The sequence below is a fragment of the Oryzias latipes genome, chromosome 10 (genome assembly GCF_002234675.1).
Source record: "Oryzias latipes chromosome 10, ASM223467v1".
Lineage (NCBI taxonomy): Eukaryota > Metazoa > Chordata > Actinopteri > Beloniformes > Adrianichthyidae > Oryzias > Oryzias latipes.
This window is the reverse complement of record NC_019868.2, coordinates 21,570,140-22,146,855: the sequence shown is the minus strand read 5'-3', so window position 1 is coordinate 22,146,855 and position 576,716 is coordinate 21,570,140. Positions and strand designations below refer to the sequence as shown.

General features: G+C 40.4%; 12 protein-coding genes and 3 long non-coding RNA genes across 29 annotated transcripts; 8 read left to right on the top strand and 7 right to left on the bottom strand.

Annotated features, from left to right (window-relative positions):
- Positions 1 to 17,838: 17,838 nt before the first annotated feature.
- efnb1 (ephrin B1) lies at positions 17,839 to 80,211 on the bottom strand. Its single transcript, XM_004073539.4, has 5 exons — positions 79,205 to 80,211; positions 55,385 to 55,662; positions 31,983 to 32,075; positions 24,174 to 24,290; positions 17,839 to 21,681 (listed from the first exon to the last, which is right to left on the bottom strand). The coding sequence occupies exons 1-5, from the start codon at positions 79,318 to 79,320 to the stop codon at positions 21,293 to 21,295; spliced, it is 993 nt and encodes a 330-aa protein (XP_004073587.1). The 5' UTR covers positions 79,321 to 80,211; the 3' UTR covers positions 17,839 to 21,292.
- An 11,151-nt stretch (positions 80,212 to 91,362) lies between these two features.
- On the top strand, positions 91,363 to 95,124 carry LOC111948034. The gene is made up of 2 exons (XR_002874020.1): positions 91,363 to 92,425; positions 92,517 to 95,124. It is a non-coding gene; the product is annotated as an uncharacterized LOC111948034 (long non-coding RNA).
- LOC100301585 (cohesin subunit SA-2) lies at positions 94,372 to 115,879 on the bottom strand. Of its 3 annotated transcripts, XM_011480403.3 has the most exons (35): positions 115,653 to 115,835; positions 115,297 to 115,375; positions 113,629 to 113,756; positions 113,459 to 113,540; positions 113,214 to 113,357; positions 113,018 to 113,114; positions 112,399 to 112,475; positions 112,052 to 112,256; positions 110,973 to 111,124; positions 109,655 to 109,728; positions 109,422 to 109,545; positions 109,223 to 109,321; positions 108,975 to 109,054; positions 108,771 to 108,878; positions 108,441 to 108,552; positions 108,206 to 108,323; positions 108,015 to 108,118; positions 107,761 to 107,853; positions 107,585 to 107,674; positions 107,265 to 107,468; positions 106,849 to 106,919; positions 106,688 to 106,775; positions 106,511 to 106,591; positions 106,334 to 106,426; positions 105,861 to 106,035; positions 105,625 to 105,764; positions 105,430 to 105,531; positions 105,170 to 105,318; positions 104,445 to 104,573; positions 104,126 to 104,352; positions 100,611 to 100,830; positions 98,383 to 98,490; positions 98,179 to 98,305; positions 97,241 to 97,318; positions 96,128 to 96,260 (listed from the first exon to the last, which is right to left on the bottom strand). In XM_011480403.3, the coding sequence occupies exons 3-35, from the start codon at positions 113,670 to 113,672 to the stop codon at positions 96,237 to 96,239; spliced, it is 3,819 nt and encodes a 1,272-aa protein (XP_011478705.1). In that variant the 5' UTR covers positions 113,673 to 113,756; positions 115,297 to 115,375; positions 115,653 to 115,835; the 3' UTR covers positions 96,128 to 96,236. The 3 variants fall into 3 exon arrangements, with proteins under 3 accessions (XP_011478704.1, XP_011478705.1, XP_020562390.1); XM_011480402.3 differs by lacking the exon at positions 115,297 to 115,375 and having other exon boundaries at positions 94,372 to 96,260; XM_020706731.2 differs by lacking the exon at positions 115,297 to 115,375 and having other exon boundaries at positions 115,787 to 115,879.
- Positions 115,880 to 117,106: 1,227 nt separating this feature from the next.
- On the bottom strand, positions 117,107 to 122,754 carry LOC101166883 (E3 ubiquitin-protein ligase XIAP). The gene is made up of 7 exons (XM_004073431.4): positions 122,604 to 122,754; positions 120,742 to 121,017; positions 120,073 to 120,643; positions 119,863 to 119,962; positions 119,470 to 119,548; positions 119,182 to 119,221; positions 117,107 to 118,124 (listed from the first exon to the last, which is right to left on the bottom strand). Exons 2-7 carry the CDS (start codon positions 120,982 to 120,984, stop codon positions 117,931 to 117,933), a joined length of 1,227 nt encoding a protein of 408 aa, XP_004073479.1. The 5' UTR covers positions 120,985 to 121,017; positions 122,604 to 122,754; the 3' UTR covers positions 117,107 to 117,930.
- Positions 122,755 to 124,595: 1,841 nt separating this feature from the next.
- On the bottom strand, positions 124,596 to 129,464 carry LOC101172988 (E3 ubiquitin-protein ligase XIAP). 2 transcript variants are annotated; one of them, XM_004073538.4, is made up of 5 exons: positions 128,431 to 129,464; positions 126,432 to 126,941; positions 125,680 to 125,779; positions 125,497 to 125,596; positions 124,596 to 124,742 (listed from the first exon to the last, which is right to left on the bottom strand). In XM_004073538.4, the coding sequence occupies exons 2-5, from the start codon at positions 126,838 to 126,840 to the stop codon at positions 124,728 to 124,730; spliced, it is 624 nt and encodes a 207-aa protein (XP_004073586.1). In that variant the 5' UTR covers positions 126,841 to 126,941; positions 128,431 to 129,464; the 3' UTR covers positions 124,596 to 124,727. The 2 variants fall into 2 exon arrangements, with proteins under 2 accessions (XP_004073586.1, XP_020562389.1); XM_020706730.2 differs by lacking the exon at positions 128,431 to 129,464 and adding an exon at positions 127,277 to 127,400.
- A 3,077-nt stretch (positions 129,465 to 132,541) lies between these two features.
- Positions 132,542 to 137,378, bottom strand: psmd10 (proteasome 26S subunit, non-ATPase 10). Its single transcript, XM_004073430.4, has 5 exons — positions 137,142 to 137,378; positions 136,958 to 137,056; positions 135,552 to 135,698; positions 134,104 to 134,270; positions 132,542 to 133,882 (listed from the first exon to the last, which is right to left on the bottom strand). The coding sequence occupies exons 1-5, from the start codon at positions 137,253 to 137,255 to the stop codon at positions 133,729 to 133,731; spliced, it is 681 nt and encodes a 226-aa protein (XP_004073478.1). The 5' UTR covers positions 137,256 to 137,378; the 3' UTR covers positions 132,542 to 133,728.
- A 207-nt stretch (positions 137,379 to 137,585) lies between these two features.
- Positions 137,586 to 139,074, top strand: nxt2 (nuclear transport factor 2 like export factor 2). Its single transcript, XM_004073537.4, has 4 exons — positions 137,586 to 137,735; positions 137,870 to 137,956; positions 138,598 to 138,742; positions 138,883 to 139,074. The coding sequence occupies exons 1-4, from the start codon at positions 137,721 to 137,723 to the stop codon at positions 139,065 to 139,067; spliced, it is 432 nt and encodes a 143-aa protein (XP_004073585.4). The 5' UTR covers positions 137,586 to 137,720; the 3' UTR covers positions 139,068 to 139,074.
- Positions 139,075 to 143,604: 4,530 nt separating this feature from the next.
- Positions 143,605 to 153,910, bottom strand: acsl4 (acyl-CoA synthetase long chain family member 4). 3 transcript variants are annotated; one of them, XM_004073429.4, is made up of 16 exons: positions 153,788 to 153,910; positions 151,896 to 152,070; positions 151,543 to 151,787; positions 151,285 to 151,462; positions 151,073 to 151,182; positions 148,615 to 148,753; positions 148,390 to 148,540; positions 147,564 to 147,687; positions 147,399 to 147,470; positions 147,179 to 147,318; positions 146,930 to 147,102; positions 146,390 to 146,464; positions 146,111 to 146,299; positions 145,904 to 146,018; positions 145,291 to 145,448; positions 143,605 to 145,135 (listed from the first exon to the last, which is right to left on the bottom strand). In XM_004073429.4, exons 2-16 carry the CDS (start codon positions 151,897 to 151,899, stop codon positions 144,978 to 144,980), a joined length of 2,031 nt encoding a protein of 676 aa, XP_004073477.1. In that variant the 5' UTR covers positions 151,900 to 152,070; positions 153,788 to 153,910; the 3' UTR covers positions 143,605 to 144,977. The 3 variants fall into 3 exon arrangements, with proteins under 3 accessions (XP_004073477.1, XP_011478702.1, XP_020562387.1); XM_011480400.3 differs by having other exon boundaries at positions 151,543 to 152,070; XM_020706728.2 differs by lacking the exon at positions 153,788 to 153,910 and adding an exon at positions 152,333 to 152,436 and having other exon boundaries at positions 151,543 to 152,070.
- Positions 153,911 to 155,969: 2,059 nt separating this feature from the next.
- eif4ebp3 (eukaryotic translation initiation factor 4E binding protein 3) lies at positions 155,970 to 158,262 on the top strand. Its single transcript, XM_004073428.4, has 3 exons — positions 155,970 to 156,331; positions 157,166 to 157,333; positions 157,720 to 158,262. Exons 1-3 carry the CDS (start codon positions 156,199 to 156,201, stop codon positions 157,746 to 157,748), a joined length of 330 nt encoding a protein of 109 aa, XP_004073476.1. The 5' UTR covers positions 155,970 to 156,198; the 3' UTR covers positions 157,749 to 158,262.
- A 4,663-nt stretch (positions 158,263 to 162,925) lies between these two features.
- On the top strand, positions 162,926 to 171,594 carry LOC101165899 (cysteine-rich and transmembrane domain-containing protein 1). Its single transcript, XM_004073427.4, has 3 exons — positions 162,926 to 163,088; positions 168,617 to 168,907; positions 170,668 to 171,594. The coding sequence occupies exons 2-3, from the start codon at positions 168,619 to 168,621 to the stop codon at positions 170,769 to 170,771; spliced, it is 393 nt and encodes a 130-aa protein (XP_004073475.1). The 5' UTR covers positions 162,926 to 163,088; positions 168,617 to 168,618; the 3' UTR covers positions 170,772 to 171,594.
- Positions 171,595 to 177,711: 6,117 nt separating this feature from the next.
- LOC111948033 (forkhead box protein B2-like) lies at positions 177,712 to 178,393 on the top strand. The gene is made up of 2 exons (XM_023959335.1): positions 177,712 to 178,040; positions 178,175 to 178,393. The coding sequence occupies exons 1-2, from the start codon at positions 177,734 to 177,736 to the stop codon at positions 178,267 to 178,269; spliced, it is 402 nt and encodes a 133-aa protein (XP_023815103.1). The 5' UTR covers positions 177,712 to 177,733; the 3' UTR covers positions 178,270 to 178,393.
- A 2,990-nt stretch (positions 178,394 to 181,383) lies between these two features.
- On the top strand, positions 181,384 to 185,274 carry LOC105354943 (annexin A7). Its single transcript, XM_011480396.3, has 3 exons — positions 181,384 to 182,679; positions 183,781 to 184,246; positions 185,070 to 185,274. Exons 2-3 carry the CDS (start codon positions 183,793 to 183,795, stop codon positions 185,162 to 185,164), a joined length of 549 nt encoding a protein of 182 aa, XP_011478698.1. The 5' UTR covers positions 181,384 to 182,679; positions 183,781 to 183,792; the 3' UTR covers positions 185,165 to 185,274.
- Positions 185,275 to 189,114: 3,840 nt separating this feature from the next.
- Positions 189,115 to 421,865, bottom strand: tenm2 (teneurin transmembrane protein 2). 10 transcript variants are annotated; one of them, XM_020706715.2, is made up of 41 exons: positions 421,369 to 421,865; positions 401,239 to 401,426; positions 359,785 to 360,132; positions 343,157 to 343,201; positions 343,008 to 343,046; positions 341,477 to 341,770; positions 331,109 to 331,159; positions 261,318 to 261,527; positions 250,836 to 251,067; positions 237,573 to 237,811; positions 226,145 to 226,267; positions 223,759 to 223,985; positions 222,590 to 222,785; positions 219,232 to 219,333; positions 218,596 to 218,790; positions 217,172 to 217,372; positions 215,930 to 216,115; positions 215,105 to 215,131; positions 209,675 to 209,821; positions 209,166 to 209,376; positions 207,925 to 208,044; positions 206,630 to 206,891; positions 206,083 to 206,350; positions 204,820 to 204,963; positions 203,200 to 203,449; positions 202,834 to 202,854; positions 202,480 to 202,709; positions 201,234 to 201,388; positions 200,923 to 201,024; positions 200,440 to 200,613; positions 199,707 to 200,344; positions 199,299 to 199,474; positions 197,217 to 197,452; positions 196,827 to 197,123; positions 196,027 to 196,584; positions 195,625 to 195,894; positions 194,364 to 194,774; positions 194,033 to 194,143; positions 192,017 to 192,284; positions 191,610 to 191,740; positions 189,115 to 191,520 (listed from the first exon to the last, which is right to left on the bottom strand). In XM_020706715.2, exons 3-41 carry the CDS (start codon positions 360,008 to 360,010, stop codon positions 190,783 to 190,785), a joined length of 8,511 nt encoding a protein of 2,836 aa, XP_020562374.1. In that variant the 5' UTR covers positions 360,011 to 360,132; positions 401,239 to 401,426; positions 421,369 to 421,865; the 3' UTR covers positions 189,115 to 190,782. The 10 variants fall into 10 exon arrangements, with proteins under 10 accessions (XP_020562374.1, XP_020562376.1, XP_020562377.1 ...); XM_020706717.2 differs by having other exon boundaries at positions 223,759 to 223,964; XM_020706718.2 differs by lacking the exon at positions 215,105 to 215,131.
- Positions 421,866 to 438,199: 16,334 nt separating this feature from the next.
- On the top strand, positions 438,200 to 439,074 carry LOC110015706. Its single transcript, XR_002290951.1, has 2 exons — positions 438,200 to 438,411; positions 438,496 to 439,074. It is a non-coding gene; the product is annotated as an uncharacterized LOC110015706 (long non-coding RNA).
- A 116,585-nt stretch (positions 439,075 to 555,659) lies between these two features.
- Positions 555,660 to 556,027, top strand: LOC110015705. Its single transcript, XR_002290950.1, has 2 exons — positions 555,660 to 555,705; positions 555,792 to 556,027. It is a non-coding gene; the product is annotated as an uncharacterized LOC110015705 (long non-coding RNA).
- Positions 556,028 to 576,716: the final 20,689 nt, after the last annotated feature.

Sequence of the window (576,716 nt, the reverse complement as noted above, 5' to 3'; positions counted from 1 at the left end):
TAGGAAAACATTTGGCTTGTGTGCACAATGTGAAAAAATAGAACAAAAGGGTTTGCGAATGTCATTTCCAACTTCAAAATTGTTAAAAACAGCTTAAAGATTTGAAACTAAATCAAATCAAATCAAATCAACCTTCATTTATATAGCACTTTTTCGACAACATATGTCACTCAAAGTGCTGTGCATAAAATGCAGTAAAATTTAAAAACAAGATGACAAGACAAACCGTGCGACAACCCCCCCCCCCCCCCCCCCCCCGCAAACACACACACACATACACCCACACACACACACACACACACACACCCACACACACACACACATCAATAAATAAATAAATAAATGAATAAATAAATAAAAAAGTGATAAAATGATAGAATGTAGAGACCTGGCTTTGTCCTGAGGTGGGAAAACGATAGTTTGGGGACATGTCCACACCAGCGACCCCCCAACCCAAGTTCACGGAGAACACTACCACAGAACCCCCCAGATCCGATCAAAAGAGTCAGACCCAGGATCTCCGCTCACTGAGAAGGGTCAGTCACCGATGTGGAGGATCCCTCAGAGGAAATCACTGGAGTGTACTAAAATGTAAAAGGAATGAAATTAAAATATATATAAAACATGGACAAAAAACAAATAATTACATAAACCTTAATAGGCATATGAAATAGTAAGAGCGACTTAAAAATTTATAGAATAAATAAATAAATGTATTTACATACACATATAAAACTAGTTAAAAGAAAAATAAATAAATAATTAAAATATTTAAAAATAATAATAATAATAAATAAATAAAAATAATACTAATAAAAAAAATTAAAAAAAAACAAATAAAAAAAAAAAATGTAAATCCTAAAATTCAACTAAAAGCTAAATTAAAAAGGTAGGTCTTAAGCCTTCCTTTAAAAACATGAACAGTCTCTGTGGCCCTGAGGCTCTCTGGGAGGCTGTTCCACAGGCGAGGTCCGTAAAAACTGAATGAGGCCTCGCCGTACGTTTTTGTTCTAACTTTTGGAGTAACCAAAAGGCCTGTGTCAGAGGACCTCAGGGTCCGCGAGGGCTCATACTTTAAAATCATGTCAGATAAATATGAAGGCCTGAGACCATAAAAACATTTGTAAACCAATAAAAGAACTTTAAAACTAACTTTGCATTTTATCACATTGGTAAAGTAGCATAAGTTTATTATTTTATTTTACAGTTTTTCTTCTATTTTATAGTTTCAAAGCATGTTAAAGTGGATGAAAGAAGTTTAACCCTCAAAACAGGAATGTCTTTAGAATTTTTTTGTATTTCTGATGTAAATACCATTTTTAGAAAACAAGTTAAAATAAAATTTTCATCATTATTAATTTCCAATAAAAAAATAAATATCATCTTGTCAAAATCTGCTGTAAAACGAACCATTAATTTATTGTTTCAATTGAAGAAATCAATCTTTGAAAGCCATTCCAATAAAGACTATTTTTAACATTTTCTTGTAGCATTTTTCTCATGATGGAAGACATATATAAACGTATTTGACATTAAAACTGCATTTCTAAGTATTTCTTTATTCAAATCAAAATGGATCAGGAGCAGATTAAAAACTGCCATTTGAAAAAGCTCAGGTTTGTGATGCAGCAACTGAAATAGGCTGGCCAAAGACTCCCTGCTCCACTTCAATCTGATTCATCCACTTGAAGACAAATAGATCCGTTAACGTCTTCATTGTCCTTGATAACATTGATATTGCTCAACAACTTTGTAGCACCAATAATGTTAGCTTGGGGTTGTGAGGGGCTGGAAACTAGTGGGAGAAAGTGTAAACAATAGAATGATGGAATATCAGCAGAAGCTTACTTTCCTCGCCAAAAGTCCTGCCCCACAACTCAAAGGTGAAATTCTGATGAACCCCTGCTGCTCTGCAGTGTTACGGCTGTGGCCGCATTTAGCGTTGTTTCTTTCTGATTATTCTGTGTTTTGTGTATTTTATTTCGATCAGAGTGGGACTTTGTTGTGTTTGTGGATCTCATTTGTTTGTCTGATTACTTTCAGGTGTGGTGCTGGAAAGGGTGTGGCTTCCATTTGACCCAAACTTATGGCAGCAGCCTTAACCCTTGTGCTGTCCTAGGCACTTTAACATTGGGAGTTGGGTCATCTAGACCCACTAGACAGTGCGCTGAACCTTTTTCTTCAATGATTTGTGAACCTCACTGGTGTCCATGGATTACATGAAATCTTTCCACCTTTATCCACCTTTGTCATGGTAGGGAGAACACGTCAATGCAAGGTTGGGGTCATCTAAGATAGCACAATGGTCATAAGCACCATGTGGACCTCCAGCCTATGAGAAGGGAGCTTGGCTGCAACCGGTCTCCACTGCAGCTTGGCGCTCTTCTCCACCTGTTTTGTAGTTTGTTGCACTTTGTAGTTCTTTGTGTTTTTTTTGTTCAGGCCCACTCTGAGTAGTCTTTTGTTTGTACTTAAGCTTAAAACGAGAATATATTTTCTTTTGCATATGTTTTCTCCTGTTTATGTTAGTCTAGGGACATTAGTGTTTTGTCATTGATTTCCCTTTTCTTTTTTTTACAGGTAAGATTTCAGATTTCAGTCAGATGGGCTTCTGTTGGTTTTTTTGGCCTAGGTTCACCCTGAAGTATTTTGCTTCAGCTTTTAAGTTATTTTTGTTTGGTGTTTATTCATTTGTAAATACATTTGTTATTTTTGGTGTAATTAATTTAAGCCAGGGCAAAAACTTTATTCTAATGTTATGCTCCTCTAGGTCCCCCTAGACAATAAAAGGGGCATAACATGCAGAAACTATGTCCTAGAAAATGACAGTTTTTTTACATTTTGCCTGAAAATGCCAAAATCAAAACCAAAAGACCACTGAGAACACATTTACAACATATCAAAATATGGTTGGAGTGGGACATGAAATAATTTTGCTCAAAATATGGAAGTCTAAAGTATGGACTCAGAAAGCTTTCACCCCCGTTTGGGGGAGTTTATTTATCCTTTGGCTTTTTTGGGGAAAAAAAGACGATTGTGCATTAAAATTGATGTGATTAGAATGTTATTTTGTACTTCTACATAAAAAAAAAAGAGACGTTTTTTGGAACCAAAAATTAATGTCTACTCTAAAAATATTAGGGCTGCCAGACTGTGTATTGGCAAGAGTCTGGCAATACGATACACTGGTAATGATAATTTATCCCACTACATCTCAAAACAGATATTTCAGTATCACAATTTTTGAAAAGAGTATGACATTTAAAAACTTTAATACACCTTTCAAATAAACAACATTGTATAAAACACATTTCATATAATTAACAGCATATTAAGCGTTACGACTTTACCCAAGCAAATTCTTTTTTTACCCAAGCAAATTCCAAATGTACTTCTTTTAATAAATTATGGAAAAGAAATGACACTCAATGTTGTATGGATTCCACAACCAAATATTTCCCAGTGTAAAAAAAAAACCTTAAATATACTTTATCATGGTCTGTTTAAGTTAAAACTGAGTTGTATAGTGTCTTAAAGTTGTGTAACAACAGCTGCAAGACAAATGAGTAAGCGTCTTCCACAAGATGGGTGTCGCGAGATTTTTTTGGTCCAGAGCTGCTAGCTGCAGTCCGGGTGGTTTAACCCTTGTGCTATCCTCGGCACTTTAACATTGGGAGTTGGGTCATCTAGACCCACTACACAGTGCTCTGAACCTTTTTTCTTCAATGATTTGTGATCTTCACTGGTGTCCATGGATTACATGAAATCTTTCCACCTTTATCCACCTTTGTCGTGTAGGGAGAACACGTCAAAGTAAGAGTGGGGTCATCTAAGATAGTACAAGGGTTAAGCGAAACTCAAAAGTAAGAAACCAGAATAAATATTTGCTTACAAATAATTTAAAAAAAAATTTTTTTTGGCAGCATATGAAAATACCAGTATGGCGAAATAAAACATTACAACATTTTCTTTTGTACACCCTTAAAAAAATATCACATTTACCTATGTGATGAACTTTTTTTTTTTTTCTTCAACTCTCACATTTCTATATACTCACTTTACTCACTTTTTATGCAACGGAATAAACTCAATAAATAAATAAAAATAATTTATTGAAATTATTTTCAAAAATTATTTAATTATTAATGATTAATTCAATACTCGTAACGTCAATTGTGATACTTTTCTAATCATAACCTTTCAAGTTTAAAGGCTATTTTGCATAAAGCAGCAGAGCGTAAATGATTGCCGGATGCCTTGAATGGGTTTTTATCTTTACACACTAGGAATGGTTGTTTTGGCATTTCCTCTGTCAGCAGTCTGTCTTTTGTGTTTACAAGATTTCCGACCATCAAGTTGTGAAAAAAACGTTTTAAATAAAAAAGGATTGACAACAGAAACTTAACCCATAAGAACCCAAAACCCATTTACCTTTAAAATAAAATAAAAATAAGAGTAAACCACGGAATCTATTTCTGATATTTTTCTGATGCCACCATGGGTTCTTATAGGTTAAAAAATACTCATTTTAGGCAGAAAAAAATCAGTTTTTTTTTTCTTTAAATAGACTCATTGCTGCAAAGCTTTCCCCCTTCAATTAAGCATTTTTCTCCATATTTTTATGAATTGGATCATCTTATTGAAATACAAAACACAAGCTGCAGTTATTTACCGCTTACCAAGCATTTCTCTCTATTTCCAAAAAAGCAGTTTTGGTAGAAAAATACTCTTAGGTTAATACATTTTCATCAAACCTCTAAATGAAGGAATTATTGTCCCTTTAAAAACAATTACATTCCTGTTTTCTCCTGTAATACTCACATAATGTTTCAGAGTTGATTAATATACTTACAGAGTTCAGAAAATTGGAATACTTTCACAAAAAAATCGTAAATAAATTATATGTTTAAAACATGTTTTTGGTTTATATTCAAAATGAACACTTATATCAAGTAATTGCCTCTTTTTACATCAGATTCACATAAAAATAATCTTTCTGTGATATTACTTGAACGCAGCCAAAGGGATTTAAAAGGAATAATGAAAAATATTTCCAGGTTCAAAGGTCATTTAGTGTCAGACATAAGAGCATTTGCAGACTAACCCGTTTACTTTGAACAGTCCTCGCACAACATCTTTGCAACATGGAGCAGTTTTGACAGCAAAGGCATTCGTAAGTGAAACATTAAAGCACTCCACCGCCACTGAAGTCGACACTTGCATGAGAGCTGCCCTGCAAACACTTACGCAGCAGAAGTTGGTGCGTTTGTGCTTTCCAAACTGTGGCAACAAAATGTCCAGCCACACTTCTCAAAGCTTTCACAGGCTGCCTTCGGGAGGACAGCCAACCCTCAAGCTGCAGCTAGTTAAAGCTACAAATGTATGCACTTGCACACCATTGTGTTTGTTGACTGGGATGGCTTTGTGGAATACAAAATCTCTAACCAAAGTTCGGTTTTTGCCTTCGTCTTCTCTCCTCATCCTTTTTTCCATTTGTTAGAAGCTTTTTCCCTCTGTACGCTCAAGCCCAAATAGATTGACTGTCATTAAATTTAAGTGCCTCATCCAGATAGTAAAAATCAGCTAAATATTGGCGTGTAAAAACAAACCAATGCCAGCAGGTCCTCTTTAAGACTGTAATCTTAAACATAAATGGTCAGATTTGATTAGAACTGGCTTGAAATCTCTTTTTATTCACATCACATAACAAACGAGACAATTATACAAGGGAAACCAGAAGAGGGAAAACATAAACAAAAATGTCTGCCAGTCTGTCAGGCACAAATAAAAGCCTTATTACTTTGAACTCCATGCTCACAGTTATGTAACTGTGGCTCTTTACTAAATGTCTGTAACTGTGTTCTCACTCAACTTTTTCTCATCCATAAATGTTTTTTTTCATGCAAAAAGACGGGAAAATTGAGCTCTGGTTAAAAATGATATTCCAGAAATGTTCTCCTTTAGTATAAACATTATTCTGAGGTGGAAACACACCATGGTTACAGGAACATTTCACAACCATTTTCAGGGGAACAAAGATTATCTCTGCAGACACAAGTGCATGTTAAATGTCCAATATGCAGAGTCCATTACCCAATATATAACCCAACAATATCAACACTGTTAGAAAGGGGCAACGGTCATAGAGCACTTTTTATCGGACTCTTTTACCAGGCCGATCCAGGACCCCAGGCAGGAGCCATGAGACTGATCTGTAAAAAGAATGACTTGTTTTGGTTTATTTACATAAAATGAGTTTTATACCTTTTAGATATTCATCAGCTTATCTAACATTTGCTTGTATTTAATTAAAGGCTTATTCTTGAACAGACATCAGTTTCATTATTGATTTAGAAACTTTACACATGGCAGTCAAAACGTAGTGAGATTCTCTTCTAGCTACACATGCATTAAAACCTCACCAAACAGTATTTTTTTCAGTAAATAGCTGGACAACAAAGGGGTTTCATGTCAAAAACATATCATGCGAGTTAAACGCATATTCTTAAACCGGGATTGTGTGAACACCAAGACAGGGAGGGAGGGGCTTCTTCTTCTTTTTCTTTTTCTACTGTTTACTAGCGCATGTCCGCCACCTACAGTTGGAAGAGACTTGGTGAGAAATGGTGCAAATGTTGTAAATGTTCCCTTACGGCTTTTTCTTTCCCAGCTCTGTTACGATATGTAAAAGACCAGGTGTCATATATTTGCGACTAGACACAAACTGCAATTATTCGTGTCTACTTCATGATCAGTTTTCAAAGGGGTCCGTAAATTAAAGGGGACGTCATCCATTTGTCAAATCAGAGTTCCTGACTGGTCAAAGCTCTACCTGGGTTAACGTGCAAACGTGCATTCAGTGGCCACATGTTTTGTACACAGAGTGCCAAAAATGGTCTTAAAAACGTGCATAGCTGCTCATGAATGCGAGACTTTTCAACATGCATTTCCATAGTCTTTTCGTTGGAAGTGACAGCTTGAGGGCGGTGTGAACGCAGCTTAAAGGCCCGTACACACCGGGATGAATATTCGCCAGGCGTTATTCGCCAGCGTTTTTCGCCACGTTTTTTGTGTTCACACCCAGGCGATTTTCGCTGACGATGAGCCGAGCGAACATGCAATTTCATTCCCTGACATTAGATGGCGCTTAATGTAAACAGAAATACTCCTGTACACAAGGTGGCGCTGCGCAACTTTACGCTTCTTAAAGTCGCTTTTCCCTCAGAAGAAGAGAGCAAGTATTTACACGCTTGTCAGAATCATACAAAGAAAACGTGAATATTTCAAGCACCAGTTGCTCCAACTATTGCTTGGTTCGGGGATATTTTAGAATGTCCGTCATTATTTCTTCGCTGCTGTGTAGACGCTACACGGCGTCCATCTTCTTCGCTGGTATGTGTGTTCAGCAAGGCAGTTTTGTGTTTGAGCGCCCCCAAGTTGTGTTTTACTGTAACTTCAGAAGCTCCAGACACGTGTGCAAAAGCGCCATTCTCATTGGTCGAATAGAAAAAAAAAAACCCGAGGCGTTTTTTTTTTTTGACGCTCTGACGCGTGGCGTTTTTTCGCGTCGGTGTGCACACTCTCATTGGTGCCCTTTGTTTAGTCACGAGGCGTTAAACGTCGGCGAAAATCGCCGGAGAAATTCTTTCCGGTGTGAACAGGCCTTAACCCTTCTAGGCACTTGAACATTGGGAGTTGAGTCATCTAGAACCACTAGACAGTGTGCTGAACCTTTTTTCTTCAATGATTTGTGATCTTCACTGGTGTCCATGGATTACATGAAATCTTTCCACCTTTATCCACCTTTGTCATGGTAGGGAAATCACGTCAAAGTAAGGGTGGGGTCATCTAAGATGGCACAAGGGTTAATTGGAAGTAAAATATGTGTAGAAGTTTAATTACATGGCAATTATTACACATTGGTTTATTAAATGAATTTAAGGTAGACTGTTTTGGTTTAAACAAGAACAGGAAGATTTTGTGTGTTTGCATACACTGTGTACTTCCAAGAAATGAGGAGAAGCATTCAGCTGTTATAATATAGGTTGACATTTAGAGAACATCACATAAATATGCTCCTAATATGACAGTCGAGTTATTTTTTTAAGGTAAACTTGGCTCTTAAAATAAAAAATACTGCCAAACCACATGTTCTGACAACATCATGACTAAAAGCTAGAAAATCCTTTAATGCTACAGCAGCTTTTCGGTCACTTTTAGTACAGTAGGAATTGAAACCTAAGACACAAAAGGCATGAACTTCTTAATTCCCATGAATGGTAAGAATGGAAAAAGGTTTTGGTTCAAAACCACATCATTTTGTCTTCCTGTTTCTATAATTCCTCAGGGTTTTTTTGGTTTTTTTAGATGTCATTTACTGTTAAATACTTTCATGTCTCCACATTTTTACATGTGCTTCTTGCATCAAGGTAGACATTAATTATGTTCAATAATAAATCATCTGTTTTAACTACTCAGGTCAGGAGATTCATGATGGGTAATGCGCACTCTTTTTCATGGAGTCTTTTCACTCTTGTCTGTAGTGTATTTTGGTGATGCTGGCACACAGTCCAGGTGGTATTGTCTTGCACTCTGAGCTAGTTTAGTTGGGGTAAATGTTGGTTTTGGGAGCGACTGTTAGAGAAAGCAAGGAAGCAGGTTGTGGTGACGTGTGTGTACAAAGACGCAGAGAGAAAGAAAGCAAGGCAGCGATACGTCTGGGGGGCTGAATAAAGCAGGTCTTTGAAAAGGGCAGACAAAGAAAGGGGGGGAAAAAGGCTCTCAACCAAATACCTGAAAGAATGTTGAGAGGAAAGAGGAGCGCGGCCAGAGCGAGATAAGGCAGTTAGCCGCACACCGAGTTTGCTCCTGTGTCATTGGATCATGTTACAACTGCTTGCGTGTGTGTGCGCGTTTGCATATGCTCATCTGTGCGCCTGTCCATCTGAGGCCGAGGTCGGCTCTGCCCACATTCCGCGCTGCTCTGCCTCTGTTCACGGTCCACTGAGCTCGCTGACAAAGCTGTAATGGGCGATGCCGAGGGTGGCGCCTCCAGGGCGAGCCCAGGTTGCCGGAACAGGCCCCTTGTTACAGATGTGAACCACCGCATCAGATGCAGGAGGAGTGGACGGGCGTGTGTGTGTACGTTTCTGTTTGACCCAAGAGACTCCCAGATCCCATACAAGGCTTTTTATTTTAGGTTTTTTTTTTACCCAAGCACTTCTCTGAGGCTTCAAAGCGTCTTAAGATGAGAGTCTTCTTCTTTGAAAGGGATTTCAAGTCTGGGCTTTATCTGCTTGTGGGAAATCTCCCTCCAGCTATTTTGGGAGGTTACGTACATTTAAATAGACTAACAGAGCCTGAGGATAAATAACAGCTCACCAAAAATAAGGTGCAAACTAGTCTTTTCCAGTTTTGTGACGACAACAAATCAGTCCGGACATTAGCAGCAGATAATATGAGTATCGAAGCAAATCTAAGCAGTTATTAGTTGTGATTGAGGTCTGATAGCAATTAGTCTCACTTGGCCACACAGCCTGACTCCTCTAATGATGTCATTGGCCTTGCCACCTCCCAGAGGTCAAAGTGTCGATGTTAAACTAGGTGTAATGGTTCTGTGTTTAGACTACAAGGGCCTGTCCGGCTAAATGGTGATGGATCGCTTCTTTTTGCTGTTGCTGGTTTGTGTTCCATGAGATGATGCGGGTCTAAACATGATATGCAGTTGATTAAATCAATACTCCAAGGAAATGTGTGCCGGGCTCAATTTCAATTCAATAACACCAGGGTGTTAGGTGTGTGTGTGTGTGTGCGCCCTGGCATGAATGTGTCCACCGCTTGAGGGGCGTTTGCACATGGACTACACAACATAAAAGGACAAGGACGTTGGGTTTGCTTGGAAAACGCTTTTGAAATGAGGTCATCAAGAGAAAATGCTTTCCCCTAAAGTGGCTTTTATGATCGTTTGAAATAGGTGAAAACAGAAATCTCTACCCTATCAGTGATGACAGACTAGATGATTGTGGTTATTTAGCACCACTGGTTTTCAAATTATAGGGGAGGGATGGAAAATGACAGACAGCTCAGTCGTCTAATGTAGAAAAGAAAAAAAGTCTATCTTTCCATTTTTGTAAGTTTTGCTGAGTGTAGCGGAGATGCAAAAAAAAAATGTACGAGTGCAAACAAATGGCCACTGCTTTGGGTGGTTGTAGTGTTAGCAGGACAGGTGCTCCCCTCAGGCGGTGTGCATTATCAAATAACATGCAAGCTGTTCATTCCGTGCAAAAAAAAGTGGAGCAGTGCTCAGAACAAGGATGAGAATCAGTGCAGTTTAACTACTTACCTGTTTTAGTTTTTTTTTCTTTCCTTCTACTTCCTCGTTTACTCTTCCTTTCTTTCAGTTTCACCCCAGCAGTGACCCGTAGCAACCCCCAGTCTAATGACGGCTGCAGTTTGACACTCATTAAAGGTGGCCCATTAGAGAGAGGGCCCCGAATCACTTTCATTAGGTTACTTGTAAAGGTCTATTTTAGTCTGGCTTTGCACTGAAACACAAAGACGCTAACAGAGTCCATTGGAGATATCTGGACTCCTGGGTGCTTGTAGTTTTAGACACAGGATATAAGGGTTTGTGTCATGAAAGAGAAAGAAAAGAGAACTTGCCATGAGAGTCATTTGTTTATTTGTTTTGTTGAAGCCAATTCTGCTGGTATTTTATGGAGACAAAATCAAATGGGGAAAAAAAGGGAAGTGAAATTGCTGAACAGAGCAGAGAAAATTAGATCTCATGAGAGTAAAGATGAAAAACAGAGCCATCTGCATGAAGGGCTGGCTCTCTGAAAACGATCTGGTCTCATTTCACTTCTTTACAGTATAACAAGAAAGAGGGGGTTCTTTCTTTTCCCCTCTGCTTTAACATTTGATGTGCATACATATATGCAGTGATAGATGGATGTGCGTGTGTGCAAACACAGACACAGGAGCACCGGAGGGGGAATGTTTTTCCCATTTCTGTAACATATCAGCATGTGTGCGTGCGTCTGGTTTTAAGCAGAACTCGTCTCCCGGTCCCAGGCCTCTAGAGTCATCAGCCTGTGAAGGTCAAGTCTGATTCAGAAAGAGACAAGGCAGATTGGCATGGAAATGGAATCTGCTGTCTCTGTGCCAAACGTCCAGACTGACTGACTGCCCTCAGCCTCTCATCACATCCAAGTCTATCGTCTCCCCGCTCCCGTCCACTCCTCCTTTTCCCGGTGGCCGCCTCTGCATACCAATATCAGAAAAACACGTCGGAGAAGCTTCTCTGAGACGGGCCTGCTTAATAATCGAGATGTCAAACAATACTTCGATGAAAAGGAAACATGAATCCAGCTGTTGGTAGCAGCCATCTGTTTAAAACAGAGCTGTGTGGTGGCTGTTTTTGTGTATGTCAGCTTTAGCCTTGAGCTATTTTTAGGCTGTTATTTTATAATGAAATAAGAAATGCACCCACCGAACTAATCGATTTATAAGCAGCTGCTGCTATGAGATATTGTTGAAATGTTTATTAGATCTTTATGGGGGGAAGTCAAGTTGGATGAGTTGTGCGAAGGCTAATCGCTGTGTATGTGTGTGTGTGTGTTCTGTTGTATGTAATGAGCATGCGCTTTTGATCTGAATGAGAGCAGTGAGGCGTGAGATGAGTATGTGCTCGCTGGTATGGAACAAGTCCTTGCACTTCTTGTGTGTGCATGATTTTGTGACTGGACCGTGTGTGCGCCTCAGCAAGGGGAGAGAGACACGGAGAGAGAGGAAGCGTTCACCCAGCTTAAATGCATCCCTGCCCTTCATGAATATTCAGGCCCCCCCCCACGTCCCACTGATGCCCCACTCATGTCTGCTTGCGTGTGGGAAAAGGAGTTGTCCTAGTAACAGAACTCTCACAAAGCTGGTTTTACTGGAAAAAAAAATAGGGGGGATACGTTCTGTAGGTCATCCTTTAAAGGCAAGGAGAGCTGGTCTGAAGCCAGAAACAAAGTACGGATGAGTGAAATGGTCTTGATCTCATGTGGCACTCTTGAAACTAGGGCAGCACTTAGGTCACATGTTTAGGTCAGTCACCCTTCACTAAAGGATTCTCTAATGCATCCTGTCAACCGCTGTGTGGCCACAGCGTCGCAGGGAGCAGAAAAGCAACCCTGCACCCACTCGTGATGCTTCCAAGCTGCCCCTTTTAATATCTCAGCTGGGTTTGTTTTTTGCAGCGAATTTGCCTCTCTTCCTGAAAAGCACCAATTAAAAGAAGAAAACAGCTCTGACGTCTTTCGAAATTCAGAGTTCCTTCGCAGTGGCACTTACTGAGACACTGTTGTTTTTCTGACAAAGTCGTTTTAAAGCAGATTTCCAGGCCGGCACACATGCTGGTAAACAGACTCACACTCTGTCAGCATCCTTCAGCTCTGCCCCCACAGATGTTGCTCACTATTTAGGTCAGTCGGTTTGCAGATGGGTGGTCAGCAGCATTGTATCAGCTTGGGTTTCCACAAACTGACACAATAGGCCAGTCAGCTCACAGTGGCCACCCTTGAGGAAGTGCGGCCTTTGGTAATCATAACGGACTGTGTTCATTTAAGGATACCAAACAGCTTGGAGGTCCGGTTACTGTAATGACTCCAGCTCCGTCTTCTGTAAGAGCCTAGATCTCAGAAGATGGCAAGGGAGATAAGATTCCTCGTATGACTACAGACTTTTTGTGGCATGAATAAAATTAGGTTGCAGATTTTTTCATAATCCTGACACCGCTTTCAAAATATTCACAGAACATGTAACTGTTTTGGTTGTTATATAACCTTTGTTACATAAAGAAGAAAGCAATTTCAAGAGGTTTTGACTTTTACCGACAGTTTTCAAACATTTTACTTCGAAGACATAAAATAAACAATTTTATCTAGAAATTTAAAAGCCACAAAAAACGTATAAAAAATAGTTTTGAAACTTTCTTTTTCCCACATTTTACTCTTTTTTGTGTGTGTTTTGTACAGGTCTGCCATACCTGACAAAGGTTTTCCCAAATTACTTCTAATTAACTCTGTTGGGTTGTTTCTGCATTTCTTGGCATAGGTGTTGCATGTTTAAATTGATGTTATATATTTAGCTTTCAAGAATTTTTTTTACTCTAAAAAAGGCAAATCATAGCAAAGATGGAGAAAATTACAGAAGAAACAAAGAACCAACACAGAATCTCAACAAAGATTTTCAAGTGTTGAGAATCTTTGTTTATTTTATCATATAATATTAAATGGCCTTTGCATAAATATATTGGTCACAAAGTGTGTACTGCATGCATTTGTGTGAATGATTTTGGTTTCTTCTGATACAAACAACATTTTTTATTTACTTTGAATTGGTTATCTTAACCCTTGTGCTATCCTAGGCACTTTAACATTGTGAGTTGGGTCATCTAGACCCACTAGACAGTGCTCTGAACTTTTTTTCTTCAATGATTTGTGATCTTCACTGGTGTCCATGGATTACATGAAATCTTTCCACCTTTATCCACCTTTGTCATGGTAGGAATAACACGTCAATGTTAGGGTGGGGTCATCTAAGATAGCACAAGGGTTAAAAAACTTCTTCCTTCTTTTTTTGCTAGCAGAATGCTTTTTGTAAACCAATAAAAGAAGTCAAAACAGAAAAATAGTTGATCTTTTAAGACAGTCATCATTTTAAATGAACAGCTAAGCTGTATTAGACTTATTCCAAAAAAATATAATTGAGTAGCCTACCAAAGAACCAACATGTACAAACAAGGTGCAAAAAAAAGCATTTGCCTATTTATTATTCTATCTCTTTTCATAGCTCAAGAACACCACAACCAGACCAAAAATAAAAGTTTTCCCTTAGAAACTTTGCATTGGAGGTTCAGAAAAGTTTGTGTTTGAAAACAGTTTACTGACAATTTGTGACAAAAACAAAATTTTATCTTAAATGTAAGATACGTGTTTGACTTGAAATGACGTACATCAGCAATCTGATCATCTCTTGATCTATTTTAACCCTTGTGCTATCTTAGATGACCCCACCCTTACATTGACATTATTCCTACCATGACAAAGGTGGATAAAGGTGGAAAGATTTCATGTAATCCATGGACACCAGTGAAGATCACAAATCATTGAAGAAAAAAGGTTCAGCGCACTGTCTAGTGGGTCTAGATGACCCAACTCCCAATGTTAAAGTGCCTAGGATAGGGTTACAAGCATTCCCAGCGATTCTTTAATTATGGTTGTGGTATTTTTAGGTCAATCTAAAATCCTGCATTTTCTAGGACCTAGTTTCTTGAGAGCGGCAGGAGTTCATCAGACATTTAACCTCACACAAGCTGTCACAAACAAGCTCTTTTTCAAACTACCTCTTTCACCTGCTCTTGATTCACAAATTTATATAAAGATTGAAAAATGCAATTCTAAGCTTAATTTTCTTGATATATGTCCTTCATCATCAGAAAATGTTACAAGAACTTGTTAAAATCACCAAAAAACATGATTTTTGTCTGAGTGAGCCTTTTAGACCTAACTTGGATCTGAATTGACCCTAACTTTATTGTGAAATTTTAGACTTGCAAAAAGGGACTTTGTGCTTCAATGTGTGATGAGACTGAAATTTTTTGCCAGAGAAAAGTGGTACAAGTGTGTGCTATTATTGTTCCAGTTTTCACATTTTGTTGTGTCATGTTGGAGTAAATATAAAAAAAGAAAAAATGTAAAGCATTGGGGAAGGTAGTAAAGTAGATCATTTGCAATTTTTAGTAATCTACTGACAGTGGTACTCAATTGTGCAGTGGTGCCAGCTGGATTATTTCAGATGTGCTTTCATTTGAAGTTTTGTGTTTTAAGGACTTTATTGCCCTTGGCTCTCCTATTCATCAGAAAAGAACCCCCCCACCACCACCACTCATGTGAATGCAAAGAGGCAGCTGAAGTGACTGACTGCTCGTAAGTACTTCACACAGCCCCACTTTAAAAAAAACATATACATATATATATAAAAACGTCCCCTGAGGTTTGGATGTGCGGTAATTTAAAATTTTTTGGTTTGCAATTCAGACTTCAAGATTTTTAGTAACTTCTTTGGCTTTGTCATACATATGCACCCAGTCCTTTGACCTTCCAATACCTGCCACTCAAGCAGGTCAGGACATGACCACACTTAAATACGAAATTTAAAATAAATTGCAAAACGCATTATGTTGCTTGAAAGGAGAAAAGACATTGCTTAAAGGAAGAAAAGTGTGTCGGCATTTGTAGGAACGATGCTTTTATAGTGTTAAACATCAAGAGCAGTTTGAGTGAAAAGGAGGAAATGAGGGAGACTGAAGAAATCAAAGCTTCGAGGCATAATACAGTAATTGGAAAATTGTGCAAATGCTTTTTGGAGTCGTGTTATATAAATGGCCGGCACAGATAATGCCGTAAAATCTGGGCATGGTGATTTTAAATTGAGTCAAGGAACTCTTTCTCTTTTTTTTAAGCTTGGGTTGTAGGAAGGCTAAGAGTGCTGTTTCTCTTTAAAAGGAAGGATACTTTGAAAAAGGGGGGGGGGGGGGGGGGGGGGAGAAGAACGTGGAATAATTTGCTGTTTCTTTTTTTGGTTTCCACACCTGTGACCCAGCACTCAGCCACCCCTGTTACATTCTCCTGTAAGCATGTGCATTTTTTTTTCAGTCTTTTCTGTTTCAGTCCTGCGAATGATTGATGAGTCGCGGTCAGACCTGGATCCCTGCCACAGCACAGGCCTGATCAGGCATGTTCTGGTCATAACAATGCCATCAATATGTGCCTGACGGCTCTGTGTGTGCACATGTGTGTGTGTATGCTGCTGGACTGCAACTTAAAGTTGAAACATACCAGGAAAGAGAGATGCTAAGGTGGAATTTCCGTTTCCAGCTCCTCTGGAGGGATTAAAGCTCAGTGATGTTTGGATATTCTTCCCCCACTGATTGGAATTTAAATAATATTATTACGCCCTTTCATGAATGATCTACAGTTTATGTCACCGTTTGACTAATGAACTCTCTTTTTGTGGTTTTTCTTCGATTGGCTCCATTTTCCTTCATCTCCAGTTTCCTCTGCAGCTCCGATCTTGACCAAAAATCCGCTTGATATTTGATGAGCAGGGTTTGATGCAAGGCATTAGCAGCCCTGCATAATTTATGAATGGCGAGTGATGCATTAACCCATTAAATATGTATATGTACATTACACAAGAAAGAGCATGTCCCATAGTATGTCGTATTGATTCTGGTGTGAGTTACAAGTCTCTCGGACAATCTTTATGAAGAAACACAAGGAGATTGAGGACCAAATCATTTAAGACTTTTATTGACAGGCCTAACCCCTGGATGCCAAATGGTTTGCAGAGTTTGAACTTACTTGCTCCTGCAGATCAAGAACATAGTCTGCACATGCAGCAGATTTGGTGTCAGGGCGGTTTGAGCAAAATTACATAAAGGGAAACTAAGTCGGAGTGCCAGCAAACACAGTCAGGGAAATCAGACTTGCGTTCTTGAATTCTTTCCCTCATCTGGTTAGCTAGATCAATTTACCTCTCCAACTTCATTTTCCGTTTGTGGCTTCACAAGCTGCGCTGGCCTGGTTGGAGGAGAAATTATGAGGCTTAGGTAAAAAAAAAAAAAGCACAAACTCCTGGTTATATGAGGTGAACAACCACCTATTTAATCTCTACTTCTCTACCTTAAAAGACCTATTTCTGACTTGACATTATCGGGCCAAACATTACAAATTTTAACATTTTGCTGCAAAATAAAGAGGTAAAAAATGGAATTTTTCTTCCCACTTGTCAGTGTATAAAATTGAGTGTAGGTTTAATTGCTCCCTAGTCAACTGAAACTGCTGGCAGCTGTTAGTTTCCCAGGTGACTTATTTCCTCTATAAAGACATGCAAGCCATCGTCTTGTGCATTTAAAAAGAATTTGTGGTGATGACAATGTTTTTGGCTGTTTTGATATAAAACTTGTGTGCAATGTTTGAGACTGCTTTGGTGGAATGGCAGAGAAGCAGCTCCTAAAGGAAGATTTTAATAAATTCATGGAAAAGTGTTTCTTTGGGGGCATCTGAGGCCCAACCCAGGAAACCAGATACACTTATATGTGCCCCAAAGCTCAGAAAGAAACATTGAAAAGGAAGGACAGCAAAAAAGATTGAGGGGAAAGCATTGACAGCACAGCCACATTATGACTCTCATTGCACTGACTTCCTTTTTCTCCTGGCATCAGTCTCTTCGCTTACCCCCCATGTCTCTGCTCTTACCATAAGCAGCATGAAAGACTTGCCCACAGATACTGTTTTATAGCTAAAAGCTTGGTCGCTGTAACAGCATTTCATACTTTTAGAGCATACTCTTGATTTGTTTCTCGTGTAAATACCGACTGTAATTCAAGACAAATTCAACGGAAAGGCTGAGTGGAGCCAATCAGATTTAATTAAGTATGAAGAAATGTAATTTTGGAGGACACCAGGGCAGAGCGGGTTGATGCAGGCATTAGTAAATATGCAAAAAGCCGTGTCCACATTCCCCCGAATATGAATTTATGAAGCCTTCTTGTGATTTCAATCTGGCTAATGAATCAGAACAAACCCATCTGTGCAGCACTGACCCCTGAGGTGAGGGTTTGGGGGAGTGGGGTGCTGTGAGTGTGGGCGTTGTTGTGTTTTTTATTTTTTTTTACTCATGTGCCAAGGTGGTCACTGTAATAGGAATAAAGGTTTCTAAGTAACAATCTTAAATCCTAAAGGGAAAACAAATTTGAAACAGAAAAAAAAAAAAACATCAGTCCAGACCCAAGTTTCCATGGGAAAAACTTTATTTATCAATATGCGGTAGTTTCCAAACTGGTGGAACATAATTTCCATTGCAGCTGGTGCCAACAGGTTACGCTGAGAAGCGGCAAATAAGTGAATGGCAAAAGAAAAGAACAAAATTTAACTAAAATGACAAAACTTGACAGTTGTGATTTAAACAAAGGGAAATAAATTCAACAGGTTTTTGCTTTCACGTGCACACTGAGAAATAATACTGTGACTTTAAGCAGTGGCAGAAACCAACCTACAGTGAGGCTCATAGGCAACCGAAATCCTTGAGCTAAATTAGTAAGAGAGGGATGACAAAAGAGAGGGGCGGAGGGAGAGAAGAAGGAGAGAGCATCTTTAAAACAAAGGACCGCCTGGGAGATAATGAGTGGTGTAAACCAGATGATTTATTGGAGAGCGCACCACGGTCGCACTCTCATACATGGCCTCTTTTTTTTCTTTTTTTTTTGTTTTCTCCGCTCCTCCTCTTCCTTATCTGCCTCTTTCTCTATCCTGCACTTTCAGCTTTTTAAAACCCAAATCGTTTTGCTTTTTTAGGGCTGAACTCAAAGGGAGACTAAATCACACAGTCTTCATATGCAGAGTTAAGTGCTGTCTTCTACATGTTTCAGCGACCTATTATTTCTCAGCCACTGGGTGACAAAGTCCTGAACAAGCTCTGAGTGACTGCAGTTCCTGTTAAAAAGCAAAGGCCCAACGCATGTCTTTTTTAAAACACGTGTGGTAACAACAACTCTTTAACAATACTGGAGGCTGCGTAAAAAGACAGCTCATGTGACTGTTGCAATACGTAGTTGAAGTCTAAAGGAAAAGGGAAATAAAAACATGTCACAGGGACAAAAAAAATGCAAGGATTTATACAAAACACACTTTAAAAAGACGGCTATTTACAAACATCCTCCATTACAAAAATCTAATCTTAAATTTTCTTATGAGCAGTGTTCAAGGTGAAATTACATCTTAATTCGGGCTCTGTCCATATATTTACAATTTTTTTCTTTTTCTTGTTTTTCTTCCTCCTACCCAAATTTGAATAACATTAAGTGGTCACTAGAATGAACAAAATGAGATATGGTTCATGGTAATTTGTTAATGACTCCCTAAGCTGGTGTAGCTGAACGGATGCGCAGCGATCCGAAACAAAAATATATGCTCTCGATGTGTTTCGCAGAGAGCCACCGAGGGCTGCATGCTGAGTTAAAACACAGAACCACAAAAGCACAAGCAGCTGTTTAGGTTGTTAACTCTGAGGTTAACGGCACACAAGAGCCATAGGAATCTTCCCGGAGTCTTCAGGCTGCACTGCCTTTTAACTCAGCAGAGTTTGTCCGGTGATGGCGACAGCGCCGTGCGTGGCAGCGGATGATGGGTGCCTCTGCCAGAAAATAAACACTAACTGCCATTCTGACCATTAGACTGGAGATAAACCTGGACCCGTCAGTCTCGGTGTATTTGTGTGTGCATGGAATGACAGCTCGGGTCTGTGCGCTGAAGAATGGATGTCCTTATCTGCTCCCCTCTCCTCTCACACATCATTAGCTTGGATCGTGGCGCTCCCAGGCTTGGCAGCCACACTGTTTGGAGCGCCCAGTGCCAGTCCCGAAACAAGTCTGTTTGGCTGCCCCACCACAGCACCACATCTCTCACAGATGTGAGAGATGTGAAAATAGGTGCAAATCTTGCACCTAGAAGTTCATATAGCAGCTCCAGTTCACTGCTCAGGCCTGCATGGTGCCCGCCGCCACTTTGACTGTGATACCCTGTATAGAATCTTTATCCACAACCAGTGAGAGGATGGAAAAATGGAAATAGTAGCACAGCCTCATCAAACACTCAGGTCAAAGCCAAGTCGAAGGAACATTTTCTCCTTTTTTCTGCCGCTCTGTCCTCCCTGGCGACTGAGTGTGGGCATGAAGATGGCACAGAGATTAGTCACACGCTGGCGACACCACTTACTGCGCACTCCAATGACTCATCTACAGATGGCAGCCAATTGGCATCTGATAATACTGTATCCCGGTTTTCAGCAGCAACTTACATATAGGGCACTCTGCCTATATAGGCCAACCAATCAGCAGCCCCTCCCATCCTCTCACAGCCCACCTCCTCACCCAGGCAGCAGGCATCAATCTAACCATTTGATGCTTAAACTGTGGCACCAGAGGATGAAAACAAATACATACAAACCTGCCTGCTGTGTTGAAAACCCCCACACTGACAGCCTATCAGACAGCAATATCCTCAATTCCTGCCAACTGGAGCCACAAGAGGTTTTTGTTAGATCTCGGGCTTGTCTGTCTGTCGACTCTAGTCTGTCTTGTTTTTACAGCTTATGGCCGATACAGTAAAATTCTCCCACAAAGCCGGTTTTCCCACATTAGAAAAAAAAAATGGCCTAGACATGCCCAGACACATCTAGAGGACACTCCCCGAAATACACACAAGCAGGTCATAAATACCAGAGTGATGGGGAAACTTGTATTAAAAACAACGGAGGAGGGAGTTATCAGCTACACACACACATACACACACAACTACACACCTCGACGTCTACAGTCCAGGTCAAAGTATTTCCTCAAGAAAAAAAGAAATGAGCGCAATGGATGAGATGGGTGGTGAAGAGACTGAGTTATACCAATGATCTATTAACTCCTATACATTGTGCACTTGTAGGAAAAGTCTAACAAAATACAACTGCTTTGTGAACTGAATCAGGGTTCAAGGAAATCCTCCATTAAAAATAGTAAGTAAGGCAAACGTCAGAGGTGCGAAGGGAGGAGAAACACTTTATTTCACACACTTTGTAATATACCTGAGCTATCTGGAGAGTTTCCTGGCCCGGCACGAGGCCCCCACTATCACACAGGCTTTGAGGCGCGCACGCACACACTTGTTCTCCACTCGCACAAAGGAAAAAGAGAGGAAATGCAGGCTGAGTGGCGCTCAGGCCCATGTCTGCCTGTTCCCGGCTGGTGTGCTAGGACGGTGTGTTTAATTGGGTGTAGCACAGACTGTACTTCAGGGAGCTGAGATAAGTTATATCCTGTCTGTTAAAAAGGGACCACGAAGCTTGAGTTCCATCTGTTGGTTGGTTGCTCCAGCCACGCCCCCCCACCCCCACCCCCTGCCAGAACACAGCAGGGAGATGCGGAGGGTGGGAGTGGATGGGGAAGGATGGAAGGTGGGGGAATGTCAGACAACTCAAACAAACAGGGTAAACCCTCTTTCATCAGGCAGCTCTCATCCCCGCTGGTTTACTGGTCGCTGCGTGTTTCTCCAGATTTGTGCAGCAGGTGGTAGAAATAACAGGGGCTTGAAGAGGCATCAAGTCCCCAGATTGCAAAGGAAAGTGTTTTCCCAAGAACGTAAATCAGGCGCTCCTCTTTTTCTCTCTCTTGACCGCATTGCTGGCTAGATGAAGCCCTTCAGACTTTGTAGTAGATGTTGGCAGGGCTCTGTGGAGGCATCTCCTGGACAATGTAGACTGGATGGCCATAGTCGCCGCTCACCTTCTCATAGTGAGGGCAGTAGTTGTTCTCTGTCCGCAGAGGAATGATGATGTCACTGGGCTCCGTGCCCGCCGTGCCCGGGAGTTTGGGATTGGACAGCGTGCTGAGCGACAACGCGGAGGGGCGGGCCTGAGAGTGGGAGTTTTTCCTGGCACGTTTGCGCATCTTGATAAGGAGGATGACGAGGAGGAGGATGAGCACGAGGAAGATGACGCAGCCGGCTGCGATGGTGGAAAACAAAGCCATTTTGGAGCCTAGGATGCCGTCTGTAGCAGAAGACCCTGTCTGGTCCTGATTCCTGTGGTCTGGAAGGAGAATCACAAAGAGGGCTTAGGAAAGGGAGGTCAAATAAGGCAGGCTGTCATAATTTATTTTTCCATTGCAGGGAGGAAAGGTCTACCCCTCATTTTTTTGATTTATTGTGTTTTTGTTCCTTAAAAAAAAGATAGATTTAGTACCTAAAAAAGATCAAAAAGGTGCCACGTGTGGAGATTTTCTTATAATATCAAGGTGCAGAGACAGTAATAAACTCACATAAGGACTTTGGGAGTTTAATTAATGACTCTCCATTAAAAATAAAGAGGTAACTAATTCTTGCTGTTGGTTAGTTTACGACATTTAAGGAAACGGCCCTGCCATTTATGCCTCACCGAAGAGGTAGGGTCTTGCTTGTTTGCGAAGAGGGATGAATCATTTTAATGTGGTTGTGAGGAGAATGACGCACATTTACAGTGAGGCTGTCACATCATGTGCAGAGCTTCCTAAATCCTAGTTCCTGTTTACCCAACATGACTCAAATCAAAATAGACTTTTAAAAGACCCACTCCATTAAAAATTATATTATTGGTGTTTTTTAACATTTTCTTGTGGTATTTTCTCATAATGGAGGACATATATAAAGAAAATAGGCCTAAGGTTGCATTTCTGAGTATTTCTTAATTCAAACCATTGTGAATCAGGAGCACGGAATCAGGAAACGAAAAGACGCAGTTTAAAAAGGCTTGTAGGAGCTACAATAGTGGCCACAACCTACTTGCTCTGCTCCAATCTGATGCATCCACTACTAGTAGACTACTAGATCCATGTACGTCTTTGTTTTCCTTGTCTGAGCTGGCATTTGGCTCAAAACTCTACGGCTGGTTGGCTACTATATTGCTCGCCATTTTCGTTAGGGGTTGCAAGGGGCTGTAAGCTAGTAGGAGAGCGTGTAAACAGATGGATCATGAGAAATGGGGTGGGCTCACTGCGTGCCACCAACCCAGAGGCAAATTTCTAACAAACTCCTGCTGCTCTGCAGAAGCTATGTCCTAGAAAACGACACACGTTTTTTGGTTTTGGCTAAAAATGGCATATTCACAATTAAAAGACCACTGAGAATGCTTTTAAAATCAATCATAAGATGATTGGAGAGGGACTTTAATTAAATCTGAGTTCACAACTGTGATAAGAACTGAATATGTTTTCTACTACCTTGAGCCTGCAATAGTATGGCAAAGACTGAAGGGTGGAGGGGTTCTGATCTGATCTGATCTTCTTTTGTTTAAAGGGTTTAGGATGGGGGTTGTCAGGGTGTTACTGAAAAAGAAAGAGAGAATAACTGGGGTCCTTCAGTGACTGAAACCTGAGAAGAACCAAATCTGTTTTCCATGTATACACGCAGCTGCTGCCAGAGAGAATCCCCCCTCCACCCCCACCACAATCCCAGCCATCACTCTTTTACTGTCCGTGACCCCCACATCAACCCCCCAAAAGGCACACAAAAGTCCCATGCCTTAGGAAGCTGCCATCCCTGCTAATGACTGTGCTTCTGCACATGGCAATCCACTTTTCACTTAACCATTTATTGATAAGGGGATAACAGCGACTTATCCCCGACTCCTGCGACGCGACGGTAAAGTACCAGCTCCGAGACTTATCACTGAAATCAGAGGCTGCAGGAATTTTCTGCATTCTGGGCACGGGATGGAACTGCAGAAAGGCTGTCACGGATTTCATTCCTGAAATATCTGCCCCTCAAACCGCAGCCGCTCGTCCTTCACCCCACCCTCCACTCCCTCACTTGACACAATGAATGGTAGACAGGTAAAAGCTGGGATACCAGGAAGAGGTGGCATTAGGGAATCTTTTTATAGAGCAACTAATGTCAAATAAGCAATTATTAAAGAAGCGTGGCTTATCACATTGGGACAGGCGTGACAGTATGAACTTAGAGGAAAACTGTGGCGTACAAAGTTGTGGAGTAAGTGAAAAGTTAGTGAAGTGGAGAGGAGTTAATAAACGAAAAAGAAGCAGTTTCTCCTTTGGGAAGCAGCAATGAAAGTTGGAAGTAAAAACAGGAAAGAACCAGAGCCCAGAGCGAGGGATCAAGTGATTCCTTCATTTTTCTCCTTTTCATCTTAATTTATCTGCAATTCTAATTAGATTTCAAAGGATATTTTAGAAATATTTTTTCTTAACTTTTGCCAGCGTAAACTGTATTTGTTTTAAGAGAAATTGAGTGTTATTCGCTGCATCTAATAAATCCCATTAGCACAAAAGGAGCACCATTTGGCATTCAAAAGCACATGAGCTTTAATTTACATCTAGAAGATCAACTATTGCTTCTATTTTCTGCTTTTAGGCTAAGTGTGATTAATTATTAGTCGAGACCTTAAGGCTGTGAGTATTATTCTTGTTGTTTTCTAACATTTCAAAAATCTTTATTTGCCTAAACATTTGCTCTCTAGAAAGCAGAAACATCATTCTGCAACATCATTCTGGCTGCAAAGCCAGAGAGTTCTAATCATTTTCCACTCACCTGGACTTCCTGGTTCTTCAGGTCTTATCTCATTGGTTTTGGGCGTAATAGGACTGGACTCAGGTATGGTGTTGTCATCCGGAGTCTCAGGCGCATCAGGGTTTGCTGCATTCGGGACTGTAACAAACAAAACACAACAAAAACAGATCAGAGCTGGCAAGCTGCTGGTGCTGAATCAAAATGAGTTGTTCTCTGTAACAGCAGGGATTATATTTATTATCTTTTGATATATCTTTTATGCACAGAGAAGGTGATCTCTCTGCGAGTGTCAAAAGAGGAGATGAAAGCAGAAAAAGAGGAAGGAGGAATTTGCGTACGTCTGTGAAAACACGCCAATATCCCTGTCCTGTCGTAAAAAATGAGCTCACATCTACATCAGCAGCTCCTTCAGCAAACACTCAGACAGGCATTCGCAACACTGACACATTCATGGGAGCCTCACGCACACACGCAAACCTTCTGCACACACACGTATGTACACACCTACAATATACTTAGAATACACTTAGGTCTGGCAGAATGGGGGTAAAGTAGTTATATATTAACTTTTTATTGTTTTACATTATTCATCACGTTAAAAGGCCATAATATGCCTTATTTATTGCTCTGGCTTCAACTCATGGAAGCATGGAAGAGGCAAAATTCTGAGAGGGAGATAATATGAAGACAGGAAGGGACTGGGGGAGGCAAGTAGAGGAGCAGGAGAAGAGGAGGGGGGCCACATGAGCTCTGAGGGGAGCGCAAAGGAAACAGACAGTTTATCTGACTGTCTGTTGCGATTTCAGCAGACACACACACTTTGAAGTCTTTGTGCTGTAAACACTGGTGGGTACTCGGTGTGGTTTTCATAAGGGCATGGCCAGCAGACAGAAGACACTTATATACCATTACTGAAGCCGATGAATTCCACCGAGCTCTATCAGATGCTCCTTCCAGCAGGCCTTATCTGCATTTGCCCATAGGCCCGCTCGAGGGGCTGTGCATGAGAAATAGAGATGAGGGCAAGTGGGGAAGTAATTTGTACTCAAATCCCTGGTGGCGAGTGTGTGTGGCCTTGCACAGGTATGAAGCGGAGAGAACCGGTCAATCTAGTTGTCAGCATTTCCGTCCAGGTTTGCCCGATTCTGAGCAAAGACGAGAAATGACTCCACTCAAGGGAGGTCTCACAGATAAGGCATAAAAACCGTGAAATATGGTATACATTCATGGCTGCATTGGCTTCTGTCTTGGGAGGGTGGGTTCTCAATCTGATCTCCTCCATTCCTCTATTTTCTCCATGTCCAGACCACAGCGCTTCTCCATCCTGATTGCAGCAGGAGTGAACCTAGCTGTGAGCTGTTGTGCATTTTTAATAATTGATGAGAAAAGACAGGAGTGAGAAGTGGGAACATTCACGCATGACAGAGGATACGAGAGGACACACTGATCCGACTCACTCGGAGCACATAGCCTCAACACTGTGCCAACCACTGAGCATGTGCAGGCAGCGTTCTAATGTTCTGACCCATTTTTCCTGCGTGTGCCGCTGACATTTCCCTTAGCTATGCAGACAGCAACTACCTCAGAACTGCCAACCCGCCAGAAGGTAGGAGAGAGTTAGGGGAGGGAGGGAGATGATGATCGAGTGATAGAAGGGGGAGACGGTGATGCTGGGAGAGGGAGATGGAAAAAAAAACATGAGTGAAGATGCATGCACGGCGGTGAGTCAACATATTTCTAATGAGCACAAAGGCATGATGAGGTGGAGGGGAAAAAGACTGCTGAATGTAACACATGTATAAATTATGGGCTTCCTATTAACTCTGTTTCCCTTCTTTTTTTTTTAGCTGATATTGGTTTACAGGCTAGACCAAAGAAGAAATAAAGTGCATTTAATGAGCACCAGAGAATCAGCTGTCTCTAGCGACAAAACTGCAGATGAGTCAATATGATAATGCCCAAGAGTGTTGTCACAGTTAAATGTAAACGCATTGCAAATGCAGCATTAAAAGAGCGAGCACGTACTTCACACTGAAATGAACAGTGAAAATAAACGATAAAGGAGTGAAAACGGAAATATCAGGGGATCTGGAGAGCCTGGCGAACGGAAGGCATTCAGCTGCAAAAACAGAGGAATCAAACACACGATAACATCTGGGGTCAAAACCAGTTGGAGCTTTAGCTTTTATTGTGTTTGTAGGAACAAAACACTGCAAAAGGAAGGGCTGTGAAAAATGTCTGTTTTCATTACAGATTGATCTGGTGAGGTTTGATACAAGATAGAATGTTTTTTTCAAAGCTTTAGATTTCCCTGAGCTACTAAAAAGAAAAAAGATAGGTGGGATTAAAATCATAAAAATTACTTTATGTAAAACTTGTAAAGTAAAAGCCCACTACCTTCAATATAATGTTCATCATGGTCATTTATTGTGTCGTTAAATACAAGATTTTACGTATTTAAGTTATCATTTTCAGTAGCATATTGTGTCTTAAGCATGAAATCTCCTAAATTTGTACAGCAAAATTAAAACACTTTTAACTGGAAAATGCAACAAATACTTAGATGTAACATAAATGAGCATTTTTATATGACAACCAAATCAAGAAATTGTTTGAATAAAAGTCCAACTCTGATGAAAATGGGTTTTTTCATGTTTTCAACATGTTCTTGTGATATTTTTCTGATGGTAGAGGACATAAAATAGAAAAAATTAAGCCTAAAATTGCATTTCTGAGTACGGTATTCCTTTACTCTAATCGATGTGATGGAAAAAAAAAGTTTGTTTGTGACGTAGAAAATATGCTAGGCAGGCTACAAGCTCCGTGCTCGCAGCAGCAGGGAGGGGAACATTGGTCGGGGTTGCTCTGCACCAACGATTCTGCCAACAGAAATTGAGGTTTTTATTTTCCTCGTCTGAGCTGGCATCTGGCTCAAAATTGTCCAGCTGGATAGCTCCGATATTGATCACCATTTTTATTGCAACGCTAATGTTAGCTAGAGATTATGAGGGGCTGTAAGCCAGTGGGAGAGCATGTAGACAAAGGGATGATGGGGAATGAGGGCAGGCTTACTCCCCAGCAATAGTCCCATCACAACTTAGAGACAAATTTCTGAAGAACTTCAGTTGCTCTGCAGAAAATAGTTCCCAGAAAACTAAACACGTTTTTTGATTTTGGCTAAAAATGGCATAATCATAATTAAAAGGCTACTGGGAACGCTTTTGAAAAAGCTCAAAAGATGATTGGAGTAGGTATTTAAATAAATAAAAAAGGGATTTTGAAAAGAAAAAATAAATAAATGAGTCTTTTTCAGAAAAAATGTGATTACTTTATCACTTTACAGGACAGTTTGCAGTGTTGCTGAATGTGTGCAGCTAATAAACTACTTTCTTAAAACTGCTTTTACCTTTGAAATGGCAAAGAAAAAGTTACAAATTGCACAAAGCAGCCAAATCAAAGATGCTGTCATAGCTTTAATTTCTTGAAGCCGTCTTCAAACAGTTGCTGGGTTGAATGGTCATGTTCCACTCACAAAATTATGCTCACTGAAATAGATTTCAAAAGGAGTGGCAGCAGGGCCAATAGCATGTTTTTTTCTAACAGGGTTTTTAGGCCACATTGATTGTGAGTGACAGCTCGCTGTAGACCGTTTCGGGGAATGAGTGCATAGCTCTGCTGAGGAACAGCCCGGAGTCACAGAAACAGAACTCAGCTGAGAATAAATCTCCAAGAATTGTCCTCGATTAAGGCATTTCCTTTCAACTTTCATCAATGTAGAATTTGGAATTGTTTTTTTCCCAGTTAATAGAGTGAAAAGGCATGTGCTGCCAGAACTCATGCAGCCATGCTGCAATCCCAGGCTGTCATATGCTCAAATTGACCTACATAGAAAGATAATGCAATGCCTGTCTGGTTCCTGTGATGCTTGTGTTATATTATTTTCCGTATCTGCTGAGTTTGGTCCTGCTCGAACCTCTGCTGCCATCAGCATTCGTCAGCCTCTATTTTCCCTCCGACTGCCAGGATACACGGCCATCATCCCACTAGCCTACATCCTAATATCAGCACACACTAAAGCTTTCTCAGCACGTCTCAGTTCATTTTCTGCATTTTCAACCATCCAGCTTTTAGGTTGGAAATCAGATCATCGTACTTAGGCAGATGTTCCTCTCAAATGGCAATTAGTGTCTGTTTGGGTCAAAACAATCAGACTGAGGATGGAGGAAATGTTTGCCGAGCAACACATCTGTGTACTGTACACTGTCAAACCCAGGATATAGATGTCCACACAGCCAGTTGAACTGCATGTAAAAGTGAAACTTGTAACGCAAACCAAATGTTGCGTCCAAGGATATCCAAACAAAGCTGACTTGTTTACGTCCAGCATTTTTTCGATGACTTAACCCTGAGCAAGCACTTGCGCACCGACTTCAAACATACTTTCCACAGTGATTGCTGTGTACGAATCCCAGCTGAGGGGTGTCACAGAGCTCCTCATAATTTGGAAGTAGAAGTTATTCTACAAAAGCCATCTGGGAGCTCTTTTATAAACAACTACTCGCAGGATAAAAAATGTGTCTACATTACCAGTAAGGGTGGCCGACGTGGATACAGTCATCTGTCATGGCATTGGCCTATGTAATGTTATACCTCAATGTATACCACAATTGAGGATTTTCTGTAAGTACAAATGTAATATTCAACAAAACCAGACAAGAATTCAATAACTAATTAATCAGGGCACTTTATCGCAGTGACACACAAATCCTGAAAATCGAAGGGAACAGTCCATGGAGCAGTCCCACTTATTGACTGCTTGCAAACACTTAATACAACCAGTATTAAACAGATAATTAACCCACAAGACCCCTACAGTTAAAAAAAAACATTATATAAGAGCGATGTTTAGCCATCTTTGGACATCGAGTTTTCCTTCTTAGTCATCCAGCTGGCTTTTTTCTTAACTTTTGTTGTTATTTAAATAAAGATTTATACTTTCAAAAATACAATTTTTGTGATCTTATCTAGGTTATCTGGCTTCTTCCACCTCCCTGTATGTTTACCTGTTCTATATAACGTTCATTCTATAGTTTTATACTCTGTCGCCTTTTTTTTTTCCCCATAATGTTATGTATGTGATAACTAAGTCAGTAAAGTAATTAAAAAGTGAATCAATTTATACGTGTTTTCTGTGTGGTCAGTACTCTGAAAATTAAATAGTACGTTGTTATTTTTGCCAAATTAGTAGGTAAGGATGAGCGTTTCTATTGTCCCCAAAGGTTCTGAACACACAGGCTTTTTAATCTTGGTCCTAAGTCACAGTTCTATTTCAGAAATTTGGATGCAGTATTATAAACTAAGAAGAATAGAAATGTAAGGAAAGTACTACAGACAATTTGACACGTGCTAGGCCTGGAATAGAATGACCAATCCTTCCGTCGTAGGACAGACGCTAAACCAACAGAGCTCACGCAGGATCGAATGATCTTTTACATGAGCAACATAAACACTTGTCATCCATATAACACTTTACAATAACAACATGGTGCTTTATGGTTGAATTAAGTGCTTTTCACACATGAAATATGGGATTTACTGCTAAAGCGACAACATTCAGTCATTCAGACACACATAACTTTTTCCATTAATGGTTGTCATGCTTCATTCGGACGTGTTTGTGAACACGACAAAAAAGATTCACGGCAACATCTGCCATGCACACCAGTTAAGACACTTCATTAGGAAGAGGTAGTCTATGATAAAAAGAGATGTGGGAAAAATAGGGGCTTCAGAGGCACCAGAATGCTTTAAAACTAACTTGTTTGTTGGCATAGTTAGCACAAAAAAAGTAAATCCCCTGAGAATTGCAACTTTCTTGTAACAACATGTTGTTTTACCATAGAAATCAGCATAAATCAAACTAACATGCTGTTGTACAATTTAAATAAAAAGGCAGTGGATGGAAGCAGATGAAAATATTAATATTTAATTGCAAGAGAGACCAGAAGCTTCAGCTGCAGCTCAAAGACTTTTAAACACTTTTCTCTCGTTAATTTGGCTCTCGCTGAGTAAAAAAATGATTTGCTGCCTCAGCTAATTATAGCAGGTAAGAGCGTGGTGGAGGAAAGTTTGGACAGACATATCATTTGTTTATTTAATGATGCAATATGTCTTAATCTTTCTGCACAGCAGATCATGTAAGCTGCTGCCGCTGCTGTGCATGTCAGATGCCAGTTCCCACAGGGGTTGTGATGAAAATGATGTGTAAATGTTATGGTCTGTGTAATAAAAAAGGTATGAAAAATAAAATGGCAGGTCAGCGTGACTACATAACAGCAGAAAAGGGCTTTTTTCTATGTAGTTCTAGCTCTAAGCTCTGGTATATATATATATGTATATATTTTTTTTTAATGGTGATATATATACTCAAAAACTCAGCAAAATTTGCATGCAAATGGCAACCATCAAAAATGAATATTAAGCATAGCAAACAGTCCCCCTACCCAAAAAATGATGACATCAGCAGGCAGCAGGCAAAATTGTCAAAAAAATATTATGGGGCCAAAATCTATCATGGGGCTTAAAAATATTTCAATATTTAACATTATTATGGGATGGCTACAGAACCTACATCTTGGCAGCCAATTTTTCTTAGCAAAAAGTGAAATTCTGTGCTTTTCAGATTTTCACACAATATGACAAAATACTTTTTTTTTTCCAGAGTGATCGGGTTAGGGCTACAGCCACAACCAAAACTTTGTTGACTTTGACCTCAGTTGGAGGCCTCCATCTTGAATCTTGAATTTTCACCCAAAAAAATAAAAAATAAAAACTACCTCCACATTTGAGCTCCAAGGGATTTTAATCTACTGACTCATTTACTCATGGAACATCATAGCCATGGCCATGGTGCAAAATCTCTGGTAAATCTGCATTCAGTGGGTTTTTTTTCTCTTCAAGTCTTACTTTTTAAAATTAAGGCAATTATTTACATATATGGTGTATTTACTGCAAGTATATTTTCAAATTACCGGTAGGCATCATTAAGTATGTTTGAATAAAATAGGTTTCTATTGCCGGGGTCACAATGTCGAACAAACAAAATAATCCAATATGGAAATCCTTGCCATATTTTCATGATTTTCCCCCTATGATTCTGTTTGAAGGTAATAAACACAGTGAGGTTTTAAACCGAGAATTGTGGCATCCCTATAATGTGGTTAAAGGTAACAGAGTACAAATATCATGAAGCTCAAATGAGCAGAGATGCTTATACCAGGATAAGGATTTTTAAAATCTGTAATCCCAACGAATAAAACAGAAACTGAAAACAAATTAAAAATTAAAAAGTTTTAAATGTTTTCATTTATACTGAAACATGTAACATGTATTAAAAGTATACTGCCCCAATATTATTTAAAAATGTGGTAAAAGCAGTGATTTTCTGTTGATAAGTTACCAGTAGATCAATTCAACCAATGAAACATGTAATTGGTCAATATGTTAATAAATGTGAAAATGGGTATTTTTGCCTAAATTCAACATTAAATCTAATAAAGTGTATTAATTTAAATGCAAGTGAATCAAGATGAATGATGCAGTTTTTACCAATTGTAAAGTCAGAACAAAAAAATAGGAAAAACTTTAACCCAGGTGACAGAAGTATTTCACAGAACAACTTTATAGCCGCAAAGAGCTGGTCTCATTGGACTGAACATTGTGTTGTTGCACACACACAGCAATAAATGGAAATGTCACACTAAAGTGAAACATGGCTCGCAGGCAGCAGCTGTGGATCGTGTTCTACATGTGAGGTGGGCGCACATTTACCTTGTCCGACTTTCATGATGACTTTCATGGCTCGGGTCTTGCAAACGCCTCCCTCTCGGTTCTCCAGGCCCTCAATTGTGCCGTTGGAAGTCGCTGGAGTGGAAGGACGTGATGGAGAAGAAAGAGAAGAAGAAAGGGGAGAGATGGTGACACGTTGGTTAATAAGCACGGCTGTAACGCACAGAACTAATCAATATTTACAACAAGTACTGATTAGCTGTTCAAGTGATTAGCGGTTCTCACCCTCAATCAACTACGAGCTCCTCTCAATGGTACCACTCATTAACACAGTAAAATGAAGTCAAATGAATGGAACAACATTATGGTCCACGGAGGCTGGATGGGCGCTGAGGTGGAGGAACACAGACCTATGTGTGTGTGCAGAGGGGGGAGTTTGTGTGTGATTTCTGTCTTTGCATGGTTCAGCAGTAAGCCATGGCTGTGAGCTTCCAGCTGCTTGCCAAGTCCTCAAGCAGTTTACTCCTCTCAGGCCACATGTGCCGCTCCGTGCTGAAAGTAAAGGGAGCTAAATGCCCCCTTCAACATTTGCATGAGCACGTCTCTGCCTCCTTCTACAAATTAGGGCATGCATGTGTGCGAGCTGGCCGCTCCGTTTGAAAGTCTGCTCTGACTTGAGTGAGGAGTTTAGGGGTCGAGGGTGGTGGGTCTTTTTCCAATGTCACAGTCGCTTCACGCACCGACACAATCGGTTGTCTATTTTAGGGCCCTGATAATGACCTAAGGAGACAGAGTGTGACTCTGACCTTAACGCTGAGCAGTCAAACACAAGGCTGGGCATCTATGTGTGTCTGTGTGTGTGTGTGGGTGGGCATGCTCTTATGTCTGCACACCTCTAATTTTGGAATTCCCCAAATTATCTCAATCTCTGCTTGGTCTGCTGTTTTAACACACTCCCTTCCTCAGCAACGTTTTCCTTTCTTTTCCGTGCATTATCCGTCTGGGTCTCACTTCATTTAGCCCCCCACCACCACCACCCCACCTCCTTTATCTGCGGTATCTGGCTCTACCCCTCCCTTTCCCTCCCTCTTAACTCAATGACCATCTCCCAGGATGATTGCTTCAGATGGCACCCTCATTATGATGAGATAGTATTGGAGAGGCTGCTTATCTAATGATGACACAAAAGAGAAGCAAACTTTAGCTACAGGCAGAGGTGGGGGAGGCTGGGCGGGTCGCAGTATTTGTTGGCTTAATGTTTCTACAGGCATCTACTAACTGTGTAATGATCTATCAATGTGGCTCTGCAGCTATGGAAAAATCCATCTATTTATTCATGCACTTTCATTCCAACGCTTTATTAATGTTGACATTCTGTTGCCCCAGTGGGATTTCAGCTTGGTGCTTCAGCAAAATAGACGAAAACCAAATAATGAATTGCACTAATATTATGTTACATTATTAGATCAGGCTCTAAATTACAAGGAGGGCCAAAACATTTTGTCAGAGCGGCTGGACAGAGTGATAATTTGAGAGACTTATTGTGATAACATCATGTCAGGAGCTCTTTGGCTAACCCCCACCCCCACCCCCCAAGTCAACACAACCGAGTGAAGTCGAAACTGAAATGTATACGGGCAGCGGAGACGAGAGCCGCACAGGAATGGGGAAAAAAGAGGGAAGCTTAAATTTACGTGGGGGCATTAATGTGAATGAACACTCAAGGCTAAGTGAGTCTTGTGATTTATGTGGATTCTGGGCAGAGAGGATGCCTTTTTATAAGGGGAACATCCAAAGATGGAGAGCTCAACAGCCTTGTTATCAGTTCTGCAGCTTCTTGCAGATCTAAAAGCTCCACAAGCACTAAAATCCTCTCAGACTTTTTTTTTCACACCCAATTTTTCCTCTTTTAAGGTTTTAATTTCCTGAAAAAAGTTAGAGAAACAAGCACTTTGAAGATCAAGCTTAAAGTTGATTGAATAACCTTACTAAGGGCAAATTGTAGTTCCACTCTTGGGGGAACCAGACGGTTAACTTAAGTCGCTTACTTTAAAAGGAATTTTCCTTCTGGTTTGGTGAAGCATTCCTCTCTGTTATAAAGCTGCAACAATTTGATTTAACATATTCAATGTTTTTTTTCTTTTCACTAGCACTTTTTCACTGAAAAAAAAAACCTGGACAAACAATTTTCTGTCTGCATCGTGTAAATAGGACGTTTGTTTTAATCAGCATTTGATGGATTGTACATTTATAGTAATATCAACAATCACACGTTTCATTAACTTAGTTTATTATAAAACCACACAATAAATAAAGCGCCCCTTGTTAATTCATATTATATATCATTTGATTTTTATTGTACAATGTTAGGGTGAACACATTCATTTTACAATGTATATTATGTGGATAGATTTGTTACTTGCATTTCCACAAACAAAAAATTCCAGCTGACTTAAATGCTGAAGTCAGCTTGTTAGGCCATACAATGTCTGATGCACGGGGAGTTATTCTAATCCGGCTTCTTTAATGATAATTTTTCATTGGGTATTCATTTTTTTAACCCCATTGTGTTCAGGGGGTTTGATCAAACCCCTTATATAAACCCTTGCTTGCCTATATATATTATATAAATTTATTGTTACTATTTTGAGTAGTTATTTCATGCAGACCTTTTTTTTTTAGTCTCAGTTTTGTTTCAGTTTTGCATTATTTTTAATTTTCTTGATAAAATAAAACTCATAATCTGTCAGACATCCCTGTGTCTTTAAGCCTTTCTGCTTGATTCCTATAAAGTCCCTATAATTGAAACAAATATTTAACTTTTAACCAAAACTCTGTCAAACTTTTAACAATAAGCCATTTATTTATTTATGAAATATTTTGTAAGAATAATGCGAAACGATTTATTATTCGGGAACAAAAACATCAGCAGATTGTAAACATCACGCTGTGCTCTCTTTAAATGTATTGGGTGACAGAGGGATTAAAACAGCGTCGGTGTTTCAATCCAGCTTCAGTTGGCTGCCAGATATCAGTGCTTGTCCTTTGTTGTATTGAAGGTTTTGCAGCTTTTGATGTTTTAGAAACATTTGAAGGTCAAAGCCTTAGAGTTTTGAAAAGTTGTATCTATTCATGAAATGTCATTCTTTTAATTTTGTAGTTTCGGTCCCTTCCTTCGTCCATAGTACTTTTTAGTTATGCTCACCAACAGGATTTATTCCAAAGAAAAAAAGCACAAGTATTCCTGTACCAAGGTTTTAAAAATATGAACAGTCAAAGTTCTGAGTCAACAGATTTTTTTGTTGCAAGCGTAATCAATGCTGTTGAAAAATCTATGCGGCTCTGCTGTGGTAGTGATGCAGCACAGTTACGTTTCAGAGCTTCATATAGCTGGACTGGATTCCGAAAAATGATCACTGTAAATGTTGTTTTCATTCAGGTCATGTGAAATGTCACATCATTCGGGCCTTCACCGTGCGAATGGAAATCCATAATCTGATTAACTGTGACCAAACGCAACCATATTTCCGTATGGGAGTCCATCTTTAAAGCATTATTCAAGATGAGGGGAGCAGCTGCTGGCTGCGTTTTCAAATGTTTGGTGAGTTTTTAAATCCAACTCGGACACGGTTAAGCACAGCAAACTTCTGTGTTTGTCTTTTTGCGACTGCAAAAAAAAAAAAAATCACTTTGCTCACATCTATCATGTCAGAGGTCACATGAAAACTATGCCAGCCACATTCATCCAAGTCCCTGACTCCACTTTACAACAAGGACACAGGCAGCTTTTTTCTCTTTAATCTAAAAGCCTCTCACTCGCTCCATCTTCTCTTTCTCTCTTTCAATTTTTTTCCTCCCCCCCTAACCCTCCCTCTCTCAATTCATCCCCTCGTTACTGACGTTAATCCAAATCTGGATTTCCAGATTTTAAAAGGCCGACTGTCATGTCGTGTTTTGGAAAGAGGATACTGGGGAATTGGGTACTCCTATGTGTCTCGGAGGGGATGAAAACACTGGGGGATGAAGCAATGACAGCACCAAGAACAAAGAAACTCACGGTCTGCTATTAATCATTTAGTGGAACAAACTGGTTCAGCCATCCGGAGTACCCAAAGAACTGGTCATTGCACGGAAGAGGGTTACTTCTTTTCAAGCAAAGCAGTTGGCTCCAAAGCAGGAGTTTTGTATGATTTAAGACCCTCCTCGTGGGTGTGGATCACTGGCCACAGAGTGACTAGTGGGAGAACAAAGGATCTACAGCTGCTGAAGTCATAAGAGAAACCAGGTGCCAAATGTTGACGTCGGGAAATATTTGCAGAACAAAAGCATCAGCCAAGACACCACCTTACAGTGGCAAGAGAGGCTCCTGTTCCAGCATTGCACACAAACCTCTGCTACCGTACTTCACTTGATAAAAACTTGTTTGCTTTGCAAAATACCAGTGCATGCAGATGTCAGGAGTGGATTAAAGGTAGAGAGGAAGAACTGCTCCCTGAGGTACTCCTAAAAGAAGAATGGAGGATCCACAGTCGACTGGCCAAATCAGCACAATTTCAGGCTAAAATGCAGCAAGGTGGCCTATATTTATTCTCAGGTCGGCTAAATGAGGTCACTCAGGTGGTCCTGCTGAATGCATTCTCCATCATGAATCATCTACTGCTTATTATTCCTATCCAGCCGAGAGGGCTTGCTTTCACACAGCACAATGGGCTGTGCGAGCGTGTGCTGCCGTGTCTGTAAGCGTGTGCGCGCACTTGCATGCGCAACATCTGCCCGAAGAACGGAGCGAGAAGATGGATGCAGGCCATGTGACAGACAGAGAGCAGGTTGTTTAATGAGAAAGTGGATGAGAGGTGACATTCATTGGCCACCTCCCTCCCACCCACCCACCCCGTTCTCCACAGCATTCAGACTTCCACTTAGATGAGCCAAACAGGCACTGGGTAGTCACAGTAACCACCACTAATAATATCTAAAAAATTTTGGAAAGGGATTTAAAAAAAAAAGGAAAAGGCTGAATATAAAAACAGGCACAACCACAGTCAGCAGTGGAAAAAAAACATCCTGCACCCAGAGCTGTTTCATCCTCTACGAGTAAAGCGGGGAGCCAAACACAGTAACGCTAGGTGTGTGTCTGCATCAAACAGAGCGTCAAAACACAAATAGCTATTTTTCATAGCTGCAACTCTCCTTATATTGGCTTTTATTTACATTAGAAAACCAGAACTGGAGTGCTGAGAGGCAAAATAGCCTATTTAAACAAAAATATTTCACTCCCGAATGAGCACAGAGAAGGTTAGATTAGCTATATGTACCTGGTTCCAGAGATAACCTTGCCCAGAAGATCTGGCATCCATGCAGGAATGCATGTGCACTCACACACACTCATACATTGAAAAAATATACAGACTGAGGTTGACAGACTGGAATAATGCTGGGGGATCTGGATGTTTGCACTTTGAACCTTTTCTAATCCTGAGTATTAGGGAATGGCTAAAGCCTGATTATGGTGGAATGAAATGGATCTAAATAGATGTCCCAGCCCATCAGACTTCTATTTCTTTGTCCTAGAAATAGAAATGGAAATCAGTAATCAACCTCCAACCTCTCACTTGCCCTCTCTCCCACGTAGCCCCGTCTGCAGGTTTAGCATCAGCAAAGAAAATTCATTCAGACTTCTCATATCACCTCAGATTAATCAGGTGCTCTCAGCTTGGTGTGTTTTTTTGTCTTCGTGGTTCTGTTCCATAATAAAACCTGGCAGACAATATAAAATTGTCACAGCTTCAATACTTGAAGCTCACATTTTTCATGCTATTTTGTTCCTCTAATATTGAATTTAGGTCCCAACAAATGTGGTTTTGAGTAATGAGAGTAGACATGGCTGATTTTCTCATCTGTAGGTTATTTTCCCCACACTGTATTGTTGCAGAGGATCACCATGTCTGCAGCTCTGATTGTAGTGCATGCTCCCAGGAACCACTTTGCTGTGGGTCTAGTAAGCATATAGTGTCAAGGTTCTGTGGTGGTAAGCTGCCTTGTGCACCCAACTGTTGCTCATGTCTCTGCTTCAGAAAACAGCCAGAGGGGGAGCTCTTCTCCTGCGTCCTGATTAGCCGACTCTCTCAAACGCAACCAAATATGCTCCCAGGCCCATAGAGGAGAGAATACATACTGCGTGCAGACAAACAAGAACACATCCACATGCACACCACGTAGACACTTTGGCCGTCTATGTAGCCAGAAGATCAGGCGGGACTTAAAAGCTCCTGCAGCAGCAAAATTACAGGGTGCCTTCATATCCTCCCTGCAGAGAGCACTGTGGGATAGCAGGGAGGTGGGGGTGGGGGGGTGCTGACGGGTGAGGGAAAAATGTCAAGTGGAGGTGTGTAAATGTGTCAGTTGTTTCTTTTTTTAGGAGAGGGGTGTAAGAAAAAAAGACGGAAAGAGGCGATGGGCAAGGAGGGGCAGGAGAGGATGCTGGACTTTTCTTGTATTTTTTTTTCTCTTTTGAAGGCCAGTCTGTGTGAGCTGGAGACTGGTGAGACCTGATCTGTCTGAAGTGGGTCTACATGCATGTGTACGTGAGGGGGAGTGGGATGGCCATGCGTGCATATGTCTGCAGGGGAATATGGAAGGAGGTGATGAAGTGAGGAGTTGAGGGGAGGCTTGGTTTGGAAAGAAGAAGAGGTGGGAAGTGATCTGTCTCTGTGAAGTGGAATAAGCATATGCGTGCTGGATTTGGTGCATGTGTGTGGATGCTCGTGTGTGCCAGCTTGCTGCCATCACTCACACTCAGCATTTTTCTTAAACTCTCCATTACAGTCATTACGTGTGTGCTTTACAACTGGGTTTGCTGTGCAGTGAGAGGGAAAATATATATTTCCATTTGCAAAAATGTGCTTGCATTCAAGTAAAATGCAAATGACTATACCTCCATATGTTTGCACGGCCTGTAAGTGTTTGCATGTGTGTGGTCTCACTACACCAGTTCTACATTACTAAAGGGAAAAGTTGGAGGAATTGAGGTCCTGCACGGATAGCATCAGTAGGGTAGTGCTTTAGGACTACTTATGACAGCTTTTAACCTCTGTAGAGGACCTGTCAGCAGCTCCCAAAGTGTGGTTGTGTGTATCCATGAGTGTGTGTGTCAGTACGAGCAGCCTGCAGTCACAGGGAGATTCTGCTTCATTTAGCTGTGGGTGTCTGTGTGTCACCTCTGTGGTGAATCCAGCAGGGCAGAGCTTTTACACTGCTACACTTTCCACTCTCCATTTCCCAACTCAGCATGCCACAGAAACCCGTGTGCTCCCATCCGCAGCACAAAACTTCCTCACCAAAAAAAAAAGGGAGGGGAAGATATTGTCCTTCAAGCGCAAGCACATGAAAACACATTTGGCGCTAAGTGCATGAGGAAACTTAAGGCTAGACACAAACAAGCAGGACTGAACATGGACACAGGGCACAGACCGCCTGTTGGATCAGTTGGAGATAAAGGATGCAGAATAACAGGAGGACCCCAGGGAGTAGAGCAAGTCATCTGTCTCAAACGTGAAGAGACTGAGCGCACTCCGACATGACATGATGTGGACAGACTCATCTTGGAGCGCATGGCATCTCGAACCTTTCCCCGTGTGCTCCTGCTGGCCGCAGCCCACACCGCCCCTCGCACGGCCGCCGCACACACACGCATGGCAATGACGAAGGCCCGCTCAAGATGTGCAAGCGTGCGTCTGAGCTGAAATCCACAAAGTCTGACAGGTTTTCACTGGGGGACTGCAGGATTGGGAGCGCAGTCGATTGGCACATTAAAACTGTGTAACCTGAGGGTGTGGGGACGTGCAACTTCTAATACTATGAGCTGATGCAGACAGTATTAAAGTTGTGTTATGAAATGCCAGCATTCCAAGCGTCTATACTCATTTCATAACCATTACAGATGATTATAAAGCCGAGCGTACCCTAGCAGCTCCAAATATGGAACATTTTCAGGCAGCCCTACCAGCTATTTTAGCTCCTAAATATATTGTGTAATGTAGAAGATTTTGCCAGTAGCCCACACAGCTCTCTGTAATGACATAGTAACTAATTGGCAGTAATGGCTCTTTTCACCGATATCATCAAGCTGCAGCCAGAGAAAACCTCAGCAGTTTAGCACAAATCACTTGCAGACCTAACACCAAGAATACGGGCCCTGAGATGTTTCTGCACAGGTTCAGCGACAGAATCGTGAACGTTTGTTTTCCCGTGTTTTAAACATCACTCCACATCTATTAGATCATTGTTTTTGAAAAGTGGCACAGGCCTGCAGGGCATGCACAGACACAAACACATTAACACCCTTGAATACACAAAACAAACAGGTGAACAAACACGTCTTGAGCAGCACATTCACAGTTACCACAGTTCACAAACACAGACACACACTTGCCTCTGAGGCTCCACTCTCAGACACTGCATGCTTTGACTAATAGCAGCTGAAATGTTGCGTGTACAGAGAAATAACTCAAGTAGAAACTGGGTCAAAAGGGAAAAAAAATGCCATTTCACCTTCTTGTTGGTGCAAGCTAAAGGTTAAGGAAGAAACAACACATGCTGGGGGCCCAGACGCAGTCCCAAAGAAGAGCGAAAGGTTAATACTGTTCATGCGGGAGCTTCTGCGTGGCTGTTTATCTCACTTTCAGCCATTATGGATGTGTGCACCAGCCTTATTTACAGCTAACGTTGTGTGCAGTTAAGCACATGCACACAGCTTCCTTCTTGGAAAAGCCAGGGGGAACGCTGTACATTAGAGCTTCATTAATCCCATCACGGGCCCAGTTTTTCCTTTATCACAGAGAGAGTGGGCGAGATGCCCATTAATCCAAATCGACCATCAGTCCACACAACTTCAGCTCCTGTGTTTAGGCTCCCCTTTTATCTACTTCCCTAATCTTCTGATCCACCCCTTGTTTGTCGTGAGAAACTTTTGGGACTGGTCACGTCCTGTTGATAAGTCGAAGGGAAAGATTCTTTAAACAGTTTGCCAAATTCCTCGCTCAAGATCACTCCGGAAAGTTACACACAAAGCAAGGGAGCATATTATTCAATTTCATTCTCTATTAACCCTCACCTTATAATAGGGAGAGCTGGCTTCTATCCAGAATGAGGAACTGCTATAAAAATGTCCATAAATATCTAAAACTGAAAACACGAAGGGAATGAAGGATAAAAAAGGAATGTTAAAGGAAATTTATGCATGTGTAATTAGTACGAGGCATAAGCGACAACATATGCATTTCTTTACGCTTAATTTTGAAAAATAAAGCCTAAATCTGTGGTCATATCCTTTTACTGTAAACACGACTTTATAAAAGCACTGAAATAGTTCAGCCTTTACCATAACACAAATGATTTAAGGCAAGACAAAAAGTCCTTGTGGGTTTAAATGACTTCAAAAACAAGCTATAAATCACAACAATCCCATTTTGAGCACACAAGAGAAGCCATTTTTTTTAGCATTCCTTTAATTATCTTGTGACCTGCTTGGTTTGGGCCACTCGTCAGGTTCCCACCACTTACTTCACATAAGCAGCTCCAGAAAATGTCCAATTTTTGCTAAGTTATTGCTGCTGCTGTCTGCAGTGGGAGGATGAATTCTTCTTATATAAACATATAAAGCACTTGAATGTAAGAATTTGTTAGAACTATCTCAGATCTTCTTCTTTTTGACATTCAGAGTGAAGGAAGAAAAAAAAAGCTACAGCCTTATTCAATTACTCTGCCCATGAAAATGCATTTGCACGAAGCTTAGCATATGATAAATCCCAGTAATTATTTCCCACATATTAGTGGGTGGTACTGGTGTTGTCAGATTACACATGTGCAATCAGCTGACAGAAGGTCTCTCAGTGAGTGTGTTCCCCCAACAGGGGGCCCATTGAACTTTTCGTCTTGCTTCATTTGCACTGATAATCATATGAGGTGAACCGCAGTTCGCCCTTTAAATCCAGGCTGAAGAAAAAAGAACGATCCTCTTCGTTTTTTCTTTTGGCCTTTTGCTGCCGTTTACAAAGGTGATACGGGACTCTGACCTCGGCGGAAGAGCTGCCCTTGCTGATCCACCAACGGATCCATGCGCCACAAATCAGCCTGATAAAGGAACCACTGGGATGGATCGGAATGTGGCGGGAGATAGTGGTGGCATGTCAAAGGCCACATGGCTCCAAAAAAAAAAAAAATCTCAACCGACTGACGAGGTAATCTGCGAGTAAACCCCCTTCCTGAGCGAAACCAGAGCTAAAGCGAGAGGAACAGGCACAATTTATGTCAGACAAGAAATCCAAAGAGGTCTCCTCACTCCTCCTGCTGCATGTGAAATATGAGCTTGCAGGGGGGCGTTTGTGTTTGTGCATGTGTGTGCATTTATGTAAATGTATTTAAACATGTGTACTAAGTTCCTGCTTGCAGTTCCTACTCTACATCCATCCATCCTCCATGGATAAAGGAGCTTCATTCTCACTGACCTTTTCAATCTGGCCTCCAGAAGAGAGTTATGACAACTGATTCAGCCTTGTGTTGCTCAGCACAACATCCCAAAAAATTTTTTTATCAACAATAGGAAGCAAACAAACAAACAATAGATTGCACGCTTGGAAGCTCCACCTTAAACAGTCAAACCCAGTGAGGTGTTTTGTGTGAGAGAGCTATCCAATGATGCACTCAAAGCAATTCATGCTTTATTTTGGATGAACCTTTTGTTTTTCAAGATACAAGGGGAAAAATGAAAGCGCCCTCTCATCGAGGGGGTGGCAGCATTCAGGGGCTTGATGTATGCCTCCAACAAATAGCTGTCTAATTTTCAGAGCGCTAGATTGTGGAGCAAACAGACAGCAGAGATGGTAAGATGGCCTTGGAGAGACAGAGAGAGCACTTGTTGGAGAGAAGAGTCCCATCTGTTGTCACAAAACAAATTTGCAAACGGAAGAAAAAAAAGAGATGGGGAAAGGCGTGTGGGCGCGCACATGTCCCTGCAATGGTGAGTTTGCGTGACACGAGTGCTTATGTGTGAGCCGGTGTGTCCAAACCCTGAGGGATTCTCCTTTACCTGTTAACATGGGGGCGAGTCGACTGCAGCCAAGACCGTTTCAAGTCAAAACACTTCTAACAGGCTGCGACACACAAACACAGACACCGGGAGACACATGTTGACACACTGACAGACACATAATGGATAGAGGGCATGATGAAGCTAGTGCGCAAAAGCGCCAAGGCTCCGAGTTTGCATCCAAACCGCTGAGAGGCTTCACCGTCTCCAAGGCCGGGCTGCAACGCAAGAAGCCGGGAAAGAAACACTTTCCCTCCCATCCTCTGTTATTCACAAAACCCCAATCAGAGAACACAGCAGACCACAGAAATAACGCTGCTGATTACATCCTAACACACACAGGGCTAGCAGCTGATGCAAACATGCACGCACACACGCACTGATTACATCCTTTGCTCCCTTCTCTCTTCATCCCTGGTATTGGTTACACGGTAAAACCCACGCTGATCGGGGATCAGATCTTTTTTGGCATTTGACGGTAAAAGAGTTGCAGGGGCTTAGCCCCCGGAGCAAAATAAACTAAGCCACTGGACTCCTGTGCCCCCCTTTGCACAAATAAACAGCTACAACACAAAAATGTCTAGCCATCGCAGAACAATTTCCTGCAGGATCTGTCACTGTGCAGGAGAGACACAAGGAGGGAGGAGACGGGGTGAGATCTACAGAGCAGAGAGAAATAGGTGGCATGGCAAAGGTGGAGTGAGAGAAAGATTAAGTTGCAGGAAAACACGGGGAGAGAGAAGGGAAGACAGAGAGAGAAATGTGGCCCAGGGGTTTTGACTGGGAGGCAAAATTGCTCCTGAAGAATCGTCATCGTGAGAGGCAGGCTGAGCTCAAACACGGCTCATATTTATTTGAAGACACGCTTTTTTTCCTCAGCATCCATCCATCATGGTGAGCACAAACTCTGACAGCACACACACTGCACCTGTGGGACTGCTGACTGAAAATATCTCACGCACAGCTGAGCTGCTGCTCTCTTGAACGCACATTAACAAACACACAATGCAAGAAGCAGTTCCTATTAGGAAAGCAAATATGTGCATAGGAGACAAAGGGCGCATTGGATTTATATGTGTGGATCTATTTGCATGCAACGTATATATTTATTTATATATACTGTATTTAAAATTGCTTATGTGGCTTTGTGCTTATTTATGCATGTGTGTTTGTGCGCACTCACAGACCTGTGTGTTTGTCTGCTCCTGTTACTTTGTTTGTGTGTCTGTGGTCATGCTGGAATGGAACATGAACATTCTGCCGCTGAGCTGAATTCACAGAAACGGGCTTGGTCCTGGCTCACAGGGTAGTATTTAGACTCTGTATTTATGCGTCGGACAACCGCAGAAATCTCTATCGCCGCCTCGTGATTCATGTTTGCTTGCTTTGCACAGATTTGATTCCATCAAGAATCAACTTTTTCTCTGTTACGTCTCCCACCAAAAAAAGAAAAAAGACCAAAAAAAAGAAAAACACTCCCCACAGAAATGTTCACGCCATACCCGGTCAGAGTTTCATCAGGCGCTCTATATCGAAGCTGACCAAGCATGTGGTGGTTTCCATTGCAAGGATGCAACATTAAAACTAACAACCTCTATAATTATACACCCATATTTCTGCGATGATTTTGTGTAAACAAGCCCGGGCTCCAGCTCAGGGAGGCGGACTTCTTGGCAGGCCCCGGCTGGGGGTGCCACTGAATGGCTGTCGGAAAACAAAGCCATTTCAGAGTGTGCCTTGGAAAAGACAAACCACTGCTCCAGGGATGGTGGAGAGGGAGAGCGAGCTCCATCTGACAGACAGAGAGCTGTGATTTGAGATTAGCTGTTGGCTGTAGAAGAAAGACCGCGAGAATATGTGTTGTTGGCAAAGAAGAGGGCAAACAACCTCAAACATTTTAGATGGAAAGAGAAATATGCCTTTGCAGAGTGTTTCAGATTATGGGCTTCATTGTTTCATCCTGTGCTTTTGTATGTACCGACAATTGTCCAGAACTATTTGCCTCATGGACAATGATGCTCAACTTCTCTTGTCCTACATTTACGTTTCCTAATCACCATCAACTCCAGACATGAATCCATGCAGCAATCTTCCCTTTTTTAGCCTGGAGCTATTTGGGAATTGCAAAAGCGCTGAAATTGTTTCAAGTTAGGAAAAGAGAAATAAGTCAAACTCAGAAAGCTACTTTCCACATTGTTTTTAAGGGGGAAGGTTACTCAAGAAATACGGTTTTACCCTTATGAGGAGAAAAGAAAATCCAGTCTTTCTGGGGTTTTTTTCTTTTCACGTCTGCTCGCAAAATAATCAGCAAGAAAAAAAAAAATCACCTGGACTCAAACAAGCTCTGGGGCAGAAACGGATGGTTTTGAGGAGCGAAGACGAGGGGTTAACGCGGCGAGGAAGGGAGCAAGAGAAGCCTCGCAAGCGGGATCAAATATTCTAATAAGATAAACAGGGAGCACAGCTGAGGAGGGATGAGTATCTGCATTTGGAGCACGCTAATTGAGATGAATACATGAATATATCAGCTTCATCTCGCTCCGTCGTAACCAATGGTTACCGTACACTTGTGTAGACATGTGAGCAGCCCTCTCCAAGGCAGGGACCTAGTGCCCTCCCCAACAAACCCCCTCCACTCTAAACAAACTCCCCTGTAATAAACGAAAGGCAATAACCGGCGACAATAACGCTGTGCCTGCTAACCCTCAACGAGCGAAATATCCAAAGGAGAAGCAGCAAAGCCAGCCTGGATAGATTTGCAAAGCAAGCAAAAAGGCATATATTACTCTGGCGCGCTAATAAACACCGGGCCATATTCACTCACAGGGGGGTTAAAGCTCCTTATCAGGGGCCAGGCTGCTCCACTGCTAACCTGACCTGTTGGCCAGGTTTACTTTGAAAATGAAATCCTTTAAGGCTTACTGATTAGCAGCTTTAAACTCAAATCAGTAACGTAAATAACCCGTACCATAAAATCTTTGTGATTTGGAAGATGACTTAATGGCAAAAAGAAAAAAAAAAGAGACAGACAACTGGAAATAAGAAAAAAGTCTTAAGCTGCACCTCATTTCTTTAGGACGGTGTTTCCAGGGAGCCAGACTTTTCTGGTTATCTTTCAAAGTGGGCTTGAGCAACAAATCTCCGGGTTTTCTGAGGGTTTTTTTCAGGATTTTTCTCCGGACAGCAGCTGCTTTTTCACTCATTTTCAGTCCAGTCCTTTGACATGACCGTTTTCAAAGGAATGTGGTTTTCATTTGTTAAGCCAATTTACGCTTTAACTATGAATCATCGGGGCATTAAAAAGAACTTAAAGGGGTTCTGTCCGTATATACATCTTGTTTTAAACACTATTTTTTCCTCTAGCTTCCTCATATCACTTTGGGAATCTTTAAAAGAAATATTTTATTCTTGAGTTGTATGCTATGTTTTATTATGCATCAAAGCAAAACCATTTTTTTATTCTTTAATACTTTGTCTGTTAGTGTAAAGTGGCTTAACAAGCAAAAACTTCTTTGAAAATGGTCCTACTTGATGTAGAATGTGCTTTTAAACCGCTTTTTCTGTGTTTTTTAAGTTCACCGCATGAAAGACACTATCTGATACTCCTAATAAATTAGATCATTCAAATTACATATTTTCCAGAGTGTTTGTTATTCGTTTTCATCCATTTTAAAACAGAAGATTAAGTAGAGCCAAGGGGAACATAAATACTCATTAAATGCCACGTCAGGGCTTTTTAATGTCCACAATCTGACAGTTGTGCCATAAAATGAAAACATCCTTTTGTTCCTCTCTCATAATAAGCACATGAGAGAGTCTATAAACGATGCTAAAGGGAAGTCCTGGACAGCTTCCATCGCTTTTTAATTAAAATCTTTCAATGTGATTTTACTGATGGGTGTTCCCAGATGTTAACTGTTAGCAGTCCTCCACAAAAACTAATTTAAGTGATTTACAAATGTATGTTTTTGCACCCCTGTAATCTAGAAATCAATGGGTCTTCGATCTGACAACAGACAGCTGCTTTTTTTTTATATGTGGTTAGAATTTGATCATGATCATTTTCAAAGACTTGACATTTAACACTTTTTTTCTAATCCGAGTACTTTTATTAAATCAAGCTGCCTCTATCAGTGTTTAGCTGCACACAAGACTTTGTTTGCATGCATGACTGTGAGTTTTATATTTTTTAAATTGTGCGTTATTGCAGCGAGTTTCTGTGTGGGAGCATTTGAAGGAAGAGCCCTTTATAATGAAGTTAACTATCTGTAGGTTCTGTGGGGTGGGGGGAAAGCCCTTGCTGCAATAAAACAAAAGGTTTACAACCGGCTTTATAACCTTAATCCGATCCGTAGAACGGGTCACATGCAGCATGTCGGATATCATCTCAGGTTTGTTTGTTTTTGAAACTGGGTCATATCCCAATGATTCAGGAAATGAGCACAGCCTTTCCTATTACCCAAAAAAAAAAAATGCTTATCATTTCCTCCTTGTTTCTCAAATAAACAGCCAAATTCCAGATGGGTTCACCCAAAAAAAGCAAACAGAAAAAAACAACTATCTAGAATAAACTCAGTGTTTGTTGTGACTGGACATTATTATGTTCACTGAGATGAAAAAGTGTATGCTTCCCCGTGGCAGTACTCTGACGGGGGAAACCGGCACGTGTCAGGGTCCACGATGGTACGGCGCTATTGAGAGTGACAGCTGTCGGGAGGGATCAGGCTAACCCTGCAGGAAATTAGGGGGGAAAAAAAGAGGTGCATCTCGACATGCTGCCTCTGTTTACAGCTCTGTGGCTTTAACCTTATGAGAAACTGAGATTTATCGCCCAGCAGACCACAGAAAAGCAATCAGCGAGCAGCCATGCCACATTATTTCAATAAGAGATGATGAGAAAATGGGGGGACTTTTTTTTCTTTTTTTAGTGATGTGCCAGCACTTAGAAGGACAAAAAAAATAAGAAGAACATCAGTCGGTCTACTTTAAAGACTCACTCTGATGGAAATTGGTGTTTTTAACATGTTCTTGTAGCATTTTTCTGATTTTAGAGGACATGTATAAAGAAAATTAAGCATCAAATTGCGTTTCTGAGTATTTTTTTATTTAAATCATGGTGAATAAGGAGCAGACGAAAACATTGTGATGTAGAAAATTTGCTCTGGGCGGGCTACAAGCTCCACTTCTCTGCTCCATTCTGATGAATCCACTTGCAAACAGATCCATTTATGTCCACATTCTTCTCACCTGGCATGTGGCAGAAAAACTGTACACCTAGACAGTTCCGATATTGCTTGCCATTTTTTTGCAACAGTAATGTGAAGTTGGGGCTGTGAGGGACTGTAAGCTAATGGGAGAATGTGTTAGCAGATGGATGATGGGAAATGGGGGCGGGCTTACTCTGCACCAACAATCCCACCTACAACTCAGAGGTGAATTTCTAGTGAACTCCTTAAACTATGTCCTTGAAAATGACAGGTTTTTGGATTTTGGCTGTGGTTTGTAAAATGATCTTTTATTTAATTTACCTTCATTTGCTAACAATTGGGTCCTTTTTTAGGCACTTTCCTTTTCAATTTCTGTTAAGCATCGTTTGCTGTGTCTGGATCATTGTCAAGAGTTTTTATATTACTATTTTCCTCTCATAAAATGACACATTAGAGCTGCAGTGGAATTAATAGTTCTTCTGTCAAATGAGTATCCACCGCTGTTGACATTTTACCCCATCCGCCCGTGTGTTGTTTCCATTAAGGACAAAAGAGGGAAGAAAACGTCTTTTCTGAAGAGATGTTTACATCTTGTAATGGAAAAGCACTCAGAAAAATTGGTAATCTCGCATGCATCTTAATATCCTAATCATTTACTTTATCCTGGGATCAGCATTTGCTCTGAAAAGTTAAACCTTTTTCTCGTGACTAAATAAAAAATAATTCCTGCATGTATTTGTGTAAGAGTATACACATTCCTTTCTCCCTCTGTTGCTCATTTTGCCCATTACATTTTCCTTTCCTTAAAAGCCACCTGCGTAAAATCAGCCCTCTACTCACTCTAACCACTAAACACAGCGCAGCCATTTCCCTCACAAACAGCTCATTCGATATCCTTTGTTTAGACAAAGCAATGAAATATAACCAGTTTGTTCACTATTGCACCAGACGGGCTCAAAGGTGTATGTATACATACATGTGTGTGTATACTCTAGGGGCAGGGGGTGCTGATGGACAGCACAAGCTGGCGCTGGTCTGGGGTTTAGATCAGTGCCAGGTTATCATTACTGACCCCCCCTGTGGTGTTTCCATGACCCCTGGGCTGTGCATTTTAACCTTTAACCCCCTTGCAACTCCTGTCAAAGCTGGGACGGGATGGACGGGACCGTGTGGACGGGATTCACAGACACGCATTCACCCCATTTGCTGCTTTCTTTTTTTCACCCCCTCACACATTTTGTTGCTTATTCAGCCTGGATGGAGCAGGAGTGAGGGTTGTAGGTGGATGGGGGGGCCGATAGAGGGAAAGACTAACAGAGCCGGAGGCCAAGGGTTGGACTGAAGAAAGGCTCCAGGAAGGATTCAGAGGAATGTCCGCTTCCTATGCATCTTCCTCTCATCTCACATAGTGTGTCTGCTACGTCCAACCGTTAATCAGCACAGATAAGCCTGGTCTTTATAGGCAGAGCAGATTTACACCGCTCCGCTGGCTGGCTGGACTACATTCCCAGCAGAGACGCCGGGATAATGCACTGACATCTTCTTGGGGAAGGATAAGCTGGCGTAACGGGGCCTTGACGTACACTCTGTGGACATTATGAGCTGTGCATTTAAGCTGCGTTTCCAGTCCACATCTCAGGGTCCCTCTTTGAGGAAAAAAAAAATTGCCGCACACAATGCTCACAAACCACACAAGGCTATTATCTAAATGATAGATGAAGTGTGTTATGGTGAATGCACAGGCTGCAGCACAACAGATAAAAGAGGCTCTTCCCACTGCAAAGAACAACAACATTAACATAATACCGAGACAAATGCTACATCCGATTACTGCTGACGCGCCAGCGTTACTGTATATGAGCCTAATAATGATCCACCATCAAGCTGGATCCTGTGAGACAAGCCTCCCCGGTTGAGGGTACCCAACTGGCTCTCATTATGAGTTTACAGTCGGAAACTGTACAGAAAGACTTTCAAGTTTTCTAGTTGTTTGCATAAAAAAACACATCAGCAAGACTGCTGTTAGACCAAAGAGACACCACAAGAGTGTTGTAGAAAAATGAATTCATCCTGAAGCAAAAGATGATGCTTTCGCTCTAATCCTGAATCCGACTGCAGCGTGCCCACGCACATGTCATGAATAAAGTTAGTTAAAATATTTATGATGTAATCAGGAGACAATATGTGAAACAGCCACGACCCAGGAAATCTTTGAAAAAGATGCCAAATGCGCTCGAGGTGTTTTCTAAAAGCATGTGGCTTCAATGTAACACAGGAACCGCTTCCTAAAAGCCCACATGACATGTTGCCAAAGAAACCAGCACCTTGAAAATTGTCACTTGATAACATCACAAGCTTCATGCTTCCCTGCAGCCTGGAAGAGTTTACAAAAACTGATGGGGCCGATACAGATCAAAAGAAAAACTTACGTGGGATGGCATTCTGAGTGGATTTTCCATTGAAATGAGGAGCGTACAACATTTTTGCAGCTTTCTGTCTTATGAAGCATTTCAAAATATTATTGTTTCAATAACCACACTTGGGAACAGCGCTCAATGTGCATGATCTTAATTGAGCGACATTGAATGCAACAATTTTACACGATGTGCCTCATTTTTGGAAATGAGCCCATATTTCCTCACAGATTGTGGAGCTCTTATCGATTTCTCTCTGTGCCAGCTGCTCTTGCGTAACGCAGCTCACTGCCTATGAATCCAGACGCCGCTTTTCTAATTTCAGGATCATCTCTAATAATTGCACTGATTTGGGGAGCAATCAATTACACCGATGTGGCAGAGGACCCTGACTGGCAGTTTTCCAGAAACAAAAAGTCAAAAAGTCAGGTCTCTCTGAATTAAACAGCAGGCTATGCAGTTTCATTAGGATGAAGTATGCAGTGTCACAACAACAATTTTGCCTTATGAAGCAAGTGCCACCATTCTACAGAATCTCATTAAAAAGAAAATTCAACATCACATTAGTCTGTGTCTCTGTGTGCAGTCTCTGTGGCACCACTGGGCTGCTTTTTTCACCTCGAAAGATCAAAATCTTTTAAACTGATTACAGAAGTGAAACATATACACGGTTTTCCAAGGAATAAGAATCGGCGCAATAAATCTGCGATGTTTTTGAACGATGTAATAAACTGGTTCATGTCTGTACTGGGTGCAGAAAAAAAAAAAAAAAGACTTTTCTCTGTGGCGACCTTCTCTGATGTGTCAGATAAGGAAACATTTCTGTCCGAACTCACACAATTTCCCCCACATCTGTGGAGAGAGCTTTCCTGATGTTGAACCGCTGGAGTCTTGTTTTCTGAACTCAGACTTGTAAGAACTTTGTTGTGGATTTTCTTGAAGTGGTATTTAAAAAAAGAAAAAGAAAAAAAAAACAGCAGCAAACACTGACAAATTTCAGTGAATGGAGCACAGAAGTCTACTTGCGAGAATCTCAAGTTTGCTGTTTTTTCATCCATTTTAAACAGTAACTGAAAGTATTAATCACATGAAGAGCTCTGCTGACTCAGATACCATCTCAGATGACTAGTTTAGTTGTGTTTTGGTTCACTTTTTGGATTTAAATCATTTTTAAGACCTACTCTCATGAAAATTGGGTTTTAACATGTTCTTGTGGCATTTTCTCATAATGGGGGACATCTATAAAGAAAATTAAGCTTAAAATTACGTTTCTGAGTATTTCTTTAACCAAATTAATATGAATCGGGAGCAGACAAAAAAATGCAGTTGGAAAAAGCTTGTAGCATGGACACAGGGGCTACAGTCAGCAGGCCACAAGCTCCCTCCTCCCTTCATCCCGATGCTTCCACAGACAAATAGATCCTTCTTTTCCCTTGTCTGAGCTGGCATCTGGCTCTAAAAACTGTACACTTGGATAGCACCGATATTGCTCGCCATTTTTGTTGCACTGTTAATGGGAGGTTGGGCTTGTGAGGGGCTGTAAGCTAGCGTGAGAGCTTGTAAAGAGCTGGATGATGGGAAATGGAGGAAGGCTTACTTTACGCCAACAGTCCTACCACATGTCCTAGAAAATGACACAGATTTTATGATTATGGCCAAAAATAGCTAACTCATAATTACCAGACCACTGGGAATAACTTTACAATAGATCGAAAGAAAATAGAAGTGGAACTTTAAGAAGTTTAATGTCGTCATCCAACAAAACTGCTGTCTAATTATTATTATAATTATTTTTGATACATTTTTGATTAGAAGTAATCGTGATTTTAAAAGTTGTTTCTTTAAACTCTAAAAATACTTAAAACAAATTACATTACTCAAAAATGCAATAAATTAAATTAGATCAGTTCATTCCATCTGGTTTGTCTAAGAAATCGCCTCAGTTCTGTGATGAAATGCACATTTTATTACCTTTAATTAACCAGATAAAAGCATGCTTGAGTTCAGAATTATTGCCTCTGCTCTGTAAATGCTAGTTCAATCTGTTTCTAACAAAGACCTTGGTCAAAGAAGAAGTAGATCCCCTGTTTTCTTTGGGAGTTTGAGCTGGGAGGTTTCGAAGAGAAAGATGCCAAGTCTCTGCTCAGGCTGGTGGGAGCAGAAACTTGAGAGCTGGAGCAGTTTGATGTCAAGTTTTAGATCATCGTCCAAATATTTCCAAACTCTGATATCTGATTTTAGGTGTGAGAAGTCAGCAAAAAAGGAGGGACATTGAGTTTGAAACTTAGATATTTCTAAAATCTCATTAATCCACAATGTTTCGTTTTCTTGCAAGTTCAACGTGACTCCTATTAAACACCAGTGTTTTAATATCTTCAATAAAGTTTTATTAATATTATATGTATTTATGCTGACAGTGGCCTATAGAGATCCCAGAGTTCTCAGAGTAACACGATTATCCAAAGTTTCAGATAAACAATCTCCAGGAACCGCTGAATCCAGAAAAAGTGGAGATGCAGGTGAGTCAAAGAGTCCTGCAGGGCTTCTGAGTGCTTCCCACCCATCCATCTGTAAACACGCTTGCCTAATAGCTCAGCATTTGTAGGAGTTAAACGAAAAAAATCACTTTGGAGCAAAGCTCCGCTATCTGACTGGTGTGAACAGCAGTTTATCTTTTGCTGCTCCGTCAGGGATAAAACGGTTCTGTCTACATCCTGATGAGCAGAATCGCTAAGTTTGCAGCAGAGCAGCTGAGTAAAATAGTGAATGTCTCAGTGGGGAACATTTGTTGGATGCTTCAGCTGCAGAGCCTCAAAGGACTAGCTCATCTGACACCCACTGCTGACCCTCGTACCGTCATTCCAGGCAGGATGACATTATCCCTGCTGTGACAGAGTAGCGGCCAGCAGCCAATGCAGGGCTAAAACCCCCCGTGGAGACATGAATTCCACCCCCAACCTCCTGTTGAGCCTGACTCCATTTCTAATGTTCAGACTAAGGGGAATGTAAATGAAAAGCCTATGGACAAGGAGCCAAAACCTGCCCGGGAACCAGACTGGGCTGTGGTTTCAGACTTTCCTGCCACTCCAGCTCCTCCCATTGAACCTGTGGTCTTCACTGCAGCACTAGAGGGTTTGAGCAGAAACCTGACTGAAACAGAGCCAGCACCCAGTCCGTTCGCAGACTCGGCTGCGGTTTCAGCTTTTCCTGCTCCCCTGACTCCTCCCGTTAAACCTGTGGTCTCTGCTGTGGTTTCACCTCCTCCAGCTCCTTATACACTACCCACCCAAAATCCTGACAGCACCGCTATCCACGACAAGGAGCTTACACACAAAAAAGTGCAGCTAAGGGAAGCTTCTGCATTAATCGTAGAGTTACCAGCTCCTCAAGTGACCACCTCTTGATCCTGTGGGCATTTTTGTTGAGCTAAGTGGTTCTTTCAACCTGAGATGCATATCAGAAGACAAGACACAGAGTGACTGTCATATAAAAAAAAAAAGGGTTTGAACTCAGCCGCAATTTGGTGTCAAACAACTTCAAACTTCTATGTAAAGTTTGACAAGCAACTGTAAAACTTCTTACATTTGACAAAACTTTGAATCTATTTAACTGCAAACGGAACCCCAAAATGTTGCCGCAGGTTCTAGTTTGTTCTCTTTCAAAACTGCAGATGCCAACTGTGGTCATTATTAAACAATTGATGTTTTGAAATTTATCAAACAGATTTTTTTAATGCTCAGTAAGTGCAGCAAAACAACAGAAAGGATTAAACTTAAAATTACGACAGTTGAGTTTGTGTTTTTTTTTTTCTAAAACAAAAGCTCAAACATTGACCCAAAAAAAGTAAATTAAAATTTCATTATTACCGGTAGTTTTTTGGTGGATTTGTGAATATTTTCAAGTGAAAAGTTCAATAAAATAATGTTTAAAAGTTTGTGACCTTTGGCTCTCCCTAAACACTGGTACTGTAATTTAGAAAGTTTTTAAAGGTATTTTAAAATCATTTATATGATTTAAATACATTAAAGTTAATTAAAAACTATTAATAAAAACATATATTTTGTTTTCTAAAAAAATAAGGTCTAGCATGACAGTGTTAGTCATACAAGCATCACTTATGATTGGCATAGATACATTTTTGTTTTGTGCATTTTTTATTATCAATCTTTAATGATAAATATTGATCAATATTATTGTCAAGATCAGTTTTTGTTGTGTTTTATGTTTTTTACCTTTAGATAGTTATTATTTTTCTATTTAATTATATATTACATTTGTCTTTAACTGTTTTTTATTATGCTCAGCTTTAATGTACAGTGCTTTTTTTCAATTTTTATTTGTATTAAAGTACTTTATAAATAATGATGATAATGATAATTTGAATTATTTGCAAACTGTATGTGGTTTTTGTTTTGTTTTAATTTCTACACAACGTTTTTTCACTAATTAAGAAACAACATTTTGAAAAATAGGTTGCTGGTTTGCAATGAAACCGAGTGCCTGAAAGCCTCCACAGCTAACACCACTCTGCCTTAAGCAATGCACCTCCAGCTGTTGCTTTGGGTCTGCATCAGCTGCCATTAAATCTCAGTTTTGCCGTGAAGCTCCTGAGGGTGACTGCGTGTGACTGAATGTGAAACAGAGATTATTACCCAGAGTGTTCGGCAGTCTGCTGCGGTTGAGTGAACATTATGAAGCACAATATCAACAGTAAATCGTCTTTCCTGTCAAACTTACAGGTGATGTAGTAGTTGAGTTTCCTCCTGAACTCCAAGCCCATGTAGTTTGGACTGAACTCCTGGAATTTGATAGTGAATTTGATGTCCTTCTCAGGCTTGTTGCAGTTGACCAGTACATTTGGATCGAGTACAGTACTGCAGCTCTCCGCCTGCTCTCTCTTCACCAGGTACAGCTTGTAGTACTCATAATCTCTTCCTTGGTCCGCTTTGGGACAGATGATGTCCAGTTTGTCTCCGATGTCAGGGTAGATCACTAAGCCTTTTCCGGCAAGAAACCTGGCAGACGAGAGAAAGAAGTATTGGTTACCACTTCATAAAAAACAGTTTATACAGTCTTAATACTTTGAGCTGTGGGAGTTATTGGTTTAGCTTTGTCTGACAAGGCCTTTCCAGAAGTCGCGTTACATGTTGCAGCTTGACGCAGCTCGGAATTAGCCAACAGAGCATTCCACATAAATCCTCTGAAGTTTTCCCTCATACTTGGACACGAATCAAAGCATACCTAAAGTTTACCAAAAAAAAAATGAAACAAGATGGCCCAACTCAAAATGGCTCCCACAGATGGGATTAGAAACAAAAAAAGGATTTCTGATGCCAGTGCTGCAGCCGATTTTGAAGATTAAGGACGATTTTGGAGGAGGACAGCGGGCGGAGGATGATGACCTTCCGCCCGGCCTGAGCATCTACCAGGTAATAAAGATAATTGATGTGACTTTACAATACCTCTCCTCTCACTACAAGATCAGTTTGTTGATCTCCTTTATTACCAAAAAAGGGGAGGACGTGAGAAGAGTGTGTGATGTTGTGTATGTTCCTGCATTTCTCCTTGTGTGTTTATGCGTGCTGGTCGGTCAGCAAATGAGCTGAGGTTGCAATCCTGTGGGAGAGGTGGGGGGCAGATGGGCTGAATCATTGTTCTGGACTTGTTTGAAGCTTAAAATGTCAACATGGTTCAGCTCTGCTGTCCCAGTTAGCCAAGCATTAACCCAGACAGCCGGACTGACCACGGGTGTGTTTATGCACTGGCGCGTATGTGCATGTGTGTGTGCGTGTGTGTGTTGTGATTGCAGACTGTGAGCACAGCAGCAGGGCTATCTGCTAGATCTGCCCATGCCAGCGGATTTAGGCTGGATTTAGCAACGCGCGATGCATTTGTTGTTCTTCCTGATCCCTCACGTTTTAACAAGACATCAGCAACCGGGGGCCCTCGCTAGCTCCCTCTGTCTCTCTCTCTCTCAGAGAGTAATCTCACCTTATCTGCTGTCCCTCATTTCATCATCACACACATCATTTCACCACTAAATGACTGACTCTTCGGTGAAAAGAGGGCAGTCATGGGTTCTGAGAGGGACTGATAGAGGAGCGAGGCAGTGCAAGCGGGGGGAGTGCAATCGCAGGTCATCTTACAAAGTTAAACACTGGCAAATAGCCAATATTTTCAAAATGAGACTATAAGGAGTCATATTTTCTCGTGATAACCAAAGTTTAGATCTTTTCTTTCTTAATATAAAAAAATAAAAGCCAAATAAAATGTTTAAAAACACACTCTGATCATCTTTTGAGCTATTTTAAAAGTATTCCCACTGGTAATTTAATTATGATTAAGCCGGTTTTAGCAAATGTTAACAATCAATCAACTTAATTGATGATTTGATTTGTATTCCTACGATCCAACTAGTTCAATCTTTTCAAAGCAACTTTTTAATCAAATCGACCTATGTCATTATCAAATCGCTTCAATTTAAAATAAATCGATTATATCGATACTGGAAAATACTATTTGAATTGAGGTGCAGTGGGTTTATTTTACTAAAACGTACATGTGACGGCAGCAAAAAATGATGAAGCCATTATTACAGTCCAATGTGTGGAAAAAAGAAGGAAATACAAGGATTCTGTAAAACTCCACCTGCGCTGTTCAGTACCCAAGTATTTATCTCTGAGTCCCACTGGTTGAATTTTTGGCTGGATTAGTTTTAGGTCTGTGAATTGAAATGAAATAGATCGTTCTAAATGAAAAAAATATTGACTACGAATCATATCAGCAACTACAAATTATGAAATGAATCAAATTATTGGTAAAATGAATTGTTACACCTATAGTTTTTAGCTAAAAAAATTAAATTAAAAAACCTGTGTTGTTTTCAAGGACATAGTTTCTGCACAGATGAAGTAATTCATTAGAAATTTGCCTATGAGTTGTGGGTGGGACCATTGCCGCTGAGCAAGTTAGGAGCTTTCCAGCAGTACAGTTTTGATCCAGATGTCAGCTTGGACGAAGACAATGAGGTTAGACATGGATTTAGTCGTCTACAAGATGCATTAGAATAGAGCGAAGCAGGGAGTTTGTGGCCCGCCCTGTGTGTTTTTTACAACACAAACTAACTCTTTTTCAAACCTAATTCACAACAATTTGAATAAAGAAATACTAAGGAAAGAAATTTAGAGCTTCATTTTCTTTATATATGTCTTCCATTGTCAGAAAAAGATGACCCACAACATGATTTTCATTAAAAGTGATTCTTTAAAATCCTTTTTGCAACTCTTCTTTTCAGTTATAGTTATTTTGTGCAACAGTTGGAGTGGGGTGAGACGTTATTTCTCAACTATTGTCTGATGATGGAGTTGAGGGGAGGGGGGGAGTCGCATTAATTCAAGGGGCGATAAGACAGAGGACACGGGGTTTCCTTTGTCCTACATCTCTCAATGATTTGCCAGTGTTCGGCGGTCGCCCTCTCTAGTGTGCATGTGAGCAGACATATGATTTACACAGAGCTGCGCGAGCGTGCACACACACCACGTCAGGGTGCACGTGCATGTGTCTATGAAGACACAGACACAATCAGTCTCTAATTGGATCTACAAGATGCATCAGTGAGGCATAAACAAGTTTCCATGGCAACATTAGGCTTTGTTAGTGACCGCCCCCCTTCTTTCCCCCCCATCTCCCCCCCCCCCCACTCTCCACTTCAACTCTGCGATCTCATTCCATTCTGCTTCATCCTTTCCTCTTATTCATCTCTTCAACGTTTCCCTCAATCTTTTTTTCCTGTCAACCCTTCAATCCTTCTTCTGACTCACACAGAAATATAAAAAACAGAAACTGAGGTAAAACTGAGGCAAAACCAGGCAAACGTGCAAGGAGACTTTGCCTAGTGCACTGTTTATATAAGGTAATTGTTGTTAAAATATGAAAAACTTTAAAAGCTTAAAAAACACAATGAGTACTCCAGCACGCTTCTGTATTACAACATACTTACTACATTATCATAGTAAGTCTCAGCAATTTAGATTAATAATTGAGATTTCCAAAACCGTAATACCTTAATATCCCAGAAGGATTTATCACAAGCCGGCCTCTGTCATTGATTCAATTTTAGGAGCAGGTCTTATAGTTGGTGGTTAGATAGCTATCCTAAGTGAATTCTCTTGCTTCTGTTTCCCAGCCTTTGTTAACTGTCCTCTATAATGAGGCTCTGGCTGCTGTGGAGGTCTGGAAGCGCCATCGCAGATGGGAAAGAAGCAACATAAAAGAAATAGGGCAGCAATTAGTGTTTAGCCCAGTTTAAAAGCCCTCCACTTGGCAAGCAGCAGCCCAGCTCCAGTCCAGGATGTGAAACTAAACTGGTGGGCTGGGACTTTGTCTCCTGTTTGTCTCTCTGTTGGCTTAATCAGCACCACTCCGGTTTTACACACAGCCACGCAATGGAGAGGAGGAGGCGAGTGACTGAAGATTATTGTACTTTTGAAGAGGTCGAAAGGGAAAAACTGGGGGAAAAGGGAGGTTGAATTGCATCTTTCATTCATGTTGTCTGGGGACTTTTTAGGACCTGTTGATGAAAGAAGTTGGAGAGCACAGAGGAAGAGCTGTGCAGATGCAAATAATGCTCCTGGGAAATGACCCCGAACGTGAGGGAGCCTTTATCCCCTCTCATGTCAAACGAGGTGGATCTGCCTGAACCTAACAAAATAAAGAGAATCGTTTTCAAAACAGCCAAATGAGTTTGGTTTTGTTTCATCTGGATGGCTCAATCCTGTAAAGAGCTTATGCAAACAGGCCTACGCCACAGCACAGCAGAGAACAGAAGAGAAAACAATGAAAAGAGACCAGAACTCCCTTCTTCTCCTTTTTACATTCCACTGGTGAATATGAGCACATGATCTCACAGATGCAAGCCCACAAACCCCCCACCCCGGGTCTCCCGTACTCTGTCACACTCGTACATGGATGTGGGAGTACACAAAAGCACTGTGGGGTGCATCCTGGACCTTCCCAGCCCAACTTCCCAGCCACCCTTATTCAAGCACTCTGCCCTCACCGACTTTCATATAAAACGCTGCCCACACTAAGGCCCACTCAAAGCCCCTAACAGAGCCTCGGTCCGCCCCCTTCCCCCTCACGCTCTGCACCCCCATCCAGCCAGCTCAGGCCTCAGCCCTCAGCACTGCACTGGCAGTCATTGTTGGATGAATGGACCTGAGACACTGGATCTGAGGGAGGAGGAGGAGGGATCATATCAAGACAATACAGTTTAAATTGTATTCCCTCCTCTTTATATGGCATTCATCTAGTCCAGCAGAACATTCCCAGATCCAGGTCTTTTCCATGTCTCATACTGCAACCGGCCAGTCAATCCCTCAACTTGTCCCTAAGACCTTAAGAATGCAAAAACATTTGAGCGTATCCTGCAAAAACAAGCTAACGCCCACACACTCTACATGTGGTCCTCAATGCAACAGGTACTTAATTCACTCTGATATCTGAAGGGTATTTATCACACCAGGCAAAATGTTCCTAAATCTATCATTACTTCAGCTAAATTATCCACAAAACAAGCTGTTTCCCCATATTACAGGAGATGACTCTTTCCATAAGGTAGATATTTATGGTAATTTGAATCAATATGCCAGGGGTCAACTGAGCAGATAGATTTTATGCTTTCTAGTAAAGCACAACACTAATTCATCCACATGGCAGGGTTACACTGAAGTCAGCAAAGAACACAAAGCATGCTATGCAATGGCCATTGTACTCCAGCTCTTGTGTAAGGTGAATAGCAGCAGGGATTTAAAACTGACTAACTTGCCTGAAGCAGCCACTGTTAGGTCTAATCATAAGGCATGAATGTAAGCTGTTCTCAATCAAGTCAGTAATTTTAAAATGAAAGCCCAATAGCAGAGGGTGTGTGAGCCTTAAAACCGCTTTTCAGATCCATCAAGACCAAGCCACAAAGGCTCACAATGGAAACATTCAAGCGAGAAACTCTGAAATGGCTTCGCTCTTGATGTGTGGTTAATATCTTCACAGCCGACGCCGTCGGACCGTTTCATACCGGCAAAGGCACATATCACCCAACTGCTGGGACGTTCCACTCTGCTCCAGAGAAATGTGCCGTAACATGGTGGACTCCGACCGTCTCCATCTCCGGAGATGGTGGGTCAGTCACCGGTCTGGATTTGTAGCCTGTGGCCAAGCTTGCATACATTGCTGGCTTCTGTCAGGCTGTCGCGGGGGCAGATGCTATTTAGGAGGCCCAACTATAAACACACAAGCATAAACACAAGCCCCGCAGCATACACTCACCGATTTCCTCAGATGTCAAACACGGTAAACAAGTGGCCTCAGTGCTGGAGAAGGCCACACACACACACATAGACAGTCCCACCGACAAACAAAGGCATCCTGAAATTAAGCAAAACAAGCTCCATCTGGCTCCTGAATTGTTTAGCAAAGCAGGAAGGATTTGACCCTTAATATAGAATTGGAAGACAAACCAGGGTATTGGAAAAATTAAACCGAAGACACAATGTTTTTTAACCGAGGAAGGACAGAATCGACAACTTGCTGTAAAATAGAAACCTAAGCACTTCCCCCTCAGCCTGTCCCCGTTAAAGAAACAAATGATAATGTCAGAGGCAGGAAAAGTCAGACAGAGTTTCTTGAATTTAACTTTGAGAAGAGCTGCTTCTGTACGTGTGAACACAGACGCCCTCTCGCTCTCACAGACTAACACACTCTGGCCTCTGACAGCTCAGTCAACAGGCTGGCATGCAGAGCAGATCAGATTTAGTGTGACTCAAGACAGTTGCACACAGGCGAGTTATAACACAGGCACGACACACACCTCTCGTGTTCCTCAAATAAGCTTAGTACGCTCGCCTTCTATCACTGTCACATGATGGGTTGGCCTCACACAATCTGTGAGTGTAATGAGCTAACGAGATGACGTCCAGATGGCCTTGCCACGAGGAGGACAGAAGTGGACGATGCTACAAGACGAACAAGCTGAAGAGGACTGTTGAGTGAGAGGAGTGTAAGGGAGTCATTAGGGAGGAGAAAGAGCATAATCTGTTTCTTCTTATGGCCTCTGTGGTTTCTGTCAGTGCCGTGCCCATCCCTCTTAAAGAGCAGTGGAGTTTGAGCGAGCAAAGAGTGTATGTGGTTGTGATTGAACGTCATCCACCATATCACTGACAGCAGGAGAAAGCCCAGACTGTGGCTCTTTGGGTCTCCACTTATTCATCCAGAAGCCTGAGCTCTTCCAGCTGGACGACTCCGCGAAGGAGAAGAGAGGTGAGGAAAGGAGAATAAAGGAGACGATTCAAAATTGCGACAAATTTAACATGAGTTCTGATATTTGTCTGTGACTCAAACCCACTCTACCCTCCTCCACCTCTGGTTCCTCCTCTGACCACAGCATATCACGCTCACACACTCACAAACACACCCAGCCAGCTGCCTTCCATCACCGAGGCGCAGCCACAGATGGGCCCTGCATGCTTCGTAAAGATCTCTCCACAGGCCTCGTCCAGTCACAGCCAAACCCGCCTGGCCCGGACCCACTGTATGTGTGAGTGTGTTTGCAGTACATGTGTGCATACAGGCCAGAGAGGGCGAGTGTTGCAGCGCCAAGCACCCCCAGTCACAGCCAAAGCTGTGATGAGGAGGGCCCTACAGAAAAGAATCCCTCAAGACCGAGAACAGTCAGGACGGGATGGACCACGGTGCAGGAGCAAAGACTCAGGAACCCCCCCCCAATGAAATATTGCGCCATCATATACACGCAGCATTGTTTTCTACTTGGCAGGGTGAAAGACGGAGCAAAATTAAAGGAAACTAAAAAATAATGTTTTTTTCAAACCCACACAGCTTGTCCAAGTAGTGACCAGAGGCCATTTTCTACCCTGCGTCTCCATCCCTTTGAAAGCCTTTAAAAAATAACCTCCTTTAATTTTGGTGTTTATTCAAACTGGTTTACAAACACTGAAAAGCTCACAAACAATCCCTCATACATTTTATTTATGGCAATTCTGTCGTAATTACATAAAATTAGTCACACGCCCTTTTACAGCAGTGGCCCCTCCCATCCCAGCATTGCCCGACACAGTTAACTTTAGTTTGAACAATAAGGCAACGTGAGCCGCTGAAGATGAGAGACAGGATACACTTTGGAGCTTAAGTCGGCTAAATCTTTAACTGCATGCTTGAAGGGAGTCAGATGTCGAGCTTGCCAGTGGAGGAGGTGTCACCGCCTGGCTCAGCAGTTTTATTTAACACCAACACATCTGGGAATCAAATCAGCCCCGGACTGGAAAAAAGAAGAGGATCTTCAAAACAAACCTGACACCCATTGCTAATGAGGATTTTCTAAAAGGGAATTTGTCTGACATTTGGAACATTTTCATTAGTTGCTGTTTTTTTTAGGAAAATAAATCAATTTTTGTCTTTCTGTGAATTCAAAATGAGACCAAACCAAGCAACTGTTTACTTGGCATACTCAACTTCACTTAGCTTGGCTTAAATGAGCATTTGGAATTAAATCAGGGCAGACTTTGTTCTTTCTCCAAACCGAGTTTATCTGTTTAGCTTGTAGATTTATTTTCGTACCATTTAGCTACGTTCCTTATTCAGTGTGAAGTTATAGGATCTGCTAAGTGCATTTGTGCATTTTTTCCCCCAAAGCCAAATAAGAGCAATTTCTCTTATTTCCATCTTAATCTAGCTAACAGACTTGTTTACCGTTCCCTAATAAAACTATTATAAAATGAAATCAGTTAAAAATGTGCATCCTATGCCAAACTAAATACAATATTTTAGCCTTCCAGAGTGCATATCATATTCTCTCTCAGAATGTAGAAAATTAACTGCTTCTAGTTCAAATTTTACTGCAAAACTTTACAACCCAAATGGAGCCGAGTCTATATTTTATAAGCCTGTATGTTGTTAACAGGTGTTAATATGGCACAGTCAGACAATCTGGAAAGACACCAAAGCCTTCTTGGAAGAACAAAGGGAAGACTTGGTGCACAAAAAGCAAATCAATCAATCTCTGCCGGAGCACGTCTGGCTTTGACAGCACAGCTCTGAACCCCAAACGTAAAAGCTAGCGCGCTGCAAAGTTCAAAATACTTTCATTGTCCATCTGTCACTACGAAAGACAATTGCATGGGGAAGGGAGGGAAAATACACAATATTTATCTTGTGTCCCTTCCCGCCTGACTCGCTCTTTTTTAATGTATTCCTGCTATTGTGAGGAACACAGAGAGATGGATGGGTAGGGGAGTCCGGTAGGTGATATGTGTCTGCTACAAGCACAGCGCAGTCACTCACACAATTCCACAGTGCTCAATCTCAAAAAACAGCAATATTTCATTCACAAATGTATTTTTTTATTCTTTTTATTTATTTTTGTGGCATTCCTGCTTATATTTTTTCATCTGTAATGTTGAAGAAACGACTTCCTGAGGGAAACTGGGAAAGTCAAAGAGCTGATGACATGTCACTCCATGAACCCTTTCTTTCTTTTAAACAGGCAACAATGTTGACTGTCTGACGCAGACTGCTTCTATCACATTCTCTTTCTTCTTCTTACAGACACTCAGAGCCTTGCATCTCCCAACAAGTGCTTGTCCAACTGCATGGCACACTGTGCTGTAAAATGAGACCAAAAGTGTCTGCCTCTCACATAATCAGAATGCTGCATTTCAAGGCAGGAAAATATTAATCATATCATGTCAGGAAAATTAGTATCATTATAATGACTGGCCTTCACATCACTTACGAACCCACTCAGATAAAAATTATGCTTTTGGGAGTTCATTCATTCATTCATTCATCTTCTTCCGTTTAGTCCCTTACGGGGTCACGGGGCTGCCGGAGCCTATCCTGGCCACTTACGGGCGTAGGCAGGGGACACCCTGGACAGGTCACCAGTCTGTCACAGGGCACTTTTGGTGTTTTTAACATAATTTGTGGCATTTTTTTTGAAGGCATATATTAAGAAGAAAAATTTCTTGTGAATAAGATGCAGATAAAAAAAAGATGTTTGTAAAAGAGCGTATACTACTTGTGATGTAAAAATATGCAGGGTGGTGCACAAGTTCCCTGCACCGCTCTATTCTGATGCATCCACTCGACTAGATCGACTAGATCTAGAGCAGGCATGTCCAAACTCTGGGCCATGTGTGTGTGTGTGTGTGTGTGTGGGCAGGGGGGGTAATTTCACATGGCCCGCAATTTTCTTTTATAAAATCAATAATATGCTTTCCCCAGCACTTTCTAAAAAAGTGTGTACGATTTCTTGATTGTGGCTGGCTAAATTACATTTTCACTTTCACCGTTTAGAGACACTGCCAGATGAGACAGGCTATCTACAACAAGCTAACTGGGAATAAACTGTGCAAAAAATTGACTGATTTTGGTCAAAATATATTTAGATGTGTTTGTTCTATGAGAAGAAATGAAAAGTATGTCATTGCAATAAAATGTTAATTAATATGTTAATTTAATTGTATTGCTATTAAAGTAATTCAAAGAATCTCAGGCTTAATTGTTGGCGCTCACACATTTCCATCATCAAATCTGGCCCTCTTTGCAAAAGGTTTGGACACCCCTGATCTAGAGCGTCTAGATTTGGGTTGTGAGGGGCTGCAAACTAGCGGAAAACGTAGAGCTATAAGTAATGGGGAAGGGGAAAGGGGGCGGGGTTGCTCTGTGGCAACAGAACCACTCACAACTAAGAGGCAAATTCCTAATGAACTCCTGCCACTCTGCAGAAGCTTTGTCCTAGAAAATGACCCCGTTTTTTTTCTTTTTTGGAAAATGGCAAAGTCATAAATAAAAGACCACAGGGAACGCTTTTACAGAAGATCAAAAGGTGATCGGAGTGCAACTTAAGCAATCACAGTAAAAAAACGCACCATTGGTCTGAGGGATGTGGACACTTTCCTTATAATTTTCGTTTTTCCATTTTGCTTGCAGCGATAAAAGTTGGAAAAGAAATATGTGCAAATATGTTACATATTCGTAAAATAAAGTTTAAACAGTCACTCCTCTGTAGCCATACCTGCTCACTGAGCATGCCCATACCTGGGCCTCACAAATGCCTGTTGTGACTGGTCATGCGCTGCAATATGAGGAGTATGTACGACCTGAGGAATTATCCGGTGTTCGAACAGGGACATATCCACGCCTGGGTGCTCAAACACACAAACACACACACACCAGCAGGATGTGCATGCACGTTATACACACACACGCGTTATTTTAAAGCCAACAGTAGCGAAACAAGAGAAGATAGGCCTCCCTGTGTACAAGTGACAGAGTGAATTACATGCAGGGCTAAAATGCTGGCTTCCTGTCTCTCAGAACAGCACTGGATGGCTTTCAGATGGATTTTGCAGAGTCTTGTGCAAACATTGAGTCAATATTGGGGTAATGGCCAATCGTGGAGGATGAACAATTCAGAAGTGATTTTAGGGGGAAATGTGTGTTTAGGGCACTTTACACTCCAATCTTGTCAGTCAGTCGTCAGAAGCTTGGCACACAGCCAGCACAGGCTCCATTTACAGCACCTGACAGCACAATTGCACAATTATTCTTAAACTCTCATATATGAACTGAGAGGGACTACTTCTCAAGTTGAAAAACTTGGTTTCGCAACAAATCAACAAGCTGGGAAATCAATAACAAATGTGCATCATGACCAAACATACAAGACATCCAACATTTAAACCGTCAACCTCGGATATTTATGCCAGCACCTTCATTATCATAAAGCGTGTTTAATGTTTCTCAGCTGTGTGAGAGGTCTGCCACACTACATATGATTGAGTGCACTAGATTTAGTGTCTCCCTGCTTCTCCAGCTGCTTTCGCCTACTTCAGGACATCTACACACGGCCGAGTGGACGCGGAGCGAGGCAGGAAGAAGAAAACACGAGAGCAGGGGAAGTAGGGGAGGCAGCGAGCACGGAGAGAATGCGGTGCCAACCAGAGAGGCCCACAATGCCTCAGCCCCATCCCTCCAGCTGAGGGCTTTGATTCGCCTGATTGTCTCCAATATTGAGACACACAATAAACACAACACTTGGCGGCCATTTGCAATTCTAATCAGTCCTCTCAACTGGCCTGGACAACTCAGTCAGAGCCCTCTGGGATATCACTCATCTGGCTGCAAAATAATGACACAGTCATCGCCATGGCTACGATCCTACTACATCCCATGAGCGACAGCACAGAGAGGATATTAAAACACAGGGGCTCTTGGAGAGCTAAATGAATTATCCTGGAGATTAGCTGGATAGCAGGTTAATGAATGGACCGCGCAGGCAACTTCATCCGCCTTGCATTTGGGGAAACTCACCCCCACATCCTTTAGACATTACGAGCTGCAAGTAGGCGGGCTTGCAGGTCTACACCTGCTTCTGTGGAGCATGTTGCAACAGGACTCCAATAAACCATATTTTTTCAACATCACTGTGTAAACTCTGCATGAACGCATCTTGATAAGATAGGAAGCAGTAAACGTTGGCTCTATCAGATATCATGTTGCATTATGTTGCGTGGTGGTGCTCATTTGACATGGACATCGATACGATCCCTAACCACCATAAATGTTATGATACAGAAGGATTCTTCTCCCTTGAGTCATACGCTAATGTGTTTAAGGACTGTGAGATAAGCTAAAACGCCTTAAAGTCAACGTTTTTGACTCTTAAAAGCCCATTTGTAGACTTTTCGCGCACCCATTTGACAACCTCAGTGGTAATAGATGTTTGTTGATAAATGATAGCAAAGTGACATGCAATCAAGCATGTTTTTAGTAGCCTTGATGGATTTGCTTTAACTAGTCACCCAGGAGACGAGCATCTTAAATTTATTTGAGAAAATAACAGGCCCATCTTATGAAACTGGCTATTTGACTTGCAAATCGCAGAGATGATTCATAACGGAGAGCGTGTTCCTCTGCCCCTACTTTCACGCTAACACACGTGCTTTTCAGCGTGGGTGTGTGCGTCGATGCTCTTGCGTTAGCATGTGAATGACAGCCTGTCAGCAAAAGAGATGTCATTATCTAGCCGATGTCTGCACAAGTTGCAACCGGGGGGAGAAAGGGTCACGTTGCTGGTGGGGAGTTGACATTCTGCGAACAGAAAGCATTGCTTGATAATTTCTCTCCCGAAAGGAAACACTTGTCATAATCTGCAGTGCCACTGCTTGACCTCATTTAAAGATCATACCAACATCCACAACAGAAAAAATGCTGGTGTGTGTGGACCAATAGTATGCAGGACGCTTATCTATAAAGCTTTATTTCTGTACAGAGGATATGTCTTTAGAATAACAAAGTGGGGATTTCTGTGCTTTGTTCTCAGGGCCTTGAAGAGAGGAGTTCTGGTAAACCTCTCCCCTCCACGTCCTTAGCCTTTGACTTTTCTGTGTAGCAACAATACAGGGGGTTTTAGTTTGGTGTCCTGCAGTCGATCTGTTAGGACGCTGATAAGAGAAACTGATGGATAGGTTTAATCAGGCAAGCCCAAGGATCAAGACCGTGGGACAGATCAATCAAAGGCTGTGTGGTTTATAAAAGAAAGTGCTTTTTATCTGTGTCACGGAGATCTGCGTCTATTTTTTTTAGCTGAAGAAAGAAACTTTAGCAGAGAAAAGTATGTGGGGTTTAAGCACCCAGAGCAGCGCTAAGAAGAAATGTGACAGGAGGCAAATGAACAAAGTGCAGAGATGAACAGGCGCATCAGGTTATTTCATTTCCTCTGTCAAAGTACAAAGTTAAATGCCTCTACTTTGTGTTATACTGAGCAGTGTCCCATATGATTTGAATTAAGACTGCAAGTCAGCCCCTAAATCTGTAATGAAATAATAAAAAAGGGGAAAAAAATGACAGACAACAGACTACATCAAACAGCGGGGCTCCATAATATAAGTAAGTGTTTTTAATACAAAGCTGCCTCCTGTGTATTTAAAAGAAGTCTTATCAGAAAAATGTGAGTGACAAGTCTATTCTCTGCTTACAATCTCTTCTCATGATTGTCAGAGACAGCTACACATGTCCCATCAAATCCAAGACAAATTAGTTGCTCTTTCTATCCTCCCTTAGAAGGGAGATCTTATCCAGGCGGACATGCTTAAGCTGTCAGTGGGTTTCTAAAACCCATATTGAACAGCATATTGACTGATGCAATCACGGAGACACACATCATTAGGTTCATTAACAGTGAATGTAGAAGGGGAGGACGGCCTAACTGGTGTAGCGGGAGTCTGCGTCTCCTCTGATAACACTTGTTTTTAACAAGTGGAGCTCAGGCATAGACGCAGGCTGCCTGTATTGAAATGAAGTGTGTGTGATGCTAATAAATAGCTCGTTTGACGGGATTCTCATTCGCACGGTTTGCTCTGTGATAACAGGGGGGGATTGTGGCCTCGTAAAAGATGCTCCATGTGTTGTTTTAGGAAGCCATTACAAACTGGGCCATCTCCATTACAGGGGCTATCTGATCATTATTACTGCCATCTGTAATGCACACTCCACTCATAATCTGCACAAGCCAACCACAGCTGACTCCTGAGCTGTTGCACAACACACATTCCTAATAACTTATACTGTGTACACCCTAAAGTGACACAGCAGCTGTTGCCTTGTCACATTGCTGCTTTCAGCCAAACACGTTTCTCCTGCTTTTAACTGATCCTGATGGAACCGCCGAAGTCTTATTCGGCGCTGTGAATCCCAGCATCCATGCAACGTGCGTGCAATTTTCAGGCCGGAACTGCTGGAACCCTTCAAAGGCTCATCACAGGACGCACATCTAATGCAGGAAGATGGCTGGTTAAAGCTTCACTAAGCACGCTGCTTTGAAGCGACTGGCCCAGTCCTCCACTAGGAGCCAAATCATTTCCCCTGCCTCCATCATTCCACGGAGAGAGAGGTGCACCAGTCGCTCTATTTGGAGGTGGCATGTTGGGCACTTTCAAAAATCACGCCACCCCATTCCAGAGTAAGACCACCTCGGGAAATGAGACTCTCCAGGATGTACAGGGGACTTCTCCACAATAAATAAATTCATGCACCTATGCATATTTCAAATCAGATTTGGAGCCCGCATAAGGCACATGCAAAGCTCGGAATGAATTTCTTGACAGGCGTGAGGTGCAACAATCATCAGTGTATAAATAAATCAGAAAATGCAGCAAACAGACCTACTAAAAGCAGCGACGCAAGCTCGGGCTCGGTGTGCAGAAATGATTCACAAAGGTTTGTCTGCAAAGAAAGGCTTTCATCTTGCAGACAGCGGAGAAGAAAAGAGGAGTGATGTGGTGGAGGTTCGGGCCTGTCATGTTTCACAGTGGGGGGGGGGGGGGGGGGCTTGAGAGACAGATGAGGAGAACAGCAAAAAGTAGTAAAAGTTTTCAGTGCAGCGGGGAAAATTAAAGTTGAGACAGCAGAATGTGGAAAGAGCACCATATTAAGATATTAAGATTAGTGGGTTAAAATCACAGTGTGAAATATCACACTGCTGAGCCTTATGAGAGGCAAAACCATCTCAGTAACTCATTAAAACAAGTCAATGCAGCGCTTTCTTACTCATTCTCTGCATAGTTCATAAAGAGAGCTGAGAGGTTTTCGAATATTGTGTTTGCTTTAGCAGACCTTCACCGCTATTTCCAATATCGGGGAGATGAGAGGCTTCCACGGCTGAGCACTTCATGTGGGAGAATAAACACACATCTAATGGGAAACATGTGTGTGGCAGATGAAACGGCCTCCATCGTATGAAAAGGATGAAATATAGACCTGTGTCCTGCCGAGCTCCAAGCACGGCTGCAGGGAGGTGAGGCGGGGGGAGCCGGCGGACCCCCGACAGGCTGTCTCACTCAGCGTGCACACATGAGCTGCCAATACGGCCCTTCTGGAGCAGACTCATGTGGAGGCCAAAGTCTGACAGTGACATCTCCATTCACTCCTGAATTCTTCTTCTCATCCAAACATGTGAGGACACACGCACAAACACACATGCACAGATGCCAAAGGCCGCGGGGGGAGGAGCAGCACTGAAGCGTTAAAAAAAGAAGAAAAAAAATGCAGTCCTCTCTACCATAGGTCTCTGTGGGTTTTAGCATGGCATTATGGGAAGATTAGACTTCAGAGCATTTTTACTATCTGATGTCATGTTGGTTTTTCGTTGTCTCTATGGATTGTGGAACTCGGACCTGATGGCAGGCACATTTCTCCCCATACAAAATGCTCCGGGTAGCAGATGTGATTGATTGCAGGTTCCTATTGTATCTGTCTGTTACGGCTGGCTCTGTTGGAAGAGGAATTAGTCGGACAAAAACGCACGGAAAACGCTCCACGAATGACTCCATCAATCAAGTCAGCAATCAAAATAATTCAATTAAGAGACCTAAATTCTGTTGGCGTACGAGCCCCCTGCTCCAACAGTCCGGGGACAAACTCAATTTACTGACAATCCATACGTGATGGCATTAACTGCACTTTGAGGCTCAAATCTTTATCCATTACCTCAATTTTTCAAATATCAAGGGAAATTGAGAGGAAATAGCTGAGTGCACTGTTTACTTTGGGAAAGGACAACTTGGAAAGAATTAAATAAACACCAGCGACTTTAACTCCATGTTGGAATTCCAGACAGGCTTTTCAGACAGCTAAACTAATTTGCAAGTTGTTCAAAACACAGGAAACTTTACTAATGTTTTTAAAGCTTTGGTAAACGGGTATGCATCAGAGCTGCAGGACTGTTGACAGACTGGGAGTGTGAGGCTGCTGAATATGTGTGTAATTGTCTTTCCCCCCCCCCCGTTTCCGAGGTGTGACAGGGAATGTAGGGTTGCATGGGGCGTCCCGGGGAGAGGCGATTGAAGCGTCAGTCACAGCTACCACACAGAGCCCTTGCGAGCACCAAATCCCAGGCCCGGCCTTTGCGGGCGGAGGAGCCGAGGCCGAGCCTGGGAGCAGCGGGAGTCCCACAGGCCTTTTCTTCTAGCTTCTCTCACCAGCACAAGAGAGACAGAGATCCTGCTGGGAGTTTGCTTAGAAAAGGCTCAGCCGAAACTTGGCAGAATGGGTTAACAGAGGCACGCAAAAACACACACAAATGCTTCGCGGGCTGTCTGTCTTGCCTGTGGGCATGGTGGGAAACGAATGACTCGAGTGGAAAATAACAAAAAAGAAAAAAAAAACAGATAAAACTTCACATTAACTTTTGAAGATTTGCAGAGACAGACAGACAGAATAAGAAAGGGAATACTTGAACTAGATTAACAGTGAAATGAGTAGTTTTTTTTTTTTGTTCAGAGCCTCAGGAAACTAACAGTAACAAAGTCCCGAGGATTAAACACTGTGCCATTTCCACGCTCCCCTTAATATTCTCCATGTCCTGCCTCTGTATGCCATAGATGGATTATGATGCTTTATAATTAACATGGGGGAGGGGGTTGTTACAGACCGCCCATCTGCCACGCTGACACACTTACGGAGGGCATCCCCTGGGAAAAGCTGACTACAACCACACCATTCTTTTACTTTATCATTCTATCATTCTATTATCCTTCCACTCGATTCAATTACCCTGTCACTCCATTAGTGTACTCATAGCGCTGAACAAAAGGCAGTATGATGATCGTTAATGACATGGCCGGACCTGGCTCAGACATATTAGGCTTCATCCACTTTGGTCAAACTTTGTTTGTTGTAAAATTAAACTCTCTATTGGCTCAATGAGCCGAATCTAATGAAAATAGTCCCAAACGAATTAGGAAAATGTATTCAATTTTTTATTTTATTTCATTTTAGAAGAGAAGCAACAGATTATATTAATACTATTAATTTATTTTTATGATATGAATTTGTGTTGGTAAAGAATAACTAACTGATCAGAAGTTAAGAACCGGATATTAATAATTTATGTTAAATTAAAAAAAAAAGTTAGGTAAAGCAAAACAGGGGTGCAGTTAATTCATCTCATTTTGACAAACTTAATATTTAATGGCTTCAATTTGTCAGAAAGCATATATAAGAGGTAGATAGATGTATATTTCTGTTGCTTTGTCGGTTTCATTTATTTAATTGTTTGATTGTTTGAAATACACCATTTCTAAATCCAACTTTATTTTTTCAATGACTTACTTTCTAATTTAACTTACCGGTACTAATATTTCAAAACCTGATGCAACTCTTGAACCTCATTTTTTATAGTGAAAACATCACAAACTTAGTTATTTTTTCATATTAGAGCTTAAATTACATAGCTTAAATTAAAAATATATAAATAATGACTTGCAAAATTGCAAATTATACTTGTTGCTTTTTCCTTTTTTTTTCAGTCAAACTTTTCAAAAAAATCATTGTAAAATCACTAAAAATGTGAATATTGTAGTTTACATGCATGAAGTCCAAGAAAATATAACTTTAGCTAAATACACTTAAAAATATGTATGTATGTAGAAAAAGAAGTTTCTACAAAGAGTTGATTTTTCAAAACCAACTTTCCATATTTAAAGTAAACTCATAAAATTCATGTTTTAAAGTTGTTTTTTTTCTTTTAACTAAAAGTAAACTGTTGCGCTTTCATTTAAACTCACACCTCAACACTTTCACCCGTTTTATTTGTCAATAAACATTCCCTTCCTGCTTTGTGCCACACATTTTTGTCATTATTTGTAGGAATCTGTCATTTCCTCCCTGGAAGCACTGGTACCCTAATTCAAACCTCCCCACAGAAGTCTTTGGAGTGTAACAAACTGGGGGAAACAGATCCCTGGCTGCTTGTATACCAGTGACAACTCCTGACGTCTTAAAGTTGCTCCAGTGCAGCTGGCTGTAAATGTTGCCTGCCCGCTGGTTTGGGGCTGGCATCCGATGAGGTCTGCCTCGTCTGCACAGAGGGGTTCTGTGAGAAAGAGTTAAGTCTATGAGGTCAGTCCGCAGGAGGAGGTTACGAGTTCCCCGAGTCGAAGCCGCAGAGGTAATGGTTTTAGAGATGGCTGTCACATAGATCTGTTCCAGTGTCCAAAACCGCCACTGATCTCCACCAATCCGGGTCTACTAGCTTTTCTGTTGCTGAACTTCTCCCAGCCTGTCCTCCTTTCTTCTCTCCTCCAGCTCAGTCTCCCTTGCACTGACACATGGAAGTAATCTAGGAGCTCCATGCTGAACTGAAATGATGTGTGGTTGAATTTCAGCGCTCCACATTAGCTCTTCTTTCCTCCTATGTTTAATCCCCTTATTTTCAACCGCTTTCATTTAAAAAGACCCAAGAAGGCAAACAAAAGGCAGACTTTACCCATTCAACTTTGTTCTCTACTTCCTGTTACTCCACTTTTCTTTTTTTTCTTTTTTTTTCTTAATTCAGCTAAACGAGCAGGCGATGGGAGGTGAGGAGGAGAGAAGAAATCCACAGGGAAGGTTTCCAGCAGCAGCGCCTGTGCCTCTGGAGCTGATGGGAACTTCCTGGTTGCTGTCAGCCAGACCCCCGTCTAATGAAGCCGGGTCGCTAACTGCTTGTGAGGCAGCCACTGTTCAGCCACTCCACACTCATCCGCCACTCGGCCCTCAGCACTCTCACAGGGGCACACTGGCACGCTCCTAACACTTCCTTAATGCTCCACTGTGGCGGGACAAAGAACAATGGCTTAACGACACAAACTCCCAAGCTCTGAATCACTTCCAGAAGCCCCAGAGTTGCCATAATTTAAACAAAAAAAACTAATATTTATCTGTAATTTATTTTAGTACATAATGACATTTAATTACTGCACAGGATGAGGAGAAAAAATCCAATAATTTGTGATTGTTTCGGCTGAATTAAAACCTAAATTAATGTGTTTTTACTTTCAAAATTGTTGCGTAATAAGATTCGTGTGCACTATTTGTCATGACTCACTGCAGACACAACGAGCCCAGGAACTGGCACGCCTATGTATGAAGGCATGAAGGGGTCACTTCAAACTAATGGTATTCAAATTAAAGATAAAGTAAATATTTTTCTCTGAGGCTGTGAGAGGTAATTATGTATATTTCTTTTATTTTTATTTTTTTTCATGCGTGTTTCGTCGAATTAACCTATGAGGCTATTAAACGTGATACAATCATTAGCTATCATAATTGCAGTTTCCCAAGCTGAAGTTTTGGTTTCGTCTAGGAAACTTTTGTGTTGTGTTTTTATCATGCACCTAACAACCAATCAGGTTTTTGTTTGATATTATACACTGTAGTGCTTAGCAACATCAGAATAACTTTTTTTTTTAAATCGCCCCTTTTTATTACTTTTTTTGAGGGGAAACGTTCCCATCTTTAGGAGAAACAGGGTTTTACTATTACTTTCTATTGCACAAAATTGTTGTATCAGAGTGATGAGTCATCCTTAAATATAACTCTTGGATTAATTACACAATACCAGCCCACGATTCACTAAGGCCAGAAATAAGTTCGGGGTATATTAAAGCATGAACATGTTACAAAATGTGTCGTCGTAGTAGAGCTTCAGCTGGACGGCACAAGTGTTTGTTTTGGTATCTAACAAACCTTTGTTGGGATTTTATTCAGCGGTTTAACTAAACTAATACCCACAGCTCTCACCCGGCCTCCTCATGATTCACTGCATTCCACTGATGTCTGCTATAACGTCTTAGAAGAAAAATCAAGTGAGTCACGAGCAAAAGTTAAAAACTTGAACATGCACAAACTTAACCACACGAAGAAGAAAAAAACTGTTAACTTCACTTGCCTCAAGCTTTTTTTTTTTTTTTTTTTTACATGTAACGCCACAAAAACTGGGGGGAAAAACGGTTGAAGACTAGGGGCATTCTTTCCTTTGAAATACCCTGAAGTCATTGCTCCCCTTCCCTCTTTTCTGGGGCCAGGTGCCTGGTGCAGATAACCAAATGAAGAATCTGTCGTTACACACTGCTGAAACAACACTGATTGTGCGCGCACACATACACAGAGGCAAGCGCAGCTGTCCTTTTGGTGAAACACAGGGCGCTTTTACAAGGACTGAGGGTTGCCAGTTGCTTCGCAGCAGTATTGGTCAGCCCTCCCTGGTCCTGCCAGAGTGGTGCTCAGGCTCTGAAGTTCTCTCTTCGTGTAATGAGATCTCTATCAGGGACACACGGTCGCAGCCTGAAGGGTGGAGGAAGAGGGGAAACTGGGAGGCAACGGGACAGAAGGTTAGGAAAACGGGGGACGCACAGCGGGACGCGACAGGCCTCTGACCTCTTTCAGAAGCGCCCTGTACTCAAAGAGTCCACTGGACTTTCAATCAAATCCTGTTTTTCATCAGGTCTCCGAGTTTCATCTGGCTCTTGTTCGACAGGTTTTGGTGGTTTCAGGTTTGTTTTTTTAAAAAGCTCCCTGTCACATTTGAGAGTCGTCACCTTAATTTGTGAGCAGTTAAAAGTTTGTAAGTGCCTGGGAACAAACGTTTAAAATGTTTGCTTTAACAGCAGCTCCTTAAAAGACTTAATGAAAGAAGCCTTTTTTTCTAGGAAACAAAAAATTTGCCCTAAAGTGACTATTGGGGAAAATGTAAATGTTAAGTAAAATGATCCAGGGGGGGAAAATGACTAACGATAATGTCAAAATACCATTAAAAAAATGACACAATATTATTTTTCTGGTTTGGGGGGAAAAGTAAACACATTGAGAAATATCAGACCAGCAATCAAGTTCAGCTTAATCTCAGACTCGCTGATGCGTGATATAAACCAAAACTGTACAATGCCGGCCAGACCGATCGGGTCAACAGAAGGCAAAATAAGTAGAGAGCCAGAGCAACAGAAATTTAGTTGACTATAATCAACAGAAACGCCTCTTTTTATTATGTTTTTTCTTTTTCTTTAAAACTCTGGTAGATGCCAAAAAAAAAAGTCTGCAAACTCTTTCCAAAGCTGAGAGAGTTCAGATCGAGTGCAGCAGACTCTTGGCCAGCCTGCTGCTCTTACATTGCTGTGCTGAGGTGTCCGAGTATGTTTTCCATTGCTACCTTGTTTGTCTCCTGATCTGCTGCAAACAGGCTGTGGAAGCTGCAGGTCAGGAGGCAAATATTAGCAGAAGAGGGGGAGAGGGCGTGCAGGAAAACACTCACAGCTACCTTGTCAGATTATCATTAAATTGGCATCACGGCTGCATTTCCAGAGGACACTAGGGTCAGTGTTTACACTGTAGTTTGTCTGTACGTCGCTGTTTGAGCTTCATCCAAAACGATGGCATGTGATTAGTCATAACAAAGTGACATTTTCTGGGGTAATCCCACTCAGCTAAATGAGAGCTAATCCGATTTGCTCTCATCAAATGTTAGGCCGTTCTTTTCCAGGCTGGGAATGTTGACACAGCCCGGAGTTCTCCATCGGAATCACCAATTCCCTCATCCGTCCTCGACTTAAATATCAAAAAGGTCTTGTGCACCCTGCAGCCAAACTGAGACTCGAGGATGTTTCCTCACGTTGTTTTTCTTTTCAAGCCAGCCCTACAGTGATGATGTATGCCGCCTGTTCAAGCATGCTGGGAGGAAATCAATTAAGCAAACCCCAGTTATTGATAACGTAGGATGGGGAGCGAATACATCTTCACAGGAAAATCCATAACAGCAGGAATGTATGGAGCACCCGGCACATGCAACTGCACATTAGGAAAGAAAGGACACACGAATGCACAGCGCAGTGGCCCTAACCTGCTGCGTTCCCATACTTTGCCTCATAACTCGTGGCCTGCGGGGAGGTGCTGGTATTGTTAGACTTTGTGTGCATGTGGTACACTGTGCAAACAGAGGGCCGGATTAATTTATTAGCCGCGGCAGCATTGCTCCCCAAAGCAGGAACAGGAAGTGAGACATCGTAAATCTAGATAAGTCGCCGGCTAACTTTCTGTACATTTCTATGGGCCTCTTTTCCTCTGATCACAATGTGGGTGAAGACACGGATGGAGCTTATAACAGCAAACAGTAAATGATTCTGCATTGCTGCTCCACCTTTACTGCCTGGCAGCAGACTGATACTCCTCAAGAAAAACAGGTTTGTCCTTTGATATTGTCGTGCTCACCACACAGAGATAATCAGCAATTGTTTTCAGAGAGCACAGCGGTGAGATAATTAGCTTGTGAGAACACTTTGCAGAGAGCGAAATTGTTCCGCTGTGAACTTTATGAAATATTCAGCCGGCGTGGGGATTTTTACAGGAAAAAAGAGGAGAAACAGATGGAGGAATGATCCCGGCGATCCACTCCAAAGCAGCTTGGTAGGCTTCTGAGACATTCTCTCCAGGTGACATCATCAATCAATAAATGTCTTCCTTCCTTTTCTGCTCTTTTTCAAGTCAAACAAAGGCGCTGGTTTTGTGCAGGTAAATATGTGTATGTCTGATGATGCGTATTGTTCCACAACCTCTGCAGCCATGCTCAAATAAAAACTGATGGGTTATGGGCTTATGATTAGGGCCACACACACACACACTCCAATGAACATGGCAGCAATACTCATACTAGCTGACTGCACAAGGAGCTCCTATGACATCTGACATTTGGGGGATAAATCATGGATTCACTTGAATGAGTTGGTTCTAGTTAGAAGCTGGCCAAGCTGCTCTCCAAGTCCCTTCGGTGCTGGAAGCTCAAATGAAGGTCAGCTCCTTCTATATTGATGCTCTCAGTTTGTTTCCCACTACTTTTTTTTCTTAAAGGCATTCCAGAGTCACACAAATGTAAGCCTGAGAGGGTGGTAATTGTTTCCAGAGCACTAAAGTATTATCAAGGTTCACTTTGCTTGACTTTGTGGTAGTATAATTAATTCTGAGGGGGAAGAAAGACATCAGCTGCTTTGGGGAAATTGTTTTCATTTGAAAAAAGAAATAATCTGTCATCCAGGATCTTTTTATTTTTTATTAAATGAATGTATTTAACTTTTTTTTTATTTCCAAGTTTCTAATTTACATTAATTTGCACATTAATAACATTAATTTGCACTTTTTGTGACCAGACAAAATCCTAAATTGGGAAACCACCGATGCAAAGTGACCCTTGCTTATGTGGCGCATAAAAAGCTTATTGGAGACACACCTCAAAGATAAAGAAACTGTTTAAAGCTTCGACACACTAGTTGTTTTTTTGTTTGTTTTTTTCTTTTTCTTTTTTGCATTCTGTGCGGAAATAGTTGATCAACTCCAAGGCAGATTTTGCCACAGGTTTGGAAATAAAAAGGTGCGTGTAATATAGCCAAAAATTACTATAATTAAACATCCATTATTGGGATTAAACTAAGGCATCTCCTGTGTTGTATGAGCCTTTACTTACTGTGAGACTTTGGTGTTGGGAAATTCCCTGCTGGCAGATAAATCAACACAAATCTCCGGGGTGCAGGACTCACAATTTAAAACCACATAAATTATGCCCATTTTGTGCGTGGTTGCCACATTGAGACAAGATTTTACGCACAACTTTTTCCGCCACTGCCAGCTCCATTACGCACACACATGAAAGAGTTGCTTGTTCAATGAAAATAGGAGACTTACTTGGGATTCTGTGAGCTCCAAATGATGGTCTCCAGCGTTTTGGCTGAAGGCAGCCCCGACCTGCACATTAAAATAAAGATCCAAAGGTAATATTTCCAACAAGCGAGTCCCGCCATTCTGATAAATGTGAAGAGCCGAGAACTCAGAAGCGACGTGGGACAGCGCGCTTGGCAGCCTTTATGTGAGGTTCGGCCGGTGGGAAGGTGAGCTGCGATCAGTCGGGAGCATGCGAGGTCGATATCAGATACATGTCCCAATAAGCGACTTCTTTAGAATTTCCTCCAGACCCCGTGTCCTTGCTTGACTGATCTGTGCGCAGGTTCTGGAGGAGAGTAGCCCCGAGTGTCCTGAATGACCTGTGGCTGGCTGAGACAAAAAAGCAGTCCCCCGCGACCTTTTTCCTTCACCCTGTGGGGAAAACTCAATCGGATCAGGAAAATTGAGCCAATCGGAGAGTTTTTGGGGGACGAAATCTGGCGCTGCGGCTGCTGGTGACGCTCAGCGCCGCGTCTTTGTCAAGGCTCCCCTGATGGGTTCTGTACCTGTCGCCGTTTATAGCCTACAGATGACCACATTCATCCATCAGTCACAACTCCGCAGCACGCCAGGAATCTCGAGGTCCTCTTCATTCCAGTGTTATCTTTCACTCCTCCTCCCTGCGCTATTCTTCTTCACAGGACTTGCGTTTCTATTGTAAGTATCCCTCCAGGTTGTCAACCCGGTCCGTGTGCGCTCCAGCCGGGTATCCTCCAGCCCCGGCTCAGGGAATGCTGTGCGTAAACGCCGTGCGCGTCCTCTCGTTTGTGGGGCTCAAAAAGTGTTGCAGGAGGATCGGAGCTGCTCGGCACTCCTCGAGGTGGCTCGAATTCAGTTCTCCAATATTTCCATGCCGGTGCGCTTTTTTGTTCTCCAAAAAAGAAAATATATATTTAAAAAAAAACCGGTTCCGAAACACTCACTTCGATGTGTGTGTTTGTGCGTGTGTGTGCAACAGCTTGAGCTCAACTGTAACCCGAGCCGAGCCGGGAAAGGAGGGGCGCGTGGGAACAGCCCACTGTGCGCGCAACGGCCAATCAGCGCGCTCTGTCCGAACTTGGAAGCAGGAAGCTTAAGCTTTTCAGGGGACAGGGGTGGAGAGAGACGGGGAGGAAGGCGGGGGGATGAGGAGGAGTAGGAAGGTGGGGGTCTTGTTGGGTTCACCCCCCCCCCCCCCATTCACACACACACTCACACATTCCTCCTTACCTCGGGCCGAGGCATCGACCCAGATTGAAGTGGACTTTGGAGTTATTTGTCATACTATGGAGAGGAACAGGAATAGGATAGTCTCCTGGCATGAAGGTGATTACAGGAGCAAAACTTTGACGTCTTTAAATCTAGGACTTGACTGTTCATGGGCATTATAAACCAATTACACATCATAACCCTCCAATAAAACTGTGATTTACATTTTTGGCATAAATGACCAAACTCCTGGGCAATTCCTCTTTTCAAACAAAGCTGCTTGTAACATAAAATGTTTACTGTATAGAGTTACCGTGTCTGTTATTTTTTTGATTGCTCCTGATTTGGTCCTGTCTGAAAGGAATGATGATTAATGGGCTCTTTGGATCTCTTTCTGCTTGTCCTCTCGCTGGATAATGAACTGCATGAGAACTTCGTCTCCAGTGTCAATACACAATGGACGGTAGGTAGCCTATAGTCACTGGGCCATTCATTCATTGAGGAAGAAATGCTTGACATATAATTGATCATGTCCATGTCTGTGCCCCCTTTGTCTGCATGTATGTGTGAGAGGTTCGCTTCATTTCAATGCATTTATGCAACCAATGCTGCCCCCTAACGGTGGGCCACGTAGGGCCACAGGGGAGGCTCTGCAACAGAGAAGACAGGTCTCGTGTTTTTTACATTTGTTTTTTATTAAACTCTATTGTGCGTTGACAGGTTCTATAATAATCTGAACACACGATGAGTGAGTTCTCAGCCTGTTAAATGCTAGAACTGTTCATTCTGGAAGTGTGTTTTTCATGAGAAGCTACGGATCTCTAAACCTTAGATGCATAAATAGGTCAACATGTTCAGGCTCCTTCCAATATATTTGCAATTAAAATGTTTTGATAAAAGCATTCTGTTGCTCCAATAAATTGTTGTTTTTTTAAATGCGTAAATATATTTCTAAAACTAGAACTCCTGGCTCCCTGTGGATCTACAATGATTTTCCATAGTTTCTTGTGGAATTTAATCTTTTTTAAAAAGCATTCCCAGTGGTCTTTTAATTATGATTATGCCATATTTAGGTAAAATAAATAAACTGTGTTGCTTTCTAGGATGTAGTTTCTGCAGAGCAACAGGCGGGACGGTTGACGCAGAGTAAGCCTTCTTTCATTTCCCATTAACCCTGCTCGCTTACAGCCCCTCACAACCCCAACCTAACATTACCGGTGCAACACAAATGGCGAGAAATATTGGTACTATCCAGCATCAAGGTTTTGATCCAGCTTCAAGCTCAGACGAGGAAAACAAAGACATGCATGGATCTATTTGTCTGCAAGTGGAGGCATCGGAATGGAGCAGCGCAGGGGGGCTTGTGACCTGCTTGCTGATTTTAGATTTTATGTCTCACCTAATAGTGTTTTCAAAGAGCTTTTTTTTGTCTGCTCCTGATTCACAACAATCTGAATAAATAAATAATCAGAAACACAATTTGAATCTTAATTTTCTTTAAATATGCCATCCAGCATAAGAAAAATGCTACAATAACATGTTAAAAACACCAAAAACACGATTTTCATTTGAGTGGCTCTGAATTAAATTATGGAGAATAGAATAGAATGCCTTTATGTCATCATACAAGGAGTACAGCAAATTAAATATGGCAATAGTGTTAAGTTGCACTAAGAATTATAAGGGGAAAAAAGACAATAATAAAACCAATACAACAGTATAAAAATACAAATGTCATGGCTTTTAAAATGCTTTATTTTCTTTGCCTGATAGGTAATAAATGTTTTTTGAGTCTATTAATTCTATCCAAAAATGACAATTTGAAGTTTTTTGATGTTAACCAATAGAATCATTTGTAATAATAAGGAAAGCTGATTAGAAGCATACCCATCATGTTTTCTGATGGTTTCATGACTCTTTCTGTCAGCTGACAGAATTATTCGAACCACAACTACTCTGAAAATTCCTTGTCGATTTTCTTTTTCACCCATAATTTGCACACATAGGTTTAAACACACGTCATATGACTTTATCCAGAAAATCGTCCTGATTTAGAATAATCGTTCTAGTCACAAGATGAAGTCAACTATGAAACAAATGAGAAACAAATTCAGTGAAAGCATGTGAAGGTTTGGGATGATCAAAGCTATGATTAAGCCACTTAAAAAGATGCAGACTGTGTTAGAAGAAAAAAAAAGAGAAAAGTGTCAGATCTCCACAAGAAACATTGATTATCAAGCCAAAACTCAGTGCTTTGAATCTGTGGGCAATTATTTCATGTGCCTATGGTGCAGTGATGCAACAAAGTGACATTAAATTTAAAGAAAAATCCATCTTGTTTAACCGTTTCACGTTTAATGGAAATGTTTCATGCTCCAAAAAAGGATACAATGACCAATGCAACTCTTTTCCATAGAAATTGCCAAAAAGATACATGGATTTGAACAAACATAATCTTTTCTGGAAGGTTTTTAAGTGCTCTAATTATGTCTCTAAGGGTTAAATACTTTTGCTTTAGGTGTAAACACCAACCGGTTTGTTGTGGTGCTCCAATGACATCGGGAATTTCTGAAAACTCATCTGTAGATGACTATGCCACAGGTAAAAAAAAATAAACACAGACCTGCTGTGAACTCTTCAGATGCCTTTGATGAATGCATTGAAACGGGGGGAGCCAATGTTATGTCACCAGCAAGAATGCAGCAGAACAAACAAAACAGCGGTCCTTTTCTATTTGCACATCAACTGCATGCAATTTTCCAAAGAGATTTGCTTTGAAATCATTGGAAACTAATCTTTCCTATTGAATTTGCAGTACTACACATGCACCAGAACAACAAACATACAGTAAAAGTGGATTAGAGATACTTGTGTGACAGATGGAGCGACCACAACACTGCACTGAGCTGCAGCTTTTAGCATTAATTCTCAGTGCATGTAAGGACAAAGGAGCACACAGAGCATGTTCAGTCACACCATGATGCGAGTTTTCATTTTCACCTTTGAAACAGTAAAAGAATGAGAGATCAACATGTTAATGCACATGGGTGGCTCTATAAATAGCCGCTTTGCACTTTGAAACCACAGAAACACAACACTATTCAGGTGATTCAGAACGGAAAGAGGCCTATTCACGATTCTTGTTGAAAGGATCAGATGATTCAATCTATGACATGACACAAAAAGTGTTTTAGATGACTAGAAATACTGTTTATTAATCTGAATTTTTTGCTTAACACTGGCACAGTTTCCGCCTGTCATCCCGAGGTGGACGTCCACGTTTCTCAGCAATCTACAACGAGAGGAAAAGGAAGTGGAAGTGTGGCACATGGCATAGTCACAGTGGTGTCAGTCCAACACGAGGAAGTCTGGAGCAGCAAATTCTAGTCCATCCAGTAGTTGTCAACCTTTTTCAGAGCAACAGCCAAAAATGTCATCCTTCAGGAGCTATCAAGGCAGGCAGCATCAGGTTTCAGATTCAGGGAACCACAAATGTCAGCAGGAGTTACCGCTCAGTGAGATCAGTAAAAATGGTGGCATCAACAAATTTGAAACCATTATTTTTTTAATAGTAAACCTATATGGGTGTACATGTAGCTGACTTGTTTACCCATAAATTATTTTGTTTTTCTAGTTGGATTTTTACTGTTTATTCATTGGTCTAAACTGTTTTAACTACAAGCTTTAATCCTTCTGCTTTCACTCCAATCATCTTATGATCTATTTTAAAAGCGATCCCAGTGCTCTTTTAATTACGATCATGTGTATTCTAGCCAAAACCCCAAAGCCTGTGTTTATTTCTAGGACATAGAGCGGCAGTAGTTCATTAGAAATTCATCTCTGAGTTGTGGGCAGTTGGCACGGAACAACCGCACCCTTTTCCCCCCTGTTGGTGAGAGCTCTTTGTTTAACTGCTCTCCCACTAGCTTACAGCCCCCCTGACCCTAACATTAGACGTGCATTAAAAAAAGATAAGCAATGTTGGAGCTATCCATCAGTACAGTTTTGAGCCAGACGTCAGCTAAGACGGGGAAAACATATCTATTCATCTGAAAGTGGTTCCATCCATGCATTTTTTTCTGCGACACAAATAAACAGCCCTTTTTTCACCTGCTTTACAACAATTAGAATAAAACACCAAAAACACCATCAGAGTGGGTCTTGAAACTTATTTTCAAGCTGAAGTTCATGGTCCATCACTGCAAAGAAGTTGTTTACTCTTCACACTGGTTTTTTTTGTCTGCAGCGCTTCATCTTAGGTCCAGTCTGTCTTTTAGCTGATGGCTTAGACCACACAGATGAGCCGTTGTTTTAAAACTTTTAGCGTTTTCTTAGATTATGACTCATTTCCACCATTGAAAGCATCCCACTTTGCTGAACTATAATTGTGTGAAGCAGTGTGGACACAAACTCTGAACTGAAATTCCTATTGACAGCTGCAGTAGATTTCTAAATGAGCTCTAATGTAGTCTTTAAAGCAATCGTGTCAACATTTCCCATCTGAAAAGATGCTGTGGGTTTATCATTAAACAACCATTAGAGTGGTAGAAACTCCTTGTTCTGGTTTGCAAACATGGTACAGCTGAAGTCTATATTTAGTAAGAGAAGAGCTGTTTCCCTTTTTCTCTTGGAACGTTGCAGCACAAGTCGCACTGCAAAATCTTAACAAACTAAATTCAACATCAGTTTAAGAGAATAAGAAACCAAATCTCTCTAAGAAAGTCTAAGAATAATCTTAGTTTCAAAAATTGTGTTTAATGTTCATTCCAAAGATATGCCAAGTACAATTTCAATAATCACAAACTTCACCAATGTTTAATTTGTAATCTGCAGAAAAAAAATTCCATACTCAGTTTTGGGTGTGTCAAAGAAACTTGTCCAAATTTTTGTTTTTGTTCTGTTCTTGTAGAGTCAAATTGGTCTCCGCAGAGACAAGAATTTTGGTCTAAAAAAAGGAATAATAGATAAGACAAAATTCTTTTCCCTTTAATACGTTTATTTTAAACATATACAGACTTTTTTGTACATTTTGTTACATTTGGCTCATTTAAAAGTTGTGTTACTGCAGACCGTATGAACGAAATTGGGTGCGAATTCATTGCCTTTTTCTAACAGACTTTAGGGGTTCTTCATTCTTAATCAATAGAATCAATAGACATTATATGACTAGATGAGAAATGCGGACAAATTCAGAGAAAAAGGGGGAAAAAATGTCTTGAAATGATTCTAGAAGACCTTTTGCATGGTAAAAGTTCAAATCCCATTTGTCTTGAGTTTATTCCCCAACCTCACAGCTCTCAAAAGCTGCGTAACAGAACAATTTCTGTGGTTATTTCTTTAAACATCCCAGATGAACTCTGTTTCTGAGGAAATGGTACTTTTAAAGTCTTTTATTTACACTGAAACAAACCATGACATCAACCTTTCTAGTTGAAGTACTGTCAGCCTGTGGTCAGCCCAGCAACCTCACAGTGAAAACAAATAACAGAGAACTTTCCTCTTAGCTTTTCATCTCCATTTAATGAAGTCTGGCACATGTCCCTCCGCTGTGGCTTCATGACACATCTGTTATCTACAGGTCAGACTGAGAAACAAAGGGCCACGGCCTCTGTAGGCCCGTGGGACATCAGGCCGCAGCCTGGGCGATAGATCCAGGTGGGGTCGGATCCCCCTTTTGGCATGCAGGGGGTCAAGCGGTTAACCACAGTTATCTGGAGAGCACTACGGGCATATGACACGGATGTTCCAGCTGTGATCAATATTGAACAGCCATTAACCACTGAGACAACACATCCTCACAGACACGCACAAGCACTTAGCGGCGCACATTCCCTATCCGCCTCACGCGCAGTAAAAATCAGAGTTGAAGGAAGCGGGAGGCCAAAAACGCAAACAACACGTATTCACTCCAAACACTGAAGCAATGGGAAAATTGCGCTAATGTAAACGGACTATTTTCAGACGCTTGTGCTTGAAGGTTGTTGTATGAGCTGCTCACGCTGCTTTGATTTAACAGCACCAGCAGCAAAGCCAAACATAACAGCTGGGGCATCAGCAGACTTACATTTCCTGTTTGTGACACACTTGATTGCTGTCCAGACGTTTTCCTCCCATACGCTTTCTCAGCTCCATCTCCTTTTTTTTTGTTTTGTTGTTTTAACCCATCTCAGCCATCAGAACTGACAGGAAAGCAATGATTAAAGAAGAATAACAATCTGTACTAAACAAACCGCCATCATCTCCAGCTAACATCCCATTTCCCCTTCCAACGCCCTTCTGTTTTCCTCTTAGTCATTTGCTGGTTTCATTATAGCAGTATCATCCACATAACAGCGAAATGTTAAGGCCGTGTCACACAGCCAGCAACTATGTACATTTAGCGTATATCCCACGGATGAAAATTGGTCATAAGTAAATATACGTGGAAAAAGTGAGAAAGGTTGGGGTAAGCATGTGAAATTTTCACAATGTATCATGAATGAACCACATTAAAACCACTGTGTGGTCTTAGCCATCAGCTAAACCACGCCAAGAACATGTGTGGAACACGAACCATGCATGATTATTGCACTGTTTATATGCAATTCATTAGTGAATTGTGCGTCAATAACGTCATTTTAACATGATTTGTGCACCATATACAGGATATAAAAATCATACATCGGTGGTACATGCGTGAAAAGTTCATTAGACATACGTGGATCGGTCACGAAAAGGCACAAATTTGCACAAGTATCTCACAAAAATCAGGCAAAATTGTGTAAGATTTAAATAGCCGACCAAAAATTTTGAACAGCTCAGCTGAATGACAAACACACAACAAAAAACACTTATGAATTACGTATATCACGCATGTATCACGAATGACCGAAACGTTATAAGTGGAAAATGTGCAAAATGTACAGTGGCTCTGTGACACGGCCTCAAGAAGAAGTATTGTACTTACACCCAAAAAAAAAAAGGGGGATAAAAAGGTAAAAAAGTCAAGGCAAGCATCCAGACACACACATGCATAAGTTATTAACTCACTGCAGTTATTTGTTAGCATTTTGTAGGCCTATAGCCCAGAGGATTTAGAAAAGAGCTAAACTGATGGAGAGAATATGCCAAATGCTGGCCTGGGGGAGGTGTTCTGTCTATTCTAATAGAATTACAAGCCTCTGATAGATAAGTCTTTTCTGCAGGGCTACTTGTCTGTCAAACATTAGGTCACACTCAGCCTGCAGACTCTGGCGTTTTGGAAAGAAGGGGGCTTATGGTATAAAGAAGAAACCGTCTGGAGAGGTGCCCCGCTCCCCGCCAAGAAAAAGGAGGGCAACAAAAGTGGAAGAAAAAGGTTAGGGGGAGAGTGAGGAATGGGAGGGTGGGAGCGGGTGAAACAGAGCAAAATGAGTGAGGGGTGGGAGGGGGGATTGAAGAAAGAGAAGAGTGAGAAGGGTACAAAAGGGGGTGCCTTCGAATCGGCTCTAATTAAGGCCCGCGTGATGGACAGGACCTGTGGACGTGCCTGCCTTGCTTTTTGTGGTGTGTGCGTGCGTGCATGGGTGAGTGTGAGGGGAGACGGCGTCGTGGTGGGAGGGGCAAAAACCCCAAGTAGAGATGTCTGCTGCCAGTGGCCTGAATGGGACAAAAACCTGAAAAGAAACTTCAAAGCGACCTCTGTGAGATCAACCCCCCTCTTCTAACAGTCCCCCAGTGGTGTGATAGTCAACAAGCTCATGCTCAGATTTGTGGGTGATTTTTCAGGGTGTAAGGATTCATTTTTACAAGAATCCGATTCATATCAATATTTGTGGTTGAAGACATGATTCATAGTCGATGTTGGTTAACTTGGAACAAATGGATTCACTAAAGTCCAAAAATGGATGCAGGACATCTTAAGCCAAAATTTCGACCAGTGTGACTCAGACATAAATACCTGGGCACTGATCAGTGCAGGTTTTTCCAGATTTCTTGTATTTCTTGCAGGATAGTCAAGTGTAAACAACAAAAAACAACCAAAAAAGTAATAATGGCAAATCTATTCACATTTTGGTTTCATTAAGTTCAGCCCCCTGTTGATTTTCCACATCAAAAACATACAAATGGAATATTGTCGTCCACTGTGATGGCACTTGGTCATTGTAGTAAAATAAACCTACCGTGGCTGGGTCTAAATGGTATTTCCCATATCAACATAATCAATTCATTTCAATTTCAAAACAATTTTAAGATGGTACAGGTCAATTCTATCAACAATTTGCTTTAGGCGGATTCATCCGGTTGGATCGTAGGAATAAAAATTTATTCATCGTTAAACCCCTAGTGATTTTATTATGCAGTCAGTTGCCTGCGTGCATTTCTTTGGCTGCTACGTGAACAGCACGGCTTCCATTCGCCATCTCTGCTCCTGTGTCATTTGAGGTTGTGTGCTTTAGAGAGCAAACTGCAGGATGCAGCTATAATTGGAGCAAAGGATCTGACTCATTGCTTTCTCCCTCTGAACTGAGCAAGAGCTGCCTCTTCTTAAGTGAGATTGGAACTGTAACAAGTAGCCCACAGAGGCGGCGTGCTGAAGAAATTATTGTTGCTAAATGATACAGAGGGATTTAATAGCTAATTTCATCCCGGCGTCCTTACCAGTTTTGGCCTCTGCTATGATCTTGCTGTGTGTGTTATCTTATTCTATTTGGCTGCAGCTCAGGGCTTCAACGATCCGCCATTTTTCACCTCACTCCCTACTGTAAGACAGTCCTTTAAGAGTCTCTCTCTAAAAAAGTATGTGGCTCTGGTGGTTGGAAACTTTTTTCTTTTCTTTTGGCTTCTGAGGAAAACAGGAAGACCTGAGGCGGTGGGCAGGGCAGACAGGAAGATAAGATTTGCTTGTGTGTCTGTTATTGAAGGGCTCACCAAGATTTGTGTCCCGTCTGAACCCTCTTGCTGCAGTCAAGCATCAGGTCAGCCTCCAAAGCCCCCTGGGATCAACATGTCATTGTTGCGGCGTGGTGTCGCTGACATGTCCTCAGTGACGTCACCTTGCCAGGACACTGAACAGATCCCTCGCCGTTCTCTGCTGATGGGGGCGACTAATCAGAGTACAGAAAAAAGTAGCCCCAACAACATCATCAGTGGCTTTCATCCGCTGACAGGTGTTGGGTAAAGAGTGCAGGCGGATCCAATTTGATAATACTTTCTTGCATGCAGGCATTTTAATCCTGGCATCAGTGAGCTTTTTATTTTTATTTTTTTATTTCTTCCCAGCGATTGGTCATCATCTATTTCTAAGAAAATGTACTTGTAGTTCTGGCTGCAGAAATCACGCAAAGATAACTTTATCTCCAGATAGAGCCTTATCCGTCATCCCGATTATGTCATGGTTGTGTTTTCAGCTGAGCGGGATTCTGTGAGGCCATAAACAAAAAGAGACTATAAAAATCCTGCAGGAGGCCCCTAGTGTACGCACACACATGAAGTCATCACACGCCTTGGAAACAAAGTTACAAGAATTATGACACCCACACGCCAGCTTTCACACTCCGCAAGCATCACATCCCAGCATGCACTGCTGCACAAACACACCTTTGGCAAGCAAGGATGTACACCAAGAAGCATTCTCTAAACCCAGGGAAGCAAACTCCTAAATCTAAAGATGTCCTTGTTAGTAAGCAGCCGAGGGTACACAAGTGCTCTCAGCCGAATCATCAAAGCCTCAGCAATTACTCCCATGCTCCCTCAGTCGGGCATAAATCTGCTCTTATCTCTGTTTGCTGCAAGATCAGGGAATATCAGCTTCAGCATCTGCTCCATCTACAAACCCAGCCACTAAAAGCAACAACAAAGTATCTCTGCAGGCATAAATAGAGAAAGGAGGGGCGGGGGGGGGGGCACCAATAGAAGGACAAGAGGGTCGGGTCGGGGAGGTGTGGAGAGAAATATAGAATGAAAGATGGGCAGTGGGATGTGCAGGTCTGTGTTTCCCTGCTTTAAATCACGCTGCAATCTGCGCGTTGGCTTCTAAAAAAGGATTTATTCAAATGGATTTGCAGGCGGCTCGGCTGAAATTCTTTTACGGGAAATGAAGACATACAGAGAGATGGAAAGTCAACAGCACGGGTCACAACGAAAAGGTCAAAGTTGAGCTTCAGCAGGCGGGGGCAGATATGAAGTTAAGACAGGCATGTCGTATTTATTTGAGGGGTTAAGATATTCGCCGACTGTTTGTCCTGTGAGCTTTGGGGGACGTTGAGATCAAAGTCTCCAGACACATTTTTCACATTATGAATAGGGGCTGCTCGGAGAAAAAACTGCAGACCCTGGTCTGTTGGAAAGAACAAAGTTGCTAACACCTGGCTGAAGTGAGAGCCGGGGCACATGAGGAGGACTCCCAACTATTTTTAGGGAGGATGTTTACTTTCCCCACAGCCCGACTGAAGCAACATCTTTCCTTCTGACCTCTTTATCGCAGCTGTGACCTTCACCTCCCTCCTCTGCCTCCTCCACCAGCTCCGTCTCCTGTACCTCCCTTGTCCTCCTTTTTGGATTTCCTTCTTTTCCATCTTCCAAGTGTCCACTGCAGATCAAACAGAGGAACGCTAAATTTAGCCGCCTTCGCAAATTCAAATCCACCGTCATTGAAGATGTAAGCCTTCTAAATCCTGAGGGCTCTCTGGAAAAACGTCTCATCCTGTGAAGAATCTAAAAAGCCCGAATAAAAACCATTTGTGAAGCTTAACCTGCTGTTATTGTATAACACCGACTTTGCCTTCATACATATCAATGCTTTCGCTAAAAGGAGAACGGGGAGAAACGTTGTGTCGCTGCAGGCTTTGAAGCTTTGTCAGTGCGTGTGTGTTGCATCAGGTAAAAATGTCTTCTCGCTGTGAAACAGTATTAAAACCACAATGTTACCAGAAAAACGTTATGAGGAAATACCTCAACTCCAGGTGCTGGCTGGGGGGGGTCAGGGGTGAGAGGTGAGCGGTCACACACCCAGCCTGAGGGCTCCCTGAACCCTGACCCCACAGGACTGATGAATAGTGTGCTAACGAGTCCCAGCTCTTTCTTACTGTGTCTGCACTCTCTCTTCTTGTCTTTGACTACTTCTAATTTTCTTTTTTTTTTCCCCTCCCTTCTTCTTCCTTCCTGCATTTTGCGGGGATTAATCTGCAGGCAGCAGAGCGGTGATATGTCTACCTGCTGAACCTTTGAAGCACCTCGCCATCTGTCGTCTTCTTTGGATTTATAAGCATCATCATATCCCATTCAAACCAGGCCCTGTTGCACCCTTACATAACCTAACCCCTATCTACCGGCACATGCGATTTCTCCAGGATAGATTGTGCAAATGATCATCGGGTGAGGTGTTAAATCCTTGCTTGCCATTGGATTGCTCTTTTTCTAATGAGACTCTCCAATCCTCATCTCTGTGTGCACGCCAGCCACAAATCTAATTAATAACAGACACATGCGTGTTTGCATGCAGACGCAGCCTGACACCTGCTACACGCATGCACAAATGGATTCAGTGCAGATGGGGACACTGTGCACACAAGCGCTGCAGACACACCCAGGGCCATTTGCAGAGTCGAATCATAAAGCCAATTAAAGAGATGAGTCTTATTAGCAGAGGTCTCCTGGCCCTAATACATCACAGGGGTTTCCTGGCAGGGGCCGGTGACATGCAGGGCTCTTCGTCATCTTTATGATGCCTGTCTCATCACGCCCTTATAAGACACTCATCCAAACTTTACAGAGACTCATCATTTAGCTGGCCCAGAAATCTGTTCGGTCGTCCGTAGGTCACCTTTAAATGAGCTTCAAAGGACCGAGAAGCAGAAATGTCGGGCTCGTGTGAAAGTGCTGTTACCAGAGGAGCAGCTTGCATGTTTTTGGTCTCTCGTAATTGAAAAAACTATAATCTTGTTCCCTTTCTCCTTCGGGGAAAATCGTTATTAAGCTCACTGCACAGCTCAGGCCCCAATGGGAAGAACAGGAGCGGTTGCACAACAATGATGTGAGGTGAGGAGAGCCAGTGTAGAGAATCCGATTCTAGGGTAAACATCATCCTGCGCTCCCAGCTGAAAAGTCGTCTTGTTTTTTTGCTTTGCAGGGAGAAAATGCCCTCCTTAGACCTCTGGACCACCTGCAGCTCTGCTGATGACAGATTCCCTCCACACTGTGGACCATCAGTGCCAAAGGGAGACTAATCCTCCTACTTCTATCCTTTAAGTACAATAGCCCTGTCACTCGTTTGCTCATTCAGCATACCTTCAGTCGCTCTGCCTGTGTGTCAATACGAAGAAAACCGACAGGAGGCAGACAGTAGGTTCCCACAGCGCTCTATTCATAGCTTTCTACTGGAATCTCTGACCTGTTCAGGCCTGCCTCGGGAAACCTGCCCCTCATAATGAAAGCCATTGATGCTTCTTCTCATTACACATTCACCTTGACATCTCTGTTACAACCCACGGAGCGTCTCAGCTTAATCCAGCAGAGCTATCCACCTTTTACATGACTAATAAATAAACGGTCGTGTGAGAATGGAATTTTTCAAAATTGAAGTTAATCGGTAGTTCTGCAAGAGAACAGGCTGGGACATTTGAGGTGTACTGAAACAGCTCCTGGTAAATCATTTTCTCTGCTGTTACAAGTTAAGATTACAACCAATGGCCTCATTAATGATTCATCTGCGGCATTAACCTTTTGTTGCTCTATTTACTTGCAGACTTAAGAGGTTTCATCCTCCCTGCACAAGAGATAATTAAAGATTCATGCGATTAAACAAAAGGGTTGCAGTTACTGTAATGCAAATATACAAAAAGGAGAGTGAAATATCAGGCAGAACTAATATGACGAGTTTTCCTGGTGCTTGTAAGCCTGTGTGAGTGTCAGCCCTCGGTGACCCCCTGTGGTTTAAACGCAGACTGAGCCAATAATGTCTGTGTAGACTTTTCACAAATGAAAACAAGCCGTTTTTGTGGTCGGTAGAGGACATTTCTAAACCTGAATGTCTCCCAACCACTGCATACTACTGAACTATCTCCTTTTGGTATCTGCAGAGTACATTTAGAGATTTTAATGTTACAAAATGGGAAGGGATGGGGCTCAGGGACCTTTTGTTATCGGTGAATTAAAAGATATATATTTTTTCTCTTGTAGTCAATTTATGCTGCAGCCTTGACCCCGTCAGCACAGTTTAAGTAATTCAACCCGAAGTTTAAAAGAGAGTTGCAAAAATATCTATTTTTACATTTTATAAACTGGAAGTAACAATACAGCAGTCTGTTTTGGTCCTTTTTCTGCATGAGCACCATTAACAGCAGGTCACAAAGAGGGCTTTCAGCTCCAAACACAATTAAGTGGAGCACTTTTCCTGCACCTCAGTTACGTCAGGACCACACGATGACAGATGAGTCTCTTCATGTCTTACAAGCTGGACATGAAGGGAGGTCTGCCAGAACCTATTCTGCACTGATCTGAGCTCCTTTTTATTTATCACATTCAAAACACAAGTCTGCTGCTTTCATCCTTTTTTTTTTTATGTGCTGCCTCGTGTGCTCACTTTTATCACGTTACTGTGGCGCTCTGTTTCCACACAACAAAGCTTTACTCTTCCTAAAAGGTCCTTTGATGTGAAAGATTAATGTAAAAAGGTATTACACACTAAATGTATGCAATGAAAGAAAGCTGAGAAACTGACATCCAAGACCAATTCTGCAGCTTTGGCTGCACTGCCCCCTTGTGTCAGTAAGAGGAATTACATGTGGAATGTGTTAACGTTACGTGCGTCATCAGTTTCTTCAGAGATGAATAGTCTCTTTAAAGCAACATAGTTGCCAAAGCTCCAGATAAAAACAAAAAAAGGAAAAAAAAAAATTTTCTCGACTAATTTACTGTTAGGACCTATTAATCATAGGATTTATTGCTTCAGATCTCTTGGGTTGAAAGTAACAATGTACCACAGGTGAAATGTGTTGATTTTTATTCAAAAGTTACTGTCTCCAGACAAGTACAAATCAGAAAAACAGTGACTGAAAGAGGATGGGATAACAGACACCAACTTAAGTGTAGGCAAGAGTGCAAGGAAGGAAAAAAAAATAAAAATCAGAAATGGCCAAAAAATAAAAGGAAGAAATTAAATTTTGTATAGATATATACACACACACATGATCTAATAGGAATTTATACCGATGTAGTGGTAAGTAAACAATAAACGGTACTTTTTTTTTTCCTTTTTTTTACTTACATAAAATAATTAGGCAAAACACATATAGGCCGTTTATTTACTATGTCACATTATATCTGACCTCCTCTTATTTTATGCTCTAAGAAGCCAATTATCCACCTCTGACATGGAAGATTGTGTGAAAAAGATGAACTCCACAAGCATGTTTAAGGCTTAAGCATGGAATGACTAGAAAAGAAAAAGAAAAACCTCAGTAGACAAAACATTTGAAAAGAAAAAAAACATGACAATTCTGTCAAAACCTAAGCTTTGTCTAGCTGCCACAGAGCTGCTGAATAACTTTCATTTTTCAGTACTGTCTGAATGACTACCATACATTTTTGAACAATTGAAATCAATAATTTGTGACAGGACTTTCCATACGGAGAAAAAACCTTAAAGCTGAATTTCACAAGTCTTTTCATTAGTTTTATCCAAACTAATTTACATGTAGGAAAAAAGGTTAAAAAGACATTATCAAGACAAAAAAAAAGAGAAAAAGGAAAAATACAAATTTAAAAATCTTCCTTGTTGCATGACTTCACATGCTTTCATTTAGTTTTACTTACATCTCTCAAACTTTGTGACTGAAGATCCAAAAATAAAAAAGGAAAACAAAACAAAACAAATAAAACCATATAAAATCAGCACCGCTTTATATATAACTTTTATTTAAAATGTAGAGATACCCATTTTAACATATGCTGCAGGACTTTAAGAGAGGAAAAAAAAGAGCATTTTGCTTTGAGCTGGTATCTTCCAGAGCCCACAAAACGGCACTTCTGGAATAAACTATCCTCATTAATTGGGGGGCGGGGGGGGTTCCGACAAGGAGTGATCCAAATCCTGGTGTTAAGTTGGGGAGCATCCCATTTCAGAAAGTTGAATTTTAAGTGGATTGGGGGAATAATCTTCACAGCATCCAGGGATCTGGGCTGATTTGTCAATATCTTAACCACCAGTGGTTACTCGGACCTCAGCTCAGGCCCCACAGCAGGGAAAATGAACCGAACAGAAGGGAAAACAAAAAGAAATCACACACACACACTAAAGGAAAAAAAAAAGGAAAGAAAAAAAGAAAAAAGAGGCAGAACCCAAAAGCAAACAGAAAGACCTCCATCCACTTTGCTAACACAGTACAAGCAAGCTACTAAAGTCCGTTTATAAATTACTACTTCACACCTGGTAACTTACTACAGTTGTAAAAAGGGTTAGACATAAACAAAAAAACTGTTTCTTAAGTTAAACACACCAATTCATCCCACTTTTCTTTTTAAAAAAAGGAAGGGGAGGGGGAAGCTAATGGTTTTTCCTCAGACACGTATTGTTTCTAATAGGTTTTGGAAGTGGCCTGTTACACTATTGTTGAACAGGAAGAGCTTACCCAAGGTTATAAAAGTAAATTTATGAAACAAAGTCCTCTCTGAGCAAGCAACACTGAGTGTGGGTTGTCATTGGTCCACGTGGAGTACAAGTCAGATCAATTTTTTGTTGGATTTTTGCTTTTTCTTACAGAAAACACTTCTGTTTTCACATCTAAAATTCTCTTTAAATACAAAGCCCCTCGCCTCTTATGCCAGCGGCAATATCATCCTGATGACAGCTTTAAAACATGGACACCCCAAGGACCTGCAGAAGAGAAAAGACAAGGTTAAATTCACATTGAACAATTGAACAAATTCAAATGAAATTATTTTATTTATGAAAAATGAAGTTTCCTTGGATTTTGGAAGGATGCACTTGTGAATTAATAGTAATAAAAAACAAACATCCACTTAGAAATCTTCCATTACTTCCAAAAAAAAGCTCTAAAACAAAGCTGGAGGCAAATCCACCAAACATCTGTAGATATGTATTCAACCTGCAATATCCTATTTTGACTAAATAAGTAAGGGTTAATGGCCAACGAAGTATGCATTATCACTTTTTAACGCACTTCGCTCGCGGAGGACAGTTCAGGCTTCCACGGCATGCGTTAAAAAGTGATGATGCACACTTTGAAGACCATTAACCCCCTTATGCCATGGTCACTTACAAAAGAAATAAATAGTAACCAGTTTTTAGTCCTTAATTCTTGTTTTTCCCCCCAATTTGGATCACTTTTCTCACAAAAAGCGGACTATTTGTTATGTGGTGCGGCGCGTTGCCACGTGCGGCGCGTTGCCACGTGCACCACATAACAAATAGTTTGCGTCGCGCCGCACCACCGCTCCAGTCAAGATTCGGCGATATAAAGCGATATATAAATATATGCTGATCTTTCCAATGGGTTGAATAAAGCATCAGCTCAGAGAGAAAGTTCACCTCTTACCGCTTGTTTTTGTCCAAATGATGAAGTAAAAGGTTGTTTTAAAGAACCCGGTGCAGCGATACAAAACATCTAAGCTAGGTGACCTGAACTTCTTTTTTCACCGTGCGGTTATCCTCTGGTATATCACTATTTAATGCACACCCAGCAGCTAATCAGAATCGAGTACTCACCCGGACATTGGTACAAAACAAGATATATTTACGTATATCACGTCCATTTAAATCTTTTTAACATTGGGTGCATCCTTTGGCAACATTTACATATAAGTAGAAACCTCAAATCCTTTCATTTCATTTACCGATTCATCCATAATTGAAGCGGGGTCAAAGTAGTCTGGCTTCAGCTCAGATCTCTCACGGCGGTTCTTGGAGGGTGGCTGGAAAAATAAAGCAAATGTTAAGTAAGTTGAAGAAATAGAACTTATTAGGTTTGTGTTTGTCTAGCTGCGAAAAACAAAATATTTTGGAATATTGCCAGGACGCGGGTAACTTTTGTAAAGGTGATTATTCTTCACAAATATTCCACACTTCAGTCTCACATGCAAAGACTCGAGGTTTGGAACTTGTGAACAACTTTTTTTTTTTAGCTCCAGATCAGTCAAGGCTGAAAATAAATCTTTACATAGAGAATGAAGAAACACTAACTGCTGGATTTTTGTGAGCCCGCAAATGATTTAAACTGGTTAAATGCCACTTTGTGATAAAAAATAAAAGGTCCATTTAAAAAGGCAGTTTTAAACTACAGGTTTACTTAACTAAGACTTAACTTGCCAGTTAAAGATTTGAGACTTTCTTTGAACTAAAACACAAAAAGACTTAACTTGGAGCTGCAAGTAGAAACTTAAGAAAAGCTCAGTTTTCTGACTACATGACTAAAAAGTTTTTATCCATAAAGGTCTTGTAAGCTTAAAGGATCATCAGGCAAAACAAAACAGAAAAAAAATCAAGTTCGCCTTTAGTCATTTTTGAACTAAAACTGATTCTTACTACTCTCCTTAAAAACAAATTTGGTAAAAAAAATTACTTTTTATCTCAACACTATTTTGGTAATTTAGCAGCCCACCGTGTTTTTAAGATGCTTCAAAATTAAGTAGCTAAGATGATAAGTTTGATTTAAATTTCACTCGTTACACTAACAAAAACAAAAGTATAAATGCCCCTGATGGAGCATCTCTGCATCTGTCTGTGAACTACACAGATTACCTTTATTTAAATATAAATGTGACTCGTTCCTCACCAAATCAATGTCCATGGTATCAAAGTCCATGCCTTCATTGAGGTCGTCCATGCGACCCTCAGATGACATCATCACGTCCTCCACGATCGGCTCTTCATCCTCCTCCATGAGGCCGGTGCCACGCCGACTGCACACAGAAATGGAGACGCCATTACTGTGGTGTCATTTGAAGCGGATGTGCGCACACACGGGTGGGACTCTTACATAGCGTGCTGCAGGTTGGACCTGAGCTTGGCGTAGTTCATGGCTCTTTCTTGCTGCTGGCGCGCCTCTTCCTGCTGTCTCTGAGTCAGCATCCACGTCACCTGGGAACTATTCACACCAGAGCACGGCAATCAGCGAGGTTTTTCATCACCTTAAGTCCGTTGGGCACATTAATCAAAACGATAATGTAAGGTGCTAAAAACAACACGGTTTTCTCCTTAAGTCCTACTGAAAGAAAGAATGGATCAAATGAAGCAGTCAGTCACTGCGCCACCGGAGCCAAAACGTGGCAGGCTGTTTGTTCACAACTGAAAGCCTAATAAAGGGAAATGACACCCGGCGTGTAAGCATTTCACCCAAACCTGCTCGGAGATAAAAGATCTGCTGCATAGTGTTTGTTCTAATTCTGTTGACATACATTAATAACATTACCTGATGCATTACATTGTTTAAATGTCAGAGGGAGGATCAACAAAAGAAAAGTAATGTTTATATTGAAAGCTTAAGTACCTTGAGTTGCTTTTCTAGAATAAACAGTTGTGACAGACCGATTTACATTTTGAATTAGACTCCAGAGCATTTTGACACCACACTAGATGTTAGTTTCCTCTTTTAAGCCCAAAGCTCGCCTTGTAGATTTACACCGACCTTGTGAAAAATGATCAGTGCTGTTTGATCAGGTTGTTCTGGATGTTAAAAAAAAAAACTGCAGAAATAAATAAATAAAAATAACTGAAATCCTCTATAAAATTACCACCACAGCCCAAGCTAATCATCTAGATTGCAGTGTGGATGATGTACCAGTTGCTATAGCTGTATAGAGACAATAAATCTGACAAGATTAAAGAGGAAACAAACTGCATCTCCCAACATCTCAGCCGAAAAATTAATGAAACATTAAAAAAACTATTAAGAAATATTTGTTAATTAATGTAAGCTTATTAAACTTAGACCCACTCCGATATCCGAATCTTTTGAGCTATTGTATCCCTTGTGCTATCCTAGGCACTTTAACATTGGGAGTTGGGTCATCTAGACCCACTAGACAGTGCGCTGAATCTTTTTTCTTCAATGGTTTGTGATCTTCACTGGTGTCCATGGATTACATGACATCTTTCCACCTTTATCCACCTTTGTCATGGTAGGGAGAACACGGCAATGTAAGGGTGGGGTCATCTAAGACAGCACACGGGTTAAAAACGCTCCCAGTGGTTTAGTATTATGATTACTGTATTTTGTATACTGTCACGTTTTTTTGCAGTTTGGCCAGCGGAACGTCAGTAAGCCATTTTTAGCCCAAATCAAAGACATGTGACATGTTCTAGGGCAGAGGTTCTGCAAAGCAGCAGTAGTTCAAAATGAGTTGAGGGAGGGACCGTTGGCATGGAGCAACCCCGCCCCCCTTCCCAGGTGCAGTTTGGAGCGGGAAGGTTGTGCCCCACCCAACATGAAATTGTAGCTCTTTTTCAAACGGTATTTTTTCATGTGCTCCTAATTCAAAACTATTTGAATAAAGACATACTGAGAAATGCACTTTAGAGCTTATGTGTCTTCCATCATCAGAAAAACGCCACCAGATCACGTTTAAAACTAAATTTTCATCGAGTGGGTCTTGAAAGCCTCAAGTTGGCTCCTCCTTAAATGTTCAAAAACACCACTGCAGTCTGAGTACTTTGAATTTTATATTGCATCCAATTCCGTTGATTTCTGTCCCATTAGTATTTACAGTCAGGTAAAATTACAGTTTGTAGCCACTTTTAATTGGTGAGTGAAGAAATCTTCCCATTCGACACCATATAAGCACATGAGGCCGTGCGGAGGATTGTATTTGTGAAACCAACAAACAGTAGAAGACTGCTTGAGTGGGAAAAAGATCTAGTTGCATGGTGGCTTGTGTTAAAACACTTAAAAAACATTTAAAAAGTCTGCATTGATGTTGACAGATGTATTAAATATCTTGATTTTTCCACAGCCGTGGGATCATAAGTTCATGCTGAATGTAAAACGATCCTGCTGTTATACGTGAACACTGAACTTTGGGAGGAAGCACCAATTTAATAGTCAATCTATGATGTGTTGAGCCGTTTTGTGGTTTTGTCTTTCATGCCTGAGGAGTAACTTCTAATCCCTTAGGGGACAGAAGCAGTTTTCATTGGTGGGAACCTGACCTCAGTAACAAAGGCCGAACTGTGAGATGACATTAAAAAGCGAGACAGAGGAGTTCGTACTTGTAATCCATGGGTGTCTGGTGGTGCTGCGGTGTTTGCTGATGGTGCTGAGGGTGTGGGTGGGGCGGCGGCTGCTCGTGAGGCAGGGGGTAGACCCCCATGTATCCGTCGTCCCGACTCCTCTTGGGGTCCCGCATGGCAGTGGAAGTTAGATGAGGGGAAGGCATCATGACGGGGGTCTGCATGCTCTGCTGCCAAACCTCCCCGCTGCTGCTCTCCTCTGAAAGCACACGGTAACTATGGTAACCATCCAGACTCTCATTGGCTCATACATCCCTACCTTATTTGATCACTCATCTACTTTAAAGCGGCTCATTTTAAACAAACCAGAAAACAATTGCATGTAAAATCGGTCAGCGGGATTGAGAAGCAAATATATTTCTCTAAAAACTTGACAAGAAATATATTCTAAAAGTCGGTGAAGCCTATAGAACCAGGGGGGTATTCCAGGAAGCATGTTTAAACTACCCTGACTTTAACACTGAACTCTGGCTGAAATGAACTTGCTTACTCTGGGTATGTTGGTTCCAAAAGATCAGATATGAGTTAGCGTAATTGCGTTTCACTTGGTAACCCTGTCTTAATCCACGTGCACGTCAAGTACATAAAGACATTCTCAATGGATCGACGATTTCCGGAGTTACCATGGAAACGCGTGGAGAAAAACAAAGAGAGCACTATACTTCAGTAAGACTGAGTTGGAGATTTAAATGACGGCGTATGAAGATTATACGTCCATCAAAAAAGTAACACAGCTGCATCAGCAAAAGAAAGAGTTTCTGCTTGGAGAAAAAGAACAAAGTAAACGTATGAGTTTCTATCTCATTACTATTTTCATTGTGATGCACATATATATATATATATATATATATATATATATATATATATATATATATATATATATAACTTATCCAACTTAAATGAATTAATTCAATTGGTAACAACTCATTATTTTTTCACAACTTTGATTTACATATTTATCAAACTAAATGTCATATTACTACAATTCAATTAAATGTTTTTCCATCTTAATGTTTGGTACTTCTTGAACTCTCTTATATCTAAGTTTGAGCCTGCAGGTATATTCATTTTAATAACAATAAAATGAATGAAACAAAATGGATTCTCAACATGAAACTTAATGACATTTATTATCCCTCCGACTTTTACATAACACCACTTGGCAGTAGTGGTGCTAAATAAACTCCTCATCCTCTCCCTCCCTCTCACTCATGGTGCAGAAAGAATTTAACATAACAGGACAAATAACTAGACAATACACAGTAAAACAGCTAAACACATTTGGTCAAAAACCCACATCCATCCAGACAGGCAAAGGGAATGGTATCCCACAATTCCTTGCGGTGCCAATATACCAGAAACAGCAGCACCAAAGTTACACCTACTTAATTGAATTAATTTGATTGAAAGTAAAATAAATGTCTGAACTATGTATTGTTTTTAAGATGATTTAACTAAACAAAAAAAGATTGATCTTAACTGAAGCAAATAATTAAGTTAGATAAATGTAAAAAGTTTATCTTTAAACATCCATATGTGGTCTTGTGGACCCTCTCATGGTGGAAAAAGTATTATCTGAGCTTCTTCGTCCACTAAATCATCTTCAAATGGACACGCCATGCTGCGTCACCTCTCTGAAAACAAACTAACCTTCAACTAAACCTGCTCCAGACCAGGTTATGTTCAGAGCATGAGTTGCTAGGGGAACTTGGCATACCCTGAAACATACCTCCATTTTTGGAACCAAAAGCTGAGGTTATCCACTTCCTTAGCCTCAAACTTACCGTGGTAACTAGCGTAACCTGATTTCTGGAATACCCCTGGGGCCCCATGCTAAGCTAACATGTATGAAATTCCTGTTTTAGAAAAGGCAAGTAAGAATGATTCATCGCTATTTCACGGTTTCACTGTTTCGCAGATTGTTGTTGTTTTGTTATTTTAAAGCTGATTGTATTCTGCAGAATACAGGGGGATATGTCCAATAATTTCCAGGATCGATTCGATTTACCAGACCCTGCATCGATACGACTGTTGTTGTTTTTTATCCTTTCGATCCACTCCATTTAATTTAATTTGTTTTGAATTTCTGGTACATGGTTTACACATTTAGACATTTGTACAAACACATAAATAATTTTTTTGAAGATATAGTCATATTAATCTGATACAGTTCAAATCCTGTAAAATTTCTTATTGAAATACTTAACCAATGACATTGTTAACACCAGTTCGTGTTACATGATTTCTCAAAAAGAGAAGCTCCAACAAAAATGTGCAGATCAGTAAGATCATTAATCCGGCTCATATTACAAAAAAAAATGTTCTGCCTCTGGTTGAGGGCGTTTCAGTTTGGCCACTAGGTGGAGCACATGCTATTGCATTACATTTTATTCCAGAAGATTTGAGATTTTAGGTTTCCTTAAAATAGTTTGGAAAACTCATGCCCGTGAATATATAAAGTTGTTCATTTAGTAAACATTGTATGTTTAGGTCGACCAAGCGATAGCATTAGCCGTCCTATGGGAAATTCCATTATACGTTAGCGTTAAGCTAGCAGACTTTGGCTTTACTGGTGTTATGCTTTACGTCACCAGAAAAGGAAAAGCATAAAAGATCGATCTCTACTTTTATGGCTAAATATTTGATTTAATGAGCTTGGATTGATGAATATATTAAAGTAAAGCTTCTCCTCTAAAGACATCATGTCACACTGTATGGTGTTAACAATCTCATTGGTTTAATATGTTACTATTTAATTATAAAGTATGTAAACTGTATCAGATTAATATATATTCAAAACAAATATAGATTATTATTGTAGTTCTATACAAATGTGTGTCTAAAATTGTAGACCTTGCAAAGTCAAAATTGAATTAAATCGAGTGGATCAAAAGAATCAAACAGATCGTGAATCAAATGGATCCAGGCTCTAGTGAACTGGATCAAATTCTTGAACTTATTGGTGATACCCAGCCCTGTTCATTATTGCTTGAAAATACAATTTTCACAGTAATAGTAATGCTCAAATCCAAATCTATGTTTTGTAACAAACAAAAATCACACAAAAACAGAAAGCTTTGAAAATATTGACTTCATAACTACAAAAATCTAAACACAGACTGTTTCTGAATCCTAACCATCAAAAAGGCACCGATTCTTTTTAGAAATGTCAAATAAGAATCAATGCTTTTTAGGAAATTATCACAAATAATTAATAAAAGAAACGGAGTCACCCTTTGCTTAAGTTGAACTTCTGTTTGCTTCTAAATATTTGTTTTTCATTGTTGATACATGATCAATTGGAATTCAGAGTTAATATGGCTCCACGTTTAGCTTTATAATGTAATAGGTTACAGAAAAATATTCTCTATGTTCAACATTTTAAATAAATAAGTAGTATTTCTAAAATATATAAAAGGTGGACCTCTTGTATCCCTTTTGAGAAACATTACAAGAAAACGTTTTAACCTCAGCAACAGACTTCACTTCTGTACCTTCGGGTAGTTTCCTCTTTGGTGCTGGAGTTCCAACTGTTGCCACAGGGGGCTTAATTTTCTTGGAGCGGACAGAAGATCCTCTGCTGGAATAGCCGCTCATGACAGACATGGTGTCGTCATCGCCACCAGCCTGCAAGGAATTCCTGTAGGAGATCAATGGAAGCCAGCAGTCTTCTCGCTGCAGAGCCATCTGGAAAGTCATGAAGCGCTCCAGGTACATGTGGCTACATGAGAGGAGGGGGGACGCACAGGAGGAGACGGGTAAGTTTGTGCAACCAGTAAACGTCATCCAACAGGGGGAACAAAAGACACTTACACAGTCCTCTTGTCTTGTCTCATCAGTTTGGAGGAGAATTCGCTTAGGATGTCCAAGAAAGCCAGGTTAAGAGGTGGCCCTCCTTCTCCCTGTGGGCTGGGATCCTTGAATGCAAACTCAATACCATCCCTTTGTAGCACAGAGAAAAGAATAACACTGAGAATTAAAAAAAGCTGAACAAAAAAAAAACCTACAGCAGATTAAAAACACGTGTAAAGGAAAAGAGAAACAGAGCTATGAGATGGTCTGAACTTGACATTTGCATATTATCTATTAGACTTTAGGCAAACATGATTATTTACCAACGGTGTGCTGCTCCAGGCAGTTTTTCTCTCAGCTAAAACATTTTACTGACATTTTAATTACACGTTCTTGCAGTGATAAGAAAAGAAAACCTCTCAAGAAATATTTAACCTAAAGTGAGATTATGAAGAGAACCACACACAGTTTGAAGTCCATCAGTCTGAGGACATAAAGATAAAACTCCTCCCACAGAAAATGCAGCTACACAAGATAAAACCTTGAATCCTTCAATATTTTGCAAAACAATAAATAAAGATGTATCCCCACCTGTCGTTTAATTTAGTTGCAGTAGAGTCATAAAGAAAAACTAAATTAAAAATAAACGTGGAGAATGTGATTCTGTTTTTTCTAAATATATCACAAACAAAATTGCCGAACTCTAAACAACACAAGCATCAAATGCCGTTAAAATGAAAGCTTACTTGTGTAGCATGGCGATGGCGTCTCTGGTTTTTACTTGGTCGAGACCAAAGGTGAGCGAAAAACGGCGAGCCAACTCTTTGATTCCGCAGAATGCAGAGGAGGAGCGATCGAACCCGTGACCCAGGTCAGACAGCATTTCATTAAATAGCTAGAAAAAACACACAGGTTCAAAAATCAAACCAGTATTTGCACAATGAAGTCACGTTAGCGGAATTGTTATTGTTAAACGGATCGAGTGAGCTTAAGTGTGCTGACTGACCTGCTGCAGACTGAGAATGAGCGTTTTGGCACATTGAATCTTGTCAATTTGCCGAGTTTTACTCATGGTCTCCTTGATTATGTCACCATAATCGTTGTAATACTATAGAGGGGAAAAAAAGAGCAACAAAATTATTTTATAGCGCATTCCAGCATTAAATGTTTCTTTTCTTAACTTAAAGAAAGTGCTACTTGCCCTCATGTACTGCTTAAAGATGTCCGCTCCAGTCTTCATTTCTACCACACAGTAGATGATGAGTTTGCAGTAGGCAGCCAGCAAGTTTCTCCTCTTGTGCAGAGCTTCAATCTTTACTGCCTCATCATCCTGCTGTCCATCTAATCATTCAAAAAGGAATGGAAAGAAAACTTTCTTACACACCAAAGTCATGACTGCATGAACCTGTCTTTGATTTCTTTGCCTTTCAGTCATACCGGTGCTATTCGTGTCGTCATCCTGGTCGATGAAGACGTGGTTGAGGATGAAGGTGAGCAGTTCCGCCTGTAAAGAGTCTTCTGGGGAATAGACCAACGGCTCCAGGTGTTCTCTTCCTCCAGACACCATTTGGTGGCTGAAGATGAGCAGAAGATCACAAAGGATTGTGAATGCCTGGGGGAGGAAAGAGAAAGACCGTTACATCTCTGTTGTATGTTGCATCATACAAAAACAGTTTTTTAAAAACGAATAAACAAAAGCTCATCAAAGAGCAACAACCTGAGCTCCAACTACTTGAAAATAACAAAAGATTGAGCATTAAGTGATTTTATGCTTTTATTTTTACTCATAAAGCAACAACAACAAAAAGAACACTGACGTAAGGTAAACTGAAGCCAAATATCTGCTAGAATACTATAGAGAAAATGAGGTTTTCTATTTCTGACTTCCTGCCTCCCCTTCTGTGTCTCACCTGCTCTTTGACAGCTGTGTTGACATTGGTGAGGTAGCGCTGACACATCATACAGAATGCCCTCATCTGCTTTCTCAGGGTCACCAGATCATCCTAACACAAAGATGATTTTTTTAACAGATGTATTCAGCACCATTCCGGTCTCTTATCCATCCCAGAACTGGGTATGAGTCTCACCTTTCTGGAGCTGCCCTCGGATAACTTGGCCAGCTGCCATAGGATAACATAGTGGGTGCACTGCAGTGAATGAATGACTATCTGCTCACAAAAGTAAGGAGAAGAGGGGAGAGAAGCAAGATCATTCATTATTATGTCTTAATAGGAACATTTCTAAATGGGGTTGTGATTTTGTACCTGCTCAGGCATGTCTCCGTTTTCGATGCCCGTGTTGAGCAGCTTGAAGTTGCTGGTGAAGAGATCCCATCCCGAAAGGTCATGTGCACTGAAAAGGAAGTCCAGTATGATAAATACAGCACTAAAACCCATTTCTTTTGAAGTAGATGTATGTATCGTACTTGTGAAATGCCGTAATCCTCTTTAAAGTGGACAAAACTTGATAAGCATCATCTTCATCAGCATCTTCACCCTGAAGAAAAACAGTTTAGGAGATTTTAAAAGGAAAAAAAACGCCTATGCATCTAAGGGAGTTGGATACTTCTTCAAAAACACAAGAAAAAAAAAAAAAAAAAAAAATCAACACTCGAGGCTCTTCATGATAGGATTAGATAAAAAACGAAGGAGCATCAAACTTTTTTCCTCTTTTCTAGTATAAACATTTAGAATATTACAGTGGTTACACTGTAATATTCTAATTATATAATTATAGAACCTCAATATTCTATAATTATATAATACACAAATGGGAAAGCTGTGTTATAAAAAGCTACATCTAGCAATAAAGAAAGTTAGATGGCATTTAAGTCTGACCCACCTCCCGTAGAAAATCTTCCAGTAGTCTGGTGAACTTGTCCACAAGCTCATCCAGAAGCTGCGAGCGAGCGATGTCCACCCTGTTAAAGATAGTGAACTCCTCATTGCAGAGGGAATGGTATGTCTTGGAGCAGGCCTCCAAAACTTCAGTGTCTGTGTGCTTCTCCACAATTTCCTTGATCTGACGCAATAGGGCTTCAAGGTGCTACAACAAAAATAAAAAAAACAAAAAGTGTGTTAACGACAAGAAAAATAATTTATTTTAATGATTATTCTTCTTATGGTCACAGCTTACTATAACCAACATCCGAAAAGTCTTACCTTCTCCAAACGACCCGTGGTGTAAATTTCCAGATCAAAGAATTGAGGCAACAGTAACAAGTTGGTCACCTTTTCTGCGTCAACCGCATACTGGAGGAACAGAAAAATATCCCTTTAGGACCCAAAACACTCTTTAGCATGGAGCTCATCAGAAGCAGTGGGCTGATGTAACGTACCTTGGCCAGAAGAGGGGGCAAAGCTACAGCAAATAACTCCGTGATTTTGGTTCGGTCATCTAGCTGAGTCTTCTTTTCCTTTGCTGTCATTACCTGAACAACACAGGTTTGATCACTGATCCTATTCTATTGTAGTAGTTACAACCTAAAAGGCACATTTTCTAAGATTCTGGGTTCAAGTTCTACAAAGCCTACGAAATAAAACAATTTTTCCTCCCAAGCATTTTACTATTAGATGGATCAGTCACTCTTACCCTCTTCCCTGTTCCTCTTCCAACTGGTGGATGGCATTCTGCAGCCTGGCGTACAGTGCACAGCATGATCTCAATCAAAGCCGTCTCTTGTCTGTCTGTAAGAGCTATAAACACACACAAAAATAAAGTTAGTTTTAATGGTGCAAACTGCATTTTAGTAACAGGGACCGGCAAGAAAAACAGTGCCACACCTTCCTCTCCTGGCAACGGGTCATCCAGGAGTAAGCTTATCATACACTCCCAGTCCTTCAGTAGCTCTGCACCACATTCCCAGAGGGAGTCCACAAGGTAAGCTGCGTGCTCATGGAGCTAACGAGAAAGGCGTTCAAACAAGCAAATGAAATTAACTTTCAGTCGTTAAACACAGCGCGGCCGTGAGGAGAAGTGGAACAGATTGATTCTCTAAAGCAGATTACGATCAATTACCTCGCTCTCCAGGAAGAAAAATACAGTGGTCTTAATGAGGTTGGCGTTGGGGCTTTGTCTGCCTCTTCTTTTGGGGGCACCTTCCTCTTCTGGTTCCCGCTGGCTGAACAATCTGGGAAAAATATTTGATTACATTTAGCTTTTTCTTTTTTTAAACACAAAACCCCTAACATGCTAAACTGACCTTCAAAGACAATATTTTAAGATAGACAGAAACAAAACAAAACAAAAAAATCTTAATACTAATTTGTTAATATAAATTTGTAAAGGGTAAGGTAAAAAAACCTTTATTACACTTTGATAGTAATTTAATAGTACATAAATATATACTTCTTATAGAGGAATTCCCCCGCTGCCACCGCTACAGGTCTGTGCGCCGAGTACACCAAATGATAGACGCTCTCACAGTCCTCAGGGGTCAGAACCTCATCCGTACTGCTGCAGGGAGAAGAGTACAGAGCTCGACACTAGTCTTTAAAATTTTGAGGGGGGAAAAAAAACACAAGATGTTCTAACGCAAAAACAAACACTTACTTCAAGACCAGAGTGAGCAGTTTAATCGCCTGAACTGCAACATCATACTCTTTGTCCAGAGTCATGGAGACAATCCGGTCCTGAGGGGAGACGGTTCAAACCCATTTAATTTAGAAGGTGATTTATATTTTAAAAAACTGTTTGATTTGCTTTGCTTTGTCCCATACTGTTTAAGTCAATAAATTGATTATAAATATTCTGAAGATGGATAAATGTGTTGTTAAAAGTGTCCAGCAGGTGGTGCTGACCTTAAAGCGACTGGTGAAGAGCTCCAGTCTGGCATTGAGTTCTCTGTTGTAGTACAAACCCTGCAGAGCTGTCAGACACTTCAGACGTACCTCGCCTTGCTAGAAGAAAACATTCAAAAATAGCAAGTTGTTTTCAATTTGATTTAACATGAATAAATTGAAAGTAAAGCACTGACACGGGGGTTTTAGTTTGGTTTACCTTGTCATGCATCGTCCATCCCACATACTTCAGATAGCTGTCGTTGAGGAAGGCATCACTGTAAAGTTTCATCCAGACTCCGATCTCCTCTATGCAGATCGCCCTGATTTCTGCTATCGAATCCCTGTCGAAACAATAGGATATCCATTAGGCTGAACACGGCAGTGAAGTCATTTAAAACAGTAACTAATAAAGGAAAATACAGGCGAGATGTTTATCTTATGAAGTCATACCGATATCGATGAACAAACACTCCTTTGAATATTGCATTCATCATGTTCTCAATTTCATCTTGATTTTCTTGAAGCTGTAGTGAAAAAAAGAAGAAACAATGTGAGCCGTGGGATCAAATAAAGCAAAAATATCTGGTATTAGGGAATTTTACACTTACATACAGATAAAACTTGGTCTTTTTTCATATTTTAAATGAAAACAAAATTCTTTCATTAAAAAAATTGACCTAAAATAATAATTTGGAAAGGCTCTGTTGGAGTTCCAATCACTAACCTTAATGCCTTTTGACTTACTTGACTGAAAACTAAAAGAAAGCGATAAATAAATGAAGGCTATTTTACATTCTCATCACTAAGAGGAGAAATAAGGTTAAACTTTGAAACCAACGGTGTTTCATTTGGCAGAAAACACATTTTAGGTACAGTTTTTTTATGTTAACAAAACTACATTATTCACTTTACAATTTAATTTTAAGCTTTGTGTAGATGACTCACATTTTGGTGAGTGCTGTGGTAAAAACACTGATGTTTTAAACGTTTAGAGACATTTTTATTACTGACAAGAAATTTCAACAATAAAAACTTTCTGCTGGAAGCTGCTAACCGCATTTGAAACTATCATACTAGACTATTTTAGATCCCATTTTTATTTCTTTGTTTTACCACTAGGTACTAAGTACCACTAAGATCTTGATAGCATTACTTAAAGAAGAAATGCAAACATGAAAACCTTTGCAACAAAATTTAAAAACAAAAAAATAAATGTTTTTATATATTTAAACTTTTTTTTTAAAACATTTTTTCGTTAAATTTCAATGTTGTTTAGTAAATCTGTTCCAGCACAACATCTACTTCTATTATGGCACAATACCCACCAAGAACTTTAATCAGAGATGTGCTCAAAAAAAGGCATGCACGTTACTAAATCAAATAAAAGTCAGCCATGTTTCTTTTTATTTATCATTCTAAATAAAAATCTAATATACACCACATCAGTGACGAAAACTTTTTGGAGGAAAAAAAGAATTAGCTAAAAATTTTAATATATAGATGCTGCAACGGCCTACTAAAAACAAAAGGGTGGATTCTTTTACAAATATCAGTCAAATCAAGTCATAATCAAAATCTTTTTTTTTCTTTAATAAATGTCAAACTTCAGCAGATATTCTAACCAACAACAAACAACCCCAAAGGAAATTCCTGAATGTGCTATGTTTAAATGTAATGCGGGCATTTATTGTGTAAATGAGTGAAAACTGGGCTTAAACAACCTCCTTTTTCAAACGTTAAGAAGGAAGCAAAGCGTTGTCACACATACCTCTTTGCGCTTTTGCAAAAGCAGCTCCAACCTGTCATTGGCCCTCTTTGCAACTATCTTATTCCTCTCCGCTTCGTACTGGCGCTGTGTGTTATCCATGTTAATGCTTAAGTTGAGAGCTACATTCACCAACGCCGTCATCAGCTTCATGGCTAGTTTGAAAAACAAAGCACAACATTTTTTCATATTATTCTATAGCTGACAGAGCAAATGAACAAGTTTCACTGATTTGACAAGTAAAAAATCCAACACCATCCGGGTGAGAGAAAAAAAGATCTCTTTTAAATTAAAGTTTTTAAAGCTGGAGATTGACACTATATCAAACCCACTTTATAATAAATTTACAGTCTATAACCTTACAATAAAACTTGGTTCAATTGTTTGTTTTTTGCCTTTTGTGTAGCACTTTGGGACAACACTAGTTGGGAATGGCTGCTTAATAACTAAAAAAAGAATGGCAAAGACAATAAAGCCATTGCTCACAGAGAACAATGCCAACATGTTTTGAGGTCACACAACCCACCTGTTCAGTTGACAGTTTGGTGAAACGTTCAAATGTTGCAGGATCAACAACTCATTATGATAACAGTTCACTTCTAATGACTTAAACTTAACTGGTTTGTCTTTGGAAACATCTGCGCAAGCGTTCCTGACCTGCCTTTGTCCTCTTAAATACACAACCAGTAACCTGAGATCCTCAAAATGCACCAAAAGATTCAAGTTTCCTTTTTGTTCATCGAGATTTTTTTCTTTCCCAAACTGACTGAAAGCAGGGCTGTACAACTGATGTCTAATTCAAAAAGTCATACTTGTTATTGTAAAAATGTGGATTGCTATACTCACTTTTCCAGAATATAAAAAATGTGTTCATTTAGCAATTTGTTGCAATCTCACTGAACTGCAACAAAATGTTTGAAGGACAGGAACTAAAACAATATGTTTACGTGAAAATTTTTACTAAACTAAAACAACAGAATAATTACTGGTAGTTAGAGGGATTGAAAGAAATGCAATGCAATAAAGTTTACTTTGAATAACTTTATAGTTCATCTAAACACTTACAGAGAGACTTGACCTACCCGCCAGTGTTGAGGTGTGTCTGAAGGCTCGGACTTGGGAGTCTGACAGTCCCGTAAGAAGAGAGATGACCGTGTCCATCATGTATTCATCATAGATGATACTGTACTGACACTGGCGCACCAGAACTGAGATAAATTCACAAAAGCTGGATTTGAACTTCTTCCACTGGGGCCCTGCTATAGTAAGAGGGTAATCACCACTGTCCTGCAGAAGAAAAAGAACATCATGGTGTGAAATGCTGAAAACTTGCTATGTTTTGGAAGTTTAATGACTGCCCAATCAAGTTTTCCAAAACTGGAATTAGATCAGTTTTGATCAGTATAGCTGCTGTGGCAGGTTGAGGTACCTCGTCGAATTCCTCCGTCATGCGTCTGATGATCTCAGAGTTCTGCATGTTGCGAAACATCTCAGCACTGACCACACCTAGCAAGACAGACAAGTTAGAAGAAAGGACCATGAGTTGACAACAATAAGTAGCTTAACTGAATCAGATCAATGTGTTCCCTTGCTACATTGCGGTTCACTTTTTGCGGTCTCAAGTGATTTGTTGTCAGTGTCACTTTGCATGCTTTTTTTAACATGCTTGTTGGCTGTTGACCTCGTCAATCAATATCCTCTGTCGCATCTGCTGTGCAGTGTGTTCAGTTTTGCTACATTTACATCAATCTCCCATAGCAAGAGGCTCACTGTTTTCATTCTGTAATACTGAACTTATTTTTCAATGATGGTTTGAACTTGGAGAGTTTAAGCAGGAGAGAAAAGTGTGAAAATGTTCTGTCTGTCGGAGAAAAGTGTATTAAGTTTGTATTCAGGGGTATTACAGCCGAAAAAATCCTTTATGATCTCACTTTGCGGATTTCAAATAGTGCGGGTTATTCTAAGTACATAACCCTGCAATAAACGGGGGATTTATAACAAACGTTTTTTTACAATGACAAAAACAATGTACATGGGGGGGGGGATACCTTTACATCCCGAGCACTGGATAAAGAAATTGATGAGATCTAGCAGTGCTGCATCTCTGTCGTGTTTGTAGGACTCAATCCAGTCATCAACAACAGACTGCATGAAATAAATAAACATGTGCATTAAAATCAATGTTTATGTCCGTAACCAATAGGAAATGACTCCAAAAGGTCATTTGGTCACAGCAGGTCTTACCTGCATTGCACTCCTTCCGAGCTTTACGACCTCAAACAACATCATGTTTTCCATGCCGTTTTCTTGGTGGTGGCCATTTATGCGGCCTGCTGCCTTTCCTCCTTTGCCTTTATCCCCAATTGCTTTCTTGCCCTTCTTCCCCCCCTGTGATAAATATTTGAGAGGGAAAAAAGGATAAAGATCAGGTCATAAACCAATAAATAGAACACAAACACAACTTTCTACATATTTAAAAAAAATACTACCTTTCCCTTAGCTGAAGTTGTACTTCTTCCATCGAAATCCTCAGAAAAGTCAGTATCTGAGGAGAACCTTGTGTCTGTATCCCTAGTAGGTACATATAAACAGTGAAATGAGCATCAACGAGCATTCATCAACCATCAAATCAGAAAAAATAAATAAAACAAATCCTTACTGAGGGTAGGCGAACTCTGTTGGGATTTCTGGTGCTGCTATCATTTCTGTAACATTTTCTGAATACCGTCAACTTGGAACTGACTTAAGATCCTCAGCAAACACAAGACGGGAAAGGCCGCATGTGACCTTAAAATAAAAGACAGAAATCAGTGAGATCTTTAAGCATTTTTAACCAAGTTGCCCTGACTTGAACAAACATGTTTTGATTTCTACGGGGGAAAAAATGAATGAACCCGTTTCACTGTTCAAGCTTGTGTGAGGTAAAATAAAATTTTCACATGGTAACAGGGGGTGGGCACAGCCTCCGCTGTCACGCTTGCCATCTTCCCATTGGCTCCCCGAGTGTCATCACTCCTGCTTGTCATGCGAGTTAGACTGGAGTATCATCCTCCATGGCCAAATATGGTCCAACTCAATCCGCCCAACACAAAACCAAACCAATCAAAGTGCAGTATCAACATCAACAAGACACTGCAGGCCAAGGAGTAAGACAAGCTTTTTTCAAAGTAGATAGCAGAAGTAACTTTTCAGAGCTGTATATTTTTTGCGGCCTGATACTCCCACTGGATGCAAATGTCTTGAATTGTAGAAAAAGGCCCACACAAACATATATTCAACCGTCCAGCAATAAGGAATAAAAAGCAAACTGTACCCATGATCCTCCTAAATGTACTAAATTGGCTTTAGTTCACTTTGCCCTGGTATTCTTACATATGGTTAAGCAAAAAGATAAAAAAAAAAACTGTCTAACGTTCCTGATTCTAATGTTTTCCGTCCAAATCATGACCCACGTTTGGAAACATGCGGTTTGAGCTCATCACTATTTTAAAAGTTCAACTTATATATATATTTATTTAAATTTAGGACTATTGAAGTTATCTAATACAGATGAAAAGATGCATGGAATGAATACTTCAAATATTTGTATATTATCTAATCTAAGTTTTTTTTTTTTTTTAACGAGTCCATTTCCTATGAAGTGAGGGAAACACTGCATGTCAAGACGAGAGAATACGATGGGTGTAGACTGAAAAAGTGGCGCCAAATCGTATCGACAAACCCATAAAGTTGCCCATGTGACCTAATTCTAAATACATTTCGGTTCAATTACTCCACAAAATAGATCTGGTTGCTTATAAACGTCTCACGACTCCGCACACTTCGGACTCAATTCCCTCCAACGACGCCGGCACAGCAACGCTCTTTGTCGGTTCCTGTCAAAATTGACACCGGTGCGCTGCTGGTGCTAGCGCCACCAGCTAAGGAACCGAGGATCTCGGAGTATTTTCCTCGACGTCAGCTAACTAAAATCTAACGTAGTGCGCGTGCACGACTCGGTGCAAACAAGAAAAGAGTAGATAAAAGCAAGACGGCATACTTTGACGGCACGAGACTTCAAGATATTGTATATATGCACTCTGTACGCCTTGAAATTTTCCGACTATCACAACAAAACAACGCAAGCTCTACTGTAAGCTAAAATTAGCCAGTGTATAATCACGCTAATCAACTATATATTTAGTAGTCTAGACTATATTTAGCTCGTATTCCACTTGCATACGATGCTAGTCTTAAGGAAAATAAAACGAAATACACACTCTGCAATTTACAAGTTGAGAATAACTCCGATTAGTCAGAAAATGCTAACAGCTAATGCTAACGTTACCTTAAAAAAACATCACGTCCTTGCGTCCTCCATCTTGCCTCGGGAGTTCCACCGCCGTATTGCATAAGCAACAATCACTCTGTTTACAAATATATTAAGTCCTAAAACGCTATTCCAGATTTTAAATTACTTATTTCCGCAGCAAAGTGTTCGCTTAGGGCGGGCGTGCAAAAATGTGGGATTGTTAGCTTACTGGCGTTTAAGTTGCCATATACCGCGAACTAGCAAAGCGACTTGGTTCAGGCAGGCAGCCGCGCTGTGAGCTCTTCTCAGGCTAGCAAAGCTAGCGAGATAGCTAGCAAAATACAAATCAACTAAGTTCCAGATAGCTCTCCGCCATTTTACATCTAACTTACCTTGTGGTAAAATGTAGTCCCGTTGCGATCTTAACTTGTACTACCCTTTTACGGTCTTGTGTCTTAATCCAGTAATAATTTTGTAAAAAGAGTTTAAAAGTCGCGGTTAAAGGCGGTTTCGGACGTTCTCTCACCCCGCTTGCTCCGTAGTTCGGTTTGTTGTTTCGACGACCTGGGAGGAGGAAATCCTGGAGCAGAGCTGCCACCTAGCGGCCACAGCGGATGCGTGAACGACAAGTGGCTTGACCTGACATCTAGTGGTAATTAGGGGTACTGCAATTTTTTGGGAGGGGCGGCTCTTCTCTTCCCTTTTCACTTTAGGACAGCTTTGACTCTAAAACACCTTCCACGGAGTTCCATTTAATACAAAATAAATGTAAAAAGAGATCAGTAAACAAAATTGAAAAAAGTGTTATAAATAGATTTGGGTTGATTTCATCTATGTGCAGCACAGTTTTATCAGCTGGTTGTTAGTTTTGCAGAACTTAGAAACTTACCGCGTTTCTGAGACGTATTTAGATGCTAAATCAAAGTAATTTATAAATAATCTATTGAACTTTAATAATAATTAACTACAAAACAAGAGGATGTGGTTAGTTTTGCTGGTTTCCATGTTCTAGTCTGTTGATAGAAAGATTTCTAAGTTTCACTCCTAGAAATAAGCCCTTCCATTGGGATGCTTACTTTGCAGCACGCTCATTATCCACTGTCATAATAAAAAACTACATCTCCCCCCAATCTTAATTCAACGTGGGTTCAATACCAGCTTTTAATCAAATCGGTCAGATGTTTCAAGTAAATTTAAATTCTTGGAGAATTAACCTGATGGTTGGCTGTACCTGGGGGAAGAAGCCGTTTGCCAGTGGCAGAAACATAATCTGTTTTTATGAATATTACCCAAATATGCCGCCCACCCGACAAAATGTAATGTCTTACAGAACAAAAAAAATACATAAAAGTCAAACTACAAAACAAGACTTAGCTAAAATATAAAAATGCAATCAAATCATTTAAAATAAATATTAAATTACCAAATTGACAGTTTCTAATTATTTTTTATTTAAAAATCCTAAAAAAATTCCATTCCAAATTAAAAAACTTGAACATCCAAGACAAATATTGTTTGAAAATGTGTCTGAAATTGTTTAAAATTGAAATGTGATGTTAAATCAAACAATAAAAAAAATGTAAATTCAGATGAAACCACCCAATTTAGAATTAAAATTAATTCAATATTTTTATATAATCAAAAATGATTGAAATTTAGATTTCTACCTGTTGTTTCTTCCCCAAAATATTCATTAAGATGATTAGAAAATAATTTCATAAGATAAAAAAAAAATTGTCATAGTTAAGGAACTTTTTTAATTAAAAAAACAGTTTTAGGGAAAAATGGAAGGTAAATAAAGACAAAAAAGTTATTTATTCACTGTTAATGAAAGCAATTGAATGAGTGACGTGTGAAACATCTCACCACACTGGAAGAGTCTTTATTAGTAGTGTTTTTAAAATTTTGCCTTTATGCATTAAAATATCTTTGACAAATAAAGAAAATAAATCAAAGTTTAAAAACTAAATATATGCTTGGGAACAGAAAACTAAAATAAGACAATTTCAAAGCTTTAAAGTTTAAATAAATGCATAGATAGAAACAGAAAACAAATGAAAACGTTACATTTTAAACAATAATAAGAAAAAATTATTGCTTCTAACAAAATCACCTGGATAGAATAATCCTTTATCCCCCAAACTACTGAAAAAATATTATTCAGATACATCTCTAATTCTGCAACATCAACTATCTTTACATATATTATAGTGCATGTTTGATGAATATAGCGTTATATTACATAGTCACTAATGGAATTTTCCTTTTTTTAAGTGGAGATTTGTGTAAAAAAAACAATGAATGAATTCCAGATCTTGGAGCACGGGGAATAGTTTTTATTCCGAGTCTGAAGAAAAAGCACTTTTTATGTTTAAAAACAACTTAAACCCTAAAAATCTTCAAGTTGGATGAAGAAATGCAGATATTGATGTTTTGTGAATGTTTCATCACTACAAACAAACAAATTTTCGTGTTTTCTTGCTGTGAAGAAAACGGCTGTTATATGTAAGTTCTTGCAAACCTGGTTTAGACAAACCTTTAGTTGTATTACTCTTTGTTTTTTCCACCTACATGCTCACAAAAAGCCATTTCTTCACAGACACCCACTTAAAAAATACGTCTCCATTGAAAGAATAGCAGCAACCATGTTAGACAAGAGTCTTTGGTTTCCTAAGCGATGAAGGTCCGGATTTTCTGTGCTATAGCTGCACAGCAGATGGGACACTGGTTGAGCTTATTGGAACACGCCTTGCAGCTGGCCAGATGTCCACATGGGATGAAGACGATGCACGCGTTCTCGTCTAGGCAGATTTTACAGCGCTTTTCCTGCCGCAGCTTCTCCAGCTCCTCTAGAGGGTTCTCAACTGAAAAAAGAAAGGGTTAGTTTTCCACGGTCCCAATTGTGACAATCTCTAACTGTAAGAGCCCAAGCAGGCCACAGGGGGGTGCAGCAGGGTCATGGTCTGGGCATCCTACTTTTTTTCTTTTTTTTTTTTAACTCTGCCGTACTGCTTAGACCATGCTTGAAAATTCAATGTTTTCTATTATTTGTCAGCCCAGTTCGTATGTAATTAATGTAAAATTGCAGAAGATAATGTTTTTTGACTTTTAATTTAACCCCAACAAATGACTGAGCTGAGGTCAGGGCTCTGCAACCTGAAGCTCTGGAGCTACATGTGGCTCTTTGACCCCTCCTTTGTGGCTCTCATATTGAAGAATACTAAAATGTTTTTCATTTTAAAAAGTAACATTCTTTAGACCATACGATACATCAATCAAAACAAAATCGTCTAACGTTTGAAACGATTTGACCACAGCAATTCAGCTGGAGGTCAGTAAACACAACCAGAATTCATACTTAAGGCACGCTGAGACTAGAAGAGATTATTATTGAACAAAATTCAACAATTGCAAGTGCGCCATAGGGTCAAAAATCTAGTTTCATTTTAGCTTGTTAGATTTTTACAAATTTCTGGCTGAGAGGTATAAACAACAATAAATTAAACAGTGTATAGTTGTTGTTTTTTAATCACTGCTGACATCCCAATTCCTACAACAACATTTGTTACATTAAGATGATCATATGTGGTACAGAGAGTCTTTTATCTTGAAAGGAAGTCATGTAAACCTCTGTTAAAAGTTCTCACTATTTCAAACAAATTTATCTTTATGACTGTTTTATTTCTGTGAAAAATCCACAACTTGATTTATATTTACAATAATAGTAACAATAACATGAATGCAAATCAGTGTCTTTTTATGGCTCCTACTGGGTTCCGGTAAGTGAAAAATTAACCTGATTGGCTCTACAAGTGCTGAAGGTTGCAGACCCCTGGCTTAGGTTCTCCTTCTCAAAAGGTTCAGCTAACTAATACCATAGTGTACATTTTTAGATTTAGATACATATCCAAGAATATTTACCTTTCTCCTCTTCAAAAAATCCATTTTGATGTTCTGAAGCCTGGAAACAAAAGGGTCACATCATCACTTTTTGTAAATCCTTTTGTCTGAACTCATGAGAAACGTCTAACAGCTTTTGTTTTAAACACACTCCCCCACCAACTCTTTAACAGAGAATAGGCTAGGCATAATACAAAATAAACCTTCTTTGTTTTATTTAAAAAAAAAAAAACAATTTCTACAAAAACTAGGGAAGTGAAGAAGCTTCAGAAACAGATTTCTTAAATGAGGGGAAATAATATGCCTTACCTGTTGTGAGTATTTAGGTTCTTGTAGCTGAATTGTATTAACAAACTCTTGGCCTTTTTCTGATAAAAGAAAGCTGCATCTAAAATGGAATTTAAAAAAAAGGATGTAAGATACATACATAAATACACTTACATCCCTTGTGCTATCCTAGGCACGTTAACGTTGGGAGTTGGGTCATCTAGACCCACTAGACAGTGAGCTGAACCTTTTTTCTTCAATGATTTGTGATCTTCACTGGTGTCTATGGATTACATGAAATCTTTCCACCTTTGTCCACCTTTGTCATGTAGGGAGAACACGTCAATGGCCATCTTGACCCCATAGGATAGCACAAGGGTTATACGAATACATAATCCTTCTTTTATGGGAAAAAGCAAAGCTGGAGGTTTTTACCCAGGATAATATTTGGCATGTTCTTCCCAAGGATTGTCCTCAGGGTCCCAATCTTTCAAACCACCACCACATCTGAAACAGATCACTTCGTCTCCTTCTCCTAGAATAATAATAAAAAAATATTATGAACAAACATTTAGATTTAGAAAAATTAAAATATTACCGGTACATCTCATTTGTAAAGGGGATGTTTGAACAAACATGCTTTACCTTTGCTGTAGAAGCCAGCTTTAGCAAGCAGCTCGTGGTCAATCGGGTGCTGGACGCGTGCAAAAGTGCCGAGTCGCTCGTCAAGATTTTCCAAATTGACAGGTGTGCGATGTTGGTTTCTGCTGCCAGTCTCTTCATTTTCTCCTCCATCTCTTTCCAGAGGCACATTTCCCACGTCATGACCAAGGATGTAGAAGCAGTGGGAAAAATGTTTTTCATGCTCGTTCCAGGGGGTGTCCCCAGGTTTCCAGCCACTTAGCTTGCCTCCACAACTGAAACACTCCACTTTATCCTCCTTTCCTAAGTAGAACAAACCTGCCTGAGCCAAATCTCGAGGTCTGACTGGAGCAGAACGCGGCCACGAAGAGAAAGTTTCCAGGCGGGCTTCTTCGCTTTTCATATTCCGGTTCCGTGGATATGGAGTCTCATCAACAATGGCTCTTGTTCTCAACTGGTAATCTATATATCCTTCAGTTCCATCATGAAGGCCCCCATTGCTGAGGGGCATATGGGGATTTGACTTAAAACGGTTGAAGTGTGTGCAGCGGAGAAACGTGCACGATGGGGAAACCTGCATGGAAGGAAAATGTTGAACTTTATTATTTAAAAAGTTGAAAAAGAATTGCCCAACATTTCTAAACTATTTTTTTTTTCAACATAAACAATTACCTGTATGTGTCTGTCCACTGGTTGATCTTCCTGGGACCAGTTTTCTACCGTTTTCTGGCAACTGAAGCAGCGTACGCGGTCAGAGACTCCAGTGAAGAGGAAGCCAGCTTCAGCCAGTTGCAGCGGTGACACCTTCTTGCTCCAGCTGGAGTTGTAGAAAGATTCCAGACGATTGTTTATCTTAGAGTAATCAATTGTGGAGTCCGATTCCCAATTCCCATCTTGGCTGGGGTCACACATCATTGAAACAAGTAGCTGTGGCGGTAAACACAAAATCTAAAAGAAAAGAAACATGAAAAAGGTTTGAGTTAGAAGTGTAGAACCTTGAATAATAGATCATGGGGGAATCTCTTTTTTTTTACTTAAAGACCTACTCCGATCATCTTTTGAGCCATTTTTAAAGTGTTCCCAGGGGTCTTCTAATTACCACTATGCCATTTTTGTCCAAAAAAGTGCCCAGATTTTTCTGCAGAGCAGCAGTAGATCATTAGAAATTCGCCTCTGAGTTGTTGGCTGGACTGTTGGCATGGAGCAACGCCGCTTCTCTCCATGTTGCCGAGGGCTCTCTGTTGCCATGTTCTCCTGCTAGCTTCAGTCCTCCTCAGTCATTCAGATTTGTCAAAAATATAAAGTATTCTGGAAGTTAACCAGCTTCCCTATCTTTATGTCCACCTTTGACATCACATCGTGCTAATAAACATTGCATCAGCACGCCTGTGTTTCATGCAATTCTTATTCATGACACATACTAAAGGTGTGATGACTTTTATTCAAGCCTAGTCACCTCCCAGAGGAAATTATTTGTCAAAAACAGAAAGTAGAAGTCAAATATCTTTCAGTTGGACATTTTTTGAGAGTGTGTGTAGATAGAATGGTATGGAATGTCCATTCCATTCATAGTCATAATCTGTCCACATAGCTAGGCTCTTTAAAGTTCTTTTAAGCCGGTAACTCAGGAAACCAGATGGATATCAGTTGAAAAAATGAATGTTTTAGTGAAGGCACAAGGGATGGGCACGAGGGCGGCTCCTGTAGTTAACTTATATGCCAAAGGGTGTAGCAGATGTACTGTTCACCATTCTTAAAGAGCTAATCAGATCATTGATTCATCAAAACACAATGTTGGAACACTGTTAATAGGTTTCAGCGATCTGCCACATATGTTTGTTAGATTATCCAGAAATGTACTAGCAGCACAGTCAAAAACAATCACTGTTTTCTACAGGAGGTTGAGACTCTTGTGTGATATTGTTGCCACACATTAGGACAGTCATATGCTGCATTACTCCTTCTGACAAACACGCTGTACGTGGAACTATTTGGTGCACATTTAGCTGTGACATGGGATTTTATCTGCTGGTGGTGGAGGACTGCATGTGATCTTTGCACTGTCACGTTTTTCTGCCTCAGTGATCAAGTGATCAAATCAAAAGCTAACGGCCATATTTACTACAGTAAATATGCTGTCGCAAAGACAGTTTTGCTGTCTTTGCGACAGCAAAACTGAAATTAACATCTCTAACCGCCCAGTGAGCGACAAATGCGTATGCCGTCATTGTTGTGTTTCTACGAACTATCAACTGCATACTTTGCTCTGTTCACAAAGATTCCACCCACATCATTTAAAGGGCTACACATCACGGATTAAAAATTAATATAAAAGAAAAAAGACAACTGCTGGTGTTTTACAGTGGATAAAGGAATCTTACATAAGGAGTCAAATTATTATTTAAAAGTGCGTACCTTTGCTGTAACTATAGTTTGTTTACATTTCATGTAACATTTGACTAGCTAGCTAGTTAGCCTTGTTCGCTAAGCGCGCGATTACTTTACCAGCGGCTCTAAAAACATAAAATACTTGCATTTCTTTGCTCGTGTAGGGAGGTCTTCGGTTCGTGGTTTGAAAAGGTCCTTGATGAGATCGCCCTGTGAAGGAAATCGGCGTAGAAGAATTCCTTTGGCGTGACCTCCCAAAGTCAGGAAGTAAGAACAGCGTAGTCTTTGACAATGCGCATGCGCATCGTCGATTACGCAAAGAAAGTGGGGGTTCAATGAGAAGATTCCAGAGGTTCTGTTTCAGTTTCGTTATGGAAAAAAATATAAAACATTGTCACTTAAACAGAAAAATTTCAACATGCTTAACAGCTCAAGCCCGAAGATGTTATTGCTAAAGAAAGATATGTTTTTGTAACTTATGCAGTATGTGTTGAAACGTAGATTTGAAAAAAAAAAGAGAGAGAAAAAAAACCACGCAGTCCCGAAAAGCGACTTTTAAGCAAATCTCTAGGTTTTTTTTTTCTTCCCAGGGGGGGTTTCCCTTACAAATATGCTGTTTAAAATCAGTAAAATACACTGTCGACAAAAGAAACTAAATGAGTAAAAAACATTTATAAATGTGTCCCTTATGTCTCAAAGCAAATGCGACATTTATATGATTAATTTATTCAAATTTAGCTTTTTTTCTGTTTTTCAACGTTTGGAGCAAGAATACAAAATGCCACATATTTTGAAGTGGGTTTTAGTCTATGCTTTTATTATGAAGGATGCAGTTTTCTTTAAGATCACACTTTAACTTCTGAAAAGTTGGTGGGACAGTGGTTCAAATTTCAGTGTGTTCTGAGTCATTTTAAGTTCAGCCGGCTGTGAGGCTGCCCTGTCAGACACGCAGCATCCAAACTATACAACTTTAGATATATTTACATTTGGTCACATGAAATAAAAAATAAAACATTTTAAACAGCTTCCAAAACATAACCAATGTGGAATAGGGGAATAGTATTAGGCAGAAGTCATAAATAGGGTTTTAATAAACATCCATTTGTTCAAACAAATCTTCAGTGACATTTCTTTGGTTAAAAAAAATACAGAAAAGTACAGGTAAACCACTAGAAAAAAAGTTGAAGCCACCAAACACAATTTGATGAATTCACTTCAAGAAGCAGTGAAAAAGGGAAAGTACGAAGTTTCTGTGCAGTTTGGTAAGAAACCCCCATGCTGAGTGAGACTTGCTGTTTAGGTGACAAGGCAAGCATCCAACTTCCCCTTATTTGATGTGGGTTAATGGGGAATTACATGGTATAAATTAAACACTCTTTTCACACCCCCGCAAGTTTCTCACCCAAGCTTGGGTCCTCTACTAGAGGCCTGGGAGCTTGAGGGTTCTGTGCAGTATCTTTCCTAGGACTGAACCTTTCTGGACTGAGATGTTTCTCCAGGGATCTGCTTTAGCCACTCTTCTGGTCATTTCTAACATTACAGCCACTCCTCCACCTTAGGGGTTACTGTCCTGAGTGATCGGATAACCACAGGCACCACCGTCAAATTAACCTTAAAGCTTTCTCCAGTTCTTCCAGACTTTCCTCTTTTCTTTGTCCACCTCTACAGTGTCTGGTTGGTTCTCCATGACCATCTTGTCAGTTTGGATCTGGGAGTCCCACAGGATCTTAGCTCTCTCATTCTCTGCCACTTTTAGAGGTGCTTTCCCATTTGTGACCTTGGGGTTTCCACTCCAAATTCTGCACAGATGTACCTGTAGGCTCCAGTCATTTGGTTGCGATATCAGTAGAACATCCCATGGTCCTCCCAAGATAAAATGTATCGCATCCTCTGCTTTCCATTGCTTGGGGCATTCACAGGACACACTGTCGGTTGGAGCCTTGTGCTTCTATTCGTGGATCTTGGATGTTTCATCCTGGATAGTAACTCTAACGCTCAATAGGCCTCAGCCGGCTTCACCTCCTGGCCTCTTTCCCCATTTCTTTATCCAACACAAAAATCAAGACAACCATGGACAACCTTTCTTTTCATCATATTTTATTTTGATCTGACAAAAACAAAAACGGTCACACAATTGGAAAATTTTTATTTTCTTTTATTATTTAAAAAAAAAGGGGGTTCTAAAGGAAAAAAGATGTGATTGAGTGCCCTCCATTCTTGTCATGAAATCCAAAATGCCCAGTTCTAGAGTGGTTTGCTCCATTTTTCTATCACAATGAGGCAACCTACAGAGATGAACACATCAACCACATGTCAGTTATGAATTCAAATATTTCCCTTTCACACACCTAACCTGTCTGAGTGGGATACCATACATTTCTCGTAAAAACAAAATGCGGAACGTGTAGGCGAAACCAAACAGTGAAACTAAAATTACTGAATGAAACGGCTGGCATGTAGTATGCCATCTCCCAACACCCCATGTAAATGCAAAAAAAAAAAAAACTTTCACTTCTTTTTTTTTTTTTTACAGTATTTGGGTTTGTACTGTAAATCAGAATTCTAGATGATGGTTAAAATCCTCAAGCCCTTTAAATAGCATTTTGAGAAATCTAAGGAGGAATCATGAATCACAACTCTCTGATGACAATAAGATTTGAAAGTAAACTTTACAAAACTAAGCTTAGCATTGACCAACAAATGGAAAAGAGACAAATTCAGCAGGTTAACGACTTTTGTCTTTAACAAACTTGCTGTAGTGCTGCAGATTAGATTTAATTTTAATTCTTTAGGCAGCCATCCATGTATACACTTAAACTGGTTAAGACATAAATTATAAGTAAATAAAAATATTATAAAAGTAAAATAATATTTTCATTTGTTGCTTCGTTGTGTTTCTGTTGATCTGACTTAAATATAAAAAGAAAGTCTAGAGTCTTTTTTCTGCAGTAAAATATTTTAAAAGTCATAGACCTCTTTTTGTGTGCGATGGAGCAGAATATATGATTCTTTACAAAAAGTGAAAAGAATATCACTTACATTACGAATAATAGCAGCACTATTTTTTTGCCGTTTGTGCCTATGTAGCTGGATGTTGTTGATGAATGCTTGACCTTTTGTAGTCGCCAGGAACTTGCACCTAAAAAACAGTTAAGTATTGAATGTAAATTAAAGGAAAATAAGGTATAAAAACAGATAAATGAATATGATGGTTCTTTTTACCCTGGGTAGTGTTTGGCATGTTGTTGGAAAGGGTCAAGCTGTCGTTTCCAGTTTTCCAAACCGCCACCACAAGAGAAACACAACACCTCCTCTCCTTTTCCTGTACGAGTACATTTGAAAAACAATTAAAGACCCAATCCAATCATTTTTGATCCATTTCAAAAGCGTTCCTAGTGGTCTTTAAGTCATGATAATGCCATTTTTTAACCAAAATGAAAAAAAAAACTATTTCCAAGGAAATAGTTTCTACAAAGCAGCAGTAACTTATTGGAAATTTGCCTCAGTTGCAGACGGGGCTGTTGGCGCAGAACAATCCCGCCCCCCTCCTTCCAATCCCTGTTGCTGAGAGCTTTCTGTTTACATTCTCTCCCACTAGCTTACATCCCCTCACACCTCCGTCCCAACATTACCGGTGCAACAACAATGACGAGCAATGTCAGAGCTAGCCAGATTCCAGCCCAGATGAGGAAAATGAAGACGCACATGGATCAAGACAAGTGTATACATCGGAATGTGGTGGAGCAGGGACATTGTGGCCCAGAGCATTTTTTCCATCACAAATGAGCTGTTTTTTTAAACAGAATTTTTACACCTGTTTCTGATCCACAATTATTTGAATAAAGAAATACTCAGAAATGCAATGTTGAGCTTACTTTTCTTTATATGTCCTCCATCATGAGAAAAACATTAAAAGCACCAAAAACACAATTTTCATCAGAGTGGGTCTTTTTCCTTCCCAGAAATGTGATTACCTGTGCTGTAGAAACCAGCTTCAGCAAGTTTCTTAGGATCAACAGGGTGTTGGACATCATCAAAGCTGCTAAGCCTCTCCTTTAAAGTCTTCATGCATGGAGGACATCCTTTCTCAGGGTAGCCCTCATCATCCATCTGGAGTGGTACATTTCCAACATTGTGACCAAGAATGAAGAAACAGTGGGGGAAGCTTCTGCTGTGTTCCTTCCAGGCGTCATCTTTAAGATCACTGCCACTCAGCTCTCCACCACAGCAGAAACACTGCACCAGATCGCTCCATCGCACACAGAAGAAGCCGGCTTGAGCCAGATCTTGCGGATCAGTAAAAGGCCACGAGGAGAATGTTTGAAGACGAGCTTTTTCACTCTTCATGAGCTGTTTCACAATGCAAGGTATCCTATCAACCATTGCTTCAAAGCTTGAATGACAGATCAGATCTTCTGTTGCTCTTTGGTCAGTGAAAACAGAGAAGCATGTGGGTAGAGGAGAGGCCACCTTGATCAGGAAACCTAGAAGAAACAGGTTTAAAGGGTTAAAAGGCTAATGAATGTTTCAGTTGCATCAAACTGCATTGATGTAGTATAAAATGAAAAAGATAGATAAAAAGAAAGATCACCATGCTGACAATTTTTATGTTTTTTATTTATTTTTTCTCCATTTGATAATGGATTTTTTTGGCATTGTTTTTTAAACTTTATTTACAAATGTACAAGCAGACAAGAGGGTTTCAACAGTAATGAATTGGAGCGCCAAGTACACTTAACTTAAGGAAAAAGAAAAGTAACATATGAGGCAATAAATGTAAAAAATATAAATATAATAAAGTAAGATAATCTTCACTAACTTCATACATAGTCTTTGGAGGTCTTAAATTCCTCGCCCAAGCTAAATCTTGCCTATAACAATCTGCAGTTTTTATTCCTCTAGCCTGAAGGGCATTCCTACCATCACTCAACTGGTCTCGGCTAAGTAACCGTTGTAAAAATAAATAAATAAAATAAAGCGGTGCAAAGACTGATTATCAGCAGATTTTGATAGAGAAGGGAAAAATGACATTTGAACAAAAAATGTTAAAGAAAAAAAAACAGTTTAAGTAACAATTTTGACCTGAAACTAAATTGTTATGCATATCTAGGTCAATGAAAATACCAAACAAGTCAGATGTGAAGCACGTACTTTCATCTTTTGATCTATTTTACAAGCGTTCCAAGAGGTCTTTTAATTAAGATTACGGTGTTCTTAGCCTAAATCAAAAATAATCTGTGTCGTTTTCTAGGACATAGTATCTGCAGGGTGCCAGGAGTTCATTAAAAATTTGCCTCTGAGTTGTTAGAAGGGAATAATGGTGCGGAGCAACCCCTCCCCCCTCCATTTCACCATAACTGAGCTCTATGCTAACAGCCCCTCACAACTCCAACCGAACATTACCAGTGCAACAAAAAATTGCAAGGAATATTGGAGCTATCCACTTGGAGCAAGATGTCAGCTCAGACGAGGAAAACAAAAAGGTATTGATCTATCTGACTGCAGGTGGATTCATCAGAATGTGGCGGAGCAGGGAGCTTGCGGCTTGCCGTAGTTACAATTCATTCATTTTTCTGCACCTTTCAGGCTCATTTTGTGTGGACTTGACTGCATAACAGTCACCGGGAGAAGTGAAGCTTTTTTAAAGATACATAGTTTGCAATGTTTGATGGCAATTTTTTCCCTTTACTGTGAAATTATCATGCCTCAACAGAACTTGTATATTCACATACCAATATTATTTAGGCTATAAAACACGAGCTGACCATTTTCATCGAGACCTGTAGAAAATTTTAAAAGATCAAAACCAAAAGATATCTAATGTATTGAAAAGCCAGATTCAAACCCAAGTTTATGCTGTACTTTGATTAGACCAAAGAATTCTATTTTCTCAACTACAATAATGGTGCAATTTGCACAGTTCAGGAAAGTACTCAATATAAGAAAACAAAACAAAAATGCAAAAGACGTTACCTTTCTATTCTTGTTTGAAGGTTTCAGGTAAGGATCTTCAGCAGGTAAATTTCAGTCAAGAACTGATGAAACAGTCTGCCACCAAGCCTGTTAAGAAAAAAAACCCACGTTGATGACGCATCTGAATTTAAGGAAGTGCAAGTAAATGTTTAAGGGCTTTGGGAAGGAATTTTCCTTGAGAACCTCATGCCAACTTTTTCATTCACATCCTAGTTATTAAGGAAGTATATTATAATTTAGTTTGTGTTCTGAAAGTGTCAAGAAAATGTTTAATTTTAACCTTTTGAAAATGACATTACTGATGACATTAATTTGTTTAGAAAGGTAATAAATGTGCAGCTTTAAAAGAAACTAGGTTTGAATTTTCTTTAAAGAAATGGCATCCGATTGCTGCAAGCCTGGAGTTTTCATATGACTGCTGCTGCTAGTTTCACCATTGCCACCTTGTGAACTACCACTGCAGTGTTGTTTAAGTAACCTTAAATAACCCTGAAGCTATATCACTTGCCTTTGCCCCACTGTTTGGAACCTATTGGACATCCCAAGCCATTTTATTCTGTACTTGATGTTATAAAGGGTGTCCTACACTATTATTTAAAGCTTTTTGATCCTTTCAAATTTCAAGGTCCTCTTTCAACTTTATAAGAAAAGGGATCTAGTACAAGAAACTACATGACCATCAGTGGAGGCATATCGGAAACAATACGTGTGCAAAATTTAGAAGAAAAAAAACCCACAAGTATAACAAACTGACAAGTCTGCAATGGAAAACACTTCCACATAAAGAGTTCTTCATATAGTGTTGCTGATTGCCTAATCCCTTTAAAGACTGGTTTTACATCACCTGTTAATATTTAAGTGAGCATGAAAGCCTTTTTGAAGAACTTACACAATTTCAACCGTTAGAAGCATTTATTTGTACATTGTACTGAAACTGTAAAAATTGAGCAGAGGGGGTGGCATGATTGGATTTAGGTAGTTCAAAACAAGTTGGAACCCAACTCAATAGAGGTTGTTGAAAGGATGTTTTGCAGGGAGCTAACACAAAAGTCTTACACAAAAGACGACATCGCAGAGAACAATGTCGTTTTAAAGTGGATCCAATTTAAAGTGCCAACAGGTGCAGGGATAAACTGTAAAAAATAAAAATAAAAAGTAAAAAATTGTGTTTTAAAGAGTAACATTTCAGGAGATCCAACCCAACTGCGAAACTTTGACCACCTAGTGGACGAAACCACACGGTTGTACTAAAATATTGAGATATTGAGTTGCTCTGTTGGCAAGGTCTAGTGAACAAGAAAAAAAACATATTTGATGTCTAAGACTCGTGATTTAGGGTATATATGCCAATTTTAATTCAGACAAAATCACGTAAAACCTACATATTTAGCTAAAGGTGGCGGATTGTGATGCCATATGCAATAAATAAAATGTAGCTGAAGTTTTCCACTTTTAATTTTAAGATGCCAATCAGATGCAAACACATAACATTGCAGACATGTTCGTCAAACACTACACAACTGTTTGTGTGTGTGTGAACTGCCTTATTTTGCAATTGTTCTCACACTATATTACCAAAAGTATTGGCTCACCTGCCTTGACTCACATGTGAACTGAAGTGCCATCCCATTCCTAACCCATAGAGTTCAATTTGATGTCAGTTCATCTTTTGCAGCTATTACAGCTTCAGCTCTTCTGGGAAGGCTGTCCACACGGTTAAGGAGTGTGTTTGACCATTCTTCCATACTTGGTGGTGTCACACACTGATGTTGGTGGAGAAGTACTCAGTCTCTGGTGTAATTCATCCCAAGGGTGTTGTATCTGGTTCAGGTCAGGACTCTGTGCAGGCCAGACAAGTTCATCCACACCAGACTCTGTCATCCATGTCTTTATGGACCTTATATTGTGCTCTGGTGCACAGTCATGTTGGAAGAGGAAGGGGCCCACTCCAAACTGTTCCCACAAGGTTGGGAGCATGGAATTGTCCAAAATGTTTTGGTATCTTGAAGCATTCAGAGTTCCTTTCACTGGAACTAAGGGGCCAAGCCCAAGTCCTGAAAAACAACCCCACACCATAATTCCTCCTCCACCAAACTTCACACTCTGCAGAATGCAGTCTGAAATGTACCGTCCGGGCTGCTTAGGGGGGCATCGGCGCCTCCAGGAGCTGCTGCTGTGGCGGCCGGTTGGGTATAGGAGGAAAAGGACCCCAGAAAGGGGAGACACCAGAAGGGAAGCCTGGCTAGAAGGACTAGAAAGAAGACGGAGCAACACTAATGTTCACATGCCAGAAACTTAAAAAGAAAAGCCAGCTAAAGACTTTTTCACTCTGCCATGGAAACCCATTCCATGATACTCTCTGAGTGCTGTACTTGGGCTAATCTGAAGGTTACATGAAGTTTGGAGCTCTGTAACAATCGACTGTGCAGATAGTCGGCGATCTCTTTGCAATTTGCTTCAGCATCTGCTGCCCCCTCTCCATCAGTTTACGTGGTCCACCACTTCGTGGCTTAGTTACTGTTGTTCCCAAACTCTTCCATTTTGTTATGATAGCGCTGACTGCGGATTATTCAAGAATGAGGAAATGTCACAACTGGATTTGTTGCACAGGTAGCATCCTGTGAGAGTTCCGTGCTGGAATTCACTGATCTGGGAGCGGCTCATTCTTTCACAAATGTTTGTTTAAGAAAAAAAACCAGTCTGCATGTCTGAGTGCTTGATTTTATACACCTGTGGCCAGGCCAAGTGATTAGGACACCCGATTCTGATCATTTGGATGGGTGAGCGACTATAGGAATACAGTGTATGTCAATTTTCATTGCTAGACCATTTTGCTATAAAGTTCTAGCTAGGATTTCAAAGTTGAAGCCTCACCTCCTAAATTTAAAAAGCATTTTTTCTTACAGCTCCTTACAAAGGAATTTAGCAGAATTTGAGATTCTGTGTAGTCCAAACAGACGTCTAGACACCCAATACGGTAAATATTGCTTTATATTAAACAGGGACCAAAAAAAAGGTTTGCTATAGTGGAAAAGCTTCTCTTTCCTACTCATCAAAGTCCCATTCATTTGCTATGAGGGTAAAGTTTCTTTAAAGAGTCTAATCAGCTTTACAAACTTTTGGTGTTTACATGTTGACAGCTTCTTTGTTTTTTTTGTTTTTTTTTGAAGAAGTGAGACAAAACTGTGGCAGAAAAAATAAAAATAAATTCTTTACGTTTTCCTGTGATGAGGGCTGCTTGGAGAATTCCAAAGCCTTCCTCTCCTCTGCACTACAGTTCCATCTAGTGGCCAACAGGTGGTATTACTCTCACTTTGTGGCAGTTTTTTCTCACTGAAATTCTTCACATAGTGCTTTTTTAAACATCCTGTTTGGTTTCAGGAGAAGTTACAAAGGTACTATGAAAATTTATTTCATTCCATGACTTTAAACCTATGAATGCATCTGGTGAGGTTTCAAGACTAATATTATTCAGGATTTTTTTTATGGGATGTACTCTGAGGTTTTTAACTGGTGCTTATAAAGGCTGATTTGCTTAGTCACATTACATGCTGTTATTCAATTGTCATATAGCATTTTTCCTCAACAGTAGGGAATAGGAAAAAAAGAGGCTAGAAATGTTAAAAACTTAACCCACTGCTACATTTACTAATCTAACATTTGTAAGGAACATGGAACTTCCACAGTAATCAGACAGGATGTCACTGTTGGATGGAAAACATCTCAGCTTTATCCAGCAGTTTTTATCCAACTGCCTTAACCCTTGTGCTATCTTAGATGACCCCACCCTTATTTTGACGTGTTATCCCCACCAAGGAATAAACCTGGACGTCTTCTTAAAAACTATGATACTGTTGAAGTTTTCTTCATCAACTATTTTTATTATAATTTCTCTGGTTTTTAACCATTTTAACGCATATTGAAGCACTTTTTATGTAGTTTTATGTATCATTTTTAGTAGTAAGTTATTTTTTTTAAAGGTATGAATGTTGCACTGACCAGGAAGCCCTTTTAATTTCATTGTACGTATGACAATGACAAATAAAGATCTATTCTAGCTTGCATCAGCTGATGTTAGAAACTACAAAACCAGAGATGTTGACACCAATCATAAAGATATTTGAGATCCATTTATTCGGGCGTTTTAGGCCTTAGGAGTAAAACACAGTGAACTCTTTCTTTATCAGAAGAACAGCTCTCTGTTTCACAAGAAGCTTTCTGTTTTAGATGGGTCTGGTTTTCTAAAAGGAGGCTTGACATGTCCTCTTTGTTGACCAGCATTTCAGCTCCCCCGTACATCCACGTCTTTGGCATTGATGTTTGGAGTACTAAGAATTATTTAATTATCATCCTGTTACATATTTCTGTGCTTCATGTGGAGAGAACACCGATTAAGCTTTGGCGTAATTCCAATTAGGAAGATCTACCCCACTTCTAGGAACTGTGTGCTGCTGTTATTACAATATGCAGTCATTCTGACCCATAACTAAATTGCCTGCCATTCTTCTTAGCCAATCACCTTTACAGTCATGGATGTTTCCTTCTCCACATTCCAGAAGGCTTTGCTGGCCCTCCTCCGTCCACCACGAATGATGCATTGGAATGACCTGGTCCATAAGACGTCATCAGCCAACTCACCCAAGATTTATGTATTTGCCCATTTCTACACATCTCTCTGTATCACAAATAAATCATTACTTATATTCCTAAGATCTCTCCTTATCGGAATGTGATTGAATCCTGTCAGTGTCTGGTATGTTCTGACCTGGACTGTACATGAAAACTCTTTATCCATAAAAGGGCATCGTAGAGTCTGGTAATCTAACATCTCCAAAACTATGATCAATTAATGACGTCCTACAGAAATTCTGTTTAAAATACATAAAAATTATATATAAAACATGATGAATAGAAAAAAAAACTCTTTAAATGTTGGAAAGCAGATTCGTTCACGATTATTTGTGCTTTTATACACCCACACACACTTATTCTAAAGACATTTTAATCAAAACTTTTATGGCGTTGCTTTTACGCAAAAAATATTTAAAAAACAAAACCAAAAATACATAATTTTTTTTATAAACACTACACAAAGTTGGAAACTTTTTTGAGCTTATCCCAAGCCTGAAAATCCCACCGGTAGGTGGAGCAGAACAATCCAACATTTTCTCCAGGACACTGTTGTGAATTCTACCTGACAAAGTTTCACTACAAACCAGTGAGCTGCAGGACAAGTCTCACTCTTGTGAGCTGGAGATGGAGGCGGTTAAAACCACAGCCAAGAAGCCAGCCGAAATATCACCCCTCCACCAGCCGACGAAGGATGTTTCCTAGTCCACCCTTGGCGATCTGAAGGGGTGTCTTCTCCTCCTTATTCTCAATGTAAATGCTGGCCCCGTGTTCCACCAGCAACTTAGCGGCTTCTACGCGTTCCTCCTCGCATGCAAGGTGACTAGAAGAGGGAAAAACACAGACGAGGATTTATAAGAACAAGAAAATCTTTTCCTGATGGTGGTTGTTGTCTAAAGAGTCTGGATTTCTAACTACATTTTGAAATGTAGAAAAATCAGTCCCCTCCTAATGAAAGAATGCTTTTACAGGAGATTGATTTACTTTTTTTTATTTATTAAAAAGTATCAGCAACCACAAAGCTCTTTTCTGTTTGACACATACAGAGGGGTGTTGCCCTGGCAGTCCTGGATGTTGGTGGAGGCACTCTGTTTGAGCAGCAGCTGGATCAGGCGGTAGTTGCCTTTGGCAGATGCTCTGTGCAGAGGGGTCCACTCCAACTTGTCTGTGGCATTGGGGTCTGCTCCGTTTTCCAACAACATTAAGGCAATCTGCGAACGGAGGATTGCGTCAGTCTGATACCAGAGATTTTAAGCTCCGTGACTCCCCACAGGCAGGAGGTCCACTATCTGATCCTCTCGGTTTGCTTCCGACAACATGACGCACTCGTACAGTTCTGTGGATTAAACCCTGTAATGAAGGGGAGGCTAAAAAGTTCTGGAAAGAATGGAAAAACCCTCATCATCACAAAGGCTCACTGTGTTCATTCTTAGTAAGGATTCATTGTGACAGAATGATTTTATTTGGTTGTTTTTTTTGTTGATCACAGTTTTATGCCCATCTAATGAAGCATTTAGTATCTAATTCTGCTTCTTTTTATCCATCTTCAACTCCCTGGTGCAAATTAAGAGACATTTTTAATTTTTCTGTATATTTTATATATATTTTACAAGATTTTACCTTCAACAGTTGATGAAGGTTATCATTGAGCATTTAATATATCCTTGGAGAACCCAGGAACTATTTTATTCAGGGTTTTTCTGTTGTATCTGCCTGTTCCTTTAGGGTAGGAGCAGTTAACAGCAGCCAATACAATTATCCAGAGGCCAAAATTGATCTAGTTGTTCTCCAAGATTCATAATCTGTAGATATTTTAAACCCGATTTCTGTAGGACTTCATTCATTGATCATGGGCTGCACTTTTATGACTTTACTAACATAAAGATGGACACACAAGTTCCCACATGAACTCACACACAAAAAGGTGTGACTCAGATGACAAATGTACAGATATACCACTTTAGGTGTCAAAGTGAGGGCTGTGAATAGCCTCATAACTCCCAAATACACAATAAATAGATACACAATCTAACTTGTAACTTATGTAGGAACTATATTTTTTAACTAATATTATTTCTTAGCTTTTAAAATTATCAGTTAGCTGACAGGTAACTAACAAAATGCATTACATTGTATTACCTTTAAGCAAATTCTATTGTTTAAAGGTGATCAGACCATCAAAATAATGTAGTTTGTAAACCATAGTTTGGCTCTAAGTCATTTTTTTATCTATTAATAATAAAAACCTTAAGATTTCTTCTAGAGGAATTATCAATTTTTTGCTAATGTGACTCTAAAAGGAGCGGCCTAAAGGCAAAACATGGGTAGGAAATGGTGCATTTCCTTTGGTTAAACACTGAAATTCTGACTCGGAGCAGCAGTTGTGACTGTGCCGACATTCACATCATGAAGATTCCATCTTTTACATCTTTTTACATTTGGAATATCCTAGCTGGGATTTCCTGCAGATTACTGCAACCACTGAACGTTACCTCGTATCTGTCTTTAGAAGCAGCATAATGCAGAGGCGTGCATCCGTTCTGATTAACCGAGTTCAGCTGAGCTCCTTTGGAGATCAGAGCTTTCACTATGTCCTCTCTGCCTGCAGATGCAGCAATGTGCAAAGGGGTCCATGAGGCCTGCAATACAACAAAGACGAAGAAAGAATCAACTATTCTTTTAGTCATATTTTAGAGTAAAGGGCAAATAAATCCAATTTTTTTTTAACGTTGATTTATTTACACACTTTATTACAGTATGAGGAACTCCCCTGGTATGAAGCATTTCACAAATAATGACTGCAAGTCAAAGCCAAAAAATAACAGCTACAAAAACACTATTGGTGTAAATTCAATTACAAAATGGAGAGCATACGTTTCATCTTTTTAAAGAAAAGAATTGGATTTTATAAATATATGAGTATATATATGAGTTTTAGTTTTCTTAGTGGTGAGCCCAAACACTAAATCGACTGGATTAAGATTGACATATTCTAGATCAGGGGTCACCAACCCTGTGCCCGCGGGCGCCAGTGCGCCCGCGAGCACCCCTTGTGGCGCCCGCAGGGAATGCACCCCCAAAATATATTTTATTTTTTTATTGAAGCAAATATTCAACAAACAACCACGGCATGTTTGTCAATGACAACAATATCAATTCTGAGATAAAGGTAGACAAAGAAAACCCAAATATGTAAACAAATATAACTTAAAAAATAATCAATAAAAGTAAGGGTCTATTACAAAAGTTTAAATAGATCATATAAATTACACAATTTCTGGACATTCTTATGATTCATGCAATGTAAAGATTTTGAGAATAGGTTGAGGTGGTTGAGTAATCCATTAATGTGAGGATTAATATTCCTGTCTGTTTTTATTTACATTTATGTTTAAAAAGTTAAAATTAAGTTAAAGTTTTAAAGGTTTAAAAGTTTAGCTTCAGTGTGTTCAATAAATATTTATCTTGTTCGGCTGCAACCTAAAGTCTGTTTTGAATTTAGGCTCCCTCTGCAACTGAGTTTGACCCCCCCTGTAATACGAGTCTAGAAAATTCATGCATGTTTTTGTGTGTAAAATGAGCAAATAAAAATAGGGCACACAAAAGGAAGTCCTCAAATTGTGTTGGTTTTTTTTGGGGGGGGGGGCTAGGAGGTTTTTAGTGGCGCCCTTCATACCACTTGGTGCCCATGAAATAGCCCTCGGTCTCAAAAAGGTTGGTGAACCCTGTTCTAGATCATATTTAATGATTGAAAATGAACAAAATTCAAACTTTTTTTGGGGGGGGCTTCAAATCTATCAGAGATTTAAAGAATTGATATTGCATTTGAAGTGAAAGTCGATTAGATTTTTGTTTATTTAAACACTTCCTGAAATATAAACATTTCAAAACCACCTACATCATCTTGCAGATTCACTTCGACTCCAAGATCGAGGAGGAACTCCACAATGTTGGTGTGTCCAGCAGAACAAGCCCAATGAAGAGCTGTTCGGCGGTCCTGAAAACACATTTGTTTGTTTTTTTCCAAAAGCACCAATTAAATACAAGGTACAAATGATGAACAGGATCATAAAAAAGTTTACCTGATCGGTTTTGCAGGCGAGTGTTTTGTCAGAGAGAATACACTGTTTTAATTTGTCGAACTGTCCTGTGTACGCATAATTACAAACCTCCACATTTGACACCGACCCCTCCATTTACAAAATGACCTAAAGTATTGTGCAAAATTTTGAATTAAGATAGTGAAGTAACAGCACTCGTTGTTTAGCTTTGAAACAGGAGCAATGACTCAGGAAATCGTGTCTCCTATATCCTGACCGATGTCTTTGCTTCTTCAAAGTAAAAGCATCATTCTGTAGTTGCGTTTAAAATCAAAATATTTAATATGAATTATGAATAAATAATTACCTACTTAGTAATTAACAAAACAGAAATATGTAAACATTAACCAAAATTTTCACAAATGCATTTTATTTAGCAAGAAAGAAACAGCAGAGATTTTATTCTGGTAGGCTTCCGCTGTATCCGGAAGAAGTAATGTTAAGACCAAAATGGCCGCGTTCCATGCTACATGATTAAAAAAAAGAAAAACAATTAATGAATGTTTGGAGATTGCGCGATATTCTTTCAAATAAATTGGTTTTATTTAATTGTGTTAGGACATGGCAAGCACGTTGGTAAGTTTCAACCTTTATTTAATGGACATTTGCTGAAAAGTAGAACTAATATTTCTCCCTCATCAGTTTTTTGTGTGTCAATCAATATTTGGTTCTCTGTGACACAGTTTGATAAACGTTTATGTTCTCTATAGGACTTCAGGACCCACGTTGACCAGTCTTGTAGATATTCAGAGGAATTTGTCAACATTTATTACGACTGCATGGATAAAAAAAGGAGGGTGAGTTTTTTTTCGTCACCGACGACTAGTATTTGGAAACCGCTCTGTTGTTTACTACTACTAGTTTGTGCATAGAGTCGTGAATACATATGGAAGCATGTGTCTCATAATTAAAAATAAAAGTCAAAACCTGAATATCATTTTAGTTAAGAGACAGAAGGAGCGATGTTGAAGAAGAAAAAGGAAAAGCCATTTGGCGGATTGATTTTTCAATTCAGTTTTGAACGAACGACGCTGCTTTATTGTGAAAATGAAAAAGCATTTCCGGGATTGACTTTTATTTTGAATTATGAGACAAATATGCTCCCATAAACACATTTCTGTAGAAATGGAGTAGTTTGCCAACTTAAAAAAATTAAACTCATCATTGACAGTAACATTTTTTCAGGTAGCTTTACTTTAAACTCCTTCAAAAGTGTGGAGGATTTTGTCAGCTGACACTTATCTTTCTGATTGAATGATGGTAGGGGGCTACATCATCAAAATGCCCTCACCCTTAGAGCGTACCTCACTGAGAAATTCATACAGTTATATATTTTTTCAACCTTTAGTGAAATACTCAGCATTAGTGAGCTGAAGGAGGTGCTAAAGGCTCACATTGTTGTTTCTAAATGCCGTTCTTTTTGGCTGGTGTGTCTCAGAACCTGATCCGGCTGTACCTGGACAAAGCCACTTTGGTCTGGAACGGGAATGCGGTGTCAGGGCAAGAAGCCCTGAGTGCATTTTTTGAGTCCCTGCCGTCGAGCGAATTTCAGGTTCAAACACTGGATTGCCAGCCTGTACATGGTCAGTGGGGTGGCTTTAAACCCAAAAACCCTTTCAGTTTTTAAGCAATCCTTAGTGAATCTGTACAAACGATCAGAAACTGAAACATGTTAACACCTGAATGTCTGTTAAACCATATTGTTTCATCTGAAACTTCACAGAACAAGCAACTCAAGGCCAGACGACTCTACTTGTGGTTACTGGTGGAATAGTCAAGTTTGAAGGCAACAAGCAGCGTTTCTTCAACCAGAACTTTCTCCTCACTGCTCAGGCGACGCCGAACAACGACCAGCCCGTCTGGAAGATTGCAAGCGACTGTTTCCGATTTCAGGACTGGAATAGTTGAAGCTGGGGGGGGGGGGGGGGGGGGGGGGGGGTGGGGGGGGGGGGGGGGGGGGTTCCTGGTGTTTTTGAATAACTAACACTTGTTTAAGAAATTTGTTTGGTGTTCTTTTAAGAATAGAAATTTTCAGAATGTTTTGTAAAGAATGTGACCAAAATAAAATGTTCTTTTGAAGAAACTGTTGATATAAAAAATTAAGCCTTTTTCTTAAAAGATTGCAGAGTTTTCTACATTTAGTTCTCCTAAATAGATTCTAGATGATAAAAAGGACGTAACTAAGACCACTCGTTATCTTATTTCCATGTTGTCCTGTAGAGAGTCACAGGCGTTTGCAGGAGTCAGGTACTTTAGGGTAAAGGAGACGCCATGGACAGATTACTATCTTATCACAGGGCTATACAAATATTTTTAGTTCTAATGGACAGTTTAGAGTCGTTATCAGTCTATGACACAGGTTTCAGGACTTTTGGAACCCGGGCCTGCTTGGTGGGAGGGGACAGTGGGGACAGTAATGTTAAGTTGGGGTTGTGTGGGATTGTAAACCAGGAGGAGAGTACATAAACAGAGAGCTCTCAGCAACAGGGAGACTCAGTTCTTAACCCTTGTGCTATCCTATGACCCCACTCCCAATGTTAAAGTGCCTAGGATAGCACAAGGGTTAAGAACTGAGTCCCAAACAAAAGCCTTTTTAGAGTCCCGGCTGGAACCAGACACGTTAACTGACATCTCAGGGATTCAATACTTACCGTGTTATTTGCTACAAAAATAAAAGGTAATCTGTTCATTTCGCTCTGTGTTGACTCGAGCACTTCCAAGTAGGAGCATCAATTGTTTTAAGATGGAAAAACAGACACCACCAGTCACATCAATCTCACCCAAATTCCTGAAAATCTGGTTAAAGACCAGCTTTTTGAAACTTGTCTTTATGCATCATTTAGGACAGGGGTCGGGAACCTTTTTTGCCGAGAGAGCCATAAACGCCACATATTTTTAAATGTAATTTCGAAAGAGCCATACAATAATGTAGTGTCTCTTTCCCACACTGACACTTAACCTCTTTTAAAGTTCTTTATTCTGGTTACTGCAGACCACAACAAACGCCGTACAATTAATTCAGCAACTCCTGAATCTCTCCCGCCGAGACGACAGTGTTGCCAGATCTGAGCGACAGTTTCCAGCCCAAACTCATCGTAAAACCCGCCCACCTCAATAAAAACAAGCCCAAATCTCAACCTAGCAAAAACCTAATGTTGAACGTAAAAGTATAGCCATAGCCTAATAAAAAATGACGCAATAATAATAAATTATTATATAATAAGTCTGTTATAATACATTTTTTTATAAAATAAGTACAGAAAATCCAGTTATAGGTTTCTCGTATCGTGTACTCTAGATGGCTTTTGATGGCGCCCCCCTCTTTCTGCCACTGCCAGTTGCTGGACCACAGCGTATGTCAATCAGCGGTGGGCTGGTGACTGGTGGATTAGAGGCGGCGGGGCCTACCTGGGTGCGCGTTGGCTGAACGTTCTACTCCGGCTGAGTGTATAAGCAGGCTGCGCTATTTTTGTTCGAGCTGTAACCATTCTGACAAGGTTAATAAAAGCCAATAAAAGCCCTGCATCATCTCCATCTTTTGGAAATGAACCCAAACGGCAGAATAGGGTTCTGACTCTGCAGAGGCTCTGGGAGTTTTAAAACAGCGTCAATTATTCGCTGATTTTTGTTATTCGCGGGGGGGGGGGGGGGGGGGGGGACTAAACAGGGGGATTACTGTAATGTTTCATATATTCACAATGCTTTTTTTACGCTATATATTAATTAGTATACTTTTACTTAATATTTTAAATAATAAGAAAAATAATAATAATGACAATAAAACCGCTAAATATTTTGAAAAGCAGCCCAAATTTTATAGACCCGCCCAATGCCAATTTTACCCGCCCAACATAACCAAAAGAAGCCCAATTGGGCGGAAACCCGCCCAATCTGGCAACACTGCGAGACGAGAGCGATTCTCCAGACTTTATATTCCCCTGCTCCCGCTGCAGCCCTCCCATTTCCCTTATTTGGCCCATAGCTGAACTCCATTGGTCCAAATTACCTAACAACAGGCTGAGCGACAGAACTGAGAGCCAATCAGATCTCTGCTTGACGCGTTCAATGAACTCCAGAACTTTTAATGCGGCCTAACAGACAAGTTAAACTCAGTCCGCGACAATGTTTAAAACTAAATATACAAGTGAATGTGTGCATTTGATGTAATTTCAACATTTTTAAAGTACAATAAGTCTGTGGATTCTTTTCAATAACATTGTTATGCTGTTGCTAATAAATGGTGAGTATTTCTCATGGTAGTTTTGCTGATTGTCTAGTCTGGTTGATACGTGGTGTGTTTCTGCTTCACGCAGGCGTTGAGACTTTAAACGTGATCGTAGGTCTGAATGTTCTTTAGATGTGACAAAGACTGCTCACATGCAGACGGGGAGCCAGACACACACTCACACGCCACAGTGAGTGACAGGCAGCGGGTTTTACGTTTTTACAATCCCTGCGCGATTCACCTGCTGCCGGTCCCCACAACCCCTCACCCCCACCCTCTGCTTTCTTCCTCACACATCCCGTCTCCGCAACTGCGCGCTCTTTCTCAGAGACGGGAGCGCGCAGTTTTAGCCACGGCAATTCACAGGTTTTCAGCTTGTACAAACTCTGTGAAATAATAGATAATAGTAAACTGAAAGTGCTGGCACAGATTTCTCTCTCTAAGCACCGCTACTATTGCGCGCCTCTGGCATCGCATCGCGCCGAGGACTGGTCTAATGAAAAAAAAAAAAAAGTATAATTAAAGATTTGTCTGCGAGCCACATGTGACCATCAAAAGAGCCATATATGGCTCGCGAGCCATAGGTTCCCGACCCCTGATTTAGGACTTTAGGTATAGAATTGGAGAATGTTGAGAGAATGAATTTAGAGACTGCTGGAAGTTAGCACCATTTTCAGCCCAGCTGAGGTCAGTGTCAGTGCCTGATGTCTTGACTGTTAAGCGGTTTGCTACATTGGCTTTAGTTGCTAAACACGACAACATAAAATTCTATCTCCATCATCATCTCAGCATGTATTTTTGCACTTAGTAGATTCATACATTTGAAAATTTGATGTAAAAATAAAAATCCGGAACATCAAAGGTTAAAATGCGTAGTTTTGAAGTTATTTGAACCACAAACAGTAGCCGGTTTACTTGTTCTCTGACAAATCGCAGCAATTCAAGTCATTTGGAAGACATAAAATTGAATCTTCAGTTATGCTTTCTGAACACCCTTTCTTTGTCACATGCAGCTCAATAATACATCCATCCTCTAAACCCACTTAATCCCTTTGGGAATCATGAGGTTGCTGGTGCATTTCCCAGGCTACAGCCTGAAGAGATCACCAGTCTGCTGGAGGGCAGTTCAACTGTCCAATCAGAGACTGGAGAGACTTGCAGTAACTGTGGGTGTAACTTAACTTTACAATCAAATGGGGACCATTTACTGCCTGTTGCATTCTGATTATGCAAGCAAACATACATGTAGGTATTGTAGCTCATGCAAATAAACTATGGAACTAACTCGACGCCTGTTAAGGTTGTTCTCTAAAAAACAAACTTTTACTCTTACCCTCAGTTGCAGTTATATTTCTTCACGATTCTTTTGCTGATATAAAAACTATGGCTTCAAATGAACAGCGTTCAACATTTTACATTCTTTGGTTCGAAAATGTTCAATGACTATTACATATTGTGAGACAATTCCTTTTTACTTCTTCCACTTTTGGCTTCTCCCATCAGGGGTCGCCACAGCGAACAAGTCGCATGGTAAATTTGGCAATGTTTTACGCCGGATGCCCTTCCTGGCGCAACCTTCTCTAACCGGGCTTAGAACCGGCAGAGGTAGAGAAGGGAACAGGGAGCAGCCTGGAGTCGAACCCGGGTTTCACGGACGGAAGGCGCCGCAAACCAGCACGAGCTAAACTGGCTCCCAGACAATTCCTTTTTACTGATTGTTTTTAATATTTTCTAAGTTAGTGTTATTACTAGGCAATTATTGTGACAAATTAAGAACAAGTGTGCTTTAAAAGTTGTACATTAATTCTTCATTAACTACCTTTTAATTACAAAGTTCAAATAAATATATTTTTATAGATCCACTCCACTGAAAATGGTGTTTTTAACATGTTCTTGTGGGATTGTACAGATGATGTAAAACATGTTAAGAGTTAAACTCCAGATTGCATTTCTTTTTGAACATATTTTGAAAAGAAAAAAAAGACTTTTTGTGAGGTGGAAAACACAGAGGCAAATTTCTAATGATTTTTTTAATCTTTTTGATTTGGGCTAAAAACGGCAACATCAAAATGACAAAGAAAACTGGGAGCGCTTTTACATTTGATCGAAAGATGTTTGAAATGAGTCTTTAATTGCAAGAAGAAATCAAGTTTTTGACGAGATGAGACCGCAGAACCCTTACATCTTTTTACATGTACAAAACAGACGAGTCATAAAACATTCCTATGAAAAGATGTTTATTCTTTAAACCTGCACAGAGCATGTGACCATAAGGACGTGAAAATAAATACAATTTCCAGACAACATGAAAGCAGCTGTCACGGTCTTAAAGTTTAACACAAAAAAAAGTACTAGGAAAAAAACATCCACAGAAAACCCTCCTATGATATCGAACAAACACATTGTGAACCTCCTGATCCTAAACCACGTATAGCTTTCAATTGCTGTACAGTATGCACCGCATTACAGTACTCCAGCTGGAACTACGGCTGCTAAGCCTGCGAGCAGTTCAGCGTTGCTTTTCCTAAATAAATAATGTGCCTGTAAGAATCCTAAAAAGCTTCATCGACAAGCAAATCCTTCTTTCACATTTTTAAGAATGCGCATCTTCCTGAGACAGACTCGTTTATCCTTTTTGGGCCTCTACTTATTAAACACATCAACAGAAGTATAAATTAAATATAACTGGCAAAAAATATGAAAACAGTGGCTAAACAGAAATGTCTATTTTTGAAATAATTCACGTCTATCTTTGGGTGGACATCACTTTTCCTCTCGTGTAAACTCAACATGGCTATTAAGCCATTTAGAAGACAATTCTAGTCTAGAATCACTTTACTATGCCAGTCCTGTCAAACTGAAGGCACAGTAACATCAGCACTCCAACTTCACTAAAGAGTAAGCTGCTTTGATCCATTGACCTTTGTTAATGTTCTCGTAACACCACAGACAAATCAGGAACTTTAGCTGCAGTCTGGTGCAGGGTGCAGACAGGTTTTGAGTGAATGGCAGTGGAGTGCTGTGGCTGAACTTTTGTGAAACATTTGTCACTCCAGTGCTTCTATTATAGTCATACATCAGACACGATATTCAAAAGAGACGGAGAAAAGGAGCACAGAGTTGTTTTTTTATTTTTACAGCTATCTACAGCTTCGGCGTTTGTCTTAAAGACAAATTATTTGGTGTACGAGCAGCTTTAAGCCAGGTAAAAAAAGTCATTTACCAGGCTGAAAGCCAGACCAGCTTAAGTTAAGACAAAAAAAAAAGAATAATATAAATAAACGTTAATCTCTTGCCTCCTCTTCTGTCAGACTGGCACTGAACAGTCACAACTAATCTAACTGGACTTGTTTGTACAGAGGAGCACCGCTGAGGCACTTGGGTAAACAACCAGGATGGCTGCTGCTGATGAAGCAGGGGATCATGGGACTGATGGAGGCTTAGTACCTTTTGGTGTAGCGATCGTGTGTTTAGTAGCTCTGATCGTGGGTTTCTATTGGAAAAGTTGAATTGAATCGAGTGACAAAGTGTGAATGTGTCAGGAAAAGCCAGGGTCAGGGATGATATGGACACGGACCTCTGACAAAGTGGACCTATTTCCCTCCATACATCCTCTCTATGTGGTCAGAATAGTGGTTCTTTAGCTCCTTTCTCTTCAGCTTGAATGCGTCTGTAACCAGACCCGTCTCAGGGGTCCATGGCTCTGGACTCAGATGCACTTTCACTGGAATCTCAAATCGCTGGAGTTTAACTACAAAGACAAAAAAAGAGGGAGAATATGACATCTGTTATAAGTTTTTGGTTACAAAAACATAATAATTAATGAGCAGAAACGTGCATTTTGGAATTTAAAACATTCAAAGTAGCTGAAAATAGTAGAAAAGCTGCATCTTTTTCAATTCCTACTTTTGAGTGCGACATCAGTAATCCTCTTCAGAACCTCCTTTTCCATTTCAGGGTGAACGCAGAGCTCCTCAAACGTTCCCTCAATTCCTTTCTCCTTGGCCAGGTCTGTCAGCTTTTTCTGGTTTGGAACCACAAAGCTGATGACGAAGTTCTGCTCACTGCAGAAAAACAGATCGGACATTGTTAAGAAGAATAAACAAGAATCCCAGCTGGAAATGTGCATCAATGAATTTAAATCAGCAGTTGCTGTAAGGGTTTTGGTAAAAGGGCAGGCGGCACATTTTCCAAATTATACTTTTATGCTTCTCTTCCTGGAAATACCAGAAAGTTAGTTTTGTGTAATCCCATGAGAACAGAAAATAAAGATGGGAAAATCCAGGTCAAAAAGCTACGAATAAACAACAGTGTGATATCTTCCTGTGCAGCAGAGTATTTTCCATATGCAAACACTAAAAAACCATGAGAGTATTGATAACATTGTGATCATAGAAGCTCTAAAAAGCTAAATATAAAACAACTTAAAAAGTCAAATTAAAGCCCTTTCTAGTTCCAGGAGTAACCAGAAACTGAATTTCTTTTCCTGGATATGTGGTTCTACTAGAATCAAACCCACCTGTTTGCGTATGCGCAGATGTTGTCTACAAGAGGGCAGGTTTTCAGAGCAGACTCCACTTTACCAAGAGACACGTACTCTCCGGCCTGCAGTTTCACCAAGTCTTTCTTGCGGTCTAGATTTAAAAAAGTGTTTCACAGTGCTTTGTTATAAAAGTACCATTGATTTGACAACAGCTGCACTCGGTTGGTTTATAAATGTACACACCCACTATCTGCAGACAGCCATCAGGATGAACCTCTCCTATATCTCCGGTGCAGAACCACCGCTGACCCTTTTCGTCCTGGAAAAAGTCATCATCGTTGCCTTCGTGCCTGAAGTAACCCGTGGTGACGTTGGGTCCGCCAATGAGGATCTCCCCTCTTGGGTTTGGTGTATCCTTTGTTGTGTAACCACCTGAGAGTTCAGAAGACGCATCTTAATGCAGAAACCGAGAAATCCACGTCGTCCCGGTCCTTCAATGCGCCGGCGTGCTTTTGGTCTTACCCTCAGCCCAGTCCCTGAGGCGGATCTCGCAGCAAACCAGAGGAGCTCCGACGCGACCGGTGCTGATGTCTGCAACTGTGTAAAGACAAAAGCTTAGTCACTTCCCTTTTTCCTCAAGAGGACAGAAAAATCCTCTCAGTTTGTCACTGCACGCACATTTAGCCAAGAATGTTTAACCAGGCCACACATGGACGCACAAATAACAGTCACAAACAGCATCTGAAAGCCGTTTCTGTGATGAGAGCCGTGCATTTCGGTTTGAATCATTTTAGGAACTGAATAAGTAAAAGTGCTTTTCTGATCACACATGACAGCAATCGAGCCATATTTGGAGACTGATTTAAAATGTCTCTTTTTGAATTTGTTCATTTTTTTTATGCTGAAGAGTAAGTCAACACTTTAAAATCATTATAAGACATTAACAAGCATGAGTAATGTGTTTATAAGCCACTATAGGACAGCTGTATTTGTATGAATACCTTAAAAACTAATGCTTGTTAACGTCTTATAACTAGATTATTAAGAGCTCTTATAGTGTACCTTCTGTGATGGTGCCAGCTCCGCAGGTTTCAGTCAGGCCATAGCCCTGGCCCACGGGACAGCAGAAGCACACGTTCATGAACCTCTGCGTGTCCGAGGACAGAGGTGCTCCCCCGGACAGCATCATCCTCACATTCCCGCCCAGCAGCTTCTTCACTTTCCCGAAGAGCAAGCTTTGAGAAACACAGATTATGGGGTTGTTTAATCAGGAAATAAACATGCATCCGTCTGCAGCGCAGCCTTTCTTACCGGTTGCAGACAGGTGCGTCATAGCCCTTCTTGACCTGTTCCAGTTTATATTTGTATCCCAGTGTAAACAGCGTCCGTTGAATGTAACTCATTTCCTGCACTTTGCTCATCACATTCTTGTTGATGCGATCCATTATTTCCTTTTAAAAGAGAAAAGCATTTGATTTGATTAAAACCAGATAAAAAGGGTGATGGGGGGGAAAAAAAGAAGGATTCTTACAGGAACAGCTGCCATCAAGGTGGGTTTAAGAACAGAGCAGTCTCCTTTACTCCCTTTCTTTATTCTGGTAGACTAAAGAAATAAAAAGAAGAACATTTTAAACTCGTGCCACACATTCACAGTACACCCACATGTGATTGTGCATCCACAGAAACTCGTTGGTACCTGATCCGACAGAGTCTGAGGAGATGAATACCCGATGCGGCAGCCGTATGTGACACAGGAGATTTCTGCCGTCATTTCCAGGACGTGAGCCAGCGGCAGATAGGCAATGTATGTATCTTTAGGTCTGCCATGACAGAGCAGAAAAAGCAAAGGAAGTCGTTAAAGCAGGTTCTCTGTTACGAGACCCACATTTTACAACAGACATTGCTTATCATCATTGTGTAGTTCCTCTTTTCAAACACTCTCTGTCTTTATGCTTTGAAATAAATGACAACTAGAGACTGTTTTTACCCTTAGTAGTGCAGGCCACACTACTTCTCTGATCTGATCTTTACCTTTAAAACAGTTTTTGTGGTAATGCTCGTTACTTCCATTTTTTTGCTTCTTTCTTTTTTACAATAAACCTGAAACTGAACAAAAATCTAAAATTCTGAGAAGTCCAGTTTTTTTACTGCAAAATAATTTACGGTCGATCAAACTGGTTTGATGTTCTATAACAAAGATCAAAAGTGTGCAGACATATTGGAATAAATCCAAAAACAGCGCTTAGACGAGGTCCAAACAATGTGAAAACCTCCCATAAACCCTTTATGATCAAAAGATTTCATACAAGGGTATCCCAATTATGTGTCATAACTCGTCTTTGTTTTAAATAAAACATTTTAAACCTTCACATTGAATTATGAATGGTATTATTCTAAAGGTGGCTTGGCGTAAATTGCCTCAGGCAGTAAGGCGGTGTCCTCGTTCCTGATTTGTATAAAATCCAACTGTTTCCTGAGCGTCTAAGGAAAAAAGGGGAATCCGGTTTCCTCATCAAACTCACCCCAGGTCTGGGATGCGCTCACACTGGCCTGTCATTCCTGCTATGAGGTTACTGTGGACGATCATGACTCCTTTGGGCCTCCCAGTGGAACCGCTGGTGTACATCACCACAGCCAGATCTGAGGGCTCGGGGGTCTCAATCGGCTTCTTCACTGCAGGACGAGCAGAACAATGAATGGCCCGTTCCCCAAACCCGTTACAAAAAAAAACAGATTCAAAAACGCACTATTCTCCGGTAGTTTGCCCAGCTCTCGCACGGCCTCCATGCTGCGGATGGAAATCCCTTCGGGAAAGCCTTCTGCGTTGTACTTCTTCTCATCCACGTAGATCACGTGTTTTAAAGAGGGGATCTGTGGCAGCACATTCTACAGAGAGACAGGAAAAAAACATCAGTTTGAGTCTTTTCTTGGTTTTTTGGCGGTTTGTGGGAAATTCTTGAAGTTATTGTGTGACGGTGTGGCACCGTCAGCTGGTGGTGGGACCCACATCGTTTATTTATTTTATGGATAAGATTATTTCCTGTGACGTTACCTGTGGGCTAATGGAGATCAATGGTTTTAGAGTTTAGCAATCGGTAGAACACACTAACAGAATCTGAGGGCACTTCACAGACAACTAAGGATGTAAAAGATAAAAGATGCGTATCGAAAAATCAATGTAGTACTGAGAGTAACAGCAGAATCGGTTGAAAACCACAGATTTGATATGTTGGTAAACAGGTATGACATACATTAGGAAACAAATAATCAACTTTGTCAGAGTCTCTTCCTGTTCTGTCTCTACTGTCTTTGCTATACTTTTTTTTAACCACAAAGAACAAAACATTTTAAAGGACCAAAAGACCGTTTTTGTTTTTTTGAAGCTGTTATGTCAAAGATAGAAAGAAACTAAAAAGGGCTGATAACAAGCTGTTAAAAGGCATTTTCATTCATAGTTTGAAATGCCAAATGAATTTTAAATATCTGGATTTTTAGCCATTTAGGTAAAAGAATTGGACTGTATCGTATCCCACAAAATGAGTTGAATCTTCAATGAATCAATCATAAATAAAATCATGCCAGTGGGAAAGATATACACACTTACACACAACAACATTTAACTCTTGATTAATTCAGTCTGGAATTTGATCTGTTTTCATGCTACAACATTTATGAATGTCCTGTTGCATTAATAAAAAAACAAGTCCTTTTAAGCTGAACCAAGTGTTAAAGAAGGAGGAGAACATGTAAAAGCCTGAAAGGCCACAATGAAGAAACTCCAGTTTCATCAGCAGCTGGAAGCACTTTTCCATTGCGTGGCTCCACACCTTTAGGCTTTTCATCTAAGCCTCCAAGCAGAAACGTTTTTTTAAAGAAATGATTGTTAACGGATCATCATTCCTGCTCCACATGCACTCCTCAACATGTTACATTAAGTCCAATCAAAGCTTGTGGGAAGAAGGAATGCGGAGCTCGGCTTTTAACAGAAACAAATGTTTACTGCGGGGCGGATGAACACGCTTCAGAAGTGGAGATCATGCTGGAACACATACCCTTGGAAAAACACAGCTGGTGCTGCAAGACCCTTGATTATATAGAAAAGTTGTGACCCCCCCCCAACCACTAGATAATAAAATTATAACATTACTGTGTCTCTAGAAGATCTAGAAATGTGAGAATCTACAAATTTAACAAGTAAAATAAAATCTAAATCCTGTCATTTCCTCCCTACTACCAGCAATGAATATTTGTCCTCTATAGAGGACATTTCTAAGCCTGAATATCTCCCAACCACTGCATACTACTAAACTAACTCCTGTTGGATTTTGGGGGCTTTATAGTGTGAAGGGGTAGGGCTCCAGGAATTGTAGTTTTGGTGGATTTAAAATATGTTGACTGGACAACATTTTTTTTTTATACTGTAGTAGTCAGGAGGATTTTTAAAGGGCTTATACCGCGCAAATGTAACTTTTTGAGCTTTTAAGCCCAAAGCGGTATTTTGATCCATTCACGCATTTCTGAGGATTCCTCTAAAAAGCTGCACTCTTGAGCGCCAGCCCCTCCCAACCCTGGAAAACGAGCGGGGTTCCTCACGTAGATAAGTGAGAAACCGCCCCTTCCAGGAAGAGTCTGTGCAACCAGCACCGCCCCCAGAATGACACACACACCCACTTTCTCAGTGGAGCTGGTGGTGATCGGCAAAACGCTTTGCTTTTATGTGCACAATATGCATCTTTGCTAAAGTTTGAAGGTGATTGTTTTCATGGGTGAAAAGCAAACGTGCTGCAGAGATCGGCTATAGGATGACGTCCTGAAATGGGCGGCACCCACAAGTTACGAAAGTCGTGCCTCAGAGATCGAGTCGCCTTACTTTCAGATAGGAAATGATCTGTGAAAATAACTAATATTTCATTAAAAACATCGTTCTTTAGTGAGGCAAAGGTAATAAATCATCATATATATGGATGTAGTTTGCTCTGAAAGGCTTAAGAAAAGTATGATATAGGCCCTTTAATGCTCATACTGCCATATAACATTCCTCCAAAGGAACCAAAGAGGTCATAACTTTTTAATAACACGTGATATTAAAAATCTGGTGATTTAGTTTTTCCCTAAAATGTTGTCCATCTTTGCTTGTTTAGTGAGAACTTCTTGTATATCCATGTAACCTTTGTCCTCAATTTACACTTCAGAGGAATGACTCACTTTCAGTTTAGAGTCCAGCAGTTCCATGCTAGTAATCAGATGTGTAATTCCTGTTTCATTTAGTCCATACGCAATCGCTTCTTCTCCTAAAGTTGCGTAAAACGTCACCACTGCAGGCAAAAAAAAAGAAGAAAAAAAAAAAGGTATGAGTCAGAAAAGCAGGTTTGTACAACAGTTATGGTTTGTAAACGTTGGGTCTGGAGTTTGCTTACATGGGAAATTCCGCCTGAAGCAGGCCTGAGCAGTGATCATCCACTCTGCTCTGGTTTCACAGAAGATGGCGATGGTGCTTTTGGGCTGCTGCCCCAGCGCTGCCAACCCGCTGCCAAACTCGTTCACTATAGACTCCACCTCATTGTAGGACAACCATGTATACTCCCCCAAGATCAGCTACAATAGAAAACATGTCAGCAGCAGCACGCCGTCTTTAGACCTTCAAGTGCTCCGTGGTAAAGTACAAACATACACACCTTTTTGAAAACTTTACCGTTGGACTGAGTCTCGTTCTCCTCGCTCAGGATCTCTCTGGTCCCAAGACAAGGATCTGGTCCAAAGCGCTCCACAGCATGCCTGAACAACTTATCCAGGGTGTCCTTCCCTGGGAAATCCTCCGCGGCGAGAGAATCAAAGTGGTCCACGGATCGGTATGGTCCCTCTGGGTGGCCTGACGTGGAGCGGGCCTTAATTCGCCTGGAGAGAAATTTTCTTTGGCGAACTCCAGTGACGAAGTACCAAGGAAGGAAGGAGAGGATTGAGTACATCCATATCAGAAGGTGGATTGGATAGAGCAGGAAAGATTGGAGGGCAGAGTTTGACTGGATACCCATTTTGGTGTGCGGTGGTTGAAAAAGTCTTGATTGTTGAACTGCTTTTTAAAAAGATTTCAAAGTGTAAGTGCACAGCTGTCAAAGCTGGGATGAGAAAAGCCCACGCAGGTATTTTATGGTCCCACAGGTGTATTATAAAGGCTTTGGGTCCACTATTGTCACCACGTTGAGCTAAAACGAAGAGAGAGAGAAAAAAGACATGAAATAAACATACAAAATATACATTTACTTTCCATCAAATTTATTGTTTACATCAAATAATTACTGATCATTGCTGTTTTGCTATTTCAAAGTTCTGTGAAAAAAATGAATCAAACCGATTTTTACTAAACAGCCGTTAAAGCAAACCACTTTCTGATGAAAAACGTCTAAGGAATTTAAAATAAAGTTGATAAGATCTGAGATTAGGAATTCAATTACTTTAGAAGCATACCTCCTTTTTTTCTCCGTCCCAAACATAGACTGTTTTTACAGTCTTTGGTCCTAAACAGTTCTGCGTAGTTTTGATGCTTACACGCCTCTACAGCTTCAAAATAAATGACATTTCAACTGGGAAATTCTCCCTCAATCTTGTATAAACACCTGTCTACCTGTCAGATACAGAGGGCTGATAACCAGAGCGGGAAGTCCCTCTGACCAGATGAGCTTCTGGCCAATGATCCGAGCTAGAGAAAAGCGCTGAAGAGGATAGACCAGCAGACGGCCAATAAAAATCACTCTTGAGGCTCACCCCACTGGTGGTCAGTCAAAGGCAACTTCAGGGCAAGCTGGCGACCTCACTGCGCAGAGGACTGCATGCAGTTAAACCACATTTTACCCATACAAAATAAAAGGGCCACCTTTAGCGTAATAAACATTTTAAAACACAGGAAGAGGAATGCAGAACCATCCTCTTCTTAAGGGCTTACTCCATCATTATGTCCACACAACATTTCCAGACGCTTAATGCAGTAACAGGAAAATCTTCCTGTCCAGAGGCAGGAGGGGAATGAAAAAGTTCTGGATATTTTTTTTATTGTGCAAACACCATGATTCACCTGTCAGTGAGTCATATTTCCCAAGTACACATGACGTGCAAAAACATCTAACTGGACAAAACAGTTAGAACAAGCCGGTCTCTGTTCAAACCCACATTTTGCATATATTTTGGTTTTCTATGGGGGCATATAACCATAAAAAATACCGGCGCGGAAACATGACGTAACAGTAAGGAAGCCCACACCTGCGGAGCTCCTGACGGAGATTCTGCCTTTGAACTTGAAATGATAAGAAGAAAAAAATACATTCTCGTTGTGTTCTTCTGATGTTCTTAAGTTTTGTTGATAAAGTTTTTTCAATGACAAGAAAAGATATCGGAATCACGCCCCAGAATTTTTTTGACAAGTATCAATCTTTACATAGATGGAATGTAATGATCAGACGTAGAGAAATGTTTCTGTTATTTCAAACATTTCATTTGATATATATATACAAATAAAAATAAATACATCCAAAGTGGTAATTTGGGTCCGTTTTAACAAAAAAAAAAAATGCCTAAATTTCGACTAGTGATTAGAGCGCATGCGCTGAAAAATGTGTCCTCTATAATAAAACATTAATTTCGGGAGTAACCCGTGCTAAACGAAACGAGCGGGATAGGAAACGATCGGATGACAAAAGAAACCACGCGCTGCTGCTGCTTGCTCAGCTCGCGCCGTTGAGCAACACAAACGGCGAGTTGATTAACATTATCTGGCAAAAATGTGTCGTACTAACTAAGCCGTTATAGTTACACGCGCACAAATTAACTCTAACACAAATCTATTAACGGGTAAAGGAAGTAATGAGATTACAGTTTTAACAGGACAGTGATACCCCTGCTTAAAGAGCAGGCGTCAGACGTTCTTACCCTCAACAGCCGAAAACCCGGTCAGTCATGTCTGAACCCAGAAGTGACCGAAAGTTACCTTTTCAGCGGGACCCAGAAACACGGAACACACGTCATCTCATTCTATGTTTCTCGACCAATAGGAATCCGAAGCTGATTCGGGCCCCCGCATCCCCCTCCTTCTCCACATCCGCGAGATGACAGATGTAGCCGGAAATCACGATGTCATTGTCAGATGATTATTGACATTTTTTTTTAATTTTGTTATTTTTTGTTTCATTTTTAGGGAAAATACTTTTTAATAATTACATTTTCAATGAAACCCTGTTTCTTGTTGACATTTAACTGAATGGAATTATTTTCTGTTCTATTCCGAAAATTGTTGGGGGAAAAAGTGCCCTTGGCATTTGTTAATCACTAATTTTATAAACCGACTTTATGAACCATTCTCGACTTTTGGGACAAAAAAAAAGAGTTTATTTTAATTTACATTTGTTTGTGTGTTTCTTTTTATTTCAAAGGAAAATATGTGTTTGGACACATTTAGACTATTGTCAATTTAAGTTATCTGCAAAGTAGATCAAATACGTTTAAAAAAACAGCACTATTCTCACAATTACTGTTTTTGCTGATCTGGACAGATGTTAAAATGATATATAATACTAATTCACATAGGCAGAGTGAAAGAAACGTTTGCAAATAACCAATTGTTGTGTTTCAATTCCGTGCTGTAGGTTAAATCCCAGACCGTTTTAGCTTTTTAATCATAAACAAATGTGATCTAAACTTCACAATGTCGCCCTCAAGTGGTTGACGAGAATCAGCACAGTTGCATTTACAAATTCACATTCCCCTTTCTTTTTGTTTGCTCGTCTCAGAAAAAATGGGAACCACTTTGAATCATCCAAAGAATTTGAACATTAGCACTTACAGATGCCCCTCTATCCCATCGTCAGACATGCGGACCACGATGTATTAGGAACAACAAAGGCAGGTGGTCGAGTTGTTTACAACAGGATTTTATTTAATAGCATGGATTAAAAAAATAAAAAAAAAGCAGTTTAGAACACAGGGAAAAACACATCATAGAAAAACATTCGAGCTGAAATGTATATTCTAACCCGAAACACATATTAAATACATTAAAACACATAATTTTATTCATAGTTAAATTAATGTAATCGATATTAAAGCAAAAAGGTATGTCTGAGACTAGAGTTTTACCGCTGCAGTGTTAAGCATTTTATGTTGAAAAGAAATGCAGCTTACTTATCTTTAAAATCTTATTTTAAAGATCACGCATTTACTATGTCGTTTGATTGTTTCTTTAATGGTTTATATAAAGCACTTGGAATTGTCTGTGCATCAAATGCGCTATACAAATAAACTTGCCTTGCCTTGTATCAACAAAAACAAAAGAAAAAAAACTAAAAGAAATAAATGCAGCTTACTTACAGAATAAAATAAAATACAGAAAAATAAATGCAACTTGCTGAAAGGAAATTTACTCTTTAATTTACTTGGAAATAATGTACTTAGAAGGAAGTTACCTTCTTTCTAAGTTCTGTTTTCATGATAGTACAGTTTGTAGATACATCGCTTTTTAAAAATTGGTTAGATGTATTTAACATGTGATGATTAAGCCACTATCACATTGTTGTTTTTGATAATTATATATGTATATATTAACAGTCCTCCATCTCAGTTCTGTTTCGCTAAACCTCTTTTTCTTTTCTTTTTTTAAGAAAATGTCTGCTGATGTAACACAGAGAAAGGTGTCGTGTGTGTGTAACGTGAAAAACGTGCAGTCATCGTTCCAACTTTACATTTATGTAGGAGGCAGTGTTGTTCAGACACATACAGGCATGGCAGAGGTGCACTTGTTTTAGCGAGCGGGACAGCCCCTCCGCTGAATTGCATTTCACTGTAATGCTGTACACTGAATGTTTAAACTGAAATCTCATGGTAAATGTTGTCAATTGAAATATAATGTTTGGTACTAGAGCCCAAAGTGCTTAAAATTCTTTTTTTTTTTTTTTGGTTTAAAACATAACGTTATTGACAAAAGCTCCTTTCCGCGTGCGCTTTTTATTTCATGCTTTTTTTTTTTGTGGCTGTAAGCGCCGCCCCGGCGGCGTACCCATTATAGTAAAACATTCGCCACCCAGACTCAAAGTCCCACGTGTTCCAGATCTGCTGCACAAAAACATCACGGGCGGCTGCTGCAGCTGTGTGCTACGAAGCACATGGTGGTGTGCAAGCGTCAACCTTTTGAGTTTTGTTTAACTTTATCGCTTTCTTTGCTGAAAAAGCACACCGTTTGAATAAAAGTAGCTGGTCGACTTAAGGAAAGAAATACCATTAAAAGCGCTGTAACTTTGTGGATTTTCTTTTTGTTTACTTAAAACTTATTCGACAGCCAACAAGCGAGCATGTCGACTGGCGCAAAGCAAGCGAAAAGCTGCCCGATTCCCACCAGGGTCCTCACCCTGAAGGACTGGTCCCAGCTCCCTGACTGTTACAGCCAGACCCCCGGGGGGACCCTCTTCTCCACCACGCCAGGAGGTAAGAAAATCAGCCAGACTTCCGCCTCACCCGCAGAAATGTTTAAAAAAAAAAGGATGTCAACCCTTGAAATCTGAAAAACGCGTGCAGATTTAAGGGTTAAGAGTCAGTGCTATTTGTTTTGAAACAGTACTCCTAAAACATTGAGGTCTGCTTTTAGTTTCTCCATCAGAAACATACAGTCAAAGACAACAGGATCCGACCAACTCGTGACTAGGGAGGGTGGATGAGTCAAGCTGCAAGCACAGCGCTGTGATTGGCCTGTGCGCGCTGGCGGTTGAAGGCCGTTTGAGGAACACCCAAGAACTTTGTGTACAGTTTTCATAAAGGGGAAGGGGGGTCAGTCTATGCATTGAATGTGGTTCTTTTTTTTTCTTTTTCAATTCCCCAAAAAGTATTGCAATGTCCAGATCTGCTGCTGAACATGCCTTTTGCTCTTCTTTACCTTGAAATGCATTGCATGCTCTTTACATTCCAGCCCACTTGTGTCTGTAAACCCGCCTCTCCAGTCCTCTGTTTTGGTTGCCTTTGTCCCGGATGAACCGTTCCAACCTTGGCCCATTGCATAACATGTTTTCCTTGGAGACAGTTCTTGAACTGATACTGTACACATGAATGTAAGCTGTCTTTTTGACAGCTAACACATCCCCATTTTTAAGTGTTTTAAACTTTTTCTTTTCAATATGTCAATCTCCAGGAGAATGAATCAAGTTTAAATTCTAGTATTTGTATTGTTTCACTTTCCCTTGCACATTAAAATTAGGGCCTTCTCTGTTCAAGGACTGCGAAATCCTCAAACGCCACTTTGTGTTTTTCTGTTCTCTTCGAACGCAGGTACTCGCATCATCTACGACAGGAAGTTTCTCCTGGAATGTCGAAATTCCCCTCTCGCCAGGACCCCCCCATGCTGTCTGCCTCAGATCCCAGGGGTCACCATACCAGCTACACACTCCGTGGGGAAACTGCAGGACCTGAAAGAGGAGGAAGAGAAGGATGTTGCAGGTAAAATAAAAGTATTTCTGCTCTAAACATAACTACAGTTTAGTGGTTTTCTTTACATAAACACGCAGATCTTAATCTGTTTGTTCTCGGTCACTCCTTATTGCTTATCTAGCAGACGTACTGTTCTTGCCGTTGCAGCAGTTGGGCTGTTTATTACCTCATGGTACATTTTTTAATACTAGGCCAGTTGATTATTAGAGACTCTTTGCCGTATGGTAGTTTGTGCAGTGCAAGCTTTTAATTTTGCGCTTCATCGGCTGTTTTATAACCAACATTTTGACGTTTTGATAAAATGACACCATTCTGTAATTTTCTAAATCTTTACAATACGGACTTTGTCCCATCCATGTCTCGGCTAAGACAATTTCCTTTTTCTTTTCCAACAGATGACAGCCAATTTGAGATGGATATTTGAGCTCCAGAATTGCCTCCTGTGGAGAGTTATTGGTTAAAGGTCATAAATGACTAATGCATTAATTATATGAAAAAAAAAATCATTATTCCTCTTATTTTTTGTTTACAAATACCTTTGTCAAAAACCCAAATGAATGTGTGGAACTGTGGGGTGATTTTGTGTTGTTACCCTCTCACACTGAGTTAAGCAAAGGAAGAAAATGGATTGCCTTGATAATTTCTTGCTTGCTAACTGTAATGATACAGCAGTACAAGGGAGGGGGAAAAACCTTTTTTGAATTAACTTTTTTATCTTATGTAAATAAGAAATTTGTACGATGTAGCATGTTTTTTAAGTTGAGGGAAATGATTACATTAAGAGATGTATGGAATGGGTTAGCAATGCATCAGCCTTCTTATGTGAAGCCTCAAACGGGAAGACTCACTTTGTTTGAAGCCTGCAGATTATCAAACATTTATTTTGTATGAAAGGAGTGATTTGAGAATTTCAAAATAAAGGCAGTGAAAATGCAAAAGTTCTCTCTGTTCTTGTGTTGAATCAATTGGTGGCTGAAAGTGCTAATATTAGGAAAATGCATGAGAATGAACAATATTGTGGAAAACTGAATAGAGCCTCTGCTGTGAGGGGATTTAATAAAGTCGTATAAACATTTGGTTCAAATCTGTTGTAGGGGCCTCCAGACAATCTTCCTGTTTGGCTTAAATGACAAGAAAGTACAGAGAACAGACTAAAGCTATGGCCTTAGATGAACCTTTTAATTACATACATTGCACACATCTTGTAAAAACGTGTTAAGCATTAGATTATCAATCTCTGTGGGTTGATTACTGCATGCTTTAACGCATCGCAAACCCATTTTAGAACCGACACATTTAAAGCCTAATAACTTCCTGTTACACAAAAGACTATTTGAACCACTTTTATATAAAAAGAAAATATAACTTTACTGGCGAGCATGACTGCAGAGGGATTGACTAGAGATTTAGAGGTGAGGGAGGGGGTTCACTTTTCAGGCAGTCCTCCAAGTCCTGCATACCAGGGTATAGTGACAAATTTTGTTGCAATCTATCAGCGGCAGAAATTTATTCAAAGGGAAGAACCACTTGCAACACAGGCAAGTCACTAAACCATTTAGTCTTGATTTAATTTTTAAAATATTTCCAAAATTGTATCTGAGCTGGTGAAGTATTGGATAAAAAGTTCTACATGGTGTGGGATGTGGGTCAGTCTGCACAACTGCTGTGTTCACTGAGCTGCACGCCTTCCCGTCATACCTCACAGCTAAAAGCTATCTTTTGACTGGATCGTGGGCTGGATTTATGTCTTCCTGCTTTCTAGTAAGATTGTGAGACTTTGTATTTGTTCTTTTGCAATCCTCACCAGGCCATGTGAACCATGAGATCATTGCAGCCAAAAGCAAATATTTGGCAGAAACCCTCTAAAGTTGCCAAAAGTCAGGCTTATCGGTCAAAAATGTGTGTGCATATGATTTTATTTTCTTTATGCAAAATGCGTGAGAAGAAAAGCAGATGAAAGTCAAGCCAAGTGGTAGATGACGATGAGAAACCTTTCTGCTTGTGTGCTTACAGGAAATTTCGTCCTCAAAACCATCTGCAGATTTACTTCTACATCCCTGATTCCACTGCAGTCCCTCATCTTGAACGGCTATGCACAAAAATGCTTTGATCTCTGGGGAAAGACTTCAAGCATTCCTTGAAAACAAGGAATGTATGAGCAAATCTGCAACTAAGTCACATCTTTTTAATCTTAAAATACTTGAACTTAGACATTAAAACACAATGCTGCTCATTCATATAATGTTTAGGAAAATCAGTCTTATGTTGCTGCAAACAGCACCTGGTGATAACAACAACCCCCAGTGGCTTTAAAGGACCCTCCGGTGGTCTCACGTGTCCCAGTCCGGCGTTGGCTGGGTGGTGGGGGAACGGGTTCAAAGATCTATTTTTGAAAGCTTCTCTGTCCGAGGACGATGGAAAAAAATGGATCTGGGTAGAGAATCGTCAGGGCAACGATGTCAACAGACACCTAAAACCGCGACATGCTTCCAGGCTGCGGTCATGACACGGCTCACATGTCTCATTCACAGAAAAACATGTTCTGCATTGAAGCGAATAAACACCACTGAAAAAAGAGTCGACGGCTTCACAGGACGACTCATGTTTGACAAAATAAACAGATGAGGTGATTCCTCGATGGCAAGTGCACTCACAAATCCTCTCTTTAACACCTGCTCTGTTGAGGAACTATTCCTTGTAGTAAAATGCAACATATTAGTAGGAATTCAAGAAGATATTGAGGGTTTTTAAAGGAAACTGCACATGGCATCAGTTGCCTCTATGAAGCAAACCTTTCTTCTGTCTGTTGCACAATCTTAGTTCTGCCTCATGGCAATCATGTAAACACTCTTGCCAGGCTATTACTACATCTGCTTGCAGTTCTGTTCATGCACACCTTTTAACTGAATCTGTCATAAACATTGTAATATACATTGAAATATTCCAGAAATTATGCTCTTTTTAATCATTAAATGTTCTATAAACTCTGCACAACATGTTTTTCCAAATCTTTTATTGCTTAATGAGGCCTGTTTTTTTTTATCAGATAATAACATGATACTATATTTGCCGTTTTGTTTGGCTTGAAAAACTACAGACGTCAAACAAACCGGATGACCCTAGTTTTGCAAATGCTGCACTGGTGTTAAGCAAGTGATAAACCGTGACATTAAAAGACTGAAAGGCAGTTCTTGTTGCCCAACAAATCAAAAAAAGTTTGTGAGGTAAAATTTTAAAAAGTTTGGGGCAAGAAAAAGCACAAAACCACAACAGTTTCATTTACAGATAAATTCTTCAAAAAATGTGGTTCATCCAAGTTTAAAACACAATATATTTAAAAAAAGGAAAACTGAGGCGTCTGGTTTGAGTTTTATTCATAAAAATAAAAAAAGATGAGTTGGTGTCAGTTTGAAGTAGTCTAGCCTTTTTTATGAGGTGTTTTTTATTTAAATTCCTGGTAAAGCCCTGAAATTTCAACAAAGTATTTGTTCATTTGCAATTCTAGTTATAGGATGTGAACCATGAGATCATTGCACCCTTCAGCAAATATTTGGGAAAAAAAGTCTCAAAGATAAAGCTTTGAAATCGGTCATGCCTATCAGGCTAAAATGTGTGTGTATGACTGTGTTTCGCAAAACACATGAGAACAAATGCACATGAAAGACAGGTCGGGCTCACGGTTACAACGGCAATCCTGTCAGTGCCTTCTGATGTGCTTTTGAAGGAGTTTTGATCAATATATGTTTTACCATCAATTTAAAAAATAAAGTTTTAAGAAGGACACATGGGTTGAAGTGTTTAAATGAGGAACACAATTAGTGCACTCCTACAGCTCAGGATTGATATCTTAGAGTTCTTAACATGAATTATGACAACGAGGATATGTATTTGAGGATTTTTTTTCTGGTCCTTGATTCACAATGAACACATCAAAAAATACAAATGAAACTTCACGCCACATTCTCCAATCATCAGTTGTTATAGAAATAAATTAGCATAAATCTATTTCCTCACACTCATGAATAAACCCATAATACTCAGAAAACAAAACTTTTCTTGAATTTCATAAGCAAAATTCAGCATTTCGAAACCTGAAGGTCTGATCTCAAGATTAACAAAAGAGCTTTGTGGAAGCACAACCCTTGCCAGCATAGAAGTATTTGTACTGAGTTATTATAGTACTTTGTCCACCCCTGGCATTTAGGGGTTAGGTATGTGAACCATATACTGCACATGAGTGCATATGGGCCTCTCCCACACGGTCAGCTGTCTAGTTCACATTAAAACAGTACAGGCGTGACGCTCAAGTATTACGGTGTGTCCCGAGGTGGTTTATATTACAGAAACTATAATGTTCTGCTTTTGTTTAAATGAAAACAACAGCTTGAAATGACTGGTATATTCTTGTTACCTAATCAGGTCCCATTTTGAGCGTATAAAAGTAACCCTAAAATGTGACTCAGTTTATGCTCTATTTTCCAATTATAGGCTCGTTAAAAACGTAATCCCTAAACGGGAAATCATACGACTACAGAACATATGTTGTGAAGACATTTGAAGCAAGACTGGGAAAAGTCTGACACCTGCTGGCAGCATGGTGGTATTGCATGTTAACTGTAGATTTGCTGTGATGCGATGGAAAACCAATAATACCCCAGAAACTGTACAGTTGAAATGCTAGTTACAAAAGTTTAAATAAAGAATAATTTAAAAGTAAAGTTTTAACATAAGGTTCTTTTTTGAATTACACAATTGACCACCAATAAGCAGAAAGTAGTCACTTATAATCAATAACATGGTGACGTCTACTTGTTTAGAATATTGACCTATTGATTTATTTAAATGAACACCACAAATGTCAACATAAGAATATATACACATAAATGTGTAACAGAAAAGTTAGAACAAACAAATTAGTTCCATCGTTAAATAAAGAGATAAGAAAGCTAAACAAAGACACAATAAATGTAAAAATAAAACACAAATACTAAAGGTTTTCATGTCACTTATTGTTTTTGACAAAAGTGTTTTTTCATTTTTCGTGAATTTTGATAAATTGTAATATAAATAAATGAAATTCAGTGTAAATTCACTTTGATGATTATAAAACTTGTTCAGGATTATTAAGAAATTAAAAAACTACATCAAACACACAGCTGTGTGAAATTACACCACAAAGAGATTGTCTATTTTCTCTGATTTTAATAGAAACAAGAATTTAGAAGAACACCAGAAATTAAAATCCCCCCCAAAAAGTATGAACGAAAAAATACACAATTGGATTTTTCGAATCCAAACCTTAGTCTTAAACGTTATTTACAAGAATATGCACCATTTTTTGCCTTTAAAATCGTTAGAATTTTATGAAATGGGACATAAGTGTGCTAACTTCCCCTTTTTTGGAATGCTACAAAAACTGACTACTGCTTTTCAATCATAAAATCAGTGGCTGGTAATCCATTTAGGTTTTTTCTTTCTTTCTCTCATTTCCAATCTCCGACAATCGCTCTAGCTCCTGATTGGACACTAACAGATACGGAAACGCCTCCAACCAATCACGTGTTTTGTCACCCCTTTTAGACCCTCCCATACCCCCCTAATGACGTCATGTCCACTTTAGGCAAACACGGGACTTTAGGAGAGCGTATCTACGTTGCGGTTAATAAAACTAAAGGCCAGTGAAAACCATAGACGTATATACAGTTGAATACGGGCAAAGTATATTGATAATATTTGTTTTTGGCCGCTGGAACACATTTATAGGGTAAGTCATTCATTTTCCGTTACAATTTTTATTTATGTTTTCGCTGAGCTTGGGCTACGAACTTACCGGGCTCGAAGCGTCACTGGGCAGGGTTACGGCCTGCAGGTGCCTAGATGTTTAGCTAATAAATACGCACTTATATACATTTTTAATGCAAATTCATGTTCAAATGTCGGGAGGAGATATATCTGAGTTTAAATTATATCACTTTAATCGTTTACTCACGCTCTGAAGAGCAAATAGATGTTAGCTTGATTTTTTTTTTTGTAATAATAATTCAACGAAGCTAACCTGAACTATCATGAAAACGATGAATTTACACTTGTTCATCTTCGTGAAAGTTCGTGTTTGCTTGAGGCTTGGTCCCGAAGCACCAGTGGGGATTACACTTGCGTTCAATAAGACTTTTGTACCTCAAAACGTCCCCCGAGATGGAAAACTAAACACGGTTGGCTCAGCAACAGAGCTTTTCTGTTTCTGAGTCTCTCAGCTACGTTTATAGCTGCATCATAGGTCTCTCATTAAGTTTAACGTACAGGATTGTGGCATATATTTGCTGAAATGCTAAATTTAAATGCTATATAAGTTTAATTTTGTTTAAGTCTCACAATTTTCTGTTAGGTTTGTCTTAATATTTAGCTGTGGTAGAATGAATCCATATCTTTTTATCCATTGATTTGGTTATAACACGGGATCTAAAGGGAAGTTTTAACCCCCTGACTCATTTCTGGTATATTATGCACATATTTAGCTTCTGTCTGCATGAGATTTCATCATCACAGTACTGTTGTGAAAACAATATCTTTGTGTTCACCTGCTCACCTACTTTCGCTGTTCATGATGGGAAGTACAAATGCGGTGCTCACAAATGGACAACCACCTGACCCAGGCATTAATAGATATATGTCAAACCCTCACAATAACGAGCTTTTCAGTCACGGGGAAAAAGACCGGGAAAAAGTAAGCCATCACACGGTGTCCGGTTGCTCTTCATTTTTGTGTGGCGCCTTTTTAGTCAAAAGATTAGAATCCCATTCTTCGCCTTTGGCGAGCAATCTAATCCTGAATGTAGAAAAAGAAAGAAGCCTATCTATTATTATTGTAGCAAAATTGACCTCTTTCCAGGCCATGGTGGAAAATCACATGTGCAAATGAGAAGATTTAGGTAAATTGGTTGGATAAGAAGTGGTTGGATTGTTTTCCTGTCCTACTTGTGTAACAAAGAAAACAAATCTACTGGGAATTTACTGGTGACACGGTGATTTGTTTAGGTGAGACACCTAAGAAAATCTGAACAGAAGATTATCTGCCTTTTTTTTGCCGGTTTTATGTGATTATAGACAGTTTTTGTTTACAGAAAAAAAAAATCCTTCTACCTTACTCGCCACATTACCCAGAAGCCCCAGAACAAGCTAGAACGTAGCCTAAGAAAGACAACTTTGAACTCAATAAAATTCACACTACTACAGATAACATGGAGCTTGCAGTTCTTGCTGTTTTGTTAGGCTAAAAGCAGTTGGTTACAGAAGATGCACCGCCAGAAATGTTTACAGTGTAAATATGACCAAAATTCCTGTGAGAGCAAGCATTCACAGTTGACCGTTTAGCTCACATTTCCATTGTTGTTCCTCATGATCAGAGGAGCAAAAGTATTTATGGTGGCCTCTTACAACCTTTAGTCAGAAGGTCTAGATTGGAACTCGACCTTCGGACTGTAAGACGGTCACAACCGTTGGTTTACATGTTAAGTTCAGCCTGAGGCAGCAAATATGTATGCAGGACTTCTACCTTCACACTGCAGGCTGAAACGACCCAATTCCGATTTTTTTGCCCCTATGCGACCTGTATCTGATCTTTTTATGACAGTCTGAACGACACAGATTCTTTCTTTTCATATGAGACCCAGGCCACTTGGGTATGTGGTCCTGAATCCGATACGTATCCGATCTCTTGAAATGCGACCGCCTTCTGAACGGCCAGGCCACATGTATCTGACCCGTACGTCATTGAGACGCTACAAACGTCATCATTCTGCGTTGAAGTAGGCAGGAACGAAAACACAAACACCAACCATGGCTGCTGAGACCAGTCAGTGGAAGGGAAGGGAGGTCCCTGATTTGATTAATATTTTGATTGATATTTAGGGTGACAGCTCTATTCAGGCCAAACTTCAGGGCTCTTATCGCAACAGGACGGTTTTTGAAAAAATTCCAGCGAAATGGCCGAGCGTGGTGTTGAACCTTTCCCGCCATGACTTTTTTCCCCCCTTACCGACCGTGGTCAGAAGCGCGGGGGACAGAGGGCGGATCCTCCTTCGGGGTTCACTTCCCCGTTCGGACCCTCAGATTCTCCAGAGCGGGTTAATAAAGCAGTGATGAAAGTCTTCCGGGAATTCCCGGAAATCCGGGTTTTTGAGCAAACCGAACGTACTTTCCGGGAAATAAAGACCTGATCTCTAGGGACAAATCGCTTTCCGGATTAGAAAATGGTCTGAAATCAGCTAATTTTAGCTTTATTTTCTATATTTCTCCGCAGATCGCTTCCTCTATGGTCGTGGCCATCTCTCGTCTTCCCGGCCTAATTGACCAATGACGGGACGTTTTAGTTGCTTTCGGATGCGTCGACGGGTCTGATTGGCTCTGTCTGCACCACGTGGTCAGCGTGACTTGCTTCCCTAGAGACCAAAACTGGCGGTCCACGCTAAACTTTCACAAACACACCTGAAGAGTTTGCGATCAAATTTGTGTTAAAATAATGGCAGGCATCGTCATTATTGAGCGTGGTCACGACCTCAGTTGTGAGAAGACGATAAAAAACAAATTGAAGTGGTCTTGGCTGGAAAAAAAAAAAAAGATTTTTAAGGTAGTGTAGGTCAAATACTTTTTTGTGTAAAATAATCTCAAAACCACATTTTGAAATAATTTCAATTTTAGTTTTGAGTTTCAGTTTTTATTTTGAATACATTTCTCTATCTAATTTATTTGTATTTCCTAATTACCATGATTTAGTTCAGTATAGTTGACATTAATTATAAGTATTTGATGGTTTGGACCCGCACTCCCTTAAAAAATAATGTTTACAATGTTTAGTTTAGTTTGTATGTTTGTTTTGATATTTCCCAGATTACTTAGTATTGGTGTTAAAGAATTGATGTATTATGTTATAGAATTATAGTTTAAAGCAGATCCCATATTTTGATGTAATTATAGTTTGAGAAAACAGTGCAAGTGGATGTTGTACGTCAGTCATTTCTAAAGCAGAAATAATGTATAAATAACTGAGGTATTTTCATAGAATATCATAGTTACTGGTGTTCTTTTTGCCATTTGGGGCTTTGATGTTACTATATTTTAGCAATTGTATGTTTTGCAGCTTTAAGGAAAAGCGTAGATTTTTAATTTGAATGACAAATCATGATGCTCCAATTAGTCTTAGTTTCTTGATAAAGAAGTGAATAACTAGCTGCCAGAATGCACCAGAATGCATCTAAGACCACGTATTTTTCCAAAATTTCGCTCTGTGCCCGCCATATCGCTCAAAGAAAAGTTCAGGGATTTTTTCCTTGCCTGACTTTCATCACTGTAAAGAGTCAATAGCATTTTTTCTGGGGGAAGCCTTCTTATGGTTCTCCTTCCTCTGTAACACACAACATGAATGCGCGCCCCCACTGCCCCTCTCATTCCCTCCTGCACTCCTCTCTCTTGCACACACGTTCGCGGCCCAACCACATTCACATCCCCATTCCACAACAGTGGGTACAGACGATCCTGGCTCCAATGCCTTCTTAAAATGAGAAGATTGTAATTGTGCTGGCTCTTTTGTGAAAATAAATGTAATACTGCAAAAAGAGCTTCGCTGTTGACAGCACTGTTGTTGTCATCTATTGTTAACGTTAGCTACTTCTACAAACAACGCGTGACGTCGTTCACCGTTGAGTACTCTTCTGCGCATGCGGGTCACTTCTGGGTCATTTCACGGTCACATAGGAGATCACAAAAATTCACATTTAATTGGAAATGTGAACGGCCTTGCAAAAAAAATCACATTTTTTTCCAAAAATCGGAATTGAGCATTAAGCCCTGCTGTGTGAACGTAGTCTGAAGACATTTTAAACCAGGTAAGGAAATTTAAAATCAATTCTGCAACGTTAGCATATTTACTTTTACTTATCTTATGACTCAACCACTACAAATATAGTCATTTTTTTAAAGACCCACTCTGATTAAAATTGTGCTCTTGGTGTTTTTAACAATTTTTCTGATGATGGAGGACATAGATCAAGGAAATTAAGTTAAACGTGCATTCATAAGTATTTCTATTTTCAAATTGTTGGGAATCAGGAGCAGATGAATAAAAATGCACTTTGAAAAAGGCTGTCGAAAATACGCCGGACAGACCACAAGCTCCCTGCTCCAAGTTCTCGGCAATAGGGAGAGGAAAGGGGGCGGGGTTGCTCTTTGCCAATGATCCTGCCCACAACTACTGTCGCTCTGCAGAAACTATATTCTTGATTGCCACACAAAGGTTTTTTGATTAGGTCTAAAATTAGTATAACCATAATTAACAGACCAAGGGAAATACTTTTAGAATAGATCAGAAGATGATCAGAGTGGGACGTCAAAGCCTTAAATGTCACCGGTATTTTTTTAAATTTATTTTTATTTGGGTTATAAAGAATTTGAAAGTAAGTATTGTTTTTTTTTTTTTTTTTGTACTTACGGTTTGTTGTTTTTTATCCTGGGGCAGATGAGAAGTTTTGTAAAAATCCACAGGACAGTACCACAGCTGTCATTTTCTATTCCTAGAAACTAATATACTAATTTGATTTCAGCTGATAATTTGTTTAAGTTTACATTTAAATTTACTTTTATTTAAAATTATTTTACAAACTTGTCCCTTTTATTATGTTATCCCAGACAGGAATATGTAAAGCTCTAAAGGCCCGAAATAAAACATCAGATTGGTCAATAGTTGGAAGGTCTATCTCGCAAGGTTTCTTGTGTTTGTTATCATTTGGATGATCATTTAGTCTGCCACCAATCTGCAACAAAAAAAAAACATGTAGCGTGGTCCACATAGGTCACTTTAGTCGGACTTTATTTTAAGGGAAAATGTCATAAAACCAGATCAGTTAAAGAAAAACAAGATTGCATTTAAGTAAAGTTGGTAAAAAAAGAAGTGTTTATTCAGAAGAGAAAAGGAGAATTGCGTCATAATTGATGTGCGAGAAACCGTTGAGGGAGTGAAGGAGTGACACATTGGCGACTCCAACTCTCACAGACCTGGAAAAGAGAGGTTCCACTAATGCATTAGTTTCCATTCCTTATTGAGAAGTTTAGACTTCCCTGATTTATTCTTTTTAGCTTTTTATTTATTTATTTAGGTGTGTTTATATGCGACTGAAAGTTTTTGTTTTAGTTCTCCAAGTAACACTAGTACATGCATGAGCAAATGCAAATGTTTTAGTTTCTATGTTAGTGCTGTTATTCAATATGTCCTATACTTTTTTTTTATTTTTTTGAACACAGAAATGAATTTTGAGCAGCCCCCTCCATACCCGGGCGGTGGCCCAAGTGCTCCAGGCTTTCCGGCACAGGGCTACCCACCGCAGGGCTACCCACCTCAAGGCTACCCCCCGCAGGACTACCCACCTCAAGGTTACCCACCTCAAGGATACCCCGCAGGACAAATGGGGCCTGGAGCTCCGTACTCCGGGCCAGGACAGCCTCCTATGCAGGGGTATCCTGGACAACCGCAATTTGGCTGGCAGGGCGGGCCCCCTCCTGGCCCGGTTTATGGAGAGGCTCCTAAGAACACAGGTGAGACGGAGAAACCTATGAGCTGCATTTGCATACTTTAGGAAAAATAAAGGATGTTGTTTAGTTTGAACGGTGGAACATCAGTCTTTAAAAAGTTTCTGATGCATTTATCTGCTCCAGCTGTGATCTTCAGCATCTTGTTCTGAACTCTGAACTTCTGAAAGCTCGATGTTATCAAGACCATATAAAGGCGTTTAACTTTTGCTGAAGTTGCTTTTAACAAACTTTCCATGAACTTTGTTCCATCGTTTAAAGATGTTCAAAAGTGAAATTGTGTTCACAAAGATTGTGTCATGTCATCAGTAGACGCTCATTTCATTTTAATGACAGGCACATTTCTTCAAGTGTGGGCACAACCAATTTCCTCTCTAAGAAACACATTTACCACAACAAATTTTAACTACTCAACAAAAAGTAGTTTTTATGTGTTTTTTTTTTAACAGTTTTATTGTTTTTAGACCCGGGCTGCTGTAAAATGATTCTTCTAAAACAATACAAACAAGTACCAAGTCCTTTTTCTTTCTTTTTAAGAGCAGATTGGATGTTTTCATTCAGTATCGCCTCCCATCTGTGGGAGAAACTGGAAAATGTATCCAAATGAGAATGCAAAAGGGAGAGGCCCTGCCGTCAGAGGACATATCAACATCTTTTTGTTTTAAACAGTGCAGTGTGGAGTTAAACTACGTTCACACAGAGCGTGATTCGAGCAATGTTAAGTCAATAAAGAGCTGTAATGAGAGGTCCTGCGGCGCTTTTTGAGCACTGTCGTGTGGCAGCGCATTTTAGGCAGCAGGACGATGTGCTTACATTATAGTGCTTTTCTGCACAACTTTTCTAGAGTTTAAACATCTGAACTTTGGCAAAGACTCTGCGTTGCATCAAGCAATCAGGAACTTGGCTATGGCCCGTGGCCCTCCTCTGACTCTTACGGGACAGAAAGTCATCAAAGTGGGTCATAGGGAGACGGAAGTAGCGCTGAAAGCGGCCGTCATTCAGACGCAGCTACTGCAGTAGAGGGTGAACCTCACTGTACTGGGAGAGACTCTGAATCATATGATGAACCCAGATACTTTTATAGAACTCTTCAAAATAAATCAACCTGATCTCTCAACATCATCTGTGTCTTCCATGTAGCGATGCGCCTTTGGACTGCAGCTCCTCCCACATGCGGCAGGAGAATCAAGGCTATGAAAAAGCAATTTGGTCCAAATAAACACAGCATGGTTATGAAATACCAGCTTTATAGAAATCCAGTGCTTGACATGCTGCTCTGCTGTCAGGTCTCTGAAGAAACTCAGTCATCAGTAATGGTTAGAAGCTCCGTGAGGGTTTGCTTCAACATAAATGATTCATGATGGGCACAGGGAAGGGCAGATGCACTCTTTCAGGCCTTCTGTCTGACTTGTTTTGTTCCCTGATCAGAGCAGCTGGAAAACAACCTCATGCATGAACCAAGCCACACTTTTATACATATTTGCGAAAATAAGATGAAAGGCGGTGAAGCAAAGCCTTTGTGCAGAAACGTTTCTGTGTTTGGTGTAAAAAAAAAAAAAAAAAAAAGCTTTTGATTCCTCAGAGCGGGACTCAGGTTACTAAACTACAGTCAAACAAAGGCATCACCATAGAGACAAGCTTCCCATAAGGAATGCGGTATAAAAGTCGCCTCAGCCATGGTTACCCTTCAACTAACTGCTGGAGACCTGAGTTCTGAGAAACGACAAATTGCTTTCCTGTCTCACTAACGTTTCCTGTCCTTCTAGTGTACGTGGTGGAGGACAGGAGGAGGGACGACACCGGAGACACATGCCTGACCGCCTGCTGGACAGCCCTGTGTTGCTGTTGTCTTTGGGATATGCTGACATAATGCCGTTTCCCGCCATTTCACTCTCATTACCCTCCACCTCTGAGCCTTGAACCCTCCCCCTCCCCCCGCCTTAAACATCCCATCCTCTGAAAGTCTTGTTTGTGTTCATAAATAAAAGCCTTGTCCAAGAGTCTCCTAACGTGACAAACGCTGACTGACCTGTCCAGGTGCTGTACTGTAGCAGCTTTTATTTAACGAATCAGCACCAAAGCTCATCAGGTGCCTCGGTACACGCGCACGGAAATAGATATTTACACAGCAAAATGCATAACTAACACTGTACGTCAATCTCAGGCTCGCCTATTGCGACTCTCTTTGGCACTTTACAATGATTACATCTGTAAAATAAAAGCTTTGACTTCTTTAAATCATCTACAGCTCTGTTTAAACGCTCCTCGGCTGTGCTATCTACAAAGTCCAAGGTGTAATTCTTCTTACATGGCTCGGTCTGGACGTCCAGCCGCGCTTCGCCTGTTAATGAGCCGTGAGGTGATTTCCAGAAGCTGACGCTTGGAATGTGACCCCCCCGCTCATGCCTTTTTTGTTTGTTTGTTTTTAGCTGTTTTGTATGGAGTCATATGGACGTACATGGAATGCATTTTTAAAATTGACTGAGATTTGTGTTTGATGTAAATTCTGCAATGTTTTTGTTCTCAAATACAAAGAATCATCCCTGTTTTTGTTTTTGAAATGACATGCCTTGGAAATAATAATAATAATAAAGGAGTAATGATTACATAAAGAAACCACATTGGAATGTTTTTTTGTTGTTTTTGCTTTTGTTGGGAGTCCTATATTAAAATAAGTTACTGCATCAATGGAAGGACTTGTTGTTTTTCAATTATTGACTTTTAAATTCTCTCTTTGTGTGTGCTACAGTGAAGATCCAGGAAAACAACTTGAGCCAAAGCTGAAATTCTTGATACACTAGAACCAAATAAAACAAAGCAATGGACTCAAACCTATACCCTAACCCTTGTGCTATTCTAGGCACTTTAATGCTGGGAGTTGGGTCATCTAGACCCACTAGACAGTGCGCTGAACCTTTTTTCTTCAATGAATTTGTGATCTTCACTGGTGTCCATGGATTACAAGAATTCTTTCCACCTTTGTCATGGCAGGGAGAACACGTCAATGTAAGGGTGGGGTCATCTAAGATAGCACAAGGGTTAAAGGTGTCTGCCTGATGCATCCTGTAAACTGTGTGTTTCCTGAAGCTAAATCTTTTCATCTGTGGGAAAAAAAGCATGATTTTTAGTTTTATAGGAGCCTGCTTTAGAGATGATAGAATAAACATTTACTTCTTTTTTTGAAGATGCTCTATATTGAAACCCGAAATAGAGTTTTGAGTGTATTGGAGATGTTGTAGATGTTAAAAATACTAATTGATGGATTCTTTCTTATGGACAAAAACACATTGAAGACATGAATAAAATATCCCCCTGCAGGATTTTGTTGTGCTTTGTGGCAAATTTAAAAACATTAAGACTTTTAGCATTTAAAAAGAAAGAGTTTGTTTACTAGGACCTACAGAGATGAGCTATATATTTACAGCTTAGAGACTATAGCAAAAAGGAATTCTTAAGTCTTTGCAACAGCAATAGATTAACCCTTGTGCTATCCTAGGCACTTTGACATTGGGAGTTGGGTCATCTAGACCCACTAGACAGTGCGCTGAACTTTTATTTTCAATGATTTGTGATCTTCACTGGTGTCCGTGGATTACATGAAATCTTTCCACCTTTGTCATGGCAGGGAGAACACGGCAATGGTCATTTTGACCCCATGGGATAGCACAAGGGTTATGTAAAGAATTAAAAAGAAAATTACCTGTTATATATTTCTTGGCCACAGGAGGGCAGTAGAAACAAAGTATCAGCCAACCACAAATCCAGCGGAAATAACTCGGCTGCAACAATAAAATAAAAGCACGCACGATAAATTATGTAAAATGCTGCAAGATTTCCTATAACTGTGTTAAATAATAGGGATTTTACATTTTAGCAAAAATATATACATTTTTTAAGCACTTAGATAATTTGCACATTTTGGCAAGACCCTTGTGTTGGCAAAAGATGGAAGAATAGTGTTTAAGGTTAAAACAAGCACTTTATCATTTAACTTGGGCTTTATCTGGAAAGGGGATACATTTTGTCTTTCTCGCATTTCAAAACCTTTTTTTTCACAGCTAAAACTCCAAAATCAGAAATTGTTTTTTTATGTGGATTTATTTTAAAGTGCATGCTTTTAATTTGGAATGATAATATTTAACCCGAATAATGAAATTAAAGAATAGCCAGCCAGATAATTACTTATATTTTAAAAGCAACAACAAAAAGTCCTTTTAAACACATAAAATATTAACATGAACTCCTTATAACCCAATTTTTGTGGATTATTGTTCTCAGCTGGAGATCAAAACCCAGTTTAATGTGTTTCTGTGTTAAAAAAAGGCTTCTGGACACTTCCACGGCTTAAAAATGAAAATGTTCCTCTAAAACTTACAATATTGGATTACTGTTTAAATATTCATCAATACTTCAAATAGTGGGGGAAAAAATAGGCCTTTAAATATTTATTGCGACAAGCTGGCCTAAGACACCACATCCTCCTATTATACTGTAATCATTTTTCCCAGATTCACTCCAGACTTTTAAAATTCTGTTTCTTGTTGATAGGGTAGTCATTCTGTAAAAGTCTCCCTTCTCATCTCCCTTTTGGGGGTTCAATGTCTTTTTTTTCAGCAGTCAAATCGATACTTTTTACGCTTTCATAAAAGCTGCAGATTGGTAGAGATACCAGCAACTGCGACTTTTCTACAGTGTTCTTGGTTTTGCTCTTTTGGGAGTTTTTCATTTTTCTGGGTTGCTTTGAAAAATGCCATTTTTTTGTTGTTGTTGTAAATGTAATGTGTTATTAAAGGAACACAGTTTCAGTAGAACCCTTTGTATCAACACCTTCAGAGGTCATCTTTATTGTCCACAGAGGAGGATCATTGTTTAGGACCACTGACAGAAAGAAACAAAAATAATGAGCAAATCCCCCTTGCAACAAATGTTTTAGGTGATCTTAAAAATTTCTGCAAACACTATTGGTACGGGGCTGGGGGGGTTGACGGGTCGGGGTCTCCGCTGAGGCCATCGGCGGTTTCCCCGGCCGGTTGGCTGCCTCGGTCCCGTCGAGGCCTGACCAGAGCTCTTCTAGGGCCGGCGTTTGGGGGTGGGGGCCTGGGCTTGCTCCGGGGGGGGCCGGTGCTTTCTGGCTCCCCTCTCTCTGTGTGGGGGTGGTGGTGCTGGGCCTGGGGTGTCTGCGCCTCCGGGGGTGGGGCCCCAGGGCTGGGTGGGCCTGGCCCCCTTGCTGGGGGGGGGGCGGGGGACGGCTGTTTGACCACCGGGGGACAGTCTATCATCTGTCCCCAACTTATCCCCTTCCTCATATAACCTCATAATAGGGTGAGGGGGTGGGGGGCTTAGCCTGCGATGAGCCTTGGGGGGGGGGTTTACTAGGCAGTGGCCCCCCTCCTGTGGTTGCCGTATGGAGTGGGCCCCCCCTCTTTCGGTTTTATTTGCACCTTAGACATGTAGGGCCCTTGGTAGGGGGGGTGCTTGGACATCACTGCCAGCAAGCAGCGGATGTCCTCCTAGCACCTTACCCGCCAATTTTAACCGCACCTTAGACATTTAGGGCCCCTTGGTGGGGAGGGTGAGGGGACGTCGCTGTGAGTAATCAGGAGATGTCCACTTAGTGCCCTACCCACCAATTTTAACCGCACCCCCCTTAGTACACACACCCCTCCCCCCTCAATATATACATCCCAACATAAACACACACACATGCACACACACACTCTCTCAAACACACACACACGCACACACATTTTGCAAGGAAGGTGGGACCTAGGACCATCTGTCCCCTGCCTCTTCCCTGGTGGGGGGTACGGGCCCCTTTGCAACGGCGGCTGTGTCCCCGGGGTGCCGGCTTCCTGGGCCCGGCGGTGCTCTCTCCGCGCGGTGGGGGGGTTCACATTACATCTGAGCCGGGGGTGTTCGTGTCCCTGGGGGGTGGGTTCTGGTCCTTGCTCCTGAGTGCTGGGCCCCGCCAAATTTCCAACTGTGGCCGAGCCTGGTCGGGCCATATTTACAACACCCCTTGTGGGCCCTCTTTTTTCCCCGGGGTTCCCCCCTCCTGGGCGGGGGCGGCGGGCCCCTGCCTCGCTCCTCCCTGGACCAACCGTGGGCCGGGCGGATGGCTGCCTGGAGTGCGGAGTGGGTCTCCCTTGGGGGGTCCTGGCTCGTACCTGGGGTTGGGGCGGGGGGATGCCCGGAACTCCTGGGTGGTGGTGGGGTGCTCGTCTGGGGCTGTGGGCGTCCTTCTCCGGTGGGGCCCTGCGTTGGGTTCTCCCGGCGCGGCGGGGGGGCTGCTCTCCTGGTTGGGCTGGGGCGGCGCCCTCTTTCCCTCCGTGCCTCCCTGCTCTCTGGCTCTGGGGGCCTTGCGGCGGCCCTGCTGGCCCTGGCCTGGGTGGCGGGCTTGGTCGCCCGGGCGGCGGTTGTTCCCTGCCGGTTCCCGTGTGGCGTTGGGGGGATTCCGGCTGCCGCTGCTGGTGCGGTGGGGGTCTTGGGGTGGGGATGGCTGGGCACTCTCCCTCCTTCTTTTCACGTTCCACCATCCATTTTAGAAGAACATAAACACTCACCTGAGCACAGGTGTTAGCTCAACAGACTGAATGACTGAAATATTTCACACTAGTTGGTTTTAAGGCATAAGTATGCGTGTGAACACTATCTGTTTTGTGTACATGTCGACAGGTGGACATTTTTGCAACTAACAGGTGTGTTTATAACATTTGAGTGTGTGTGTGGACAGGCTCCGCCCTTTTTTTATTTTTTTTACATTTAAACCTTACCATAATGATTAACAACCAGTAAACTTGTTGCTTTATGCTGCTTCATGGTCTTATCCCCCTTCCCCTCCTATTATCACCCCCTACCCCCCCTCTCTCTAACGTCCCTCTCTCTTCTTCCCCTCTTTCCTTTTCCGTCCGGTCCAACACCAAAGATTTTCAGACATGTTTGAAATTAATAAAGTTTGGCCTCAATTACAAAAGGGGTTTATTCAGACATACCTTTGGTTTGTCTGAAGATTAATAACCCCTCTTGTTAAAGTAAAATATGTCCAACCCAAGAGGCCCTCAGCTCTCATCTGACTGCCCAGCTGTTGGACAGGACAAGTTAGAATTAAAAAAAAAAAAAAAAAAAAATTCTGCAAACAAAACCGAACAGTAAATTTTCCTTACTTTTCTTGCTTCTATGATGTCATAATTCTGTAGCACGTATTTTCTTTTAATGGGGAATGGGAATGATTGGTAGTCAAAATTTGAAAAATCTGAAAAAGTTGTTTGAAAATTGTTTTTCTATCGCCTAGCTTAATTCCTTCCACACACACAGAGGTCTCATTTCTGAAACATGTTGCTGTATCGTTATTTGATGACACATAATTTTTGTAAGAATTGAAATGGATTAAGTAGATCAAATTCTTGAATGAGGAAAAGATGAGTGATTTTTAAAAGAAAAGATGATCTCATTTAACCTGTTCGGTGAATATGATCCTTGTAAAAAATGGATACAGCTGAAGAGGAGGAAATAAGACACGATGAGGAACTGAACTACTTAGACTTTAGAGTTTGTTTCTTTAAAACAAACTTTTGCTTCACTTAGATAAAAACAAGCAATTGAAGGTGAACTTTTTTCTGAACTGATGAATTATTTAAGCTATCATGACGATCAGCATATAAATCCTTTTCACTTGCCGCTGCAGACTCTGTGGCCGTTACATGACAACGTGTTGCACTGCATATCAAATTGTCCACATTTTATGAAAAAGGATTTAAGCCTAATAATAGAACAAGAATAAAATACTTATAATTGATTTATTTCTTAAGGGTTTTTAGAGTAATTAATTTTATCTATGAAACTTCTTTTTTAATGTGGGAGAAAGTCGGACTGCCCGGAAAAACCCACGCACGGACGGGAAGAACACGCAAACTCCACACAGAATGATCCCAGCTGGAACTTGAACCAGAAGGGTGGGGTCATCTAAGATAACACAAGGGATAAAAGTACCTCAGTTGCCTCATTCATGAATCAACAGGACTAACTCGTTCTGAGGTAGGTTTGTTCATCTATTACCTTCAAACATAACAAATCACTGGCATTCTATTTTCACTTAATATACTAATATACTAATAGGGGTCAACTTAAAATGTATTTGTCTCAGGTAATACTGTCATTCCTGGGAAGGCGTCACTGCTGGAGGGATGGGATAGTCTTGGTTTTTGCTTGTTGTGACTGCAGCACTATTGATCAAAAGCAAATTTACTTTTAATAATTGTCATGTTTCAAACTGCAAGGATTTTGAAAACAAAACATTTCCATGTAAATTTGTATTGTACAGAAAAATATGTCATAAATTTGGGCATCCCCCTTAGATGTTCCAATATTGAGGACATTTTCAAGTTTTTAGTTTTAGTTAGATAGATTTAAAGTTCCTCAATTCATTTGTGTGAGATTCTTTTTATCTAGTGTTTTACACTGTTTGTTGTTTGGGGGATGAATGCAGGGAATGCAGATGCCTTGCAGTCCGTGCCCGGCCAAAATTTGATGTTTGATGATACCAAGTATTTCATATATTGGAACTGAGCTGTGGAAAAAAAAGCCTGGAGCAAGATTCACAAGATTTGTAGCTTGGGCACTAGTACTGTTAGCACATTCAAGAATCCGCATGTCAAATGCCCGTTGTGTACGTAGCCCAGAAATATTTTTCAAAATTACACATTTGTTCACTTTGAGATATTTGATAAGTTACAGTAGTTATAGCAGAGTTAAGTTACAAAAAGGAAAATTTTCTCTTGATAAAATTCTGATTTTCAACAGTGTCTTTCTTGGTCTTCTTACTCTTAGAGCCACATGAGTTTCCAGCAGCATCCCCACCAGGGCCAGTACCCATACCAGGGCCAGCACCCACACCATGGCCAGTACCCACCTCATGGCCATTGGAATTCTCCTCTCCATCCTCAGTATCCACAAAGCTACTTTTCCCAGCAGTCCCCTCCACCCAGTTTCCCGGTTCCCCCGATTGCCACTGGTCCTCCCTATTCTGGACTGGGATACCCTCCCCATCCTGCCTATCAGGGAGGATACTCTGGTCAATTCCAGCCAATTAACCAGTCCCAACCTGACCATCATTGTGTGAAGGATTCCAAGAAGCGCAATGGTAACACACAGTGGCTTATGAGTTGTAATGCTAAAGATGGGATTTCAGTAAAAAAATTACATAGCTGTGTTTGGTTTGATAGTTTCTTTATTTTGCTAATAGCTTTAACTCTGTTTTCTTTTCCGTCTTTACAGGAGCAAAGGAATTCATCAAATATGTCGGTTTTATTAGTGCAGGAAGACTTGTCTGTGACAGCTTGACGGAAATCGTGGAGGAAGTGATCTCATAGAGCAGTGGAAAGATAATTCTTAGAGATTGTGTTGTAGCCTTTGAGTGGATCAAGAACTCCAACGCAGAAGCAATTTTGCCTGGTTTTATACATCTGCTAATAAAACAAAACTGATGTAAATGTGGTCTATTTTATGATATGATTTCTTTGTTTAGGCCAGGGGTGTCAAACAAACGGCCCAGGTGCTTTAGTCCGACCCACACATGAAGACTAAAAATCATAAGGATGTTTAAAAAAGAAAGCATGTTTCTTGTCCATTCCTGTGGCAAGTTATGATTTTTTAAAGAAAGAACCGAAATGCACAATTCCGTCATTAGGGGGAGCAAAGGAAAAGCAAAACAGGTGAAACAGCACATCTCTGCACCTGCCAAAAGCAAAACCTAACAGTTCTGCGTCTGGGTAGGCAGTAGTTCTGTTCCCTGTGAGCCTCACCGCTGTTACATTGCTATAAGAATGATCAGTAGTGACACAATAATGACCAAAATGTTGTCAAAAAGTAAAAAAGGTTGAAGTGAAGTCCTGAGCTTTCCAGGAAAAATGGACAGAGTTTTATTTGTTCACAGAGCTGAATGCAAAACCTGCATGCATGCTATGTCATCAACAGGTCACAGTGCTCAAAGAATATAACTTTCAGCACCACTATGAGACTCACCATAAAAAAAAGTTTCACCATTTTCAGTTAAGAAAAAACAAGATTTATCAACTATTAGCTGGATTGATGAAAAACTGTCTGCATTTACTGCAGCCGTGATGTCTTGTCGTGAAGTTTCAGGAGAGTTTCAGGAGAGAAAGGGAGGTTAACTCCAAACTCTTATGTTCACAAATGTTTGCAAGTTTAATTTAGTGTACTTTTTTAATGGTTTGGACATTTACATTTTAGGGAGGTGTTTCATTTTTTTCTGTAGCCCCCTCTTGAGTTTATCAGGATTGCTTCAGTGTCAGATGTAAAATATTCAGTCTGTATAAAATTGAATAGACCTTTTTTTTAAGTGAAATTAATTTTATTTAAGATCCATTGGCCTTTGTGAATGAATGTGTAATGATAAATGATTAGGCTACCACGTGGTTGAGGCATGTTTTCCAGTTGAGTAAAAAAATAAAAACAAAGCTGTTATTTTGCCTTTACGTTATTGGTCCAGCCCACTTGGGATCGTACGGGTTGAATGTGGTCCCCGACCCAAAATGAGTTTAACACCTCTGGTTTAGGCTATTTAATGCAACTTTTACTGGGACACAATAGTACCAATAAATCTCAAATTAAGGATAAATCCAACTATAAACACTCAGTCTGGGCATGATCCGGTTGTTGATGTTTGTAGACTCAAACGTTTCATAAAAGATCTTTATAAACTAAAAGTTTTGTTCATAAAACACTATTTGCTCTACACACCTTGATTATATAGTATAAGTTGCTTCAAAAGCAGATTTCTCCTTCTTAGTTTGTTCCTGGGAAATTGAAAATCTCTCTTTTAAGCAGTCGTTTCATTGCCGCATTTCAATATTTTTGTTATCTTGAGTTTTATGAAAGAAGAGATAATGCCACAAGCCTGACCATTAGGTATCTGGTTGTCAAACTTTCACTTTCTATACCTTATAATGTGTTACTGTAAGCTGTGAAGAATTGTTGGAATCCAGAAGACTTATCATTTTAAGTTTACCTTTATCAAAGATATTACAGGCTGGAAAATGTTCTTCCTTGTTCCTTGTTCATCTCATCTAATCGAGTATGAAATATTATCAGAACAATTAGCTTTACAATTGCAACAATTAACAATTTATTTGATCAATCTAGACTTTAAAAACTGTATGACCTTGTTGATTTTTACACTGCGCAACTTTTTTACAGAGCCAGTGGGAAATTGTTACCATTCAATATCCAAAAACTGTTCTTCGAAAATGAAGAAGGCTACAAACTGACGGGATGTAGGAACTTCAAGATCAAACTGATTAGAACAACAAAGAAAGTTTTCTGTGTGTTGGCGTGTGGCACTAAACTTTGGAATGGGTTAAGTAATGAGCTCAAACAATGTTCAAATATTCCAAATATTCAAGAAAAGGTATGAAGAAACTCTGATTTCAGTATATGAAGAAACGATGAGTTAATGATCAACAGGTGTTTGAATAATACGTGTGTGAACTTGATTGTGGTGAGCCTACTCTCCCCCTCCCCTCTCTGCTCTGCTAATTGGAACCAGCTGTGGACACTCACCTCATCTTCATACAGCCTTCATAAGGAGATCCAGCCCCAGCATTCATCGCCAGTTTGTTGCTCCTAATGGTGCTTTATCTGGTTGCCAATTTTAGTCTTGAATTCAAGTTGCCACGTTACTTACTTTGTCTTGTTGCTCCACTCTCAGGTTCATCTTCACGAATGTCCTCCTGGCTTCCACCACTCCACAAGCTGCCTTTCCAACTCGCTCCAGCTTCACTAATCAAGCCAAGCCACGTTCCTACTTTGCTCGCTCTTTCCACACCACTACGCCAGTCAAGACTCACAACACGTTCCAGCTTCGCTTTTGCACTGGACCACATGAGAACAGCAGAGAAGCTTAGATTAAATCCACCAATTAGCTAATTAACAAGACTATTCTCATTTAGTGCAAACCTTCATTATGTGGCAAATGTTGCTTAAAATGTTACTCGTCATGTAGTACATTTGGTCTTATTTGGCAACTAGCAAGTTTTTATACAGACACCGCCTGCATTCCTTTGTCCTTGGAGTGTTTTTCTTCCTCTTCTTTCTGAACTGGACGCGGATGCTTCCTTTGATGTTTTGTCCATTATCCTCAACCTTGTATAGACTTTTGAGCTCCAGTGGGTCCCAGTGAGGTAGCCTCCAGGCCTGTCCCCACACATGCACACACCCACATTCTTCTGGCTGCCGGGCGACCGACCCCCCCCCCCAGCACCGCACGCCCAGCCATTGCCCCGGTCAACAGGATGCCCATGCGTCACGCCGCCCTGAGAGGACACAGGCGCGTAACGACCGGCTACCCCTCCCCAAACCCACCTATGTATTGTAGTGTGGGTGTGCAGTGTGTGTGCTGCAGGTAAAATAGGAGTTCTCTAGTGGGGTGGCGGACCAAGCGGCAGAGCCCCCGGGGTCCCTCTGTGTGTAGTGTGTATATGTTGTGTGCGTGGTACCAACATGCAGTGTGTGGTGTCTAAAGTGGAAAAAAAATTGGGGGGCGGACCGGTGAGAGATGAACTCGGATGTTTCACCGTGACCACCAGACCATCCCCACAAAACCCTAGATGAATCAAGGTGTCTAATATGCGAGTAAAAGTGGAATGGAGGGTGGGTGCCGAAATGACCCCAAAGACAGTCACCCCCAGGCAGCCCCGCCAGCATGTCCCACCCATCCAATTCCTGCAGCCCGATGTGCGTGTGCGCAAAATTGGTTTGGGTGGTAGCGGGAAGGGGCAGGCGTATGGGCACAACCGGGGGAAGAAGGCTCCCTCCAAGCGACTGGCCCCCCAACCAGCTGCAGTAGGCGCTTCACCTCCCAGGGTGACCGGGCAGCCAGGAGGCGGCCAGCCAGCCGCAGACAGAGACAGCCCCAGCGCAGAGAGACAGTCAGCAGGGGAGGGGCCCAATGTTGCACCCGAGGGGTTGGAGGTCCAGCATGCCCCTGACCTTCCTGAGGGACTAGTACAACGCCCCCCTCCCAGCACCCCCATCCTTTTGTAAACAATGATTTAAACCTAATAAAATAACAAGATACAAGATAAAAAATACTAATAATTGATTTATTTCTTGGTAAGTCATGGGTATTTCCCCTTATATAACTTACAGACATACATGCAATTCCTTGTTGTAATATTGTATTCATTACTGTCATGCTAATAAACCCTTTATCTCAGCTGGAGCAGTGGAGTTGATCTGTGGCCACAGGTCATGGCAGAAATGTCAAGATTTAAATGTAAATAATGTCTCTAAAAACGTTTTGACTGGGGACAGCGATGAATAAAAACAATTTCATTTTACAGAAAAAGGCCTTTCAAAAATTGAATGACGTTAATCATGGAGTCTGCAGGGAGATCATCTCTCACGCATGAAAGCATAAAGAAAACCTTCGACATAAACCTGAATCATACATTGGAAATGAAACCTAAATCTGTTTGCTGAACCAGTTTTTTTCTCTTATATTGACACAGGGTTGCCAGCCTGACCCGGGCACTATTTGGCGGAGGTGGGGTACACACCCTGAATTGGCCGCCAGTCTGTCACAGGACCACAAAGGTGTTGGATTTATTACTGCAATCACCATAAAGGATGATCTACTTCCTGATCAGGTAAACTCCGGTAAATCACGTCCCATCAATTCTCAAAAGTGACCCTTCCACACCTTTAAGTACCACTAAATGCGTTGCTTTGCTCATGAGCACAGGGGACTAACTTGTTCTGAGGTAAGTTGGTTCATCTATTCACTTAAAACATAACAAATCACTGGCATTCTATTTTCACTTAATATACAAAAGGGGGTCAACTTAAAATGTATTTGTCTCAGGTATTATGCTGGGGGGATGGGACAGTCTTGGTTTTTACTTGTTGTGACTGCAGCACTACTGATCAAATGCAATTTTTTTTAAAATAATTTCAAGCTGCAAATATATTTAAAACAAAACATTTCCATGTAAATTTATATTGTATAGCAAAATATCTGTCATATATTTGGGCATCCTCCTCAGATGTTGATTTAGTCAGACATTGAGGACATTTTCAAGTTCCTCAATTCAGTCATGTCAGATTCTTTTTATCTAGTGTTTTACACTGTTTGTTGTTTGGAGGATGAATGCAGGGAATGCAGATTGAGATAGTTTGGACATGTTGCAGAGAAGAGGTTGAGATCATGTCGGTAAACAGGACGATTAGGCTATGTTCACAATGGCCTTGGGAACACACGTTCAAGCGAGCTTTTCCAATGGAAAGTTTGCATGTATTTGTGAGTTTTGGGCTTCGGCATTCAAAACTCTCGCTTTTATGTGTTGCTATGCAAGTATTTAAGTCTGTTTTGAGACTCTACATACATCATGTGCAGCAAGTGAACGCGCGTTGACAGTTAGGGACTCAAAGGTGGCGTCTTTTTTTTAAAGTTCATGAAAGTGCAAACCGTAAGAATTGATCATGAAGGAGGAATTAATAACTATGGTTTGTGTCCGGACAAAATTTGATGACACCAAGTATTTCATATATTGGAACCAAGCTGTGAAAAAAAAAGCATGGAGCAATATTCACAAGATTTGTACCACTTTGACATTTCACACCAAGACTCTCCCAACTGAGTTTGGGCGCTAGTACTGTGTAGCGCCAGTTAGCACATTCAAGAACCTGCATGTCAAATGGCCGTTGTGTACGTAGCATCAGAAATAATGTCAAAATTACTCTTTTGTTCACTTTAAGGTATTTGTTTTAAGTTAATTATAGCAGACTTCAATTACAAAGGGAACATTTTCTCTTCTTCTTAAGAAAATTCTGATTTCCAACAGTGTCTTTCTTGCTCTTCTTAGTCTTAGAGCAACATGAGTTTCCAGCAACAACCAAATCCGGGCCAGTACCCATACCAGGCCCAGTACTCACATCAGGCCAAGTATCCACATCAGACCCAGGACCCACACCAGGCCCAGTACCCACCTCAGGCCCAGTATCCACCTCAGGCCCAGTATCCACCTCAGGCCCAGTATCCACCTCAGGCCCAGAACCCACCTCAGACCCAGGACCCACACCAGGCCCAGTACCCACCTCAGGCCCAGTATCCACCTCAGGCCCAGTATCCACCTCAGGCCCAGTATCCACCTCAGACCCAAGACCCACACCAGGCCCAGTACCCACCTCAGGCCCAGTGGATTTCTCCTCCACATCCTCAAAATCCGCTCTTTGGTCAACTCCAGCCAAACATCCAGTGTCTAACGATGGTGTCAGTGCAGTATCATTACCACATTGAACATCGTTGTAAGAAGAATTCCAAGTTCAAAGGTAACACACAGTTGCATGCGAGTCGTAATGTTAAAGATGTGATTTCATATAAATATTATTATGTAGCTGTGTTTGGATTGAGAGGCACCAATTTATTTTTGAATGGCATCTCCCATCCGTTAACACACCACACCACACCACACCATAATATATTTAATAAAATCTCCCTCCTGCTATGTTCAGGAAAAAAAACAACTTTAAAAAGACAATTGATAAGTTAACTCCCCACCTGGTTACACATTACTGTTATAGTAAAAGGTGATCTCCTCAGAGATTAGACAGTGGTTCTAGCACACTTCGTATGGAAGCATGACTTTGAAAAATAAAAAAAATGTGTTCAGAAAAACAGCTGATTCCAGATCTCACGACCTCACGTGTGTGACCATGTCAATAAATCAAAGGGTGAACTAGCCTCTCCATCACAGAAAGATGTGTTATTCGTCACCCAACAAATAGTCAGTTATGCACTAAGTTCAATAGAGTTTTTTAGCTACTCTTTTAAAAAAAAGACTATTTTTCCTCAGTTTCCTCAACTATTTTATATGGAAAGCAATTTGCAATGATCATAAATGTGTTTACCCAAACTGTTCTCCCCAATTTGGGGTGGTGAAAACTGTAAAACCCTACTGGTGGAGTGGAAGCCTTCGCCGTACAATTAAATGAAAACAGTTTGAGCATTGAGTCTATGTTTTTATTTTTATATCTTTGGAATGTTTTGTTTTCCTATAGTGAAACTGATTTCGTCCCATCTTGATTAATAAAAACTAAGAGTTGCTTACTTTTGCTAATAGTTGTAACTCTATTTTCTTTGCTGTCTTTACAGGAACAAAGAAAGTCATTAAATATGTCTTTTTGGATCCTGCAAAAAAAGTAGTTGGGTCCGGCATCAGGAAACTTCGGGATAAAGTGAGCTCATAGAGCAGTTGAAAGATGATTATTAGAGATTGTGTTGTAGCCTTTGAGTGGACCAAGAACTCCAATGCTGAAGTAATATTGCATGGTTAAATACATATGTTAACAAAACAAAACTGGTGTAAATGTGGTCTATTTTATGATATGATTTCTTAGTTTAGGCTATTTAATGCAACTTTTACTGGGACACAATAGTACCAATAAATCTCAAATTAAGGATAAATCCAACTATAAACACTCAGTCTGGGCATGATCATGTTGTTGAGGTTTGTAGACTCAAAGGTTGCATAAAATATCTTTATAAACTGAAAGTTTTGTTCATAAAACACAGTTTGCTTTAGATACCTTGAGTATATAGTTTAAGTTGCTTCAAAAGCGGATTTGTCCTTCTTAGTTTGTTCCTAGTATATTGTAAAATCTCTCTTATAACCCTTGTGCTATCGTAGATGACTCCACCCTTACGTTGACGTGTTCTCCCTACCATGACAAAAGTGGATAAAGGTGGAAAGATTTCATGTCATCCATGGACACCAGTGAAGATCACAAATCATTGAAGAAAAAAGGTTCAGAGCACTGTCTAGTGGGTCTAGATGACCCCACTCCCAATGTTAAAGTGCCTAGGATAGTACAAGGGTTAAGCAGTCGTTTCATTTTTTTATGAAAGAAGAGATAATGCCACAATCCTGACCATTAAAAGGACAGACAGGCACTAATACCTGAATAAAATCATACAGTGTTGATTTTGACAAGGTGCCAAAGAGTAGAATGGAGAAAATGCAGCCATCTACTGTCTATTTGATGGTACTGCATTTTCTAAATGAAAGCTGCTGTAATGGAGTTTAATATGGAAGTTTTTCTGGAGTATAATTAAAAATAAAAGTCAATTCCAGCAATGCTTTTTCATTTTCAAAATGAAGCCACATTTTTTGCGGTGAATTAATTTTTTTTTACTGCTGGCAGTGTTGAATGGCCTTTGGTCTGTCAAAGTCCCAGGGGATTTTTGCAGCATTTGAAATCAGTTTTTAAATCACCATGGTATGATAAAATTAGCTCATTGACTTAATATTTTGCTTATATTAGCATCCTTTGCATTACAAGATACCTTGTTGCAAACCTCAAAGCTCAGAGTTAAATTAGAAGCCTAAAGGGAAGAAAAAGAGTTGGCATTGTGCTGATGTTAGCCAAAGTGGTTTAATGCTTATATCTATGATTACTGTCAAATATATTTTAGCATGTTCTTGTGGCATTTTTCTTATGATAGAGGACAAATGTCAAGAAAATTAAGTTCAAAATCAAGAACAGACAAAAAAAAAAGCCATTTCAAAAAGGGTGTGTTTGTTGCTGTGTCAAAAGCATGGACAATAAGAATGGACACTATGTATTCTGTTAGACTCTGATTAGGGGGGTTATTGGATTCTTTTTTTCTTTTTGTGATGGGGATGTATCTTTATGTATTGTGTATTTTGTTTCGTTTTTCAGTGTCATATAAGCCTGTGTGGGCTGGGCACATTAGTGCATGACACTTAAATAAATCAATCTATCAAGCTACATTCCAATGGTCCCACCCGCAACTTTCTAATGAAAATATGTGGCGCAGCGGAAACTATGTCGGTAAATATGTCTTTAAATTTTGTCTAAAAACAGCATAATAATAAATAAAAGACCACTGGGAACACTTTTAACCCTTGCGCTATCCTATGAGCCCATCTTTACATTGACGTGTTATCCTTACCATGACAAAGGTGGATAAAACTGGAGGCATACCAAAAAAAGTAAATTAAAATAAACTTATAATAACTTAGGAATGCTTAGATGAGCAAAACCAGTTAGCATTATAATCCTGTTCTAATACTTGGTCCTACAGCTAATACGATGAGTGAAAATGAAATGATAAAAGGTAGACATGTCACAGTTGGCCTTGTGCTTATGATTGCATAATTAGCTAAACAAGCTCAACATTCAAACTCCTACCTGGTCATGTAAGGTGTTCCACAAGGAAGTTTGCTGCCTCAGAAAAGGTGAAAGACCATGGTGTCAGAGGCTCATCCATGTAGACTCTTCATGTATGAGCCTCTGACCATTTCAGTCATTTTGTCATCTTTGGGGCAGAATTGTTGATTCCAAAATAGATTTTTTTCCCCCCAGACCAAACGTGTGCAGAAGTTTCAGTGGACTTTTGTTTAGGGGGAGGAGAAAGGAGGCAAAAATAACAAAACCAAAATCCCAATTTAAGCCCTTAATGTAGGTACATATAACAAAATCCATAGTCCCTTCTGATATATTTTCTTCACTGAATGATTAAAAAATACCAAAAACCTTTTTTTCCCCCAGTATTTTTCTTTAATGTTGCTCTAGTTAATTTGAGGACAGATGCTTGTCCAGAGGCAGGATCCTCCTTGTAGCCTGGTTATCATTTCTTTTTATTATTATTGCAGAACAGCAGGCTTCTGTTTGATTGTTTGGAAAACGGTTTTAACAAAATAACAGTGCATTCAATTTAAATGAGTAATTCGACCAAGACTTTGGGTTCACTGAAGTTTTGACAAACCAGAACATGAAGGGCATCCAGGCAGGAATGAAAATTTCCTGGTCATTTTTGCTTTCCGTATTTCAGCGAGAAACATGTCAAAACACAAACAGAATCTGTAGCTCACAATCAGCAATGACGGGAGCACAATATTTCACTTTTAGAAATTCATGAATAGTCCACTTTGATTTTTACTGAGATGTTAAGCAATTATTGGCTCACTCGGTGTTCAACAATTGCATCATCTTTTGTCATGGTTCAGATACACATTCAAAGAGTGAACAATAACTAACAATAACTAATGTCAAGGCAAGCTATAGTTGAGATAAAAGCGATTTCAGCTTGATCAAAGCATTTTTTCACTTAATTTCTTTCCCCTGGAACACTGAGATAGAATTATATATTGTGTTATCACTGATCAAACTGTTTACATGATTTTGAAACACCATCATGATGGCTCGGTGTGTTCACCAGCATCTTGGTCCTTATGCAACACGTAAGTTCATCCAAAACAACACAAATAAAGACAAATGCATTCATTTAGGGTATATGGCAACAACAAAAATGTAATTATAGCAAAGAAAGCAGCTTTAAAACATATGAAACATACATGAAATAAAATAAAATGCGCATTATTTTCAGCGCTGCAGGTGACTCGCGCGCTGTCTGATCAAGGCTGCAGAATAGGAATGTCTTTTTTCAAAGGAATGTAATTAAATTTAGGACTTTACAGTATTAAAAATAAGATGTTTTTGAGTTTGTCAAAGAAAGAAATGGATGCTTTCTCAATCCCTTTGCCTTTAGCTTGTGCTGTGCCAACATTCCTTTATGTTTTACTTCTTGTTTATAGATGGGGATTAGGGGAATTTGAGGCGCCCAATTCATTTTGCACTTTACCCCAATGTCTGTGTGTCACTCTGAGGAATTTTAAATCTTTTAGTGGTGTTTAGCTAATGCTTTAAAACTAAAAGGTATAACAAAAATTTTTCCCTCTGCAGAATATTGCGCATAGCAAGTCGGATTTGGATCTTATTCCACTCAGATGTGCACCAATGTTTTTACACATAACTAAGGAAAACACATTTTGAAGATGGATAATTTTTTTTCTTTGGAGTCTCAGTTGTTGAAATATTTCATTCTAAATCCCAAAAATTCAGATACTAAAACAAAAACTTTAGAGTACAATTCAGCTGCTATTGAAAAACAGTAATAGCATATTTGAAACTGTAATATTTAAATGCGCCAGAAGGGGTCAGTGAAAACTTTGTTTTTGCCATGAGGGATTTGTTGATGCGATTTGCCCTTCAAGGTCACTGTACCGGACCAACCTTTAGCCTAAATGCAATGTAGCAAAAAGAAGCACAAATACAATACAAAAAAAGAGTACCGCAAGTGACCAACAAAGACAAAAAATGAGTTAAAAGCAAACTTCAGGTGAAGTAAACAATTATGGTTTATTGATAAGTTTCCCAGAGGAGTCTCATTTCAGTGAATGTATAAGAATCATCCTTTAATAATACTGATTTAGTACAACATGACATTCAGTAGGATTTCCCCTCGCAGTGAGGGGGGGCATCCATTACCGCTACTGCTTTTGGGATCTAGGACAGAAGTCATCTGTTGCGTAACAAAAACAAAACAAAATAAAAAGTAAAAACAACAAACTGGGGACAAATATTGTAGATAATGGAGTATTAGAGTGCCACAAAACTCTAGAGTATTAAGACCAGCTAAAGAATTCGCACATTACAAGCCACTTCCTCTTAGAAATATAAAACTTGATATTCTCAACAATATTCTACTGTGCTGCATAAAGGTAAGTCTATACACTGTACATCGAAATATACTTTGAAAAAACAGATTTCACAGTTTTAAAGACTTTATTTAAAGTATAAACTGTTTTTTTAAAACACTTTCTTACATAAATTATTCTTTTCGAGGGTGACTATTATTTGCCCTGTCAGAAAACTGAAATGAATACAAAAACAAAAAGAACATTAATTACATATTTTACAAAAGAAAGTAAGCTCGTCCGATAATGTTCACTAACCGTAAGTAACCGGTGACTCATTCATGATTGTCATATAGTACTAAGAATAAATAAATTAAAAAAAAAGGAAAAAAATTAAATAAATACTAACTGAGCATGTCTTCAGGAGTGGTGTGTTTGATCGTTCTGTACAGAAGTGCCCTGGTGAAAGTCTCACAATTCTACTGCGACTGAAACGTACAAAACTACGGCATCTACAGTATACGCAACATCCCGAAATTTAGTGTAGTCTGACACATATGTAGGAGTATGATTCCTCTTCCCATTGCAAAATAAACAAATGCAGTGTGGTGTCACTGTTCACAGATATAGTCATCGCTATTTTATGTTTTTTTTTAACTTTGCTTATTTAAAAAGTTGAATCTTTAGCCCAGCTTAGATTTCCAGGGATGCCGTTTTCCTGTGTTTCACTCGGTTGGATGTGTGCTGCGCCAACAGCATGGACTGATCCGTGGTGGTCAATGGGAGGCCTGAGACAGGGAAACGACTCGCTTTTGCCTTGTATCTCTGTGTGTGACGTCCGCCTCTCAAGTGTCCTGTCAATGGCTGCCTCTCTGAAGCGGCCCGGTTCTCTGTTTTGGTCCCTTTGCCTTCGTTCTATATATGAATGTGAGACAGAAAAGCCTTGATCGCAGAAGCAACGCCCTCCAGGGATCAGCTGCTAATCCTGACCGTTGTCAGTGTGACCCAGAAAATATGGGTGAAAATATCACTATCTTTTGTAAAAAGGGGACTCTTCTTATTCACTAAGCAACAGTTCTCAAAGTTCTCCAGTGCTTTTCCAGTTGTTCAAAGTTTTTTATAAAAGAAGGAAAGGTTTGACTAAATTCCGGTTTATTTTTTGCCAGTATAATCAACAATGTTTTGTTCTGATAAGTCATTCTTTTCAGAAATCCCTGCAACGGTCTGCGAATAACCCCACTTGTTGGGTTTTTTTCCTCCAAAGGTTTTGACAGGAGTGCAGTTAAGAAGGCAGGGCAGGAAAAAGGGACAGAACTGAGACACTGTAAAGGGGTGGGGGGCACAGGAAGGAGTTCAGGTGGGCTGTTACCTCTTTCCCATCTCATTCTGTCTGAGAAACTGGATGTTGTTGCTGCTGTCAGCCAGTTCTGGGTACTGCTCCACGGGGAGCACGTAGTAGCCGTCGTAGCCCTGCACTCGGCCTGTTGTCAGGAGCTGCTGCCTCTCTCCTTCCGTCCAAAGGCGGCTGCCTCCTTTGCCGTCCCTCACTCGCTGCTGCTCCTTGGCCCAGGCCCCTGCCAGGGCCCTCTGCCTGGCCAGCTCCAACAGTCTTACCTTTTCTTCATCCACCACGTCCACTGCGAGCCCGTATCGAACATTAAGAACCAACGACGGAACTGCAAACTCCACCGTCACGCCTCTCCTCGACCGGCCGCTCACTGTCACATTGACGCCACTTTCTAGCGTCTTACGGCCGTTTGTGAGCCCCAGAGCCAGCAGGTCGCTGTCAGCGGAGCCCACTTTCACAAAGTAGTGACAGTCCCTTCCGTCCTGTGTGTAATGAGTGCCTTCGAGGTACTGAGCACCGTTGAGTATGAGAGCCACTTTGCGGCTGTCATCGCTGGCCAGTGCTGACACACCAGCCACCACTCGACCCTCCTTCAGCGCCAGCATTACTCCTCGCCCTATTATCGGAGTGCTAATGCCAAACCAGTGGCCGGGCTTGTCTTTGCGTCTGCGGCGCTCCTTATTGAGCAGACGACCCTCAAGAGCCATGAAGGCCTGATTGTGGCGCTCTGCAGCCTGCTGGACACCGGTGATGAGCTACACAAGAAAATGTGAAAGAAAGCGTTACCATAGAAGAACTCACAGAGAGGCCAGCAAGCTCACATTTCCTGCACCGTAAGCTGTACCTGTCCATTTTCGCAGTGCTGGGTGGCCTGCAGCTCATATGGTGGCTCTACAAAGTACAGGGAATGGCGAGGGAACCCTGGGATTATGTTACTGAGCTGAAATCCAAACATCACCAGCCAGCTCTTCACATCTGCAGCAGCAGACAAGAAGGAACACAGTTTGATGAATGATGAAACTAAACACAACAGCGAGAACGATTGATTTTACCAATCAATTTTAATCACGTTTTACCGTTTCTCTGAATGCTAGAAGTACAGTGCCAGGATGTAAGTGAGCTCGTGCAAGTGTGTGTGTACTGAACTAAAATTAAAAGCTAATAAGAAACTGACAGCTTTAAATGTATTTATAGATACAATGTCAAAATATGAGCGCAGCAAAATTCTGTCTTATTCACCAAACACTTTACCTGTGACGTAGTTTTTGACATCCAGCATATCGCTGAGTGGATTGTTGTTCTTGAACATATAGAGATTAAACGGAGACGGGTCTTTTCCTATTTTGGACCACATGCTGTAGTCAGGTGAGGTCCACCGTCCAGCCAGGACGTCATAGTCCCGTTGGGTGAAGTGGACCAGCTTCGTCAGGGCGTCGTACAGACCGCCATGGAAACCCACAACCAGCTGGAACTCTGGATTAGAGTCAAGGTATACCTCACCGTAAGCTGTGTACTGAACCTGCAAGGGGCAAAAAAAAAGGTCAAATTGTGTATTTTTATGAAAATTAAGAAAGTAGCAGTAGTATTTCTAATATCCTGATGATCCATTTTTATTGAAGATCCAGTCAAGAAATTGTTTCTCAGGAAGCACACAGATTTTCTTTTCTAATTATTCATTGAAAATCAATAGCTTAAGATGGGATAAAATGGGATTTTTCCATCTATTTCTTTCTACATCTTGGATGTTCTTCTAATTTTGTATATTTTTATTGTTTTGTGTGCGTGTGGTGTCCTTGGGGGTTTTGAAAGTCGTTTTTCAAAACTTTTATTGTTATTGTGTGACAGCTATAATAGCTAAATTTTTAATGCTGGAAAAGCTTTTAGAATAATAGTCATGCCTCGTCAATGTAAGGAACTCAAAAGCACCACAAGGAATCATTCAGTATACTGCACTGAGGGTCGTAAACTCCTGTATTACCCTAGTGCACAAATATATAATATTACCAAACACTTCGCACCTGCAGGTTCATATCCAACCTAATTTTTTTCATTACAAGTGCAGAAGAAATATTAATAAAACCAAAAGCTAAATCAGAACCAAGAACACCATGTTAACATTTCATCACATTTACTTTCTCAATCAAATATCAGACGTTACAAATGTTTAGTGAAAAGAGTGAAATAAAAAATTAAATAAAAACATGCCAGTGAACAAAGGAACTGTCTCTCACCACTTGAATGTATTTTACTCTTCATATTTTTGGAGCTGTTCGCGTATACGTTAGCATTTGCAAACAAAAGTGTCCATTTGTATGACAAAAAATGCAAATGTAGAATAATTTTGAACTTTTGCAAATGTCCTTGGTTAAAGGACACCTTTTGCCCCTGATATTTTCTAATTTTAGACGTATTTTTAAATAGAAAAAAAAAGGAAAGACGAATTTAAGGTATTTTGGAGGAGACGGCAAACTGATTGGCTGCTGAGAGGCGACAGTTTCTGATAGTTTTTTTCTTTTTCTTTCAGACCTTGTTCCTGTCGAAACTCAGAACTGAAGTATGTGTTGCTAGGTTTGTATTAAAACAAACACTTGTGCATATGTAAATGCTGTCATAAGGACCTGAAACAAATATTTCTGATACTATTTTGAGGGGAGCAAAAACTTTTTCACAGCTGTAAAAATATTTGTCAGACATGCTTAACATTTTTACAAGTACAAATATTTAAAAAGACAAAAATACATATTATAAAGCACGTTTTTTTTTTTTACAAACACAAACATTTTGTTTGCAGATACTAAAAATCTTTACTTGTTAGGCACCACATTGTAACCGCAAGTTACGTTTTATGTGAAATTACTATAAAAAGAGTTCTTTTGAACGGCTGTTTAGCCTAACTGCTTCATCTAAAAGAGGAATGGGTAACTCCTATAACACCACCCACCATCTCAAAAATTAGTTGTAGTGTTCCAGTTTTCCGTAAGAGAAAAAATTTATAGCCTTTAAAAACAAAAGTTATAATATCCCACTACACATATTTTTCATGTGACTTTTAAATCCACGTTTTAAATATTTTATTACTTTAAATCTTTTTAGATACCTTTTTTTTAAGAAAAGGGCAAAATTGCAGACAAAGTTACATTTTCTCTAGCAGAAACAAATCAACGTTTTTTTTAAACCCTTAAATCACAGGAAAAGCACATCTTTCTTCAGTCAAACTGTTGAAATGATTAAACTCTGTGAGAAACTCACAGGAACTGTGTGTGTTACCTGTTTGATCATCTGCCCGTTGCTGCTAAAGACTGCTAGCGGTGTGCCGGTGTTGTCCGATGCAATGTAATACTCCTCTCCACTGCTCACTTCCATCGCAAACAAATGACCCTAACAATCAAATTGTTAAAAATTAAATTCTCATTTAATCTCATGACTTATTTCCGTTGATATTTTTTGAAATTCTTTTTATCTGCATATCAGCCTATTTCGCCATCATTTGCATAAAACTATCCAGACAAGCTTAATCAATATTTGCTGATATATGCAAATATAAAACAGGGGATCAATAAATATTGCACTTTTTTTTGTCAAACTTGTGTATGTATACCTGCAAGTCATAGTAGAGTGATGAGATGTCAGAGCTGGAGTGATTGAAGATGTGTGTCACTCTGGCTGGATGGTTGAGGTCAGCATAGAAGAACTGAAGGTGTTGGCCCAGGCTGTTCCTTGTGGATACCCTTCGTCCCAGCCCATCATAGTGATACACAACGCTCCAGCCTCCCGACCCTCTATTGTAGGCCCGCATGAGCTGACCCTTGGAGTTATAGTCAAAAACGTCGGAACCCCGTTGGCTGAGGAAGCCGTCTTCGTCCACACGGTACTGGACATCCCCTAGGCGGGTAATGCGGTCTCTGAGGTCATAGCGGAGGGGCAAAATCCGAGCGCTGTTGCCAGGATTCAAAAGGTGCAGGTTACCGTTGAGGTCGTAGCTATAGCGCCAGGTAGACCAGTCATTCACCTGCCATAACAACATTTGTAATTGTTAAATAATCATTTATTTTTTCCTACAAACTAGAGAAAACTAAATCAATAACTTCTTATGACCTATCAACCGTTTTTGACTAGAAAAAGTAAAAAGAATAACAGATTTCCCAAATCACAAAACAAAAAGGTCAAGACACAACGGAAAAATTGTTTCCACACATTTGTTTTCTTATAGATAAGCTACTCCAATGACCCAACACATTGAGTTACAGTAAATAAGTTGCCCTACACACTCAGCTTGTTTCAAACAAAACTTTTTGCTGACACAGACCAGGAAATACGGCCATTTTTTAATCTCAAATCTCGACACCTGCTGTCTGTCACTCAGAGGCTGGCGTTAAAACAGCTTCTCAAATGCAAATCTTTTGATGCCTCAGCTCCCAAATGGTCCTTAGAGCCTTAAGACATTTAGGAGGAAGCTAAAGCTGGAATTTTCTGCCCTTCAGACTATGCTACAGCCCTCCACTGACTGAATGAGTGTCAAAAATCTCTTTTCTCACTGTTTTTACATTACTGTACCTGCAGGCTTATTTGATTTTTAATCTAGATAAACACATACTGAAAATGTTTGGTGGCAAATTGGACTGTTTTCTTCCTTTTTTCTTTTTTTTTCTTTTTCTTGTGGTTGTAGAAAACCATCAATGCCTCTGTTAGTTTCTTAAATTAAAATTTATATTGGTGTTGTGCAATTATTCATAAGGCTTTGACATATTTTTCCACCATTTCTTTCAATAAAAAAAACATAAATCTGCAGTCTGACAACACCAATGTCAGAATTATTGCCTGAAGTTTAAAACACCAGTCTCTCCATGCAGAAAATGTACCTTGACACCGGTGAGCTGTCCGTCTCCATCATAATCATAACGGTATTGAGTGGTGTTGGCATAGGGCCCGATCTTCAGCTCTCTTTTCACCACCCGCCCCATACTGTCATACTGCACCGTCATCCAGTACATGAGGGAGCGGAAGATTTCGTATTGGACCTCCTTGATGCGGCCATGGGTGTCAAAATGCTTACTCAGTGTCATAACAGCTGTGGTAATAATTTGATTGATGTCATAGTAAATGACCCCAAATTTTCCAAAGTGCTCCACCTGCAACACAGAGGGAAAGGGTTCAGAGAAGAGGTGAGCCCAAAATAAAATGAAAGAGGTTTTCGTCTACAGTGTGCAATAGTTATGTTATTAGGCTAAAAGGGAGCATAAGCCAGGAAAAAAGCTGTGCACCTTTCCAGATATCTCATCATATCTGTAGAGGTCAACAGGAAGTGGCGTCTCACTGATGACGGGCTTCATACTGGCAATACGGAAACTGTTGTCGTGGTAGGTGTAGTCAAACCTAGCGTTCACCATCCCCTCCTCACTGAATCGATAGATCTGCTTGTCGATTAGTGGGCCCATTTTGCGATAGCGGATTGTGCAAGAGAAGCCTCCGCTCTGGAGGTTGACCATCTTCAGCACTCCAGCGGTCTCGTCATATCCAAAAGTGACAGCAGTGCTGTCGTAGACAATCTCTGACAGCTTTGCAAGCTTGCCGTACTTGTAGAGGACACGGCGGCCGGTGCCCAGGTACTGCGTTGCCTGAGGTCTGCCGTCCTCGCTGAAATCGTGGATGATGGAGGCGTTGCTCTCCGGAGGGTTGTATGTGTTGCGAATGTACCCGACGGACACGTGTGTGAACATGGTGTGGCGGGCGACGCTGGGCATTGTGACAGCAGTGACCCGACCCGAGGTGTCAAACTCAAAGACGTACTGTCTTTGGCTCTGCAGCAGAAGCACCATGGACTGTAAGACAGAGACAGAATTTAAATATGGATTAGTATAGCAGCATTATCAATGGATGGCTTGCCTCCTGTAAAATAGCACCTGGAGTAATTTGCTCTTGCTTGACAAATCCGTGCCTTCATAACCATAAAACTGATGTATTTTTTTTCTCTTGGCAATAATATCCCAATTACTCTTTGCAACGGCTTTTTCTTGGAACAATTCAACTGTTGGAAGACAATTTTGAATACTTATGGACTTACTTTGTCAAGGTAGCTGTAGCTCCACACCTTCCCATCCACAAAAGAACGAGACAGAATACGACCCTGGGAGTCGAACTCTGTCCTCTCACTCATGCTTCCTCTTTGCAACCCAACAAGCTGTCCTGTGCTTGAATAGGAAACATTGACAACAGCCAGGCTGCTGCTAGGCAACCACATCGCTGGTCGGCCCTGAACGTCATACATGATGCGCAAAGTAAACTTGCGGTGATCATCGTAAATCTTCTCTGTACGCGTGTTGCGATCAAAATCAATGGATAGAAGATTTCGTCCGTGGGCCTAAATACAAGAAAAAAAGGCATCAAAACATATTAAAGGAAAAACTATAGATGTTGCGAATCCCATTTTGACGTTTCTAAAAAGATGAATTACCCTGAGCTTCCGTCCGAATACTGTGATCTTGCCCTTGGTCTGCTCTTTGCGCAAACGCCACTCAATCGAGTTCAGGCCATTATCTGTGGGCAGTGTGATGTTTCTTCTGCCAATCGTAGGACTAACAGAGCCTGCAAGGATGTGAGGTTCTGTGTGGAAACTGATTCCCATCCCGTTAGCGTACATCACTCTGAGGGTACCGTTGTTGCAGAGCTGGTAGCTGTTCCTCACTTGGTCTGTAGGGGTGAAAAGTGTAAGACAACAGAACACAAGAGAAAAGGCAAATCAGTCCAACATTCAAAACAGGACGTAAAATTATGTTTTATATCAATCATGGTTTTAGTTAACTTAAAGAATGAAGAGTCCTTATGTAAAATTCTAATTCCATCTCTAAGAACAACATGCTTCACAAACATTATGCATGTTTTTTTATTTTTATGCCAAAGACTTTGTTATGCACAGAAAAGTTGTAAGAGAACATCAGCAATATTCTGATGTCCTTTACTGCTGTCATTTGAGCTCAGCTTTTCACAATTTTAGATCGCTAGATGAAAATCTGAACCTGAAAGGCTGTAGATAAAAATAAGGGACAAAATTGGGGATTTCTTCTGGTTTTTATGTAAACATGAACTCATATTAAAGCAAAAACCAGTCAGAAGATAAGACTAAACAGCCACTCCATTGTGGCATCATGCTAAAATTAAAGATCTGAGACATTTTAAGCTCATGTCAGTAAAAGGCTGAGATCCAATCCATGCATCAGATTTGACTTCTGATTATTTCAAATGAAATCAAAAACATTCAGGACAACAATAGCCAGGCTCAGCAGACGTCGATCTCTTTATCTCTGAAATTTAATGCGACTCCCACGAGAATGGAAACTGATAAGCGGATGCTTAAACAGTGAGGCTAATTTCCCTCTGATGTCTGAAAACAGTGTCTTGATTACAAAGAAAAAGATAAAACTGTTTGGAGGTGAGATGCCCCCAGACAAAGAAGGAGCATTTCATTACATAAGGTGCACGGATGAGATGTTTTATTTTATTTTGAAAGGTTTCCATAAAGGACAATAGTTCATAAGGCAAATTTGTAATAAATCTCCACACACATTTTTAACAATGCTTCAACCAGACACGGGGAGATTTTTTTCATTGATTCTGCAGCAACAGCCTTTAGATAAATCTTCTTAGCTCACTCTGTCTGAACGGCCTCATAATAAAACAGAGGCGAGGTTGAGGGAAAGACAGAGAGAGGGTGAAATGAGAGCCTGAGGGCCACAGAGAATTCACTGCACAGGAGTTAATGAAGGGAGCGAGGAAGAGCGGAAAGAGAGGAAGATGGTTAAGTGAGTATGTCAGCAGAGAGCTGAGCTGAAACCCACACAGTGCAGAGGAAACCTTAAATGACTTGGAGCTCCATGAACAACTCTTCTAATACTGCAGCGCAGCTGGATCGCCAGATAAATCTACAACTTTCTAGCATGCCTCAAAACTGTTAAACATTGGTGTGTGTACATACTGGTGCTACTCTGCTCGCAGTGGTCACAGGAAAAGAAACCATCTTGTTAATTTTTTTCTCTTTTCTAAGTAGAACAAATAAGCAAATGGATCATGGGAACTGGTTAAAATCTGAATTTGTGCGAGTGTGTGTATAGAGAAAGCTTGGGGGATAAGAAGGATTCACTCAACATGAATTAATACATTTTGCTGAGATGACATGCAAAAGCTGGATGATCCCTGCTGGGATTAGCAGCTATATGTCGACAATCTTATTCCATTAGGTGGACTGAGAAATACCTGAGCCGAGGTAGAAATGGAAATTAATCTTGCAGATAACAGTAACTCTGAAAGGAATCTTTGTGTAAGCACTTTTATATTGATGCATTATAAACAGACCCACCTTTACATTCTGAGATGACATAATTCGTATGATATTAAATTGTAGTTTCCTGCTGCTCTTTGCTGATGAAAAGACCTTAGCGTTCACCCCCCTCCAACACTCTGCCATTTTACAGGTACTTAAAAAATTCATGAGCGGATCACTTTCCACTTTTTGCCCTGTGGATGCTGAGTGCGCTCTTACCTTGCACCACTGTGTATGAGGCTTCGACGGAGGACAGGTTTGTGACGACGGTCACATCGTCATCCCTACTTGAACTCTCAATGTCGATGTTTATAGAGCGTTCGATCTCACGATGGAGACTTGTCACCATGCCGGTCGGGTATGTCATGTTGGTCAGACGGCCCTCGCTGTCATACCTGGAAGATGGACGACAACATAAACCTGGAGGAGAGGAACTTCAAAAGGTACTAGATAGTTATTGTGAGTATTTAAATGCCACTGGGGGGCAGCAGTACACCAGTTCAAGTATAAAGAGACTTGATTAATGCTTCAAACAGAGCATGCAACACATTTTTTCTGCTCAAGACAGTTCTTACAGTAGTGGTTAAGTTTACATATTTTATAACAATTTCTGTACTTCATACTTACTGATAAAATGTGGTCCACCCAGTCTCATCAGCTTTGGTGGCCAGGAGGCCCGTGTTCCCACTGTAACCCATCAGAGCCACCTCCTGGCCCATGGCTGAGACACTACGCAGCCCTCCACTAGGGTCAAGTCCAAGAGTCACCACTTGATTCTCGGGCAGTAGCACCAGCCTGAGAAGTCCAGCTCCACCTCCTTGACCAAGACCGTCCCTCCTCACCTTCACTGTATTGTTACAATTATCCACCAGCATGGCCAGCTCGCCATCAGGACCATATGTGAAGTTAAAAAGTGGCTCCCCAGTCACCAGGCTCACTGTTTGGATGTGAAGCCCCTCCCCATTAAAGACATACAACTCTTGCTCCCTTGGTGATGCAACCTCATATTGGGCAGACCCCGCAAATCCCACGCTTGAAACGGCAGGGCCGGGGCGGTTTGCACGCACAGCTCGGATTCGAATGTTGTTGAGATCGGCAATGAAGAGAGTCCCGTCGGGGGAAACAGCCAAGGAGGTGGGTGAGTTCAAACCGGCGTCAGGAGCGTATCCATCGTCGCCGTAGAAGCAGTTACAGTTGACGTCGTTCTTGCAATCACAGTCAGAAGCCACGCCAGCCAAGAGGGAGATCTCCCCGTTGGTGCTCACCTGTGAAAAAACACAGAAAACAAACCAGTTTTGGCTGAAAAATGTTTAAAAACTGCCCCCAGCATAGATGTGTTCAACATTTCTCCAGAACTTACCTGTCTAACTCTGTTGATTTTTTTCTCATCTGTCTCTGCGATGTAGAGTATGCCAGTGTTGGACAAAGCAATGGCTGTGGCACTCTCCAGGGCTGCATGAATGGCAAGCTTACTGAGGCTATAGTCGATGCCTGGCACTTGACAATGCATGGGCCGGCCTGCAATAATGCTCACCTTTGGGACACAACACATAATTATACATCAGGGATGAAGAAACGGCCAAGGAGTTTAGAAATGGTTTACTACTCAAACAACAGATAAAACTTTACATAATGAAGTTGGAGTCTGGCAACTTGAGTATTCGCAGGACTAATTAATCAGTTACTTTATTCCCACTGTAAAACTTGGAAAAGTCTTTGAAATGGAACTTTTACTTCTAAATTGGCTCATGAAAGCCTAATTGGGTTGAAATCCTGTCAAAAGTCCATGGTGAACATCCACCCTTAGGGGTTTGCGGTGGTAATCCAGCAATGTGATACAGACCTGGTGGTTTTCAGTGATGCGTAGGATGACATTGTTCTCCAGGACGTATAGGGAGTTGTCCATAGGATTCACGGCTAAGTCTGTGGGCCACTCAAGCCGCACCTGAAAAGCAGTAACACAAAGTACATGAACCAATAACAAGACACAGGGCTGCTTTTTTTTAAAAAAAAAAAGGACTCCTGTGGTCAGCAGTGTGCTCAGGCACTGTCTGGCTTTTGTCCACACAGCCATCGTATCTCAGCACTCAGTTGCTCAATATAATCATCCATCCAATCATCAACTTTTTTTGTCTCCTCTTTGCCATCTCCTACCTGGCTGACATCCATGCTGGTGTCACAGCTCAGCGGACGCACTGCGGTCAGATCGTTGGCTCCCAGCAGAGTAGAGATGATCCCATTCTGGTCCACCTTGCGGATCATGGTGGCATCCACAAAATACATCAGCCCATTTTTATCCACTGCGATACCTGTCAGTGTGGAGATGAGCACCATGAGCAACGTCTCAGAACTCAGTGCAGGCGACACATAGATAGTTTAGGTCAATCAAACTGAAAGCAGATGGCAGCCATGCCAGTTGGATTCCTCAGTGCTTTATTGAACTGGAGGGAGCTCGGTTATGGAGTGGGCATTGAGCTGTTGAGAAGTGTTAGTTTTTCGGGTGAATCATCGAGATACACAGCACTGTGTCATTCAGAGGGCAACTGCAGACTGCAAGGAGAGTGTCTCAAATGAAAAAGGGGTCTTTTGAACTTTTCTTCCTGCCCTGGTTCTCCCCTCACTGCAGTTTCTGTGACCCCAGCATCCTGCTTTTCATTTGTCTCTACCTTTTTTTTTTCCCATCAGGTACCAGCAGGTTGGTGTCAGTCTCTTTCAGTCTAACAGGCAGCAGTTCAAGGCAGCTGTGCCCCGAAAATAACTCCTGGATGCTCGAAGATTCAAAACAGCAGACAGAGAAGACAGCAAAAGCCCCAGAACAAATGAGAATGATAGGCAAAAAGGAGAAGGAGGGAAAAAAAACGAAAGAAAAGAAAAAAAGGGAAGAAATATAAAGTTTGCTGCCTGACTTTGTAACAGGTAAGACAGGATCTATGACACTTCCTCTTTCAAAAACCACAAACACACACACACACACACACACACACACACACACATGCATGCACTTACTGTTAAATACCAGCATCTGCAATTCTTCTTTTGCACACAATCATGTCACAGACAAAAATATGTGACAGTGTGACATCCTTGACAGTTTGGTGTCACAGTGTTCTAAGATCCCACAATCCACAAAAGATGATTCCATTATAAGTTTAACATTAACCCGGTTTATAACCTCCTTCTACTCTGTCCTGCTTTAAATGTGTTACAGCAGGAGAATATTATGAACAAAGAAGAGAGCTAAAAGCACTGTCAACACCATACTGTAGTAGGCGTATGTCAAAAGCTGAATATATTGGACTCTTTTGATTATACTTTTTCATTTCAATTTCAGAGAGTTTAATTAAAAGGAAAAAATATTACAGGTTCAAATTGGTGGGGGAACGTTTCCTTTGAGGCTCACCTTTGGGGCTCATAAGTGTGGCTTCAGTGGCTTTTCCACCATCACCACAGCGTTCATCAAAGGGCAGGCACTGCTCCCCCGTCCCCGCCACCACATCAGCGTTGTCTGACAGCAGCCGGCCTCCGGTTAATGAGCGAACGCGGTAAATTCGTCTGGAGTTGGTGTCCGAGATGAACAGTGCCCCAGATACAGGATCCACCGCCATGAAGTACTTATGTGTCGGGTTATTACTGTTGACATAAAATACGAAATTACCTTGTAACTCTTGCTTTAAATGTGTTATTTCAACGTCAAGGATTACATAGTTGTTGCTCTAAGCTAGTAACTATTGATTTTTATTTCTAAGGATCTCACCTGTGCCTGAAATCTTTGTTCCTTTGAGAGAGAAATGGAAGATAAAAGCACAACAAAACAAATGTTAATTCACACAGTCTGTAGAGAGCAGCCAACAGGGAGCATCGCAGAACGGGCGATGGTGTAAACAGTAAAATGCAAATGTCTAAAAACACTGGAGAAATTATATCTAATACAGTTTGTTTTGTTATTTAAGTTCTGTCATTCCCTGGTTATCACCTCACCTGTCTAACTCAAAACTAGTAGATACAAAACGCGGTGTCAACCCCATTCCCTAATCTAAACAGTATCCCTATTAATGTATCCAACAATGATAAACCTTTAAATATTTTCTATAAAATCAATTTTACAGTCATGGGTTTTTACCTCAACTCCAGAATCCCAGTAGTGTTCATAGAAGGGTAAACCCGACGTACAAAGTTTAGGTCGCCAACATAAAGGCTGCCATCAGTGCCCATTGCTAAAGCAACTGGTGCCAGCAGTTTGTTCCCATCAGCGAGACCATTACAGCTGGGGCATGAAATACTGCGTCTGCGACCATTTCCCATGATGCTGGTGATAACTGGAGGCTGCTCTGTAACAAAGATGTTCTCCCCACTGCCTTTGTGAAGGATACCTTGAAGTGGAAAGATAAAGACCAAAGTAAAGAAACATGCCTGAGCATCTTCATCAAATGTATTCAATACGTTTTAATTAGATTTGAACATGATTCCATTTAGCATGAATTAATTTGTCACTTTTCATAATCAGTTTTTTCTTGGCTATAAAAAATGTTTTCACACAATGAGTGCTTTAAAGTCCACAAACATGAAACCTTCCTTCATAAAATAAAAAATTATTGCTTCAAGCTGCCAGAAAGCCATTTTTGTCTTGAATCAAAAAATTCAAGAAATCTTTCTTAAAAATAAAATTTAACCAAATCATTGTTTTCCTTAATCATTGCTGCACATTTTAAGTGAAGATTGATTTAAAATGATAAATTGAGCTTTAGTTATATTCCTAACAGAAATAGTATTTTATTAAAAAAAATAATAATCTAAGCGGTTTCAGTTGCTATACTAGTCAAATAGCCTGGCTAATAGCATGTCTTTGCTAGGTTTTTACATTTTACTCTTTGTTGATGCCAGTGTTATTGTGTTTATTGTGTCCAATATGTTTATGTCACCATGAATTCCCTCATTACTCCTTTAAACCCTCTAAAATGATGGGGATTTTCATATATTTGGACACATGATCAACACGTTTTTTTCTTCCCCGTTTTTTTTAATTGAAAAAACCTATTCATGAAGCCACTGTGTTCTGATGAAAACATGGATGATTTATAAAAAATAGATTTACATAGAAATCTTTCAAATGCAATGCATCGTCGCCTAAATTCCCCAATCTAGTGAGAACCAATGCACACTGATTTTTGCAGACACTTATTGGAAATTTCCATACAACCGGATTTTGGAATTGTAGATTAGGGTTGTGTCTGAACGCCGCAATACACATTTTGTAGAGCTGTCCAAAACTACAATTCCAAAATCTAGCGTCCTTGACATTTTCCAAAAGTTTCTAGTGTGCATCGATGCTCACTAGAAACTTAATAGGAAATATGATCCAAAATTCCCTCAATTGGAGATCATAAACCCTCTTTTAACACCCAAAGCATCGTCTCATTTTACGTTTCCACTGTTGATTAGTCGGTGCACTGTTCTACTCGATGAAGGAGTCAAACACTAGGTGAGACAACACAAACTCTTCCTGTGAAAATCTTCACTGACAGGTAAAAACTGGCACTTGGTAACCCCATGTGAACAACAGGAAGCACAGCATGGTCTACCCCCTCAGCCCTTCCCTCCACCACCCAAGATAATAGCACATTTAGTCAGATATAGGGTGCTTAAAACCTGCAACACACCAGGAAGCAGGTAAATATAGACTGCAGACAACAACAGACAGTTGGTAATGGATTGTTTGTTAGCAACTGTAAAAACTACCTACCGCTGCGTGTGTTGAGTATATGGTGCTTGTCAAGAGACCAGCCGCCTAAATTAGTGGGATCAAGTTCAAAGCCTTGCAGAATGGCTGTCCTTTTTTCCCATAGGATCAGGCTGGCACATGACTCATACTCATAGCCAACTGAAACTGCATTTTGGAAAGGGAAGAAAAAAGAAATATACAGCAAATCACACAAATGCAAAAAGAGCTACAACAAGAATAAAATAGAAAAAAATCTTCCTGATAGCCCACCCTCCTGAGTTCATTTCAGAGGTAAAATGTGTGATACTCAGAAAAGCTAGTTAGCACCTCCACCCAAAACCTGAACTCACACCTAACTAACACTTTGTCATGCTTCTAAAATGATTAGGAATCTTGTTAATTGGAAAGCTTGCCCTGTAGGCTTTGGAAACTATAGGCCACACTGGTTTCCACAGTGAAAATGCCGCTGATGGAAACATTATGCCTCAATTATGCACATGTCCTGGTGGAGTTTCTGCTGATTTGAATAACTGTACTGTATGCAAGAGGGAAATCAGTTTACACCAAGTAAATACACAAAAAAAATGCTCAAAGATGCGGTGCATTATGTCTAACGTACTATAAGAACTGCAGTGTTCCTGCTTGTTCAACAGACTTGTTTTAACACATCCACTCCCACCTGTTCCAAAGTGTGAGTGCTTTACAAGCACATTTCCAGCTTCCCTCCTAACAAAAATATGGTATACCTGCATCTTTATTGTTAGCAAAACAAATTTGACCTATTTTCTTTGAGAAATGTAAAAAAAGCACTTTCTCCAGGGAGGTCTTTGGATCACTGAGAGAATACAATATCTCGAGCAGTATGCCCACAGCGGAGCCCCAGATGTCCGCTGCATCTGTGGCTTGACAGCAGTGTTTGGCTGACAGGATCTGTGAGCGACTATGACAGCAGAATGTAATAGCTCTCAGGCTCCCCTGGACTCCTGCTTGCTGCTCCAGTAGTTAACTGTTAACTCACCCTGATGGCTAATAACCCTTCTCCACAGTTATGGCTGGCTGACTGAACTGAACACAGCTTCGATGAAAAATAAACGTATAAAAAAGCACTTAAATGTGGCTATGCAGATCCAAGTGAGGTTTTCTCGTTATTATCTCTTCTTCAAGCTTTCTAATTAGCCCCTCTACCTCAGTCATAGCTAGTGCCCCTTTAGTGGTAAAGTGTTAAATAGATTCTGAGTAAAAAAAGGGGGGAACTTGTCTTTGCTTTTTACTGCTCGTACTCACCAACAGCCTCAGAAAGGCCGTAGACCCTTTGTCCATATGCATCAGTCTTATCCCAGATGTAGGTAAAGGCCAAGTTGGGTGATGCATGGAACCACTTTTGGAAGAGGTGGCCCTCAACTGCAACCATCAGGTGAACCTTCAGCAGGCCCATGGACACCACGGCAGGAGTCATGGTCACCTTGAGAAGGGAGCGGTAACCCTGTGTCCGGGAGCTTAGATAGTTCAGCTTTAAACTTGTGCCAGGAACCTCGATCTGTTCATGCAGAACCTGGAAGACAAAAGACGGATGACAGGAGAGAGGGATTAGAGGGATTATAGAGGGAAGAGGTAATGGGGGTCACGCTTCCAGTGATGGCTGAAGGACAAGAAATGGGGGGAAAAAAACAACACACGAAATAAAGAAATAGGAAAGAGGGCATACATGTGGGGAGCTATGGAAACAGAGGGAGAGGTAGAGCCATAAAAGACAGGCATATAAGATGGTGGGAGGAGTGCGAGGGAACCAGAAGGAAGATTAGCCGGCTGCCAGAGGTCAGTGGTACTGCACCTGTGTCTCCGGTATGATGGGTTTCTCTCCTGGCTTGGAACTGAAGAAGGAGGAGAGAGGTGATGCAATCACAACAGGGTCAGGCCTGACGAAGCCACTCAGGTCACAGCCTGGGATCGTGTTCTCTTCTGTCTTAAGCACCAGAGTGTCCATAGCATAAAACTGGCTCCAGGGCAGCCACACGGTGCGCTCCTGGCTCAAGAAGGGGGCACGCTCGAACCGCAGAGTCAGTGAGGCACCGCCGTTAGCTATCAGGTCAAACCTGGAGAGGTTTTTGAAAAGAGGATGGGGATGAAGTACAGATGGGGAGTTCTGTGATGGATGAAAAGTTAATTGGCCTCAAAAAACGTCTGTTATTAATTTCTGTGTCTAAGAATGCAATAAATCTCCAGAAACGAAGGTTGCAATATCATGTTTGATATAAGTAAAAAAACTTGTTTTATAAAGGCCAGGCTTCACTTTGTGTTTGAAATATAAATATTCTACTGTTTGAACATGTTTAATAAACAAATGTATGATTAGCAGAGACAATTACATGGATTAAAGGGAATGACCAGAGCTCTGTAAGTGTCTGAAACTACAATGACCAAAAAAGAGCTGAAAGAAAAAGACAAAAACATTGTTGGATAGAGACATCGAAATTTGATCATTTAGGTCAGAAGTCCGCAGAACTTGTAGCTGCCTCTGAAATACAAGGTCTATTAAATGTTATGAGAAGTTCCAATAATTCTGGAAGAGAAATGCTGCAAAAGAAATAAGACAAGGGACACAGACACGAGGGGGTACACAAGACAGAACAATCAAATCAAAGCACACAATTTCCCAGAAACTTGAATTTCTCCTAAAGAAGAGAGAGATGTAAAAAATGAAATGATTTTGGAGTGTTTGGAAAGTGACTTTCAAGAGAAAGAAAACAATGCAATTTTTAAATGTCACTGCTGCAGATATTTTTTTTAAATTTGCTATCAAGTCATTCTTTTTGTTGTCTTTTTTCTGGCCACCACTCTGTACAATTATACACTGTAATAATACATCTACGCAAAATGACAGCTATACTTAAAAAAATATGTATTGCTATGCTTAAAACCCCCTTCTGTTCTACATCCTGTTATTTGTATTTTGCAAAGCCTAGTATCCTCATGAGATCAGTGACCTAATCTAATCTAATCTAATCTAATCTAATCTAATCTAATCTAATCTAATCTAATCTAATCTAATCTAATCTAATCTAATATAAATGCAATGAGGTATTTTCCAAATTTCAGCAAGAAGTGCTGGATAGCTATTGTACATACATTCCATCCTGCCGTGTCAGCGTGTATCCGTAGTGTGGATAGTTGACAAAAGACACGTTCACCCCCACCAGTGGGGTTCCATCTGTCGTCAAGACCTGACCCCGGATTAGAGATGCCAAGCTGGAAGAGGACAGACAAGACAAAGTGAGGGCGTGAAAGTCCGTCTCCACCAACCATCCATCACCTGATCTGATTAATCTTCCCCTCTTTCAATCATCCAATTTGCCCATTCATTTATCGCTCTGGTCTTCCACCGCTCAAAAATTAGAGATAATCAGCGACCCCCATCACCAAGATGGGTACATGTCAATCACGTCAACGAGCCATGACAGCGTGGATGAAAGTGCATGTAGGTTTTGTGTGTCTTTTGAGTGGCCACATCCTGGAGAGCTGATGTACACAAACAAAAACCGTGTAAACGTCTTACTTCAATAAGTCACTTCCTTTGCATCATGTGGTGCTGCTGCTAAAATCTGCAAAAAAAAAATCAGTGCCATGGACATCCAAGGCTCCATTCATGAGATGCTGAATCACATATTTCATGCTTCAGGGATGTTTCAACCCTAAATAAACCAATGTGACACATGTGTGCTTATTATTCATCAGGCCTGGACTCATACTCATGTGACATCAAACATGTCCAAAATTAACATTTTTTTTATTGTCATATAAAGGCAAAGTTGGAATAAAAAACTGTTTTTATTACTTTACTACAGTATTTACTGTATAAGAGCTTTATAAAATGCTTCAAGATTTAAGATAAACAATACTGTCAATGTTTGAAGGATATACATCTATAATAAATGTAATTTTTTTTCAGTAATGGTTTTTGTTTTATGCTATATATTTATGCAATTTCCACACTCCATTCTGTCGAACTGATTTTTTGATAGTATAGGTTTTCTTTCTTCAAACAGTTCTCAAGCATAGATTTGTGGTGACGATGAAGGAGATATTAAAAAAAAGAATGCCTCATAATAGTATCAAAAAAAGCTACAAACTGATTCTCAAGTGAGGGCAAATTGCTTCAAACACACATTCACACAGTCAACCCGTTTTATCATCTCCACCAAAATGCTTCAACTACAATAGCAGACTTTTTTTTTTTGGAACAGAATGAGATGAAAGCCTGATGCTTAAAAATTTGTCAAGTCTGCTCTTTATTTGTCTGACTCTAATAAGAAAGCTTTTTTATTGTTTGAAGTATTTTTGTCTTGATTTATTTGTGCTTCTTGTCGTACCTGGAGTTGAAAGGGTTTTCCCCGGGAATAATATGGGTGCCGTCCCGTCCCACAAGCATCTTGACTCGGTCATAAAAGGAGCGGACTCGGGGCTGGGACATTGGACTCTGCTGGATAACTTGCAGAGGGTCTCGGGAGCCTCTGCACAGAGGGCTGTTCTGACAGGGAGTCTGGATGCAGCAGTCTGGGTCCATGCAGTCTGTCAGACCATCTGACATAAAGAGAAACAGGAGCAACAAAGAATTTGAAAAGCTGCTCATTTGATCAATTCTGGATTTAATTTTCTGATAATCTGCGTTTCTCTGACTGATAAAAAGTGAATTCTAGCATCCCTAGTGCAGACCAGTCCTGGGAGTTGTCTGTCTTAATACTGTCCTTTCTTAAATTCATTATTTTTTCCTCTATCATCATGTATTCCTTTCTGCAGGATTTCTTCACAAGAAGCACTCTGAAGTGGGTGTAATCAGATCAGCTCTACCCCAAATGTTTCCCGGCTCCCTTCAAGTCACCTCCTTCATTGTCCTTGTTGTCTGCACAGGAGGTTTCCATGGCAACGCTGCATCCAGGGCCTCTCCAGCCTGTCTGACATTCACAGTGCCAACTCTGCTGACCCATGGTGCATTGGCCGTTCCCATTGCACAGGTTAGGACAGCCGTCTAGGTGAAAACAACAGGAAGGAAGAGATGGAAAAGAGGGCGGGAGGAGGAGGGGGAAGTTGGAAAACAGGGTCATGTGATTTTTGTTTAATTAACAACAACACAGGGATGATTACTGTACACGCTCTCTTATACATACACACATGTTCAGGAAAAATCAATGAGTCTGACTCAGCTTCTAAACTTGTGCTGCGAGCTCACTGTCGGTGTTGATTCCTTTCTGAGTCTCTACACCTCAGGAATGGCTGCTAATGCCTGTCTTTATGTGTGGACAGTGGTAGATAGATCACTGTATTCACTTACTGGATGGAGCTCCACCCGATCATCACTTTCCTTCTCCCTCTACTTATGATTCAGTGTAGGTAATGGGATTCTGATGGCCTGAGAGTAATGCTTTCTCATGAGAGAATGAGATTATGTTTGGCAGAGAGTGTGTGTGTGTGTGTGTGTGTGTGTGTGTGTGCATGCAATCTGTGAACTAATAAACCTTCCCTTAAGCTTATGCAAAAAAAAAAAAAAAAATCTTACTAGAGTCTAAGGCGCTAGAGCTGTGTAAGCCTGAGACTAGCATAGCAAGGGCACCCTCAACTACAAAGTGACTTTGAGGCAAAAAAAGCAGTAATACCTCATCATACTGACATTATCTATCATATACCTGTCTGTCGACTTACTTAAAATGAGCCCTTTTTCTCATTTTATGAATGCAAAAATCAAAGAATCTAACCTTAAATGTGGTGCATTTTTTAACCAGGTAAACAAATTGTATAATTTTCCTGCTGTGCAGGAAATGGTACAGAGATTTTTTTTTTATATTCTGGCGCCACTACAACAGCTTTCGATGAGCAACAAACTGGGTTTCACTTTTGACACGTAACCAGCTCTTTATGGGAACATCCTGAAGAAACGGCACAACTAACCTGTTTTTACATCTAAGTCAAAGTAAGGCCCTCCAGTCAACCTACTGTGCATTCTTGAATTGAGGAAGGCCACAGCAGATCATTCTTGTTCTGCACAGGTCTCAGACTGCAGGGGGGTATTCCAGAAAGCATATTTAAACTACCCTGACTTTAACCCTTAACTCTGGCTGAAATCCGCCTGAACTTGCTTACTCTGGGTATGTGGAGAAAAAAAGAGAGCGCTATACTTTAGTGAGACGGAGTCGGAGATTAAAATGACGGCGTATGAAGATTATACGCCCTTAAAAAAAGTAATATGGCTGCATCAGCAAAAGAAATAGTTTCTGCTTGGAGAAAAAGAACGGACAATGTAAACACACAAATTTCTATCTCATTTCTATTTTAATAGTGACACATACATATATAAATTATCCAAGTGCAATTAATTAATTCAATTGGTAACAAATAATTGAGTTAAAAATGTTCAACCTATTTCATTACGTCTACCCAACTCAATATTTTTTTACAACTCAAATTTACATATTTATCTAACTAAATGTCATATTACTCCAATTCAATTAAATGTTTTTCCATCTTAAGCTATTATACTTCTTGAACTCTCATATGTCTAAGTTTGAGCCTGCAGTTATATTCATTTTCATAACAATAAAATGAAAAAAACAGATTTGCAATTTGTAAAATGATATCATTTACCATATCTCTGACTTCATCTTTACACCAATGAACAGTAGTGGTGCTACATAAACTCTTCATCCTCTCCCTCCCTCACACTCATGGTGCAGAAAGAATTAAACATACCAGGACAAATAACTAGGCAAAACACACTAAAACAGCTAAACAACTAAACACATTTGATCAAAAACCCACACTTAAACCCAAATCCGTTCAGACAGGTAAAGGGAATGGTATCCCACAATTCCTTGCGGTGCCGATCTAACAGCAGCACCAAAGTTACACCTACTTAATTTAATTAATTTGAATGAAAGTAAAATAACTGTCTGATAACTACATTTTATGTTTAAGCTGACCTAACTAAAAAAATGATTTATCTTAACTGAACCAAATAATTAAGTTAGATCAATGTATCAAAAGTTTATCTTTCCAACATCCATACATGGTCATATCACCCTCTCATGGTGGAAAAAGTATTATCTGAGCTTCTTCATCCACTAAGTCATCTTCAAATGGACACGCCATGCTCCTTCACCTCTCTGAAAACAAACTAACCTTCAGCTAAACCTGCTCCAGACAAAGGTTAAGTCAAAGAATGAGTTGCTACGGTAACTTGGCATACTCTGAAACATACCTCCATTTTTGGAACCGAAAGCTGAGGTTATCCGCTTCCTTAGCCTCAAACTTACCGTGGGAGCTAGCATAACCTGCTTTCTGGAATACCCCCCAGTTCTAGGGAGCAAGCGACCTATTTGTTTTCCAACTAACCTGCCATTGAAGCTCCTTATTGGTTAAACACAACCGATCTAGGTGTTTATCAGTAGATGAGGCGGGATTTCTTAAAAACTAGTCTGAGACGACTCTCCTAAAGCAATGCTAACCAATGCAACCATGTGCTGTCAAATAGTATTATTCCCGTAAAACATTCATCTCACTTAATTCTGTCCATTTTAAAAATAAATACTTATAAAATGTCCCCGTTTTGGACTGTGACGCGTCCTATTTTCCCCCAGACAGCTGGAATAAGCTGCTGCAATCCCCTGATGAGGACAAAGAGCTGTACAGGTAATGGACATTACAAAAGATTGGAATTTTATTTTGAAAAATGAGAAGTTGTAACCAATCACAAAGAGTATCGACAACTTAAAAAAAATATATATATTTTGATTTTTTGCACATCGTATTGGCTTCCCTAGTTAGTCCTACCCAACTCATGCAGCTTTTCTTCTTCATTATAATGGAGTAAAAGTGCGAAGGGAAAAGAAACGCATACATAACAAGTTTTCCCTTGCATCACAAGAAGTATTAAACGGAGCCATCACAGTCATTTTCTCCTCAATAAATGAGGACGGCGGGATAAGAGGCTCTTAAGTCTGCCCACGGGAGATGAAGGCAAAGACAGGTCTGAGTGATAAAACAACACATCCTCTTCCTCACACACTCAGGCCCAGCATGGGGCACCCTTGAGATGCGACCTGACATTTCTCACTCAGTGGTGGTTTGCTTACGCGAAGCGAGGAAGGACAAAGTAACCCATGAGATGTTGAACATAAAATGTGTTTCGCCGAGTCCCGCTCTGTAGATTAATCAACATGTTTTCCAACCCAGGCTGCATTGCAGGATTTTTGCCCTCCAACAAATGGCAATATCAATAAAGCTGAGCATTTCATGAACACAAATAGTGTAATCTACAACGTGGCAGTGAGTAAATTAAAATGCTTTATTGGCATTTTGCTGTATGTCTCATTCACCTGAAGATAAGGAAAAGTCAAGGATATACTCTGGGAAAAGCAGCACATCATTTTATTTAAGAGGCCAGGGAGAAAGAGTAGCTTAACAACATTAAATCAAAGGTTTTTTTTTTATCCTTAATTATTACCAATCTCTTCATCTGGGGACCACTCATGATGCTGCATTAACAGTCAAGCTTGAATAGATTGTCCCCAAGTATTGAGTTCAGGGAACAAAGGCAGTTAACTGTGATTCCCTGTTAAATGGAGTTGCCATTTAAAGCAGCCAAATACTTATGAAGCACCCGGACAGGACAATCCATAGAGGGGATTGATTGGTTTGCCAGGGCAGGCCAGCACAGGGCTCCTCTCTCTTTAATGCCAGTCGATAGCCCCCACCATACTAAGTAGAATAAAGTGGGATTTCAGAAACTATTAAGTCCACCATCCTCAGTAATGTGGTTGGACTCTGATGAAATCCCCTTAAAAAGAAGAAGAAATTGCCTTGGGTTATGGGTCAGCACACACACTCCGGTGTGTGCGCGTGTGTGTGTGTGGGTGCGGATCGTCGGGTGTATGAATAGATGGATATTGTGTAAGACTGAAGGAGGGTGAAGAAAGCGAAAGATATTGAGGAAGATAGAACAAAGAACCCCAAAAGAAAGAAGGAGAACAAAGCGTAGAGGAGCAACAAAGTGAAGACATAGCAGTAAAAAGTTCCAGCGTTCCTCCATCCTCCCCTGCAGCTAGCTCTGTCAGCTCTAAAGGTCATCAAGTAAAGGTCACTGCCATAAATCCACAATCACAGCTAAAAGATGGACCAGATAACTTCTTAAACAAACCTCCATTCATCTAATCCTTTTATTATCAACAAGCTCGGTGAAGAATCATTTTACGGACTGCTTTGTCTCACATTCTTGGGCTTCCCCTTGACTTCCTTGGTTCTTCTTTAATCACCCTTTCTGTCCCTTGCTCCCTCTTTAACCCTTCAATTTACCCTTTCTCTGGGCAACCTCTTCATAAAACAATGAGAGCTTTTCCATTAAGCAAAGAAGGTGAGAGGACACTTTTAACTGTGCTGCGGGGACCTGTGCTGTCAGGCAATCTGTGCCGCTCTGTGCAGCTCGACCGCGGTTCAGCTGCGAGGCTATCTAATAAGCATTCCTGCAGAGAGGGAGAGAAGACTCACTCAAGACGTGCATCCTTCTTTGTTTGCCTCCATTTCTTAACCTCAGTCATTATTCTGTTTATCTTTCTATAATCTGACTAACCTGTATTTTCTCTCGGGATGAGCTGGAAAGGATGAATTTAATGAAAAGAAAGATCTGGAATCAATGTTGTATATGCGCGCACAGCCAAATCCCCCCACAGACACAAACTCAATTTATTACCCACTCTAGCATGGCCAGGACTGCAGCCACAAATACCCAAATGTAAATGTGCGCAAACCATACTTAACAGCTTTGCAATTTTTTGACACCACATTAAGGCCGTGCACCAGTGGCCTATGAAGTTTACCAATTATCTCAAAAGTTCTTCACAGGTTTCATAATTTTCTCCTTTGCTTGTATGAGGCGACTGTGTTTATCCAACGCTCATCGAGAACACCTGACTGTTTTATGTTTGTGTTTTTAGGTTTCAAATATCACGAGGAAGACGCTCAGTTGCATGCACAACCACACATCCACAGCACAGCCCCTTAACATGGTCGAGACCACACTAGGCTACAGTTCCCCACCACACATCAAGGCTCAATGACAGCTAAGCCCTGCTGTAGTGCACTGATAGAGAAGGGGGTGCACCACAAGTAGGGAGTCATCATTGAGGCTGGCACCCTGGTCTGCTAAGGACAGATAGCACCACAGAGTTTACAGAGCCAAGCCAGGCCAAACCCCACAAAATGCAGCAGCTAGCTTCTACCACCACAGGCTAGAAAAACAAAACACCAGAGTCAGATACGGTACCTGCTTTGTCAACCATGCTCCCATGGTCTGCAGTGGGAGAAAATGTGCAAAAGGTGAGAGACGAGGAGAGTATTCTTCTTTTAAATAAATGCAAGCAACATCATGCAGAGCTGAAAAGAACAAGCAAACTGTGATAAGCTAACATTAAGAGTGTCTGTGTTGGTGAAAAGTGCTTTGCGCCAAGCTGAGGCCTGACAACTCTTTCATGTTGGGCTGATGCTGCAGTCAAAGCTGCCCTACTTTCTGATGGGGGAAATGGGGAGATCATAAACTGCTATTTTTTATTTATTTTTTCCCTCTGAATACGTGCATGTTGGAGTGTGTTCAAGCAGTTGTGTATTTTGGCATTTGTCTGGGCTGCTGAAATCACAGTGCCTCTGGTGACAAGAAAAGGAGACTTGGTGTCTCACAGCATTGCAAGTGAATCAAAGGGATCTGGCACTCATCCATCCAAAGTGACAGTGATGTCAAAATGAGACAGTGATTGACTGACAAACACATATGCACACAGACACACATCAACACAATGCGAGTCAAGTAATTTCTCAATCAAAGCGAGATGAAGAGCTTCCCCTTTCATCCCACCACTTGGTGTTTCAAATGCCTTCAAAGAGCTAAAACTTATCTTTGTAATCCTTCCATTCCCTCCTCTCCTGTAGGCCTCTCTTTTGCCTCTCATTCTCAAATTCCATTACCAAAGTAAAAGAGAATGTTACTGTAGCTTCAATAGAGTGCTTCTGTTTGTTGCTGTGCACACACGTGTTGACATGGCAGACACACACCAAACGCACACGCCCTCCCCGACACAGAAAAAGGGACACCCACCGATGGTGCAGTGCTCTCCGTTCCAGCCCTGGTGGCACTGGCACTTGCCATCTTTGCAGGTGCCGTGTTTAATGCAGAGTGGGTTGCACACACGCTGGTCACATGCTGCACCTGTCCAGCCTTCCTCGCAGCGGCAGGCCCCACCCATGCACACTCCGTGGGTCCCACAGTCGACCGAGCACACCTCTGAAGGGGGAAATTCATTGAAGATGTGCAAAAATAAAAATGATTTTTAATTTCTTGCATTTATTTCTTTGCTATTTGTCAAAATATACTACTATTTGTCATCATGTACATCTTTTTCTGCAGATTTTCAGCTTATGCTTGACTCTGTGTTTAGAGAACGTCAAGCTTGGCAAAAATAGAAGCTCCCCCTGAGCAGCAGAACAATGAAACCAAGGTTATCAAAAGCATAATTCTCCTTGCTGAACCTTTAATTAAAATTTGTGATTATAGTTTGTCAGTGTCTGTGAAGCTCAGATGTAAGCAGTGAGATGCAGTCCCGCTTGTGCGCTCAGGACCCCCCGGTGTTAAGGAAACGTAGCTTGTAAGACATTTTCATACAGACTTACTGAGGGTTCCTGCAGTGTGAGACAGTGTTGCCTTTATTAAAGTTAAGGATTACTTCTCTCGTGACAAACGCATGAGGAGAGAGCGCTGTTCTCAGGATGCCACAGTGGAGTTTGCCATCTTTTGTACAGGAGAAGACTGTACTTTATTGAGGGAGAGAGCTGTTTAAGTTGAGGACTTAATTTAGAAATATCTACATTCTCTCCATAGTTGCATCCAGGAAATTATAAAGCTCACGCTTGGGAACCGGTAGCCGCTTCCTGATATCACTTTCTTGGCTCCTAAACAGTTATAATGTTTCATTAAAATTCTTTAAATGTTCCTTTTTTATTTTTTTATTTTAATTCATTAAAAAAAATCTAGTATTAACAATTACATCTATTGATCATTTTAAAAAGAAAGAAAAAATGTGTAGTTTTGGCACTTTTTTAGCTTGATAATCATGATCAGTATTTTGTTCCAATGAGCACCAGTTTGGCTTAAATTCCCTAACAGTTGCTCTCCTGTTTCTGAGTTTGAATTTTTTTGGCGTTTGAGTTTTTTTTTTAAATTATAGTTTAACAGTATAAAATGAAATGATTTCAGATTAACCATTTACCCTGAGCCCGCTGTATAGGCTGTACAGCTTTTCCCCACACCCCCCTCGCTCTGTGGATTTCTCTCAGTTCTTACCCATGGAGCAGTCGGGTCCCATCCAGTTGGGGTCGCAGCTGCACAGCCCGGTGTCTGGAATGAAGGCACCGTGACCATGGCACTGGTCTGGGCACTGAGCCCGTGGCAGTTCGCAGTGAAGCCCTCCCCAGCCTGGCTTACAGTGACACTCCCCGTTCACACAGATACCGTTGTTGGAACACGTTGGATCCAGGCAATCCACTGCAAGAGCCAGAGGTAGAGAAACGCGTTAAAAACATGCCTGAATAATGACAAAAAAAAAAAAAACAGCGGGAAAAAGTTAGACTTTTTAGAAATAAATGCATAATTTAATTATTAAATAATACTTTTTATGTCACTTTATAAAGTATTAAGAAGCTTAAAGTGTCGAGTATGACAGAGCAGAAGGGATTGAGCTGGTTGCCTCGCACATTATTAGGTGTGAGCTTTTACCAGCATGCATGAATGAGTGGATGCATTGCTTTGGGTGTGTATGTGTCAATACATGGGGGAGAATCTGAGACTGTCAGTCTGCCAGGATGACAGGCAGCTCTGAGTCTGAGCAGTGAGTGAAAACCAATTTGACAAATTACCTCCTCCCGGCAAAGCGCCCACCCAGCCCTCATCAGGGCCACTCTCATTGCTCCGTCCCGGTCACACTCACTTTCTTTTTCTCTCCTTGTCTTGTTGTGTGAGACACCACCATCTCCTCCCCCACCACCACCAGCACCTCAGGCACGACTGACCCTGCTGCACCCCTTTGCACACACATATTAATAAAAGCACACGCCCGCATGTAACCCTGGCCCTCCATTTCTGTTTGCCTGGCAGAAGTGGTGGATCACAGTTATTGATTTTCATGTCGCTCGCACTTCAGGTAAATTGTTTGAGGGACTCTGCTGTGATGAATATCAGATTTGAGACCAGAGGAGAGGAGGTTGGGGAGAAAAATTGGATGCAAAGGAGAGAAAAAAAAAAGAGGTGGGGAGGAGAAAATGCTGACCTCGTTCATTGGCTCCCTCTTCCTTCCCTTCCGTCATCCTACCCCTCTCTTCCCTTTGTCCTGCTATCTTTACTACTTCACCTTTCTTTTCCTAATTTTTGCTATCTTTATATATTCAGCTCTTACTCTCTTGACTTTCCCTTCCTTTTTTTCATGGTTTCTGATGACTTAGAGTGCACCATGCTGATCCTTCTTAACAGGAATCAATACAAGTGATTCCAGCCCTTAATAAAACCTCTGATGTGTTTGCCTGCAGAATCATGCTTCATCTGTACGAAAGGATTGAGTTCTCACTCAGCACAAGACTCCGCCATGATGAGCCAGTTAACATCGGTTAGACGTGAGCGTGCACGTGTCTGCAGTGAGACAGAAACGTTCCCTCTGACACATGAAGAGCCCTGGATAACACCCCCCCCCCCTCCCCCTTATTAATGGCTCTCACCCTCTGCACAGTTCTGGCCTTTGTAGCCAATTGAGCACACACAGTTCCCATCAGTGCAGGTGCCGTGCCCGCTGCAAAGTGGGTCTATGCACTGCGTGACAGGGACATCGCACTCGGGGCCTTTCCAGCCGCTGTAGCACACACAGGAGCCCTTGTCGTATTGGCCGTTGCCGCTGCACAGCACTGGGCACGCCGCTGGAGGGAAGAGAAAACGAAGAGAGATTACACCCTTTGCACAGGAGAAGCAAAAAAAAAACAAAGGCTTTTAGAGAACTGCAGAGCAGTGGAAAGCCACAACGCTCGCCCACACGCATCCACACCCTAACCATGCAGGAGGGTGAATAGAGTGGTTAAAGGGCTGTAGAATGCCAATGACATCAAGAGTAATTACAGGTAGAAGTAACTAAACTATTCATCAAAGCTGTCAATCCCAGGTGAGCAGAGAGCCAGGGAGTCGTTAGCTGGGGGAGCTGCCATTCATCATCAGTGATCCTGTCTCAGCTTCACCTAAGGCCATGCGCCATGTTGCTGCAGCTAATCCTCCTCTGCCTTCTGCATGGAGCCCAAACGTGCCCTCTCATCTAATTAGACGGAGGAAAATGAATCTTTCTGACGGAATTTGTAAACAGCTAATACCTTTGGAGCAGTCCATGCCGTGGAATCCCGGGAAGCAGTGGCACACACCAGAATTGCACTCTCCGTTGCCATGGCAATTGCGCGGGCACTCTTGCACTGAATCTGTGAAGAAGATGAAGTGAGACAGAGAAAAAGAGGGGCAAGAGAGTTTGATGGCAAGCATCAAAGCATTTCATTAAATCATTGGCACCATTCATTCTCTAAGATACCATAAATTGAAGGCGATCTGAGTTTTTCAGTTGCACAGACATCAAAAGCAAACACCCTCCTTCCAGATTTCACTCATCTTTTTGCTCTGTGTTTTCCATTGAACTGAATGAGAGAATGCACCAAAGCTTCTGTTGCCTTTCTATCTATACAAGCTGAATTAGGAGACATGTTTTTGTGCAAAACACAAGGAAAGTTTTGGAGCCAGGAAGTCACAGAAAAGTTCCTTTGGTTTTTGGGTTTGGATTTCACGTTGCTCAGGGAAGCAACAGCGACGCGACCACCATGAATTTATTGAAGTTCAATTTTTAATGATTGATAACATCATTTATTGAAAACATCCAATTAAAGGGACTACGACAAAGTTCAGAGGTTTCTGACAGTACTTTTCTGTAAGATCATTTTCAGTAATTTAGGCTCCAGCTGGGTATGTAGCATTATTTGCTGAAGACCATAGCTCACTAATGATGCTCAGGCACAAATGTGCCTCATTATAAGTGCACTATGTAAATTGCAAATATTTTGATTCCTCAAAGTTTCTTAGTTTGTGGGTTTCATGTGGTGGAAAAGGTGTTTAAGAGTTCTTATTTGATTTAAAGCAGTATAGTGGAGCCCCTTCATCCATTTTTTTTTTTTACATTCTGCACCTCATTTTCTGCATGTTGCTTGTTTATACCTCACTCCTGCCTGGTCCAGGTTCATTAATGCTTCATCCAGGCATGGTTGTTTGGGCACAGCTGGACAGACTTTAGCTGTACTCTGTAACCTGTGCGCATCCATAATTTGAGCTGCTGCAGGTGCTTTTTTGGCGTCTTCACAACACAAGAACAGTTTGTTAGGGAAAAACAAGAGAGTACTTCTTCCCAGGGCACAAGAAAATATAGTTTTAAGTGGATTAAGATGTGATCTAACCATGTAAAACTTTTTTAATGCATGCGGCTTCTCACACCGCAAACTATTTGACATTTGCAAAGATTTAAAAAACTTTTTTAGACATTAAAGATATTTTTTCTCCACACCTTTCCATCCGTTTCTCAAATTCAGTACGGTAGTTTTAATTTTTTCTGTCTGATTAAAAGCTAGGATCTAGAAAAAAAGGAAATTACTAAAAAGGAGCAAAATCCTTTTCCTTCATACTTCATTACATATTCAAAACTTCATTTAAGAATCAAAAATCCAAAATTTTAGGGCCAGTTTACAAACAAGTTTTTTTTTTAAATAACGACTTCCAGAGTTAATGGGAAAAAAAGTCATAACTTTTAAATTACGAGAATAAAGTTGCGTTTTTATGACTTTATAAGTCATAGGGTAAATTTACGACTTTTTTCTCGTAGATTTACGTGTGTTAAAGTCGTGCGACTTTGAGGATTTATGAGGATTTACCTAGATGGGCCAACTTATACTAAGATCGTGTTCTCATTTTGTTCACATATTTGGAACAAAATGGGTCAAAATGAGACATTTCAACTTATATTTTATTGTCACTTTAATTAAAATGAATTCAATTCCATTTTATTTATCTATTCTAATAATAAAACAATTGTCATTTCAATGTGTTTTATATTGGGTATTCACTTGCTTAAGAACATGAAATCAGTCATAAAATACAACAGGTAATTGCAAATGAACTACAATTAGGTACATAAAATACAAACCATTTGCTTAGAACCAACAAAAAAAGAACTTATTTTTATTATTGGGTTGTTTAGCATTCAATTTGAAGTAATTCTATCTAACACTTAGCTTTCTCGAGCTTATTTTCCTCTTTTTAATTGCTTGTTTAAAACTCCTTATTTCTAGATTTTGAGATATATAATAAGATTTCTCGTTAAGTAAAAATGACTTGCTGAATGGAAAGATAATTTACTTTCTAGTGATTTTTTTTCTAAAAATCACTGTTCTTTTTCTATTTTTAGGCTGCCTCTTTTTGCAGACATAAGGCTGGATGGATCTTCCTTTTGTGTATTTGCAATTTTATTTTCACATATGATAGTTTAAAAAAAGCTAAACGAGGTGAAATCGTAGTCTCCCCAGATGATACCGTTTCTGTCTTTTGTATGTTTTTGAGAAGCAGCAAACTCGAATCAGAATGACCCGAAACACATCTATTTGTGGCAAGTCGAGCGAAAGCAAAGTAGGAGATGAACAGACGCAGTGGAGATGCTCATCTAGAGAGTATGTGTGTGTGGTTGTGTGCACAGTGGGGGGACATTTTTTAAAGAGCAAATGGTCAAACCACGTGAGGCCAGCATGATTTTTGATTTTCAAAGTTTTATTTTGAGGGCCCAGCGAGAAGCAAATGTTGCTCCATAAAAACAAGACTAATGTTTAAAACATTTTCTTTCCTTTAACATAGCGTTCTCCAACAGCCCTCAGGGTCCACCCCCTAAATTTTCTACCCCTCTTCCTTTACCCAGCTGCCATCCTCTCTTTTTCACTGCCTTCATAAAATCCCTCCCTCCCAATCCTTCACTTCACTGCATTTTAGTTTTACTATTCTGTCTTACAGCCAGCTCTCTCTTGCTGTACCTGCTATATTTCTGTCCTTTCCTGCGTCTGTGCTACTCTGGCCACGCATAGCTTCACCCCTATGATGTTGACAGAGAAAGACTCTTTCACTGACTTATTTTTCATCCATCCCTCCTGTTCTCTGACTCTAGCACGACTAAAATGATTTGGGACTCTGTTCCGGGTGTGAAATTCATTCAGTTTACAGGGTTGTGACTCTGTTTTATTTGGAAATGTTCTGGGCCAGAGACAGATCCGTAGGTCATTTTCTCTCACAGTCCCCATGTGACTCCAGTGTCCTTATAGTTTACAAAATATGGCCTATTTTTTAATTAATGGTGCACGTGAATGCAGTTTTCTGGCAAACGCCTTACAGTTTCCTAAGCACATATTCAATAGTAATTGCAAAAGATTTTGGCAGGAGAGTGTATTACTCTTGAGTGTTTTTACACATTGTGAATGTGTGAAATCACTGAAACACTGGGGCTCTAAAAAAGTACTATCGTTGTTATGAAAAACTCTTACCCTGTGATTATACTTCTGCTCTGGAAATGCTGTTTTTTAACAATAATTCAGCTCTTAACCTGCCTTCAACTGCAGCATCAGCACCCCTCCACCCACAAGACCAGATGATAACTCTCACCCATGATATTTGTGCTGAAGGAAACTGATTCTCTTTCCCGACCATCATTGTAGAAGGCCAAATGCCAGGCGCCGGCGTCCAGGTACTGCACGAACACAGCCTCGTTTAGGACCACAGTCTGGATGCTCCTCCTCTCCCTGGGAGACTCAACCACACTCCACTTCTCCTTGCCATCCAGGCGCTCCATGTAGTCATACTGGAAAGGGAGTGGTAGTCATTTTAGAGAAAATGATGGGGGCGGAGCTACAGTGGGGTGGGTGCCGACAGCAAAAAGATTTGCCCTGCAAATTATTAGAATCATCAATATCAGTTCATCGATACAAGTTAACCGTGTTTTACTGTGAAGCACTTTGGGATTTCTATCTTGAAAGGTGCTATACAAATAAATTTTACTATTTATTATTTAAGCATTGTTCATAGCACCTCAACTAAAAGAACTTCTGCTTTTATAATAATGCTAATACCAATAACAATAATAAAGTTTTGACCCCTTTCATTTGTAGTGGTCTTCCACTCTGCTGTTCTCCTTTGCCACCCTTCTAAAGTCTTCTGCCCCCTTCCTGCCCCCCATGTATAAAATGTTCTAGATCCACCACTGGCAAGTGATAAAGCATGATGGACAAAAGTTGTGCTTTTTTTCTTCAAAAAAATCCTAATAAAAGCATCACATCAATGCCCTGAACTTATGAGAGCAATTGTCTTTTGTGCAGAATACTTCTTGGAGCCTAAATAGACTATTACGAGCACTTCATGTAATATTTTTTTTTAAATTAGCTGTTAAATATTACTTTTTTTAAAGTTTTTTTTAAGTGGCACAGCAGCCAAAGTTGGGTCAGTATTTGAAACACTTACAGGGATGCAATTATCCTTCTCCACAAATCAAATCCATTTTTAATTGAGTAGTTTCTAATTAATAAGAGGCACTAAAAGTTACATTGCTGTGAAATTTAATTAAGTGCAAATCTTTGTCTAAATGAGTTTTTTTTTCAAACAGCTATTATAATGATTTACAAATTACTGTTCAAATGTCTTTAAAAAAAAGCCTGCTTAACAGAAATGTATTGTGCTGCTATTGATGAATAGAAAAACTGCTTGCTCGTTATGAAGCATTCATAATGTATAAAGCACTAATTCCATGGGTTGAGCTGCTAACACGTTAATGGTGTTACCTGTGCGTGTGAGGGGGGCAGGCCTTTGCGAATGTATACTCCAAACAGAGCGTCTTTTCCCAGGGAGATGTTGAACTTGAGGAACTGTGGCTGGCTGAGGTAGAGCAGGGCTCTCCAAAACACTCCTGGAGGAACTTCTTGGGTCACCCGTCTCCCCACCTCTATGCTGCCGGAGTCTATACTGCTGTTCCTGCCGGCCCATGAACCTGGAGCAAGGGGGAAAGCAACTGCAAGACCTGTGAATATGGCCGTTGGTTGGAAGCATCAGTAGTTAAAGATCCACTCCGATAAAATTGTTCTTTTTGGTGTTTTCAACATGGTCTTGTGGCCTTTTTCCTCATGATGGAAGACATATATTACAAATTAAGGATGTTTTGATTAAAGACCCACTCCGATCGACTTTGGAAGTATTTTAAAAATGTTCCAAAGGGTCTTTTAATTGTGATTTTTTTTTACCATTTCGTTTTCTATGCCATAGTTTCTGCAGAGAAGCAGTTCATTACAAAAAACTGTTTGAGTTTTGCAGAGCAGGTAGCTTGTGGCCCAGCCAGCATATTTTCTACCCACGAGTCTTTTTTAAACGGTATATTTTTATATCTGCTCCTGATTCACAACAATTTCAACATAGAAATAAAAAAATGCAATTTTGAGCTAGATATTATAAGAGTAAAAAACACGCCTTCACATATTTTTATAAATGTGACACAAAACAAATTAGCTTATAAAGCATTTTTCTTTTAATTTGCAATCATGTATTTATTTTGTTATGATTCTTTTTTCGCCTGTTTAACAAGGCTGGCAATCTCTTGCAAAGAAATATTTCATCAGCTAAGGTCACCTTGTGTTGTTATTTCACATCTTGTGTTAGTAATTCATATATTTCCTCACACACAGCTCTTCTGTTCACCAAGGTCAACTGTTTTTATCCCTGTCCCTAACCTTTGGTTTTACAGTTTCTTCATCTTTTCACAAGTTTATGTTTTTATTTCATTGTTGCTTTTTGTGTTAGAACTAAGTTTCCTTGAGTTTCAGTGTGTTAAGCTTTGAAAAATACTCGCAGCGTTCAAACTTTCCAGGAACGACAACAACAATCAAAATCTTCATTTGGCTGCAGTAAACCTTCGGACAAAATCAAGTCTTTATGGATTGAGCTAAAAAGGCTTTGGATGAGAGCAGAAAAACATATCTTTTCATCAAGCCCCTAAAAAAGTAACCATACATTGGTTTTAAACACAAAGTCATTCATTTATAATTAATGGCGTCTTTGTAAGCGTTAGCTTGTGAACATGACCACACTGTTTTGCAAAGAATGATGGAAACGTAAACCAGCAGCTTTAAATTGAAATCTACAGAAATGTCGCCTTTTGTTGCCTCATCTGTAGCAACGTAGAACTGCATGGAGGAGATTTCCGAGCAGACAGGCGTGCACGGGGAAACACACCGCCTCCTGCAATCAGGTCAGTCATCTAACAGAGAAGTGCCGGAACCCAGACAGGGAAAAGAAAAAAAAAAAAAACTGAGAGTGTGCATGTGTGCAAGTTGGAAATAAAAGTAACAGTGAGAGGAACAACAGCAGCATCTGGCCTAGACGGCTGGGGAACTGAACAGTCTTCTGATTAATGCGGAATACCGACGCAGAGCAGCAGCCCACACGCAGCTATAGTACACGCTGTGTGTCTGTGTGTGTGTGTGTTACAGAAACAGATTGAGCAAGTAAAAGAAGAACAGATAGAAAACCGCAAGGGGGCTTTTAAAGACATACATGTGTTTGTGCGCTACTGTGTGTGGGTAGTGCTACCTTGCTGCAGACTAAAAGGATAAACCTAGCTCGCAACAACCCAAGAGCAGAGTGGTTAAACAGCGCATATGGACATAAATATTTTAGTGGAGCGAGCAGGCTTGTGAGAAAGAAAATCAATTGGAATTTCTTTCAAACAACAGGTGCCACATTTGAAACCTAAAAATATAAAATAAGGTTATGGCGTTTGGTAGGCTTTCCTCTTTCCTAACTTTGGGTTCGTTTGAGCTTGGAAAAATGTCTTCTGACCCAAGCAATTGCTTGTTCCAGATAAGTACGGTTACTGAAATAAATAAAGATGTGCAAAGTATGTTTTTAGAAACTGAATGGGCTTTTGCATAGACTGCATTCTGATCAGAATGGTTCAAATTCACGTCAAAGCGTCCCATTCAGGATTCAAGGAGTTTGTTTTAACCCTTTGTGCACAAAAAATGATTTTTATATGGTTAAGACAAGTTAAAATCAGGCTTAAGTTCAATGCAAATGACTTGTTATGAATGTTTTGGCTTTCCATTCAAAGGAATACTCTCTTTTTTTAAGCTTTTACATTTTAATATGAATGTAAAGTGTGCGCTTCACTGTTCATACCTCTGCCTCCAGAGGGCAGTGTGGCCACATCACTGTTGACAGGCAGACCAGCTCCCAGTCCGTTGTTTAACATGGGGCCGTCTGAGGGCTTCAGCTGCCATGTCAGACCCAGCAGGTTGATGGCTGCACACAAAGAGAGAAGGAAAGAGAATGGATGCAGAGAAGAAAGAAGTGTGAGAGATGGCAGGGTGGTAGGAAAAGGGACATTTGCAAGATTTCCATGACTGATTGTCTGCGTGAAGCTCATTAAGGATCAAGGCGGCTCAGAATTTTTCCGATCTCTGCCTTCATACCTGTTTAAAGCGTCAGTCAGCCTCGCATAGCAACGTGAAAACCGAGGCAAGTTTCACAAAGCGTATAGTTTAAAACCCTACATTTCTAAAACATCTCGCTTTTTCAAGCTTCTCCTCCAACATCCAAGCTCTTACGCAACTGCATCTTCTGCTTTTATTCGGAAGCCTTTACACCATCTTATAGAGAGCAAGTGACAGATTGCTCTCTGAAGAGAAAAGCTCCATGTCTCTCCTCTCCGGTCTCGTCTTTCTTTTGTGCTGTGTTGTGTTATTGTGTGCTTGTGGTGTGAGGCTGTTTTGAGTGTGTTCACTCTTCACTTTGTCAGCTCTTTGCTCTTCCCATGTCTCTTCCTTCCATAGCCTGCCGACAAATATTTCCTCCCACCCAAAAAAAGAGGAAAAATCCAAGATTTTCTATTCAGTTACCTTGAAAACAAGTTCAGTAGTTTCTTTAGCTGAGCTAAAACATTTACTTTGATTTCTGATTCTTTAGTATTTGAAATTGGAAAAGTTAAAATGCAAATGAATACTTGGTATGATTCCAAATGCTCAGCTTGGATGGTATGGAATAGATGTTAAGGTTGTGTAAAATGCATTATGTAGGAATAGCTCCTCTTGCTTCCCGGCATTGGCTTTATCCCCACCAAACAAGACTTATAACACCTGAATGTGAAGCCTGGGAATCAATTTCTGTCCTGTCAAATTCTGTCTTCACTTGCCAAGGGTTTGCACACAGTGGGATGGGTAAAAAAGAAGCTTTATAAGACAGAGATGCAGCCTGAGGATTTGCTGTCCATTCTCACTCCTTCTCCTTTCTTTGTTTCTTCTTTTTTTTCATGTTTCATCTATTTCCACCTTTCTCCCCTCATCGTGCTTTCTGGTCAAAGAAAAGCGCTGACACCTTGGTTGCTATCTGGCCCGCACTGGATCCACTGGGTGAGGTGAGAAGGGGGTTTGTTGGTATAGAAAACAAGAGACACAGAGAAGGTGAGAGTTTTTCCTGTGCTCGTCTTTTCTCCTATAACCCCCTTTGCCCTCTTTTCTTTAATCACGCCGACCTTCATCCCTCTCCCTCTTTAATTCCCTCTTTTTTGTCCTCCTTTTCTTCTTATCTTTGCCTGTCCCTCCTTGCAGATAACGCAGACATGTTTGCACCCACGCACACTCACATACACAGGAGCCTTGCGAGATGTTATCTCAGCGAGCTGTCGATAAAAAGATTGCCCATTGAGTCAGCTGGAGACGGAAAGCAACTGTTAATCTATTGTGTCGCGGTGCTCAGACTAGGTCACCCCCAAGAACACAGCAGACAGCCTCATGGTTAGCTCCGTGAATTGTTTCTATGTCTCTTTGAGGTTCATCGAACATGTGCACGTAAAAGAAAACGAGTGCAAAATTGTTTTTTCTCATTTTTTGGAAAGCTGGCCAACAGATGGCACACTCGCTCCTTGGTGACGAAAGCACAAAGAGCTTTGTCAACAGGTTTCTTAACACCAGAAAGACAAAGAACAATTCAGATTATCATTCTTTTAACAGTCCGCTGTGCTTACAACATTCTTAGCAAAGCTGGGGTGTAATTTCAGCAAAAAAAAAAAAAAAAAAAAAACTGATGGAAATTGATGTATTTAGCTTTGTGTTTCCATATCTTTAAGCTCCTTCTTTTCTGCTCATAATTGCCATAATTACTATTTTCAGGCTGAATCTGAAGGATTTATTGAGTGGCCTCCCAATAAAGCTGATCTGAATCTAAACTAAATGGCGGGGTCTTGTAGTTTCTGCCTCAATGTTTATCTGGAAAGCCATAAATGAAAGCAAGGAGCACATGGAGAGATTGTAAAGAGGAGCATCAGATTAAAAATAGATAGACCGGTACATGATTTTTTTTTCTCTTTTTTTTTTTTTTACGTAATCTCAATTCATAATTCAGAGAGGCAAAGAGCTTGCCTGTATCATCTGCAGAAAACAGCATCTGAAAGCGCAACACATACACAAACACATGATCCTGTGACAGAAAGAAACACAGAACGATGGATGATGAACACGAGGCCAACGGAGATGAAATGGAGGAGATGGTGGGAGACAGAGGGTGAGGGCAACGGTCAGGGGCTGGTGGAGAAATTGTGCAAGACATCAGCCGCCAACAAAGGAGGAGCGACGAACAGAGGGAATACGGGAAGACGAGAACTTAAGGAATATTAAAGAACATAGAAAACCCCCCGGGGTGCAAAAAAAAGAAGAAAAAAAAAAAAAAGAAAAACAGATGCAAATAAGTTATGAGATGTTGTTGCGGATATGAAAGATAGAGATAAATAAAGCCCCCACCCGTAGAAATTAAAAAAGTTTGCAAAATTGTGGCAAAAAAGATACAAGAGAGGATTCTTTATATTTGACTGGCAGGGTAAGAAATGATTGTTGTGAATCCCTTTTTGTCAGTGTGTGACTCACAACAAGGGCATGCTTTGAGCGGCTCTCGTGCAGCACAAACGTATTATGCAGTCCTTATTTCATAAGGATATTTCGCAGTGAGAAGGCAGATTTTTCTTTCAAAATGGACTAAAGCGATGGTCCTCTTAGGCTTCAGCAAAGTTTTTCATGTCTGTCATAATTATTCCTCAGCTTTTACATGACCATTCAGAGCCTCTAGGATTTCATTCCATTGAGCTAGTTCTTTGATGCCTTTTTCCACAGTCCAGCTTTTAATCCATTCTCCAATTTCGTCAAACACCATTCAGTTAATTCAGAAAGGAAAAAGGCAAAAAAACGCATGAGGAGGAACTGATGTTGTGCTTGAATAAAAAGAAAAACTTAGCAATTAATTCATTTTACTAATACTGAGTAAAAATATCCAAACAAACTATTTAAAAGTTGCAGTAAAAACTTGAACAACAACTAGAAGAGCACAATTGCAACAAAAAAGAGGTGTCTTAAGGTGGGTTCACGGCTTCTGCAACACAGCTTTAAACAACCACTGTCAATAAAAAATCTATGTAAATGCGCATTTTGGGTTCTGCCTTCAAATTTCTTGCGCTCAAGAGAAGCTACCCACATTTTTAAGACAGTTTTGGGCTCTAGATACAAAACATGCGTGGAAAGATAAACCAGGTCTAACTTTGATCTATCAGGGACTCGGATTTGTTAGTGACATATGGAGAGTGTTCCCTTCAATTCACGGAAGTGCCAACCATTTCAAAATTGATCATGGAGGATGACTTTATAGTTAGGGTTTGTGCCCAGCTGGAATTATATGACATCAAGGCTAAATTTGAATTGCTTCCCTACCCCTCTGGCTCCTCCCAATTGCTCCAATTGTAGGGGCATTTGAAGCTGCAGGGGTGTCCAAAGGGGATTTTTTTTTAAGGGCTCTTGGGAGTGATCCTTGTCATGCTGTTGTGCAGAGGAGAAACGCATTTCTTCCCGTGGATGTGGTCTGAAGCACAGAAGTTTACATGTAAATGTAAGTATTGAGATTTTGTTTTTGGATGACTTTATAAAGTTATAAAACCGATGTTGTTATGTATTAACCGAGCGCTGGCCGCTATATGCTAATGTGGATGACCGGCGACTTTTGACGACATCATCAAGCAGTAACGTCCAAATTTGAAGACACTATTATTTTTGTATCTCTCTGATTGGAGGGATAAATGTCGGGATGGAGAGAAGCCGTAGGGGTAATGAAGCGTTTCGGATTCGGCTCAAGTCTGATATATTTTAGAATAGATAGGTGAAAGGAAAAGCCTAGAGCAAGATTTGCGAGCTGTGCACCGCTTCAACATTTCGCACTTAGCCTCTTCCAACTGTAGGGGGCGGACATGCCCTACTAAATACTAGAGTCCGGTGTGAACACCATGGGCTAAACGCGTGTTCAAGAATGCACCTTTAATGCGTTCTTGAAAGCGCCTCACATACTCGATGTGAATGTAGCTTTAGATTTTAGCACACATCTCAAAGTTAAAAGGTGCAAACCAATTTCTATGTGAGGGGGAAACAGAACCAAAGATAAATAAAGGTGACTTTGTGGACTTGTGCACTGAATGTCCCTGGAGTGGAAGATATTGTATCATCATCATTCTGTTCTCTGGAATGTGTTCCAACTGTTCAAATTCTCCCTCCTGTCTCTCTTTCTCCTCCGCCTCTCCTTTTTTTTTCTGGCACAAATCAACCTCCATTCAGCAGCATTGAACCAATTGAACCAGCCGAGATACAGCTAATTGTACTTAAGACGGAAAACGGCCCTCTATGCATGTTTTTGCATGTAATCTCTCGCAATGCAGCTGAAATTACACAAAGAGCACCCTTGCGCACACGTAGACAACATACTCTTTTGCCTTCTCCCCTTGGCCAACCTAATAAATGCACATTAACCGTTCTAATTCACCAGTAAATTAACAACTCTGACCTCAATTAGGGCGGTAATTGTAGCTGAAACCAGCCCACTATTCTTGTCCTGGAATCTAATTGGTTTAGGAAGCTTTATTAAAATATTTTTTTTACCTACTGCTGTCCAACACCCCTCCTTATAATCCTCCTTTCCTGGCAGTTTGTGCCAAAAACAGGCTGCATCTGCAAAATGAAGTTACCAGAGACATTTGTCTTTCAGTGCCTGTCAGGTGTAGCAGCTAATACCACTACGCGAGGAAAGAACAGCTAGTTTTGTCAGTGTTCACCTCTTTTGGAATGGTAAATTTACCACAGGATATCTGTGAATCTAGAAAAAGACAAAAAGAAAAAAAAGAGGTAGCCATTTCTTTTAGCTTAGCAGCGAGGTTGTATCTTGCTGAGATCATTTAGAGCCTCAGACAAAGGGACGGGGGCGGCAGTTGGCTGCTGCCCTTGGGGGTCACATACGCGGAGAGAAATCATTTGCCTGCCTTTGCATGTGTGTGTGTCTACCCATGCATGTTGCAAATTGCACGGTATTAACAACAAGCGCTCACAATGCTGCAACCCCCTATGGGATCTCCTAACCCAGCTGATGCAACTGAACTGTAATTGACTGCAACACAAAAGGTGACTGCAAGACAGTCGCTGGCAGCTCCCCACCTGCAAAATGAGAGGCGGCAGCTCACGTGAAAGTTCAGCCAAAATGGCTTCCTTTCGGGCACTGAAGTGCTGGCATGGCCCTGCACAGATGTTGCCACATGCTTTTATTTTGGAAAGTATGTTCAAAGGCGTACCGCATGCGTGCGGCACAAAGCGAAATGAGAAGACCTCTGAGTGATGTCCTTCCGTCTGAATCCTCATTTCCTCTTTGGATATCTGTACCCTGACTTGCACCCCCCCCCCCTCACATCAACCCACTCTGCCTCACCTCATCCCCTGCCTTCCTCGGCCCTCTCCCTCTCATCGATCTGTATTAGAAACAGGATATGAGGAACTATGCTATCTTATCACAGATCAGAGTGGGAGAGAATGAGTGAGGACAAAAGACAGAGTGCGTTTTGGAAACCAGTAGATAGAGAAACTGAAAGAAAATTAAAGAGAGAAAAAGGAGAGGAGATGGTGGTTTCTTTCACTTCGCCTTCATCCATCTCCTGTGTTTCAAACAGGATTTACGAAGAATGTTGGGCATAATTGGAGTACGGATTGGTTCCAGATAAGACCTGAGTTAATGGATAAATGAATGGGGAAATGAATGAAATGAGTGGAGACATGCTAATGCAGACAAAAACTGAATACTATTCAGAGCCGTAAGACAGCAGGCTGCAAAAAAGTGGATTTGTGCAAAAACAAGAATCCTGTTTCCAGAACGCCAACGGATGAACCTTTGCACTAAAAACAACTTTGCACCCTGCTTCGTTTTACCAGACCAAAGCAAACGACCCATTTATCCCCTCATCATGCAGATGGTATGGCACCTTCTGCCTGGTCCCGGCCGTGCCCTGCCCTTTTCCTGGACTGGCACCGTGTGGTAAGATCCTAACCTTTATGAGTGCGACAGGCCCTGCTGCTGCGGACACACGCTCCATGTCTGATCCTGATGCCCAGGTTCCTGCTTCCACCATATGCCCAACCGTGCCTGCACCTCCAGGCACATCGTGCACACACAACAAATGCATAGGTACACAGACGCCCGTGCTGGCATGAGTGACGCATCCTGACCTCTCACTGTTCCACCTTGGATCAGCAGAAGGAAAGCCACATGCAATGTGAGAGGGGACAGTGGGGTCAAGGAGCTGGCTTTGGAGAGGAGCCACATAGTAGGAGCAGCAGATTCAACACAACTCGGCAGTTGGCACATTTACACAAATTTCTTTGACTAAAAAAATAAAAGAAAAAGTGATTAAAGAGTTTGACTTATTTATGAATCAAAAGAAAATGGTGCCTCAAAATGTATTTGATTACTTTTTTTTTACAAGCATCTCCTAAGACTGCGTTTGGTGCAGATCATGATTAATAGGTGAGGAAAAGTAGGGATTAAAGGTCGTCTTCTGAGTTTCTGTTTAATTAGTATTTTTCTTTGGTGCTTCATTTAATTGTATATCTATAAAATTTCCACCAATCAGAGACGGGAGCATCACTCAATTATCTTGTTAAATGAGTCACAAGTAGATCTGTGTGTATGTGTGAAATAAACATCTGACATGTAATGAGGTTCTTATTTGCATTTCTCCGCGATTTTAAACCTTGTCTCTGGGGACGGCAGATAAGGATGCAATGATTAAGAGGAAACAGAACAACAATTATTTGCATTTTGTGTGTTTTGTAGCATATCGGATACTCAGCAGCTGATTGTGTAAAGGCTGCATCTCTGACATGATTTAATTTCCCTGTTAACCAGGTGTGGATGTGATAACTTCGCGTCACAGATATGCGTTTGATTACCATCTACTCGCTGGGCTAAACTATACCACACAGCTGTGATCAGGAAAGCCATTACCAGGTTATTATGTAAGTAAACGGCGATGCGAATGCACCGAAGTGAGACACTTTTAGCCTGCAGGAGCGGGCAGTAAGCGATTGTGATCAGTCTGGACCAGCAAGACGGTGGTGATGGATGGAAAGTGGTCGTCTTGGAGGCATGAAGGTCACACTCGATGACAGCGTGTCGGTGTGTGTGCTCTGCGGCTGCCTTTAATCAACAGACAGAAGAGCCGAGAGTAAGAATACATGCCTGTGTGTGTGTGCGTGCGCTCTCATTCATCAGTGGTGACAGCGCCATGTGAGGTATGCCACTGTGCTCAACAAATTCACCACGCATGCACACATTTATGTGAAACACTCCTGTAAAGGTGACACGAGCACCCACAAGCACACTCTACTTGTGGCAGTCAAGGGCACAACTGCGTGTCCTCGTTTGTGTGTTTGTGTAGGCATCTGAAAACAGTCCACCTGGATCCGGCTAACTTGACACGTCCTCGATCTTTCATCTATCACCCCCTTCCTCACCTCTCATTTGCAACTTCAACGCGTCTTGTTCTTTTTTCCCTCCTTCTTTGTGTGGATGCTCCATCCTGCTGGGCACTTTTTTTCTCCTCTCTAACTTCTTTTGTCATCATCCTCTCTTCTTGTCCTCTGCAGTCTCCCTCTGTCCTCTTGTGCTGCTGTCACACTCCCTCTGTTCTCTGCTCGCTGTGATCAATTAGGAGACATTAGTCCCACGGTTATTTCGAGTGACACCAGCCTTCGGAGGCTACGCTCCCCTTCTTCTCAGTTCCTCCTATCTACACCTGGCTCTCATGTCACTTCTGTTACTCTTCCTTATCATCTCCTTTTCTCAGCAACAGACCTCTACCCAGAAACAATCTTGCGCCCTCACACCTCACGGTGCTGACAGTGATAGATGTCCTGTCCTCTGTCTCTCCAGTGATCTGTCCTCTTTTTCCCAAATCCCCTCACAGTCCCCGCTGCCCTCTTTGGACCAACCACATTACATACCTTTCTATTTTCTTCCTCCCTCTATCTTGCCCCCTCCAGGTTGCCATTCACAATGATGGACCTGTCTTCTCTCCTATATGCCATCCCACTCACCTGTATCCTAGCAACCGCCTCTTCTTTGGCTGGGGTGCTCCGCGCGGAGCAACCAAACAAGACGCCGGGGGAATGAAGAACAAGAATGCTCGTTTATCCTCCACCCGACACCCGTTCGCTCATTCCTTCATATGTAAAGAGGAGGCCATACCCCACCGGAGGAAAACTCTGTTAACTCAAAGCACAACTGTCTGTCCGCGCAAACTCTTTTACACAAAAGCAAGACCTGAAAATGCACAAACTCATAGCTGCAAACCCTAAAACTCTTTTTTATTGTCTGCATCAGTCTGCATGTTTATCTTATCCCGTGACTCCATTCTAGCAGTGGGATAGAGCTTGAAAGAGATATTGTCAGCCGGGTTCTTGAAGCATGCCTTTGTAAAAGGCTCTCGGTGTGTACACAAACATCTCTGGTAGATTGTCAGGCAATTTTAAAAGCCTTATTCACAATCCTGAGAAGCAGGACAGAATAAAAAAAAAAGTCGCCTAGAAATCCTGAAAAACTCACACACACAGTCTAGCAGAAAAAAGTGCTGCTCAGGCACATGTGTCCTGGTGTAATTTATGAGTGGGCTCTTGGGCAGACGCCTCAGAGGGGTCCTCTTCACGCTGCATGGCTCTGGATGCTCTGAAGAATCCCCCTGGTGACTGCCGGGCCTACACATTCATGTGCAAAGCGCACAAACAAGGTACAACAAAAATCCCCCTTATGAGTGGTGAACTCGCCGCACGATTAACGCTACAAAAAGCAAAGTAAACACAAGGGTTTCAGGCTTGGCAGCACTGCTACCGCTATGTTCAGCGCTGACAAAACACCCGGGCAAAATGTTGCTGTGCCACAGCCGAAACCAGTTAACAAAAGTAAAAGCAAACATAAATAACAGTAAAGTGTCATTTCAGCCTCATTTAGCTCACAGAGCTATTGCCAGCTGGACACTATTAGCTTTGGTGGCATTTGCCAGTTAAAGACCCACTCTGATGAAAATCGTGTTTTTGGTGTTTTTAACATGTCTTGGTGTTTTTCTGATGATCAAAGACATATATTAGGATAATTAAGCGTAAAATTTTAATTTCTGTGTATTTCCTCATTTAAATTGTTGTGAATCAGGAGCAGACAAAAATGCTGTTTGAAAAAGAGTGTATTTATGATGTGGAAAATACACTAGGTGGGCCACAATCTCCCTGGTACTGATGCATCCACTTGTAGACAACTAGATCCATCTTTGTTTTCCTCATCCGAGCTGGCATCTGGACCAAAACTGTCCGGATGGATATAGCTCCAAAATTGCTTGCAATTTTTATTGCAACAATAATGTAAGCTTGGGGGTATAAGAAGCTAAAAAGTGGGAGAGTTTGTAAACCAGGGGTGTTAGAATCCAGGGCTTGAGGGCCGGTGTCCAACATGTTTTCCAACCAACCTGTCATTGAAGCTCCTTATTGGCTAAATACACCTTATCTAGGTAATCAGAAGCAGATAAGTATATTTCTGGAAAACCAGCAGGCCTGGACTGTAAACAGAGTCCTCTCAGCAACTAGGAGGGGATGGGGGGGTAGGTTTACTCTGCGCCAACGGTCCCGCCCACCACTCTGAGGTAAATTTCTAATAAAGTACTGCTTCTTTGCAGAAACTATGCCCTAGAAAACGACAGAGTTTTTCTTAATTTTGGCTAAAAATGGCAAAACTGTAATTAAAAGAACACTGGGAACACGTTTAAAAGAAATCAAAAAATTATCAAGTGGGCCTTTAGTACAAATTAAGCTGCATAGAAAGTGTAGCCTAAGGCAGGTTTCAGAGTTGGAATGTGAGTTTATACCAATTTTTCTGTGCAACAATAAAATAATCTTTAGTTTATTTTGCAAGCTAATGCCATCAGTTATGCTGACAAACAGGCAGTATTGTTAATGATTTGTTTTTGCAGTGCACACAGATGGTTCACCAGTATTGATGTAGTGGCAAAAAAAAATAATAAAAAATTAAAGGCAACAATTTATCTTTGAATTGAATACATTTTTGCGTTATCAGATTTTCGATGGGAAAATGATCGGTCCAGATGAAAACAAACACTTGTGTCATTAGCAGGCTTGTGCTGCTAATAAGATAAAAGATGATACCTTTTACTCGTTTCTGTGCTTCGATACATCCACTGGCCTCAATTATCTATGAGGGAGGTGTGTTTTTTTCCCCCCCCTGTGTGCCGTGGAAGCCTTCCTTGCTCCCATATGTGGCTGACCAGTGCAGTGTGACCGAGCAAAGCTCAGGAGGGGACGGATCTGTCTGTGCGCCCTAGGCAAGGGGCCTTGATCTGCTCTGGAGGACACGCACCACTCTCAAGGGCATTGTGTGTGTGTGTGTGTGTGTGGAGGGGGTGGGGTGGTTGCAAAACACACAAGAGTCCACACAAATGTAAGAGCACGTTCACAATTTGGACAAATGTCATATGGGTGCACACATTAAAACTTACAATTATGGGTGGCAGACTGTAAGGTGTAAAAGAATATAGATTTGTTTATAAATAATTAAAATTGATATTAATTATGTATGGGGAATCAGTGAGGGTTTTTTTCCCGCTGATGTTGCTGTTTTCTGTGATCCACCCATCTGTTGACTTTGGTCTCCGAGGTAAGAGGCCAATTGGGGGCTCAGTGGCACATCTGCCTCTTTTGACACCCCACTTACATATGCTCAGAGACCCACATCCTACACTCACACATGCAGGACATGTCCACGTTCTCTTGACCACTGAATGAGGTCAAGAAGGAAAGGACCCTCACCCACGCTCTCTGAGCCCTTTTTTCTCTAACTTCACGCTGTTCACTAGTTGACAGGCATAAAAATCTCTTCCAGAGGATTCTGTGAGGGCTCTCCTCTGAGAACCTGTCATTGCTGGTGTCGGATCAGAAAAACCCCCCACTTTCCTGCCGCTTCTGTACCTTGACAGATACCTGTTCAGAGAAACACCCCTAGTGGGCTGAGATATATGCATCACCCTCTATGTTTACCTGTGCTGAGCTGATGTCAAGGCACCTGCTGAGGCTGACTGAGCTGACATGACACTTTGTGACTCTGCCTTAAATTTGAAGTCAACTTAAAGTCACACTCAACTTGAAGCTGTTGTTGTGGGAGGACTGAAAATGGCGAAGTTCAGTGGTTAGTGGAGCTAACTTACCAATGAAGTACGACAGGAGCACGGCCAGCAGGGCAGCGGCTGCAATGGCCGTCACCGCTGCACATTTCCAGCTGCAGTATTTGGACGGCTTCTTTAGTTTGAAGGCTGAGCGGGAGAAGGTGTTTCTGGGCAACAGGCGAGGGGGCGGGGAATACACCGTTCCTGATGTCAAGGGGTAACCAGGGGAGGAGCTACTGAAGAGAGGCGTGGTCCCTGATGAGGTCTTGAATAAGAAGTGCCTGAGCAGAGAAAACGAAAAATTAACTGGTTGTTCAGCGAGTAAAAAGGTGGTAAACACTTAAACGGTGAAAACGCTGTAGGAGGTTAAATGATCTTTCACCTAATTAAAGCCCAGACGGCAGGGCCACATATGCTGAAGCTTTAGTCCAATTTTTCTGTCAGGTGAAGCTCCCTGCCATATGGGTGCGAACACTCTGGAAATGACTGTGCCTCCAATTCTACCTCGTTCCAGTTCAGAGTCTCTCTGTAGCTGCCACCTGCTGTACGCCCCTTTTATTCTTCTGTCCCCTTGCTTTGCCTCGGCTCACCCCACTTACAATGTGCCTCGCCCCTGCCTGCCATGTCTGGAAAAGATCGGCGTTGCACCCCTCCTTTCCGGTCCCCATTGTCCAGGCTTTTGTCAGAGCTCAGAGAACACATTACAGGATTTGAACCACCATATCTGTGCGGATACTACCTATTACTCTCCGTCATCAGTGCACCTGCTCCCCCACCATCCGTCTTTCACTTTCATCCCTGTTTTTCTCTTCCTTTCTGTTCTCCTATTCTCAAACATCACCGTAGTCACATCTTCCCACAAAAACATCCCTCTCTCTCCTTCAGAGTTTCTTTTTCATCTAACCTTGAGGGAATGAAGTGAGAGAGAGAAAAAAAAAACACCTGAAGAATCTTTTCAAAGATACAGTAAAGAGAGAAAAAAAAAAGTTTGTGAAACCACTGAGATGTCTTTTGCGACACCCCTCAGCACACATGGGGAGCGAAGATGTGCCCCCGCATCCTCAGGTGGTATGGCAGAACAAAGCCCACTGGTGAATGTGACATATCAGAGGAGGAAAGGTCACTCGACTGCCTCGGAGATAAAGTAAAGAGAAGCTTTGTCTACCATTTCGGTGAGTGGAAATGAGAATATTCTTTGAAGTGGAAAGTACTTTCTTTTACTTCTTATTTCTTCAAAAAAACTTTGCATCAGGCAAGCTGTAATTAAATGTTTCTTTTCACTGCTGTGGAAACAGCACTGCTTTTTGTTGCTTTTTCCACTGCTTTTTGTTGAAGAGATTTACTTCTGCCTCTTTAATTTATGACTAACAGGAAGCTATGAGCAGCATCATCCTGAAAGTTAGCGAGTTAGATGTTATTGATGTTTTAAGAGCTTTTTTCAATAATAAATTTAACTGTACACTTGTGTTTGATTTTCATTGTCATTGTTTTACCTTTTTTTTTCTTTTCAGTAATTGCAATTGGGAAATAATAAATAAAAAGAGACAAATCACAAATATAAATCTCCAAACACAATCAAAATCATTTAAGAGTGAAGTATAAATCTTTTTTTTAGTTTGAAACAAATGTTTTATAAATTACATAAATCAGGAGCAACAATTAAGATGTGGGTGATACGACAGACCCTGCAACAGACTGGCGATGTGTTCTGTATGTACTAGAGCCCTGCGCGGGACTATTTTCTTCATCCCGCTCCCGCCCGCGCCCGCTGAATTTTTGACCAATCCCGCCCGCTCCCGCAACGTATGCGTTACACTCCCGCCCGCTCCCGCAATATGTATGTCCACTCCCGCCCGCACCCGCAATATGTATGTCCACTCCCGCCCGCACCCGCAAAACTCATAGAATTTAGTCCCGCACAGTAATAGAGATGCATTGATTTTGTATCGTCTCCCGTCCCGCAGGAAAAAAACAAGTATTTGTATTGATATTATTACTAAAGAGATTCATGTCCCTCCTCCAGCCTCATCTTTTCATGCATTCCTCTTTTGTGTAATTTGCAACTTAATTATTAAATATATTTTCACAAATCCTGTTCTGTTAAAAGTGTGCGTGTGTGCGCGCGCAGACAGACGGCCTGAAGCGCGCTCTTAGTAAGAGGCGGGGCGGGGCGTTGCACACCCCCAACAACAGGTTAGATGACAGAGGCCATTAGGCGTCTCTACCTGGTGCCTTCACGGAGCTTCAGTACATAAGAATCCAACAGCCACACAGCCTAACGTAGTCCGCTAATATATATTCATGAGATATTCATGCCAGCACTGATCCCGCGGGGTTTTTTTTTGCCGCCCGCAGCACAATTCAAACCTCCCAATCCCGCGAGATTTGGGTTGGGTCCCGCGGGACCCGGCGGGACCCGATCCCAATGCAGCCCTCTAGTATGTACCCCACCTTTGCCTGACAGTAGCTATGTTGGTTCCAGCCACCCTGTGAGCCCAAAAGGCATACAGTGGGTTAAGAAAATGGATGGATGGGTTAATGGATGGAAACAAATTTTTCAGTTTTGCTGAAATCAGGATCAACAATATAAATTAAGATGTGGGTAACATGACAGACCCTACAATAGACTGGTAATGTGTTCAGGGTGTACCCCATCTTCGCCCAGCAGTAGCTGGGTTGGCTCGAATAACCCTGTGACCCTAAAAGGGTTTCTGAGAATGGATGGATGGATGGATAGATGGATGGAAACATGATAGAGATTGACAGCTAAGGTAAGTCAATTATCGGTTCATTGAATAACCACAGTTAACCCCTAATGGAAATGCTCTAAACTTTCTTTGGAGGATTTTTTGTTCATCTTAGAGTTCTGCAAATAAACCAAGTCACTCAAGATAAAAGCATTGACAAATTAACAAAATTAGGGACAAATTTGCATTCTGTTATTTTTTGTCAAATTGAGTTGTGACTCTTTTCCGCCTACAGACCAGTACATGTGACTCATATGTGCACAGATGTAGCCAGAGCTGCCGTTTTAATTCGAATCTTACTTCCACTTGTGTTTTGATTAGTTAGAGGACTGAATGGATGAGGCTGAACTGTTTAATCACTGCAGTTTATACCGGCCGTGTTTTTATTTCTGCTTGTCGATTTAAAAATAGTAGGTCAAAACAGGTAATGAACTCCAAGTGAGAGCATGGGTCCACTCTATCAATTATTTAGCTTGCCTGTGCATGCCGTCCTCTCTGTTTCTCTTGATTTTATGACACTGATTGTTGGATTGCCATCGTGCCGGGTTGTTTTCTCATCACCTTTTCTCTTCGCTGCCTTTACCTGTCAGGCATGCTGCATGACTCCAAAGAAAATAGATGAATTGGAGGAAATTATACACCTGATAAAAGCAGAAAGAGGACAAGGAGCTGGCATGCATGGCAATATATATATAAAGAAAACAGACTCTTAGTGTGACTGTTATCAATTTCATTATGCATGCATGAATCCATATGCTGCCAAATGCAAGAATGCACTTATGTGTGAAAGCACGAAACACACACACTTTCCAAGGTCAAGCAGCAGGCGTCTGCTTGAACTCATTTTCACAGCCGCTAAAGTGCTATGTGATGGCAAGGTCAGTGCTAATTAATTAGAACCCTCCTAATGTGCAAAAGTGAGCTGGTAAATCGTTGCATTATATATGACACAATGCACATCATGTGATCTGCTGGTATGTATTTGAACTTGCTCCCTGAAAAGAGTTTAGTCCCGGGCTTTATTGTTTGTGTGTAGAAGCTCCACTATGAGCTTGTGTGCGATGGGATTATGTCTATGGGCCGTACTAATTACAAGTAGGAATGGAAAGTGTCTAATGTGCTCTGGGGAGGTAATTGACATTGATTTATGTTGTAGATGGCTATGGAGGGGTTCTATCATAGCAGGCAGCCAGCAATCACAACTCTGTATCATTAGGCTGCTACGTCTGTGTATGTGCTCACCAGTATTTGTGCATTTGTGTGTGAACATTGTGTGATTTTTGACAGTGGTCCAGCATGGAAATGTCACACATAATTAGAAAGAGCTGACAGCGATACCTCCCCCCCCCTTTTCTCTTCCCCTTCCCAGCTACCTTGCTGCCTTGCATCAACTAATACACATCCAACACACAAATTCAGTATGAGCAGCACATACTCACACACTGACACACGCATTCACTTAGACATAAGCGCCTGCCCACGCACAAACAGTTGAAATTTATGTGGGTTTTCTTTCATGAGCTGGCCCTGTATGTGCAACCAAATGTTTAATTTGCATCCCTGCTGAACAAAAAGTGACATAAAGAAAGGATGGAAGGCTATAGACAAGACGGGCAGGGAGAGGAAGAGAGGACGTGTTTTCTCTCCATTCCAACACTGTTCCCCACTGAGAGAAAAGAGGACCTGGACAATTAACCACAGAACAGAGAGCATGCTGGGTAATTAGCAGGAAGTCAAAGCTCGTATTCCCCTTGAGCGAACAAACACACGCTTTTGCATAGCCGTACTGGCACACATGGGCCTGCTTGCTCTTCCCCATTTCTCACCCCTCACCAACGTGGTTGCTTAGGACGGCAGTCTGACAATCACCATCAGATACGGAGAACAATTAACAAGGGTCGAGTCGTTATGGGGTGACTGCAAAACAATCAGATCTGAGAATGAAGCAGAGAGCTCTTAGGGAGAGGAGGATGCTCAAGGACGGTGTAGTGAGAATTGTTACCCGCTACAATTGAGGGAAAAATAATTGTCAGTGGGATACAGTACGAGTAGCGTTAATTTGCTGAACAGACTTTGTTAGTACAGTTTGGGGGACTGAAACAAACAGTAAATCGTCATAATGTTTCCTCTGGCTTACATTTTTGTGGATTGAGAAACCAATTGATCCGAGTTTGGTCTGGCCAAAAAACATTTGCTTTAATGAGCTGGTTTGCTGGATAGCACTATAATTTTCCAACAAGAAGGGTCTGGTTTGAATCTGGACAGGGTTTTTTTCTGTGTTAAATTTGCTTGATTTTTCTCCAGACACTCCTGCTTCCCTTCACAGTCCAAAATAATGCTTTCTAGGTTGATTGATTACTTAAATATCCCTTAGGAATGAGTGGAAGTGTTTCTGTGGTTTGACTGGCAATTTGTACAGATTTGCCCTCTGGTCGGTTAGGTAGACTCCAGAAACCCTTGTGACCCCAATCAGAACTATGTATGCACTAATAATGATGGATGGATCATCTTCCATGTCTTCAGTATAAAAATATTAGATCTAACTAAAACAAAACGTCTGAAATGCTGTTTTTTGCCAGAACTGCGAGACCTTGCTATAAATGAAATCTGAATCAAATTTGTGGATGAATTGCATATTATTTTGAATTCAATTGACCCTTTTCTTCATGCAGATCGTAAAAAAATAACATTTTGATTTTAAAAAAAAAGAAAAATTACATTTCCTGTCATCCTCATTTAGAAGCCCCTTTGCAGTCTACACTGTAGGAACGGAGACAAAAACTGACAGGTTATGCCTTTTTAGGAAGTATTTTATCTAGTGTTCACTTTGTGAGGCTAATCTGGCAACATATTTTGTAAAAGGAGAATTAGAATGTGGACATATTAAAACTGAGAAAAGGTTAAAGCAGCTGAGGTGTGGAATGAGTTGCCTGAGGAAATTAGGTCAGCGGAGTCAGTAGCATCTTTTTTTTTTTAAATCACTTTTGAAACAGATCTCTGAGGTAAAGGCTTTCCTTGGAAGAAACCCTGAAGGCTATCTTTACTTAGAATGTAGATTAATCAGGATAAAACTGTTATTCTGTAACATATAAGTAAATATATGTACTGGGTTATACACAAAAATGGCTGCAAATTCCTTGGCTTAACCTTTCAACACCTTAATAATAACACTCGCTCTTTGACAGACCACACCTCCTCGACCGTTTACCCCATCAACATAAATGATCTGGTTTTGACGCAGAGGAAAGCGGCTTTTTGCACCGGTGTGCTACACATTACTAATATAAAATGTTGCATGACCGGGGAAATTTGCTATTTTTCATGACAGAATTTGCTGATTTGCATTGATTGGGTTATAACTTCAATGCTGTACAGTGCTACATATCAGATTTGAACTTCAAAACAGAATAAAAGCCCACCACCAGCTGGGCTTGTTTTGAGTCCATGTGACTCCAAAGCACGGCTTTTCTGGTGACTCAAGGGCACACAGAGGTGTCACTACACTTCTCTCTGGACTTAAGGATGGAAATATGGTACTGTACATAAAGGCAATGCTTCCATGTAGTGATGAGGCTTTAAAACTTTTGACAGTAGCTCCTCCCACACGCTTCTGGAGTATCACGTTAATTAAACACATTTTTGGAAAAGTGTCGAGCAGAGCATTTGATGCGCGTCAAAAGAGAAGTTATTTTTAGTGTGAACGCAGCATTACCCTACATGTCAGCTGTGTCTTGCAGTTCATAATGAGTATCAGGGACGGCAAACAAGCTGATGGTGTCATTATGGTATAGCCGATTGGTGTGCCCCAAACAGCCTGGTTTCAACAAAGTTTGACCTTTATGAATAGATATTATACTTATGAGAACTGTAATGGAACTTGATTCACGTGTATTTTAGGATATTGTTTTACATTTAACATCAACACTGCTCACAAAGTCCAATTGTTAGATAAACCAAAAACTCGATTTGGCTGATAGGTGAGTATCAAATCCTCAGCTCTTCATGTACTTTATGATGCGTGTTGTTCAACCTATTTGTCGACAACAACAAAGCTAAATGGAGGCCAATGGGTATGAGCTCACATGTTTCCATACAGCTGTAGTTGCTGGCCATCTTGTTTAAACTAAACCTCTTTTTATTGCAAAGATATCAAAGAGGCATCTATCTCCGGGTGATGTAAGAATTAAACTTTTTTGTTTAATATTCCTTCTGGCCCAGGCTCTCTCACTCATAAAAATCTGAAGACATGCATGGTTTGCTGAGTCTTGTTTTATCAGGAGGGCAAAATAATCTAAAGCTGACTGATGTATTTATATGTGCTAATGTGTGATTTATTAGTGTAGTAAAAATATGAATTCAACATAGGCTAAAGCCTCATTCAACTCGTTTTAAATCTTTAAAGCTGTAGTTAGTTTTCTTAAAGAGCAAAAACTTCAAAATACTACTTTTTTATTTCACTCAATATAAACACATTAGGCTCTCCAAAACAGAAAGTTATTACATATTTTGTCATCACTTTAATGTAACAGTTCACAGACAGACATTCATCTGCCATAACCTTTTATCATCTGTGTTTATATTCCAATCTCCAGGGGGCCGCAGTGACGGGTTGAAGTCACAGAACAAAAGAAAAGACCAAAAACAGAAAAGAAGGCAGCAGGGGAGCTCCAAATACTTTGAGCTAAAGGAAAGAAAACAATAAGAAGCACAGCTTGAAACTACAGAGGAAATTATTGTAAATGTCACTGTTGCATTTTTGTCAGCTTGACCAGTATTTTTAAAGATTACATGCTTGTCACACTGTACATATAAAGCATTTTGAGGCTGAGATGCTGGTAATTTTATTTTCATCATTTACTTTTGACTAAAGTGTGCTGCATTCTTTACCATGCACAATTACAGATACATCACAAACGTAACCCTTGTGCATCTTAGATGACCCCACGCTCACATCGACGTGTTCTCCCTACCATGACAAAGGTGGATAAAGGTAGAAAGATTTCATGTAATCCATGGACACCAGTGAAGATCACAAATCATTGAAGAAAAAAGGTTCAGCGCACTGTCTAGTGGGTCTAGATGACCCAACTCCCAATGTTAAAGTGCCTAGGATAGCACAAGGGTTACACAAAGACATTACAATGCAAAAACACAAAATCTCATCAAGGATTTTTTTCTAGTTTTGAATTTAAACAGCTCATGACACTTGATACAAGACAAAACTTGGTTACCAGTAGCTTTTCAGTAAGATGTAATGACTTGTTTTAGGACAGTAAATCTTATATATTGTATTTAAGTAATTTGATCTTAAAAACATCATATTCTAAGCAATATTTCTAAAAAACAACCTTTTTTCTAACTTTTTCCTACAAAATTTAATTGATTAGGGAAAAGTGGAAAATTTTATTATACTTGTAACATAAATTTAAGGCAAACCTATCTTAAAATATATAATTATGGTCTTACCTTACTCAATTTATGGTCTAGAAATAAGGATAGCTAAACTCTATTTCATGTTTATTATACAATTATCGATATGAAGCCGATTGAGACGACTATAGTGGGCTGTATAAGTCAAATTTTAATTAAATTGGGAATTTTTCTCACTCATAACAGCTTCTATTCTATGTTATATATATTTTGATTTGTGTTGAGAGGAAACTATTTCCAGTTTATATTGATTTTCAATTTTTAAGATTCTATTCAATTTCCGTTCACACTAAATTATCCTGAATAACTGTTCCTAGTTTACAGAGGTTGAAAAATTGCAAAAGAATTGTGGGTTAAGTTTCAAAATATATTGCCCTTCAAGTGACCGTCATGTTAATCACATTAACCACCGCCATCATTTTCAGACTAACCCCGCCATCTATTGCTGCCACCCAAATCTGACCAGCTGTTGGATAGCCATGGATCTGTATTCTGACACAGGATTAGTGAGGTTGTGAGGTAGTTGGAACGCTGAGTTTGGAGTGTCAGGAAGCCTGTTCCCTTCTCACAGAGGTGTATCACCATGGCAGCTTATGCTGGAAACCTAATCTGCGCTGCAGCAGTTTAGGCTTCAAGATAAAGAGATCAACACATAAAAGCACAGCCTAAACCAGTTCCTTTAGAGAGTAAATAAAAGCTTGACTGCATGGATGTGACTAAGCTACGGCCTCTCTAACCCAAGAAGCATCTCTAAGATAAATATCTTGGGAGGAAGTTGTGCTTATGTGATCCAAACTACTTGAATACTGGAAAAAAAATAGGGCAAAGGGTATGTTAATTTTTTAATCCCTTAGCTGGTCTATAGGCAAATATAATTGACTTTCTTAACATCCATTTTGCTTATCAACTTTCAAACAAATTCAACGTGGAAAAACAAATTCATACTCTTTAAACTTTTTAAAGCTCAGATTGCTTCAACAAAGTCAACTTTTTGAGTGAGCTTTATTTAATGCCAACATAATTCAAAACAGTCAGACGCATCTGACAGAATATGACTAAAAATTCCCCACATGCCTCATGGCGACACATTAATTCAACAAAATAAACAGAAATAAATCTTTAGATCTCGTCATGCTGCACCACTGTGGATATGCACATTTCTCTTTTTTTTATTTTCTCTTCAGCTTTGGTTGCACCAGCTGTGTTTTACTTCTTTAAATCTGTTTTGGTATAATATAATTGTTTTTTTTCCTTTGATAAGAAATTTCCATCTTCTGATCTGTGATTGTGATCTCCTGCCAAGACAATCCCCTTAGTGGAAAGCTCCCACAGACTGAAAAAGCCGGAGTAGAATCACCAGATTTATGAGCACTTCTTAACATGATCTTTAATGTTAGGGTGGGTAAAGTCAGATATTTAAAGATTTCCATGGTAAGTTGAGCAACCTCCTGACATTTTCCACCTCTTCTAAGCTTAAGCTCCTTGAATGTATTTTGCAGCTGAGCTTTGGAAAAAGAAGATTTCAAGTTTTTTTGTCCACAAATAATCCTTAAATAGCTAAAAAAGATTTGGCTACGTGATTTTTCAAGCTTTTAAATGTTTACAACAATTTCTAGCTGATAATAGTCTTCAGTCACATGACATAAGAATCATAACTGTTGTGCCCAGGAAAGCAGGGAGGGAAAAAAAGTCAAATTAGCATTGCTAATAAATATTATTTAATCTTTCCACCTAATCTCAGAACGTTTTCAGTTTTTGTTGTGCAAATATAAAATAATCCAATGTTGTCCAATGTGGGCGGAGCCACTCCTGTAGCATATACAAATCCTCTCCATTATCCTGTGTATGTTGCTTTAGTCGTTCATGTTGTTCACCTTTTAGGCACATCCCATCTGAGGTCGCCACAGCGAAGTAGGTGATCAGAGCCTCCAGATAGTCAAAATAATGATGTACTGGTACACACTGTGTTTCTTTTTTAAAGTTTAGGTAAATAAGGAGCTCATTTAGGCAGTGGCTCTCACTAAACAATGCTGGATATTGTTTTGAATATCATGTATTTGGTAAATGCAAGGTCAGATCGTTTGGAAAACCATAAATACCTTTGCCTGAGACTCCGGACAAGAGTGTTTGCAAAAAGCTGCAAACAAATATGTCTCCATGTCCACCATAGGTTGCATCTTCCAATTGCTCCAACAGCAAAGCTTTTAGAGGTAAGCTAAGGTCTCTCCCTTTACTCCACCCCCCCCATCCCAACTGTAGCCCATTCCCGCTGCTATTTCCAGATAAATTGAGATGCTGCAGTCTTCGCTGTGATCTTATTTCTCCCACAGAATTGTGGCCTACAGTGAAGCGGGCAGGAGGTGCAGGGGAATTTCCAGAGATCACAGAGAGAGATTGAACCTGGCATCAGCTAAGCAAGAGGCTCCAAGGGACCGATTGGAAATCGGGTTCTTTCTCACAAAATGCTACAACAGATGTACATGTGTGTGCACTTGTGCTCACGCTGCGAAGTGCATTCCTTCACTCGGCTTCTTGCTCACACGCACGCACTGGCAGTAGCCATCTATAGTCATTTATCTCACACCGGTAAATGTATCCATGTTCCACAGGCTCCAATCTCCCTCCTCTGCCTTTCTATCTTTTCTCTCAAACACTCTCCCAAACAATCTCTTTCAATCACACCTTCTCTTCCATTCTTTGCCTCTCTTTTGCCATGTTTATCTCTCCCTCCTTTAAACTTAAACCATTTCTTTCCACCTTTACTTATATTTCCATGCTATAACACCTCTCTCCCCATCGTCTGTTTACATCTCTTTCATGCAAGCCCTGGAGTGCTCTCAGGTGATCAATCTTCATCCTCTCAGCACTGGGTCAAGCCAAAGCACACACACTGAGGCGCACACACGTTTACGGTAACGAGTGGACAACAAATGCCAAGATTTACATATGATCACAATGGGGAGCAGTCGCAGTTGGCGAAACGCACACATGCTCGAATGTAATCACACCATAAACACAAATGTACTCAATCACGCGCTCACTCCCTCAGCATAACAGGTTGCTCATCATTTTCTATAGCTGTTGGTTATAATGAAATGGAGGCCGTGCTCTGCCAGCACAGGGGCGGTGAGACTCTGGCTCTGCCCGGCTGGCTCTGACCCAATCACAAACTCCAGCAGCTCCAGCCAGCATGGATTCCAAAAAGGGGCGGTGGGGGTGGAGCTGAAAATCCCATGTGCTACTTTGGGCCCCATTCATAGGCTTTGAGTCCAAACCTTCCACCTGCAGAGGGTTCCATTTCTGAAAATCTAAAATGTATCCATGTTTCACCCCAAAATTGCTTCAATATTTATACCAGCAAAAAACAACTGATGTTTCTCTATAAAATAAGATACGCCACCATGGTAACACAGGTGTGGATATTTTTTTAGAGGTGTTAGTATTCTTGTTGAACATACCTCTCACCCCTAGAGCATACCAACACAATGCCTGGTTTGGGTATAGACCTAATATCAGTAGGGCTGAATTAATCATGGCCCAGCCTCATAAATACTGCACTGGGCCAGCACTCTGGGGATCTTATCTGGGTCCATCAGAGCTGGAAGCTCCAGTGCCCAGCAGGAGAAACACGACCACAGCTTGCAGAAGAAATGCTCAGAGAGCAGCTTTGCATATGCTAGCAAGGATGTAGACAGAGCCCCTCTTACTGCGTACCTCATGAATAGTAATACGCCACATGAATTCTCTGTTTTCCTGGTAAGTGTTCTTTGTGTTCTGGCAAAACCACATGTGTTGCACGTGTGAAATGGTTCGTAATTCCTGCCAGCTCAATCCAGGTTGCATGAGTAATAGCTTTGATACCGGCTACCTTTTGTGTCACGCTTTGTGATGAGCTGGATTTGAGTGACACAGAGTCGTTTTTCTTTTTCTTTTTCTTCTTCCTTTAAGAGGTTTGTGTGTTAGAGGTTGCTCAGTGAGCATGATTCATCTTGACATGCGATGGGTTAAAAGAAGGTATACAGGTCTCAGAGAGACAAATTAGTTGAGCTGTTTGGCGGAAAACTGAGACCTTTAGCGATTCTTCTCAAACTAAAGTCTGCATCATTCATGCTTCTCTATCTAAGACCTTCTTGGATAGTCTCAAGAAAACTATAAATTCAATTTATAATAAAAAGTATACCAGCACATAATTAAGTAGGCAATCCCTTTTACTTCGAGGTTTTTCGAGTGTTAACAGGAAAAAAAATGTGGATGTTAGGAAAGTTTCAAGGTGAGATAGTTCATAATGCTGTGAATCAAGGCTTCCCAAGCCTCAAATCTACATGCTTACCCTGTTTACGTCTGTATACCCAAATCAAGTGATTTAATCAATCAAAATCTCTTGATCCAACCCATTAGCTGTAAAAAATGAAAAGCAGGATGGTAGATCTTGAGGACCAGGGTTGGGTAGAGCTACTAGAAATGATTGGTGATTCATGATTCCAAATCATGACTTATCTTTCAAAAAACCCTTACTAACAAGGCACATAATTGATATCTGGAGCCAAAAGATGCCTTTGGAGGCTCAATTTTTTTTGGAGTGGAAGGGTTTTGCAAAGGAGCCTCACCTCCAACTCTCTCTTTGCAGCAAGGTTGTTTATTTGAAAACAAGTACAGAATGCAAGTTTTTCTTATCCTTTGAATGAGTTAACTAAAATTCTTTGCTGTTTTTGTATCAACAATGAAATAATAATCCTTGATATTGGCTCTTGATTTATTCCCTACAGTTGATCATAAAATGGTTAAAGTCTGTTGTGGCATTTTACAATGAAAACATTTTACAATTACTGCAACAAAATTACTCTTATTTGAAATATTTTTCCCCTAATTAAGAATTAATATTATGAAAAAACATAAATATTGATTTGCTTTGTCTGTTACTTAAATGCAAAATCGATTCCCTGACTGTTGTAGTCTGCATGAAGTCCACAATCACTTTACCTACTGGGCCCTTTTTGAAGCGGTTTGGCTTTAAATTATGTCATATTATAACCTGGGAATTGTCACGGCTGGGACCAAAGTTATGGCACACCGGATGTCATATTTTGTAAAACTGAACAGAAATGAGAAGAAATGTGATTCTTCTGACCTGGTCTCTAGAGGAACGTTGCTGTTGAGCACCCAGCTGTCTTGCAACTGAACTGACTCAGGGGTGGTCGGCCCGTCTCCAGTGCCCGGAGCCGGGGCGTGAATTGGGTTACGCCCCCCTCTCAGGGTGTTTCTGTTCAGGCTGTTGGCAGACTGGTGGGACAAGGTCTGGTGGTTATGAGGAGGGGGCAGTGGAGGCCGTAATGTGGACTGACTGTGGTGGTTGGCGGGCCCTGAAAGACAAAAACACATCATTTTTCATTTAAAAAAGACAAAAGAATCAAATAGTTTGTAGAGAAATACATGATCATAAACATTCATAAGGTTTGCCTAATTAAAAACAAAACTTTGTTTACATTTCTATATGTACTATTTGTTCCACAATTTATTGTGTCAGATTAGATTTGAGATCCTCCAAATTCAGAAAAACCTGTTTCCAACAAAACGTACAAAATCTGGACGTTTTTCAAGTTTCTTGTGCCACGGGCCAAATATAAATATGAATTTTTAATTTTCCTGGTTTTGCCAAGCCATCCACGCATGTTCTTTCTTTCACCCGCACCTTTTGTATCCATTTTTTGTCACACCTAAGTGAAGATGTGTGTGAACAATATTAGAGCACTCAGCACAGCGTGGGTCCTCATCTCTTTCTCTCAGACTTGAGGGAACATGCTGGATTGAACCCATGAGCAGCTCCTACAAGAATGAACTAATGGACTGTTGCGTTGGAGAGCTGAAAAACAAACCTGCATGACTCAGACACACATCACCTTGCTCCCTTTCTCTCTGTTTGTGAATCAGTGGGGGTTCTGAGCCCCTCTTCATCATTTTCTTTTGTGCATGTGGTTTGCTTTGGAAAATCAATGAGCCACATACTTTACATTATAGTAGTCTTATGCTTTAAGTCTTGGGCTTTGGCATAGTTCTTTGTTTAAGTGGTGTGCCCTTGGATTTGTTTTTGCACAGAAATAAAGAAAACAAAGAGTAAAAAGCCCATATTTCAACCTGTTAATTACAATAGATTACACAGTGGTTAGCGCTTTTGCCTTACAGTGAGAAGGCCTTGGTTCAAATCCCGGCTGAGTACTTTCAGTGTGGAGTGTTGATGTTCTCCCCTTGCATTTGCGTTTTTTCTCCAGGCACTCTGGTTTCCTCCCATAGTCCAAAAACATGCGTCATAGGTTAGTTGGTGGCTCTAAATTGCCCCTCGGTTGCATGTGAGTGTACGGCCCTGCAATACACTGATGACCTTTTCAGGGAATACTCCTCCTTTGCCCAACAGTAGCTGGGATAGGCTCCTGTGACCCTGAAAGGGATTGAATGGGTTCTGAAAATGGACACCTATTTAGTATGGATAGCGTTCATAAGACATTTTATTTTCAAAGTAACTTACTGATGTAAGCCCCAACATTGTTGGGGGCAAAGGCAGATGTCTTGCCTAAGGATACAATGACTCTTAAAGCTGGGAGTTGACCCATAATGCAAGAACAGGCCTTTTAGAAATAAGACAAAAAGTTTGGCAGATTAAGCAAGCACAAAAAAAAAAAAAAAGGAAAAAAATCTCCCAAAGGTGTAAGAATTACCAAGAATTCTTATTAAAAAAATCGAAACAAAAAGAAATTAGGTCACAAAGACGTGTTTTCGCAAACTAAAATTATTTTGCTGTTGAAAAGCTTTGTTCATACGATTATCCTTCTTGCAAGACATAAAAAAAGAAAACTTTTCTTGAAATAAATGTCTTTTGAACTGTCATAGGAACCAGTTTTTGCAGTGCACCAACTGACCAACAAAAGTTGGCTCTTTCTGTAACCTTCACAAGATTTGCTTTCCAAAATAATTAGGAGTGGTAGGAACAAAGATTTATCACACAATCTCATTCATCCATACATGCACACATTCACACACTGATAGGGGCTCCGCTGCCGAACACTGGTCCAACCACCAAGAGAAATGTGGAACTCAGTGTTTTGCCCAAGGGCACTCCGACATAAGGCAGGAACCAAACCTGCGATCTTGTGAACATACGTAGGTCAACCACTCTACCACTGCAAAAAGGCCGCCCCTAAAATGATAAACTTGGATTGTGCTTTTGCTATCATCCTCCAAAAACCAGCATAGTCGGCACATTTAAGCAACATCAGCAGATGTCTGAAACTCACTTCCTTGCATGTGCGAGTCGGAGAAAATCAGACAGACGAACAAATGATGCTGAAAACCTAGTCTGTCTGGGCTCCGCCTTAAAGGAGGAAAAATGATTTCAAGTGTCATGACAAATCGTCAATGCCTTTACTCCACAGCTCCCCGTGTAGAAATTATGTATTACCTCAAACCACACAGAGCCATTGATTTTACCTCGAGCTTTGAGTTTCGTCTCTACAAAGGTTCGCTTGTTGTTTCCAGCAATGTTAAGCATTCCGCTTTCATCATTATTGTACGCTTCTAAGCACAGAACGCATCACAATGATTGCTTGTTTACACATTGTCTTTCTTGTACTGATCAAAGGTTCAAGCATACATTTGGCGTAAGAAAAAAAAACAAAGCAGCTGCTCCTTTAAACTGCATCATCACACTTGCCCTCCTCCATTTATCATATTCCCGTGAATTAGACCTGAAGAAATATGGGGAAAGAAAAAAAAGAGACGTTTGGATGCTCTGTAGTCTCCTTTACGCTTTTCTGCTCTGATATTATGAGGTTGCTGAGGGGCAAAAATGGTTGACATCCATTAGTCTGTATACCGTTGTGCAAACAAATACAAGGGAAAAATCATTTATACAGGTGTCTTATCACAAGCCCCCTTTTCCCCCCTCATTCAACTTTTTCATGGATGGGCAGTTGGAACAGATAGGGGGCAGTGATCTCCCTCGCATCTGCAGCACTCAATGACAACCAATTTGTAACGTGACCCGATTCCTCTGTGATACCTCTGGGACGCAGGTGTCACCAACATGGCCGTGAAGAACAGATGCTTGTGAAAGGAGAGGAGGGCCTAAGAAGCGAGTAGGACAGGACAGGACCAGACCTCTGCTACACAGGAAAGACATGAAACATCTGCTTGAACATGCAAAGATCCTCCTGGGAGAAAGTGATCCTCGCACATGCATGCATACGTTTTTATTATGCAAACATCCACACAGTTACACACCTGCAAGGAAAAGTCCAACTCCTGCATCATCTTTAAACTGACCGAGGAGAGTTTTATTTATTGTGCCCTCATTCGTACACAGCGTAATTTTTTTTCCCAGGAGATTAGTTTCTTTTTTTCTCATTTCGTTTCTCTTTTTGCATTTTGTTTGTGTCCTTTGCAAAGATGTGAAGTACTTTGAGATAAACCTCCTTTGTCAAAAGCTTTTTAGAAATAAATTTGTCTGGACTTCTTCTCCCTGCGATGCCTCTGTATCTAAATACAGCAGCTCCTACAACATCCTATCTCCATATATTCATTTATCTAACAACAATGTGCACAACAAAACGCCATTATGAAAAGGCTTTCACACTCCCATGCAGACACAGACTCAATCCTAGTGATGAAAAAGCAGAAACGCCCATGAACACACAGCGTCTCGTGTGCCAAAAACAGCAAACATTAAAAAGGTGGCCCTTGTCCGTACTTTCTACTCCAACAGAAACATTTAACAGTTCAGATAAATAAAATAATGCATAGTTTTTATGAAAACATAATAAATTATAACTTCCAGACTAAGGTGGTGCAAAAAATCTCATTCATTTTTGCCAGTTTGTGCATCTATAGCTGCATTTACCCTACAGAGGATCCCCCTGCCAGCTCAGCACTGCAGTGTTGCAAGGACGGAGGCCTGCACACCCACATTATGAGATGCCAAATATGCTAACAAAAAGGGAATAGAGAATAAACAATAATATCTATCATGCAGTAAATTGTGTTATGACAACAAAATGTCAGAGAAATGTTGCTTCTCAGAAAAGTATTGTCTCAGCGCTCCTCTTCTCCTTATTGACTCTTCGGACTGCCAGAATTGTCACAGTCTGTATTGTTACATGATACAATGGAATTATTTCTTTTATTCTTCACTTTACTTGTGTTTAAATATGACGGGAGAAACATTTGGTTGGAGAATATTTAGTGAAAGCAAAAGAAATCTCTGTCGACAGTCTGTAAAAATACTTCAGAGGAAAAAAAATGTATATTTTTCTGCAACAGGGAGAGGGAAAATCTGTTCTTTTGAAGACTTCATATCCTCTGAAAATGTGCAGAACCTGCCAGAAAAAACATAGACCTACAGAAGAGTGGGTCTGCCTCTGGAGGAAGACCATTTCGTTTCTACTTTATTTTTATTTATCTGTAAAAGACCCACTCCAGACCAATGTAAAAGTGTTCCCAGTGGTCTTTTAATTATGAATATGCAGTTTTTAGTATGGCTGGGTATCACCAATATGTTCCAGAATCGATCCGATTTTATTCACCAGAGCCTGTATCAATCCGATTCGTGATTTTTCGATTCTTTCAATACACTGGATTTGATTAGACTCAATTTAATTTTGAATTTACACATTTAGACATCTTTGTATAGAAATAAATCAAGAATCTATATATATTTTAAAGATATTTACATTAATCTGATACAGTAAAATGCATTAGTGAAATAATAAACCAATGAGATCATTAACACCAGACAGTGTTATGATTTCTTCAAAAGAGAAGCTCTAACAAAAATGTAAAATCTTTAACATCATTAAAACGGCTCATGTTACAAAAATAAATGTTCTGCCTCTCCTGGAGGGTGTTTCAGTTTGGCAACTAGGTGGAGCTCGTGCTAAGCATTACACTTTATTCCAGAAGATTTGAGCCAAAAAACGGTGCTTTAGACCAGTGTTTTTCAACCTTTTTTGAGCCACGGCACACTTTAACCTTGACAAAAATCCCGCGGCAAACCAGCCCCCCCCCCCCCCCCCAAAAAAAAAAGCAGAAACTCATAGTCTGTTTTGATCTACAGCCCCCCCCCCCCCCCCCCCCCAATCTAACGTGCATTTTTGTGATAATTGTGGCAGAAAAAGCAGGAAGTTGCAGATGTTTTTTCTAAAAGATGTAATAAAAGTTAAGTTACATACAAACTGTATGTTCGTTGTGGTTTCAATCCGTGTAACAAGGACGACTCATTGTACGCTGAGGCGCTGTCCCTTTAAGCCAATACATCATGGGAGATGTAGTGTGAATACGGCGAGAAAACGGCAGAAACACTTGCGTCTCTGAGTTTCATGGTTTTGTTCACTTGTTCCACGGTCTGATACCGGATTCTGTGGAAAGCTACACCGCTAAAGACGAGCTTTAGCTGGTGTTTTTGTTGGAAATGAGTGAGTTATGAGCTAAATTGGAACAAGGAAGTTTAGACTTTAAACACTTCTGATTGGTCAGACTGATGACATGTGATTAAGCCTTCAAGAATGATTGGTGGAGTCGTGGAGACAGTAAAAGCTGCGGGACTTTTCAGAAAACAGTTATAGCTGCAGGTAAATCGCGGTGCCGTCATTCTTATCAAAATGTCTTTAATAGAATCAGTTAAACACAAAGAAATAAGTATTTTATGATCTTTCATATTCCTAACTACTGAGTGTTTTATCAGGACCTGTTTGGATGAACAAAGAGCTGATTTCCTGGAGATGGTTAATGTTTTTAGATCAGTTAATGAGGGCAATTTTCCACGGCACACTTGACCATCTCCCACGGCACACTAGTGTGCCGCGGCACACTGGTTGAAAAACACTGCTTTAGACCACAAATGGTTTCTTTAAAAAAAAAAAAAGTTTCCTAAAAAAAGTTTGGAAAATTCCTGTCTTTGAGTATGTAAAGGTGTTCATTTAGTCAGCAATGCATGTTTAGGTTGACCAAGTGTTTGCTGTCTTATAAGAAATTCCCTTGTATGTTAACATCCAGCCAGCTGACTTTGGCTTTACTGCAGTTATTGTTAAAATTACAGTAGATGTATCGGATTTTATTAGTAATGTTCCATAAACCTTCTGACTGTATTTTGTAAGCTGTCTTTACGGTTTTACACCATGATTATTTCAAAGTTTGATCATTGACAGTTTCTGTAGAGCAGCAGGAGTTCATCAGAAATTTGCTTCTGAGTTGTGGGTGGGACAGTTGAAAAGGAAGTAAGCCTCTGCCCATGTCCCATGATCCCTTTGTCTAAATACTCTCACACACCCAAATGCATTACCGGTGCAACAAAAATGGCGAGCAATATTGGAGCTATCCTATGGTCCAATTTTGAGCCAGATGCCAGCTCGGACGTGCAAAAAGAAGACGAACATGTATTTATTAGTGTGCATCAGTATGGAGCAGAGCACAGAGCTTGTGGTAGTTTGTAGGAAACAACTACAAATCTTTTCAAACAGCATTTTTTCAACTGCTCCTGATTCACTACGATTTGCATAAAGAGATACTAATTTAATTTTCTTTATATATCCTCCTGAATGAAAAGCTCCAGTTTAATGAATAGCTAATTTAGGTCAGTTATTGTTTTGGTCTAATTGTTGGAACACAAAAAATAGAGTAGACTGCAAAAAAGCTGGACTAAGAGTTTAACATGCAGGATTAGTCAAATGATTTGATCCAGGGCGACATTTTAACCTGCAGACTGGCAAAGGAAAACCAAGGTTTTACAACAAGTCCCCCTAGATAAAGAAAAAAAAATGCAACGAAGACATAGAGCAATTAGTGAGCAGCCAAGCATATCACATTTTATTCCAGTTTATCTTCTCCTTTTTTCCACTCTCTGTCACTCGCCATTGTGTGTAAACACCGATCATGAAAAGATTTTCTCAACAGCTCTCACAGCCACCTTTTGTGGAGAAGCGCAGAGCCCATTCAACTGCTGCTGAAGCCTGACCCACTTTATTCTGTCCAAGGTCCCTTGCGACTAGAGAGGAGAGACTGGAGGCTGTAAGCTGGTGGGTTTTGGCTCAGGCTAATCCTTGGAAGTCCATTATGTGCGCCAACTCAACGAAGCCTCGCACTGCAGAGAGGAATTAGCCTGTCTGCTAACCTGCCTCCCCTCTAAAAGGCAGCGCGCTCACACACACAGACACGTCAGTGTGAAGCAGGGGCTTGCCACACCGTATTAATCTCACAGTGTGGGTCTGTGTGTTAGTGTGTGGCCAGCTGGCAGCAGGAACCAACCACGGCAGTTTGTTTTGCAGCCCTGGATGAGCAAACTGTTTATTGACATTTTCTGTGGTTAACAGAGAAAAGTCACAGGGTTGTGTGCATGTGTGTGTGTGTGGAGCAAAGAAATGCCCATTCAGCAGTTAAAAAGGGATCATTGCAGGGCTCAGCTCCCACCCCATGCTTCTTATCCTTCTCAGTCTCCTGTCTCTCCATCCCTTTTCTTTCATGCTCCATATTGCCTCGGCTTCCATCTATCTTCCGTGAAAACTGCAGCGCCAGCCTTCATTGTTTTTTTTTGTGCCCCTTCCCTCCCTGCTAATTGCTATGCACCCTGTGTTTTAAGGTGGTATATTCCCATGTGCGCCCGCTTCATGTGTCCTCTGCCTGGGAATGTCACACACCTCTCATTTGTCATTCTTCTCAGAGCTCAGAGGATGAACACGGAAGGAGAGCTTGAGGTGAAACTTCAGAAATCACTGGGAGCCCTTTTTCTCACGGACGTATTATACAAAACTCAGTTTGCTATAACATTCAAACATGAAAGTCAAAGACATGCATGACTATCGCACACACCGCCTCTGCCTTGGCTAGTCATCTCTGTCTAATTAGGAGGCAATAATCCGCTAGAGAAGAGTCATCAAATTCAGCCAAAAACAAACACTCTTCATGGGCAGAAATGCATGTGAGCATGGCACCCACGTACACATGCATCTCCACACTTGCACATGCATGAACGCTCCCACCGCTCTGCAAATGTCACCCTTACATAAGAAACACCGCAAGGAAGAATATCCTGTTTGCAACTTTGCCTCTGTTTCTGTAGATTTGTTTCAACAAAGACGTTAAACATTCATTGACTTTTCGGTGGCTTCCCTGCCAGCAGATAGCCGGCCACTTTAGAAAGGGCTAAAAATAGCTTAGTGTTCCCCATGCATAATGAATGGCCAGAGACAGTGCTAACGCTAGCTCTGTCCAGGAGCGATCTGCTACGCTTCGTTTGGCCGTCTCAGCTCCCTCCCCGCCGGCGTTCCGAGGGAGCATTCCCAGACAGGTGCTCTGAGCCAGACAGTATTCCCACATAAACATTCACAGACCAATTCCCTTCAACTCCAATGCAACAGCGTTCCATTCCCATTCACCTGTCATGCTTCACTAGGAACACAAGTCATGACTGTCCACCTGTTAGCTTAGGTAATGGTGGTCTGCTTTAGAGGGAACACACAAACAGCCAAACACAAATACACACGCTGAAACAGCATGCAGCTTCCTGGGGATTATGTCGCTGTGGTCAGTTTCTGCCTGGCTTGGGGAAGCTCATTTCCTGCCCAGCATCCACTCTCTACAGGGCTGCACCAATCACACATGTAGATATAGGAGTGCTCCTCCAGACCTCATGCATAAGCAATTCTGGATATAGGTGTTTCATTTGCTCACAGTCGTTCCTGTGCCTTCACAAATGCCAGGATATGTTTATGCAGTGCCAGACTGCCACTCTAAACTCATTTAGTTTGGATTTAATGGATGCCCAAAGCCAAGGACTCTTTCTGCGGCTATTAGATCAGCAGTCCAACATGGAAATTTGCAATTTCATCGCAATGTAGGCTTCCCTCCATCCAAATCTCTTTCACCCTAAGCTGTCATCATTTTTCCCTTTTTTCTCCACCTCTTTGACTTCCATTGCATCTCGTTCTCCATCTCCCTCTCAGGCACGTTCTTCATCTATTTTTACTTGTGTGCTTTGGAATCTCTCTTTTCTCTTCTTTTCCCTTTTTCTCCATGCAAGATGTCTCATTAAACAGATTCAAAAGTTGAAGTTAGACTTTCTCCATCCCTGCTCCCGTTTGCCTTTCTGTGTCTCTTTTTCTTGCCTGCGTTTAGACTTTCTTCCTCCTTATTTGTCTCTCCTGCTCGCTGTCTGCTCATACCTGCTCGGCAGACGCTGAAAGAAGGCCAGAACAGAAAGTGTGGGTGTAAGTGAACAAGAATGGGAGGAAGAGAGACTGCGCCGCAAGCCTCACTCTCACTCTTTGCCAGTGTTTGCCATTAGGGTGTCAGTGGCAGAGTGAATTTATTTGCCGTGCGGTTACTGGGCTAATGATTGATGTTGCCCCAGCAAACAGTAAACCAATTAGAAGGCTGATGTAACATCATTTTAAAAGCCTCCTAATCACGTTGCTCTTGAACCTGGGACCCGGGCCTTCCCTAATGAAGATTTATACTGGATCAAAGGAGAGCCTAACGCCATTAACAATAGATTGTATTCCACCAAAAATCACATTAGGACTTCTCTGCCCACGCCTCTCCCTCCCATCAGGATCCTGCTAAATATATCGGCTGATTACAAGTGCAGATGCACAGAGGAATGGAGAAACAGGGAAAGAGCAGGAAAAAGAGGAAGGGGCCAAAAGTTGGCCCTCATTTTTTCTGGGATTAACACAAACAACAATGAACAAACTCATCACTGTAGATACTGGCGTGTGCTCATGTGTGTGGGGAAGAATAAAACCTTTCAAGGTGCTGATTTAAGCACACAGGGACAGTAAGAGCCAGCAAGACAGAGGCTGGTGATGAAAAGGGAAAGCTGAGAGTCGGGAAAACTAACTAGTTTGTCCCGCAACACTGATTCTCCTGTCGGCACTTAAAATTCATCATGTCCTTACCTTTCACTTTCTGGCAGATTATTAATATCATACGGAGAATAAGTACGAGGACACCAGCTCTCTGGCAACTGATCTGCTCTCTGTAGAGTGCAAGGGTTTCTTTCACTTGCATCTTTGTTTGTTGGGAAAAAGCTTCAAAGTTGGGAGGGTGACATTTAAAATTTAATCCACTAACAAATCAGCTATTATCTGCTTAGAATTGTCATGCAAACCACATTAAAACTTGAATCGAGCGGATGGAAGAGTTTTTCTCTGTTGGTTCAGGAAACCAATAAAATCAGATCTAATACAATATTAGAGGTATTAAAATACAACAAATGCCACAAAGGACCTTAAACATGAATCAAACCATAAAGAATCCTCTAACTACAGTTATTACTTAGCATTATGTGAATTAAAACCTCTCTAAATGTAATTCTTTGTCAAGAATAACATTTACAGAGCCTCATTGGGTTTGATTCATGGCCCTAAAACTTTGGAAGAATGCTGAAGTGAAGAAACTAAACTGTCAGAGCCGAACAGGACGTGACATTAAATCTAAGCAAGGCTTTGCTTGACGTTTTTGGGAACAAATAACTAAATCGGATGAGGCAGGGCAGTGACCCGGGAGATTGATGAGATTTTTACACGAAAGGTATAAATGGATAAAGGGATGGTGAGATGGAGCACTCGCTTACCCGTGGAGGAGGGCTGAGCTCGGAGCAAGTACGAGTCCTCCGGGTGGGGCTCCAGGTGAGAGTGGGTGGAGTTTTTCTCCAGCAGGGGCACCTGACATTCCCTGATTGGTGGAGAGGGACCAGGGGAAGGGTGATGAGGGGCAGAGGAGGAGGAGGACGGAAGGGACGGAGGGAGCAGGGTGGAAGAAGAAGTTGGAGGGAGTGGGCGACCTGGAGGATGAAGGGACAGAGAAGAGGAGAGACAAGGACAGAGGTGATGTTAGACAAAACAGATGACTGACAGAGATACTCAGGCCAGTTGAAGAAGTCTAATGAGATGTGACGCAAAAGCAGAATCAGTCAGAGTTTTGTTCCCAAAAACAAAGAGGACATGGACTCCTTTTCCTTAAAAAAACAGTTTTTCCCAAATCCTACTTATTAAAAAAATGACTCAAAATGGAGATAAAGTCATGTTAAACTCAGTCAAGTAACATTTTCCAATAAAGGTTGTCTATGGAGACAAGAAAAGAAAAAAGAGGCAAAAATCAAAGATGTGTCATATTTTAACTCTGTATAACACTGTCCAATAAATCTAAACTATTATTAATGATGGCCTTAAAATAAGGATTATAAGCGACGTTTTGTGTGATTTTTTGTGAAATTTAGCTGATGATCTACTACAAAGGAAATAATCGTAAAAAAGTAGATCAATTAAGAATATCTTCCTATTTTGCTCTGCTAGAATAGATCCCTTTAAGAAACCTTGACAGTAATAAAAAAAGTCCAACTTTAAAAGAACGTGTTTTCTAACAAAAATATTGATAACAAGTAGGGATAAATTATTATCAAGCTTTCACAGCCTTTCAGAATTATACCACCAAAAGAAGACACTTGGTCTTATTTTGGAAACAAAAACATCTACCCAAATTTTAAATTTAAGAATCTCAGAACCGCCTTGTTGTGAGACATAAAATGCTCCTGCAGTGACTGAAATTGTATTTTCAAAATGAGACTTTTTGGTAAGATTAATTTCCTCACTGCACTAGCAGATCATTTCTATTTACCTGAATAGAGTTTTCATCCATTTAAGAATATTTTACTTGATTTTAAAGGGACTATTTTTGTAGTGTGTAGAGAGCAGAACTTAGGAGGAACCTTCTAGCAGAACCACAGACAGTCATGACTATTTTAGCCTCCAAAAAAAACCAACAAAAAAGGCTGTTAAGAATAGAAACATAGATAGATTTCCTAAATGTATCAGGAAGAGTTTTATTTGTCACAACTTTGCCATTTAATACATTTCGATAAAAAAGAACTTGCTTAAATAATTTTTTTTCGCCATTTCTGTTTAAAAATTCAATATATTGTCTTCTTAATATAACTAGTAAAGTAATTCCAAGCATGTTATTATTACTTCAGGAATTTACGCTTATTCCTACAAAACAGGAAAACCAAACGGCAAAAACGTTGCTCGAATACTTTTTTTACCCAAACATTTCAAGGTTTTTCTTCAAAAATCACATCGTTCTAGTTTGACACAAACTACATGAGGGGGTCCAACATGTTCAATTGTACCTCTACATGGATGAGACAAAAGAAAGTTAACAGCCAAGTCTTTAAATAGTTGGAGCCATGGGACGCATGGACACAATCAGGCTGTCCCATACACCAGAGAGAGAAGAGACGGATGGAGAGAATTCTTACAACTCTCCAATGGTTTGGAATCAAGGACAAAGAAAAATCTAATAAATTCTATTTAGAGACTGCTCAAAATATAGAATAATTATTACTGCCATATTTGTAGCTCAATCAATCAACAATACAGCAAGAATGAGGTCAACGAGTCCAGCCAATTCACCGAAGGACTCAGGTTATTAGAACTACTAATTACAGCGCCCAGCAAAATCTATTTGTAGATGTGTTATCTTCTGTTGGTGGTATATTTCTAATGATAGCCCCAGGTGCCAGAATTGCTTCCAATGCCGGTTGTTAATGTCATTTTTATGTAGTTTTCCTTGTGGTTAAGTTTAAAAAAAACTTCTGCAAAGCCTTGATGTTGCACACTGCAAAAATCTCACCATTGTTTTAGAAAACGTATCTTCTCTTCCGTCTTTCAAGAAAAACGATCTTATCAAGAAAGCAAAATAAAATAAAACATGTCTTAGTGACAAAATTAATTTTCTTAAAGTAAGAAATCTTGGTACAACTTTTTCTTTTCTTACCAAATTTTTCTGATTTTAAGAAATTCTACCAATGGGATATGAAATTTTGACTTATTTCTAAGGAGTGTAGCAGTTTTTGCAGCAGTTATGCTTCTTTTTCCTCCTTAAAAACACAATAAACTGAAAGGGCAAACAATAGAAAAGCATCGAGACCTTGGACAGTACAGAAAACAGTTTAAACTCCCTTTTTTTTACTGACCCTTTGGAAGAATACAGAAGTGGTGTAATCTTATTTTGACAGCATTCACTATGTCATCATAGTATTGACAGAAGTCAAAATCCGCAAAGGCTGTGATGGATGGGGCCACTTCTTTAGGTGACTGTGCAATACTGCTCGCGTCAGGGAAACAATACCTGGTGGAGGGAAGGAGGGGGAATCAATGGAGACATCATTTAACACTGAAAACGCTTGGCTGCAGCCAAGTTACCTATTCATGCAGCATCAAAATGAAACACATAAATCATCAAATAAAATAGAGGTTTTACCGCAGGTGACCTGCCTGCTTTGTGAAGACACAGATTTTGACAGAAACTGAGGCAGACTGATGGCTTTGTCCCGCCGTCCAGGCCCCTCTGCTTTAGAAACCAGAGCTCGGATCGATCTCCAACCCCACAAGAACTGCACCCCTGAGAGACGCCAGCCTCGTCTTGTGTTTAGGTATGCGCGTGTGCGCCTCGGTGTGTGTGTACGGTCAATCTCATCAGAGCAAACAAAGAAAAATGGATAAACAGTGGCAAAGCAAACCCCGAGGCCGACAGGAGGGACGGGGAGAGTCAGATGTAGAGGCAGGGCGGACGTTAAGGTCACAAGGGCAACCGGGGAATTGGAGACTAGATAGAGATGAGAATGAAAGGCGACAAAACTGAGGACAAACTAGAATGATGAGCTTAAAAAGCTATTTCCAAAAGAACAAAAAAAGTTAAAATAGGACAGAAAAAAACTATTTTTGTCAAGTTTAAATGTTTTATTTGATATAAAACAAAACTAACTTTCTAGAAAAGATGTCATGACTTGTTTTAAGATAATAAATCTTGAACAACTTGATGAGTCATTTGATTTTGAAAATATAATAATTTAAGTGATATCTCTAATGAAACAAGTTTTTTTTTAACTCAAAATTGCAACTGGGGAATTGTCTCATTTTAAAACTGCCAAGTATTATTTGATTCTTAAATGGATTTAACAACAGTAGGACTGAAGTTGGAAAGTAAACATAATTTTTGAGAAAAATCTTTTTGAAAATGTTTAGTTCTAGTTTTATGGGAAGGATAGAGCTGTTAAAAGCGCTCTCTGTTTTTTTCATGTTTTTGTTGGTGCTACAGACACTGGAAGCGTTTACTCAGTACAGCAGGACGGAACTACTTCAAATTAGTTGGAATTGTCAATTTAATACTCCCCCAAAGTCTGTATGTGCAATATCCATTCTAATGTGGAATACCCACTCATGTGCAATATTCACCCCACTCTACTGTACAGTATTTATGTATTTATGCCTTATATAGCTCCTTATTCCTATTTTATTTTATTCTACCTTTTTATATTGTTGGACGAGAGTTGCTGGAAAAAATTTCATTGTGCACTGCAGAATGATAATAAAAGATTCTGATTCTGATTAAGGCTCTTGAAATTGTGCATATTTTGTGAAAAAGTGTGTAAATATACCTATTTTAAAGATATAAAGCTAATTTTTGACCAATATTATGTCTTATTTTCTAAGACACAGTTTTTCTAAATACCAAAGCAATAGACCTAAATATGAGTGTTTGTAGCTCATTTCAAGATTTAATTTAGTACTAAAAGCAGGACATCTTCACTTTTTTAAAGAAAATTTATTAAGACAAATTCTACTTGTTCCATTGGCAGATTATTTTTTTTCATCTTTTATTTTATATGTTTTTTGAGGACACTTTTGCAGCGAAGGTGATGACAGGTTATAAATGACCGAATAAGGAGCAAATCCTCCTGCGACATGGATAGTTAAAGAAAAGCACGGGAAAGTCACTCCTCTAGTGATGTTTCGAAACCATCCAGCTATTTGTGTAATTCACGAGGCCTGTAATGAAGCTAGTGGTAACAGAAAGCCATGAAAAATCACTCTGCTTGAGACCGTTTCACTGCAGTTTGTGAGGTTCTATCAGAATTTTGTGAGTTTGTGCACGCGAGGTGATGTGTGTGCAGGTTTAGTTAATAATACTTTAAATTACTTTAATTACAAAAAAAGGGGGGAAAAAATTGCACTAGTTGGCCAAAAGCAATTAAGGGAACTTTAATCTCCTCAGCAATTATGCTGTGGGGCATCCTTAACACAGTCATTTCTGCCCGCTACATTTCTAGAAAGGTCAGTGAAAATTGCTTTGTGTTATTAGAACAAAGACTTGGCAGAGAGCTCACGTGGTCCTCCTGACGATTCTTTCAATGCCATCCTTCAACCGCCTCCCCGGCCATCTGTACACAGCCCTGTCCCTCTCTGTGTACCCGTCGTTCGCTTGTCGAATCTGCCGCTCTTTCGCAAGTGTTGATTAGTGCGAAAAAGATATGTATCAAGGGGAGAATCTCATATTCTGTAGCACTGTATTCTAGGCATCAGAGTCCCTTGTTGATTTGACAACAGTGTAAAAAAAATCTAAAAAGGAGAGGAGCATGTGTGATTTTTCGCTGTTTTATTCTTTGCCTGTTGCTTTGGTTTTCTGTGACTCTTTTCCTAAGTTGTTGACTGCTCAATGACTTCTTTTCTCTTATGCTTTCCTCCTCCTGCGCTCCTGCCTCCATCAGTCCGTACATCCACCCATCTGGCTGAGGTGAGGTGCGGCAGGCCGGGGGAAGAGTGGAGTGGAGCGAGGGGATGGAGCGACAGCTGGAGCCCAGTCAGACAAGGAGAGACAAATTACCCCTCTAACGAGAGCCATTCATCATCTCTTCATCTCCTCCATCTCATCCCTCCATTCCCACACACCTCTACATGAAATGCAGCGCACCTGGCTAGCAATTCTGCAAAGAAATCCGTGGGTAAAAAAAAAAAAAAAAAAAAGAAAATTTGCTAAACTTTACACAGAGTTGCTCCCATTTAGTTGCTGCTGGTGTGGCTGTGAAGTCAGGCAGCACGTGCTTTTACAAAGAAGACAAAAAATAAGGAAGGAAAGAGGGTAAAAAAAAAAAAAGATACGGTCGATGTGAAATGATTGAATGAGCAGTAAGCGGGAAAGAGGGAGGAAAGAGAAGCGACACACCCATGTTGGCACATGGAGAGGCTCATTACCATGGCTGCTGTCATCACAGATGTTGGACTGAGGGGGAGCTGTCAGTCAGCGTGTATGCGCCTAACTATGCACATATATATCTGTGTATGTGTGTGTGTAATAGTGCCTGACAGTGATCTGAGGGCTATTTAGACAGCTGCTGACACAATGAGCCCTTTTCTCTATTTATCTATACAGCGCAGTCTGTCTCCTCCATCTCGGCTCTTTTCCTCCCTCCCTCTTTTTCAACGCTTTGTCTCCTTTTTCCTCTTATTCATTACTTCTTAATGTGTCACATTAAGTGTCGCTGTTCATCTCAAACACCTGTTGATGCTGAGTGTGAGAGCGACAAACGGATCTTGTAGCTGGTCCAAGAGTGTTTTGAACCCCTTCACTTTGCGACGTAAATTGTTTTCTCGCACAGCCCTATTTCCTTCTGTACTCAGCTAGCTCGCAGAAAATGAGGGAGACAATGAGTAAAGAGGGAAAGGGGGAGAGGAGTAGACTGCTCAACAGATGTATTTTAATTAATAAAGTTGGGCTCTCGTAGCCTGGAGAGACGATTGTATCGCTGGCTCCGTCTTTGATGTGTAACACTGTCTGGGTTCTACGCTGGCCTAAAGCTCTCCATGGCTCGTGCTTACTTGCTCCCTTTCATCTCGCCTGCATCAGCTTGCTGCTGCACAACTATGGGAGTGCTCTCACCATTCAGTCGGATCTTCAACACGCTCACAAACAGCCTTGATTTGAAGCTCAAGACGTCTTCCTTCCAGATGGGAAAAAAGGTGTTATCCACACTTTCGGCATCAAACTGCTCTGTTGCAGCATTTGCTGCCTTTAGCTCTATGGCGTTCTTTGAGAATTCAAACTGAGGAGCATCTTCTGAATTATTTACACATTTGCACTCATAAATAACAGATTTTTTTTCCACTTTTTTCCTTATTCAAAAAGTGCATTGTCTGTTACAAATGTGCTGCATAAAAATGTGTTTTGTTCGTCTGCCTCCATGAATCCAAAAGTTCGTCCAAACTGAAATTCCTTGGAACTGGTTCTTATTTAACGCTTTACATTGAATCACTTTAAGCTAGTCTGGTTAAAGAGTATTACATTTCACCCATTTATCAACTTTAAACAGCTGTTTGGGTTTTTTTAGGCAGACTGCAAACCAGTTCTCATGCACTCTGAACTTCAGCGTATAATGGATTGTAACTCAGTGTGGTGCATAATATGTAAAACCCATTAGCACCAAGCATAATCTGGCTTTTCAAAGCAGTTTTTCCTGCAGAAAAGCTGGTGGATTAGACAGTTATATATATGGAACTAGGGAAAAAAAGGGTTTTAGTAGAGATATATTGTTGCCATGAAAAGATGCGTCGTGCATTTGTAGCACAAAACAGAGCCGCAGCATAATTCCTTTTATTGTGATAACTTTATATATGTTAAAGGCAGAGTTGTATTTCTAAATGAAATGTTAATCACCTGTGTAATCTTGGGGTAGGGAACACATGGCTCATGCAAAACCTTGAAAGAAATGAAGAATTGTTTGCCTTGTTTGCTTTCCTAAGCCCAAATCATATCTTGTCGTGTTCAGGCAAAACGATGCAGTTGTTCAATTGGTGATGAAAGTAACAACCTTGTTCTAGCTGTTCAAAAAAACCAGGTGAACATATCAAAGGATTCAGTTTTGTGCTTCAAAAATCCACTGAATTTCAATGAACTTTGAAAACAGAGAAGGTTGGTAGGAATGCAGGTTTTTCAAAACACATTTTGAAGCATGGTAAGATTTATTTTAATAAAACCTGCAAATTCAAATTCAAGGATCCACATCAAGTACCTGTGATTAAAGATATCAGCACACAAGACTCATCTAAAACAAAAAGAGTTTGTTGAAAAATAAATACACACGCAGACTTCAGCCAACGGAATCAAGCACAAGCTCAACCAAAGGAGGGGAAAAGATAATGTAGAAGAAATAGGTTTGGATGATGACAGATTGCCTAACAATGTCCTTTGGCCACAGTGTGTGGATAAATGCAGTGAAATAATGAAGAGCTATTACTTTCTAATATCCACTGCAAAAGAAAGGGACAATGGTGTGTTCAACTATAGAGCAGACTCTCACTAAAGACGCTAAGAATTAAACCAGGCATGAGGCAGGACAATGATCATGCCTAATCCAATGTTTAATAATAAGATTAGTATACAAGAGCAGAAACCACAAAAGAAAGCAACTAGAAATATTCCAAAACTGTTAAAATAAGGCAAATAAAAAAGGTTATGTACTGTATACTCAAACCCTTTTACAACTAACTTTACGAAACACATTAACGTTTACTCAAAGATAAGATCATTTTATTGTGCAGGCCAACCTGCTGATGAGGTAAGAAACACTGCAGATATTTGGTCCAATGTCATCACATCGTCAACACATTCTATAGATGTAGATGATGCAGCCTCTTAAAAGCCTGCATGCCTGGTGACATCTGCTGTGATGAGCTTGACTCCAAATGCAAAATGAACCAACGATGTTCCTCTTTTTGGAATCATTTAATTTGTTTGTTTTTTCCTGTGGAGGGTCATGGGGTTGCTGGAGCCTAGCTCAGCTACTCCAGGGCAAAGGCAGGGTAACACACAGATTCACACTCAGTCCTGATGGAGAATTTACATTTATTTATCAGCCTATAAAGTATGTTTTTGGACTGTGTGGGGAGAAAACCCACGCATGCACCAAATGAACATGCAAACTCCACAGAAGGTCAGTGCTAACCTCTACACCACCACGGCCCTGAAACAGTAAAACAGATTGCTGCTCTTCAGCTCCTGTCCTCACTCCAGGGTCATGTTATTGTGATAAAATGAGATCTGAGGACACAGATAAACATTTCAACTGTTACACCTTGATGCACCAACACAGTCCAGGATCAATCTGTTGCTAATTGAAAAAATGCCTCCTTGATCGTGGCTTGTGTCGAGTGTGCTTTCGCAGCGATTCCCAGCATTAGGATGCCGCTCTGCACTTGCGCTGTCCACTGTCAAAGATGTCCACTTTGTGACTTGGGGCAACTACGGAGGCTGCATTACCATATAAATTACATCCATGTTGTTGCTGCTACAGTGGATAGATGGCATTGTTATGGATTCCACGCATTGGGCCCTCATTGAAAACAATCAAAATAAATAGCCTCCTTCTCCCACATAAATAGAAACAGGCACGTGCACGTGAACAAACACTTATCTAATGGCGCACACACACTCGGGCATGACACACAAACCTTGAAAGCCCCTCAACTGAAGGTGCGGAGGGATAAGCACCTATCCTCTCAACCTTCTATTACCTCTGAAAGGCTCAGTAATGGCTGAGAGGAGCAGATCTGCAGGAGGGGGGGTGTCTCTGAATACAGGTGAGTGTGTGCCGGTTTCATGTGTACGTGTCAGTAACTTGCAAAGCCTGTGTACATCAGGCTTCTGTTGTGTTAACTAATCTGCTGGGCGTCGCCTTATGAATCAAGCTGACAGCAGCAGAGAGCACAGTCACATACAAATAAGCACAACATAAAAAATGTGATGCTGTTTGGATCTCAAGGCACAAAAAAATGGAGAATAAAGTCACTTTCACATCAGCAGAAATCCAAGAGTTCAAACTAAAATGTATTTTTTAAGAACTTAATCTGTGACAATGTTTATTTTTCAAACATAAAAGCCAGATTTTTTTTTCTCCCTGCAAAGATGCTTGATTGTTTTCCCCGCTTCTGAGAAGAATTAAAGGTGAACCACTGACAACCTCTGTGATGAGTAGCGAAAGCAATTGGTGTCGACGTGTAATGATGACACTAACAGAAACCCGCCTGCAGCTTTGGACAGAAATGTCTAGATTAATTTTGCAGCTAAAGATCAGATACAAAAATCAGTGTTTGTTATTTCAATTAGACATCACTGTTACAGGATGCAAATCCAAATTCGATTAGAAGAAAGGGACCTGGAGAGATTTTAGATACATCGTCTGCACACAGTTAAAAGACAAAAAAAATAAAAAAAATAAGACATTTGTGCAGCGAATACCAGGTTGAGGACATGAATTAGGAGAGAATTATTACCTTTCAGCACAAACTAATTGCTACGTGCACACCTGCAAAAAAAAAAAGTCATTGTTGATTTAATTTACCATCCAGCCTTGATTACAGTTATAATTAATGTTTGCTGGAAAATTGAGACGAGACTGCGACACCATTCTGAGGGATGTTCACGGCAGGAATTAGACGGAATAAAGCACTGCCTGAAATAGTGCTTTGCTGCAGACAGTTTCAGATTTGAACTCTTAAATGTAAGTCATCGAAAACTAAATTAGATGTTCACACCAGTTCGAGAGATACCAGCGTATCTTTTGTGGTGGATGGAAAATATTTGTACGGAACAACAATTTGTAAAATACAATCAGAAAAAGTAAAAAACAAAGCAATCATCAGAAAACATAGTTATTAAGAATGAACTGCTTATACAGTGGCTAATGGAAAAGGAAAAAAAAAACAAGGAAAGAGAAGGCTACAGAAGCACACTGTAAGAACACTTATGGCAGCCTCTAATGTTTACACACACACACACACACAACAGATACATGGAAAAAATCAGCCATTTTCTATGAATTCACAACAGGATCGAAGGGGGTTTAAGGGCAGGGATGCCCAGTTTAGTCTTTTTAGTCAAAGTTTTAGTATTAACCTATTGAATTCTATTCATTTATGATCCTTTTTGATTGTAGGTTTACCTTACAATCACTGGTACGAAGCCCATTGAAACGACTGTTGTTGTGAATTTGGGCTATATAAATAAAATTGAATTGAATTGAATTGATCCATGGGGAAAAACAAAATAAGGACAAAAGTCTGAAGAACAGGAGAAACAGTGAAGCAAAATTTTTTTTTTAATCAAATCAAGATATATTTGTATATTGAAATGAGCTGATTGACTACATGTTCAAAAAGGTTAACCGTCGCATGATGTTGAATATTCCGTCAAGTGTGTTATGATGAGGATGAGTCAGTGGCGTCCCGTTTGACGGCCTGAACGTGCACACTCATGACAATCCCGTTTACTTCAGGATCAGCCAAAGGAGGCATGATGTGCTCAAAGCTGGTGCATAATAAGTGTACTGTGGCCTGCTGCTGAGAGAAACCTCTGCTTGCTTTGATGTTCTGCGGTCGCTATTAATAGTAAAAGCAGAAAAACGGACTTAGAGCTGGAAAATACAGACAGACACATTTTTGTGTTTTCCATAACAGGCTTACCGTTGAGCCTGTCAAAGTGAACAGGCTTAAGGCCTTTTAAGTCCAGAGGAAGATTATGCCTTTTGCACCTCAGTTCACGAGTGCCGTGTAATTTAAAAGTCAGAAGAAAAAAATTATTATAAATAGAACTGTGACTAGGCTGTGTAAACATATTTCTAGGAAGGATAAAACTTGTGTGGTTGAAATGAATTTCATAAAAGCGGCCATTAGAAGAGGAATAAATGTCTTTGACAAGAAGAAAGCTAAACAGGTTGCAGCAAAAGACAACAAATTACTTTTTTTAAAGGAATTGAGAGAAAAATGAAAATTAAACATTTTGAATGCTTAAATACATTTTGAAATAATAATTTCTTTTGTTTGAAGAGCTTTTCAGGACAATGAAGTTCACAAAATGAAAACATAAAAAAATATAATATAAAACTAAGAGTGCAAATTAGATCATAAAGAGATTTCATCATTTTGAATTAATGAGTTTTGAGTTTAGGTTTAATGCCAGCAATTTGATATTTAAAAAATGTCAAACTGACCTGGGCTTTCAAGAACTTTTGTTATTACACAAGCTTTATTTGTCTTAAATCATATGGATTTTCTCATTTTGTATTTTTTTTTTATGCTACTACACCTTCAGATAAAAAATTGTGGCAAACTGATTCGATCCGAGAACTTTTTTTGTCAAACAAAATAAATAAAATAAAATTAAAAAAAACTCTTTAAGGAGAAAACCTCATAATACCTAAAAACAAAACTTTTTCAATGAGCTATTCTCCGCCACAAAATATGGAAAACAAAGGAGCCATCCATGTGGGCCTCATGCCATAAATAATTTACGGTGAGAATTGTCATTTTCTTTTTTATCTAGTTAGAGTTCAACTCTGATTCTGAGTTTATTGAATGCATATTTTGGATCTCATCAAGTGTGATTTATAAAAAAGCCACATAAAATCCTGCTTCAGAAAAGCCCCCTTTGCAGTTCTTAGCACGCCAAGACATGCGCAGAAGGTAGACCCATTCACTGTTTGCATTAATAGCTGCTGCTTTAGCAAATCAGATGTTAATTACGCCCAGATTGTGAGCTCCAACATAATGAAAGGTGCAACACAAGCTTTTAGTGAAATAAATCTGTTCCACTCCCATCCAGCCCCCTCCCTCTAAATCTATCCATCCATCCAACCAAGCATCCATCATTTCTGCAAGAACATGTCATGCAGCCTTACAATTAGCACAGCTTGCATCAGCTGACATCAGCTGACTCAGAGGAATATTAAAATCCCCCGTGCTAATGGACTTAACATGCAGTTGTGCATCTCTGCATATGTCTGAGTGTGTATTTCCGAGCGCTTGTTTGTGGTCCCATTCTGCACAAACACTCTCTTGCAAATGTGATGCAACTCCCAAAGGTGCAACCTGCAAACCCTTTCAGTTCATAAACAGTTTTGCCCTGCCAAAAAAATAAGGCTTAGTGAGGCATTGGTGGAAACACACAGACTGTTCACCCCTCATTCTGACAGACAGACCTCGGAGACAAATAATAAATGCTAATCTTTGTAGGACAGAGCCAAGTCAGTCTCTATAAGCTTTGAATGAGATTTTTAATTACTGCATGACCTGGGGTATATTAACGCATATTAATGAGGATCATTAACCCAGAGGTAACTAAGACCCTTCCTCCTTAACTACAACTGATTGCACCTCTGCTGTCTGAACTGTCTTTGTGGACACATGTGTATGACTTTATTATTTTGTGAGAATTTGTAAAAAAATAAAAAAAAAATAAAAAAAGGGTTAAAAAGTCTTGAGTTAGTTTTTTGTTAGTGGGAGATGGAGCACCAAAGAAAAGAAAAACAAGAAAAGAAACAAAAAATAGATGAGAAAAAAAAGAGAATTTTCCACAGATACATGCAAAGGTCAGGATCATTTCAATGGGTTAAGAAAGGGGACACAGAAAGTTTCTGCACATCTCTGTTTAACTACAAAAGGTTAAGGTGGAATAGACGAGGTTCTGTTTCCCAACCCCTGCTGTGTAAATGTCAGAGCTGATATAGACCTAATCTACCCATCCTTTTTGGTTTGGCCCCTTCAAGTCCCCTTCTCTGATCCACACCCACACACAAAATATCTCCTTTTTTTCCCTGACACCACACATGCCAGCTTTAGTCTTCCAGTGCCATTACACTACAGTCCCATCAGGATAGAGGTACATGCTTTTATCTCAGAGGAGAGCCGACCATCGTTGTGTGGCTACTCACCGAACACACATGTTCACAAACGTATTCACGCACAGCTGCTTGTGTAATGCGCACGCATCCCCACATTTTTTATCTCCGTCCGTTTCTCTGCGCTCTCCTGTCTCAGCACTTTATCCTTTCATCTTTACATAACTGTGGGCTCCCTCAGTGACCAGCTCTAAAAGTAGCTGTTCCACTGCATACACATGCGCCGCTGCTAATCCGCAGTGTTGGGACCCATGCACCAGAGGCCCTTTTCGCCGCTCCACATCTATCTCTCACTTTCTGCTGTCAGGAACTGGAATAACATACCAATAGGATAATGAGCAGCCGGTCAGTACAATGGGACTCAGCTGCACAGACACACACATATATGTGAAATATGGGTCAACAAAGCAGAAAATACCAAGGCTCCTTTGTTCTGTGAATTCAAAGAAATAATGAGGCCCATGTTGTTGAGGGTATGTGAAGGTACATGTGCAACAGAGGCAGTGACTTGAACTGAGAGGTATTCAGCCTGGTCCTGGCACAGGGTAAATGTGTGTAATGCTGTTCCCTGCTAGCCATTTACATTCTATTGCACTGTCTAATGGTAAGTGTAATAGGGCTGAATGCACCATAGTTTGCAATACCCCGAATATGGACTATGGGAAGTGTGCCTAAGGAACATTTTATGTAAATTTGGTGTCTGAATGTGTGTGTACGCATCCCTCTTCCGTACATCGTGGATTAATTGCCATTCCCTGTGGTCGTCAAGAGAGCGTAAGACTCCTGCGGGACATCTGTACCTTCATTAGACTCTACTGATCATCACTGTGCATTACCAAGAGAGGGTCTGTTCCCATCTTTCATCGCTTCTTCACTCCACTAGTCCCTTGCCTCTTTTCTCATTTTGCTTTTTCTCACCATTTTTCACTCGATGCATTATTTCTAAACCGGGCCCTGCAGCGTTATTTTTCTTTAAATATTATCTTTGTGGCATTTCTGGGTTTATTAGGCCCTGCGCACATGGAGAAGATTGACAAGACACACTGAAAGGAATCCATTACTGCTTTTTAGCACCCAGGAAAAAGAAAAAAGGTACTTGTGCCATTATAGAGTTGGTTCAGCCTGCAAACCTTCTAAAGTCATTCTATGTCACTGTTACATTTGTTATATCACTGATTTCATTTCATCTGAGCTTCCCTTTAATTCATTCTGAACCGTTGGCAGGGACCACAAGGAGCCAGAATGTCGCTTCTACGAATCACTGGGCTCCTTTCATTCTCCCTTCAAACAGCAGAAGGGGTTTATAACAGACTTTATTACGCCAGCTTGTGATATTAAAACACAAGCATTAGGAAATGCACTTGCAAGTGCTATTTATGTACACAAATACAAGCAGAATCTTTCAGTTCTGCTAAAGTGAAGTGCATAGTCGTGGTAAATAAAATCATACTATAAATATAAAAACGAAGTTAGATGAAATCACACTATTACCCTATTTCTTAAGAACTATTTGGCTTTGAAGGTGAGATTTTAGGAACAACCACTGAACTGGTTGAAGTGTCCCCACCCCCTAGCATTCTAAACAGGTACCTGCTGGCTCCAAGAAGTCAAAATCCCTTAGACTTCTTGTGAGCAGCTATTACTCAGTGACTATATTTGTCAGCTAAAAAAAAAAAAAAAAAAACAAAGCCAAAACATTGTTGTATGCTGCATGTTCTTGCTAATCCTACATTTTTATGACATTGTTTTCTACAGTTCCAAATTATTCAAGTAATAAACTTGCCAATCATAAGCCTCAATAAAAGTTACACATCTCACGTTTTATTGACAGATTCTCTCGAGCCCGCTTCAAGCAGTGGTAGGGGTGTGACCTTTTAACAAGCTCGCTCCTGATTGGCGAGAGTAGTAGAAATGTTGACTCAGACCAATCGCTCCTAATTGACCTTTCTGGTTCCAACATGGCAGTGACTTTATCCCTAAAAAATAGTGACTGAATTGACTTTATGTTATTGATGCTGGATGTTAGCAGTTTTCTATTGGTGACATCATACTCACTCAGTCCAGTTCTGTTTCTGTTTTTTTTGTTCCTTTCATGAAGAATACCACTTTACATTAATATATTTAATACACACCATGACTGGAAAAGAGCAGTGAGAAGAAAAAAACATTGTTAATTTATTTCTGCCCTATATAACATCTTAAATAAAAAAGAAAAAAAAGAGACTATCCTAGTATGCCTTTACACAAATATTCTTCTAAATAAAAGTTTATTTGTACAGCTTTTTTTAACTTTCTTTTAGCCATTCCACATTTTTATCCCCTGACAAAATGTTTGCTGGAAAGTAGTGCGAGCAACATTTAGGATATAACTATTTCAATTTCAATATCTTTTACTAAATGTTTTCTTTTTTTTCTGAACAGAAAATTTTTGGGTCATCAGCAAAAAGAATAACTTTCAAAAACATTTGAGACTTCACAAACATAATTTACAAATAAGAGAAAAAGAATAGGACCTAAGTTTGACCCTCGTGGGACTCCACAATCATTCATTCTGAAGTATGACCTGCAAACTGTACATACTCTTGCCTATTATGTAAATAACTGGTAAAACATTTAAGGACTACTCCTCTAACCCCAAACAGACATAACCGTCATATACAGTCAATAGTAAAAACACACTTTTTTGCTCATGTGAGCATTTTTTTGTGTGCCTGAAGTAAATTTGAACTTGAGAAAAAGCCAACGCAACACAAACCTGTCGCTGAGCCCTTTGGCTTTGTCGGTTACTGTAACATCACAGACCCTGATCAAAACTGACTTGTCTAGCTTCATTGACGCTGCATCTGCTTTAACACAGATGTAAATAGTGCAGAGTTGCAACACCAATTTCAAACAAAGCAGATGGAGTATGGAAACACTCCACACTGCCTGCAATGAACAGAGGCATAAAAACAAGGCTGACATGAGACCTTCTGAAGATAACCCCTGTAATTTTCAACCAAAGCAATTTACAGAAAGTTCCTGTTCTAATGTAAAAAAGAAAGCTAATTTAAAGAACTTAAGGAACTACAAATGGAAAATGAGGTGCAACCTTTTTTGCTTCAGTGAAAAGAGGACAGATATGAGAGCAGCATTTTGGTAAAACACTTCATTTTTTGGCCCTTAAGCGCAGAAACCAACTTAACTCTGCTTCTTTTTATTCATATTTTTAATGCTATCACATTTTTTTCTTTATGTTTTATTTTACACTCATGAAGTAAGAAAAAAAAGAGTCAATTAACAGCTCAGAAAATTTTGTCAGCTTTTAAGGAAGTTGAATTTCTGAAGCCAATTTTACGAGTTTAGGTGTTGCTTCCGAATGCACGCCTCTGCTGAAAAGAGGGGAAGAAAAAACTTGTAGATAAGGTGGACTGGAGCACAGCTGCTCCATACTCTCCCCTAAACCCCTGCTCCACTGTGCATACTTTTCCCCATCAATTTGCAATGGCTTATGATTTCACTGCCTCCTCTATCATCCTTCAATATCTCTGTCATGCCCCCTTCACCCCCCGTGCTCTTCCTCTCCGCCCTTTTCTCACACGTTTTTCTTTTGCATTTTCTTTCCCATCAGCCTTCCTTTCGTCATTATCTCCCAGTTAATGCTTCTTGCTGCCCGCATTTGGGGCGAGAGAGTTCCAATCCCTGCGGGGTAGGTTTGGTTGCACTATGCAGAACCCTGCAGACATGTGAGGCAGCCCCCATCCCCTGCAGCTCATCCCTTGTTCCTCTAACCCTCTCTCCTTTATCTGCAGTGCATGAGAGACGCCAGCTGGAGGAAACAGAGAGAAATGGGCCCAATTACAGCATTGGGAACTGAAAGTTGGCTAATTAGCTCTAATTCGCTAACAAACTGCTTTTTTCACCAAGAATCATTTCTCTCCGTCACATGGCATACACATGCATAGGAATCTGCAGTTGCACCCCGCCAAGTAAAAAATAAATAAATAAATAAATCACAAAACACACTTCACCGCATCTACACAACTGCAGGTACACATGAACACAAAAAACCCCTGAAACCCTTCCTCCATATTTACTCGCACACACATGCCTACACAAAAAGTGCGCAGACCCACTTGCTCAGCTGTATTTACTGCAAGGGCAATATGTTGATTACGTTAGCACGGCTGATTATTGCACAGTGACAGTAAAGGAAACAAATGTCTTTCATAGGCAGGCATCTATCTATGTGAGAGAGCTTCTAGCTATAGACTCGAGCGGCAAATGACTGCGCCGTATCCAGCTATGACAGGCAAAGGAAAGAGTGCAGGAAGAGGAGGAAGGAGGATGGAATAAAAAGAAGAGAGCGATTACTCAAGTGAGGTTTGGAGGAGAAAAGGCAAAAAAAAAAAAGTTAGCAGAGTCACAGATGGAGAGGAGAAAACAGAAGAAGGAAAAGGATGAAATGAAAAGAAGCACTGAGGGAGATTGGAGACGGGATAAGATTTGTTATTGTGTGGATTTCACCTGTGAGTTGCTTTTACTCTGATAACAGAATAATTACACGGGAGAACAACAGTTTTATCCAGAACAAGGCAGTATAAACACACAGTTCTCACCTGCATGCACAAACATGAGAATGGTGTTTTAACAGTGACACCATAGAAATGATCATTTTATGGTTTCAGATCAAGATTCAGCTTGGAATTGTTCTCCCTGTTCTGCACAGACAGTGTTCATCAATGTGAACAACTGCCTAATAGTGGGTTAATTTCATACGTATCTAAACAGTAATGAACATCCGAGTGCTCACAGAGCACCTAGATGTAGGTGTAGAGATCCCTAGAGTTGGTTTAAAGACCCACTCAGATAAAAAAACAAAAAACAAACACGTTTTTAACATGTTCTAATGGTATTTCTTTCATGATGGAGGACATAAATAAAGAAGATCAAGAGATAAATTGCATTTCTGAGTATGTTTATTCAAATCCTTGTGAATCAGAAGGAGATGATTCATAAAAAGCTTGCAGCAGTGATGAAGGTGTTACAGTTGGTGGACAACAAGCTCCCTGCTTCCCATTCTGATGCATCCACTTGTAGAAAAATAGATCCATGTACGTCTTTGTTTTCTTTATCTGAGCTGGAATCTGGATCAAAACTGTATGGCTGGAAAGCTCCAATACTGCTAACCATTTTTGTAGCACCGGTTGTGAGGGGAGAGCAGGTAAACAGTCTGGGAGCAAGGGTGGGCTTAATCATCGTCAACAGTTCTGCCTACAACTCAGAGGCAAATTTCTGCTGAACTGCTGCTCTGCAGCAACTATGGCCAAGAAAACATGTTTTTTTGTGCTAAAAACTGCATAATCCTATTAAAAGACCATTGGGAACAATTAAAATAGATCAAAAGCTGACTGGAAGAAGACGTGAAGTTCTCACAGATCCACTCAGATCCCATCTGATTTGTGTTACCAAAGTTTGAAGCTCTGTTCGACCCAACTGAACTGAATCTGCAGATCTATGTGCTTCTGTAAGGCAGGAACATCTCTTGAAGTCAGAGTGAGTCCTCCTGGGTTACCAGGAGCGACAAGCTTTTACCCCTTAGTTGTTAGTGGAACAAGAAATGTATAAATTCTTGAGCAAAATCATGAATTTGAAATGTTTGCTCCACTCTTCTGTATTTTTCTTTTCTCGTTCCAGTGCAGTTCCTTAACCTCTAATCAACTTTGTAAAAAAAATATTTAACTACATTTCTGCTCACTTCCGTTCTCGCCCACTCTACCTTTCTTATTGATTTCCCTGCAGGAGATTGATAGTTATTTCTTTTCCTCTCTCTTGAGCTGTTCTTCCGATCCACCTCCTTTCCACTTGCTTCATCTCTGTCCCTCTCTCACACCTCATTAGTACCGTTAATACCCCGAGTAGTTGAGCCCACCATTCACTGTTTGTGTGTGTGTGTGTGTGTGTGTGTGTGTTTGTGTGTAACGATGATCACACTCTAGAAGGGAATGAGTCTGGGAAGGGGAATGAGTTTCCCCATCTGATCCCATTTCTCCGTCTAGGACCCGCTCTCCTTCGCGGCGAGAGAAAATCCGATGGAAATGCAATCACAATCAGTTAGGATCCAGACGAGGATGGACACACACGTGCATACACGCACGCAGACGGACATGCACAGCCATACACTGCAGGCCACCAGCACAAGGGAGCCATGCAGAAAATTGTTTTGGACACAGTGATGAGAAGAGGGGGGCTCGGGTGTGGCGGGGAGGGAGAGGAGGGACTTTTTAATTTACATTTTTAATGTAAAATATCATTCAAAGAGGGAAAGTTAGGCATCTCATTATGCTGTTTTGTTATTACGCGCGGAGCCCATCAGTCCGCAGATAGTGTGTCCCAGAGAATGTGCACACTCACACAGGCGTAAACACATCCCGAACAACCTGCTGAGCCCTCCAGCCATAATCAGCAGGTTAAAATGGGACTCCTCAGACACTGTAAATCAGGAATAATCTACTCTGTATTGCAGATATCATCAGTCACAGATAATCTGCGTATTTGGATTGGTCTCCCACTCAAATCTTTTTACAAAGGGGGTTACTTTGAAAACTCTGAGCTCTAGAAAATCAGAAGGTGGCCATCTAGTGATGTTATATGTTGACTAGAACTGTGAATGCGTAATTTTGATATGATATCCAGCTTCAGCTGGACATGTGGTAGGTAACTGTACAAAGTTTCACCATCTGTAACTTAGACACTATTTTTTTTGCCATTTTAGAATTATATATAGCTGTTTTTATTCAATGACTGAAAGGTCACTGAAGTATTAGCGTCAACAAAAAATATATTTATATAATGAGAGAAACTGTTATCCCTGTTTCTTTAAAAGGGAGGTGATTCAGTTTGACTGCGGGTTTTTGGCAGGCTTTCAGATATCCTACCGCTATTCAAAAGGTTCATAAAAGACTTAAACTATCTTTAGGGCTGAACGTGACTGTGCATGGTTGTTTGTTTCTGTGAGGCCCTGTCAGGGATTATGTATGGCATGGCCTATTTCCAAACGACTGCTAATTTAGGCTGCAGAGTGTACACAAATGACTGGAGGTACAGAACAGAAAAGAGACTGCAATAGATTTATAAAAATGATTCTTCAAACAAAAAAAATATTTAAAATATCCAGTCAATGCTGATAGGAGGTTATTGTCCTGTGACTTTTATGTCTTTAAAATAGAGCAGGAATTTATTACAGATTCCTTTAAATGTGGAGTTATTATTGTTCGCACCATGTAAAATGTCAAAATCTAAAACATTTGCAGATAGGAGGTTTTGCATTGTGGCCATCGAAATGACTGTTCAAAATCTTATTTACCAAATGTATGCAGTTAAGTGTGATTAAAATGGTTTGGTGCATTTAAGCTGCTACTTTTGAACAAAAGCCTTCAAGCTTCCATGTAAATATGTCCATTGAACCTACACAGTAGATGCAGGCACAGATTTTGGTCAACTGCACCAAAACAATAAATATATATGTTTGAGTGTTCATGCTTGTTCTGGACAGCAGAAGCATTTACACATTTTCCATTTGGTCAAAAGCAATATGACCTGTTTGACTCCCAGATGGGTGGAAATGAAAATAAATTTAAAAAAGTCCAAAGCATGGAAGACATCAACATCCTAACTAGCAGATATAAAGTAGTGTAAGTAGAAAATGAAAATATGTGCTGTTGCGTGTATTCAGTATTAGAAACGGTGTTTTATGGTTATCAGTTTTTTGGGTATTTTCTCGAAGGCAAACAATTCCAGTAAAAGTTTGTGTAATAACAAAACTACTCCACTTTCTCTTTTAAATAACTTTGCATTGCTGTGCCCGTTTCCTTTTAAACATTCCTAAACAGTTTAATGATTACAACAACGGCACAAACAGAGATATCTTAATTACTGTCTGCACAAATTCAAGCTCAAGCAGTCAAACAACCCTCATCAGCGATGCTGCTCTGGGGTCACAGCCAATAATTTCATGCCAAAATCTAGCTATGTGGCTCTAATCATCCTTCGGCCTTTCCCTGCTCCATTCAGTGTCAAAAGGCATCAGTGAAGAGCCATCAGTTTGATGTCCAAAACACTCAGAAGAGCAAACCTGCAGGAAGGCTTGCAGGAGGGGAACCTCTGGCGAATGCATTTGGTTTTAAAAGGCCAAGTGAAAGTTTAAACTTCGAAAGAAAATATGATATAGTTTTGCATCCCTGAAACTATTACAGAACTTGCACAGAACGACTTCTGATGAGAACCAGAAGGCGGGAACGCACCGGTTTTAAAATCGCCACATTGACTCCCTGTGCGATTCAGGATTGGTCCTCTTAACGGTTCACAAGTGTTTTCATGGCCTTGGGCCTTTAACCGATCTGGCTAAATAAACAAAGCTTTAAGTTTGAAGTTTGATAATGGCTCCAAATAGTTAAGTAGAATAATAATGAATTTACATCAGCGAAACGGTAATCAATGAGTTTGGGTTCGACGCAACTGGTACTTCCGATTGTTGATGTCAATATCGTGGAATCAATTGGGGATTACAGACACTGAGACAGACTAAATCCCTGCAAAAACTGTGGCCTGCTCTCCTAGAAGATACATGCAAAGAGTTAGTGATGGGAGTATCAATACAAAAGTATTAAAAAAAATAATTCCCATACATCGCCAACTTTGGTATTGACTACTTTAAAGTATTGATTGCTAATTATTAAATTAGCACTAAAAGCATGTGTCATTTTTAGATACCGTACTTTTGGTTTTTAGATAAATTACTCCAGTGTTATGTGCCAAAACAAGCCCCACCTTACAGCATATTGACCTGCTCCATTAGTTACTTGACCAAAGGAGCTGTAAGTTGTGCGTTACCCTCAGCAACAACACAGCATGGTTGGTAGGTAGGTTATTTTAGAAAGAGCGGCTTTGTTGTATTAATCTTGCAGATTAAAGTTGTTACCTGGTCAGTCTTTGATGTTTTTTGCTTTTTTGGACAACAAATAATATGTTTGAAAAAAAATGGCCAGTAAGAAATTGCCAGTGGATTGTATATGGTGTGTACTTATATAGTCTTCTTGAAGGCCCAAAGTGCTCTACAGTCACAGTTCCATTCACCTTTGCACACACACATTCACACATTGTTGGCGGATACGCTGTCACCAACCTATAACCAGTTTTGCCCAAGGGCACTCAGTCACAAGGGCAGGCAAGCAGGAACTGAATTTGGGAGTTTTAGAGGTTGACCGCTCTACCTCTTCACCACAACCACCCCAATAATTCATATTTTATATTTTTTCAAATAAAAAGGTACCCTATCAAGTGGTATTCCTCAGAACTACCAAGAAACATGCAGCAGATGTAGTTGGGGGGATGGCTCCTCTGTTAAAGTTCATTTTGCAGCGTTTTGTCTCATTTACCTCAGTTTGGCAACTTACGAGAACATTTCCATAAGTGTATTTAAATCCTGTTCGCTCACATGCTGTAATTCAAATTCAGGACCCGCTTATCATGTTGACTAGCAATTTTAAAGCAGCAGGATCCACGCCCGCACTCCGATAATCACGCCGCAAAGACCTCCTTGTCAAAAAGTGTAGTTTCACAAAGTAATGCAAACACGCAGTAGGAAAGTGAACCTAACACTGCCCTTACTCTCCTTTCTCGCATTTTTTCCTTTCTCCTTTCACGCTGTTTTTTGTCCTCCACAAGTCTCCTGCAGCTCTTAAAGGCTGAGACGGCACTGTGGGAGTCTGATCACTGCTGAGTCCACATGCTAGAAAGCAGGTGGACACACACACGCACACACACGAATTGAGTTTCCTTTGTATTGAGGGGAAAAAAAGAGAAAAGCACCTTTAGAAGTGTGTCTGTCAAAATGAAATTGCTAGCTGCATTACAAGCCTTTGAAGGTATTGAAAATTCATTTTACAATCACCCCACAGGCAGGTTGCGAGACGGCTGTGCGAGCGTTTGTGGAGACAGTTTTCACCAGCTGGGATAGTCTATGTTCTCTCTTCCTTTAGTCAGTTTGTAGCTGATTATTTTTGTCCTGGCTACAATTTGTATCTGAGCCTGTTGTCCCACATCCCTTCGCTCGCCTGCCGCATCTTTGTCTGGATAATCCTTACGCTGTTATTCCTTTCAAACTCCAAGCAAAGTCATTTCTCCCCTGAAACCCCCCGCTGGGCGAAAACAAACCTTCAAAGCCCGCCAAACAATGACTCACAAATGTACACATTCCTTTAAACTCCTGCAGAGAGACATCAAGGGGCTATGAAGGGACGTAATGGTTTTCTGATAATTATTCATAAAGGTGACTTTTGTGTGAGTGCCACTAAGTGGCCAAGCTGAGCAGCATGGAATGAGCCTGGAGTTAATCACAACACAAGCAGATGATCGCATTATGGCCAGCCTGGAAAAGACTGACACAGACAAACACACGCACACGCACACACCCACACACACACACACACACACACCGTGCACAGTCAGACAGGCTCGTCAGCTGAGGCACACCAATGCAGATTCCATGACTCAGCTTCATCATAACATTTCAATTAGCAGCTAAGGACAGTCTGGCCGCGCACTGATGGCCATGCCCTCCATCTGGGGTTGCTGCAGTCAAACAGGCAGCCGGATGGACGGACAGAATGATAGACAGCCCGATGGCACTTCACGCTGATTAATTCAGAGAGATGGGGAAGGCGGAGTGAAATCAGAACAGTGATGGAAATAATCAGAAGAGGCAGCTGTACTTTTCCCGGAATGGCAATATGGTCATCTCAAGCATATGTTTTTTTCTCTATTTCAGTCTCTGTTTGGATTACACCTCAGGCTACAGGCTGACACAAGTTTTATTCATAATTTTTTCCAAACAATCATCTTCTCATTCTGCTTGAACCCAATTCTGTTTCTGGGATGTTCGCAACATCCAGACTGTCGCAGAAGCATCCAAAACAATAACTGTCCCACAAGGAGGAAAAAAAAGGAGGAGCGATGCATGATCTCTCCCATGAGAACCAGCTGCTCTCTCCCAGTATTTTATGCATCTCTAGTTTCTGGAGTGCTTTATCGTTCCCGTATGGAGGATGTTGCTGAATGATTGCGGTGAAAAAGAAGAGATCAATGAAAAATGGCAAGGACAAACTAGACTCTTTCTTTTAACCGGCTGTGCACCTCTATGTCCAGACCCCTCCTCATATCTCTGCCATTCCCCCTCAACTCTCTCCATCACCCTCTCTTTGGTGCAGCATAGTAATCCCATTAGGATCAATATTCCAGGCGAGTGAGCATCCTTTCACTGCAGCAATTACAAACCTTTAGAGACATAAAGGAGAGCATTTCTTCACAGCTTAGACCATCAATCAACTATTTAGCTTCAGATGCAAAGGATGTTGTGTCTGCATGAGTGAGGGTGTGTGTGCGCGAACGCTCATGCACGTGTTGCTGAATCCTGCAGTATTGTTCTGTCTGCTGAAATGACTGTTGGGATTTTCTTGTCTTATATATCCTATTATGGGTGAATGAATACACAAGAGAGCTTCTTAATGCACACTTCCCATCTGACGGCACTACGAGCCCCGATCATCTCCCTTGTGAGAGCATGTATTAGTATTGTCCGCTGCGGGATTTTACAAAGAGCATTGGTGTTTAGCAAGGTGCACATCTTTTTTTAGGGCACGTTTTGCTTCATTTTCCTGCCTGAAATCCACAGAAGTTACAACCAGACCAAGTATGTTAAATTTGATGTTCTGTGTAAAATTTGAAGTCTTTAAACTAGATCCGTCGACAGCTGTGGAGCTTTCCTGTGATGGTTCATCTGTAAAAACATAAATACCATCTTCTCCCGCTTTCTTCCCCCGAGCCTCTCCCCCCCTCCCTTTTTTCCCCCCTCTGCCTCTAATGAGGTGGCATGACTGACAGGAATGGCGAGGGCATATCACTTCTCATCTTGTCAGCTCTGTGGCCACTTGTGCCCCTCAATGTCACGGGGCTGCTCTTTGCCTGAAGAGTCGCTGCTTCCATCTAATTCACCACTCTGAACCCCTCTCCCACCCCCTGCAATGTTTGCCCTTAGACAAGGGGAGAGCTTCAGTTGGATTGCATCTGGAGGCATCGTAGATGGCAGACTCTGCAATGGCCACAATGAGCGTAAAGGAACAGAGTAAAGAAAAAAGCATTCATTTAAGGGCTTCATATACATTTGCTGCAGTGCAAATTTAATCTGTGTCTGATTCAAAATGTGTTAGAGTGAATAAAAGTTAAATCAATTCTTTAGTGGAGCAGAACATGGAAAACGTTACACTGCAGCTTTGATGCAGTTGTTTGGGTTACACTGAAGCCTAAAAACAACAAACTCCTAGTGTTAAATCTTCTAAATAGCTCAAGGAGTAGGAAACAAAAATGGGTAGTTTTTTTTTAATGTAAGAGTTCAAACAGACACCCTAGCCTGTGGCTCAGAGTCAAAATAGTTGTTCTGACTCTTTGCCATGAAAAAAATTCAATTAGAGCGCCATTAGACCAGGCTGATGAGGAGATTTTGTTTATCATTAACTGCACACAATTCGATTCTTCATTTAACAGGCAGCGCCTCATTTACTGTTGATCCATTTAACAAATGCTTTTCTGAAAAGTTTCTTTTGGCTAAAGATGAGGGGCTTCCAAATGTGTCTTTTGGAGAGTTGCACAGTAAATCATAGTACATTTCCATGTTTCATTTTCATGGTGCTTTTTCTTGTGACTTGCAGAGACACATTTTTCTGCTAACGTCCCTCACATGTGCAGAATCATGAACAAATCAAAAAAAGTTTGCAGTTGGGTTGTTGTGAACAGCAAAGACTAAATCACGAAATAAACGGAAAAGTGTGTTTTTGAAAGAATATTAGTTAAAACAGCAGAAGGGGCTCGATGGCGCTTGTGACAGTGGATTAGCTGTTTGATCCAGAACAGAGCGACTGCAGGAAAGCAGAGGGCTGAGTTGGGAGCCAAGGCCTCCATTTGTGAGGGATTTTTTATTTTTTAACCACCAATAGAGCACACAACAGATTGACTCCTATAAGGCCAGCACTGTCTGTTCTTGTTTTCCTTTATGCACTTCTATAAATCTGTGATTTCTGCGCTCCAAGGATGTAATCCACTGCCGTTTGTGCTTCAATTGGATAACTGTTGGTTTAAATCCATCTTTGCACCTTTGTGTATTTTATTAAATCTACTTAATGGAGTTACTGTACATCACTGCCTTTGGATTTCCACCAGATTATCTAGCTTTGAGTGTCGGAATGTGCACGTTGCTACACACTTTCTCAAGCATCGCTGCAGGTTCCCACACAAATGGAAACCCTGGAGACGGAGAACACAAGCTGACTGGGGAATAAGGGATAAAAACGGAGCGCAGGAAGAATCAGGGTTGGGGACATCGCTCCTCGGAATCAAACTGAGCATCCCCATCTTCTCCTCATAGATTATCTCCCACAGGACATCAGAATACCAAACTGAAGGCCTGCTGTGTCTGTTTACTCAAAACGAGAAGAAGAGACTGAATCAAGCCTGTGTTTGTAAAGAGAAACTTTTTTTTTGGTGCGGTTTTAATAGATCTGTGTGTAAAGACCACAATTTCAATCAAAGACACCACATTGAGCAGCAACCTCCTGTTCAACGACTAATAAAAACAAAACAAATTACGTTTTTGTACTCAGATGAACTGAAAATGATAAGAGCGAAGCAAAACGATGTCAAGTTAAAAAATGCACAGATCCCAGAGATTTGCACAGCCCTAGTGTTTGTTTACAAGGCCAACTTACAACAATTGCCTTATAGTGACCTCGAAAAAAGGATGGATAACACTTTGAATAATGGCATTAAACACAACCCTGTGTTTGAATCAGCAATTTTCCTTGTCTTGCAAGCAGCTCGCATTGCATATTTAGATAAGTAAATGCATGGAAATTCAAATAGAAGTCTGTAATTTGGATGTGTTAGATGCTTTGTTTGTGTTCTTGACATTTTTATAGCTTTTTCCTGCTCTTTGCTGCATGTTAAGTGCGTCCGTGAGTATGTTGGGTGAATAGATATGCGCTGACAGTCTGGCTGCATTCATGAGACCCTACATCTCTGTCAGACCGCAGGCTGGCTGACTGACTGATGAGGAGAAGAGCAGCAAAGTGGAAAATGAGTGGAAAGGAACATGTAAAGAGGATGAGGTGGTGCAAAGGAGGAGCTGAAAGAAAAGAGGAGAAGGAAGGTAAACCGGAGAAGATGATGTTGGGAGGGGCAGGAGGTAGATAAAAGAAGAGACATAACATAAATGCAGTTGAAATGTTTGGAGGAGATGAGATTGTAGTCCAAAAAAGATGGATTGAAGCAGGATGGAGGAGGGCAGTGACTCACCTTCAGAAGGCATGGGGAAAAAAAGCAGCATCTGAATCCATTTTGGTGCAAGTGAAGTAACTTATGAGGCAACTGTAAAAAGAAATGTGGCATTCCGACTGGCTGAAGAGGAGTGTGATTTCATCTTCTTCTCCATCCATTCACATGATCTTTCTTTATTGCAGATTTACCCTCCTGCCAACACATTTTTAACCAAATATTTGGCTTGGTGACAGATCAAATCTGATTATTACATGACTATGATTTGTGGTAAAGGTAAGAGCTTCAGGGCTGCGGTGTGTTATTATGTGAGTGTCACACAGGAGAGGAAGCAGGCTTCCCCAGATTGACAATTCAATTAAATCACTGTGGGTGAGTTAAAGAGCAGCAGCACAGCTCTCATTGAAGCGATAAACAATAATGGCCCCCACAGACAATTGCGGGAAAAAAAAAATCCTATTCTCTTAGAAAAATGGGTCTTGAACATGTGGTGTTGTATTATTCTGCTGGTTTTTTTCAGCCTGCCGTATATTTAAGATGGAAATAAACCTGCTTGAGGTTGAACGAGAACGACTTGACCTTGTTGATCTTGCTTGACTCTCAGTATTGTCAATAACAGCAGCGGTTCCAGCTATAGTTTGCAAAGCTCCTAGGTAATGAGCGCCTTTCCTTCCGGATAACCTTGACTGGTTTCTCTGTTTGCAAGAGAGGAGATCAGAGGAGCGGGTACACAGGAAGCCTATAGACAGAGCAAACAATTCAAATGCCGCACAGGTGATTGATTAGCTGCCCTGACCAGGACTCCTGCATCAATGAGACGGATCATGAAAGAGCATGAAAGGCAGGCTGTTGGAGGGCGTGTGTGATGGGTCCCTAACACTGCAAGAAAGGGCTGTTTATATCAAATGCCGGAGTCTTTCTCAATAATTGATGAGGGCATTTGATATTTAGAGGAGAGGGGGGAGTGGAGGAGAGGAGGAATGACACAAACTTTATCGTTCTTGTCCACAATGCCTTCATTTATCTTCATTTCTCGTCCACATCCTTTATGTTTTGTTTCCTTTTAATCGATTCATGGGGAGTTTTTCATTGGTTCGCCAAGGGCTTAATGTTTCAAGGAAGGCTTTATTTTTGTAGTTTTAGATAATGTGGAAAACCCCATCCACTGATCCTGTCAGCTCATGTATTCCCTCTTAGATCGGACAACTGCTCCTCTTTAAACTCCCGTTCATTTGCTGCGGCTAAAAGGGTCCTAGCATTGAATGGAGAGATGTAAACAACCCAGCGTCACTTGGTGGTTTGTGAAGTGCTATTGTAAAATGCTTACTTTCAGCGTTTAGCCATGGCCACAGGCGGTTTTAAAAGTCACAGTGGTTTTACACGGGATACAATTAAATAAGAACCTGAGGATGATTTGAATGTTCATTCAGCTACTTGCATGTGATTCACGGCAGGCTTACCCGTATTAATGTACTTAGGAGAGTCTACATTATAGGTCAATTCAATTGCATCCAGGGGCATTTTGATCTGTGCCTGATATTGCCCGTGGGAAATCAAAAAATGAACTGAGGGGTTGTAGATTGTAATTCGCACATTTGTCTGGCGATGTTGGTTCGGAAGAGTAATTAGTCCTTTTTGGAAATGGTATCAACAAGCAAGAGGCTCAAGCGTTCAAAAATTTTAAAGATAAATAGAAATTGCTTGAAAGTGCAACCTGCAAGATATTGTATTTGTAAGGCTAAATATGAACGATTGGTTTGAAAAAAATGCTAAACTAAATATGCCAGTTTAGAAAGTGCACCAAAGTATGCTTGTCAGTCATGCTGCAGGAAAATGAGTTATTTTCAGATCATTTGAAAGATGAATGCATGCTGATTTTGCGACTAATGGTTGTGTCACTCTGTCTGAATGCAGTTTTTGCAATTCCATAAACCTTTTAAGTAAGAAGATAAAAAAAAAGTCCGTCAGCATGTATACATTTGATCTATATCAGAGCGTATGGTCTTCAAAAGCACTGTCTGAAAGATGTGGGTGTTTACCAGTTGAGCAGAGGTCTAATGCAGAGATGTTATCAAGCTGGTTAAGTTAATTATGGGACAGGATCTCAGGATCGGAGGGCTTGACCCTTATTAGTTAGCAAGAACAAGACTGTCATCCTCTACTGCACAGACTCCAACTAACCTTTTCATTTTATTTGTGAGAATCCGAATGCCGTTTTCTTGTTTCTTTATGCATTAATACTTAGAAGAGGATATGAACACGCTACAAAGTCTCTCATGTTCAAAGAGACTTATAGATCTGTCATTGAATGTAATTTAAGTCATTCTGAAGTATCACCATCCTTGAAACCAGATGAAGTCCCAAAGGCAAAATGGGTTGGGAGAGAAAAAGAACAGATTTTGTTTGCTCAAAACAGAGTGGAGTGCATCCCTCATTGTTTCCTGTAAGCCTTATGTTGCACCACAAATCCAAGGCGACGCAAATGTGTTGCTTTTATCCGCGTTCCTCCCCGCCTTGTTCCCTCCAATATCTGCGCGGCAGCCTGCAAAACGCGCCGACAAATTTATGTGAAGATGCATTGTCCCATGCGAGGCCCATCTATACAATCAAGGCTACCTGATGAGACCCCTGGGGAAATGAACAGAGGGAGGGGCAACGTAGGGAAGATGGAAGGGAAAAATATAAAGGCGTTACGGGGGTGAGAGGAAAATGAGGGCGGGGAAACAGGCGCCGAAAAACAATGAGGCAAAATCAGAAGATAAACGAGGCGCTATTTCAGTGGCAGGATTTATGTACTGTCAACATTACCCTTGCTATTAGGGGAAATCCAATTACTCTGTGCCTCTTCTCCCCTCTCTTGTTGGTAGAGAGGGAATAAGAAAACAAAAGAGTGAAAGGGGAAAAGAAAGTGGACACAACAGGAGCGCTTCTGCATCACTACGGTTCCTATTTACATCGCATCTCAAAAATTAAGAGCGGGGAGCAGAAGATGGACTCCAAAACAAAATGAAAGAGACAGGAAAAAGCGTGTTGAAGAATGGCTCGGGATAAAAGAAAAACAGAATAAATGGGCATGACTGAAAGCTCCTGTGCATGGGCAGTCCTAGAGATATTACAGGAGGAAGGGCAGATTTGGTAAGACAGAGACTCCCACTAGATTTAACTGCACTCACTTCCGCTTTTAAATGGCTGATAAATTATACATGAAGGATGCTCAGACAATAATTATGAGCTGTTTTAGTGCAGGAGAGCAGGATGAGGACAGACAGACAATGGAGGAGGAGTGGAAAACACACAGAGTCCAAGAGTGGAGGAATCACAGTGCATTAACTTGATATTATGAAGGCATAGAGTGAAGAAGCAGCACCGTCTGAGTCAAGAAACATCAAACTGGCACGCAGAGGATTCTTTTCAAAACAATGTCCTCAGGTTACAACACCTAAAGCAAAACCCTCCAGGTTTTTGGTTTCGGTTTGGGGAACCTCGTTTGCCACAAACATGATGAATCGCAGTGAGAATTCAGAATGTACCCTGTACTGAACACCGCATTTCCTCCTCGCCGTCTTTTGGCACGTTTTTATACGGCAAAATATTCTCTCTTTCCAGGTCTCCAGGTAATCGTTATAAATCTTTAACCCACACCTTCTGGATAGATGGAAGTTTCAATCCACATCTGGCGATTTGAGTGTGGACATGCAGGTGCGTACAAGAGCGGCTTGAAATCCATAAATGAGCGTGTGGGAGACATGCAAATTGACAATCCAGCAAAAACAAAGGCATGACAGAAAATCAAACATCTCTTCCCCACACAGTGTCTGTTAACTCTTACTCCAATACCTGCAGCTCATCAGCCATGCCAGTGTGTGTGTGGGTGTGTTTGTAGGTGTGTGTGTGTGCGCATTGTCATGAGCCCTTTATCTCTTTTCACAGGGCTCATTTCATATTCTATATATTCTGGTCACAGGAGTCTTGTGCCCTTAAGCAGAGCCTCTTAACCCAGACTAGCTTACCCTGTCAATAGTCTTAATATCCAGTTGGGTAGAAATTAAGACACCAATGGCATGATGCTTAGCATAAAAGTTCAATTAAAAAAAACACAGCTCTGTTAATGCTGTGTGCACAGACCATGTACTTGTCATATCTTGTATAGCCATTAGTGGAGAGTTGTGTGTGTGTGTGTGTGTGTGTGTGTAATATCCTCATTGACTAGCTGGGGGCACTGCTACACCGGGTGGCACCATCAGCTCTGAGGCAGATAGTGACTTAGCTCTAAATGCTTCCCTCTGCTTTGTGTGCAAACACACACACTATGCACACACACATACACACACATTGAAATAAAAGGTCAATTTCTTGCCACACCAATGGGCTGCCCAAGAAACCTGAATTGATTGATTTGACTCAATTCTGCTGCAGGCGGAGAGAGAGGGAGAAGGAGGGAAGAAGTGGGAGAAAGCATGCATATATATATATATATATATATATATATATAATTTGTTGTTCCTGTACACCCTAGTTATATGAAGCCATCTGTGACTCAGCTGAGGCTTGTCTGGAACAGGGCAGTGCAATAAAACTATTATCCCATGCATGTTCCAAGTGCCAGAAAGCAAAGATTTGCAGCAACCTGCATTTATGTCGGTTCATATGCAACAAGAAAAAAACTAAAAGACATTTAATTCATTTTTAAGATGCCTAGATGAGCAAGAACACATCTTTCATTATGGTAGCTTTTGTCATACATTTCCGACTATGCCTAGAGAAGGTGGAAAACTGAAATGTTTAAAAAAACCCAGATTGAAATCTTTACTACATTTACTGTCAAACTGTGCACAGCAAAGTTTTATTAATAATACATAAACGAATATCTTGCTAAAGTGCACAAGGCTTGCACTTCAATTACTTCACAAAACTCAAACACAAAGGCAACATGTTTTCTTTTTTCTCTTCTCAAGCATTATTGTTCATTTCCATTTAGTCATATATCAGACGCTTTTATCCAAAGCAAGTGACAACAAAAGAAGAGGGGTGCTCTGCAAGAATGCAAAAATCTGTGTTTGTGATGTCAGTAAAATGGAAAATGTGTATTTCTTTTCCAGGAAAAAAGATTAATATATTTCAAGCAGCACGATAACACAGAGAACGATGTTGGAGATAAATTAGATTTAAAAAAAAAAAGTTATTTGATTTGCTGCAGCGAAAAATGCTCTCTAAATTTCTAAAAAGACACTTTCCTGGTTCCATCTTTCATGTATGTTCTTTGAGGATAAGTATCGTCATCCTAAAACATGCAACCTTAGAGTTTGAAGGAGGAGTGCAGGGGGTCTGACCGTTGGGGAAAGTGTGCGCATGATAGCTTGTCTCGTGCAGTATTGAGTACAAACGGCTGCAATCACTGCTGGGAACGGGTCCAGCCCCCTGTGACTCTGAGCCGGCTGAAACAGGGTGAGAAAAAATTAAAGCCTATTTGAAATAGGTTTTATTTTATGTTTTATAATTCTTTCCAGACAACCATCTTGTCTACAAGGCCTCCGCACGCATTTCTGCCCGTTCAGTATTGTAGGAGTGTTTTATGAGGGGTTCACCTGGATGGCTGTATTCTGGTCATGGTGTCATGAGGGGGGGTATTGTGTGAGCAGATGGTGTTTACCTAGCAGCAGAGGGTTGGATCACCTAACCACCGCCCGCCCACCATACCCCATACCGTCTCAGCAGCACCTACCATTCAACAAAAACTCACATGCACAACCAAGAGAAAAAAAATAGTTTTAAAAAAAGACAGACAGTGTGATAACTCACCAAGCTGTAGTTGGGAAAAAGGATGGAGACAAACGAGGGGTGACAAAATGAGAGGGAAGGAGAGCAGGTACGGAGGGAGCAACAGAGATAGAGAGATTGAGGGAAGTGGAGGAGAACTGGGCCACTGGTGCTTTTTTCTGGTCTGTAGTTATGTAGGTCACTTGTTCCTCCTGCACGGGTGTGGTGCTTTTGACATATTAGGGCAACTGGCCCATAGTGACGCTTCTGATGATGTTTTGTCTTCCCGGCGCCTTTATCGTGGCACCGCTGCACAGAACACTGCTTAACCCGGGGATGCTTCGACTTAACCTGGAGCTACGGGAGAAGAGGGCAAATGAAAGGAAACACAAGTCTTTTTTTATGTGAGTGAAAGAAAAAAAAAGAGGTCTAGGCAACTCAAACCGTCAGAAATTCCTGGATAGCTGCTAAACTTCAGGGAAGACCAAGAATGCACTGTAATACATGCTTGCCTTCCTTTGGAGACGTTCCTTGTAGCAAAGCAGAAGGAAAATTCCCTCCTTTATAAATAATTCACCTTTGAGAGAAAAGGGAGAGTGAATGAAAGAAGGAGGGAAAGAAACGAAAAGAAAGAAAGATACCAACTGGCGAAACCACTTGTCCTGTCAGTCTTAATACATCTGGAAATGTGCGCATAAATGTAACTCTGCGAGCACGCACGCATAGGGGGCAGACAGCACAGTGTATGAGGTATGACAGAGCTCTCCAAGGAGCAGCCTGTGTTGCTAAAATAAGGCAGTGTCTGGAAAGAGGTGGATTCCCCTGGAGTGGGGCACAGAAGAGCACTAAAAGCTAAGTGGAGAGGAAAAAAAAAATAGCCTCTAGAATTGTAGGGAGAGTGAGAGGATGAAGGAGAGAAGGAGGAGGAGGTGAAGTGCACAAGAGCGATGGAAACGGAAATCAAGGACAAATGCAAAAAAAAATTAAAAACATCAATATAATACTAGTACTGTTATTAACTTTAATAAAATTATGGGAAAAAGGCCTGATTAAGCATGGAGATGTTAAAAAAAAAGTTGCATGAAACACCTGGAAATCCATACGGATGTGATGCAAACGTGAGCAATCGCAATTAATACACAGAAGAGCCCAACTTGACAGCCTCATGAACCAATCAGCAAACTTCAAACAGCATCAGAGCAGAAATCACAGCCTGATCAAACACTTTTGATCTCAAAAAAACAATGCAACCATTTCCTCTTTCTATTAGAACTTTGCTAGTTTTACAAAAAAGGAAAATGCACAGATCTTCTCAGTTGACAAAACTATTTGTTTGATTTAATATTGCCAAATACACTTCTAAATATTTGTTTTCTGTGCATTAAATATTGAAGTGTAATAATTCTGAGCAGTGAAATCTGTTTTAAGTTTTAAATTATATTACTATAAATGTATTTTTACATTTTTGGAAGATCAAAGATAATTTTAAAATGTTTTCCAATCACTGCCAATTGACCTGAAATGTGACCAGGCTGCTTATGAGAAATCATTAAAGTCCCACCCCAACGTTGTTAGGGGTCTTTTAACTATGATTATGCCATTTTTAGCCAAAAACAAAAAATCTGTATTGTTTTCTCTGACAGTTTCTGCAGAACGGAGGGAGTTCGTTAGAAATTCACCTGAGTTGTGGGCGGGACTGTTGGTCCTCATTTCCCATCATCCCTTTGTTTACACTCTCTCCTGCTAGCCTACAGTCCTCACAACCCCAACTAACATTATCAGAAATAAATAAATCACAACAAAAATTGTGAGTAATAGTGGAGCTATATAAGCCAGATGTCAGCTCGGACGAAGAAAATGAAGACGTACATGGATCTAATCGTCTACAGGTGGATGAATCAGAATGGAGCAGAGCAGAGAGCTTGTGGCCCGCTGATTGCAAATTTTACCACTACAAGCTTTTTAAAACTGTTTTTTTATATGTTCATAATTCACAACAATTTGAATACAGCAATACCAAAAAATACGTTTTAATCTTAAATTTCTTTTTATATGTCATCATGAAAAAAGGCTACAGGAACATAGTAAACCCGCAAAAACAGAAATTTCGTTGGTCTGTAAGTGTTTTCATGTAAGCGGTTGTTGTGTGTTACTCAACATACTTTTTGTCCTTCCAGTTTTATAAGTCATAAAATTGATTTACAGACAGACTTTATGGTGCTCTTCGAATAAAATGTGTTTTTTTTACCTCACAAGCAAGGATGCTGGGAAATTGCTAAGTTGTTTGTATCAGTGGGCTACCAGCAGGTCTATAAACATTTGACTCAAGGTAATGTGGACGTTTATGTGTCCCGAAATATTTTCTTAAATTTTATTTTGACAGAAATCTCTTATCGACTCTGCAAACTCCAAGTAAACAGCTCTTTAAAATAAAAAATTGCTGCGAATGCAGCATATTTTTTAAACTACTATTGGCTCATTTCTAAACTTGTTTAAATCCTTAAATAGTAAAAATATTAGAACGCCAGTGAGGAAGAGGAACAGGACATTTTTATTTTAGTGGATTGCACATGTTGTGGTTTTACACTATGCCTTCAGCTGTGCTTTCAGTGGTAAATCTTTCCATGTTTCATGTTGAGACGTCTGCATAAAGACTGCCACAAGCCTACTGATTTTAATAACAGCATTAAAAAATAAAGACTTTGCAATCCATCATTGTTTTAGTCCAACGCTGTCTTTTTTTTCAGGTAAAAGAACAGAATTACTGCCAACTTAAATGTGATGGATGCTGAAGCAAAATCACAAAACAGTGAATAATGACATTACTGGCACTTATTTCAGGTATTGTAATATCTCTGATGTTTTGGAGTAGAAAAAAAATGTACGCGCAACTTGCAAACCGCAAAAATACAGAAATATGGAACAAAGACAAGGTTTGAGATAATCTTCATTAGGATATCACCGCCTAAACCACATATGTTTGTAGGCATGTAATAACTAAAAACAAACACAGATATGTAAAAAAATAAATATATATTGATGCATGCTGCAGCACTTGTGCTTAGAAACTCTTCTTTTGCATTAATAAGTCATGCAATAGTAAGTGGGCCTATGTTTGCACAAATGTGCACAAGCTCATGCTGTAAGGCTGATGCATAAACCTTTACAACCTGCAGCAGAAGCTGTGGAGACACATGGAATTAGGGTGTTACATTGGCAACAAGGCTGAGAGCTTTCTTATTCTCCACTCCCGTCCCCTATACAAGATTGTGAGTCCCCTCCTGCTTCCATCCATCTGTCTCTACATGGCTCCCTTCTTCCTTTGGTCTGTGAGCCTCTACATTCTTCACGCTCTCCCTCTCTTTCTGTACCTAAGCGCAGGTACATTCCTTCTCCATTAGCTGGTTCGGTTGCCGTACCATGGGACACTATGGGGAGGTCTGGAGGAATGAGTCTAAGAGACAGATGACAGAAAATACAGGATATGGCTGGATGCAAAGTGTTACTTTCCCTTATATGGAAATGTAGACAGTTACAGAAACAGGAGCCTATGGCGGCAGAACAAAAAATTTAAATAATAGCTTTGCAAATTGGCGATCTGTCTTTAACGTTTACTTGTATCAGTTATCTTTTTATGACGGTCTTAGGGAAAGAAGTGGTGTTTGTGGGCTGGCAGGTGGATACTGAAGAAAATTACCCTAACAAGGCTTTTTAAGATGCTCTTCTAAAATCAACCCTCCTCTGACCGGTTTTATTTAAGCATCTCTGTTGTAGCAAGTTTTGTTTCTTACTTGCAATTAACGTAAATCAGCTGATTCTGTCATGGAGAAAAGCAGCTTTGTGCCGTTATGTCCCACTTTACGTTATTAATGTGTTGCATATGGATGCAAAGGCGGTCTGAACAGCTCCTTTTCTCCGCGTCAGAATCAGCTTATTGATGGCGTCAACATTAAGAGTTACAATAGGTCAAAGAGAGTCTTATTTAGGTTTTGCCGGCAACATCTGCTGGGTTAAATTCTACATTAAATGAACACTCTTCCCAGTTTTTGTAGTTTCTTTTAAAGATCCACTCCAATAAAAATTGTGTTTTTAACATGTTCTTGTGGTTTTTTTTCTCATGATGAATATAAGTAAAATTAAGCTTAAATTTGCATTTTTGAGCATTTCTTTTTTCAAATTGCTGTGAATAAGGAGTAGATGAAAAAATACAGAAAACGAGCTCCAATCTGATGCATCCACTTGGAGACCGATAGATCCATTCTAGTCTTGGTTCTGCTCATCCAACATGGATAGCTTCAACATTTTATTTGTAAACTGGGGTTGTGGCGGGCTGTAAGCTAGATGGAGAGGTCATAGGAAGTGGGGGTGGGCTTACTTCACCCTAACAGTCCTGCCTACAACTCAGAGGCAAATTTCTATTGAACTACTCTGCAGAAACTTTGTTCTAGAAAATAGCATTTTGTTTTATTTCAATAGCAATGTACGGTGTCATCATAATTAAAAGACTACTGGGAACAGTTTTAAAATATATAAAAGATGATCAGAGTGGGACTTTTGCACGCTTTTTCTCTTTCCCTGCCTACTGTCCTCAAAAGTGAGTAGAATTTTTTTGCAACTCCGAAAGCTGTGTGGTCAAATCAAAGGTTTTGTCTAGAGCGCATCAGATCAACTCCAGCAGCTGCGTCCAGTGATATTGCTGGCTTTTCTAATCTCGAGCTGTGGCTGACGGTGGTGGCTAAAGCTATCTTATTCTAAGCAGTCTTTTTAAAAGAGTTTGACACTAAAATAAAATAAGTCCACATGTCCATATGCTGTGTGTTATTCTGCCCATGTCCCCGGTGTGCTGTTCCAGTCAGTGTGTGGGGAAGAGAGCTAGAAATGAGGGTATGCGTGTGGAGAGGGGGTGAAAAAAACAACAACAACTGCGGCTGCAATAAACCAGAAGCTGTTCGCTGAACACTCCCCGTCTATGTCTGCAGGGAAAGTGAAGAGACATAGGGATGAGACGAACTGGTGTGTGTTTGACGAGGGGCATTACTCCCACTGTCCTCTCTGCTTGCCTTTTCTTTTCGTAATCCGTCTTTCCCTGCAAGCCAGTGTGTGATGAGTGGGTGAAACACTGCCACAGTCCTATAGCCTCCCGCGAGACACTACTTCAAACAGACTAGAGAAGCACTGCCAAGGGTTCACTTGCTGGACGTGTATTCATTTTCTATAATTCTTGCTCATGCGCTGCACGCCTTCCTGTCCGTTTGTTTGAATTCTATAAATAACAGGTTCCAAAGCAAATTTTCCTCACACTCAGACATTCCCACTCCACGCTCGCACAGCAACACACAGTCACAGACTGACGTAATTAAACAAATCCATCGTGTCTACAATACTAAGCGTGAAGGCTTCCCTGCTGTGAGAGACATATTAAAAGCAGGATTAGACCAAAACAATTACAAAAAGCTACACTTCCAGATCGTGCACGGGGGGTGTGCGCGCTCAAATGTGTGTGTGCACACACGCGTGAGATTGCCTCCATCACCTCTTGTGGGCTCTAAATGGGGGAGCACGAGTTCCTTCGCTCACATTGCTCTTATGTCTCATGTTTTATTTAACACTTGGCAATTGTTGATGAGCAAAGGCAGTGGGGACCTTGAAGCAGTATGCGGCGCTAAATAAAAAAACACTTTGAACGGCGCAATGGCAATGACTCAAGTCTCATTATATTTGAATATGCGCTGTTGTGTTCGGCTGCAGTGATATGTGCAGTTAACAATGTTAAGGGCTTTGACAAAAAGAGCAAAGGCAGATCTGCTGACACAAAAACATGAGGAATATTTCCCCCCTTTTTATTGGTTTGGAAAATTTGATGTTTTGCACATCATCTGGGAAGTACAAAAGAATTACTCTCAACTGCCCCCCCCCCCCCCCCCCCAAAAAAAAACAAAAAAAACAAACCTTCTACTTCTTTAACACACACACACACCTACACAAGCTGTCCAGATGCCGCTTTTGCTTTCTGTGAGTCACTGAAATCAAAACAAAAGAAAAAAGAAAAAAAGTGTAATTTTATCTTGATGTAAAAGCAATGAGAGCTTTCAGATCATTTAAAAATATGTTGATTCTCTTGGTATAACAAGTGCAAAGTGGGAATTCAGTATTTATTTGACAGTATTAACAAAAATGAATAACTGGATTTCAATTTACTGTCTTTGTTAACATGTCTGTGTCTTTGTATTAAGTGAAGATCATGTCTTGCATTTAAAAAGGCTCTTAAATAAATGTATTAAAGAACCACTCTGGTGAAAATCCTGTTTTTGACATGTTCATGTGGCATTTTTCTCACAATGGAGGAAAAAAAATAAAAAATAAAATATTAAGCTCAAAATTGCAGTTATATACTTATTTATTAATTTTTAAATGAAGGAAACTGACTAATAACAAAGAAACAACAAATTAATAGTTATAATGAATGTTCAAATTAAAGTAATGTATGAGCACTTTTAAAAAGTGCACATATAAAAATTGTTTTTGGACAAAGTAAGAACCTACAACGGTAAGACAAGCTCCCTGCTCCACTTCATTCTGATGCACCTGCTTTTAGACAACTAGATCCCTGTATGCCTTTGTTTTCCTCGTCTGAGCTGGCATCTGGATCACAACTATGGCTGGATAGATCAGATATTGCACGACATTTTTTATGCATTCCATGTTAAGGTTAGGGGTGTGAGGCCTGTAAGCTAGCTGGAGAGAGTGTAAACATATGGATAACTGGAAGCAGAGGTAAGCTTACTCTGCCGAGCCAAACTCCTCATAAACTCCTGCAGCTCTACTAATTCCTGGAAAACGCATCTGTTTTTTATTTTAATTTTAGTTAAAAAAAAGGATAATCATAATTTAAAGACTGCTGGGAACACTTTTACAATAGATCAAACAATGATCAGAGTAGAACTTTAATTGGTTTGTTCCTTTGCTTCCACTGCTCTCCATGCCATCATTCCTTGAACCATCGCTCCATCTTCTTCCAGAAGAAAAAGTCTACAGCCGGAGGATTCTTCATTCAATTTGCAAACACTCCCACGTGTTGACGTCCACACTTGTAAATATGTGCATTGATAATCAATACAGCAACGCATGTTTATGCATGTGCATGCACATTTTTTACTGTAGGGTTTGACTTTTAGGAGAAAAACAGCGTGCCAACCTGCAGCGCAGCAAGGTGGAAAAGAAAAAATTCTGACGCTGCAAAGTCTAAATATGAACTGTGAACTAGCAGACGTATGGAAATTCTCTCTGATGTATATATCTGCAGATGCACCTAGAGGTTAAATGGCCAAAAGGTGAGGAATATGACATTTGGAATATGAATAGCACAGTTGTCGAGATAAAGACATACCAAGCAAGACCGAGAGTTTGGAAATCTCTGAGTAGTGGTTCTCATTATGAAGGGGCTCTGGGGTCCACTTTCTTGAAATGGATTTGTTCAGCCCATTATTTAAACTGGAGTTTTCTAAAACCTGCGCTAACAGCTAAGAATGTTGTTATTTCTTTTTGTTTTTTGTTAATTACTGATTTATTCATTTTTAAATGATAAAAAAATACTAATAACAAAGAAACAACAAATTATTAGTCATAATTGATGGTCAACTTAAAGAAAAAAGAATACGCTTTTTAAAAAAAAGTGTATATATAAAAATGTTTTCTTTTACTTCAGCTGTTTGAAAGGTTTCCAAATTGATAATTAAAAAAAGCTGTGACATTAAATGTGCAAATAGCAAAGGGTTTTAAAATAAGTTGCCCAAATTTGATGACTTTTGGGTAGATTTTTATTTGTATTTTTGCCCGTTGCAGTACATTTTTTACAAGATGATTTTCATGAATAAAATCATGTCTTGAGGGGCATTGCAAATGCAGCGACCCACGAATAGAATTTGTGATTTGCGTATGCTGTACAGTCGTGCAGAAAACACCTGACGGCTCATGGATGGGACGTTCACAATAAAAACCTCAGTTCCTGACAAAATCAACAGCCCCAAAAGTATTTCACCACAGTACTACAGAAGGGCCTGTTTTAAAACAAATGACAAGTCAAATCACTGTCAGTTTTTTTATAGCTGTCCCAAAGCAACAGGCTCATTTTGTCCGAAGCAAATAAAAAAAAAGTGCAATTATGTAAATGTGGGAATTTTTTATCATAACAAGAAAGCAAAGACCAAAACAGAAATCTGACATTGTCTGCATGCGAGTCTCATTCTGGTTTAACATACTCTAGCCTTGCCCCAGGGCACGGGTGCATCTGTGCGTGCAGCGTCTTCTAGCTGAAAAGCCAATAAACAGAAAGCCATAGTCAATCAATAGCAATCTGCAGCCAGCTTTGCCAATGCTAATGCAGGCGTGCAATGGTTGGCATTAAGCCAGCGCCATCGCTGCAGCATTACGCTGGAAGCACGCACCTGCACAGTAAAAAGCCAAGACAGACAGGAGTAGAGCCTCATGATGTGTGTCAAAATGACACAAACAGTGAGGCGAACAAACACACACACACACACACACACACAGAGAGACGAATGTGCTGCGTGACGTTGTGTAGGTGATCGGGGATGATCGATGGGATCATTTCATTGCCCCCTCAGCCCTGCTGCATGGCCCATCTCCCCTCGTCTCACCCTTAAGCACTGGTCATTAGTAACACACAGACACACACAAGTGTTCACACACATGCAAAAGGCTGAGTTTCACTTTGTCATCATGCCTTAGGCAAGGTCGCAGTATTCTGTCTCCTCAAAACACACCTTCTGCTTCAGCTTGGCAGCTGCAGAGACCCGACTGTTGAATATGTGCGCACTTCAGATAAGAAAAATCAAATGTAAGTACAGGTCAAACAAAGATTATCGCAATAATGAAATGACCTATTTGTGCAGCAAAACAGCAGCATCCGTTGCAAATCTTTTGAAAAGCCTTATTTCAAAGAAAAGAGTGGAGTATCTGGTGATTAAATCCCTCCTGAGCTGTAAAGAGGCCTACGCTGTGACAGAACGCCGGAATAGAAGCCGTGATGTTTCCCCATTTAATTGACTTCTTGTGGAAGTGGGAACAATATTTCGGCTTAATAGAGAGGGGAAATGACTAAACATTTTACTTGGATGTGTCATCCACCTCACAAAATTGATGGACGCCTAAAGAATCCTTTTCCGATGAGCCCTTTTAGTGTGTTCATCAAAGTCATTCAAAAGTAATAAAACTAACTCCAATGCGTTACCATCTGCATGAGGACAAGCTTGAAGTACCGCATATGATTTAAAGCCAACACTATAGCGGCAAATTTTCTTTTGGGAGAAAATGAATGTGACAGCCGCACAGCAAGGGTGTGAAAATTGCACCATAAGGATGTGAGTTCCAGCCTTATTTTGTACTTATCTTATTTATGCATCAAGCCCTTTGGGGGAGGCATACGTTCCCATCTGGCAAATGAATGAAAAGAACACCTTAAACGACATACCCTGGCACCACAATGGAAAAGTTTGCATCAGGACAGCTCCTGAGTGCCAAAGTGAAGCCCAATTTACACTATTTCTTCCCACAAACAACAGCAATTCTGTGCTTGTGGAAAAACTCCTGCATTTGACCCATTTTTTAAGCAGGGACAGCACAGCAAACTATCTGCACAGCTCTTTGAAACTGCAGAACGCAACACTCTGACGCACACGCCAGTGTCCTCACCCAGTTTCCTAAAATCAAGTTTCAGATCAGTTGTGACGGCCACGGGAGAAGCCAGTCGCTGACAGGGTGGAGTGACTCACAGCCTGGGCTTTGAAGAAAAGTAGTCTCTTCTCCTTTTTTATGTTAATAAGACAGAGGGAGAAAGTGAGGAGGGGTGTTCCTGAGACAGGAGGAAGAGATGCGAAAGAGAGAACAAAAGAATGGGTGAAGAGTTCAGGAAGCTGGAGTCAGAGCTTTGGAGAGAAGGGATATTAAAGATGAAGGGAGGTGCGGTGAAGGATACGTGGACGAGAAGTAGAAGCTGCTGCGCAAGAGCTGAGATAGCAGAGGAATGAAAAACATTAGATAAGACAGAGACTGCAATGAGGGATGGTTAGTCGGCTTTTGAGTCTACAAACACCGGCGTGATGAGACAACGAGTCACGGCTGTCACTGCTGCAAACAAAGGTATTACAGGAGATAAACAACTTTGTCTCTAGAACAAAAAAAAATCCAGCAGAAAAATGGGGATCAATTTGTCACTTCAGCCCGACTGTATTTGTGACACTTTCATCTGTCTCGTGGTTAGCTTCGGTGTGGATCAATCACTTGGAGCATTAGAGTTGCATGGCTTACAAATGGCTAATTTGAAGCTTCCTTGCTTAACCCTTGTGCTATCTTAGATGACCCCACCCTTACATTGACGTGTTCTCTCTACCATGACAAAGGTGGATAAAGGTGGAAAGATTTCATGTAATCCATGGACACCAGTGAAGATCACAAATCATTGATGAAAAAAGGTTCAGAGCACTGTCAAGTGGGTCTAGATGACCCCACTCCCAATGCTAAAGTGCCTAGGATAGCACAAGGGTTAAAGGAAAATTAGAGGGTGAAACAAGCGATAAATAATAATTTTAAATCCTCCTATACAGCACCAAGTGAGTAAAAGATTTAAACATCAAATCTGCTCTTTTAAGGGAAACCGAAGACGGCAGTGAAAGTGTGCATGGTGATATGGTGGGACATATGAGAGAAGAGTGATGTGCCGGGGTGTAGGTGACACACATGGCAGCGCCACATGCAGATGGTACACATGGATGAGCAGCCAGGGTGGTGGAGCATAAAAGCAGCCAGCTCACCGATCACACACATATTCCCAAATACAAACGCACACACTGGCAAAAAAAAAATAATAATACTAAAAGAAATGCATGCAGTTAGCTTGCCAGCCCTTTACTCACCCAAATCACCACTGTGAAAATTAATACCTCCAACCATCCATACAAAAAAAAAATGCCTCACAAAAATGCATCTACTCATACTGCAAATCAATGAATGCATTAAATATTTACTCAGGAGTCTATAGAAAGCACCAGGAAAACCTCTGAAACATTTTGCCGTGAAAGAATATTCAATAATAAAAACTGCATCCCTTTAGTTTTAATATCTGCTGCTTTTAATCTCCACAATTTCCTATCCTTTCCCATTTCCTTCAGACTTTTCTCGCACGCTGGAGCTAAAGCTGGCTGGCTGCTTTTCCATCAGCCAAAACACATAAGTGCTTACCTGATGAGACAGGACAAAAAGCTACAAAACACAACCCCTCAGTTCCATGATTTCTAACATCCACAAACAAATTACACACCAACGATCAAGCCGTCCGCACAGTAAAAAATGTAGCGCTGGGGAGGACACAGGGGGCTAAAAGCAATCTTCCAGCTGACCTTGAGTGGGGAGAACAAAACGCCTGGTGCAGGGTAAGAAAAAAAAACCCAATGTGAAGAAAAAGAGTGAAATACATAATCTATCTCCCTCGGCAGAGGGAAACGAATGCTTTCACTGTGATTGAGGACAAGTCGCCCTCACACATCAACAAGCACACACTTGTACAAACATTTTGGCTTAAGGGAGACAGTGTGAGGAGCTAAAAGCAGAGAAAACTTGTTTTAGCTAAAGTATCGGAGGATGGAAAAAGACAAAGAAAAAAAGGGGTCGTGAAGTCAAAGAAAGAGTAAGAGGAAACACCAACTGGACGGCAAACAGTAAAGATGGGGTGAGACAGAGATAGCGGTGGCGACCGGTCGGCTTGAAAGGCTGCAAATGTTCACTTTTGAGCCAGCCTCACCGAGGCAGAGTGGTAATGACTCACACCCCAATACCCCGCTCTTTCACACTGTGTGCATCTGGGCCCGTGTGTGTCGGCATGTGCATTTGTGTGCAAGCCCCTAGTCTTGTAACAAAGAACTTTATTACCATCTGTTCCCACACATGCTTATTTGTTTAGCTGTGACATGCATGTCTTCTTCAATCGCCTTGCTATTCTCTGTGCCTTTTCCAATCACCTGTCCCTTTGTGTCCTCTCTTCCCCTCCATCGTTCTTCTTGGGTGGATGGATGGTTTATACTCCAATAAATCCCAAAACCAAACAACAACAACAACAACAAAAATTACTGCCATTATCTCAGCAGCTTTCTAACTACCTCACTCATCTAGGTGAAATGCAATTGCGCTACTGCCATTTTAATCATTTTAATCAAAGTCTGGGTGTGCATGTCAGCATGTCTAAATGTGTGTGTGTATCAGTACCTGTTGAGGCCATTAGGTGGAGCTGGTGTCTGACTGAGGAAGAAGGGGACAGGCAGCGAAGGGCTCTCTCTTTCTCTACCTGTTATCACAGCTTTTTTTTTTTTTTTTTCAGTAGAGCATCTTTTACAAGGTTCAACAAAGTGTTGTATGGATTTCTTGCTTTGCAGTGCAACAGTTATTTATGTGAATATCACTGAGGTTTTGTGTATAAGAGAAAAAATGCCCCAGAAATCTCAAGAGTTGTTTTTTTAAGGAAACTGACTAAAGACTTTTTTATCTTACTTTCAAATTTTGGATTAGTTTTAACAGCTATAATTAATTAAAAAAAAAGGCATTTCTTTTATATTAGCCAGTGCAGCAAAAAAACACTGCACAAGACTTTAGACATTTCCCATATGATTTCCATGTTTACATCTCTTTTTCACTTAGAAAAAAACAGGTAGGTATTATTGGAAAATACCTAGATGCAAGCATCGTTCCTCATAGTAGCGGTGATTAAAGCAGTGGATGTGTGAACAAACACAGAAACCCCCTTGCACCGGTGCAACAGCAGATCTTGTTGGCAGTTTGTAGGAAAAGGGACAAGAGCCTGGAGGAGAGGCAGGTGTCCACAGATGGAGCTCTCCCTGTCTGCCTTATTCTGCCACAGATGGACTACATCACACCTATTTTTTCCTTCACATGCCCCATAGCTGCATTTTTAGTGTGTGTGTGTGTGTGTGTGCACACACCTGACTTTGCAGCCACGTTAAAAGTATCCCTGAATGCATTTCTATACATGTATAAGATGGGTTTAGCCTACAGCGGTGCCTGTGGGTCATGTAATGGCTAAATACATTATCAGTTTTTTTTTTAAGGCAAAACCTGTCGACATAAGTTTTTCCAAGTCAGACACCAGTGCTTCATAAAAATGTGTAAAGGCTTAAGATTTTAAATTTGTTCGCTGGCTCAAGATTACATTTCATTTCCTGCACACTGGTGACAGCTGAACATTTGCGAGGTAGCCCGCAGTGTACCTGCCTATCTCAGATGGCAGGGGGTCCCGCTAGCCAGTAAGACCACACAATCTGCAAAGCAGGAAGTGAACCACAGATCTGTCATCTGTCTCCATAAGCCCACCAGTCAGGACCCTCCTAATTAGTCACCATGGAAACCATGGCTAATTCCCTGGTCTGTCATGCCAATCACGTCCTGTCTGCGGCAGCAATCAGAAAGGCACATTTATCCACCGCTGGGCCAGATCCCTGTAACAGATGTGTGTGTGTGTGTTCTTGTTGGTGGGGGGTTTTGTGTTTGTGTGTGTAGTTCAGGAAGTTTGCCTGTGTCTGCTTGTCAAATCCTCTTGTTTCCTTGCATATTTTTGCTTTTTCTCTTAAAAAGAAGGAGCCTGCTTTGCTTGTCTAACATGTAAATTCACAATGTTTGCTCACATAGGGGGAAAGACGTGTCAAAACTGCTGAGAGGGGCGTGTGCCACGTTGTGACTGTCTGCTGGAAACTGTTTGATTAGCTTGTTGAGAACTAGCAATCCCCTCACACCCACAAAGCAATCAAACAACTATTATATGACTGGCACGCAGACACACACACGCACGGATACAGGCAAGGAGATGCACTTAACCTTTTCCTGTGAGGTCGGACTGTTCTGCAAAACAACACAATCACCTTAAACATGAGCCCCGCTGCTCTCAGACAAGCGGCACACATGGGGATGACAGCACATCAGGACACACTGATTTTCAAAGAAAGGCTGCATCTCCTTAAAACTACTCAATCAATTAATAAGCACTGCATCTGAAAGTCAAATAACCAGGAAAATCCCAGTAAATACTCATGCTCACTTTCATAAATAAATGAGGTATTGATGTCAAACGGGGCAAATGCACATCCCATTCATTTCTTCCAGAGGTGCCCTGTCCATCATGATCAATTGGAATTTGGTCACCAGAAACTCATGACACACAAAGATGGACTTCCACCCACACCAACTTAAAAATCAATACCCCCCCCCCCCCCCATCTCACAATAAGAAAAAAACCACGTCCTCAGACTCCCGCACAAACAGCATGCGCTGGTATTCACAGATGCCAATCATAACTTCAAGGGCACATCAAAGCGGCGTTCAGTTCATTCTATTCAGATGTATGCCGTTTGATCACCACTGCCGCCTGCGCCCAGCACACACATTCTCACACATGTGTGTACACCACCGGCTGAAACACACATTACAGAAGCGAGGCACTGAAATGCAACATTTATAAGTTGAAAGGAATGAGAAATAATTTAAGTCTGTCTGTCCATTTGCAGTGAGGGAGCTTCTGTCAAGTTCCAGCGTGGTTCTGAATTTCATACTGCTGCCAAAAAGAGGATTCACATCAGTACCATCCGAGAAACGTCCGAGGATCTTACCTGTCTCGTGTGAGAGGGTCTTGTTCCTGCCCATGTTGCCCGCGTGATGCATCGCTCCGTACTTGTCACTCATTGTGGTGAACCCTCTACCCTTATCTCGTCTCCTCCAAGCTCCTCTCCTTTCTGCTCCCGTCAGAGTCGTCTTTTCTTGATTCTCAATTTTTTTCTCTCTCCTCGTCGTCGTCAAAGGGCTCGCCTCTCGCTTGCTGCTCTTCGCCGGCACTCTTGTCTGACTCTCTTGTTCACTCTCCGTCTCTTGTCAGTGAGCTCTGTGAGGCACAATCCGCTTGCTGAGTGCCGGAGGACTGCGCAGGAGGAGAGGTTTACGCTCGTGTGGTGCGGATCAGCACACTTGCACACGTGTAGCTGTTGCACCGCGGAGATGACAACCACACACTAGACAAGATGAGCACACAAAAAAAGAAGAAAAAAAAAAGGAGGAAGGGGGATGCTCCCTTTCCAGGACACTGCAGGTTTTTTTTGTCACCCTCCTGTTTCTAGTCCTCAGTCCTCCTTTTTGCTGCTTGATCTGTCTGAAATCAGGTCCAGCTCAGGTACATGGGAGCGGACAGATGAGAAAACACTCAGACTTAGCGTGCCTTTCTGCCTGTGGTGGGCAGAGCACAAGACAAGGAGAGATGTGGCTGTGGCTCCATCCTCCATCTGCCCACAGCTGAGACTGAGAGCAGACTCAACACGCAAAAACACAGCGGCTCCCTCTCCCTCCCAGCAATGTTGCACTACCGAGATGGGGAGGAAGGATGACGGTGGGAGCTAACGAATGAGCCAGAGGAGAGAGAAAAAGGGGGTAGGGGGGTGAGGTGGTGGAGGAGTGAGAGCAGAGCGGAGGAAAGGAGGAGGAGGAGGTGGCAACGAGGGCGGGAACACACGACGGAGCTCACAAGCGGCAGAGAGCGAAAGAGTGACAGAATCATGGAAATGTGACGAAGCAAGCACATAAAAGAAAGAGGAGACACAAAGGGGAAATGATTAATTAATATAAGGCAAATAAGGGGAGGGGATGGGGCAAAAGTGGAGGAGAGGAAAGACGAGGTTAAGGGAAAAAATGTGAAGCAGAGAGGGAGGGAGAGCAGAGGACTGTGCAGGGATGAATCCTAAAAAAGGCAAATCTCTAAACAGGCGCAGAAGGATGTCACCCGAAGCAGAAAGCCTTTTTTTTTATCTGGCAGATAAAAACTAAAAAATAATAATTTCAAAAATGGTTTTCAATTATGTTTTCTTTATATATATTTTAAAATAAATGTCAAGTATGATCTAAAAATCCAAGCACGTTTTTTTTTATTTTTTAGCTGCTCCCATTAACCAGAGTGCAGCTACCAGCTCAGGTGGAAGGCTTCCAGGTGAGTGAAGGTCCCCACACTGCCCAGCAGAGGGCTCACGTCCCGTCACATGTTCACTGAGGTCATCTGCCTCATCAAACTGTTTTTAATTTTTGCCTTAATCAAAAATTACTGAACACATTCATCAACATTTTTAGACACATCACGTAATAAACCAATTATTAGATATTCAGTAAAAGTTGTATTTTTTAAGACTTCTTAAGACATGGTAAGATTTATTAATCTAAAGTCTTTAATTTTTTGTTTCTAGAAATTTCTTCAGCAAATAGAAGGTGGCACAAAAATCAATTCAGGCAGTTATGTGAAGTAGTAAACATGTAGAGTCAAATGGACTGACACACTAAAGCAGGTCCTAGAAGAAAGGGAATGTCAGAGTAAAGCTTGTGTGTGTGTGTGTGTTTACAGCAAAATCAAAAGTAAGGAGGACATGAGCTGTAAAGGACAACCCCAGAGCCACTTCTCTGGAGCAACACTGTCAGCCTCACTTTTTATTTCTTTACGTGACATTCTCAGATACTATATATCATCCTCAACAAGTCACACAGCAACTTGTGCACAACACACCTTAGTGCACAAATTTGGGCAGCACACTTTCGTGCACACATGGTATGTGAATATGTAGTTGTTGCATATGCATGCAGAGATAAAGGCTTGCCACTTTCTGCATAGGTGTTCTTGGTTTTGTTCAGCAGTAGAAGCGATGATAGGAGCAGAGGGAGTCTGAGGCTGTGGCTTCATAATGTTAAAGCAAAGAGCAGGGCCCGGACTAAATCGGATGGAGCGCACGAGGAGACGCTGGATTTCTAGATGAGGTTCGTGTCAACGTGTCAAGATAAAAGACACATCGGAGGCAGAAACAAATTGCTTTTTTGACAACACCTTGTTACACTCCATCATGCACATAGCATACCCAGTCGCATGGGACCCCCACACCCACGCATGTGCACCTGCACATACATGTTGGACGCAAAACGATGCAATTTTCCGTGCTGGTTATTTATCAATGCCATTCTGCATGAGTGTGGCAGGCATGTTTTTACAGCCATACATATTGGTTTGTATATGAGGGCCTGACTGAGGCTCGCACTCGGGGTGATTCACTAGGGCCCGTTCATCCGGCAGTAATTCAGTGTGAAGGACGTGAGGCTGTACAGACAGCATGTGAAGGGAGGCAGAAGACTGTGTTAAAGGAAGAATGAAAGAGAGCATATGGAAAGGTCACAGGAAAGATGAGCAAGCATCGAATAATGGCTTGAGATGATGTAAAACCTCTGTGAAGGCCCTATTGTACAGAGTCACATTCCTTAAAATTTTCTTTACATTTTTTGTTCAATTCTTTCTTCTAGGAATTAAAATTGAAAATTTAATCCAGATTTCCCTTGTTCTCTCCTTACAGCTCAATTTATTTCATTTCCTTGTAGATCTCCCCCCAATCCACCCTTGTCCTCTTGTTTCTCCACCCTCTACATGCCTCCTCGAGTGAAGCACTGAGAAAAAGCAGGTAAAGAGGGGGAGCTGGGAGGCAGAGAGAAGGTGTGCTGTAAGGTGCCCCATGGGTTGAACGTGGTCATTTGTCATGAGGCTGAAAGCTTAAGAAAAGACTAGTTAACCTTTACAGCTGATCCCTGTGAGACACAGTAAAAAAAAAAAAAAAACAGCAAAACACCTCCAGGAGACATGTGCAGGAACACGGGTGCGCACATGCATGAGCAGCCCTTCCAGAAACTCTGGAAATCAATAGCTGAGAAACCTTTCCACAGGAAGTGAGGGGAGGTTACCATTTTTACGCCATTCACCCGTCCCAACTCCTACTCGTTTCCCGAAGGGGAAGCCTCGCTGTCTTTCCGGTCCTTTCCCTTCTTCGTCATCTCCCAGTCCTCGTCATCCCCAACACCCTGCCAGAGTAATTAATCACCTTGTGCTAATGAGCTATTAACTAATGACAGATTGACATGCCTCTGCATAAGTGTGCATGTCTGAGTATGCGTGTGTCTACAAAAGCATGTTGCCAGCACCACCCTCTGCACACTAATGTGATTAATAAGGGTAAGCTCTTATTAGGCAGAGAGCACAAGACCAGCTCGGAAAAGCCAACATGCACTCAAAAATAAGAGAATTCTTTTATTAGCTGGGTTTTTGTGCATGGCCAATGAGTTTAAAAACTAGGACATAGAGAGAAAGACATCATTTATTGCTTACCTTTTGAATCTGGAAATGGCTTACCTCAAGCAATCAAAGCAAGAATAATGGACAAAACCAGACAATCAACAGAGTTTTATGTCCATGCAAAGATGTATCAAACATAGCTTAGTTAGTCATTAAATCATGGATTGCTTGAAAGGGAGTTGAGGGAAGCGAACTTACATAATCCCACCCCTGTTCTACCTTACCATTTTCTTTACATGAATTATCGTTATCCGGTTCATAACTTCTAATCAGATATTTATCCCTCACCAACACAGTTTCAGGTCACCTTTTATTTCGACCAAGCAGCTTATTCTCTCTGAAGTCAAGGGAAGAGAGTGAAAGGCTTTCTAATAACACACTCCTCCATAACTGAGCTGAATAACCTCAGATGAGCGTCATTTGTTTCATGCACAGCTTGAGACTTCCTAGCAACAGCCCTCGCATCTTAACAGACAACACCAAGCAAAAAAGCACAGTAAAAGAGAGGCAGCATTTCAATGGTGACGCAAATGAGAAATGGTGGCTTCAAATAAGAAGTGACAATCTGAGACATTCTCACCAGGAGCCGGTTTAATCAGATGCACCGGACTCCCATTCCAAGAGAAATATAGTTACAGGAAGAGTATGAAGCACTCAAGAGAACCCTTGCACTACATAATAGGGAGTCTAATCTAGCTGCAAGTGAGTGAATGTGTGCAGCTACCATGGTGTAGATGCAGGTGCCAGCACATGTTCTGCTCTCTATGAGATTCTCTTTCTCTCTGACCTAACAGTCCGTCCCTCTGGAGGAGTTTTGGAGCATACAGAGACTCATTTGCATTCTTGCGGCACTCACATTTTTTTTTTCCGGTGGCTTTAGAAGTGAACAGCTGCTTAATGGCCATTGCTCTTCAGAGACAGGACATTGGGAAGCACAGAGGAGGTTAGCCAGGGTTTCTGCACCACCAGGCACACACATAACCAGAGTGTGTGGTGGGGTGACACATGCTGAAGCACACACCTTGTAAAGCCTGGTTCAGCTATGGTTCGGAGAGTGAGATGTGACCATTTAGCAGATGTTTTCCTTTGCAAAAGGGACTTTGGATGCTTTCCACACTGTTGAATTTAACTACATTGGACAACAAAGCTGGATGCTGGAGAAATTATAAGCTCTATGATTCAAAAAGATGGCTGGTGTCGTTTTAAAAAGCCCTGTTACTGCATATGTTAAAATATGTAAGCATCATTTTGGCACAAAGAAACTAGATGTTCCAAGCTACTGATAGTGTGGATAATACCAATTCTGTACACCACTGAAATCACTCAAATCTGGAGTTTTGAGGGATTGCATGGTTGGACAGAGCAGTGGAGGATTTTTGTAAAACCTGATTTAAAAAGCAAAACAGGGGATTGTCACTGGATTTTGGGAGTTCAGGGGAGTTTGACTGCTTTGTCTGGGTTTTTTTCCCCCCTCCTGTTTTTGTCATACTTTCAAAATTAAATCTCCACACCACAGAAACACCAACCCACATCCAAGAACAACTACATGAAATGGCCTTCATCTCGATGCTCATTTGTTTGACTTGCAAACACACACGGAACCAGGCATGAGATGCCAAAAGAAGGGATTTTGTAGAGAAAGAGGACATAGCAAAAAGGTTATCACCCTGCTGCATGAAAGTGTGGCAAGTGACCCTGCCTCTGGAGGGGTTCTCGTCAACGAGGAAGTTGTGTTCACAAGAGATGACTAAAATACTACTCACAATTTCACAAGTTAATCAGTTCAACACAAGCAGACACATGCAGAACAAAAAACAATTACTATCATCTATAAAGTTAAGTGACTGTTTTGCTTTTCATAAATTGTTCCATATAATGAGGGAAAATATCTAAAAAATAATTATTGCAGAAATGCATTTCCAATTACACATAAATAAATAAATGAAAATCTCTTTACTTTTGCTTCACCAAAAACATTTTAACCTTTGATTAATTCACCAGACCACTAATTATAAACAGTTAATTGCAACCTTTACAGTTTTTTCAATTTGTAAAGGTATATTTTATATATATATGTTTTTTTTCTCCTTAATTGCATTCTTGTAGATATGGATCACATAGAGTTGTCAGCTTGAACTGCACCGCTGTCAACAACATTCTCTTGATTAAATCATTAAACCTCCAAGCATGGAGGGAGGTCTTTATAAAAACTCTAAAAGTATGCGTAGCTAAATATTAAAGTTGGGGGATCAATCAAACATATTAAATCAAACACATTTTAGGTGGACATTTTTTGCAGCTAGCAGGTGTGTTTATAACATTTGAGTGTGTGTGTGGACAGGCTCCGCCCTTATTGTACTACATTTGAACCTTACTATAATGATTAACAACCAGTTAACTTGTTGCTTTATGCTGCTTCATGGTCTTATCCCCCTTCCCCTCCTATTATCACCCCCTACCCCCCTCTCTCTATCGTCCCTCTCTCTTCTTCCCCTCTTTCCTTTTCCGTCCGGTCCAACACCAAAGATTTTCAGACATGATTGAAATTAATAAAGTTTGGCCTCAATTACAAAAGGGGTTTATCCAGACATACCTTTGGTTTGTCTGAAGATTAATAACCCCTCTTGTTAAAGTAAAATCTGTCCAACACAAGAAGCCCTCAGCTCTCATCTGTCTGCCCAGCTGTTGGACAGGACAAGTTAAAAAATAAATAAATAAATAAATAAATAAATAAATAAATAAATAAATAAATAAATAAATAAATAAATAAATCAAACACATTTTAGAAGAACATCATCTTTTCTTTGTTTTATGTCTTTTTGTCCCGGCATGACAGAAAAAAAAAACTGCTTTTGTTCCATCTGATCTGAGCCATTAAGAATTTATTTTTCTTTCAGGTTGTATCAGTCCAGCGTCATTTGCTGGGACTGGCAAGCCAGCTGAAGTGCCAAAACATGGGAGTCGCCACTGACAGGCTCAAAAACCAAGCGCTTTAAACTGTTTTGACAGTCATGTTGTCATGCCTGACACATTGTTAATTCATTTAAAATTTGGCATTTATTATCACAAAACATGGGTTTTAACTTGCTGCACGGACATGTTGTGATACATGACACACCTGTTGCTTTACTCAGTAGAAGATTTCCATCAATTGTGACATCTTATTTAAATTATGTTAAAAAATGGGCAGAAATTCTAATGTAATAAATTTCACAGTAAAAATGAGAAAGAACATCACAAAAATGTATTGCTAAAAGTGTATTAGAGCTTTTTGCTAAATGACAAGTCATTCTTTTTGTCACTAATCATATTTCCTTTAGCATTTGCGGATATCATTACACATAGTGAAATGAAATCTGGTGGAGACACCTACATGATAGAATTTCATGATAGAGAAGATTCTAAACCTGTCAGCTGTGGCTGCACAATATTATATAGGAATGTAAATCACACAAAGAAAGAAAAACGGAATCAAAACACACAAACACAGAAGCTGATCTAAGATCATTGGCAATCTGTAAGGCTTTGGGGAGCCAAGAGGGTTTGACGGGTTCAGAAAAGACCGGTTAAGGGACGGCACAGCTCAGAGATAAATGATCTTCCAACATCGTGGTTATGAGGAAGAGAATGAAAGCCTGAGTAGGAAGAGTGAGGGGGGAAAAAAAAGGAAAAAGTGAAAAGTTGATCAAATTGAGAGGCTGATGCATCACTGGAAAGATGATGCCTCTGTGATTCTTCTTCAGACGTTCAACTGCAGAAACCTGCAGTATGAAAGGTGTTAAAAAGTGGACCTCTATGAGCTCAATTAAACATTTTCATGTTTACCCGTAAACCAACATTATATTCAAGACAGTCGGATTTGATTACAGGGGGAGTGTGTAGATGACCCGTGCTGGCTTCTTACTGGGCAGACTGAAGAGATTACAAAGCTTAAGCCACACAGATCAATACACACAAGCTATGGCCAAATGAATTGCTTGTGACAGCGTAAGAAAGACCACAAAACTTTGTGAGAGCAGGACTCAGCCTCAGAGGGGGAGCGCAGCAGACATGTTGTGAGTGAGGCTCCATTGTCAGATTGAGTGCTCCCTACTTAAAACCGTTATCGCTGGTCAATAAGTCGTTTCTCTCACTAAGCCTTGACTGCAAGCCGTTTGCACAGGGCCTTTAAATTCTTGATACAAATGAAAAAAGAAATGTTAAGAAAAAGCAAAGGAGGGAGAAAGAAATGGAAAAACAAGTGGGTTTGGGAGGGTTCTGTCATTATGACAGATAGATCGACTGAACACAGGCTCCCGCAAGGAGAAATATAAAAATAGGACAGCATATCCCCATGACACTGCTCCGTTCTGCCTATGTATCGAATTGCGAGTCTACTCTTCCTCTCTTTCCTCTCTGCTGCTCTTCTCTCACCTATGACTTTACTATCCTTACCCCCCTGCGCTCTTGTTCTCCAATGCTTTCAAGACATCATCCCCTGACATCCTTCTTTCCTCCTTCCTCCTCTGTGCCCATACACTCGTCCACCTACACAGCTCAGACAAAAGCAAAAATCTCTACATCCCACTGGGTTTCCTCTTCATCACACTCAGCTGTGGAAGCTCTAACTTTTTTTTTTCCTGATCCCAAATGACACACTAACACAATACACAGGCATTCTTTTTTATGAAAAATCCATATTTACACTAAGGGATTGCTCGGAGACCCTTCTGTTCTTGTATTTCAACAGCTTTGCCCTGCTTTGCATTCATGCTGCTAAACTGATTCAACATGTTCAAAGTAGTGGTCTACGAGGGATACTAATGGAAGGCGTTCACAGCACCACTTATTGTTCTGTGTGTCTCAAATGCTCGACGAATCAAATAGCACTGAGACCACAAAGGGCACGAGCAGAAACAATCGTCCGCCGCTTTTCCCAAGTTTTTGCCCAAGTCACACTTCCATTCTTCTTCTGTCCTCCTCAATATCTGTCACTTTCTCACTCATTAACCACACCCCACTTGCCATCCATCCATTCCTCTTCCTCTCTCTAGAGAGGAAAAACAAACAGCTGTCAGGGTCAGGCTTGCAGATGAATTCCAAATGACTTTGAAGGGCAGAGGGGCCAAACAACTTTCTCTAGAGGAGAAGCTGGTTACAAATACCGGTGTGTGTGCATTAATACGGATACATAAACAGCATGGAATAAATATGGCCAGTTCCTTGACACCTCGACGCACACAGGAGCAGGCTGTAGCTACTCTACAAGTCAATACTACATCTTGAGGCTGACTACTGTCAAGGTGAAGGCTTCTGAGTGGATTTCTGGTTGGTGGCATGCACTTGATGCATGCTGAAACGCGTGGGAGTCTGGATGTGCAGGTGACAAGAGCTTGAAAACTTGTGATGACACTGATGTAAATTTTAACAGAAACAACACAGACATCCTCACTTCCTCTTTCTCTCGCTTCTTACACCAGTTTTCTTCCAAACTTCCCAAAGGTGAAAAAGATGCATGCTTCTCATTCGACTTGGTACTATTTGCAGCTCTTGCTGTGCAGAGATGAGCCAATGAATCATTTTTCATTGTATCAATCATTTCAGTGCAGTAGCTCTCCATCATGTCTGCAGAGTCCACTCTATCACTGTCTGTTACCATTCATCCATCAGGAATAAGAGAGACCTTTAAATTATTCATTGGAGCTAAGCAAATGTTTAATCAAGACATTTACCGCAGTATTAGTTTTGTCTCCACTGTTTTCTCGCTGATGGAGCTTCATGAAGGGTCTCAGGAGTCAAAAAGATCTGGAGATGCTTTACACCTTATCAAGATTAAAACTGCATAAACTATTGAATTACATTTTGTTCATACATGTATGTTCCAGTCAAACCAATACTGGCAAGAAGTATCCGGTTGCTTGGCAAGCGGGCCTGTGAAGAGGTCAGACACTTTATTGATTTCGAAACCAGTTAATATCAAGTTGCATTGTTGTTGCTTAACCTCTGGCCTCTCAAAACTATACAGGTTTTATTATTTTTAAAATTTGGTTGGCAAAGAAAACATGTTGTTTTTCTCATTTTTACCAAACACAGACGGAAAGCAAGCGTTCAGAGCCAAAAAGCTTTTGGAACAATTGAAAACGTGCAATATTGGATTAAGCGGAAAATCAAACTATAAGCTTAACTTTTACAATGTGTGACAGGAAGACAGGAAGGAGGTCAATTTTTCGGATGGAGGTGAGTTTCAGAGTTGAGCAGCAGAGGGACTGAAAGCATGGTGACGGATAGAGGGCACATTGAGGTGGATGGAGGAGGACAATGTGAGAGCGGTTAAAGGTGACAGCATGAAGGAGATGGGAAAGATATTAAGCGGGGGGAAGACAAAGTGCTTTGAAAGCACACAGATAAAATTGTAATGAGTTTTGAAATTAACGTGAAGTCAGTGGGTGTCGATGGTGAGGATGTTGTGGTGAGAAAAATGAATTTGAATCATGAAAGGAGTTCTGAAGGAGTTTATGGAGAGCATGTTGGGGAAGACCAAGAGTTTAGGAACAGCATTTACAGTAGTGGACCAAGTTTCAAGGCTGTGGTCAAGTATGCCAACTAGGGGTGTAACAAATCGTTTTAATGATTCGATTTATATCGTAATTTGTGGTTGCCGATCTGATTCATAGTTGATGTTGGTTCATTTCGAACAATCCAATTTGATCCAATTCACTGATCTAAAATCAATCAGGAACTTCAAACCTAAATTCAAAGAGTTTTCACACATTGGACTGTAATGGTGGACTGATCTTTTTTGTTGCCCTCACAGGTGTGTTGCCAGCTGTGATGGCCCGTGGCTGTTTTTATATCATAGTAAAATTAACCTACTGTGCTTCAATCCAAATAGTCATTTATAATGTCAATATAATTGATGGTATATGTCGATTCGATTAACAACTTGCCTCAAACGAATGGATCTGGTTAGATCGTTGGAACATAAATCGATTTTCTGTGCTATTGTGAAAACAAAAACCAGACTGGATTGTTTTAAGAAGGTACATTTTGGTTAGTGGGGAGAGGAGTTTGGATTCAACTCTTTTCTCAAATGACATCAGTAGGTTTTATAGGTTGTCATCTGGACTTGGTTTTTAAAGTTGAAGACGTTTCACTTCTTATCCAAAAGGCTTTGTCAATTCTGAATTAGCCAGAATTAGTCAGACCAGATACTGGATAGTATTGTCTACTTAGACTACATAGTTTCGAGTCGTTAGGAGTCCTATGTCCTCAGCTGGGGTTGGGGCTACAGTAGCTACCCCCTCCAACCTGGTCAGCTGTTAATGACCTAGGTGACACTGGTTCGGTTTGTTTGGGTTTCAGAACACTGCTGTAGATGGATGGAAGAATAAACCTGAGACCACCATTCTTATTAAGAAAAGGTTTATCTTTCTTGACAAAGATGGCTTCTTTCACTCCTCGCTCAAGTCTAAGTAGACAATGGTCATAGACAATGCGCCCTTTGGTCGTGAAAATACGGTAGTTGCTACTCCTAAGTTACATCTACACAAAGTCAACAAATGCAATTCTGTATCTTGGCAGCAGGGATGCACATCCCATATGAATGGTCTTCGCATCAGTAAGTAGTAAGAAAAATGTGTGACCCACCAAGACACCCACATAAGTATTTCACAATGCCATTTGTGTTTCTATTAGGACCTTTTCTACCAGTTTGTGGACACATGGGACTATGGTGTGTGAGTTAGTTCAAAAGAAGGACATATGTTTGTTGCACAACAGCGGTTCCAACAGCAGCTGATGAAATGTAATTCAACACTTTATATTACTTGGTTATATATGTCAGTGTGTGCATGCCTGTGCCTGTGTGCGCATTAGTCCTTCCAAGTCTTTGGGTCTTGGCAGCAAGATCAGAGGAAATGTGTGACGAAGTGTCTGACTGTGTGTGTGTGTGAGCGTGTGACAGAGAAAGAGTGAGTAGGCCTGAAAGTGAGATTCTGCTCCGAGACGTTTGATGTCGAAGAACAGCGTCTGCTGTCTGTCTGCCAACTGCCAACCTTCTATCACCATCCCAACACATGGCTTCCGCAAAGTGTGTGCATGTAGGCTTGCATGTGTGTAAGTTGCCTGATTAGGCAGGGACTTGGCTACGTGACACTGCTACAGTGCTATTTAGACCTATAATGTGCACCACACTGTGACACTGCATAAATGTGTGGGCCTGAGGAGGCAAAGATGATTTTTTATTTTGAATCGCTCCAGAGATAAGAGAAAGATGTGGGGACGAGGTGAGTACGGATGTGTGTGTGTGCGAACGTGGGTGTATTGGAAGAGATGAGTAATTTTTTTCACTTTTCATACCTCTTATCCCACACCACCAATCTCTGGATGGGTCCTTAACATAAAGAGTCAAGTACACTCAGGGCTAATTGTTAAATGATGTATATGTGGCACTGTGTTCATGTATGTGAACATCTGTGTCTGTGTGTGTAGACATCATATATAACACAGTGTGCTACTGAACTCCAGCTGTTCCAGAAAAGTTGATCTCGTAAACACCCTATTCTTGTTTTCACCCCTAAACCCTGAAGTATGAGAAAAACAACTCAGAAGTACAAAACAGTAAGGATTAAGCAAAAGAAAAGATGCAGCATTCTATTCTTAGGCCAGCATTCTACTTTCATGATCACAAAACTTGTATAACTTTTTGCAAGGAAAACTAGAAGAATAATCAAGCAGGGGTACAACTGTAATAATTTTTTAAGAAAGAAAATATATGATATTTTATTGCTATTGCACATTAAGGTGCAAATAAACATTTCCGAAGTTCCATATTGCATTTGAAGTTTTATGGCAGCTTAAAAAAAACATAAATAGACATATACTTACAAATAGTTTTTATTTATTGAAAGATCCAAATACAATTAAAAAAAAATGAACCAAAAGAAGTAAAATCAATGCAAACATATTTTTTTTAGGAAAAAGAGAAGTTTTTTAAAAGAATACTTGCCTATTTGTTTAAACAAATATTCAGGAGAATCTGCCTTGCAGTTAAGCAAAAACAAACAGACATGCATGCAAGAACACACTCACACACACAAGTACACAAGCCTAGGCAGAGCAAAAGGCTGAAAGATCAGGTGAATCCACTGAGCAAAGACAGACAGATCTTTCTTTTGCACCCTTCTTGACATTTTCACTCTGATAGCCAGATATAGCTTTTCTGCCTCCTCGCAGCTCACAAGACAAGAACTCACGAAACCACGCACTCTGCTGGAATGAATAGTTGACGAACAATGGACAGTGAGCTATTTTAGAGGAAAAAATAGAAATGTCTCAGGTAAAAAAGAAAAGTGAAAAAGGAGAGAAGTGGTAGAAATGTCCTGTGGCTACAGACACTGACACTACTGCTGCTCGAGTGATCCGAGTATCTCAGGGCCCCTATGTGGCTCGGGGAATTCAGAGCCGGAAGCACTGACAAATTCCCCCAAAAAAGAAAATCTGCAAGGCTCCAAAAAAAGGGGAAAATATAGGAAAACATCAAGTATAATCAACACATTTAGCCTGCTTCTCTGGAATTTTATATCTGCTCTAAACTTTGGATCAAACATGCAATTAGTCAATTCATTTTAAAAAGGTTCAGGGGGTTTGTGCCGCAGTAATTAGACTCAAAGGTGAATGATGCATACTAACATTGATCTGGTTAAGTTATTTGAATTCAGTCCATTATCGGAGAATCCAGCAAAAAAAAGTTTGCTCACCGCAAACTACATAAACAGCGTGGTCTCAAAGTTAAATCCAACCAATCCAATGATGACTAAAGACCAGTTGAAGGTAAAAGGTTTTCTAAACCAACATTCTCAAAAATGTGCATTTCAACAATAGTTTTTTTTCCTACATACGACAGTCAAATCCAGTGTCTCACATAATAACATTTCTTTGCACAGACAAGTGCCACTGTTACAGAAAGGTTCAAACAGAGACTGAGTCGCAATCTCACAAAATGTCGTTGAAAATAATACAAAGCTTTCGCTTTTTCTATTTCAAAGCGGCTCTAAATTCTTTGTTGGCTTGTTGATCGGATTTCTTTCTTGAAGCTGGTTGTTTTCGCTGACGTGATCTCTGTTTGTTGAGCGTGCTTGACATTCTGCTCACAAAAATATAATGCTGATTTTGACTGGTTGTACCATGAAGCATGCATTGATAAGGCAACAGATGCCAAAGATCAGCCTGAGACCAAAGCACTGTTTACATTTTAATTGATTACAATGACTTACACCCTGCGACAGACTGGCGACCAGTCCAGGGTATCCCTTGCCTACGCCCAAGTGGCTGGGATAGGCTCCGGCAACCTCGTGACCCCGAAAGGGAATAAACGGTTAAGAAGATGAATGAATACAATGACTTACTGCTCCACCTAAAATAGAAAGTTATGACTTTGCAAAGTGACTGCTGGGGACTGAGGCTTTGATAGTCCAGGCTTTACCTATCGATTATGCATAAAGGTGACCGAGATACACTATTGATTCTAACAAGAGGGTCAAATACTCCACTAAATAAAGCAGACAAAGCTTTAAACTTGACAGGCCACAAAATAATCTGAATAATGGTTTCAAAGTATATTTAGTAAAACCAACAAAAATTATGAAACTAGGAAAGCTAATTGAAACTCAAAATGTCTTATTCTTCCAAAGCGGATACTTGCCACACACCATAAAGGCTTCAAACAAAAAGAAAAAAATGTTGGGACAGCTGAGACACAAGGCTGCTTTCTTGTTTGTGTCGAGTAGAAGAAAAAGTCAGATGTGTGTCTGATTAGCAAGATCCGAGCGTTAAGTGGCCAAATGTGTGAGAGTGCTTGCACAATCAGAGGTTAGAGCCGCTAATATGGATTCATTTATTTCATCTGTTTTCTCCCATTTGACTCCCTGACAAACAAAGAGAGCCCATTAACGCAAGTATTGAGCAGGAAAGAAACGTTTTTTAACCAGAATATCGACATCAGAGCCGGCGTTTTTGTTCCTTTGAAGAGTTTGGTTTTAATCAGCGCTTGTTTCTTTGTTTTGGTGTCCATATGATAACTGAGCAGAGTGATCTGGCTTATGGATGCACGCTGTTGGAATGAAACAAAAACATGACATTTTAAACTCATTAATTCCACATCAGACAGTTCTGTCATCCGCTGACCTATAATGAAGACAATTCATGCTAAGACGTGTTGAATTTCATATTGACTCAGTCACTGACAGGCTCATTTTTTCATGATCAAAGACCACAATAAATTAGTTAGGGATTAGTGAGGTTTATTCACCTTTTATTTCACTACAGCAGCTCTGGAGTCAATGGGAAATAAATAACTGTCAAATCAGAGTTAATTACCCAAATTTCCCACTTAGTGTTTACCATGCCAACAAGCTTCAACCCAGTCTATATGCAAGTACAGGCATTAACAGATTATTAATAGCAGAAGTTTAATTTCAGCCTTACAATGGCTTTCTGCAGGAGTGTACATGCTTCAAAAACACCCACCTCAGTCACTTAGTGAAATGTCGCACGTCACTCTGAGACTGCTTATATCCGCTTCTCCCTCGCTCTTCTGGTTAGCACACAAACAAACACTGCCCGGCAGAGCCATGTGAGGTAACGCCGTGGTGTGCCTCGCCATGCTGTGTTATTCCCCATGGTGCTGCGCTCCATTCGGCAAGGCAGCATGAAGCACGAATCAATAGGGATTAAAGCACTGTAAAGAGCTATCCACCAACTTCTCCTCACTGCACACACAAGGAGAAGAGATGCCCTTGTTGTGCTAGATTGCATACTTTCCCCTTAAAATTATAGAGGAAATGAAAGGAGTGAGCATTTTTACAAGCCCTGGACAACGGGCCATCCCACCGCAGTAGAAACGTGCCCCTGCAACATCAGTATCCCGCCACGCTGAGGGCATGTCCATCAAGTCGATTTGAGAATTGCATAGGAGGGAAGGCTAGAATCAGCATCTTGTTCCACCTGCTGCACCTAGACTAAGTTTCACACACCCAGACACACAGTGACAGCCTTGGCGGTAGGCCTCAACCCCTGCAGCAGTTGTATGCATCCCACAGAGCACTCCAGGACAACAGAGATTATCCCAGCATTTGCAGACAGTCACAGAATGTTAATCCAAAGATATCTCCTCCACTGTTAAATCTGAACCTCACTCCCAGTTTCTCCTTTTTGCACATTATCTATTACTTTCAGTCATTTTGGTACAATCCACATAAATACGCGACTCAAAAAACACGTATTTTTCCCCCCGTTTTTCACCAGCATCTGCCTCCCTCCATGAAATCCGCTGATCCCCGCTTCCCACTTGAACGTTACAAGGCCTCATCCACGTTCTCTGTTCCTCTTCTTATCCAGCTCCCGCTATCAGCCCCACATTGATCTTCTCATCCCCAAGAACAGAAAACACCAATCAGCCTGTCATAATCACTCAGCTGGAAGAGGAAGTGCTAAACGCCAAGTGCAGCTGCTTCGTGTTAACGGAGGGAAAGTGAAAAACAACGCAAGGCTGAGCATTTGCCATCATTTGGTATTCTGTTTTAGAAGTAATGCAAAAAGGGAATGTGAAGGTTTACTTAGCGCTTTGCTGATTCCATTTTGTTAATAATGATTCAGATTCTCATTTCTTTTTTATTTGTATGCCAAAACAATAAAGGAACAGCTGCTGGAGCTGTCAATTCCGAAAAAAGGAAATAGTCTGTTTTCTCACAGCATCTATTCTCTATTCACTCTGATATTTTCATATAAAAACCCAACTATTCAACTTGTGTTTTTTCTCGTTGTGTCCCCAAAAAGTTTTTTTATTCACAAAGACACCTCACCTGGTCCCTTTGAAACAATGGATGTAGTTTATGATCCGACAGATTCTTCACACAGTGCTTTCTTGTCAAGTAAAACACTTTGACTGCCAACTTGATGTCTCCACGCACCTCAGCTCAGCACACCACAAATGATCTGGCAGATCAAACCATTGTGATGCGTCTAGGTAATATTAGGGCTCTGTGAAGTGCAGTAAGACCTAAAAGTTCTCCATAAAAATAGGTTCAAATGAGTCACTCTTCTTTCAACTTTAATGCCAAGGCACAGCTAAAATTTAGATGCTGTAAGCCATTTTTCACCTTGTCATAAGATGAAAAACATCTATATATGTCAGTCTGTTTTAATAAAAATGAAAAAAATCTGTATATATCATACATTTTAAGTTTTTACATTTAAAGCTAATAATATGTATCTAATCAAGGAAGGGTTTAGGCAACATTATTTTGTTTTCTCTATTTTATAATTGATCTATTTTCATCCCATTAAAAAAAAACTTACACAAGTTTTATATCTGGGGGAAAAAGTAACAGAAAGAAGAACATTTATTTTTCTGCCCTTTTTGCAAAGTTAAAATAAAGTAAAAAGGGAGTTTAAAATATCATTACAAAAGGTACTGTATCAAAAGATTTTTACACAACATAAATGAAAGAAAAATAAATCAAATGTATGGATATTTTCAAGTGCAACAGTTTGAAAATCCCATTCAATCAGCAATAACAAAAGCAGAACAATTTATTTCTTGTATGATTTTATTTGTTTCACAAGTCATTCTGAAGAAAATTTGGCCCAATCTATTTTGCCATAGTTACTCTCAAAATACTATATGAGCATTTCATCTAGATTGAGGCCTCCACTTTTTTAAATGTTAAAAAAAAAGGATTTGTGATTGTGCATACTCTGATACAAATAGGTTGATATTGGTCTGATCAGTGTTCCATGGCATAATCTAATGTTGACTGTTTGGACTTGCTAGTGAAACATGAATGAAGTCCCTTATCATGAAAGTGTCACACGTTTGTAAATAGTCTGATCATGGAGGACAAACTTAAAATTGCAGTTTGTGCCCGGTCAGAATTATGACACCAAATCGTTCATATATCGGGACAAGGCTGTAAAGAAAAAGCCTGAAAGATTAGTGAATATTTCACATCAAGCCTCTTTCCATTGGTACTTATATTTGCTAGTATCGGGTAGTGTGTGAACGCGGTACTAAAAACGCTTTCACCACATTCAGCGTATTCTTGAATGGGTGTCCAATGCTTGGTGTATACATAACATAAAACTTTTATCATCCTAATTTTCCTCCTGACAGTATGTAAGGCAGTGAAATTATTCAAACCAATAAAAGGACATAACGTTAGACCTGCTGATCTTCTGCTCATTAAGGGCGGTTGATGAAAAGCACCACCTATCCAACAATAGTCATTTCTCTAATTGCACAGTGAAAAAAAAAACAACGTAATATTCTGTTGCTCTGATGTTGGGTTTATAGATTAACAGCTACAATCATCTGGTTTTCCTGCAGATACAAAAAAACAAAATTATATAGAATGGAGCTACTAACTTCTGCATGATCAATGCCCCACAAAACCCTCATTTCTTTGAATCCAACATACATTTTACAACCTTACATTACATTTTCTCTGATATTTCAGGCATTTCTTTCAGTGAGTTAAACAACGTTTCAACACAATGTACAAATTCACAACAGAGTGATGAATGCGAGCGAAGCCGAGCTGCAAAGAATTCAACGTATTGTGTTCCTGTCTGAATGGCTACTTTTTAACGCTGCGGCGCGGTTCTTTTTGCTTTCTTGCCATTTCTTTTGTGTCACTCAAGGTGCCAGCATTTTAGCGTATCAAACCAAAGTATCTGCAAAATGGCTTTATTTTCATGCTTTCTTTGCCAGTTGGCAACTGATAGCACTCTATTTTTACACAAGAATATCAGCAGGATAATCTGCGGTCATCAATTCAAAATGATGGCCCTAGATGTGAGCCGTGAGTCATGTTCCCATTTGGAAAGCCTGCAGCAAATTTCAGACAGGGTCAGAAATTTGGGATTAATTTACACAGTGGGACTTCTGCTGCAGCCGACATCTGTAATGCAGCCACTCAGATTAGGAAACGTTTTCTCTGAGGCTCAATTTTAGGGGTAAGAAAGCTTAACATTGATCGTTTTTGGACAAATACAGCCATTGCTCACTTGTTTTCCATCTTTCACACTTAATTTAAATAATGCAATTATTATCAATACATGTTCAAAACTACTGAAATTAAATATTTTCATCCATTAATGGAGGTCCAAAGCCTTGTGAGGCCTATAGGCTAATTTAATTGGATCTAGTTTGACCTCTAAATTGCACAATTGGTGTTAGTACAAAATCAACTTTGTTCATCTGTCAACATCCACTCTTTGGACACATTTCATTCAGCCATTCACAGTGAATAAATATCCCTTTACATAGCTGGAAAAATAGCTTCATCACTCCAGATGTTCCCTGAAAGAGGTTGTTTGACTGTCCATCATAATTAATCAGATCAGGGACATTAATCAAACGTGTCTTCAGAGCAGTAGAGGGAGGTTGAAGACAGTGATCCCCTGACATAACAGAGTCACGGAGCACCATTAAACATCTAGAAGTGATGTATTTACAACCAGGGAATAACTGCAGGCTGGACTGACCACCAAAAAGATAAAATCTATTTATCATTCAGTATGCTAGTATAATTTAGAAAGTAAGAATAAGATTTAAAATCCAACAGACAAGGAACATGTTACTAGATTGAAATACTTTCTTAAAAATGGCAATGAAAATGTGACTATGAAGACTCTCATTCATCCAGGTAGATTCCATCATAGTAGTAGGTTTAAAGGTTGTCATCTGGACTTAGTTTTTAAAGTTAGAAGACGTTTCACCTCTTATCCAAGAGGTTTTGTCAATTCTGAATTAGCTGGTAAAAGCGATGGTTTATTTGCCCTCATGGGGGAGGAGTCAGACCTGAAACTGGATGGTATTGTCAACTTACAATCCTTTCTCTCCAGCCAGGGAGAAAGAATGGTTTGAGCGAGGAGTGAAAGAAGCCATCTTTGTCAAGAAGGATAAACTTTCTATTATTAAGAATGGTGGTCTCAGGTTTATTCTTCCATCCATCTACGGCAGTGTTCTGAAACCCAAACAAACCGAACCAGTTCCACCTGGACTGTTAACAGCTGAAAGAGATAACCAGGGAGGGAGTCAGTGGCTCCCCAACCCCCAAGCTGAGGACAAAGGACCCTTAACGACCCAAAACCATGTAGGCTAAGTTGACAATAAACCCTAAACCTACTACTATGAAAGAAAATGTGAATTACATTTTTTAGCAATAACACTGAAGTGTTTGTTCTAAAAACATACTGGGAGGGATTCACGATTGAGGTTGCTGGCTTTAGCACATTTCAAGTTAAAAGGGGTTAATTTAAAATAGCCCAGAAATAGAATTGATGTTTTCTTTTAGATATAGGAGCTGCTTGACATTGGTGTTACACAATAATAATTGTAAAAAAAAAGAACCTGTAAGGTGATCTAAAGATTGATACAATATATGTCAAAAATTTATTTCAGAGGGAAGATGTGCTATTATTACTGCCGACCTGTCCAGGATATGCACCGCCTGCACCCAACAGTAGCTGGGACAGGCTCCAGCAGCCTTAGAAAGGAATTCAGTGGGCTAAGAAAAAGAAACACGGCTATGAACCATATACACACACAAATTATCTGTTATCTTAGTGGCTTCCCAAAGCAGTATATTCATATACTTCAACTTGATCAAAACTTTGCGGCACGTCTTTAAACTTACACCAATAAGAGAGCTGACATTACCCCTGTTTTAAGATCTCTGTACTGGCTGCCTGTCAGCTGCAGGATCGATTTTAAGTTACTCCTTTAAGTTTTTAAATGTCTTAAAGGGCTAGATCCTTCTTATTTATCAGATCTTCTTAAACCATATAAACCACGCAGAGCTTTCAGACACTCAGGTACTGCTCTATCATCAATACCTGCTATTAGAACAAATATTCATGATGAAGCTTCTTTGCAGTATCTTGGACCTCACCTCTGGAATAACTTACCTGAGGATCTGAGTGTTTCTGCATCGTTGGATATTTTTAATGTAAATTTAATACTTATCTTTTTAACTTAGCATTTAAATAATTTGTTTAATTTATATAGTGGGTTTCCTATTTATTTTATTGTGTTTAGCATATTGTCATTTTATACTTAACTGCATAATGTATGTATGTAGAAAAGTAAGCTTCTTTGAGTAAATGTCCTGGTTTAACCAGTACCTCTTCTATGAGTTATTATTCACAGTGTTACTGCCTATTACTTTATATTTGATCTTTTGATTACGACTGTGTTGTGTCCTGTGCGTGAATTAGCTCTGCCACTAGTCACTATTTTAACTTGTGTTTTATATCACTTTGCTTTTTATGTTAAAGCCTCTTGTGCTTACTAATGTTTGAGGAAAGGTGCTATACAAATAAAGTGATTGATGGATTGGTTGATTGATCTGAGATAGCACATCTTCAGTGAAATTGTGGTGTTTGGATGATCTAATTTAGAATAATTAAATATTTTTACTTTAATTCAAGCTTTTTTTCTGCTTGAAGTTAGAATCAGTAATTTGTTGCTATCTATGTGAACCCTGCTGAGTTTTTTCAAGCAGGGATGCCCTGTGATTTGTCTAACACATTCATCCTTTGATCCATTTTCCATACCCACTTATTCCTCTTCAGGAGGTTACCCAGCTTGACTTTGCCATGTAGAACACAAAGTCAAAACTTTTCAATTAATTTGAAATTGCTTCAAGAAAATAAACATTTGGATGACCTGCAATCCAGCTTCTGTCCAGCTCTTTGCAGCTGAGTGCATGACTGCACAACCATTTCTACTTCGCTCAAGGCTGTGCCCTAGATGTTAGGTACAAAATGCTAAGGGAAAAAAACAAAACAAAGCAAAAAAAAAATGGTTTCAAAGAAACAAAAGATACAAAACCAGCCCTGAACCTTTAACATTAAAAGGCACAAAAATGTTTGTTTTCCAACATTCTAGCTCCACACTGAAGCTAAACTTACTTGTGCTGTGTCTGACTAATGAGAACTGATGAAAACTCCACAGCTCAATAACACAAGAATTAACCCTAATTCACACTCACAAACAATTTTGTGTATAGGCGCCTTTACTTTTTCAATGGCAAAGGGGGGAAAAGAAGCATGCACCCTCTGGGAAATTTCCTCTGATCAAGTGCAAAGAGATTAACCAGTTGGATGTGTGCTAATAAACAGGAGATCATAATGAAGTCAGCTCGTAAATGTAGATGAGGCATGTGAACAAGAGGCAGAGCTTTGCTACCTCGAATCAAATGGATCACAAGAGTAATGTACAGAAACCAATTAATTCACTGTTCGCTTCTCTGCCAAACAAAAGGTTGTTTTTCTTTTTTTTTGCTGAACTTTTTTAACTAAAATCCTGCTGACAAAAATTGTGAGCAACTTCCTGCTTCATGTAAAAACATCAATAAAACAGCAAAGACAAATACAAGAGCACAACAAAAACACCAAACAAATGGGGAAAATAAATCACATGAAAAACAGCTACGATCTAAATGAGGTACATTTAAAAAAAAAAGTGCTGTGACCAAATATTACTTACTGATCACATAGTCTCCAAATGGATCCAAATCCTGCTCATCTTCTAGGTAGACTGAAGAAGAGGTGAAGAAAATAAGGCGGGAGGGACAAAGGATAAAACAAAGATTGTGGTAAATCAAGAATGAAAGCATGAACTGGAAAAGAACAAAACTAAACAGCAAATGAAAAAAATGTAAAGAAATGACATAAAAAAGGAAAATTAATGCTGTCCGAATTCAAAGTGACAGAAACAAAGGTGTATTCTATTCTAGACGATAAAGCACTAACAAAATGTTTTTTAGTGTCATTCCCAATTTTGGTCTTGCTTCATTCTTTTTCCTCTTTTTCACCGCTAGATTTGAGGACACGCTGTCATCAAAGTGCACACAGCTCCGTACAAGGGTCCCTTAAAACTAATCAATGTTTATTTTTATCCTTTTTTTTTCACAACATAAGGCGCACGTAAAACACTTAATTTAATTGAAAAAAAAACTTTTAAAAATCTGGAGTGTCTTTTATAAATTGGATTAAATCAGGTAGTGTTTACTGATGTCAAAGGGACTAGAGGTACTTGGCGCTCAGTCAAAATATAATGGTGTTATTGTGAATATGCTAACGCAGCTGATACGTGGACTCTTTTTATGTGTTATTAAGGTTAGGAGTTATTGTAATCACAGTAAAGTTTGTTTTAGCGTATTGGTCTGATTTTTTACATGGTATAACAAGGTTGAGAGAGTCTGCCAACACTTCTAACATGGATAAGGTGTTGTGTGTCAAAAACAACTTAGGGTCATTATGAGCGCCAAGTCTAACTGACAGACTTATCTTTGTCTCTTTTGTTTCTCTTTATGCACCTTATAGGTCCGTACGCCTTACATATAAAACATAACTTCAAATATAGACCATTCATTGACGTTGCACCTTAAAATCTGGCATAGTGTGAAAAAAACTGTCAATTATTTTCTGATAACAGCTAGTAACAGAAGAAGTATGGGCGTACATGCAGACACACAAATCTTCATCCCTGTAAGCCCCTCTCCTCTTCTTGTCTACATTGCTCCATCCTTTAAATGTGAGTTAGTGTCCATCTGGACTGTGATCAATATTCCACAGATTTTATTAAACAGTGCTCTCAGGATGTGTGTCTGAGTCTATGGGAGAACCCAACTGTCTGCTTGTGTGAGTCTGTCTTTGTGTGTATTTGGCTCAGCTCTGATCTGGAAGTGCCTTTTGTCTCCCAGATGTTGAAGAATTCAGTCATTGCTCAGTCTGCACATGTGTGTGAGCATGTATGAGCCCCATGTTCTGTATGTTGGATGGTCAGTCAGTATTGATTGCATGTGAAGGACTTCTGCCAAACCCCAGGCTTTAGCAAAAGACATACACATACTCACAGCGTGCACACGTGTCCGTTACAATTTTTCTCATTCCAGCTCTCAGACCATGGACAAAAAGTCCTTGAACCAGTGGGAGGGCTATATAGGTGTGCACATACACACATGCATACGCTCACGGTGGTGTGTATTTGTGAAAGCGAGCTGTCAGTGCTGCTCTCACACACCATTCATCACAAGCTACTAATTCTGTTAGACCATTGTGGAGCCTTTCGCACCCCACGTTGCTCTCTGAAAACTCAATCAGAGGCTAATGCCCCCAACCTTCCTGAAGCACACACACAGGCGCAAGCTCTCACGTTAAGTTTCCAACTCGCATGCACTCACAAAGGCCCTGAGGGGACAGCAATGGTCTTCAGGGTCCCTGCAAGCCCAACTCCATAAGTGTTGTTTGAATTTGATGGACAGGAGGGGCATGAACCAAGTTACTGGTGCTCAGAGTGGCGGCATGGAGAAAGTGGGGGCTCTAACTGCTAATATTCAGGAACCGGTCTCACAATTACTAACTGATATAGATTCTAATTGTATTATGCAGTGTTGAGATTGGAAAAGGTATTGATGTGCCAACACATTGTTGCTTTGGTTTATGAATGTTCATCTGATTGCACCAACTATCAATATTTCAGCAGAAAAATGAGATGCTTTGAATATATCCACTACTCTAGCTTCTTATGGTATCCTAATCATTTCATTCATTTAAATGAGAAAAAGTCGTATTATTTATGACGGAAAATGCAGCCATTGAAGCTCAACACGAAACGTTTAAAAAAATATCTTACATGGCTGAGTATTTGTGTCATAAAAATATTGATGTGTGTGATTTATTGCATATTGTATCCTATCTTATCAAACACACAACATGACCTCCCTAACTACAAGACAATCAATGTTTGGATTTTTATAGTGAAAAAAATGTCACATAACTGTTAGAACTTACATCTACATCTGTAAAAAATATATATGTAGATCTCCACTAGAGCACAGACTTTGCCATCTGTGTTAGAAGACATGATTAGTTAATCAGAGGAATTGTTTTGCCAAACTCTGGGAAGTGTAATTAGAATTGTAGCTCAATCAAAAAAAAAGAAAAAAAAAAGAAATGCAGCTGTTTCAAAGGGCAGTGGGAATTGAGAAAGTTATTTTTCTCCTTGTATTTTTTTTATCACTATAACCTGAAGTCTAAAAAAAGAAAAAAAAGAACATGCACAGAAGTGTTCAAGAAAGGCTTGTTTTGAAAATGGTACAACCTGCATGGCAAGTGAGCATGCCCAGATGGGGGCAGGGTTAGGCGGGAAGGCTACACTAAATTTAGCGGCACCTTTTCATTCTGTAATTATGAGATTAATGTATCCTGCCACATACGTCACAATACTGCCCCATGATTTATTATAGAGACGACCAGATGGAGAGATTGAGCCAGTGCAGGAGGGAGGAGAGGGAGATCTAATCAGCATGCATGCGTGATTGAGCCGAGCTTCAACTGTGCAGCGAGTCCATGTACATGAAATCCCCTGTATGAGTAAAGCAGAGATTTATGACGGAAAACAACGCTGAATCTGAATGAGATTCTGTCCGTTTTCTTAACAGGCTGGTATTTAATGAGCGAGCAAACTCTGAGGCATATGGACTCTCCCTGCACACATAAGCATATGTAAAGCACCAAGATTGTAGTTGTACAATCTGTGCTGGGATTAAGGTTTTAGTAAAAGTCAAAGCATCACAAAGATGTTCCTTTTGCCTTTTTTTACCTGTGCATATATTAATCATTTTCCTGATCAATGCAGTTTGGAGTTGGCCTTCAGGCACTGCTGTGGGAATTTACAAGCGCTCCTGTTCTCTTGCCTATGTTTCCAGACGGGCATTTTATGAGGCAACGCACAGCGCGACAGTAAATCTCTTCCCCCTGCTGCCAAAATGAAATCACCCAGAGCTGCTTTCTGCGGCCATATTTGTTTGTCTTATTGAGCTTGTGCAAAAAGAAACTTGCATCACTTCTGCCAAGTCAACGTTCTAGTCTCTTTATTTTAATAGTGTCTGGAAGGGGCTATAAATCGTCTTTATCCAATACTCCACAGTAAAGCTGGATGTAAGGGAACTTTCAAATCCCTGCATTGCATTTCGCAAACTAATTTAAAAGCTTTTAACATGCTTCTCAGTAAATGGAGTTTAGCGGTAAATCAGAAAACAAACAACAAAACTGTATAAATAATCAACATCTGTTCAGCATGCCAAATTCAGGCGCTTCCCTACGTCTTTTGATAGCTTTTTCATGTTGTTACTTAAAAATTTTGGTTTGTTTTATTTTAAGTTATGTAAATTTATGATCCCTATTGCCTGCAGGTATTCACTTGAAGATTAATGTGGGATTTTTATTTTTATTTTTTCCTGGTTTGATGTTGTATTTATGCAAATTCAGGTTTTGTTGCTGTTTTGCCCACCGTCACATTCACACCAGGCTTTAGTTTACAATCATTCAGAGGTTTTACAGTTTTAACCAGATATTTCATGATATGTGGAATCAGCAACTTGTTTTAGTTGCCACTTTTGTCTTCACCCAGTTGTCCTACCTGTCAAGCTACGTTTACACCACCTTTGGGAACGTGTGTTCAAGCGACCGCTTCCAATGATGAGTCTATATAAAGACACATAAGTGTGCACTTTGGGCTTCACATGTAGCTACGCACAGTTTTGAACGTGCAGCCAAAGCACAAGGCAAGTTAAACCAGATCGAACTTTTACCAATCAGAGACTTGGACTTGGTAGTGACGTATGGATGGCTTCCTTTTCAATTCACAGAAATGTCATCGCTTTGAAAATTTATATATTGGAGGAGGATTGCAGTTTGTGCCCGGCCAGAATTATATGACACCAAGTTTTTCAAATATTGGAACACATTAGAGCTGTGAAAGGAAAAAGCCTAGAGCAAGATTCGCAAAATTTGCCCCGCTTAGACATTTCGTACCAAGCCTCTTCCAATTGTAGGTGGCGGACATGCTAGTAAACCGTCCCTAAGTGCATTTTCAATTGTTTTGTGTTCTTAGTTTAGTCTTCATTCTCTTACTTTTTAGTCTTTTACACCCCAAGAGCCTAGTCAAAAATACACAAAACATAGCTGTCTAAAATTCATCGAAGGCATCAAGTCACTGAATGTAATTCTGGAATTCAAAAAATAGAAAACAAGTGAAGGCAACAAAATACCTTTGTTATTTTTTGTGGAAAATGACAAAAAAAAAATTCTGTGAATCAATTACTCGAAAATATCTAATTGTTTTGCTAGGTTTGTTTTTGTTTTTTTCAAATGCAGGAAAAGTCATTTTATAATGCCGCCAAACACGTTAGGACATAAACAAAGAGTGAGTCTTTGTCAAAGTTATAGTATGTCAAAAGCACGAGTCCTTATTGCACGAGGTGAGTGTCTGGTGCTAACTGTGTTGTGACTAGCAAATCCTCCAAGCACCTATCACACAGATCACACTTTTTAAATCTTTTATTGACTCAGGCGCTGTTTTGTTTGTTTTTCAGTTTTCCATGTCTGGAAGTCTTCCATGTTTTTAAAAAAATAACAAAAATAGCTAATATTTTTACTGTTTGTCAGACTGAAATGTTTTTCATCTTACTCAGCTCCTCATTTGTGTTTACCATTAAACAGAATATTGTATCAAACGATAAAGCGAGACAGAGATAATTGCCTCACTGTACCAGCGGCGGCACCTCTCACACCAACAAGTAACAAAAATACATCAATCTATATGCTTCTCATACCTGCCATCATTTCTTCGGGCTTTCCATTTCGTTGCTAAAGCCTGCAATAGGGGCACACGTACATTCATCCACATGTACGCTTTGTTCTGAAAGACTTCTAAACTGACATCTGTCAGTCACGCTGCCAAGCTGCTCTGACAAAAGCATAAAGAGAGAACTGCAGAGATGCCGCGTGAGTGAACAGAGGATGGAAAGGGGAAGCTCGAGGATGAACAGGAAAGATGAGAGAGGCGGGGCATGGAAAAGGAGAAGGAGAAGCAAGTCAAGGTGAGGCGTTTGAAGATGGTTCAAGATGCAGTAAGATGAGAGAAGTGCAGCGCCGTGTTCTCTATTTTGGCATGACACCAGCTTTTTGATTTGTTAGCATGCGCTTATAATGTGTTCCTCTGTCTGCCTCTGTCAGAATCTATTATTGGACCCTCAGATCATCATGTTGCTATTTTGACAGTGGGGTTCCTTTGCACCCGTTTCACACTTCCACTAACCCATGTGAGGGGTTTGGGTTCATAAACACTCTAACACAGAAAGACAAGATAACATGTAGGCAGTCAGGAATGGCCCCAGTAACATTTACACACACGAACAGTCAGCACACTGCTTGGGGCAAACTCTGACTAGACTCAGTGATTTTTTTTTCTCTTTTGGTTTAGGCTGGGATGGTGGAGTGAAAAGGCTAAGATATCGTTAGTTGAAGAGACAAATGTAGCTGACTTAAGAATTGGCTTGATCAAATTAAACATACATACCTGGTCTTAATGTGTTTTTATTTATTTTTCTTCTGGCTGTTTTTCTCTGATCTCCCGGTGCTGGCACTGATGCAAACGCTGAGGTTTGATCTGAATCTGTAATCTGAATCCGTCATATTAGCCGAACAGCATCAGATGGTATTTGGCTTTTCCAAAACATCCATCAAAAAAACCTTTTGAAGCCCCAATCTAAATTTAATTCACTTTTATTTGATGCATGCAGAGCATTATCTATAAGGTGCATTTCCCAAATAGGCAATTTAATACGCAGAGAAAGGAAGAAAAGGAATCCACAAGTGACCGTTTTTAACAAAGTTTGTTTTGAGAGGTGAAAAAAAAAAGATTTGAAGACAGTGACATCACTGTGCAGGGTTTGTGACTGTAATTTTCACAATGTAGCATCGGATTAAGCTTCTAATTTTACAAGGTCTAGAAATGCAAGCGACAGTGGCTCTGAGAGTGACGTCTGCAGCTGCTATCTGTGGCTGCAAGATTAGCTCGGTAATTAACCACAAAGCAATTACCGGGTGGTTGGATGAGAGGAGCATCTCAGGGAAAGGTGTTTCTTGATGTGTTTAATAGGTGTTGAGTAGTTTGATCAGTCAACAGAAGTTGTGTCTAAGGGATGCAGTCCAACAGAGGTTGATCTAAAGCTGATGCGTGCGCCTGACGAGAATTCAGTTAATTAGACTGTTGCCATTCCTTTCATCCACTTTTCATTAACCCGCGCTGACACCTCGGTGAAGCTGGTGCACAGGTTTATGACTGCGTCAGGATTAACGAGGAAATGGGAAGTTGGCAATAAACAAAGTTGCCAGGGGAAGAAGATCCTCTTAGAAACCTCACTCTCCTTGGCAACATCAAAAATAATGGTCCAGATAACTGTTCGGGCAAGCCTTTTTAGCCCAGAGGCAGAAAAAAAATTCACATCAGATTATCAGTCACTCACAACTGCACATGCTGCTGCAAGCAGTTTTACTACATTCTGGGGAATTTAGGTAGGAAAACAAAGAGAAGTGCAAAAAAGGAAGTTGTGTACTCAGGCTCCATTGAGTTGGGAAAGCCAATTCAAAACTGTCTGCACTAACATTTGGTAACAATAGCCAATTTTAATAAAACAATTGCATGAGAACTTTTGAATTTCTCCTGCTCTTTATGAAACAAATTATATATATATATATATATATATATATATATATATATATATATGTATGTATGTATGTACACAAATATAAACAGATTCAATGTTTGTCCTTAGCGAAGAGAGAACTGGCTTCAATCACAAAGTGAGACCAAAACAATGGCCTTAAAGAGCCCTATTAGCCTTGTGAAGCAAGTTTGGGCATTAAAAATAAGGCTTTTACAAAAGTAACTGCTATACTGAATTTGTTGGCAAAAAAGCCACAATGTTGCTTAACATTGTCAGAATATCTGAAATCCACATACGTCTGACATTGTCAAGTTACAGCATCAGATTCCAAAGCCAAAACGTTGTCTAAGATGCATATTAGCAACACACATTTTGTTGTACATATTTTTCTTTGCTCTGTGCCTTTCCACCCACCTGGAAATAAACTGTCAGTCTTTCATGTTTGACTGAATGAAGAGTGACTGAGGTCACTGATCTGCCCAGTGAATCCATTAACCCAACATGACCTGAAGTCCTGTTTAAAGCAAACTTCTCAAAGCTGACGGTGTAAAGGGAAAACGAAAGCTGACCAGCAAAACCATTTAATATCCCAGCTTCAGGAAAGCAGTATCTTAAACATATTTGTCGCTCCAGGCTAGAAAGTTAAAACGACAAAGATGTCGCACCACTTCATAATGGGGATTGTGTGGAGGTGTGCAGAACTGTTGACGGGTTAGTATGTGCTTTAAAATGTAACTGCTGTGAATCAAAAGGGAAATCAAGCCTTATTTCTTTGCTTTTATCGCTTTTACCTTTTTACTGCTTCCCTCTGGGACTTGCATGGTGAGCCCTGTGAAGTCTTAAAGTAGCAGAGATGGGGCCCAACTGGTGGAGTCAAATCAAGTTTGTAAGCAGTTGCGTTTTATCAGGACTTCAACTCTGAAAACAACCGCTGTATTTGTGTAATTGATGAATGTACATTTAAGATAAAAGTCTTATGGTAAAAACAAAGTTAGTCAGGCCTCTGGGAAGAATGAATTAGCCCCTTGATACGGGCTTTAACAAAGTACAAATCTGTGATGCTATACGTTTGTGCTCAGAAGTTATTTTCAAACTTTTTTTTTAATCAATCAAATTAGACAAAAATTAAGCATGATATTTGTAGAAATTCAAAATTGCAGCCTGGCATTTATAGCTCCTCCTCCATTAGTTATAGGAATAATTTTTTCATTAATGGGGGTATGTGGGAGTACTGTCATAACACGATTAAAACCACATGGGTCAAATTTCACTGGAGAACTTGTTAAGGGATATTAATATGACAATGTTTTAGTATCATTATGACAGTATAAGTCTCTTAACAAGAAATATAACCTCTTTAATACTAGAGCAGAGAACTGTAACTGTTGATTAACTTTATACCACAGCGAGTACATAAAGTCTTAAAAATGACCTCTTTATTAAGTGGTAAAGTTGCAACTAATGACTTTTTTGTTTGCTTCAATCTTATAGTTATACCACTGGCCCATAAGCAACCAGGTAGTATTTTAATGTTTTTCATTTTTGTTGTGGGTAAAATGTTTTTCTCTAAAGTTCAATTTTTGAAAGGGTGGCTTTGGCATTAAGTTGCCACCAGATAGCATTGTTCTTGCTGAAGCCCCGACACTTTGAATCTTTTTTTGGTTGAAGTTAAAGCTAAATGTCTTAAGGATTTATGAACTACCAAAACAGCAGTAGTTTGGTTCTCTGTTAAAATTTCTATGTTTTATAAAATGATTAGTCTCGCTTTTTGTTTGTTTTTGTTTGTTAACTTTGTGCCTTTACTGCACAATATTTGCGATTGTTCTTTTATGGTGTCATCTTTTATTATTCCACTGCCTAGTAGTAAACTTTTATGTTGTGTCGAATAATTGTTATGTCAGATAATCTCTTGAAAAACCATGCATTTCTTGATACACTGGTGTCTACATAACTACATCGTTTTTAGTTATGATGCTAAACAATCAAATTGAATGTACACAAGTTTTACTGTCAACATACATTTTTACATTTTTTTGATGAACGGTTGCTCACCAACTCATAGATTTTGCCCATTAGCTGCCAGTGACACATTGACATGATCCATATTGCAAGTTTTGTTGTTTGTCTAAGGGTATATGTGTGTGAAATGAGCAAAAGAACTGCAAGTTTTGTGCAAAATATTCTTCTAAAAAAACTGTAAGACCAATTTCTAGGTAGCTTACACACGCTGAAATTAAAACACACTGTGCTACTTTGTATGAAATGTGCCATAAAACAAAAGATGAAGTTGATTTGATTTGAATCTGTTTTCCAAAACATCAAGAAACAAGAATAAGTTTAAAGACCCACTTAGATGAAAATTGTGTTTGTAGATTTTTTTAATGATGGACACATTTAAAAAAATTATCTTAAAATTTCATTTCTGAGTATTTATTCATTCGTATCATTGTAACTCAGCACATTAAAAAAAGATAGTTTGGAAAATATTTTTTGGGTAGAGAATAGGCTCGGTAACTCACAAGCTCCTTGCTCCGCTCCATTCTGATGCAACCACTTTTAGACAACTATATCTACCTATGTCTCTGTTTTCTTCAACTGAGGTGGCATCAGGCTTAAAACTGTACTGCTGGATAGCTCCAATATTGCTTTTCATTTTTGTTGCACCGATAATATTCGGTTTAGGGTGTGAGGAGCTCTCAGAAACAGGGAGGGGAAGGGAGTTGAGGGTTGCTCCGCATTAACGTTCCCACCCAAAATCAGAATCAAATTTCTAATTAACTACAGCCTAGAAAATGACATTGTTTTTTTTATTTTGGCTTAAAACTTTATAAAAAAATCACTTGGAATGCTTTTAAAATATCTAAAAAAGGTGATTGGATTGTATATTTAAGCTACATTTTTACAAGAATTCCAAAATTTCCCCAAAATCTTGTTCAAATCTGAGCATTGTTTGCAAAACGTTCAATTTGTACATTTATGTTTCTCCAGATAACCAATGAGATGTCTGCGACAGATGATGGCTGTGATATTAGCCAGCGAATTGAAAAGGTAAGGTTGGAAGGCTGCTGCTAAGTGCTATTGATGAAAATAAGAATGGCTCTCTGGGGGGGGGGGGGGGATCTCCAGATAGTCTTCTTTAGATCACAAACAGATTGAGTCAATAAAACCAACTCTCATCCAATTCACATAACAGCTGTCTGTCATGATTGCCTTAGACGCTAAACATCATATTTATCAATTTGTACACAACCTCTCTCATTATTTCCTCCTCTGTTCTGATTTTCTGGTGATTGAGTGAGCACTTTTACTCATTAAACTGTTAAAAAAATGTTTTTTACCTGATTCGTCATCAGATTTGTTGTCATTTTCAGAGTCAGTTAGAGTGAGCGCCGAGTTCTCGCGACTGGATACTCCTGAGCTGCGGCGAGATTTTACGCCTCCACGTCCGGCCCACAGCTGAATGGCTCGCTCTGGAGTCAAGGGCCCCTCCGGGTCCGAGTCAGCATCTGAGCCAGCGCTAAGGGAGTATCCTCTCTGGAGGAGCCCCAGATCGGGACAATAGGGAACAGCAGCGGGGTGTGGAGTCGGAGTTGTTTCACATACTCCCAGCTCAGCCAGAGTAAAGTTACCCCCTAGGAGGAGGGAAAGAGAGGAGTCAGACAGGTGGATTGTGGAAAGAAAAACACACATCCACGTTTAACTAAGACAATGGCACAAATTAAAACTCCCACAAGCAAAGGCACACTCACAAAGTTATATGAAAGAAACCCACAATCACACGCAGAGAAGAACACTAATTATGAAACTATGGAGGCGGAGGATAAAAATTGGGCTTTGTTGTGCCGGGCAGGAGGGGAGTGATGACGCAGCATGAATCAGGCACAAAATACAAGATAGCTGCTGGAAGCAATATGGACTGGCCCGCAGGCCTGTTACGTCTGTCTTAGAAAACCTGCCTCCTTTGCTTCACTGATCCACATTGGCATTCATGAGCTGTTGATGTGAGATCAAAGAGCTGTTCACTTGAGGCCTCTTAGAGTGTAGTGGAGCTGCTTTGCTGCCTTCTGGGTTTGATCATCTCCCCACCTAGTTGCCATCTCACACTGGACCCCAGGCTCCCCTGTTTACGCTGCAGTCTACTGCAGCACTGGTTCCGATGGCCCAAAACTCTCAAGACAAACCGGCTCGCCAGGTCCAAAAAAATATATAATATATTAAAATTAAAGCACATCAAAGGAGATCAATAAACAACACTGCAGCCCAATTAAATCCTAGCTGAGGAAAAAGCAATTAAGGAAAAAGGCATGCTCAACCAATTTATTCTCTATACTAATTAAAAGAGTATTGTGGATGCAATCGCTCACCATCAGCTGTTGGGGTAAAGGGATAGCAGGGGAAAATAGTTGTGATACAATTTATTAGCAATTAGGGGAGAATTGCAAAGGAAAAAGCAAATGAAGAGAGGCTTGCATTGTGGTGGAACACTGTATGATGCAACGCACTGGGGATCACACAGCTGTGTGACTGGGTTAACGATGACCCCTCAGGCGTGCAGATGCAATCAGAGAAAATCAAACAGATGAAACTTCATGGTTCCTCTGCCAGATCTTAAGGGCCCCCTTCAATGACTCCTTGAAATCTACAGAGGTATGCTGAGAGTGATGAAGAGTGGGGAGGGCAAAAAGGAAGCTTAGCTGGGGGGGGGGGTATTGGCAACAGGGTCTATTTATCTATTGAGACAAAACAGATGGACTAGGCTTGAGAGCAGAAACAAGTGAATAACTACAGGTTGATTCAGCTAACAGACTACAGCTTGCCAAGCTTCCAAAGCAAGCCAGTCAAACACTGCAGGACACCAAGGAACATTACCAGTCATCCTCTTCCTTGCTTTGATGTCGTTTTCTTCCACTTTTCACAAAAGATAACAAAAAGGAATTTTTAGTACTACATTTGACACAATGGGTACTACGACACTGCTACATGTGGATAGGTTCTAACTAGAGTCTTCACACCCATACCTGAGAGGAGGTATCGTAGAAGGACAGGAGAAAACTCCAGGAGGCCTGAGAGAGGAGAGCACATTGGTTCTTTAAAAATCACCCAAGTAATTTTTCTCAAAGTATGTCAGATTTACAATTAAACCACCCTATTGAGCAGTATCGACACAGAGCCACAAATAAGCCATCGAAGCTACCCAGGTACAGTTAAGTTGCAGAGTCAGGTTGTGTTTGGCACACATATCCAAGGTTACGGACCAAGGTCTGTAAAATTAGCATTCCACAACCCATGATTAAACATGTAAAGTCCTATCTCTTCTTTTCACCATCGGCTGTATGCACAGCTTGATGTCACATGCTCCCTGTGAAAGATGGATTGGTAAGCGGGGTTGAAGAAGACACAAAAATCCATTTTAGTTATTCCCCAAATAGAAAAACCAATTGCATGTTTGTTAACTGCTATTATGACAAATGTGCGGGTAAAATGTGTTGCATCTTTCTATTCAGATCAACTCCTGTGGGCTTTTCCAGCACAGCCACTATGATTATATCTTTTTTTAGTGTACTTGGTTTGAGGTGCTACCTTGCTTAGTTGTAATAAGTATGATATATTTTTTCATTGAGCATTTGCCTGTAATGTGAATATAGCAATGTCTGAAAAAGGTAAGAATCCTGAATAGGAATAACCCTTTTAACACCAAAGATGTTGCTGGCAACACCTAAATAACCAACGATCTTTGAAATGCTGCAGCTCTTTAACTGTTTACGCAATCAGTGTACTGTAAAGTGTTGCATATCAGAGCAAGGTTGCTTTTCTCCGCTTCAGATTCAGCTGGAATTACGTTAATTCCATAAAGAGTTAGAGTTAAGGAGAGAATTACAACACTGAGCTAAAACTCCAGTGTTAAAGGGTTAAAGGAAGTTTCACTTTTACTGGTGTAGCATCCCAACTTTCAATGGACACTCAAACATCATGTTTTTACTTTTTGACATTATGTGATTGGTCAGTACTTAAGTGCAGCTGAAGTAAAAAAAAAAGGTTAGTATTGTTTCTGGTGCGCTCTAGAAACCAGTGCTATCTTTTTACTACTATGTCCCTTCAGAGGCTCCGTATGTTGGTGCAAACATACAGGAAGAAGTTTTGCTTTTATTGAAACTGCCACCATTACTGATGACAACAAAACAATTAACTATCTTATAGATGGTAAGGTTTTTCTCTTTGTTCTTATACTGTTTTGGGATTCTAGCTGTAATTCAAGCATATAAAAATGGTTTATATCTATGAAATGTTCATCTGAAGATGTAGTTTCCCTGTCAAATATACTTTTCCTACGAGGAAAATAAAAATCTCTTTTTTCAATTTCTTAAAAGTCTTGCAGTCAGATCCTATAAAAAACTTCAAAATGTGAATATTTATACCATGAAAGGTACTGCATGACAACGTTGCACAGGCATACATTTTGACAATCACCTCCTCACAATCCCTTTTTGTCAGGAAAATCAGATATTCACGTTATTATTTCTATTTTAACCATCCCTTTTGCTGTTTTTGTTCAGCACTGCAGCTTAGCACGTTTATCCTCTCAAGCTGTGATCGAGAAATCTACACTCATTCTTTGAGAACAATACTTGACATCCCTCATTCGCTCAGCTGGGTTGTGCATTCTTTGCTCATTACGTTTTTCAGTAATCAAGTTTCCATTCTTTTGTATAAAAAGACGGATGTATTGATCTTCTGTTGGTGTGGTGAGATTTGGTCTGACAGGTTGCTCTGGACAAACTGAAGCAGTTTTGGTGACGGAAATTTGGATTTCAGAAACTACTTTAAAACAAGTAAACTGACAGTGAGGTGATTTACTTGAATGCAGCCCTGATTGGAAAATTAAATATAAATATGATTTGCACAGAAAAATGAGACTATGATAGCACTTTTTCAAACTAATCAAAGGGGAAAAAAGAAAAAATGTTTAAAGTTTGAACATCTTGAGCTTCATTTTTCTTCCTCATCCTAGTATTGTCAGGTTGTCCTTTTCTGATTTTACATGTGAAAGGAAATTTATATTTTTATTTCAGATTATTGTTTATAAATAAAAATGAGAAAAAAACACTATAAATTAAAAACTAAAGAGAGAAGAATGTGATGAGTGATCGTGTTACTGTTTGCACTGGCATGAAAACGACGAGAACGACTGAATAGAAGATATCTGAGTAAGGAAACAGATTATCTGCACATATGGAAATGAGAACACAAGATGTACAAGAATGGTAATTAGTATAATCAGTCTCACTAAGATAAGAAAAAGAAGATTTTAATAAGTGAAACATTAATAACAAGAATCACAGAGATAAACCGTGTACTGCTTTACCTGAATGAACTCAAAAAATGGGTTAAACTGGGGTGTGCCACAGGAATGTGCCGATGTGTGCATTAGCGTAGACAACAGGACTGTCTTGTTTCCCTGATGTCACATAAAGCTGGATCAGAAGCCTTGGATCAGAAGATTTGGGTTAAAATAATGTGGACAATATGGTCTTAAGGATGGTTATGTGGTTAGTAATATTAACTGTTTATTGGTAAAGTTCATTCTTTTCTCCAACAATTAAGAGTTTGGATTTCATCTTTTTCATTTTTTGTAGTGCTTGCAACTGATAATCAACTATACTATAGTCATAATTACAGCCCGTGGAGAGCTTTGTCTCTCTTTAAGAGAACAAAGCAAGGTTTTTATCTGGCAAGGACATTTCAGGTCAAAGGAGCACATGTCATGAATGCCGTGTCAGGCAACTTTTACAAAAAGGTGAAGTTGCTGTTTTGTCAAATTATGTCAAATTACCCACTGTCCACAGTACACGGATTGCTATCTAAAACAAAATCAAAGTAGTAAAACAATTTTCTTTTCCAATTTATGAGCAGCTTTTGTCTTTTTATTATGGTGTTGTTCACACAGCCACAGCAGGAGGTTTGGCAGAGATTTTATGCCGGATGCCCTTCCTGACAACTCTATAATTAACCGGGCTGGGGACCAGCACAGGGACATGTAGGTTACATAGTTGGGGAGTAGCACAACAGGTCTTGCCCAAGGACCCACACTACGTAAGGTTGATCGCACACCCTGGAATTTGAACCCTGATTTCCCATGTGCTAGTCCTGCACTTAAGCAACTGAGCTATCCAGCCACTCTTGTCTTTTTATCATAAAAAAAATAAAAAGAGTCAAAACCTAATTTATTTACACTCATTTACATCTGACGACCCCCCTTTTTCGGTTAAAACTGTATGCAACACAGTAGCAAACACTTTTTTTTCACGTAAACATTAATCTTTTGAACCTCAGATCCATCATTATTTGGCTTATTAGTGCACCGCATGCTGTACTTCTGAATGAGAAAAAAAAGAAGTAAAACAAGCAAAATATAAACATCTAGACTTGCAAAGCTTCTGTACTCTGAGTAAGCAGAGATCAATTTACCCAAATCTACGTCCCCTGATGAAACTCATTATGCACCAGTGTGGGTGAGAATGTGTGCAATCTGTTGTGTGTGTATGAGAAGAAGTATTTGTGAGTAGACGGCTTTGAGGGATAGAGAGGCCCATCATTAAAAAATCATTTGTGCTTGTTAGCAGTTTGACAGGAAAAGTATAGGCAGCAGGACTCTGAATTATGCTGGTTGACTCTCCCTCATCCCACTGAGTAATTCTGCGCAGGAAGTAAAGCAGGCAGAACTTTGTGGATTTCATCGCTTGCAATTATGCTGCTTTTTCCAGATCAAATAGTTTATAGTCCGGGCCTCCCTTGGACTTGTCATTTTGAGCATTCAGGGGAGCACCAGCTCAGAACAAGTTCTTATTCGGCCTTTAGTGCCGAATTAGTGTACTGATTTGCACCTTGGTGGAACATGCATCAAAATCAGGAAGCAAACGGCGCTGTGCACTGTGGGTTCTTGGCAATTCCCTGAAATAGCTGAAATTATGGTTAATAACGGTAAAAGCTGTAGTTCTTTTTTCAGCATTAAAAAAGAAAACGGGAACCCATGGCTGATAGCTGTCAAAATGTGTCATTTCTTAATATTTTCCATTTTCATTTGCATCCAATTCAAAATTAATCTGCACTGCACTTTAGTAATCCTAAGAATATTAACTTTTCATTTGTTTTCTTTTATGTGAATTTTGAAGCAATAAAACATACATATACAATCCTTCTTTATCCCTTTTCCCTGTAAATGGGAGCTTAAGGAAAGAAATTTGGGATGTAAAAAAAAAGAGAAAAGAAAAAAAGGAAAAAGACTAAAGCTTCAAATAGACTGATAAAATGAACAATCTGTAACCTTACAAAAGTTACCTTTTAGTCAATCCACTGTATGGGAAAAATCATCTACATCGTAAACTCAATTAGAAGAAAAAAACTTTAATATTAAAAAGGAATAAGTAGCACACAAAGCTATAGGCCCAGTTTGTTTGTACTGCTCCTGCCCAACGCAAAAATAGATGATAAAAATATGGTTCCTGGAGTCAATGAGAATAAAAATGGAGTGAAAAAGGGAGGAAGCCAAGCTGATGACAAAAGGAGGAATGTTTAGATATAGCATAACGAGAGTGATGAAATTCCAGGTTGTGGTAAACACATTTTTCACCGGGTGGATATAGTCATTGGTGACAGAGCAATGGAGACGGAGGCACACAAACTAAGCGACATCGTTTACACCTGAATGTGAGCCAAATTTTAAAGCAGGAAAAACAAAATGAACAGAACACACAACTCAGGGTTAGTGGTAACTGATCTGATTAGCAGAAAAAAAAGGAATATTAAACTTATAAGAATAGCATTTTTAAATTTATAATAATTTTCTTTTATTTCCAAAAAAAAAAAATACAATTGAAAAAAGTCTATGTCTGTCAAGCTCCATGTTTCTGCACATAACCTTGCATTGTTTAAACTCTGACCTAGTGTTTGTTTCAGAATGTATCCAAAATGGGATGTGCATAGCTTAAAAAAGGATTTCTAAGTTATAATACAATAGCATAAGTAGTGATTATTGGTAAATTATGGCTGACAAAAAAAAAGTTCTTCTATTTTCTATTTTTTAGGTCTATATTTTTTGTATTTCAGGATAACGTGGGTTTTCATTCAGTCTGGCTTCATACAATATATTAGATCTTTTTTCCTTTTCAAAAAATAAAGCATTTTACCTTAATTGAGTTTAATGGAATTGGTGCTTGATTTATTTCTATTAATTCTTTTTGAGAATATTGCTTATAAGAGATGGAATATTCTGGCAAACATATACATTTTTCTTTTTATTTTACAATAAATGATCTTCAAACAGGAACAGATATATATCAGACGTAGAGATCAATTTATAAAATCTCATAATTAAAGTTTAATGATCCATATTTTTTAATGACTTTGTAAATGATTGTGTTTAAATGTAAACCTCTTCTGCTAGTAAGAATAATGAGTAGCTTGGGACCTAAGTTAAATACTTCCCAGATTCAGTTTTCATGAGGGGAAATCCTGAATAACAAATTAAAATCATGAATTAGAAATGAAACATTTGATCTTACTCTAACACTCAAGAAAAATGACCGCTTGATCACTGCTAGCAGTCCTTGTGCTTTTCTCAACGAAAGATTTTTTGGCTTTTGACACTTGGAGTTGTTGACTGGTAAAGTCCTCTCAAATATATATATATATATATATATATATATATATATATATATATATATTATATATAATGATAATCCAAGACAAACAGTGGAACTATTTAAATATTTATCGCCTATAGTTGGTGTTAACATGGGAAGTGATGATTAGCATGCAGCTGCACGCTACTCAAAGTCAGTGTTGGACAATTCTAAGCTTTCATGTTTGCAAGGGAGGTAACTTCAAGTTTACCGGATTGTATATATAAGATTTTTATCATTGTTAACCAGAAAGTGCTGCAAACACACAAATCACAAATCTGTATCTACATAAGGTTAAACTGTTAGTTGTCACCATAAGTTAGTACATTGATATAGTCAAGAATACTCCCTGTAGTTGAAAAAGGGAAAACATAGATTATTTGGCATGACAATAGGTCAGCAGTTCATACTGAACAAAAAGAAAACAAAGAAGAAAAAGACTTAAATCAGCTGCAACATCCACATGGAAGCCCCAAAAACATTTAACCAACCAGAGGTGCAAATCTTTTTTTTATCTTATCAGGTTAAAGACACCTGCTGCAGGTTACGTGTTCGGTCCAATCAAAAACAGAGCCATCAAAGACTTGAGTCAGACATGCCTAGTATAAAGCTAAAACTTGGATCCATGCTGCCTTGAATTAATGGTTAAGGGACAGCAATAGTGGTGTGATGGGGAGGGGGGTTCTTGACACACTTAAAGCCTCATAATATCAAATGAGAATACTTTACATGCTTTCATGAGCATCTATCCACACGATGTGACTTTTCAAACTTTTGAGTTCTCTGGACAAGCACTGCCAGTCCAGTAAGGCATGTTTAAAATGTGGTGCAGACTATCATGTAAGCAGTTCTGGTATTAGTAGACCGTGACATTGTGCTGTTCTAAAAGTTTCTGTCTTTTGGAAGACAGAAACCAAGACGTTGTATTAGTCCAACAAGCCTCCATAACAATATCATAAATCATAGTTTTACAGTAGAATACAGCATCGTAACAAAATGATTGATGCTGTTCCTTTAACCTTCCTGTTTTTATGACAGTGGCTCTGCTGAATATTTTTGAAATGTTTCCCTGCCACAATTAAAGTTTGCCAAATTATATTTAATACTTTAAGTTCTTTTATAAACAATTAAAAATACCTATTATGTTAACTTACAGTGTCACACATAAAAATAAACTTTTTAAAAAGGTGCAAGAACAAAACTTGTGAAGATCAGTGACTTTCTAAATTCTAAAAATCATAAAAAGCATTTTTATTACTTTAGTAAGTAAGAAAAAAAACCCTTCAACATTAAAGTCTTCATTCTAAAGTAATTATATAGTCTTTATTTTCCTCAGAGAAATAACAGTAAGCTTTGGTTGAAATCAATGGCAGTTTTGACTTTACTTTGGAAAACAATAAAACTGCAAAGATAAATGTAAGGATTTAAATGTGCACATAAAGAAATGGGCTGTTTCATTAAGTGGCTCCAAATAATCCATCTGCTGTTGTAGTGTTTTGTCTTTTAACTTTTCTTATATATCAAAGTACTTATTACTTGAACTGAATAAAGCTGTGGCTGTTGGATCTTTGCTTTAAAAAAAGGATGAAAGTACATAGAAGTGAACTCAAAAGAGCTCCTATGTGCAAACTCATATACCTATTATTTTACATGTGACATCCCATGAATGCCACATTTATGTCCTAGTCAAACGTTTCTCCCTCATGACACCCGTTCTTCTGAGCCCTTTTTGAAAACAGGGGGGGGGGGGGGGGTCCTTGCACCTCCTAATGAGAAGACCAAAATAGGTTTGACAAATGTCATCCAATCCTGGGCTAGTTTTACTCCTGCCAGAGGACAGTGGTCCAGGTCGAACAGGGCAGGACATGACACGACATGACACAACACCAAGCATAAAAAGGGGGTGGGAGTAGAGGGGCAGGATGCTGTCACAGTAAAATAGAAAAAAGTTGCTCCAGGCAGTGAAACACCTCTCATCCGTGAACAGCTCGCCAAAGAAACCGACAGAGAAAAATACCTCACTTTTAGTTCCAACGGTGAGCAGTCGCCTTACATACACTAAAGAAAGCAATGTCAAGCTGAAGGGCTTCTTTTAAATCGCTGAAACTTAGTTTGTCATGAAGAATATTATTGATATTTAAGAGTGTCAAGAAATGTTTTCATTTGAGAACAAGAGAGGAACTGAACTTTTAGAAGATCAAAGAACGTCAGGCTTTAATCAACCTTGAACTAGCATTAACAAAAAAAAACAAAACAAAAAAACTAGTAGCATACACCAAAAAGTGGTGATATTGCATTTCAACAGACAACATAGAAGATTTACCATGTCACAGTTAACTGTTTACATAGTGTAATGTCAGATTTTTTTGTAAAAATTACTCACGATTTAAAAACTGTATTTAATCTTGTAATTGGTCAGCTAAAAAAAATGTAAGTAATAATGACCTCATTTACCGTTTGAGCACAGTCTCCAGTCTTTGCAACCGTCTTGTTGACATGCATTGAAAACAGCATCATTACTTTTGTCTGTATGGGTTTCTATAACATCTCCACACAACGCATGCATATGCTATGCTATAATAGGCGCATAACAAGGTAAAACAAACAGTTCAACCTTGTCTTATTTCATTGCCAGAGGCAATGGAATAGGAATGAAATAGGAAAAAATAAATATTCTTAGAGACACAAAATGTGGCAAAGAACCGTGCATTCAAACGCTTGAGTTAACATTTACATTGTGAGACGAGGAAATGTGTTTAATTACAGCCTAGGATGCAAGTGACTCCACTAGGAGAGAAAGAACGAGTGAGGGACACACTTGATAACAGTGACATTTACAATCTGCCTCATTTATCAAAAGCTGCCAAGGCAGAGTCAAAAAGGGTCATTACATAGTAAACATAGATTAACTCAACTCTCACAAAGCTCACACGAATGTGTCTGATTAATGAATTTTCATTTTAGGAAAATTGCAGATGTCAGCATACGTCTTCTTGCTTTTGACCGTCCATTAATTGCCTTGTTTGCTGCCTAGTTCTGGTGTTTGCACGCAGTGCAGTGAGCATGGCTTGCATTAGTAATAAATAGCTGCCATTTTCAGTATTCTCTGTGTGTATAGTTTATAGGGTGTATCAATTTATCTATTATATCTACAAATCCATTTAAATTCCTACAATCCAACCAAATTAATGCACCTGAGGCTGTTTTTTAACTTAATTGACTTCTACAATATAAATCATTTTAAAGTGAAATAAATCAGTTATAATTTATATTGTGAAATTCCATTTGGATTGAGGCACAGTAGATTTATTTTATTATAATGCAAGGATGAACTATGACCACAGCAGACAACAGCAAAAAATGATTGTTCCGTCATTCTAGTCCAATGTGTGAATTTTGCAAAGACATGTGATCATACAGTGTGCTAGAATGTTCTAATAATATTTTGCTTGTATTATTTTAAAGTGGAAAACAACTTTATGAAACAAAAATGTGAATGGATTTGCCAGTAATTCTTGTTGTTCATTTGAACATATATTTAGTTTATCTTGCAAGAATTGCAAGGAAAACTTCACCTGCACTTACCCAGGAATTTACTACATATCTGAGTCACAGTGGTTGAATTTTTGGCTCAAGATGTCCTGGATTGAGTATAGGTCAGTATATTGGAGTGTTCACAATGATCCAATATCCACTATGATTATAGCAGCAACCACAAATTATGAAATTAATCAAATCGTTATTTAGATGAATAACCGTGTAACTATTTTTTTAAGAACATGCATCTTTTTCGTAAACGTCTTTTGAAACAACAGAAAATACCAAGAATTTTATGTTTTAAATTGTACAAAACTAAAAAGGACATTTAACGGTTCTCACCCTTTAAAACAAGCACACAGAACAATACATCACCGAGGAAAAATCCCATCCTCAAAAGTGTAAATACAAACTTTAAAATCAAATTCCTCTTGTACTTTTACCTTTTGAAACTTTTTGCATGTGTTGGGGCCACATATAGAGGAAAAACTCACATCAAAAGTTTGCCTTTGAATCGAGTGTCTGTGGAGATTGAGCGAGTGGGAGAGCACTGAGGACCGGAGGAGAGTTGCCCCCAGGATATTCTTCAAAATATTCTCCGCTCTGCTTCTGCTGCAGCTACAGGATGCTTTAGAGTGTCGGCAGCTGGCAGAGCAACAGAATGCCAGGGAGAAGACAAAGATAAAGAGGGTTCGGAGGGGAGCGATTGTGTTTAATCTACCTTCTTTTCTTTTTAATAGCATGCAGCTGCTTTGTACTCCCTTTGATCATCAGCAGTCCAGGTTGACTGTAACCCAGTGGAACGCATAGAAACACGTGTGAATGTGAGTGAAAAGAAAGAGAGAAGCATACAAATGACACATTCTTCTGTCTTGTTTTCCTCCTATTATTTCCTCTACCAGAGTTCAGCGCTCCAATAGAATTGAATCACATCCCAGTCTGCAACTGCAGCTAACTGGTCTTTAGAACTTTTCACAAGCAAATGCTTCTCTTCTGAACACATGACGGCATTGGCTACTCTGAGCAACACGAGTAAGAACGTGTTTTAGAGGAAGGAGCCAGTGTGACTTCAGAGGTAAAAATCCTTACTAGTTTCCTTCTGTCAAGGCAAATGTATGCCAATTTAAACCCAGAAGAGCTGAAACATCACTGCTTATAGGCACCAGAGAACCTCAATTTAATAGCATGCACTGTGTCACTGCAGTAGTGGAAGTGACAAGGAGGAACTCTGCCAGTTTCCTTCTAACTTAAGTCTCATGCACCTGTAAGGGGGTTGACCAATACCAGTGCTGTGTTTTTTTTGGGGTTTCCCTTAACCATGGAGGGTCGTAAAGAGGAGTAACCAAGTAACCAGTTCAAAGGGACTGCAGGTGTGTCTTGTAGTTCCCTTGAGGTCCATATGGCCACTTTAAGGGATGTTGTTGAACAAAAAAAATGGTGTGCGTGTGGTAAATGTATTGTGAAGTATTAGTAAGGTAATTTAAGTTTCACACACCCATGAGGTACAGGTGATGTCGTACAGTGCCCTTTTGCCACAGTCTAGTTGTTAGTTATACAATAGTCTCAACTACCCTTAATACGGGGTGACAGTAGGAAAAAAATGTGCAAGGAGCCCATACTCATCACATGAACAGCACTTACAGGGGTTGTCAATAAAATGAAAAATCTGTACGACACAATTGCATCTGACTTTGTTCACCCTTACATTACCGTTGCGTGTTGTATAAGTGTTCACTCTGAAATGTTGCTCCCAACATGCCCGTAGAAATAAATTTTGCATAAGAAATTAATGTGAGATACCGTAGACTATCAAGTACTGCTGTGATTAAAAAAGAAGAACCTATAGATTTTACATTTTTAGTAACTGGCTTTAAATTTCTAATCAGAAAGATTAGTACCAATTAGAATAGGGAATAATGGCTGACTTTTGGTGATGTCGTTTGGTGCACGATTACTTGTGGTCTACTGCTGCCCATTTTCTGCACAATCTCACCTGTTGGACCTGAAGTTGCGTAGTGTTTACTTCAGCAACTGTTGCATTTTATCACTTCAAAACTCTTCTGATCTCTTTAATCAAGTAGGCATTTTCACCCAGTGAACTTCCACTAACTGGATCCTCCAATCTTTCTTTTTTTTTCTGGAGTGTATTCTATTATAGTTTTTTATAAAAAGCCAAAATCAATAGCTTTTGAAATTCTACCATTAGTTCAAAGTCACTTAAATCGCTTTCTGGTGTTACATTTGAACTCCTGTGGAACATCCTAAACACTTCTCTGGGCTTCTCTGAAAGCCTATGTTTTGGCTGTAATTGTATTAATTAACCACTATCATCTTAATTGAATTATTTTGAAAGAGCTGGGGCTATTTCCTTGTCTAAAAGTGGTTCCCTTTAAAGAGAAGGGAGGGACGAAAGAAACAAAACAGTCTTTTCTGCAGATTGCCATGCCAAATTAGGAGTTGCAGAGTTTGGAAGACGAATCAGTCTGTTGATTTATGACTTTGCAATCAACAAAGTAGCTTTCATGGTTTCTAAGATCCTCTCTTCTGTAAAACATTCACATTCTATCAGAACCCTAAAAGTGAGTCAAACCTATGGCACCCATGTAAGGAGATAAAACCTGTCTGTAAAATCAAGAATGATGAAGCACTGCATGAACTTGCACTCAATTCCCCGGAGAGCCCCTAAACCTAACAAATGTGTGATGTGACGACCAAAGCAACGATTGAGGAACAGCAAGAGCCAGCAGTGAAGGGATGGGCAAAGGAGAATCTGACAGAATAAAAGCAGACATGAAAGTGAGGAAGAAAGGTGAGAAACAGAAAGAGCCAGGCAAAAGTGAGAGGGGACAGTAGATGATGCTGAGTGTTGTCCAGGCAGGAAGGTAGGCAAGTGGGTGGCCGATTCTCAGTGTGGCATCTGGCCCTGGGGGCAAAACAGCAGAGGAGAATGCAGAGGGCCTCATTTAGATCCCTCTGAAAGGAAAGGCCAAAGCTTTGAAACACTACAGAGGCTGTGATAATGCCTGCTGCCCAAGAGTGAACCTGGCGGGATGACACGCCCCAAGGATGTGCTAAATGGGAGGAAAAAAAAAAAAAGGGGACTGGAGCTGAGATATAGTGCAAGATAGAATTTTTGCTGAACAAAATAGGAGAGCTCAGTGGAGTATCCAGTAATGATGTTGATCATTTTTTCAAGTCCCCCCAAAATTGATATTTTTATACCATACATTTACAGAATGTGTCAAATGAAAGCTAAAGACTGTGCTTGGGATTTGAGCTTGTGCGTTATTGGCAGCACTGATGGCTTCAAATATTCTGCTTTGTGGCGTTAAATAGCGAACACTTGTAATGAGCTTTCCAGGCTGCTGAGTGTTATGTTGTGGGAAGAATGTGTTGTTTGGCTGTGCTTCTCCAAGCAGACTAGGTAATAAGTGTATAATGGGGAAACAGTGCAGCTGAGTTGCAATGAAAGTGGGGGTTCTGTTGGACGACCAACGGAACTTGTTTTACTGGAATGTGTGAGGAGCCGTTTAGAACAGCTAGTTTTTCAACACTGAAAATAAACAAATAAAAGAATTGTAAAATTTGCATCAAAATATTTATCCCAATCAAATGCTTTAAATATATTATATATATATATATATATATATATATTTTTTGCTTATTCTTTTTTTTGACTGCATGTTTCATGATTTTATCCCACAATGTGACTTGCATGTATTTTAAAACCCACCCGTGTGTCAATTTTAGGGGGGGGGGGGGGGGGGGGGGGCTATGAGCATACCGAAAGTATTAATGCTTAAACAGCTGATTTCTATGGATTTTTTTACCCACAATTCAAACTAAGTTACTGTGTAATTCTTAATTGACAAATGAATTTGCAATTTGTTAATACAGTTTGAAAAGGCATTATTCAATTCGCTATTGCATGTGCATTTCACACCTGCAATGAGAAAATACATTGTTCAATTTCAAAAAAATTACTATTCAATCTTTACTATTTTTATTACAAATTTTTTTTAAATAAATTATTTTCAGGTAGAAAGTTGCAATTTGCCACAGGTTAAAGCTAAACATAAAATTCTGTGTATTAACCAAAACTAGACTTCATATACTCTTTTTACTAGGAGAAGACATATAGTACCTTTTTGGTGAAAACTAAATCTGAGTTTATGTTTACTAAATGCGCTGAGCTTCAAATGTTTAGAACGATAATTAATGACAAAAATATCTTTATTTTTTATTCTTAATCGTTTTTTCTTTGGCTTTTATGGCCCGATTTCTAATGAGTCAAATAAAAAGCCTAAGACAATAAACACAGTTGAATCAGCAGCTCTTTTACTGACAAAAACACTTTTTTTTCTCACCTTGCCTGCTTTGCTGTTATACATATGATGCTTGTCAGTGGGGTTTCCATAGTCAGCTGTTCTAACATTAGACTCAGAAATATAAAGCTAAGAGTTCATTTGGCCTTATTGAGATTGGTACTTCACAACTGAGAACTTACCTTTTTTACAGTGATTAAAATCACATTATTTAACAATATGTTTGAGTCTCTAGCTCTGCCTTTCTTTGATTAGTCAGATGTTTACCCATATGTTGCGCACAGCTGTCCAGTGTGTGTTGGTTTTTATTCTAATTCATGTAGCTGCTGCTGATGGCAATACATGCAATTACATTTTTATAACATTTTCTGAATGCTTAAAAGCTGAAAGCCTACATGTTACAATAAAAAGATACAGACAAACGAATGAAATTAAACTTTTACTTGTTGTGGATTTTTTTTTTAAATTGTGTCATTTTTTTCCACCCCTTAAAGAGAAAAGTGCTAAAAAATATGAACGTGCAAACATATAAATATATAGGGCACCTAAAAGACTAATATAAATTTCTGTATACTTCTTAAAGGAAATGTTCTTCATTATTAGTATATATGCCTCAGGACAACCTTGATTTAACTTTGCATACATATTCAGATACCGTTTGTACCCAATGTTCACGTGGGGAAATTTGAGACAGTCCTATTCCAGAATAATCAACCGCTTCAAACTTCTAGAAATAGTTTTTAAAAACTGAGATGCACCATGCACATCAGTTTTTAAAGATAACACATTTCTCAATATAAAAATGTTTGCTCCAGGCAATTTATGATTGTTATATTATCGGGTAAAGGGCTTTGACTTTGAGATCCTTGTTTTGTCCCAACTGGAGAACACATTCTCTTCTTTTTTATTTGCTATACATAATTTTAATGACTATGAATTAGTTGAATTATGGCGAAATATGTACCTCATTACACTAAATGTGCATTTACGAGTGTCTACGCTCAATGACACGTGGATATGATAAGGCCGGTAAGTGTGGGTCGATATGCTTTAAAACACTGCAGCTCTGTAAATTGGCTTTTGCTACAGACAACCATTAAAGCAAAAATAACAGTCTGAAAATAGCTTCAGCTGACCGTGAAACTTCTTAAACATATGCAGAGACATCATGATAGCTCACCCAACCACAAGAAAAACATCATTACAGTTTTTTATGTTGATTCTGTTGTCTAATCTAACTATCAGCCATTTGACATGGCAAATCTTTTAAGCATTGCCCAACTTTTAATGCATTCCCTTACATGTTTAAGATTAGCTACTGCTATTATGACATGTGAAATTTCCTCACACATTTTTACTGTCTTATCTGTTAATTTCAAGATATCCTAACCAAGGTGACACTGTTACAAGTTCTTTTATGTATCTGTTATAAAATGTGTAGCTGCGAGATTAGGAAAAGTCTGTCTACTGCCACTCTCTATCTTTCTCACTCACTTCTAACTCCTTCTCTTTCTCCATCGTTCCAATATTACTCCTCCTCCCATAGTGTCACAGTCCATATGGTGCTGCAACACTGTTGGTCTCCTGTGGCCACACTTCCCACGATGCATCTGTGGCTCTGGGCTTTTGATGCAGCCGATAGGCTGAGAGGACTGTGGTATCGACCAGCTATCGCCTGGTGTGAGGTCAGCTCAGTGCAGCATTGGTGTGTGTCCGAGCAGCACACATCACTGACTTTCAGTCTATCAGGGATTCTGCCAATCAATCCTCAATTATCTGCTCTTGGCTTTGCCTCCAGAGAGTTTCTTGTGTTTTTGTGTTGTATTCATTTCTTTAAAACACAGTTTTTCCATTGTGAGTGTGCTATTGAATTTTTTTTTTCCTGAACTACTGTCAGATTGATCAATTTCTCTAATTTCTTGAAACCACGTATGGTAAGTCATCAGACCTTGGCAGCAAGTTTTCCTTTTGAAACTATAATGACAAAGGCCCATTTGGAAAATATCAAGGACAATTTGCTCCGTCTTTTTTTTCTAGGCTTTTTTACGAGTATTTCACTCTGCCCGTTCCATTTTTTGTGGTGCTCTGAGCAGGCTCCCTCTTCCGTCTGTGTCCATGTAGAGAAAACAGAGCTTAACAGAGATCAATCCCATTGAGTCTAGCTCCTTTCACTAGCCAAAAATCAATACCTTCTGTTTCATGTCCTACTGCAAACTACTCACATGCACATATATGCACAGACACACACAAACCCGCTGTAAAGAGTGGCTGTAAGAACTGACCCATCCCTTTAGAAGTGACCTATCGGCCTATTGGCTAACTTGCTCGCCGGGGGATACAGAAGTTCATTATGACAGCCTTACTAGAGCCAAAAGGTCTGCCTTGGCATTCTTTGGCAAAGCAGCATTTATGGCATTTGATTAAATTAGCAGTTCACTAAAGAAGCTCTTTAAAAACACAGTCTGTCTTCAAAGCGAATAAAGACAGAAACCTTTTATGGAACCACACAACGATGAGAGCATTCAGTGTGTGAGAAAAGAAGTCTACGCGTTGATCTGAACATAACTACAAAGGCACAGGAACTAAGCATGGCTCAAGTGTTGGAATACAAAATGATGGTACACATAGCTTGAAAAAGATTTTGCAGAAACCATCTTGAGACTGCTTGGTTTTGCATTTCAGCATCAATTAGCAATTTTCATTATCAGCATAATTGCTCAAACAAAGCCTGTAAAAGTCTCTTTTTCAAGGCTAATAGAAGTTTTATGCAGATGATCTTTGATTGATTAGGCAAATTTTATGACACTTTTGGGGGAATTGTATTGTCTCAGGAATAGAAGAAACTTTTTATCTCCCAAAAAATAGAAGTCTTGTGGCAACAATCAGAAAGAACATGTGCCTCAAAGACCATCCTGCAATATTTAACATTTGCATGAAATGTGTATCTGTTGAATTTTAGCTGTCTTGAGGTCTCGGCAGGTGGACTTTAAAAAATACATATTTTTAATCTTTTGGGACAGCTTTGCTTCATCTCCATCTGAAGCCAGTCCAATTTCTAGTTGGATTTACCTGAGGGATCAGGGTTGGTTTGTTCTAGATACCTACCTTGCCTGGAGTACTCATCAGCCTCGTGATGTACCAGGTCAGTCATGCAGCCGCTGTAGTGAAGCCTTTGCTCGTGGTCGTAGGCTTTTAGAGTCTCACTGGAGCTGTATGACTTCTGGGTTGGTACACGGCACTCGTCTGCATTAAGGGAAGAGGTGTTGTACTGGGAATCTTTGGAACAACGACCCCCAGTCATGGAGCGTTGCCGATGGTCCTTCAAATCCATGCTGGTGTTGAGTTAGCAGGGTGTGAATTCAGGGAACAATTGAGGTGGACAATGAGCAAAAGGAAAGAGCAGTGAGGGGCCTTCTAAAAAGCTTTGGTGATGTCAATCTCTGCTTGAGTCACCTGGAAGACAGAGATAGGAAAAGGAGGAGGTGGACAGAGAGGAAAAGACAGAGAAAGGTTGGAAGAAAATTAATGGATATTCTGCTGTGACTCACTCTTGTCTTGCACTCCCCGTAGAACATACAGAAGACTTGGGTAAGAGGCAGCACTTTGAATGGACATTTGAGCAACCAGGCAAATATACAACACATTGGAGTATTGACGTGGGATAAGTAAGGCTATTGTGGGGAGAAACAGAGCTGCCAGCCCTGTGGTCCTCAGAGAAAGTCACTGATCGACCGCGCTGATGAAAAATGGTCAGCCACCATTCAAATCTATTGCATAAAATGGGCAGGGACTTAAACATGAGCCAGTCAACTCAAACGTATGCATTAAAACTACAAAAGTGAACGGAAGGCCAAGAAAAGCCAAATGAAATCACTGCAGATTATCCCTAGATTAGAAAAAACAAAACAAAGGGCAACAAAAAAAAGGCAAATGTGTGCAACAGGAAGAGCGGAAGAAGAGGAGAAATGACTCAAGGGCATTTGAACCCTTTCCCTCATTATCAAAGTGAGAATGAATCTGGTTCCCTCTGAGGCTGTAAGCAATAATCAAACACACCCACCGACATCCACCTCCCAATGCACACTCACTGAAAATAAAGTAAGACAGTCCATTGTTTTTCCTACACTTGACACAGCTTGATAATGGTTACCCAAGTGAACAGGCCAATTGTGACATTACATCCTCCATGCTAACACCTAGTTGAGATGTTTCTGTTGCAAAACCAGCTGATTTTCTACTTCAACCTTAAGCTTGTGTCTGCCAATTACACATGATTATGATCTTAATAAATATGATTCTGGTGGAGAGGCCTGAAGCAATGAGTTACACTAAGACCTAAAGATCAAAGTACAATAATACAAGAAGGAGCAGTAATTGACAGGAACTCTTCCAGCAGTAGGCTGGACATGATATTTATGGCAATAAATAGGTCATGCTTCGTTTTATTACTCGAGGCTGAGAAGTCTGATCCACCCACTGCATTACAGCTTAGCATTGTGTTCTCATCACAATTCCTGTTAGTCTGCAAAGTGTTTAGCAACATCAGTGCAAGAAAGGGTATATCTGAACAACAGGCCTCATTTGATTTAGAATATATGATGTAACTAATTATGCACTGGATTAGAGCAAGATTGAAAGTGGTTGGGGGAAAAAATAAAATGCTACTGAATGTGAGGCAATCTGTTCAACAAGGGCTCATTTTAAAATGCTTGGAAGGTAGTATTGAAAAGTGCTCTGGTATGTCCATTGATTAACAGTAGGTATTAAGTCTCATAAAGACCTCATTATGCTCAGGCATCCATCACAGAAGCTATTAGAGCTCAACCTTAATGTATTTGTACTTTGAATGAGGGACAAGGAAACAAAGTAGAGTACTGGCTTAGGAAATGTAGACACATTCTGACCACTGTTGTGGAAACAATGGGGAGCTCAGTTTGAGCTATGAATGTGTCTCTGTTTCTGTATGTGATACATTATGGCTGTGTTAAAGAAATAGTTCAGTTTTGAGAAATTGCAATTACTTTCCAAATAAAATGTTTTCCATCAATCAAGAATCCCTTTTGAGTAGAACCTAACCACAAATTCCCCATGCCCCACCCGGATGGACCATAGATGTGTATAACTGTATCCACGTTCTATACTGGTCAAATTGTTCTAAAGCCACAGCAGATTTCCACACGTTTCTCGCTTTTGATCCTACCACTAAGAGGAGAATCTGATTTTTGCTGCTTCTATCCTGAATGCCCGGTTTCCCTCCCATCGGATTATGGTAATCTGAAACACACTACCAAGTGGGGTGTAATGATCAATCACTAACTGCGTTTTCATGCACAAAAGTGATTGGAAAGTCATGTAAACACGACGTTCGTAATAGTCTGCCCCGATCAGACTCGTTTGGATCAAAATTCTGTCTGATCGAGATAGGTGGGTTATGCCGATTGTTGATCCGATCGTTGTACATGTAAACGCTTCATTCCGATCGAGCGCGGTCTGGGCGCGGCTGCCGGTGGACTGAGCGAGCTGTGTCTCTGAGCAGAGCAGCTGGACTTATAGCTTTGTGTTTGAGGGGAGGATGCTTTGTTACATGTGGGAGGCTTCGGACTGTGATCCATCCTGCAGCTCAAGGTGAACGAGCTGCTGAAGTCAGGAGAACCGTGTCTCCCGGTAGAACTGTGTCTCCAAGCAGAGCTCGGTCTGCCAGCTCACACACCGGCTTTGGGGCGGTGTCAGTGTGTGAGATTTTCAAAGCAGAAATGCAGCTCAGTCCTTAGAAACCACCATTAGAGTCCAATCTGTGAAAACATTTGAAATTTGGCAAACCCATGTGATCATGTTCTAATAATGTTCAGTGCATTTATCTCTAGAATAATTGGAAAGGATGAAAAGTGGTAAGAACTCAAGGACAATAGTTGATCGACCCAATGACTTTACAGAGTATATTGAACATTGAATCTTAGAAAATAATAATAATTAATAAATATTAGGACCAGTGTATAGTGCAAAGTCTTTACATTTTTCAATTTGATCCAAGTCTTTCAATGGTGGAGCCTTTGTGAAATGTTGGTTTCAATGTCATATGATGGGTCTTCTATTGATTTTTTTTATTCTTCATCCATGAAAGGTGAATTAAATAGAAACTTTAGTTAAGCTAGTTTGTTTGGGTCAAGTCATGGTGTTTTGGAAGGAAGCTAGCCATGGTTTTCAGCTGGTGGTTTAGTGTTTTCCTTAAGAATAATGACACAGTGGCGGAAGGATTCCCCAAAGGTCCATGGGTTTGATGTTTCCATGTTGTCTTCAAACTCTGAAGATCAAAAGGTATCAATGTACTTGTCTGAGTTTTTATTCATAAAAAGGTGTTTGGAATTGCAATTAACAAAGACGATCATCTCATTTATATAAGCCTTTCTATTAATGACTTCTATTGTTCAGACCTTTGTAGTTTCCTTAACAGTCTACTCTGTGCATATTTACACAAACCTCCTGATAATGCCAGTTTACAGGAAAACAGATGCCCATACAAAACTAGACAAATACCTGCACAAACCTTCTACTACAGTATGTTTCCCTGACAGGCGAGAAAAAAAGCTGGATGAAGGAGAAAAGAGACATGTTTGCAACCGTGAAGTGACCATGAAATCCAGGCAAAATGAGAAATGTAATTGGAAGATGACAGAGAGGGTGGATAATTCATTTTCAAAATTACAGAGGGGAAGTGTGGTACAGATAAATCCCCCTCTTTTTTTCCTGCAAGTGACTGCTTTGAAAGGAAAACAGAGAATGGCACAATGCAAATTCAGTGTAACTAGAAATCACACTAAGTTAATTGGAAGTGAATGACATGAATGGATTTCACCTTCAACTCAACCATTGAAAGAGAAAATTCAAACAATGAAGAAAAAACTCAGTTCTCATATTTATAAATCATGCATTGATAATTTAAAGACATTAAAATATATAGAAATAATACGCAATAAATTGTGAACACATCAATCATTCTTTAAAATACTAAACTGTCAATGGTATAAATTTCTGAAAAACTAACTAAACTCCCTTTGAGGGTAAAAAAACAGTATCTTTCAGAAACAGGTACATTTATGGCTTAAAGTTGCCTCAGGTATTCTGCATTTTCTTGCATCATGCCTGAAATCTGCTTAAAGAATCTGCTGCTAAAGCACCCAGCTCCTGGAACGTGCTGATCTCAATCACTCGGGCTCGGCTCGGCATATTATTTCACTGCATTTGTAATGGTTACATGTACATTGGCAAGATTCCCGAAGACAGCTAGCATGAAAAGATTTCATGCATTCACTGCTCTTGCTCTCATTTTTCAATAAAAAAAAGTATTTAGGTCTATATGTGTGAGAGCGAGAAGGCCCTGCTAAGGGCCATCAAGCTGTGTGAGCTTTCCTGTCCAGATGACTCCCAACTGCAGCCAACAAGAAGGTTCACAAATAGCGACTCTCTGCAGACTCCAATCTGTCCTGATATTCACTGATGGACTTATTCTTATGCTTCTGTTAGGTAGCACCTTTAATGAGAATCTTTTAGGATGTTTTGCTAAACATAAGATGTGTTTATTGCAACTTCTAACTGTGATAAAATGTTACGTTTATTTATTCATTTTTTTCAAAAAATGTATTTAATAACTAATAATAACAACTAATAACTAATAACTTATTGGTATACATATTGGTAGTGTTGTCTTCTTAAATATCAGTCATACTCGCTCTGGGTGTCACCCGCTTCGGCTGCGGGGTCTGGGGTGGGGTGGGGGGCTTGTCGGCCCTGTCCTGTGGGGGGGCGTTCTGGGGGGGAGGGGGGGCCCATTATTAGTACGGGTCGGGGGGGCTAGCGGGTCGGGGTCTCCGCTGAGGCAATCAGTGGTTGCCTCGGCCGGTTGGCCTCTTCGGTCCCGTCGAGGCCTGACCAGAGCTCTTCTAGGGCCGGCGTCTGGGGGTGGGGGCCTGGGCTTGCTCCGGGGGGGGGCGACGCTTTCTGGCTCCTCTCTCTCTGTGTGGGGTGGGTGGTGCCGGGCCTGGGGTGTCGGCGCCTCCGGGGGTGGGCCCCTGGGCTGGGTGGCCCTGGCCCCTTTGCTGGGGGTGGGCTGGGGGACGGCTGTTTGACCACCGGGGACAGTCTACCAGCTGTCCCCAACTTACCCCCTTCCTTATATAACCTCATATTAGGGTGAGGGGGTGGGGGGTCTAGCCTGCGATGCGCCTTGGGGGGGGGCTACTTGGGAGTGGCCCCCCTCCTATGGTTGCCGTATGGAGTGGGCCCCCCCTCTTTCGGTTTTATTTGCACCTTAGACATGTAGGGTCCTTGGTAGGGGGGGTGCTTGGACATCACTGCAAGCAAGCAGCAGATGTCCTCCTGGCACCCTACCCGCCAATTTTAACCGCACCTTAGACATTTAGGGCCCCTTGGTGTGGAGGGTGAGGGGACATCACTGTGAGTAATCAGGAGATGTCCCCTTAGTGCCCTACTCGCCAATTTTAACTGCACCCCCCTTAGTACACACACCCCTCCCCCTTCAATATATACATTCAAACATAAACACACACACATGCACACAAACACCCTCTCAAACACCCATACACGCACACACATTTTACAAGGAAGATGGGACCTGGGTCCATCTGTCCCCTACCCCTTCCCTGGTGGGGGGTGCGGGCCCCTTGGCGATGGCGGCCGTGTCCCTTGGGTGCCGGCTCCCTGGGCCCGGCGGTGCTCTCCCTGCGCGGTGGGGGGGTTCATATTACACCTGAGCCGGGGGTGTTTGTGTCCCTGGGGGGTGGGTCCTGGTCCTTGCCCCTGGGCGCTGGGCCCCGCCAAACTTCCAACATGGCCGAGCCTGGTCGGGCCATATTTATAACATCCCTTGTGGGCCGCCCTTTTTTCCCCGGGGTTCCCCCCTCCTGGGCGGGGGCGGCGGGCCCCTGCCTTGCTCCTACCTGGACCAACCGTGGGCCGGGTGGGTGGCTGCCTGGAGTGCGGAGCGGGTCTCCCTTGGGGGGTCCTGGCTCGTACCTGGGGTCGGGGCGGGGGGATGCCCGGAACTCCTGGGTGGTGGTGGGGTGCTCGTCTGGGGCTGTGGGCGTCCCTCTCCGGTGGGGCCCTGCGTTGGGCTCTTCCGGCGCGGCGGGGGGCTGCTTTCCTGGCTGGGCTGGGGCGGCGCTCTCTTTCCCTCTGCGCCTCCCTGCTCTCTGGCTCTGGGGGCCTCGCGGCGGTCCTGCTGGCCCTGGCCTGGGTGGCGGTCTTGGTCGCCCGGGGGGCGGTTGTTCCCTGCCTGTTCCCGTGTGGCGTTGGGGGAATTCCGGCTGCCGCTGCTGCTGCGGCGGGGGTATGGGTGTGGGGGTGGCTGGGCGCTCCTCCTCCTTCTTTTCACATTCCACCATCCATTTTAGAAGAACATAAACACTCACCTGAGCACAGGTGTTAGCTCACCTTTGCACTAATAGTTTGCATGATTGAATGAATGAAAGATTTCACACTAGTTGGTTTAAAGGCATAGGTATGCGTTCGTGAACACTATCTGTTTTGTGTGCATGTTGACATGTGGACATTTTTGCGGCTAGCAGGTGTGTTGATAATATTTGAGTGTGTGTGAACAGGCCCCGCCCTTTTTGTACTACATTTGAACCGTACCGTAACGATAAACAACCAGTAAACCTGTCTGCTCTATGCTGCTTCATGGTCTTACCCCCCTTCCCCTCCTATTATCACCCTCCTACCCCCCCCTCTCTCTAACGTCCCTCTCTCTTCTTCCCCTCTTTCCTTTTCCGTCCGGTCCAACACCAAAGATTTTCAAACATGATTGAAATTAATAAATTTTGGCCACAATTACAAAAGGGGTTTATTCAGACATACCTTTGGTTTGTCTGAAGATGAATAACCCCTCTTTTTAAAATAAAATATGTCCAACACAAGAGGCCCTCAGCTCTCATCTGTTTGCCTAGCTGTTGGACAGGACAAGTTAAAAAAAAAAAAAAAAAAAAAAAAAAAAAAAAATCAGTCATACTACAAGTATGTCAGCTAAAATATTAAAATGCTAAAACGTATAAAACTTTACATAAAAAAACTAAATATTTTTTATTCGTGGTTATAATATACCCAATTAGCCACAAGATGGTTGTATTGATATATAACAATATAAAGTCTTTGTTTATCATTTTTAGATATTGCATTAACAATATTTACTTTATCTATATATATGTATATACATATATTTGTGTTTTTTTGTTTTTGTTCTCTGCCACAAATCCCACCAACTTTACTGATATCATTGATGTTCTCACCAATTACATCCAACGATGCACAGGTTAAATGTGGCTTTTTTCACTAGTTTTTTTTTTTTTTTCAGCTTGCTTAGTTACAAAGCAGCCTTTTTTTCTGAAAGGACCTGCACACAAAAAAGTTGCAGGAATGACTGGGAAATGTAATTACCCCACTTTGAATTCAAATATTAGTATTTTGAAAATATTAAGTGATTTTTCTTTCCTGTGTATATATCACATCAAAGTTTTATAACAAAAACATGATAGACAAAAAACAAAACACAAATTTGCACTATGTTAGGGACTATACCATGCAGCAGTGGCCCCCGACCAAACAGCCATGGACCGGTACCTTTCCTTAGGAGAGTTGGTACCGAGCCACATAGAACAAAATACACGACCTACATTTTTCCAGTTTCTTTATAATCTGATTCTGAAGAAGGATTCATTTTGGAAAACCTTCCACCACATCTGACTCATTCTGTCATGTGCCTAAAATACATCTACTACTTTCTTAAAGCAGCTGCTTTATCCGTCGCAACCTTAAAAGTCAGCTGAGGCGGAACTTGGTGCCGATTCTTCGTTTTCACTTTGATAGTTATTGGTTGAGGGAAAATCTCTCTCACATTTTTAAAGTTCCTACACTAAATCTAGTGTACAAATAAAGTTTAAATCAGCTGTGGATATTTTACATAGGATGAAGATAAACTTTACTCTCAAAAGTTAAGTGAAGCTGATGCCTAAAAAAAAAGATAAAAAACAGAATTGGGATTCCCCCTTCAGCTTCGTACAGGCCGGTCCGTAAAAATATTGTGTGACCTTAAACCCGTCCGTGCGGCTTTAATGAGGTTAGGGACCCCTGCCTTACACAAACAGACAGCTAAAACAAGATATCTTTGAATGAATGTGGTCATTAGACTTTCACTGCAACTCAATAGGGTAATTCTTATAAATGATCTTAAAATGACCATTAGGGTAAACGACCACTGGGATAAACATAATCTGTCAAGATTACGTTTCAATTGATGCTCAAACAAGTCTTGTAATTGTACCTAAATCAAGAAATTAAAAATCAGAATTGTGTATATATTTTTTTGCATTTGGCTTCTGGGTTTATTTATTTTTGTGATGGATTTAAACTTCATAATATTTAAATTTCCAAGATGATTTGCTGCAAAGACATCATTGTGTTAATGTTTGCCATCATCTGTTTTCCCACTTTCAAAAAAACATTTGGTAGTTTAAAAAAGGACTTTTTTTCTAAACCTGGTTCTTTCATTCAAAAAAAAATATATATAAATAAATAAAAGTTTTACTACAGAGCAATTGGCTTCAATTTTCCACCATTCTCATGCTGCTGCTCAATTTAAGTTGTTTACACAGTTTTCTCACAAAGACAAAGAGTAGAAGACTCAAAGTGATTGAGAAAAACAAAGAAGACGGGGAGAAATCTAAGAGGTTGCACAAGAAGAATCCTTGAAAGCGACATGCACTTAGTAACTAATCATCAAAGAACCTGCTTGCATATTGGCTCTAGGAGAAGCATTCAAGTTATAGTTAAGAACTCAGAATAAAAGTATTAAGCACACAGTCAAGAATTAACATTACCACACTTCTTTCTATGAGATGATTGCTGTTAATATTCACATTTTTAAGTGGTAACCCCTGATGTATAATTTGTAATCTATTATTTACAATATACTTCTTAATATACTTATAAAATGTAGTTGAAAACAAAAAATCAACATTTTTTTCAGTATGCATACATTAGATTGTACTGCATGCTTTAAAACAGCTGAATGTGGACATCTCCATCATAGGGTGAGGAGGGAGACACCTGATAACAGACCCACACAGAAAAAAGGTTTGAGCTGTGTACTTGGCTCGGAATGAGAGGCTTTTGACAAAACAAGACATGAATTATGTGTGCACGCCATGACAGGAGTTTAAACTAATACCAAATATTATAAAGTAGAAAAACAGTACTAGACCAATTCTATATAAAATGGTGTTTTTGGTGTTTTTAACATGTTGTGGCATTTTTCTGATGATGGAGGACACATATTAAGGAAATTAAGCTCAAAATTGTATTTCGAATTGTTGTGAATCAGGAGCAGATGAAAAAATGCAGTTAAAAAAAGAGCTTGTTTGTCGAGCAAAAAATACGCTGGGTGAGACATAAGCTTCCGCCTACGCAACAAGAAAGGAAATGGAGGAGGGGTTACTCCGCCCGAAAGGTCCCCGTCCACGACTCAGAGGTGAATTTACTGCCGCTCTGCAGAAACTATGTCCTAGAAAATTACAGTTTCTTTTTATTTTGGCAAAAAACATCACAATCATAATTAAAAGACCACTGGGAATGCTTTTACAGTTGGTCAAAAGATGATTGGAGTGGATCTTTAAAGCATCAGTGATCCAACAAATCCTACAATAAACACCTCATTTGTAATTGAAAAAGATTTGCTGCACTAAAAGCATTTTAAGCAAAAAAGAAGCTGTATTTATACTCCTTGCGCATCCTCCACAGCTCTGCATGCAAAAATGAAGAAAAGTTGAGCTGACACGAATGAGCCAGACAAGAGGAAGTTGACACTAGAATTGCAGTTCAATGACATATTTGAAAAGAAAACAAGTTTCACAGTCTGATACAGCTATGTTTTAATGCTTTTTCAGTTGGAATATTAAAATATCAAAATAAAGCTGCAAACCAGTATGAAAAACCTTTAGAAAGACTGAAAGAAGGGCTTCAGTTTAGTTGGAGGCTGATATATTTTAGATCCAGGCGCTTATGTGTGCAAACAGCTGAGAGGAATGAAGGATAAGATTTTAAAAAAAAATCACCCAACTGTAATGCTTACATGATATCACAAGTAATTTAAAACTGAATGGTTCTGTATGCATTTGTAACACTTTAATACTGAGCTACTGAACTCATTATTATTTCTTCTTAAGTGAAAAAAATCAGCCCAAAATTCCAAGAAGCAGTCAGTCATTTTTGCGATTACAGCACTTTATCATTGTGCTGCTGAATATTCTACAGTGTGGTTCCAGACAGCAGTGATGTGCAGCAAATTCCCCCATCTCATTTCTGGACTTATTAGCTAGTGAACGCATAATAAATGTGTAGTAGGTTTTACAAATTAGGTTGCCTTTCATCTGCAGTGCCAAGCAACAATAAGGTCACAAACAAATATACGAAGAGAAACATTCTCTGTAATTGCACCAATTCTGTTGAGTTTCATGTCCCTGCAAGTTGTTATGAAATTCAATAAAAAGGAAAAAAAAAAGCAAAATACAATAATTTGCCTAACATAGATATTAACAGATGCATGTCAGAAAAGCAGAAAATAGTCTTTAAGTGGTTTTGTAATTTGAAATTCTAAGTTTCTTCGTTTCTTTAACATATATTCTTTATGCATTATTTGTGGTTTGCCTTGTTTTTAGTTTAAAAGAGAGAGTCAAAATGGAATAAATATAAAGTATTGTTGAGGTCACTATTGTTTAGGCTGGGAGGGTTACATTTTCCAGCATTCACTTCTGTGACTCAGAGTTGTGGTCCCTGCAGGGAGTTGAGACAGATGAAAGTTTCCACACTGATCAGGACCTGTGAACAGATCTCATCCACCTTCAATTTTCTCTCTTACGTCTCCCATCTCAGCTCCCTCATTTGTCACAATGGAAATGAACGGAAGGGGAGGTGAAATGAGGAAGGAGTCATCCCTGTCTCTTCCTTGCTTTTGGTGCCTGTGTAATCTCCACACTGGGCTGCAGAGTGCCACAGAGCCTCTGTTTATTAGACTAATCCCTAAATCCACATTCTGCAGGCCTCGCAAACGCCTCGCAGAGCTCTAATCTGACTCAAAACAAAGGGATTAGAGGCGACAAGGTCCCTCTCTCTGTCTCCCTGTGTCTGCCAAAGTGGGCTCAGGGTGATGCACACATGTGCTGAGAAACACACTGGCACTGTTGCATATACTCTTGCCTGTCATGCCCATATTTGCTAAAGACTGATTGGCACATGCAGACCCTCAAACACACACACACACACCGAGGCACAAGCACACAAACACAAACTGGCTGCGACAAGACAGGCAGTTAGAGCCAAGGTGCAAACAAACTGGGTAATTACACATAGCTCAAAAACTCATGTGGGAAATGACGAACAAGATGAGAATGAGCTGTGGGAATGAGACACAGTGACAGCAGGGAGGATATACTCGGAATAACTAAGCAAACAGGCTTATATTATAAACACACACTGTTGCAAAAGCAGCTAAGGACTGGATTTATTTTTTCCGAAAAGAAGCGAAAGCTAGGGTTACACCTAAGAGGCAACTGGCTTTGTACAGTATACAAACAAAATAAAAAGTCAACAGATCAATACTTGTCGGGCATTTATCTATATTAAAAGGACCTTGGGATCCATGACACTGTAAAAATCTTCATCCAAATTAAATGCTCAGTTGAGGCTTTCAACAAAATGCATGCGAGACCATCCCAACCAGGTGCCACAGCTGTGACAGCTGTGCAGGAAACATTACACCCCGTCTGTGCTGCTCACACAGTTTCAATCACACTTTCTTCTCTTTGTTCTCAGTTAGCAAAAGAAAGAGCAAGTGTTGGTATTTTGAATGTTTGGTTAATACTAATTATCACTTAGAATAATCAGTAGTTTAATCTTTTGTTAGTTTAGCTTGAAAAAGTGAGCGACAAGTGTAATTCTAAGGTAAGCTAATTAAAAATGAGCCTTTCCAGTGTGTGGAGAAGGGCACTAATTGTTCTTAGGTTTAATTTTAATGTTTGGATTATGTTTTATGAGGAAAGCTCTATTTCTGAACCTAACTTTAAAGTCCCTGACCTAAACACACAACGTCACACTGTAGGTATTAGGGATGCCATGATTCACTTTACCCATGATTTGGTTTATTCTTCAATTTTTTGGGTCACAATTTTGTTTCAGTTCGATATATGATTTCTGTATGAAACAACAAAAAATTTTAAAAACCCTTTTTTTTAACTCACTAAGAAGCAAGTAACAACGAAGAAAAAAAAAACATTTCAGTTGACTCATACTAAATTTTCTGAAATTTAGCACAACAGTTTTGACACTTTCAACGTAAACATTGGTATGCAGTAGGGAAGCAACAATTAACTTTACTCATAGTTGGGTTTAATGGTGTCACATACGGTATGGTTTAGATCAAGAATTGTGGCATCCTAGGTATGCTTCCTTTTTTTTTAATTTTGGAGATATCAAATGCCTTTGATTGGTATAATTTAGCACAAAACTGCAAATATGCATAAGCCGTTATGAGACAAAAAATGTCTTTTTTTTTTTAAAACTAAAATTCAATCTACCATTTTCCAGAAGATTCCAAAAATGACAGAGTTTGGGCTACACACTGGCACAGTGGTTAGTGCTCTCAGCCTCACAACCTGGTTCAAATTGTGGCTGGGACCTTTCTGTGTGGGGTTTGCGTGTTCTCCCTGTGCATGCATGGATTTTCTCTAGGCACTCTAGCTTCCTCCAACAGTCCAATAACACTCTCCATAGGCTAATTGGTAAATCTAAATTGGCCTATTACTGTGCATGCGGGTTTTGGCCTTGCAACAGACTGGCAACCTGCTCAGGGTGTATGTATACTGCCTTCATCAAACACTAGGTGGGTTGGCTCGAGCGACCCCACGCTGCAGCTGGTTCTGAAGATAGATGCATTGGCATCGAGTTGGGGTGATGTCATGGGAAGTTACATTACCAAATTTCCTTTTTAGATTAATATGATCTGCCAGAATTATATCCTCACTAGAGATTTAAGTCTTCAACAAACCTTTAAAGTATTTTTCTTTTAAGGCTGAAGTTATATATAATACATGTGGGCAGGATGCACATTGCTGTATTTTAAGTACCTGCAAGGCAAAATTTAGTTGTTTGTCACACATATTTTAAGAGGAAATTGTAAAAACAGGAATGGTTACCAAGTGGCACAGGTGATATTTTAAGTGCGGCTACATTAAGCCAGCATTCAAACTAAGTGTGGCCAAGAAAAAAGTTCAGCACTGGCCGCACCAATTTTAGAAATCACATGTGAACAGTCACTTTGTTCTTTTAATCATAATGTAAACAAGATCAGGTTCAGTGAAAAAAAAAAAAAAAAGAACTTTCAGAGTAACCACTCTTAATTGAATTGGTTAGTTCAAAAGGGGCCCAAGTCCATCATTTTTCAAAATAGAGATATTATATGTTCTATGATTTTCAAGGGAAAAGCTATCTGATTATGTGCAAAAAAGTCCCAAGACGGTTGTAAGGTATTGACTATGCTTGACGTTTAAAATGCATTAAGTGCAATGACAGAAACAAATGAGCTATCACGATTCAATTTAAATTCAATTTAAATGGAAAGAATTGTTGTTGTTTTTTTCTAAAATTTTCTCTTAAATGTGTTTGCTACTGTGTCATGATTTAACATATGATTCAAAAAGATTGTAAGTCTGTGCAATATGTAAATCTACAGAGACGCTTCATGTTTGTGTTTCTGTCAGAATTAGAGGTCATGTACAGAAAGTACGCCGCAATCAGAAAATGTTGTGGAGCCATGCATACTGTTTCAAATTCCTTTTCATTCACCCTGAAGCATGCAGGGGGATACTACCTGTAAGCGGAGGTGCAAGTCCAAAAGAGATACCTTTCTTGCCCCAGAACCGTCAGGGCAAACTTTGCTGCAGTGAGTTATTAAAAAAAAGTGAGGACTGACAAGACCTGCATTCTGTTGCAGGCAGAGAGGGCTTGGGCTTAATAACTCAGTGTCACGCCATGACATTCTTACCATCTGTCTGAGTAAAATATTCAAATATGCAATAAATGTCACAAGGGACAGACGGTGACATTGTCTAATTAACACTACGACAGAGGTGACACTCGGGAGGTTTCGGTTGGCTTTTTACTGTACAGGCTCCAATACTTTAGCGCAGGCAAGTCAACAGAGAGGTGAAATGGTGGGGGACAATGCAGAAATGTTGCTGTCGTCCTGCCTTTTTAGTGGAAAGTAAGCGATTGTTTAAATAAACAGAAACGTGTAGCACTAACACACATATTAAAAAGTGTAAATGACAGGGGCTACAGAGCCGGGCAACCCCGGAGCAGTGAATAAATGCCAGAGAAGATTCATTTCCTCTGGCTGAAATGTCAAATAGGGGGTGAGCGGTGAGGAGACCAAATTGTCAGCTTTAAATGACTATCTAGCTTCAACCAAGGCAGACCAAAAATTCCCAACAAATATTCATTACTAAAGCCAAAGTAGCATCAAACATTTACCTTCGAACTGGTATCCAAGCATATGATAAATATGAAATGGAACAGAATAATCTATAAAAGATAATAAAAAAGTGAGGGATTTTTAGTAAAGATGGAGCTGGACTGATTAAGCTTTAAGTCCTGTTTTTTTTTTTAGTTTCTAGCAAATCATTAAATGGTACATCTAAATCTAAATTTAATCATGAAACCTGTTTGAGCTGTACTAAGACTCAAATCGATCAAAGAGCTTTCAAATAAAATTAAACTTGGGGTAAAACGGACTCAAGAAATGTGAAATATGTTTGCCTGCATAAAATGTCAAAACACTGAAGTTTTAAAAAGCATGCCTATGAGATTTATTTTTTTTATGTATTTTTTTGATCAACTAAAGACTAAATATGAGTGAAAATAAAACACCAAGAACAGATGTAGCCTGTCTTTAAGTACAAATACTATGTTAGAAAAGTATGATTTGATTCTGTCTTGCTGTACGTGTGTAACTTGAATTATTACACAGCCTCACTTTATTTTGTCTGGTGCAAAAGACAAATCAAGAAAGCTCTGTTGCATTCAATCAGTACTTTTCCAGGGTCAAGATACACTTTCTGGTTCATTTTCCAACTGCCTAGATGAAAAATAAAATTGAAATACATCAGGAATAGGATATTCAAATTCATTACCAGCTGTACATTATAGTCAAGATAATCCTCAGGATCACTTTAAAGACTGTTGATTGTTCTGTTCTTTGCTGTTCCATCATTTTTTTATTAGTCTTTTTGTGTTTATTTTGCTACTTTTTTTCACAATGGGGGTTACCAACCAACCAATCAAACTTCAAACTACTTTAGCAAGCCTCACTATTCTCCATTTACTTCCTGTCATTACATGGAGAGACATCAGAAGTGACAGAAGTGACTACAAGTGACACATAGTAAAGGTAGACATGTTGAATTCTGAGGTATTAGTCATCCTGAGGTATTTGGCATTAGTTATTCTATATGATTGTGAGCATTTCTCTACTTGCTATCCTGGAATTCCTTTTTATTCTTCTGCCAAACCAAAATTCTCCCACAATTGTACTTTGGCAACTGGTAGTTTCAAACCCTGCTTTTAACAAAAGAGGGACTTGGTCTGGAACTTTTTGAGGGACAAACGTATTTCCATTTTAAACACCAACAGTTGTGTGTCTAGAGAGGCCACATTTAGGTAAATTCCAGGCATTGGATATGAGAGTTAAATTTTGTGCATTTGTTTTCATGCCTTCCCATTATGTTTACAGAGCGGACATTTGTGTTGTCGGCCTTTTCCTCCTTTTGACATAACAAAGCCTGGCATACCAGGAGTGAAGAGACTCTTAATGAAACTTGGGTTCTCGGTTACAGAACGAACATTTCTCTCAAAGATAACACAAATGACAAAGTTGAAACCCTTTAAGTCTTCTTCTAAAACCGTTTTTGTTTCTTAGTCACACACTCATGATCTCTATCTTCTTTCTCTTTCGGCTTTTCCCATCAGGGGTCGCCACAGCGAATCATCCTTTTCCACCTCACTCTATCATGGACATCTTCTACCCTAACATTAGCCAACTTCATGTCCTCTGTTAAGACATCCATGTATCTCCTCTTTGGCCGTCCTCTTGCCCTCCTGCCAGGCAGCTCCATCTCCAACATCCTTCTACCAATATATCCACTATCCCTCCTCTGAACATGTCCAAACCATCTCAGTCTGGCTTCTCTGACTTTGTCGCCAACACAGGCAACATGAGCCGTCCCTCTGATGTACTCGTTCCTTATCCTGTCTAACCTGGTCACTCCTAAGGAGAACCTCAACATCTTCATCTCCGCTACCTCCATCTCAGCCTCTTGTCTCTGTCTCACTGCTACCGTCTCTAACCCATAGAGCAGAGCTGGTCTCACCACTGTCTTGTACACCTTTCCTTTGAGTCTTGCTGGCACTCTTCTGTCACACAACACTCCTGACACTTTCCTCCACCCGCTCCAACCTGCCTGCACTCGCCTCTTCACCTCTTTTCCACACTCCCCATCACACTGAACTGTTGACCCCAAGTACTTAAACTCCTGCACCTTCTTCACCTCAGCCCCCTGTAACCTAACGCTTCTACCTTGATCCCTCTCGTTCAGACACATGTATTCTGTCTTACTACGACTGACCTTCATGCCTCTTCTTTCCAGAGCAAACCTCCACCTCTCTAGCTGTTCCTCCACCTGCTCTCTACTCTCACTGCAAATTACAATGTCATCCGCAAACATCATTGTCCAGGGAGATTCCTGTCTTACCTCGTCTGTCAGCCTGTCCATCAGCATAGCAAACAAAAAGGGATTCAAAGCTGATCCTTGGTGTAGTCCCACCTCCACCTTGAACTCCTCTGTCTCACAGAGTCTTTCCTCCTCTGAGGAGGAAAGACTCTGTGAGGTCTGTGAGCTGCGAGTGGTGGAAGATGAATTTCATTTTTTGTTTTATTGTCCTTTGTATGAGAAACAGAGACTTTGTATGTATGACGTTATAGAAAAGAAATGTCCTGATTTGTTTTGGTTATCTGAAGACAAAATTTTACGTTGGCTTTTTGAAAATGAAATCTTTTGTTTGGCAAATTTTGTGTCAAAAGCATGGATAATAAGAATGGACTCTATGTATTCTGTTAGACTCTGAGTAGGGGGGTTATTGGTTATGGGATTCTTTTTGGGATGGGGATGTATCTTTATGTATTGTGTATTTTGTTTTGTTTTTTAGTGTCATATAAGCCCGTGTGGGCTGGGCACATTAGTGCATGACACTTAAATAAATAAATCAATCAAAAAAAAAAAAATAAATCAATCAGACCTACAGCACATTTCACCACCGTCATACTTCTCTCATACATGTCCTGAACTACTCTGACATACTTCTCTGCCACTCCAGACGACCTCATACAGTACCACAGCTCCTCCCTCGGCACCCTGTCATACGCCTTCTCTAAATCTACGAACACACAATGCAGCTCCTTCTGACCTTCTCTGTACTTTTCCATCAACATTCTCAAAGCAAAAATGGCATCAGTGGTGCTCTTACGGGGCATGAAACCATACTGCTGCTCACAAATCTCCACCTTCTTCCTAAGCCTGGCTTCCACTACTCTTTCCCACAGCTTCATTGTGTGGCTCATCAACTTTATTCCTCTATAGTTGCTGCAGTTCTGCGTGTCACCCTTGTTCTTAAAGATCGGAACCAGAACACTTCTCCTCCATTCCTCAGGCATCTTCTCACTCTCTAAAATCCTATTGAACAACCTCGTTAGAAATTCCACTGCTGTCTCTCCTAAGCACTTCCATACCTCCACAGGTAGGTCATCAGGACCAACGGCCTTTCCGCTCTTCATCCTTTTCAGAGCCTTCCTAACCTCATCCTTTCCAATCTCTGCTACTTCCTGCTCCATATCAACCACATCTTCCTCCCTTCTTTCCCTGTCATTTTCCACGTTCATCAGCTCCTCAAAATACTCCTTCCATCTTTTTTGTACACTCTCCTGAGTTGTTAGCACCTTTCCATCTCTGTCCTTAATCACCCTTATCTGTTGCACGTCCTTCCCATCTCTGTCTCTCTGTCTGGCTAGCCTGTACAAGTCCTTTTCTCCTTCCTTTGTGTCTAACCTGTCATATAGCTCATCGTAAGCTTTCTGTTTGGCCTTTGCCACCTCTCTCTTCACTCTACGCTGCGCTTCCTTGTACTCCTGTCTACCTTCCTCAGTCCTTTCTACATCCCACTTCCTTTTAGCCAACCTCTTCCTCTGGACGCAGTCCTGTACTTCCTCATTCCACCACCAAGTGTCTTTACCGTCTTTCCTCTTTCCAGATGACACACCTAGCACCTTCCTACCTGTTTCCCTGATAATTTCTGCTGTAGTTTCCCAGTCATCTGGAAGCTCATCCTGACCACTCAGGACCTGTCTCAACTTCTGTCTAAATTCCTCACACTCATGATCTCTATGATGTCTATAAAAATCTTTAGTCTGATTTAACTAAATAAACAAGAACCTTGGATTAAAAGTGTTGTAAGGATTACTTTGTTTTTTATTTGACAAATAATCTTTTCCTCCACTACCTAAATTTTGGTTATTGTGGCCTGGATGACAGATGTTCCTCTCCATGGCCACCTCTAGAAGCTCTTCAAGGTGGACACTGTGCTGTTTCCAGTCTATTCAACGGTCAGAATCTCTTCAGCATGGCCACCATAGTTCCTCCAGGTTAAACATGCTCATAACGCTTCACCAGTAAGCCGTTTGGGCTTATGAAGATTTAACTATTTGACTGCATCAAACATACAAAAATATTTCAAGAGATTTAACTGAATAATTGACCCTCTGGAGATCTTTGGGATATGATATTTTGAAGCACCTAAACTTTCTGTCTTTGAGGGTTGACGATCCTAAAACTTTTCTGTTTTAGTATCCTGCTGCGAATGCGAAGACATGACATACTATTGTTAAAATGTGCCACACTAAAATTGTTGGGAGGCTAAAGCACCAGATCTGACAACAAACTATGGTTTTGAGGCTTTTTTGATGAATTCATGACATAATTTGACATGCAAGACTGAGTAACACATCAACTTATGAAATTATAACTGTATTTGTAGCTCCCACCTTAGTATAAAATATCTAGATAAACCAGTGTACAGGAACACATCAGTGTGCTTTAGCTTTTGCCACCTTTCAAATACGACTCTTCCTCTCTGCTTGCCTGTCGGCTTGTTCTGTTCTCACTTTTCTCTCTCTGTATTCTGTGAGTGGCTGTTGTATGAAGCACCTTTAATGGGTTTGTCAGGGATATATTGGACTTCAGTAGGAGATTTGACACACTGTGTGCGTGCCTGTGCGCACACTCCTAAGTGTGTGTGCTTTTTAGATTGTCATGTAGGGTCCTATATTACGGCGCTTTTCCACTTGTGATACTGTGTGCACTCACACTCCAAAGCCATTAGATTCTATACAAAAATCCTGAAGCTGAGAACTTTGAAGCTGAGTGCGGTGCAATCGACGGGATGGTCTCCCGCTGAGCGCGTTTCTCTACTCTTGATCTCTGGTACAGTACCATTCTCAGCTGGAGCTACACTTACACCTTCACATGCACATTTTGACTCTGTTGCTTTATCTGTTCTTTACAACCCACACAAGTGTGCATCCATCTCTGGTGCATTCATGGCACCAGTATTTAAGAGCCCTTCCCTGATGTTTTGGGTTTTGTTTTTTGTTTTTTAACTGAACTGTTTGTGCCTACAAAGTGTGAATGCTTCTTATGCCACCAATTCAAAGTCGTCAAGTGTTTGTGCCTTCAGGACCAATAGAAGTCAATCTTGGACACTCAGCCACCAATGATGTAGCTGACTGGTCCCATTTAACATGCTAGATTTAGCTTCATTAGAGAATATGCGAGTGGGATAACGTACAAAATAAGTGAAATGAGGGGTAAGAAAGGGAGATTGAAGAACGACTGTTATGCATTTAAAAAGGCCCCTTTGCATTGTAGCTGGACACAAAAAAAGTTTTCTTACAAAGACTCCATGTACAATGTCAGACAGAAAAATAAATAAATTAATGCAAACTTTGGAGTTAAGCTGCTCCACACTGAACAGGCTTTTGGCACTCGGAAACTTTAATGTGCTTCTGTAAACTATATTTTCAGTTTTCTTCAACACAGGATGTAATTAGATTAACTTCCTGCATCTGAGTGAATCATTTTTTACAATAAAAAACAGTCAAAAGGCAATTAAAACTTTATAAAATGCAATTCATCAAAATCTTTTGCCTAAAGAATCAGTCATCCATAGATAATAACATGAATTAAAGCCGCAAGCGGCGTTGTATGGCCCGCAGACGCAACCCGCCTTCCACGCCCAACTCTACGCACCACCGCTGACCTCACCGCCCTCACAGCCCTGCAAATTAAAAGCTAGTCAAGGCTGGATTTGCTAATTATGCTAACAATGCTAACTATGCTAATGTGGCTAAAAGTGCTAGCATAGCGATCCGCATCATCAACTGACTCAGAAAAACACATTACCTAAAATGCTAATTATGCTAACTATGCTAGCTATGCTAATGTGGCTAAAAGTGCTAGCATAGCGATCAGCATCATCAACTGACTCAGAAAAACACATTACCTAAAATGCTAATTATGCTAACTATGCTAACTATGCTAATGTGGCTAAAATTGCTAGCATAGTGATCAGCATCATTAACTGACTCAGAAAAACACATTACCTACAATGCTAATCATGCTAACTATGCTAGCTATGCTAATGTGGCTAAAAGTGCTAGCATAGCGATCAGCATCATCAACTGACTCAGAAAAACACATTACCTAAAATGCTAATTATGCTAACTATGCTAGCTATGCTAATGTGGCTAAAATTGCTAGCATAGTGATCAGCATCATTAACTGACTCAGAAAAACACATTACCTACAATGCTAATCATGCTAACTATGCTAGCTATGCTAACATAGCTAAAAGTGCTAGCATAGCGATCAGCACCATCAAACCACTCAGTAAAACGGCTTTTCTGTTGAATTTATCTCCATAGCAACCATTTTATGTTTTTGTCCCCTCCGGAGGACGAACAGATTGACGTCAGTTTCGGACAAATCGGTAAAAGTAAACTTTTTGTCGTCCTTAGCAACAGTGGTTTAATGCTAACCACGCCCACATTCCTTATATGTCCATGTCCAATGTTTTTCAATGTAATCTGTTTCAGGTATGAATGCATGCATTCAATTTTCACTGTATTGTATTGAAATGCATGGGAGTTATAACAGTGCGCCACTTTGCTAGCATGCCACGCACACACCGTTCAAAATCTACAACTTCTAATTCCAACATTTTTTCCAAAGTAGCTTGCCATTGATGCCCAAAAAGTTTCGAGATGATTGATGAAAATTCCAACGACAAGTTTACGTTTGAATCCGGTGGTAAAGGTGTTTTTTATATAAAATTCAAGATGGCCGCCTTTTCCCGAGGTCAAAGGTCGACGAAACTCCAGAGGTGATTGTAAACTTACGCTAGGGACATGCGAGTCAAATTTCGTCAAAATCGCTAGAAAAAAAGTTTATTTTGCCATATTGTGTAAAATCGCGAATAACTCAAAATGGCAGATTTTGGCACAAAATGGCCGCCAAACCGTAGGTCGTGTCGCCATCACGTAATGATTTCAAAACTTTCTTTGGATATACCCGACAAAGTTATCTGGGTTTCGTTAGCCGATTCTTAAAAATAAAATCTGATTTTTTTTTTTTTTGCCGAGTCAGCACTTTTTTTTGCGATCGTTTTTTGTTTACCACGGCCACATTCCTTTATTGATTTTGTCGTATGTGACATCGTTTTGTTCAGTGTGGGCCAGGGTATCGCATATTTCAGTTTCAGGCTATTCCGATAAAATATGTGCGAGCTAGCTAAAATGGCGACGGTTGCGAATTCGCCACGCGCACGCCTTTCAAATTCTACAACTTCTAATTCCAACATTTTGTCCACAGTAGCTTGCCATTGATGCCCGAGAAGTTTCAAAAAGATCGATAAAAATCCCTAGGACGAGTTTTCGTTTGTATACGTTACTAAAGGTGTTTTTTTCTGAAAATTCAAGATGGCCGCCCCTTCCCAAGGTCAAAGGTCAACAAAACTTCTTTGGCAGTTGTAGAATCGTGTTAGTGGCACGTGTATGCAATTTCGTGAAAATCGCTTGAACAAAAGTGTTGTTTTCCCATAATGTGAAAAAACACGAAAATCGCCATTTCTCTGAGTTTGCCACAAAATGGCCGCCAAGCCGTAGGTCGTGTGGCCATCCCATAATGATTTCAAAACTTCTTTAGGATATCTCCAACACCCGTGTTTTGGTTTCGTAACTGTATCTTGAAAAAAAAAAAATCGGCTCCATTTGAGATTTCGGCCCCATTCATTTTTTTTACGGTTTTGCCGACTGTGAGGTCATCGGGTTTGGGGGGGGGGCGTTCACTTCGCCGAAAATTCATTTTGAATTTATCCTAGGTGTGTGCCAATTTTGGTGAGTTTTCGAGTATGTGGCGGGGGTCAAATTTGAGCTCAAAGACGCAGTAAGAAAGAAGAAACGTAATAATAATAATAAAAATGAAACAAAGCAGAAACAATATAGAAGTTTTTGCGGTTAGGATTTCCTATGTATTTCAATGCGGCCTGTCTTTTACTATAGGCTGGGCAGGTCTTTTTGGCTTTAAACCCTTCTTTTGAGGGCTTTTTGGGGCTTTTTCGTGTTATTGTCGTCATTTTTGCGATTACAAATTTGACGTTTTTGCGTTGGTGTTGTGCGTGTGTGTGTGTATTTTTGTTGTGTTACACAATTGTCGTGTCGTTTTGTGCTTTGGGCGACTTTTGACCCCATTTTTTGGCGTTTTGACGCGTTTTTTTTGACGTTTTGGACTTTTTGAGTGTTCGACCCTCGTACCAGTTACAATATGGTCCTTGCACTCTGTGAGCGCTGCGGGCCATAATAACCTTCCCAATTGGGTAGACATGTTACATTATCTATTATTCAACAAGTATTCTGACTGCTGATCCTTTAAAATCTTAATTCAAGCAATGTCCCACTTTGGCATGACAGAAACAAATGAGCTATCACATCCAATTGGCTGATTTGTTTCTCTTCTATTATTGCAAATAAGTCTGTAAAATTGAAAATAAGAATAAATGACTTGTCAAGATGGATACTGTTTGTGGTGACGAGGCAGAGAGAGGTTGCGGTAATTAATGTGCGGCTGTTTGAGTGGTTATGTACGATTGGCAGCAGCAACAGCATTTGCAATTGGGGAAAACCTGACACTGGGGGAGGCAAATGGGGAAGAGGGGCCGTAAATGATCCTCCAAGGTCATTCATAAGGAGAGATGAATGTTATCCCTTTATACTATGTCTGATCTCTGTGTGGGCACTTTAATATGTATGCAGCAATGTGCACTTTTTCACTGAGAAAAAAATGAATTAAAAAAAGAACACTCCACCAGGGTGCTTGAGACAAATAAACCAACACAAAAAGGCTTTGGAAAGGGGAGTGCTTCAGCTTTTGTGTGCGGTCTCATAGAGCACATCTCCCCAGAAACGGCGGCACAGTTAGTGAAAGGCACCCTGCAACAAATGGTGTGAGGTCATCACACTTAGCCCTGGCCCATGCTTTGGGTCAATGTCCCAATAACTGCCGGTGATAAAGGGGTTTCTATGGTAACCAATGGGTTTTGCAGCAAATCAGAAAGGAGAAAAGAGTCCTCTGGGGGTGCATGTCTTGCAGCAGCCAGAACCCTGGTGATTTATTTGTCTGAGCTCCTATGCCATACTAAATCATTAGGACAGTCATAAGAGATAAACAGCATACAGGGCAGAGTTAGAGCTCTAAATAGGCTTTAAGCCATGTGAAACCCTGAGGTTTTCAAGAGTTACCTTTCTACCATGCTAGAGTGACTTTACCAGGACTTTCAAGGGTTAACAAAGTACATATATAAGTATATACAGCACCAGATCAATATGAATTGCAATGCAATCTTTGTTTTATGTCTTCATTACCAGTGTAAAGTGAATATTTAGAGGAAGAGCTCTAAAATAAGAGCCATAACTGTACTATCAAATGGAAAAAAATTTAAGATGGCACACATTGCTTGCAATCAGCAGCAATGGAGGACATCTTTTACATCCACAAGATCTATGGGGACCTTTGAAAGAACCGCATAAGAATGCTTTTTGTTGTTCTTGTTTCAGTACAATCAGACATGGCATGGTGTGGCCAAAATAATAGTTGTATTTTGGCTGCAATGGCCACACCAGTCTTGTAAAGTGCTTTATTGATGAAGATTGGATTGGAGTGTTCTCCCTCCTCCTTCACACAGAGGTCTATATTGGATTTCACGCTGGCTGCTCATTCACCAGACACTGCAGTGCATTCCTAACCAAAGGCCTGAAGGCAATACAGCTGCTTTATTTGTTTATAATGTTTAGGCTTCCCGCAAATAGCTTGCACTGCAGTCATGAAAAGTGTGCATAGTTACATTTATGAAATCGACTGGGCTCATTTTGACATAAGTGCTGCAGCTCAATTCATTTGGATTGGGCTAAAAGTACAACAGAGTTGTCTAAGTGGGAGGAGGAGAGGCAAGAGGAAGTATGTATGGAGAAAAACAGCCAAAGGAAGGATAAATTGAGAGGGTCAGTGTAACTGTCGCTGTGATCTAAAAAGGATAACTGGTGCTGATATACTTCTGTAAAGCTTCCAAAGAAAGACACTCAGATCTCTTAGCCTTTTAAAATATGATTGATGGGTAAACTATAGATATCTTCACATTGCTCTTTCAAAGCTGCCCTCTAGAAACTGCACAGTTCTCTGATGTGTTTCCCTCTGGCTGCAACAGCACTCATAAATCTATAAAAAGCCAACTGCCAACTTTCACAACTTCAGGTCCATTAAGAGATATGACAACATCCGAGACAAATTCCCAAGGAACACTTGCTGCAATGAAACTCTAATTTACTGAACTGATGACAGATGATGACACAGGGGGTGACAAGGCAGGAGAAATGAAGTTAGCGGTGTTGCAGTAGGTTTTCTCCAAGATGACACACGAATGACATCTGATAGTGAACTGGTGTGAGTCATGTCACGTCTTGTGTGCACCACCGTCTCGATTCATCACTGCCCGAGTGCGCGTGTGGGCGTGCATGTGTGCGATTCTTCCCGTCTTCTTCACTAGCCTCCTCCTTGTTCTCTGCCAGCTGCTCAGCTTCTCACTCCATTTGCTCCAGACTTCATTCACATCTGCCCACAAAATTCATCCATGGCTCACATGCGCAGACAAATGCTATCTGCAGGCTTGGAGATAGCCGATGGCAGTTGTCCAAAAGAAAGCGCAGCACTCATCGCTCTTTATCACACGTCATGGGCTTGTAACACAAACAGACGGATCAAAAGGGGCCGGCAGCAACGAGGTTGCAAAATAACAATCACGAAGAAAGAAAAGTCCTTAATTACTTTTATTTATTTATTTATTTTTTACAGAGAACGTGCAGATCTTGTTTGTCTTTGTGAGAAATGAAACAATGTTCTTGCAAACTTTGAGCGATGTATATGTGGTTGTAGCAAATAAAAAATCTGAAGCGTCCCAAAGGTTCCTGTGAAGTGAAGGATGAAAGCCGGAGAGCGGGAGAGTGGGTAAAAAGCTGGAGTGAGGGGTTTGATGCAGTCTCCAGAGTGAGAGGAAGCAAGCGATAGAAAAAGAAAATGCAGAGGGAAAGTGTCCTGAAAAAAAATAATAGCTTATTGATGCAACCGTTTCCCCTTAACCTCAAACGGCAAACTACAGAGTGAAGATGGTCAGAAACAGGGAATGTAAAAAAAAAGAAAAAAAGAAAAAAAAGAAACCTGTTTCTCTTCTCTCCCTCTCTTTACTTTAGGCTCTTTGAGCAGGAGCATCTCTTAGAAAAATGACAGTCCTTACACAGGAATTTGGCTCTGTAATTAACCTGCTCATTTGCTAATTTGACTGTAATCAAGCCTCTCATCTTTCCCAGCGGGGTGCCAGAACTCTTTGAGGAGATGAGGCGGTAGCAGGGAGCTCTGTGATGAGTTGCATGGAGTGCTTCCTCTCCTTCGCTTCACCTTCCCCAAAACGACATGTTTACAAGAGTGAGCAAACGAGTGCAGGTAAAGATGCATGGTAGAGGCTGACACATATTGTGCAGAGTTGAAGGAAAATGTGCAAACGGGATTGAGAACATCCTTGGGCTGCTCATATCTGCTTAAGCTCTGCTGTGAGCCTCGAACAGACACACATGCAAAGATTTTAAGAGAAAAACACTGGCATAGGTATTCTCCATTCATAACAATTCAAATCAAACAATCCAGCTGACATTTGCATCTGTCACAACCCAGCATGTGTTCTTTTGTTCTCCCTGAGCGATTAAAATCCAATATATCTCTTCTGATCCACTCTTCATAACACTCTTTTATTCTTGCTTTTTCACCGAGTCTGTCTTTCTCACATACAAGCATGGCAGCAGAAAGGGACTCTATCGGTTGCCGGTGGCAACAGAGGCAAGGGGATAATGGCGATGGACTGGTTATTGGTTTTGATGCAAAGTTCACAGTTAACAATTATGAGAGCATCAAAGGGACGGAACCACTGGGATAGCATTTGCGTACCACCTACTAATCCATTACAGGGACTAATTGAGCTGTTCTTCAAATTCAGCTCTTGAGCGGGACAAAGCTGAAATCCGGTTTGGACTGGACTGGAGCTTTTCTGACCCCGCCCACTGAGAATTTGGCCAACGCATGACCTCTGGTCAATTAGCTTCAAGGAATTTATAATTGCATCCACTGAATTTAGATGCATAAATCAGTGCCAGAAAGATGCTTTTTGATTCAAACTAGATACTGATGATGAGCACTGTATCTAGGCTGTAATTATTTCTAAATCCTTTGAGACTGGAATTTTAATTTTATAGTCAAGAAAATACAATAGCAATATTTTGAGTGAGTGTGCCAGGTTTTAATCTAACTGGATCAAACTAATTTAGCTGAACAATATAATCAGCATACACATAGAGTATAATGTACATATAACAAAGATCAACAAATGTCCTAAATAAATGATATCGGCTAAACTTTTTTTTTCTTAGGTACTTATCATAACTTTGCTTTTGTTTTTATGTCCATGCTTTCTCAGTGGGTTTCCATCCCATCTTGCCTATTTTCTTCTTTCTTTTATCCTCTTTTTGTCTTTGGTTCCTTTTTTTGCCTCCTCATCTCAGACTTTCCAGATGTCAGCGCAGCGGGTGCTGTGATTGGTGGGGATCAGCTCGTCTCAGTCCAGTTGGATGATCGGAGAGGTGTCCAGGAACAGGAGTAAGCTCTTAATGAGACTAGCACACTGACATAGTTGTAACACTCCAAAGAGATACCACACATGCATACACACGCACGGGTGAGATACAGCAGGAGTCACTGACACATTCATCAGGGGTCTGTAAAGTGTTGAGCTACTGTAAGGAACAGGGGAAAAGAAAATTCGAAAAAGGGCACAAAGAGCTCAGCCCAAGACGGTAAAGGCTGTACACACTGAGGTCTAATGGCTCACTGCATTTTGCTGTGTTGTGTGAAGCATCTCCATGCAGTTGCCATCTCGACACAAAATGAGACAGACACAAAAGGAGATTGGTTGGTTGGCATGACGACAGCGCAGACTCAAAGTCTAACAAGCCACTAGGTCCAATTATGAACGTATACTCAAATGTGCATGCAAGCGCTCACCCACACATGCAAGTGCACAGGTTGGACATCAGTAACATCTCTCCAGATGCCACAAAGGTGAGCACAAGGTGTCTCACCAAATATAACTCTTTTCCAATCTCTTTCCGCCACTCCCAGAGAAATCCCTACATTCCCATCTTGCCTCACACCTAGCCTCTATGTACTGTCCTAGTTCAAAAGTGACCCCCTCTGAGGGCCTTTTCATACCCTTGACCTGTTAAAATCTTTTCCCAACAGAAAAACAAAACAAAAAACTTTCCCAGTAAAAAGTTTGCTAAATTGTTAAGTTGATACATGGGATTAAAGGGAAAAAAATTAACAAAGTTGAGCTTCTTTCACTTTGACTTAGATCTATACGCTCAGATTTCTCCAGCAGCCTTTTCTCTGGGGATTTTTTTTACTGTTCTTTATGCGAGCTTCACACTTTACAGAAGCAGAACTCATCTGCTATGCAAAAAAGCTAAGCCGCATCAGGGCCACATAAAAAAATATTTCCCTGATGAAGCCAGATCTAAAAGAGCTGCATGTTGCACCACTGAAGAAGTAAATAAAAGTTAACAGATTTCCATCTAGGGAACACTTATCTTTTATTATTTTTTTTCTGTTTTGCACTGTTGCAGGTATTTCTAAATAGGAGTTTTGCATACCCTGAGATGAAGCTTTCTCGACAGCAATGAGAAAAAAAAATAAAAAAAACAGAAAAAAAGGGCAGTGTGCACTTATATGTGTGCAAAAAAGCTAGAGAAACAATTTTGAGCCTTTACGTTTCATCCCTCCACCTCCAACCCTTCCAGGCTTTGCCTGAGGGGACTGAAGAGGGAAGACAGAAGTCACTCACGCACTCCTACTCTGGGGGGGATTATGATTATTTTTAGATAAGTGCCCCCTGGCTGTGCTGGAAAGCAGACGTACCTATGGCTAATGCATAAGACTAACATGCAAACGGAAGCCAAGCCAAATAGTACTCGGTGGTGCTATAAATAAACAGCACTGTATATGCAGTGTATAAGTTATTATTACTGTGCATGATAAGCTTTTTTTTTTTACATTGGAAGAATTGATCACTGCAGACAAAAAAATCAAATGTAGGTAGTGTTGTATTCTCCATTTTAAAATTCAACACTTGAAGTCTTGTGACCTCCTCCCCCCTTAGGCTAACCACAGTTGCCGCAGCAGCAGTGTCACCACCTGACCTTTCCCCTCTTCTGTCAACTCCACAGATAGATAGATCCCATCTAGGTTTCAGATCCTCTAAAATATTCATCAGCACACACACACAAAAACTTTTAATACACAAGAAACAATACCCTGCTCCTCTGTTGCCGCTCTTTACCACTTTGCTCCCTCTTTTCTTCCCTCCTCTCACTCAGTGCTCCTCATGAATAATGAAGACCTATACAATCCAGTGGCTCAGATTGTCCCTGCAGTCGGATACAGCTCTCCTGTATTGATCAAATAAGAGTCCTTAAATAATTAACCAAGCCTTTGTCATGCAAATGAGTGGCCACAGCAGTCTGTGTGTGTGTGTCCATGTGCTTTGAGGCTGCTTGTCCAAAACAACACGGGCAACTGGAGGTTCATGTTGAGGTTCATGTTTAGCCCGAGTTACACCTTTCAGTTATTTGATTCTCTCTTGGTCATGAGCGTGCGGCCACATACAGGTCCAGGAAGACAGCTTCCAAGTGTGTCACGTGCTGAAGGTTCTTCCTGTGTATTTTCGTTTATTTCCTTTTAAAAGAACCTCAAATGTTGCTCAGTTTTTGGTAAGGGAGATGATAGAATCTATGAAAAAAACAAAGATAAAGGAACAAGGGCAAGCACAACAGAATGCCTATCTGCATTTCAACCGAGGCTTTGGTTTACAGCACATCTGAGCGAAGAGATGAGGTAACTTTCACTGATTCTGCATCTCATTCATCTCTGCCCTTGAAGACTTGATGCACACTGACAGTTGGAAGAAGTACCAGGTTTCTGCCTTGTTCTTTCAAGGACGCTCCTTTGTGATGCAAAGGTGTTTTATTTCACAACAAACTGTTTTTCCCTGTCCGGATCCATTTCCATTAATATCAAACAAAACAAAAAATAATAATCTAAATTTTCTTTCTATATTAAATTGACCTTTTGCTATTATTATTATCTGCTTAGATTTTGCACAGAGTGGACTTTTTTCAATGGTTGTCTTTTGATTGGTGAGTTGATCAAAAATATTTAAGCTTCATGGATTTGAGTTAACTTCTTGGTTTTCTAAGGTGGTCTTTTCTTTTTATTATTTTATGCATGACCCTCAAAGCATTTTCATTTTCTGTCTTTTTACGTATATTCCCATTGTTTTAAACATTGGATATATAATAACAAAGAAATGTTCAACTTTGACCTCTGTCTACTGGAGTTATTTTTTCATTTCCATGGCAACTGGCACCATGCACTCTTTTCTTCACATTGATCCTTTGCTTTGTAATTAAGCCAAATTGGAATCACCGCAGTAAATTATCTTTTTTTCTGAGTTTTTTTTTTTTGTCTCACAGACTCATGTTTTTTGTTGTTCCTCCATTTTTTCATGATAACTTTGGACGATAAACACAGTTATGGTCCTGCTGTGACTGATTTACACTGAATGGTGTCAAAAGCTTATTTTCCAGCAAATTAGATGTTAATTTTAGCCTGCATAACAGAGCGGTAATGTTCTTGGTTTATGCAAATTTAGTGTGAATGTATAGAGGTTTATAAGCATGGTTTTGCTCACATGTTACCATACGTGTGTTTAAATGTGTGCTTTTAGTGCATATTTTTGACAATATTATAGGAAAGTTAGCGCAATATGTGTATTTGCTGAACTTATTTTTTTGTAATGAGAGAACATGTTGCTGAAGATTTGTATATTATAGCTTCAATGTGCACATTATAATACAAAAGATGGAGGAAACATCCATCCTTTAGCTTTTCATGCATCCTGTGGCTTTTTTTTCCCCTTTTTTTTTCCCTTTCTTTGGTGTAGAGAAAATAGAAAGAGGAGATCAGCAGCATTAATTGTACAAAAACTAAGGGGCCAAAAGAGGAAGAGCCGAGATTGCCACTGGGCAGGAGATGGGAAAGGAGAGGCATTATCAAAGAAAGAGGTGGGGTGTGTTCATTTCTTTCCTTTTTATTTTAGCCTGAAATGTGCATGGCTTTCTTTAGCTGGCCCTCATTCCGAATTTACAGCCTCCAAATGAGTTATTTAGCTTGACAGCATTGGTAAATAATATTAAATTGGACTGGAAAGTGGCAGTTGACATTTGCTTAGGATTTTGTCAATGAACACTGTCACCTTTGGATACCCCATGTTAAACAGCCGTAGACCTTGATTTAATTACTGCTCTATACCCTCATCAATTCACTGTCACTCACCACATCAACACAAATGTCAGACAGACGGGAAAGCAGGATTAAACCAAATGTGTGTGTGTGGGGGTGTGGGTGTGTGTGTGTGTGTGTGTGTGGGGGGGGGGTTACAGACAAATAAAGGAAATTAATGTGCAAAGCATTTATTTCTATAAAAACACAAATGGGTGGGAAGTTTTTACAGTAATTACAAAATAAAGAAACTTAACGCAGACTATGTATCGGTGTGTGGGAAAAGGATGCAACAATATAAATTAACTCATTCTTTTTTTAATACTCACTATGTCCTATGCATGATCAGGGGACCTGCTAGAACCTAACCCAGCTACATTAGTGTGAAGGCTCAGGGACATATAGCCCTGGTTTAAATTGGTTCGTTTTGCTGTGTAGAGTATGCAAGTTTTAAAAAATGTGGGGTGAAATGTTATATAGTAATCATATTCCAAATAACAAACAGTCAACATTCAAAATAAAAGCAAAAGTACAATTGTAAATTGAACTTTTCATAACTTCTTTTACAGGCCCAGTATTTTTTTCAATCAACCAAAAGTGCAATATGTATAGTTAAATACTGAACTTTTTGCCAGTTTTGTGACTGAAAGAGGGACTAAGGCACAACAGCTCCCTCTTTGTTTGCAGCTCATGCATCCCTACAGAGAGCCAAAGTGTTCATTCCCCTCAGCTATTCTTAACATACTGAATTGTTGGCTTTCGTACACAAACAGACACACATACATAATCACAAAGACAGAAGTCAGGCCTCCCCAGGGGGGGTCAGGCAAACTTTCCCTGAGTACTGCGACATTTCCTCAGGACAGGAAAAGTAAATGAATTAGAGAAGTTCACACTCAAACACACAGACTATGGGGTTTTACTGTAAAGCTTTTCTGTCAGCCCTGCAGGCTGTGAGATCACACAGCTCAAACAAATAGGTTGCCCCAGGGGGTGGCTTCTTCTATTACGTACCAACCAGCAACAAATTATCGTACAATAAAAACAACAAAGGCACTTATACTGAAAACATTTTTATAAACACCAATTAAAATGATTGTAGTTGAAATCAAAACCAATTGTGCAACTTGTGACCCATGTCCGTCTGTTTAATTTTATTTTTAACTCATTTTTTTTACATCAAATCCAAAAGTCAATGTTTTTTCCTTTTTTTTTGCATGTTTTAGCTTTCTTTTGCTATATTTGTAGCAACTTAGACACAATGAAAGCCTGACAACATGTTTTTTGATCCTCTATTAATATATTTTAAAAGCGTTCCCAGTGGTCTTTTAATTATGATTATGCTGTTTTAGCCAAAATCAAAAAAACAATTGTTTTCTAGGATATAGTTTTTGCAGTGCGGCCGGAGTTCATTAGAAATTCGCCTCAGAGTTGTAGACTGGTGGCGTGGTGTCCCATACTTATCATCTCTTTGTCTATGCCTTCTCCTGCTAGCTTACAAGCCCATCATCATTAACGGTGAAACAAAAATGGCAGCAATATCGAAGCAATCCAGTCATACATTTTTGAGCCAGATTCCAGCTCAGACAAGGAAAACAAAGACGCACATGGCTTATTTGTCTGCACGTGGAATGGAGCGGGGCAGGGAGCTTGTGGTGCTTCCCACTTTAGATGAATGAAACTGAAATTCACCTGCTTCAAATACCAAAAAGTTCAAAGCCAACAAAGCATATTTATCATTCAGTTCATTTACTGCAGCTAAAAAGAGCAGTGTGGGTGTTTGTAATAACCATGTGGTATATAATAAGCAGACAAGAAGTTAGGAGAAAGAACAATTAAGACAAAGAGAAATCAGAGGGGAAATACAGGAACAAAAGTCTGACAAATGAACCCGTTGAGTGACAGAATTTGACAGAGGAAAAGATGAAGAAAGATGGAGATGCAAAGGAGAAGAGGCACTGAGTGAGTGAGGGAGAGGGAGAGACAGGTTGACTGTGACTTTGCTGTGACAACCTTTTCAGTACTCAGCATGCTCCCAAATGGATAGCTGAAATGTCAGCAACAGTAAGCATGAGAATAGGTTATGCACAGAGAGACATTTCTGTACTGCGCAGGCAATACTGCTGACAAACCTAAAGCATACATCATTACAAACCACCAGCTCTGTGGAAAAACAGTTGATAATTTCAGTGCAAGGAAATTTGATTTCAATTTCAGTTTGATTCGTTTTTTTCTTTTCTTTTGCCTTTTCCACCCTCGTATATTTCAGGAAAATACTAAAACAAGGGTATTTGCGTGGACATGTTTGTAAGTGTTTTGTGCATCTTACGCAGGCCCAGATAAGAGCTAACGCCAATATGAGGTAGGGGGGCAAGTCTGGGGGTGCTGAGAGTATGGGGTGTCGTGTTTCTCTGAGCCTCTAAAATGCATAGAAAACCATGCTATCATCATATCAGTTCATCTTCTCTATTTAAATTTATGTTGAACACTCTTTCCGCTACACTACCCTCTGCATTTGCCGGGCTTGGGAAAGGGGCTGGCAGGACAGTGGTTTGTGCTCCGTAAAGACTATCTTTTCTTCCATGTCTGCTTCTTCATTTGACCATCTATCTGTCCATCTTTCCTTAGTTTTAGTTTTTTTTTCATTTATTTATTTATTTATCACGGGGGAAGGTAATTTTATAATTTTCTGGTTAATTGTGGATTTTTGCAGGCCATCAAATTTTTTTGGGGGGTGGGGGGCAATTACAGCATTATGGGGCATTTAGGCCCCCTTGCCGATGCCTATATCTGGTCTCGGTACGACAAAGTTAAGAAGTACCCCACCTGCTTGAGCTCCTTCTAATGATTACTGATGAACTTGCTCAGTAAAAGAGAAAAAACAATTAAGACCCTGCCAGTACAGAGTCCACACAACTAATGAGCAGGAGCGTGCCTGGGCCTGCTTGTCTTACTGCTGACTTGTGTGTAAAAGCTAATGGAAACAACACTTGCTTTAATCTCACCTGAATCCTGAAGGCGTAAGGTAGCTGTCACTGTCAATGTCTTTACAGACCTTAAGCTTATGAGGCTAAGGCAACAGCAGATGGCCTGCAGGACATGAGGACTCCTCGACTGTGCAGCTCGCTGCAGTCGAGGTCGGTGGTGTGTGAGAGCAACTTTGCACATCTGCTGTTTACACGAGGCCAACATGACCCTTCCCCTTTCCTGCAGGACTTCGAAAAACCCAATAAAGTCCTTAGAGTCTCTTAGTGCCTCCTGCCATGTTTTAGATATTGTTCGTACTACCTAGTTTCTTATCCCTAAAGTTTTTTCTTATATCCACATTTGCTCAGATATCCTTTTGGTACTTCTATTTTCTCTCAATGTTCTACAAATTTTAGCTGAGGAATCGTTACTTTACCACCTAACCACTTGCTGCTTAACCTTTGCCACCTCCAGCTGTTCCCCTTTATCTTCTTTTGTCCTCAATCTGACTTTCTCAATGCCAACCCAACAGTGGCAATGAATGTAGGCGCGTTTGCAACAAAAAGAGCTAAAGACTGAGAAGAGCAAACATAAAAACAATTATCATCCTACAAAGAGCTGCATCTTAGAAACATTAGCGCTTCCTCCGTCTCGAGCTCCTAGCAAACACTTCACATAGACAACACAGCAGAATTAACAGAACTGATCTGAGGGATTCATCCCCCCTCTCCCATCAATCTTTCCCCTCAATACACACAAAGACACAACAGCGAAATCCTCAGCAGGATTTGTGAGCATCATTCTGCCTTTCTTTCTGTCTGCTCATTCCCTCTTTCTGAACACCCCCATCTCATCTGGGAGAGGATTTATGTGGGGGCGCACCTCATCCCTTCAACACAACACAATCTCAATTGGACTGAGTACAGCCTTATTCCCAACCAGACATCCATTAAACCGAGGTATTACTGTAATACAACTATCGGACAACTCTATCTCTTTCCATCTCTCTCTGTCTTTCCCATTCAGGCTGAACATTAACAAGAGTGATGTCATTAACATGGATCCTGCTGTAGTGTGCAGACATTTCATTTCTATATTTATATATCAGATTAAAACACCTTACTGCAGAACTCACATAAATAGAAGTAGACAATTTTAATCATTATAGGGTTTAAATCTCGCTTAGGTTTTGAATTCAACTAAGCTGCGTTTAATACCGTCTGTAGCCACTCTTGACTGAAACAGGGATTTTTACCCCCCTCACACTCACACACCACTCCTCAGTATTTCTCTTCCTCCCCAAAACACTATCCAATCTAATTACCAACTTGGTACCGCTTGACTCAGCACGGACTCTGCCAACCTGTGTGAACCATGTCTCTTCCACATCATCTTCTTCCCCTTTCTTTTTCACTCACCTCATCTTCCTCTTCCTCTTCAGTCTCACAATATGATGCCATTGCCTAGTACAGTCACACATCCCTTTTTTCCCTTTGCTATAATTTTTTTTGTGTACATGTTTATCTGCTATGGAGTTAGTGGCAGGTGGGGGTTCTGGATGGTTAAAGAGATGATTTATATGAGCACGATGACAGAGGAATTCCCTGATCTCTGCTCAAATTGCACTTTCTCAAATGAGCTCTTTGCAGTCAACCGCAGTACAGCAATGAAGACTCTCACCGCCAAGATGCACGCATGCAGACATGTAAACATCCAATGCAAATTGAGCATTATAAATGTACAATTTACATCTTCAAAGCCATTATGTACCTAAGGTTTTGCCAACGATTTTGTGTCTTTTCATCTAATAGCCCAAGATCCAATTTTTATTCCACCCAAGGTTGATTGATTTGGCATTTTTAGCCATCACATGATGGCACTCCAGTTTAAAAAAAAGCCTTCCCATCTCAAATTTTCATTAGTTAGCCATATTCAGTACAATAAAGTCTGCAGTCATTTCCTCAGCTTTATTGAAATCTAAATGAAAAAAGCTGTTACATGATATTTGGCACAAATTGTAAATGAAAAAGTTAACATTTTGTTAGATTTTCATTTAGTTTTCAAGATCCCCAAAAAGCCTTATATCACAATTCTGCATGAGGTCTAATTTTGTCATGGTTTATTCAAACTTTGACTATTTTTTCTTCCTAATTCACTGCTTTGGACTTTACCTGTGAGCCACCTCTCACGTTCTCTGTTCAGCCTGAAGCTTTTAAGTTACAGTTTTCTTAACATCTGAATGCATTTGCTTTGAGTTTAATAATAATAAAAAAAAAAAAACATGCTTGTTGTAATTTTTAGTCCTAAACTGATTGCAGCAGAGAGTGTTTGCCTGACTTACTTTAATTCACTATGTCCAGAATGTTCTTCAATATTTTGACCAATGAACTAGGACTGGCTCCAACAATTCTACATCAAAAGGATGGGAATTCTGGATCTCTATGGTCTGAAACATTTACGTGTTTTAAAATGAAAATAATTTTACTGTTTAAGTAGGAAAACAGAAATTTTTTTTTTTCCATATAGCAAAGATTTGACCAAAATCTTGTTTGGATGTTCTATGACACACTGGCGACCTGTCCAGGATGTCCCCTGCCTTTGCCCATAAGTGGCTAGGATAGGCTCCGGCAGCCATGCGACCCCGAAAGGGACGAAACGGACTTAGAAGATGAATTAATAAATTAAGGTTTTTCCTTTTCTTAAAAAATTAATAAAATGAAAATGCTTAAATAGAGTTGGAAAATAAAACCAAATGTCACAGAATCAAACTCAAACTTATTCCTAAAAAAGGAATGATTTCTGCTTCATTTTTACTTTACAACTCTGTCATTGAAAGACGCACTTCAATGAAAACAGCGTTTTTAACACCACAAACATTTGGTATTTTTCTCTTAATGGAGGGCATATGTAAAGAAAATAAACTTAAAATGCATTTCTTTATTTAAATTGCTGTGAATCAGGAGCAGACGAAAATAAATGCCATTTAAAAATGCTGATGTAGGAGCTCCCTGTGTAGGACAAGCTCCCTGTGCCACATCCTTACAACTAGATCTATAGTAACGTCTTTATTTCCCTCGTCTGAGCTGGTATCTGGCTAAAAACTGTACGGCTGGATAGCTCTGACATTCCTCGCCATTAATATAAGGTTGAGGGTGTGAGTGGCTGTAAGTTTGCAGGAGAGTGTAAACAAAAGGATGATGGTAAATGGTAGGCAGGCTTAAGGCCCGTACACACCGGGACGAATATTCGCCAGCCGTTATTCGCCAGCGTTTTTCAACACGTTTTTTGTGTTCACACCCAGGCGATTTTCGCTGACGATGAGCCGAGCGAACATGCAATTTCATTCCCTGACATTAGATGGCGCTTAATGTAAAACAGAAATACCCCTGTACACAAGGTGGCGGTGCGCAACTTTACACTTCTTAAAGTCACTTTTCACTCAGAAGAAGAGAGCAAGTATTTACGCGCTTGTCAGAATCAAACAAAGAAAACATGAATATTTCCAGCACCAGTAGCTCTAGCTCCAGTTCCAGCGATGAAGAAATTATTGTTCTGTTGAATGATGAAAGACGCCGGAAAAGACATCGATTTTGGGTACATCCCATAGTTACGAGAAGAGAAGAATGTGGGGAGTTTTATCGACTGGTACAAGAGCTGAAAATGTATCATGAGCGTTTTCGGGGATATTTTAGAATGTCCGTCAGTGAGTGCCTCTTCTTCATCTTATTTCTTCGCGGCAGTGTAGACGCTACTTGAGGTATATCTTCTTTGCCGTGACGTATGTGTGCTCAGCAAGACAGTTTTGTGTTTGAGCACCCCCAAGTTGTGTTTTACTGTAACTTCAGAAGCTCCAGACACGTGTGCAAAAGCGCCATTCTCAATGGTCGTATAGTTTTTGACGCGGCGCATCAAATCAATAAAACGAACCCGAGGCGTTTTTTAAAAAATTACGCTTTTACACGTGGCGTCTTTTGCGTCGGTGTGCACACTCACATTGGTGCCTTTTGTTTAGTCACGAGGCGTTAAACGTCGGCGAATATCGCGCGCGACATTCGTCCCGGTGTGTACGGGCCTTTACTCTGCACCAACACACCCACGACTCAAGAGGAGACTTACTGATGAACTACTGCCACCCTGCAGAGACTATGTCCTAGAAAACGACAGGTTTTCTTGGTTTGGCTAAAAACAGCATGATCATTATGAAAAAACAAAACAAACAAAAAAAACAGCAATATATGGAAACACTTTTAAAATAGATCAAAAATGATCTGAGTGGGACGTTAAGCTGAATTTCCAACATGCTTCATTGATTTGCACAGAAATTAAGGAAAAAACCCAACCTAAGCTGCTTTTTCCAACCAGTAATACTCATGAGTTTGTAATTTATTAGTGAAATGTACCTTTTAACTGCAATTTACCACACATGTGTGTGTTAACTCACAATCACACATCAGCATGAGTAACAGTGCTTTGATCACTCCGTACGTATTGCAGCTCTTCATTTTATGTTATATTCCATTGTTCTGCAATTTTCCTCTATAGGGAGATTAGGATAAAACATTGTTTAATGTTTTTTTTAATCATCTAACAAAAGACTGATCTTTGAGGAATATCACCTTCATAAAATGGCTATGGCTGTGACACAGAATGATGATTTACCATCAAGTGCATCACTTATCCTTTAGATAGAATAGAATTCAAAGGTTAGTTTACAAGAGTCCATATTTTTTTTTTCCAATAGTCTGTGTCTGATGGAACAGATATAAAAGCTGGGAATGCCTCATACTAGTTGCTTTGAATGATTTCCTTTTTGTGAGCCTTTCAAATTAAGACACATTAGAAGAACCTTTTTATTTTACTAGTTAACCGCCTGTTTACCTCATTCTTTTTTTATCTTTGTCTCCGGAAAACAAGAGGGAAGGGCCTAAAACAATATAAGATCAACCTAAAGATTTTTAAACAAACCCAGCTGATGTATTTATTTTTCATTATTATTGGTTGCATTACTCTGACCACATGGGGTTAAAAGAAAAGCCTCTCTCAAGGTTATGCTTTCCCATCATTTCCCCTGATTCCTCTGCATCTTCTTGAAAGTAATTGTTTCGTGCTTTGGCTGCGTGAGTTATTAGCTGGATCCTCCGGCAGGAGTGTGGGCTAAGTGGAATGGTGTCATGAGGCTGGCTGGCCTGGTGTGTGGGAGGATGACTGGGAGTTAAGTAACAAGAGCCAAAGTGAATGCAGATCTTTATTTATTTATTTATTTGTTTTCTGCTGTTTGCGAATTGTTTGTTTGCTAGACCACAGTCCTGGTACATTGCCTGTCCGTCCTGGGAGTGGACATCCCTGAGGTTTCTTCTTTTTTTCCCCTGTAATCAGGTTATTCTTTTTATTTTTTTTAGGAGTTTTTCCTTACTGAGAAGGAATATCAGGGATATCTAAGGGCAGGGATGCCCAGTTTATGTAATTAGCTATTGTATTTAATAACTGATTTTATGTTTTGTACATTTAAAGGAAGCCTGTTGAAACAACCCTGTTATAATATTGGGCAATATAAATAAAAACTCAATTTTCTTCTGAAACTTTACAGATCTCTCTAATTTTCTTTTAAGGAAAGGCTAGCTGTTGAAAGTTCGACCAACCATACGTGTCTCGGGACGGTAAAGGTACGATGGTGGTTAAAAGTGACAGCAGCTGCAAATTTGGAAAAAGGAAAAAAAAACAACAAACAAACACAAGAGGCACACTGCTTTTACATTTAGCCAAAGGCATTGGGAAAAGCAGTAGGGGATTATAAAATGTACATTAAATGGATGGAGTTAGAACCAAACAAATGATGATGTGCCATTAGTTAGTTTAATTGGGCGAAAACATAATCCTTTGGAGAAACTCAGGTGTTCTGAAGGTTGGCTTTTACATTAGTCATTTCATTAAACTATTAAATTATTACTAAGCTAATTCCTGTGAGGGCACAGCGAGGATTTCTCTCACACACACACACCTACACACACGCACACACTCACACAAAACAGTTTGAGCAAACAAATAAAACAAAAAGATTGTTCGAGTTTTAATGCGTCTGGACTCAAACATCAGTCATGTTTTTTTTATTTTAACAGAACTCTTTACAAAAACAGTAAGAGAGGGCTTAAGTTTTTGGCTTTTGTTTCCCTAGACAGAACATTAAAGGAGCTGCATGCATTCCATTGCTTCATCTTTGATGGCCATGAAAAAAAAAACAAGTCTGAGAGTTGACAAAGCTTATTAACCTTCAACAGTGGAAGAAAGTTCTTGTTTATGTCCGCAGTTTATCTGAATGTTTTAGTTGCTTTATGTTCAGCTTTAACCATCAACAATCAGAGAAGTTTTTATATAATTATAGCAGTTATTCTGCACAATAAAGAGATCTGTAATGAGAGAAGTGGGGGGGGGGGGGCAGCAGCGGAAACAATGACTCCTATTTTATAGGAGAAAAACAGAGGGTTTAGTTAGTTAGTGAGTTATTGAGAATTGAGGAAAATGTTATTGTCCAGATTATATTGGTTTATCATCTATAAATGTGTTTTCTTTCTCAACATTTTGCAGACCAATCAGTTAGTTAAACCTTCATTCCCAACAAACCTGCTGTATTTTTTTTTTTTTCTAAAAATATGTGATGTTTAAGAGAGCATCACTAGGTAAAGATACTGCTGCTGGATGCTGGGATAGCTTATTTGACCTTAACCACAGAATATACCTTAATTCAGGAGTAAAGGGTATTTAGAGGTGTGAAATAGCTCTATGTTTTCATAGAAGCTGCTGGAGATTGTAAAGAAATAAGCTTTGTCAGAGCATCGGCACAGCCCTTTTCTTTTGAGCTTTGCTTTTTCTGTGAATAAAACCATGCGCAATATATTTTTAGCTAGGTAAAAATGTGCAAATGTTTGTCAATTACTGAAATCTGATCATTAGGTACTACAAAAAAGTTGTTTAGGTCTTTTGTTTTTAACTTGAAACCCCACCCACTATTCTTTTGATTCAGTATGATGGGGGAAAAAAAACAATCATTTAGCTTTTTTTTACCAAAAAGATACTAATGAAGGTAAATGACAAATGAAAGCTTTCTCAAAAAGTGAGGGGTTAGAAAGTTCTTTAAGCACAACAAAATGAAAAGATTCTTAAAAAATGTAACTGAAAATGTTATTTTCTTTTGTTACAGTTGAAGCAGGATTTTTACACTGGACTATACCACCTGTAATTTTACTCAAGTACCTAACACAGAGACCCTCAGATGCTTTCCTGAGGTTTTTTTTTGGTTCTTTTATGCTTGTCTGTTGCTACTTCACTCACACAGAAGGGTTCCCTATTAAAAGCTAAAAAAAAATAAAAAAAGCTGCTTTTGTCCTACCACTGTATACTTGAGCTGATGTTAGTGAAGTTGTCAGCCGTGGATGACTGGAAGCCACCAAGGCCTTGGTCAGCTGACATTATCCTTCCTCTTAAATGCGACCAGCCCTGCAGCCTCGTCTGCCTGCCTGCGCTTGTGTGTCTCTGCTTTGTCCTTGTCCAAGTGTAGTTCGAGAAAAGCACTGCCTTCTGGTCGCAGGTACACATAAAAAAGGAGGGAGGCAGAGAGGGGGTGGGGGGGTGGGGGAAGAGACACAAAGAGAGGGTGAAAAAGAAGGTAGTAATCTGAGTGGATCTGATCACTGATCCTCTTTGGCTTTCCAAGTGTGTGCTGGGGCTTGCACCACGCTTGAGCTCTGGGATAAGATGGGGAATCGAATAAGAGTGGAGAAAAAACAATATTTGGACAGGAGTCAAAATCACCACCAACAACAGAAGGAATGACGATAAATGTGAAATAACGATTTAAGTTATTCATCTGTAGGTCGTGCAATGACTGAGGCAGGAGGCACATCTGGCACAGAATTACAACCACGTGAAGCTGACTGAGATATATTGGGTCAATGAACATTCAAATTTTGCCGCAGCTGTAATGCCTGGCTGTAGTCAAAGCAGACATGAGCCCTCGATTCAGTAGTACAGGGATCAGACTGAAACCCAGAAAAGAGTCCAGATGGGTCAGCAGCGCAGAGCCAAAGCCGTCCTTAACCTGCCGGATCAAGAAATCAGCTTCACTGCTAAGGCAGAGATCACAGATGCACCGTTTGTTGAATCCGCATGCTAACATACTTGGGAATAGACCTCTATTTGATCGGACCACCACAAAAATTCAACATGACTGAAAGGTCATAAAAAGCAGCTCACAGGTTTTCCCACAGTGACGGTCGTAAAATAGCCATCACCTCACTTTACACATTGAATGCCATAAAAGGATCAATTTGTTTCGTTGGGAATAAGCAGTAATACCTTGCATTTAATATTCCATCTTACAGACTTGTTTATTTTCATGCAGACTGGAGCATTAAAGATGCCATTATAAGTCAGTTTAAATTGGTCCTCTGAGCCTTGGTCTGACCCATAACAAGCAGCGTGATTCTAAAACATTTATGCAACATTGTGCAACATTACAGCTTTTAGTATTTGCCACAGAGATTTGTGCCGTCCCTACAGACGATCGGGAATGCCGTGAATAAATGAACAGGTTTCTTGTCAGTTACCTGTCCCATCTTCAGCCATGTGGAACTGAGAGAAAAATCTGGATTACACATTCCTCCTGCCTCGAAAGCATCTTTTAGCTCGTGTTGCCGTTTTGTCATTTTTCACAGATGAATGCAGAAGCAGCAGATTTTCCTGATAATCCCCAGGTTATGAGGTAAAGGACTTAAAATGTGAACATTAACACCCGATACCCAATGTCCCTGAATGTAAAACCAGCTGCACAAAACTGCTTGAAAGATAATCACTAAAACATTGAAAGTCTAAAAGTTAAGAAATTAAAGAGTTAAGGGTCTTTTGAACTTTTTGGTTTTATTTTTTTAACCCTTTCTAACAGCCTGCTCAACCTGCACAACAGTAGGGCACATTTAGAAAAAAAATATTAAAACCATTTAATATTTACTCCCCAAGGCAATAATTAACAGAAAAAACTTTTTTTTTTCAATGATTTTGTCATGGTTGAAGAGTTAAAGGTTTAAATAATTCCTGGAGAGAAAAAAATGAGTGTTAAACAATGCAAAAAACATTTGCAATTCCTGTTTGAAGCCAATTAAAAAATAAAAGTAGGTCAGTATACTGGGCAATCACTAGGAGGCTTCTTACAAATACAAGCCAGTTCCTATTAACTCCAAATTAAGCAACAGAAATATATACATTAACCCTCTGATAGCAACATTTGTTTTTGCATCATCATTTTCTTTTTCTTTTTTTTAAACGAATATTGTGCTTCAACTCAGCTGAAGTCTTTTGTTTCCTGTGTGACTGGACACGTTTCAACATTTGCCCCGCTCTTTATTAGGGTCAAGGTTTAATGCACACCATTTCCAGGTAAGAAGACAAAAAAACTGGCCAAAAAAGCTCTAAACAAACCATTGGGTGATGTCACAACTATCTACCTAAACACTCAGCAGCAACGTAAGTAACACAAGACAAATGAATAAGGTTTAGGTTTGAGCACATTTTTCTATAAATCATCCAGATTTTTTTTTAAACAGTTAATATGGATCCTGTCAAGTTTTGGACACATTTACTGTCCCAACTATTTCAGGGTTTTGAAAACTTCTTTTTGGTTTCATTGTTCAAAAAAGTCTCACTACTTTACTGAGAGACAGGTTTCTCTGGTTGCAGCCCATCTTTTTGCCCAAGGTGAAATCGGGGTATTGAAATTCAACCCTGCACAGACAGAAAATAACCTGAAATGCTCAGACAGAGAGAAAAATGCTCACCTAAGCCAAAGAATACAACTCAAAGAGAGTAATCCAGTGAAAGAAAAATACTGAAAAAATTATTTCCTTTTTTTTCCCTTGTAATTTTTTTTGTCAGAGGCGGGACAAAAAGTAACCAATCCATTACATGAGCTCCTCCCCTCCCCTGCTGTGTTCTCCTGATTCCTTTCTGCTATTAGCAGCTTAGGACGCAAACAGATCACACAAGATATTAAAAAGCAGCAGGATTGTACCATTTAAAAGCCCCACTGCAATCCTGAATGTGAAACAAACACACGTCTGAAAGCAAATTAATTCTTAAATCTTTTTTTTTGTTTTGTTTTGCTTTTCCATTTAATATTTACAGCTTGCTTCTGGAGAGAACACGACTAAAATAAATTGACATTACTTTAGCCTGCTGTGTCAGAAATGTGAAAATCTCTGCTTTTACAGTTGCCATGTGAAAACAAATGTAATAATAAGCACTCTAGGGAGAAATGTATTGCTGGTTATACGACTGAAAATGTACACTAATGCGACTCTATTGTATTTTGGAGTTTTGGATCCCAGTTGGCAGGAAATAAAATGTGCTGTCAGAGCTGATCAAAGAATGAGTTAATAAGGCTGATGCCGATGGTTGTAACGATAACTTAGATGCTTGTAGTGTTAGATTCTTCCATAAGCACACACCTGACAGAATGTCTCTGACCTGATTTCTTTTTTTTTCTTACATGAAATTATGAGCCAAACTGCTCTTCCCTCAGGTATATGGAAAAAGGAGAATTTATAGTCCTCAAGCTGTTTGTTAGACCAAGCTCGAGAAAACAGCAAGTGCCATGACCCATGCTCCTGCTCCTCTGATTTTATAGACTATTTATATTCTGCTCCAGAACCACTGAACTGAGATTGTTTTGGGCTCTTAAAACCCTGTTTGGAAATAAAACACAGGCAGTCGCGAGAAAAATGAAACCGTTTGGAGTTATTATTGCACAGTACAAATCCATTAAAATCCATGCAACTAAAGCCATGAAAATAATACGTTAAAGAAAACATTTTTTAAACATTTTTTTTTCTTTTCTGAGGCACATTTAAATAGCTTTTTGCAGGCTGTGTGCTTTGGAAAGATTAGGAAAAATTAAAATTGATTTTTTAAAAAGCAACAACAACCTTATATGAATTTAATTTGACACAAAAGAGCCATAATCAATCCAGAATATTTTTTTTTAGATACCAAAAATGGTATAGTGATAATATTTATAAAAAAAATCCTATTTCCACCTAATGTTTCATTAATTACCACATGAAATAAACAGGTTTTTTTTCTCCTGGTTGCAGCTCCATTCTTTACATGAATTATTAAAGTTCAATGGCAAAATGAAGCATTTACTGAAATGACAGGTGCAGGGTAATTTTTCAAGGTGCTACTTAAAAACAAAAAGCTTTTAACCCCTACTTGCAAGTGCTAAAGCAGCAGGACGAACCCCTTAAGCCCTTAATTTGGCAACAACATCCTTGATGCTCAAGTCAAATAACAATGAATTATTACTGTAATGAGCTGGCAACATAATTATTTTAACTGCTGTGACTTATTGCCTAATTAGTCTGTTTCTGGCCATTTGAATTACTCATCTGTTTATGCACAAAATAACAGCTTTTCTTTGACCTTTATACCAGCTAAACTGAATTGAACCTTAATGATTTACCTGTACTCAAAAAAAGAAAGAACAAAAAAACAATATATTTAATATTATTAAAATACTTCATTTGTAACTTTTTTTTAGGTAAGTGAAGATATAGGAACATACATGTATAATTTACAGTATGTTATTAAAGGGCCAAATCTCTTCGATTAAATCCCTAGTGTTGATCAATTTTTTAATGACTTGAAAACTCAACAAATGAAGACAAAAAAAAAAAAAGTATTTAAACTTTTTTTTAATGTTTTTTTTTGTTTTTGTTTAAGCAGCTGCAGTGTCACTTGACAATACCAGCATCTGAAAATAACAATATTTTAATTTTCAATTAAGATTAATGGGGAAAAAGACAATTGGTGTGGACTTAAATTGCTGTTATGAAAATGCCATCGTCAGAATCACCCTGAATTTTTATTAAATTTCTTAAAAGGCAAATCTGAGTGATTATTTTAAGGACTACCGGGTATGTTGGTATCCAATGTGTCCAAGAGATAATCCAGCCCACCTCACAGGTGTGCCATATCAAAATGCTGATTAGATAGCATTATTGTGGCACAGGTGTATCTCATGACCACAATAAAAAAACATGCCATCGTCAGAATCACCCTGAATTTTTATTAAATTTCTTAAAAAGCAAATCTGAGTGATTATTTTAAGGACTACCGGGTATGTTGGTATCCAATGTGTCCAAGAGATAATCCAGCCCACCTCACAGGTGTGCCATATCAAAATGCTGATTAGATAGCATTATTGTTGCACAGGTGTGTCTCATGACCACAATAAAAAAACACACTCTGGAATTTGCAGTTCTGTTTTATTGGGGGGGTCTGGGGATTCTGAAAACTGGTCAGTATCTGGTGCGACCACCATTTGCCTTTTGCAGTGAGAGAGCTCCTTCGCATAGAGCTGATTGTCGATTGTGGTCTGTGAGGAGTGACCCAACATTTGGTCTAATGCTGTCTAATCAGCGTATTGATATGACACACCTGAGGGATAGGATGGATTATCTCAGCAAAAGAAGTGTTCACTATCGCACATTTAGAGAGATATGTGAGCAATATTTGAGAGAAATTGTTATTTTGTGTATGTAGAAAGTGTTTCAATTCATCTCGTGAATAATGGGAGCAAAAACAAAGTGTTGCATTTATGTTTTTTTTTTTTTTTGTTCAGTGTGTTAACTGGACTAGCCTCACCTGCTGGACAATGTCATTTGTAATCCGCAATCCAGTCATCTTGGAATGGAAAAAGCTGCTCTGTGGATGAATGTTAAGGATATCAGCATTTCATTTAGTGTAGGAATTTAAATCACTGTTTGGGGCAGTGATACAAACACTGTAATCGGTTGCTTCAGGTGGCAGTAAATGGGATTTTATTACTAACATTTTGTTTGTAATATTTTACAGTTTTCTTTATTGTAAAGAAAAGTTAACTTACTATAGTAACACCTGACTAAAAGCTCATTGCAAAATTGCAAATTGTCAAGATTTAATAAGCACAAGAGATTTATAGATTTAATACAGGAATGCATTCGGTTTAATATTCAAAAGGGGAAGATTAGATCAAGTGCATCTAGCTAACCGTCACAGCTATAAGTTAAACCAGCCCCTTTAAATAAAGCAAAACTGCATTGACTTAGGACTTAAATAATGATGAATTACCTTCTGCTTTTCTTGACAGGTCTATCCAGATCAGGACAGGCAGTATGTCATTTTATCCTATACGGTACACATGTGTCAGTTTTTATTAAACCTTTCTGCAACGTACACACATTAACCGTGCGTACAATGATACTTTCAAGAGCAGATTTTACTTCACTGTTATGAATGGATCATAACTAGTTTTAATGCCAGGTTATCAATCTATTTGTAATTCTGCATTTTTTTGTTATGGTTTTGGCTATTTTCTCCTAATAAATCATACTTTACAAAGCCGCTGACATAAGGCCTTACCAAAAACATTTATTTGTGCCATGGCGAGTTTCTAAAAAAAGCTTCACAAACACTGCAAATCCTGTTCCCGTAAGTAATTCCACTCTCTGGAGGGACGGAGTGTTACGTTTACAGGCTATGGCTGGTTGCTGAAGTCACAGAAAGGCACATGGACAGAGGCAGAAGTGACAAGATCTGGAGTGATAGCACGGATACAATTAAAAAAAAACTATTAAATCTAAAGCAGATTGTAAATGCTCTACTTCCAATAAACTATGTCATTATAATAGGGATGTTTTTAACCCCCCTCTGTGATTCAATGAGTGTAACTGTGGAACAATTTGTTGAAGGGTGCTCAAGGAATAGAGCATCAGATACAGCTTGTGGTATTTACACTTCACTTGTTCTCAAACCCAGGACTGCCAAAGGTAAAAACCTGTACAAGGCACTCACATATGCACAAGTCCACACACAGACAGAGCTCCAGCCAGACCCTGCCCTCCTCTGTGCCTATTAAGACATTGAAGCTTTTAACACCTAGCAGCACTAATCCTATAGCCTTATGCTCACTGATACTAGAGCCAAACGGCCTTACAATGAGGCTCTCTCCTGCTTTCTCCCTGTGAGCATCTGTACAGTTTGTGATGAATGGGGCAAGGGGAAAAAGGAGATTGGTGAATGCAAGACACTGGACCACTGGGAAGGGGGGAAAAAAATTCAGAACTAGGAAGGAAGAGACTAAAGGCCTGTTCACACCGGGACGAATTTCGCCGGCGATTTTCGCCGACGTTTAACGCCTCGTGACTAAACAAAGGGCACCAATGAGAGTGTGCACACCGAGGCGAAAAAACGCCACGCGCCAAAGCGTCGAAAAAAAAAAACGCCTCGGGTTCGTTTTTTTTTTCCGACGCGTCGCGTCGAAATCTATTCGACCAATGAGAACGGCGCTTTTGCTCACGTGTCTGGAGCTTCTGAAGTTACAGTAAAACACAACTTGGGGGCGTTCAAACACAAAACTGCCTTGCTGAGCACACATACCAGCGAAGAAGATAGACGCCAAGTAGCGTCTACACAGCCGCGAAGCAATAATGACGGACATTCTAAAACATCCCCGAACCAAGCACCAGTTGGAGCTACTGGTGCTTGAAATATTCATGTTTTCTTTGTTTGATTCTGACAAGCGTGTAAAAACTTGCTCTCTTCTTCTGAGTGAAAAGCGACTTTAAGAAGCGTAAAGTTGCGCAGCGCCACCTTGTGTACAGGAGTATTTCTGTTTTACATTAAGCGCCATCTAATGTCAGGGAATGAAATTGCATGTTCACTCCACTCATCGTCAGCGAAAATCGCCTGGGTGTGAACACAAAAAACGTGGCGAAAAACGCTGGCGAATAACGCCTGGCGAATATTCGTCCCGGTGTGTACGGGCCTTAAAAGCGGGGTGTCAGGGAAGAGAGGTGTGGAGAGAAGTTGCACATGAATGGCATACAAAAGCACTTACATGCACTATGCCCCTGCGTTTATGTCCTGCATGCAGAGTACACGTGTGATCACGCTTGTGTGCGGCGGCGCTGCTATGTGTCCTGCAGCATGTGTGCGCTTACGTGTGCGGGGCTGAGGTAGGTTAAACTTGTACTCGTGAAGTGTTCCCAAAAGAGATTAATCATCCTCTGCTGGAATGCAGCATCTCGGTCATAAATCATCACCTGACCTCTCCCTCTCCCTCCATCTCTCTCTTTCATTCTGCCACACGGAGAGTGGAGTCAGGGTTAAAGGAGTGTCATTGTGGAGCTGCAGTAAACAAACAGTCAACAGCCCTCACACAAGTGTAAAGGGCAGGGAAGTGCAGCAATGATCAAATCTAACTTTCATAATTTGGTCAAATTATACATTTTTGAGATCAACTATATTTAAAAAAAAATATTGGGATGATTTAAATTTTTTTATACAGAAAAGTGAAAGAGATATAAATGGGGAACATAGGCCTTCAGCTGCTTTTACCAAATAGGTAAAACACATTTTCATAAATGAACTGAAGATTTAGATTTATATTTATTTATTTATTAATCCCACAAATGGGAAATTTCCTTGTCACAGTAGCACGGAGTTTGGCACAAGCATGTACAGACAGTAATGACGAGCTGAAGATGCTTAACAAACCATGTTTCAACAACCTGCTACAACTGTTGATGAGTTAACAGGGAATGTGAAATGAGGGTATGAGTTTTTTTTTTTTGTAAAGTCCCAATAAGGCTATCAAAAGCATTGATGAAAAGTTAATCAAAAGCTCACATGCAGTAAAACTTGAGAAAATTGTGCTATATGTAACAGGAGTCTTAGTTTGTTTACAAGTGAACCCTTGTGTGGTTCAGCAACAGTATAAATTCAAATGAAGCACAAGCTTATAGAAGCATATATCTTAGGGGTATAATGATTAATTTTTACAACGATTTCATTCATATAATTCGTGGTTGCTCAAACATTCTTTTCATTCATTGTCAAAATTGGTTCATTTTGAACGATGCGATTCACTGACCTAAAATAGATCGATTAGCCAAAACTTCAACCAGTTCAACTCAGAGATAAATAGCTGGGTATTGAACAGTGCAGGTGAGGTTTTTCCGTTTCTTTGTATTTCTTGCAAGATAATCAAGTCTATATGAAATTTGTGTACAAGCAAGTCAACAAGAATTTATGACAAATCCATTCACATTTTAGTTTCACAAAGTTCAGCCCATGTTCTTTTTGTTTTTCTAAAAAAATATACAAATGAACATTATTAGAACATCCCACCAAACTGTATGGTCACATGTCTTGCAAAATTCAAACTGTTTCCACACATCGGAGTGTAATGATGGCTTGATCATTTTTGCTGCCATCACAAACATGTGGTCTTCTACTTGGTCGTTTTACATTATAGTAAAAATGAACACTGTTCCTCGATTGGCGTAATTTACAATATAGATTGTTATCAATTTATTTTTATTTTGAAATTGTTTTATGGTGGTATGTCGATAACTTTTCTCAGACAGATTGAGCTGGTTGGATTATGGAAATAAAAATCGATTAATTGATTAAGTCGATTCATCGTTACACCCCTAACAGTTTAGTGATCGAGTACGCTGAAACTGTTTCCTTGGTTCAAGTTTGGGGCTTTGATGTGCACACAGAGTGAAGAGTTAAAACAAATCATACCAAATGACTTTGTGAACTTTTCTGACGTTCCTCAAACAATCCAATCACACACTGCACGGTTGTGAAGCCCCCTAAGCTTTTGTGTGGTTGTTTCTTAAAATCCATAGCAAACAAATGCAATTGTTTTCAATCCAGGACATTTAACTTATTTTCAGGTTGTGGAAGATAGAAAAGACCTTTACAGATGAGGATTAAATCCATCCTTTGTCAGGGAAGTAATAAAACCAAAACCCTTACCATTTGCACTAATTAGTGCTGAGTTGTGCTCTCTGATGTAAAAAAAAAAAAAAAAAAAAACATGTCAAAAGTATCAAGAATACGATTTTCTTTTATTCACTATGCAAAATTTCCATACAAGAAGTGAACTTGGGTCAAACTCGGCCTTAATTACTGAATTCTATTGAGAATTTTAGTCTAGTTGGGTCAGTCAGCTTGGACTAATTAGTAATGCTGGTACAACCTGTAAGACATTGTTTTCTTAGACTCATGGTTGGATTCATCAGACCCTAAAAAGATGTAATTCCCGATCTGCAGTTGGTAGCAGTGTAATACATGTAAAATGTATTTGCTTGTCAAACGTCATACTGCTAATGAGCACAGATCCTTGACAGGAAGTAAAACAGAAGAATGCAAAATTAAGGTTAATTCAGTCAAATGTTTGATGTTTGTTTTTGCATTGAACTCTGATTTTTCATAATTTTTCATTCAAATATGACAAGTTCTCATCTCTTTCCATTCGTACCCATTTTGTATAGATAATCAAACTGTCTTCATGCAGATAGAAAAATACCCAATAAAGCGTGGGTCGTAGTCAAAGCAGATGGAATGGATAAGATGTCTTATAGTTGGTTCTCTTTGGTGTCCATTCCAGGCAATAACAACTCTCTACAAGATCTGAAAATCAGGATTAGCATAACATATTAACATATAGGCTCTCCAACTTAATATGTTTCAAATTGTAAGATAATTACTTACTATTAAAACATTTATTATTGAAGAGTTATTATTTTACAAATACTCAAAAGCAATTTCATTTCTCATAGAAATAGGTGTTTACTTCATTGAACAAAGGCAGATGTGCAATATTTCTTTTCATCTACAAGACCATGCTGTCCTTGCAGTCCAACTTTTTACACAAAGCTGTTCTAAACTGTCAATGGACAGACTCAAACTCATTTGAAAACCAACTATAGATAGCTGTCACTATCAGCTTTAGATTTACCGGGGTACAAGGTTTTCTTTTAGAACTACTGTGTTTCTCATCGGCGAAGAAAAGTAAATTGTTTTGAGTTGTGTTTTCAGGGATTTCTAGTAAAAAAAGTGAACATTTTTTTCTGCTTATACAGCCTACAAGTTGCAGGTTAAATTCTAAAAGCCATAAAGTCCTGACTTTTATGCTTCTACAGGCTTAAAATGTTGTATGAACAATTACTCCTGATACCTTTGGAGCTTTTTGTACAAGTAAATGGGCCTTTTTATTAGGCAGATTGAAGTGTTTTGCAGGAAAAGCTGCAGTAACCCTGAATAATGGAGAATTTATTTGCTAATGCACACATTTTAGCACATATGCATCCCAGAATACACATGATTGTCTACACAGTCTCATTTCAAGTTAGGAATCACTGTGACTTTTCCTATTTACAGTCCCCCTACCTCTTTATTTGTGGGATCATTCAATTCCATGCCTTTCACGGTCAGTGGAATAGCACAAACTCTTTGTGGCAGGCCAAGAAATCAGAATATTTTGTGTATCTTTTCTCTTTCTGAGGCTAATGTGTTCTTTCTTCCTTCCTTTTTTGCTTCTTTCTAAGCAGACATGTCTAGTTACAGTCTAAAATGGCATTGTGAAAGAGGACAGGAGTTAAGATGGCATCCCTAGAGACTTTTCAGGGAAGTAATTTAATAAACTGTGATATTTTCCCACTCCACAAGGGAAAGGGAATAGGTTCAGAAAGTAATGAAACCCAGCTGTTGAATTTTTAATATTAAAGAATCAATTTCCTGTTCTTGAGCATAACCAAGTAAAGGGTCCTTTCTGTTCTACCTGCTTTGCAGCACGCACAAGGAGCTATTGATGTCCGGCAAGCTTTCTGTTCTCCCTGAATAACAATGTAAAGGTCTAATGCAAACATTTGTTCAACAGCATTTTTTTTTTGGCACACACTCACCCTTGAGCATTTGAGAAGCAGCTGGAAGCATAGATTTTCCTAATCACCTTCACTGCTCAGGAAGTGGAAAAGTAGGTGGCTGGCACAAACAGATATACAAAATAACACTGCTCCATATTGGCAAAACAGCATTTTAATAGACATTGTATACAAATACCAGTCAACAAATAACTACTTAAATAGAATAACTATTTCTGTTCCCATCAGAGGTCGCCACAGCGAATCAGCCTTCTTTATCTAATCCGTCCTCCACTCTAACACCAGCTATCTTCCTCCTGTCCTTCAACCAACAGTATAGTCCAATTTCCACTGGTACCCTGTAGATGGACAACACCGATGGCGGTCATAAACGCGGTATTAAGTCTAGATATCATAGAATATTTGATTTGGCAAAGATTTTACATTGGATGCCCTTCCTGACACAACCCTCTTAATTTATCCAGGGTTGGGACCGGCACGATGAGATCCTGGCTTGAGTCCCCTCATGGCTACATTTGGTAGAAACATTTAAACACATTATTTATACTTTTGAAGTCAGTGATTTACATCCAGCTGCTAGGCAAAACAGCTTGAGAGGGGGAAACAAAACATCACAACAAAAGCACTAAATGTAGGTCACTACTATATTATTAGTCAATGATTAAACTAAAATGGAATCTTTAGGTTCTACTTTAGGGATAATTTTGGTGGTACTGTTATCCTGTGGATAACATAAAACATATTGATTTTTGAGCACAAAATTTTACAATTATTACTATTATATACTGGAACTGGAAACTTGAACTGTGTATTTTTGAACCATTTTTTTCATTAAACAAGTTGTTTGATCCACATGGCAGGACAGCATGATTTCAAATCATTTCAACACGGGTTGTTGTAAATGTCTTATATTTCTTCAGATGTAGCAAGCCGACCCACTGACTGCTGCAGATGTGACAAACGACCTCAAATTTTGGACTAATAAGCTTAAAATTCTTCTTAGTTTACAAAACCAGAGGGATAGAATTTCAACTATGCTCACTAAAATCTGTTCCATCACCTTTTCCTTTGAACTCATTGGACAACTTCCCAGTGGTGAAATTTCTAAGGACTTAAAAAAGGTTTCTCTGCCTCTGTATATTTTATGAAGATGCAGAAACTTGACATTAGTCTGGCCAGTAATTGAACCACAGCTTGCCAAAGAAAGATTTTTAAAAACTTAGAGTTAGTGCTTCGTGATTGTGTCAAGTGATCAACAGCTAAATCCAAATATCAAATCTGGAAAAATCTAAAATACATGTTTATTATAAGTCACAACTAGATGTGATGTGATCATTAGTTCCTCAAGCACACTGTGCTGTGCACTCAGCAGAGTCAGGTTTAACAGCTGGAATTCAACAACTCTAAAATTGTTACTTTTCTTTTAGAATCGGGCTAAATATTGTTGAAGTTATGACAACTGTGAATGCTGTTGCCTCTCAATATTAAGCCCCCCCCCCAAAAAAGGACCATGGGATTATCTTTTTTCTCATACAAGCAATAATAATCCAGTGGGTTATGAAAAATGTGAAAACAAAGACGCTGATTTTGTTGCAATTCCGTGAATTTTGAAAGTCCTCATTAAGACTGGCGAGTAGATTCTTCCAGGTCAGTTCACACGGTTCCTTTTGAGGCAAAACACACACTGGGTGTACCCAATCTGTTGTTCAGTGAGATGTTCCGATTTGACTTGATCTTTATCTCCACTTAGCTTAACATCATGCAGCATTTCCTGTAACACCAATCTCCAAAGATAAAAAATGAGCCTCTAGACTAAAAGCAGTTGGTAACACCGTCTTCACATAACACAGAGAATTCTCTTAACAGGCTGTTTTATCCATTTGGAATTAGAAAAAAACCACGTCCGACACATTAGCCAAATCTTTTCAAAAAGGGCATTGAATGCCGAAATGTAGCCAAAATTCTGACCTCAAAGCACTGAAAAGAGGATGAATTAAAATTAGCCGGTCAGACGTCAGACAAATGCAGTAAACATCATTCAACTCCACCGTCCCAACCCAACCAAAACCCCACAGGATCTTTGGACATGGTAATCCAAGTTGAAGGCTGTGCTCTACAAGCGCCACTTTTTCTGAAGCACGGTTAACGCTGGCTGTCACGGACCACACACACACACACACACACACACACACACACACACACACACCCACACACACACACACACACACACACACACACACACACACACACAAGCATTCCCTAATAAAAATATAGTGAGAAATGTAGGCTTTGTCTACATTTGACCATTTGACGGATGACCTTAAGACTTCAAGTGTTTTTGACAAACAACTGAAAAACCAAGGCGCCTTCAAAAACGCAATGTCAAATCAAAGAAATGTATAGAAAAGTTATTCATCTTCATCAGCACAAGTCTTTGTTCTGATTGATGTCTCAATTGATGCTCTCTTTGATATTGAGCATTTATGCAGCTGGAGTGGAGGTGCTGATCTCTATTTTACTGTACAAAAACACAAGCCACAGAATTGCAAGTCATTATTTTAGCATTTTTTTCCCTTTAAAAATAAATGTTAACAGTTTCAGTTAAATTTGATATAGCCAATAAACACACAAACAATTCAAGCATTAATTCTTCTCATCGTTTCTTCCAACTTGTCACATTCTGATGCTTTGCCTGTTTGAAATGCAGAGATTTCTCTGAGAAATATCACCAAGTGACATGCTTCGGTAATGGGAGTTTGTCACTCCGCAGAAAAAGAAAAGTGTCACCATGAAAATAAAAAGATGGTGAATCTTCCCATTCCATTGCATCCAATGGCAGACAAGATTCATGTATGTCTTTGAGCTGAGATCTTTGTTGCACTGCTAATGTTAGCTTGGGGTTGTGAGGGGCTGTAAGCTAGTGGTAGAGAGTATAAACAAAAGGAAAGAGGCAAATTTCTAAGGAACTCCTGCCAATCTGCAGAAATGATGTCCTAAAATACGACAGATTGTTTTATTTCGGATCTAAACATCATAATCATTTACAATAAATAAAAAGAGGATTTAAGTAAATAAAACTTGACCTTCTTCTACATAAAAGTTGTTTTGCCATAGCCTAGACAGAAAACCAGCAAGGGAATAACCCAATCATGAGGAAAAATAGCAATTTTCAATTATTTGAAAATGCAAGCATGATATGACAAACTACAAGAAGCTGCCTGAAGAGAGGGATTGTTTGTTGCATCTTTGTTATCTATCCATCCATCATAAAAATCACAAAAAACGATATCCATCCCTCCAGTTTCAGAACCTACTGTATCCCTTTTGGGGTAACGGGGCAGCTTGAGTTAACCCAGCTATTGTTGGGTGAAGGTAAGGTTCACCCTAAACAGGGTCAACAGTTTCCAACATATTTTCCTTTCTTTTTTATAGCAATTAAAGGGTAAATAGAAAGAAATTACCTTAATATTAACTCTACTGTATTGCAGACAAACAAACACTTTGCATAAAAACCCCCTTTCATACAGTTCTTTACATTAATGGTAACAAAAAAAAAATCAAAATCAGAAAACGTGAAACTAATACCGTTTGACAATAGATCTTTAGCACTATCAGTACACAAAATGCTGGAAATTACAGTGGTGTAAATTTACCCAATTTAGCAAATTTCACATTTAAAACAAAACCTCTCAATTAAAATTTATATTTCTTCCAGTAAATTGCTATCTAGCAAGTGGATTCATTATCCATTTTTTTTTTTACTCTCTGCAGTCTTTACACATTTACCTCAATGGTGACCAGTAATCAATGGCTGCAAAGATAGTTTGTTCACCATCTTTGCATCTTTGTAATTCTGGAACAAAAACTACAGTACATTATGTGCTCTTGCTTGGATCATGTTGCAGAATTATTGTTTAAATTATGGAAATTTGATGCAAAGAAGAAAATGGATCAATAATGGATCAAACTTGAGGTGATACAGAAGAAGCAGGGAAGGGGGCAATGTGGAATAACAAAGCACAAGTCAACGAGCCTCGTTGTCAAAACAAAGGTTAATCACATTTATATGCTGCAATGTTAATATAGTTTTATTTATAACTTTTTAACAAATTTAAACACCAAATTTAACAAAAGCAATTGTTTACATTTTTTCTAAAACTTTAACGGTGGCTAAACACTTAAGGCAACCTTGAGGCAAGGTTTTTTTTTCTTCTAGTACTTTTATTGCTGATATTTTTCACTATAATCGAAACGTTTGCACCATAATTTAAAAAAAAAGTTTATTTTTAGTTTTGCTTGTATATGATATGAGCAATAAATAATCAAAGTCTTATCCTTGACCCTTGAGGACGTAGAAAACAGAGGAAGAGAAGAAAAACACATTTTAAGCCACACCAATTTAATTTATCTAACTTTGTATAAATTTATGACATATCTCCAAGTATGTTTTTTTATAGTAATGCAGAGCCAGTAAATATAATATTTAAAAGGTTAATATTAGTTCAATTTCCATTCCAAAACAGAAACCCAAATTGGGAGATTTCTACTAACACGGATGCCATTGTCCTCATGATGGTTGTTACAAGTACACTGGATGAGTTAGAGAACTCACAGAAGACAGTAAGTCTTCTGTGACTCTATATTTAACATTCACTAAAAAATAATAATAAAGAAAGAAATGATGATGATTTTGGAAAAATCTTTCACTGACATGAGATAGCAGACTCACCAGGAAAACCGTCATGTCATTACACTCCGGAGATGAGGACACATAGACTTTTACAATGCAGAATTAACACAAAATCCCATATAGTATTAGAACAAGCAAGAACAAAAAGAAAAACAACATTAACATAAAAAAATAGGAAATAATTAATCAATTAATTTATTTAACTAGCGAGTATTAAAAGTAATTATTTGTAAATGAAACATTTTAATTGATAAAGTATGTTTTAAGCTTTGATTAAAAAAAAAAAAACAGGTCAGAAAATTGTGTACATGCAGCTCATAGACGAGATTATTCTAGTTTTACAGTTAGGGATCGGCAAACTAGAATTCTTGGCTGCCCCAGAGTTTACATTGTCGACTGAGTACATCTCACAAAAGCTGATCAGAATACGTTAAAACTCTGGAATGGCTGCAAATAGTTTTAATCTCTGTTCAGAGATAGGAAGCTTTGATGAAGAATTTTAAAAGCAAACAGTAAAAGTTTAAACTAAAATCTAAAACAAACTGCAAGCCAGTGCAGTAACAGAATACTGAAATGATGTGCACATATCTTTATGTACAAGTTAAAGGATGTGCCACAGAAACACTAAGAAGTATACTAAAATGGTACAACAGGTGATGAAAGCATGGATAGTTGTTTATTTCCTCTGAATAGTTTTCTTTTTTTTAACTATTTCGCTTTGCATGCTCTGCCTTAGTGGCTAATAAAAGATAAACATGATGTTCGCTACAATATTTATGTAAGATTCTTTGTCATCACAAAACTATATTGGGACAGTGCTATCTTTTCATTTTTATGTTAATTTGAGTCACAATTCACTGTCATGTGGCTCAAAAAGTCCCTGATCTTGTGAAACAGCTGAATTAGTGGGCGTACGGAACTGTCTTCAATAGATCTATGCCACCAAATTTGGTATTTTCCGTTTCCCAGCATGTCACGACAATAACAGTGACAGCCAAAACAGTGGCAATCTTTCCTCTTATTTTTTTTCCCCCAAAGTAAACTTCCCTTTCGTACATCTCACCTTTTTTTTTTTAAAGATCTGTGTTTTTAGTAAGTACTAAAAGCAATGCGCTAAATCCTGTCGTATCCCAAATGACCAAACTTTGAGGTTCTTTGCTATTGTACTGTTTGCTTTGAAACTAAATATTTGTTGAACTCTAATCTGTCTGAAGCTCAGAGTCATCAAAACAGTAAGAGATGGAATAAATACTCTAAATGATTCAAGAGAGTCTACTGTATATACATGATTCAGTCATCATAAAGGAAAGAACTGGACAAAATCTTATGATATTACTCCCTTTAGAAAAGCATGGACGAGGTGAATACAAGAAGGGTAAATAACAATAATTGGCATTCACAGTCGTTATCTATCAACATACAAACCTACAATCACACAAAATTTCTGAACATTAGTTGATCAGGTTATTTATATGAGTCTTAAACAGTTTTACAGTCTGACATCCATTACATTTGTAGAATGTAGTTCCAGATGGCAGAATCCAAAAAAGTACTATGCTGCATATTAAGTATTTTAAGGGACTTTTGGCAACACATGTCGTCCCCCCCCCCCCCCCCCCCCCAAAAAAAAAAAAAAAAATAGAATTGGCTAAGTCACATTCAGCCTAAGAGGTTTGTTCATTTTCTCCCTGAGTGTATTCGAAATTAGTTGGGAAGAACAAAATGTCTTAATTAGGCTCTCAGAACCAATGCAGGTCACAACTGTACTGTACTGTGAAAATGGCATTAGTGAAATTGGACCCTTGAGGATTTATGATGCTCTTTTCAATCTGGGGATGTGAACAATAGTGTACAAATTGGGACAAGACCCAACGGGTCAACACTAGGGTCAGACTGGATATCACTGACCATAGCATGGCAGCCCAAAATGCAAGTGAGGATTTGTGAATACGTGTGCTTGTGTGTGTGCTTTGCACACGCATTAGTGTTATTGTGCGATGCCTTCAGTCTTTAATCCTCTAATCTGCTGAACCCTGGAAATCACTGCAGTCATCTGTCAGCCAGGTCAGAGTGGGCCGCAAAGCTCGACACAAACACACCATTTTAGACACAACAGAGTCATCACACTCAAATGATCTCAATGGTAGTCAGTTTATTTAACAAGGGCAGCCTACTTTCAGTCTAATGGAGATTGATGTAACTCCTTCCAGGCCTCACAGGTGCTGCAGTAAAATACATGCACACAAACCTAACCCACATAGAGCAGGGCAAAGGAAAGTAGACATATTTAAAAGAGCTTTACTGCCCAGTTAGATTTGAATGGACAAATGAACAAGTTTGCATATAGAAGGCCACATCCCTCACCTGTAACTACACAGCAGTGCATACCTCAATGGTAGTAGACTTAATCTTGTTTGTTAACTACAAATGTCAATCACAGCCATGAACGCAGGGAACCTGCAGTGCTCAGGCTCTTAAGTCAAGTCCAAACATCTCAGACCCATTAGCACGCAGAGTGTGAGTGTGTGACCATGCCAAATAGGACACCCTGAGGGCTTGTCTGGAGATTGCGGTTGACACAGCCTGCTGCCATCCAGTGTGAGCTCCTTTTAGCACTTAAGACCATGGCTCCCAACACATATGTACACACAACACCCTGGTCATACTGACTACACCTGACAGGTTTAGCACAGCGGGAGGCAGTTTGAGTCAAACAGACATATGGATAAAGTAGGTGTGCACTTTTTTTCATGTTTTTGAAAGTTTGTCAGTAATGATCACATGCAAATGTGAAGGCTTTACTTCCTTTTGATTCTGACGCCAAAAGCTCAAGACAGAGGGATGAAAAGCAGGGGAGAGATCAAATAGCGTCAGAGATCACACAGATGCAGGCGGGCTTGAGAAGAGCTAAAGGTAGAGGAGGAGGCAGAGGGACTGCAGAGGCAGAAACTGTTCCAGTTAAAATGAGGTGTGATTTTCAGTGGGGCATATCTCAGCCTTGAGATCTCCGTGGCATCTGCGTATGTGTGTTTTCATGTCATAAGGTGCCGATGACTGCCAGACTCCGGGATCTACAGCTGGTGTGTGGGCCTCATCCTTGGACACCCGGCTTGAGAAACGACTGTCTTCCAGCAAAACTTTTTTTCCTCCCCCTTTCACATCCGTTGGCTTTATGTATGCAATGGCATTAAATAACAGAAGTGAAGATGTCACAAGCAGTATGAATATTTCTCTCTAAACTAATGGTGTTATGTTACACTGCAGCCTGAGGAGCACCAGCTGGGCTGTGGCTCTCAGATTCTCTGTGTCACTAGAATTTTAGATCAGAGCAGAAAAGGAGACCTATTAAAGCCACAAAGAGACACTTTGCCTTTGATTAAGTCCTATAATAAGCTGCAGTGTGTTTTGGGAGCAAATGAAAATGATAATCAATGGTAAAAGAACTGTGTTAGTTTATGAGGGTGACAGGAATGCGCAGCTGAGCCCAGGCGGGCAGGCGGACGCACCGCCGCGACGCAAAGCTGTGGTCATCCTCAGGGAAGAGAGTACTACTAACAGGTCAAGCAGCCATTCAGATTCATGTCAGCTCCCTCATTTACATGAGAAAATTATGCTTTCGGGCTCTCACTGTTAATCGGGGAGAGACATTGCGATGCTGCGATGCGACACGACATTTCTTCATCAGAAAAAAAGGACACATCACAGGTCCACTTTGACCCTTCCGAAAACAGCCCCCCACCCCCCTCCAGACATGATCTGTCCGCTACTTACAAGCCATAAACTCCTGTGGATTTTATTTTCTAAGAAAAAAAAATCAGGACCATGGAGAGCGCCACACATGGCACAGATGACAGCGCTGACGCGCACAGCGGATTCTCCGCATGCCAAAAAAATAAAAATAAAAAAACACGTGAAGAGCTGGAATGCTTTTCCTGATGAAAGGCATCCCAATGTCACCGCTCCGCGCGGCTCTGCCCACCCAACAAGAACTGACACATGTGCCGTGGTCAGCCAGGCGGGCGCGTAAACAGTCGGAAATGCATTTCAAAACATGACGTACCTGCTCACGACGACGCGCGGCACTCACTGCATGATCCTCCTTCTTCCAACTTCAACTTTTTCTTCCCTCCAACCGAATAGCCCAGAGGCTCGTGCCACTACTGCATACTTTTCAGTTTCCCCGGACAAACTGCTGTTGCGGGCTACCCAAAGTGAGACCAGATGACGGAGGGAGTGAGCTGCTGGGGATGGCAGGCTCGGAGCTGCCAGTTCAACATCTCATCAGATCGAGGAGTCTGTCGGGAGGGGGTTGGAGGGGGGTCCGCGACGATGGTTGCCCTTGGGAAAAGGATCTAACGCGGTCGAACGCAGCTGTGCGCAAACGGAACGTCCACTCCGTCTGTTTTCCTCGGACCGGGGATGATGGTGTACGTGCTCCGAGCACGAGTGGCCGGTGCTTTAACGCTAAGCGAAGCGGAACCGCGGGAGCGACCATTAACAGGCAGCTGAGAGGAATGACCGAGGCAGGCGAAGCGCGCGTTTTACGGCCGACGCAAGTCAATGGTCATTAACAGTCGCTAATCCGCTGTGGACTGTTGGCTGCAGCTGCATCCCTGCAGCATGGCACGCAGGGATCAGCAGCGGCAGTGATTAAACAGTTAAGAGTCTCACATGTTTAATTACATCCAACTCAATCTCCTTTTCTCCAATGAAAACTGGTGGATGGCTTGTAAAACTTTGAAATATAGGAAGAGGATTTTATTAAAAGTGTTATGCGTATTTTACATGAAACCGAAGTGCAGCAACTGATAACAGGGATCTCTTTACTCTTAGTTTGGTCCAACATGCCTGCTTTGGGTGCTAGTGCCCTCCTTCTCCGGCCTGCCTGCTCATTACATTGGTCCTCAAGCATCGCTTTTTAAGCAGTGCGCCCACTGCACTGCAGGCTACTGCTCACATTAGCACACTGCCAAATGGGCTCTCTCTGTATTAGCAGCAATAGAAAGGTGCAATAAGAGAGACGTGCAATTATGCACCATAGCTAGGGAAAACATTTTTAACAGTTACCCTATTGCCTCCTGCTCTCCGAGCTGTAAATGCATATTTCCCCATGGAAGTATGATAATAATGCCTGCTTATTTGAAAACACCTTGTAAGGGGAACCTTGTGACTCTTTTGATAAAGATTTCATTTCAGGAGCTTTTTTTCTGCATAACTGTGGATTGACAAGGGGGATTACCCCCCCCCCCCCTTGGCTGTTCTGATTTCTTTATTTTACTCTTCCATTTATCATTACGGCCCAGCAATCCATCATTCTACATCACTGATGTTATGACTGAAGCAAATAAGGATGTCCACTTTGGACAAGTAAAAACCTGGAAAAATTTTGAACTGATTTGAATACGGAGATGTGAAAATCCATGGTACCATGGGTAAAGAAGAGGAATAAACAATATAATACAGGGTGTCCACAAGTGAACCATGACATGGCAAATGCAAGATGGGGTAGGAGTGGTTACTGTTTTACAGCTCACAAAATTATTTCAACCACCACCCCCACCAATAAAAAAAGGAAGAAAAAAAAACTGGGGGCGGCATTTGAGTTCATGGCTCATTGGCGTTCAGGACAAGCGTTTGACTAAAAGAGCTCTGAAAGCCTGCATGGACCTGCTATTAGTGATGCTACAGTGACTCTTGAGCCCTAGCCGGAGTTTAAATCAGCAAATATATGGATATTTTGCCTCTTAGGATGCCACACAGTGTAGTATTCCTGCAGATCTGGTGCAAATGAATGCCAAAAAAATTAACAATTATTGTTATTATTTTCCTTTTATGTACATCAATTGCACTAAACTGCCTTGAAATATCATTCAGTATCAATAGTTCTCTTTTGGCGGTGTTGTTGACTACAATTAGCTCTGAAGAAAGAAGCACAGAGGAAAATCTGCCAGTTTTGTAAGCTCACCTGCCTGTTATAAACACTTCCAAACATATCAAACCAAACCAGACACGTTTCAACCTTTCTGTGATCCACACTTCTTAAGGTGATGTGCGTCACACTGTGGCGCGGCGGAGAAACATTTCTTTACGTGGGTGTGGTCTGAAGCACGGAATTTTTACACCTAGTTATCCAGTTTTCGTATTTGTATGGCTTTTTAAAATGATAACCGATGTTTTTTTTCTGAGCGCTGCCAGCTACGTCAGCTAACATAGATGACCAGCGACCATTGATGATGTCATCAGACGATAATAACGTCCAGATTTGAAGACACTATATATACACATCTCTCCACTTGGAAGGATAAATGGAGTGGTAGGGAGGAGCAGCAGCGGTAGGAAAGCAATTTGCTTATGACTTTTGTTTTTTTTATTTAATTTTGCGCTTTGATGTGCTTGATACCCCATCTGCACTCACTCTGTCGCTAAACTGCAGACCAGATGTAGCTGGAAACACCTGAACAATGCATGCTCTTTGACCTACCGGAACTCTGCGTGTACGCGATCAAAGTGAATTTCCTGATTCTGAAGTGGAGAGAAGTGGCTTTACTTTTTGTTTTTCTCAGCCACAGAATCAGCTGCTTTATATTTATCGCAGAACAATTCACGACTGTGAATTCACGACGAAGTGCTGCGTATCAGCGAAACCCTTTTTTTCTCTGCTTCTGAATTACGTTAATTGCATTGAAGAGTTACAAAAGTCGAAATAATGTCAACACTGGAGCTAAAGCTTTGGTGTTAAAGAGTTAATGCAAAACATGGGCAAAATATATCTATCCCATCTGAACTTAGCATGGCTTGTTGGTGCGGAAGTTGACGACTTCATCATTTTGATGAAGCCTAAAACATACTTTATTAATTTTTCACACTTCAGTGTGGAAATACAGATCCTGCTCTTTGATTTCTGCTATTCAATATGTGCTACGCAGCTTCAGAAAATACAGGAGGATTCTGCTGCAACCACCTGTATTATTGACAACCTGACAGAGAGCCTATAGTTTGCACTACTGAAGGGTTGTGTGTCTGAGGATGTCAGCAGTACTGGAACCCTCCAGGGGACTTCATTCTCACCGTTTCATTTCACCTTGTTCCTCCCCTCAGACCTCCAGTGTAAGTCAGAATCCTGTCATCTCCAGGGGGCTTAATGTAGAAAACTTGTATAATCAGAGCAGCCACTTCCTCCCAAAAATCAGGAATATTAAAAGGGACGACTGGTGATTTGAGCACAACCGAGACTGCAACACAATTTTCTTTCTGGTGGGTGTTCATCTGGGCCAAAGGTACAACGTTAAAGCTGTTAACAAGAAAGGAGATAACATATTCTACCTAAGTCTTTTAACCTTTGCAGCAAGATGTTGCATGTCATCTGTTGGTCTGTGCTGGAGAGGGTAATTTTCTTTGTAGCCATCTGTGGGGACAGCAGCATCAAAGCCAGCAAGTCAAAGAAACCGAACAAACTGATGGAGAGCACTGTAGCCTCTCTGTTCCAGACTGCTCCAGAGCCCCTTGGGCTGATTGTAGAAAGATTATTATTGCACAAGCTGCTAAACATCGTTGACCGCCACACACAGTTTTCACAATAGATTTATAAAACAGGAGAATCAGCTCTGTAGCAATATGGACTGATTTGGACACTCAATTCTCACTGCAATAACTTTTGGAAATGATTCCTTGGGCAAGAAATAGACACAAAATGAAATGAAATGTACAGCTAACCTGAATTTTATATTTGTTCGATTAATTTTTTTAACCCTTCTAGCAATAAATTGCAGCAACATAAATTCATCTGGTTATATTAATGTAACGATAGATCCAAAATAACTTTTAAATTATTTGGGGTGGCTGTGTTCCAAAGGTAGAGCAGTCAACCTCTGATTGGAAGGTCACAGGTTCGGCCTAGACCTATGTGTTGAAGTGCCCTTGGGCAAGACACTAAACCCCAAAATGTTCCTGGTGGTTAAAGGTTGGCATCAGTGTGATGCTACATTTGTAGTGGGCTCGGCAATGCACATTCAGAATGACTACTCCCTATAAAAAAAAGTCTTTGTAAAAGCGCATATATGCTTGTTTTGGGCTGTTGTTTCAAAACTCTCATGCATCTTTATACAAGTTTTTCAGTAAGTTTTTGGGCTCTGAAAAGCAAAATGCACGGTCAAAAAATCTCTTGTTGAAAGTTATACTAGTTTAACTTTGACCGATCAGGGACTGATTTGGAAGTGGTGAATGGGCCACATTATTTTTATTTCAAGAAGTGCCAACTGTTTGAAAATTGATTATGGACGATAATTTATTCAATAATTAATTTGCAGTTTTTTTTTGGAAAATTTTTATGTGACACTAAGCCTGTCATATAAATGGTAAATGGCGTAAATCTTTCGAGTACTTTTCTACCTTCCTGGAAGGCCCAGAGCGCTCTACAGTTACTGTCCCATTCACCCAGTCACACACTGATGGCAGCTTCCACCAGGGTTCAGTTTACACTGTGAGATATGGGTGGGCAAGGCAGGAATCAAACCTGCAATCATTTGATCAGAGGTTGATCGCCCTACTGCTGCACCACGGCCAGAATACAGGTCGGAATAGAGCTGTGAAAGAAAAACCTGGAGCAAGATTTGCAAGGTTTGCACTGCTTCGACATTTCACACCACGGCTCTTCCAACTATATGTATATGTGCAAGTATCAGGTAGCGACGGTTCAGTGTGAAAAACACTGTGCGCTAAAATTGTGTTCAAGAAACTGTATTCAGCATGTTCTTGAAGGTGCAACAAGTCCAGTGTTAATTAATGTGTGTGTGAATGTATCTGTGCATGGGTGAATGGGACTGTGACTGTAAAACGCTTTGGACTTTCCGCCATTGACCATGATTTTTAATAATGTAAAGTGCTTCTTCCTTATGTTAATGTAAAATTTGGCTGATCTGCTCAGTTTTCTTTCACACATTTAGCTGCAGTAAAGCTCTAATGTACCAAAAACATTTTTTTTTTAATTTTTTGTTTTCTGTTTTTACACATGACCCTGTAAAACAGCCGTTGAACAAACTGGCCAGCCTCCACATCACAGTTCATGTCAGAGCAATCAGATGCTGCAGTCATGCAGAGAAATGCTCCTCCCATTGGTTTTAACTCACTCTTTTACAGAGCAGCTTCCATGAAAAGCAGAATGATCCCAATACCACTTGTTCTTCCTTTATTTTACTGCATTTCTAAATTGTGTTTAGCCTTTCTACCCCAAGAAACAAATAATTAAGAAATTCCAGGGAATAAATAAGACCAACAGCTTTTAAAACTGTGCTGGATTCCACTGGGATTATAGTCAGTGGCCTAAAAACAGTTCATTTGAAACTATTACTGCTGAGTGGTAATTTTTGCTTTAGTCTGTTCTGCCTGCTTAAAGTCTTCCCACTTATTGCTTTCACAGTTAAATCTCCTCTCTCACATTCGCTCACAGCTCCAAACATGTATGGGGTTGGAGAGGCGCTCATTACATTCCAGATGAACATTTTGATGGACTAAATTTTAAACTGGTCCTCATTAAAATTAATTTACCAGATGCACACACAGGCTACTGTATGTGTTTAAAAAGATCAGCCTGTCATAATACACATTTACATTCACTTTATGAGCGATTACATTTGTGCAGGAGCAGAAAAAACGAAAATCTGATGTTCAATTTTTGACCTCTGCAATCTTTTCAACTCAAACACAGACTCCCGTCCTGCTATCCCATCGGCAATGCAATAGCATGCCCATGTGAGGTTGCATGAACAGGTTAGTGAAAAATAAAGATTAATTATTTACTGAGGAGCAGAGAGAGAAACTCAGAACTACCCGAAATCTTGTTTGCTCTCTGTAGGGCCAAAACTCAGCCCAGTTCCTCACAAAGACAGTTAAATCAGATGTAAACACATTAACCCACAGGACTAGCAGCGGTAGACAGCTACACATACCTGTTGCATAAAAAAATGGGACCTAAATCACAAGATATATATTCTTAAGGAGACATCAACTCTGGGTGAAAGAGCGGTTTAAATTAGGCTCAACTAAAAAGAAGATAGTTCTAAAGCAAGCTGATACATGTGTTGTACAGACATGTGTTTTGTGACCTTTCCTTATTATGAGTTAATATTAGCACAAGCCATTATATAGTGTCAAATGTTGTGTTCAAGGCTCCCTCGACTCTAAAGCTCCACTGTTGTTAACTGTTGCACGGTACACCGTGTTCATATGTCTAAACTCAAAGCTGAGATCCCTGACATAGATGTTCCTCCACCAATCTTCTCTGAAACCTCTAGGGAGGAAGCACACAGTGTGAAGACACCGGGAGTGTGTATGCGCTTCTGAGAAGATGCATTGTACTGATAATTACATAATCAATTTGATTAATTCTGAAAATGCAAATTAGCTAATTAAAGGACCTGGACTTATAGAATTACCACTGATTAGCTGGCTAAGCACTACTGTTGCCCTCTGGATATGTCCCAATTAAGCCATAATAAGTCAGTTTTTTCACGCTGTGGCAGTGATATGAAACATAAATTCTGGCCATTTGGAACAGAATAAAAAGAATTGAAGAAAACATTTCACATTGGGTTTGAGTTTGCTAACAAGGGGAGAAAGAATAATTAATACCTGGAATAACCAACACATCTTGTGGAAAGATTCCTTTGCAGATGCCAGGCTTAAGGCCCGTTCACACCGGGACGAATTTCGCGCGCGATTTTCGCCGACGTTTAACGCTTCGTGACTAAACAAAGGGCACCAATGAGAGTGTGCACACCGACGCGAAAAAACGCCACGCGTCAAAGCGTCAAAAAAAAAAAAAAACGCCTCGGGTTCGTTTTTTTTTTTGACGCCTCGCGTCGAAATCTATTCGACCAATGAGAATGGCGCTTTTGCACACGTGTCTGGAGCTTCTGAAGTTACAGTAAAACACAACTTGGGGGCGCTCAAACACAAAATTGCCTTGCTGAGCACACATACCAGCGAAGAAGATAGACGCCAAGTAGCGTCTACACTGCCGCGACGAAATAATGACGGACACTCTAAAATATCCCCGAACCAAGCACCAGTTGGAGCAACTGGTGCTTGAAATATTCATGTTTTCTTTGTATTATTCAGAAAAGCGCGGAAATACTTGCTCTCTTCTTCTGAGTGAAAAGCGACTTTAAGAAGCGTGAAGTTGCGCAGCGCCACCTTGTGTACAGGAGTATTTCTGTTTACATTAAGCGCCATCTAATGTCAGGGGATGAAATTGCATGTTCGCTCGGCTCATCGTCAGTGAAAATCGCCTGGGTGTGAACACAAAAAACGTGGCGAAAAACGCTGGCGAATAACGCCTGGCGAATATTCGTCCCGGTGTGTACGGGCCATTAGAGTGATTGCTGTGATTTAAAACCTGATTTTTTTCCTGCTTTTTCATCTCCTAAATAAATACAACTTTGACTCCATTTCTCCTTCACATCCCCCCAACTCAGCTGAAACAGTTAAAGAAAAGAGCAAGGAGGGTGATGGAGGAAAGGAGGGAGGCTGGCTTAGGTTGGCACACATGAATGCTGAAATTACATCAGTTTTGGGGGATGGGGGCCAATTAGAGTACATTTAAGAGGGAGGCTATGTGTTCTTTCATGTTTATGTCTTCATTATGTCCACGTGTGCATGACTTGTGCACATTCCTGTGAGCCCGAACGTGTGCGTTTTGCTAGGAAGCGTCAGCTCTATGTGCATGAGTGTAGAAGCTTACTGGCGGCTTAAACACCAGCAGGGGGCTTCTGGCTTGAGGTAGTGGGGTAAGAGGGGGGTAGGGGTAAGACATGAGACAGGAGGGGGGATGAAGAAATGGAATAAGGCACAGCTGGTTTTTAATTGAGTCTCCCTTTTTACTTCACTGTGTGTATGTGAATGCACACCACCACACACACTTTTTTTCCTTCCTTCTTTTTTTTTTTTTACTCAGCAGTTTCCCAGCTGATGGCTCAGAAGAACTCACATCGTCTGGATGACACCAGCCTTTATACCAAACCCTCCGAAGGGCTCTGGTTCTGGTCATGTGACTGAAAACGTTTTCTACCAATCAAGGCGTCTGATAGCTCCACACTTCCATGAACCTCAGCGCTGGGTGGCTTCCTTCTGTTTTTAATTTGGTCTTTCAACTGAATTGGGAGCACCTTCAAATTTTTCTTTTTTCCGCACATCTACTGGCCAGTCATGAGTCCTTCCTGCAAAATATATTGCTTTTGAAAGCACTTTTCCAATTAATTTAACAAGAGACTCTCCTCTCCGGCAGTATTTGCTCTTCTGCTTCAGAATACTTTGGTAAAAATAACAAAAAAAAGAGTGTATAAATATTGAGATTGCAATTTACCATCACCACATTCTGGTGTTGTATGTCTAAAAAGAAGAGTTCTATTATTTTAGGGCTTTTTTTTTTAGATGGGTTTCCTACATTGTGTTCATCAATCACATAAACTATACATAACCTGTTTCAGTCTTCACGCTATAAATCCAGGATCCTTCAGGTTTGTCTAATATTCACACATGTAACTAAAACAGTAAGACTGTGGTCAGCGCACATCAGTAAAGACAATTTTATGCAAATACATGCAGCTATGGTCCAGTAATGTTGGAGAATATTGCATTTTTTGTTACTCATCAATATTATAGTGGGTCTTGTGAAAGTGTCAAAACTTTTCTTCTGACTTTGGCAAACTGAATGCACCAATATTTATTTATTTATTTATTTTAAAGTTTATACCAAATATGATACCCACCTGAAATCTAGGATTGCACTAGTTGGAATATATGAAATGCAGGATTGCTGAAAAATCCAGCAATCCTGTGGAAGATTTTTCCAGGCAAAAATCTTTTCCCACTGAACAATGCCAAGCACTGGTTCAATGAAAAGCCTCCATTGACAGATTCAAGTTCAGGATAATATACTTAAAATATATTAACATATATTTTTGGTAGCTTTTATTTTTGCTCTGCTAGGCTTTCCTTACTCAACAAAATTAAAAGCCAATTAAATTAATGAACTCAAACTATTTTTTAATGGTCTTTTTTTTGTATTCCAAGCAGATCTGATTAGCAAAACCTGGTTGCAACAGTATTGTCCTCAGATGTAAGATTAATTTTATTTATTTATTTATATTTTAAGAAAAAGAAAACCATCAACACTTCCCAGCATGTGTCAGCGACATATCTGGTCAAATACACATATGTACAGTATGTATGTATGTGTATATGTTTGTGTATATATACACAAACACACATCAGCTGCTTCATCTCAATTCATTTATCCTAAAGTGGCTTTATTGCTTTGTTTTCATTTGTAACTTGGGGAATGCTTTTCATGCTAACACTTTAGCATCTGATAATTAAGTGTCAACACTTAACACTTAATTAGCACGACTGCTTCAATTCGATTGCTGCTGTTGCTCTTAATGAAAAGAAAAAGCTACACTGATAGGTATAATGCAAATAGCAGCCGATATTGTGGGTCAAAGTGACATCAAGGCCTATAGTTCAACTTTATAATAGAGCCAACACGCTCTAAGAAAAAATATCTGTTGTCCCTTGAAATAATGAAAGGCTAAACTCTCAGCATGAACAGCTGAATATTTCATTTCAATGATGAGACTGGCAAACAGATGAAGAGAATGTCATTTTGTTTTAATGAGATGCATATTTAAAAAAATAAAAAAAAGTTTAAAGGACTAGAGCTGAGTGATCACGCATTCCTCTTTGCAATCCCATAAACAAGTAAAATAAGGATGATAATCCAAACAGTTCGTGTTTGTGAATACGCTTGGATGATATAATGATCCACATAATTATCTTTCTCTCCAGTAGCAGCACAGTTCATTTTTCATGTGTGTTCTTTCTGTAATTATGCTCTCCCATTAAAATAAATACAACTTTGTTTTCCATAGGTGTAATGTATGAAAGTCCCACAACAGGCTGCTGTGTGGGGGGAGACCTTTCAAGGGAATCAGCATCTGCTGCATTAATGGACTGAAATGTTCTTAGTTTGCAGCGTCTTCTTGTTATTCTTGACTGAATCTGAACACTGTCAGGGGCACTTTGTGTGCTCTAGCCATGATATGCCAATTTGCATAGACTCGCAAACGATGCTCACACAAGAAATGATGAGCCCATCTACAGTGCTCTTTCACAATGCAGCTGACATCACAAGACTGCCATCTCATTAAAGGCTTTAGCCTGCGAGTTAACAGACCAAAGAAACAGTGGGCTATGCCAAGTTGCTAATTATAATAATAACACTAACACTGCCTAAGGATGCTGCTTGCTTTTCTTTTCAATTAATCTTATGAGATTCACTCAAGGGGAAAGAAGTGAAAGAAGCGCATGGAGAGGGCTGCTGCGACACTCCGCCGCCATAAGTTCTGACCTTAAATAATCCGTCTATTGTACAAAAACACATTTAGACAGATTTTTGAGATATAAACAATTAGAGCCATGGAGTGACTGACATTATTTTTGCCCATTTAAATGGGGAAACAACCACTGCAGTAATACTTGAACAAAGTTGAAAATGCAGTTTTTTGGTATAAAGCACCTCTTTATCTTCATCATGAGACAGTTCATGTTTGCCCAAATGGAGGGGTTTGAAGGAAGAGCAGGGCGTCAACTGTGCAGCAAAAAGGGCCCAGTAGGAAAAACTAAAAAGAAGCTGTGACCATTCCGATTTTATTGCTTGTTTTATTCCCTAACTTCCCCAACGATCAGAGTTCCCCTTCTGCTATTTGATGTTATTATGTTTAGAATAGCTCGCAGTTATCCACATGTGCTTTCTCGATACAGATATTGTGGCTCCACTAAATCCGTGTAAGCATAAAAATATATACTGGATCATAGTCTGAGTGTGTTTTGATAATGCATTCAGATATGATATGTTTGTGCCCTGGAAAAAATAAATTCATGTTGACACGTTTGTCTGCTGCATTACCATTTCCCGACACTTTCTGTAACAAACTGGGTAAAACATTATTCTCACTCTGCGGGGTGAAATTTCTAAACAACAGCAGTAACTCCAGGAGAAAAATGCTGCCTGCATAGTGTAGGTCACTCTGCTTAATATCGAAATTGGGTGTGGAAATCTTTGAATGTAGAGTTTAAAATGACTAATTCTTTCTTTGGCCGATAGATGGCTTAAAATAAATAATGGTCCAGACCATTTTACAGATTATTTCAGATGGTATTTTCAAACTCAGTTTTTCAGAGATTCTAAGAAAATCAGCACTGCGTAAATAAATATTTCTGCAGTCTTGGTGCGTTAAGTTGTCAAAATCTGTAAAAATGATGAAAACTCAAATAAAATGTTATTAGCTATACGTTTGTGAATTAGTTTGAATTATGTTATGTCAGATGTTATTTCAACAGTGTGATCAAAGTTAAGGTCAGAAATTGTACTATCAAGAAGCACTAGAACATAAGAATTTCATAAAAAAATCCCAAAGTTCAACTCATTGACGATGGAATGAATTTCCAGCTAAGTAAAAACGTTGACTTTTGATTTTGATTTGATGTAGATGCTAAATTACTTTGGGGAGCCGGTTTAGCTCGTGCTGGTTTGCGGCGCCTTCCGTCCGTGAAACCAGGGTTCAAATCCGGGCTGCTCCCTATTCCCTTCTCTGCTTATGAGCCGGTCACAAGCCCGGATATATTGAGAAGGTTGCGTCAGGAAGGGCATCCGGCATTAAACATTGCCAAGTTAACCATGCGACTCATCTTCAACAGTGAGGTTGTTTCGCTGTGGCGACCCCTGATGGGAAAAGCCGAAAGAGAAAGGAAGGTAGGTGCTAAATTACTTTCATTTTACACATTATAAGGTGTACTTTAAGGTGTACTAATTTAAAAATCAAAAACAAAAAAACCCCAACAGTTTTCCTTGTACAACGGAGTAAGTAAAAGTTACGTAAAGTAAAGTTACGAGAAAGTGGAAGTGATCATGCAGTACAGTAAGTGAACACCGCGCAGCAACAGAGCAGACCGACTAACCTTAATTGAACAGGTGAGCTGAATGTTTTTTGATAACGTTTGGAATGTTTGGAAGCTCATTTGTTTGATTTACGATTTTTCAATGTTTAAGTCAGCAATGGGTGGTCGCAGGATCTCTGCAGCCCGTTGATGAAGCCATTGGTATCCCTACAGCTGGTTCACATCAATCCTTTCTTCCTCCATGAAACCAAGATCTCTAAGTCTGTGTGACGCTTCAGTCTGAGGAGGAGCACTTTTTGGCTTTTCAGCGTTCTAAGGCTAATATAATTGAATATTTACATTCATCTTTGTTATTTTATGTTGAAACGGGACGTTTCATCCGGAGGAGGGGGCATATGTACTGTTTACACATTGGTGTTCTGCGCATGACAGGTTCATGACGTAATGAGACAAATGGACATCTGGGTTTGTGAATGAAAGGGAAAATAAAGGAGCGGTCCTTTACACCCAAACGTGTCTCTGAGCTCCTTATTCTACACATGAAACTCAGCTTTACAGACACCGAACCCCTGAAAGCCGGCTACACTGATTAATCTGATTTTGAGTAGTCAAAAGGTTCAGAATTTCTTTGGTTTTGAAACCTATTCGGAAATAAAGCTTCCCAAATTGCTCCACATCTTTCATCCTCAAGCTAGGCTCCGATAAACAGACAATGTTAGAGTTTTTTCCTCGTTAATCTATGACTTTTTTTCTCGTAAATTTACGAGATTTTTACCTCATAAATTTAGGACTTAAGATCTCGTAGTTAAACAGTTATGACTTCTTTTCCTCATAAAGATATGACTTAAAGAACGTAAATAGAATAAAATGAAAAGTTTGTATACTGGCCCTAAAACTCTGTTGTAACCTTATAATTCGTCTTATATGAAATAATTCTAATATTGAAGCTATTTTGAGAGGTACACAGCTCTCTGTCAAAATGTTGGTCTATCTTTGGTAGGATTTGCAAAAAAGGTTGGGAGCAGTGTTGGGGGTAATGAATTGCAAAGTAATTAATTACTAAAAATTTTTATTGCAAAACATGGTTTTAATATTTTGTATGCATCTTAGAAGGATACAACTGGGGTTTTCCCCTAAATAGATTCCTTACAAAGACAGGGCAATGTTTGAAATGGGGTTGCCCCAACATTTTAATACCCCAGGTGAGAACACTTTCTTCCAAAAAATAAGTCAAAGTTGATAGTAAAGCCATGAGAAAAAACAAGCAATGTGAATATGGTCACAGTGGAATAATACATTCAACTTGGCTGTAACAGGATTGCGTCATATAGCTGGCTCTGGAAACATTCTCTACTCTATTATTTTTTATCACCTTAAGTGTTCTGCCAAGAGTGACAGAAGCAGTCAAGGATGTTCAATAAAAGCACATCATTGGAGCTCACAGTGCCAACCGTCTTCAAATACGACAAACCTATGGAAACTGAAATGACAGACCAAAGAAAATAAATAAAATAAAAATTAAATAAATAGATGAGAGATTAAATGAAAATAATTGCTATGACAGAATGTGTTTTCCTTGTAAAATAAGTATGGATTTAGACACTGCCTGTACCAATAGTCCATTGTGTTCAAACTGGTTGATGCATAAAGAAAAAAGTGGATTTGTCAATTAAAATAATAATATGTATTGACTACAAACACAAATTTACACATAAAACGATGCAGGATTTACAAGACATACTTACTAAAAGTTTAAATATTAGTTAGAATTTTAGGTTTGCAGAGACGGGAAGTTTTTTAGTCGTTTATTTTTTTAACATAAAACTACCTTTTCCATGTTTTTTTGTGATTTAGTTAAATAGTTGTTATCCAGACTTGTTGTCCAATCAATCATAAAAGTCACACAGAAATGCAATGCAATAAAGATGCAGCAGCAGGAGTACACACGATAAAAATCATAGAAAGCATCCTTAAAAAAGACAAATAAAAGGGCAGAAAGAGAATGCAAACACTTAAAATTACAATTAAAAGTAAAGAAAATGGCAAAATAAGTTTAGGAAAAACACTTTAATCTCAGAATTCTCAGATTAAAATATATATATATATATATATATATATATAAAAAAAAAAACGCCCCTCTCACCCTCCGCGGGTGGTTTCTCCTCCAAGCTCGGGTCCTCTACCAGAGGCCTGGGAGCTTGAGGGTCCTGCGCAGTATCTTAGCTGTTCCTAGCACTGCGCTTTTCTGGACTGAGAGATCTGAGGTCTTTCCAGGTATCTGTTGCAGCCACTCCTCCAGCTTGGGGGTTACTGCCCCGAGTGCTCCAATTACCACAGGCACCACTGTCACCTTCACTTTCCATGCTTTCTCCAGTTCTTCTCTGAGTCCCTGGTATTTCTCCAGTTTCTCATGTTCCTTCTTCCTGATGTTCCTATCGCTTGGCACTGCCACATCCACCACAACAGCTTTCCTCTGTTCTTTATCCACCACTACAATGTCTGGTGTGTTCGCCATTACCATCCTATCAGTCTGGATCTGGAAGTCCCACAGGATCTTTGCTCTCTCATTCTCTACCACCTTCGGAGGTGTGTCCCATTTTGACCTTGGGGTTTCCAGTTCATATTCTGCACACATGTTCCTGTATATTATTCCAGCCACTTGATTGTGGCGCTCCATGTATGCTTTCCCTGCCAGCATCTTACACCCTGCAGTTATGTGCTGGATTGTTTCAGGGGCCTCTTTGCACAGCCTACACCTTGGGTCTTGTCTGGTGTGGTAGATCTGAGCCTCTATTGCTCTGGTGCTCAGGGCTTGTTCCTGGGCTGCCAGGATGAGCGCTTCGGTGCTGTCCTGTAGGCCAGCCCTTTCTAGCCATTGGTAGGACTTCTTGATATCAGCCACTTCAGTTATGGTCCGGTGGTACATCCCATGCAGGGGTTTGTCCTCCCATGAGGATCTGTCCTCCAGCACTGTATCCTCTGCTCTCCATTGCCTGAGACATTCACTGAGCACACTGTCATTTGGGGCCTTGAGCTTGATGTACTCATGGATCTTGGATGTTTCATCCTGGATAGTGGCTTCTACGCTCACTAGTCCTCGGCCTCCTTCCTTGCGGCTAGCATACAGTCTCAGGGTGCTGGATTTGGGATGGAACCCTCCATGCATGGTGAGGAGCTTTCGTGTTTTAACATCCGTGGTCTGTATCTCTTCCTTTGGCCATCTTATTATTCCTGCAGGGTATCTGATAACTGGCAGTGCGTAGCTGTTAATTGCCCGGGTCTTATTTTTGCCATTGAGCTGGCTTCTCAGGACCTGCCTTACTCGTTGGAGGTATTTAGCTGTTGAGGCAATATATATATATATATATATATATATATATATATATATATATATATATATATTGCCTCATGTTTTGCAATCAGTATAAATATTGTGAATTTTAGGAACTGTGTGACCTTGCATGGGTTCTCATTTACTCTCTGTGTGAGCCCGTATTGTGCACGAGTAAATACAGTTTACTTGTTTGTATTTCTGTGTGACTGGTTCTGGATTTAGTGGATCCTTTGCCAATGGAAAAAGGCCAATTTTCTCTGTGAAACATCTTGTGACTGCTTTGAAAGAGAAGATGGAAATTCTCTCTAGTTCCAGCTTGGCCAGTAAATGGCGCATGTCTTCCCCCATCAATCACACAGCTGCACTAAGAGACAGCTGGCTGCTTAATATACACCTCCTTAAGGAGTATGTGCTCCTCACTGAAAATCACTGGGATCTCAGATGCAGGAGGTAATGTTTACGGAGGGCTTGTCCTAACACTTATTGGCCAACCTTTTAGATCAAAGCGTGAACGGGTGTTAGACTTCAGTAAACAGACTTATAACCTGTTGAGCTGGCAGCGAATATGGTAGCAAGAATTAAATCCGTGATAGCAAGAATGAAATCCGTGTTCATCAATTTAATGTTTTATTTAGTATCAGGTTTAAATCTTAATCATAATTCAAAGGTTCTGAAGTAAATAGTTTTCTTCAGGAAACCAGGTTTTTACACCTCATAGACATCACCACAAAATCAGATTGTGACATGATTACTTAATTTATCTGTTCAATGCTACCATTTTTAACTGATTCTTTAATTTTCTCAAACAATAACTTTTTAATGAATAAATGGAACAAAGTTGGCAAAAAAATACTTGAATTCGTACTTTAAATTTGTGCTCCAAAGTGTACAGTCTCTGAATCTGGACACCTTTTATGAGCCAGAACATTCAGTTTGGCTGCTGGTTGTTCAAGTTTGACAAATTACAATCCGGGCAGTGTTGATGAAACAACTGTTTCAATTAAAAAGCCAGAAATGGACATCCAATTATCATTTTTGTTTTTTGCAGCAAAAAGCTAAACTTTTTACTTCCATGTTTCATAAAATACTTTTTTTCAGTTTTTTTTTTTCAGTTTTGTTTTTTTCGATTTATTTATGTGTCAGGGGGGGGGGGGGGGGGGGGGGCATTTTAAACATTGCAATTATTAATATTGTTTTTGACTCAAATCTAGCCCTGGTTTTGGTGCCCATAACAGACAAAGTACCTTTTTTTTTCTTATTGTTCAATAGTTTGGTATATTTTTCTATTTTCTACTGAATTGCATGAAAACTTTAACAATTGTGTTGAACTGTAGATGTTGATCAGATCTTCTTACAATTCAGTAATACTCGTGTGCCAGCAAAAACTGCATTATTAACTTAGATAGAACTTCTACGCTTTTTTTTTTTTTTTTTTCTGAAATCCGTTTTTTTGGGGGGGGGTTTCCTCATCGAGAAGGAGGGTTTAAGGGCAGGGTGATGCCCAGTTTAGTTTAGTCTGTTTAGTTTAGTTTAGCCATTACCTATTTAATTTTATAACTTTGTGTTTCTTATGATTTTATTTAAATTATACAATTACCAGTATGAAGCTGACTATTGCTGTAATATTGGGCTATGTATATAACATTTAATTAAATTCATAAAAACAAGCTATGTAAAGATATGGCAATGTTAAATGTGGAGAATTGTGAGATTTTAAGCAAATGTTTAATACAGTTTAACTTGGGAAGTGTGATTTGTTTTCTTTCCACCAGGGAAAACCTAAAGCTCCATAGACCTATGATGTGGTCTGCAGAGGTACAGATTTTAATCAGATTGAAGTTTTTTTTTTGGAAAGATCTGGTTTTCATTTTTCTCCCCCTGTCGTTGGTGTGGTTAAAGATAAATGGATCACTTCAGAACGAGCACCTCAGGGTCCCCCCAGAGGAGCTGGAGGAAGCGACCGGGGAAAGGGAAGTCTGGGCATCTTTGCTTGGACTGCTGCCCCCCGCGACCCGGTCCCAGATGAGCGGACAAAGACGGACGGATGGATTGATGAAAACTAAATTATGTACATCCCCTTAAATTTTCTTCAGAACAGAGCATTACCTCAAATGATTCGTTAATAGAGCCAATAAAATGCCTTCTTATGAAAACGGATGGTCGGTACGGGCTAAAACATTTAAAAAGTGTTGTGCAGCAGAGCAGTTATATTTGTATTGACTGTCACACCTAAGCCATATCAAACAGTCATTATTAATATTTCACTTCAAATAAAGACACAGAAAGAGGAAACAAACAGCAATTTCATAGCCGTTCTTATGAAGTATGCACTTTGTGTGAAAACACAATGAACACTCAGTAAATCAATACCATCCCTCTCTTCCTGCTGTCTCTCAGTAATATATTGGAAATGGAGTTAGAAAGATTGATTCTGTACACAGTGCTACAGGCCAAAGGAAAATTAAATGAAAATGTAAATGAAGATGCAATGTTTATGTTTGGTGCGTTTTCCTCTCAACTTGTTACCCTGACTTTAAAGCACATTCTATTCTTTTTATTTTTTTAATTTTTACATTTTTTACTCGATGTGTGTGTTGGTAGCGTTCTATCTCATACCTCTGTTTTGGTTGCGTAGAAATAAGCATTCAAACGATGTCCTGTTTTGACCAGGTTTAGTCATGTGTTTTTGACTGGAGCAGCCATTGATTTTAGAAAAGAGTTTATGACCAAAAGCACAGAAAGAGTGAGAAAGAACTTCATGAAAAGGTCAGAAAACTATTTCAGAAACTGCCAAAACCAGTACATGCCCACATACTGTACATGCGAAGGCTAAAAAAACAAACACAGAATCCTGCCTCAGGGCTAAACGAAGCCGTTTTCCACCTATGTACAGCTGCTTAAATTGTCAGGAAAGGTTTTTATGGGAGGGGAAAAAAACTTTAAAGATGTAAAAGCCGTTTTAAGCATGTCTACTCCATAATAACTTGCATAAATATCTTAAAATTGTCAGAGCGCTTCAATGCCTCTACTTCATAAAGATTCTGATTAAACAATTTTAGTTTAATCAGATATAAGCAGGCCTTTGAAATATGTTTTCAAGTTAATATAAATTATTGTTTTATCAGAGATGCATCAAAACTTGATGATTTTTTGTCGTAATATGATTAACTGACCTAGGTAAAAAATTAAATCGATGTGCTTTGAGTCAGTTACCTAGATGACAGCACCAAGAAAATGGTGAAATAATGCACTATTTTTTTACTAAGTAGCTGCCAACATGAAAATAAAATGGTCCAATTTGTTCACACAGTTCCTCCATACCAATACGTTAGCTTAGATTCTAAGACTTTTAGATACTCTGGATAAAAAATGTCAGCTGGCAGATTGAGAAACACATTTTTTTTAATAAAGATGTTGAATTTTATTGCTGAAACCTTAGAATTTGAACTGCACTTTACAAGACACACCATATCACGCACATGGACATAAAGTCTCTATTCTGGTGCAGATGACATTTTGAAAGTTACCTCCTCAACCCTGCCAATACATGGTCCATATTTCCGGGCTCAGACTTCAGGATTAGCACATTCACTTTATTCCCAGGGAGATTCACTTTAATCTTCTTCTCCTATGTTGCATGGCAGGTCCTCCATGAGCATGCTGTTCCACAAGAAGTGAGATTGGCGGTCTGACAGTCTGTTATAATACCTCATATGAAGGTGTTGTTTGTCTAGATTAAAATCCCCCAATATGGTACTGTAAAAAAGCCAATCCTCCATTTAAAACCTGTATAATCCCTGGAGGAAGGTGACAGGCCTATAATAGTGGAGCACAGATCCTCGGCTTTGATATATACAATAGTGTTAACATCACACATCTTTATTAGTGTGCCCACTGACACAGGCATTACAGTCCCCCATGGGAAGTCAACTAAGACAAACAGTAGAGGGGAGCAGATCCGACGTTCATGCTTCAGATATACGCACTCATTTCTCAGAGCACAGCAGGGGGCAATTCTTCAAATCTGATGTGGCATCTGTCTAGTTTTAAGTTAGTTCTGTTTAATCTCATAGCTATTCTGCAGAAAGTTGATGCATAACACTAAGAAGGAAGCATAAAGTGTGCCTGTCATTTTAAAAGACCAGAGAGGTGTATGTTCCAGAATCATTAAAAAAAAACTCCACATTAAGACTTTGATGTGTGGACATGAAACACAAATTAGTTCAGTCTTCGCAGCTCTGTATGTGTGATAAATATATGTATGCAGACATGAGGGTGAGAATGTTTTTGAACCACAGCACAAACCTGCACAACTGTGTGGGAAATTGGGCTGACACCTGTGAGGATGTAAGAAAACTTTTATCATCAGCATAGCAATAAAGGAGTCCTAAAAAGCCGATAGGGAGGGCAAAACTCTCTAGTTGAATCCAGCTCTCCCACTGAGGGGGTGCCATTGAAGGAAAAGGGAGATCAGAGGGAAGGTGGAGATTTGCCTTTTAGGGCTATGGACACCTGGTGAGCAGGGTGTTGCAAAGAGAAATGGGGATTTGGCTTTTTATAAAACAGACAAACTGGCCCCCTCACACACACCAGCTTCCCACTTCGAGTTCTTCAAGTGTGTCCTTGAGAATTTCTCACAATAAAAAGGATTCTGTCTGTGTGTCTTGGGACAGAGATGGGGTAGGCTGTTCCTTATTTGCTAATATGGTCCAGCTCCACAGAAGGCAAACCACATTCGGTAATGGTGTCTGTCCTGCTCTCATGGCAGAATTCCCTTGGTTTGTTTTTTCTGAGAATAACCCCTCCCCCATCATCTCTGGCATCTAAAACCAGCACTTTCCTGATTCTGATTTTTTTCCATGCAATTGCAAGGAGAAGATAGGGTGCTAATAGGATCCTAGAGAATAGTAAGCAGGAGGCTTGTTTGCATGTGTGCTCCTGTACAGTGCCAGTGATTTGGAGCGAGCAGGAAGACTCATCCAAACTTTAACTGAGACGGTTTATCTCCTCAAATTGAGTACAGGTGCAAAGAGACTGAGCAAGAAAGAAGAGAGGACACAAGGGCAGCATTGTTCATCCGGGCTCATACCAACTCAAAATCTGTTTACTGCCCCACAAGGCTTTTTTAAATTGCTATTCTCAGTGGACTCCGTCCTGGACTCACCCTTGAACCTGCGGAGGCTCGAACAAGGTTTCTGCCAAACAGAGAATTAAGAGCCACATCAGTGAGCAGGCACAAACCGATCTAAGCTGATATGTCTGTAAAAAGGGCATTCTGGAGATAACAAATTAATCAGTAGGCTGGAAGATGCAAGTGACTGGCTCACACGGAGAACCAGAAGCATGCAGGCAGAACTCACACAGCACCATGGACAGATGGTCTGCAGGACCACACCAGCACACACATACCTCTCTCTCATTCTATGTCTCCATTGCTCAGTTGGTGCCATCGCTCTAATTAGCAATTCACTCCAGCTCAAGCTACTCGTCTTCCGCTTTTTCCTTTAACATCCCTTCTCTCTCGACTGCTGCACTAGATCACCTTCTGCTCTTTTCATCCATCTGTCACCTTGTCTGTCGTTCCTGGTTTGTAGAATCTATGAAGCCTCTAGGTTGTAATGATGCACCTGCTTGGCATATAAAAAATACAGGCATGCAGCTGAAACGTTATGAATCAAACTGCAGTGAGGCAGCTTGGTTTTCAGTTCATTTTCAGATTATGTGAAGTTAAGTCAAGTTATCTTTTCTTGCCCTCTCTGGTTCTTTCGAGCCGACTGCAGCAGAAGCAGCAACAGTGCAGAAGGCAGAGTGCAGAGTCTCTGACCTATTTAGGAAACTGGCAAGAGAGCAGCCAGGGAACATCGAAATACTTCAAAGGCTCCCTTTGAATCCATCTTTACGCCCAACTTAGTGTAAGTGTTCGCACGCACACACATGCAGACACACACACAGGCATGCACAAACGGTCTGCATTCATGCACACAAAAACTTCAGCAGCCAGCGTGCACACAAAGCGAGACACGTACACACATAGCCTTACCAATATATTCTGTCTGAGCTTTTCGTTTGAACTGTTTCCCACATTGCTAAGCACAGAGAAGTCTGAGAAATCACATTAAAAGATGTTTGTGCCATCAGCTCTATGACTCAGACTACCTTGGATATTCTGTGCATGACCCAACTCTCCGCCACCTACAGCACACTTGTAGATTACTTAAATTGTGAATAAAATTAAAAGCAATGTTGGCTCGATATTTTAAAGTAAATAAATAAATATGTGCTTTGAAAGGTGAAAATGTCTTCAACAGAGCACATTTCTTTTCTGTGCCTTTTTTGTTTGTTTGTTTAAAAACAGCTTTCTCCACTTCCATGCACCGCTTGCGTGTCAGGGCAGAGAGCAGCACCATGGACAGCTCCTGAGCCGCATCAGCTGGGCAGGACCTGGGCCAGCGCCACAAAGCTAGTCTGTGCTATCAAAAGCAGTCAACACAACCTTGGAAAGCTGCTGCAGCCTGCTGTGTGTCTGTGTTTGCATGCGTGTGCTTACCGACAGCCAGAAATCTATCTTTAAATGACATTCCTAACACAAAGGCCTTTTTATTGCTTTGACCAAAGGCTGAATGCTTTGAGTTTTTAACTGCCTTTGCCTTTATGTGGCTTTAACTTCTGGAACCTTCACCTCTGCAGATTGATAGAAGTAAGATAAAGAGGGGCATTCAAAAGAAATCCAAATGTAAGTCAGTGGGAAAAAGGGGAGATAAATTTATAAATTACTTGTGCTTACATGAACTCCCTTCTTGAGTTGGAGTCGATGTTTTAGCAGCAGTGACACCCATCTATGTTATTATTTACATTAGTAAAGGCATGGGAAACAGTGAGATACTCATGCATTCATAGGCAATTAATTCTCTATTTTGCTTTTGATCTTGATGTGTCAGCATGAAAATAGAAATATATATATTTTTTTATTTATTCCAGTATTTTTTGTGTCTCAGAGCTCCATGGTCTGTTTGTAGTGTTTTATGCCAGAGGGCTTCCTTTGTTGCAGAGCTTCCTGTGCCTTAAAGCATTTAATAAATGGCAAACAGAGCAGAAAGCATTAGTAGGTCTATGAGTTTCAGAATGTCAATAGGGTCACATAAGCACAGTTTTTCTGTATGAGCTGGTAATGTGGCATGCAGGTCAACCAGGAAAAAAGTTTGTAATCTTTTTCTTTCTGCTCAAGCCTCTTGGGTACAAACAGGAGGACATGGGGGGAAAAAGTTTACACGATGTCTGTGTGTAAGCTCGCAATGTTTGTGTCAAAGACTTTGATTTTAACTGGAGCAAGCCCAAATGGACCCATTGGTTGTTAGGAAAAATGCAGCATCCTGCTGAGAGGGATCTGGGACAAAGGGGGGAGTTGAGCTCTATAGCCTTAGGCTGGAGAACTGAGGGGTGACTACAGGTTACAAGGTAGATATGTGGGTGCTCAGGTGTGAATGTTTAGGGTCATGATTGGATTCAGGACACTGGACATAAAAAGCAGTGTGCTCAATTTAAACAGGACATATTCCTGAAAATGGCAAGGAATGCTGGTTCTTTTCACAAAATAATGGGGAGTAAATAGAGGAACAAACTCATTTTGACAAATAAACTCAAAAAACAAACTAATAAGTTGTCCTCTTTGGCAAAACCCAATAATGGGAAATATGTGCCTTTATGAAACAATTTATGAAACAATTTTTGGACAAAAAATACTTCTTCTATCCTCAGTTAAGCTTCTGTAAAGTCTATTGAGGTAACAGAGGTAAAAAAGGACAAAGTTAATAAGTTATTTGTAACTACAGAACTCACAGCTTGGATCTATTCAAACCAGATCTGTTTCGAGGCCAACGCTTGTTTCCTTAGATAACCTGCTTCAATTCAACAGGTGTGAAAAATCCTCTGGTGCAAACCTATGAGCACTGGAAAACGTGGCTTTATGTTCAAGTTTATCCTAATGCAATTTACATAGCTCTAAGACGACAAGTCCAAGTTTCAGCACCCATTTTCTACACCTTTTTAATCATGGGAATCCTGGTGCCTATCTCGGAACACTTGAATAAAGGTGGGGTAAACGCCGGAAGGTTTGCCAGTCCATTGAAGGCAATTAAGAACCATGCAACCACACATACTCGCATTCAAGCCTCGGGAACAATTTAGGGTGCCCAAAAAAACAAACTCAAACAAGCATGAAAGAACCACTACACCACCACGCAAATCTTAAATTGAATCATAAATGGATTATCAAACAAAGGCTAATCAATACTTCTTTTTTTAAGGTTTCATCCACAAATGTCATAATGAGGAGTGCATCTATTGATAAGTAGTCAGGGCTGCATACTGGCACCACAGACAGACCTACTGGGTTTTTCCCTTCTAGTGTTCGGTTTTATCCGGTCTCATTTTAGGCACTGCAAGAATTTGAGCAACAAAAACATTTGGTCCTCTCTCAAATATCAAAAATACTAATCAAGAATGTAAAGTTTATTTATTTTATTTCTGGTCTGAAAATACCCTTATGGTACAAGGGGGCAGCTGCCAGTTCACCGATTCTATCAATTTCAAGTCTATTTCGACTGTGAGGTGTTTTCAGAGAACAACAGCCATTTAACAGCTTTGACTCCTAAATGGGCAGATTTTGCAACTAGTATCAACTTTTTTTTCCTTATAATAAGTTGCTTTCTTCATTTTGAAATGTACTTCTCTGGTGCAAAGTGTTTGAATGGAAGGTGCCTGCCATCGATCACATTTAATTGACAGAGTGTTTCTTTGGTTATTTTTTTTCTCAAGAAAGGCTGTGCAATTTTGAGCAAATATGACACAGCAACAGGTAAAAGCTCCCTTTTCTTTTTTTTTTTTCACTGTAAAGTTTTACTCTGAATCTTGCATTGTTTTATGTTTGTCATATTGTTGTGTTTATGTATTTTCTTTACTGTTTATGTGCATTTTTTAAACTTTAACTACAGAGACCCTTAGTGTTTGAAATTGCCTTATAAATAAAATATATTGCTGTGTTACAAAATGATGATTTCCTAGTATCTGCTTTACTTTTGTTTGTATAGAACAGAATGAAACAGTTTTAATTTCCGGTGGGCATGCCTGTGCATCCAGTGTGCATATTCAGAGCGGAGATAATGCAAATTGATTTTCATAATTCAAAAAGCACCAATCTGATCATTTTGGTTAAGTGGAAGGGAAGCCTAAAGTAGTGATTTAACAAGACCTCCCTCTGGCCTTGGGCCGCTGGGGGGTGGGGGGGGGGTGGGCCATGTACAGCTCCCCTCCAGTTTAAGGGGATTATGAACCATGGAATGCAACTGAATCATTTACAGCTGTCTTGTCGCAACTGTCTATCAAAAGCATTTGTTTGAAGACAAATGCTTGCGTTTTACTATAAGGAATGAAGAAAATGGTTGGTGCATTTACTAAAGCGGAAAAAAACTGCTAGAAATAAACAAATGCTGCTTAAATTTTGGTTCAAAGGTCTTTTTAGATACTTAATCTTAATCATTTACATCAGCTGTAATGTTTGCCTTATTTTGTTTCTTTTCTTTCCCTCTATGACGGTTCTTAAAAGTGTTACTCAGTAAGACAGATTTGAATTTTGACCACTTGTCCATGTTTATCATAATCTTGCAAATTCACAAAAGGTTTTTTACAGGTTCGATTTTTGTTGCTGTTGGGCTTAGGTTTCTTTTAGTTTGATTCTATATTCATCAGACAATGCAGCTACAGTATTTTCACTTGTCACCCGATGTCGTGGGTTTCTCAGGGAATGAATGCAGAGGAGCCAAGCTGAGAGTTTTCATATTTAATTCCAGGAAATAGAGCACGTCAACTGGCCTTCACAAGGTCACATCATCACTAGACACCCTCTTCCATTTCCTGTAACACTTCCCCTTTTTAAACCATAAGCCCCTCCTACTGGGCGTTGCTCTTCATTAGTTCATCAAACAAAGAGTTTTACATTGTTTTCAAAAAACACAGAAAATAAACATAATCATCCAAAGAAACAAAAATTTGTTATTCACAAAAATTCCCCCAAATTTCCCTTGAAAATAAAAATAAAAACAACGTCCTGGTGGGCCACTCACTACTTCCCAGAAAACAAAAGAAACTAATGATGACGCCATGTGAGCTTTGTATACGTGCATGCGTGAGGAATAAGAGTCGACGACCCCGTGTGCACCCAGGGATACCTGCACAGGAACAGGGACGGAGAGAAAAGTAAGTTAAACCAAATGAATGGTGTGATTGCGTGTCTGCATGTGCATGTGTGTGTGTGCGCTAGTATATGTGTGAGTGCGAGCGCAGGCACCAGCTGACGGTGCTACACCATCACACCTGATACATTGAAAAAAAGTGTCTGATAGTGGCCTTTCAAAGACGTCATCTAGACATGCATTGTCCTTTATACACATACACGGATTAAAAATGTCTCTTTCAACTGGTGTTCTAAACATCAGTTCTTTTTGCTTGTTCTTTAAAACCCACATTTAAGTTTTACCCATCTTTGGCTCACGGAAACCCAATTGCTTTTCCAAAGGGAAGCAGACAAGCTGACTCGGCTGTCAGAACATGTGTCCACTGTCTCTGTCCATGTAAAATGAGCTCATGCCTTTAGAACATGACGGCACTGACTTCACATGTTCAGATTACACTAGATGGAGAAGCAGACTGCTGAGTGAAGATAAGGCAAAGCAGCTGATCTTGCAGGAGAATCTGAAGGCTCAAAGAGGACTTATCTAGCAGTGTAATTTTCACCTCTGTTAAGTTGGCCTAATTGTAAACACACATTGAAAGACCTACATGAAAACTTCTTGCAATTTGGCTGATTTTTTCTTTATTTTGGGTCATTGATGACTTCCAGTCATCACATTATGAGATTTGTTTCCACAAATAATGGTCATATTGAAATTGCAGGTGAATATGCCGTAGAACCTTGTTTTGAAACACTTCTAACATATGTCACAAACAAACAAAAGACATTGCATGCCTACTAAGAGAGGAGATCATTTTTTAACGGCGTCCACTTGAGAACAAAACCGCTGATATGGCAGCATGGCTGGGAAGACTTGCATGATTAAGCAGACATGTAGCAGCATTGAGCACTTTTGCACCAAGTCTCTTGCTGCTTGATGGATAATGTTTTTTTCTTTGAAATGGAGTGGCCTGCACAACACTTCAAGAAATTGCTTATGAATAGCAAAATGGCATGGATCCTCCAGGTACTTTCATCTGGAACAATGTGCTTCACATGAAGAGTACACTCCTCAATTCTTAGAATATGCAAGCTCCCAAAGGATGGATCAAAACAATTAAGTGTTAATGCCTTCATGCAGCTAAAAGCTTGAGTTGAGCCCTGTCCCCCCCCCCTTAAAAAAAAAATTAAAAAAAGAAGAAGAAGAAGAAACGCAATCCCCCCGCCCCCATTTATTTTCCTCACAAAGAGCTGCAAACAGCTGGCTGATGGGATAAGGGCAGACACAAGAAGGCCAGCTAGGCTTTGTGCCATGAGTTTCAGGGCAGCCGTCTGTCTCAGAATATGGAGGAAAGGTAAGCAGAAAGGAGAGAGGCCAACAGCTACTTTATCCCCAAGGACTGCAGCAGTCACTCTTGACAGAAATCTTTACAAAACACGGCGCCTTTGTATTTCATGCAGTCCTGATGCCAGGAATTCTTACTTTTTGCGCATTAAAACATTTTTAGGAAAGATCTAAATAATGCCTTAGCCACATGCACCCGCATGGGTAGGTAACAGTGCTGCATGTTTTTAGGTTGTCCGGGCACATGGAGGTTCGTAGACAGGTGCGGATGCATCTTGTGACTTTCAGTTTTCACATTTCAGTTTATCCATCCATCCCATCCTTTCATCTTCTTCCGCTTATTCAGGACCGGGTCTTGGGGCAGCAGTCTAAGCAAAGATGCTCAGACTTCCCTCGCCCCGGCCACTTCCTCTGGGGGACCCCGAGGCGTTCCCAGGCCAGCCGAGAGACATAGTCTCTCCAGCGTGTCTTGGGTCTTCCCCGGGCCCTCTGCCCAGTGGGACATGCCTGGAACACCTCCCCAGGGAGGTGTCCAGGAGGCATCTGGACTAGATCCCCGAGCCACCTCAACTGTGGGTGACCGAGCTTCTCACCCTCTCTCCAAAGGAGCGCCAGCCACCCTACGGAGGAAGCTCATTTTAGCCCCTTGTACTCAGGACCTCGTTCTTTTGGTCATGACCCAGAGCTCATGACCATAGGTGAGTAGTGGAATGAAGACTGAACAGTAAATTGAGAGCTTTGCTTTCTGGCTGAGCTCTCTCTTCCCCACAATGGACTGGTACAGCGACCGCGTAACTACGGACGCCGCTCTGATCCACCTGTCAATCTCTCGCTCCGGTCTTCCCTCACTCGTGAACAAGAACCCAAGATATTTAAACTCTTCCACCTGGGGCAGGGACACTCCACCCACCGAGATATGGCAAACTACCCTATATTTTAATTTAATTTCTGAAAAAATCCCTTTTGTTATCAAAATGTTTTTTTCTCTCAAGATGAAAAACCGAAAACAAAGCAGCTTTACTACAAAGGTATGCTGCTTTTGCGGACACAATGAGACGAACGACAAACACAAATAATTAAATGAAGCTGGATGCAGTTCTTTATGCCTTGGGCAGCAAGTCTGCCATCAGCCTTCACCCCTTTCTCCCAGACACTCACTGTCAATATTTCAGGCAGACCACAGCCTCTAGGGTACAGACCCTCTGTATGCATGCTAACAAATGCATAAACAGGCCAACCATTCCCATGCCAAACACACACAAATGTCTGCTTGTAGGATGATTACTCCAACATGCACTTTCACCGCCAAGACCTTTTGTTTTTTATTGTTTTGCTATTTTAGTCATGAACTTTGCAGCACAAATATATTTACTTCAATGAAGTAAATATATTTTTTCCCATCACTGCTAAAAATGGTTAACTTTTGTTATGCACCAAGATTTTGAAGTATAAAAAAAAATGCCTCTGGCTTTTTAAACAACATTGCCCTTTTCTAGAAGAGTTTCCCACTGGTGTAGACAGGATAAGTGGAACAGTAAACATATAAAATAAAATAACCCAGACATTGGCTTTCATCTTTTTATATCCTAAGGATAGAAGAAAAAAAACAAAAACAAAATGGGATTTTTTTTCAAAATGGTTTATCAAACCAGAAGAAAGAAAAAGAGAGAAGGTTTAGGAGGAGTAGAAAATATAGCCGGAAGAAATCTTAAGGTGGAGTTGAGGGAGGACTAAGGAGAAATGACTGCTCGTAAATGCCAGCTGATGGAGTGAGGCTGGACCCGAAAGTAACAGTGAGATGTGAACTGAAAAGCGGCCCTGGACCAAGAAACACACACAGAATATCACTCTTATAACCAGTGACTCCTTCTCCCCTGCAGTCTAGACTAAGTTAACACTGAACTACAAGATTTTGCCAAGAAAATGACAGCAATTGTCACTTGCAGTTCCCTCAATAAGGCTGTGTGCATCTCTGTGTTCTCACATCTTGGGTAGACAGGAATGAAAGATGCTGCAGCAGATCGTGTCGGCCGCATTTATCTCCCAAGAAACAACCAAAGAAAAAAGAAAGTTTCACTTTAAATCAGTGACTTAATCGTTTTCAAATTTGACAATATACAAGAAACATCTAATTGTGTACAGATAGTCACCTGTATGAAGTGAAAAAGGTCAATTTTGTTGTGCATAATTTGCTCGAGGAAAGTACAGTGATATTCTCTGCATGATGGGAAGAGCTGCAGGCGAGGTTCCTATTAGCAGGTGCCTGAAGCAAAAATGCAAAAAAGAAAAAGACAAACCAGGTTTTGGAATTAAATTGTGAATGACAGGGAATTCTGGGAAGTTATTAGCACAGGGTTGCACGAAATGCAACATATGTACGTTTTTTCTTTTTTTCTTTTTTCATAGCAGTAACGTGTTGTTCTCAATTAGGATAACACCAAAAAGGTTAGACGATCAAATGACTGAACTTTCTGATTTTTTTATGGGGAGATTGCAAACGTGATGTATCATCTATATCAGATGTCTACCCTTAGGCATGTAAGGTTTTTTTTTTTTTTTAGCTGAGCAAAGGTAGAGCTGGAACTCCCCCATAATCTTAAATGTATAATGTTGATGGTTAAATCATGCTTTATAAATTCTTAAAACTATTTGGAGTGCCAGATTGCACCGACATAAAACATAAATAATCAAACGTGTGGAAAACTGTCAACTTGTTGTGAATTGGGATAACTTGTTTCTATATATTGTGTTTGTGTAAGTATTGCTCGACACCTTGTAAAGAACGAGATTGACCCTTCTGAGTTGGAAGATGGTCTTTTTGTGATAAAATTATACATTTTGTGAGGTTTTATTCCTGACAAAAAGGTCTGATAATGTGTGCAAAAGAATGACAGTCTCTGTCTAAAGTAAAAGGTACAATTTATAGATGTGCATTACAACCAATTTGCAATCGTACAAATGTAAAGTACTCCTTGTCAGTTTTTACTACTGTAGGCATTGTTTTTAGAAAAAGCATCAAATTGGTTTCAACCTATTTTTAGTTTCAGCAACTAATGAGAACTGCTTCAACGAAACCATGTTTAAAAAATAACATTTTACAATGGAAAAAAAGGAAAAGAAAAAGGATTCTGGTTGCAAAATAAAGTGCAATTTAAATTTACAGTTGCGATGGCAACACTGCATTCTTCTGAGACAGGTAAAAATGACGCTACCTAAAATATATATATATATATATATATATATATATATATATATATATATATATATATATACATGACAACAACAAGACATAAAATGCTGCGGTCACTCATAAAACTGCCACCACATGATGGGGAGGAATTTCAGAATCTTTAAGATTTCATGCCTCCGCCCAAATTGTTGGCATGGTCATGAGTGAAGACGGCGGCAGTCAAACAGGCGGGATGACTCCATTGCGAAATCGGGCAACAGCTGCGGGGCCGCAAGGCGATGACAGCCGATTCGGGGGACCACAGAGGCTCTGATTGGACAATGTGTAAATGTCGCCGGATGGCGGCCGTCCATAACAAGTGCCACTGGCCGCCAGGTTGCCCAGGATCTCCCAGACCATCCTGCGGTGTGTAACCCTTGTGCTATCCTAGGCACTAACGTTGGGAGTTGGGTCATCTAGACCCACTAGACAGTGCGCTGAAACTTTTTTCTTCAATGATATGTGATCTTCACTGGTGTCCATGGATTACATGAAATCTTTCCACATTTATCCACCTTTGTCATGGTAGGGAGAACACGTCAATGTAGGGGTGGGGTCATCTAAGATAGCACAAGGGTTAAAAATGTGACTGCCGCCTCCTGATTACAAATGCTGCCATGTGGCCACCTGCTGAATTTGCTAAAAAACTTGCATGTAGACCGCCGCAGGGTGGCATTTTGGGACTTTTGACCATAACAAAAATGAACTTTTTTATGCATGTGCTATGCTGGATTAGCAATTTATATTTATTTATATTTATTTTAGTCTATTAGAAAATGCTCCGTTTTCGTAATTCAAATAGATAGTACTGGTAATACTTTTTTTTTTTATATAAGGCAGGAATTTTTTTCTCGGTTGATTAAAAAAGACACCTATATTTCAAATTTATGGGTAAACATTAGCACTGTTGTTTCTTGAAAAGCTCCATGCCCTTTATTAAATGCACTCAGAACGGAATAGGAGGAAAATCTAAAATATAGACGGTTGTTGAAATTCTACCCACTAGCAGCATTTATTGATCAGAACCAGTCTGCCTGGCTTGTCAATAGGTAATTTCATTACATGACTAATAAAAATGAATCAATCAATTAAGAGCTGTAATCTGACAAGCACTAACCTGCTGCACCACAGAGGCCAATTGAATTAATGAACCACCACCCACTGATCAATCTATAAGCACAAAGCAGGGTTTTCTGCACTACAGCAAACACAAATGTGGCTCAAAATTAATGCAGCAAGAAAAAAAACAACCAAAAAACAAGTGGAAAATTAATGCTAGGGGATTATATCAAACAATGCTTTAAAATCTTATAAAAAAATGTAATAAACTAAGACCTGATTTCTTTAATTTCTTGCCAAATAATTTGCCATTATTAATAGCACAGAAGCCCAAACGCACAATCCCAGAAGCTAAGGTTAAAGTACATATTTTTGAAGAAGGCTTACTCTTTATATTTCTGTGAGCACTCAAGATCTTTGAAAAATATTCAGTTCTTCACAGAGTCATAATATTTGATGGATTTGGGAGTTTTCCCTGCTGGGGTTGTGTTTGTAAATACTCTTTATTTAAGGGAGATTAATTCTGGAGTGTTGCTAAATTCTGATTCTGAGAGCTTTTCCATCTCTCATGAACACAGATTCTTGTTGCTGTTGCTAGTCATTTATTGGATTTCGGGCGCATAAATTACAACCAAAAAAAATAGTTTTAAGTATAAATAAAGAATTCATGGAGGCACACACAAGTGTTTTCCCTTTGAAACCCCATAAAAGATAAAAGGAGATACATAAAGCCATGGCAAACTTTACAACATCAAGACTGACAGTTTACAGATGGACGATTTATGACGATATCTGTGGAACACATTCAGCAGTTTGCACTAATGAATAGACTCAGCAAAAAGGTATTTTCTTTTTTTGTTGTTGTTGTAACATGGCCAAAAAAATTCAGTCATTAAGAATATTGTAAAAAAAAAAAATGCAGCTTGATCTGTTTATGGCAGAGAAGTAAAATCGTGAGGCTCCAAGTAATTTTGAAAAATAAATATGTTGAAACAATATGCATAAATGCATACACAGTTGGGCAATATAGTGGCCAAATTGGCCCACATAAAAAAGGTTAAAAGTGTTCAACTTCCACTGTCAGTATTTATGAGCCACAAACAAAGATGAATTCTGGCCCTCAGACATTGTTTGTTCTTCTACCTATCCTCTACTTGTTGCTTCCACCAAGGACACCTGTCTGAACTGGTAATATGTATATAAGACACCTGTCCAGACAAATAGTCAGACTTTTCCACCATGGCCAAGACCAAAGACCAGTCTTAGGACACCAGGGACCACATTGTAGACCTGGAAAAGACTGGGATGGACCAATACGTAGGCAGCTTGGTAAGAACTGTTGGAGCAATTTTTAGAAAATTGAAGAAATACAAGATCTTTGATAATTTCCATCCCCACTGGAATTCCATGCAAGAAATTGCCTGGTGGGTGCAAATGATCATGAAGATAGTGCGAAAACAGCCCAAAACCATGTGAGGGGAACTGGCCAATGACCTGGAGAGATCTGGGATCACAGCAACAGACATTACTTTTAGTAACAAACGTTGTCAGATTCTAACCCTGCAGTGAGCTCCTCCTGCTGAAACTAGCACATGCCCAGACCCTTCAAAGGTTCTCTAGAGACCATCTGGATGATCCAGAGGAGGATTGGGGTAATCTCATGTGGTCAGATGAGGCAAAAATTGTACGCAATGGTATAAACGCCACGTGCCATGTTTGGAGAAGGAATGATGTTGAGCTGCATCGCAGAAAACACCATACTCACTGTGAAGCATGGGGGTGCAAAAACATGTTTTTCTTCAGCAAAGCAGTCAGGATGACTGAGATGCATAAAGTAGAGGCTGTTGTGTATGTATTGTAGATTGATCTTCCAGCATGACAATGACTCCGAACCTATCACCAAGGCATCAAAAGAACAGCTACATTAAAAAAAAAATCTTGTTCAGAAGAAACCTAGCCAGTCCACATACCTCAATTCAACTGAGACTCTGTGGAGGAAGATGAAAGTCTGCATAACCCAGCGACAGCCCGAAAACAGCTCCTGAAAAGATCTGCATGAAGGAAATGAACCTAAAAGGCTACATTGTGTGCAAACCTGGTGAAGATTTACAGGAAGCCTTTGACCTCTTTCATTACCAAAGTATAGAGGTTAACTTTTCTTATGGACCACGATACAAATCACTAATTCAAAATTCATACAATCTGATTTCCTGAATTCTTTTCTTTTACATTATGTGCCTATAATGAACATTATAGATCTCTTATTTTATTGGGACAACTTGTGGAATCAGCAATTGTCAAATACTTTTTTGCAACAAATATAATTTTTTATGCTTGCCATACTTATGGAACAAATGTCTTGTTTGGCCCATCCTTTTGTTTTGTTCCTCAACAAAAGCAAACTTTCAGAAAACTTGGACTGTGTACTACATGGGTTTTTGACTGCCTGTCTACAGAATACTAAATAAGGACAGCAAATTTTTTTAGGATGTTTGCCAGCATTGGTAGGAACAAAATACATCATCTCAGATAGGTGGTTAAATTCAATACTTGATTCATTGATGCACCAGGGTTTTTTCCTTGATTGATGGGTAAGAAGTTAGTTGGTAATGTAAATGGCGTATACATACATACTGGCGTATACTAGCGCTTTTTCTACCTAATTCAAGGCCCAAAGCGCTTTACAGTCACAGACCCATGCACACGCACATTCACACTCCGCTGCCGAACACTGGCACCAACCTACCACCAGAGGCAAGGTGGGGTTCAGTGTCTTGCCCAAGGACACTTCGATTCATGGGCGTGCAAGGCGGGAATCGAACCTGCAATATTACAATAATGGGTCAACCGCCCTACCGCTGCACCACAGGAGTCATAACCCGACACTAGCTGCAATCACTGGGGATTAAGGTACATTTCCTTCAGCTCCCAAACAAGTTTTGACACAACACCATTCATCATAAGCAAAACTTTCTACTCATGAGCCAACCAATGTATATAATGAGGAAAAAAAAAGTCATGTAGAAATTCATTAAATTACTTTTCATTTACGATCCGTTTCACATATTTCTGTTTCTCAAACAATTTCCGATTCCTTACATTCTATCTATCCATCCATCCATCCATCCATCCATCCATCCATCCATCCATCCATCCATCCATATGCTCATATTTATATTCAAACAGACACAAGTTTTTTTGTGTGGAAAGCAAAAGTGAAGAAAAAAAAGCTGCTTATTCCTGACTTCATGCCCATGGGGTGGGGGGCAGAATCATAAATGCTGTCAAAGCATTGCTACAGAGTGTCTTTCAGGTGTCATTGCTGATGGAAAAGGTGCCCCCCACCACCACCACCACTAGCAGCCTCTCGCCTAAACCACTGCAGTGCTGATGATGGATTCCTTCATGTTCCCGATTACACTCTTGCTGCTCATTGCCACCACTTTTGCCACAGTGGCAGAAACCCAAGGCCCTAAGCATTTCCTCTTCAGATCCATTTTTACTCATCTGGTATAAGACAAAAATCAGACGGAGCGAAGGACCTTGAGCTGCTAGACCTAAAACGTTTCGCTTTTCCACATAAAGTTAACTGTCTCAATGAAGTGTCTCCTTTCTGCTGTATTCTGGGAGAAATTTCATATACATCTGCTTGTCTCTCAGAGAGCAAGCCAGCAAAACAGACAGCTTGGAGAGTGAGGGCTGATAAACGTCCCATTAGACGGGTAATTGCCATAGTATTCTTTTAGTCTTAATTACATTATGTGTCAGCAGTGATGCCACATTGAGATAAAAAGACAGATGTTCAACACAAAAGTTTCACTTATTTCGTGTCTTTATAAAAAAAAAAATCACTGGCACATTAGAAAGACCACTTTGATTATGGGCGGAGCCTCCTTTTGTTCTGAAGATAGTGACAGCTGTTCATTTTTTTTTGTCAAAACACTTGGAGCCGATCGCTTCTCTTAACCTTTCATGCATCTTTTCCCTGTAAATATGACTTTATAATAGATAATATATAGATTATATATTATAATAAATCTAATAATGAAAACAGCTCAACGAAGTTTATTTATAAAGCAAAAATATACAACAAAAGTTGTCTCAAAGTGCATCACAGAAATAAAAAATGGACTATATAAGTATATCAAATCCATGTCGTTGTTCAGCTTACATCATAAACTCCAGTAAGCTTTAACATAGATTTGTGTAGGTATTCTTTAAATCTCTCAATAAGATGTGCCTTGTGCTTGTGGTCTAAAAGCTGCTTTGCATTTTCAGCTTTTATGTATATTTTGTGCTCAGTTAAAGCATCCACATTTCAGCAGCTTAACATTAAAGGTTTGTTTTCACCTTTTTTTTTTAAACACTATTTATGCTTCTTCTTTAATAGTCTATAAAGAAAGAAACATTTCTATAATTTATAGAAGCCATTTCTTCTAATAATTCCTGTTGCAGTTTTTCTGCAGATCTTTTTGTTTGTTTAAGCTATGGCTGTTTTAGTTTTTGTGATCATTTTAATGTTTTACTAAATTCAATACATTTGACCGAATTCATCATTCTTTTGGGTAGATGCTCGTTTCTCATCTGTTATATTCTATCCCAAATTGGTAAACCTTGGCAGCAAAAGTCTGTCTGGCATGGACGTACAATAATTTTAATTAATTATCTTTTAGACTTTTTTGTAAGTCTTTTTAAAATAGTCTAAATTAATGATTATCAAATCCAAGGAGTGTGTTCAGAAACAATCTAAAACTTAGTTTGACAAATGTGCATTTGTATAATTTAGTCTGGTGATTTTTCTATCTTTCTTAATTTTGTCAAATTTTTGTGTGACTAAACCAAATGAAGCTACAGTTCAGTTATTTCTAAAGACTTGCTTTTTTTTTCTTTTCCCAGAGTTCATATCTTAAGATTTCAATTCAATGTTATTACATATGCCAATAATACAACACAGTTGTCTCAATGGCTTCACTACTTGTACTAGACATGTAATCAATTATGAAATACAATAGCTGATTGCCAAACTAAACTAAACTGACTAAGTTAAACGGGGCATCCCTGCCTTTAGACCCTCCTTCTCGTCACTGTATGCTTTCAACATACAGTGAAAATATTTTTCTCCAAGGGAGGAAAATGAATTGTGACAGAGACTTGATGTTGCTAAAACATGACGCGCCATAGCTGGCCAAGAATGTGAATGCTGTTCCAAACACAATATATCAGAGCATTCTAATGGCTGCTGATGCAGCATCATACATCTTCAAGGGAATAAAGTACTGCCTACCAAGTATTACTTAATGCACCCCCACAAAAAAAAAAAAAAAAAAACAAGTTGGAAAGGAGCAACAGGTTTAACTTTTCATTTTTTAAATTCAAGATAATTAAAATAAAATAAATATTACACTTTTTTGCCACCAAAGTACTCTTATTTACTTTATTTTTTTTATAAATATATTTTTTGGATTTTTTGATCTACTTTTAAGCTTTAAAAAACACTTTTTTGTCAAAGTTCCTTTGTTTACTTGGAAACATTTAGGAAGGACGACAGTTTGAAAGCTTCAAAACAATCAGAATATAAACAGACCAGTTTCTATTCTGCTCTCTGTGGTGTCTTTTTTAGTATCAGGAAACTCCCAAATGTCAACAGAATAACAGTTTTCAATTGTCTGTCAATGTTGATATTGTAGAAACAAAATGAAGACAAGATAACAGAATAATAATCCTGTTCTAGGACAAAATAATTAATCACACATCACAGATTGGTCAAGATTTACTGTCTAGTTGTACAAAAAATAAAGCAAGAGCACATCGAGGCATGCAGTCAGACTTTTTAAACTTAGAGTTAATCCTTAGATACAAATGCCCTCTCTTGTAAACCTTTTATTAAGTTCAGTCACTTTCTATGATAAACAGGTCAGATAAAAATCATAGAAATTAGAGCTGCAAAAAATACAATCCATACAAAGATACATTTGACAAAACAACATTTTTGAAAATGTATGTAAATGTGGTAAGCTTTCAAACAGTGAAAAGCACTAGAGGTCATCTACATTTAAAATCACTAAGTTCTGAGGTTCAGTTCACAGTGAGGATAATAGATATCAATGTGGATACACAAATGCTAAAAGAAAAAAGTTTTCAACTCAAAAGACCCAAAATAAACAAAGAGGGTGGTCTTTGCAAAGTCTGCCTGTCAGGATAAGAGACAGCCCTATAGGATATTTGCGTAGTCAACTTGAAATTCCTCCTGTCATTTACCTAATCTTGACGTTTACACTCCAGTGGAGTGGATTGAGGGACAAGGAGACGGGTGATGAGAGAATGAGAGACAGAGAGAGACCAGGACAGTGATGGCTGTCTGTGGACGGTCCCATGAGTGTGCAGAGAGTTGTGGCTGGCTGGACCAGGCTGGTGGAAGCTAAAGCATGCCTGACAAGCCGCATCCGAGCCACTGACACATTTCTGAATCTGAGCACTCAGTGGAGTGGACACACTGGATGCAATCCAGCTGGAATCTCAAAAAGAGTCATCCAGCCTGGCTTATTTCAATATTTCAATTATATTTATCATTTGAGATGTCAAGGAAAGGTTTTGGGAACAAAGTCTAATCTTTACAAAACATTTCAAGAAAGATTTTGTTCTCAAGAATTAAAGAAACACCTGAGTTTCTTTTCTTTTTCTTTGAACATCATTGATCTCAAGAGGAAACGGCGTCGTTTAAATGTCTATTCCAGTTCTATTTTATATTCCTTCACAAAACTCTAGTTAGTAAAAACAAAAGGGCAAAAATTTGTTGTTTTTACCACTGACAAAATAAAAGTACTTATTTGCATAAAGACTTTTTATGGGAAACACACACAAAAGTCAAGGGTGAAGTAGTTTACACCGCTGACTTTTTTTCATATCAACACAGCTGACATAAGTTTGCTTGAAGTAAATCTCAAGTGGCATCAAAACATGACATTTACTGGCCTAAGACAGTGGCTTAAAGAGCTTGCAAAAACACAATTTTAAATACAAATCTTATAAAATTTTAAGTTAATATTTCATGTTACAAAAAATTTACTATTACGTTACTCAGAAATCGCCTGCTGTAGTATCTTTTTTCCAGCTGGTTCATGCAGTGAGACGTCTCAGACATGGCTGCAAAACTGAAAGCAGTGGCCTTCAGGGGTTTTTCCTTTCATGTTCCTTAAGAAGCTTCTTCACAAACCTCCTAAGCCAGACATAACGAGTCCTGCCCTCTGCAGCACACGTTGAATGCAACAGGTTGGTTCTGAGATCATAAGGGGGATTTGTTGTATTTGCTTAAGAACTAAGAAAAAGAGTATTAAACTTTCGTCATATTCAGGATGAATAGGGTAGTTCAGTGCCTCCCTGTTCTTTTCAGGTTCATCTACTTCAAGCGTTTAACCATGCAATAGTTGCCGCACAGCTTACAATACAAATGCTGGAGATGAGTCATAAATGACGTCAGAGGCGAGCTTCTCTCAGAGGGAAAACCAACCTTCAACCATCACATAGAATGAGGCAGCAAATCCATTGCTTAAAATGAATTATTTCAAACCACTGCACAGGTACTACTTTTATTACCTCACAATGCATACAAATTCACATTCAAAAAGTTCCTGCACTGATTCTGATAACATTATATTATGTGGACAGGAATGAGTTGTTGACACAATGGTTGAGCTTTATTGTTAGAGTAAGGTTTCTATTCTTTACATTTGGTTCTAAAAGAATGAACCATACTTCCATTTAAACACCAGCAGCTTTTATTTATGTGTGACATTAGATTCCTTTTTACCTTGACTGAACCTGGTTTATGTCTTACCGAACTCTCATTCACACCATTTCTATATCTAAATAAAGGGCCTCATATTAAATGTTACTGCATTTGAAAAGGGTTCCACTGTGCTGTAGTGGTTAGCACTTTCGTCTCATAGGGAGACGGCCCTGGTTCAAATCCCGTCTGATCTTTCTGTGTGGAGTTCCCCTTGTGCATGCAATGTATTTTTTTCTCTGGCTTCCTCCTACAGTCCAAAACATGCCTAATAGATGAATTGGTTACTCTAAAGTGTCCCTTGGTGTGAATGTGTGTGATTGTTTTGCCGAAGGTGCGCCCAACCTTCAGCCAACAGTAGCTGAGATAGGCTCCAGCAACCCATGACCCCGTAAGTGATTAACCAGGCTTGGAAAATGGACAGATAGATGCATTAAGACAAGATGAAAGTCCAAACAAATCCAAATGGTTCTTAAAAGATCAGTAATTATATCAGGGTCCCAGTAAGGCAACAAATGTGTGACCACACGCACTGATAAGTCTAAAAATATCTGCTGCAAGATTCATTTGGGCCTGAAATTGCACACACCAGTGAGATCCTGAGTCTAACCTAACTCGACTGCAGCAAAGAGAGATCTGAACTGGAAGAAATTAGATACTCTCGTAGTTCAATAAGTTTGAAGCTTTAGGACTAAGTGGAAGTAAAAGTAATTATTCCTGTTCAGCACCGAAGTTGGTCAAATGTTCACTCTTCAAAAGACAGCACATCCAAATGTTATAATTACTCCAAACAGCGACGCTGATGAAACATCTATAATGACACTTATTATGACTTGATAATTGAGAACATGCATACTTATTATTTTTTATGCCACAGATTTTTGTTGAGTTCTGTGGGTTTGACTTCCAGTCTTCACTGAGGATTTCCTTTGCAGCTTTTCTAAATAAAGACGTTTTATTTTTTGTGGAAAAAATGCGAACACTGTTAATTATATATTTAAGTATCCCTGTGAGACTGAAGATTGTGTTCATAATCTCTCTTCTAACAGGGTGGATGGGCTTGAATCTTTAACGCTGCCATTACTGTTCTTTGAAGCATGCTTTGTGAAAGAATTTGAGCATGATCATTGCTAACCAACACAGGAAGAAATTTCAAGTTCATTAGGCGTGAAAGTACAAGTTCCTTAGACGGTGGCTCTTGAAGAGAAATTAGAATGTGGAGGGTGCAACTTTGACCACATTTCATGGATCTTTTGCCATTGTTTAAATTACATTTGAATAATGAACTGAGATAATTCAAGTTTTGAATTCGCTTCCGTATCTCTGACAGTCAGTCCCATTCCAATTACACAGCTCTGCATTTGATTGTGATTACAAATTCGGTGAAAGAGATGAAAAAAAAATACCAAACATAGAGCTAAAATTAAAATTCTTTAGATGAAGGAAATGACGGCTGATCTGAAAGGATTTGCATCTACAGTTCTACACGGAGGGCTTGTTGTTGATAATCACTACAAGCTACGGAGAGAGGAGAAAAACACCTATCATATTTCTAATGAGCACGGCGATGATTAACAGAGAAAAGAGCAAAATCACTTCCTTCACTCTGACGAGATATTTTGAAAAGTGTTGATTGTGATCCTGCTGCATGAGATTGAATGTCTTCTTTTCCCCAAATGCCAGATTGCATTAAAATCATTCTCTGCAATTGTGGAAACTAATGACAAGTGATTTATGAGTGATGAACCAGGATAGTTGGTCCATTTTTTCCCTGAGTGTTACACAAGCACATAATGCAATCCACTGTATATCTTTTAATGGAACCCATGATAAAACACAGAATCAAAAAGATGCATTGCACTGTGTGCTAATGGAATATGTAAGCGAATCCTGAAATGTGGAACCGCATCTTCAGTGCACTTACAATGGGCTGAGTGTGCTGGCTGATGTTATTTGTTAGCTCTAAGAGTGATCTCAGACCGTGCTGCTGCACTGTGGGGAGGGAGCTAGATGGACGTTAAGGGTTGCTTGGCTGTGGCCTACTGTAGTGGCTGATCTGTCTGGGATCAATAGCAGCTAATTACAGCCCACATTGATCCAAAGGGCGCACTAATTTAGAGCTGAGCCTGGGCCCTCTCCATACAGAGTCAGTGAAGCGACTCCAATCCCAGCCCTCTGGCCCTGCAAACATCTCACTCAGCACTCAGCAGCTCATTATCTCAAAGGAGCAACTAGTGGCGCATTTGTCTGTCTCCTGGGATCAGCTTCAATGGTCGAAGGCTGGATATCTGAACGGGATGTTATAGATTATTAGCCATCGCTTTTATCTGCCTTTGCCTTTATTTTTTCCAGGTAATTCTCAATGGTGCCACCAAATGACTGGATAACGTGCTGGGGGATTAGAGATTTTTATCTGCCACTTAAAAAAGAACAACTTCTATTAAAAACTATACTTTATTTGCCATTTTGTGGGAAGTGTGTAAGTGTGGTCTGTGCGACTAGTCCTCCAAGGATTTAATGTCATTAATAAAATAGAAGGTCTGTAAATGTTGATGTGCTTTTTTAAGCAGTGTACTAAATACTTATTGCAAGTACAAGAGAAGTTATTTTTTTCTATTAGATTCAAAGGGTAACTTTTGGGCTTTGAAGTTCATGGTTTAAACCATCTGGACAAACTGTATGAAGGTGGTGTCTGCTTGGCCTTCTTTTGCAGGTTGCATGTCTGAGCACATGTTTTGGCTCATGTGTCTCAAAGATCAAGGCCACAATCTTTTCATCCTCTGCCCTCCGACAAGCTTTGATCTGACATACGAATGTCTCACCTTCTGTTGTTCCATCTTTGTGCCTTCACACCCTAAATCTCGACTTCAGTAACATATCGGTAGCTTACCATTGTGCCGTCTTCATGGTTAAGTCCTGTGTGGTTAGTTATCGATCTGAATTCTTCCTCAGGGGGACAAATAAAGGAAGGTAAACTGGAGTGAAATGGAAAAGCTTACAAACCTGAAGTGTAGAGGTAGACTGTCTGACCATCTGTCCTTCAGCATGTGACCTTTGCCTCACAACAGCTTTCAACTCTCACTTGTTTTTTTTTTGCCATCTCTTCTAGGAACTTTCAACACTATTTACCTCCACAAGATTACCCCTCTCTGTAGCTATTACTGCTCTTCTCCACTCTTCCAGATTAAGCATTTTCTCCGACACACTTACCCCCTTTCCTCTCCTGTTTCCCATCCGTCTCGCACAATTTTCATCTCTTGCTCCAATTGTTGGATCACCCCAGGCTCCCCTTAAAAGTCTGCATTCACAACGGCTAAATTCAAGTGAGGGGGTGCTGAGGGTGTAATTGCTTTTTGTACTGTGGTGTGGTCATTTTGTCACACTGGTAAGTACGTGCATACACACAGAGCGGGGTAAAATGTCCTCCCTTAAATCCGCACACACCCTGACATCAGCACAGGTGGACACACAAACACCATTATAAGAAAAAGATTGTCATTATTTAGCTAAGAGCTTAAGTGTCTCTTTCCCTGCTGTGTCAGATGGAAGTCTATGTGTGGAGTTTTGCACTAATAGTGTGTGATGGATGGAGCACACAACACAGTTTAAATTCCTGGTGGATTTTTAATATATCGTTCACTTTAGTTGTTCCTCATAAAAAAGTCATTTGTGGCCTAAACATTGATAAGATGAGGTTGGAAAGCGGACAAATCGTTTTCTACGATTCTTGCTTTTTTAAATAAAGTCTCACTTTGATCAATGTTTAATCCATTCTTAAGTTGTTCCCAGTGGTCTTTTGATTATGATTATGGAGTTTTTAGCCAGAATATAAAAACGTAATTTTCTTGAACATATTTTCTGCACTCCCGCTAGCCTACAGCCTCTAACAACACCAACGTAACATTATCGTTTCATCAAAAATGGTGAACTACACTGGAGCTATCCAGTTGTACCTTTTTGAGCCAGATGCCAGCTCAGACGTGGAGAACGAAGACATGCATGGATCTAGTCGTCTCCAAGTGGATCCATCCAGGAGCTCGTGGCTTGCCGCAGTGAATTCTATGCTGTACTGTTGTAGATGCAAATTGACCACTGTAAAATAAGGACAAGTTAAACAAATAGTATCTTTATATGCCAGTTCTTTTTGTAGAAATTTTATGAAAGTTGTTGAGTCTGAAATAGTGTTTCAGTACTCTATTGTCAAAGCTGTCTGTGTTTGTTTAATACTGGTTAATGTAAAAGCATCTTTCCACTCAATAGTTTATCTTGTCTCATATTTTGTTATCAAATCCACCAAAAAAAAAATGAACTGCACATCAGTGAAGTGCTTGAGAACTGCAGTTCCACACATCAGTACAACAAAACTCTCCTGCAAATCCACACATTTCAACGAAAATGCATACAGTTTTTTTTGTTTTTTATTTACTTATATTTTTTAGAGCCAATCGTACAAACAAAAATGTCCAATTTCGATGCACATGCTAATGTGTTTTAGTGTAATTCCTCTCTTCTTCTACGGAACATTGCATGACTTCTTGAAAACGTGTTACATCAGTAAGCAGGAAAACAAACAAAACCCTTGTTCTAGTAATATCCATGTGTTGTCTCATTAGGAATGTTTTTTTCGTTTGTTCTATTGCATTTTAAGTGCTGCTCTACATGGCTCATAGGTCTACGGTACATTGATAAGTGCGTCTTTTTCCCAGATTGCCACCTCTGCAGGAGGACCATAACACAATAGAACACATTTCCCCATCAAAGGACTGGGGCAGAAAAAGAGCTGCAGGACGGACAGAGTACTGTGCTCTTCATCTGTGTTACCATGGGGATTAACTGTACTACATCCTCCAGGATTCTAATTGGCTGAAGAGGCTTCCATTTGGCCTTTTAGAGTCCCACTCACAGTTTCTTTCCATTCGCATGGTCCATCCAGCTACTTCACCTTCCTATTCACATGAAAAACAGAGTTCTTGGATGCCCTGATAAAACACTTGAGGACAACTATTTTTTTCCTCTTTTCACTCCTACATGGTGAATCTTGCATCCCTGAAAGCATTTTTTTGTCATTAAAAATCTACCTCCAAAAGAGGCATGGATCCATATAAAACCATCGATTGCCTACGTTGATCAAATCACTGTTTTAGGTCAGCAAAAAGGAGTCTTCTAGATTGATAGATTTGATGATACAATCCTTTTTCCCCCCAATTACTTCACACAATCTGCTGCTTTCCAATTTCAAATCACAAAAGTATTCTATTTAAGCAAAGCTGCTAACATATAACCTTGTGTTATCGAGATGGACTACTGATGTGGCTCAGCGCAGAAGACAAAGTTGCAAAGTCTGCCTGCCTTCAGAAGTATGCCCTCTGTCAGATAAACACTCTTATCTCTGTTGTATTCTTGCAAAGTTCCTCGTGCTGACAAAGGTTCAACTTTGCTCCAAAATGTTGCTCGTCACTTATCAAAATCAACTGCAGACATCGTCCTTTTTGTTAAGACCTATTATAATAAGACCATTTTTTTCCCGTTCTGTTAAACCCTGCTCCAAGAGTTTCTCCTTGTTCCTGTGAATAATATCTGCAAAGTTCTTCAAGCAATCAGCCAGCAATTAGGACCAATTCTCTGTGTTTTGACATTTTCCATTTTGCACAAAGATTATAAGCCAATATTGCCCACAATCAGAGTGATCCACGCTTTGATAGTAGAACAAATCATGTTTTTCCAATATAAAAGAACAAGCAGATATTCTCTTTATCTGTTTAATTTTATTTCCATCTCTCTAACTTCGTGCAGCCTCATGGCAGTTAACCTCTGTTTACTATTTTGGTCCAAAATTAAATTTACCTTCAGTGGGACCTTGCATGCTTAAACAATCATGATCAAGCCAGTCCAGTCTGGTTGAATTCCCTTGATTGTGGTTGAACAATTTGTTAAAGACTTTACTCTTATATTAATGCTAATTTGACTTGATGGAAATTTTCCTGAGGGGCAAACTATCAACACTTTATAAATCCAGATAGCACTTTTAACACATCTGAACATTTCCGTAACATTTACAACATGAGTTTATTTTACAGCAGTTTTTAAAAAGGTAAAAATTCACCAAATTTTTGAAAACTTCCCCTAAACTCATTCTTACAAAACAGTGCATGAGTTAAGGTGGTAGCCCCTTACTTCTATACAGCAAATATGTTTTTGTTTTTTTACCTGTCCATACCCAACTTTAACACAGTGAAACTAAACATTCCTCCAAATGTCAGAAAACACCAAGAGCTATTAACTAAAGTGTTTTGCCATGTGTACTGCAGGCTGGAACATGACCAAACCAAGCCCACAATTTCAATTCTTAAACAAGACACAAAGTACCAAATATTGCAGTTCCTCCATTGCCAATAGAGGCTGGTTTCATAATAAAGCAGCATCACATGTTATTAGTCTGTAGTGAGGAGGGAATTTTTCTTTTTTTCCAAACAGCTATTCAGATGTTTTAAAATTTCAAATGCATTGTTAAAGCTGTATATATAATATTTTTTTTTTTTTTTTTTTTTGGCGAGAGGGCAGACACAAGAAAGTTCTCTACAAAGCTCCAGTTTACTTTCTCCCACCAAATTGGCCAATTGCAGCACGTTTCAAATACTTTGAAAGTTTATCCACACAGTCTACACATGTGAATTTAGTTCAGGAGGTCAACTGACAAATTTTACATTGATCTCATAAATGTTTAATGTTAAATGTTACCTTTTTTCAGATTTTTGGAATCTGCATGATGAACTAGCACATATTAACTGCGAAAAGGATGAATAATTTTGACCTTTTTTCCACAAAATTGAGAGTAAGAAGTTTGCAATCACGTGAAGAGTCTTGAATGGACAAAACTTGTAAAAAAAACACACTACAAGATCTATAACATTTGTACGTAATGATTCCCCAGCTACATCCTCAACATCCGCTATTTCTCATTTATTTTTCCTTAAGCTTTCATGAGTGTCAAAATAAAGGAATGGCATCATTGCACTTTTCTGTCAAAATAGATAAAGAGTAATGCAAAAAACAATGTTAAAATAATATACAACGGTATAGCCATCTACCTCACTCTGTGGCTATATTTAAGCTGTGCTCCAGGAGGCTTCATGTGATGCAGATTTGAATATTTTCAGAAACAGATCATAAATAGACACCTTTAAATATGCTCTGGCCTGAACTGAGAGCTCTCATACTAAAAGCAGTGCTACAGACAAAAGAGTTCCCTCTGGCAATAAAGTAGTTTGATATGCCTTTCCAACTACCAGACACTCTGACCCGAATACAGAAAGAAAAAAAAAATGCCAGCACGTCTTATTTTCAAAGCTCATTTGATACTTTAACAGATGCATTGGCCCCAATGCAGAAACACTGACATAATGTGATTGGTTCCATCTCTGGTTTTATGACAAATACAACTGACCTTGATGTAATGGCTCAATTTAGAACAGCTTTGCTCTTCAGCCAGGATGTCATGTGCAGGGAAGAGAGCAAAACAGCAGTGTCATTTGAAGTCAAATATTTGGCATGAGAACAATTTCAAATGCATAGATTAAAAATATCTGAACTAATATTGGGATAAAAATATTTTGTAGATAGGTCAATACATTCCAAAGCATACAATGGTTTACTCAAGCCAGAGTTAGCAATCTAATGCTACATTCCCACCAACATTGGCAGTGCACATTCAAGCAGCCACTTCCCAAAAAAAGTCTATGTAAAAGTATGTAAACGCACGTTTTGGGCTTTCGCCTTCAAAATTCTTGTGTTCATGCATAGCTACACAAGTTTCTGCCACCATTTTTAGTCTCTACATACAAAACACGCAGCTATTAAACGGAGGTTGAGAGGTAAACTAAGACAAACTTTGACCAATCAGGGACTTGGATTTGGTAGTGACGAATAGATGGCACCCCTTTTAACTCACAGAAATACCAACCTTTTGAAAATTAAAATTAAAATTCATTTATTTATATAGCACCTTTCATGAAAAGAAAGACAGCTCAAGGTGCTGTACATAAAAAGAAAAGCAGAGAAACACCAACCACTATTCGTACAATAAAATACACTAAATTAGCCCCGTCCAATAAAATACACAGAGACAAACACCAGTGAGAAAAAAAAATAATAAAAATTGATGATTACGGAGAAATTAATTGCGATTTCTGCCCAGCTGGGATTATATGACAGCACGTCTATCACGTATCAGAATAGAAACGTGAAAAAAAAAGTCTGAATAAAGATTTACACTGCTTCAGCATTTCACACCAAGCCTTTTCCAACTGTAGGTGGTGGACATGGGCTAGTCAACTGTAGAAAAAGCCACTCCCTGCTCATTCAGTGTGAATATCATGGGCTAAATGTATGTTCAAAAAAAAACATAATTTTGTGCAGGCGTCACATGCCCGCAGTGTCCATAGCCTCAGAGTAAAGCTTGGTAATAAAAATAGGTCATTTAGTTTAAAATAAACGATAGCCACCCAATTGAAGGCATTGCACCATCAAAAAATATAACAAACAACTTCTCAAATGTTGCATTTTAGAACAAAACAAAAAAAAACAAATAATTGAAAAAGATGCAAGTTTAATTTCTCATTTTTAACACAAAAAATGTTTTTAGATGGTAGATGCTTTTTTCTAATCAAATCAGCACATAACCCCCTTTTATCCTGAAAATTGTGGATGGAGAGTGTAAACTTATTCGGGAAGGAGGATCAAAAAAGTGTATTAAAGTGTGTAATTCAAGGGCCCAAAGTTATTTGGAATAAGATCAAAATAATAGTGTAGATGGGAAAGTAGTAGGTGTTGTCTAAAATTCTGAAGAGTGAATTTGAAAAACCCTATGCTCTGTGCTGTTAAATCAGTTTGCACATTTAGGGATTTCTGTGAATTAATCATCGTAATACACAGACTTTCTCTGTTTAATTAAAAGCTGACCATCTCCGACCCTTTTCTAAATTTAAAGTCTTTGCTTTTTGTGTACTCTCCATAGAAACGCTGTTGCAAACATCAAATGAAGAATCAAATAGTTGTTAGCAGATAAATGCTGTGTGCAAACAAATAGGGAATTTAACACATTTTAATTAATGCAATTAATATATTGGTTGTACTTAAATTAATAGCAAATTGAAAGAGCTTGGAATAGAAACGTTGCTCTGACAATCAAATGTAGTCCCGTAATTCACCATGCCTGTAACAAAGCAACAGGTTGAAAGGAATTTGCTGCTTGTTGTTATGGAAACAAGGTACGAGTTGAACTCATCTTTTTAATATTTTTTCACAAGAAAACACTCAAGGCGTTTTGTTTTTTTTCTCACATAGAGTGAGCTTTGTGGTGTGATTACAGCCTCTCCTTATCAAACATCATCTTTGTACTTTGCATCAAAAAACCTTAATATGACCAAAAAAAATTAGCTTGTCGTTTTTTGTCTTCCTGTTTTTTGGTTTCTGTCACTGATTTATGTCCCATCATTGATGAAAGGTCACATTTAAAACCTGTCAAAGAGGTAATTTCTCAGTTTTAGCTGCTTTTCTTTGAAATTAAAAAGGCATCTGCAACCAGGTAAAAACTTTCCAGTCAAAATTACCATTGAGCAATAATTCACATAGATTTAACTTATACTCTCTGAACCACAAAGAAATGAAATGTATTTTGCAAACAATTGGCCCGTTTACACCTGCTGTGCAGCAAAGCAGAAGGGAACAGGGACTAAGAGAGCTGTGACAATTTTGCAAGCATCAGCAGCCTCTCTTGGAACTGCGCTTCCCAGGAAACCCAGAAGTTAGGAAGGATTAATGAAGATGCCACAGTCACCTTGGCTCCTGGATGTAATGGCACAACTCACAGCTAAAATGCAGTCAACTTGAGAAGCCGGGTGGTGTCATTCCAGCTGACACAAGGGCACCTTTTTTTGGGCTAGGCTACAGAAAGACTCCAGACACCGCACATTTGCTCCCACTTGTATCCGTGCTCTCTTACAGATTGGTTAAAATGTCATAAAACTGCTATCCCATTAAACTGGAATCCTCTGGTACCCAAGCATGAGTGATATACAGATCCACCCACAGAAGCCCTGACTCTATCCATCTCCTGTGTCACTGGCATTCTAAATCTCTCAGTCATGCCAGCATTCATAATGGCCCAATTACTGCCGATGGGGATCCCACTCCCTATCTGACAATTACATCTGTTAGAGTTTGAGAGCGTTAATGCCTAAAAAATATCAATTAAGGTGATTGATCAGGATGTTAATATCCTATTAAACAGCAGTTTGGGACGGCAAGCATTCCTGTTGATTAGGCCGAAATCGGAGAAACTCTCTGGGAGCTCGTGCCTGTAGTTCAGTGGGCCAGTTAGATTGCCGATCTAATGAATGCAGAGTTTACTGCCAGGTAAACCTGTATAAAAACATCTTTGGATAATTGGTACTCAAAGGTATTTTGTTGAGCTATGAAGAACTAAATGGATGGACAACTTTGTAAAATAACCATGACAGTTTCTGGGCTTTCCTTTCAAAGAGCAGACTAATGATAGTGGCTTAGGAAATGACACTTTCAACAATGGATGACATGAGACACTATTTGTCAGGGAACTTTTCACATCTACAGACTTAAATCAACATTTAATTTTCATTAAGTATAATGCCAGTCATAGGTAAGCTACAGTAAGCTGTGTTGATTTACATCTAAAAATTGATGGAGTAAAGAGTGCAGTAAATTAGTTTCAATATCTCATCTTTAGAAGATAATACTTTTAGTTTCCAGAAACTGTTGTATTGGCAATATTGACAGTATAAATGGAAATTTTATTTTTTTAATTCATCCAGCATAACTCAGCATGATAAAGACAATATTGTCAGTCATGACACCTCTCCTTTCCTCCAAGGCTCTTTGTTTGGAAACACAAAGCTTCTCTTCCATTGTTGAAGCCCACTGTGGAGTCTTCAAAAGCAATCAATTAAAGTCCAAAGTGTAATTCCATACATTTGCCATGTAACAAAATGTTTCCTCTTTTCGTTGTCTTGTCAGTGATCATCAGCATACAGCACTCATCCACCCCCCCCCCTTCCACCCGTTCCCCCTCCTCCACAACCCCCATTTTTTGAAAAAGCTTCTAGCAGTTTCATTCTTCCCCTGGCACGGCATCACACACTCATTTCATTTCTCATTTACAGACTGATAATCGGAATGTCATTACAGTGTCCACACTGGGCCGCTGGAGGGGTAATTGAGCAGCATAAAAGGCATTTGAAAGAGGGATGAATAATAGAACTGGAGAGGGGGGTGAGTGGCGAGCTGGACGAAGGCCTGCTTTCTCAGGTGTCTGGCTGCTATCGGGTGGCATCCGCCTTGGCATTATGGTTAACCATGTCTACACCAGCCTCATTTTTCACCTCCAGCACATTAGAGACTGAACAGGCATCAACAATTATCCAGTAAAAGGAGGAAATCAATAGGGGAGTTTCTGAAGGTCAAAGTCAAGCATCAACAACCACTTTTCATGCAGTCCACCTTAATTTAGATGTTAAAATGAACCATGATTTCGTCCTTGAAAAGGTGCCTTGTTGTCTTGTGGGGGGATTCTTTCTCATTTGCGCACACAGCACGTCCACTCAGGCAGGTTGAATCCATGTCTCACATGAAGCCAATATAGATTTTATTCCCGATAACGACTTGGCCTGAGCTATCTTGATTTTGTCCGTCCGTGACGATTGATTATTGATCAATCCAGATCTCTTAAGCTGTTCTTTTCCATGTTGCATCATAAAAGAACATGTTTGTGTGCATGACTGCTTTCGCAACATACGCCCACACACACAAAAAGAATGCAATTGGATCTATAATATAATCAAATGTTTATTTGTCATATTGAGCTCTCCACCCTGCTCCCATACGTTACGACTTTGGTGTGGCAGCTTGGCCCAGCACCAACCCCCGTTTGGCTGTGGTGGTACATTTCCATCTCATTCATCACATAAAGACAGATAATCAGAAAGTCATTAAAGTAGCTTGACACCAGTGCTTGCCCCAGGAAGACAGAGTAATTGAGCACCACAGAGGGGGAGAGAGCATACTGAGCCAAGGCCAAGCGGTAATGAATGTAAGATGTCGACATAAGAGAAGTGGAAGAGAGGCTCTCAAAGCACAGACACGTGATTGGACAGAAAGGAAGACTGACAACCAGGATGCTGGTAGATTTATGTATCCGGGTAACATGGGCAGAGATAACATATAAAACAGGGAGAGAAAAAGAGGTAGACTGATATACCCTGACGTGACTTTTAGGTAATTGAATCAATACACACACTGTCAGGCAGAAGAAAATAGTAACAGGTTTGGCAATGTTTTGGTAAGTGTATGTGACAAAAAAAAAAAAAAAAAAAATCAAATTTTATTTTCTTTCTAAGGTTAATTTTAATTGTTTTTTCGTGTTTGGTACTAAGGCTGTTTTTTTTTTAAGTTATAATTAATTCTCAGGTTGTGAGCCCTGATCAATGTTAAATTAGGCATTAAAACCAAAACTATTCCTATTTGTTTATCTAGAGTTTTTTTTTTTTTTTTTTTAGAAAAGAATAAACATGCAGTCTTACTACATAATATGTGAAGGTGGTGATGGCTCAACATAAACAAAATGCTATATTTAAAGGGTTTCAAAGAAATTGTATTGCAGGAATTGTCTACATTTCACGTTTTATATAAAAATAATATATATTAATTAAAAAAATATGCCAAGATCTACAAAAGACTACCATAAATCTATGCGCTTGTGATAGTTTCTCCGACAACACAACTATATTCCAGCTTTACTGAATTCAGTTAAATTTTAAAATAAAGTAATAACAAGAGAGAGAGAGGGAGAGAGAGGGAGGCAGACAGGATTGACGCTAGACTCAATTTTATTCTAAAAATGTTGACAACCTAGGTATTCCTTGGAAAATAAAATTAAGAACCAGAAATGATTAGTTGAATAAAAACAGTTTTCGATCACAAGTTCAGAGATTTGTCACATTTAAGTCATTTGTTGTTATAAAAAATTAGCTTTTTGATAAAGAAATTCAAATGCTCTTATTTTGATATTTATTGTGTGTAAGGTTTGCTTCCAGTGCTGCTATTTTTTTTTTTTAACTGAGACACTGTCAGTCATCTCAAATCGCCTTGAGGAAAATGGACAGCTTTTTTACATGCACACCCATTCACTCCCAGACCACTTGGGATTCAGTATCTTTTTCAAGAAAACTTTGACATAAGGTCACACACCCTCCCTCTGACTGGAACACAGGAACTTTTCCTTTAAAGCCCCAGCTGCTGCAGGTCAATTAACCTTTTTTTTTTTTAATGATCATTCATTAGCTCTTTTTCAAACAGCTTAGTTACATGTTGACTATTATATATCTGTCTCATTTCAAGATGCAAGCAAAAAAATACATTTTAGTTGCCCTGCAATGTTTTAAAGAACAACAGAAGCTTTTTCCAGTGTATTAAGGCAGTATGATGGAATTGCCTTTAAGGTTGAAAAACAATTCTTGGTCTCATGGATCTCATGGTTTCTGACACAAAATCAGTGAGTCAAGACAGCCTGGTGATGGCTTTAAATGAAACCTTGAGTTGTCAGAAAACTTGTTGCAGGTGTGATCCCTAGAGATTCTAACTGAGACAACTGGTCTGTCAGGGCCTGCTTGTTTCTTAGCCATCAAGTAAGTTGGTTCTGTGTTAATGGGCGTTAAAATGGCAGAATGCAATACTGATAGCAGTAAGACAGCTGTCACTCAGCTGATTCAGTGAAATCAGCTTTTTGTTTCATTACAAACCTGTCATGAAGCTGTCTCGTCAATGTGAAACAGAAAAAACGAATGATTGTTGCATTGTAAGTTCACTTTTTAATGTATTTTCTTCTGCTTCTGTCGTGTGTCTACCGCATGAATATGGATAGCGGCTCTATACATTTCGGGGGGGAGTAAAAAAATCAATTTTAGATAAATTTACCCCAAAAAGGAGTCCTTTTTTTAAACAAACTAAAATGCATAAATCTTAAGGAAACGTTATCTCAATAAAAATATGCTTTACGTGCATGAATTGTTTACTTTGAGTTTCCTTATAGTATATTGAGATAGAAAGCCAAGAGTCTTAAATTAAATCTCACATTAGACTTGAACTATGAAGATAAGTACACTCTTAAAAATATATACCGTATTTTCCGGACTATAAGTCGCACCGGAGTATAAGTCGCACCAGCCCAAAAATGCATTATAAAGTAGAAAAAAACACAGATAAGTCGCACTGGACTATAAGTCGCATTTTAACTTTCACAACCTTATATGACACAATCATAGCAGACTGTTTATCTAATAATTTCACAGTAATTTTTTCTCAAACTTATTTATTTATTCCTTTCATGAAGCATCATTGGCTAACTAATACTCTGTATTCATCCTGTATTTGTAGAAACAGTTTTCACTTTTATTGCATTTCTGAATCTATGAAATCATTGGAAAATAGAATATTATGTTGTTAGCCTTCAAGATCTTACTGTAAAAAAAAGTTTGCTGATTCTCTGAGTCACTTAACATACTCTTAACACTTAACATACCTCATACATCAAATTGACCCAGGAACATCATCTCTGTTCCTCACAAATGAACATAACAGGAGGGTTAACAATGTATTTATTTCAATTTATTTCTAATATAAGTCGCTGCGGAGTATAAGTCGCACCCCTTGCCAAACTATGAAAAACAGTGCGACTTATAGTCCGGAAAATACGGTACATATAAACAGTGAACATTTGGTCTCTTAATTTTTTACAACTTAAGTTGGAGTGATGTGACTAGACAGCTGTGCAGCACAAGTAGCTAGGTTTTATCTGCTGTCACCTTTTTTTTAGGTTTCACCAAACATTACTTCAGCAAGTTTTACATTTTTCACAGGAGATGACAGCTGAGATGAATGCTTTGCTCCCCTTCATGTGTTGCTTTTTAAACACTTTACACACCAGCAACTTATTAGACATTAGTCGAAACATGAAAGTAGTTTAGTTTCTCAGGAAGCCAAATCACAGAGAAATCCAGTTTGTAGGTGTACTGCAGTCATGTTGAAGGAATATAAAGTATTTCTGTCGAGGACGGCTGGCAGGATGTGAGAACCATACCCTAGAAAAGGGATCGGGAACCTATGGCTCGCGAGCCATATATGGCTCTTTTGATGGTCACATCTGGCTCGCAGACAAATCTTTAATTATAAAAAAAAAATTTTCATTAGACCAGTCTTTTTCGTGCGCAATTCAATGCCCAGAGGGGCGCGCAGTGGTAGCGGTGCTTGGAGAAAAAAATCTGCGCCAGCACTATCAGTGTACTATTATCTATTATTTCACAGAGTTTGAACCAGCCGGAAACCTGTGAATTGCCGTGCCTGCAACTGCGCGCTCCCGTCTCTGAGAAAGAGCGCGCAATTGCGGGGACGGGATGTGTGAGGAAGAAAGTGGGGGTAGTGGGCACATTGTCACAACTTATAACACACAACCCGTCACTCACTGCAGCGTGAGTGTGTGTTTGGCTCCACGTATGCATGTGAGCAATCTTTCTCACATCTAAAGAACATTCAGACCAACCTACGATAATGTTTAACGCAGGGGTGTCAAACATACGGCCCGCCAGGTGGTTTAGTCCGACCCACACAAGAAGAGTAAAAATCATAAGGATGTTTAAAAAAGAAACCAAGTTTCTAGTCCATTCCTGTAGTGAGTTATGATTTTTTAAAGAAATAACCGAAATGCGCAATTCCGCCACTAGGGGGAGCAAAGGAAAAGCTTAACAGTTGAAACAACACAACTCTGCATGTGCCAAAAACGAAACCTAACAGCTCTGTGTCTGGGTAGGCAGTAGTTTGGTTCCCTGTGAGCCTCACTACTGAAGGATGATCAGTAGTGACACCCTAATGACCAAAATGTTGTCAAAAAGAAAAAAAAGGTTGAAGTGAAGTCCTGAGCTTTCCAGGAAAATTGAAAGAGTTTTATTTGTTCACGGAGCTGAATACAAACCTGCATGCTTGGTATGTCATCAACAGGTTCTCCAAGAATATAACATTCAGCACCACTATGAGACTCTCCACAAAGAAAAGTTTCACCATTTGCAGTCAAGAAAAAAAAAGATTTAGCAACTATTAGCTGGACCGATAAATAACCATCTGAATTTACTGCAGCCGTGATGTCAGTGATGGAACAGTGACACCTAGCTACCTTATTGCAGACAAGTTGGAGCAAACATCCAAACCATTTTCTGATGGTGAACTTATTAAAAAAATGCTGAAGGCTGCAGAAGTCTTGTTCCCAAAAAGCAGTCGACCTTAAACATGAGTCTGTCAAGAATTACGACTCCAGATCCAACATCTCTGAGGAAACATGGGCAGCCATATGAAGGAATCCAGTCATTTATTTTATTTTCAGTCACTATTGATGAAAGCCCCAACATCACAGATATGTACAGCTGTGCATATTTATTAAAGGTGTTGAAGAGACGTCACAGTGGAGTTTCTGGAGTTGATGGACACAACAACAACTGATGACATAGTCAGCTCTCTAGTTACCGTGCTGGACGATGTTGAAGTGAACTGGTCACATGAAGTAACTTTGGTCACTGATGGCGCTCCACAAAGGTCAGGAAGAAGGCAGGTGTTGCCACAAAATTCAGGCAGAAATCAGGAAAAGATTCTTATAATAATGAATGATAATAATAATGGACATTTCATTGTGTTTTGCACACTTGAATGACAGTAAATGTTTGTGCACAGGATTTGAATCCTGATATTAACGGTCTGGTGAAGTTTCAGGAGAGAAAGGAGGTTAACTCCAAACTCTTACGTTCACAATAATTTTGTCATCGTTTGGACGTTTACATTTTAGGAAGATGTTTCTTTTTATTTTGTAGCCCCTCTTGAATTTGTTTTCAGGATTGCTTCAGTATCAGATTTAAAATATTCAGTCTGTACAAAATTGAATAAACCAATATTTTTTAAAGCGAAATTAATTTTATTTAAGATCCATTGGCCTCTGTGAATGAACGTGTAATAAGAAATGATTAGGCTACCATGTTGGTACCAGGCGGGTTGAGGGAGCCGGTTTAGCTCGTGCTGGTTTGCGGCGCCTTCCATCTGTGAAAACCAGGGTTCGACTCCGGGCTGCTCCCTGTTCCCTTCTCTACTTCTGTGCCAGTCCCAAGCCCGGTTGCTTTGAGAAGGTTGCGTCAGGAAGGGCATCCGGCGTAAAACATTGCCAAGTTTACCGTGCGACTCGTTCGCTGTGGCGACCCCTGATGGGAAAAGCCAAAAGGGAAACGTTGGTACCAGGCGGGTTGAATGTGGTCCCCGAACCAAAATGAGTTTGACACCCCTGGTTTAACGGATGGAAGTCTCAACGCCTGCATGAAGATGAAACTCACCATGTATCAACCAGAGTAGACCATCAGCAAAACCACCATGCAGCACCAGAAGCCACATTCATGCTAAGAAATACTCATCATTTATTAGCAAGAGCATAACAATGTTATTAAAAAGAATCCACAGACTTATTGTACTTTAAAAGTGTTGAAATTACATCAAATGCACACAATTACTTGTATTTTTACTTTTAAACATATTGAAGCGGACTGAGTTTAACTGGGTGGCTGTTGAGTCGCGTTATAAATTCCGGAGTTCATGAACGCATCATAAAGATATCTGATTGGCCCTCAGTTCTGTCGCTCAGCCTGTCGTTGGGGAGTGTGGACCAATGAGGTTCAGCTATGGGCTGAATAAGGGAAATGGGAGGGTTTATGCGGTGTATTTATGCTCAAGAAAATGTCCTTGAGAAAGTTGGAGGAAAATAATAAATCAGGACTATTTCATTCTCAATTTTTTCCTTCCTTAATTCTTGGAAACACAAAAAAAGGTCATGCATAAAAAAGTAAAGTAAATACTCATCTAGCTGGGTGAACATCTGTTTCTGTGGCTTTAAAAAGAAAGAAAAAAGCAAATTAAGGCACATTGAAAAATTACAATGCTGTACTTTGCATCCCCCGTGCTAGAGTATCTATAGGACAAAAAACAAAACAACTGAAACAAATAAAAGAATTTTATGAACTGCTATTCAGAATGTAATTTAAGATTAACACGTGTCATGAAAGAAACGGAAATTTGTGTGACTGTAATGAGTTATTCTGTTTATAGTCAAACTTGGCTGAATAAAACACTGAACAGATGCATTTTGTGTCTTCATTTACTTTAAAATCGTGTTTCCTAATAAAAATAAAAATAAATAAAAGCTACTTTTCAGTCTTTTGTAGCTCAAAAGGAAGAAAGCACTAAACTCAGCTCCAATGTTTGCTTGATGCTAGAAGTAAAAAAAAAAAATTCTCAACATACATCAACATTAGTTGCTTAAAAAATGTTTTTTTATTTCTTATTACAAGTTGGATATAGCATTGTTCTAAATGGTGATAGCAAATACCTTTTTGGGTGTAACATAACTTAAAAACTAAGAAAAAAAGGCCACGATTTTGGATTAGTATTCAAATTAACAAAACAGACTTTTATAATTAAATTAATAAACAGCTAAAATGAAAACTATACAAGTAAATTAGATTTTGTGGCATATTTGTCATTTTACTTTGTTTTTTTTGGGGGGGGTCTGCAGGTGTTATTCAGGAAGTAGTTTAAGATTACCATGTGTCATGCAACACATTAAAGTGACATTCAAAGATTTAGGATTATATTTTATTGTAGTGAATTGCAGTTTGGAACAAGACTGGTAAAAAATGTTAAGCTTAATTTGATGAGTAGGCTATGTGAGAGCAGTTTTACTAGTTTGTAAAGTGTACTAATGTGTCAGAGCTTTTGTAATGCCATGTGATACCATTAGTGGTAGTGTGTGAGAGTGTTTGTAGAGGTGAATGTTTTTAGTAGTGTGTGAAACTGTTCATGTTAGTGTGGGTTTGTGTCTTTAATAGCTTCTGATTGGGCTTTTTGTATGTATAAGACGATTTTTGGGGCCTAAACTGCGCTTAATGCATGAGTCAGATCATCATGTATGACAGGTGTGCAGAAAATGTTAATCCTTCATGACATGGTGCACTTGGTCTTGAAGGAAAGATGCCCCATTGGAGTAGAACAAACAAACCATCAAAGAGCTGTTCGACAGCTGCAGACAGACAATTGCAACTTAGATGACACCATAAAGTCAATGTTTCTTCACAAGGGTAGACGGTAAAATCAAATTCGACATTATGCATCCAAGTCAGCACCACAATCACACTTTCAGTCATCTGAAACAGCTATTTTAAGCTGTCACAAGAGGACATGTTAGCTCTTAAAGCCCCACTCTGATGAAAATCGTGCTTTAGGTGTTTTTAACATGTTCTTGTGGCCTTTTTCTCATGATGGAAGACATGTATCAGGAAAATTAAGCTTAAAATTGCATTTCTAAGTATTTCTTTATTCAATTTGTTGATAATCAGGAGCAGAGAAATAAAAAATGCTAAAAAAGGTTCTTAGTTGTGACATAGAAAACCGAGACCTCTCTCAGTAACGGGGAGGGGAAAGGGGGTGGGATTTCTCAACACCAACGGTTCTGTCCACAACTAGGCAAATTTCTGATAAACTATTGCCACTCTGGAACATTTAAAAAAAAAAAAAATCCAGGTGAGGTTTTAACATTCACAACCTCAAAGGTTCAATTACATATAGAGGACAAAAACCCACCTTAAAGTCTTTTATCCATACAAGAGATATGTTAACAAGAAAAAAGGTAGTGGAATCATTTGAATAAAATAAATTGCTGATTGACTGAGCAGGACAGATGCAAACATTTGTTGGCTTTCTTTTATTTAGACATGGGAAACTGATGTAACAACAATAAACAAATAAATTAAAAAAATAGAGGCTAATATGCTAAACAAGACAATGTACCTTTACAACTCTCTGAAGAAAGTGTTCTCACAAACCAAAATGTCAAATTGGTTTGAAGAAACTCAAAGATACCTAAAATCACAGTCTTAATGTTCTTTAAATGCCAAGAAAGCTTTCTCCACACAACAGGGAAACATTGACGAACAAATGGGATGCACAGCTTGAATTGACATGCTTCATCTGCTTTATTTGTATTGAAACAGAACAAATAACTCAACTCTGGCTAATTAAACATCAAGCAAATTATTTTAGTAGGGCAGCAATAATCGTAAGGGAGCCAAGAATAACAACAAAAAGAAGTCAAATATTTCTGCTTTGGCACCTATAAGTTGTTTTCAAAGTAAGATCACTCCTAACAAAAAAGTGAAACGTGTAAAAAAAAAACAAAAAAACATTTAATTGCCATCTTTTGTCACACATCATTTATCAGGTATTGTTTCACTTTTGCAGCCCATGCATATTCAATGATAATAAAAAAAGCAGTAAAAAAAAGCTTTTTTGTTATTAGGTATTAAAAAATAGACTATTTATAAAAACGGAAATTTACAATGGCTTGGGAAAGAGGAAAGCTGCCAATCTCCATTGGTAGCTGCGCTGACAGAAAAAGTTGTTTTCAGCTCATTTGCACTCTTCAAGTTCGAGCCCCATGAGGACTCAACCTTTTCTTCAAATCTGGGATCTTTCTCACCCCTTTATGTTGAGCTTGTGTCATCATATGCAACCATTCTCAACCTGTGCCTTTTGTTGAAAGTTTCCTTCTGAGACCAAGAAATGTCATTAACCAGTTTTAGTGCTACCACTTAATCTGAGCATGAAAAACAAAAAACAAAGAAAGAATTGAATGGACAGGCTTGCATCAACAATCACTGTTGGAATCTACAAATATTGTCATTTTGATAGCAAAACAGGTTACATTCATTAGTCTTTTTTTTCTTTTTTCTTCCTCAAGGAATCCATATTTTTTTTTAATCACACTCCCTGTTTCTTTGTTTTCATGTGCTCTCAGTTCATTATCACCAGCCCAGGTGTGAGTCTTTTCATTGGCAGAGGTGAGTGTGTCTTGTTAAATCAAAAAAGTAAAACATATCTTTTTAAAGAAAAATGGAATATTTGTCCTTTTCATAAAACTCCTTAAGAAATTACATACATAGCGTTAAAAAACTAGACTGCATGCAGAGTTTTCAGCTGTAGGTTTTGTAGTTGTACTACTCATGGCAAAAGCTCTCCTGTTAAATTACTGGTTGGGGCTTTTGTTTGGAGAATTTAGTTTTCTCTCTGTTCTTTTAAGGGCTTTCATTGCGCATCTTGTTTTCCTCCCACAGAACAAAAGGCTGACATTGCAGATTGACAGATGATTTGGATCTAAATGTGATCCTGGATGGATTTTCATCTCTGAGGCCATTTCATAGTCCGGTTGATGGTCAACTTTTTATTTTCCCCAGGACATAAAAAGGCTCCATGCAGAATAGAAGTTATTTGTCTAATCTCATCCTCGTTTATGAACTGCTTTAGAATTACTTAGTATTTTTTCTTTAAAGGTGCCAAACTTAAAAAGCATTCATTGATTTCCCTGCTTTTTACACACAATTTCCCAATTTTTAGTCCAAATTCCTGAGGTGTATTCAAAGGGTGGCATTTATTTAAATCCTTTGTGTTATGCAAGTTTGTTACAAGACAGTTATTGAACTCATTTCATACTACAGGTACCCAGGGTAAACCTAAATTTTCTTTTCCCATTATTTTTGGTTGAAAAATGTTCAATAGATGTACTTGTCCAAAACTTATTCAAGAGGGCAAATAATGCTATTTTTAAGGCCACCAAATTCCAAACTGAAATTTTGTGACACCTGCAGTTTTCCTTCTGCTGTGAATGGAATAGAACAATCTCTTTGAGTAAGTTTCAAAAACTTACTCGATAGTAAATGCAAGAAACTATTAACCGTCACTTTGTGTGCTTGGTGACATGAGTGCCATCGATGTAGAAGGAGGATTAGGCTCTATCATTTTCATAACTCTTTGCATTGCTAAAAAAACTATTTTAATAAATTGGAAAAGCAAAAAAAAATATAAATATAAGTCAACACAGAAATCTGCTGCTTGATCATATCAGCTTGGAAAAAATGTCAGCCCAAAGTTCAAGTAACTTTGAAAGAATTCGGTCTCTCTGGTCTCCCATAGCTAACTCCATGACTTAGGGGGTGGGGGGGGCCTGGTCGTCGCTGCTCCTTGCCCTTCTGCCGTGGGCTGGGGTGGGGGTCGGGGCCTCCGGTGCCTGGCGGGGGGTGGTGGGGGCTCCGTTGGTCGGGGGGTCGGGTCCGGCGCCTGGGTGGGGCGGGCTGGGGCGCTGCGTGGTCCTCTGGGCTTGGGTGTGGGGGTGCGTGGTGGGGGGGTGGGGTGGTGGTCTGGCTTGGCTTGGGGGGGTGGTCCCTTTGCCTGTGCTGGGGGGGTTGGCGGGGGGCGCTGCTCGGGGGGGGGCCCAGCGGCGCTGGATGGGCTTCCCATCTGCACCTGGGGCTGGGATCAGCCCTTCCCTGGCTCTGGGGCGGTACGGGACAACCCTCTTGGGGCCCCCGGTCGCTCTGGGTGTCATCCGCTTCGGCTGCGGGGTCTGGGGTGGGGTGGGGTGGGGGGTCTTGTCGGCCTTGTCCTGTGGGGGGGCATTCTGGGGGAGGGGGGGGGGGGGGGCACTATTGGTACGGGGCAGGGGGGGTTGACGGGTCGGGGTCTCCGCTGAGGCCATCGGCGGTTTCCCCGGCCGGTTGGCTGCATCGGTCCCGTCGAGGCCTGACCAGAGCTCTTTTAGGGCCGGCGTTTGGGGGTGGGGGCCTGGGCTTGCTCGGGGGGGGGGGGGGGGCGCTTTCTGGCTCCTTTCTCTCTGTGTGGGGGGGTGGTGCTGGGCCTGGGATGTCGGCGCCTCCGGGGGTGGGGCCCCTGGGCTGGGTGGGCCTGGCCCCCTTGCTGGGGGGGGGGGGGGGGGGGACAGCTGTTTGACCACCGGGGGACAGTCTATCAGCTGTCCCCAACTTACCCCCTTCCTCATATAACCTCATAATAGGGTGAGGGGGTGGGGGGCTTAGCCTGCGATGAGCCTTGGGGGGGGGTTTACTAGGCAGTGGCCCACCTCCTATGGTTGCCGTATGGAGTGGGCCCCCCCTCTTTCGGTTTTATTTGCACCTTAGACATGTAGGGCCCTTGGTAGGGGGGGTGCTTGGACATCACTGCCAGCAAGCAGCGGATGTCCTCCTAGCACCCTACCCGCCAATTTTAACCGCACCTTAGACATTTAGGGCCCCTTGGTGGGGAGGGTGAGGGGACGTCACTGTGAGTAATCAGGAGATGTCCACTTAGTGCCCTACCCGCCAATTTTAACTGCACCCCCCTTAGTACACACACCCCTCCCCCCTCAATATATACATCCCAACATAAACACACACACATGCACACACACACCCTCTCAAACACACACACACGCACACACATTTTGCAAGGAAGGTGGGACCTGGGTCCATCTGTCCCCTGCCTCTTCCCTGGTGGGGGGTACGGGCCCCTTTGCAACGGCGGCCGTGTCCCCGGGGTGCCGGCTTACTGGGCCCGGCGGTGCTCTCTCCGCACGGTGGGGGGGTTCACATTACATCTGAGCCGGGGGTGTCTGGTCCCTGGGGGGTGGGTTCTGGTCCTCGCTCCTGAGTGCTGGGCCCCGCCAAATTTCCAACTGTGGCCGAGCCTGGTCAGGCCATATTTACAACACCCCTTGTGGGCCCTCTTTTTTCCCCGGGGTTCCCCCCTCCTGGGTGGGGGCGGCGGGCCCCTGCCTCGCTCCTCCCTGGACCAACCGTGGGCCGGGCTGATGGCTGCCTGGAGTGCGGAGCGGGTCTCCCTTGGGGGGTCCTGGCTCGTATCTGGGGTTGGGGCGGGGGGATGCCCGGAACTCCTGGGTGGTGGTGGGGTGCTCGTTTCGGGCTGTGGGCGTCCTTCTCCGGTGGGGCCCTGCGTTGGGTTCTCCCGGCGCGGCGGGGGGGCTGCTCTCCTGGTTGGGCTGGGGCGGCGCTCTCTTTCCCTCCGTGCCTCCCTGGCCTCTGGCTCTGGGGGCCTTGCGGCGGCCCTGCTGGCCCTGGCCTGGGTGGCGGGCTTGGTCGCCCGGGCGGCGGTTGTTCCCTGCCGGTTCCCGTGTGGCGTTGGGGGGGATTCCGGCTGCCGCTGCTGCTGCGGTGGGGGTCTTGGGGTGGGGATGGCTGGGCACTCTCCCTCCTTCTTTTCACATTCCACCACCCATTTTAGAAGAACATAAACACTCACCTGAGCACTGGTGTTAGCTCACCTTTGCACTAACAGTTTGCATGACTGAATGACTGAAATATTTCACACTAGTTGGTTTTAAGGCATAAGTATGCGTGTGAACACTATCTGTTTTGTGTACATGTCGACAGGTGGACATTTTTGCAGCTAGCAGGTGTGTTTAATACATTTCAGTGTGTGTGTGGACAGGCTCCGCCCCTTTATTATTTTTTTTTTTTACTACATTTGAACCTTACCATAATGATTAACAACCAGTAAACTTGTTGCTTTATGCTGCTTCATGGTCTTATCCCCCTTCCCCTCCTATTATCACCCCCTACCCCCCCTCTCTCTAACGTCCCTCTCTCTTCTTCCCCTCTTTCCTTTTCCGTCCGGTCCAACACCAAAGATTTTCAGACATAATCGAAATTAATAAAGTTTGGCCTCAATTACAAAAGGGGTTTATTCAGACATACCTTTGGTTTGTCTGAAGATTAATAACCCCTCTTGTTAAGGTAAAATATGTCCAACACAAGAGGCCCTCAGCTCTCATCTGTCTGCCCAGCTGTTGGACAGGACAAGGTAAAAAAAAAAAAAAAAAAAAAAAAAAAAAAAGAAACTCTAATCGAAATAAGAAATATCTATCCATCTAGAGAGGGAGATAGATTATACATCTTTTATACATTTGAAACCTGATTCATTAATTTCATAGCAATGTATTTACCTCAGAAGTTGAAAAAAAAAATTACAATTCTTAACAAAGGTCATTTAAAGTAAAATGGAAATAAAGACCCCAGAATAAATAATAAAAATAATGATAGGAAAAAGATCCCAAAACAAACATTTATTCAAAATAACCTTAGTTACTTCCGTAACATTTCTTTGATTATAAAGCCTGTTTTTTTAAGGCTGTTTGTATATTAACATAAAAAAATATTTATAAAATTAAACCGCACTTATTTTGCATTTAAAGTATGTGGTCATATATAAAAATTTGACTTTAAAAGGAAATTTTCAGTTGAACGTTCATTTTGGATTTTACAGGAAGACCTGTTTGGGGGAAAAAAATTATATATTTATATATATATATATATATATATATATATACATAAATATATAATCCTTCATTCAATTCTCGCCAAGAACTCCCTGTTGGTTGCATGAAGGAAAAAGAAACTTTACAGAAGACCCCCTCTGGTTTTTGTTGCTGCAGCTTCATTCTAAGATCTCTACTCTAGCATTTTTGCGCAGTAAGTTTGTACTCTTTCTGCTCATAAATAGTACATGCTGGTATCCCTGTTCTGCATGTGGGACAACTGCAAAATAGTTTGTGATTGTGGTTCATGTTATCTATTCCGGCAGATGTTTTAGTACCACAGTGACACAAACAAGGTGTGTCAAAATTGTTATTTTATCACAATTTTGGCTTCGTCCCAACAAATAGATTTTAATATAGGCAATATTAACAAATCAGCATTTAAATATATATGAGAGTATATTTTTCCTTAAAAGTCGAATGGAGAAGTCAAAATAATGTTGCTCTAAAAAATATGTAAAAAGCTACAATAAAGAGCATTCAAAAACCTGCTCTAGATAGAGACCAATTCTCAATTAAACATTTGATGAGACCAGTCTGCTATCAGGGTTTTGGTGGGGTTTTTCTTTGAAGCAGGTCATGCTGCAAGAATTTCTTAAATCAGTGTCATGCAGAGAATTGTACATTCAATATACAGGAATAAAATGTAATCCTAAAGCTATTTTACTATTTTAGATGCAGTCCAATGTACTAAAAGTGCACCTGCAGCAAATTACAATAAAAAAGGCTGTAAGAACATAGCTGTTATAGCTTAATGTGATTTACGTTGCAGGATGATAAAGACAATGTCTGCTGGCACAGATGCATTTCTATAATTATGTGGAGGTTTTACAAAAATGATTTTACTATCAAACAAGCTGTCAACTTAAGTAATGACTTTACATCAGTTGGAAATAATATGATCAATCTGATCTTCAACAGAGCTTGGCTGAGCAACATGAAGAGCCACCAACCTCCTTTACAAGGACATTGCATTAAAGATGTTTATTAAAGAATAAAGTATATACAGTATAATGAACTCAATATTACTCATATTTTCACTAGAGTAAACGTTATGCCCTTAAAGATCAGGAGGTGGTTAAGACATGTACTAAAGTGAGATGGAAGCAATAAGATGCCAGAAGTGTCTCCACATTAATGTTTAATGCTCAAAAATTGGAGAAAATGCTAAATATTTTACTATTAATCCTTTTTACAGAAATAAAAGTAGACGAAATTATTTGAAGGTGGGGGTTTGGAGGTCAAAAAAACAGGCTGCTGAGTATTAGGTTTATAAAAAAAACAAAGTAAAATTCTATGTGACTATTGACATGCGTCACCGCCAAGACTTCCCCCAGAGTGTAATCCTAACAATGTTCTGACCCAGACAGGGATGTAGAATTTAGAAAAAAGTTCTTGAAGAAAACATTACGTTTAATGGCACCCACAGATTTGTTTACTTTCTACGACTTTTCCATTATGAATAATATGTAATAAGGAATTGGCAAACAATAAAATCTCAAATGTGGCGAGACATTCCAGAATAAACAGGCAGCTTTTCCCCAAAAACATCTTGATCAGATGAGAAAAAAATAAGTTCTTTGTTGACAAAAATCTTTTAGAGAAGCTGATTAACTTCTAGTTAATTACCACATATTTGCTATTTTTGTGGCCTCTCGGGAAATAGTTATCACCAGAACACCTCTTCACAAACTTTAAAAAATGAGTGAAATTATGCAATTTTCTGGAAACACCGGGTTTTCCAAATGGTGTTGCGGCCGCCTGTGTTTTAATTTCTGTGGGAAACTGATCCAATGGCTCTTTGAGTGGTAAAGGTTGCCAACCTCTGCCCTAGAGGCACTTTAGAGGCACTTTTTATTTTCAGTTTTAGTAGTGTTACCTTTATAGAGACAGTAATTAATTACACCACCAATTTCTAAAGAGGAACTCTGACAAAAAACTGTTTATATGAAATATCATTAATCTTGTTGTTGGTGTCTTTGGTACTGTCCTCTCCTAAATTTGCAGTCACATGTAAGCAATCTGCTTATTATAATGGTTAGCCAAGTTTTGAAGAATCTTAATCAGATAACTATTTATCAAAAACACGTACATTAAGATGCCCACCAGATAAAACAATTTGACCTCACAGTCTCTTGATTTTACAGAAAATGATTTTGTGTAGAAAAGGTTAACATGGATTGCATTATAAAGATTTAACTGTTAATTACATGTTCAGCTTTGTCAGCTTATTTATAATAATAATAAAAGGTATTTAAAAAAAAACAATGTCTGCAATTGAAAAACGTAACCATTTTGGAAGGTTAACACTTATTTTCCATTAAACTAGTTCATAAGTGCTCAAGAAGAAATGATAGCTATTTTCAAATAACCGTCAGCCAGAGAATCATTAAAGGGGTTCATTGTTGTGAATTTACCTAATCAGATTTTGGCCAAAATAGAAACCACCTGGATTTCTTTTTTGCACAAAGTGGGCTGCAACACTAGGAAATGTAAAAACAACACTGCCACATGTTCAACTCCTCTTTTTCTCCAAAAGTATTGATAATATAAACTGATAGTGTGACTTTTTGGGGTTATTCCTGTATCTGTCCAGGACTCCCCATCTACCGTTTCATATGTTACATACAATGTGTCAAGTTCTTTTGAGCAAATCCCACTAAAATTATTCTGTGAACAGGTCTAACTTTAGCATTCTCCATGATTCATACCTCCCCTTTTTTCCACCAATGCTCTGATGGCATTGGACTCACATTCCACTGATGGTGCAGATTCCTCTGGTGTAAGACAAGGAGAGTCAAACATGGATAAACACACGGACAGAAAGAAGAAGAACATGTAAGATGTGGACAATGGGATCGAGAAATAGGGAGAGGTGTAATGCCAAAGCTGTCTTTTTCAGCTCTGAGGGTCATGTCAGTCTGATCTCATTATCCAGCACTTAGTCCCAGAACAAACAGCCACTGGCCTCCTTCCTTTCCTCCATCGCTCCATCTCTCTTTCCCCCCATCCCTTCCTAATGACTAGCACTGCTCGTGTCCTAACAACTCGCTTGGCTCACTTACTGTCTAATGACTGCCACTCCTTATGGCCTGTGCTTCAAATCCCATTTATCTCCACTATTGTAAGCTCACATTCAGACCATTCTGTTTCTAATGCCCTCTCCCAGGGCAATCGAAAGAGAAACCTGGGAGGCACAGTGGAAAGACAGAATGCGAGAACTCCAGAGTTGGGTCGGTGGAGTGAATGTGTGGGAGGGCTGCAGAGGAAACTTTCAAAGAACTTGCTTTTGACATAAGTTACAACCTTAATGAAGCTTTCAGGTGTTTCCATCAGTGTCAGCCACAAAATCGGCTCTTTTCCTCTCTTCCCCTCCTCAGTTCATTTTATTTCAGTCTCAAGTGGCAGAGTGTTTGGGTAAAATGATCACCCCCCACCCCCACTTTGATGTTGTTCACATGCATCCTTTTATTCTATTTTTTTCATCTTTGCCTTTGTCCTGAGTGTTAATGTGGTCGATGGAAGTCTTTCACCCTGCAAGTACCATTACAGTCATTTCCTCTGTAATGTGAATGACGGCGATCCATTATTTATCTCAGATTTGCTCATTACTTCCAAACCCATCGCATGCCCTGCCAGACAAGGCTCTCACAGCCACTCCAGACATTACTTTATTAAGAGGGTGAGGCTGGTGTGGGCTTTCATCAACAATAACATAATAATGCAGGTGTGGTGTATACATTGGTTAAATTCATCAGGAGAAGTGCAGGAGGGGATTTACTGCTGCGTAGATGCAAAGATAGACTAATAAATAATTCATTGGTCCTGCAACTTAAATGTGTAGAACAAATCTGGAGTGGTTAATACTTATATGTTCAAATAAGGCTGATTTAAAAAGAAAGAAAGAAACAAACAAAAGTTTCTATGGGGCGTAAAGCCTGGTGGATGAAATCTGACACATCAACTGTTGGTAGCTCCAGCAGATTCTAAAGCTGAGAAAAGCAGATTTGTGCAGATATGCAACACTTTACAGTAGTAAAGTATTTATTCAATCAACATAAATCACGTCATAGTAACTTGGAGAAAAGCAGCTTTGGATATTGGCAGAGAGCAGCTTTTCTCTGTGTGGTTCCCCAAACGGTCAAATACTTATGGGAGTACAAAGAGCATGTGTTAGTTAGGGATTACCAGCAACATCTCCTTTGTTAAAAGGAGAGTTTGTGGTTGTTCCCGTCTGTTATGTGATCTGACCAAAGTTTGTTTGCTTTCTGAAAACAAATACACACGAAAAAATTAGCCTGGCAATGTGTGAAACGTGCCCACTATGCCCATTTTAAATCATTCAGTGGTAATATTTATACCAGAAAGGACATATCTATGAGCAGGGGCGGCCTGCTAAAGTGCACCCCCCCCCCAACGCCCAAGAAGAAGCTTTCTTTCCCTCTACCTACCCGCCAGTTTTTTTGAGTCGATATTAGTGTCGTCATTGAAATCAGGACATGCTTCTTTAAGCACTGCAAAAATTACAAAAGCAGTATTTTTGAATGAAATTACATTAATATTAAAAAATAAACGGTTTAAAAAACATCTTATGGATCCTTTTACTGTGCTGTTCTCATTTTTTACCCTTTCGAAGTCTTCTGCGCTCTCCTCTTCTGCGCTCTCCCAATTCTATTGAAACAAGTCTCCAGTCAATCACTTTCACTGTGGCATAGACATTTAACTTTCAGAACATGTTTAACCCTGAGACCACAGCTACAGCTACAGTGTTAACGCTCTTTGAATTACTGCAACTCTGATCGTTTGCACAATTAATGATATTTCAACATTCTAGTTTAGAAAAGCAGCTTTGTACCAATAAGCATCACTTTAAAAGCTGAGAAAGGCATAAAGCTGATTTTTAAGCTTTCAGAAGCTGTTGGAATTACCTTAATTGTGCAAACAGGTATACTGCGTTCACACAGAACGCGATTTGTGCATCAAATTTCGGCCATTTTTTCAAAAATGTCTTCATAAACTTGACGCACCAGACTCATGGGAGGATCTACCGCCATTTTTTTTTTTTTTTTGTCTGATCACTACATAGACCATATTTTGGGTATATCTCATTTACAATCCATAAAAGACACAAATGATGTTTATAGATCATATTTGCTTGAAAGAACTCTATAAAAGTAAAAGTAAACACGTCTCCTTGCCTGGGTCTATTAGATCATTCAGACTCTCCCAGTACGGTGAGTTTCACCCCTGCAGCAGGAGCTGCGTCTGAATGACAGCCGATTTCAACTGTACATCAGTGCGTCCGTGCCCCAGTTTGACAATTTGCCGTGCCACGTTAGTAAGAGGAGGGAAAAAAGTAATAAAATTAGAGGTCCTTTTTATGAATGTCTCAATACTAATAAATAAATATATAAAGTTCAGGACATGAACAATCAGAACCTCCCCTCTTCCCTGTGTTGGTTTTGGACCCCACCCACTGATCGCATCATTGAACACGTCACGTGATTGGTTGACATAACACGTAGTCTTTACCAAAGTTTAGCTTTTTTTATTCTGGACGTGTCACACGCCAAATTTTGCTGCGATGCCTAAATTGGGCTGCTGCCAGACTGCCATGCTCGATGCTCAAATGTCACCGCAGGACCTCAGATTGTGTCTGTACATCGCCACTGAAACTGGACGGCTCTGCCGCGTAAATCTCGTTGGGTGTTAACTCTGCTTTACGGTTTAATCGAAGAGTGTGTTTTATGGAATAAGCTCCCAGCTCATGTAAGAGAGGCCGACTCAGTTTCTACATTCAATGTTAGAATGAAACATTCCTCTTTGGACAGGCTTATTGTCAGACTAGCTAGTATTCTGAGATTACTTAACTTGATTTTAATGTGTTTAAATTAAACTTAATAACAACAATTAGTTGTTAGTAGGCTGCTAGAAGTTTGAAGCTGGGGTAACTATGGTGCACTGGGGTTCTGTCCTCTTTTATCATCTACTTTTACCCTCCTTCTCTTCTCTATTCTTGATTATTATTCACCATTTAGTTCTCCATGCCTTTGTTTTGTGCAGAGCGATTCATGTACTGTCCCTCTTTTCCCACTCCCCAGGAGGGGTGTTTTCATTAAAGAACTTGTTTGCCTAGCATGATGTATACAATTTCCTGACCTTTTCAAAAGGCAGTTATAGAAATGTAGCTACAGTATTCAAATAACAAAGAGAGAACTCCAAAATGATTCTGAATCAGGTTAAGGAAAAGAAACCGGTTAAAGAACTTTGTCAAATTAGCTCACATTTATACATTAGTGGTACAAAAATTAGAAAAAGTAAAACAAAGTAGCCTCCTTTACACAGGATACAAAATACAAGTTGCATTTTCCAGTGTTTCCATGAATATGTAATTTGGATCTCTACCATTGACTGTAGGAGAACTTGAATAAGTGAACCCTCCCCCCTTGCGTTCCAAATAGGAAGTACCTACTGGTCCTAAAAAGCCATTTATAGCTACTATATAGTCATTCTATTTGTCAGAAAACCATTCTTGCTCTGCAACCTTCTTTGACGTGTTCTTGCTAATCCTATAGTTTTTTGTTAAAAAAAAAAATCTGAAGAGCATATTATTCAAGTTATAAACTAGCCAATCAGATATGGGTGGTCTAGTAGTATAGTAGATTCTCTCAAAACTATTTTCAGTGGAAGGGATCTGCCCTTCCAAATGAGCTCACTCCTGGTTGGCAAGATAGGTTGCCATAGAAATGTTGACTCAGACCGACTTAGACCGATCACTGCTTACCAACGTTGTGTACGGTTCCCATATGGCCGTCTTGCGGAAAAATAACGGACTTCATTTCGTTTGGACCTGGAAGTTAGGCATTTTCTTTTGTTGAGACTCAGATTTTTAGAGACCTTCATACATATGTATAATGTTGACAAAGTCATTTATTTTATCATTGAGACGTTTCTAGATTTGCTGTCTCAGGAAACCTCCATAATGTCCTCTGCAGAAAGCACATTTCCATTTGAGTGGAGTGCCGTGGATGTGTGGCAAATTATGGCCATGAAACAGGGAAAAAGGTATTTAGGGCATTGAAAAGGAAACACTGAGGTAATAATTAAACTTGCCTAGGTCACATCTGATGGAAGCTCATTTCTCTTGTGATCGCAGACAAATGTACAGCAAGGCATAATAATGTTGAGACGTTTTCATTAATCATAGACTTTATCCAGGTTTTACAGATTGGCGCTAAATAAAGACACACGCATGCAAAATCTTCTAGGCTATAACTGGTAATGATCTTAGGATATGAATGTCTTCTGAAAGTAATGAATCTACAGCACACATATGACCCCTTTTGGCACTGAGATGCATTACATGAACAATCTCCACAAACTGGTTCTGTGTGTGTGTCTCCGTCCTCATTCTTCCTTTATTACTCATTTTTAACCTAGTGCTATGCACACGCCTCCCTCATTTCTCCTCTTTCCTCTCATTTCCATCTTTCCATCACAAGGCTTCATTTCCACCTCCTCACTCCAGCGCAAGCCTCCCCTTTCTCTACGCCGCTGTGACATCAAGTGCCGTAGGAGACTGGAGGGATGCAGCAAGAGAGGCTTCACCTCTTCTGTCAGACAGGCCTCAGTCACAGTCTGTACCCCTGTCTGGTGCGGAGGTATACACACATGGCAAATTAATCCCTGTGCCCTGTCTGCCACACATAGCATTTATGTCAAAAGTAGGACGGCGTGCAAAGGGAGGGGTGACATTTTCCAAAGACAGATTCACTGTGAGGAGCCATTACGCTCTGAAACAACACAAACAGAGGAGGAAACAGTGAGCTGCAAAAAGTAAATGAAAATACTTAGACAACAGGATAAAGAGAGGATAAAACAGGCAGGCTAATGAAGGGTAAACGAAGGGACACAAATAAAGCAGCTAATGAGACAGATGCATCAACCTGCTCTGACCTTTTCCTCTTTATCTAATCATGCATGCCTTATTATGGTCTTTTTATTCAATGTTTACCATTAATAATAGTTGTTGCCATCTCTTAGGACTCAGAGCAGCACTCGCACATATTACAGCCTCAAATCAAACCCATTTGTTTTACTAACTTCCATTTGTTGCACTTTGTCTTTTGCGTATTGATTGCATTCATCTCTGCTCAAATATTCCCACTGCGCAGCCCTGAGAATCTGATTGGTAGAAGCTGATGAAACAAATTCTGTTCCAAGCTCTTTTGACAAGAAGAAAAGCAATTTGCAGGTAAGGGTGACTGATTTATTCTGGTCAAGTAACCTAAAAGTCTTCAGACCTCATCTGACCCGAGGATCATCTCGGGTCCTCCGCCAAATCCCACATAAGCTCATAACTCAATATTGACCAGGCAGCAAGACATGATGCCAGCAACTCTTGGGTCCGAAAGGGAGAGCAGACGTCTTGCTCATTTTTCTTAAGAAGCTCTGTTATGTTGCTACTGAATCTTTGTGAATTTTAAATGTGTAAACACACTTTATATACCAATAATAAATTGCATTGCATGGTTTTAAATACTAGAGAAGATTACCTCATGTGTAAGAATGCAACTTCTGCAAGTCATGATGCAAAAAAAATAAAGAAAGAAATTCACAGCTCTTTCATCTGAGGAGCCCTTCACAGATGTTGCTTTGCAGCTGTGTGTGTACTATCAGGTGCTTCAAATTGACCATACTCAATTAAATGCTTGGTTACTTTGTTATCTTCTTCCAAATGTGCTTTGTGGAATCATTTGAGAAGCTAACTAAATCAAGCTGCCATATGCCTTGATGTGTTTTCACCAACCTAGAATGAATGAAGCTCTTAAAGAAAAAAAACAAAAAAAAAGAAAAAAATAACTGCTGCTCCTCTTTCCCCTTGAGATCCTGGGATGACGCTGGAAACTCACAGCTGTTCTTTTTTTACAACATAATGCTTTCCCATCAAAGACGGAGGAGAAAAAAGAATGACTAATAGAAATGTTATGCAGGAGCTTAGCTCTTTGATTTAGGAAAATATGATGGAAAAAAATGCTTGGTTAAAGTATTGAAGATCTTGTTTCCAGCATTTCTCTTTGAAGGTTCTTGAAGAAAACAAGTCCCCTGAGAACCATTTCAACGGTCCGTAAATGAAATTAAATACTGGGATATTTGATCTTACGATATTGTGGGTTCTCAGGAGTCTCGTTGTCAACTGCTACTGATTACATCACTAAATGGTACAGTAGTGGAAAAGGAAATCATAATTTGAAACAGAATCTCCTTAAATATGCATCAACGAAAACAAATCTTCTGTTTCCTTCTAATAAAATAAACCGTTTTATTAAATTGCAATCATGCAAATTCAACAGAAATATCCAATAAAACCAAATTTGGTAACCTAAATGAAAGTTATGTCCAACAAACTGGATTTTAGTGGCTGGAACATTCATGGTTGGCTACTTTGTTTTCATGCAGAATGTATACATAAATGCTGGTTGAGGAAACAGCAGGGTCTGGTTTAGTGGATGGGGGAACTATAGGGTGTAAAGATCAAACCAATTTCCCGCAGTGATAAAACAACATTAGGAAAGGAGGAAACTTGGGATGAGGGTAGTTTTACTGAGAGGTTAAAAAAGAGCCGTCTTTCCTCAAAGCTTTCACAGCTTTTAGGTGTGAGGGAAGAAAGACAACTGTCTCTTTCCCCAATCCAATTTTTGCTAAGACTTGTCTCCCCATCCACGACATTCAGGCTGTGCATGTGTGTGTGTGAGTGAGAAGGAGCGAGAGATGGTATCTCCCAGCTTGCCTGGAGACATGGCACTGTGTTTCACAGTTAACAACCAATTCCACTTGCAGAGCTGTCACATGCCGCTGCTAACAAAGCTAAAGCTCCCACTGCTAACACAGGTCACATTTAACAAGGATAACAGCATGGATTGTACCCATACTGTGCTTAATGCTTTCTTAACATATAAAACAAAAAAAAAGTCCTTATTTAATTTCACATAGACTGTGTATGCGTTAGTTCCACACATGCTTTTGTTTTTAGACAAAGATACATTCAGTACTTTTCTTAGTAAAAGGCAGGGGTTTTAGCAGCTCAAGGTCACATCGAAAATCACCCTAACATTGTAAAATATAGAAAAAAAGAGAGTTGTAACTGACAATTGAACTTCAAAACTAAGCATTGTTGCCGTCTTAATGCATAATGTCTAGTTTTTTTCCATTTTCTCCCCCTTTTTCCCCCAATGTAAACAGGAAAAGCTTTGTCACCACCTCACACTATTAGATAGCCAATTTATGAAGTGAAAAAGAAAGGAAGGAGAAGAAAAACAGAAGACACAGGTTATGTATGAAAAAGACAGACAGAGAAATTAAAGAACGTGTAGGCTCTTCCCAAGGGAGTTGCTGGCCTTAATTATGCTAGTGTGGCTCATCAGTCTCCAGGCTGGCCTATGGCCCACATGTCCTTTCTCCTTGTGAAGCAGGAATTATACATTGATGCAATGTTTGTCCATAGAATTAGTTTGACAGATTAGCAGCTAAACACCCACTGCTCACACCAGGAGCCCACAGGGACCTCAGAGCAGGGGAGAAGCACCAAAACAAAGATGTAAAGGAAAACAGAGCTGAGAAAAATGAAAAATAAATTGAATTTTGTGTCATGCTGCTGGATCACTGACTGTATAAGAGAACTAGACCGAGCGGTTGACATCACCCACACAAAATGGTTTACTTCTGGCTTCAACCAGATCCTTTTAGTCGCCATTTTTTCGTTACACAGACGTCACCATGTTGGAGCCAAACGACATATGTAAGCAATGATTGGTTCAAGTTAGTCTGAATCAATGTTTTTATAGCAACCACCCTCGCCAAGGACAGATTGTTTGAAAGCCAACACCCTTCCGCTGAGAGCGGGCTCAGGAGAATCTGTCAAACGTTTTGAACAGTCAACATGGGGGACAACAGGCACCACACTTTTTGGATTGGCTAGTTTATAACTTAAAGTAAAGAAATTATTTCATGAAAAGTAATTAAGATTAGCCTAAATGGGTTAAAAAAGACAGCAAGAATGGAATGAAAAAATGACAATATCCATTTACACTTGTCCTTCTGCGATGCATCTCCCTTGTGTTGCATGGGAAGTCCATGTCACAACCATCAGTTAGTTTACATTATGTCTCTCTGCTCCATTCCCCCTTGCTCCTGGAGGAGTGGTTTGTCCTGCCACCCCCATGTGGAGTAGTTCGTCCCACTCCCTTCACTGATCCAAAACTTTGGGAATCAGGCCCCCCTGCCCTCTCCTTCCTCACTGAGTTCTTGTAAAATGCATGTTTTGTGTCATAAATGATGTCATGTTTCTGTAATTCCAAAACGTATCTTTTATCATCCATAGTGAAAATGGACGCTGCGTTATCTGCCGTGTCAAGGTGCATTATGACATGCTCCTCTTTACGTGAGCATGTCACCTTAAACATGAAATAACATTGAATTAAGTTTTATTTTGAAAGTACAACAGATGCGCATGCATGACAGAGGCAATGTAAACATTCAGAGTGATTAATAAACGTTTCATTTTTTGTCTAAACGCAACAGAGACGCAGTGCAGATGCACCAGTGGAAATCAGCCTTTACACCGTCAGTGTGTTGGATGCACTCAAACTACTTGGCCATTTCTATTAGAAAATCACAAAGCCCCAAAGGCAGGAAGAAAGTTTTAGTATTGAGGATGGGTGGGAAAAAAAGCAGAAAAAAGTTGACATGATAGATGATGAGATAGAGTGTAATGGGGATAGATGTGACAGGGTGAAGATAAGGGAGTACAGGGAAAACAAGAAGTCATGCAGGGACTTGCTAATTGGAACAAAAGCGGAAATACACAATTCCTAAGTGAGTGATACTACTCGAGTATCTAACATAAGTGACGTAGTCCACTCAGAGAGCGGGTATGGTGAACTCTTTCAGTGGCTGTCAGTGCAGCATTTTGGTAGCTTAAACTTAATTTATAACCCCCAAAAAGGATGGTACTTGAAGTTAAACTACTAGGCAAAATAAAAACAAAACCAGGAGGTTTTAACATTTTACCATTTATAAAAAAACAACAACAAAAAAAATATTCTTCTCCGAGTATTAAAACAAGGTATCACAACATTTCCAGTGGTCTTTTTTAAATGATCTGTGTGTTCTGCAGAATGGCAGTAGTTCATTTGAAATTCACCTCTGAGTTGTGGGTGAGACCGTTTGCACGGAGCAACCTGCCCTGTTCCCTCCCTGTTGCTGAGAGCTCTCTGTTTACATTGTCTTCTGGTAACTTACAGCCCCTTAAACCCCTAACATAACATTACCGATGCAACATAAATGGCGAGCAATACAAGAGCTAGCCATCCAGTTTTGAGCCACACCAGCCCAGGTAACGTTCCAAATAGAGCGGAGCATGGTGCTTGTGGCTTGCTATTAACTTGCACACACTTGCAAGCTTTTTCCAACAGAAGATTTTACGTCTGCTCCTGATTCACAGCAACTTGAATAAAGAAGTGTAATTTCAAAATATTAATTTTCCTTATACATCTCCTTGAGAAAAATGCCACAAGAGCATGTTAAAAACACCATGATCCTGATTTTTATTGGGGGAAATATGTAACATCAAAACATTAAGGCAAGGATACAAAGGGTACTTTTAAAATAACCTTCAAAAAGCTCAGCTAAAATGAAAAATGCCTTTATATTCTTTCAAAAAATATGCCTTTCCAGGAGGTTTCAGTGCACACTGGTATTAAAGAACTCTCTTAAGTTGGGTATTAATGAGGATGTCAAGGTAAGGGATGTACGATGTCTAATCTGTTTGCCGTGGGAGGGCCTCTATGGTGCATGCAGCTAGCATCTGTGTTTTAACAGATTTGGTTATCTATTATAAATGAAAGATCTGTCTCCTCGTGCTCCGTTTACTGGTGGAATATAATCTCCTTGATAGCCTAGACTATCAAGCTTCACACTTGTGAGGAGGTTCAGTGCCCCTGCCGCAACACATCTCTGTTCCCAGAGTCCTCTTTAACCTTGAAGACAGACCCAGAAGGTCTGTTAACAACAGAACCGTGCTGGGAAACATCACTCCAGGTCCCTGAAAGAAACAGTGGTGGTACAGGTGGCTATGGCAAAACACACATATCTATAAACACAAGCATATTTTAGCTGCACGATTCAGATGTTCACAGACAGGTTGGAATTGGGCTGTTTCACATGCATATGAATATTAATAAGGGATCTTTGATAGGTTGCTGTGCAGCGATGCTCCTCTAAGCTCTCACAATTGAAAAGCCAAGACTCATGAGATGAAAAAGAGGAAAAAAAGAGGTAGAGAGAGAAACAAAGCAAAGAAAGATAAAGACTAAGCAGCAGTTGTGATTTATCATTCTGAAAATGTCTTAGATGTGGAGAAGGTCTGTAATCCATCAAAATCTCTTTTCTTATTAAATTCCTCAGGATACACTTTCCACTCCCTAAGTGTGGTTCACTGTCCCTTTTGATTTGATGCATATATAGTGTGGCTGCACTGGTCCAATGAAATAATAGTCAGGAATCAAGCAGATGTCTTTGGAAGTGTTATATTCTCTGTCCCTTGCAGTTTAGCAGATAGTAAGATAACTACATAGAAATGAAACTTTATGGCAAATATCAGAGTAGCCTGGCGATGAAGTGTCCACCTTCAAGATGAGATTTTGTGGGTTTTAAACAATTTGTTCATATCAAAAACTCAAAAGAACTTTAGTTCTTTGCTAAAATCTCAGCATTAACAGAGTTTGGGAGGTTAAACTTCTAAATAATTTTGCTAGGACTGCGTTCTTCTATGAATAGGGAAAATACAGATAACTCATTTTGGAGACAGGTGCGTGACAACCAGTGGCCTCATGCTAGTGTGAAGCACACACCTCCATCCATCCATCTTCATAACTTGCTGTATCCTTTTTAGGGATCACATGGCTGCTGGAACCAACCAGGTTAATGTTGGGTGAAGCCAGGGTACCCCCTGAACAGTTCACCAGTTTGCTGCAGGGCCAAATGCTCCCATGCACACCTAGGGACAACTTACAGATTCCAATTAACCTAAGAAGCATGTTTTTTCGACTGTGGGAAGCTAGAATGCCTGGAGAAAACCCACGCATAGATGGGGGGCAGGATTCAAACTCTACACATAAAGGATCCACCTGGGATTCTAACCAGTCACTGTGAGGCGAGAACGTTAACCACTGCGCCACCGTGCAAACCCACATTTATTTCTAACAAATTTCTTGAAAAGTTCAAACACTGCCACCTTATAAAAAAACAAATGGAACTATTGCTTAAGAAAACAACTTTTATTCTTGTGTGGTACAAATAAAAATGTATCATTTTCTGCTGGGAAAAGTGTGGTTTTCCACTCTTTAGAAAGCCATGTTAACCAGTTTGCCGAAACCTCCACTTCTGCACAATTTAAACGCAAAATAAAACCCCATTGCACTAAATCCTACATTATTGGGGAAATAGAACACCAAAAATTATTAGAAAATAATTAAAAACAGAAAAGTGTGTTTTGTGACGACTTTTTGTTTGGACAGAGGTGAACAATATTTACAAAATATGTAATAATAATAATTGTGTATATATACATTTTACCAATGACATTGGCAAATACAATACAGACCTTAAAAGGTTAAATGAAAAAAAAGAACAAAAAAGCTAAACTTGCTGCACAACCAGGCCCATGAACTTAAAGTTTAAGAAGCGAAAACACAAAGAATAAAATGTTCAGTCAAAAAGGGGGGAGAAAAAAAAGGTTTTTAGGCTAAATAAAGGCAAATTGCATTGGGAAAAGAGCACAACTGGATGAAAGAAAGAATCTGACCTGTGGACAAATTGGAGACCAGTAGGAACTGAATAGAAAACAAAATAAAGCAGGGCACCAGAGAAAGCCTAAAAAAAATAAAGAGCACAAACCAAAAAAAAGAAATTCTCTAAGTGAATGCAAACTAAATACACAACTTTGACAAAGCAAAGAACACACAAATAGAAAAGTCACATAAACTTCAAATAATAAAACTATAGACAACAGAGTCGACAAACCAAGGCAAAGCCAATTTACTGTAAAAAGTATTCCTTTTTACAGTAAATTGTATTTGTGGAAATAGATGCAAAGATATTTAGGTATATCTCCAAAAACTACACAGACACCTCAAACTGTATTTGACTTTGTCATTTGAAACATTTTCTAGTCAAGCGGTTTTCACAAAATAAGAAAAAATTAAATCTTTATTGAACGAAAAAAAAATTTAATCCAGAATTTTGGAGCGCACCATGGTACTATTTTAGGACTGACATCAGTTTTTAAAGTATTCATTTAGGTTTTGGTTTCCTTCATTAAACTGCTGGTAAACCATTGCTCAAGAACGTGAGTAATAAAAAATAGCACCCTAAAGTATGCAAGGTTTTCTGTAAGAAAGGCAACCGTTTCCTTTTTTCTGAAGCTTTAGCTCTGCAAGTGAATAATTAAGCATGCGCTTGCTTTGTACTTTGAGTCAAAGTGCTGGGGTAATTATATGCAGAGATAATTATGTGTAGCCTTTTGCTGAAGGAGAAGTTATCTTTAAAGCCATTTGTGAATGAGCACTGTCACAAAGACATGACCCCCTGACTTATTACCACTGCTGATTCAGTTAGCTGAATATAGAATATAGCAATGCATAGTCTACTCTACAATGCAGTAAATATATATAAAAAAAAAAAAATCATACTTTTTTTTTGCACAAATTAGCACTTTTTAAAACACATATGTATATTTTTCTTCTCCTATATAATTAATGCAATGAAGAGACCATGCTGGTTTTTATGTATTGTGTTGTGAACAAATTAGGCATTAGTTAGTGTCAGTGTCCTATAACCATACAATAGTTGCAAATTGACTTTTCCCCATTGTGTTCATTGTAATGGAACTTGTGTCCTTTTTGATAAATGTGAACCACAATCCAGTTTTCATTGTACTTTTTTCTCTCAATCCAGAATTTAACATCACTTCATATTTTTGTGGTGCATGCAAAAATGTATGCTCAAGCAAATACTCCTGCACGCAGGTTTTATTAATGTTCTGATCTTGTTAAAATTATTTTATTCATATCTTACGCACTGCTTTATACACGCCACACCTGTGGATTTAATGCAGGGCATCTAGCATGCAAAAGTCACAAGTCACATGGATTTTCTTAGGAAGACCATGTGGTGCAGTGCTAGTGATATGTTTGTTAGTACTACACTAAACTCTTAAGACATTTTCTTTATGGTTTTCTACAAGGTCTTAAATGCCTCAGAGAATTAAATGTTTTTAGCTCTCACCAATATAAAGAACACCGTTCTTAAATATCAGTCTACAGTCCGGAGGTACTGGCATAGACGCATTTTTAAGCCCTTCAGGTTTTGAGGTTGTAATTTGTGTTTTTACTTGGATTTTTGTGCCTATTCTTTTTGGCATTTTTATATGTATATTTATTGTACCCTTTATGTATGAATTTCTGTTTATTTTGTAATTTGGACCTTGAGTTTGTAATAAAATCATTCATTCCTGCCAACTTTACGGTCGTACACAGCTAAATAAATAAATAAAAAGAAACAGATGACCATATGCATTTTTCTGTACGATTGTAGAAGGGCAATAGAATTTCGAGCAGTTTAGGTTTAAAATACCAATTACCCTACAGAAAAGCTTGTGTGCCATTTTTGTTAATTGTTAGGTCAATTAATAAATTAAAATGGGTATTTTGGATCACAAAGCCAAAGTTAAAATCTTAGGCATTCAAAGTGTTTTATTGTTTTGAAAGTTCCCAAAGTATAAAAAGACAGATATATTTATCTGATTTATTTGAAGCACTAATGACGGTTTAAAACTAAATAATGATTTGGGTTTTGTACTTATGGGAAGATCCACAACTTTAATAATCTGAAAGGTCTTAAAGAGCTACTCAGATGAAATATTTGAATTTGGTGTTTTTAACCTGTAGCTATTTTCTGATGGAGGACTTACAGTATATCAAGAAAATTAAGCGTAAAATTGCATTTCTCAATAAACACTTCTTTTAGTAATTTGTCTTTCAGACTTACAGAACTCTGTAATTGTGTTTGTATAATGTAAAACTCAATAAAAATACCTTGGGTTAAAAAAAAAATTGCATTTCTGAGTAATTCTTTACCCACATTATTGTGAATCAGGTGTAGAGAAAAAAATGCACTTTAAAACAGATTGTATTTGAGAGGAAGAAAATGCTCCGCGCCATTCTGATGCATTCACTTGCAGACAGATCTGAGCGGCATCTGCCTCAAAACTGTAGAGTTCCAATAGCGCTCACCACTTTTGTTTCTCCGGTAATGTCAGGTTGGGAGTGGGAGGGGCTACTGTATATGCTAGCAGGAGAGAGTATAAACAGGTGGATGATGGGAAATGGAAGCCAACCACAACTCAGAGGTGAATTTCTAATGAAGTCCTGCAGCTCCTCAGAAACTATGTCCTAAAAAACTACACACATTTTTTTTTTTTTTTGTGTGGCTAAAGACATAATTATAAGTGAAAAAATAAATATATAAACACTAGAAACACTTTGTAATAAATCAAGAGATGAAGGGAGTGGGTCTTTAAAATGTGCAGCAATTTGAATAAAGTGTTTTAGAGCACAGATTTAGTCCCAACAAACAAGATTCAAGGTCAGGATTTGATACCCGCTTCAGCATTATTGCTCCTCAAAAAGTATAATGCTGCCCTGAGGCAATGAAAACAGACACACCCACCCACAAACAAACAAACAAACAAACAAACAAACAAACAAACAAACACACGCGTTTGTGTGGTTACTCTGCCAAGGACATCACACTAAATTCTATTTACTTTTGCAAACTTAGCCAAACTATAACTATTACCAACTTTAGCTCAAAACAAGAATTTATTTTTTAAGTTCCTTTCCATGTGTAGGAAACACAGATCCAGACAAGACATGTCATTATGCCAGGACCTTGCTAGTTCACAAATACAAGTGCTCTCTCACACACATTCACACACATGGACAAAACCTTTTGTCTTTTATTTCTAACTGACAAATTGATGGCATCAGTATTTATTTATCACCATTTTTGGATTAGTGCAACTTGAAAAATAAAAATGCATTTAGTGAAATAAATAAATTAAATACAAAGAGAATAGAAAGATACAAAGAAAGAAAGTGTGTGTGTGTGCTGGCCACCACCAGTGACTTTCTAATGAGGTAGTAGTTACCATGGAGACAAGGCTTTATGAAACTATTAAAGAACAGGGCTTGCCCTGTGCCATGGCGTTTTTTTTTCTGTGTGCATGTGCCCTTTGTGCAGAAATACTGAGTCTCTCACTGCAATCACAGGTGGGTTGGACTGAATCATGTCTGTTCTTTCTTTTGTTGAAATTTAACAGTAGTTTGTTTCTTTAGTCTCTTACTTTCACCTTCCTCAACATGACCCCTCACAGAGGTCAGCATGTGTTTTCTCAATGTTCAGCAAAACAAAAGGCTGAGAACTGCTGCCTAATGTTTTTCGACAACTATTCAGTTTTTCCATGATTTACAAAGGTGGAAAGATAAAGTCTTCGATTTAAAATTATATGGGTATGCAATAAAAAGGTAGTTTGCCATCTCTCGGTCGGTGGAGTGTCCCTGCCCCAGGTGGAGGAGTTTAAATACCTTGGGGTCTTGTTCACGAGTGAGGGAAGATCGGAGCGTGAGATTGACAGGCGGATCGGAGCAGCGTCCGTAGTTATGCGGTCGCTCTATCGGTCCGTCGTGGTGAAGAGAGAGCTGAGCCGAAAAGCAAAGCTCTCAATTTACCGGTCGATCTACGTTCCAGTACTCACCTATGGTCATGAGCTATGGGTCATGACCGAAAGAACAAGGTCCCGAATACAAGCGGCTGAAATGAGCTTCCTCCGCAGGGTGGCTGGGCGCTCCCTTAGAGATAGGGTGAGAAGCTTGGTCACCCGCGGAGAGCTCGGAGTAGAACCGCTTCTCCTCCACATCGAAAGGAGCCAGTTGAGGTGGCTCGGGCATCTAGTTCGGATGCCTCCTGGACGCCTCCCTGGAGAGGTGTTCCGGGCATGTCCCACTGGGCGGAGGCCCCGGGGAAGACCCAGGACACGCTGGAGAGACTACGTCTCTCGGCTGGCCTGGGAACGTCTCGGGGTCCCCCCAGAGGAGCTGGAGGAAGTGGCTGGGGTGAGGGAAGTCTGGGCATCTCTGCTCAGTCTGCTGCCCCCGCGACCCGGTCCCGGATAAGCGGAGGAAGATGGATGGATGGATGGATGGGTATGCAATAACAAAAAAAAAAAAATCGTTTTTGATTTACACATTTTTACTGTGTTTAAAATCTGCAGCCGAACTAGTTTAACAGAAGCCACATTAATTTTATTATTTCCCTTTTTATTTATATAATTACAGTTTAAAAATGAAACATTTTTTGAGTTTCTCAGCTAAAAGAAAAACCTTTTGCAAACTGTTTTCTTCATTATTAGAAGAGGATATTTTGTGCTGGAGAAAAAACAGTTTACGATCTAGTTTACGTCATCAGTTAGGTTTGTAATGCTTGCTTTGGAATAGAAACAGAAAACTGTGCAATAGAAGAGAAAAAAAGGAAATTTGACTCAGATAAAACATGCAGTATCCAAATATATAATACTTAAACCTCAAATGCAAAACCTTTGTGTATGTGTTGATTATGACGAATGGTGCAGAGCAAAAACTGGCATTTACATTGATGTTTTAATGTTAGTATCTGTCTAAAACAAATTGAAGTTTACCTCACTATATTATTCATGTACATTTGCCAAACTAAACCAAGACAATGTAATGACATTAACACATTGGACCTTTAAACACTGGACCAGTAATCTCTGACATCACTAACTGAACCACTTAAAGGAGACCTGAAGTGGTGCGGCCCAATTTGATTGAATATACTCCATCAAATACAATGTTCTACAAATGGCCATTTGGCTGGACATTACCAAGACACCTAGATTTGGGTCTATCAACACACATTGTACTGTAGTTGTCCATCATTTCTTCCAAATAGAATTTTAACCACATAATGTCAAGCATTCTGCAAGACAAATTTGGTTTCATAGAAACAACTTTCCATCCTTTTTTGACACATTCCAAGTTGTTGTAAAAACGGGGGAAAAAATGTCTTTTTTAGAGACAATTAAAAACTAGAAAGAGAATGACAATAACTTTTAGAGAGTATTGTAGGTAATATCAAATATACATTTTTGTAGCAATACTGTGCCCGCTTAAGTGTCATGCACATACAAAATATCCAGTTAGTAACTGGTAATCAGAAAATCACTACCATGTTGTTCTTTTTTATCTCTCTACTTATAAAAGTCTTACCCTTATTGCTGAAATATTCCACTCTGAATCCAAGACTTTCAATGTTGTGCTATGAAATAGGTCTTTTGCAACTTACAGCTTTACCACAGCTTGTGAATTTTAGCCTAGCTCTTACATCTTATTGTATGAGATTTGAAAGATGCAAGGTCAACTTCCTCTAAGCAAAAGAAGACTTGTAAAGGGAATACTTAGAAGGCCTCTTATGCATCTCCTCTTCTACAGCAGAGTGTAGGATGTTCCTGTTTCTTCTTGCACAAACAGATCCATCTAACAGGACAGACCTTAACCCCTGAGGGCCCACTTAACTCACAGCCACATTAACTGAATCTAGCACTTGCAAAGGCACTAGCGAAAGCCCTCACCATGAAATCCAGCAGGATACAGAAAACAGAGGATTTGGAGCAAGAGAAAATTGATCTAATTGGTAAAGAGTTGATGTTTTTTGAGGCCACTGAAATGGAAGAATGGGATGTGTGTTCATCAGATCGTTAGGCTGAATCAGCTGTGATTCATCCAAAAACATAGCTTTATGGAGCAATCCTCACAGCTGTCTAGTTACAGTACATCTCATTATCTCTTTGTGCTGTCTATTTTTCCGTCTTTCTACCGCAGGTAATAGAGAGCTATTCTCAACTTATCTCTTATATCAGTGTTCCTTCAGGCATCTCCATGGAGATAAAGTTGACCTCATGGGATGTAATCATCCTCCTCCACATTGCAGGTGAGAGAGGACAGGCCAGGGATCCTTACAGAACATGGTGAGAGCATGTAAGGCGGCACCCGCTTGTACACAGAGAGAAAAACACACAAAACAAACACAACTCTGCCAAGCACACTTTTTCAATTCACCCCAGCATAACCCCTTGTGTTTACTCCAGTGAACAACATTTTCACTCTGTCTCACTTTGAGGATTAATTCACCGGATAGAAGCTGGTAATATAGACCAATATACAGAAATCTGCGGATCCTCCTTATACAAATGTCAGATAAAGTCATCATCATCATTTTATTACACAAAGCCGATTACTCCTCCAGCCAGGCGCACACTGGGATAAAAGTGGGGATCGAGAAGAGTGCCCTGACATAAATTGGATTTCCTCTAGCCTATATCCTTAAATATGGATTTATTATCCATTAACACCAGTTTCCTTTGGTAGTCGCAACACCAGGATAACAGGAGAGTCAGTCTAATGAATAACACTAATGCAGAATATTTATATCATTTGCCTCTCTAGTATACAGAAAAACTGTCATTTCTTTTTGTGCATAATATTTTCATAGCAGTAATTCCTTTCCAATATCTACTTTGCGGAAATGTAGTTTATCTAATTTTTCATGTTTTATCTAAAAAGAAATATGGCTTTATACTTTTTTATAAATTGAATTGGTCCTTTAATCTAGCTTATTTTTTATATTAAACGAAATCCAAACAAAAACAATTAATACATTCACTAAAAAGAATGAAATTACTTTTTAAAGACATTTAAACAGCCAATTCCCCGTTTCCACTTTTCCATTTTGCTTTTCACTAAAGTCAATAATCCCTTTCACAGTTGAATTTGCTGAATCGTTCATTTTCTTCTATTTTGCCTCAAGGTTTACCTTTTCAGAACACTTTTGGCTTTGAGCGGTGCAAACCAAATTACTTCATAGTGCAGCCAACAAAGAGCCACGCTGAAATTGTTTCACTTGCGCGAGCAGAACAATCCACTTCAAGTCTTTTCAATTTTTTCACCCTGCCCATTTGGGTTTCTGTAAACATAGACAGAATGCACCTCAGTATCTGTTAAAGGGCAGTCGGAGACATTCCTTAAATATAGAAGCTCCTAAACTGCTTTGTTGGAGATTTGTGTCATGTTGAACAGAGCTACTTTTTAGAGTATATCATATGTTCACTTGGTCTGAGCCCTTAAATTCCCTCTTCAATCATATTTTGATCTATTCTAAAAGTGTTCCTACTGGCCATTAATATGATTATTATTTTTGGGCAAAATAACAAGAGTTGTTTTCTTGGACAGTTTCTGCAGAGCAGCCATAGTTCATCAGAAATTCACCTACAAGTGGGAAAAGCCTGCCTTCACTTCCCATCAACCCGTTGTTTACATGCTGTACCACTACATTTGACCCCTCCCCTGGGGCAGCGGTGAGCTGCAGACATAGCCATGCTTGGGAATCATATGGTGGTTTAACCCCCAACCCAACCCCTTAATGCTGAATTTCAAGCAGGTAGGCATTGGGTCCCATTGACTTTGAACCCATAACCTTCCAGTCTTATTTTATCTGCTCCTGATTCACAATGATTTGAATAAAAAATGCAATCATAAGTTTAATCATACATGTTCTCAATCACTAGAAAAAACTGCCACAAAAATATGTTAAAAACACAATTTTCATCAGTGTCTTTATCACGTTTGCCTTTTTTACAGATATAAAGTTTGCATGTGTGCATATGGAACTGCATCCTTGTGTCATTTTTTTTTTTCCTTTTCCATATTTTGTCAGTTTGCATGTTTTGAGGGTCAGAATTTGTTTCCATGCCTGCCTGGTTTCTGTTGGCAGGATTAGTGAGAGGACAAGATGTTCAGTAAAAGCCTTCAGTTAGCCATGCCAAACATTGCATAATGCTCCATTTAGCACAGCACAAATTTGAGGATTTAGTCTCAGACCTCTAACCTATCTGTAGGCCCTTTTCTGGATGGATCAACCTTCAATGTGTTTTACCAGATGGATAATGTCTGGTGATTTCCTCTGGCTTAGCGGGAAAAAAAAGAAAGGTTCCACGTCTCTTTTTTTTTGTTTTTGCCTTGTTATTTTTGCACAACTGATGATAGACGAACCAGTGGCTGCTTGTTCTACCTTAAAAATTTCACCTGCTGTTTCATTTGGTGGTATGGCCTAATGCACTGCCCTTTCTCTTCACAAACACAGCAGTCAACATGGGGTTTCCATTGTGCGCAGTGCAGCACAACACTCAAGTCTGCCCTCTGAATAAGTCAAAAAGGGTGTCATTTATCATTTAACGCGAGTCATGTGAGATGCGTGAAAAGCAAGAATCCCAACTCTCCACTAGTGTTTGACTTCCGAGGCTTTGTCATGCTGTGTAGAGCAATGTGCAAAGGAAAATAATTTAAAAGTATAACCTCAGGCAATGTGAGGACTATACAACACTAGAGCTTATCTGGCTTACAGCAGTCAAAACAGCGGTGTGTTAAGAAAGAGGTGATGTTTAAGTTTTTCTGGCAGAGGGAAGCTTAATATAATGACATGAAAAGATATTTCAAGTGTTTTTTGACAATTCAATGATACTTTTCTTTTTGCAAAAGAAAATGCTGAGTTTTGAGAAAGTGTGAAGGAAACTATTCGTCTTCTGTTGCAATTTCGTATTTTTTGCTTTAACTGCACATCCTTATATCATTTCCCCAGCTCACTTGTGATACTCGCACCTTTTTTTTTTTTTAACCTGTTCCCTGACTGGCTTAAGTTGTTCCTGTCCATCACGTTCAAGCCTTCGCTGTCCGAAACTCTCTTCCTCACACTTTCCTCTGTGCTCGTTTCTTTCTCTTCCCCCTCACATCCCCTTTTCTTCCTCACCGAGATGAATCCAAGTCATCTTCACACTAAACTACTCTCACCTCTCCCTCTCCATACCAACTATCTCTTTATTGACTTCTACTTGTCCTCCCATTCATCCTTTCAGTCCTTCCTGGCTTTTAGAGTGAATGATACAGATAGATGCTCTCTGCACCCTTTCTCAAAGCTTTCATACACAATCAACAGCTCCTGTATTTGCCCGTCTACCTCACATCTTCCTCTTTTCTCTTACTGTTTCTGGCACTCACACTGACATAAAACACAACAGTCACATAACACACACACAGTGTATCCCTTTACCCCTGAACCATCTCAAGCTGTTGAAGGGCAGGTAGATTCATAAAGGACAGCAAAACACTTTCCAACAGCTTTAGGAAAGACTATTTACTTTCATTCCAGAGAAGAATATACATGTGAGGAGGGAAATGCATATTTTATAATGTGTTTGTGTCAAGTTGTTGAAGCTAGAAACATCAGAACATTACAAAACATCCATGGAAACGAAATGCACAAATGTTCTCATACTAAGAGGACATCAGCCCTTCACATTTTAAATTGGACATTCAGTTGTTAAATCCTTTTTAAAAATAAATTAAAGCAAAAAAATAATAAAAAATCTAAAAGACTTCTGAGAAGTGGAGGGCTCAGTTTGATTTTCATGTGTCAAATTGTGCAATTTTTAATAATTAAAAAAGCAGGCAAATCATTTTCTGCAATGAGATAATCCTACAGGGCGTCTTATTTCTAAAGTAAGTCATGTGAACCTCTGTCACAAATGTTTTATATTTAGTTAAAACAATGCTTAGTTTTTATTTATACCAAAGGACGAAGGGTTTATTTATTTTTAACATAATAGTAAATAACACAAATCCAAATCTTATTTTTCCAAATTTTATGGAGCCGGTTTAGCTCGTGCTAGTTTGCGGCGCCTTCCATCCGTGAAACCAGGGTTCGAATCTGGGCTGCTCCCTATTCCCTTCTCTGCTTCTGTGCCGGTCCCAAGCCCGGGTAAGTTGAGAGGGTTGCGTCAGGAAGGGCATCTGGCGTAAATCATTGCCAAGTTAACCATGCGACTCATCCTCGAAAGAGAGGTTGTTTCGCTGTGGCGACCCCTGATTGGTAAAGCCGAATGACAAAGAAGAAGGTTTTTCTAAATTTTATGGGTCCTGCTAGATCATGGTCAGTGAAAAAAAAAGTGACCCAGATGGCTCTTTAAGAGTTGAAGGTTGCAGACCCCGGCCTTAGACCATCATGCCACCATTAGCATGCAGCAACAACAAAGCGCAAAAGACTTAAAACCTGGATCAGAAATTGCTGCCACATCCAAATCATCTTACATTCATGTTGTGAACATTTGCATGAGTGGAGTCAAAAAACAATACAAAACAAAAAAGACCAAAAATGGCAAGAAAATGTGCACCAAAAAGACTAAAAGTATGATCTTTAAGTTTTAAAAAAGAGCCAATCAATGCTCAGATTTCAAGGAATTTTGTAAATACTACACCGTTCAGTTCAGTGACCAACACAATGATTGGAAACAAATTGATCAACTTTTCCTGATGTTAAAATTAACTCCTTGATTCCTTGTATTTGCACAGAAGCAGGTGCTGTCACAGCCTCGTAATGCTCCAAAGACTTACATTGTCCGCACTGATGATGAAGGACCTGAAATGCAGAAGGCTAGGAAGATGGTTATAATTTAAAAATTAAACTTAAAACTTTATATTTATTATTTAAAAAACAGGAGAAAGCCAAGAAACTAAAGGGCGACAAACTAGATGAGCTGAAAACCAAACACCTAAATACACTTAAGATTATTCATTTAATTTAGAACAGCTGTGGATAATTAGAAAGCTGAACCTGATCTGTCTGTGACCGGGGGAAAACAGAACATGACTAGAACCAAGAAAATATGACGGAAAAACAAACCATCGCTGTATGCGATCCTCACATACAGCACAGACTGTAAACAAGAACTGCAGGTGGACCAGTCATTGCTCAGCAGTTCCTCCCAGCTGCAGTCTGAACATCTTTAGATGCTGTGATCATTTCCTGCTCTGTCTGCGCAGATGACGTTTACCATCTTTAATCTACTAAAAAAAAACACAAGTTGGACATGCACAAAGCTTTTTATTTGAACTTCTGTCTGTTTTTGTGCACAAGAATGAGACACACTCTCATTCTTGTTTGATTTAATTTGAATTAAATCCCAAATTTGTCAGCTAGAAAACCCAACAAAGAATATCAGAAATCAGCAAGCAGGAGCAAACTAATTATTAAAAACGGATAAGGGGTTACCTGTGTTGGATTTAAACATAAAACAAATAAAAAATTAAAAACATAAGCTAGAAGCATTAACCTTAAGTCCAGATTTTTGTTTATCTTGCATAGTTATCCTTTTTACTTATTTTCTGCCTCTGGAGAGAATTTCTCTCTTATAGTTTATTTTATAAATACATGCACAGTGTCGATTGTGCCACATAGGTGACATTAAGTAGCAGCTCAGTAAATTTCAGAGACAATCAGAGCAAATTTCTTTTTTATTCAGAAAATGACACCACTGCAAATCCCATCTTGACTTGAGATAAATCATAGTTTTATTGCCACTTATATCAACCTATAAATGAGCAAAACCATTAATATTCCCATTAATTACAATTGTTTTTTATTTATTTTTTATGTTCCATCAGGGAAAAGTTTTTAAAGTGATTTTTTGCTTTTGACAAAAAAAATCTTACACAATTGAACTGCTTTTGGTGGCATTACAACAACTGAAAAAAAGGTAATAATTAATAATTATTTCTGTGACGGTTCCTTTTTATTTAAATAGTACCACTTTTCCGTGTGCTAAAAAGGTTTTTGGGCTAAAAAGTTTGACTCTGTGGCAAACAAACATTATTTATCATTTTATTTATTGACCTCTTTTAAGCAGGACACATTAGTCATTTGGCAAAAAATGAATAAAAAAGAAAATTATTGTAAATCTCTGTATTAATGTGATATGGGCTACAGTGAAGCTTATATTTATTACAAAACTGCTGCCTTGGCTGTGCACACTGAAAAAAAATCATTATAAATCCTAAATGTTAATTAATTACAGAATAAACTAAGAGACATGGTAAAGTTCAAACAATTTTACTTTTACAACAGTCTATCGGTGAAGCAGACCCGGCAATACCAGTGCTTGTGCCAATGACCCATCGTTCAAATATTTAATTATGAGGAAATAGTCTCGGGTCAGAATGTTAATCAAGTTAAAGTACCAGAAAATTATCAGTAAACTGTGCAAGTATTAATAAAACAACATAGCTTGATGTCGATGTTCTGCTTGTGCACATTCATTTGATTAATAATACTCATCCACTGTGAACATTGTCTACTTAGAATTTCAATGTTTTGGTTTAATTAAAGATTGGCGTTAAAGAAGGCTACTTTTATGTGGTTACATTTGGTACTTGTTAAAAAAAAAAAGAAAAAAACTTTACCTTTTGTTTGATTAAAATAAATAGGAGATAAGACTAAATGATAAACATAGTCTGTCAAAAAAGTAAAAAAAATATTCATTAAGTATTATTTAACTGGTAAAAGGAGATTTTGTTATGTAAACTGATAAACTATATATATATATATATATATATATATATATATATATATATATATATATATATATATATATATATATATATATAAATTTTTTAGTTTTATTAGATTTACATGAATCCTATGTTTGCCTTTGTCTTTGGTTGTGTCCAAATTCTTTCACTACTTACTACTTAGTGCACTATTGAGCATGGTGTCTGAATAGCTCTTAAAAACTAAGGGTAGTCCGAGATTACATTTTTTTGTAGTTAGCAAGTCGGCAGAGAATTCAACCAAAGCCTTTTTTTTTTTTTTCATTTTTAGCTATTTTCGTTGTATCAGATATGAAAGGGTTGATATATGCCAAAACTAACTGGAATAACTGTTTCATAAACCAAATCAGAATGCTTTAAATTACCTTAATTTAAATGACCTATTCTTCCACTAAACATAGTTTTTGCCCAACTCAAAAGTATAGAGAGAAACCTCTTTTTTTGCTGTGCACCTCTAGTAATTTGAATATTTAGTTGTTTTAGTATTTCACAATCCTTAATACCATATATTTAAATTCAAGGGATTAAGACTTTAAATCAGGGCCTAGTCTTGTCTGAGTCTGAAGTCGTTGTCCAATTGAACACTGACTCAAAGCAGTGCTGCTTGAAATGATGCCACTTTAAATAGAAACCATTAAAATCAGCGAGAGCGATCCCACTGACTGAGACACAGAGTCCCAGAAGCAATGCTCCATTGCTATTTTTCAAAAAACAATCATGTGAAATAAAATTATTATGTACAAACAGGCATGGTTAACCACCCATTGTATCATATTAAAAACAAATCAAGTCACAAAGTATAATGCTTGTTCTGGCCAAGTTTCATCTGGTTTGTTGTTGCATTTTACATCTGGTTTGGTGCCTCTAGAGCAGGGGTGGGCAATTCCAGGCCTCGAGGGCCGGTGTGTCTGCATGATTTCCAGATACTCTTGCCCTACTGATGGCTGATTACCTGGTTCAGGTGTGTCCAGCCAATAATCTCGCCCTACTGATGGCTGATTACCTGGTTCAGGTGTGTCCAGCCAATCAGAACATGCCAGAGCAGGGTATGCTGGAAAACATGAAGGACTGCGGCCCTCAGTGCCCACCTCTGCTCTAGAGGGTCTACGAAATGATTTGTTTTCACCAGTTTGAACCAACATTTTTTGTGCATTTATGTGTTTGCTAATGGAAACGTTTACAGATTTGCTTTTTCATTTTCATTTTTTCTCACTGATTTTTGAATGAAAACTTTATTTTTTTGGGGGAAATTTAATAATAATGGATTGGATTTATCTGCGCTTTTCCAGACGCTCAAAGCACTTACGATGTGTGTCCATTATTCATTCACTCATTCATACTTGGTGATGGTAAGCTAATGGTGTATCCACAGCTGCCTTGGGGCAGACTGACCGAGGTGTGGCTGCCAGTACGCATCACCGGGACATTCAAATGCATCCACGCACCATTGGAGCCACTCTGGAGGCAGGGAGGGTGAAGTGTCTTGCCCAAGGACACGACGAGAGTTGACTGGGGGGAGCAGGGATCGAGCCACTTACCTTTCAATCAGTGGCCGACCTGCTCAACCACCTGAGCCACTGCTGCCCATTACAGTTTAAGAGGTAGAAAGGTTGCATTTGATTTAAAAAGTGAAGCACCCATGAACTCCTCTTATTCCTTCTATGTGATTCCCTATAAATAATCTCTAGATTCTTCTGGAAAACTTTTAGTGTGTTCAGATTCAACTTTGCATGCAAAGGTATACTGCTATTGTCCCTTCAGAGAACACCCCCTCCCCCCAACGTTTTGGACATCATCTTTCCGCTGAAGAAATGTGTACTCCACGTACTTTAAAGTGTTAGTAAATTGCAGTGTAACCTTTCTTAAACTGATGGGGAACAACAGAAGCTCCTCTAAGAAGACTGCAGATGTCTTTGCTCTTTGCAATTTTGTTGGCACTCACATATTGCCCCGGCAACGGCAGCACCAATTTCCAAGTGTCAGTTATACGTCCAAGACCAGCCCACTTGTTTGGAGTGTGCCAGATAGGAAATAATTGAAACAAAGATTTGTTAAATGTTATCTTGCCAATTCAATTACTTTAAAAAAATAAAAAACACTATTTTTAAGAAGAAAATAAATCTGAAATGTCATTTTGGTTCAGTAACATAATGAATGGAGGATGCCAGATGGATTAAAAAGAAAGTATTTGACACCATTGATTTTTTTATGTCAGGGGCTTTGAAAATAAAAAAGAAAAAATATATATATATGTGAATTTGTTTTTTTGCTGTTTACCTAATCATATTATTTTCAGAAGACTTTAAAATATCTTCACAGTTCTTGGCTTAAAGGCTTTAAGATCATCAGGTTCTTTGACTGCTCTTTAAAAGCTTTAACGAGTCCTAGCTTAAAGCTGCTCAAATGCCACTAAGTACTATATAGAAGCCTTGATGTTGATGTGCATGCTGTGAGTTAAAACATATTTCTTTAACCTTTCCAAGGTATTTGCATTGAATCACCAGTGAATTTAAGGTTATATCTTGCACAATTTCCTGCTCTAAATAAGGTTAAAAGCTTTACACCAAACAATTATAGCGTGATTGCCTTTACAGGGACATTCAAAAAAAAAAAAAAAAAGAGTTGAATAGATATTTTACCTGATTAAAAGAAATCTACCTTACACCTTCATCCCACATAGCTGAGTCTGCAGGAGGTCAAATTAATGTCACTCAGCTAAAACACTAAATTAAAAAAGGCACTGCAGAAAAGCAATCTTTCAGTTACTTTCTTTCCCAAACACATGAACTGGAAATGCTGGTGTGCACTCGCTTCCTGCTTTACAGTATAAACTTCGGTGGTATGCATCACACTGTGATGATGAATGAGCCCTCTGTTTTTTATAGTGTGATAGAGTCCCCTGTCTGGGCTCAGATAGGAAAGTTATTGTTTGAGCACCATAACCTTTTATTTCATCTGCTGTAAAAAGAAATCAATTAGGAGCCAGAGGCCTTACTTTGAGTGGAACTAATCACGTTTCACTCAACCTTACTTTTCCCTATTTTCCTTTATTTTTTTCCTGCCTGTATATTTTATTATTGTTCTCATTATTTTGTCATTTTCGGTTGATACCATTCCTTCTTGCTTCGACTTTGTCCCTCTGTGACAGCAGGAAGAGTCGGTGCTTCCATTTAGCTCGGTGCCCGCTGCTTTAATGGATTTAATCAATTTCTTTACCATGGTAACCATTCCAAACTGGCGTATCGAGGAGTAATTTCTCTATGCTGAAGAAAAGTAATAAAACAAACAAAAAAATAAAGATTTGAAAGCAATTTTCAGTTCAGAAGAAAAAAAATAATGGGTTGTGCAAGAATATAATATTATAACAAATTATACACAGATGTTTGTTTCTACCAAAACCTTCAAAAATAATTTTGCAGTATACAATACACCTTGAACATAGCAAGTCATTAAACAAAGCTGTGCAAATTGAATTTTATAGTTATGTTAAAAGGTTGCTGGAAATTTGATAATATGGATTTCTGTTCAGCTATTTGTACAAAATGATCACGATCCTTTAGTGCTCCCACTCTGGAGTCTAATTGTGTTATTCATTTTTGCCTTTCTAAGTGTTTTCTAAGTAAGTGGAGGGGTCCATTCTGAATAATTTACTGCCCTAACCTTTTGACCTCATTCAACCAAAATACCAAAATCACAAGGTAAATCAGCCGATGATTTTCTTTCTGAAGAATTTTAATTCAATTTTATTTATATAGCCTAAAATTACAAATCTCCATGAGCTTCATACCGTTGATTGTATATTAAACATAAAATCATAAAGAACACAAAGTCATAGAATTCATTAGGTAAAAGCTAAACTAAACTAAACAGGTTAAACTAAACTGGGCATCCCTGCCCTTAGATCCTCCTTCTCGGTAAGGGAAAAACTCTTTAAAAAAACAGATTCCGGAAAAAAATGAAAAACCTCAGGCGTGTCCACATGAAGGAGGACGGACAGGCGATCTACTAGAACTTTTAGAGAATAATTAGCTTATCTAACTCTACAACTACATGTTTCAATATTCCAGCAGATGGGCTTCATCCAGATGGAGTTGGGGGATGGCTGGGGGCGTGAGAAGAGCCAGAGGCAGAGTCCACAGCCAAGTGCCGGAGCAGGAGCATAGATGAGCAAGAGGCGAGGTCTACAGCCAAGTACAGGATCACGGACGAGCCAACTGGAATCTGGAATCACTCGCGCTCCCCCACAGAGTGTGAAAGAGGGACAACACGTAGATCACATTTTTTCGTCCGATTTCTTTTTGAAAATCAAAATTTTGCTCACATGACAGATGTGTTGTCTACAGGAATTTGAAAATAGTTTTGTGCATGAGTATGCTGTGTGAAGAAGAGCTGTTATAAAAGGACTTTTGTGTACCTTGCATTTTTGTGCCTGTTGTCCATGCTTGTATGTAAACAACTTTATTGGAAAACAGAAAAAGAACCACCTTGACAATAAAACGTGCTGAAAAGTGAGTGTCACGGACTGGTGGTCATATGATGTTTCACTGAAAACTCATTGGTCAAGGGCAGCTTGAGACAACTGGAAATGGAATTTACCAGGTACTTCTAAAATGTCTCAAAATGTTTGTACTTCTAGCACTTTTTAGTAATTTATTCTATTATTTTTCTTTAGCTGAGATATATATATATATATATATATATATATATATATATATATATATATATATATGTATATATACATATATTTTACAAAAAGCAGACTATTTGTCACGTTGCACACCACTTAGGCGGCTGAACCGGTACTGACCTCGACTGCAGAGTCAAAGAAAGCACCATATGCTGATTTTCACAACAGGGTAACCCTTGTGCTATATCCTAAGCACTTTAACATTGGGAGTTGGGTCATCTAGACCCACTAGACAGTGCACTGAACCTTTTTTCTTCAATTATTTGTGATCTTCACTGGTGTCCATGGATTACATGAAATCTCTCCACCTTTATCCATCTTTGTTATGATAGGAAGAACACGTCAATGTAAGGGTGGGGTCATCTAAGATAACACAAGGGTTAAATGAGGCATTCGTTCAGAGAGAAAAGGATGCCTCTTGTTTTTGTCCGGATGATGAAGCAAAAGTTTGTTTTAAAGAAGCCAGTGCAGTAAAATAGAACATTTAAGCTATTTGACCATAACTCATTTTTTAGCCCTGCGAATATCGCTGTGGATTATCACTTTTTAATCCACACCCAGCAGCCAATGAGAATCGAATACTCACCCGGACCATGGTATAAGCAAAAGTAAGCTTCACCCTCAGAAAAATCTGTATGACTTTCACAAAATAACAGTTGACTATGTGGTTGTTTCTTCTTTTTTTCCACTGTTTTTCAACCATCATAGTCCATTGAAATACAAGCTAACTCTGTTTATTTCTTTTCCTTAAAGCATTTTAGAATTTAAGTTCTGACACACATGCTTGGTTATAAAAGAAAATTTACTTTTTAGTAAAAAACAGCTTTCATCCAAACAATTTTATGTTTATCTATCAATTTTAAGTTTATCTAATGTATTCAATGATTTGACCTGAATGCATGTTTTTGTATTCCTGTAATGGAAGACTGCTCTGCTGCTTCTTTTAATTGTGGGCATTAACCAATTCTCAAAATGCAAAGTCCTTTTCCGTAAGTTTAAAATGAGAAATACATCAAATCTGTCATTCATTACTAAGGATGGAGTTATTGAAATTAGACTGAAAATTTGTTAAGTAATGGTTCAAATTAGATCATTAATAAACTAATTAAATCAGGACCTCATTTACTCAAACTGAAAACCAAAATAGTGAATAAAAGTAGCTTTATGCAGAAATTGCCCCAATTTAATTGATGTTTTTGTGATAACCATTAAAATAATTCAATGGTACAGGACTGTAAAGTTATATTTATGTCTTAAAATGTGTATGTTTCACATAATTTAGGTTGCTGACTTGATATTTTTATATCATATAGTTGTTTTAGTAAATGACCAAAAGCTTGTTAGATTTTCCTCCCTGTTCCATGTTTTTTCGTAATTTGTCTGTGATGTGTGCCAAAACCTTTACCATTTTTTTAAAATCTTTTCTTTAAATCTTTTCTTTTGAGATTGCATAGTCTTTGAAATCAGATGTCACTGCTTTTTATATTTTTCAGTGAATTAGCAACAGACAGCCTAAAATTTCTTCTGTGTATTGTCTTCTCAAAAAACTCTGTACACTTTCCACCCTGGCAAAGACCCCAAACGCCTTTCTGAGAGAGCCCAGGTGCCAGGTTTTTCTTCTTCCCAGATGAGGACATTTCACTTTATCATCATCTCCTTGCAAAACTGTCCTCTTCCCATCTTTACCTTTCTATTTTATCCCTGCTCTGCCTGGCTTCTGTCAATGGTGTGCTTGTCTGTGTCCCTTTTACGCTCTTGCCAAAATCATCCTTTTTCTTTACTTACCTCTATGCGTGTCCCCCAGAGGGGTAAGGGGAAGAAGTGGTTTTAATTGGGTGAAGATGTCTTAGCTCCAGTGGAGCTCAAGATGGCCCGCTGACACACTGCCACTGCTTAGACACTCTGACCCTGCCGAGAAGTGTGGCGATCAGGGTGGAAAGCCTTGTCCCACTCATTCCCTGGAGGCCCTTGCACTGCGGCCTTGGCATGGTTACCAGATCTCTCCATCTTGTTTGCGTCAGTGTTGCAGTTCAGATTCCCATCAGCAGCAGTAATGGTTGTCTAAAAACGCGCTCCGGTCCTGTCTGTGGACAGTAATGAGGATGGTTGCCAGAGCTCTACCATCAACCGAGTTTCACACTGCCTGTGTGTGTCTGCCTGTCTTTGACAGTGTCATCAGGAAGATAGCAAATCCCGCCCCCTCCAACCCCCTTCTCTTCTGACTTTGACTTCCTGTCTCACACACAAACAGACACAGAGTAATCCCATCAGTCACCGCAGGATTGCATTACATAAGCAGAGTCTGAGACTCAGTCAGAGTTTGGCCTAAAGGTAAGTTTGTTTGCTTTATCTTGGATACCCACTAGTGATAGTAAGAGGGGAACCATTAGAGTCTAACCTGCAGTGTTGTTCAAGAGTACTTATAGTACTTCTTTCATCCTTTTTCTCCCTTTCCTCTGTCTCTATCCATCTTCATTAGCATCACAGTAAAGCTGCATTTATCGCTCCTGAAGAGGATCAGTGGACTGCCCGGGGGCATGTTTGATTAGTTACAAAGTCACAAACACACACAGACAAAAACACACCTGGCAGCTTTCTGAATATGACATGACTCCATACATTTACCCAGTGACCCTGTGGGCATGGAATCTAATGAGGACACGTTTTCGGAGCAGCGTTACAGTAACAAGCTTAGCTCACCGTCTGCGTTCTATTCTGTCATTATTAAGTCAGGAGACCCTCAGAAGCAGTTACGATACCATTAGGTGGCCTGCAATCAGTCTATGAAGAGGCAAAAGGTAAAAGATGGGTTGGTTGAGGGAGCTCAAGGGTATGTGTAATATTCATCTCAAAGTTTCTAGTTGTCTGTCGCTCTTTCAGGATATTGCAAAGCCTCAGTAGTTCAGCAGTAAGATGCAAACATTGAAAACAGACTTTCCCTCCTCTCCATGACAGCTGACTGAAATGACACACAGCAATCTCCAGTCCTTGATTGGAAAGATGCTTCCCCCCTGATTTGCATTGAAAAATATGTATAGCATTCCTTCTCAGCTAGTTTACATTTTTATGACTTTGTTTTTCCGTATGATATTTTTTAGATGGGAATGAACATGGGAAGACAAACGGCCAACTGGCAATCTGAATTTTTTGGTACTGATTTACAGTTTGCACGGGGACTGAAATCCGAAAGGGCCAACTTTAGAACCCTTTTAGTCACTTTCCATCGTCTAAACCGTACCCTCTGCTTCATCATTCTTTAATTGGGCTGGTTAATTGATTCTTTAATGGCTTTTCCTGGGCTCTGAAGAGGAATCATGGGGGATAGAGGCTAAAAGTGGTCCATGTCACCATACTTGGAAGACACAGAGCTGGACAGAGGAAGTAACCTCCAATGACCCGGCAGCTGGAGGCTGAACAACAGCATCGGCCTTAAGGGCCATCTCATTATGGCAGCAACCAGAATGAACGCATTAAGTACAGCAAATTAAAAATTTCCCAACAGTTATGTAACTACTTCACAGTCATTAGTTTATAGATGAACGTAGGAATCCTTTGAGAATGGGATCATGATTGCAGATATTGTTTGACAGAGCTAAATTTAGTAGTATATGCTTGGCGTACTCTAAAATATTTTGTGGTTTATGCTAAAAGTTTAAAACTAGCACCTGGGATGCTGACATTTTCCATTCATCCATACAATATTTATCTCCCCATCCACCTATCCATTTTTGAATACATTTTTTTCACAGTTCAGAAATGCGGGGTGACTGGAACCCAGCTATCACTGGGAGAAAGCTGCCCTTCAAAGATCACCAGTCCATCACTGGGCATGAAAACATCATTTTCTTCCTAATGATTAAAATTCAGCTCATGGAATTTGTTCAGAAATGTCAAAAAGCTTTTTGTGTTTCCACTCCATAACCACTGTTTCATATCTGACCTTTTTCCTCCATCACTGTCACCAGCACTCATGTCTGGATATCAACCAGGCATTGTACACCTGGAGGACTCGCTGACTTAACAGCAAGATGGCATGTTTACAAACTGAGAGGAAGCAACCTTTCGAATGAAGATTACATTGTCATTTTCTGTTGTCTGTGGTGATTTATCAAGACCTGGTTAGGGGAAACTGACAAGAGCAAGACTTTTCTATCATGTGTAATAGAAAAAAGAATACTTTTTGATGGAAAACTGGGGGGGGGGGGTAATCTTTAAGAAACAAATACATTATGAAGAAATCAAAACTATTGGGTTGTTAAATGAAGCTTAATGTATTTGCATTAGTATAGGCAAAATGCTTTTTTTTTCTTTTCTATATATATATATATATATATATATATATATATTTTGTGTGTGTGTTTAGGATAGAATAGAAGATTCTACCAATTTTAATAATAATTTTTTTTTTTTACACATGTGACAGCTCTTTCATCTCCTAAACTGGATTGTGGGCAAAAGAGAAGAAATGTTTAACTAAACGGTGGTTTAAATAGACCAGCAGGGAACAAAAACAATCAAAGTCTCCTGCCTCAACTGCTGCTTTAATCGGTATCGACTTTATTTGATCACACAAAGCAATCAATGGTCCATCACAATTGCCCACTACTTTCCACCGCAAATCTCACATTTGATCAATTCACTTAGTATTTCTGTACAAATTCAGGTAATGTGAGTCTCTGCACGCAAGCACACACTAAATGCACGATTACCCGTTCGGCACCATGTACTCACTCACAAATATAAACGAGCTGTCAGAATGCCACGAGAATTCTAATTGGATGGAGAAAAAATGAACAACCCTTTTGTTGTTTGGTCAATAGTAACAGCATGGATCGGGAATTTTACATAAAATCTACTTTGACTTTGACAATGGCCAATTGATGTGTCCTGTGGGGGTGTGTGGAGGGGAAATGCAATTTTATCTTGTTTTGCTTTTCCTTGTGACTCACTGTTATGTAAGGATATTTTCAGGCCTAAGGAAAAGAAATCACAAGATCCCCAGAAGGCTACTTGATTGAAATGGGCAGAGAGCAGATGTGATAATCAAAATCTTAATCCAGCCATTACACACATACACACACTCTCTTTCAAAATTCCTCAGGACAAAGTCAAGTAGCTCTCAATGCAGTCAAAGTGGGCAGAATTAAAAAAAAAAGGATTAAAGCCTTGGGAAGAATTTTAGCACAACCTGTAGGGAGGACAAAAGAAAAGAAGCTTAAAACAAGTAAAGAAGCAAACAGACAATAAACCCACCTCAGAGACCAACAGAGCACTCGCTCTCCTTCAGCAGGACCGTTCTTTTCATTGCAGTTATGTGGGGTCTGAAGTCAAACTGCTAAAATTTATCATGCTTATTTTTTGTTAAATGCATAAGAATGCACTTTAAAAAAGAAAAGTTTTTTTTTTTTTTTTAGTTTTCCATGTCCAAGTTTTCAGTCACAACAGTGTTTTATTTCTGTTACTGACTGAGAAAAATGTCCTGAATTCTAAATAGCTCTATTTTTCATAAGTCAACATGCAAGTGGATGGCTTTCAAAGATTTGGAAGATGTGCAAGTGCTGTGGGAAAAAAAAAGAAGGAGGCTTTAATCACAGGGCGTCAATCAAACAGCTCACATATGGGCAAAATGCAGCTAAACCCATCATCGTCTTTGCTGCTCAAATAGAATCAAATATGAGAATTTGGAGACCAAAGTTTAAAATTTGAACTATTCAGTGTTGTGGAATGCTGTTTTTTAACACCCAGAAGAAGAAATAGCAAATGCAGACTTGAAAAGTCATTACAAGTTGGTGAAGCAAGTGGAGTCTCAAAGGTGGGATGAACATTACACAAGTCTCTCAAGAAGGGTGTTTTGATTCAATCCTCTAAGTCATTTGAAGCTTTTGCCTCTTGAGCTCTAAAATAAGAAATAAAAGTAAATACCAAACATGTGGCTTCGAAAGAGCTCTTTTTAAACCTGTGTCAATTGTCATAGCATTTCCACATATGTAGCAAAGGCTGATTTACACTGGTTCATCAGTAGTGTCTTCATTGCATTGCGTTGAGACAAAATAAATGGAAAGTTTTATTATCAGTTGGAATGTTTACATCACTTCCATCATGTCTGCATTTGACGTCCTTTCTACATAAATGCTATCCAAGCTTTATGTAGAAATTCCTAATTCCTAATTCCTGGTCGCATCAGAAAGCTGGTGAAGTAGGAAACAGATTTCAAAATAAAAATGTCTGTTGTACTTTAAAAATAAAACTTTTTTTTTATTTAAGGTGACATGTCCACACGATAACACAGGTTAACAGCAGCGTCCATTTTCTCCATAGATGACAATAAATTTTGGAAGAATAAAAACATTTATGACACAAAACATGCATTCAAAACTTGCACTTGGTGAGGAAGAAGAGGACATGGGGCCACGGAGATGCACCGCAATTCAACCAGTGAAAATCCAGGGGTCAAATTAGCTCTACGTGCCACAAACTGTTCATTCTGACTTAAAATATAATCAGATGAAATGTATGTTTGCTGTAATGTGTTGGTCATTGATTAGGATTGTCAAATGAAAAGAAAATTGTTTGCAGCTGGAATTAAAATCACATTATTTGTGTTCAGAAGCTGCTGCTATTGCTAGACACTGTTAGATGCATCCTGTTGTTGGCCTAATCTTAGCGGTTGACTTTTAGTGTTGTTTTTTCTTTTTTCCTCGAAGAGTCATTATACTCACCCCTAAATTCCAAATGGTCTGCCTTTGGGCATTGCTGGGGGTTCTCGTGTGGATCAAAACTACTACCATTCAGACAACTGTGGTGCAAAACCTGACAAATTTCAGCTTCAGGGAGTCTTGGAGGAGTAAAGCTGCACCTCAAAAATGTATTCTGCAGGAGGCAAGGATTTTAGCGTTCATTCCAGTTTGCTCTTTATGAATAAACAGTATCTGTCCTGCACTTCAATACCTATCACAAAATATCCAGTGAGTATTGGCTAAAACTACAATTTCAATCTAGGTTGAGGGCTTGCTTTTTTAGGTAATTGCTGAAATGGCTTTTAGGAAAAGGTTGGTAGATGGTAAAACGGTTTGGTAAAAAGGTTTAACCAAAACAACCATCAACTCAAAGTTAGGAATGCAAGATTATAATTGCAGTTTATGGCTGGATAGAATGAAATGACAGAAATTCTTTCATATATCGGAACAGAGCTGTGACAGAAAATACCTGGAGAAAGATTCACCAGATTTGCACCGCTTTGACATTTCGCACCAAGACTCTTCCAGCTGTGAGCACATGCGTTAGTATCAAGTAGCGACAGTCCAGTATGAACACCGCATTCTAATTGTGTGTTCAAGAACCATCATTCGGTGCCCAGTGTGTAAGATTTACATCCAGCGAAAAAATCTTTTTTATCAAACTTAACGATATTGAACAGGGTCTGTCTTACCAAGCCATATTGTACTCATAATGGAGATGGGGCACAATATAAGTGTAATTTGCATGTAATTTAGCCCACACATGTACACTTGAGCACCGACAGCCACCCTCTAAAAATACTGAGAATGATAGTAGCAGGTGCTCTCTGCTGGATGTGGATGAAGACAGATGAGCAGTGATCATTCTCATTAAAGCAGTGATGAGCTCCCGTGAAGGCACACACCTGGACCAGTTCACACCTGGGGAGACAGAAAGAACGTGAACGTTTGTTTGTGTGTTTGCATCCAAGTGTGAACAAGAGAAAACATGAGAAAAGCTAGTAGACAGATGATTGGGGAAAAAGAGATTAAGATCCTTGTAGTCCAGAAATAGAAGCGCTATTGATGTTTTTAAGGTTAAATTTACATAAGAAATGAGAGAAATAATAAAACAATTGACTAAGTCCTTTTTAAAAAAAAATCAGTTCAAGACCAATTTCATTCCCAAATCCTGGAAAACATTCATTCTCCAACACCTATTTGCTCTAATTTGAATTCTATTTTTTCTTCAAATGGTCTCCAAAAACATGGCTAAAACTATTTTAGACTCGCCCATTAACACTATTGTTGCAAATCTATGGTAACTGGTAATGTTAGAGTTTCAGACATTTGATAAATAGTAAACAGACGGATGGCTAAAGCCTGGGTTACAGTTTTGATTTTAAGGAGAAATCAAGTTATTTTTCAAATTTTCATTTAGATGCAATTTTTTTGTTTAATAATTATGCTTTTCTCATAAATAGGGATTTGACGGAACAAAGATGGAACTTACATTTACTTGTGTTGGAATTCTTAAAAAGACTAACTGAAATCGTTTATCTATTTATTTATTTTTGAGCGTGAAACAAGTTAGTTTTCTGGATTTAGTCAATTGATTTAGTATTTACTAGTTAATAATGTATTTAATGTCATTTTCTTTTATAACTAGTAAAAAATTAGTCAGCAGTGGCTTTAATGAATCATTTACACCTCAGTCAAATTAAATAGTGCATCGCTGTTTTGTCTGCACTTGAATGATCAAACGTCTTCTTTTTTTGCTGAAAGTAGCAACCAAATAGGAATGATGTGAGCAGGTGCAGCAAAATTGAGGAAAAGTTCACATCCAGTGGCTGATCACACATTTCCGAGTGTGTGCGAGATTGATAAGCGTGGGCGAAACAAGGTTGGAGAGGGAATGGCCAAAGTCATTTGTTGATTGACGGATGCTGTCATCTAGTTCCATTAGCTTTGTTCCTACACACCTTGCTAGTTGCTAATTTAATCTCAGCCCTGATAGAATGTAATTTGGTTAAAAAGGGTCCCTTATTAATATTTCCAGTATCATTTTCAGCTGCTGATGGGCAGAGGAACTTTCATTACAGGGAAAAATTACATAGGCATGATGGCGTGTAAATGGGCTGACAGTGAACAGGAATGGACAGGGATTTATTAAAGCACAGATGTAATAATAGCCAAATTTGTTTGCATCAGAAATAACGTTCAAAAACTATTTACCATGTTGGAAAAATTAAAAAAGACATTTTTATTTTATGAAAGCAGCAAAGGTCTCTTGATTTTGCTGCAGTGTGACCAATTGAACTGGTGCTTTGTTAAGACTATACCTTGCTTTTCTCCAAGTACTTCTTGGAACTCTCTAAACTTTTAAAGACCCACTGGAGGGAAAATTGGGTTTTGGGATTTTTTACATGTTCCTGTGGCCCTTTTCACTTGATGGAGGACCTATAGAAAAGAAACTGAAGCTTAAAGTTGCATCTTTTAGAACTTCTTTAGTCAAATCGCTTTGAATCAGTAGCAGACGGAAATATGCCATTTGAAAAAGAGCTTATTTGAGGCATGAAAAATATGCTGGGCGGGCCACAAGCTTTCTGGATGGGGATGCGAAGGGCTGTAGCTTGTGGGAGAGCATATAAACAGAGAGCTCTCGCAGCTGGGTGGCGAAAGAGGGGTGGGGTTGCTCCCCGCCGACGGAAGCTTATTTCGCTCACAATTATGGGGGGGAATTTCTAATAAACTACTGCCGCTTTGCAGCAACTATGTCCCTACAAAATGACACAGGTTTATTTGATTTTGGCTAAAAATGACATAGGTGTAATTAAGAGACCAAGTGGGAAGGCTTTGAAAATAGCTCAAAAGATGATTGGAGTTGGTCCTTAAAAGGAGTAAGGCAGATGAATAAAATAAATAGACATAGAAACAGACAATTCTGAACACAACAAGGAATTTTTACAAACATGCTACAAATCTGAGAATTACTTTATTAGCAAAGCAACATTGCACAACAATAATCTCAAATTATAAAGGGCTTAAGGAGATAAACATTAATGCTCTTCCTTAAACAAAACCATTCTCTCCCTCTGAAGCAAAAGGAGCTAATGTACTGCCTTTATCTCCTGGCGCTCTTTTTGTCCTCATCTCTTTAACTGTCTGAGCTGCTTAGTGCCAACATAAAAGTTTAAACAGCCATTAAAAGGTATTACAGCCTACCATATACATCCTGCTCCAGCCAGTAGAGTAAGAGCGTATCCATTTGTCTCTTACTAGTTTTACAGATGTGCCTGGAATGTCTGTGACCTTCTTAATACTGTGACTTGTCATTACAGTCTTATTAATCATGTTAGATTTCTGAGAGGTTTTTACAACTGCCTCACTTTAATGGTTTAGCAGCTGTCTAATAAAAAATAAAAATGTTTAAATAGACTTTGAAAAAAGGTTAAACTCTGGCTACATCTGAAAAACAAGTAAAACACGATGACGATAGGAATTTTTGGCTTTAACAGACAAAGTTGTACCTTTTGCCCCACAGAGAAGGCCGCCAGAGGCTTTGTGAGATGCCAAGATTCTGTTTTAAATAAGGTTTTCTTTAAACTGAGGTCTGCAGACCACATGCCACCATAATGCAAATAAAAAACGGCATATAAAAATGATAAAGAATTTCCCATATGTTTATTCCATGAAGGCAGTGCAAGGGTTTTATTCTGTCTAGTAGTACAAACCCTGACAGAGTCCTTTTTTTTTTTTAACAATCGACAAACTCAAAAATCTGGAAAGAGGGCATTTAGCAATTTTAATCCTTCAAAATAAAAGTGGCACTTAAGTATACCCGCCAACTTACAAGCACAGCATTTGCTGTAAAACGTTCATATGACACTCACCATGAATCCAGTGTAGTTTTATGTTTTTACTTATTATAACAGATGTTAATTTCTGCCCATCTTAATCCTGACACTGCTGACGAGGAGCACGCACAGCTCGGTAAAACTGTTCGACAACTGGTAGAAAAAAGTGTAAAGTTTATCTGCGTTGGACATTATTGTTATTCCATATATTCATGCCAATTTATGAAAAGATCTGTGCTTTGTGCTAAACTTAGCTGTCAAGCGTCATATTTTCTTGTTGAAAATCACTTTAAAAATAAATTAGTTTTAAAATTACTTCACAAAAGCAAAGAAAGAAACATTACCATACAGATGTTTTTTTTTTTTTTTTTGTAAATTTTCTAATCTGTAATTATGGTGTGAAGTCATTGGTGAAAAAAATGTAAGTCTTTGATTGCCAGAATAGCTTTGACCCCTATTTTAAAGCGATTTTAGAGCTATTTACGTTACTGAAGCTCAACTTCTCATTTTCCTATTTTGGTGGTTGCTACCATAAATGATACGTTGGAGGCATTGTATGATTATAAAGGTACTAGCAGATAAATATCATGTAGATGGGGGCATTATTATGCAAGCATCATCTCAACAAAGTTGGTGTTGTGTCTGCTTTCAGACACAACACTGTTACAAAAAAATAAAATAAAACAAGTCCCTTCTTTTTTCACCATTTTCTTGTGTAGAGAGTAAATGTTAATTTAAACTTGTATTTCCCAAAGTCTGTCATTAATATGCCCTTCCTAACTTGTGTTGTTCCTAAAGAACCCTGTTTTACATAGTTAGTAATTTGAATCTAGGATCATCCAAATGCTTTTGAGGAGTCTGTGACCAGTTTGGAATCTGCTTTCCGATTGTATTTTTGGAATTCTTCCTTGCTTTCTATTTTGTTATTAATATTCTAAAAGTTCAGGTGACTGTATAGAATTTCCACATTTTTTATTTACATTTTTGTTTCCTGTCCCCACATATACAGCACACTATCACATTATTAAAGTCCAACACAGATCACCTTTGATCTATTTTCAAAGTGTTCCCAGTGGTCTTTTAATTATAAATATGCCATCTTTAGGCAAAAAAAACAAAAGAACAGTAAATTATCTGGGACATAGTTTTTTGCAGAGTAGTTCATCAGAAATTTGCCTTGCACAGCTGTCACTGACACCCCTTTTGTCATTGACTGCTTTGTAGACAATTTGTCACCCTCCATACATTTTATGGTCTTTTTGCCTAAGGCACACCTCTGGACTCCTTTAGGGAATGGCTGGTGGGGGTATTAACCCTTCTGAATAAGAAAAAACAAAAACTGGGAATGTGTATAAACCTGGACAAGATGAGACTGTGGAAGGGAGCTTGGATGCTCCACTTAGACGGTCTTGGTGATGGTGTCTTTAGGCCAGTGGTGTGTCCCCAGAAAGACAAACCTTCCTCATCTTGCAGGTAATAAGACTCTCTGAGGTGTCTTGTTTCTTTCAACCTCAAAGTACAAATACATGAAAAAGGTTATTGACCAGACCCAGCAGGACATGACACATAAACCATCACAAAACATTAGAATTTAGGACAAATTAGATGAAAGACAAAGCCAGAAGAAAGACATACACAAAGAAGAACTGTATGTGTGTGTTCACAGTATACACAGAAAACATTTAATGAGTGACATACCATACCTATGAGGCCTTCACATGGCTAACCCGTGATGTGCTTCATCACTCCATTGACAGGAAGAACCCAACAAGCTTATGGACATTAAAAAAGGGACAAAGATGGCCGCTGTATATTCCCCGAAATTTCGGACCCTGGCAGCACAAACTGATTGGTCTCTGTATATCCTGAACTGGTTTTGCGTCGCTGTCTCTCCATGGAGGTCTAACAACAGATCGCCTGTCACGATTAGGGTTACGACTTGAATCGACTGATTGCTTTGGCCATCCAGTTGGATAATATCCATCTATACCCAGTTGGTTATAATCCAGTTGGATATAACCCAGAGTCATGTCCGCTGAACCTCCCACGGTGACGCCAGCAGCAGTCCAAAGAGAGTGAACCACAAATTACGAAAAAGAACAAAAACTGCTGGATAAGTGTGCATCAGTGGGGGGTCCATTTCAAATTGTCAAGCAGGTCAACCCTGACAGGCAGTCAGGAACTTCCAATATGTTGGTCATTGGTAACAAGGCCTATCTGGTCAAGGAGCTACTGGATTCCCGGCACCAGGGAGGACAGCTGAAGTATTTAGTGGGTTGGGAGGTGTAAAGAATGAAAGAAAGTTTATAGGTCCACTCCAACAACATTCTTGACCCCTCCCTCATCTCGGACTTCCAGTATCCAGTATCCCTCCAAGTCGGCTCTGCGACCCCATGGCAGACCCCGGCGCCGAGAGATTCTCCGTGGCTCGCGGGGGGGACATGCTGGGCAAGAGGGAATCGCCCTTGCCCAGTTCATTAGTTGATTTGCTTATCTGCTCCTTGACCATCCTCTCAAGCCCTGTATGTGTTTGTCAACTGCTCATCTCCTCTTCCATCTTAGTCTAGGGCCTCCTTCCAAACATCAAGGTATATGTCAGATCCTTTCCTCTTATTCGTTTCCTCACCTTGCCCCTGTCCTTTTTCTTTTTCTGCTCTCTACCATCACTTCAAGGCACCTGCCACACCTCTACTCCCACCTTGGCTTTCTTCATCACTCTTTCCGCCTCTCCTTTTTTCCTCCCTGCCCCAGGCCACCACTCTCATCTAGCCCTTTGGGATAAAGAAAATGCAAAGGATCAGTTCTGTTCAGTGACCTTTGGAGGTGGCCTTCAATCTAAAGGTATGGCAGGGGGGAGCAGAGCTTAGAGAGATTTACTGGGGATTCTTTTGGGAGAAGGGGAGATATTCGTCCTGTATATTCTCTGGAGGCAATGAGAGCAGAGAACAGGAGGGAGAAGGAACTGCTTGTCTGCATGCCTGGAGAGTCTATGCTGGTGCATACGGGGCAAATGAAAAAAAAATGTCACAGAGGGAAGAGGTGGAGGTCCTGCTGGTCGCTGTGGGGCAGTGGTCATTTAGAGCATAACTGGATGATATGACCACTGAGCTATATGAGGTGCTATATAGGATTAGAGGGATGCATGGGGAGAAAGAGAATAGCATGAAAAGATTAGGAGGAGAATTATACTTTAAAGGATTGGCTGCATAGAAAAGTGAGAAAAACTGAAACAAATAGCTCCTCATATTTTCTATATATGTGTGAGTGTTACTGAAGTGCTACACTTACATCCTCTCAGCTACAGAGGGAATTTCTTAAATAATTGTTAAAATGTTTACTTATTGTTAAGGCGATTAAAGATTGAAGCTAAAAAGACTAATAGATAAAAACACTGACAAACAATATAAATGCAACACTTTTGTTATTGCTCCCATTTTTTATGGTATGAACTCAAAGATGTGAAACATTTTCCACATACACAAAATAACCATTTCTCTGAAATATTGTTCACAAATCTGTCTAAATCTGTGATAGTGAGCACTTCTCCTTTGCCAAGACAATCCATCCCACCTCACAGGTGTGCCATATCAAGATGCTGATTAGACAGCATGATTATTGCACAGGTGTGCCTTAGACTGGCCACAAGAAAAGGCCACTCTGAAATCTTCAGTTGTATCACACAGCACAATGCCACAGATGTCGCAATTTTTGAGGGAGCGTGCAATTGGCATGCTGATAGCAGGAATGTCCACCAGAGCTGTTGCTAGGGAATTGAATGTCCATTTCTCCACCATAAGCCGTCTCCAAAGGCGTTTCCGAGAATTTGGCAGCACATCCAACCGGCCTCACAGCTGCAGACCACGTGTAACCACACCAGCCCAAGACCTCCACATCCAGCATGTCCACCTCCAAGATCGTCTGAGACGAGCCACTCGGACAGCTGCTGAAACAATCGGTTTGCATAACCACAGAATTTCTGAACAAACTGTCAGAAACCGTCTCAGGGAAGCTCATCTGCATCGTCCTCATCGAGGTCTCAACCTCATTCCAGTTTGTCGTCGTAATCGACTTGAGTGGGTAAATGCTCACATGCGATGGCGTCTGAAACGTTGGAGAGGTGTTCTCTTCACGGATGAATCCCTGTTTATACTGTTCAGGGCAGATGGCAGACAGCGTGTGTGGCGTCGTGTTGGTGAGCGGTTTTCTGATGTTAATGTTGTGGATCGAGTCGCCCATGGTGGTGGTGGGGTTATGGTATGGGCAGGCATATGTTATGGGCAAAGAACACAGGTGCATTTCATTGATGGCATTTTGAATGCACAGAGATACCGTGATGAGATCCTGGGGCCCATTGTTGTGCCGTACATCCAACAACATCACCTGATGTTGCAGCATGATAATGCACGGCCCCATGTTGCAAGGATCTGTACACAATTCTTGGAAGCTGAAAACATCCCAGTTCTTGCATGGCCAGCATACTCACCGGACATGTCACCCATTGAGCATGTTTGGGATGCTCTGGATCGGCGTGTACAACAGCGTGTTCCAGTTCCAGTTGCCAATATCCAGCAACTTCGCACAGCCATTGAAGAAGAGTGGACCAACATTCCACAGGCTACAATAGACAACCTGATCAACTCTATGCGAAGGAGATGTGTCACACTTCATGAGGCAAATAGTGGTCACACCAGATACTGACTGGTTGTCTGAGTCCCCTGACCCCCTTGATAAAACAAAACTGAAGATTTCAGAGTGGCCTTTTCTTGTGGCCAGCCTAAGGCACACCTGTGCAATAATCATGCTGTCTAATCAGCATCTTGATATGGCACACCTGTGAGGTGGGATGGATTGTCTTGGCAAAGGAAAAGTTCTCACTATCACAAATTTAGACAGATTTGTGAACAATATTTCAGAGAAATGGTTATTTTGTGTATGTGGAAAATGTTTCACATCTTTGAGTTCATACCATAAAAAATGGGAGCAATAACAAAAGTGTTGCGTTTATATTTTTGGTCAGTGTACACCGGGGAAAAGAAGTATTGAACACGTCAACATTTCTCTCAAAAAACATATTTCTAATCGAGCGATTGACATGAAATTTTCACCAGATGTTGGCATCAACCCAAGTAATGCACACATAGAAAGAAATCCAAACATTTATGTCCATAAATGAAGTTATGTGTAATAAAGGGTAAATGGCACAGGGAATAAGTATTGAACACGCTTACTGAAATTTATTTAATACTAAGTGCAAAAACCTTTGTTGGTGATTACAGCCTCAAGACGCCTCCTGTATAGAGAAACCAGTTGAATACATTGCTCAGGTGTGATTTTGGCCCATTCATCCACACAAACTGCCTTCAAATCTTCAAGGTTCCGGGGGTCTCTTCTGTGAACCCGGATCTTCAGTTCTTTCCAAAGATTTTCAATTGGATTCAAGTCTGGTGATTGGCTGGGCCATTCTAGCAGCTTTATTTTCTTTTTCTTCAACCAGTTGAGTGTTACCTTGGCTGAAAGATCCATCCTCTTTTCATGTTCAGCAGCCTGGCAAATGACAGCAGATTCTGATCAAGAATGTCTCGATACTTTTCTCCAGTCATTATTCCTTCAATGATATGAAGTTTACCAGTACCACATGCTGAAAAACAGCCCACGCCATGATGCTCCCACCTCCAAACTTGACTGTTGGTATGGTGTTTTGGGGGTGATGTGCGGTGCCATTTTTCCTCCAAACATGTTGTGTCTTATGACATCCGAAGAATTCAATTTTAGTCTCATCTGAACAGAGTATCTTCTCCCAGAATGTCATGGGTTTATCCAAATGTAGTGTCGCAAACTCCAAACAAGCTTCAACATGCTTCTTCTTCAAAAATGGAGTCTTGCGTGGTGTGCGTGCATGGAGGCCATGGCGGTTGAGTGCATTACTTATTGTTTTCTTTGAAACAACGGTATCTGCTGATTGCAGGTCTTTCTGAAGCTCTCCACGAGTGGTCCTGGGCTGTCGGAGAACCCTTCTGATGATTGTTCTGACTCATCTGTCTGAAATCTTGCGAGGAGCACCTGGCCGTGGCAGGTTTATGGTAATGCCGTGTTCTTTCCACTTCCGGATGATGGCCCCAATGGTACTCACTGGAACTTTCAGAAGTTTAGAAATGCGCCTGTAACCAATGCCTTCAGTGTGTTTTGTAACAATAAGGTTGCGTAGGTCTTTGGACAGCTCTTTACTTTTACCCATCATGCAATGCTTCTTGTCTAACACCTTGCTGGTGAGAAACCTTTTTAAAAGGCATCAGTCAGGACTATACCAGCTGATATTACTTTGCACTAATAGGGGGCAGGTTAACCTTCTGAATACTGACAAACTCCAGCTGCTTTCTTGGCTTGCCAGACCTTTTTACCCCTCCTTTTCTTCATGTGTTCAATAGTTATTCCCTGTGCCATTTCACTTTTTTACACATAACTTCATTTGGGAGCCGGTTTAGCTCGTACTGGTTTGCGGTGCCTTCCGTCTGTGAAACCAGGGTTCAACTCCCGGCTGCTCCCTGTTCCCTTCTCTATTTCTGTGCCGGTCCCAAGCCCGGTTGCATCAGGAAGGGCATCCGCCATAAAACATTGCCAAGTTTACCATGCGACTCGTTCACAGTGGTGACCCCAGATGGGAAAAGCCAAAAGAGAAACAACACATAACTTCATTTATGGACATAACTTCATTTATGGACATAAATGTTTGGATTTCTTTCTATGTGTGCATTACTTGGGTTGATGCCAACATCTGGTGAAAATTTCATGTCAATAGCTCGATAAGAAATATGTTTTTTGAGAGAAATCTTGACATGTTCAATACTTATTTTCCCCGCTGTATGTGTGAGTGTGTCCATATGTATGTACACTTCTATTCTTCTAGGGGGCCCTTGCAGGTGGCTTTTAATTTTGGTCCAATTTGCATATATCCAATCATGTTGAGTAATGGGAAGTGAGGGTGACTATTGAACAGCGCCACCCATTCACACACATGAGATTACAGAGGGCGTCGGTTTGTCCCAGGACGCGGGAAAAATGTGTCACAGACGAACTGATGACACTGATAATTGTGACATTGAGTGATGGCTCCAATCAGCAATGGTATCTACCTAATCAATTGACCTTCTGCTTGCTTTTCCTGTCTCCCAGACCTACGAAAAGATCCTAACACAAAAAACATTCACACTGCAGTGATTGTGGATAACAAGAATAATAAATATTGTCCTTGAGTTAATGTGAAGCTATTATTATCATAATTAACGTAATTATCCTTTATTAAACATATTTAAATATCAGGAAATTAATAAACTTTTTTTTCTCCTTATATGTGAAAAAAATGTTATCAAGTTCTTCACAATAAAAAACAAGAGATTTAACACAGTATGTGACACTGCTTTTTTTCCAAAAACGTGCAAAAAGTGTTCCTACAAATCTATTTAAAACTTTTTTTGAATTTATGCATGAAAATTGTTTTTATTGCGACTTTTACCTCATGGGGTAATGGGAATTGCTTTTATGACTTGATCCCAGCTGTCTTGAGAGCGCAGTTAGTACCTTAGGGCTTAAATATTTTGTTGTTTGTCTTTGGTTCAAATGTATTTGTGCAATTGTACAATAACTCAGCCTGTTTCATTTTGTTACCATTACTTCCTTTTTTTTTTTTTTTTAAATATGTAGGTCCTTTGTGCGTCTCATCTTTTTCATACCATTTGTGGGGTTTTATTCAAATGACCAGACATAAAAGATGTCTGGATCTTCCCGTTTTGTGCTGCCTCTTCCTGTTCTTCCTGAAGGATTCTGAAATATACCTGGCCAACCAAAAGATATAACCTTTGCATTGTGTTTGCGTCTGCAATAGAACCTGGTTCGGCAGGTTTTCTAAGTTCATTCCGGCTTCCTCCCACAATCAAGATACGTGCTTCAAAGGTTAATTGGTTACTGTACATTGCTTCTAGTTGTAATTATGTGGTTTTGTGGCCCTGCAACAGACTGCAACCTGTACAACGTATACTCTGCTTCACCCGACAGTAGATGGTATAGGCTCCAGCAATCCCGTGACCCCAAAAGGGATTCTGTGGGAATGGATGAATGAAAAAAAGCTCTTCAAATCAATCTTTATCCATATAGCACTTTTAATCTGCAGCATGATACAAAGTGCTTCAATTCACTCCACAATCCAGGATAAATAGTAGCTGGATTGTGGAGGATAACATTTTGAGAGAAGCTGATGCCAATTACTTACAAGGGCTGCCGTTTAGCTAGGGCAGCAGTGTAGCTCAGGCAGTAGAGCAGGTCATCCAACAACCGAAGGGTTGGCGGATCGATCCCTGCTCTCCCCAGCCAGCGGCGGCCCCCAGAACGAGGCTAGTCTGCAGCTCACCGGTCCCCCCAGGGGATGGGTCAAACGTGGAGAATGAATTTCCCCTTTGTGGGATAAATAAAGTAAAATTATTATCAATTATTATTAATAAGTGCTGTGGCTTTGAAACTGTATAAGGAAATTCTGCAGTAAAATATATCAAACATGAGAAGAAGCATCTTTCAGCAACTTTTTCAGAAATTGAATATAAATGTAAAATAATAAATGTAAAATAATACTGCAGGTGTGTGGACATTATGAGATCTGCATAAAATCCTCGAGTTTCCTGGGGCAAAAGAACTAGTTGATTGGGTTTTCATATGGAAGCAAAATCTTGTGTACAGAACTTGGAAAAAAGGAAGGAGGGGTATCAAAATAATATTATGGGCATATGCCTAAAGCAGAATGCAGCACAGTTCTTTATACAGAGCAAGTTTAAGATGATTGTTTTGTCTTGTTTAAAGGCTAAACAGAAGCAAGAATGAGAATGGACCCTGTGATCCAGAAGGGCACAAGGAAAATGCTTGGAAATCATGCCCCTGTCATTTAACTGGACTTCCTTCATTATTGTGCCTTTGTGGGTAAATGGCACAATAAAATTAGCCCAAGACAAAAATATATATTATATATTATGTAACTATAGAAACAAGTCAAATGTCTCTAGACATTTATATTTAGTCTCGAACGGTTTTGCTTATATGACTAATTTACGTGTACGCTGATAAACATTTTTGTGCTTTCAAGTAAATTAAATTGTACAACTTTGAACATTTTGACAAATCTTTATTTCCAATCAAAAATGGATTTGGTTGACTAATTTTATTTTCTTAAACTAATCTTAAAGGGTATTCAGGGTTTCTTCATTTATCACAGTATTTGCGTTCTAAAAACGTTAGAATTATAGATGTTTTACAACTGTAAAACCCCTCACCCCCCTGATTTTATACACTTTTCTCAAACAGGAGTTAAAATGTTCACACATTTCTCTTATGTTTGAACTCTCAAAGCTCACTTTAGCCAAAAAATAATTCCAGAATTATATATAGAATGAAACCAAAGATCAGATTTGTACGATCGAAGATGTGAAAAAATGTGATAAGCCGAACGTACTGTACAGGAGAAACCACAAAGAGGGGATTGATTGGCAGTGGTCTACAACCAATTAGGACACAGAACACAAAGTGCAGTTTAAAAAAAAAAGCAGAAAAGTTGCTCTCACAAAAAATTGCAGGGCTGTAAAATGGTGAAACACGTTATAGCAAGTAACCTTTAATCTTTAACCTGAAACCTTTAAACTAAATTTTTGGCAATATAAATACATCTGTTTTGACAAAAATGACATCAACCTTTTGACACGTCGGCTGTTACTGGCAACATCTGAATAAAACACGCTTTTTGAAATACCTTAAATCTTTTACCATTCATGCAATCACAATGAAACAGCTGATTTTGACGTGGGGAAAAGCGGCTTTGTACTGTTGCGCAACACTTGATGAACACAAAATCATTGTTCTCTGCGTCAGAATCAGCGCATTTTTGTGGGTTACGTAACCTTTACACTACTGTGGTGCATATCAGTGCAAGGCTGCTTTTCTCCGCTATACAATCTGCTGGAATTACATCAAATGCGCAAATGGTTGAAGAGTTACAGTAGTTGAATGAATGTCAACAATGGAGCCATAGCTGTGGTATAAAATGGTTGAAGCTGAAAACAATAGGCTGCAAGTACCGTAATTTCCGAACTACAAGCCGCTACTTTTTTCCTGCGCTTACAGCCTTGCGGCTTATTCAGTGACGCGGCTAATTTATGGATTTAATTGGCGGCCGCCATGTATGTACTTTGCACAGAAACGATTTACTCCATCCACCGGCGCAACGGGGACGAAGTGCTCCTCCTTGAAGCTGCCCTGGCCAGAGGTGTCGGAGTAGAAAGGCAGGGGAGACAAGGAGCGCGCGGGGCGGGAGCGGAGCACAGAGGCGTCCGCGGAGTGCAGAGGCTTCTGAATTCTGACGCACGCGCCGCACTGAGGCGCGCGTATCGCGCTGAGGCGCGCGCTTTTCAGTCGCCGCTGCTTTATTTTACCGTTGTGTTTTCTAACCAGTCCTGTTACTCCCATAACGCTGCTGCGACACAAGCGGAAGGAGAGCTTTTCCCGTTCACCCCTCCGTGCACTGCTGCTACTTGCTAATTCTTAAACACGTACAACAGAATGGCTAGCCGGGCGTTGGCCCCGCCTTTAGCCCCTAAGACTCATGGGAAATGTGGAATCGCGGATGTAAATTTCCTCATTATAACTGAGGGATGTAATGTTGATTATATGGTTACTGTTTGTAATTTTATGTTAGATACCTAGATTGTCAATAAGTAAAAAAAAATGAAATAAAAACACCATAACTGAGGGACTTGTGAACAGAATATAGGTCCATGCTGTTTGACAGATGTCAATACACTCAAATACGTGACCCAGAGGCAAAACTGGCACCACCCACAATGTGCTAATGAATTGCACTCTCTCTGGGATGCTGGGCGTGATCTGTCAGGATGACAATACCGGCTAACACATGCGCGGCTTGTACTCTTACGCGGCTTGTGTATGTATAAAAGCAGTCAAACACGTGAATATGGGTGGGTGCGGCTTGTAATCGGTTGCGCTTTGTAGTCCGGAATTTACGGTACTATTTATATATCGTAAAAGTCCATTCAGCATATTTTCCTTTCAAGTAGGAATACTTTTATAGGGTTTCTGATGAATTAGAATCTTTATCAACATTGATATTTTTAAGTTAATAATATGAGGGTTCATAATGTAAACCTTTGAAGGAAACCTAATCACTAATTAGTGCTTGTAATCTGCTGTATCCCATATTTAATATTGCGTGTTTTGATAAACACTAAATAGATAACAAAAACAACAGACATCGGTAATATTTTGGCTCTAACTCTTAGTGTAATTTTCAGGAATATTTACGTAGTTAGGAAAGCTTAGTCTAATTGTTATTTCTCTGTGGGTTAGCTGTGGTTTCTTTTTCTGTTGTACTGAGAAATGAACATGGTTAAAAGGAAAGCTAATTTCAGAGAGAGTGACAGAGTCTGTGGATTTCAATGCTCTGAAGAAGGCCAGTCAAATTGAGAAGGGCAGGTCTGAAAAGAGAAAAACACGGAAAAATCACCAACAGGCAGCCTAATAGGCCATCTACTGTAGGCACACAACCACTTAATTGGTAGTTATGTTTTTTGTGTAAAGACACAAAAGCAACACAGATAATTTCTTAATGGGGGTCTATTAAGTCTGACAGTCTGGCATTTAGAGCTCACATGCCAGCAAACACAGATGCAAGCGCCACACACACACAAAACTCGCACAATACTCAAGTAGGAACGCACACAGATAGAGTTTGCTGAGATGTGCTGTTACTGTCCACTTACAGACATTCTAACATAATGTACAGGTGAAAAAAGGCTGGCAGCGTATAGTGTGAGCATCATTTTTAAGATTGGTTGCAATAAATTAGCAAAGCAGTCAGATATACATCAAGCAATACATTAAAACTAGTTTTCTGGAAAGTTCTATTTTGCTAGAGAAGTGCCTGCCAAGCAATGCTTGTTTTTTTTTAATCAAGCGCACACATTTTTTTTCAGAATTTGAAACTAATCTGTTGTGCCGAATGTTGCAGTTCTTCAAATGACCTCTAGAAGCTGGTTTCAGAAGGTGGGAATTTTCAATCTACTCCTTTCTGCAAAGGGACACCAAAATAAACTCGTACTCAAACATAAAGAACATATAGAAGACTTTGCATTTGTAATGTGTTGCATGTCAGTGCAAAGCAGACATGGAAAGCCACTTTTTGCCACATCAGTCCCGGTGATCGCATAAATGGTCAAAAGGTTACCATATTTCAAAGAATGTATTTTTTAAAATGTAAATTAATACAACTTTAATTTATCTAAGATAAGTTTAGAAATTATCAAATAAATAGGGTTTAGTAAGTAAGTAATAAATGGCCAATGTTCTGCTTCAGTTTGACTGGTGTCAATTTTCTGAGAGGATTGTGCTTTTTAGTTTGCTTTGTTTGATTATTGTAACGTTTTCTTGTAACATTCTGTTGTTTCCTATCATAGTCACACCATGTTCAAGTTTCTTATTATAAACATCTGTTTTAATTTAAGTTAATTATTTTCATTGTATTTAGGGCTCTAATTTTCAGTTCATCTTCTTTGTCACCCTTTTCTTTCTTCCTTTGTTTATAGGTTTTGTCATGCTGTGAGTTTATGTACAAAAGGTTTATTTAGTCACCACTATCAAGTCTGGTCTCTAGCACTTTCAATTCACATTCAATTCCTCATGGCTACAGTTCAATGTTTTGAGCTTTGAGCATGCTTTTCAGATTTCTGAACTGTTTCAAAAGCAGATGTTTTCTTTTTAGGCCATCATGTTTGTCTTGAAGTGCAAGCAAAAGCATAAAAATGAGCTTTTACAATTACATTATTAAACAATCACAATTGAAATCTGTAACTGACAACTGCATTGTATTTTTCAACCTCTTTGTTCTTGGAAATTAAGTAAATAATTAATGATAGAAATGAAAACTGGCAACCTGCACTGCAACTAAACCAAAGACAAATATGAGTGGAGTATAAGATTTGGAAAAGAAAATATTAAATCCTGAAACATGAAATGAAAGGTAAAATAGATCCTGATTTTACTTTTTCATTTCTACAAAGAAGAAAGCAGTGTCAACTGGATTGTAGACAGGGATAAAGTAAGAAGATAAATTACTTTTGCCATGCTGTCTTTTAGGAATTTAAAGAAAGCAAACACACTAACCAATAAGTTTTTTTTCGCATTCATTAAAGGGTGTAAAAAAACAAAAGGAGAATCAAATGTAGTCACTCCTGAATAAAAGAGATTTTAGCCGCAGCAAAAAAAATAAATAAAATAAAATAAAAGCATATCTAAACAAGCACGCAGGCTGTTGCTTGAAGTTTTATCTTTTACCTATGCAACAGAGTTATTCTACTTTCAATTACGTCGAGAACTCCAACATGTCTGCTCACTCACTCACTCAAACAGGATTCTGTTCAGCGTTGCAGCTGTACCTGGTCAATAGAAAAGCCAGGGTAAAATTACAGTGAAGGACTTAATCTTGACAGTGCACTGCGTTATCTGGCACAGCCATGATGTTGATTCAGCAGCAGGAAGAGGAGAGTATGAAAGTGAATCTGGGAGGAAATTAAGTGTGATGGGCCGCAGTTGCACTTCAGTGTATGTGAAAGCCTACGAGCCAGAAAAATGGCATCCTTTTTAGGCAATTATTTGCTTTTCCCACTGCATTTTCTTGGGACACAAAAACACAATATCTCTGAACTAAAGGATGTCTTTTTTTTTTTTTTTTTTTTTTTTTTTTTTTTTAACTTGTCCTGTCCAACAGCTGGGCAGACAGATGAGAGCTGAGGGCCTCTTGTGTTGGACAGATTTTACTTTAACAAGAGGGGTTATTAATCTTCAGACAAACCAAAGGTATGTCTGGATAAACCCCTTTTGTAATTGAGGCCAAACTTTATTAATTTCAATCATGTCTGAAAATCTTTGGTGTTGGACCGGACGGAAAAGGAAAGAGGGGAAGAAGAGAGAGGGACGATAGAGAGAGAGGGGGTAGGGGGTGATAATAGGAGGGGAAGGGGGATAAGACCATGAAGCAGCATAAAGCAACAAGTTTACTGGTTGTTAATCATTATGGTAACGTTCAAATGTAGTACAATAAGGGCGGAGCCTGTCCACACACACACTCAAATGTTATAAACACACCTGCTAGCTGCAAAAAATGTCCACCTGTCGACATATATACAAAACAGATAGTGTTCACACGCATACTTATGCCTTAAAACCAACTAGTGTGAAATATTTCAGTCATTCAGTCATGCAAACTGTAAGTGCAAAGGTGAGCTAACACCTGTGCTCAGGTGAGTGTTTATGTTCTTCTAAAATGGATGGTGGAACGTGGAAAGAAGGAGGGAGAGTGCCCAGCCATCCCCACCCCAAGACCCCCACCGCAGCAGCAGCGGCAGCCGGAATCCCCCCAACGCCACACGGGAACCGGCAGGGACCGGCAGCGCCCAGGAGCAAGGACCAGAACCCACCCCCCAGGGACACGAACACTCCCGGCTCAGATGTAATGTGAACCCCCCCGCCGCGCGGAGAGAGCACCGCCGGGCCCAGGAAGCCGGCACCCCGGGGACACGGCCGCCGTTGCAAAGGGGCCCGCACCCCCCACCAGGGAAGAGGCAGGGGACAGATGGTCCTAGGTCCCACCTTCCTTGCAAAATGTGTGTGCGTGTATGTGTGTTTGAGAGGGTGTGTGTGTGCATGTGTGTGTGTTTATGTTGGAATGTATATATTGAGGGGGGAGGGGTGTGTGTGCTAAGGGGGGTGCAGTTAAAATTGGCGGGTAGGGCACTGAGGGGACATCTCCTGATTACTCACAGTGACGTCCCCTCACCCTCCCCACCAAGGGACCCTAAATGTCTAAGGTGTGGTTAAAATTGGCGGGTAGGGTGCCAGGAGGACATCCGCTGCTTGCTGGCAGTGATGTCCAAGCACCCCCCCTACCAAGGGCCCTACATGTCTAAGGTGCAAATAAAACCGAAAGAGGGGGGGCCCACTCCATACGGCAACCATGGGAGGGGGGCCACTGCCTAGTAAACCCCCCCCCCCAAGGCTCATCGCAGGCTAAGCCCCCCACCCCCTCACCCTATTATGAGGTTATATGAGGAAGGGGGTAAGTTGGGGACAGCTGGTAGACTGTCCCCCGGTGGTCAGACAGCTGCCCCCCCCCCCCCCCCCAGCAAGGGGGCCAGGCCCACCCAGCCCAGGGGCCCCACCCCCGGAGGCGCCGACACCCCAGGCCCAGCACCACCCCCCCCCACACAGAGAGAGAGGAGCCAGAAAGCGTCGGCCCCCCCCAGGAGCAAGCCCAGGCCCCCACCCCCAAACGCCGGCCCTGGAAGAGCTCTGGTCAGGCCTCGACGGGACCGAGGCAGCCGACCGGCCGGGGAAACCGCCGATGGCCTCAGCGGAGACCCCGACCCGTCAACCCCCCCTGCCCCGTACCAATAGTGCCCCCCCCCCTCCCCCAGAATGCCCCCCCACAAGGCAGGGCCGACAAGACCCCCCACCCCACCACCCCCCAGACCCCGCAGCCAAAGCGGATGACACCCAGAGCGACCGGGGGCCCCAAGAGGGCTGTCCCGTCCCGCCCCAGAGCCAGGGAAGGGCCGATCCCAGCCCCAGGTGTAGGTGGGAAGCCCATCCAGCGCCGCTGGGCCCCCCCCCGAGCAGCGCCCCCCGCAAACCCCCCCCAGCACAGGCAAAGGGACCACCCCCCCAAGCCAAGCCAGACCACCACCCCACCCCCCCACCACGCACCCCCACACCCAAGCCCAGAGGACCACGCAGCGCCCCAGCCCGCCCAACCCAGGCGCCGGACCCGACCCCCCGACCAACGGAGCCCCCACCACCCCCCGCCAGGCACCGGAGGCCCCGACCCCCACCCCAGCCCACGGCAGAAGGGCAAGGAGCGGCGACGACCAGGCCCCCCCCCACCCCCTAAGTCACGGAGTTAGCTATGGGAGACCAGAGAGACTGAGCTCTTTCAAAGTTACTTGAACCTTGGGCTGACATTTTTTCCAAGCTGATATGATCAAGCAGCAGATTTCTGTGTTGACTTATATTTATATTTTTCTTGCTTTTCCAATTTATTAAAATAGTTTTTTTAGCAATGCAAAGAGTTATGAAAATGATAGAGCCTAATCCTCCTTCTACATCGATGGCACTCATGTCACCAAGCACACAAAGTGACGGTGAAGCTGTGATTGAAACCTTAAGCCAGACTGATAGATCGGCACATACCTGCTGCCAGAGAGCCTGGACAGGCGTGCAGAACCACAGTGCATGCATGTAATTGTCGGGTAGATTACTGTCACAGTGCTGACAAATGTCTGAGTTACTGAGACCCATCTTGAACATCCTCTGTCCAGTGTAGTAAATTCTGTGAAGAGTTTTGAAATGGATTAGCTGCAGATTTGGACTTTTTGTCAGTTTAAAGGTGTTTAGACAAAGTTCTGACCAAAAGCTTTCATCTGTGCTGATGCTCAAATCCGCATCCCATTTTGTTGTCGGAAGTGAAATATTATTATCTAAATTACATAAAAGTTTGTATATTTTGGAGAGAGTTTTATTCATTGTGAAATTGATCAGAGTGGTAACTACATCTGGTAGCTTTAAATCGTTGTCTCTGTATTTAAACTTTTTAGTAATAATTGATTTAAGTTGCTGATATTCCAAGAAGTTATATATTCCATGTTTGTCTTGAAGTTCCTGGGGAGTTATGAATCTTCTATCAATAATTATGTGCTCTAGTTGTTTTATGCCCCCTGCTTGCCAAGCTGGGAAGTGGATAATCTTTTTGTTTATGAGGATGTCTGGGTTGTTCCAGATGGGTGTCATTTTGCACGGTTGAATTGATGATTTTGATATTTTGAGAAATTCCCACCAGGCTGTTAAGGTGGCATTTATATTGGTACTTTTGAAACAATCCTGTCTTTTAACTATTTGGCTGACAAATGGAAGATCTGACAGGTTGATCTTTCCACATAACGCCTGTTCCAAGTCTAACCATGAGTTGGTTTCTGGATTATTTTTTAACCATTTTAAGATGTATTGTAGTCTATTTGCAAGAAAGTAATTGTGGAAATTAGGTAATTCTAATCCTCCACAGCTTTTTGCAGATTTTAAAGTTTTTAGACTAATTCTTGCAGGTTTATTGTTCCATAGAAAGCTTGATATGGATGAGTCTAATGTTTTGAACCATTTTAATGGCGGTTGTGTGGGAATCATTGAGAATAGATAATTAACTTTGGGTAAGATTTTCATTTTTACCGTGGCTACCTTGCCCATAAGGGACAGAGGCAGGTTGGTCCAGCGTGTTAGATCGTCCTGTATGTTTTTCAGTAATGGGGTGTAGTTTAGCTGCACCAGTTCTGATATTTTGGGGGGAAAATAAATACCTAGATATTTTATATTGCCTGACTTAACTGGTATTGTGGGTCCTTGCTCCGCATTACTGTTCAGTGGTAATAAAACAGATTTATTCCAATTAATGGAATAGTCTGATATAGAAGAGAATTCATTAATGATTGTTGCCGTTTCATTTACAGAATGTATATTACTTAAAAACAGTAATATGTCATCTGCATAGAGACTAATTTTATGATGGCTGTGTTTGGTTTTAATTCCTTTGATACTCTCATTCTGTCTTATTGCTGCAGCTAGAGGCTCGATAAATATTGCAAAAAGAGAGGGGGAGAGTGGGCAACCCTGTCTAGTTCCTCTTCCAAGAAAAAACCTGTTGGAAGTCTGTTTATTAGTTCTAACTGATGCATTGGGGTTGTGATATAATATTTTGATCCAATTGATGAATGATTCTCCAAACCCAAACTTATGGAGGGCAGCAATGAGGAACTTCCAATTTACTCTATCAAAGGCTTTTTCAGCATCCAGTGATAGTATAGTCATTTCCTGGTTTTTGATGGTGGCAAAGTCTATTATGTTAACGAGTCTGCGGACATTGTCATCCGAGTGTCTGCCTTTGATGAATCCAGTTTGATCAAGGTGAATTATGTGAGGAGTGACTTTTTCTATTCTCTGTGCTAGTGCTTTGCAGATAATTTTTACATCTGCATTAATTAAAGAAATGGGGCGATAGCTTGAAGGACTCGTGGGGTCTTTGTCTGGTTTTAGAAGAAGGATAATGTTGGCAGAGTTCATGTTAGGTGGTAGAGATTGGCTTTCATTGATAAATTTTACCGTTTTATAAAACGTTGGTGCCAGTTGTTCCCAGAATTCCTTATAAAACTCTGCTGGAAAGCCGTCGGGTCCTGGTGCTTTGCTGTTAGGCATAAGTAACAGAGCTTCATGAAGCTCAGACAACGAGAGCGGAGAGTCTAAATTTGTGATTTGATCTTCGTTTAACTTGGGCAGGTTTATATTGTTAAGAAATGAGTTGATGCTTTGTTCTGATGGATTGATCTGTGGAGTGTATAAGTTTTGATAAAAGTCTTTAAACGCATTATTAATTTTTACCGGGTCATGGGTGACATTCCCTGTTTTGTCCATAATAGAAGCGATTGTTGATTTTTCTTTATTAATTTTAAGCTGATTAGCTAGAAATTTGCCAGATTTATTCGAGTTTTCATATCTTTCCAGTCGAAGCCTTTGTATCTGGAATTGTGTTTGTTTATTGATGATGTCATTAAACTGCAGCTTTAAATTTTTCAGGTCGCCCAGTATGTGTTCCTGTGCAGAAGCAGCATAAGCAGTCTCCAGGGTTTTGATTTTATTTTCTAATTCTAATAAATCTGCTTTCTCTTTGCGTTTTTTATGCGTTGAATAAGAGATGATTTTCCCTCTCATGACTGCTTTTGCTGTTTCCCAAAGAATACTTGGTGATATTTCAGAAGTATTGTTGAATTCTAAGAAGGTTGCCCACTCTTTTTTAAAGAATTCAATAAATTCCTGGTCTTTTAACAGAGACGTATTAAATCTCCAGGTTGAACCTGAGGGTGTGGGTACTTCCCTTGAAATAGTAACAGAAACTGGTGCATGGTCACTGATAATAATTGGATGAATGTTGGAACTTTTAATTTCTTTCAAAAGGGAGTTACTGACTAATAAATAATCTAAACGAGAGTGTGAATGATGAACTGGAGAGAAAAAGGTGAACCCCTTAGTGTTTGGATGACATGAGCGCCAAGCGTCGCAGAGACCCAGATCATTCATGTACTGCTTTAGAATACTTGCAGACTGCCATGTACGCTGGTTTGCTGCCGTGCTGAGTCTGTCAAGTTCAGGGTCCATAACAAGGTTGACGTCTCCTCCTATAATGATTGTGGAGTCAGAGTGAGCTGAGAGTGAGGTGAAGAATCTGTGAAAGAAGGAAGAGTCGTCAACATTCGGACCATAGATGCTGGCGATGCAAAAGTCTTTATTCTGAATGGATATATTAATGATTACAAATCTGCCTTCTGGGTCAGTTACTGTGTCCTTATGAGTAAATGTAACATTTTTATTAATCAAAACTGCAACCCCTCTTTGTTTGGAGTTGAAACTGGCAGAATACATAACTGGATACTGGGAACAGCACAGGAGATTACCAGCTGATAAAGATAAATGGGTCTCCTGCAGCAGAGCTATATCTGCTTTAAGATCATTCAGGTGATTTAACACTTTCAATCTCTTTGGTCCAGTGCCAAGTCCACGCACATTCCAGCTAACGATGTTAAGACTGTTCATAGCTGTTCTAACCGGGAGAGTGCAAGGCTAAATAGTGCGTGTGCCCGTCCGTGTGCGCGTGCCCGCTGTGCGTACCTGCTACACTGACAAGCGCTGTGCGTAGGAGGTGGACATGTCTTGGCTGTGAGCTGCATGTTGCGTGCGTCCTGTGTGAGCCTAAGTGAGGTTTTTGCAGTTTGTCAACGTGTGTGTGCGGGATTGCGTGTGCATGCTCTTATGCGCGCTAGTATGCGCGCGCGCCCGTTCCGTGCATAAATAAATACTCACCGTGGTTGCGTTGACTTTACCTGATTCACATATGAGGACATGGGAAGGGGGGGGGACAAGAGAAAAGAGAGAGGAAAAGAGAAAGAACAAAAAACAAAAACAACGAAACAACAACAGAAACATGAATGTGAGAGAAAGAAAAAACACTTTTCCTGAGAGGTGTGGATTATTGATGATCCGATTATTTCCTATTCAATTAAATAAGTTTGCGGGTTTCTTCTGGGCGGCGCAGATGTCAGTGCACCTCTGAAAGCCTTCAGCACAGCCAGGGTGTTACCTCTGGGTCCCGGAACAGCTTGCCATTCACAAAAAGTTTATCAACGGCAACCACCGCGCGTGCTCCAGCAGACAGGTGCTTCCTCCTCAGCGGGAAGAGGATTTTCCGCCGGCGGAGGATCTCGCCTGGAAACTGATCATTCACGCTGTAATGTGTGCCTTTCAGCTCGCGTCCTCTGCTTTTTACCTGCTCCTTTTGTTTATAATGTTCAAATTTAGCAACAATAGGACGGGGACGCTGATTGTCCGGCCTTTTCCCTCCGAGCCGGTGAACCCTGTGGAAGGAGATCTTCTGGACTTCCTCCTTGGGGATCTTCAGATGGTCTTCCAAAACTGAACTAAAGGATGTCTTTAAAACATTTTTCGGTTTGGGTGGAAAAAAAGACCAGATTTGAGAGGGTAAACTCGATGACATGTTTCTTACTCGGTTCTTTCCGCAGAACTCCATCGGCGGCATTTCAAAATGTGACAAATTCCTGCACATAAGGATGGCTGATCTCGCTCTGAGATGATATATATTCACAGCTAAGTCAGTTAGCTAGCTTCTTTGCAGTAAACCAGCAGGAAGTAATCTCTTGCAAAAACATTTATCTTTGTGGAATCTTGCTTAATCATCTCCATGATGTTGTGCAGCTCAGCATCTGAGGAGTTATGTAGTTTGGATTAGGCCCTCCTGCTATGAATGAATCTTATCACAGCCTCCACACTTTATAAAGCGACAAGCTGATGTTCTTAGCCCGAGAATTTTCACTCAGTGAGCCCCAAGTTTCAACTCTTCTTTTTGTCAAGTGACAATATTTGTCTGAGGCTTTGTGCCATCCACAGCCTTCACTTTCTGTAGTTTTGTACTGTCTTAAACCTAAAAATGTTATTTTTTTCCCTTTGAGTCAATAAGCGGTTGATGCTAGCAACATGTGATGTTTGCTTGCTTAGTTGTGACACAGTATTGCTGGTATGCATCATTTTCTATTCATCCCACCATATAATCTTGCTAAAATCTTCAAGTACTCCAAGTATACAACGTCATTTTGACAAAACACCATTTATTTTATGATCTTTTTGCTTCTATTGCATTTTTTTTCTTTCTTAACATAATGTTTTCATTTTATAACAGAAATAAAATTATTGTAGTACCGGTAATGAATAAATAAATGAAACTTTTTACAATTAGTTGTACTCCAAGGGTTTTACTCTTTTGTCTCTATGACGACATACAACGGGTCTTGTGTATTTTCTACATGCATATTCTTCTGTGTGCAACTCTCCTCTCCAAACTTAAATTAGATCAAAAACTTTTTGTCAGTTACTTAAACAAAACAACAACTTATAGTGCCGCAATTAACTGACAGTGTATCTTAAATGAAATAGTAGAAAAGAGAATTAAGATCAAAAAGTTCACTAAATTTTAAGCCAAGGTTTTTTCATAGTTTTATATCATTTTTTTGCAGGTTGTCCAATACTTTGTTTTGTTTCGGAGTCATCGCTTCACATCATGCTTGGGTCCTTTACTGCAGTGTCTTAACTGTTTCTAGATTGCACTTTCTACAGAAAAATTTGCTGGAGCTCCTCTTTTAGTTAGGTTTGGTTTGGCAGGTTTGGTTCTCACCTTGTGTCAAAGTCTCCTTGGGCAAGACACTGAACCCCACATTGGTCCTAGTGGTTATAGGTTGGCATCTGTGTTTGACAGCGGAGTCGCCATCAGTGTGTGAATGGGTCTATGACTGAAAAGCACTTTGGGCCGTAGGGAGCAAAGTGCTAGTAAAGGTACACACTATTTGAGAGCTTCATCCCCATCTGTATTAGCACAGGGAATAAAAAAAAAAAAAAAGTAAACAGCATATCTTTATATAGCACTTTTCTGTCTTTGTACTACCTTCTTTAAAATTGCTGAAGAATATAGGGAGGACATTCTTTCAGCCCTTTATATTTATATAGGTTCTTGTGTTCCTACTGATATGGTGCCTCTGTCGGCCTCCTCCCCCTCTCCTCTCCGCTTGGCTGCTGATTCTCAACACCTGCGACCACTTACCTCATCACCTCATCCGCCTTCATAAGGAGCCACAGGATCATCAGTCTTCGCCAGTCCGTTGCCCCTGATGGTGCATAGTTGGTCTTCAAGTCAAGCTATTGTTCGTTTGCTACGTCAAGTCTATGACTAAATCTGTCTCTCTCTACTCACCTTCAGGAATCCAGTACCACGAGTGGTCGCCTGAATCAGCCTCCAGCCGGTCTCGCCAATCTGTCCTCCCCTGCGGTCCCACCACGAGCCTCTGCCACCTCAAGTATCCCAACCTTCGCCAGCATCTGCCTATGGAGAAATCCACCAGTGACGCCGCTAACCTCTGTCTCCAGTTTGGAACCGACATCCAGTCCTGCTCACGCTCTGCTCTCTGCTCCTCGAATTAAATCTCTTACCTGCCACGCTCGCCTCCTGCTGTGTTTCTTCTGGGTTCCAGCATAAGGGTTCGAAAAGTGTTCTGTAGCCATGACAGAACGGACTGGCCTTAACCCCGACCCAGCTGACCCAGAAGGACTCAGATTAGCCGTTTCCCAACAAGGCATAATGCTGGGGCGTCAGGCGGACGCCCTGTCACAAATGGCTGCTGCCCAGCAGGATCTCTTTCATCGCCTAGATGGTATGACTCAGACCTTGCATGAAATAACTAGCCAGTTTTCCCAGGTTTCGCCTGCCGCAGTCCATACTCCGGTCATCCCAGCTTCTTCCGCTTCCGGATCGCCGTCCGCACCCGAAAACATCCGACTCCAACCGGAACCTTTCTTCGGGGATGTGGAAGCCTGCGGAGGATTTCTGCTGCAGTGCCAGTTAATATGTCAACAAGCTCCCCGATTCTATCAAACCGACCAGAGTAAGATCACACTCATTGTCAATTCTCTACGAAGCAAAGCTCTCCAGTGGGCCCAAGCCTTTCTCTCTGCCAATCCCATCTCTCACCTGTCTTATGAGCGATTCCTCGGCGAATTCCGCCTGATATTCGATCAACCTCGTAAACAGGAAGAGGCGACCCGGCGGCTGCTTGCCCTCAAACAGCGGAACCGTCCTGTTAGCGATCACGTCATCGATTTCCGCATTCTAGCGGTTGAAGCTGGCTGGCCCGATTTGGCCCTCAAAGGTGTTTTTTACCAGTCCTTAAATGAACAAATTAAAGACCACCTTTGTTCTCAACCGGAAGCACGATCCTTTGAGGAGTTAGTTTCCGCCGCTCTCAGGTCAGACGTTAGGATACGTGAACGCCAAAAAGAACGGAATCATCCGCCTCCACGTCATCCGACTAAGTCAGTCCACGCTCCACCGATCGATCCAGGCCCTTATGCTGAATGTCCTGTCCCCTCCAAGACTATGGATGAACCCATGCAGATCGGTCACTCAAGGCTATCAGAAGAGGAGCGGCGCAAAAGACGCGAAGCTGGAGCCTGTTTCTACTGTGGGGCTAAAGGCCATTTAGTCTCGGGGTGCCCAGTACGTTTAAACTCCCAAGCCCCTCGCTAGACGACAGGCCGCGAGGGGAGTTATCTGCCACAAATTCTGGTAAAGAATTTATGTATTTACCTGTCAAGTTATGCCTCGATCTCCAAGTTCATGATCTTCGGGCCCTCGTAGATTCTGGGGCGGAACAGAGCCTTATTGACTTTCATGTAGTTAACCACTTGTCTATCCCCACAGAGCCCCTAGAAACCCCCATTGAAGCTTCTGGCCTCGGGGGACAACACCTGTCTCGTATCACCCACCGTACCAAGCCCATTCTACTCGTCACGTCAGGTAACCATAGGGAATCAGTTCAGTTTTACATCACCCAGTCCGCGCATACTCCCATAGTGTTAGGGTTCTCCTGGCTTAAGTTACACAATCCCCAATTTAACTGGGCTCAAGGATCTGTCACTCAATGGAGTTCGTACTGCCTCGCTAACTGTTTACTGTCCGCGGTTCCTCGTGTGTGTCCCATTGATACCGAGAATCCCGTCTCGGTAGATCTTGCTTCCATTCCATCATGTTACCACGACTTAAAAGCGGTTTTCAGTAAAACGAAGGCTAGCGCCCTTCCCCCGCATAGACCTTACGATTGCGCTATTACCCTCCTTCCTGGTGCTCCTTTACCTAAGGGGCGGCTATTCAACCTGTCGGGCCCCGAAAGAAACGCCATGGAACAGTACATCCAGGAAGCGCTTTCGCTAGGGCACATACGACCCTCCTCCTCCCCTGTGGGGGCTGGATTTTTCTTCGTGGAGAAAAAAGATAAGACACTCAGGCCTTGTATCGATTACCGCGAACTTAATCAGATCACAGTCAAAGATAAATACTCCCTGCCACTAATCACATCCGTTTTTGACTCCGTTCAACAAGCTCGAATCTTCACTAAATTAGACCTCCGCAATGCGTACCATTTGGTTCGCATCAAAGAAGGCGACGAATGGAAGACTGCATTCAAAACCCCCTTAGGCCACTATGAATATTTGGTCATGCCTTTTGGCCTCACCAACGCCCCTGCAGTCTTCCAGAGGTTAGTTAACGACATACTCCGTGATTTCCTTAATCGGTTCGTCTTCGTATACCTAGATGACATTCTCATCTACTCTCAGGATCAGGCCCAACATGAACACCACGTACGTCTCGTGCTGGAGAGATTATTGGAAAACCAGCTTTATGTAAAATTTGAGAAATGCGAGTTTCATGTTTCAACCGTTCAGTTTCTCGGCTATATCATTGAGGCCGGTTGCATCCGACCTGATCCTGCTAAGTTAGAGGCCGTCACCAACTGGGCTCCTCCAGACAATCGGAAAAAACTTCAACAGTTTTTAGGCTTCGCCAATTTTTACAGGCGCTTTATCCGTAATTACAGCAGCATAGCTTCTCCCCTCACGCGCCTGACTTCTACTTCTCACCCCTTTGTCTGGTCCACTGAAGCCCAACAAGCCTTTGATAAATTGAAAGAACTGTTCGTTTCCGCACCCATCCTTATCCAACCGGACCCATCTCGCCAATTCATCGTCGAGGTCGACGCTTCTGATACCGGTGTGGGGGCCGTCCTCTCCCAAAAGGAAGACTCAACAGGCAAAATGAAACCTTGTGCCTTCTTCTCCCGCAAATTATCACTGGCAGAACAGAACTACGATGTCGGCAACCGAGAACTACTTGCCATCAAGCTAGCTTTGGAGGAGTGGCGTCACTGGTTGGAGGGAGCAGAACAGCCATTCATCGTCTGGACCGATCACAAGAACCTGGCCTATCTCCGCTCAGCCAAACGGATCAACTCCAGGCAAGCTCGTTGGTGTCTCTTTTTTGACCGCTTTAATTTTGTAATCACCTACAGACCCGGATCCCGAAATGTCAAGCCTGACGCCCTGTCCCGAAAGTACAGCCCATCAGAACGCGCCCCAGCCACTATCCTTCCCTCCACCTGCGTCATCGGAGCCCTCACGTGGGACATCGAAAACAAGGTACTCCAAGCCCTGAGAGACAATAGTAACCACCCTCCTGTCCCCAGGGGTACCTTGTTCGTCCCTGCTGATCTCCGGTCCGAGGTCATCACCTGGGGGCATACTTCCCGCTTGGCTTGCCATGGGGGGGTTCACCGGACTCTGAACCTTATCCGCAAAAGGTTCCATTGGCCTGCCATGGAAAAGGACGTGCGGGAGTATGTCGCTGCCTGCTCCACGTGCGCCCGATCAAAATCTTCATCCTCAGCTCCGGCAGGTCTGCTTCATCCTCTCCCCACTCCCAATCGACCCTGGTCCCATCTTGCCATGGATTTCGTCACCGGTCTCCCCCCGTCACACGGTAACACTACTGTCCTCACTGTTATTGATCGTTTTTCGAAAATGGCTCACTTCATTCCCCTTCCTCAACTCCCCACGGCCACTGAAACTGCTGACCTGATGGTCAAACACGTTTTTCGCCACCATGGCATCCCTATGGACATTGTCTCCGACCGTGGCCCCCAATTCACGTCGCAAGTGTGGAAGGCTTTCTGCTCGGCCTTGGGGGCCACGGTCAGTCTCTCGTCCGGTTATCATCCCCAGTCAAATGGCCAAGCGGAGAGAGCGAACCAGGAGCTGGAGGCAGCTCTCCGCTGTCTGGCGGCACAGAATGAAAAGGACTGGTCCACCTTCCTGGTATGGATAGAGTACGCCCATAACACTCATCCTTCATCTGCCACCGGGATCTCTCCTTTTGAGGCCGCCCTAGGGTACTCACCACCTCTGTTTCCATCCCAGGAGTTGGATCTGGCAGTGCCTTCCGTCCACCATCACCTCCAGCGTTGTCAACGCGTCTGGACTCAGACGAAGGCCGCACTCCTCCGCACCAAGGAGAGCAACTGCCGGATCGCCAACCGTCGCAGGGTGGTGGGACCCGACTATCAACCAGGTCAGAGGGTTTGGCTCTCTACTCGAAATATCCCCATTCAGGCATCCTCCAAGAAACTGGCTCCCCGATTCATCGGTCCTTACGTCATAGACAAACTCATCAACCCTACCTGTGTCCGTCTTCGTTTGCCCAAAGCCCTGAAGGTCCACCCGTCGTTTCACATCTCCCAGATCAAGCCAGTCCAGGACAGTCCTCTGTGCCCGCCGTCCACTTCCCCACCGCCCGCCCGGGTCATCGACGGCGCTCCGGCCTATGACGTCAGCCGGATTTTGGACGTCCGTCGGAGGGGTCGTGGATTCCAGTTCCTGGTCGACTGGGTGGGCTACGGTCCGGAGGAGCGCTCATGGATTCCCCGCTCGTTTATTTTGGACCCCTCTCTCATTGAGGATTTCTACCGTGCCCACCCTGATCGCCGCCCTTGACCGCCTGGAGGCGTTCGTTGAAGGGGGGGTACTGATATGGTGCCTATGTCGGCCTCCTCCCCCTCTCCTCTCCGCTTGGCTGCTGATTCTCAACACCTGCGACCACTTACCTCATCACCTCATCCGCCTTCATAAGGAGCCACAGGATCATCAGTCTTCGCCAGTCCGTTGCCCCTGATGGTCCATAGTTGGTCTTCAAGTCAAGCTATTGTTCGTTTGCTACGTCAAGTCTATGACTAAATCTGTCTCTCTCTACTCACCTTCAGGAATCCAGTACCACGAGTGGTCGCCTGAATCAGCTTCCAGCCGGTCTCGCCAATCTGTCCTCCCCTGCGGTCCCACCACGAGCCTTTGCCACCTCAAGTATCCCAACCTTCGCCAGCATCTGCCTACGGAGAAATCCACCAGTGACGCCGCTAACCTCTGTCTCCAGTTTGGAACCGACATCCAGTCCTGCTCACGCTCTGCTCTCTGCTCCTCGAATTAAATCTCTTACCTGCCACGCTCGCCTCCCGCTGTGTTTCTTCTGGGTTCCAGCATCTGGGTTCGAAAACTGTTCTGTAGCCATGACACCTTCATCCTAATATGGCCATGATATTTCTACTCCTATGACCTCCATCTCGATTTTCCATCCTCACAACGTCAGGCGGTACGTATTTATTTTTTATCTAGATGTTTAAAGTCCCACCCTGACCCTATTTTGATCTATTCTATTCTATTCTATTCTTCTTTTACTTATGCAATGATTATGCTTTTTATAAGTCAAAACTATAAAAAAAACTGTCTCTTTTTCTAGAGCATACAGTTTTAGCAGAATGGCAAGAGTTCATTAGAAACCCACCTCTGAGTTGTGGTAGGGACTGTTGGTGCAGAACGACTCCCCCCCTCTTCCCCTCCCTGTTGCTGAAGGCTTGGATTAGAGAGATTGCAACCTACCCAGTATATTTTTTTACGCCAGCAATCTATTCTGTTTTTGAACTTGCCTGTTCCCAAAACATTGTTTTATACATGTCATCCATCATCCGAAAAATGCCACAAGAACATGTTAAGAACACTTGAATTACTATTTTATCTGAGTGAGTACTTAATTTGTTGTGAGGAGAACTTTATTATGTTTGTGGGATTGTAGAGCCTCCATGTAAACACAGCAAATAGCCTACTATTTGAAAAGCATTAATATGAGACCTGCTTGACAGGCTGCCAAATGGCAATACACACAGACCCTTTTAGACAATCTGGACAACATGTGACTCCACATCACTTGAGTTTCTTTATAAACCAGTTCTCAGGGATGGAGAAAAATTGTCAGGGAGTTGCAAAGGCGTTAATGATTGGCCGGCTGGCATTTCTGGGGCACAAATGGAGAGGGCTTTCCACTCGTGTACTTGTTGACCACACATGCTCTTGTACACACACACATGCAAAGTTTGATGTCAAGGAAGTGAGTGATGCATGATTCTGTGAGTGTTTCTGACAAGCCTGAGCAGGCAGGGAAAACAAGGTCATGCTGTGTGATTACTAACTGACACATGGATTTGTGCAGACTGGCCAGCCAGCTGCTTTTAGTCTGCTGATGAGTACTCTGTGAATGTTAGTGTGTGACAAAGTACCACCACCTGGCTTGGCATACTTCCACCAGTTCCCACAACTACCCAGCAGTCTGAACTGTAAAACTATAGACTCATCTGAAATGTTCACCAGAAAACATACATGTTGCATTTGCACACATGCTCTTTTGTGCCTTTTGCATGTATGTCACTGGTGGAATTATTCTTTCATATTTCCATAGTAAATCTTTATTTTTTTCTAGTATTATCCCTAAAATATTACTTTCCTTCTTTTATTACATGCCTATTTTCTGTCAAAATTTATCAGCTTCTTGTCAAACTGTATCTCCTCATCAATCTAGGAAATGAATGCCTCTCTTCGCTCCTTCTTTGCTATTCCTCCCCTTCACTCCAGCTCATTCATCTCCCTCCTGCTGTGAGGATGTGTTTGTGTGTGTGTGCGTTTCTCCTGTGCGGTTGTTCACGTGTCAGCAGAGTGGATGGAGCTCAGCTGTCAGAGCTGTCAATCACTTTGCCAGGAGATGAAATCAGGATGTTCAGAGGACATACAGCACCTATCTGGGCCTCTGCAGATAAGAGTGCAGCAAGCTTGGGTGTTTGTGGGTCTTTGTGTGTGTGTGGGTGGGTGTGTGTGTGTTTGTGGCTTTGCGTGAATGAGCATGTCCCCATCTTAAATACAAAAATAAACAAATAAAAAGTGTTTTTTTTTTAATACTATGGTTTCATTTTTATGAGAATTTGAAAACAAAGTGTGTTTGTGGAAGGATGCCAGTCACAAAACGTTTTTGAAGAAAAGAAAATGGTTTCTCTTCAGACTTGGCATCTAATTATTTTTCAAAAAAGAATTTGCTTTATGCTTTTTACTTCCAGTGATTTAGAACGCTTATTATAATGCAACCCGGCCTGAGCAGGTGTACTGTTCAATAAAGTTGCTGTTTTACGGTATCATGAAGCATCATTTATTCTAACAAACACTATAATAGTGAGAGATTCAGTAGAAAACACTTCTCCCTCTGTCTGGCAGCTTCACGTTTGGAGTCTGGCCGCCATTTCGGCTAATGTAGGGTATATAGTACACCGCCTCTATAAATAGGATTGCATGTGTTTATATTGTAAGATAACTGCGTCGGCACTTGTGCTAAATGTACCAGTAATCGCTGCCTCGTTGGCTAAAAATAAATAAATGATCAGTTAGAAAAAAAATTAACCAAAGATTTTAGCCAAGATTAACCTAAATCCAGATCTGACCCTTGGCTTGATTTAACCCCTTCTCTGTCTGCTGACTGGTTTAAGCACTGATCAAACAAACTAGAGCAAGCTTTAGCTCCCTCCACCTTCTCCCCTTCCCTATTCCAATGTACGGATATCTGAACCTTAGCGCTCAACCAGCCCTCTGAATTGCAGTCGCAATATTTACCCTTCCAAAATTCCAGGGACTGGTACCAAATTGAACCAACTTAAAAGAAGAGTGAAATCTTTTGAAAATATCAAAACTTGAACAGCTGTGACATAAACATAGCTAAAGATGAGAGCGATGTGCAGCGGCGTACATGCAAGCCCTCCCCCACCCTTTTTTACTTGTCCAATCCCCATATCTGCATAATTCTGTCTCAGCGGAAGCGCCGCTGCTTTTAGATGTTGTTATTTGCATGGATTTGAAGAGGAGATGGGGTGGAATTCCAGGATACTCATGAGTGGCTGTGACCACAGAGCCATGCTGGATTAGGAAACTAGGTCTTTGATAAGGAGACGAGGGTGAGCAAGTGAAAAGTGGAAGTAGGGTGATCAGAGGCCGAGATCTGACACAAACTGCAGAAACAAAGTCATTCTGACAATTTGTATCTGAGGTGCCGAAACACGAGGAGATATGAGAACTTCTGTTGTGCAGATGGAATGAGATGCACTTGCATGATTGTAATACATAAAAATACACATTTTGGTCATAAGAACATGTAATAAAAGGATCGGCTGACATGTTTTTTCCCAGTATTTTATTTTATTATTTGTGCAGCACCACATAGCATTTGTTCATTACAAAAGTCCTGAACTGAAAAGAATAGATGATAATTAATGAATAATTCATAATAATAATAATTGATACTTTTTTTATCCCGCAATGGGGAAATTCTTTCTCTGCATTTGACCCATCCCCTGGGGGGAGCGGTGAGCTGCAGACTAGCCACGTTCGGGGGGCAACAGCTGGCTGGGGAGAGGGGGGATCGATCCCCCAACCCTGTGGTTGTTGGACGAGCTGCTCTACCGCCTGAGCTACAGTGTTTTAATAAACACTTTAAAGCAAATAGAAGAATAAATTTTTACAAATGAAAATGGAAAAAAACATAAAAACACATTTAAAAACCATCTTTCTTGTTTTATCATTAGGCTGCAGTTCACTCTCGTGGGTTATTATAATGAATTAAGCTACATATTGTGAATGTGGAAGTCTTTGTATGAAAGGAACTTCAGAAACTTCTTTTATATTTTTAGTAAAAAAATTGTTTTCTTTATTCACAAATTTGTAGAGCAGTCCTTTGCAAGCCAAAGCCACAGTTTATCCCATGAACTATCACTGGGCCAATAATCTTTGACATCACCCATAGGTCTTCAATGGACGATATGGGATGGCTATGTTGGCCACAGCCAAAAAGAAACAATCAGGTGGAAAAAAGTAAAAGAGAAAATTCTCATAAGAGATTGATTTCTTTTTATATGGGAGTCAAAACGACAATACTCCCTTCTGAAGCCAGCCCCCAGTGGTTGTTTGAGGTATTTCAGCACTTTAGACGCCTTCAAATTTGGGAACAGAATCTACGAAACTTGCCACTTAAGAGTACAGGTATTGTGTTTAGCATTTTGAAAAGGGTCAAAATAATATGGACCCCTTCAAGATCACAATGAAATAAAAGATGCCATTACCCATACATTTAGGAAATCACCTATGAAAACTGGTTGGCATTTACAAACGGCAAATGATTAGATGTAACCCTCTGTCTTTGAACCACACGTTTTAGCAACTTAGTGAAACCAAATTCTGCTCAGATTTTTTTTTTAAAAATCTTATGAGGAAATGCTACTCATTTTAAAATGACCTTCAGCATTCATATACACATAAAGAGACTGAAATTAAATAAATTCAATCTAACTTCAGCTTTGTTGATACTTCAATGTAAAATATTTTCAAAAATCTAACCCCATAACCCTTCTGAAAAATAAATAAAAGGGTTGGTATTCCTTTTCTGTATAAAAATGAGTGTTAAATAACCTTCTGACCAATGGTAAATTGAGTCTTAACTTTTTGTCTTTTGTCAGGCTGGGGAACACACCAACTATCAAGGTAACACACTCCTCTAAATTCCAGTAATTGTGATTTACACCTCTAACATATCCCTGCATCACAGAGCGCCTTCTGAATAAGCGGATATCACAGAGATGAGAATTTGACCTTCATCAGACGGTGGCATGTCAGAAATCCTCCTGGGTAGAGAATAATTGAGAAATGAGTTATTCACTCTTAATCACATTTTACAAATCTATTTGCTGTATTTGATCACTTTCTCATTCATACTTTTAAAGTGTTTAAGCTTAAACTGCATTCTGTATTCTTTTCACCTTCACTCCTTCGACCAATGAAACTTCTTTTGTCAGCTTTCCTCCATTATGCTCCTGCTGCACCCTCTTCACAGTTTTAGCATTGGTGGTGTCCCCAGAGTGTGGTGTGTCTAACCAAGCTGTCCACTGCTGTCTGTCAGTCACACATCAACTTCCAGTCTTCAGGGAGATATACAGCAGTAGAGTGGAAAGGATGAAAACCATGTTTATTACAGGACTGGTGATCCCCTATAATAGAAATACATAGTAATAATAAATTGAATAGGAAGTGGTTAACACACGAATATGTGTTAAATGATTCACACAACAAGAAATGCATTCCTTTTTTTTATTGTTAATTGTGTTTTTAATCCACAACATTTTGTCAAGTAGTACTTTAAACTTTTTTATGTTTTACGTTTGAGATGCATACATGAAAATCAGTGGTTGGTGGATCAGCATGCAGGGAACTAAACCATGATAACAGTAACTTCTATAACGTAAGAAGTAAACTGGAACACAGGGCTAAAGGACTAAAATAACTGGATAAAAAACAAACGTGCAAACAAGGACAGAGACAGACCTCCTTGTAGCAGACGGAATGGGAATATTCTGAAAGATACCCTTGGAGCAGAGAGGTGGAGAAGACTCCCAGAGACCCCCTTAAAACAGATACTGTAGTGCACTGCTGACTGGGAACAGATGTGGCATGGGCTGCCCTACACCAGATGATGAAGCCTCTGAAGGTTTTTACCCTGCTGGATACAAGGCGGTCAGACCTTTGAGTCAAAATCAATGGTACATATGACACATCCCAATGAGTGTCTTTGATGAGAAAGAAAACACACACACACACATATACATATATATATACATCATCGTTGTCATTGTAGAAAAACTGCAATGACAATTCTCATCATGAAAGACTAGGTGCCTCAACTTTGGGAGGCTGATCCAGTTTCTTTCCTCTTTTCTAAACCTTCCAGGTTTGGAAAATATTCTGTCTGAAGGTACTGATGTTGCTACAGTGAACAGCCTTTGTGCCATCCTGTTTTTTTTCAACATATTTTCTCACCTTTGACTGCTTTAGTCTCTGTTGCCTTTCTCCAGTTATGCTTTTTTCTTATTTATCCGGTGTTTGTGTCTGTGTCCTGTTAATCCTCAGTGTGAACCATGCAGACACAAAGACAGCATCAGCGCACATCATTAAAGCCACCAAAGAGTTTTTTTTTTCCCAGTGGGTCCAAGGTAGTCACATCTTTCTATAATGAAAAGGCTGCAAGGGCAGATGACTGGAGCAGGTAGATGGAAACTGGAACAACAAGAGAAACTTAACAAGCAAGTGGAGCTAAATATCATTTAAAATTGGCAGAGGAGTGATGGAACAGAGAAAAAGTAACCAAAACAAATAGAAAAAGATTGCCTTTGCATTATCCTACAGGCACGAGGAAAGTAAACTAAGGAAATGGTTCTAAAGTCTAATCACTGCGGGTTTTTTTTTCAGTAACTATTTTTCAAATACAGTATGTTTTGTTCCATTTGATATTTAAGAAGGCTTCAAAAATGGGAGTAGTATAATAATTGTGGTGGAATTTGTAATTGTTTGAATATTACCTTATTTTTTTTAGTATAAATCAAAGTTTTTAGCATTGTTTGGCTGGAGCAGGGGGAGCCACCCATATGTGATGTTTAAAAAATAAACTGCAGCAACAGTTTACTGTGGGAATGTGTATCAGTAGTTGCTATTGACAGCAACACAGAAGAAGAAGCGCTGTTCAGTCTTACATTGGTCTTAGTGGAATTGTTCCAAAGCAACACATGAGGCTAAATAACGTGTTCCGATAGTGAAGTGTGCATATATTTTATTGGTGGGGAATCTTTTTAACTCGTGGGCCACACAGGGTTCTGAAATCTGACAGAAGGGCCAGACCAGGAGCAGATGTGTGGAGTTTTTTGGTTATCCACCTCATAAGAGAAAGGTATAACATGGAATCTGGACAAAAACATGCTTTAATTATGATTGAATATTAATATCTTTTTATTTTACATTTTAATACTGAACATTTGAGATTTTTTTATTCAATTACCACTGTCTTTCTTAAATTATTTGCATTTTTATTTAGTGAATCAGCTAAAGAATATGATTTTCAGCACATCTCATGTAACTGCCGGTCCAACACACGTGGCCTAAACCAGCAAAAATCCAGCACGAATCTGCATGACATATGATAAAAATGTATGGTCAAGAAGCCTCAAAATGCACTGGCTCTAGCCCGAGTGTCAGTGAGTGACAAGCTGGTGGTGAGAATATGTTGAACTACTTTCCTCTCAATCCCCTATTTTCTTTTTTTTTTTTTTTTTGTTCCCAATTTTATTTTCTCTTGTCTACTCCCTCTCACATTTTTTGTGTGTCCTTACTGCCTGCATCGTCTCTATCCTGCCTCTCTGTTCAAATGACAGGCTCCCCTCTTAGCCCCTGTCACCAGAGCTGCCATGTTGGCGAGGAGTGATGGTGGGGCTGTGTGGGAGTTCTCTGGGTTGCTAAAATGACGGCCTGGTGTCAGGCAAGTTCTCTTTTCATTAGTGAGGCTAGTCAATGAAGACTGTTAATGTGGGGATCAAATATGTAAAGTAGGTATGCTCTTAACCTAAAACATATTTACAAGAAAATGGATAATATAAAAACACACACAATCTATAATTTTCCATTAAAAAGAAATGTTAAAATACCATAAGAAATGCTGACAAAACTAAATAATCAAAATATATTTTTCATATGGAAATTTTAATTTCAACTGGAATTTTAATAGAAATGAAACAGCCTTGTGTTTTTTTTTAATCAAATAAAGAAGAAGTGTAAAAAAAAGCAGGTATATCTATCATTACCCAGCCTCCTGCATTACAATCTCCTTTGTAAGGACCGCCCATGGAGATATGCTGAAATTATTCATGGGAATTGCAGACCACCTTGCACCTAGCAGGAGTATCACTCATCCATCCTCAGACACATGGACACTTTAATATGATAGTGTGAAATCTGACAGTCTCAAGAAACTCCTCTGAATCTTATTTCCTGTTTTTTCACTGTCACTAGAATGTCCCAGAAACTTGAAAAGACCTATCATTTGCTTCCCCCTTTAAATTTAGCTCTGATTTCCTTCCAATTCTTAACCAGAGTTTGTTCTCTGATCTTTTTGACAGTTTATAATGAATTTTATTCCACAAAGTTCGAAAAATAAAAAAAGGTTTTTGAACTTTTATTTTGAAATATTTTTATAGTAAAGCAGTGCCTGCAGAAGACTTAACTTTTAGAAAAGATTTGTCGTCTTTTATCAAGAAAGAAAATGTTAAGCTTTCAATGGTAAACGTTTTTAGGAAGTTGCTCTCACCATTTAAGCTGTTTTCTAATAGATGCGCTTCTAGTATGAACAGTTCTGGGAGGTAAATATTGAGCTCTTTACTCCCAGTTGTGCTTATATCCCTATTTTAATTCACCAACATCACTACTTTATCACCTTTCGACTGATGATCCAAGCTATTCTGAAATGTATTATATACACACGAAGTGAGGGAGCAAATAATATCAGTTTAATCTTTAATGTCATGCAAAAAAAAGTAATGATAATAAACAAACAAAATCTTTTTTTTTTATATAAAAACAAAAGAGAACAAGCAATCTTAACATTTTAGACACATTTTCCCAAAGCTGTTGTCTTTCTCCATTTTTCATCACTGTCTCACCAGAAACCATGCGTCGTTCAACGGTCCATATGTCCAGAACAGATTGCTATTACGGTACATGATGGGAAATTGTGAGATAGCGACACATCCCTATAGGGTGTGATTTTTTTTCTTATTTTTTTGGCTGGCAAATTTTAACAGACACAATTGCTGCCCAGAAAAACGTTTTATATCTGTGTATATATATATATATATATATATATATATATATATCTTATTCAATACAACTTTGATATATATATAATGTAATTCTATATGTAATTAAGCATATACGGTTGATCCGGATAACTATGCACAACTATCAAGTAATATTACCCAAAGTGTTTTTATAAGACAATTTTATGCAAAAGATGATTTAAAAAAAATAATGGTGCTGTCTTTTAGTTTTCTTGTTTTTTCTTTGTTAGCAAAGACATGTTTTGCGTTTGCATTAAAATCACCGGTTTAGTTTCCTGCCTCTGTAATCTTATCATCTGGATTAAATTGTCAATCATCAAAGCTTGTTTAAAAAAAAAAAAAAAAGCACTCAGTATTTTTAAAAGCTTGGTTTTCAGTGATAAATCCTGGTGTTGTTTCAGGTTTTTGATTTGTCATTTCTATTTTTGTTATTATGTTTTCAAATTGTACCCAACAGTCACAGGAAATATAATTTACTTTGCTCTGTTCAATTAAAATTGAGAAGGAGCTTGGATTTTTATTTTCTTTATGCAAAGATATAATACAGGTGACCCCTCTAAACAGTCAGCCAATTAAAGAACTGTCATCATGTGGTACCCTGGAAAGCAAGTGGAAGAAACCTTGCATTAATGGGGTGAAGTATTAGGCAAAACAGCCTAAAACAGGCAGGAGAAGCAAGAGGATCATGGGATTAGTTTACATTAAATATGACTTTAAGCTATGGTAAAATCAATGCTGATGTAAGATTAAATGTGTTCGTAAAACAGCAGGATGTGCGTATCCTCTTAACAGACAGGCCAAATAAGTGGAATCTGTGCTGTTTGCATGCAGCTTTAATGAGGAGAAACAGGCAAAATATGAGACAATCTCAACACAAGTATATTATGATGAGGGGTTACAAAAAAAGGACGAAAGAAGACAAAGAACCTGATAGGCTGCCAGGGAATAATCCCAAACAATATTTTAGGCAATGCTTTTTTGCTGCCATAGCAACAGGTTGTGAGTCTCCATGCATGAATAAAAAAAGTATTGCAGAATCTTCTTTTGCTCTTCAGATCTTTTGGTAGGATGCATTGGTTATGTGGTGTATTTTATCAACAATCCTTTCATAATCAACTTTCATGTGCAGCATAAAGACAATACAACAATTGACTGAGACTGTCATGGCGCTCAAGGCGTGGGAACCCAGATGCTGGAACCCAGAGGAAGGACAGGTGAGTATTTGGTGAGAAAGGATTTATTGATTCTCCAAAGCTGGTAGTAGTTGTGGATGAATGAGGTCCGGTCTTGACGGCGGCTGATGGCGTGGCTGGAGGGCTTAAAGCGGTGAGTGTGATCCGGGAGGTCTTCAGATGATCCCAAGAGCCACAGAGTGGAAGGCAGTGCTGACGTCACTCGTGAGATGTTGGTATCCTGAGACAAAGGAGCAAGAGTTAGTGCAAGGCTGAGAGCAAGGCATGAGCATGAGAGCTTAGACTGTGAACCAGGCTTAGTCACCATAATGGGCAACGAACTGGCGTAGAACTGATGAGTGAGGTCTCCTTTTAAGCAGCATGGCAGATGAGGTGAGTGAAGTCAGCTGGTGGCAATCAGGGAGCAGAGCAGGCAGGGCTGGAGGGGGAGGAGTCTGCCAGGCACCGTGACAGTACCCCCCCCTCAACGACCGCCTCCAGGCGGTCCGGGGCGCCGATCCGGGTGCGAACGGAAAAAGTCAGAGATGAGGGTAGGGTCCAGAATCAAAGAACGGGAGATCCATGAGCGTTCTTCAGGACCGTAGCCCTCCCAGTCCACGAGGTATTGATGGCCACGACCCCGGCGGCGGATGTCCAAAATCCGGCTGACGGTATAAGCCGGGGCGCCGCCAAGGAGCCGGGCGGGCGGAGGGGAAGCGGACGGCGGGCACAGAGCGCTGTCCATCACAGGCTTTATTTGCGAGACATGGAACGAAGGATGAACTTTGAGGGCAGCTGGGAGCCGGAGGCGAACACAGGCGGGATTGATGATTTTGTCGATGGTGTATGGACCTATGAAACGGGGGGCAAGCTTGCGAGAAGTGGCATGAATGGGAATATTGCGAGAGGAGAGCCAGACCTTTTGCCCAGGATGATAGGTGGGTCCCTCCACCCGGTGACGGTTAGCTGAACGACAGTTGTTCTCCCTGGTACGTTGCAGTGCTGCCCTGGTACGATGCCATGTGTCCTGGCAGCGGCTGACGTGTTCTTGCACCGAGGGAACAGCGAGATCCAGCTCGTGTGAAGGGAACAGAGGTGGTGCGTAGCCTAGAGCAGCCTCGAACGGGGACAATCCTGTAGCAGAGGATGGGTGAGTGTTGTGGGCGTATTCTGCCCAAACGAGGTACCTGGACCAGTCGGATGAGTTCTGGTCGGCGAGACAACGGAGCATGGTTTCAAGTTCTTGATTTGCCCTCTCTGCTTGGCCGTTCGATTGAGGATGGTACCCAGATGTGAGGCTTATGGTGGCTCCCAGAGCACCACAGAAGGTCTTCCACACCTGGGAGATAAACTGAGGGCCCCGGTCAGAGATGATATCAGCCGGGATCCCGTGGTGACGGAACACGTGCTGGGTGAGGATCTCTGTGGTTTCTGTGGCTGAGGGTAACTGTGGGAGCGGAATGAAGTGGACAAATTTAGAGAATCGATCGATGACTGTGAGAATGACAGTGTTACCCAGTGAAGGTGGGAGACCAGTGACCAAGGGCGGCAGGGAACGGACGGAGGATGCAGAAGGCCAGAAGGAGGTGAATTCGAGGACTTTGAGCGTGCGCAGGTGGTGCAGGCGGCAACGTACTCCTTCACGTCCTTCCTCATAGTAGGCCAAAAGAACCGCCGACGGAGGAGGTTGATGGTCCTGGTGACTCCTCCGTGGCAGGCAATGCGTGAGGCATGGGCCCATGTGATAGCGTCGGACCTGAGAGACCGGGGAACATAAAGAGTGCCGTCAGGGGGAACCGGGTGACCAGGATCCTCACCTTGTGCCTGTAGGACTTTATTTTCGATATCCCAGGTGAGGCTTCCAATGATGCAGGTGGGAGGTATGATGGTGGCCATAGTGTTATCCTGGACGTCAGAAGAGCTGTATTTCCGGGAAAGGGCGTCCGGCTTGATATTGCGGCTTCCAGGTCTGTATGTTATAGTGAAGTTGAACCGGTCAAAAAATAGACACCAGCGGGCCTGACGAGAATTTAAACGCTTGGCAGAACGGAGGTATGAGAGGTTCTTGTGATCAGTCCAGACAATGAATGGGTGGACCGCACCCTCCAGCCAATGATGCCACTCTTCGAGTGCTAACTTAATAGCCAGGAGTTCACGGTTGCCCACGTCGTAGTTGCGCTCCGCGGGAGTAAGTTTCTTGGAGTAGTAGGCGCAGGGCTTGAGCTTGCCAGATGTCTCCTCACGTTGGGACAGGACGGCCCCTACGCCAGAGTCGGAGGCGTCAACTTCAACTACAAATTGTCTGGTGGGATCGGGCTGAATCAGGATGGGGGCGGAGACAAAGAGTCTTTTGAGGGTGTCGAAGGCTCTTTGAGCAGAGGAATCCGAATGATAAGCCCGAGCAATGGAGGTGAGTTTAGTAAGGGGGGCGGCAATGGCACTGTAATTACGGATGAACCGCCTGTAAAAATTGGCGAACCCCAAAAACTGTTGGAGTTTCTTTCGGGAGTTAGGGGGTTCCCATTGGGAGACAGCTTCGATCTTTACCGGGTCAGGACGGATGCTGCCTGCCTCAAATATATAACCCAAGAAGGGGATTACTGTGGCATGGAATTGACATTTCTTTGCTTTGACGAAGAGATGATTCTCAGATAAACGTTGTAGAACCTGCCGAACGTGTTCAGGATGTTGCTCAGGGTTTTTGGAGTAGATAAGGATATCGTCGAGGTATACAAAAACAAACCGGTTGATGAAGTCCCGAAAAACATCATTAACGAGACGTTGAAAGACGGCAGGAGCGTTGGTCAACCCAAATGGCATAACCAGATATTCATAGTGGCCAAGAGGGGTATTGAAGGCAGTTTTCCACTCGTCACCTTCCTTAACTCGAACGAGGTGGTAAGCGTTGCGCAGATCAAGTTTAGAGAAGATGCGAGCTTCCTGAATGGAATCAAAAACAGAACTAATCAGAGGGAGAGAGTATTTATCTTTAACAGTGATCTGATTAAGTTCTCTATAGTCAATGCAGGGTCTGAGGGTTTTATCCTTCTTCTCGACGAAGAAAAACCCCGCCCCGACTGGTGAGGACGAGGGACGGATGTGTCCAGAAGAAAGCGCCTCCTGGATGTAACTCTCCATAGCTACTTTCTCAGGACCGGAAAGATTAAACAGTCTGCCTTTAGGGAGAGGTGCACCATCGAGTAGCGTGATGGAACAATCGTAAGGCCGGTGCGGGGGTAAGGTGCCGGCCTTAGTTTTGCTAAAGACAGCGCGGAGGTCGTGATAACAACTAGGTACGTTAGAGAGATCAATTTCTTCCTGGGAGCTAGACGGGGAAGAGCCGACAGGCGGAATAGCAGATTGCAGGCAGTTAGCGAGACAAAACTCGCTCCAACCAGTGATACGACGACGCACCCAATCAAACTGTGGGTTGTGACGTTGGAGCCAGGAAAACCCCAGCACCACAGGATTTTGGGGGGTACGAGTAACGAAGAACCGGGTAAATTCCCTATGATTTCCAGAAGAAACCAGTAGAATAGGTTTGGTGCTATGCGTAATGACAGAAAGCTGCTGACCTCCCAACCCAGCCGCTTTAACCGGGGAAGGAAGAAGTTCAGTGGGCAAAGACAGACGAGAAACAATACTATGGTCAATAAGGTTTTGTTCTGCACCAGAGTCAATTAAGGCGTGGAGGTCCAAAGTTTCAGAGGCATGACATAGCTTGACAGGGATTTGAAGAAAGTCTTTAGGGCATGACCTGAAGGTACCTGCCCGTGGCCTGTCTTCAAGCGGGGGGGTTTGTGAGTTTAAACATAAACTGCACTGGTGTACCTGGTGTCCTGACTGTCCACAGTAAAAACACGCCCCCTCGGCCCGTCGGCGCCGTCTTTCCTCTGCAGAGAGCTTAGAATGGCCGATTCGCATTGGTTCGTCCAATTGGCTGCGGGGGGGTTCAGCTGGAATTACTGGTGGAACGCGTGATGTAGTACCTTGAACAGGAGTAGATGAGTTCTTGCGAGTAGGCGGAGGTCTCTCGAGTTGTCGCTCACGTAAACGTGTGTCTGAGCGAAGGGCAGCAGTGACGAGTTCCTCAAATGAATGGGTTTCCGGTTGTGAGCACAGGTGGTCTTTTATGGCTTCATTCAAAGATTGGTAGAAGACCCCTCGTAATGCTGGGTCTGTCCAGCCTGCCTCCACCGCCAGTATCCTAAAATCAATGACATGATCGCTGACTGATCGGTTATGCTGTTTGAGGGCGAGGAGCTTACGTGCGGCTTCCTCCTGTTTGCGAGGTTGGTCAAACACCAGCTTGAATTCCTCCAGGAAACGATCATAGGTTAGATGTGCGACAGGATGTATGGCCAGAAACGCCTGGGCCCACTGCAGAGCTTTGTTACGGAGAGCATTAATGATCAAGGTGATTTTGCCAAGATCGGAGTTATAATACCTTGGGGCTTGCTGAAACAGCAGGCGACACTGGAGAAGGAAACCCCCACAGGCTTCGACGTCGCCGTAAAATGGTTCGGGCTGTGGGCGGAAGTTTTCAGGCGAGGGAGCGGAGGTGGAAGCAGCGACGACACCGGAAGCAGAAGGAGCTGCTGCGGGGGAAGCCATCTGACCTGAGAGATCCATTAGTGATTGCGTTAAGCCATCCAAACGCCGAAAAAGTTCCTGCTGGGCAGAAGCAACTTGCGACAAGGCGTCGGTTTGGCAGCCCAGGGCGATACCCTGCTGATTGATGGCGTAGCGAAGTTCTTCTGGGTCAGCTGGGTCCGGAGAAAGGCCAGTTCGTTCTGTCATGGCGCTCAAGGCGTGGGAACCCAGATGCTGGAACCCAGAGGAAGGACAGGTGAGTATTTGGTGAGAAAGGATTTATTGATTCTCCAAAGCTGGTAGTAGTTGTGGATGAATGAGGTCCGGTCTTGACGGCGGCTGATGGCGTGGCTGGAGGGCTTAAAGCGGTGAGTGTGATCCGGGAGGTCTTCAGATGATCCCAAGAGCCACAGAGTGGAAGGCAGTGCTGACGTCACTCGTGAGATGTTGGTATCCTGAGACAAAGGAGCAAGAGTTAGTGCAAGGCTGAGAGCAAGGCATGAGCATGAGAGCTTAGACTGTGAACCAGGCTTAGTCACCATAATGGGCAACGAACTGGCGTAGAACTGATGAGTGAGGTCTCCTTTTAAGCAGCATGGCAGATGAGGTGAGTGAAGTCAGCTGGTGGCAATCAGGGAGCAGAGCAGGCAGGGCTGGAGGGGGAGGAGTCTGCCAGGCACCGTGACAGTACCCCCCCTCAACGACCGCCTCCAGGCGGTCCGGGGCGCCGATCCGGGTGCGAACGGAAAAAGTCAGAGATGAGGGTAGGGTCCAGAATCAAAGAACGGGAGATCCATGAGCGTTCTTCAGGACCGTAGCCCTCCCAGTCCACGAGGTATTGATGGCCACGACCCCGGCGGCGGATGTCCAAAATCCGGCTGACGGTATAAGCCGGGGCGCCGCCAAGGAGCCGGGCGGGCGGAGGGGAAGCGGACGGCGGGCACAGAGCGCTGTCCATCACAGGCTTTATTTGCGAGACATGGAACGAAGGATGAACTTTGAGGGCAGCTGGGAGCCGGAGGCGAACACAGGCGGGATTGATGATTTTGTCGATGGTGTATGGACCTATGAAACGGGGGGCAAGCTTGCGAGAAGTGGCATGAATGGGAATATTGCGAGAGGAGAGCCAGACCTTTTGCCCAGGATGATAGGTGGGTCCCTCCACCCGGTGACGGTTAGCTGAACGACAGTTGTTCTCCCTGGTACGTTGCAGTGCTGCCCTGGTACGATGCCATGTGTCCTGGCAGCGGCTGACGTGTTCTTGCACCGAGGGAACAGCGAGATCCAGCTCGTGTGAAGGGAACAGAGGTGGTGCGTAGCCTAGAGCAGCCTCGAACGGGGACAATCCTGTAGCAGAGGATGGGTGAGTGTTGTGGGCGTATTCTGCCCAAACGAGGTACCTGGACCAGTCGGATGAGTTCTGGTCGGCGAGACAACGGAGCATGGTTTCAAGTTCTTGATTTGCCCTCTCTGCTTGGCCGTTCGATTGAGGATGGTACCCAGATGTGAGGCTTATGGTGGCTCCCAGAGCACCACAGAAGGTCTTCCACACCTGGGAGATAAACTGAGGGCCCCGGTCAGAGATGATATCAGCCGGGATCCCGTGGTGACGGAACACGTGCTGGGTGAGGATCTCTGTGGTTTCTGTGGCTGAGGGTAACTGTGGGAGCGGAATGAAGTGGACAAATTTAGAGAATCGATCGATGACTGTGAGAATGACAGTGTTACCCAGTGAAGGTGGGAGACCAGTGACCAAGGGCGGCAGGGAACGGACGGAGGATGCAGAAGGCCAGAAGGAGGTGAATTCGAGGACTTTGAGCGTGCGCAGGTGGTGCAGGCGGCAACGTACTCCTTCACGTCCTTCCTCATAGTAGGCCAAAAGAACCGCCGACGGAGGAGGTTGATGGTCCTGGTGACTCCTCCGTGGCAGGCAATGCGTGAGGCATGGGCCCATGTGATAGCGTCGGACCTGAGAGACCGGGGAACATAAAGAGTGCCGTCAGGGGGAACCGGGTGACCAGGATCCTCACCTTGTGCCTGTAGGACTTTATTTTCGATATCCCAGGTGAGGCTTCCAATGATGCAGGTGGGAGGTATGATGGTGGCCATAGTGTTATCCTGGACGTCAGAAGAGCTGTATTTCCGGGAAAGGGCGTCCGGCTTGATATTGCGGCTTCCAGGTCTGTATGTTATAGTGAAGTTGAACCGGTCAAAAAATAGACACCAGCGGGCCTGACGAGAATTTAAACGCTTGGCAGAACGGAGGTATGAGAGGTTCTTGTGATCAGTCCAGACAATGAATGGGTGGACCGCACCCTCCAGCCAATGATGCCACTCTTCGAGTGCTAACTTAATAGCCAGGAGTTCACGGTTGCCCACGTCGTAGTTGCGCTCCGCGGGAGTAAGTTTCTTGGAGTAGTAGGCGCAGGGCTTGAGCTTGCCAGATGTCTCCTCACGTTGGGACAGGACGGCCCCTACGCCAGAGTCGGAGGCGTCAACTTCAACTACAAATTGTCTGGTGGGATCGGGCTGAATCAGGATGGGGGCGGAGACAAAGAGTCTTTTGAGGGTGTCGAAGGCTCTTTGAGCAGAGGAATCCGAATGATAAGCCCGAGCAATGGAGGTGAGTTTAGTAAGGGGGGCGGCAATGGCACTGTAATTACGGATGAACCGCCTGTAAAAATTGGCGAACCCCAAAAACTGTTGGAGTTTCTTTCGGGAGTTAGGGGGTTCCCATTGGGAGACAGCTTCGATCTTTACCGGGTCAGGACGGATGCTGCCTGCCTCAAATATATAACCCAAGAAGGGGATTACTGTGGCATGGAATTGACATTTCTTTGCTTTGACGAAGAGATGATTCTCAGATAAACGTTGTAGAACCTGCCGAACGTGTTCAGGATGTTGCTCAGGGTTTTTGGAGTAGATAAGGATATCGTCGAGGTATACAAAAACAAACCGGTTGATGAAGTCCCGAAAAACATCATTAACGAGACGTTGAAAGACGGCAGGAGCGTTGGTCAACCCAAATGGCATAACCAGATATTCATAGTGGCCAAGAGGGGTATTGAAGGCAGTTTTCCACTCGTCACCTTCCTTAACTCGAACGAGGTGGTAAGCGTTGCGCAGATCAAGTTTAGAGAAGATGCGAGCTTCCTGAATGGAATCAAAAACAGAACTAATCAGAGGGAGAGAGTATTTATCTTTAACAGTGATCTGATTAAGTTCTCTATAGTCAATGCAGGGTCTGAGGGTTTTATCCTTCTTCTCGACGAAGAAAAACCCCGCCCCGACTGGTGAGGACGAGGGACGGATGTGTCCAGAAGAAAGCGCCTCCTGGATGTAACTCTCCATAGCTACTTTCTCAGGACCGGAAAGATTAAACAGTCTGCCTTTAGGGAGAGGTGCACCATCGAGTAGCGTGATGGAACAATCGTAAGGCCGGTGCGGGGGTAAGGTGCCGGCCTTAGTTTTGCTAAAGACAGCGCGGAGGTCGTGATAACAACTAGGTACGTTAGAGAGATCAATTTCTTCCTGGGAGCTAGACGGGGAAGAGCCGACAGGCGGAATAGCAGATTGCAGGCAGTTAGCGAGACAAAACTCGCTCCAACCAGTGATACGACGACGCACCCAATCAAACTGTGGGTTGTGACGTTGGAGCCAGGAAAACCCCAGCACCACAGGATTTTGGGGGGTACGAGTAACGAAGAACCGGGTAAATTCCCTATGATTTCCAGAAGAAACCAGTAGAATAGGTTTGGTGCTATGCGTAATGACAGAAAGCTGCTGACCTCCCAACCCAGCCGCTTTAACCGGGGAAGGAAGAAGTTCAGTGGGCAAAGACAGACGAGAAACAATACTATGGTCAATAAGGTTTTGTTCTGCACCAGAGTCAATTAAGGCGTGGAGGTCCAAAGTTTCAGAGGCATGACATAGCTTGACAGGGATTTGAAGAAAGTCTTTAGGGCATGACCTGAAGGTACCTGCCCGTGGCCTGTCTTCAAGCGGGGGGGTTTGTGAGTTTAAACATAAACTGCACTGGTGTACCTGGTGTCCTGACTGTCCACAGTAAAAACACGCCCCCTCGGCCCGTCGGCGCCGTCTTTCCTCTGCAGAGAGCTTAGAATGGCCGATTCGCATTGGTTCGTCCAATTGGCTGCGGGGGGGTTCAGCTGGAATTACTGGTGGAACGCGTGATGTAGTACCTTGAACAGGAGTAGATGAGTTCTTGCGAGTAGGCGGAGGTCTCTCGAGTTGTCGCTCACGTAAACGTGTGTCTGAGCGAAGGGCAGCAGTGACGAGTTCCTCAAATGAATGGGTTTCCGGTTGTGAGCACAGGTGGTCTTTTATGGCTTCATTCAAAGATTGGTAGAAGACCCCTCGTAATGCTGGGTCTGTCCAGCCTGCCTCCACCGCCAGTATCCTAAAATCAATGACATGATCGCTGACTGATCGGTTATGCTGTTTGAGGGCGAGGAGCTTACGTGCGGCTTCCTCCTGTTTGCGAGGTTGGTCAAACACCAGCTTGAATTCCTCCAGGAAACGATCATAGGTTAGATGTGCGACAGGATGTATGGCCAGAAACGCCTGGGCCCACTGCAGAGCTTTGTTACGGAGAGCATTAATGATCAAGGTGATTTTGCCAAGATCGGAGTTATAATACCTTGGGGCTTGCTGAAACAGCAGGCGACACTGGAGAAGGAAACCCCCACAGGCTTCGACGTCGCCGTAAAATGGTTCGGGCTGTGGGCGGAAGTTTTCAGGCGAGGGAGCGGAGGTGGAAGCAGCGACGACACCGGAAGCAGAAGGAGCTGCTGCGGGGGAAGCCATCTGACCTGAGAGATCCATTAGTGATTGCGTTAAGCCATCCAAACGCCGAAAAAGTTCCTGCTGGGCAGAAGCAACTTGCGACAAGGCGTCGGTTTGGCAGCCCAGGGCGATACCCTGCTGATTGATGGCGTAGCGAAGTTCTTCTGGGTCAGCTGGGTCCGGAGAAAGGCCAGTTCGTTCTGTCATGGCGCTCAAGGCGTGGGAACCCAGATGCTGGAACCCAGAGGAAGGACAGGTGAGTATTTGGTGAGAAAGGATTTATTGATTCTCCAAAGCTGGTAGTAGTTGTGGATGAATGAGGTCCGGTCTTGACGGCGGCTGATGGCGTGGCTGGAGGGCTTAAAGCGGTGAGTGTGATCCGGGAGGTCTTCAGATGATCCCAAGAGCCACAGAGTGGAAGGCAGTGCTGACGTCACTCGTGAGATGTTGGTATCCTGAGACAAAGGAGCAAGAGTTAGTGCAAGGCTGAGAGCAAGGCATGAGCATGAGAGCTTAGACTGTGAACCAGGCTTAGTCACCATAATGGGCAACGAACTGGCGTAGAACTGATGAGTGAGGTCTCCTTTTAAGCAGCATGGCAGATGAGGTGAGTGAAGTCAGCTGGTGGCAATCAGGGAGCAGAGCAGGCAGGGCTGGAGGGGGAGGAGTCTGCCAGGCACCGTGACAGTACCCCCCCCTCAACGACCGCCTCCAGGCGGTCCGGGGCGCCGATCCGGGTGCGAACGGAAAAAGTCAGAGATGAGGGTAGGGTCCAGAATCAAAGAACGGGAGATCCATGAGCGTTCTTCAGGACCGTAGCCCTCCCAGTCCACGAGGTATTGATGGCCACGACCCCGGCGGCGGATGTCCAAAATCCGGCTGACGGTATAAGCCGGGGCGCCGCCAAGGAGCCGGGCGGGCGGAGGGGAAGCGGACGGCGGGCACAGAGCGCTGTCCATCACAGGCTTTATTTGCGAGACATGGAACGAAGGATGAACTTTGAGGGCAGCTGGGAGCCGGAGGCGAACACAGGCGGGATTGATGATTTTGTCGATGGTGTATGGACCTATGAAACGGGGGGCAAGCTTGCGAGAAGTGGCATGAATGGGAATATTGCGAGAGGAGAGCCAGACCTTTTGCCCAGGATGATAGGTGGGTCCCTCCACCCGGTGACGGTTAGCTGAACGACAGTTGTTCTCCCTGGTACGTTGCAGTGCTGCCCTGGTACGATGCCATGTGTCCTGGCAGCGGCTGACGTGTTCTTGCACCGAGGGAACAGCGAGATCCAGCTCGTGTGAAGGGAACAGAGGTGGTGCGTAGCCTAGAGCAGCCTCGAACGGGGACAATCCTGTAGCAGAGGATGGGTGAGTGTTGTGGGCGTATTCTGCCCAAACGAGGTACCTGGACCAGTCGGATGAGTTCTGGTCGGCGAGACAACGGAGCATGGTTTCAAGTTCTTGATTTGCCCTCTCTGCTTGGCCGTTCGATTGAGGATGGTACCCAGATGTGAGGCTTATGGTGGCTCCCAGAGCACCACAGAAGGTCT

Coding starts and splice junctions, on each gene's coding strand:
- nxt2 (XM_004073537.4), top strand. Junction 137,957..138,597: donor GCATGGATAAAAAAAGGAGG/GTGAGTTTTTTT, acceptor GGTGTGTCTCAG/AACCTGATCCGGCTGTACCT. Junction 138,743..138,882: donor GGATTGCCAGCCTGTACATG/GTCAGTGGGGTG, acceptor GAAACTTCACAG/AACAAGCAACTCAAGGCCAG.
- LOC101165899 (XM_004073427.4), top strand. CDS start 168,619: ATGAATTTTGAGCAGCCCCCTCCATACCCGGGCGGTGGCCCAAGTGCT. Junction 168,908..170,667: donor AGAGGCTCCTAAGAACACAG/GTGAGACGGAGA, acceptor CTGTCCTTCTAG/TGTACGTGGTGGAGGACAGG.
- tenm2 (XM_020706715.2), bottom strand. CDS start 360,010: ATGGATTTGAAGGACCATCGGCAACGCTCCATGACTGGGGGTCGTTGT. Junction 215,132..215,929: donor CGGAGAGCACTGCACCATCG/GTGGGTGTCCCT, acceptor CTCCCACTGCAG/ACCATGGGAGCATGGTTGAC. Junction 194,775..195,624: donor GACAGCTCACCGGTGTCAAG/GTACATTTTCTG, acceptor TTGTTATGGCAG/GTGAATGACTGGTCTACCTG.
- efnb1 (XM_004073539.4), bottom strand. CDS start 79,320: ATGGCGGGACTCGCTTGTTGGAAATATTACCTTTGGATCTTTATTTTA. Junction 24,291..31,982: donor CATCATGAAAGTCGGACAAG/GTAAATGTGCGC, acceptor TGTTTGTTACAG/TCCCGAATGCAGCAAACCCT. Junction 21,682..24,173: donor TGAAGAACCAGGAAGTCCAG/GTGAGTGGAAAA, acceptor TTCTCCTTCCAG/ACCACAGGAATCAGGACCAG.
- LOC100301585 (XM_020706731.2), bottom strand. CDS start 113,672: ATGATAGCAGCACCAGAAATCCCAACAGAGTTCGCCTACCCTCA. Junction 106,592..106,687: donor ACGGAGACATGCCTGAGCAG/GTACAAAATCAC, acceptor TTTTGTGAGCAG/ATAGTCATTCATTCACTGCA. Junction 105,765..105,860: donor TGACGACACGAATAGCACCG/GTATGACTGAAA, acceptor TTGAATGATTAG/ATGGACAGCAGGATGATGAG.
- LOC111948033 (XM_023959335.1), top strand. CDS start 177,734: ATGAGTTTCCAGCAGCATCCCCACCAGGGCCAGTACCCATACCAGGGC. Junction 178,041..178,174: donor GGATTCCAAGAAGCGCAATG/GTAACACACAGT, acceptor CCGTCTTTACAG/GAGCAAAGGAATTCATCAAA.
- psmd10 (XM_004073430.4), bottom strand. CDS start 137,255: ATGGAGGGGTCGGTGTCAAATGTGGAGGTTTGTAATTATGCGTACACA. Junction 135,699..136,957: donor AAGTGAATCTGCAAGATGAT/GTAGGTGGTTTT, acceptor GTTGTATTGCAG/GCCTCATGGACCCCTTTGCA. Junction 133,883..134,103: donor TGCCAGGGCAACACCCCTCT/GTATGTGTCAAA, acceptor TCCCTCTTCTAG/TCACCTTGCATGCGAGGAGG.
- LOC105354943 (XM_011480396.3), top strand. CDS start 183,793: ATGAGTTTCCAGCAACAACCAAATCCGGGCCAGTACCCATACCAGGCC. Junction 184,247..185,069: donor GAAGAATTCCAAGTTCAAAG/GTAACACACAGT, acceptor CTGTCTTTACAG/GAACAAAGAAAGTCATTAAA.
- LOC101172988 (XM_004073538.4), bottom strand. CDS start 126,840: ATGGTTGATAGGATACCTTGCATTGTGAAACAGCTCATGAAGAGTGAA. Junction 125,780..126,431: donor AGCTGGTTTCTACAGCACAG/GTAATCACATTT, acceptor GTACTCGTACAG/GAAAAGGAGAGGAGGTGTTG. Junction 125,597..125,679: donor CATGCCAAACACTACCCAGG/GTAAAAAGAACC, acceptor ACTGTTTTTTAG/GTGCAAGTTCCTGGCGACTA.
- acsl4 (XM_011480400.3), bottom strand. CDS start 151,899: ATGGGTATCCAGTCAAACTCTGCCCTCCAATCTTTCCTGCTCTATCCA. Junction 147,688..148,389: donor GAGCGCATCCCAGACCTGGG/GTGAGTTTGATG, acceptor CTGTCATGGCAG/ACCTAAAGATACATACATTG. Junction 146,019..146,110: donor TGGCTGTCTGCAGATAGTGG/GTGTGTACATTT, acceptor TTTTAAATCTAG/ACCGCAAGAAAGACTTGGTG.
- LOC101166883 (XM_004073431.4), bottom strand. CDS start 120,984: ATGATGTGTGACCCCAGCCAAGATGGGAATTGGGAATCGGACTCCACA. Junction 120,644..120,741: donor CAGTGGACAGACACATACAG/GTAATTGTTTAT, acceptor CCTTCCATGCAG/GTTTCCCCATCGTGCACGTT. Junction 119,222..119,469: donor AACCTAAATACTCACAACAG/GTAAGGCATATT, acceptor TTTTGTTTCCAG/GCTTCAGAACATCAAAATGG.
- eif4ebp3 (XM_004073428.4), top strand. CDS start 156,199: ATGTCGACTGGCGCAAAGCAAGCGAAAAGCTGCCCGATTCCCACCAGG. Junction 156,332..157,165: donor CTTCTCCACCACGCCAGGAG/GTAAGAAAATCA, acceptor CTTCGAACGCAG/GTACTCGCATCATCTACGAC. Junction 157,334..157,719: donor GGAAGAGAAGGATGTTGCAG/GTAAAATAAAAG, acceptor CTTTTCCAACAG/ATGACAGCCAATTTGAGATG.